The following is a 558,311-nucleotide window of genomic DNA, read 5'->3' on the forward strand; positions in this document are numbered from 1 at the left end:
GCCCTGAGGACAAGCCTGGACTTGCTCCGGTCGTTGTATCTCATCCTTCCCTGACGCAGAGCGCTACGCGGCGCCCAGGGCCGGCTCTGTGCCCGGTGCCTAGCCAGGAGAGGCGGAAGCCCATCTCCCTGGAGGCCTGGCATCACGTGGCCGCAGTAGGGAGGAGGAGGGGGATGGGGAGCCAGTGGGCCGATTCCAGCTCCTCCCCCTGTGCCTGCCCAGCCCCCAGCCTTGCCACCTTCTATCCAAAGGAGAAGAGGTTGGGAAGGAACGCTGAAGGGGGACAAAGACCCCCACGGCTTGCTTCAGGTGTTCCAAGTGGCCAGTGATCCCAAACTACTATCCGCACCGTTGTCTGCAGGTCAGCGTTTTTCTTTCTCCGTCACTGATGGGTTCTTCAGGTAGATAACACCCCAGAGGGACAGGGTCACAGCCCAGGTCACCTAGGTCACGGCCTCTCTCCCTGTCCCCTTCTCTCAGTCCGGCAAGCCTTTCACCCATTTCACATATGGTGTCAGCAGGAAGCGCAGTACTCCAAGTATCAACCTCTCAGTTCAGAAATGTTGAAGGGCAGCTCATACCGGGTCATCAATGCTTTGGCATTCGTTTTCTTTCTTTTTTTCTTTTTCCTGGCATTCTGTCTTTTTCTGAGTAGTTTATTGGACTTTCCTGCCCAGGCTGGCTTCGAATGGTGATCCTTAGATCTCAGCCTCCTGAGTAGCTAGGATGACAGGCAGGAGCCACTGGTACCTGGCTCATTCTTGTCTTTTTTTTTTTTCTAGTCATGGGGCCTGAACTCTGGGCCTGGGCGCTGTCCCTCAGCTCTTCAGCTCAAGGCAAGCTCGCTACCGCTTGAGCCACAGCACCATTTCTGGCTTTTTCTGCTTATGTGGTACTGAGGAATCAAACCGAGGGCCTCATGCATTCAAGGCAAGCACTCTACCATTGAGCCACCTTCCCTGTCTTTTTGAAGTGTAATTTGTTGATCTTTTTTTTTTTTTTTTTTGGTCGTAGGGCTTGAACTCTGGGCCTGGGCGCTGTCCCTGCACTCTTCAGCTCAAGGCAAGCTCGCTACCGCTTGAGCCACAGCGCCACTTCCGATTTTCTAGTGGTTCATTGGAGATAAGAGTCTCATGAACTTTCCTGCCTAGACTGGCCTTGAACCACGATCCTCAGATCTCAGCCTCCTGAGTAGCTAGGATGACAGGCATGCGCCACCGACACCCAGCAATCCTTTTTACTTTATTTTTTTAATAGAGTCTCACTATGTAACCTAGGCTGACCTCAAAGTCGTGATCTTTCTGCTTTGGCCTCCGGAGTGCTGGGATTCCAGGCATGTGTCATCATATCTAGCTCTGACCATAACTTCCAATGAATGCTGTCCTTTGCTTACTTTACTGAAATCACTGTGTGGTTCTTGGGTGTCTGCAGGGGATACTTTACCTGGGTCTCCGTGGCCATCCTGGCCTCCACCAGCTCACAGGTTGTAGGAAAGACAAAGTCTAGGGGCTAGGAAGTTGGCTCAGTGGTAGGGTGCTTGCCTTGCATGCATGAGGTCCTGGGTTCGATTCCTCAGCACCACATAAGCAGAAAAAAAAAGCTGGAAGTGGCGCTGTGGCTCAAGTGGTAGAGTGCTAGCTTTGAGCTGAAGAGCTGAGGGACAGCGCCCAGGCTCAGAGTTTAGGCCTCACAACCAGACCCCCCCCAAAAAAAGAAAGAAAAAGGAGTCAGAGTTCAGAACTCCAGAACCAAAAGGTGTGTTTAAGGCCAGGTTTCCTTCTGCAGATGCTGCACATGACAAACAGGTCCTCTTCCCCGAGGCTGGAGGCAGCACCCGGGGCTGGAATTCCTGAGCCTTGGTTGGAACTCATTCAGTGTCTGGAACATGTAGCCTGTCACATGGGCGGGGGCTGATAAAGGCCTCAAGAAATGGACAGCCTGCCTCCTTCCTTCTCCTGAGAGTCTGCAGCCACAGCACAGCCCCCAAAGCAGCTAGGGCCTGAGTTGGTCCTGTCCCCCTGCAGCTTGAATGTATGTGTGTGTGTGTATATGTATGTATGTGCGTGTCTATGTGTGTATGTGTGTACATGTGTATGTATGTATGTGTCTGTGTGTCTGTGTGTGTACATGTGTGTGTGTGTATGTGTGTATTTAGACAGTCTCACATATAGTACAGATTTGATTTGTGCCGCCACACCTGGATCGATGGTTATTTCCCCCAGTAGAGAACGCGTGTGGTAGTCCAGGCGTGAGGTGCTGGAGGGTGAGCCTGGTTGGGTTGATGTTTCCACGCCTCCCCTCTGCCTCAGAGACCCAGACTCTCAGTCCTTCAGAGCTGACGCTCTGGGAACTGATTGATAATAGCTTGACTCAGAAGAGGCTGAAAGATAAACCCAAGTCATAGGGGATGTCTTCTCCATGGAAGGGAGGCTCAAAGATTCACAGCTAAGGGCTGGGAAGGTGGCTTAGTGGTAGAGCCCTTGCCTGGCATGCATGAAGCCCTGGGTTCCATTCCTCAGCACCACACACAGAAAAAGCTGGAAGCGGTGCTGTGGCTCAACTGGTAGAGCACTAGCCTTGAGCAAAAGAAGCTCAGGGACAGTGCCCAGGCCTTGAGTTCAAGCCCCAGGACTGGCAAAAAAAACAACAATAACAACATATTGACAGCTAAGCAGAGCCGGGCGCCGGGGCTGCAGTCCAGGCTGCGGTCCACTCCACAGCCCTTTCCTAATCTGATGGTCTCGCAGCAGATCTCTGCAGCGGCTGCTGGCGCTCACTGGCGGGGCAGGGGGCGTGGGGGGGGGCGCCACAGCATGGAAGTTGAGCTCAGATCCTGGGTTCTTTCCCAGCCTCTTTTCCTCGCCACCTGGCCCAGTTCCCCCCTCCCACCCCCACCCCTCCAGCCTCCTCTTGGCTCCAAATTTAGTTGTACGACAAGAGAGGGCATTGAACTCAGTGTCTCCCCTGGAGAGCAAATTATAGCCCGGAGCTGAGCTTCTGTGTGCGTAGCAAACACTGCGAGTCCTGGATACACAAGAAGACAAATAGAGCAGATGGATTCTTCCTGAATTCAGCAGCCGGAGCCGTGTGGGGCTCAGACTCGGAGACTGGACAGAGACTCAGAGCCAGAGGAAGAGGACGGTTTGGGGGGCAGAGAGGAGCCCACAGCGCGGCACAGCTGTGTGTGGGTTATGGGCAGAGGCCCACGGGGGCCAGACATGGGGGGATTGAGGAGAGCCGGCCAGGGAGCGGCGGAGAGTGAGGAGGGAGGCTGGGAGATGAGGTCTCTGTCACAGGTCGAGCGGCTCCAACAGCCGTGGTCATCGTTGCGTTGTGGCCAGGGTTCAGCGTCTGAATGGGCCGTGGGACACAGTGTCTCTGGGTCCCTGCTGAGACCTGGGTTGCCTGCTGTGCTGTCCCAGGTCCCAGCGCCGGCCTGGGGCGTCCCTGGGCAGCCTCAGCACAGAAGTGACCGATGGCGGCACGTGAGCCTGGCTGCTGGGCAGGATCACTCCAGGGAAGAGCACATGGCAGGACTGGAGACCACTCTACTGTTGCCGTGACAGGTTCTAGCCTCACACAGTATGCCGTGTCACTGTACCCTTCATGGACGCTGGAACGTATTTCTCTTTATAGAGAAGGTCATGGTGGCTCAGAGAGGCTGAGTAACCTGCTCAAGGTCACACAGCGGCAGATCTGGAACCGGAGCCCAGATCTGCTGACTGCAGAGCACAAGACTGCTTGGCAGGGTCCAGTTCCTCGAGGCTGCTGGCCTGTGGCCTCCCCGGGTTGTGTGCCCAGTATGGCCACCCCAGGACATCATCTTGTGTCTGAGGCCAGGCCAACTACAATGCAGAGGCTTGTGCCCCCCCCCCCAGGCTTGCAGGGACCTGAGAGCCCGGCAGCCCACCCGACCCCTGACCTTTCCCACTGTCTTTGCTCCTTTGTTCCCAGTCAGAGGAGCCCCACCTGCCCAGGTCCTGACTGCTGCCGGGGTGGAGCTAGGGACGGCGTCCCCGCGGCTCTGCCTCCCTGGGCCTCGCTGCCCACCCGCCCTGTGCCTGGCGGCCTGCGCCTCGCTGCCCACCCGCCCTGTGCCCGGCGGCCTCGGCCTCGCTGCCCACCCGCCCTGTGCCCGGCAGCGGCCTGCGCCTCGCTGCCCACCCGCCCTGTGCCCGGCGGCCTCGGCCTCGCTGCCCACCCGCCCTGTGCCCGGCGGCCTGCGCCTCGCTGCCCACCCGCCCTGTGCCCGGCGGCCTGCGCCTCGCTGCCCACCCGCCCTGTGCCCGGCGGCGGCCTGGGCCTCGCTGCCCACCCGCCCTGTGCCCGGCGGCGGCCTGGGCCTCGCTGCCCACCCGCCCTGTGCCCGGCGGCGGCCTGGGCCTCGCTGCCCACCCGCCCTGTGCCCGGCGGCCTGCGCCTCGCTGCCCACCCGCCCTGTGCCCGGCGGCCTCGGCCTCGCTGCCCACCCGCCCTGTGCCCGGCGGCCTCGGCCTCGCTGCCCACCCGCCCTGTGCCCGGCGGCCTCGGCCTCGCTGCCCACCCGCCCTGTGCCTGGCGGCCTGCGCCTCGCTGCCCACCCGCCCTGTGCCCGGCGGCGGCCTGGGCCTCGCTGCCCACCCGCCCTGTGCCCGGCGGCCTCGGCCTCGCTGCCCACCCGCCCTGTGCCCGGCGGCGGCCTGGGCCTCGCTGCCCACCCGCCCTGTGCCCGGCGGCGGCCTCGGCCTCGCTGCCCACCCGCCCTGTGCCCGGCGGCCTCGGCCTCGCTGCCCACCCGCCCTGTGCCCGGCGGCCTCGGCCTCGCTGCCCACCCGCCCTGTGCCCGGCGGCCTCGGCCTCGCTGCCCACCCGCCCTGTGCCCGGCGGCGGCCTGGGCCTCGCTGCCCACCCGCCCTGTGCCCGGCGGCCTCGGCCTCGCTGCCCACCCGCCCTGTGCCCGGCGGTGGCCTCGGCCTCGCTGCCCACCCGCCCTGTGCCCGGCGGTGGCCTCGGCCTCGCTGCCCACCCGCCCTGTGCCCGGCGGCCTGGGCCTCGCTGCCCACCCGCCCTGTGCCCGGCGGCGGCCTGGGCCTCGCTGCCCACCCGCCCTGTGCCCGGCGGCGGCCTGGGCCTCGCTGCCCACCCGCCCTGTGCCCGGCGGCCTGCGCCTCGCTGCCCACCCGCCCTGTGCCCGGCGGCCTGGGGCTCGCTGCCCACCCGCCCTGTGCCCGGCGGTGGCCTCGGCCTCGCTGCCCACCCGCCCTGTGCCCGGCGGCCTCGGCCTCGCTGCCCACCCGCCCTGTGCCCGGCAGCGGCCTGCGCCTCGCTGCCCACCCGCCCTGTGCCCGGCAGCGGCCTGCGCCTCGCTGCCCACCCGCCCTGTGCCCGGCGGCCTCGGCCTCGCTGCCCACCCGCCCTGTGCCCGGCGGCCTGCGCCTCGCTGCCCACCCGCCCTGTGCCCGGCGGCGGCCTGCGCCTCGCTGCCCACCCGCCCTGTGCCCGGCGGCGGCGGCCTCGGCCTCGCTGCCCACCCGCCCTGTGCCCGGCGGCCTGCACCTCGCTGCCCACCCGCCCTGTGCCCGGCGGCGGCGGCCTCGGCCTCGCTGCCCACCCGCCCTGTGCCCGGCGGCCTCGGCCTCGCTGCCCACCCGCCCTGTGCCCGGCGGTGGCCTCGGCCTCGCTGCCCACCCGCCCTGTGCCCGGCGGCCGGGGCCATCCAGATGCTCCAGGTGGAGCGGGGAGCTGCGGGGTGGGGAGTCCTCTCTCAGGTCCAGCTGAGTCCCAGACCACGAGCCGGCCGCCGCCGCGAGGGAGCTGGGGCAGGTGACACCGGGCGCCATGTGTGTTCCCACGGCCCTCAGCCGCTTCTCCACGCACGCACGCCGCTTCGCCACGCACCACGCCGCTTCTCCACGCACGCCCGCCGCTTCTCCACGCACGCCGCTTCTCCACGCACGCCCGCCGCTTCTCCACGCACGCACGCCGCTTCGCCACGCACCACGCCGCTTCTCCACGCACGCCCGCCACTTGCCACGCACGCCCGCGCCCTCAGGCTCCGGCTGGGTGCTGTAAACCTTCACCCCAGACCCCAGCTTCCCAAACCCAAGCTCTGCCCGCGCTCCGCTCGCTTCCCGGGACTTGGACAAGGCAGCGCGCACCTCTGCGTGGCTGCCCCTCCGCAGCGGGTCCGGGCCGGCCGGCCAGCCTTCCGCGGGGCGCAGCGTCCACTCCGCCTGGCCACTCACCCGTGGACGCACGCTGGGGAAGCGGCCATTGGGAACGCAGGAGTCAGTGTGCATCCCCAGGCAGCCAGCAAGGAAGGAGGGAAGGAAGGAGGGAAGGAGGGAGGGAAGGAAGGAGGGAAGGAGGGAGGGAAGGAGGGAGGGAAGAAAGGAGGGAGGGAGGGAAAGAGGGAGGGAAGGAGGGAAGGAGGGAGGGAAGGAGGGAGGGAAGGAGGGAAGGAGGGAGGGAAGGAGGGAAGGAGGGAGGGAAGGAGGGAAGGAGGGAGGGAGGGAAGGAGGGAGGGAAGGAGGGAGGGAAGGAAGGAGGGAAGGAGGGAAGGAGGGAGGGAAGGAGGGAGGGAAGGAAGGAGGGAGGGAGGGAAAGAGGGAGGGAAGGAGGGAAGGAGGGAGGGAAGGAGGGAGGGAAGGAGGGAAGGAGGGAGGGAAGGAGGGAAGGAGGGAGGGAAGGAGGGAAGGAGGGAGGGAAGGAGGGAGGGAAGGAGGGAAGGAGGGAGGGAAGGAGGGAAGGAGGGAGGGAGGGAAGGAGGGAGGGAAGGAAGGAGGGAAGGAGGGAAGGAGGGAAGGAAGGAGGGAAGGAGGGAAGGAAGGAGGGAAGGAAGGAGGGAAGGAAGGAGAGAGGGAGGGAAGGAAGGAGGGAAGGAAGGAAAGAGGGAAGGAAGCAGGGAAGGAAGGAGGGAGGGAAGGAAGGAGGGAAGGAAGGAGAGAGGGAGGGAAGGAAGGAGGGAAGGAAGGAAAGAGGGAAGGAAGCAGGGAAGGAAGGAGGGAAGGTGGGAAGAAAGGAGAGAGGGAAGGAAGGAGGGAAGGAGAGAGGGAAGGAAGGAGGGAAGGAAGCAGGGAAGGAAGGAGGGAAGGAAGGAGAGAGGGAGGGAAGGAAGGAGGGAAGGAAGGAGGGAGGGAAGGAAGGAGGGAAGGAAGCAGGGAAGGAAGGAAGCAAGGAAGAAAGGAGGGAGGGAAGGAGGAAAGGGAGGAGAGGGAGGGAAGGAAGCAGGGAAGGAAGGAGGGAAGGAAGGAAGCAGGGAAGGAAGGAAGGAAGCAGGGAAGGAAGGAGGGAAGGAAGCAAGGAGGGAGGGAAGGAAGAAGGAAGGAAGGAGAGAGGGAGGGAAGGAGGGAGGAGGGAGGGAGGGAGCAGCCGCAGTGTGGTCAGGAGGGCAGGCTGAGCTCTGGGCAGGATGACAGGTGTCTCTGTCTGTACAGCTTCTCCGTGGTCATGTCCCTATCTTCTGCTCAACTCTTCCCCTCAGGGCCAGGACCACGTCTTCCACTTAACGGGGGCCTCTTTGGCATCCTGAAGAGGGAGATTTGGGGAGATGGAAGGAGCCCACAGGCTGCTGCATCGGGAGCTGCTTCTGTGCTGTTTCAGAAGTCAGACCCGTTGGGAAGACCAGAAAGATGAGCAGGAGTGCTGCCGGTGCTTTGTGCCTGTAATCCCTGCCCTTGGGAGGCCGAGTCAGGGAGACTGGGAGTTTGAGGCCAGCTTTGGCTACACCGCGAGACCCTGACTCAAAAATGCCAGAAAGAAAAGAGACAAAACAAGAAGGGGAAAGGTCTGCCCGCAAGCAATCAGCTGGTTCCGAGAGACAAGGACACAAGGAAAGGCTCCGAACTGCTCGGCTACCGCCAGCCGCGTTGGTGGGTGGCCGGCAGTCCTGTCCCTACGTCCTTGCTCTGGTGGGACAGGGCACCCCTGTTCTCCTGGACGCAGGTGGCTGGCGGCTGGCAGGGCTTTGTGCCATCCGTTGTCCCCTACGTCCTTGCTCTGGTGGGACAGGGCACCCCTGTTCTCCTGGACGCAGGTGGCTGGCGGCTGGCAGGGCTTTGTGCCATCCGTTGTGTCTCCGCCCACTTTGGGTCCCCGGCTGTGGCAGAGGCCCGGGGAGCAGGTCCGGCCGGTCCCCCACACGCTCAAGCTCCCATTCACCGCTCTGTTTTTCTATTTTGGCCAAAGCAAGTCTCAATGCCAGGCTCGCAGGAGAGCGCTCTGCACCTCGGTGGGAAAACCCACAGTTCATGTGACAGTGGGGACACAGGGGTGAAGAATTGGGGTAACCAGAACATTCCCTGGACCTGGAACACCTGCTGGCGGACCCATGCACCCACTGCCCCGTAGGGAGAGTTATTTTTTTTTATTTATTTTTTTTCTCTGTAAGTTTATGATTCCGATTCCACAATCTCAGCGGATGCCTGATGCACCATGCATGAGCAAGTGCAAGTCGTGTTAGGCAGCCCCGTGCCCAAACCCCTGCAAATCCCTCTTCTTTGTTCCCCTAGGCTGGTGAGGAAATAAAAGGTTCTGTCTGAAGGCTGATGGGTATTAGCTGAGCTCCACCGGGCTTGAGTCAAAACCGGGAATGTCTGTGGATCAAAACCAAGCCTTATTGGCAGCGCCCAGGAAGAGGAAGCGAGCTGCTGAAATCCTGCCCAAGTTGTGGCTGTCAACTGCCTGGACTGCCAGACGCGCACTTCTGGGTATGCGTGTGTGCGTGTGTGTGTGTGCGTGTGCATGTGTGTTGTGCATTGTGCTGAAAGAGTTCCTTGGTTTTTTCCACGAAGGGCCTGGATTACTAAAGAAAATCCAGCTTACGTGTCCAAGGCCAGAGCCAGCTTGTTTATCTCTGACTTCTCCATGCTCTGTGAGTCTCTCGAGGCTCAGTTCTAAGTAGGATTTATGTCTCCCCAGCTGTAAGGTAAAACCAAGAGGCTGGCATTCCATTTGCAGGAGGCAGCGTGATGCTCTCATATACTTAACGTGCGTGCAGCAGAGAGAAGGCCTTATCTCATTAGAAATTCTGTGTGTGTGTGGCGGGGGGGGGGTGAGGGGGGTGCTGGCCCTGGAGCTTGAATTCAAGGTCTGGGTGCTGTCTCTGAGCTTCTTTTTTGTTTTGGGGGGGGTCCGGTTGTGGGGCCTGAACTCTGGGCCTGGGCGCTGTCCCTCAGCTCTTCAGCTCAAGGCTAGCGCTCTACCACTTGAGCCACAGTGCCACTTCCGGCTTTTTTTTTTTCTGCTTATGTGGTGCTGAGGAATCGAACCCAGGGCCTCAGGCATGCAAGGCAAGCGCTCTACCACTGAGCCACCTTCCCAGTCCTGTCTCTGAGCTTCTTTGCTCAAGACTAGTGTGCTACCACTTGAGCCACAGCTCCATCTTTTTGGTGGTCAATTGGAGATAAGCGTCTCCAGGAGGGGCTGGGAAACGTGGCTTAGTGGTAGAGTGCTTGCCTTGCATGCCTGAGGCCCTTGGTTCGAGGGCACAGCACTTCCACTTGGAGGTGGAGCTCAGACCTCACAGAACACCGAACCACCCAGAACCTTGGGTTTCCAGCCTCCAAAACGGTAAGAAATGGATTTCTGTTCTACAAATGGCTCCATCCATATGTTAGACCAGGGGTGAACCCTGGGAAGGAGGTGGAGTAAGCCAGGCTCAAAGGCCAGATGCAGGGGTTCCCTCCACCGCAGCCCAGCACCTCACAGAGCTAGCTGGTCAGTGAGGGCGCAGGGGAGTTAGGGTGGGTCCTGTTTGAGGGGGGATGGAAGATGAGGAAGCCCTGCAGACAGATGGCGCTGGCGGCTGCACGGCTCCGTGAGTGTGCTAAGAGGCGCTGTGCCCGAGACGCGGGCAGAACGGTAACTTTGATGTTACCTAGCGTGAGCTCTAGTTTAAAAACAAACTAAGAAATGTAATGTACTCAACGTGTTAATAGCGTTCCTCCCATTTTCTCCCCCTCAGCACTCAGTCCACTCTGCAGTCCTGGACGTCAGGGGGACTCCAGCTCACTGGGCCGGTTCTGTCCACCCAGAAGCCAAGTCAGATCCACCCTGGGTGATTTCATCAGTTGAGGTCCCCAAACCTGCTCCTTGAGTTCAGGGCTCAGTCTGCTCAGAACACAGGGAAACCCTTGACTAGTTGAGCACAAAGGCCGTAGATTATATAGGTGAGTTGGGGGGGGGCATGGTACAGGCCTTCCTTGCCCTCTCTCCACCACCTCTCTCCCTCCCTTCCTTCCTTCCTTCCCTCCCACTGAGGAGAAAGGAATGGAAGGAGCAGGATCTTCATCCTGTTTTCAGACCGGGCAGGTCAGAGAAGGTTTTAATGGCCGGCTCTGAAGGCAGCAGAAGGTTGGTATCTATGACCTGCCTGGCGGGAAGAACTCCTAGTCCTCTGGCTGGAGTGACGAGCCAGGTGTTGGGGTGGAGACCACAGCGAGAGAAGCTTGCAGCCTCCCGATGCTTCCCTTTGGGCCAGGCGCCCCTTCCTGGGCTCCCTGTGGTCGGTGGCTCATCCTGACCCTCCCTTCTGCAGAGAGGCTACATCCCGCGGATAGACTTCCGAGTTCCCAAGTATGAAATGTGAATCTCTCAAACACACCTGGGTGCAACTTGTTCTAGAAGTGCCTGGATCCCTGTGTGTTTCAGCCACCATCTTTTCCTGTGTTCATTCACCCAGCAGATGCGGATGCAGGGCTGACTCTGTGATGGGCACCAAGACACCAGTCCTTGCTCTCACCAGAACCTTCCAGAACAAGTGGCCAAGGTGAGATGTGCCAAGTGGTAAGGGAGCGAGGAGAGCAGGCAGGATGCAGGATGATCCCAGGGGCCTTTTAGTGTTTGGAGGTGCAGCTTTTCGGATACAGGGAAGACCAGAGGAGGCTATGTGGATGTCCCCCTTGCGCTGTGGTGACAATGGCAGATTTATAAGAAGACAAAGAGAAGCCAGACACCAGTAGCTCACGCCTGTAATCCTACCTATTTAGGAGACTGAGATTGAAGGATCACCATTCAAAACTAGCCTGGGCAGGAAAATCCATGAGACTTTTTTTTTTGGGGGGGGGGTTCTTGGGGGTTGAACTCAGGGCCTAGGCGCTGCCCCTAAGCTCTTTTTGCTCAAGGCTAGTGCTCTAGCATTTTCAGCCACAGTGGCACTTCTGGTTTCCTGGTGGTTAATTGGATATGAGAGTCTCCTGAGGACTTTTTAGCCTGGGTTGGCTTCAAACCGCAATCTTCAGATCCCAGCCTCCTGAGTAGCTAGGACCACAAGACTGAGCCACCAGTGCCTGGCTTGTCCGTGAGACTCATCTCCAATGAAGTACCAAAAAGATGGAGCTGTGGCTCAGGTTGGCAGAGGCTAGCCTTGAGTGGAAAAACCGCAGTGACAGCCCTGAGTTCAGGCCCTAGGATCAGCACGCGCACGCGCGCACACACACACACACACACACACACACACACACACACACACGGAAGAGGGACTGGGGTCAGCCGCTGTTGTGCCCCGGGGGCTGGACAGAGTCTGCCCACCCTGGCTGTAGGAAGGCCCTCCCCAGATGCAGCTGCCCAAACTTGACCTTGCCAGCGGTCGGAACCATGAGCTAGAGGGCCTTTTATTCTCCATGAGTCAGGCTGTGGCAGCTGATGGCAGCAGGAGATGCAGGAGGACGGAGAAGCTATAAAGGTGTCCATCGATGGGCACGGGGGGGGGGGGGGCTCCTCCATGCTGCTCTTCCCCTCCTCTGGGAGCCAAGGATGGAGGAGGTATAAAAATCCAAACTGTTCTCTAAAGAAATGAAAAGAAAAATGTATATTTAAGAAAGAGATAACGATAGCGATCACTTTGGCTCAAAGGTAATAAAAATAAGTGTCATAAACATAAACTGGAGGATCAGAAGCTGCACTCCTTGCTCGTTCCCTCCTCTCTCTCTCTCTCTCTTTCTCTCTCTCCCTCTCTCTCCCTCTCTTTCTCTCTCTGGCAGGCAGGACACCAAACATTCTCTTGACAGTCTCTCTGATGAAGCACTGGAGAAGAGGAAATATGGGTGGAAGATGGAGAGTTATGGGAGAAAAATAACGACCTCAACTATGGCAGAAATTGAGAATACAAATTATCTTTACAGATCTCTCCCCGGCTGACGGATACAGGGACTGGAACCAACCTTGTTCTGAGGAGGTGGCTGGCAAAAGTCATGAATAATTCATGGGGCGGGGGCCTGGTCTATGCACTGTTTTGACGGAGAAGGTTCCAGTACCATTGGTACAGCTTCCCGATGGATGGCTTTCTCTACATCTGCTCCCTTCCGCCATCAGACTGAACCCGCCGCGGGGACAGGCAGTCCAGACAAGAGTCGGCCTCCACAGCTGGCTGTCTGCAGACAGCCGCCGGGCCTCCTTGCTGAACTTCATTCCAGATGGAGCAACAGAAACTTGTTATCTGCTTTGCTTCCGTTTTCTGTTTGCTCTATGATTTGCCTTCTGCAAGTGTGGAGGAGAGAAGAGCAGGCATTCCTGGAGTCAAAGCCTGGCTTCTTTCGCAGGAGTCTAAAGCCCTGCGTGGCTACATCTTCCAAAGGCCGCTCATTGTCCGGCAAACCCCTTTCAGTTCCTGGAAGGCTCAGGATGCAGTGGCCTAGTGCTCTGTGCCCTCCTCTCCCCCGGGCACCTTCCTCCAGTGGTTGAAAGCTGAGTCTTTCCTGAAAGGTGCACCTCAAAATAAAAATAACAGGGCTTGCTTATCAAATATGCAAAATGAAGGAAGTACAACCAAATTTCAGGGACTTGGGCTTAGGGGAAGTATAAAGACGTTGCTTGATGCTGCTGGTTGTAGGCAAGCTAGAAGGACCTGGTGGAAATGTCTAGCTTCAAAAAGTTCAGAACTACTGGGCACTGGTGGTAAATGCCTGTAATTCCAGCTACTCAGGAGGCTGAGATCTGAGGATTGCAGTTTAAAGCCAGCCTGGGCAGGAAAGTGAATGAGACTCTTATTTCCAATTATCCACCAAAACACCAAAAAAAAAAAATGGAACTGTGGTTCAAAGTGGTAGAGTGCTAGCCTTGAGGAAAAAAGTTCAGGGACAGTCTCCAGGTCATGAGTTCAATCCCCATGATTGACCAAAAAGAAAAAAAAGGGGGGGCTAGGAAGTTGTCTCAGTGGTAGAGCGCTTGCCTTGCATGCCTGAGGGGTTCAATTCCTCAGCACCACATAAGCAGAAAAAGCTGGAAGTGGTAGAGCACTATCCTCGAGCTGAAGAGCTGAGGGACAGCGCCTAGGCCCAGAGATCAGGCCCCACGACCTACAAAAAAAGAAAAAAAAAAAAGTTCAGAACCTGCTGGGCGCTGGTGGCTCATGCCTGTAATCCTAGCTACTCAGGGGGCTGAGATCTGGGGATCGTGGTTCAAAGCCAGCCCAGGCAGGAGAGACCGTGAGAATCCTATCTCCAATAAACCACCAGAAAACCGGAAGTGGTGCTGTAGCTCAAGTGGTAGAGTGCTAGCCTTGAGCTGAAGAGCTGAGGGACAGCGCCCAGGCCCAGAGTTCAAGCCCCACAGCCGACCAAAAAAAAAAAAAGTTCAGAACCTGCTGGCTTGGTGATGTAGCTCAGTGGCAGACCAGTTGCCTTGAACACTGCCAAAAAAGTAGCTAGGCACAGCACAGTGGCTGAAGTCTATAATCCTAGCTACAGGGAAGTGGAGATTGGGAGCATTCTGTTCTTTTTGTTGTTGTTGTTGTTTGTTTGTTTGTTTCTAAACTGTCATTTTTTTTGTGTGTGTGTGGTACTGGGGATCAAACCCAGGACGTTGCACTTGCTGGGCAAGTGCTTTGCCTCTGAGCTACATCCCAGTCCAGGACTGACTTAGAGCTAGCCCAGACAAAGAATTCCACAGACTCTATCGCAACCAATAAAAGTTTCGATAGGACTGGGACTCAAGGACTCTAACAATGCCATAAGCAGAAATAGATAAGATCTCTGTTCAGGCTGGTTAGAAATCTAATCGATAAACAGACAAACAACAGGGGCTGGAGCGAACAGTTCAACCTTGGGCCATTACTTAATCTTGCATCAGCTTCCCGTAAAATGGGCTGAGTAGGTGGGTAGTGAGTTCTTTTGGTACTGAGACTTGCACCCAGGATCTTGTACTCGACCGAAAGCAAGCTGGCACTGAGCTAGCTTGGGTTGTGACTTTTCACATTTTTTTATAACAAACTTTCACTAATTTTATAATACAACATTATAAAAATGTTATAATGCTTATCCAGGTAACGGTGGCTCATGCCTGTAATGCTAGCTACTCAGGAAGTGAGATCTGAGGATCCTGGTTCAACTCCAGCCCAGGAAAGAAAGTCCATGAGACTTTTTTTTTTTTTTGTCAGTCATGGGGCTTGAACTCTGGGCCTGAGCGCTGTCCCTCAGCTCTTAGCTCAAGGTGAGCGCTCTACCACTTGAGCTACAGCGCCACTTCCGGTTTTCTGGTGGTTTATTGGAGATAGGAGTCTCACGGTCTTTCCTGCCGGGGCTGGCTTTGAACCGAGATCCTCAGATATCAGCCTCCTGAGTAGCTAGGATTACAGGCGTGAGCCACCAGCGCCCGGCCAGTCCATGAGACTTTTATCTCCAATAAACCAACCAGAAAACTAGAAGTGGCACTGTGGATCAAGTGGTAGAGCACTCACCTTGAGCTGAAGAGCTGAGGGACAGCACCCAGGCCCAGAGTTCAAGCCCCACGACTGACCAAAAACAAAACAAAACAAAACATTATGCTTTATAATTTTTATAATCTTTCTTTCTTTCTTTCTTCCTTCCTTCCTTCCTTCCTTCCTTCCTTCCTTCCTTCCTTCCTTCTTCTATTTTTCTTTTTCTTTTTTTGTCAGTTATGGGTTTGAACTCAGGGTCCTGAGTGCTGTCCCCAAGCTCTTTTGCTCAAGGCTATAGCGCTTTACCACTTTGAGCCATGGCTCCACTTCTGGTGGTTCAATGGAGATAAGAATCTCATGGACTTTCTTGCCCAGGCTGGCTTTGAACCATGATCCTCAGATCTCAGCCTCCAGAGTAGCCAGGATTATAGGCATGAACCACCGCCGCCTGCTCTATAATGTTTTCTAATGTTGCAATTTTTTTTTTTTTGGTCGGTTATGGGGCTTGAACTCTGGGCTTGGGCGCTGTCCCTCAGCTCTTCAACTCAAGGCTAGCCCTCTACCACTTGAGCCCCAGTGCCTCTTCCAGTTTTCTGGTGGTTTATTGGAGATAAGAATTTCATGAACTTTCCTTGCCCGGGCTGGCTTTGAACTGCAATCCTCAGATCTCAGCCTCCTGAGTAGCTAGGATGACAGGCGTGAGCCACCAGTGCCTGGCTTATGCCAGAGAATTTGCACCCAAGCCATCGTGAGTTCCCTGCAGACAGTTGCAGACAGTTGCTTGTGGTCTCTGTGTGACCCTCTGTGAGTGCCCAAGCCAAGCATGAGGCTTCTCTGATCGGGGTGGGGTCATCTCCATTGGGGTCATCTCCTAGCCTTGACCGGTAAAGAGATCTTGAGAAAGTTGTTTAATCCTTCTTGTGTCTTTTACTTCCTAATAAAATGGAGCTAGAACTGGTGCTTTATCATTGTTACTTACTTATTGTCTTACAATAATAGGACCTTGCCTGGCTAGGTAAGCACTTTACCACTAGGCCACAGCCCCACCCCTTACAGATGGGAGATTTCACAAGTGGGTTACTGAGAGGATTGAATGAGTTCATTCTCATCAGAAGGTCTTGGTTTTCCCTCCACAGTATTAGGTGTTTAATATTTTACTTACAGGCATATTTCTCTCATCTTCCTGTCAAGACAGAGGCAGTAGTTGGGAGAGTCTCTTTCCCCCAGGATCTAACTCAGTACAGAAATCAAGAATCACTGACATTATGTAAATATTATATAAAAATAACAAATGAGGGGCTTGAGGAGACAGTTATATTATTTTACTTTCATAAAGGTATAATTTTATTGCAAACAAATATTATTAAAATATTATAGAAATTGTATATTTTTTATTGGATAATGTTTCCTCAATAGTGTCAATCATGAAAAAGCTTTCTTTTAAAAAAAAAAAAAAAAACTTTTTTCCAGACACTGCCAGGGGTGTAGGCCCCGTCAGCCTCTGGACCTGCACCCCGGGGTCTGGGGTGGGGGTGGGGCGCTGGAGGTGGCCTTGCTCCTTCACAAATGGGGATTTTGACCCTGAAAGGAAAGGATGCCTGTCTTTGTTCCTTCTCCACAGGAAGGAATTCTCAAGGGCCCCAGACAGCAAGGCCTGACAGAGCCTGTAAAGTCTTCGTGATGGGGTCCCTCCATCTAGACTGACCTATCTATCCATCAGGGTGCAGTAGCTGGAAGTCAGACCCAGGGCATGTGGAGGCTGGGACACCTGTCCAAGCAACTCTCTCTAGCTCTGCTCCACAGTCTGAGCAACCCAGAGTGGCTTTGCTGCCCTTGGGGAACAGCTCTCCCAGGGGAAGACAGGGGCTGGGGGCAGGTCAGGTCCCCAGTCACTTCACTTCCTTGCCTGGGTGCATTTCCCCTGCTGCTCTGGCTTGTTGCTGGCTGGCTCTTTGAGGCAGGCAGAAACCTTCAGTTCTGAAAGAAGCAATTTGTGGGCAGTGGGTGAAGTTGATCCAATAAGAGCCATTTTTCACTGTGGTGCCCGCGCTACCTAGGGTGGGGGTGAGTCCCTTTTCAAACATGGAATAATGTTATTTCTGCTTGTCAAGATGCGTGTGTGCATTGTTAGAAACATAAAGGAAATCAAAGGTGAAAACCATGTGCAGAAATACCCGCGCAGAAGTGGCGCTGTAGCTCAAGTGGTAGAGCGCTTGCCTTGAGCTGAAGAGCTGAGGGACAGCGCCCAGGCCCAGAGTTCAAGCCCCACGACCGACAAAAAAAAAAGAAGTTACATAAGGGCTGGGAAGGTGGCTCAGTGGTAGAGCTCTTGCCTTGCATGCTCGAGGCCCTGGGTTCGATTCCTCAGCACCACATAAGCAAAAAGAAAAAAAAAAGCCGGAAGTGGCGCTGTGGCTCAAGTGGTAGAGCGCTAGCCTTGAGCTGAAGAGCTGAGGGACAGCGCCCAGACCCAGAGTTCAGGCCCCATGACCGGACCAAAAAAAAAAAAAAAGAAATACCTGCACAAGTTTGGAGGAATGAAAGGAGAGCCAGGAAACAGCCTTGCTGGGCCCAGCTGCCTGCGATGCCCGCAGACGGTGTAGCTGGTGAAGGTGTAGCTGGTGACGGTGTAGCTGGTGAAGGTGTAGCTGGTGACTGTAGCTGGTGACGGTGTAGCTGGTGACTGTGTAGCTGGTGACGGTGTAGCTGGTGGGATGTCTCCCTTGCCTGTCTTCATTTTCTCACTTCGCTGTCAACAAAACATCTGACCTGCAGAGGGGGGTGGGGGCAGGGGGTGGGGGGGGAGGGCGAGGTGTAGCTTAAGAGTTTGCTAAAGACAGAGTAATGGCACTCAGACAAAACTGAAGTACTTGATATAATCTATTTTGGTTTCTTTTAAGCTAAGCATAGATTTCTCTGGAAAGGACAGGAGCTGGCTGGTCTCCCTGCCTGGAAAACAATAGCTGAGCCAGGTACCCGGGGTTTTCTTCCCTTCCCTGACCTCCAGGCGTGTTCCAGATTCTTGATGACAAAACATATTCTGTGTCCTTGATTGATTTAGTGGAGACGCTGCAATATTGGAGAATGGCTGCAGCGGCCCTCCCTGAGGATGAGTGCCCTGGCTGGAAGAAGGCCTTGCTCCACTGCAGCCCACTGGCTGCCGAGCTGGAGGCCGGGCCTCCCGCCCCTCGCTTCTCCCTGGAAAAGCTGTTTATCTGTAACAGTGATCTAGACCCTCTTCCTGCCCCCCCCCCCACGCCCCAATTTCCTTCAACTTCTCCTGTATGTGATTTACACTGTCTGGTTCTCTTGCTCACTTGGCTGGAGCTTTGGCTTCTGGTTTCCTGCAGGGTTTTCTTCCTATTGAAGGATGGGGTACCTCCCCCCATCTGTCAGGCAGAACCCTGGGGTCTGTTTGCCTGTTTGCTGCTTTGGAACAAAGCTGGGTCTCGAAGCCCCTTCTCCCCCCACCCCAACGTTGCCCCTCAGCGGGTGCCAGGGTCACTTGGGTTAAGAATTCCTCTGCTCTGAGATCTTGGGGACGGAGGGGAAGAGACTGAGGAGGCAGTTTGTGGCCAACCTCTTCCTCCAGTTTTATAGCTAGCATCAGACCAGTGTTCATTCATTTCTGGAGACTGGCAATGCTTTCTGGATTAAGCAATCTTATTTAGAGGCTTTACAGAAGCTGATGTTCTTGCTTGTGAAGGGCAAGAGACACTGGAAACTGGTACTGCAGGCCCCAGTGGCCAGCAGATCACCCAGTGCAGAGACAGGGAGGGAGATGGATGGACAGGGAGACGGATGGACAGGGAGATGGATGGTGGGACAAGACGTTCTTGAATTTCCAGCAGCAAGTTGGTTACAGAGGCTCACCACCACACACCGGCCTGAACTGCTCTGCCAAGTGCTTTTCTGGAACCAGAATAGAAGCATCCAGAACACATTGGAAAGGGGCTTTTTTCCTCCCTCCCTTGCTCCCTCTCTCCCCTTCCTTCCTTCCTTCTTCTTTCTTTCTGATTAACTTAAATCAGTTATACATAGAGGTGGGCGGGTTTCATTTTATTACATTTCCACAGGCTTACAATCTATCTCACCCTCCCTATCACTCTCTCTCCCCATTCCCAAAACAACTTTAATAGGTTTCATTGTTCATTGTTGCAAATAAGCTATTTCTACCATACTCAACCTACCTCCTCCATCCTCCTTGCTAGCTCCATCCCCCCCTCCTGCTGGTACTTACCCCTGACAGGTTACATTTCTCTTTCTGTACCCTGCAAGGATGACCTAAAATGAATCAGGCACATTTTTGTTGCTTCAGGATCAGAACCGAGCAGTTATCACCCTGTTTTTGTTTACTTTCAATTTTTTAAAAATATGGTTCTGGGGGCTGGGAAGGTGGCTCAGTGGTAGAGCACTTGCCTTGCATGCATAAGGCCCTGGGTTTAATTCCTCAGCACCACATAAGCAAAAAGAAAAAAGCCAGAAGTGGTGCTGTGGCCCAAGTGGTAGAGCGCTAGCCTTGAGCCGAAGAGCTGAGGGACAGCGCCCAGGCCCAGAGTTCAGGCCTCACTACCAGACCCCCCCCCCCAAGCAACAACAATAACAACAAATATGGTTCTGGGTTTTGAACTCAGAGTCTTACTTGCTAGGCAGCTAGGTGAGTCTCTAGTCTTTCTTTCTTTATTCATTTATTTACTTAAAGCCCATTGGTTATTTTGAGATGGGGTCTTGCTTCCTGCTTGGGTGCACGCCTGGCTTGAGATCCCATTTTCATCAGCTGCGATAGCATGAATCACTGAGTTTGGAATGTGAACTAGCCTTAGGAATTGGCCCTGGCGAGAGCCTCCTGTCGCAGGTGTGGAGAGAGGCTTTGTGGCTGTCTGCCAGCTGTGGCCTCTAGGTTCTGAGTCACACCTGTGAAGCAGTGAAGGGTGGTTTTTTGTGCAGGTCTGAGGGAGAGTGAAACTTGTTGTACTGTTTTAGGCAGAAGGACAGACAATTGCTTAAGGAATCATTCATTGGGTGGAAGCAGTTATGGGGGCCCCATCATGGAAGCAGAGCTGAATCACTGGAGTAGACTTTGGGGGACTATTGTCCCTTGTCTGACTGGCCTTATGCTACCATCTGTGAAATATACATACGCTATCCCTGTCTTCTTCTCCCCCTGATTCAGGGAGTTTGGGGTAGAGGCTGGACATCTTTATTTTGCAACAATTTTCCAAGTGGTTCTGACTAGGGTTTGGACTTCAGTGGGCTCACTATTGACACTTACAAAGTTAGAAGAGGTAAGTGGATTTCCCAGGGTCACACCCTTGATAGGTGAGGAAACACAGGAAATGGGTTTTTCAGGGCACAGAGCCAGTCCAACAGAAAGGTTCAACATCACCGCTTCTCCGTTGCTGTGACTCCTTGCAAAAGCAGCTGGAGAGCAGTTCCTTGAAGCCTGCAGGCAGGGAGGGCCCTTGCCAGTGCTGGCGGCACCTGCGGCTGGGCGATGGGCACTACAGGGCGACAAAGCTGCCTCTCTGAGCATCTGCCGCCCTGAAGACACTGCTGGTGAATGTGGGGACATTCTCTTTGCCATCAGAAAGCAGAAAGTGGGGGAAGGCAACTGACTCTCCTGTGTTTTGGTGCATTGCCCCAAGTTTCAGTGGTGTAATAACCAAACGAATGCTGTAGAGCTGGGTAAATGAATGCCGCAGAGCTGGGTGGGAAGGCTCTGGGATTCAGCACTTGCTCTGAGGCTGAAACAAACACAAACACTGCCAGGATTTTGATACGGACTGCCACATTTGTCCAATCCTAGAAGCCACTCTAAGAAATAGATTTGGATAACTAGGGCACATGGTTGCTAGACTGCACTCTAGCCATAGACCCTGGCAGTGATCACAGGTATATATGGAACCATGTGGCCAATGGTACTCACTACACACTGGGCATCTTCCAGAGTTAATCCCATCTCTCCAGGTGGGTAGTAGTATCTAAGTTTTTTTTTTTTTTGGTCCGGTCATGGGGCCTGAACTCTGGGCCTGGGCGCTGTCCTTCAGCTCTTCAGCTCAAGGCTAGCGCTCTACCACTTGAGCCATAGTGCCACTTCCGGCTTTTTTCTTTTTGCTTATGTGGTGCTGAGGAATCGAACCCAGGGCTTCATGCATGCAAGGCAAGCTCTCTACCACTGAGCCACCTTCCCAGCCCTGTAGTATTTAAGTTTTATGATTTAGGAAACTAAGACTGAGCTAATCAGGGGGTTGACAAATCATGGAAATAGAAGAGGAACAGCCAAGATGCCAATCCAGGCATGGTTGATAGCAAAATGGAAAGGCAGAGAGGAGATGGGCCTCTTGGCAGGCGTGGATTCTACCTAACAGGTATGGTGTCTCCAGATAACCTGTTTATCCAAGACCCAGGCTGCATGGAGCCTACTGTGGATGTTCCCAAGTGCACCAATCGAGTTCTGCCAGTACAATCAGCAAACAAAATCTACTGAATTGAGAAAGAAAGTAATGTAGGAGGCTTGCCTTCATGCCTGGGAATCTACAGCTTCAATTCTTTGCACATGTACCTTTATCAAAACGAGAATAAGTGGTTCAGGAAATAACATGTGTGGAACAACAATAAAAAAATCGTATTCGGTGAAATTATTTTTCACTTGATTTTCTATGGGAAAATTAAAGATACAATTTTGATTGACCCTGTGAAGGATACAATGTGTCAGCCCCCCCCCCCCCCAGTTTTTTGTATTTCATCAATGGTTCTTTCAGGAGCTTTTATTGCCTTTTTAAAGTCTAGAAGAAACAAAGTGTTCTTTTTCTCTAATTTAGAAGCATGTAGTTCTGTTGGTAATAACACAAAGCTTTCTTGAAATAATGAATGGACACAGTTGAGACGGTGGGACTGACTTCCCTCGCAGGCATCTCCAATAGAAACAAACGAATGCAGAGCCGGACCGCGGTTACCCGGGTAACGGGGGCGGGCCTCTTCCTTTGCGGCATCCTCGCAAGCGCGGCAAGCACGCTCGAGGAAGTTTGGCTCGTTGACCGCTCCGTAGACGCGGTGCATGCTGGGTCTCGGCAATATGGCGTCCTCCTTGACGTGCTGATGAGAGGAGTTTCACCGTCGCTCCCAACCAGAGGGCAAAACTCCCCGCCGCGCCCGAGCGCACGTTACCGGTGTTCTCCGCGGGCCGGTGCCGCCCGCCGCTCCGAGGTCCTCCCCGGGCGGGAAGAGCCACGCGGCTGAGGGCCCGCAGCGGGCCGGCCGCACGGGCCCGGGGCTGAGGCGCCGGCCGCGGGCGGGCGCCATGGGCCGGCCGTGGCGCTGGATGCCGCCGCTCCGGCGGGCGTGGGACCCGCGGGGCTGACGCCGCGAGCCCGACCCCGAGGCCGCAGCGCCGTGGGCGCCGCCGGCGCGCCGGCTCCGGAGCGGGCGGCCTGCCGGTGCTCGGGCGACAGCGGGCGGCCCGCGGTCAGAGCGGGCGGCCTGCCCGGCCTCGGTCCCGCCCGGCGCGCAGAGGCCTCGGCCGCCTTTGACCCTCGCGGGGTCCGGATCGCCTCGAGAGCAGCCCGTGACTTGGGGTCTGTGCGGGGCTCCGCGCCCGCCCGCCCGCCCGCCCTCCCCGCCGGCCCTCCCGGCCTCGCCTCCGACTTCCCGCGCGGAGTTGAGGATCTCAGCTTCGTTGATTTTTTTTGGACCGAATAAGGACCGTTCTCCACCCCCCGCTCCCCGATTTCCTTTCCGAGCCCGCCGTCCCCCGCCTGTCTTTCTGCGTCTCACTTCACCAGGCCCGTTCTGGTGCACACTAATTTTCAAGGCTGGAGGTTCTCGAGCGCTTGCTGCCAAGGACTCCCCCTCCCCCTCCCCCCCAGATGGAGTCCGAACTGCTGCAGTCGCCCCCGCTGGGACTCGGGGAGGACGACGAGGCCGACCTCACCGACTGGAATCTGCCTTTGGCTTTTATGAAAAAGAGGCACTGTGAGAAAATTGAAGGCTCCAAGTCCTTAGCTCAGAGCTGGAGGATGAAGGACCGGGTAAGTGGATTTTCACAGCACCCCAAAGACTTGGTGGGTGTTCCACCTAAGAAAGTTCGGAGTTAGAAGAATCTTTGGGAAAGTGCTGGTGTTATTTCCCGTCCACGTGTTACATGTCAGCTACGAGGAGCTACTTCTGATTCCCGTTTCGGTCCGGAAACTAAAAAAGGCCCTTTGGTTTAGTCATTACTGTCCAGGTAGTGTTAACTCAAATGAAGTTTTGATTCGGACTGTGAAAAGTAAGCAAATTTGAAAATATGGCATTGCTAATACGTACATGGTGTTTGATATGCTTAGTGCTAATTAGCACTCGAGGAAAGACAACTTGGGGAATAATACATCCATGTGGCTAGTCAACTTTTGTGATTATTCTAGCTCACCCACCCCCCTCCAAAATACCCAGACTGGCAAAGTGCCTAAGTTGGATATAGTGTAGTAGGAAGTAGGATCACTGGAAAGTGTTCACCTAGTGCCAGACTAATGCAAAGTTTTTTTTTTTTTTTTTTTTTTTTTTTTTTGGGTCCTGTCGTGGGGCCTGAACTCTGGGCCTGGGTGCTGTCCCTCAGCTCTTCAGCTCAAGGCTAGCGCTCTACCACATGAGCCACAGCGTCACTTCTGGCTGAGTGCTGAGGAATCGAACCCAGGGCCTCATGCATGCAAGGCAAGCGCTCTACCACTGAGCCACCTTCCCAGCCCCACTAATGCAAAGTTTTTTTTTTTTTTTTGGTCGGTCATGGGGCTTGAACTCTGGGCCTGGGCGCTGTCCCTCAGCTCTTCAGCTCAAGGCTGGTGCACTACCATTTGAGCTACAGCGCCACTTCCGGTTTTCTGGTGGTTTATTGGAGATAGGAGTCTCACGGTCTCTTCTGCCCGGGCTGGCTTTGAACCGCGATCCTCAGATCTCAGCCTCCTGAGTAGCTAGGATTACAGGCGTGAGCCACCAGCGCCATAAAAATTGAATTTCATCTTAGTTTTTAAAACAATCTTTGTAGAAGTCCTTTTTCTTTCTTTCTTTCTTTCTTTCTTTCTTTCTTTCTTTCTTTCTTTCTTTCTTTCTTTTTTTTTTTTGGGTTGGTCGTGGGGCTTGAACTCTGGGTCTGGGTGCTTTTCCTGCGCTCTTCAGCTCAAGGCAAGCATGCTACTACTTGAGCCACAGCACCACTTCCGTTTTATTAGTGGTTTATTGGAGATGAGAGTCTCAAGGAGTTGCCTGCCTGGGCTGGCTTTGAACCGTGATCCTCAGATCTCAGCTTCCTGAGTAGCTAGGCATGCGCCATGGACACCCAACTGTCTAGAAGTCTTATATGTGGTTTCTTGTTGCTATGTCCTTCATTAATCATCATCTGTTCTGGGTCTTCAAATCAAAAGGATAGTACTATACCTTACTTATACACACTTTTGTCTTTTTTTCTTCTGGTTGTGTGGCTTGAACTCAGGGCCAGGGTGCTGTCCTGGAGGTCTTTTTTGCTCAAAGCTAGTGCTCTATGACCTTGAGCCACAGTGCCATTTCTGGTTTTTGAGTGGTTAATGGACATGGGAACTTTTCTGTCAGGCTGGCTTCAAACTGTGATCCTCAGATCTCAACTTTCTAAGTAGCTAGGATTTTAGGCATGAGCCACCACCAGCACGCAGCTAGTTTGTCTTTTTGTGATTATTTTCTTCTTCTAGGCTTCCTTCATTTGTGTGAACATTTCAGTAGTGTAAAAAGGAGAAGTTATGCCGGGCGCTGGTGGCTCACTCCTGTAATCCTAGCTACTCAGGAGGCTGAGATCTGAGGATCGAGGTTCAAAGCCAGCCCGGGCAGGAAAGTACGTGAGACTCTTATCTCCAGTAAAAACCACTAGAAAACGGGAAGTGGTGCTGTGGCTCAAGTGGTAGAGCGCTAGCCTTGAGCTGAAGAGTTGAGGGACAGCGTCCAGGCCCAGAGTTCAAGCCCCATGACTGACCAAAAAAAAAAAAAAAAAAAAGGAGTTGGGCCTGTGCTGGTGGCCCAACTGTAATCTTAGCTACTCAGGAGGCAGATCTGAGGATCAAGGTTCAAAGACAGCTTGGGCAACAAAGTTTGTGAGCCTTATCTCCAATTAACCACCAGAAAATTGGAAGTGGTGTTGTGGCTTACACTGATAAAGCCACTAGCCTTTAGCAAAAGAGTACAGGGACAGTGCCAGGTCCTGAGTTCAAGCCTCATGATGGACCAGAAAAAAAGAAAGAAAAGAAGTTGGTATTACAATATGTGATTTGCTTATAAAAGGCTATTGCTTTTCATATATAACATTAAACACTTAAGGTAATTCTAGCCTGTTACTAGTAATAATCAGTGTTACTTTTAAAAGATCCAAGGAAATTTGTTTCTTCCAAAAGGAAGTTTAAGGAATAAAATTGGTTGTTGAAATAGGGCATATAAAGCTTGTCTTAAGGACTTCTGTAGTACCATTACATAGTTAAGACCTTTTGTGGTTGCTGTGTATATATTTTTTAAAAAGGCAACTTTTTTTTTTTTGGTTGTTCGTGGGGCCTGAACTCTGGGTCTGGGCACTGTCCTTCACCTCTTCAGCTCAAGGCTAGGGCTCTACCACTTGAGCCACAGCACCACTTCCGCTTTTTCTGCTTATGTGGTGCTGAGGTATTGAACCCAGGGCCTTGTGCATGCAAGGTGAGCACCCTGAAAATGCAACTTTGTCTAATCTTTAAAAAAAATTTTTGGAGGACTTAAAAATATGTATTCTTCTACTCTAAACCTGTGCTTTAACTATATATATATATATATTTTTTTTTTTTTTTTTGGGTCGGTTGTGGGGCTTGAACTCTGGGCCTGAGTGCTGTCCCTCAGCTCTTCAGCTCAAGGCTGGTACTCTACCACTTGAGCCACAGTGCCACTTCCAGTTTTCTGGTGGTTTGTTGGAGATATAAGTGTCACGGAATTTCCTGCCTGGGCTGGCTTTGAACTGTGATCCTCAGATCTCAGCCTACTGAGTAGCTAGTATTACAGGCGTGAGCCACTGGCACTCAGCTAATGGATATATTTTTGATCTTTTAAGCATTAGTTTACAAGTGACCAACACTCATTAATAAGCTCTGCTCAGGTTTTTAAGAAAAAGAATCTTAGTAGTTAGCTACTGTGATCGCTGCTTAGAAAACGTTAGGGGAGAAAGTTTGCTCTCTGACCATATCAAGTTGTTCAGTGAAGAAAGAACTCAGCTGCTAACATTTCAGCAGCTAACATTTTTAGCTGACTTTATGAGACTGGTATCTTAGAGTCCTGTAGACGTTTTCCTCTGGTAGACCACAAGGGGACCTTTTCAATACACTGTACTAGGACAAAGGTCACAAGTTCAAATGGTGCTGAATGTTGGAAGGTACATGAATGAACAGGCCAGATTTAGCACAACTAATGGCACATGTTCAGAGGCAGGAGACACATGACTCAGTGTTGAGTAAATTTTCTGGAGGATGGAAGTGGGGCTCTGGATTATATGCACCCCAACTAAAGGAGGCAACTGGGTGTTGGTCAACTCTTCCTTTTTTCTTGAGCAGCCAGGGTTATTTATTTTTTTGCCAGTCCTGGGGCTTGAACTCAGGGTCCAGGCACTGTCCCTGAGCTTCTTTTGCTCAAGACTAGCACTCTACCACTTGAGCAACAGTGCCACTTCCAGCTTTTTCTGTGTCTGTGGTACTGAGGAATGGAACCCAGGGCTTCATGCATGCGAGGCAAACACTCTACCACTGAGCAACCTTCTCGGCCCAGGGTTATTCTTTTTTTTTTTTGGTCGGTTGTGAGGCTTGAACTCTGGACCTGGGTGCTGTCCCTCAGCTCTTCAGCTCAAGGTGAGCACTCTACCACTTGAGCTACAGCACCACTTCCGGTTTTCTGGTGGTTTATTGGAGATAGGAGTCTCACGGTCTTTTCTGCCCGGGCTGGCTTTGAACCGCGATCCTCAGATCTGAGCCTCCTGAGTAGCTAGGATTACAGGTGTGAGCCACCAGCGCCCGGCCCAGGGTTATTCTTAAGTGTGAATCTTAGTAGTTTTGAAATCTTGGATCTAATTCAGATATTGTAAAACACAAAGTGACCAACAAGGCAGGGGAGACAAACCCACCAGCGGGGCAGTTTTTGGCCCGAGTTGCCCATGTGTACCTTTTGCTCTGTCACAGCGCTGGCAGGCAGCCGTCTAACCCTGGCCATGGCAAGGCATCGAGGTGTCCCGGCCAACCTGCTCCGTCGAGCCGCAAGTGCCAAGTGCAGATTCCTGACAGCCTCTGTGCAGAGCAGCACCTGTGGTCCTGGTTGTACTGTAAGAAGAGCCAGGGCTCCCTCCCGGGGGTTGCTCATTCCTCGAGCGCAGGCTCAATTCTGACTTCCTAGGAGTGATGCGAATTCAGTACCCTTTGATGTTGTGTGTGTATTAATGGTTACCTTCTGGTGTCTTATCTAGTGGCCTTGGTGCAGATTCCTAAGATTGAGATGTTAGCCAAGGTTGATTGACAGGAGCTCCAAGAAGCTCCTGTGTCTTTCATTGTTTCATTGGGCTTCCTACAGTGTTTGTTTGAAGTCAGTCCTGGTTTTCAGATGCCACTTTTATCACATTTTATTTAAAAGTTACCGGAAGTTTAATATTGTTGTTGTTAAGTTAGTTTGTTGTTTGGTTAATTCTAATATGTATGCTGAATGATATATGTATATAAATATTTCTCTATTTTGACTAAAATTACAGGCAAGTAGCAAGCATCAGGCCTGAATTTTTTTGTCGTTCATGGAGCTTGAACTCTGGGCCTGGGTGCTGTCCTTCAGCTCTTCAGCTCAAGGCAAGTACTCTACCACTTGAGTCGCAGTACACTTCTGGTTTTCTAGTGTCTTATGGATTTACCTGCCTGGGCTGGCTTTGAACTGCAATCCTCAGATCTCAGCCTCCTGAGTAGCTAGGATGACAGGCATGAGCTACTGGCGCCCGGCCGCCTTGTCATTTTCAAATAACTAGATATGCACATTAATTACAGTTGAAAATTTATAGTCAGTGGCTAAGCAGATATGTATATATCTCCTCCATTTGTGTTTTACTGTGATACTTTGTTGTTGTTTCAGAGTTCACTGTGGGGAAGTGGACAGATGGGAGGAACCCCTCTTAGGTGGACCTTTTGCCTGGAATTTATGGAATGAAACCAGGGGAGTCTGGGAGTTAATGCTCTGAAAGTAACTATTGACCATATGTGTGTCTGTTTATGTGTAGGACTATTGAGAGTCACGTCGTCTGCCATTGACAGAGATGTTACATGGACATGTGTGCAGGACCCTTAGCAGATGTGCTGTCTTTACATATGCAGGAGACATCACTGTACAGGAGGAGGCCTAGCTCCTAAACCAGAATCTGGGTGGGCTATGCTGCATTCCTTTGCAGCCATACTTTGAATAAGCCACGGAGGAAGCCGAGTAGATATGTTAAATTATAAAAAATTAATTTAGGTCTGGGAAGGTGGCTCAGTGGTAGAGCGCTTGCCTTGCATGTATGAGGCCCTGGGTTCAATTCCTCATCACCACATAAGCAAAAAGAAAAAAGCCAGAAGTGGCGCTGTGGCTCAAGTGGTAGAGCACTAGCCTTGAGCTGAAGAGCTGAGGGACAGTGCCCAGGCCCAGAGTTCAGGCCCCATGACTGGACTGCCCCCCCCAAAAAAAATTAATTTAGGAGTCATTGCCCTGATGTTATTGATGAAGAAACTGAGTTTGTTTTTTGTTTTTTGTTTTTGGTTGGTTGTGGGGTCTGAATTCTGGGCCTGTCCTTCAGCTCTTCAGCTCAAGGCTAGCACTCTACCACTTGAGCCACAGCACCACTTCCGGTTTTTTTCTTTTGTGCTTATATGGTGCTGAAGAATCAAACCCAGGACCTCATGCATGCAAGGCAAGCGCTCTACCACTGAGCCACCTTCCCAGCCCAACCTGTGAAATTCTTACCTCCAATTAACCACCAGATGTGAAGCCAGATATAGAGCTATGGCTGAAGTGGTAGAGCACTAGCTTTGAACACAAAAGCTCAGGCTCTGAGTTCAAGCCCCATGCTCAGCACAAAAACCAAATCAAACCCAACCCAGAAGGAAATGGTACTGTAATGTCTCTAGTAAAACGTATTGACAAGTTACAGGTCTAGAACAAATGGACAGCTTGGGTGGTGGTGTGATACTGATGCAGATGAAGCTGAAGAGGGAAAAGAGCCAGGGTGCTGCTCCACCTCGTGTGCTCCTCGTGCTCCCCAGGTCCTCGTGTGCAGTGGTGCTCCCCAGGTCCTCGTGTGCTCATGTGCTGTGGTGCTCCCCAGGTCCTCGTGTGCTCACAGTGCTGTGGTGCTCCCCAGGTCCTCGTGTGCTCATGTGCTGTGGTGCTCCCCAGGTCCTCGTGTGCTCACAGTGCTGTGGTGCTCCCCAGGTCCTCGTGTGCTCATGTGCTGTGGTGCTCCCCAGGTCCTCGTGTGCTCATGTGCTGTGGTGCTCCCCAGGTCCTCGTGTGCTCACAGTGCTGTGGTGCTCCCCAGGTCCTCATGTGCTCACAGTGCTGTGGTGCTCCCCAGGTCCTCGTGTGCTCACAGTGCTGTGGTGCTCCCCAGGTCCTCGTGTGCTCACAGTGCTGTGGTGCTCCCCAGATCCTCGTGTGCTCATGTGCTGTGGTGCTCCCCAGGTCCTCGTGTGCTCACAGTGCTGTGGTGCTCCCCAGGTCCTCGTGTGCTCATGTGCTGTGGTGCTCCCCAGGTCCTCGTGTGCTCACAGTGCTGTGGTGCTCCCCAGGTCCTCGTGTGCTCACAGTGCTGTGGTGCTCCCCAGGTCCTCATGTGCTCATGTGCTGTGGTGCTCCCCAGGTCCTCGTGTGCTCATGTGCTGTGGTGCTCCCCAGGTCCTCGTGTGCTCATGTGCTGTGGTGCTCCCCAGGTCCTCGTGTGCTCACAGTGCTGTGGTGCTCCCCAGGTCCTCGTGTGCTCATGTGCTGTGGTGCTCCCCAGGTCCTCGTGTGCTCACAGTGCTGTGGTGCTCCCCAGGTCCTCGTGTGCTCACAGTGCTGTGGTGCTCCCCAGGTCCTCGTGTGCTCATGTGCTGTGGTGCTCCCCAGGTCCTCGTGTGCTCATGGTGCACCCTGTGTTCCTAGCACTCCCAGGTTTTCTCAGGTTTCAAGGTCATGTGAGTCATGTGAACGAATCACATTACATGGTACAGCTGTGCGGTGGTGGAGTGGTGGTGGTGGTGGTGGGGTGTAGCCTGAGTTCCGACTGTGGTGATGAACTGCCATAGTAGCTCTGGTCCATCTTTGTCCTCCACGACCATTAAGAAAACCCAGTTTTCCTTGAGATTGGCTTATCCGGCAATGGAAACAGGTTATTTTACTAAATCTCAGCCCCTGCCTTTCCAGTAGTTTTTGTAGTGACCGTCTATTGCATGTGAGTCCTGAGGCCATCAGGAGGGAAAACCTGGGCTGCTAGCTGGGCCGCCTGCTGCTTCCATGCCCACCCTCGGGTATGCGGCTCGGTAGTTCACACACACACACACACACACACACACACTCACATGCACATGCATGCACACACACACCATGTTTACTTCATTACATACATTTGTGGTGCTGGTACTAGGGCTTGAACTCAGGGTGTCACACTCTGATTTGGCATTTGTTCACAGCTAACACTCTACTACCTAAGCCATGCCTTCACTTTCAGCCTTTTTTTGAGTCTGGTCATGGGGCCTGAACTCTGGGCCTGGGTGCTGTCCCTCAGCTCTTCAGCTCAAGGATAGCACTCTACCACTTGAGCCACAGCACCACTTCTGGCTTTTTCTGCTTATATGGTGCTGAGGAATTGAACCGAGGGCCTCATGCATGCAAGGCAAGCACTCTACCATGGAACCACCTTTCCAGCCCCTACTTCCAGCTTTTTGTTGGTTATTGGAGATAAGAGTATCACTGATGTGTCTGCCAGGCTGGCTTTGAACCTTGATCCTCAGATCTTAGCTTCCTGAATAGTTAGGATTACAGCTATGAACTACCCAATATGGAAGCAGACATCAAGTGAGCTGTTACTTTAAGGAAAACAACTGACAGTATTTATTGCCAATGAGAAATTTGAGTTTTCATCTGAAAATTAGAGTTTTGGAAAACCCCTGTGAGCTAGGCAGGAACCCCAATTTTCCTCCTCCTCCTCTTCTTCCTCCTCCTCCTTCTCCTCCTCCTTCTTTTTTGGTCAGTTTTGGGGCTTGAACTCAGGGCCTGGGTACTGTTTCTGAGCTTTTTCAAAAACTCAAGGCTAACCCTCTGCCACTTTGAGCACTTCGTTTTCTGGTGGTTATTTGGAGTTTAGTCTCATGGACTTTCTGCCCAGGCTGGTTTTGAACTCCGGTTCTCTGATCTTAGTTTCCTGAGTAGCTAGGATTACAAGTGTGAGCTCCCAGCTCCCAGTACCTCCCCCATTCTTAAAGACTGTTCTGATAAGGACAGGACATGTTAAGGAACATGAACTTTTAAAATTTATTTTATTTATTTTTTTGCTAGTCATGGGGCCAGAACTCTGGGCCTGGGCACTGTCCCTCAGCTCTTCAGCTCAAGGCTAGTGCTCCGCCACTTGAGCCACAGTGCCACTTCTGGCTTTTTGTGCCTATGTAGTGCTCAGGAATTGGACCCAGGGCCTCATGCATGCAAGGCAAGCACTCTACCACTGAGCCACCTTCCCAGCCCCAGGAACATGAGCATTTGACCACTGTCAATGCAATGCATCTCCAGATGATCAGTACAAAAAAATGTGACATTCATCCTGGGCAAAGGATCCATTCAAAGTTAGACTAGTGGATTTTCATGTTCATCGGTAATACTTTCACATTGATAGATGTTCTATTTTCTGTTCAAATAGATTGCAACAAAACTTTCAGAAACTACCTCTTAGGTATAATATCAATTATATTTTGACACTCTTGTTCTTTTCAACTATGTATCTTTCTGAGGCCAGACTTGTTGCCTAACTTCAACCAAAGCAACTTAATGCCAACAGCTTGAATGGAGAAGTCCTTTTTAGAGTCTGTCTTCTCTTGTCAGATAGTGAAAAGATTTGCAAGAACATGAGGCAGCATAGCTCACTAGCAACTTTTGAAAATGCTTATTTTTCATAGAAATATTTGAGTATATGATGTTTATGATTACTTAGTAATTTACAAATATATTTTTTGTTTTTACTCCATAATAGAGAAAATGTTGACAAATGAAACTCATTAAAAAAGCTTTTTTGGGGTTTTAAAGAATCTTTAAGAAGACTGTGGGGCTGGGCATGGTGATGTGTGGCTGTATTCCCCACTGTGTGTGTGTGTGTGGGGGGGGCTGGGCATGGTGATGTGTGGCTGTGTTCCCCGCTGTGTGTGTGGGGGAGGTGGGATTCCTGGGTCAGATGCCAGCTCCAGCAAAAGTGGGCTGTGCTGTCCACAAAATAATAAGCAATTACTAAAAGCACTGGGGACATGGCTCAGGAGGAAGAGCACCTGCACAGCAAGGGCAGGCCCAGACTTCAAATCCCAGTACTACCAAAAAGGAAAAACAGTGAGAGTATAATGGGGTCTGCTGCCACAAGTCTGAGAATTGTGAGTGTGGGTAAGGTGGGTGTGCAAGTTGAATCAGAAAATAGGACTTGGTGAAATCAGGTGGTGGCTAAAATGTCAGATAGGGACTTAAACTTCAGATGGGAGGCCTGTTGCCCAGGAGACCTAAAACCCTCCTGTGCATCACTCCTTCCGGATCTGGAGCTGAGTGCATTCTGCTGGGTAGTGTGGTAGAAGTCGCTTTAGCCACCCAGGCCGGTAGATCCCAGACTTCTGGAGAGTCCCGAGGGAGGCTTTCATCCAGTATGATTTTTTTCCTGCACAGGTGTGTGTGTGTGTGTGTGGTGTGTGTGTGTGTGTGTGTGTGTGTGTGTGTGTGTGTGTGTGTGTGTGCGTGCGTGTGTGTGTTTGCTTGCTGTGCTGGCACTGGGACTTCAACGCAGAGCCTGGGCCCCTTAGCTCTTTTACTCAAGGCTGGTGTTCTACCACTTGAGCCACAGTTCTACTTTTGACTTTTTGGTAGTTAATTGGAGGGTGATAAAAAGAGTCTTACAAACTTCCTTGCCTGGGCTGGCTTTGAATTGTGATCCTCATATCTCAGCCTCTTGAGTAGCTAGGATTATAGGTGTGAGTCCCCCTTGCCCAGCTGTGATCTTGCTTGGAGTTGAGGAGATCAACCCAGTCTGGTGAGGAAGAGGCAGCGGGAGGACTTCACTTCAAAGCGTGAGTGAGTGCTCCCTTGAAGTGTGCAGTATCCTTCAGGCTGGGGGCCCAGGTACATCAGACCTGGCACAGGAATTAATCTGGTGTTTATGGGGGAAGTGGTGCTACCAGGAACATCTTGGTTCCATATAAATAAGTCATCTCTGCAGAGCCACATTTATAGACTAAATCATTCACATCAATCAGTGCTAAGCTAAGCAACTTGGGGCTTCTGGATTAAAGCTGCCACCAGAGATGGGTGGGCACCGGATGGAGAATGGCCTTTGGAGGAGAAATCTGAGCCTTTATCTGAAACAGAATAGAGTTAGCTAGGGCAGGAGAGGGGAGCATGGGGGGTGGGGTGGAGGAGGCAGGCTGTGCAGAAGCTGAGGGGGAAAATGGGGGGGAGACTGCACTGTCTTTTCCTGGGGTTTCCTAGGAGATACCTTCTCTCCTGGGTAGTGTGCTGTTCCTGCCCACCTGCCCTTATCGCTCGCTCTGTCACTGCACCCTGCCCTGGCTCTGATGTCTGTCATCACACCACACCTTAATACGAGTCATGTACTTGTTCTGTGTAAGAAGTTGAGTGTTCCACAGAGAACAAGACTTCCTGTTCACTGCTGGTCCCTGGCAGCTCAGGGAGCGGCTGGTAGGTTGGAGGTGATCAATAATCATTTGTTGAGTGATAGTTGAGGCAGGAGGAGAAGTGCTGTGAGCTTGTAGTGGTCTTTGTAAAGCTCTAGGAATCAGGAAGGCTCAGGAAGGATTGCCTCTTACAGAGGCTCTGGGTGCAGTATGGGTGCGGTGGGCATGTGGACGTGTGAGTGTGTGTATTTATGGGCAGTAGTTTGTACGTGTGTGAGATGGGTGTGTGAATATGTGTTGTATTTGTTTTTTTGTTTTTTGTTTTGGTCTAGTCGTGGGGCCTGAACTCTGGGCCTGGGCACTGTCCCTCAGCTCTTCAGCTCAAGGCAAGCGCCCTACAACTTGAGCCACAGCGCCACTTCCGGCTTTTTTTCTTTTTGCTTATGTGGTGCTGAGGAATCGAACCCAGGGCCTCGAGCATGCAAGGCAAGCGCTCTACCACTGAGCCACCTTCCCAGCCCTATGTGTTGTATTTGTGAGCCTATAGGTGTGTGCACGCTGTGGCTGCCTGTGTGTGCATGCCCTTGGGAGGGGTGAGGATGAGGGAGGAAAAGAGCCTCGGAGAAGTCAGCAGCTGCTTGGCACTGGCACATGCCAGTTGGGCTCCCGTGGCTTAGAGCTCCTGCAGTGAGGGTGGACAGCATCTAGTGATTGGGTGCAGGAGGTAGTGTAATGTGCAGGTTTGTAGCTAGATGTGGGGAAAACAGGCTGTGGGCCTTGGGGAAAGAGGAGGGGAAATTGGGGGAAGTTTTCCTTAAGGAGTCTTCCCGTGGGCCTGTTGAAAGCACTGTATGAAACGGTGATCCGGCTCCCTTCCCCCTCATCCCTTCCTGCCACTGGCCTTTGTCTCTGCTGTCTGTGCTCCCACTGTGTGTGCTGTGAGGAGTCCACACAGTTTTGTGAACACATGTGTTGGGTGTTTCCTTGAGTAATTTATCCTTAAGAGTTGATCAGACCAATAGTTTAAAGATACCTCAAAATTAAAGCACAGAAAAAAATGTTAAATTGGACTTTTCCTTTTTACTGCATTTCTTCTAAGTCCTTGCCCAGGTCCCGGTCAGCCTCCACCTAGTGGTGGCCCTTGATGAACTGCATGGCCTGTCTGTTGTTGGTTGCTTCTCACATCCTAAATGTGTTGGGTGTTGGCGCATGCGGTTTCCGTGGGGACTCAGCTTGTGTGGTCTCAGTGTTGATTCAGCAGGGTTTCTGGTTCACATGCCCTCACAGGAGGCACAGACACTGAAAACACATCTGTGGTATAGTCAGGAGGAAACTGAGGTATGGCAATAGGCATAGAAAAATTTCAATGATATTGTAGCAGAAAACTCCTCAGATTTAGAGGATAAAATGGACACTCATGTACAGAAGCTATTTAAAACCCCAAATAGACATGACCAGAAAAGAACCTCTCCAAGTCAAGAGATAAAATTATAGTTGAAATGCCGCCACCCGTACAGAACAAAGAAAGGATACCAAAAGCTTCAAGAAGCAAGTGCCAAATTCCTACAAAGGCAAACCTACAGGCCAGTACCAACTGGTGTACTTCAAGCCCTGAGGCAAAAATAACTGCCAACCAAGACTACCCAGTAATGTTATTCTTTAAAATCAAAAGAAATATAAAACTTTCTGTTAAGCATAATCTGTAGCAATTCATGACCACTAAGTCAACATTGTAGAAGATACATTAAAGAATACTACAAACAGGAGAAAAAGATGCACAAAGCATGACAGCTCAGGAAGGAATAAATGTCACAGGAGAATAAATAAAAAGCAGGAAAGAATCATAACATTAACTCAGTAAACTAGCAGGCTTCTAAGATGAAGAAAGAAGTTAATACATTCAGTAATCACCCTAAATATAAATGGTCTTACCTCTGCAATTAAAATATGCAGACTGGTTGAATGGATTAAAATACAATATCCAACTGTTTTTCAGTCTTTTAAGAAATTCACTTCACAAAGACACATGCAGACTATAAGTTAAAGGCCAGAAATGATATGCCAAGCAGGTAGAATCACAAAGCAAGTAGTAGTAGTTGTACTCAAATGTAACAAAGCACACTTCAAGCCAAAATTGGTCATAAGAGGTAAAAACATCACTACATATTAATAAAGGGAACAGTATATAAAATATTTAACAATTGCAATAAGTATTCACTTATATAACTGTATAAAACAAACACCATTGGACAAAGGACAGGTAGGTCCAGATAGAATAATAGTAGGTGACTTCAGTACTCCACTCTTGTTAGTAGATAGTTCATCCTATCATCAGACAAAAGCAGTCCTGAGCCAAAAGAGCAATGCTGGAAGTATGACAGTATCTGATTTCAATTATTCCACAGAGCTGTAGTAACAAGACTAGTGTGGTATTGACAAAACTCAGACAGGTAGGGCAGTGAATAGAATAGAGGACCCAGAAATAAGTTACAGCTATAGCCACCTGATTCTTGACAAACATGCCAAAAATGTTGGAGACAGCTTCTTCAGCAGATGGTACTGGAATATTGGATGTCCACATATAGAAGAGTGAAAGTGGATCCCTGTCTCAAACTGTATAAAACTTCATTCAAAATGTACTAAAGACCTTGAGATAAGACCCAAACATTGAAATTAATACAGGAAAACACTTCAAGACATAGGAATGGGCAATGATTTTCTGAGTAGGACTCCAAAGCTCTGGAAATAGTAGCAAGAGTAGACAAATGAAATTGTATGAAGTAAGGAATCTGCATAAGGAAGGAAAAAATGACCAGAATGAAGGACAGTCTCCAGAATGGTACGAAATCTTGGCCAGCAGTTCATCTGACAGGATTAATATCCAGAATATATAAAGGATTCACAAAAAATTCAATGAGTAAATGGCAGATGGTGATTGGGAGGATCGGGGTTTGAGGCTAGCTTGGGCCAAAAGTTGACAAGACTTCCATCCCAACCAATAAGCTGGATGAGGTAGTATGTGCCTGCCATTCCAGTTATGTAGAAACATAGATAGAAGGATAATGGTCCAGGCCAGTTTGGGCCAGAACTATTTGAAAGTCAACTAAAGCAAAAAAGTGCAAGAGTACTTACCTAGCAAACATGAGGCCCCGAGTTCAAAACTCAGTACTGCCAAAAATGGTGTGTATGAATTGAATAGACAATTCTTAAAAGAAATACAGATGGCATGAAAGCATATTCAACATCTTTAGCCATCAGGGAAATGCAAATGAAAAACCACATTGAGAGTCCATTGGACACAGTCTTGATGACTTTCATCAAGAAAACAAGTTGGGCTGGGTGCTGGTGGCTCATGCTGGAATCCTAGCTACTCAGGAGGCTGAGATCTGAGGATAGCAGTTTGAAGCCAGCCCTGGAATGTAAAGTCCATGAGCCTCTTATTTCCAATTAGCCACCAAAAAGCTGGAAGTGGCGCTGTGGCTCAAAGTAGTAAAGCACTAGCCTTGAGTGAAAAAGATCAGGGACAGTGCCCAGACCCTGAGTTCAAGTCCTATGACTGACCCAAAAAACAAAAACAAGTTGGGTGCCAGTAGCTCATGCCTATAATGTTAGCTACACCAGGAGGCTGAGATCTTTGAATTAAGATTTGGAGCCAGCTCAGGCAGACAATCTATGAGAATCTTACCACAAATTAACCAGTAGAGGCTGTGAGTGAAGTCTGGCCAATGGGTGAAAAAGCTGAGCAAGAGCTTGAGGCTAGAGTTGGAGCCTCAAACTCCGGTAGTGGTACCACGTTGCATAGCAGCGCCTGCTAAGTGTTCATTGTATTTCCGAGCTGGGGCCCTTGGAGACCCTGCTACAGATGTTTTTGGTTGCATAGGGAGTATAGTGGAAGTAGAATTTAATATTATTAACTAGTTGTACATAGGGGTTACCATTCCTTAAGTCAGGTTTTAAGTACTGTGATTCTTAGTGTCACCCCTTGCTTCTTTCTCCCCAGTTTTCCTCCTTCCATCCCTACCCTCCAGCTGCATAGTTAATTTTTTACATAGTGTACATTGAATATAATGATTACATTTGCTCACCTTTCATCTCTCCATTTAGGTGGCCCCCCTTGCTTATCCTCCAAAATACGTTTCCACTTTTTGGTATTCACTTTGATAAAGAGTACATTAGTTGTTTGGAGGAGTTATGCCTTTGGATTCCTCCTCTTTAGTTAGTGTGTAAATACATTAAGCTCTGTACACGTTACCATGCCTAGTTGTTTTGTTTTTGTTTTTTGCCAGTCCTGGGGCTTGAATTCTGGGTCAGGGCATTGTCCCTGAGCTTCTTTTGCACAAGACTGGTGCTCTACTACTTGAGCCACAGTGCCACTTCCAGCTCTTTCTGGGTAGTTTATTGGAGTCTCACAGACTTTCCTGTCTGGGCTGGCTTCAAACTGTGATCCTCAGATCTCAACCTCCTGAGTATCTAAGATTACAGGCCTGAGCCATGGGTGCCTGTTGCCTAGTTGTATTTTAGATCTACAGAAGCTGAACTTCTGGGGAGTAGTTGTTTAGGAGGCAAAGAGAGGTATGGCGGTCGGCTCTGGGATTTGGAAGGAGGGAAGAGGCTGGTGTTGGAGGCAGCAGTACACAAGTGTTTTCCTTCAGAAGAGCCAGCAGAAGGGGGAGATGAAGGGAGAGCTACAGTTCTCCAAGGTGAGAGCTGGAGGCCCTCTCTGCACTGTGTGCCCCTTTATTACATGGGCATGCTTTCTTTATGCACGTTGATCTGTCTCATCCTGACAGCGCCCTTGAGAGCAGTAAACTCAGCTACAAAAGGGCAGCCAGGCTAGCCATCCTCCCTGCTAATAGCAGGGTGGTGAGCCCAGGCCTTGTGCTGCAGATGAAGTGGCTTTGCGATGCCCTTCTCTGTCCTTGGGATGTACCCATTGTGAGATTTCTCCTGGGTCCAAGTCTTTCTGCATGAAGGTCAAGAAGAAATAAGGACACGAACTAGAAAGGACCTCAGCCAGGCCGAGTTGACTTCTGTGCACACATCAAAATGGTGTCTGACCATACACACTACTGCACTGCTGCCTTTTTTCCTGGTGCAGTGAGCCCCCTACCTGGATTGGTCAGACCCAGGTCAGAGTGTTCTTGTGATTGGCTAATACCCGATATTTAAACCAAAGCGTCTGGTGAGAAGAGTCTGGATAAGTCAGGGCTTTACATTTTGGTGGGCAAGTTTGACAGACTAAGGGAAGAGGAGTTTAGCAAAGCAGGAATCCAGAAAAAGAACCCTGAACAGGACAAGTAAAAATGGAGTCTTACAAAGGAGTGTAACACACTTTGATAAAAAAAGACTATCTTCTACAACATTGTTCTGAGTTTTTGTTTGAGGTTCTTTCTTGGTGTGAAAAAAAAAAAAACCTGTCTTTTCTATCAAAGTGTGTTGCTTAAAAGTTCCTGCTTTGGCCTGGTGGCTTGGCTCTTGTTAAGGACAAGAGGAAATGCTTGGGGATAAGAAAGGATTTTTGAAACATAAGGTTTTGTCTTAAGCTGGTTTATTTTCAAGATGGAATTAAGATCCCCCACCCCCCACCCCAGACTTCAAGGAATAGCAGAGGGTGTGGGTATATTTTGAGATTACTGAGTACTGTTAATCTTATGTCAAAATCACCTGTGTAAATTCAAATCTGACCCTATTCAAACTCCATTCTAGAGCAGATTGTGGACCTGACTTGGGACCCTCTGAGCAGAGGGGCGGGGCCTGCTGGGCTAGCCTGCTTTGTGCCCTTGCTTGCCAGACTTTTGATGGCATACCCTTTTGCCCTGCTGAGACAGTTCTTTATTTCCTTGTCTGTTGTGGCGACTCCAGTAGTTCTTGGAGAGCGTATTTATGACATTGGTGTGGCCTTGTCCTGTGATGTTTTTTCAAATGGTGGCCACAAGCGGCCTTGGGCTCTGTTCACTACACGTGCTGCTCTCTCTAGCCCAGGTGCCTCAGGGGTGACTCAGGCCGTGGTGGACTTGGAGCTTGCTTAGCTTCTGCCCTCGGCTTATTCATGCCGGTCCTGCTGGGTATGCTGAGCGTTGGCCTTGGCTCTGCCCTGGCTCATTGTAAGCTCCATCTGGACACTCTTGCTTATGACAGTGTAGCAGTGCAACATGTAGCAATGTCTTATATTGCTGTTTGTTTATTACCATATTAGAGTTACTTATTGCTTTCACTCAACAGTGTATTTGGGAAATTTTGATCAGATTGTCCCTGATGGCGAAGAATTTTCTTGGAGAAGAATTTTATGCTAAGTAGTGTATAGCTGATTCTATAAATTGCTTTTTCCTTCATTTGGTGAGTTATGCATAAAGCTGTGTTTTGAAAGTGGCATAAACATTTTCACAAATGGAATGACTATCCAATTATCTTTATACAGTTGTGAGTCTGTTTTAAAATCTAGGAATAGTAAACCCGAGCAAATATGAAAAACTGTCTTTTATTCTAATTTTCTTTGAGGATATTTATTGTAGCATTCCTTCACTTGCTCACTTGGTACTTTCTGAATGCAAATAGTTTGTTACCCATCAGTAGAGAAGGGACTGTTTTAAGTTGTGGTACATGTCATACAGTAGACTTCAATGTAATGGGTGAAGACAATGAAAGGAATATTGTACATCAGTTGGTATGGGAGGGTTGTTTTGTTGGTTAATTGTAGGTAAGAGTCTCATGGCCTTTTCTGCCCAGGATGACTTTGAACTGCAATCCTTAGATCTTAGCCTCCTGAGTAGCTAGGATTACAGGATACAGGAGCCGCTGGCTCCTGGCTTCTATTTGTATTTTTAAAAAGGTAAACATACACAATGATTCCTTAGCCCTATGATGTATAAAAAGATGCACATTTGTGGATTGAAGATCATATTTATATAAATTTATATATCCTGGCAATGTGGCCTAGCGGTAGAGTGCTTGCCTAGCAGCATGAAGCCCTGGGTTTGATTCCTCAGTACCACATAAACAAAAGCTGGAAGTGGGGCTTTGGTTCAAGTGGTAGAATGCTAGTCTTGAGCAAAAACAAGTTCAGGGACAGTGCCTAGACCCTGAGTTCAAGCCCCTGGCAAAAAACAAACATAAAAACAAAAAAATTATATATCCTGTAGGTTTTGAGACTTGCATGGTCATTTTAATGAGCTACTTTCCCAGCCCCTACAAAATAGTTTTTAAAGAGACTGAAAAAATCAGAAATTGTCTTTTTTTTTGGGTGGTACTGGGATTTGAACTCAGGACTTTGTGCAGACATTCTGCCACTTCTGCCATACCTCTAGTCCTATTTGCTTTGTATATGGCTTTGTGTGCGTATGTGTGTGTGTGCATGCACACATGCACAAACTATACTAGGGCTTGAACTCAGGGTCTGAGTACAGTCGTGGCTTTTAGTATAAGGGGTTGGTGCTCTGCCACTTGAGCCATGCCTCTGCTTCTAGTTCTTTGATGGTTAATTGGAGATAGCGTTTCCCCTAGTCCTGGTATGCTGGCGCTAGGTCTCATGTGCCTGAGGTTGGAAGGGCACTTTGACTGGCTGAGGTGTTGGAGGCTGGCAGCTCTCCTTCAGCATTTTGAAGAGGGTCTGGTCGTCCCACGAGTTTTCTTTTAGTGTTGGAGTATTCGCTGATTGTGGCACACCTCCACGTAGTCTTCTTCCTGAGTAACCTTGTAGTTTGTTGAGATTCTTTCTTAGGTTTGTGGGGTTATGGTTTTCATGAAAATTTTAGAAGGTGTGCTGCCACTTCTTTTCCAGTTTTTTTCTGCCCATTCCCTTCCTCAACCCCCCAGCAGAAGGTCGGTTAGGTGCTTGCTTTTGTCCCCTGGGGCCTGCTGGCGCACCTTTACGCTTGCTCAGATTCTTCCACAGAGCTGGAAGTGCTCAGGCAGAGTCCTTTTATTGTAGATATAATTCTTCCCTGTAGAAATTTCATTTAAGTCTTTGTAGCTTGTATTTCTCTCCTTTTCTTGTTGTTTTCCTTTAAGTTCTTGAACAGATTCCTAATACTGTTTTTTCTTTTTTTTTTTTTTAATTTCTATTGTGAAGGTGATGTGCAGAGGGATTACAGTTACATAAGTCAAGCAGTATTCCCAATACCTTTTAAAGGTCTGTTTTTTTTTTTTTTTTTTTTTTTTTGTCGGTCGTGGGGTTTGAACTCTGGGTCTGGCGCTGTCCCTCAGCTCTTCAGCTCAAGGCTAGTCCTCTACCACTTGAGCCACAGTGCCATTTCTGGTTTTCTGAATGGTTTATTGGAGATAAGGGTCTCAGGGACTTTCCTGCCAGACTATCTTTGGCTTTGCGATCCTCAGATCTCAGCCTCCTGGGTAGCTAGGATTACAGATGTGAGCCACCGGCACCTGGCAAGGTCTGTGTTTTTTTTGTTTTTGTTTTTGTTTTTTTATCTGCACTGAGCATCGTCATTCCAGTTTGGAGACACGAGACTCTAGGTTTCTTGAGGAAGTCCACCCGACCTGGACTCTCACCAGCAACATCTTTGTCCAGCATGGGGATCTCGCAGGGTTTCTGGAGCTCCCTCTGTGAGCTCTCTCCTCTTGGGTACTCTACTCCAGCTTCCTTGGTGAACTCTCAGAACCCCGTCATGCAGTTTAGGCCCTGTCTTTCCACGGATTGCCCTGGCGACCAAGGGCTTGCATCATTTGTTTTCTTTCTCACATCTCGTTCCAGTAGGACGTGCTGTTCAGTGTCGGCAAGTGTCTTACTGATGGGCTCAGTTCCCTAGGCGTGCCCAGTGGGAGAACCAGCTGGCACTCGTGTTCATCTTCCGTGGACACACAGGGACCTAGAAGTGTAATGTAGAAGCACAGATTGACAGACCGGACATGTTGGGGGGTTAATGGAGCACAGTTAGATCATTTATGTTGAGTAGATTAGAGTGGCTGTCAGCTGATTCTTTATAGTTAACAAGTTGCTTTGAATTGGACTCACTCTTTTTTTATTGGGCCTAACTTCCCCAGTGGAGTTTTACTTTCCCACTTATGGCAATAAAGGTTAAGATGGTTTGGTGAATCAAATTAATAGTGCGGATTAAAGTCTGGAGGAGCTCATCTTGAATGGTCCCTAGACAGATAATTTGCAAGTCTGGAGTTAGAGCTCCTCCCTTCTCCAGAGAAGCATTTGCATTGCATTTGGGCTTTGTAAAGCCACTTGGGTCAGAGGTAAAACTGAAATAATTTTTGAACATGCAGGAGGATTTCAGCATTAAGAATCCAATCCTCTCCTGGTCTGAATCACAGATGTAAACTGGGCACTTGGTCACGCAGCCTCAGAGTTCTGGATTTGACTTGTTACCTTGAGGGCTTAGTTACATAAAATCCTCCTTTGCTGCTAACAGCCACTAGAGCCCTACAAGGAATTGTCCAGCAGTGCTTTCATTTACCTGCATTATTTAAGGAGATCCTTTTGAGTCTTATTTCCTTTCTTTTTTTAAATTACTAAACATCTATTTACAGATCGATCAGTACTTACTAACAGAGTGTGTGTGTGTGTGTGTGTGTGTGTGTGTGTGTGTGTGTGTGTGTGTGTGTGTGTGTGTGTGTGTGTTTGTGTGCGCGTGCGTGCACGCGCGTGCGCCGGGGCAGGTCAGCTCATGGCAGCAACTTTGCCTCTTGATTTCATTTTCCTTAGTGGCTTTCCCGCTACTGCTCATGTGTCTCTAAACATGGAAGTTTGAAGTTGTATAGTATGCATCTGCTTTCTGTGTGTTGCTCATTTCCTCCAGTAGTATGTTTGCAGGATTCACCAGCATGTGTGTAATGGATTGATTTCTGTTCTGTGAACATCTCATCATGTGTATATGTAATTTTACATGTTGTTTTGTAAGGAGCATTCTTGGGTATAGAGGTCTGTACTGGGGCCTGCACAGGGTGCAGAGTCATTATATTGATCTATCTTTCTTTCTCTCTTTCTCTCTCCTTCCTTTCTTTCTTCCTTCTTTCCTTCCTTCCTTCCTTCCTTCCTTCCTTCTTTCTTTCTTTCTTTCTTTCTTTCTTTTTTTCTTTCTAGGCCTTTGGCCCCCCCCCCCCCCTTCTGTTGAGCTTGCTTTTCTTACTGATTTTAGGAGCTTTTGTATATTTTGGATATGTATTATGAATACCTTCCCAGTTTGAGACTTTTGACATTAGGAATGATTATGTCAGTGCTGGGGCTTGAACTCAGGGCCTCACTTTCCCTTAGCTTTTCCCTCAAGGCAGGGGTTCTACCACTTGAGCCTCATCTCTGCTTCCAGTGTTTGACTGGTTAATTGGAGATGAGAGCCTCTCAGTTTTGCCTGTCTGGGCTGGTTTTGAACTACGATCCTGAGATCTCAGCCTTCTGAGTAGCTAGGACTCCATGTGTGAGCCTCATTTTCAGTTTTTTGGCTGTCAGGTTTGTCGGTGCTTTTCACATTCTGATTAAGAACTGTTTTCCAGGGCTGGGAAGGTGGCTCAGTGGTAGAGTGCTTGCCTTGCATGCCTGAGGCCCTGGGTTCGATTCCTCAGCACCACATAAGAAAAAAGCCAGAAGTGGTGCTGTGGCTCAAGTGGTAGAGCGCTAGCCTTGAGCTGAAGAGCTGAGGGACAGCGCCCAGGCCCAGAGTTCAGGCCCCACTACCGGACCCCCCCCACCCCCCAAAAAACAACAACAACAACAAAAAGAACTGTTTTCCACCTGGAGTGTGTGAAGGCAGTTTCCTGTGTTAGCTGTAATGCTTGTATGCTTCGTCTTCGCTGTTGATGTCTTTTACATCCTTTCTGCTTGATGTAAGGCTGTGCTCTAGTCTCTTTGCCTCCCGCAGATATCCAGTTGTCTTAGTAAATTTCGCTTTAAAGTTGGACCTTTCCCCTCCCTGCCATGCCTTGTCACTAAGAAGCGGGGCACTGCATCTGTTTGGGGTTTCTGTGCTGTTTCCAAGTCATCTGTCTTAATTACTTAGGCTTTACCAGAATGGCGTGAGGCAGAGCTCACTTGAGAAAGTCTTGGATATTCTTGTTCTTTTGTACATACAAGTTTATTGACATAGCCTGTCAAGTTCAAAGAAACAAAATCCGATGGATATTTGGTTGAGATTGTATTGAGTCTGTGCATCAGTTTGAGAAAAAATTGGCCTCTTTCTACCAGCATAGCGTGCTTTGTGTCTTTAGGGTGGTAGGATGTTAAAATTGTAAGCCAGGTACTGGTGGCTCATGCCTGTAATCCTAGCTACTCAGGAGGCTGAGATCTGAAGATCGAGTTTAAAGCCAGCAGGGGCAGGAAAGTCCATGAGACTCTTATCTCCAAAGAACCACTTAGAAAACCAGAAGTGACGCAGTAGCTCAAGTGCTACCACTTGAGCTGACAAGCTGAGGGACAGTACCCAGGCCCAGAGTTCAAACCACACAACTGACAAAAAAAAAAAAAATTGTAAGTCATAGGCTTTTTCCCATAGGGAGGTTGCTTGTCTTTTGTGGAAGTTTTTTAAGGCATGTGATACTGTCTTGATGCTTTTCTAAATGGCACCTTTAAATAACAATATTTTCATGTTTGTTTTTCCTGGCATATGAGAGTACAGTTTATTTTTGTATATTCATTAATGCAGCATTCATTTGTGGTATCTCCACTTCCCAGGCAAAGCTTGCTCCTCCCCAGCACGGAAGGGCAGCTCTGGGGGTGGGGTGGGAAGGGAGGATGCCAAGAGCTAACCCTAGTGTGCAGAGCTACACTGGGTTTCCCTTGTCCACAGTTCCAGCACCAGCTTTCTCCTTTGTCTAGGCCACTTGCAGGGAATGGCTGTGAGAAGTGGGGTGGGGTGGGGGCTAGTAGGCTGGTCTTCCCACCTCCTGGCCAGGGCGGGCTCCGCTTCCGGTCAGTTCTACCTTGCTGGTTCTGGGACTGCAGTGAATTAATATGCAGGATCAATTAGTTTCAACAACAGTTACTATAACTTGCCAGCAAGCCTTGGAATCCTAAAATGTTCTTTGTAAAAACAGCTTTGGAAGTTTTGATTTAGGCTTTCAACGTGGTTTTCTGGGTTTTTCAAGTCAGTTTTGATTAGTTTTATTTTTAGAGGACTTTGATCCATTTCACCTGGGTTTCAAATTTATGGACATAAAGTTAGTTGTTCATGTCTCCAGCATCCTGGTAGTGTTCCTTTCCATTCCTGATTTTGAGGATTTATACAGTTTTTTTCCCCTCCCAATGCCTGTTTTATTAGTGTCTCAAGTGGCAAGGTTTGGGCTTTCTAGCTGCTCTCTAGCATGGTTATGCATAATTCTTTAGTTTTTAGTCTTAACTACTTCCTTTTGCTTTTCTAGGATTTGCTTTATGCCCCACTCTCGTTCTTAGGAGTTTTTTTAGATGGATGCAGTACCTTGTGTATTATTTACGTTTCCAAGTATATGTAATAGCATTGTTCAACACATTCTCCTGTGGTATTTTTGTTGCTTCTTACTTCAAATTATTTTCTTTCACGTTGAATTCATTAGTTTGTTATTTAGAAGTATATTATAACTTTAAGCATAGAAGAATTTTTCTAAGATTTGTTTTTGATTTCTTGATTACATCTGATTTCAGCTGGGCTGTGACTTAGGCACTGTATGTCTTTGGGGAGGGAGCCATTGACGTTATTGTCACATGTGGAGGGCGCCCCCTAGTGTTGTGGGTCATATAGCTTGCATAGTCTCGTGTGTGTGTGTGTGTGTGTGTGCGCGCGCGCGTGCGTGCGCGTGTATACACCTGTGTTTGTACTCTGAATTACAGTCCTTTGAAATTTGTTGTGATTTGCTGTGTAGGCCTACATATGGTCAATTTACTTTGCATGCTGGTATTTACTATTTGGTACCCATTATGTTTATATCCATTAAATCATATGTTCTGTTTTTTTTTTATTTCTTCTGTTTTACTTTTCTAAGTTTAGGCTTTTTTTGTTAGTGCTGGGACTTGAACTTAGGGCCCAGGCATTGCCCCTTGAGCTTCTTTTGCTCAAGGCTAGCGCTCTACCACTTGAGCCACAGCATCACTTGTGGTTTTTTCTGTTTATGTGGTACTAAGGAATGAAACCCAGGGCTTCCTGCAGGCTAGGCAAATACTCTACCCACTAAGCCACATTCCCAACCTTAGCTAATTTTTTTTGATCAGTAATTGATAGAAATGTAGTAAAACTCCTTATCATGATTGTGCATATGTTTAAGTCTTCCTTCAGTTCTGTTTGTTTGTACTGTGTTTATATTTTGAAGTATACTAATGTCATACAAATTTAGAACTATTGGATCTTGTTGGTGAATTGGAGTCTGTTCTCTTTCACCCTTAATGCTTTTTGTTTTAAAGTGTCTGGTTTCATTTGACATGCTTCTACTTATTTTCTCCTTGCTGGTGTTTGTACTACCTGTTTTTCGGTTCCTTTTTTGGGTTATATTTTCTTTTGTAATATAATTTTTAATGGTTGTTTTTCCTTTTATTTTATGCTTATGTAGTACCAAGGAATAGAACCTAGGCAGACACTCTGCCATTAAGCCACATTCCCTGCCCGCTCGGTGTATGTATCCTTGTGTTTCACATATCTTTTGTAAACAGCTTGTACTTGGATTAAAAAAATCCACACTAATCATTTGTCTTAATTGGAACAGTTAGACTTTATATTCATTTGTTCCTAAATCTGTCCTCTTTCCTACCTGTACTTTTAAAAAAAAGTGTTGAAATACTTATTCTCCTTTACTATTTTTTTTGTTTTTGGGGGTCCAGTCGTGGGGCCTGAACTTTGGGCCTGGGCGCTGTCCCTCATCAAGGCTAACGCTCTACCACTTGAGCCACAGCGGCACTTCTGGCTTTTTTCTTTTTGCTTATGTGGTGCTGAGGAATCGAACCCAGGGCCTCATGCATGCAAGACAAGCGCTCTACCACTGAGCCACCTTCCCAGCCCCTCTCCTTTACTATTTTTGAAACAATATAGTTCTGTTGTAATAGTTTCCTAAAAATTATAGTGGGGATATTGAAAAAAATATAAAGTTAAGGGTTGGAGGCATGGCTCAGGTGGCAGCCCGTGTCCCAAAGTGTCAGATACTGAGTTTGAGTCCTGATCTTTGACCAAAAAAAAAAAAAAGTTAAGATGAACTTGTCCTTTTCCTGGGCAAGTCATTTACTTCCTTTGTTTCTTCTATGCTGGTCTGGTGTGGTATTCTGTTTCTCTGTCTAGCACCCTGACTCAGGCTTACCCCTGCTGTGCACATGTTGTTTAGGCCAACTGTGGGTAGTTGTGACTGTTTTTCACTCTCTGACCTCAGGACTTTGACCTGGGGTTACTCATTTTCTTTCTTTCTTTTCTTTTTTTAGTTGTGGGTCTTGAACTCTAGGCCTGGACACTGTCCCTCGGCTCTTTAGCTCAAGGCGAGTGCTCTACTGCTTGAGCCATAGAGCCACTTGTGGTTTTCTGGTGGTTTATTGGAGATAAAAGTCTCATGGACTTTCCTGCTCGGGGTGGCTATGAACGGCGATCCTCAGATCTTAGCCTCCTGAGCAGCTAGGATTACAGATGTGAGCTCAGTGCTTGGCTTCCTTTCCTCTTACTTGAAGACTTCTAGGTCTGATGCTGACTTACTCTGCTCTTCTTTGGACACTTATGTAATGGCTTATAGAAATTTAGTGAAAACACAATTGATGACGTGTTTATTATAACAGAGTACCCATCCAGCTGGAAAGGGTAAAGATGCAAGCTTGCTGCTGCTACATAAGCCCTTGAAGTTTTCAGGATAACAGAGTGTCTAGGTGCACTTTTCCAGCTGTGAGTTCTCCTATGGAGTTCAGACTGGCCTTGAACTCATTATACTTCTGACTTTGCCTCCTAAGTAGATGTGGCTACAGGTGAATTTCATAACAAATCCAGCTCCATGCTAAGTTCTCCTTAAAACTTCTTCTTAAAACTCGCTGTTCATCATCCCTTCATCCCTTTATTTAAAAGATTCCTTCACTCTGGACCCAAGTGAGCAATGCAGATAAAAACGTGCAACCAGTACTTGGTCCAGACACCTCAGATGCCGCCATTTTAACTTCTACCTTTCTGTGAACTGCCTGTGTGCAATGGCTAGACTGGATTTCTCTTTAGTACCTGTAAAGAAGCGGCTTTACAGAAAAAGCACATTTTCCAGTTTTGTAGGATTTTGACAGCACATTGCTTTAAAAAGAAAATGTTGCAGTCAAAAGACAGCAAAGCCTTAGTCTACCTCCTGCCCTCCCTCCCCTCCCCTAGCCACCACCCATTCCCTGTGTAGGAGGGTGGGGGAGGAGGACAGAGCTGCAGAATATGGCTCCATTCCTAGATCTTGAAGTCTTGCTTGGCTCTCATGCTTCCTGTACTGTCATCCCACATTTCCTATGGGCTTGGACTGCTTTCTCCATCACTTGTTAATGAAACAATGAAATCAAGCAAGTGTACGTAAGTAATGCAAGTGAGATCTGGGACGGGCGACAGGTGGCTTGTCTGACTCTGAACTTGAGGAAGTCTGTACGTTAACTTCACCAGAATGGTTGTAGAAATTGGATTGATTTTTATGGGTAGAGTGTAGGGATGCTTGAAATATGTTGGTCACATTCTAGTCTACTTATTTTTGTGGATAACACAGTTTCCCATTCCTTTTGTTTCTTGGAGCTTCTGCCTAAGTATGTAAGCTTTGGTTTTTTGGTGAATTGCCCTTCTTGGTAAGGAGAGGAAAGAAATGGAAAGTTTATTAAAGAGATTGGTATATGAGAAGAAAGATTTCAGTGTAGGTGTCAGAAATAAAATGCATTTAATTAGACTTTTGCTAAATTAAAAAGATGAAAAGATCATGTTTATTGAGTTTATAGTGAAGCAAAGTGAGATTAATAATGTATTTTTGTATTATTTTATTAAATTTTATTTATTATTATTAGTTTTGTCAGTTGTGCGGCCTGAATTCTGGGCTGGGCGCTGTCCCTCAGCTCTTTAGCTCAAAGCTAATGCTCTATTTATTTATCTATCTATTTATTTATTTATTTTGTCAGTCATGGGTCTTGAACTCGGCCTGGGCGCTGTCCCTGAATTCTTCAGCTCAAGGAGAGTGCTCTACCTCTTGAACCACAGTGCCACTTCTGGTTTTCTAGTGGTCTATTGGAGATCAGAGTCTCATGGACTTTTCTGCCTGGGCTGGCTTTGAACCATGATCCTCAGATCTCAAGCCTCCTGAGTAGCTAGGATTACAGCATGAGCCACAGTGCCACTTCCAGCCTTTTCTGCTTATGTGGAGCTGAGGAATCGAACCCAGGGCCTCATGCAGGCAAGGCAAGCACTCTACCACTGAGCCACCTTCCCAGCCCTGTATTTTATTTTTTGCTAGAGCTGGGGTTGAACTCAGGGCCTTGCACTCTTCGTTGGCTTTTTCCACTCAAGGATGTTGTTCTACCACTTGGCTATACTTCCACTTCCAGCTTTTTTACTGGTTAGTTGGAGATAAGAATTTCATGGATTTGCCTGTTGGAGAAAGTATGGCTTCTAACAGATACCCTCAGGTCTTAGCCTTCTGAGTAGGTAGGATTATAAGCATGAACCACCAGCACTGTTTCAAAAAATTTTTTGTCATGATTCTCTATGTGGTCAGGGTGTGTGTGTGTGTGTGTGTGTGTGTGTGTGTGTGTGTGTGTGTGTGTGTGTGTGTGTGTGTGTGTGTGTGTGTGTGTGTGTGTGTGTGTGTGTGTGTGTGTGTGTGTGTGTGTGTGTGTGTGTGTGTGTATTTTACTGAGAACTACAGAAAACTACTCACCCGGGGTTTCACAGGGGGGGCTGTGATTGTGACATGTGGAATTTTCTTTGAGCTTTTAAGGTCAGAGCTCAGGGAAGCTTAAAAAAGCCTTAAGAAAAAGTCTAAACTTTAGGGGGTGACTCATAAATCACTCAGGAGGAGTGGAATTCATCTGGGAAGAAGTTTGGTGGAGGTTTTGCTTCCTACGGAGAAGAAAGAAGGTGGCTGGCTTTCCTTCAGGCGCAGCTCGGTTGCTGTCCCTCCACGGGCTGTGTCCTGTGTCCCCTCCACAGCCCCCGGCTTCCAGGGACTGGCAGCACACTGCGCTGTGCGCTCTGACTTCTCTGTTTGCAGAGTGGATGCCATCACGGGCTACTACTTTGATCTATTATTTATTTAGATTTTTTTTTGGGGGGGGGCTCTGGTTGTGGGGCCTGAACTCCAGGCCTGGGCGCTGTCCCTTAGCTCTTCAGCTCAAGGCTAGCGCTCTACCATTTGAGCCACAGTGCCACTTCTGGCTTTTTTTTTTTTTTTCCTGCTTATGGGGTGCTGAGGAATCGAACCCAGGGCCTCATGCATGCAAGGCAAGCGCTCTACCACGGAGCCACCTTCCCAGCCCTAGAAAAAAATTTATTTTGAGAAAATGGGAAGTATCTTTTGAACTTCGGTGTTGGTAGCCAGTGAGTCATGAAAAGGTATTGAAATGGATGATCTCTGATGTGTTGGATAGTCACTGAGGAGATGGTACCAGAGTTCAGACAATTCAAATGAATCACACATTATTTATATGGACTCATGAAACAGAACACACCTGAGCTGGTCGCAGCTAGGTTCTGCACCCTTCCCCAGCTCCTCCCACTGTGTTGAAAACTGTGTGTGTGTGAGCTGGTGCAGGAAGCTGGGGAGAAGGGTATCCGCTGAACAGGAGCAGGCCCAGTGATGGAAAAAGGCGCTTAACTTTGGAATGTCCTTGTGCAACCGTGGCATCTCAGTTTACTTTTCTTCTTAGAGTTGTGGAGTACACAAGGCTTCTATGTCTGTAAGAGCCTGCACTGGGCCTCACAGCTCAGGGGACCACTTCCATCATCTGTGTCCAGAGGGAGTGACTATTGGCACCCAGGGTTATATGCCTTAAGATGGGGTAGTTTATCTGTAGTCCTTCTACTCCGGGCTATTTGCATGGAGCTTAGAAATGAGACACTTTATAGTGTGTAATTATGAAGAGCAACCTGCAGGTTTACTTAAGCTAGAAATTATCTTTTTGTTTGGGGGAGAGAGAGAGAGAGAGAGAGAGAGAGAGAGAGACAGAGAGAGAGAGACAGAGACAGAGACAGAGACAGAGACAGAGACAGAGAGACAGAGACAGAGACAGAGACAGAGACAGAGAGACAAAGAGAGAGAGACAGAGAGAGAGAGAGAATGGGTGCATGTGTGCATGCCAGCTAGTCCTAGGGCTTGAAGTCAGGGCCTGGGATCTTCTTTACATAAGACTAGTGCTCTACTACTTGAGCCACAGCTCCACTTTGGCTTATTTGATGGTTAATTGGACGTATGGACTTTCCTGTCTGGGCTGGCTTCCAACCAGGATCCTCAGATCTCAGCCTCCTGAGTACCTAGGATTGCAGGCATCATGGGCTACTGGTGCCTGGCTTAAGTATGGATTTTAAAGAGTTTGAATCCCTGTGAACAAATTCTGTGATGACTACAGGTTCAGAATTTGTAGTATTTCCAAAAATGCTTATTTGGAGTTGGCTCCTAGAATGCCTACTTGGAATCGGCTTGCTTTGTCATCTAGGAATATATGCAGTCTACTCAGCATTTTTCATGTGGCACATTAAAGATTGTTCTGAGGGCTGGAGTCCTCATTCTCTGTCGTGGCTGGGCATGACGTCCCAGCATAGATCATAATGCTGTTTGCAGTTTGTCAGAGGCGCTGTGCCTGCCAGCCGATGGAGGCCGAGGCAGGACGTGGAGGTGCTACAGTATCAATCCTCTGCTTCTGGCACAGATTTAATTGTGTAGTTCAACTGGGAAGCCATACGTTAACTTCTGCTTCAACTTGGCCCCATCTCTCTGCCGATGCTAGCTGTAGACGGGCCTATTTTTCTCTACAATTGAGCCTGAGAGACAAAAATCCACACTTGAGTTGTCATAGAGTTTGCTAAATTGAGACTCATTTTGGATGCCTCTACCTGCCCAGATGCTCCCTCACGTGCCGGCCGTGCGCGTCACGATCACAGGCAGAGTTTCACCTTCACCATGTGGTTGTCTGTTTCACACAGGCGGTGACAGGGACCGGAACTTGTCCAGCTGTGCTGCCCTGGGTTGGTGCATGCTGGGAGGAGTGGGGCTACGTCTCACACCCACTCACCCCTCTCCTGCTGGCCGACTCAGGAATACCATGACCCTGAGCCTTCCACCGTGTGGTCTGCTGCACGCCCTGGCCTGGCTTGCGGGGTCCGGCTCCAGGGCCTTGTGTCTCTTCTGTTAGTTTTATGTTTCATAAGGCCTACATCACACTTTGCCATGTTCTCAGACCAGATTTTAGCAGCCTGGGTGTGAAGTCTGGAGCAGCCTGCCTCGTGGGGAGCTGTCTGCGGAAATGTCATCTGCACCGGGCTACCACAGACCACTTCAGCTGTGTGTGCGTGGCCTTTGTGAGTTAAAAAAGTGTGCCACGTACACAGAAGTAGATACAAAACAAACACATGAGAAGGGAGCCTCTCGCATTGTGATGCCATCAGGTCCTGCCCACAGCAGTCCCCACGTGCACACCTCCAGCTTGGCCAGCAGACTTCAGCACAGCCTGTGTGTCCTGCCGTGCCCAGAGCACGGTTCTACACTCTACTTCCTATAAGCTTTACCTTCTTACACTACACATAGAAGTGAAATCATAAGTAACACTCCAGCCTGGGCCGAAAAGTCTGTGAGACTCGTATCTACCATAAACCACCAGAAAACTGGAAGTGGCGCTGTGGCTCAAGTGGTAGAGTGCTTGCCTTGAGCTGAAGAGCTGAGCGACAGCGCCCAGGCCCATAGTTCAAGACCGACAAAAAAAAAAAAAGTGAGATCATGTGATATTTTTATTGCTGTGCATATCTTATTCCCCAAGCTCATCCATGTTCTTGGAGATGGTAGGACTTCCTTTTTTATGGGTGGATAGTACTCTACTGTGTATGTATACTAATGCCCTGTTTGATGATACGTCAAACTTATTGATCTATCACACCTATTCCATGTCTTAGTATTGCGAGAAATACGGAGTGATCATGGACGTGTAGGTATGTCTTTGACTTGTCAATTTCTTTCCTTTGGATATATACCAAGTAGTGGGGTTTCTAACATATGGACGTTTGTGTGTGTGTGTGTGTGTGTGTGTGTGTGTGTGTGTGTGTGTGTGTGTGTGTGTGTGTGTGTGTGTGTGTGTGTGTGTGTGTGTGTGTGTGTGTGTGTGTGTGTGTGTGTGTGTGAAGGTTTTTAAAATTAGCATACATTAGTTGCACAAGTTCAAAGGGGTTCATTGTGATATTATTACTCACATACACATACAGTGCACACCGTAATGTCAGGCCCCCTCCCCCCACCTTACGCCAAGACTGGAACTTGAACTGAGGGCCTTATGCCCTCATTGGCCTTGTCTGCTCATGTGGCATCCTGCACTTGAGCCACACCTCCACCTCTGACTTTCTGCTGGTTAACTGGATTTGACAGGCTTTGAACTAAGATCTAAGACCCTCCTGAGTGGGATGGAGGGTGTGAACCACCAGTGCCTGGCCCCCACTTGAAACAGTTTCAGCTGGCTTCATTGTTCCTTTTTTCACACATGCGTGTTAAGTATGGAAGTTCTGTTCTGTTGATTTCATGCTGGTGATTTAAGCCCCTTTTCATATGCTCACTGGCTGTTTGGTTGGCCTGCTCAGAATTTGCCCTTTCCTGTTAGGTGTTTGATTTGTGTGGATTGTACGGTTCTTCATGTGCTCTGATAGTCCTTTTCTGATGTTTTAAGTGCGACACATTTCTTTTTTTTTCCTACTCTGCACTATGATTTTTCAATCTTCTTATGATCTCTTTTGACAAATTCCACTGCTGCTGTTGGAGATACATATACACACATATGCATATACACTCACACCCATAAATTTACACCCCCCCCCCGTCCGTCGTTCCCCCCAGATGTAATGCTTGGGTTTTCGTGTTATATGCCTTAAAGCTTTGCTGTTCTGCTGCTTACATTTGGTCCATACCTAGGGGGCGAGAAGACCCAGTGGGTGCTGCAGTCCTTGCTGCATGCCTTCTGTTCTGGGATAATTGTTTACAAAATCCCTTTTCCCTCTGAAAACTGTCTAGTTTAAATGATAAATTATGCAGTCAGACTGTTGGCTGCCTGGCACCATATTTGCACATGGTGTGAAGTGGGGGTCCAGTTTCAACTGGTCCAATGTGAATATTCATTTGTCCTGTCACTTTTTACTGTCTTTGTCACTGGGGTCTGGCTCTCTCTGTGCTAGCATCACACGTCATCGCCATGGCCTCTTGTAAGTGCCTTGACTCCCCTCACCCCTTTGTCTTTCCGTACAGATGTAGAGACTAGGGCAGCGCCTGCCTGGGAGACAGAAGGCGCTTGGAGGCTCTGCCGGCTTGAGTGTGGTGTGTGTCCTGACGTGACTCACCACGGCCCTCTTCCAGGACGCAGGCTTCTCATTGTCCAAGTGGACTTCTTTCATGTGTATCAGATTTATTCCTGGATATTTGAATTTTTAAAAGCAATTTTTGTGGTGTGTTAGAAATTTTCTCTATTTTATCTTGGTAGTTCTGGTGCATAAGAATAAAGATAGTTTCTAATAAACTTGTTTGCATCTAGCAGCTTTGAATTTGAATATTTATCCACACATTTGTTTGGATTTCTATAAACATAGTCATAGTCTTTTGCAAACAGTGGCAGTTTTTTCCCCCATCCTTATATATTCTCTTTTTTCTTTATTTTTAACTGTGCCACACTGTCTAGGACTGGTGTCAATTTGAAAGAGACATCTCTAACTTAACATCTTCTCTCAAGGGAAAGCTTCTGCCTTCAGTTATTAGATGTGATTTATTTATTTATTTTTGCCAAGTGTTTGTAGACAGTCTTCATCAGATGAAAGAAGTTTCCTTTTCTTGCTGTAAGAGTTTTTCCCTATTTGTTTTTTTTTGCTGGTTCTGGGGCTTGAACTCGGACCTTCTTCACTTGCTCAGCTCACTGGCTGGCAGGCTGCCATTGGAGGCATGCCTCCAGCCCAGCTTTTTAAAAAAACCAGTTAGTTGGAGATGGAGGCTCATGGACTTTTTTTACCTCCCCCACAAGAGTGGCTTTGAATTGCAATTTTCCATCTCGGCAACTAGAGTGGCTAGGGTTACAGGCATGAACCACTAATGCCCAGCAAAAGCTGTTTTTATAGGTATTGAAATTCATAGGCGTTGGCTTTTATTAAGTACATTTTATGCATCCATGGAGTGGTCATATGCCTTCCCTCCTTCATGTGTTAGTGTGCTGAAGTGTGTACATAACTGCACACGTGTTCTTGATGGCTGAGCCTGGCTTGCATCTCCAGATTAATCCAAGCTGGGCGTGTATCATAAGCTTTTATGCCTTGCTAGGTTTCGGTTTGGTTTAGTTAAGATTTTTCGTGTTAACACGAGTGACAGGCTCCCCCTTCTTAGTGACTTTTTCTCTTTTTGGTGCACTGTTCTTTTTCTTCCTGTGAGGCAGGGCCTCACTGTGTAGTCTAGGCTGCCTCAGGCTCTCAAGTGCTGGAATTGCGGTAATTGGGTTTTAAGTCTACGGTAATGCTAGAGTAGAAGTAAGAGTTCCAAGAGTCTTCTTGTTGTTTCTCCGTTGCGTGTTTGGTGTGGTGTCATTCCCATGTCCCTTGTGCATTGCCCACTCCCCTCCATTCAGCAGGCTTTGTACAACTTGTCATCTGGGTCTTGAGTTTTTTCTGTAGAATGATTTATTTTCTCTTTATTTCTCTCTTTCTCTCCTTTTTTTTTTTTTTTTTGTTGGTCGTGGGTCTTGTACTCCGAGCCCAGGCACTGTCCCTCAGCTCTTCAGCTCAAGGCTAGTGCTCTACCACTTGAGCCACAGCGCCACTTCCACTTTTCTGGTGTTTTATTGTAGATGAGTCTCATGGACTTTTCTGCCTGGGCTGGCTTTGAACCTCAGTCCTCAGATCTCAGCCTCAGGATTACAGGCATGAGCTACCAGCACCCTTATTAAATTATAATTTTTTAAAGTGGTTATAGGAATTTTCATGTGTTCTGTGACTTCATGGGTCAGTTCTGGTCAGTTATGTTTTTCTAGAAATTTGTCCTGATTTAGTTAAAATACTTAGTGGCCTAAGTTGTTCAAAGTGTCCTTTTGTTGTTGTGGTTGATTCTGGGGTTTGAACTCAGGGCCTTGACTGTGTCCCTGGGCTCTTTTACTCAAGGCTAGTGCTCTACCACTATGAGAGGGTTTCCTGCAGGGGCTGGCTTTGAACCACAATCCTCAGATCTCAGCCTCCTGAGCAGCTCAGATGACAGGCTGAGCCATCCATGCCCGCCTCTTTTCTTAGTATCTACAGTGCTCCCTTTAAAGTTCTTCATGGAGGTTAATTGTGCCTTTGCTTGCTTGTGTTGTCTCATTAGAGCCTGGGTTCTGCAGAGATGACAGCGGTGGGAGTGTATGTGTCTGTGTATGTGTGAGACTTGTTCTTGTTGGGGGAGCTCCCTCTGTGAATAAGGTACAGGTGTGCATACACTACCAAGCACATGTACTGTGTTTCCACCGGGGGAGGTCCACGTGTCCCTTAACTCCCCAGGTCCTCGGGCTCCTCTGTGACTGGAGACTTCTTGAGCACATGGAGCCCTAGCAATGTCAGTGCTAAGTGTTTCTGTGATGTTCCTGTATGTCAGTGTTCGGTGTGGTCACAAAGACACTCTGGAGGGTGTCTTCAGGACCTGCTGAGCTGTGGGTGCCTCTTAGTGTCCTCGCATTGTCCTTAGCGTGCACATACAATGAGATGCCAGGCCACTTCCTTAAGCCTTGGCCCCGGGATACTTGTTCGCCTACCTAAGGGCACTTGGTGAGTCTAAGGTTGTCTCCGCACGGACTGGTTTTCCTTCAAAGAATGAAGGCTAGCATAAATTGCTGCCAATGATAAAACTTGAGCTTTCAGCTGAAAGAAACGTGCAAACCTCGTGTCACCTTTGTGAGCTTGCATCCCCCCCCCCCCCCCCCCCGTGCCTGCAGCCCTTTCCTGCGTCCGACACCATGGATTGAGGAACATCAGTGCTCACGGGTCTATGTGCCACAGGGAGCCGATCTTCTCCACGTGGCCAGCGCATGGTGCTGTAAAGTACGAGTGTGAGGTAGAAAGTAGATTTCCTGAAATAGTTTCAGATCCTGTATTACTGAGCCTGTTGAGTTTTTGGGGTAAGTTCACAAAACCTGACATCATTTGGAAGGCCTGTGTATAGTCACGCAGGGACTTACACAAGGCTGGGTTTCCTTCGTGTGCCTCCTCTGTGGCGAGTGCAACAGAAGGTACAGAAGCAGAGTGAGAATCCAGTGACTCCCATGAAGCCCGGCAGCATGCGGAACAGAGCCACTTGCTCACTAAAAATTCCCCAAATGGTAAATACTGCTAGTCGTAATTGATGAGGGGTTTTGTGGACCTTCTGTAGTGTTTAAAAGTTTAAAGGGATCTTGAGGTAGAAATGTCTGAGAACTGCTGGCTCATAGAAAAATAATGAGAATTAAAGATCTGGTTGAATGTAGGATTTGAGCGCTGGCTTTTCAGTGTGAAGCTGCAGCTGTCCCTCCCCCTTCGGGGGAAGTTGTATGGAAGCAACACGGGCGCAGTTTTCCTTCTTGCAGCGTCAGAGTCGCCCACTCCGGCGTGGACAAGGCTCTGAGCCTTTACACATCAGCAGAGAGCCGCAGGAACTAGAAATTGGACATTTTAATTAAAAATATCCATCACCCCGTGGCTCTTCTTCCTTTCTTTATTTCTCAAGTGTGGCAAGTGCTAATAAACGGTGGTTACGCTCTGGTTTCTTGGTAAATTGCCAGTTGGCGAGTGGGGTTTCTCACAGGAAGCACACAGACATACACCCTGCAACATTGGTCCTTACGATAACTCACTCACACTTTCTCTCCCACCCCACCCTACTGAGGGTTGAACTTGGTCTTGATCTTGCTAGACAGGCACTCCACTTGAGCAGTGCGCCCAGCCCTGTTTGCTGGAGGTATTATTGTTTGAGGTAGGACCTTGCTTCTTGCCAGGGCTTGTCCCGGATTGTGACCTTCCTATTTATGTTCTCTGCCTTTTTAGCTGAGATGACAGGCATGTGTCACCCCTCTCAGCTTTTTCTTTTGAGCCCTTGGGAACTTTTTGCCCAGCTGGCTTCGGTCTGCAGTCCTCCTAATCTTGGCCTCTGGAGTTGCTACGCTTATACGAATGAGTCATCACACTGATCCAATTATCCTTTAAAAAATACATTAAAACTTTTTACTTTGTATTTCAGAAGTTAAATAGGTTATCAGAACCTTCAGGAAGGGCTGGGATTGCCATATGTGCCTGGGAGAGAGAGAAAAGGAGATAGTAGGGACACAGAAGAAGCAGGGGAGAGGAATGGAGCTGAGGGGAAGTCAAGGAGCGGAGGAGGTGGAGAAAATGCATCGAGCACATTCCTTCCATGCGCCTTGTTTTCTGCTTAGATTAACTGATGGGTTATCTGTCCTGGTGTGGAGGCATTCTGGGGTAGATCAGAGACAGTGCTTTGACATGATCCTTGGTAATCTAAATAGGGTGTATTAGCCCCACCCCCACCCCACCCCCATTTCAGTGTGTGTGTGTGTGTGTGAAATTTCAAATATGCTAGAAATTGGACTTGGCTTTTCTGCTGCTCCCCCCTCCCCCGCCCCAGTTCTGCTAGACAAGCACTCTCTCATTTGAGCCATATCCCAGCTCCTTTCTGCCTTTAATGTTATTCTAGTCTGAATGTTACTCAGATTGGGGAGGGAGGGTGCCGGAATTCAAGAATTGATTTTTGGGAAGCAGATGGATCTTCTGATTGTGTAAAGGAAATCTACCTTTATTCCCGTCCCAACGTTTTCTTCTAAACATCTAGTTCTATTATATAGAGATAGAGCCAAAGCCAACAAATTGAAGGCTAAATTGCATTAAAACCTGGTGGCTCCCTGGGGGAAGACAAGGGGAGGGGAGGGAGGAGAGGGAGTGCCTGTTTCTTTGCTGCAGAGTGTCTGGGGAAGGCAGCAGCCCCACCTGGGGCAGGCTCCATTGTGCATTCCCCTTTGTTTCTAAGGCTTATCAGGGCTAGGCTTGGCTTTGACAAGCTATTTTGACTGTTACAGGATTAATGGCCCTTCCAGGCACGGTGTTGCCTCCCTGTAATCCCAGCCTTTGTAGGATAAGACCGGAAGATACTGAGTTTGTGGGTAAGTTTAGGGTTACATAGTGAGATTACCCCTTGGAAGACCTAAGATTGGGAGGGTCTCGGTTTGAGGTCAGCCTGAGCCTAAAGGTTAGTAAGATCTCTTCTCACTGCAGAGCTGGACAGAGCGGCGAGTACCTACCTGTTAACCTAGCTACAATGGTAGAGTCATCAGTGGATTGTGCTCAGGAAGGGAGACCCTATCTCAGAAATAACCAGCACATACGCACACAAAGGCTGGAAGTGTGGTTCAGTGGCTAGAAAAGGCAGGTACGAGGCCCTCAGTTCAAATGTAATGTTTTTTTTTTTTTTTTTTTTTGTCGGTCGTGGGGCTTGAACTCTGGGCCTGGGCGCTGTCCCTCAGCTCTTCAGCTCAAGGCGAACGCTCTACCACTTGAGCTACAGCGCCACTTCCGGTTTTCTGGTGGTTTTATTGGAGATAGGAGTCTCACGGTCTCTCCTGCCCAGGCTGGCTTTGAACCGCGATCCTCAGATCTCAGCCTCCTGAGTAGCTAGGATTACAGGCGTGAGCCACCAGCGCCCGGCTTCAAATGTAATGGTTTATTCTGATCTTCTCACCCGCCTCCCCCCATAGTCCTTATACTGCCCTTTTGCTGGATCCAGGAATCTAGTTAATACAAAGGATGATTAATGAGAAAAATATTAACGTTTTATTAAATTTAGATGTACAGTGGGACCTTCACGAGAGTGAAGTGTGAAGACAAAGCATGGTGCTTGTGTAATTTTCACACAGAACACCTAGGTTCATGGTCTGGGGCAGAGAGAGGTGTGGAATGAGCAGCAGCATGTGGGAGGGATGTCAGAAGGGGTGGGAGAGAAGAGGAGGAGAGGCTAGTGGAAGATAGAGCCCCTACGGAGTTGGTTAGCGGAAGTTCCCTGCAGCCCTGCCTGCAGTCAGTGGTGAGCGTTGGCAGGTGGAGGGCAGGTCTTTGGAAAGACCCCGTGGCTGCTGCACGTGGGAAACTTGGCGGAGGCCTTCCTGGAGCCTTGGTTCCACCTATTTTTTTGGGGGGGTCCGGTCGTGGGGCCTGAACTCTGGGCCTGGGTGCTGATCTTCAGCTCAAGGCTAGCGTTCTACCACTTGAGCCACAGTGCTACTTCTGGCTTTTTTCTTTTTCTTTTTTTGCTTATGTGGTGCTGAGGAATCGAACCCAGGGCCTCAGGCATGCAAGGCAAGCTCTCTACCACTGAGCCACCTTCCCAGCCCCCTGTGGCTCCGCCTTTGACCGGGAAGTGGAGTACTCGGCCCTGTGATGCTGTTCACCGCATTGTGTCGGGTGGATGCTGCTGGGGACCAGGACAGAACTATTTGCTTAGTTTTGGACTGGTGGCATTCTTGTTACTTTAGCTTTCATTTAGTCACCACTGGAAGGAGAGGCTGGACGACGAACTTGAGGGTCAGGCCCTGCCACCGAGGTGGGAGGTGTAGGGAAGAAGCATTGAAAACATCACGTCACCCTCTAGGCACAGTTGATGAAGGCGGTGTTCGTGTTTTCTCTTGGTACTGTTTGCATTTTGTTTTGAGGATCAGTTGGTTGCTGCTGCTGTTATTCTTTTTTTTTTTTTTTTTTTTTTGGGTTGGTCATGGGTCTTGAACTCTGGGCCTGGGCGCTGCCCCTCAGCTCTTCAGCTGAAGGCAAACACTCTACCACTTGAGCCACAGCACCACTTTTGGTTTTCTGGTGGTTCATTGGAGATAAGAGTCTCATGGACTTTTCTGCCCAGGCTGGCGTTGAGCAGTGACCCTCAGATCTCAGCCTCCTGAGTGAGCCATCGGCGTGAGCCACCGGCGCCCCGCTCCATGCTCTTATTCTCACGTTTCCTGAGTTGGCATTGGAGCCACAAGGGGAAGATTGACCTGTCAGTCTCTTGCCAATGTGAAGTCACAGAGAAAGGTGTTTGTCTTTTTGGTTAAATCTGACAATCTGTTCTTGATTTTTCCCTTCCCACTCTCTGTCCCCCGTTCTGCAGGGGCTGGACAGCCCCACCAGGCTCCAGCTTGCTCTTGGTTTCACAAGTCTGCCCTTGAAGCCGGCTTCTCAAGGGTGTGTCTGGCCAGGGCAGGGCTGCAGCGTGGAGATGGTGATGGCCAGTCTTGGGAGTGGTTCCTTGCCCAGGCTGCCTTTGCCTTCCTTCTAGGTCATCAGGTTTTGTTCTCCATGATGGCATTCATATTCAGGGACTTTGACTTAGAAAGCATTTTGGAGAAAAGCCCCATGCAATTTTAATCCTGATGGTATTGATACTTTTGTCTCATACTGAAATGGACTCAAACTGAGGTTGGAGTGCCGCAGGGACCGGCCTCCTCACAGCCCATCAGAGCAAATGCAATTTGCTCCTGAAAGATGAAGCTCCTGGCATTTCAGTAGCTATTGTCTTTGAGCAGAGAGAATTTTCGTTTTCCTGGTCTGCGGGGAGGCAGTGGAGGCTTGCTTCATTCAGCAGGTCCCGTGCTGACTTTTGTTTGGCTCTGTGTTTGGTTTGACCTGGGAGGGGGTTTACCAGAAGGTCGAAACATTGACGTCTGCTCTTGGGGCCAAGTGTGGCACGCAAACAAGTGAGCGCCAGGCATTTTGTGACCAGACATGGAAACTGGTTGGACAGCCACTGTTAAAGTGCAGGCATTTGGTAGAATGGTTGGAAGAGGCCTGGTGGGAGGGTGGAACTTGAGCTGGGACTGGAAAGAGGCTAAGAGGGGAAGGGAAGAGACTTCTAGGTGCCGGGAGGACAGCCATGCAGAAAGGGAGGAAACAAGGTGAAACACAAGGCCCCAGTGAGCCAGAGTGAGGGCCAGCAGCCGGGAGGACCAGGCCCGGGACCAGACCCGGCAGTGGCCTTGGAAGCCTGCAGCGGATGAAGTTGGCCTCTCACACTTGCTAGGCAGGTGGTCTAGCACCTGAGGTGCTACCCCAGCACTTGCTTTCATTTTTCCTGCTATCTAAGCCTTCTGTGCAGTGGAGATGCTAGGCATGTACTACTGTGCCTTACTTTTTAATTTCAATTTTTTGGTTGGTTGTGGGGCCTGAACTCCGGGCCTGGGCGCTGTCCCTCAGCTCTTCAGTTCAAGGCTAGCGCTCTACCACTTGAGCCACAGCGCCTCTTCCTGCTTTTTTTTTTTTTTTTTTTTGCTTATGTGGTGCTGAGGAATGGACCCAGGGCCGCATGCATGCGAGGCAAGCACGCTACCACTTCCCAGCCCTAATTTTAATTTTTTCTTTTGGGGGTCTGGTCGTGGGGCCTGAGCTCTGGGCCTGGGCGCTGTCCCTCAGCTCTTCAGCTCAAGGCTAGCGCTCTACCACTTGAGCCATAGCGCCACTTCCGGCTTTTTTCTTATGTGGTGCTGAGGAATCGAACCCAGGGCCTCGAGCATGCAAGGCAAGTGCTCTACCACTGAGCCACCTTCCCAGCCCCTAATTTTAATTTTTTTGAGATAGAATCTCACAGACTTTTTGCCCAGGATGATTTTGAACCTTTGTCACTCTGATTTCTGCCTCCTGAGGAGCTGGGATTATAGGTGTGTATACTATAGCTGGCGGTTAAAGCTGTTTTCAAGGGGTTACCTGTGGTGTGTGTAAAAGGAAGCAGACACAGTGGATTCTGTTGGAGATCAGACAGTGCTGTGTGGAGTAGAGGTTGGAGAGGAGAGCAGAGCAGAGCTATAACACTGCAGGAGAGAAGCATTACAGGAGGAACAGAGGGGGAAGGGAGGCTCTGACATGCACTGGGTAGCAGAGGTAACAGGCGCAGCGAGGGATTCCAAGATTACGAACATTATATTTTCAAGAGCATTGAGTGGAGGGGGAAAACAAACTGATTTCTGGATTGAAGTGATTGTTTAGTTATTTTTAAATTTTCATTTTTTTTTAAAAATCTTCAGTCTCAGCCTCCTGAGTAGCTGGGATTACAGGTAAAAGACATGGGTACCTGGCTTGTTTTCATTTTTTTGAGGTGGAGTCTGGCTATGTACTCTAGGCTGACTGGTAACTTGCTGTGTAGCCTAGGCTGGCCTTGAATTCTGGACCTTCCTGCCTTAGCTCTTGAGTGCTGGGATTATTATAGGTATAGGCCCATCCCTGGTTTACTTATTGCAGTAGGGGCTCATTGGGTTTATTCCTGGCTGGCCTTGAACCTCTGTCTTTCTAGTAGTGGGGATTACAGGCACGAACACTCCATTTAGCAATAATATTCTTGTTTGAAGACGCCTCCAAGTATTGAACCAGCAGATGTCGTCCATCTTTTGCACCGGGTAGCCTGCCCTGTCCTTCTAGTCTGTGTCTGGAGGTCCTTGTGAAAGTTTCGGCTTCATGGCCAGGCTTACTGAGAATTGGTTTCTTCTTGTTTTGGGGGCTGGCAGTGAGCTGCTGAGTCCCAGATGAGACCCAGGACTGCTGCCAGCCGTCCAGTGCAGGTGCTGGAAGCAGCCTGTGTTCTGACGGACCTTGAACGTTGTTAGAAACTGTTTCCATTCGGAACCAAAAAGCCAGGGTCAAGCCGTCATGCATATGTACTTGAAATATGCTTTCTTTTTTTCTTTTTTTTTGGGTCCAGTCGTGGGGCCTGAACTCTGGGCCTGGGCGCTGTCCCTCAGCTCTTCAGCTCAAGGCTAGCACTCTACCACTTGAGCCACCGTGCCACTTCCGGCTTTTTTCTTTTTGCTTATGTGGTGCTGAGGAATCGAACCCAGGGCCTCAGGCATGCAAGGCAAGCGCTCTACCACTGAGCCACCTTCCCAGCCCATTGAAATATGATTTCTTACTACAAGTAAGGGCCTAGAGGTTAGTGGCCAGATAGTAGAAGCCGATACAGAGGCTGCCTCCAGCAGGTCCCAGGCCCAGCAAAGCTCTCCCAAGTCCCAGGGCAGCATCACTGGCCCATCCCTTCCATCTGGATCCATGTGGTCTTGGGCTGGGTGTGAAAAGCTCTTCCCTAGACCTGTTGCGCACATGGTGGGGCCTTGAGAACCATTCCCGGAGGGTTCCAGCCCAAGTAGATGTTCAGCCCCAGGCTCCTGTCTCCAAGGAAAGGGTGCTTGCTCAAGGAAACTGGAGCTCGTGCGGGAAGCTGGAGCCATGATGCCTGCGATGTGGGCTTCAGGGAGAGCCCGCCTGCACTCTCCACAGGCCTCCCAGAGCCACGAGCGGGAGCATGCCGGCTCGGGGCGGCATGGAGGGCCTGCCCCTCTGCAGCCACGCATGTAGGCAGTCGCCTTGGCAGACCTGGGTTGATCCCCAGAGGGGAGGCGTCCCCTGCCAGCTGGCCGTGGAAGGTCGGCCTCATCCTTGCTGTGCTAAATGGAGGATGCGTGTGTTATTTTAACCTGCTAATTCAGTATGGATTTGTAGGAAAAGATTCAAACTACCACGTGACCTCTTCTCAGTGTAAAGACAGAGGGCTTGCTGGCTTCAAAGTTAAAACTGTCTCTTCTCCAAGCACAGCGTTCTCCGGTGAGGAGATGGCTTCAGGCAGAGAGCATGTCGGGGCTGAGTCTTGGGGTTCTCTGCCAGGACCTTCCAGCTCAGACCCTGGCGCAGCGGATGGCTGTCAGAGAATAAGGCCTGCAGATGAGGCCTGGCGGGCCTCTGCAGGAAACAGAAGAGCGATCCACACCTTGTCTTATGTCTTCCTCCTCCACCTCCTCTACCACTACCACCACCTCCTCCCCCTCCTCCCCCTCCTCCTCTACCTCCTCTACCACTACCACCTCCTCCTCCCCCTCCTCCTTCCCCTCCTCCTCCTCTTCCTCCTCTACCTCCTCTACCACTACCACCTCCTCCTCCCCCTCCTTCCCCTCCTCTTCCTCTTCCTCCACCTCCTCTACCACTACCACCTCCTCCTACCCCTCCTCCTCCTCCTCCTCCTCATCTTCCTCCTCATCTTCCTCCTCCTTGTTGGTTATAGGGCTTGAACACAGAGCCTGGGTGCTGTCTCTGAGCCTTTGTGCTCAAGGTTAGTGCTCTACCACTTGAGCCACAGCACCACTTCTGGCTTTTTTGAGTACTTTATTGGCAATAAGGGTCACATGGGGCCTTTTCTACCTGGCTTGCTTCAAACGGCTATCCTCAGATCTTAGCCTCCTGAGTAGCTAAGATTAAAGGTGTGAGCCACCAATGTCTGGCTTGTCTTGTTTCTTTTTATTTTTTCTTTTTATTTTTTTACTTTTTTTTGGTCTGGTCGTGGGGCCTGAACTTTGGGCGCTGTCCCTCAGTTCTTCAGCTCAAGGCTAGCGCTCTACCACTTGAGCCACAGCGTCACTTCTGGCTTTTTTCTTTTTGCTTATGTGGTGCTGAGGAATCGAACCCAGGGCCTCAGACATGCAAGGCAAGCGTTCTACCACTGAGCCACTTTCCCAGCCCATTGTCTTGTTTCTTTTAAGAGAAAGAAACTATGGATCTGCTTGGACTGAAGGTAATGGAGGCAATGCGAAACGAATGTCTGTTGTTGGACGGGACGCGGTCAGACAAACCGCCCGGCTGCAAACTGGCCCTTCTTCTCACAGCCAGTGAGGCAGATGTCTACGGGGAGCCGGGAGCCCCGAGGCCCTCCGGTCGTCCCGAGACCTCACTGGCTGCTCACCCCTAGTTTTTTGCTGTCTGCCATGACAGTCACAGTGGATGCTTTGCACCTGCTCCCTTCTGGTCCATGTATTGGGGTTTCCGTGGTGTTAGTGGAAAGTAGGAATAGTGAAAAGTGTGGAGATTGGATGTGCTATCTGCCGCCCTTGCTTGTTTGTTTTTAATCATGAAAACAAGAATAATCTCACTTTTATGCAGATGATCTGACCTGCTGACTTTGTTGAGTAAAATTGAAAATAATTTAGAATCTAATTTATCTTCCTGTCAGGCCAAGAGAAACCTATCAAAGAAGTGTTAAAATGGCGAGTGCCCCGGGTGAGGCGCGCGCGCCACCGAGGGCTCTCTACCTGAGAGCTTCGATCTAGTGGAGGGTTCGCTTTGTAATCAAGTGTCAACACGCAGAAGCCATCAGGTGGAGAGAGGTTGTCTCCAGCCCGGTGCGCGGGTGGGTGGCCAGGAAAGCCTGTGATGGTGGTAGGGACAGGGGTGACGGGAGAAAGTGGATTATCGTTTGGCTGTCAACCCTGCTTCGATGATGCACTCAGACATGCAGCACTCAGCATATGGTGCTCATGCTGGTTTGTTTATTTGGAAGTTCTGGAGTTTGCTCTCTGGGCCTCAGGCTTGAGCCATGACTCCAGCCCTGGCTGTGGTTTATTATGGTGAAAGGGTACAGAAGAAGAGCTAGCTAAGAGAGCAGGTGCATGGGGTGAGGGCTGTAGCAAGCCAGAAATAAGTGTCCACGGGCCTGGAGTCCCATGGGGAGGGATCAGCGTCCCCAGGGACAACCCAAGAGGCTCTCTATACTTAGTCACAAGCGTTTTGTTGGGGTTCTGGGCATGCGGCCCCCCTGCTTGGCAAATAACAAGAGAAGGCCGGTGTTCAGCAGAACATTGGTTGGTACGAACAGCTGAGGTGTGGGAGTCACTGTGAACTCCAGGGTGGTTGGGGTGCTAGACCCCTGCCCGGGACGGCCCTGGAAGTGGCCCTTTTGGGCCTTTTACAGTCTAGGCTGTGTGTGGCGCAGGTTCCAGTTTACCTTTTCCCGTTGATTGCTGTCCCCTCTCAGACACAGTTGGGGGGATCAGTTTTTTAAAGTGATCATCAGCATGTACATCACTTTTAGACAGCATTCTTAACACAGTGCCAGTGTGGAGGGGCTGCGGCGGGGAGCAGCGGGGATGCTGAGAAAGGAAGAGACGTCTCTTTAGAATTTTATGTTAACTAACGGGCAGAAACTGGACTGTCCTGAGTGTATGCAGATATTAAATACTGGCAGAGTTGCTTTTGTGAGGCCATCACTGAATTGTGATTAAATATTAAGTACCTATAAAATATATTTGCATTACCAAAGTGGTTAGAGTAATTTTCTCAGCCACCATAAATTTAGATAATAGTCATTAAACAATATAGTTTGGACGGAAGAGGCACAAAGGCAGAAAATTGTCCCAAGACTAGGCTTGCCCGCAAGACCTCTTCCTGTGAGTATAGAAGGTTGAGTCCCAGGTCGGCTCAAACTCGATGCCGCTTAGTGCGCCACCCGGCACAGAAGCAAGCATTGCCTTGCTAGGCCGCTCCGGTGCCGGTGGCCGGTCCTCGAGCCCTGTCTCCTCTGCCCATCACTGGCAGGGTGGGTTTATCTCATCTTCCCAGCATAGATGGCCAGTTGTTGCAGGAGCCTCTCCTAGAGCCCAGGGAGGATAGTGGCCCTTACAAGTGAGATGTTTTGGCTCCCAGGCTAGCAGGGGTTGTGGAGATGGTGGGCTCACAGTGTGGCAGGCTGGGAAGGAGGGTGGCAGCCACTGCTGGTGCCAATATCAGGGCCTCATGCCCTTGCTCAGCTTGCTTATAGCTGGCATTCTATCACTTGAGCTACACCTGACTGGAGATGGAATCTTCGTCTTTCTGCCTGGGTTGGCTTTGAACCCCGGTCCTCCTCTTCTCAGCCTCTTGAGTAGCTGGGATTATAGGTATGAGCCACTAGTACCCAGCTGTATTTCCCAGGAATCTTTATTGTGGGCAGAGCAGAGCACGAGTGGCATTTGGAAATGTCATGCTGTGTCCAGGAGCTCGTTAGTGACCATCGTGCTGGAAGAATCACCCTTCAGGGCTGCTGACTCCCAGAGGCTGGGCGCTTCCAGGGGGAGCGCCCCTTGCTTTCTGTACCTTTGGAATCAGGGCAATGAGTGTGTGTTTAAGCAGTTGGTTGATTTTATTTCTTTGCTTGTCTGCTTATTTACTCATTGCTTTACCTTGGTTGTGGGGGACAGTTTCATTGTTCCATTTCCACACGTCTGCAGTGTATTCCACCACTCCCCCACTTCCATCACTCTGTTTCCCTCTTTCTCCCTTCCCAAAACAGTTTCAGAACGTTTCATTGGAGAGCCATTATAGGCTACAAGTAGTGATAGCCTAGTGCGCGGCGCCCCTCCCCCCCCCCCCCCGTCCCTGCCCCTCCCTTTCCCCCTCCCCTTTCCCCCTCCCCTTACCCCTTCCCCTCCCCCTGTCCCTGCCCCTCCCCTGTCCCCTCCCCTGTCGTCCCCTCCCCTCCCCCTCCCCCCTTCCCCCCAACCCCCTTCATCCCTCTTCCTGGGCTGGGTTCAGGGCCTTGCATGTGCTAGGCAAGCACTCTTCTGAGCTGAATCCCTAACCCCAGCAATATACTTCAGCAGACAACATTGAAACTGGTACCTATGCAGCCAGCTAATGGTTTCAAGCACATTCTACTGCTCCCCCTGCCATGTCCTGGGAGGGGGCCCTCCACCAAGGTGCTTAGCCTTTTGAGGCCAGCTGTCCTGTCCTGGGCTCTGGCAGTCTGGGACCTTTGACTTCTGCACTATCGCTCATAAAGTTGCTTTTCTCTTTCTCTGTTTGCTCCCCCATTTCCTCCTCCCACCTGGTCATACTACGTGTCTGTTGTACAGTCCAGTGAGCAAATGTGAAACATGACACTTCTTTCTTGACATGTATAGCAAAAGCTTAATCGTACAGACATGCTGGCCTGTAAAGAAAACATTTCGGAGCGTTCGTGTAACACGCAGCCTGGCTGTTCCTGCAGCTCGCTAATGTGGGCGAATGTGTATGGTGGGCTTCGTGTCCTTGGCTGGTGGTTATTAAGAGGTGATGGGCATGCCAAGGCAGGCGCGGGGGACGTTGGGAAGGCCGTGCTTACGGCTAGGTGTGGACATGCCACACACGGACTGCTCCCAGTGGGCAGAGGTGGAGTCCCACCTCTCTGGTCCCACGAGGGCCTGTGCTGGCTTGCTCCCCTGGGAGGGAGTGACCTGCTTCCACCAGTGGCTCACTGAACCAGTGGGCCCTGACTTATTTGAGGTCTTCTCTTCAGGAAAGAACACTTAGAACTTCTTGACCAGGGTACCATCACACAACAGTGGCAGAAAGCACGGCTGGTATTTGACATTGTTTGCTCTGGTTCTCCTACCCTGGTCCAGGGCAAGAGGGAGGTATATTATGTGCAGACTTTAGAACTTGTCCTTTCGTGGAAACCAAAATGCTTTTTGTTACCTGGAACTTAAGTACAATAATAGAATGCAGTTTTACTTGGATTCTTGTTGTGATTTAGTTTTGTCATGTGGATTTTTCCTACAGCTGGGAGAGTTGAAAGGACAGTGCTGAGAACATCTCTATCCTCCACTGGACCCTGTGCACATTTCTTCTTTCATTTTGAGTGATTTGAAAGTTGCTCAGCACAATCCTGACTTATCTCTTGAATATGTCAGCTGATCACCTGAGAACCAGGTTGCCTTCTCTTGCAATCCTAGGATACTACTGCACTTCCTCAATACCATCTCATCTCTTTTCTCCATTTACATTTCTCAGCTGCCATGGCATCTTCTGTAGGTTTGTTTGTTCGTTTGTTTATTTTGGCCAGTCCTGGGGCTTGAACTCAGTGCCTGGGCACTGTCCCTGAGCTTCTTTTGCTCAAAGCTAGCGCTCTACTATTTGAGTCACAGGGCCACTTTTGGCTTTTTCTTTTTTCTTTTCCTTTTTTTTTTTTTTTTTTTTTGGGTCCGGTCGTGGGGCCTGAACTCTGGGCCTGGGCGCTGTCCCTCAGCTCTTCAGCTCAAGGCTAGTGCTCTACCACTTGAGCCACAGCGCCACTTCCGGCTTTTTTCTTATGTGGTGCTGAGGAGTCGAACCCAGGGCCTCTGGCATGCAAGGCAAGCTCTCTACCACTGAGCCACCTTTCCAGCCTACTTTTGGCTTTTTCTATTCATGTAGTACTGAGAATGGAACCTAGGACTTCATGCATGTTAGGCAAGCACTTTTATCACTGAGCCACCTTCCCAGCCCTTAAAAAATTTTTTTTTAAAGTGATATAAGCTGATGGCTCATACCTGTAATCCTAGCTACTCAGGAGGCTGAGACCTGAAGATGGCCGTTCAAAGTCGGCACAGGCAGAGAGCCTGTGAAACTCTTTTTATCTCCTATTAACCATCAAAAAAGCCAGAAGTAGAGCTGTGGCTCAATTGATAGAGCACTAGCTTTGAGCAAAACACTCAGAGTGCCTAGGCCTTGAGTTCAGGTCACAGGACTGGCACAAAAAGTGTTCAGATTTAATGTGTACTAACATTCACATATGGACATACTCAAGAACCAGTGTGGGCTGGGAAGGTGACTCAGTGGTAGAGTGCTCGCCTTGCATGCATGAAGCCCTAAGTTCAATTCCTCAGTACCACAAACAGAAAAAGCCAGAAGAGGCACTGTGGCTCAAGTGGTAGAGCGCTAGCCTTGAACAAAAGAAGCTCAGGGACAATGTCTAGATCCTGAGAGTTCAAACCCCAGGGCTGGCAAAAAAAAAAAAAAAAGAACCAGTGTGATTGAAGGATGGATGGGGAGAGGCTGATCAATGGCTAATAAATCATAGTTAAATAATGAAGTTCTTGGCTGGGTGCTTGTGGCTTACGCCTGTTATTGTAGCTGGCTCTGGCAGGAAAATCCGTGAAACTCTTATCTCCAATTAACCACCAGAAAACTAGGAGTGGCGCTGTGGCTCAAAGTGGTAGAGTGCTACCCTTGAATGAAAGAGCTACATGAGTTCAAGACCCAGGACCGACTAAGAAAATGAAGTTCTTATGGGTCATTGCCCAGTAAAGTGACTGTGGTCAGTGGTTACGTGCTGTGTATTTGCTAGAAAAAGGGATTTGAAGGTTCTTACCATAATGAAGTGATAACTGAGGAGATCAGATACATATTCACACACATACAATGTGTTGAAACATCACAAGTTACTCCATTACATTAAGGTGGACCATTTTTTTCTCTCTTTTGAAGTGTTGCTGGGATCTCACCGGCCTGTGTTTTGGCTAAACGATGGGGCAGAGGGTAAACTCCACTTCTCTGCACCCAAGTGGGCCACATGGAGTGGACTTCCTGCCCCAGGACGCTGGAGGCACAGGCAGCTCCTTCTGTGTTTGTGGAAGGCTTCTGAGGGGGACTTTCACCTTGCTTCTGAAAAAGCCTGATACTCTGCCTTCAAGTCAGCCAGGGGGCCAGGGCCTCGAGGTTCAGACACAAGCAAGCCCTGGAGGGCCTGCCGTGGCTGAGGAAGCCCGGTGCCGCCTTTGTTCCGAATGTAATTTTTGAAGTGGTTTTCTTGTTTAAAGAAAAAAAAGTAATCAGAGCATCTTTAGATGTTTTTGAGACTGTGCTTGGATTTTTCTGTTAATCCACTCTATCAGGAAAAGCATTCTTTTTATGTATTATGTGTTATGTATTATGTATCCTTAAGCAACATTTGGTTTTATGCCTAGTTGTCTTCGTGAAACACCCTTGGGTTCGCAGCCCTTCCTTATTTTCTGTGTTACATATTTTTCAACACCTTCTGAGGTCAAACTGAGTAGAATGTTAAAGCAAAATATCTTGGGCCATTACAATTGCAAGAATGTCAGGAAGAAATGGGCGCAGCGCAGAGCTGGCTGTTGAGAATGTCTCACTATTCAAAATCTTAGGTGTTAGTGAGGGGAGCTTTGCAGCAGTTGATGAAGTCACGCCACCTTGTTTGTTAAATTCTGGGCCACGGACTTGATTATGCACCGTGGTTTGCTGTCAGCTTGGTTTAGTGGTCCATAATCCCCGAAGGATATTCCTATGCACAGTTCTTCTATCACCAGGACTTAGGAAGAAATTGGAATGTTGCCATTTGTAATTTCCTGTTTATAATCCCTTCCACCTTTGGCCCTGTCTGGTGGTAATTTCTCATTTGGAATTCCTTTGAGTAATCCAGCTGTGGTGTGTGTGTGTGTGTGTGTGTGTGTGTGTGTGTGTGTGTGTGTGTGTGTGTGTGTGTGTGTGTGTGTGTGTGTGTGTGTGTGTGTGTGTGTGTGTGTGTGTGTGTGTGTGTGTGTGTGTGTGTGTGTGTGTGTCCGTCCAGAGGAGAGGGATGTCTGGAGGACTGGGGCTGGACCCCAAGGGACAGTGCGTGGCTTGTGTGGCCGTGGAAGGGCTTCTCCAGCTGCACAGCCTCCCGGCATAGCAGTGAGGGAACACTCCCGGCAGGGCGGCGGCCGGCCTTGGCTTTGGGACTCAGATTCGGATGCTTACCCATGGTGTGGAGTTCCAGGGCCTGGTCAGGTGTGGAACCGTGGCCTGGTACTGTGAACTCAGGATGGGACCCATAGAGTGTGGGGCACAGTGTGGGGACCCAGTCCCACATGCCCTTGCCGAAGAGCAAGGTACGAGGGTACGAGGGTACGAGGCCAATGTTTGGTTTGTGCCTAGGGAGAGGGTGGGTTTAAGAGAGACGGAGGACGCACCTGCCGAGGCGGCCTGGGCAGCCCAGTGGGGCTGGCTAGGCTCAGCCACGCAGAGCTCGCTCACTTTCTGCGCCTGTGGCCACCTCTTCCCTCTGACGCATGTTCCTCTTATCCCTCCTACTCTTCCCACACCCGGCTCAGCTCTCCACCACCCCAGTTTCCTGGCTAGTTCCCTTGCTCTCCTCCCCTCCCAGCCTCCCCTTCCTCCTGAGAGCATCCATTTCTGCATGGTTCTACCATGGTGGCCACGGTGGCCTAGGGAGCCTCCTGAGAGAGGTCTGGCCATGAAGTCCGCCTCCCTCTTCAAGTCAGTGCTGGGACCATGAGGAGGCTGCCAGGGCACCGGAACAAAACTCAGCTTTCTGAGCCTCATGTCTCGGAACCATGGGTTGTCTTCCACCTGCTTTAGGAGAGCTCTGTGTCTCTGTCTTGGGATTGCTTTTCTGCTCCATAGTGAAAAGGGGAAGGAAAATTTGTCCTGGATGAATGACCCAGTCTCCTGACAGTGCTGATAATTTGAGCTTACGTCAGGAAGAGTAAAGTTGTGCTGGAGCATTTTTTTTTGGTCAGTACTGAGGAGGTGAACTCAGGGTCTTACACCATTTGGAGACACTTTCTCAGTCCTTCCCCTCCCCTCCTCTGCCCTCCCATCTCCCTTCCCCCTTTCCCTTCCCTCTTCCTTGCCCTTTTCCCTTCCCTCTGCCCTCTGCCCTCTGCCTCCTTTCCCCCTTCTCTTCCTTCTGTGCCCATCCTGGGACTTTAACTTAGGGCCTAGGCACTATCCCCGAGCTTTTTGCTCAAGGCTAGTGCTCTACCACTTGAGCCACAGCTACATTTTTCAGCTTTTTTGGTAGTTTAGTGGAGATTAAGAGTCTCACAGATTTTCCTGCCCAGGCTGACTTTGAGCTGCAGTCCCCAGATCTCAGCCTCCTGAGTAGCTAGGATTACAGGTATGAGCCACTGGTGCCCAGCTCTTTATTTTATTTTTAAATTATTAATGTCAATTTTTTTTCTGGTTATTTTCAGGACAAAATCTTGTTTTATGCCTCAGTGAGCCTAGACTGTGATCCTCCAGTTTGTGTTTTTCTTCAGTTGTGGGGATGACAGGCAGGTGTCACTGTACGCGGCCATTGTGCTTGCTTTCCCCTTAGCTTGGGTGACAGGTACCCATCAATGCAGTTAGCCATTGGTTGAGATGGAGCCTCACAAACTTTTTTCTGCCCAGGCTGGCCTCAAACCATGACCAGCACCTGATCCCCTCCTTCCAAGAAGTGAGGATTAACCAGCTTGCACCACCATGCCCAGTATGGTGGAATGTTTTTTATATTTAAAGATATTCTCAGAATTAAATAATTGAATTGGAAAGTCTTGTTCCCATATAAGACCTTTTTAACATTTTTCTAGGTTATGAAGTTGATATACAGAGGACTTATAGTACATTTCTTTTTGGACAGTGTCACCCCTTCCCTCACTCTCTCCCAGTTTTTTCTCTCCCAACCCCCCCCCCCACAAGTTGTATAGTTCGTTTTCAACATAGTGTCCAGTGAGTACCACTGATGCATTTGTTCACCCTTTATCCTTCCATTTCTTCGCCTTGCCTTACTCATGTAAGACCTTTGAGCAGTGGGCTTTCAGTGAGTAGTCTGGCACCCAGAACCAGGAAGGACTAGGAAAAAACTGTGTCAAAGCCCTTTGCTATACAGACCTGCATCTTTGTAGACCACAGGATCAGAGTTCTCAGGCAAGAAGAGTTTCTGGGCTCCTCTCTATGACTACTTGAAGTTCAAGACCAAGCTAGGCAGAAAAATGTGCCAGACTCCATCTCCAAAATAACCAGCATAAAGCAGGGCTGGAGATATGGTTCAAATGATAGAGTGTCAGCCTAGCAAGTATGAGTTGTCAACTAACAAGTACTGAGTTTACCCCCCCCCCCCCCCCCAGATACAGAGTGCTTGGTGTGCCCTGTACTGTCTCAGCTCCCTCCTTCTCTGTCTCTCTGTCTCTCTTGCATACACACACCAGTACTTGGTATGCCCTATACTGTGTATTATGTCTCAGCTCTGCTGATATTCAGCTAAGATCAGGCCAAGCAACCAAGTTACTTCTGTGTCTTCTAGATGCAGTGTAAGTTCAATGTACCCACATTCACATTTGTGAACAAAACCCTGGTGAAATCATGGCTGTGCCTTCCTCTTACCCCCATTAGAGAAGGAACCTGTTCGTGGTTGAAAATTTGAAAGCACATGTACTGAAGCGCTGGGTACACTGACCAATTGTCAATGAAATGTCACTCCTTGTGACACCCAGGGTCCTGGTGGCCTGTGCCACCTCTGTGTGCCCAGGTGGGGTAGTGTTTATAGGTAGTTCTGTGCTTCTTTACACTCTGTTGTGTTTGAGCTTGTTCTGTGCTATGTAATGTTCATTGAAAACAGCTTATTGAGATACAGTTCACCTCCCATGGAGTTCAACCCAACTGACCCGCAGAACCACTGAAAATTGAGAAACCTGAGATTGATTCCAAAGGCTGCTCTGTAATATTCTGCTAGATAGCATGACCAACACACGCCATCTAATTATGTCCTATAAGGTGCTACAAGAACAGGCAGAGGAAGTATTCCTGTGCCCCGCTTAGGTACGGACTGGCGGCTGATGGCCCTCAAGGCACAGCGGCCGGGGCAGGCGGCGGGCTGTTCATCAGGAAAGAAGCACAGAATGCATTTGGTACAGAAGTCTGTTCAAAGAACCTCTGGAGCTGGTTAAAGTAATTCTGATCTCTATAATACCCCCACCCCCGGAGCGAGCTGTGATGCTCCGCCTGTTGATGCTGGTTGTGTATGCGGTGTCTCAAGGCGATGCTGGCGCCAGGCTCACCAAGTCCCAGCGTTTCATGCGTGTCCCATGAGAATCGCAAGGCCAGGGGCACATGGTTGAGAGGTGGTGTGTGTGTGTGTGTGTGTGTGTGTGTGTGTGTGTGTTTCATGCGTGTCCCATGAGAATCGCAAGGCCAGGGGCACATGGTTGAGAGGTGGTGTGTGTGTGTGTGTGTGTGTGTGTGTGTGTGTGTGTGTGTGTGTGTGTGTGTGTGTGTGTGTGTGGCTGGCTGGCTGAGAGGGCGGGGGTGAGGGGGTGGCAGGTTGTGTGGGGGGGGTGGCAGGCAGGGCGGCCAGGCTTCCCCTGTTACAGAACATTCATCTGGTCTTTTCCTCTCTCTTAGGTTGTTTTTACAGGGATGGAAGTAAATTCTAAAAGCAGTGAAATATAGGTAGAATTTGGTCCTAAAAAATACAATTAAACCTAAATTAGGTTCTGGCTCAAGTAACAAATTGAGCTCATAAATTCCACAATCTCTCCCTTCATTCCTGATTCCCATTGAACGGGAGAAAGGGCTATGAAAAGGCTGGCGTCTCTAGCCGGCACCCAGCCCCAGCCCCCGTGGTGACCTTGCTTTGTGTTCCTGGTGGGTGTAGATGTTCAGCTTCCTGCAGGCTCACTGTTTCCCTGGGGTGGGGTGGCTTTTCTTCCCACCTCCCCTCCCTTCCCCTATCCTCTTCTCTTCAAGGCATGTTCTTGTTTCTGACTCCATAAATTATGCATTCTCGGAGCCTTAGCTCTGCTGAGTTGTTCTTGATGCTCCAACCCCTAACGAGCACTCGTGGGAGCGGGAAGCAGGGGAGTGGGGACTCTGTCCTCCACAGTGGGGGAGTGGCGGGCCCTAGCTCCCCGCCTCTGTGTCTGCACAAAGCACCCTTGGCACACTTGGTCCAGGTGCAGACGGCAGCCACCGGGCCTGACCACAGGCCCAGACCGCCGTGGCCCCCAGACCACCGCAGCCCCTAGACTGCGGGCTGTGTCTTCAGCTCTGCCCAGTAGCAAGGAAGGTGTCATGGCAGGCAGCCTGTGAGGCTTTATTCAAGCTTGGCTGGGCCACTGGATCCATCAGTGCCTTTTAAAAAATAGATGTTTCTGTCATCAGCTAAGTAAGAAGAACCAAGAAAGAGAGGTGGTTTTTGGTAATTGGTTGGATGGCGGCAGCGCTGCTGCTTCTATCAGTGAGGTGGCCCGCAGGCCTGCATGCAGGGCTCTGCGTAAGCTAGGCCAGTGTCCAGGCCCTCAGCGCAGTTCTGCTACCCTGGAGCCCCAAGACCTGCGCAGTTCCCATAGTTCATGTGGGGCCAAACGTTGGCATGAGCCAAGGCATGAGACTGTTGGTAATCTTTATTGATGTGCTAGAGACTGAATCTTGGTGTGTTTGATCACGGAAGTATTAGTACTTTGGAACACATATGCTTTTTCAGACCTTCCTTTTTCCAGACTTTCCCAAGGGATGTGCTGTGTGGACCAGAGGGGTCTCTTCTGACATTCACAACACATCTGGCACTGGGGAACCCTAAATGAAACTGCTGCTCCACAACCCCAGCCCCTTCCACCTAGAATACAAGGTGCCCTCTAGGCTTCGGATTGGGGGCCAGAGTTCTAAGGAGCTTGCCCAACCCACAGGGCACTTCAAGGTAGAGGCGCCAGTCATGAGGTCACACATGAAGACAAGGAAATCCTTGGTACCTAACAGCTCAACTCACCCTCTCCTCACTTGCTTCTGGAGAAGTCTGAATTGACAGACGAGTCCAAACCAGTATCACCACTCAAAGCTTCAGAGTTTCGCAGAATAATACTTTTTTCAAGTTAGTCTCTGTAGATACAACTATGTCAGCTTATATTATGTTGCATTGGAGAAATAGTTAACATCCAGAATAGTTTTTTTATGCATTGCAGTTTTGGCAAATTAAATTTGATTGCCTGTACATTAAGAAATTCTGTAACTATCATTAAAAATTATTAATTTAGAGTTTTTGGAAAGAGGTTGCCATAGATATGAAAACAAAATAATAAGAAGACATTTTAGCTAAGAGCTTAGACTTACTTAGCACATTTGAAATTGTGCCAACCTGTATAAGATTGGGTCAAGGATATTTGGTATACAGTTAGTAATTTATAGCTTGGCATTATATGAAGTCACTTTTTACCTTATGCAGTGTTAGTTTTTTTCCTTCTTGTTTTTGAACATGATGTGTGATTTGTGTGCAGAGTAGTTTCTTTTGTGTCTTCATCCATGGAGTCTCTGCTTTCCTGCTTTCCCTTGAGGGCTGGGCCCACTGCATACCTAGGAGAAGCTGCTGCTTTGAGTAGCGCTTGCTGAACTCCGAGGGAAGCACTCTCCAGGCCACTCACAGGCCTGAAGATCCACTGTTGGGTTCTGTTAGTATATTTCCTTCCTTCCTTCCTTCCTTCCTTCCTTCCTTCCTTCCTTCCTTCCTTCCTTCCTTCCTTCCTTCCTTCCTTCCTTCCTTCCTTCCTTCCCTCCTCCCTCCCTCTTTCTTTCTTTCTTTCTTTCTTTCTTTCTTTCTTTCTTTCTTTCTTTCTTTCTTTCTTTCTTTCTTTCTTTCTTTCTTTCTTTCTTTCTTTCTTTCTTTCTTTCTTTCTTTCTTTCTTTCTTTCTTCTTTTTTGGTTGGTCGTGAGGCCTGAACTCTGGGCCTGGGTGCTGTTCCTCACAGCTCTTCAGCTCAAGGCAAGTGCTCTACCACTTGAGCCACAGTGCCACTTCCAGCTTTTTCTGCTTATGTGGTGCTGAGGAAGTGAACCCAGGGCCTCATGCATGCGAGGCAAGCGCTCTACCATGGAGCCACGTTCCCGACCCCTGTTAGTGTATTTTCATTTAAGGGATTCAGAGATCTTTCACATTATCCTCCCCGCCCCCCTCCTCCCACCATAGTTAGCTCTGAACTTATTTTTCTGAATTATTTTATTTTATTTTTTTGTGGTAATTGGTTGGATGGCGGCAGCGCTGCTGCTTCTATCAGTGAGGTGGCCCGCAGGCTGCACACAGGGCTCTGGGTAAGCTAGGCCAGTATCCTGCTACCCTGGAGCCCCAAGACCTGCACAGTTCTCATAGTTCATGGCATGAGCCAAGGTTTGTTACTTCCTCCTTTATTTCCCCTTCCCATCCGAGAGTTTTTTTTTTTTTTTTTTTTTTTTAAATAGAGTTGCGGAGAATGCTGCATCTGTGCCTGTGGATTCCTGACAGTGACAGGAGGAGCAAGTGCAGCTACAGTGGTACCACAGTAGTACCAGTCACCCTCAGGGCGGGTCAGGCACCAGCCCTGCTTATACACAGCCCTGCTGTGTGCAGACCGAACACCGCCTTGCAGCGAGGTCCTGGGGCCCAGCTCACTGCCCTTAGGGCAGACCCTGGCTGTGAGCTTTCTGGGACAGGGATAGGACAGTCATACAGGAAGTTGCAGAGCAGGCATGAGCCTGGACGCATGCCCTGGCCCTTCCTCCCGGGGAGGGGGGTGGGAGGTGGGAGAACACGTCGCAGGCTGCTCTCAGGGCATCAGCCAGAGTACTGGGCTGGGGAGCAGTGGATGGGTGTTGTTCAAATATCCCTTGGACTTGGTTCCCTCCCCTGGACCATGTGAGGGAACGTGGTGTTAGGTTAGGGAGGTTCTCTTGTAGCTTGAGGATAAAGTGAGAATCCAATGAGGGAAGTGCAGCGGTGCTGAAATGGGTGGTCTGTCCTGGGGTTGTGCTCCAAGATGCCCAGTGGATGCCCAAGACTGCAGACGCCGTGCATATAACCATATAAACATCCACATGGGCATGCAAACTACACACATGCATGCTGATGCACACACACACACACGTACACACGTGAGTGCGTACAAACACCCATACACGCATACATGCATGTGCATACACGCATACAGATGCACACACATGCATCAAACATACACACATGCATCAAAAGTACATACATACACACACCCATATGTGCATGCAAATGTACACACATGTATACAGATGTACACACATGCATGCAAATATACAGACAAACGCACATGCATGCACATAAATATCCCTATGTGCATACAAATGTACACATATGCACACAAGCATGCATGCATGCAAACATCCATACACATGTAAATATATGCATACAAACATCCATACATGAATACAAACATCCATACATGCATGCAAACGTACATACATACTTGGGATAAGACATAATTTATAATTTTGATCAATAAGATTAGCAACACTATCCAATAGTAAACTAGAACAGTTGCAACAAAGCACTGTACAAAGGTTATGTGAAAGGGGTCTCTCTCACAATACCTTCCTGCATTTTCAGTTTTACTCAAAGGAAGCACTTGATGGCTTTTCTTTGGTATAGCCACATGGCCAGTCACTATTCTGGAGCTTTCGGGCACTGTTAAATAAAATAAGGGTCCCTTGCACGCAAGCAGATAGTGGATTTGATAACCCAGATGGCCATTAAGTAACTAATGAGCAGGCAGCACATTCAGTGAAGAAACACATCCAATTCATAGAGTGGAGAGCTCATCATTCTGCTCAGAACACATGTAGTTAGAACTCATTAAGCTGCTGTTCCTGGAGTTTTCCTTGTAATACAGTGTCCTGTGACTGCAGTTGTACTAGAGTAACTGAGGCTGAGGAAAAGGCCACAGAAGATGAGGGGAACTGCTGTGCCTTGGCCATTAGAAAACCTGTGCTGTAGTGATGTGTTCTCCGTGGAGACTGGCCTAGCTATCCTTCCTCCAGGGTTTGATTCACGGAGGAGAAGGAAGGCCTTGGCTGGAAGCTGCCATTGGCAGATGTCAGCAGTGTTCTCGGTGGCTTCAGGAAGATAGCAGAAATGGGTTAATGAAACTTGTTTTAGCCCTCAGAGGCTAAGTCTGCAATGAAATAACCAGCCCTCTCTAGGGATTATTGGCTCTGATCACTTAACTATTGGAAGATGACTAGGAAATACCTCCATTTTTCTTTGATTTCCAGCCCTATTCTCCTGACAGTGAGTGAAGAGACTGTTTTTAGGTTTATAGGGAGGAGATTCTGGACTGTGGTTCCTGACCCCCCTTAAATTGACTATAATAACTCATTTGTTCACCCTTCCTCCCTCCATTCCTGTGTCCTCTCTTTGCACCCCCATGTTCCACTTCTTGGTATTCATTTTGATAAACCATACACTAGTTCTTCAGAGGAGTTACATCTTTGGACTCTGTATCATCCTTTAGTCAGTTTGTGTGTAAATGCATTGAGTTCTGTATATGTTATCATGCCTAGTTGTATTTTAGATCTAGCTTCCACATATGAGAGAAAACATGTGCTGTTTGTCTCTGCGCCTGACTTACTTCACTTAACACAATTTGTTTTAGGTCCATCCATTTCCCTCTAAATATATATCATTCTTTCTAATGGATGAGTAAAATTCATATATATCATATTTTCTTGATCCACTCATCCATTGTATGGCATCTGGGCTGTTTGCATAACTTGGCTGTTGTGATTAGTGCAGCAATTAACGGGGATATATTGTATTTATTGTATTCTGACTTGGATTGCTTTTGGATTGCCCAAGACTGGCAATACTGGGGTTTGAACTTAGGCTTGGTGCTTGCTAAGCAGATATTCTATTGAGCCTTGCCTCCATCCCCTCCCCCCTTTTTTTGGTTGGTCATGGGGTTTGAACTCTGGGCTTGGGCACTGTCCCTCAGCTTTTCAGCTCAAGGCAAGCCACTTCTGGTTTTCTGGTGGTTTATTGGAGATAAGAGTTTCAAGGACTTTCCTCCCCAGTCTGGCTTTGAATCACAATCCTCAGATCTCAGCCTCCTGAGTAGCTAGGATTATAGGCATGAGCCACCAGCACCTGGCCTCCATCCCTTTTGCTCTGCTCTGTTTCCTGTCTAGACCAGCCTAGATCCTGCTAATGTGTTCTGCTGTAGCTGGGATGGCAGGTGCATGCCACCATGCCTAGCCTTTTTCTGTTGCCTGGACTGGCCTGAAATTTTGATCCTTCCTCAGTCTCTCTTGTAGCTGTGATTATAGATGTGAGCAACCAGTACCTGGGCCCTATGGGACTTTTTCTTTTTGAGCTTTTTCTGCTTATGTGGTGTTGAGGAATCGAACCCAGGGCCTCATGCATGCAAGGCAAGCACTCTACTACTGAGCCACCTTCCCAGCCCCACTATGGGACTTTTTTTTTTTTTTTTTTTTGGTTCGGTCGTGGGGCTTGAACTCTGGGCCTGGGCGCTGTCCCTCAGCTCTTCAGCTCTTCAGCTCAAGGCTAGTGCTCTACCACTCAAGTGCCACAGTGCCACTTCCGGCTTTTTTCTTTTTTCTTATGTGTGCTGAGGAATCGAACCCAGGGCCTGAGGCATGCAAGGCAAGTGCTCTACCACTGAGCCACCTTCCCAGCCCCCGACTATGGGACTTTTATCTCTGTTGCATCCCCAACAGATCTCTACTGCTTTTGCATTGTGATAGGCATCTAGTAGGTGCTCCATAAAGGTTTGTTGACTGAGTGAGGGAGTGAAGGATGCCTTCCAGATTCCCTGGGTTTAGCAGCTGGTTGGTGAGGCTGAGCCTAATGTTAGAGCTCTGGAAAAGGAGCAGGCTGGACGAAGGCGAATCAGATGATGAGCCCAGTGTATAAAGAATGAGTAATAATGCCATCATTAGTGCCAGCATATAAATGAATGGATAATTTACAAAAGATACAAATAATGGATGCATACTGGAGAGAATTATTCAGCTTTCCTAATAAGAAGCAGTGGGAATCAGATCATCACGACCATTTTCCTCAGGTAGTATACACCTGTAAATAATGGTGAGGTGCTGGCTTTCCAAAGGCATTTGCAGAATGCATCAAATACCTGGGTGTGTGTGTGCAGAGTCTCACCCTGCAGCCCAGGCTGTCCTGAACTTGCAGTCCCCTGCCTCTGTGGGTGAGCCACTGGAGGGCTGGCTGGGGGGCTGGGGGGCTGGGGGGTGGGAGCACTATGGGTCCGTGGTGACCTTCATCTCTCTGTTGTGCTTCCAGATGAAGACAGTGAGTGTGGCCCTAGTTCTGTGCCTGAACGTTGGTGTGGACCCTCCAGATGTGGTGAAGACCACGCCCTGTGCGCGCTTGGAGTGCTGGATTGGTAAGTGCCAGCCCCCCAGCCCTCCCCACTGCCTACCCCCTCCCCACAAGCCCCCTCCCCCCACCCCGCCAGCCTCCTGCTGGCAGAAATCAGAGATTTTATATCTTAGAAGTATTAAATTTTATATTATAGTGGAAAAAGGCCTTCTAGGAAAATTGACAATATAATGGCTATTGGGTTCTATAGTTTTTCCTTTTAAATTTGCCCAAAATATGGCACATACACTTAGAAGGTTGAATGGCTGGTTGTTGTTTTGTTTTCTGGAAAGCTCTGCATACTGTACAGTGGCATCTTGTGAGTGCTCTCTGATGAGTGCTCCCAGCTGCACGTGCCCTCCCCAGAAACCCCGGGGGTAAGCTCTGTTACTAATTTCCATTTAGAGCTGAGGAACCTGGGGTAGAGAGGAGGATTCTGCCCTAGGCTGTTCTGTAAGGTGCAGAGTTCAGATTTAAACTTCTCTTCTCTGCTCAATTCCCCTCCCCTCCCCTCCTGACACTTCCTCTTTCCCCCCCTCTCCTGTCCTTTCCTCTCCTTCCTTGTCTTCTCCTCCCCTCTCCACCTTCTGAGATAGTCTCACTCACTGACTAGGCTGGCGCCTGAACTTCAGTCTTTCTGTTGCAGCTGGGATGACAGGTGCGTGCCATCATGCCCATCTTCTTTCTGTTGAGATACAGTCTCATATATTCTCTTCCTTATTCTCTCCTTCTTAAAACGATCGCTCCATTTTAATCTACTACATGCATATCAAGTGCTTTACCCCCGTTTGCCCTCATTCATGGTTTCTCTTTTCCCATGTTGGCATCAGTTAGTTGTGCCAAGGAATTTTCATTTTGCCGCATCCATGCATGTACATGATGTGCCTTGATCATGCATCTCTGCTTCAGTCTTGGAGAGGCTGCGCTCCTGATCTCCACAGCGGGCACACCATTCTCCTCCTTCCTGGCAGTGCACAGGAGTCTTTGACGGCATTTACTGTTTTGGATCTTTTTGAAAATACAATTTTATTGTTATTATTAAGGTGTTATATAGAGGGGTCACCATGACATAAGTCAGGAATTGAGTACATTATTTCCCCAGTTTTCCCCTCTCCCTTCTTTTGGATTTTTTTTTTTTTTTTTTTTTTTTTTTTTTTTTTTTTTTTTTTTTTTTGGGTCATAGGATTTAAACTCAGGAGTGCTCTACCACTTTGAGCCACAATACCACTTCTGGTTTTCTGTTGGTTAAATGGAGATAAGAGTTTTCCTGACTTCCCTGCCTGGGCTGGCATTGAACCACAATCCTTAGATCTCAGCCTTCTGAGTAGCTAGGATTACAGGCATGAGCTACCAGTGCCCCTGTTTTTGGTTTTTGACAGTAGCCATCCTAAGGGGTATGAGGTGGTACCTTATTGTGGTTTGATTTACATTCTCCAAATGACTGATGATGTCAGTCAACTTTTTCTGGGCTTACTGCCCACCAGTATATCTATGGCTGAGAAATACCTCTTTAGGCCTCTAGCCTTTTTTGAATTGGGTTAGTTGCTTAAAGAACTCTGTTGTGGACGTCTTTATATATTTCTGATAGTAGTCTATTATCAGATGCTCTGACAATATTTTTTTCTATCTTCAGTCTTAACCATTTCACCATTACCTACTTTTTCCTGTAGCTTCAGATTTATTACAATTTATGTCCAGTAAAATTCACCTTTTTGGGCATTGTATTGGACAGCTTTCCACCACAGCGACAGAATCTCTGATGTAAGCAAGTTGAAGGAGGAAAGACTGTATTTTGTCTCACAGCTTCAGAGATCTCAATCCATGTTGCCTAGCTCCACTGCTTCAGGCCTGACGCGAGACAGGAACATAATAGAGGTGGGAGCGTGTGGCACAGACGGCTCACCTCGTGGTTGGCCAGGAAACAGAAAGACAGGAAGGTGCCTCACAAGATAAGCCCTTCCTTAGCGACTTCCTCCCGCCAGCCTCACCTCCTGCAAGCCCATTCAGCATGAACCCATCTGTGGGTCAATTCATTGATGAAGTTACTGTCCCATGACCCAGTCTCCAGCCAAGGACTAAACCATCAACACAGAGCTTTTCAGACCACTTCACACACAAAAAATGGTGCAGGGAGTACGTTGGAAAAGCATGACAGTGTGACTGCAGTGCAGTCAAGGTACAGAGCACGCCCTCACAGTAAGAGTGATCTGTGCCCTCTTCCTCTGTCCTTAGTGCCTGGAAACCAGACCTGATTTTTGAGCTTGCATTTTCCCTTTTATAGAACATCCTGTGAAGGGAATCAGTATGGTTGTGAGAACGTTGTTTTCACATCTTGCTTCTTTGACTTAGAATGCACTGGACCGTCAGCTGTGCTGTTGTATGTATTAATAACTTGTTCTACTTCTCCATAATTTTATTGTACTATCGTTGGTTGAATTATAGTTTTTCCCATTGACCAGTTGATAGAGGTTTGAGGTAATTTCAGTTTTGGCTAATTATTTGACAAACTTCCTATTGACCGTTGGTCTTTGTGTGGACGTGGTTTTTGGTGAGGCAGTATCTAGAACAGGAATTATTATTTGACAAATTATTATTTGATAAACTTCCTGTTGACGGTTGGTCTTTGTGTGGAACATGGTTTTTGGTGAGGCAATAGAACTGGAATTACTAGGTCACATTAAGTACATGTTCAGTGATTCCCCTCATACCTCCTCTTCTCTCTGTGGTGCTAGAGTGTGAATTCAGGGTCTTGCACTTACTTGGCAGGTAAACCACTGGTGATCTATTCCCCAGGGTCCCCTCCTTCCCTTTTTTTTTTTTTTTGGTCGTGGGGCTTGAACTCAGGGCCTAGACACTGTCCCTGATCTGTTTTGCTCAAGGCTGGTGCTCTACCTTGAGCTCCATTTCTGGTTTTCAGCTGGTTAATTAATTGAAGAGTCTCATGGCTTTGAACCATAATCCTCAGATCTCAGCTTCTTGAGTAGCTCAGATTTACAGGCGTGAGCCACCTGGCAGCCCTGTTTTTGCTGGTTATTTTTGAGGTAGGTCTTGCTTCCTACCCAGTGTGTGCCTGAACTGCCATACCCCTTCAGCGTTCCACTTTTGCTGGGATCCCAGGCTCATGGGCACCACATCTGCCTTCTCTCCGTGGAGATGGAGTCTGGAGAATTTCTTTGCCCAGGCTGGCATCAGAACTATAATCCTCCCTTTTCAGTCTTTCAGGTAGCTGGGGTTACAGGTGTGAGACACTGGCACCTTTTTAAAAAAAATTGGCTTCAAGCCGGGCGCTGGTGGCTCACGCCTGTAATCCTAGCTACTCAGGAGGCTGAGATCTGAGGATCGCGGTTCAAAGCCAGCCCGGGCAGGAGAGACCGTGAGACTCTTATCTCCAATAAAACCACCAGAAAACCGGAAGTGGCGCTGTAGCTCAAGTGGTTGAGCGCTCGCCTTGAGCTGAAGAGCTGAGGGACAGCGCTCAGGCCCAGAGTTCAAGGCCCATGACCGACCAAAAAAAAAAAAAAAAAAAATTGGCTTCACTCTTCCCAGATAGCAGCAGTTTCTGTGTTTGGTTTCCTTCTCACAGGGCTCTGGTCTCAAGGAAGTTAGTTTGTTTAGCGTCCTGTCATTTCAGATTTCTGGTGAGCACAAGAATCATGTTGTTGTCTCTCCACCATAGGATTGGGGTAGATTAAAAAAAAAAAATTTCCAGCTGAAGCAGAAGTTCCCTTTGTAACTTTAACAGAAATTACAGTTTATCCTTCTTGGAACTGGAGGGAAAAAGCGTTTTTTTCCTGGTTTCTTTGGCTGATGTGTCATCTGGATGTCTTGAGATGACAGCCTGCCTTATAGCCACCCCCTTTACTCTTTTGTGGGTGTTTCAGGGTGAAGCATCCTGAACTGGATTGCTCAGTGAGTGCCCACAAAGACACAGCCTTTCTGGGATGGGTATCGATGCTCAGATTTCAGCCTCCTAAGTAGTTAGGATTACAGGTGTGAGCCACTGGTGCCCAGCTATGAAACATACTTCTATTAATTTTTCCAGATAGGAAGGAGAGTTAAACTGGATAATCAAACACAAGAGCAAGCACAGAACCTAACAAACAAATCTGCACAGCAGTCTCGGGGCTGACTCACAGTAGACATTCCATATCTAATAATTTCTCTTACAGCTCTTTTTGAATTTCAGCTCAAACTTCCTTTGATCAGCCTGAGCTGTTACTTTTTTCATCTGTTCACTGAGAAGGTAGACTTCAGGAACTTTTTAGTGTATCTCACAACACTAAGAGTTTATGAAAGATGCTTGGGAGAAGGTGGACAGGCCGGCAAATGGATGGGACGGATAGAATCTCTGTGTTCCATTAAGGGTGCCAGCCACAAGTGGCTGTTGAGCACCTGAAATGCAGCCGTCAGCTTAAAACACAAAATGGAAGAACATAAAGTATCCTCACAAAGTATTGATCACATGTTGAAATGATTTTGTAGATACTAGATTAAATAATGTGTGCAAATTAAACCTTGAATTTTTAGCTGAGATTAATTGTGTCAGTTTCTTCCATTCTTACTTTGCAAATGTGGCTACTAGAAAATTTAAAACTCTCTGGTGCCTCCCGCAATGTTTCTGCTGGTCAGTGTGAGACCCCCGTGGGTCAGGATACTTCATGTTCAGCTGGCGTAAATTTGACTCCTCTTCTTCAAAGAAGGGATAATTGAGCCAGTACAGCAGCTGGTACTCATATGTACTGAGCGATGGAGAGACCTGACAGTGGACCCTGCCTTTGTGGTGTCTTTCTCTGTGACAGGTCCTCAGCCTTCTCTTGGCTTCCTCGAGGGATTGCCGTGTTCTCCACTGTCTCTGGTTTGGGCAGGAGAGTGCTGTCTGGACTCACTGCAGAGCTCTTGGTGCCAGGTTAGCTGGTGCCTGGGCTCTTTTTTTTTTTTTTTTTTTTTTTTAAATCAAGGCGTGAGGTTCACAGAGCTTAGTTCCCGACAGAGCCCGCACCTGCTGGACTGCTTTGGAGCCAGCTCCAGGGGAGCCCGCTTCCATGCACTCTGGCAGCCACTGCTGACTGAGCTCCCCTCTGCCCACAGCTTCATCCCTCTGAAGGCACACGTCCATTTTTGCCCCATGGATTATGAGGCAATAGTGTCTTTAATTGGGGGCCGTGCTGGGCTCCCAGCTAGCCAGTGAACCACCACCCCTGGCCTGTGTTTTTGAACCTCTTATCATCTACTCAGCACCTTTGCTTTCTCTGCCAGTTCTTTTCCTGCCCTATCTGTAGTCAGTTTAGGGGCTCAAAGAACCCAGTTTCTTTGGCTGGAATACAGTATTTAGAAGCTAAGGAATTCTCGTCAAAATGGTGTATTGTTCCACAGCAGTGCCCGCTGAATACTCCTGTGTGCGCGTGCGCGCGTGCGTGCATGTGTGCTTGTCTGTGTGCTTGCCTTTGTTTTTGTGTCTGCCCCTACCTGGATAAAAACCGTGTTTGTACTCAATGTTGTGTGTACTGTGTCTCCCATTGGAACCCCAAGGAACTTCCTTACCTGTGATTCCCTGATCCAAACGTTAGATTTGCTCCTGTGTGAACTGCTTCTCTGTCCGTCCAGTTTCCCTAGTCCACTGTTGTAACTGCCTGGAGTCAGCATGACATATAGGTCACCCCTCTGTACCTTCCCTGTTGGCCCTGAGCGTGGCTGGACGTGACCACCTACTCCAGGCCAGCCCTGTTCCCTCACCTGAGGCAGGCACCTCCTTGCCAGCCCCACCTACTGGCTTTCGGGTGCAAGGAGGGATGTCTGCAGGATTTCCAGCAAGGCTTCGCTGGCCCAGCTGAAAATGATAGACTAGAACTTAAGATGGAGAGTTGAGGCCAGCTGGGGAGGCTCACATTTTATATATAATAAGGTACCTTGTTAGTCTTCAGAGTGGAACCATTCATTTGATTCCTCCCCGTCAAGTATCAGTTTCCTGGTATTCATTTTTTGGAGCATGAGTTAGTTTTTCTAAGGAAATACACCATTTGAATTCTCCTCTGCAAAGACCATATTTTAGGTAACAATTTGTATGCAGTTTGTGTACAACCCCATATGTGTCTACTTGTACATTTATAAATTAGTTCTACCTTTCACGTATGAGAAAAAACATGTGTCCTTTGTTTTTCTGGGCCTGACTTCATTTAACAGAGTTTTTTTTTCTCAGTCCATTCATTTGCAAACGATTTAGTATTATCCTTCTTAATGGACGCATAAAATTCCATTGTGTGACTATGCCACATTTTTTTTTTGATCCATTCATCCCCTGAGGACATTGGGGCTGTTTCAATACTTTGGTCATGGTGGATAGTGAAGTAGTGATCATGGTTGTGTAGATGGCTTTACTGTATCCTGATTTGTGATCTTTTGGTTAAATGCCCACGAGTGGGATTGCTTGATCATAGGGTAATTCTGTTTAGTTTTAAGCAGAAGCATCTTTTTCTTTTGGTGCTAGTCCTGGGCTTGAATTCAGGGTCTAGACACTATTCCTGACACACACACACACACACACACACACACACACGCACGCACGCACGCACGCACGCACGCACGCACGCACGCACATACACACACACACACACACACACACACTTTCTAGTGCTCTACCACTTGAGTTAAATACAGCTCTACTTACAGCTTTTTTTGTTTGTTTGTTTGAGTAGTTGATTGGAGATAAGACTATAGCAGACTTTTCTATACAGGTTGAATTCAAACTGTGAGCCTCAAAAGTTAGCTTCCTGAGTAGCTATGATTATAGGCATGAGCCACCAGAGCCTGGCAAAATGACTTATGTGCTAGCAAGTGATAGCTGTATATCAGACGAGACAAGAATGCTAAGGGTGTTTGAGATGCATGGTGATTCTCTTACCCCAGGAACTGTTTGGAGGCTACAAAGTAGCTTCTCTATTCAATCCACTTGTGATCATTAAGACACCCTGTGCAAAGTTCTACATCAGTGACTCATGCTTGTAATCCTTCTCAGGAGGTTGAAATCTGAGGATTGCAGTTCTAAGTCAGCCCACGAGACTTACCTCTAGTTAAGCACCAGAAAGCCTGAAGTGGAGCTATGGCTCAAGTGTTAGAGTGCTGGCCTTAAGCAAAAAGCTCAGGGAGGGTGTCCAGGCCACAGGATTGGCACAGGCTCACAAAACGACCTTCTGTGCAGATGATCTAAGATACTGATGTTGCCCTTGGTACAGCCCTGGAACCTGGGGAACACTTACACACATTCTGCCATTGGTTCTTGCAGCAAACCTGGGTATCAGCAGATAGGCTGATGTGCAAATGCTCATGTGGAAAAGTGCGTGTTAAGCACAGTGCTGTAACAGAAGAGCTATGAATGCTGCTCTTTTCTCTGGGTGCTTAGGTTGCAGCTGGGAGATGATATCTGAGCCTGTGAGTGACAGCCAGGAGGGGCTCAGCCCTGGGGTGTCCTGGGCTCAGACAGTGTTGGCACACAGGCGGCGGCAGCGCGGCAGGAGCAGGAAAGTGGAGGGACCGAGGGCGGAGCACTTCTGGGGTCTGTGGCCCCTTGGCTGCCTGTGCTCTGGCACAGCTCTGGCCTGTATTTGGGATCTTGGGGATCTCATTCAAAACCTTGTGTTCTCTGTCCCACTGTGCTGGAGTCTGAGGGTAAGTAGCCCCGTTCCCCCTCTGAGGGAGGATGGGGCATCGCTCGGCTCCTCTTCCCCTTGCTCTCTTCTAGTAGGTGAACCATGAGCCCTCCTCAGTTTTGAAGCAGGGCACCTTAGATGTTCCCTGAAGTCTGTTGGAAATCTGTCTACTTCCTGGCTTTTCTATAACAGTAGAGCCCAGCATGGGAACTTAATTGGTTCTGTAGACATGTGGAGTGAGAAGCGTGGTGGGTCGGACAGGACCAGCTGGTAGAAGATGGCTCCTGTAGATTTTTTGCTTCTACCAGCTTGCTGGCTCTTCTCTGTCAGCAGAAGACAGCACAGGAACTTAATTTGTTCTGTGGAGAGAGAGGCTTAGTGGGCCGGACAGGACCAGCTGGTAGAAGCTGGCTCCAGTACAACTTGTGCTCCTTCCCTAGGTGCTCAGGATCTTTTACTGTAATCGTAGGCCTGCAGGTCCTCTGGCTGGCCTGGGGGCGCCTGCCCAGCGCTGAGCAGCAGCGTGTCTCCGGGCTTTGTCCTTGTAAGGAGATAGGCCCTTCGCTTCATATACTACTAATTATAAAACACAGTGATGTGATATTATGATGAATAATACCAGTCATTAAGAGTCATTTCTAATTTCAAAGTAGCCCTTCTGCCATTATATATTTTCTCAATCAAAAATTAGTCATTCAAGGTTATACAGCTAATTAGTGGCAGAATCCTTGAAAGGCATACAGAGAATTTACACTCAATCTAGTAGGCAGTACTCAGTTAATAAGTCAATTAACAAATGTTTGTTAAGTGTCTACTAAATTCAAGGCACAAGGAAGTACAAAGATTCTTTGAACAATGAGTTCTATGTTTTCTTTTGATTTTAAATCTTTATTGAAGCATACCCATACAGAAAATTGCACCTAACCCAAGTGTGTAGTTAGGTAAAATTTCCCAGCTGATCACACTTTGGAGAAACAGGCCCAGAACAAGTTCCCTGTAGCCCCGAAGCGTTGCTCACCTGCTCCTGATACCCACATCCCCAGGCCCTTGGCGGCTTGTGTTGCAGTTGTTATTTGTGTCTGATCTGAGTGGGAACATAGGCAGGACACATTTCTTGGTGGCCCGTGCCTGCCCCAGGGTGTGCTTTTCAGGAACCTGTCAGGTGGGAGACGCTCGGGCGAGCGCTGCCTGGAGATGAGAGGTGAGTGGCTGACGGGGGAGGGTAGGTCTAGGGGAGAAAAGTAGGCGGGGCTTGGGCCTTGGGCCTTGGGCTTGTGTGTATGTGTGATGATGACAGGACTGCCTTTTGTAGCTGGCCGAGTGCCAGCGCCAGCAGTTTGCTCTGAGAGCTTTAGACTTCAGCTCCTTTAGATGTAATGTTCAGTGTTAGGAATGCAGAAGGGTCATGGCAGGAAAAAGAAAAAACAAACACAAGTTTTCCACAAATGCCATTACCATTTGCTTTTCCCATCCACCCACTTCATGATCACATCTGCTTCCCAGAAGTGTACGGGCTCTTTCCCAGGTTGTCTTCAGACAGCAGGAGCCCAAGCAGCCCTGGCGCAGTCACTCAGTAAGACGGACTCACTCCACCTGCAGCCCGGACGCCCACACTTCTTCATGCACGTGTTTTAGCTACAGTTTGACTACAGCATCACATACACCATTATTGTCTTCATTTCTTCTCCTCTCCCACTCACAGTCTTACTCTTTGAGGGGAACAGTTAATTGTGTGTCTTGCTTGCAGATTGGAGTTGACAGTCTCACTCAGTTGGTCCCCTCCTGTGGATCACGGGCGCTGTGACTGAGGCCTGGGAAGGGGGTGTTGGCAGCCTCTGCTAAGGCGGTCCCTGTGGTTCTCTGGTTACCTTGTACCTGTCCTGCGGCGCGACTCAGAACCGCATGCACGAGGTGCAGTGCACGGCGGACCACATGGGGAAGATGGTTCCCTTGTCTGCAGATGCTGTGTGTCCGCAGGCCCCTGGCTGCCGCCTTCCACCCCTGCCTCCCCCTCCTCCATGAGGCCCTCCGGGTGGCCCGCAGCAGTTTGAATGGTTTCTGTGTGTGAAAACTGGCTTTGACTTCCCACCTTGTAATGTTTGGGAACCTTATCTGTCCCTGTCCCTTGCTAGTCTTGGTTCAGGTTGCAGCTCACTTGACTGAGGTTGTTTTAAGGCCCTAGAACTGTGTTCCTACTGAACAAAGAGAAGATTGACATTAAACTTAGCACCAGTGTTCCAGAGATGTTATTTAGAGCCTGGTTTTCACCACTTTGCCCTTAGCTCCCAGAGCTGGTGAGCAGCTCTGGCTATGTATTAGTTTCCAAAAGTGGAGGGCCTGACACTTCTGTATTAAAACGTCCTTGATAACTTTGATATACCTATGGGTGAAGGTCCCTTCTACCTATAGAACCTCATTACTTAATTTGGTGAGTAATTTTTAAAAAAGTAACAAACATAGTTAGAAAATTAAATAGCGCTGATGCCATAATAAGAAAAGCCCAAGCCAGGCGCCGGTGGCTCATGCCTGTCATTCCAGCTACTCAGGAGGCTGAGATCTGAGGATTGCCATTCAAAGCCAGGCTGGGCAGGAAAGTCCGTGAGACTCTTATCTCCAATAAACCATTAGAAAACCTGAAATGGCACTGTGGCTCAAGCGGTAGAGCACTTGCCTTGAGCTGAAGAGTGCAGAGACAGCGCCCAAGCCCAGAGTTCAACCCCCACGACTGACCCCCCCCCCAAAAAAAAAAAACACACACCCAAACCCACCACTCCCAACAGCTGTGGTCTTCAGTTGGTTCCTCTGATTGTACATGCTTACAGATTTCCTAGTTATTTCTAAATTTTCTGTGAACCTATGATGAACTACAGTACATCTTCCAGACCCTATCAGAAAACTTCACAGTTCTCAATCCATTTCCCTCCTTTTGTTGTTCTTTGAGACACTCTGGGCTCCTGTGGGACTCCTGCCTCTAGACCTGGTACTTGGGACTCTGAGCCAGTCCTCCTTGCCTCCCTCTCCTGTTTCCTGCTCTTTTGTTATTTTCTTCTGTGGTTTACAAGAAAAGGACAGGAGACACAGATTTACATATGCATACATGCCTCTATTTTATTCCCTTAAAGTTGAATATTAGATTTAAATTGTTTTCCTGGAGAATTCTGAAGGCCTTGATGTATCTTGTCTGTTTTCATGTTGTTAGGAAGCCCAGAGCTCCCCATCACTGATCTGATCCCCTGTGTGTGAGCTGATTCTTGTTTTTAGCAAGGTGATTATGAAGCGTCTGGATTTGGATTTCCTTGGCTTTATCCTGTTTGTGGCTCATTGAGTTTCTTGAATGACAAACTGGGGGAGTTTTTAATGATGCTCTCATTCCGGGACTCCAGTGACAGGCTGACAGAACCTCCATCCTTCCTCATTGCCCACAGCTCCCTGCAGGCTCTTTTCCTAGGCGCCATTTACTGTCTACAAAGAGAAATCTTACAGTCTTCTACCAAGGTGAGATTTTACAGTGGGTGGCTGAGACAGGGGGAAGAGTAGCTGATGAGTAAGTATGTGGATTTGTAATTGTGGATTGCATTTTTGGGAAGTAGGTGGTAATTAAACAAGGAGATAGACAATCCACACAATCCAGGAATGCTCCAGAGAGAACACTACCAACGATGTTGGCTTGATACACTCAGTGTTTCCATGGCTAGACGGTAAAGCACAGAATATTAGTTTAAGGCAAAGATGGCATAGCTATGGAAGGCTAGCGCAAGGGGAGAAGAGCTGAGCAGGCAAGGGGAGAAAGAGCCTCACATGGACTCAGGAAATAGCGGCCAGGTTCAAGAGGTTGCTTCTGAGGGGTGGGGCGTGGGATGAGCGCTTCTGTTTTAAAGTCTTGTGATGTTCTGTGACTTCTTTTTGTGGTGCTAGTGATTGCACTCAGAGCTTCACACGTGCTAAGCGAGTGATCTGTTACTTCAGCTACACCCCAGTCCTCTCTGATTGCTTTGCTTTGCTTTTTTTTCTTGTTTTCTTTTGGTCCGGTCGTGGGGCCTGAACTCTGGGCCTGGGTGCTGTCCCTCAGCTCTTCAGCTCAAGGCTAGCGCTCTACCATTTGGGTCACAGCACCATTTCTGGCTTTTTTGTTTTTGCTTATGTGGTGCTGAGGAATTGAACCCAGGGCCTCAGGCGTTCAAGGCAAGTGCTCTACCACTGAGCCACCTTCCCAGCCCCCTTGTCATTAGACTCTTATCTCCACTAAACCACCAGAAAACCAGAAGTGGCACTGTGGCTCAAGTGGTTAGCCTTGAGCTGAAGAGTTGAGGGACAGTGCCCAGGCCCAGAGTTCAACCCCCATGGCCGACAAAAAAAAAGTCTTAACGATTAAGCTGGGTGCCGGTGGTTCAAGCCTGTAATCCTAGCTACCCAGGAGGCTGAGATCTGAAGATCGCGGTTCAAAGCCAGCCGGGGCAGGAAAGTCCATGAGACTCTTATCTCCAATAAACCACTAGAAAACAGGAAGTGGTGCTGTGGCTTAAGCGGTAGAGTGCTTGCCTTGAGCTGAAGAGTGCAGGGACAGCAGCCAAGCCCAGAGTTCAAGCCCCACGACCTACCAGAAAAAAAAAACAAACGAAAGTCTCACGACTTTCCTGCCCAGGCTGGCTTGGAACCGTGATCCTCAGATCTCAACCTCCTGAGTAGCTAGGATTACAGAAGTGAGCCACTGGCACTTGGCCTCTCTGATTTCTTTCTTTTCTTTTTTTTTTTTTTTTTTTTTTTGTCAGTCGTGGGGCTTGAACTCCGGGCCTGGGCGCTGTCCCTCAGCTCTTCAGCTCAAGGCGAGCACTCTACCATTTGTGCTACAGTGCCACTTCCGGTTTTCTGGTGGTTTATTGGAGATAGGAGTCTCACGGTCTTTCCTGCCCTGGCTGGCTTTGAACCTCGATCCTCAGATCTCAGCCTCCTGAGTAGCTAGGATTACAGGCGTGAGCCACCAGCGCCCGGCGGCCTCTCTGATTTCTTAAGCCAACATTACTGAGTTTCTAAAGCCCCAGACCCTGACTGAGGGGAGTTGGGAGCTTTCCACATAGCTGGGATGATAGATGTGCACTCTGTGTCTGGCTGTTGGTTGAGGTGGGATCTTGCAAGCCTTTTGCCCGGCTTGGCCTCTTGATCCCTGCCTCCCTAGTAGCTAGGATTACATTTGTGAGCCGATGGCTCTGAGAATGAGATGCAGAAAGCCATCATGGCTCGCTCGGTGAACCAGTATTTTGCAGTTGGGCAATGCCTGATGAGACAGGTGCTGTGTGGAAGACCATGCAAGATCAGTCCAGGTCTATGGACGTGCTCTTGGACACCACACTGCCAGTTGCTGCTGTTTCTGGAGGCTTGGTGTGGCATCAGTAGTTAAATCACTACTTAGGGTGCTCTGTTAACTTCATATGCACGGACTGAAGGCACAGGTTGCAGCCCGTGCATGTAGACCAGATAGGAGCCCAGCTGTGATCTGTTAACTAGTATTTAAAACATTTCCAAAAATGTTCATCAATGCTACTCTCCTTACTAATTTTTTGATACCAATTATTTTTCATAGTAGATATGCATGTTGTAATGTAGTGGACTTATTATCTTTAAGTGAAAGAATAAAGAAATATTAACTACTTCTCATTTTAGTTTCTCACTCAGTAAATGCCAATAGATATACGCACATAAGCACAACTCTCTGGGGTCCTCAGCCATTTTAAAGAGTTGGAAGGGGTCCTGGGACCAAGCCTGGGAATGGCAGGCTCAGAATCACTGGAATCTACTCCTGAATAAGCAGAACACTATGACACATGGTCTGTTTATAAACCTGATTCTTGCTTCCTGGGAAAGCATAGACAGTAGGTGGATTTTTAAAAAAAAATTTTAATTTGCCAGTCCTGGGGCTTGGACTCAGGGACTGGGCACTGTCCCTGAGCTTTTTTTTTGCTCAAGGCTAACTCTACCACTTGAGCCACAGCACCACTTCTGGCCTTTTCTGGGTCTGTGGTGCTGAGGAATGAAACCCAGGGCTTCATGTGTGCCAGGCAGGCGCTCTACCACTGAGCCACCCTCCCAGCCCTGGATGGAACTTTTTACAATGTGCTGGCCCTCCATCCTTCTCTTTCTTTGCCTGCAGAGCTGTATTTGTAGGGGAGAGTTCAGTGTTCTTCCCTAAGGGTTCCTTGTGTGTGCACCGTCCGTCCTTGTGGATCACAGCTCAAGCTTTTCCAGTGGATCTTTAACAGGAGGGCAGGGAAAAGGCAGGGAGGGTGTAAGAAAATGTCCAGGCCCAGTATCCCTGGGCCAATGATTTTAATAAGTAGTTCTGTGGGTTCAGTAGCCTTTTGGGGTGTCGCGGCAGTCCTGTGCACCTGGTTAAATGTGGATAAACGTAAGGAGTGTGTCGTCTGCATTCGCAGGTTACTGAAGTGGGTTGTAGAAAAGCTTCATGAGGAGAAGAACATGCATAAAGACTCTCCTTTTCATTGCCTCCACAGATCCTCTGTCCATGGGTCCTCAGAAAGCTCTGGAAACCATCGGTGCAAATTTACAGAAGCAGTATGAAAACTGGCAGCCACGGGTAAGCCTGCTTTACTCGCTCTCTCCTCTCTTTGAAACAGGGAAACATCAATTCCGTAGTTTCAAGCCATCTCTGAATCCAAGGGGGAACTCTCTGGAGAGTGTCACCTCGTATAATCCGTGATTATACCCCCCCCCCCCCCCCCCCCCGTGTGCGTGGCTGCACGCTCTGTGTGAGAGATGTATCTTTTTTAATGACAACCCGTGCAGTATTGTGAGTCATGTAGCCAGTAGTCTGTCTGTTTTGTGTAATTTTCTTTATGTAAAGGAAAAATATGATTGGGGTTACTCTTAAATCATGGCTTTTATTCTGCACAGGAAATATATGTTTAGTAACTTCCATAACTGCACCGAGGTAGTTATCTTTCTTGCGTTCAGTTTTCAAGTAGGGGAGAAAAAAAGCATGGCGCCTTCAAAGGATGACACCTATTATGTGCTTAGCCTTTGATTCAGGAGGGAGGATTCTTTTCAGGGAGCCAGTTACCAATTAGTGTGTTTTTGTTGCTTATATCTGACAGCTTTTCTTTCTTTTCTCAAAAGCCACATAGCATATAACTGTGTCAAATTGCCTTTAAGATCGTACTTACTTGTGAATAACCCAAAGACCTAGATCCTTTACTTTTTCTCATTAACTGGTTTGAAGATTTAATGGAAAATGGGAAATTTGGAATGTTTCTGGGAGAGCCTTGAAGTTAGCTTTGTGTGAGGCCTGGTTCTGGAATCGCCTCCCTAACTTATCTGTTAGGAAGCAGGGACGTGAAGCTTTGGCCTCAGCTGTGTGTTCCTTTTCATTTGAGTCTTTCCTCTTGGCTAATGAATTACAGAACTTGCCCAACACTTGCCCCTGCTTGGGATTTTGATTAGTGGTGGGTCATTTATCCGCATACTGTGGAATTTGGGATTTCTTGTACATAACTTACGTTCTTTGAGTAAGAGGATGGCTTTCACAGTGCCCTTTGATAATTTCTGCTGTAGCTCATGGTAGTAAGGTGACTAATTGATAGGAAACATCTCTGTCTTTTTGTTAGAGCTTCTAACTTGTGGAGAAGACAATAAGGGGCCTTTGTGTTTTGGAAGCAGGTTCTCTGGTGTTTTGATAGACCTCAAGGCTTTGCTTTGTCCTTTCTCAAATCTGTTGCCCCTTCAGTGTCTATATAAAAATTCAGTCTTTTCCTGGAGATTGCTGTACACTGAGTCCTAGATGAGGACTGCACAGGAAGTTGAGGCACTTGGCATCTTTGAGGACTTTGAAGGTATCCAGCGGCTCAGCAAGGCAAGCAAGACAGCACTTACAGGACAGCGGGGACATCGGCGGTGCTGGGAGGCTGGTGTTGGTGTGGAGTCGGGAGTCGGGCCTGTGCCCAAGACTTGGCTTTCATTTCTACCAGCACTGCACACACCTAAGGGAACCCTTTCTAAATTAGCTGCTCTGACCTTTCCTGGGTTGATTTTGCTGTTTTTCTTGTTTAAGATGGGCTGTATCCAGATATATTCAGATCTCCTTTTAATTACTTTCTTCCTTTAAAAGAATTGTTCCATAAGAAGATAGAGTTTCAGGTTCCATATATTTAAATGTTTACCCTGTTTGCTAGGATTTACTTTTGTTGTTGTCACACACACCAGCTGACAGTAAATGGAATTTTCTTAGGTGGATCTGTTACTTGTGGTCTGTTTTGCTGAAGGTGGATCCCTTCATGGCATCTGAAGATGCATTGTGATGTAAGGCGGGTAGACAGGCCCTAGACGCACACAGGGCAGCATGATCACTTGTGGCTGGCCTGACAGCAGAGCCGGCCTAGAACAACAGGCCCGTCCTGCTGTGGACTTCTGCAGTCTGGAACATTGAATACTGAGTTTACAAAATAATTTTCTGAATGAGAATTTGAGGACAGATAAAATGGAATGATTTCAAGACTAGGAAGTGGAGATGTGGTTCAAATGGTAGAGCACCAACCCTGAGCAGAAAAAGCTATAAGCAAGAGCAAAAGGCCTTGAGTTTAAGCCCTATTACCTGGCTGTCTTTCGGGAAGTCAAGTCTCAATAATGAGGGGCTGGAAAGGTGGCTCAGTGGTAGAGTGCTTGCCTCGCATGCATGAGGACCTGGGTTTGATTCCTCAGCACCACATAAGCAGAAAAAGCCAGCAGTGGCGCTGTGGCTCAAGTGGTAGAGTGCTAGCCTTGAGGTAAAGAGCTGAGGGACAGCGCCTAGACCCAGAGTTCAGGCTGCATGACTGACAAAAAAAAAAAAAATCTCAATAATGAGTTTTTTTCTTTTTTGCATGCAAAGACTATTGCTTCCTTTTGCTTCCTTTTTTTTTTTTTTTTTTTTTTTTTGCTGGTCCTGCGGCTTGAACTCAGCCTGGGTGCTGGCCCTAAGCTCCTCTTTGCTCAAGGCTAGCTCTCTAGCACTTAAGCCATAGTGCCATTTCCAGTTTTTTTCTGTGATTAATTGGAGATAAGAGTCTCCCAGACTTTACTACCTCAGCTGGTTTCAAATGAAGATCTCAGGTCTCAGCCTTCTGAGTAGCTAGGATTACAGGCATGCCTAGCTTATTGCTTCCATTTTTAAATATGCTAAAATGCTTCCAAAGCTTCCTGGTACAAACCATTTAGGGGCACATTGTTCAGAAACAAGCATGAGGTAATGATGCCGCCGATACCTCTGCCTGGCTTGTGTTGTCAAACACAGGGCTGTGCCACAAGTATTTGGCGATAATGTTTGCTATGGTACACGCAGCATACTGCTCTCCTCGCATACGCTCATGTGGGTTGTAGGAGAGAGTCAGTCGTGCCTGGCACAGAGGACAGTGTTTCTGAGTGAGTGCCTGCCTCGCATGGCCTACAGAGCCAGCAAGACATGGAGGCAATTCCTGAGCTCAGATGTGTGGTGCCAGGGCCTGTCCCCAGCTGTAAATCAGAGTCCGGGAAGCGTGCAAAGCTCACTGGGCACCATACGATCGCACTTACGCAGTAAGAATCTGGAGAGGTGGATGTGCCATCTGTAACAAAGCAGTGGCTACACCATTAAACTTCCTAGACCTTTGATGGAAGGACCTCGAGATCCAGTTTTCACTTTCTCTGTGGGTTTTATTGAAAGACCCACAAAGGTCAGGCAATTTGCAATGAGGTCCTTTTCATTAATGCTTGCTGAAATCCGTGCCTGGCTCCCTGTGGCCGTGCAGGCAACAGTCGGGTGTCTGCTGGCGTTCCTGTCCAGGGTGCAGGAGGCTGCCGCTGTCACCGCTGTCCCAGGGTGCTCGGCAGACCACTCATTTCCTTGCCCGTGCCAGAATGCTCAGACTTTCCCTCCTCACTTTTCTAGCTGTGAGTACTCAAAATTAGATATTTTGATAAAGGTGATTTGGGTTCAGGAAGGAATTTGGAGAAATCACGGTGATTGCATTCATTTCCAAAGCCTGCCAGACTCTTTATCTGCCCTGTGTTTCCTTGCCTGGCTGATTGAGCCCTTTTCTAAATAATTTATCAGTTTGCCACTGGAGAAATCTTTCTTCTGGTTAAATTTAAGACTTTTCCTTATTACCTTTAGGTGCATAAATTTGTGTTCTGCAAGAGATTGGAAGAAAAATGCCAACTGTTGTTTCAACTGAAAATGTGCAGTTTTGTCCTGAGCCTCAAGCGGAAGTTTTATTGGGAGCCGGGGATAGGAGCTTATAAAGCGGGCTGCAGACAATGAGGACTTAATTACTTTAGGAACTTGACCAGCAAATTGGGAAGTGTTTGGTAATTTATCCTAAGATGCAAGTCACGAACTGCAGCATAGAACAAACAGGAGGCAGCCGCGTGAGCTCTGCCCTGGGGTCTTCCTCCCAGCCAGGATCAGTGGCCACATCCTCACCTGAGCGAACCCCGGGGTTCTTCTTATGGCTTCACAGAAGCTCATTTACTGTGGAAGGTGAAGAGACTTCACGAACTTGTGTTGGTGTCAGGTACTGGGATGACCACTGGCCTTGTCCATTTGTCCCATGCTTCTGTCTGTCTCAGGCATTCTCTTCATTTGGACTGGTCATGCGTGGTGAAGGCTGTGCATCCTGGCCGTAGCCACAGGGTTTTCAGAGAGCCAAATGGTCAAGAGTCAGTTTTTTTTTTTTTTTTTTTTTTTGTCTTTGTTTTGGTTGTTCATGAGGCTTGAACTCTGGGCCTGGGTGCTGTCCCTCAACTCTTCAGCTGAAGGCGAGCGCCCTACCACTTGAGCCATGGCGCCACTTCCGGTTGTTTTCTGAGTGGTTTTATTGGAGATAAGAGTCTTGGACTTTTCCTGTCTGGGACTGGCTTTGAACCGTGATCCTCAGATCTCAGCCTCCTGAGTAGCTAGGATGACAGGCATGAGCCACAGGCACCTGGCTCAAGAGTCAGTTTTAAGATGCCTGGAAGTTCTTAGGTATCACTCAAGTGATGTTTTATGGATTACATTGAACAGATTTTAAATCACAGCTTCCCTCAGTCCATTCTGCTCAGGCAGTCACAGCTGATTTGTGGTCAAGGAATAAAAGGTGGTGCTTCCTATTAGATAAACGTATTTTTATAGAGCTTACCGCTACGCAGTAGTCATAAAGGCCGCTCTCTCCAGCAGAACAAGGCTCACCTACTACAAGCCATGGTCCTGCTTAGTTTCAATGGCCGTCACCTTCCTTGAGGACAACCTCTAGAGCCGCTTGGAATGGTGGAAGCTGGTGAGATTTCTCTCTCTCTCTCTCTCTCTCTCTCTCTCTCTCTCTCTCTCTCTCTCTCTCTCTCTCTCGGTGGGTTGTGGGGCCTGAACTCTGGGTCTTGTCCCTCAGCTCTTCAGCTCAAGGCTAGCGCTCTACCACTTGAGCCACAGCGCCACTTCAGGCTTTTTCTGCTTATGTGGTGCTGAGGAATCAAACCCAGGTCCTCATGCATGCGAGGCAAGCACTCTACCACTGAACCACCTTCCCAGCCCTTAATTTTTTTCTCTTTTGTCAGTCCTGGACCTTGAAATCTAGGCCCAGCTGTTCCTGAGCTTCTTTTGCTCAAGGCTAGCACTCTACCACTTGACCCACAACTCCACTTCCAGCTTTTTCTGAGATTAATTAGAAATAAGAGTCTCCAGCCCATGCTATCTTCCAACCATAATCTTCAGGTTTCAGCCTCCTTGAGTAACTGGATTACAGGTATGAACCCCTGGCACCTGGTATGTAATTCTGTATTCTCTGTGTGCTTCTGTGTCTTATGGAGAGTAGTCGTTAGGACTGCTGGAACCTAGGCTTCCTCACCTCTGTCCTGGAGTGGGCTGTTTGTTCTTAGGAGATCTGAGTGAGCATCCATGACTACCCAGTGAGCCGTGAGGACCGTGGTGAAGCCGTGATTAATGACAGTCCCCTTGGTCCAGGGCTGGCTGCACTCTGGGGAGCCCTGGTGATGGTTCTTGGAGCCTGCCTGCCTCTTCTTGCGCTGACCATTATTTTCATGACCCACGGGTCCTAGCTGTGTGCCTCTGTTTAGAGGCAGGAGTTAGGAGTACAGCAACGGATACCAGGGCTCTTAGCTCTCCTTCGTGACCTCACCCTTGTGTTCTGGCTTGAGTTTATACAGGATGCAATAAAGACGCATAATTAAGTGGGTGCTACCTTTGCTTAGGCTCTTCATGGTTAAATGTGGCAATGTGGAAAGAAGCTAAGCTGCCTTTGGACCTGGGCTACGCTCCAAAGATTTTTTTGTGGAATAAACCCATATGGGCCGTTGCTTGGTGGGGACTCCAGCTTGGTTCAGTGACATTTTGTCATTCGTCCCAAGCTGTGGGCAGTTCAGGTGGTGAGCATGGTCCTCTGGTTGTGCTGGTGTCACCCCTGACTTGCTGCCCGGATGCCATTACTTTGTCACCCTCCCGGCGTTGCTGGCTTTGCCTGCCAGCCAGCCTGGTTTGCCTTCCCTGTGGGTCCTAAGGTTGGGCTTCCCCCACCTGTTTGTGTTCTTGTGACAGACTGCAAATGAGGACTCATAGCCAAAGGCAGAATTGTAGATGGATGGCTCACAGTTGACAGGACTCAGGACTGGGTGTGAAGCACTTTGCATCCTGTCCTCATTAAATTCCTGTGCCTGTATAGACGGTGTGTTCTGGCTGTCTTGGGGTAACTGTTGTGTTTTGATGGTTTCCTGTAGCAGCTTCCTGCCTAGACATTAAGAAGTACACCCATGACAAACATTTTGTTTATCGTTTTGCTCTGGCCTTAATCATGTTCCATCCTTTTATCTTTCCCCTCTCTTCTATCTCTTCTTGCCTGACAGCTTTCCCAGGTACCGTGTGCAGGGAGAATTCTGATTTATGTTCTTCAGCCTTGTCAGCCCTGCCCACGCACTTCCTGTCTTGTCCTGTCCCCAAAGGCTGTGGTGTTGGAAACAGCTTCTTGGAAAAGGAGCTTAAATCACGAAAACCAGTTTACGCCACACTCTTTACACAAACCCCACCTGCCATTGCCGTCCATCGGGAGCAGACGGAGTCCCTCCCCTGTCTGCAGTCCCTAGAGAATGTGGTGACATGACCAATACGTTCTTTTAAAAACATAAAAGATGGTTTGGCATCCCATCTGAAGAAGGGCTCACTGGCGTGCTCCGGGCGTTGGTTCTCCTGTGCTGGCCTGGGAAGGGCTCCCATTTGCCCTTGGGGCGGCTGGCAGGGCTTGCAGCCCCTGCACTTTTGAGACCAGTTGCATAGGAAGCCCTTACACCTTTTGAAGGCTGAAGCTTAGTCCAGCTCTCTGCATCCACGCGGTTTACATACTAGCGGGCTTCCGGAATGAGCCAGAGGCTGTGTCCGCAGCAGTGGACTCTGCCTCAGAAGAGGTGCCAGGGTAAGGGCTGGGGTGCTGACACAGCCAGAAAGCAAAAGACAGACATGGGGGTGCAGAGCCGGCCTTGAGGAGGCCTCGGGGAGCGCCGCACACCCCAGCGTGCCTCTGGGGGCCGCCAAGCAATGCAGCCAAGCGAGGAGCCCTGACAGGGCCAGCCAGCAGCTAATAGTGGATCCGAGGGACAGCTGTGTAGAAGTTTCTGCGATGCCTGATTTCATCTTACGCCGTGTGCCATGATGGGGATCGCACGTCTAGGCATTCACCATGGCTGCTGGGCAGGTCCTCAGATACATAAAATGTTTGTTGGTCAAACATAATGGAGAATTTTAAAATTGAGATAAAACTTATGTAACTAAAGCCTACCATCTTAAAACGCACCTACCATCCAGAGGCTTTGTAATCACATTGCTGCACAGTTGTAACTGTCGCCTCATTTTAGAGCCTCTTGATTGTCCCCAAACCATGGCTGTTCCTATTGGAAGTCACTCTCCCTCCCTCCCACCGGAACCGGAAGACACTTGTCACTTTCTGGGACTGGCTATGTCATAGGAAAACCAGGTGGCCTTCTGCACCTGGCTTCTTGCATTTAGCAAAGTGTTTGCAGGATTCATCCATGTTACTGCATGTGTCAGTAATTACTAATTCTTTTTTTTGGGGGTGTGGGGGGAGAGGAGGTTCTGGGGCTTGAACTCAGGGCCTATGCACTGTGTCTGAGCTTATTTGCTTAAAGCTAGTGCTCTAAACTTGAGCCATGGATCCATTTCTGGCTTTTTGGTGGTTGGTTGGCGATAAGAGTCACGACTTTTCTGCCCAAGTTGGCTTTGAACTTTGACCCTCAGATCTCAGCCTCCCGAGTAGCTAGGATTGATTACAGGCATCAGCCACTGGCTCCTGGCTAATTCACTTCTTTCTTTAACTGAGCGCTCTCCCTCCCTCCCTCCCTCCCTCCCTCCCTCCCTCCCTCCCTCCCTCCCTCCCCCCCCCTCTCTTCCTCCCTCTCTCCTTCCCTGTACTGGGGCTTGAACTCAGATCCTCTCTGTGCTCACCCACTTGAGCGGCAATACTACTACCAGCTTTTTCTGAGTAGTTTATTAGAGATAAGAGTCTCACACAAACTTTCCTGCCCTGGCTGGCTTTGAACTGGGATCCTTAGATCTCAGGCTCCTGAGTAGCTAGGATCACAGGTGTGAACTACCAGTGCTTACTGGTGTATGGGTATTGCACATTTTATTCTTATGCATTCATCTATCCACTGGTGAATATTTGGGTTGTTTTCTACTTTTTGGCTATTCTAAATAATACTGCTGTGAACACTGGGGCTCATGTTCTTTGTAGACACGTGTTCTTAATTCCCTTGGACATAGACCTGGGAGTGGAGCCACTGGGTTATCGGATGACTCTTGGTTGACCTGGCCAAGTCACCTCCACTATCTTCCCCAGTGGCTGTACCAGTTTCCTGTTCCTACTAGGAATGTGTGAGAGTTCCAGTTTCTCCACATCCTTGCCAACACTTACTCTATTTTTCTTTAAAAAAAAAAAAAAAAGCAAAAGTATCATGGCCATTTATAGATCTTCTTTGGTGAATTGGCTATTTAGTTCCATTGCTTTCTTTTTAATGGACTTATTAGCTGAATTACTGCTCCATATATTCAGGATGTCAGGATATCATTCTGGGCAAATTCCTTTTCTCTCTCTCTCTCTCTCTCTCTCTCTCTCTCTCTCTCTCTCTCTCTCTTTTTGCTTTTAAATAATTTTTTTATTGTGAAAATACTGTACAGAGGGGTTACAGTTACATGAGCAAGGTAATGAGTACATTTCTTATCCAGCATTGTTGCCTCCTTTGTTTTTCCCCTAACCATCCCATCCCTCCCACCTCCTCAACTACACCCTTCCCCCCTCACCCCCAAATTCCTTCTTACATGCTCACTAGTTCTTCTGAAAAAGAGCACACTTTGCCACATCAAGCTTTGAGAGTGTGTAGGGTGACGGCGGGGATGTCTGCCTGGTGAAGGGAAAGAGAATCAAAATCAAGGCTTTGAGATCTTACGGCCGGATCTTTTAGTTCCTTTAGCTCCTCCTCTTGGTCTGGTAAGCCTTAGTTCTGGTAGCCAAAGTTACCAGTTGACTTGCTTTATGTCCCTGGAGCCCTCTGAATGCAAGAGAATGGCATACTTGCGGTCTTAGTGTTCTGGGGTGACTTGAAGTTGGTTTTATTGTGCAGCCACCCCAGCTTCCATCAGCTCTGACTAGAGACACAGCCTCGAAGGAACATTTCCAAGAAGGCTAACTCAGGAGCCTTTACTTACTGGTGGGAAAGATAATTTTAATTGGGAATATTTAGTCCATTTACACTTAGTGTAATTTTTTATTTCACTTTTACTTTTCCCATTTGCTTTGCTATTAATTAGGTTTTAAAAAACTATCCCATGTTCCCTTTCTCTTAGTGACATGCTTTAGACCCTATAGCCATGTTTGCATTAGTGTTCGCCCTCACAAATTACTGTATACACTTAGTATGCTTTAGAACGTCTGTGCCTTCTAGCAGGTATGAGAACATGAGCTCACTCTACCCACCCTCCTCTGCATGCCTTTTCCAGTCTGAGGTCACTGCCATGGGTTGAGCACTCTAGGTATTTAAAACCTTGAAAGACGGTATTATTGTTGTTTTAGATGGTTAGTATTTCTGGAGTCCACTTATTTCACCGTTCTCTATTCCTTCTTGCATATCTGTCCTTTATTTGGGGCCACGTTGCTTTAACCTCAAAAACTTGCTTGAATATTCTTTTCATGTGAGACTGCAGGCAACAAATATATGTAAGGTCTCTCTGAAAATGTTCGTGTTTTAATTCTATTTCATTTTTGAAGTATTTTTGTCAGTAATGGGGCTTGAACTCTGGGCCTGGGTGCTTTCCCTCAGCTCTTCAGCTCAAGGCTAGCACTTTACCACTTGAGCCACAGCGCCACTTCTTTGAGGTATTTTTGTATGCATAGATCCATACCTTCTCTCCCCCCCCCCCCCCCCCCCCCCCCCGTTTAAAGGTATCTATCTCTTCCTGGTAAAGCCTTAGCAGTGAGTCTAAGTGTTGTTTCCCCCAGCCCCCGCTGTGAGGCTTACTTGGGCCTTTGACAGTACCCTGTCTCCCATCAACTCTTTGGGTTGATTTAAAAGCTTTTTCTTCAGTTTTTACCAAGATGTTCTTAGCTATGGCTAATGCCCTACTCCCCTTTGGTGCCTCTTGAGCCTGTGGCTTGGTGTTTTGCTTTTTCTTTGGTTGGTTGTGGGACTTGAACTCAGGGCTTGAGCACTGTCCCTGAGCTTTTCTCCTGAAAGCTAGCATTCTACCCCTTTGAGCTACAGCTCTGCTTCTGGTTTTCTGATGGTTAACTGGAGATGAGTCTCATGGACTTTCCTACCAAGGCTGGTTTTGAACCTGGACCCTCAGATCTCAGCCTTCTGAGTAGCTAGGGTGACAGTGTGAGCCACTAGCCCCTGGCCCTCATGCTGTCTTTTGTGTGACAGCCTAGCTCCGCTGCTCTGGGGAGTGGGCATGGTGGGTGGGCAGGCTTGGCTGTGATACTGAGGTCTGAGATACTGTGATGGTTGGTATGGTGCTGAGATCTGGGGTGTTAGAGGGCTTGTCCTCAGAGTCCCTATCAGTCTTGGGTGGATTCAGAGGGGAAGAGAAAACTGTGGTCATACTCGAGCAACTAGGAGGGGCACACATGATCCTCACTGAGGCTGAGCGGGGTCACCTCCCTCAGGCATGCAGTGTGTCCAGCTAGGGGCCCCCAGGTCACCCTCTTCTCCCGGCAAACACTGCCTCAAAGCCAATTTTTTATTGGGATGTGCCATCTCCCTCCCTCCCTCCCTCCCTCCCTCCCTCCCTCCCTCCCTCCCTCCCTCCCTCCCTCCCTCCCTCCCCTCCTCTTTTTCCACTGAGATTTCATTTCAGGGCCTGCAGAGGCAGATCTTGAGTCAGGCCCCCAGCCACATTTGCTTTGGTTATTTTTCAGGTAAGGTCTGCTGTAATTTTTTTTTTTTTTTTTTTTTTTTGGGTCCGGTCATGGGGCCTGAACTCTGGACCTGGGCGCTGTCCCTCAGCTCTTCAGCTCAAGGCTAGCGCTCTACCACTTGAGCCACAGCGTCACTTCCAGCTTTTTTCTTTTTGCTTATGTGGTGCTGAGGAATCGAACCCAGGGTCTCATGCATGTAAGGCAAGCGCTCTACCACTGAGCCACCTTCCCAGCCCTATAGTCTCCTGTAATTTTTGTCTAGGCCAGCCTGGACCGCGATCTTCCCATTTCTGCTCTCTGCGTAACTGGGATGATGGGGTATTCACCACCACATACTGCTTTTTGACTGAGATGGGAGGCTTGCTCAGTTTTGTCTGTGCTAGCCATGAGCTGTGACTCTTCTGATTTCTTTCTCTGAGCTACAGGGGTTACGGGGTGAGCCGCCACACTCTGCTGTGATTGGTGTTACCATCAAGGCTCTGCTTGGGAAGGGATCTTTTTGACCCTTTGCCCTCCCAGTTCTGCTGGGTCCATAACAGCGCATGCACATGCAGCTTGCTGAAGTGCATGGTTGTCATGGAGCTTTTCAGGGCTCATGATCTGTGGTTCTAAGATGATGGCTGTGATTAGTGGTACTCCTGAACATCCTTTGGCATTTTAACTTGTGCTCTGACCATTCATAGTCCATAGCCACACACACTGCAGGTAAGGGGACAGGTTTAGGGACACACAGAAAGAGGCATGTTCTAGGTTCACTTTTCCAAGTTTTATCTCTGTTTTAATCTCTCAAGTTTAGAGTATTCTTTGTTGTTGTTGTTGATGGTAGTCTTGGGGCTTAAATTCTGGGGTCCAGGCACTGTTCCTGAGCTCTCCAGCTCAAGGCTAGTGCGCTATCACTTGAGCCACAGCACCACTTCTAGTTTTCTGGTTGTTTATTGGAGATAAGAGTCTCATGGATTTTCCTGCCTGGGCTGGCTTTGAACCGAGATCCTCACATCTCAGCCTCTTGAGTAGCTAGGATGACTGGTGTGAGCCGCCAGCACCTGGCTTGTGGTGAGTTTTGACAGTGTGTATTCCTGTTTGTCAGCTTTCAAAGCAAGGGCACTTGGCCCCCAGAAAGTCCTGCTCCTTCCCACGCAGTTTCGCCTGGCCCTCTCCTGCTGTCTGTCATGGAGGCCGGTTTGCTCATCCCTGACCTTTATGCTGTCTTGCCGTGGTGTTGTGGATCCCCCCTTTTCCTTTTTCTCTGCGTGGCATTCTGTGTGGATGAGTCAGAAATGTATCTCGCAGTCTCACAGGTCTGCCTTACGTTAGTTCTACGTTTTGGCTGTTAGGCCTGAAGCATCTGTAGGGATTTGTGTACATGATTTCACATGGCATATATTTTCATCTCTTTTGTGTAAATACCTGGGCATGTGATCACCGGTCATGGGTGGTTGTATGTTTTCATTCATCCCTTAAAAAAGCGGCGCTGCAGTAACAAAAGCAGGGAGAGCGTGGGTCCCCTTCGCACCGCAGCAGAAAGCAGGGCCGTGTGCGCACGTGTCTCCTTGCACCTGGGGGCGCCGTGAAGCTGGGGCGTCTGCCGGGATTCCTTCCTCGTGGGCGTGATCGTGGGTGTGCTCACACCTGGCTGACTGTGGCAGCAAGCCTATGGATGGTTCAGTTATTTTTGTGTGTAGTTCAGGGAAGAACCAAATCTGTTACTGCTAGGGTAGGAAGTAAAAGTGATTTGTGCCGTTTTAATTTTTATTTATTTGTTTGCTAATAGTGGGGCTTGCACATAGGCCTCCCTCTCAATGGCTGTTTTTTTCCATTCATGGCTGACTCTACCACTTGAGCCACATGTCCAGTACAGTTGTTTTTTTCTTCTGGTTAAATTGGACATAGAGTCTTGGTATTTTTCAAACCTCAAACCCTCGTCTCAGCCTCTTGATTAGCTACGGCGAGAGACGTGATCTGCCCATGCATGTGAGCTCTCTGCTGACAGCCGCTCTGCCTTCCTGAGGGACTGGTGCCAGCTCTGGGCCTTCCCCTGCTTTTCTTCCCAGTAAAGGTGTGAGCGTGGCTGCCTAGCCGGGCCTCGGCGCCCTTTGCCCTTTGCTCGCCTGTCTTGGGGGTCAGTTGGGCGCCTTTGGGTGTGGCGGCTTGTATGGCTCCTTGCAGCATTCCCTGCAGCCAGGAGAGCTGACCCGGGTGGTGGCCCGGGGTGGGGAGGGCAGCTCAGAGTCGGCCTCTGGAGAGGAGGAGGAGGGGAGGAGAGGGGGGAGGAACAGGGAGAGAGAGGAGGAGGAAGGGGGGAGAGGTAGGGGGGAGGAGGGGGAGGAGGAAGAAAGGGGAGGAGGAGGAGGAGATGGAGGAGGTGGTGGTGGTGGAGGTGGTGGAGGTGGTGGAGGTGGTGGTCCTTGGGTCTCCAGCTGCTTTCCTGCTTAGCATTAGTGCATTGGCTGTGACTGTGTTCTGTTTGAGTAACAAGAGAACCTGAGCAAACCATTTTCACACCCAGTGTTTGGTTTTCTGCCACAAGTGCTGGGTGCTTCTACGTGGAGCCAGGCTGGCTGCTCCTCCAGCTCCCCCAAGAAGCACTTAGCAGCACCCAGAAGCCCAGCCCCAGCCGTTAGGGCCGACTGCCTGCTAATGAGAGCCTGAAGGAACCAGGCCTGCTGGAAGCCAGCTCTAGTAGAGCATGGGCGTTTATAATAAAGTGTGTTGTTATCTGCAGAGCACCTGAGATAAATTCATAGTATTTGCTCCTTTAGGAAGACCTGGAATTTTTCTTAGAAGATGAAATACATTTTGTCACTTTAAGTCCAGAATACTAATACAGTCATCAGTATCTTTCTTCGAAAAGAGAGTTTGACTTTTCCTGGAGCACTTCTCCTCCCCTGGAGCACTTCTCCTCCCCTGGAGCACTTCTCCTCCCCTGGAGCACTTCTCCTCCCCTGGAGCACTTCTCCCCTGGAGCACTTCTCCCCTGGAGCACTTCTCCCCTGGAGCACTTCTCCCCTGGAGCACTTCTCCTCCCCTGGAGCACTTCTCCCCTGGAGCACTTCTCCCCTGGAGCACTTCTCCCCTGGAGCACTTCTCCCCTGGAGCACTTCTCCTCCCCTGGAGCACTTCTTCTCCCCTGGAGCACTTCTCCCCTGGAGCACTTCTCCCCTGGAGCACTTCTCCTCCCCTGGAGCACTTCTCCCCTGGAGCACTTCTCCCCTGGAGCACTTCTCCTCCCCTGGAGCACTTCTTCTCCCCTGGAGCACTTCTCCTCCCCTGGAGCACTTCTCCTCCCCTGGAGCACTTCTCCCCTGGAGCACTTCTCCCCTGGAGCACTTCTCCCCTGGAGCACTTCTCCCCTGGAGCACTTCTCCCCTGGAGCACTTCTCCCCTGGAGCACTTCTCCTCCCCTGGAGCACTTCTCCTCCCCTGGAGCACTTCTCCCCTGGAGCACTTCTCCCCTGGAGCACTTCTCCCCTGGAGCACTTCTCCCCTGGAGCACTTCTCCCCTGGAGCACTTCTCCCCTGGAGCACTTCTCCTCCCCTGGAGCACTTCTTCTCCCCTGGAGCACTTCTCCCCTCTCTCCTGTGTGCTCTCCTTGCCTCTGTCAGCCCTGTTTGCCAGGAAGACCCTGGAGGAGGAAGGCCTGGCCTGGCCGGCTCCCCTCTGACTTGGATTTGGCTCTGTTCTTTTTTTTTTTTATATTTATTTATTTTATTTAATTATTTTTTTTTGGGGGGGGTCCGGTTGTGGGGCCTGAACTCTGGGCCTGCGCGCTGTCCCTCAGCTCTTCAGCTCGAGGCAAGCACTCTACCACTTGAGCCACAGCGCCACTTCCGGCTTTTTTCTTTTTGCTTATGTGGTGCTGAGGAATCAAACCCAGGGCCTCATGCATGCAAGGCAAGCGCGCTGCCACTGAGCCACCTTCCCAGCCCTGTTTCCTGGTTCTTCCTCCTCCAGCACCTCAGTAAGTAGGAACTAACCAGTATGTCAAAGACTGCAGAGTAGCCTGCGCTGGTGGCTCACACCTGTCACCCTAGCTACTCAGGAGGCTGAGATCTGAAGATCATGGTTCAGAGTCAGCCCAGGCAGCAAAGACTGTGAGACTCTTATCTCCAATAAACCACCAGCACTCTATCAAGTGATAGAGTGCTTGCCTGGAGCTGAAGAGCTGAGGGACAGCGCCCAGGCCCAGAGTTCAGGCCCCACAATTAAAAACAACAAAAAAGACTGAGGGGTTTGCCAGGAGCCACCTGGGCTGCGTGGCACCATTGAACCATGGAGGCTCATCCCAGCCACACTTAATATAAAATATTAACAGCTCTAGAAAATAACTTCCTGGAAACGCAGAAGTGCAGCGTATCCCTTCTCCTCATACCGTTCCTTATCTTTTCCATCTTTGTCTCTGTCGATCTGTCCCGTGGTGGGACCTGCACTGCTCTCAGCAGAGCTGTCTTTTTGTCTTTCCATGTGAAATACTAAAAACTTTGCCATTCAGAATTTCCTAAAGAAATCACCCTGTCCAGTGTTGCTTGTGAAAATAAATGAGATGTATTTCTTTTCTCCCTCCCTGCTGGGAGTTTGAACAGACTATTTCCTACCTCAATAAGCCTGCTGGAGACATAAAAGATGGAGGTGAACACGGATGCCCAGACAGTTACAGGAGTCCTGCAGACACCTGAGGGGACCCGGGGAGCTGTGGCGCGGCCATCCCCGTCAGTGAGCCAGTGTGGTGTGATCTGGTTCAGTGCAACGGAACATTGGGATTCTTTGTCAAGACGTGTCACTTTGCTCATTGTTGGAGATAGAAAATAGGAGGTGCTCTGATGTTCATCGACCCTTGGGCATGCTCCAGGACTCACTCCCTTTGTGTCCCTGGCTGAGGGGAGTTGACAGTGAACAGGAATGTAGGTGTTCTGTTGGGTTCCGTGACCTCAGGTAGGGAACCTCTTTCCTCGGTTGTTTGGCCACAAGACCATAGAGGTGACTTGGGAGAAGTCGTGGACGTCTGGGCAGCGTGTGAACGCTTTCTGCGAGTCACTTCAGTGGGGACACCCCACGGACCTGCCGTTGCCCACAACAAAAACGCTGGGGCACAGTAGCCTTCAGAGGGAGGCGATGGCAGTGTCACATCCTGGCTGGAGAGAGACCAGAGCTCCTTGCTAAAGGCCTGCGGCCTGTCCTCCGCTCAGCAGGGCCAGGCCTCTGCAGGGGGTCAGCACCGCAGGCCCCTCCTGGCTTCCTGCCAGATGGGAGGTCTGCTCCAGGCGCTCCACCCCTCACTCATCCCCAGAATTGAGCTGTCCTCCTTTCGCTGCCACATGCATGGCAGGCTGCTGATGCCATGGAGGCCTGGCCTCTTAGCGGGACCCAAGTTGTAAGTTTGTGTGTTTGTCACAGCCCAGAGTCCCTTAGCTATCTATCCTTCCTTTATTTCCTTTCACCTTCCTTCCCTGCCTCCCTCCCTTCTTTCCTCCTGTGCTTTCTTCTTGGTTTGAACTCAGGGCCTTGTCCTTGCCAGGCAGGTGCTTGACCATTTGAACCACACCTCCAGCCATTCACGTAAGCTCTTTAGAGTCATCATATCTGAGTCCTATTCTTCCTTCAACTAGAAGCTTCGTGTCTAGAAGCCAGCACTCTCACCTGACAGATGGGCAGGAGATGGGACTTGGTCTGAATGTCCTCTGGGGACCAGAGCCAGGCCTCTGGATTCCTGTTCACCATGAGGACCGTTTCCCCTGAGACTGGTTTCTCTTCACAGCTGCTTCACCGTGTACAGAACATCACCTTTAAAGTGTCTCTGTTCTTTCATGTGCACAGCCACCCAGTCCTTCAAGCTCCTTCCTGTGTCTCTGGGATTTGCCTTCCTCTCTGGCCCTCCCTTGGCCTGCTGGGTCTTTCTGCTTGAGACCTGTGCTGCCCTCGCACAGTCAACTCCAGATCTCTGGCCCTCGAGAGCGCAGCTGTGGGAGCTTCCTTGGAATGTGAGACGAGGTCTCGCTCCTGTTCTAGTCACTCCCTTTATCTCATTGATGGATTGACAATTGATTTTGAATCACACCTAACACATTGTGTGGTCCTGTGTTTCGTGTCTCTCCCTGTGGCAGGCAGGGGTGGCAGTGGTGAGCAGTGGGCGTGCTGACGCACATCTGAGGGACGCAGCTGTGATCGACAGGATGCATCTGGCTTAGCCTCCCTTTTCCCTGGTCACTTGTGGTTAAGCATAGTCCTTCCCAGTGCTGTGGACGCACAGGGTGGGGGTAGACAGCAGCACTGTCCTTTCTCTGTCCAGGTGGGAGAGCAGGTGGCATCTGGGACTTGCTGTCCACACACAGTGGGCTCTGCTGCCTTCTGTCTCTCATGGCCGTGCTTCCTGGCTTCTCTGACCTGGGATCCTGTCTCCACCTCTGTCCTTGCAGTCTGCTGCCTGCCCAGAGCAGAAGTGACTGTGTTTCCTGGAAATCAGATTTACTGGGGGGAGAGGCAAAGAGTGGGGGGGGGGGAGTGTGTGTTTCTGCCAGGCATCTTGGTAAGTCAGAAGACTAATTATTGGTTCTTTTTTCTTCCCTTGACATTTGATGTCAATAGTGCTGGGTAAAGGCGACAAGTGATGTTTGTAGCAATTTAAAACAGGCTAGGCTTCATTTGAAACAGAAATAGAGGAAACGAGTGGCAAAGCCCAGGGGAGAAGCAGCTGTGTCTCCCCTCCGGCACTGGACACTGTGCTAGCAGCCGCTGCCCTCCTGTCGCTGTCTGGGTTTCCTTTCAGGCTATCACCTTCTTGGTTCTTGACCATCTGCCTGTAGACTTGCGCCTCACGTTTGAAACAGGTGTAGACAGTAAAGAAAAAGTGTCTGTGCAGAGCACAGAGGACCCTGGTGCCTGGGAGGGAGGCGGCTCTCACGCCTTGCTTAGTGCTTAGCTGTAGGCTTGATTTCAAAGTAGCTGCCGTAGCATTACACACTCCTGGCTAAGTCCCAGCAATTACATCTGTTTGGAATCCAGTGCTTCCTTTGAAAATACTTCCCTCCCTCCCTCCCTCTTTCCCTCTCCCTCTTTTCCTCTCTTTCTTCCTCCTTCCTGTCCTTTCTGCCTCTCTCCCTCCCTCCTTTCCTTTCTCCTCTCCCTCCTTTCCTTCCTCCTTTCCTTTCTGTGTTTTTTATAAATTTATTTTTTAGAAGGCTGATAGCACTATGAAGTTTCTGTGTGTAGTGTGCCAGTTTTCAAGCTTGAACTCAGGACCTTGCAATTAGAGTCTCTTGGATTTGTGTACCTGGATTGGCTTTGAAGCTTGATCTTCAGTCCTCAACCTTGTGACTAGTTCATGCATGTCTACTGGTGCCCGAGTACTTAATAATTGAGTTGTCTTTGTTGAGACTCAGAAATGGCAAGGGCAGAGTGGCCGTCTGTGGTGTCTACTTTGGCTCTCCTGCTCACTGCTGGGAGGAAGTAACAGATTGAAGCTTGATTGTTTACACTAACCTCATCCAGAAGCAGTCATTTCAGGGCAGCCTGTTAGGTGCTCTAGAGCAGCTCGGCTGCTGGGTCTTTCTTGGTTTACTTTGCTGCTCATGAATTCCGTTACAGTCACCTTTCCTCCAGGCTGGCTCTCGGAGCTCCAGTCATTGCAAGTACATTTCATCCTGCAGGAAAGAAGAAGTAGGGAAGAAGATCCCATTCTTTCCCTTTAAGAATGTTTTCTAAAAGTTACACTTAGCACTTTTCCTGGGTGGTATTTGGATGGCCTGATACGCAAATTAAAAAGCAAAACAAAGATTCCATTACTGAGGCCACAGTGGAAGGGTACTGGGGAACACTAGCAAACTGGCACAGCCATCCTGGTCAGTGCCAAACATTTCTGCCCAGGCCTGGCCAGATTTCTGCCCCGATGCCAAAGGAAACGCCAAAGCTTTACACTTTGTGAATTGGGTCTATGTATGCAGTATCCTGGGTTTATGAGCAAAGGAGCACTGAGTGTATGAATGAATTATTCTGGCAATAAGTACCACAGGATCTTGAAGATAGAGTGATCAAATGACCCTTGAGTGAGGCTTTGGAATGGGGCCATACCCTGAGGTTTGGGGGAGACTTGGAACCGAGGCTGGGTAGAAAGTATGGTCTATGCAAGAATTACAATAGAAGGAGATTGCGGGGAGGCTCACAGTCTGCTCCTAGGTCAGAGGCATAAATAGTCGGCTTTCTCAGATGAACGGTCCTATCAGCTACTTGATTGAGCACTGTGGCCCTGTCAGGGCTTGGAGAATTTGCTTGGAATAACAGAGAATCCTTTGTTGCTGTGTACTGCTGGGATGTGGTGCAGCCTGTGCACTGTGCAGCCCTGGTCCATCCTCACCTGACAGGCGAGTGGCAGGGCTGCAGAGGAGCAGAGGAGCGGTTTCCCTGCCGAGAGATGAGGCTGGGGCCCCGGCTGGCCCGCCTCCTGCTTGAGGACCAGGAGCTCAGGCACTGTACCCCACACCCCCCATCCCTTGGGGTTCATTGTGCTGAGCAGCTGAGTGTGCTAATAAGACAAGCATTTTCTTATCCTCAGTACAACCCACAAGGTGCTCCGAACTGCCGTGTCAATATTTGCCTTTACATTGTGCTTTTGGAGGTACTTAGAAATTCTGTGTTTTTCAAAGTGTCACGACTTTTCTCTACATTTTTGAAATGCGATAAAGTGTAACCCCAAAACTGTATAATAATTCCTAAACTTGGCACTTACTCTCCACTCCAGGGACATGACAGATTTCATTTCAGAGAGCTCTTGGCCTGCTTAAAGCATTTTAATGGCTTTTCATTGGCCCGGGTACAAAGTCTCAACTCTTCAAGTGGGCGGCAAAGTTGCTTTTGATCTGGTCCTGCTCCCAGCTCCTGCCTCAGCCCCCACAGTCCCCTCAGACTCAGCCTGACTTTGAACTTGGGGTGCTCTAGACTTTTTCTCCAGCATTGCTGGGCTGGCCGTTCTGCCCCTGGACCTCTGTTCAGGTCTTTTATGTCATTTCTTTTGGAAGCTGTCCCTGAGTCCTTAATGCTGACCACCTGAAGGAAAAAAGCCCCCAATCACCCCAAACCCTGGAGAAAATACCTACTTCATTATTCTCCCACAGAATGTTATTCTTAATTCTGAAGTTATATTGCATGAAACAGTCATATTATGTATTTGTGTCTGTATGGTTCCTGGTTTCTAGGCTTTAAGCAAAGACTGAAAGGTTCAATGTGATGACACATACCTACAATCCCAGTTAGGCAGCAGGTAAGGTAGGAGGATGGTGGTGTGAGACCAGACTGAACAAAAGCACAAGACCCTATCTGAAAAACAATCTAAAGCAAAAGGATTGGGGAATGGTTACAGGGGAGGAACTCTTGCCTAGCGGCACAAGACCGCAGTACCACAAAAACAAAACAAACCAAGGATCTTATGTTCCTATCTCCTGTGAACAACATTGAAAGGCAGGAGGGGAGGGAATCCACGTCACAAAGCCCTTGTCCTTAGCATGAAAGGCTGACGTGGCTGAACTAGAAAAGCAGTAAGGCCAAGAAACTTCAGGGGGACCCGCCCCTCAAGTCTCTGCAGAAGCAGGCCCGTTTTTTCCTGTCGCTAGCTCTTGATAGCCCTTAAAATGGCATTTTAAGGGGAAGCAAGAGCTAGCGATAGGAAAACCCTAGGTTGAAAATGTAGCTGAGTCGGGGTGGGCAGCCGAGGTGGGTGTCGGGGAAGAAGATGCCTTGTGTGATGTGAGGGCAGCGGAGGAGGAGGACGAAGGGCCAGCAGTGCACGAGACCACACAGACATGCAGAGCAAGACGCAGCAGAGCAGGACCGGCCAGGAGCCGGCCAGGGCTCTGCCTTTCTTGTGAGCAAAGTTGATTAGGACGTCGCCATACCCATCTGTATATTTGTCATCTGAGATTGCTTTCAAACTGTAACAGAATTGTCAAAATAAACTTCACAAGGAATGTGCAAAAGCATATGAGATAAACTCAAACTCAGAAGTTGGCTTGAAAAGAGGAAAGCTATTTCTGGATCTCAGTGAGTGTGACTTGACTTCAGAAAGATTACTCTTCTCCCTGTCATTAATGGAATTCATGCAGTCCCCCAGTAAAAAGTACCAAGTCTTAAAAAAAGGGGGGGGGTGGATATAGATCCTAGAGCCTCTAGGGGAAGACAACCTAACACACAGCCTGGAACATACACTGAGAGTGAAACCACGCTGGGGGCAGACACGCCAGGCCTGAACACCCACCCATGCTGCTGGTAGAGCCGCGTGGTGACGGCGCATCCCAGACAAGGTGGGTGAGCGCTCCAGATGCCTGGGACAGAGACCCACACCAGGACGCCCAGACAGCCATGGCGGGCATCCCCAAGGCCGGTGACTGGGATGAGTGCAGCAGGTGGGCAGACAGGAGGGGAAGCGATCAGTGGAGAGCCAGCACGCTGACTGTCTGGCTTCAGTTCAGTTGTCCTGCTCTTATGTAAGATCTCGTGTTAGGAGACTCTGGGAGAAGAGAAGGCTGCATGGAAATTCTAAGCTGTGCCACCTTTCGGAGTGTCTAAAATTACTTCAAAATGGGAAATAAGAAAAGAAGCCAGCAGGAAGGGTCAGTTTATAGTTGGGGCGGGCACAGTGCTAGGTGGGCGATAGATGGTCACTTGCTGGGATTTCTAATCCCATGTCAGTTTTAATAATGCGCAGGAGTGTGGAATGAGCGTTGGGCTGGGACTCCAGAGTCGTGGGTGTATTAGCTCCTCCTTCTGCAGAGAGCGGAACCTTCCAGAGTTGTTTTCTGTCACTGTGCCCCTGCTCTCTTGCTCTCAGGTCAGTGGTTTTCACAGCCATGCTTAGCTATGTTTTCCTACTTTAAGACTCGTCTCCCGATCTAGAGCCTTTTGAGAGGCGCAGGCTGGTCTCTGAGGCAGGAGTGTCTGTGCTGGCTCATGGGCCCACTCTTGCTCTCTCTCTCTCTGTCTCGTAAGTGTCCGTTCTCTCCCAAGGCCTGGCCTTTGGTTTCCTGCCCTGTGCTTGTGCTGAGGCGCAGGCTCCTGACGAGCAGCTGTGGCGGCTGAGCCCTGGGCGCCTCTGCACACTGCAGAAGCGTGTGCCCATGGGGACTCTGCCCAGCTGCCCGCTCGCCTCTGTTTGCCCCGGGTGGGTGATGTCCTCCATGCAGGTGCGGCCGGGGCACCCCGTTACCTTCCTGTGCCCTTGTATGGGGTTTAAGGCAGTGTTCCAGTGAGTAAGCAGAAGGGGGAGGGGGGGGGCCTGGCCCCACGGGGCTTCGTTCTGCCTGAGACCCACGGAAGAGTGTAACTGCCACTCCCAGCACAGATTTTGGTTTAAATACTCAGTGTGTACAGTAATGGAGCCCTGCTAATATTTGTTGGATAAACTGCTGAATTCACCAGCAGTCTGTCCAACCAGGCGGTGCCGTGGCTCCCGTGGGAGGCCTTGCTTGCCGACGCCACGTGTGTGGGAAGCTGGACAGCCCGTACTCGGCGAGGCGTGTCTTCTCGAGCTCAGCACACCGACGGAGGTTTCTCCGCCAGAATTCCCTTTAGATACAGCAAGCAGAAGCGGCTCCTCAAGAAGGGGATACGTGCCTACCGGGCCTCGCCTGCTCCCCGGGTAATTACCTGTGTCGATGTCCTCAGCTGACCTGCGGAGAGCCGGGCTGGGCTGGCCCCGTCCGCTGGGGCGGTCACGTGTTCTGCAAGGGACCAGTTACCATCAGTCATTGAAGCGAAGTCTCTAGAGGCCAGCATCAAATAGCACGCCTCATTTTTTTGATCCAGATCGATAGCTCCTTAGGAAAAGAACATCTTTAAGAGTTGTCTCAAACTAAATAAAAAGTCGCGTGATGGTGCTGTGGAAACGTCAGCGCTGTGCGGCTTTGAGGCTTTAAGTGGCTCAGTGCTGGCGCTCGTCCGTGTGTCCGCTGCTCTGCCAGGGCGACTGTCCATTCCTGGCAGCTTTATACCATGCGTCCCTCCGCCCCAGCCGCGTGACTGCGGGTGGGCTCGGCCTCTTCTGTTGAGACGGGGTCTTGCTGTCTTTTTGCCCAGGCTGGCCTGGAACTGCAGTTCTCTGAGTCCTGGCCTCCCACCCAGTTGGGACAGTTCATGGGTAGCAGCATGTCCTGCTATTGGCTGAGGTGGGGCTGGCCTCAGACCTCAGGCCTCTGATGTTTGCCTCTTCAGTAGCTAGGATTGCAGGCTGGAGCTACCCAGGATCTGTTGTCATCATTTATTTTGATGCTCCAGTCGCCCCAGGCCTGGCTTGCAGTGACTCCTCAAGGCTGGCTGGTTTTACATGTTCACTCCCTTGCCTTATTGCCGGGCCTGGGTGCTGATTCCAGAGCCCTGCCCAGCACTGCCCTTGGCAGCAGGCCCTGTGCCCTGGGCGCGCCTTGCTGGGACTCCCGTTGTCCTCAGCACGGGGTCCACTGCCGGAGTTGTTCTCCAGTACACAGAGGAGCTTCAAGTCCCTGTCCAGCACCACCTGCAGACAAATGCCGATCTGAGTCCAGCCTTTGCGGTCATCTTCAGTCTACACGGAGGGCGAAGGATCAGAGTTCTGGGTTCACAGGTGTCCTGGCCTCACGTCACATCTTCAGGTTTGGGCAGGCGTACATGGCCATTGTTTGGTGTCTATCCCAGTTTAGGGGCCTTGCATCCTCCTCCTCCTCCTCCTCCTCCTGTTATTATAACAGGGATGTACAGAGGGGTAAAGGGTATATTTCTTTCTGGAAGTGTCACCCCTCTCCCCCTTCCCAGTTTTTCCCACTCACAAGTGGTATAATTCAGCAGTGAGTACCACTGCTGCATTTGTTCACGCGTCCTCCCTCCATTTCTGTGTCCCCTTTACCCTCCCCAAGACAGATAAATGAACAAGACAAAGAGAAAAAGCAACAACAACAAAGAAAAACCCTCTTGTTTCCATTTCCTGGAGTTCATTTTGATAAACATGACTTTATCGATCAGATGCACACAGGCACTGTGCCTGTGTGTCCCTCCCCAGGAGTGCTCTCCTTTGGCAGGTCGATGCCCAGGAACCTGTATACTCGATCATTTCCCGGTGTATTTTAGATCTAGCTTCCACCTATGAGAGAAAACATCCATTCAGTGGCGCTAGGGTCCCTCCCGAGCCACTGCAGGCTGGGCACGCCCTTTCCCCGGAGCCACTTCCCTGGCTCTGATTTTATTTTTTGAGAATGTAGGGCGCAGGATGTTGACATGGGTCTACAGATTGAAACCGTGTGAAATATTATGCTCAGAGTGAAACATCCCCACCTCTTCTATCTGCTGTGTGTTCGATTCCTTCAGGCTTCTTTCTTTTTTCAAAAATAAGATCCATACTTATGTTCTCACTTCTTATCATTAAAAATTTTTTTATTGTGAAAATACCGTACAGAGGGGTTACAATTAACATGAACAAGATAATGAGTACATTTCTTATCAAGCATTGTTGCCTTCTCCTTTGTTTCCCCTTCCCATTCTCTCCCCCCCACCCCCCACACACTTCTTACTATTTTTTATACAAAAGAGAGCATGTTATACAGTTCCTTTGCACTCTGCTTTTCTTTCTTGGAAACTCTTTGTATCTCTTCTGGGGACCTATCATGTTCTTTTTTGGGGGAGGGTCCTAGTCGTGGGGCCTGAACTCTGGGCCTGAGCACTGTCCCTCAGCTCTTCAGCTCAAGGCTAGCGCTCTACCACTTGAGCCACAGCTCCACTTCCGGCTTTTTCGTTTTTGCTTATGTGGTACTGAGGAATTGAACCCAGGGCCTCAGGCATGCAAGGCAAGCGCTCTACCACGGAGCCACCTTCCCATCCCTCGTCTTCTTTTTTAGAGCTGCACGATTCTCTACTCAATCCATCTCCTGCAAATGCCTGGGGGAGGCTTGCAATAGTTTACAGTTACAAATAATATTGCCTTGGTCAACTCTTCAGGCGTGGTTTGTATTGTTCAGATTGTGTCTTCAAGTAAATCTGTAATATCATTGGATCACAAAGGGGAATATGTAGCCTTTCCCCATTATTGTCACATTCTATTTCTAAGATAAGGATTGTGTCCTGTTTTACATTCTCCATAGCAACACAAAGGACCACTTATCCCCAGAGTCCAATGCTGTACGTGGTGATCTGTGCTTTCTCAGTGTGGTACTCCTTCCTTCCTTCCTTCCTTCCTTCCTTCCTTCCTTTCTTCCTTCCTTCCTTGCTTGCTTGCTTGCTTGCTTGCTTGCTTGCTTGCTTGCTTGCTTCCTTCCTTCCTTCCTTCCTTCCTTCCTTCCTTCCTTCCTTCCTTCCTTCCTTCCTTCTTTCGTTCTTCCCTCCCTCCTTCACTCCCTCCATCTTTCCTTCCTTCCTCCCTCCCATACCGAGGCTTGAACTGAGGGCATCAAACTCTCACTTGACTATTTCACTTATAGGTGCCCTACCACTTGAGCCGCAGCTCCACTTCTCCTTTTTGCTGGTTAATTGGAGATAAGCATTTCACAGATTTTTCTGTCCAGGCTGGCTTTGAATATCAGTTCTCAGATCCCAGACTCCTGAGTGAAGCGAGTGATTTTATACGTCTAAGGGTGACGTCAGTATCTTTTGCTATGAGTTGTCTTTTTTTTTTTTTTTTGGGTCTGGTCGTGGGGCCTGAACTCTGGGCCTGGGCGCTGTCCCTCAGCTCTTCAGCTCAAGGCAAGCGCTCTACCACTTGAGCCACAGCGCCACTTCCGGCTTTTTTCTTTTTGCTTATGTGGTGCTAAGGAATTGAACCCAGGGCCTTGAGCATGCAAGGCAAGTGCTCTACCACTGAGCCACCTTCCCAGCCCCCATGAGTTGTCTTTTTATGTCCTTTTCCCATTTGTCTCATTGAATAATCTTTATTTCTGTACCTTCTGAACTTATAGATGCTAGCTCTTGTTCCCCTGTATTCTCAGTGGCCGCTGGCTGCGGACCCCCGTGAGTGGTGAGTGTTAGACAGACCGATGGTCATCTCCGAACACGGAGCCACATCTCCCAGGATGGGGCTGTTCCTGCTCTACACAACCAGGATCCCATCTTTGGGATAGCGGTGGGTCAGGGGCTTCCTCAAAGGGACGAACACTTCTGTACCCCCATCACGCCTCTGGGCTGATGGCTGTGTGTATCTGAGACCATGTCTCAGACATAAAGAGTAAGTATGAACATGCTGTGTGCACTGCAGGGGTGTCTCGGGAGAGCCACCTGTGCCAAGCTGTGGACTCAGGGCGTGGCACGCAAGTCTCAGTTAATCCTCCAAGCAGCCCCTTAGGTAGATTTGTGTCCTGAAAGGAACAGAATAATGGCTCAACTCATAGGCAGGACATATGGTCCATGCCTGTAATCCTAGCTACTTGGGAGGTGGAGGTAGGAGTTTGAGGCCTGCCTGGGCAGAGGTGAGAAACCTTACATACAAAACAGTCCTCAGAAAGTGAAAGGACTGGGTTGTGGCTCAGGTGCTTGTCCAGCCAAGGGTGAGGGCAGTTTAGTCCCCAGCACCCACGGCCTGGGCATCCTTTCCTGAGTCCCTCTTACTGCGGAGTTCTGCCGCCCCGCCGCCACCTCCTGGAACAGGCTCGGGCGGGGCGCCCATCCGACAGCTGGAGACGGCTCTGTCTCCAGCATGCCACCCCATGGAAGCCGGCACCTCTTGGCTTGTTCACAGTCACATATACCAGAGAACACGCGGCTCGTGCCCTGACCTGGCCGCGTACAGCCTGAGCACCCGCAGTCCACACTTCAGCTCTTCTACTTTGGATCCTTAAATGTAATTACTTTAAATTTTGAGTGAAATTTGTTTTAAAGGGAAGCTTGGAAATCAGAGGCTTTGAGGCTAAAATCACTCGGCTTATTGCACCTGTCAGTTGCAGTTAGTGATGACGGCCGCTCCTCTGGTCTTCCTGCTCAGAAGTGGGAGTGGGCCCCTCTGCTCCGTGCCTCTGCCACCAGAGGCCTCTGCGTGGGCAATGGGCAGTGACGAAGCCTGCTTCCCCGGAGGGGGGCAGGGGCAGGGGCAGGGGCAGGGGCTGGGGCAGGGCCAGGGGCAGGGGCTGGGGCAGGGGCAGGGGCCAGTAGATCCTCACTGCAGCCCTACTCCTGGCCCTTGTTTCCCTCGTCCCCTTACCATGTCCTGATTCCTTCTTCCCCTTACCATGTCCTGATTCCTGTGGGCATGGGGTGCTCTCAGGCTCCGGTGAAGATCCCTTCACCCCAGGCTGTCCTGAGGAAGAAAGCAGCTACTTTTTCTGCTTTTCCTTCATTGTTCCCTTCTTCCTTCCTCACACCCACCCCTTACAGTACTCTGTTACTTGGAGCACATCTCCAGCCACATATTCCCCGCCCCCCCGCCTCCTGCCCCCCACCTTTTATTTGTCAGTTGTGGGGCTTGAACTTTGGGCCTGGGCGCTGCCCCTCAGCTCTTTGTTCAAGGCAAGCGCTCTACCACTTGAGCCACAGTTCCTGGTTTTCTGATGGCTCATTGGAGATGAGTCTCATGGACTTCCCTGCCCCCAGCGGCTTTGAACCACCGTCCTCAGATCTCAGTTTCCTGAGTACCTAGGATTACAGGCATGAGCCTCTGGTGCTTAGCTCTCATTCTTTATTATGGGTTTTGGCTCCAAACACTACAGTTGAAAGTTTAAATTTTACAGGGTCACTGACAGAGAAGCCAGTGGCATCTGTTTGATTTCTCACTTCTTTCTGTGTACGTGTCAGCTGCATGCTCCCTGCAGTAAGAAACGCAGCGGGGAGGCAGGAGTGCTGTTGGGCTTGGTGCTGGTGGCTGGCTCATGGGGGATGATTTAGGTGGGAGCCCTTGAGGTCAGGGCTGTTGGCAAAGCACCGAAGCTCGAGGCTGCACTGGGCTGGGGGCGGGTGGGGGTGGGGCCTCTACTTGGGAGTAAACACAGTGAGAGCAGATAGACAGCCTTGTTAGCAAATGCTCACAGAGCAGGGAAGGGCTTTCTGTGTTTTATGCTTCACATATGTGATCCCATTTGATCTTCACTAAGACTCTGCTGCGTGTTTTCCTCCCCGCTCCAGTTTCACAGACGTGGAGGTCTGGAGAAATTAAGCTCGCCAAGGTCAGGGAGCTGATAAGCTGGGGTTTTGTCTGGCTCCAGAGTTCATGCTCTCAACCATTATCCTTTGTTTTCTCTCTGATCATGGATGAGAAGGTCTGTCCTCAAGTCTGAAGGGAAAAGGTAGTATGGCTGGTTATTTAAATGGTTGGGTCAGAGTTCTAGGAAAGTGTTCTTCTTGACTTCCCTCTCCTGATGATGGGTAGCTACTGTGACTCCAGGTCTTCTACCCTGACAGCTGGGCATGGAGGGGGACAAATGCGGAGCAGCCACCCTAGTTTTGTCCAGGAGAAGCCTGTTCCAAAAGCCCAATGCCTGGGGACTTCTCTCCAGCTGTGCTAGCAGCTTGCAGCGGGCAGGTAGCAAGGGTCACTGGCGTCTCTGTTCGTTCACTGCGCTTGCTTTTGAGAGTAGTTGTGTCTCTCGGTTTTTGTTCGGTCGTAGAGCTAGCTGATCGGCCCTGCAGTCTTGGGCCCTGAGTGCAGCCACTTGTGAGAGTGGCCCTCTGCTCTCCCAGTCTAGCTCTAGTGGTGCTGGTTCTGCCCTGGGTGGGGATAGAAATGGCCCTGCAGCGAGCTCTTCTGCAGAACAGCCACAAGGCCAGTTGTGGTTCTGATGGCCTTGCAAGGTGATCTGCTGTTGGAAAGTAGCTTTTCAGATTTCAGGCCTAAAAATGACAAGTGCACAGTGCTTGTGAGCATTATCAAAGGACCCCGAGTGCTTGGAGTGTGTGTGGGCAGTGTGTTAAGGTGACAGCATGGCCTTAGGGGGCACTTGGCCAGAGGCCGGTCCCAGTGCACAAGAACGCACTTGCCTTTATGACCCTTCAGCAGCTTTATTCTTAGGGACATCGTGTCCACATCTTGGAATCTGTGACAGAGGACTTGCCTCCTCCTGGGGCTGTGGCAGAGCTGCTTCGTGGGGTTCAGAGGAGGGACGCACACCGGCGCACACTGCCCTCTCCTGGGCCAGGCCGGTGTGCGGGGTTGGGCACAGAGGAGGCCCGCTGTCCCTCTCAGAAGGGACGGGTTAGGAGCGATGGGGGACAGTGTTATCAGACACTTTGTATTCATAGACTTTTGTAGAATGGAAACTTCTTTGTACAACTACTTAAAAGATAATAAAGAAGCCGGGCGCTGGTGGCTCACGCCTGTAATCCTAGCTACTCAGGAGGCTGAGATCTGAGGATCGCGGTTCAAAGCCAGCCCGGGCAGGAGAGACTGTGAGACTCCTATCTCCAATAAACCACCAGAAAACCGGAAGTGGCGCTGTAGCTCAAGTGGTAGAGCGCTCGCCTTGAGCTGAAGAGCGGAGGGACAGCGCCCAAACCCAGAGTTCAAGCCCACGACCGACCAAAAAAAAAAAAAAAAAAGATAATAAAGAAAATGGAAAAAATGAAAAAAAAAAGACACTGTCAAGAAAACGAAAGGACAAGGTACATGCTTATAAAAGATACTTCTAAGTCATGTGATGAAGGACTGTTATCTAAATTGTAAAAAGAAGTTAAAATTCAGCAACAAGGAAATGAGCAACTTGATTTTAAGACAGACCAAAGACCTGAACCCCACCAATAGTGATATGTAAATGGCATAAAGACATGAAAAGGAAAAAGAAAACACATTTTTTCAGATGTGGTAATCTTCCAGTTTGTTGGTAGATAGACTTTTGCTAAAACAACTTAATAATTTACCTGTCTAAATGCCTTCTTACAGTGTCTGGCCATGCCTTAGATAATGCTTCCTGTAAGCAAATTGTGACGAGAATGGCACATTTTGCTTTGATCATTGAGTTATATGGGAAAGTATTCTGTGAAAGTTTCTTAGCTATGTTAAAGACTTACATTTAAGTCATTTAACTTATAACTCAAAGGCACTGTATAGACACTTGGTAGTATAGACACTATGCTGAATAGCTTTAACTTAATGTTTGAAGTCACCATATGTTCCCATGCATAAATCTGGACATTCCAATTTAAACAATTCTCGAAACACGTTAATGGTGCCTTAATATACTAGTTACAAAGCAAAAAATACTGTTCTTCATACACTGGTTTTCAGATAAAGCCTGGGTTTCTTCCAGAGATAGCCAGTAAGATGTCGATGGTTGTGCCTGTGTGTTATGGATATGAGTGTATATATGGGTGTATATGCATGTTTGAGTGAGTGTGTGTGTGTGTGTGTGTGTGTGTGTGTGTGTGTTGTGTGTATGAGTATGTATATGGACACGTGTATGGGGGTGTTTAGTGTATGGGGGTGTGTGTATGTGATGTGTATGGATGTGTATGTGTCTGACTACTCTCTTTTATTTTTTGCTGGTCTTGGGGATTGAACTTAGGACCTTGGCGCTGTCCCCACTTGAACCGTAGCGCCACTTCTGGCTTTTTTCTGAGTGTTTATTGGAAATAAGAGTCTCATGGACTTTCCTGCCCGGGCTGGCTTCAAACCTCAATCCTCAGATCTCAGCCTCCTGAGAAGCTAGGATGACAGGCGTGAGCCACCAGCTCCTGGCTTGACTACCTCTTTAATGTGAAGAAACCCTCTGTATTTGTTCATCAAGGATGCCACGTGATATTTTGCCATTGGCAGATGGGAGCCTGTTTGACTGGGTTCTTAGTCTTTTTGAAAGAGGCCTAACAATATTTGCTTCTTTGCTATCTGGCGTGACAGGTTAGGGTGTTGTGTATTGGTTTTGCACATCCCTGCCCCAGGCTTGCAATCAGCTGGCTCTCCCAGGAGTCCTTGTTTCTTCTGGGGAGAAGGCTATACAGGGAGCTTCATCTTGGCCCCAGGGGGGGCTTGTTGCTGGCGCATCACCATCCTCTCTTTGTGTGTTTTTGTCAACACAGGTTCAGGACCCCAAAGGTTCCCCTTGATTTTGTGGGTTTTGCAGTGGTACCCGCCCCCTCTCCCGCCCTGAATGCTCAGATTGCTTGCAGGGCCCTGCGTCATGGCTGGCTTCCCAAGTGACACTGGCCTCAGCTGGTGGTCACTGCGGGCCACTCCGGATCCGGATGGAGTCCTCAGACCTGAGGGGCCTGCCCACCGGCTCGGATGGAGGAATGCTGTTCTTTGTTAAGGTCGCTCAGGAGAGTTATGTCTGGAGCTCAGTTCAGTCCGTGTGTTTGGATCTTTTTCTCTTCTTACTGAGGTTTGAACGAAGGGCCTCATGGATAGGCTACCACTTGACCCACAGCCTCAGCCCATTTTGCTTTGTTAGTTTTTGAGTAGGGTCTCACACCCCCCCCCATTTATGTTTCCTGTAAATAGCTGAGAAGATAGTCCATGCCACTGCTCTGAGCTTTCTATTGGTTGAATTAGGGTCTCAAGGTCAGCTGGTCTGCTCCCTGATCCTGAACCGTAGCCTTCCTCATCTTAACTTCCTGAGCATGGGGCCACCAACCTGGCTTGCTCATGATTTCGTTTTAATTTTGCTGTTAGAAAATAGAACTGCATGTTCAAAGCAAGTAAAACATTTCCTGACTTTTTATTCACAGAATTCTAGCTGCTTGCTATACCTGTCCTCTCTAGCTTGTTCCTTCTTTCTGTAGGTGGCCATTTAAATAGTAAACTAAGATGTGTGGATATAAATAAAAATGCATTTATTTACACCCATCTCTGTGTTTGTCTCCCTCCTCCTTCTAGATAAATTGTACGTGTTTTTCTCCACTTTTTTCTCCACTGTGTCAGATTAGAATCTCAGTGTCCTCATTAAAATCCAAGCTCTGGTCTTTCCTCCAGAGCAGAGTTCTTACAGTTGGCAATGCTGCCATTTTAGGAATTGGTTGTGATGGCGAGCGTGTCCCAACATGTTGTGGGGACAACTTTGGTGCTTCACTGAGCTCCTAACCGTACCCATCAGGCACTAGATGCCTCCTCCCTCAGCTGTGTAACTAGCCTGTCTGTAGACATTGCTGAGTTTGGGGAACAGCATTTCCTGTGTCAGTTCATGGCATTCTGAGAAGGTCTGAGAAAGCAATGGAGCCCTTCAGGCGCAGATCAGCCCCGTCTAGAATCCCTAGCTACTATTTTTGGACTTTGAATAATAACCCAGCTATTTTAGTTCTCTTTTGCCTTTCAAATTAAGAAAGGAGGAATTGTTATTGAATAATACATACAGGATAGTGAGACGGAGGTGTGACAGATTTCATAGAGGATAGTGAGACGGGAGGTGTTTTGGACTTCGTGTAAACCTGCTCTTCCTGGGAAGATGTGTGTTGGAACAGGAGGAATAGTCTTGATACTCCCTTCAGTGCCAACCACAAGCACACGCCGGCAGGGCTCTGACGGCGTGAGGTCCTCTGTGGGTGCCCTGCACACTGTAGGGCAGGTGGTTCTTTTATGTGGTAGGAGTACAGGGTGGATTTCCAGGTTGGACTAGTAGGTGTCTCTGGAAAGAAACCCAGGCTAGTGAGATGATCCAAACTAGCGACCCAGAGACGGTGGGACCAATGGGATCGGTGCAGGCCCAGGGTGTGGCTCCCCTTGGGGGTGGCTTCCCTTGAGAGGTGAGGCTGGACCCTGGACCCCTGTGCTGTTCAGCCCAGATCCCCTCCCAGTGCTACCTGGGGTCCTCAGGTCACTCTGGTGAAGGGCTGGGCTGTCTCCGCGGGGGAGCACTTGTGCTTGCCTGCATCCAGGAGGCCCAAGGCTCCATCCCATTGCTAACCAAGGTCCTGGACCCTGTGCCTCCTTCCCTTCCACATGGCTTAGTGAGACGCAAATGAGTGACATCATGGGAGGGGGCCAGCAGTAGGCCGGGAGGGAGCAGGCTGTCCAGGGGACATGTGGCAGGAATCACAGCGGTGAATGACCCCAGCTGCCACCTGGGAGCACCGTTGGCGTCCCGCTGTCCTCCCTGAGTTAGGATCGGCTCCTCGGGTCTGGGAATGGGGCCCTTTGTAGGGAAGCAGCTCCTGTTGGTGGTGTGGCAGACATGGGTGAGTGGATGGAGGCTGAGGAGGGATGGCCAAGGGCATGTCTCTTCTGGTCCGCCTGCTTCTGTGGTCATGGGCACCGCAGGAGACACGCTGCAGGGCTCTCCTTAGTGCTATGGGAGTGCTAATCAGCAACCAGGGAGGCTTTGCGTGTGTCAGCCCAGTGCCTTGTGGGCTCTCCTGAGCTCCTGTGCCTCAGCTTCTTGTGGGTAGGATGGCATGATGATCCCTACCCCTCATGGTGACAGTGAGGAGAGGAGGCATGTAGGAGAGCTCAGACAGCTCTTGCTGCTGTCCAAATGGCAGTTGGCAGGCTCCCCCCCCCCCCCCCCCACACACACACAGGCAGAGACCCTCAGTGCTAGTTCACTTGTTTTAAGAAAGAATGAACTAAGGATTGATGTGGTTTGGTTCCTGACTTTCCAGGTGCAATGTCAGGTGAGTCACTGATCTGGAGCAGAGCTGAAGCCCCCTGTCTCTGGGCTACTGGGGAAGCAAGGCAGACACTGAGGGCACCCTGCCTCTGTTCCTGCTTGCTCCTGGATCCAGGAGAGACCTAGAGCAGGGTCTGTGTGCATGCTGAGCCCTCACGAGGGGACATTTTTGGCTGTTTTTGGAACCAGTCTCTTCCTAAATGGCTGTTTGAAGTGAAATACAGGATCCTGACATGGGCTTCATGCCCTCTGCCTGCTATCTGAAATTCCAGAATAAATGTGGGCAGCACTGAGCATATCAGAAAGTGACTTGGGACTCCTGTATTTACAAACTTCTACCTTGGCCCTGGCCGTTCAGAGTGTCAGAAACCCAGACTGCAGGGAGTCCTGGCCCGGCCGAGGGGAAGCGGCCCAGTGGGCTGCCCACACGCTGCGCCCACTGCCTGGGGCTGGGGCTGGTTGCTTTGTTTGATGAGCTGCTTTTGATTCACCTGTGGTAGACACTGGCTTCCTTTCTGGTGGCACTGCCCCGTCTCCTTGGTACTCAGAGCCAGCCCCATGGCCAGTGTGGCCTCATTACCACGGTCCCTTTAGGGCAGCCTGTGTTCTGAAGACAGACCCACAGGCTGGAACTCGGCTGCCTTTCACATTTCAGAGGCTCAGGGGTTCCATTTAGATGCACAATAGAAGTGGTAGTTTTGTTCTGTTATTTTGTTGGTTTTTTAATAAGGGATTGGGGAGGAGGACCAGTCCCTTAAGGTAACATCAGGACAAGAATCACAGAGCAGCATACAGTTAAAAGTGAAGTAACACGTGCAAGTGGAATGAGGCATGGGCTTTGTGTTGCATAACATCTGTCCTGTGTTCTTCCTGATAAAAAGTTACGTGGGAATCATCTAGTGTTCTTAGCTGAAGGTGGACAGTAGTTAATAAAGGAAATAGAGAGCCCAGCACTGGTGGCTCACGCTTGTAATCCTAGCTACTCAGGAAGCTGAGATCTGAGGATAGAGGTTTAAAGCCAGCCTTGGTAGGAAAGTCTGTGAGACTTATCTCCAATGAACCACCAGAAAACCAGAAGTGGCACTGTGGCTCAATGTGGTAGAGTTAGAGTTCTGGCCTTGAGCTGAAAAAAATCAGGACAGTGCCTAGGCCCTGAGTTCAAGCACCACAACCCACCAAAAAAAATTAAAAGATTAAAAAATAAAGGAAATATAGTCCAGACACATGCTCATCTACCCTTCAGGGTCTTGGACTGTACCCAGAAGCTGGATCGGAGGTCCTGGAGGGGGTCTTTCTTCATTGGCCGTGATTGCTGGGGACCAGGCCACTGTGTGGGAGAACCGCACGGCTGACAGAGGTGGGGCGGGAAGGAAGGATGCCAGGGGAAGACAGGCACCCAGAGGGTGGCCAGGAGCAACTCAGGAGTTCAGCCATAGCTTGCGATAGGAGGCAGAGTACCAAAGTGTGAGGCACCCTGCCTGTGAGCCATGCCCACCGGAGACCCTCATCTGAAGAGCCGCAGACCGCCTCTGCGCTTGGTCCCAGCAGGGCAGGCTGAGTGCAGCGCAAGGTGGGGTGCAGGCGGTTGTGCCCGCTCACCCTGTGAACCTGTACGTGCCTGCTCCCCATGGGATGCCGTGCTGGCCCTGTCCCACACCGCGGGCTCCTGGCCGAAAGAGAGAAAGAAGGTGTGGGCAGGAAGCATGGTGTTGCTTTATGGGAGACACTTTACACACTGATTGAGCCTCCTGACCAACTTCCTTTCGCTTATTGCTGTTTAATTTTCACCTTGTCTCCTTAATCTTTACTCTTGGGAAGATTTCTGTAGCCAGTGACGACCTGTGGAATACGCTGCTACCCCTATCTTTGTCTGGAGGAACATGTTTATTCGGGTCCTTTTGTGAGAGATAGTGCATCCTGCCAGTCACCCAGCAAATCTCTTCCTTCTGCTTGTTCGCAGAAGGTTCTTCTGGTTCTCACACCAGACCTGAGATTGTCTGTCCAGTACAAGGAGACCGAGTGCCTTGGCGCATGCTTGGCGCCTGTGTTTCCTGCAGTGCCATCTTGAACCTCTTGTTTGGGACAAGGGTAGTTTGTTGGCCCCGCAAGGGGCTTGGTGATTGCAGAAGGCTTGCTTCACTGATGCAGTCCAGCCAACAAAAGTGTTTGGTTTCAAATCTCAACAACAGCAAGAACTCAAACCCCAAGTTCCCGATGTCACCTCTGCCTGTAGACACTCACGTGGCTATGCGGACGGTGATAACCAGGGTCTGTTCACCTGTGCTCATGCACACGTATTGAGAGCCAGCTGTGTGCCTGGGGCTGTGTTTACATAAGGCACCAAGGCAAGCGCAGGAGGCCCCCGCCATGAGTGCACCAGGAGGTAGCGCCCAGAGCCTGGCAGTATGCCGGATAGAGGGGCAGCAGTGCCTGCCACTGCTCTGTGTACAAGACAAGGCCACTGAGCCTGACACTGGAAGAGTGCACAGAAGATGACCAGGCGCTTCTTGGACTGGAAACAGAGAAAGGTAGGAGGAGGTCGGGGGCCGAGGGCCAGCAGCTGAGTAGGAACCAATCGGACCTTTGACTTGAAGGTGTTTTCTTGTGACCGGGTTGCACTAAGAAGTCACGTCCAGAGACAAGGAGTGTGCAGAGTCAGTGGGAAGCTGTTGGAGTGTTAAGCCATGAGACATGCAGTTTTGGAGAGAGAGGGAAAATGGCTGGCTGATCAGTTAGGGAGCTGTTGTAGTAATCTAAGAACTAGTAGTGGTGGTATTGATGCTGATGGCATCAGTGTTGTTGTTGATGGTCATGGTGATGGGGATATGATGATGGGAAGGGTGGAATGGTGGCGGTGGCTTGACCTGGTAGTAGTGGGAATGAAAATGCAGAAGAGGTGGGTAGATTCAGTCAACAGGATGGCCTGATGGATTAAATTGAACAGATGAAGTAGAGGAAGATGGTAGGTTTTGATATCTAGCTGGGTGGCTAGCAGGAACACTCCTGTGGATGGAGGAGAGTGGAATGGTCCAGCAGGGAACACACCGAAGCCATTTCTGCTAACATCTCTAATAAAAATGCCTCCACACACCACTAGATTTATTCACTTGTGGGAACAAGCCTTGTCAGGGTGCTCTGGAAATGAGAGTACATAGACCGTGTGTGTAGCCCATTCCATAGAAACTGTACAATGACGCTTCACTGTTTAAAAAGTATGACTTGCTTGGGCTTGAACTCAGGGCCTTGAGCTCTTAGCTTTTTCATCAAAGGCTAGCATTCTGCCACTTCACCCACATCTCCGCTTCCAGCTTTTTGGTGGTTATTGGAGATAAAGGTCTCACAGATTTGTTTGCCTGGGCTGGCTTTGAACTGTAGTCCTCAGCTCTCAGCCTCCCAAGCATCTGGGATTACAGATGTGAGCCACTGGTGCACAGCCTTTTTTTTTTTTTTTTTTTTTTTCCTTCCCTTAAAAAAAATTACATCTAGGGATGGGAATATGGCTTAGTGAGAGAGTGCTTGCCTAGCATGCATGAAGCCCTGGGTTCGATTCCTCAGTACCACATACACAGAAAAGGCCGGAAGTGGCACTGTGGCTCAAGTGGTAGAGCGCTAGCCCTGAGCAAAAAGAGGCTAAAGGACAGTGGCCAGGCCCTTATTAATTCAAGCCCAGGACTGGCAAAAATAAAATAAAAGTAGACCCATCCATCCATCGATCTCACCTATTCTTTTTTCTTTCCAACTCCCTGAAGTTGGAGGTCTGCACAGGGCTAAGGGTGCAAGATCTCCCTGGGAAGTGCTGCGCAGAGAGCGTGGGGCCTTCTCCCCCAGCATTTCATTGGAAGTTCATATTTCTTTTTGGTGGGAGGGGAGGAGCTTGGAGCAGAACTAGCCTGTTCCCTGTATATGCATTCCGGACAGTCCTGAGATGGCATCTCGGCATTGCGGCTCCTGGATCTGAACTTGAAGCCATGCTGCTGTCCCTAGTTGGTGGGGTGGGACAGCAGTGCACAGCCCCTGGTGCTCAGGGCTCCCTTGCCTGTTCTGCGGAGGTGAGCTGCCCCGCCCCGCCCCTCCCCTCCCCTCCTGTGCACACACCCTCTCTGTGGAGGCGGGGCGCCACCCCTGCTTCACAGGGCTTCCTTGCCTGATTTGCAGTTTTGTGCAGTGCTTACCCAGTGGCAGAGCTCCCTTTCTTCCCAGGGTACACGGGCTGTGTTTGTGCAGCGCTCTTCTGCACGGTGACGTTCCCGCCCTAGGTGAGGGAGAGCATGGGAAGCTGCGTTGCACGTGGACCGTGGCGTGGGTCTCAGAGTAGAAAGCTGCCCGGCCTGTCGGGGGCAGCAGGCCCCTGGGGGTCATCACCCAGAAGACAGAACCAAGAGTGCGCCCTTCATCAAGCCCTCATCGACGCATAGCGCTGTGCGTCTTCTTCAGTCATTCTTCTACTCTCTTCCTTTGCTGCCGGCTTCAGAATTCCCTCGTGGACATTTTATTATGTCTTGAAATTTGGCTTTTCAGGAGCAGTGCCCAGCCCGGCAGGCAGTATTTTAGAGACTTGCTTTGTCATTTTGTATGCCCAGTGCAAATGGTCGTAAATCCCCCAAATGCCTAGCTGCCTCTCCACCGCTGCGTTTCTCACGCATGCGGCCATTATCCAGGCGTCCTCGCTTTGAAACAAAACCTCACCATGGTGTGGTGACATTTAATTTAGTGTTTCTCATTTCAAAGCCCTTAAAAATATTAATTAATTCCTGTCAACCCCAGGAGGCACATTATTAATACCCGAAGTGCCTTTCACGCTGCTCCGTTAATGTATCCTCTTGGTGTGTCGGGTAAGAAAATGAGGCTGAATTGTTTTTTTGTAGCCCCACAAGACAAGACCTTGCTGGAGCCAAGGTCAGAAATAATGAATCCCTAATTTTATTGCTGTCTCAGAGTCGCCTTGTGTATGGTTTGGGAGTCACGTCAGGAGACAAAGAGCGATTTTCCCCCCAGTGGAACTGTGACTTCACAGATCTGAGCTCCGTAGCCGTGCGGAGGAGCACAGAATCAAGACAAAGTGCTGCCACAGGAATGTAATGGGTGAGACGTGGACCGGAGGCAGGAGCACTTGACATTTTCCTAGGAAGCCGCCCAGTGACTTGAGGACCTCCGCAGCCAGGTTGCGGGTGCAGGCACCAGAAGATCCATAGGCAGGTTTGATCAGTATGAAGATTAGCAGTTGGGCCTCCTCTCACTGGGACACCTCACCTTTGAATGACTCTCCTCCTCACTCAGTAGCCTGACAGCCGGGCAGCAGCCTTAGGCAGATGGGAGGCCTGGGGTACAGGCCTTGCTGAGGACTGTCAGGTCTTGCCCAAGCCCTTTCCGGTCTGTCCAAAGCTCAAGCCTTCAGCGGATGTGGGGACATTGTGGGGGGTTGGGGAGGACGGCGGAGGTGTCTTTTGTTCATCTTTGGTTCTGAGCATAGTGTCTCAAAGCCTGTAATCCTAGCTGTTTGCGAGGCAGAGGTCTCAGGATTTCAGTTTGAGGTTCGTCCAAGCCAAAAGAGATTCACAAGACTCCCATCTCGAGCACTGGTGGGCACGGTGGTGCCCAGCTGCCATCCCTAGCAACGTGGGGAGCTCAGGCAGGAGGGTTACAACTTAGCTCAGACCGGATAGGAAGTAAGACCTTACCTCAGAAACAAGCAATGCAGAAAGCAGATAGAAGTGTAGCTCAAGTGAAGAGTGCCTGCCCAGCAAGCGTGAGGTCCTGAGTTCAGTCCCCACCACTATCAAAAGAAAAAAGAGAGCCGAGTGGCTAGGCTGGTATGATGGCTCACGCCTGCCCTCCCTGTCACTCTGGGAGTGAAGGCAGAAAGATCCTGGCGTGAGACTAACCCAGACAAAAAGGGAGACTCTGTGTAACAAGCTGGGTATGGTAGCTCACACCTGTGATCACAGCTGGGCCGGAAATTTCCGTCAGCAGAAAGATCATGGTTTGAGACTGCTCAGGCAAAAACACACAAGACTCTACCCCCGAAATCAATAAAATCGCAGAAGAGCTGGTGCTGTGGCTCCAGTGGTAGAGTTCCTGCCTCACAAACACAAGGCCCTGAGTTCAAACCTCAGGGCCACAAAGAACAGATCCAAAACAGAGCCCAAACTGCTTCATAGAAGCAGAGCCCTGGTGACCCGCTTCCCTCGGAGCCACGAGCGCGCGGTGTGGCCTTGCTCCGTGCCTCCCTGAGGCCGAGGCGCTCCCTACACTGCTGTTGGTGCCGCGCCTGTGCCAGCTGCACCTGCGCCAGCTGCGGTCGTCCGGCAGTAACCGAGGTGACCAGGCGGCAGCCAACGTGAGCGCTTCCGGGCATTTGGAGTCACAGGTCCAGGAGATGCGGCTGACAGGTCCTCATGGGTAGGAGAATCAGCATGCACTAAGACTTCCTTGCGTACTTTGTTCACGTCGGTGAGGACGGTGGAGGCCCCTGATGCTCCATAGGAAGCTTTGCCCACGCCTGCTCTGGTCAGCCCTGTGGCGGGAAGAAACGGCCCATCTTTCAGGCACTGCCATTGCTCAGCTTCCTGCCACCAAGTTCCCTGGGGTGCAGGGGAGGGGACCCCTTTTCCTTGTTTCTTCCTGGTCCACTCACCTGCTTCTAGCTCTCCCCAGCCCCTTGCCCATGCCTCGGGTAAGGGTTTTGTTGGGAGGGGCAATGTTGATGGTGCCTCAGTGGGTCACACGTCCCACCAAGCCGCTGGAGCGGGTCCTGCCGTTGTAGAAACACCAGGGCCCGTCCTGCTGGGAGACCACAGGACTGCCTTCCGCTGTGTACCCGTAGGACTTCCCGCCAGGGAGGCCACTAAGACTACAGGATTGCCTTCAGCTGTGTACTCCGTGTGACTTCCCTGTTATTTCTCTTGTTATTGGGTAAATACGCTTTCAGGTTTTGTGCGTATGTATACATACAGATAAAACAAACAGCACTGATTGAGAAGATGGTTTTGGGTCCCACTTCTCCATCTAGCTGTTTCCTGCCGGAGCCACCCGGAAAGCCCCTGCAGGTGGGAAGCGCATGCCCTGGTTTTAGTGCCCGCCCATCTGCTCCAGCCCCTAGAGCCAGTCTTGAGGACTGGTCCTGGCCTCTGTCCTGGGGCTGGGGGTGGTAGTTTCTTGTACATACTCAGCTTTGTTGTATCTTAATACACACATTATTTTGATTTACCCAAGAATCAGAGCAACATGTCTGCCAAAATGGGATGCGATTTGCTGCTTTGTTTGGCCACAATAGTAGTTGAGATGCAGCGTGTCTGTTCTGTGTAGGCGTCTGACAGTGGGCTGAGATGATTTGGCCAAGCGCGTGGCTCACCCGGGTCCTGTGCGTGGTCCCTGGCCTTGGGGGCGAGGGCTCTTGCCGTTGTGCTGGTGGCAAGCAATGTTCATAGACTGAACTGTGTGCCACTGCTGTCATCTGAAGATAGCGCCTCACCTTCGCTACTTCCAGCCTCTTTCTTGTTTCAGAACGCACTTACTTGGGTGGATACGTTAGCCAGTCATGACATCTGAAGAAGTGCTCCCTTCCTTGGGTGGGGATAGCGTGCTCTGTCTATCTGTAGAGTGTCTGCCAGCCGCGTGGCTGCACCCAGGTGCCACCGCTTCCCACATCACTCTCCAGTACTTGTGCCGCTTTGATGTCAGATAGGATGCCATCATTTTGATTTGCTCCTTTACTAATTATTATAATTGGGGCTGGGAAGTTGGCTCAGTGGTAGAGCGCTTGCCTTGCATGCATGCGGCGCTGGGTTCGATTCCTCAGCACCACATAAGCAAAAAGAAAAAAGCTGGAAGTGGCGCTGTGGCTCAAGTGGTAGAGCGCTTGCCTTGAGCTGAAGAGCTGAGGGACAGCGCCCAGGCCCAGAGTTCAGGCCCGACAACCGGACCAAAAAAAAAACCCAACAACTAATTATTATAATTAATGTCACTGACGATCTGATTGTCACTCACCAGCTAGTTGCCAGTGAGTATGTTGTAAAGCTGTTCAAAAACACACGGGTGCACCATGGGCTGTGTGAGCCAGTCTGGAGAAAGAAAACACTATTTCCCACCAGAGGTGCTCAGGAAGGGGTTTTGTTTTTCTGGCGAGCTGGGCCTGGAGCAGACTCTGAGAACACACGGGTGAGGTGTGGACCGCGATGGCCGCCTCCCCAGGCCCACCTCAGCACCCGGTCCTCGCCTTCTCTGTGTCCCTGAGCGCTTCCCGACTCTGGGACCTGGAGGGCCAGCCTTCCCAGGGGGTCACATGCTGCGCTGCCTGAGAGATCGATTTTGAATTTGAAAACTTACATTATGCACAAGGGGTTTTCTCTCCGTCTCCCCAAGACAGCTTTTACCAATAGCATTCTGCTCCTGAGGGAGGAAGGAAGCTTCCAGACTTTGCCAGCCTGGTCCTGCCACCTCAGGCGGGCCCCCAAATTGCTTTGCTGTTCAGTAGTGCTGTTGTTGGGAAACTAGTTTCTGGTTCCAGTAGACTTTGTTTATACAGATAAAAGATACAGGAAACTGGAAAAAGGAATTTTCAGTTTCACCAGCTGTAGTTTGGACTCATGGAGTTAGATGAAGCTAAACAGGAATATCAGTACAGAAGAGCAGAGGTCGGCTACTTCCTGTTGTTTTCCTTGCGCTCTTTTTCTCTCTCTCACATGTACACAGACAGCCATGTTTGGACATGGCCTGGTTCTTCACTTGTAACTGTCTTCCCTGTTCACATTCCTCATGTTCACTGCATCCTGTTTAAGCCGTATTGCCATGGGCTGCATTTTATTATTTACTTACCTAGAGACAAGAACTTGCCCTGCCTTGCTGTGTAGTCCAGGCTGGCCTCATGGCTGCTCTCCTCTTTTTTTTTTTTTTTTTTAACTTAAAAACAAATGTTATCATTGAGGTGATGCACAGAGGAGTCACAGTTACATAGCAGGTGACGCGTGTACTTCTTGCTGGACAGGGTCCTCTTGCCTCAGCCTTTGAGGAGTTGGGAACCAGAGCTAACACTTTTTGCTGTTGTTTTCTGTAGGTTCCGCGATTTTTTGAGGCTCTCCCGCTGTGGCACAGTGTTGGTTAGGCTGGGGCTCTCCCGCTGTGGTACGGTGTTGGTTAGGCTGTGGCACGGTGTTGGTTAGGCTGGGGCTCTCCTGCTGTGGCACGGTGTTGGTTAGGCTGTGGCACGGTGTTGGTTAGGCTGGGGCTCTCCCGCTGTGGTACGGTGTTGGTTAGGCTGGGGCACGGTGTTGGTTAGGCTGGGGCTCTCCTGCTGTGGCAGGGTGTTGGTTAGGCTGGGATGCTTGCTCGCCTCCTGGTGTGGCCCACTGGTTTCACACTTGCCACCTCTAACTTGCCCCAGGGAGTGTATAGATTTGCTCTTTCAGTTCCTTCCTGGGCATTTACCATTCAAAATAACTCACCAATGAGAAATGAATGTGAAGTAGAGAGACCCTTGTACCTCCAAGGCTGGACTCGGAGACAAAAAGTGCTATAAAAGTGAGAGTTCAGTGGCGGTCTCACAAGACGGGGCGTCTGTGTGATGGCTGTCCTGCTATCTGGATTACAACGGCAATGTCTACCTGAGGGTGAGGCTCCTCTCCCGACGCTTCATTGTCCTGAGTCCTGTGGAACTCATCTTCTCTCCAGATGCCATCCAAGTTACATTACTTTCTCCTGGATAACTTGAATACATGCCCCTCTTGAGATTAATTGAATTTTAGAGGTGGGCTGGCGGTCTTTACTCTCTGTTTTTCTGTGGTGGGAAGGCTTTCTGGCCATGTACACACTTTCTACTCATTTTCTGTCTTCCCTCTGCTAATCAGCCTACATCCCTGCTAATTGATCTTGTTGAAGAGTGTTCCAATGCATGAACTTTTGTCATGTCCACAGGTGGTGGTGGAAACAACCTGCTGGTTTTCTACTCGGAGTCAAATACCTCGTTTTGAAAATGGGCCAATAAATAAATTATATGTAACACCTATTATTTTCTAGTTAATATGAGCTTGACTAAAGTCAGCTTTCAAGCCATAGTGACTGTATTCGTGCCACTTGTGGCTTGATTGGCTCCCTCTCTGAGCTTTGAGGACCACGCCTTGCTTTGTGGTCACCTGCCCCCCTCACCATTTTTGTTGGCTTTTGGGATGCCCGGGAGATCCTTCACACCAGGCATTTTCTGGTTTGTGTTTTCTTGGCTTTTCTTATAGCTTTCCCCTCTCTCCACATGCATTTCAGTAGCAGTTTGTCTGTAAGCTAGATTGTTGTTGAACATATGCATGGCCCAGGGAGAGCTGAAGCATGACCTCGCGCGGCAGGGGCTGTGTTCGCTCTCTCCCATCAGCCATTTTCCCTGGGTGCATGGACAACTCAAACAGTTCTTAAGCTCATTCTTAGGTTATTTAATCTTTTTTTTTTTTTTTTTTTTTTTTTTTTTTTTGTCAGTCGTGGGGCCTGAAATCTGGGCTAGGCGCTGTCCCTCAGCTCTTCAGCTCAAGGCTAGCGCGCTACTGCTTGAGCCACAGCGCCACTTCCAGCTTTTTCTGCTTATGTGGTGCTCAGGAATTGAACCCAGGGCCTTGTGCATGCAAGGCAAACACTCTACCACTGAACCATCTTTCCAGGCCCAGTTATTTAATCTTCTTTGTTGTTTTATTAGGGAGGTTTTCTTTGACAGAGAGACCTTTGTTTATTGTTTGCGTATATCATTATTCCTGGTCTTTTCATGTTAATTTCAGGGCCTGTGCATTCCAAGGTGGGCCTAGAGGGTCCAGGCAGGGGCAAGCGGGCAGGGCTTTGAGCTGGTGACGAGGGCTATGCAAGGAGCACTTTGCTTCCCTTTCAGCCTTGTTACTCTGCTAGTACTGCTGTGTCCACTGCAGACCTCATCTGAGTAACTCACCTCTGCTTTGTATTCCCTGCTTCTGACACAACTCTTTTCTTCCCTGCTTCTGAGAAGCACTGGACATCAGAGCAGCTGCTGCGTCTGGCTGGGCCGGTGCTCCACATGGCAGCTCTGTTTATTTATGTCCTTGGTTATTCTCAGTGTCAGAGTGCTGAGTGAGCGAATGAGCGAGTGGCCTCTCGCTGCTGCCCTGTGGTGCAGAGCTGGGGCCTTTGTGCTCCCTGGGGACCTAAGAGTGTAGGAAGAGGCTTGTGACAAGTGTCTTCCTCTGCTGCAGGCCCGGTACAAGCAGAGCCTCGACCCCACTGTGGATGAAGTCAAGAAGCTGTGCACATCGCTGCGCCGGAATGCCAAGGAGGAGCGGGTCCTCTTCCATTACAATGGCCACGGCGTGCCCAGGCCCACGGTGAACGGCGAGGTTTGGGTCTTCAACAAGGTGGGTCTGCCCTCCATATCCCTCTGAAGCTGGGTCAGTTAGGGTACTGGCCACGGCCCGGTGTGCTCACAGCCGCTGCCATGCTTTATCCTCCCGTGTCCAAGGGCAGTCAGCTGCACTGCACTGACAGACAGTAACTTGGAAGGACAGGGCAGGGGACCAGTTTGTGTTGGAGTCTAATACACGTGTGCAGTGACGTGTCCTGTGTATGACATGCGCGGTGACACGCGCTGTGTATGATATACCTGCGGATGTGACCTCGGTACAAGGTTTTCTAGTTTGAACATTGACCAGAGGTCTTGGCTTTATTAGCATCTTCTTGTGCAAATCAGTCATTTGTTTAACCATCCTGGGCCAGGTGTCAGCCTGGTCTTGATAGGCAGCTCGGAATGTGGCACGCGATTTACAAGCTGGAGCTTTGCTGCCCCACTTTGTATTTAGCACCAAGACAGTTGAACCTGATTCCTCATGGAAGAGGACTCAAAGAGAAGTGAGGCTCAGTGTCCTACTGGGTGCCTTTGCCTTGTGTTATCCTGTTTACCTGCTGGTACTTGCACAGGATATACTACAGGATTGGCTGGTAAGATAACTAAGAGGCCTAGAGGAGAGTTCCCGGACCTGTTCTGGAGGGTGCAGCCAGCAGGGAGCCTGAGGGCTCCGACTCAGCCCCTCCTGCAGGGCTAATCCGCGTCTCCCTTTCTCAATGTCTTGGTACCAGCCTTGTTTTATTATACATTGAGTACGTCCAGAACCATAATTGAGATAGATCGAATTTAAAGAAATATGGCATTAAAAAAAATAAACCATCAGGCAGCCGGGCATTGATGGCTCACATCTGTAATCCTAGCTACTCAGGAGGCTGACATCTGAGGATCATGGTTCAAAGCCAACCCGGGCAGGAAAATCTGTGAGACTTATCTCCAATAAACTACTCAGAAAGGGGCTGGGAAGGTGGCTCAGTGGTAGAGCGCTTGCCTTGCATACATGAGGCCCTGGGTTCAATTCCTCAGTACCACATAAGCAAAAAGAAAAAAGCCGGAAGTGGCGCTGTGGCTCAAGTGGTAGAGCGCTAGCCTTGAGCTGAAGAGCTGAGGGACAGTGCCCAGGCCCAGAGTTCAGGCCCCACACCGGACTCAAAAAAAAAAAAAAAAAAAAAAAAAAAAACTACTCAGAAAAAGCTGGAAGTGTTGCTGTGGCTCAAGTGGTAGAGCTCTAGTCTTGAAGACAGAGAGGCTCAGGGACAGCGCCTAGGCCTTGTGTTCAAGCCCCAGGACCAGCAAAAACAAATAAACCACCAGGAGCCTGCCAGTATACTTCTCAGAGACTTCTGAGTTCTTGTATATTCATCCTCCCTTCCTCCCTTCCTCCCTCCATCTCTCTTGGAAGACTGGTGCAGGAATCATTGAACTTCCTGTTACTAGACCCCATGCCTGTCTGGATCAGTGGACATGGATTAATGCTCATGGATTAAAACCGTCAGATAGTTCTAGAAATGGAAGTTAGGATATTTCCTGTTGGTATAACCACCACTACCACCCTCCCCCCCCCCCCCCCCCCCCGGGAAGTAGACAGTGGTCTGGGTGTTTCCTGTTGGTATAATGGGAACCCTCTTGAGAGTGCAGATACTGGGGTCAGGATATTTCCTGTTGGCGGGTTGGGTTGAGATTGTTCTGTAGATATGGACACTGGTCAGGGTGTTTGCTGTTAGTGGGGGTGGGTTCCATCCTGTGCATATAGACAGCGAGGTTTGGGGTATGGACCACTGTGTGGGTATAGACATAGGAGTCAGGTTGTTTCCTGTTGGTGTAATGGCATCCTTTAGGTCAAGGTGTTTGCTGTTGGTGCTGTGGGACTGTCCTGCAGGTAAAGACATGAGGGTCATCCTGTGGGTATACATGCTGGTCCAGTGCCTCCTGTTGGCAGATGAGAACCATCTCGTGGGTGCAGACACCGACTGGTCTGGGTGTTCCTGATGGTGGATCAGGACTGTCCTGGGTACACAGACAGCAGAGTCACGTTGTTTCCTATTAGTGAGTGGAAACATCCTGTGGAAGCCGGCATAGAAGCTGAGGTGCTCTTGTATGGACAGAGACTGTTGCTCTGTTTTGCTTTTGCGCATTTGCTTCTCTGGCTCAGCCTTCTGTTCTGAAGATGGATGCTTTTCGTGTGTAGCCAGGATGTCTTCCTGCCATTCTAGGTCTTCTGTGTTCAGATGTAAAGTGGGCCTCAACTGTGTCCTGTTTAACAGTGCCAGTGCTCGGCTCCCACCTTCCTGACCAACACTGGTTGTACCAGTGGGATGGGTGTAGAACTAGAAGATTGGGATGCAGCTTGGATTTCTCCAAAACCTGTTCATTGGTGAGCACTTGACTTAAGTGCTGCCGTGTAGCCCTCCTCTTCTGAAATGTGTGCTGGCTCCTATCCTTACTCCTCCCCTCCCAACCCTATCTTTTTCTTGCTTACTTGAGAGAATTCTGTGTATTCCAGACATTGACTCTTCATCATTCTTATGAATTGGGACGGACTTCTCATGGTGCTCTTGATGGACAGGAGTTCATTTTGACGTAGTCACTTCTACTTCATGGAGTGGACTGTATCTTAGTAAGTCTGTATGCTGTGTGTTCCCCTAAAAGGCTTTCATCTACTTGGAAGTGATTTATTGTATCTAATGTGAAATGGGGGTCCAAGTTTACTTTTGCAAGTGGGCATTTACTGTTCCACTGCCAGTATGTCAGTTTTGAGCTCAGTCTGTCTATGCTGCTCTGTGGGTGCATTTGGGACCTGTCTGTCCATGCCAGCATCAGCTCGATGGTCCACGTTTTCAGAAGCCAGCTTTCTCTTTGTTCTATATGATGGTAACTAGGCTCTCTGGTCTCCGTGACAGCACTGAAGCATATGCCTTATTGATCGTAATAATTTGTCAGTATATTTCTTGTTTTTCTCCTAATAGACTGTGATGTCATCTGCAAACAGTGACAGTTTTATTTCTTCCTTTCCAGTTAGCTCTTTTTATTTATTGCTCTGGTTTTTTCCACGCTGGCTGGCTTGCTCACACCTCCAGGAAACGGAAGCACTGATGGGAGGCTTTTTGTATGTGTTGAGTGGTGTTATGTGACTAATAGTGCATCCACCTTCCATTCTAAGGATAGCCAGCTTGTCATTATGAATTATGTTCATACATGATTTAACTCAGCTTGTGGAATTTACATCTGTGTTTAGTGTTTCCCATCTGAGTTCACAAGTGAGATTTGCCTGGGAAGGTCCCCCCCGCCTCCCCAACCCCCTTCTCGCTGTCTTTGCCTGACTTGAACGATCAATATTCAGTGGCCTTAGAAAATAAATGGGCAATGTGTCTTCTTGTCACATACACTGGAGTAGTTTTTGTAAAATTTGAAGTATTCATTGTGTGACTGCTGGTGGAACTTACAAATGAGGCTGTCTGGGCTGCCTGTTTCTTTGTCAAGAGGTCTTTGACTACTGATCTAGATTCTTTCATGGTTAAAGAAAGAGCCATTCCAACTGAGCTTTCACACGTGGGAATTTGTTGGCGTTTGTTGCTGTTCGTAACCCCTTATTACCCTGTCAGTGCCTGGGGTGTCTGTTAGAGAGGTTCCATTTGTCATTCTTGGTATGAATATACATGCCTTCTCTTGGTTCTCACTGAGGATCCAGAAGATAGAAGCCAGCAGAATAAAAATCTTCACACTTCCACCTGGGGCTGGCAGGCGCCTTGCCACATTTGCTGGTTATCTCTCTGGGGGAGCCATGGCTGGGCTGCTTGAAAGACCTCAGGACACTAACAGAAGGGTGTTTCTGCACCTCCAGGCAATACCATTAAGTGGCTCAGGACTCTTAGCTTTTTTAGTGCTGTGATATCATTCCTTATGGAGTCCACATCTCTCCTCCCCCAGCTGTCTCACAGATACATAGTAACACATGTTATTCTGCTCTGTGTTCACTCCTGGAACCCATGGCCCAGACCCTAGTCTCCTTGTCTTCACTCTGTTTTTTTGTTTTACAAGGCCTGGGGCTTGAACTCAGGGCCTAGACACTGTCCCTGAGCTTCTTTGGCTCAAGGTTAGTGCTCTACCACTTGAGCCATAGTGCCTCTTCCGGCCTTTTCTGTGTATGTGGTGCCGAGGAATCAAACCCAGGGCCTCATGCATGCAAGGCTAGCGCTCTACCACTGAGCCACCTTCCCAGCCCCTCTTCACTCTTTTTTGTTGTTGTTGTAGGTCGTGAGGCTTGAACTCTGGGCCTGAGTGCTGTCCCTCAGCTCTTAAGCTCAAGGCGAGCACTCTACGCTTGAGCCACAGCGCCACTTCCGGTTTTCTAGTGGTTTATTGGAGATAAGAGTCTCATGGACTTTCCTGCCCGGGCTGTCTTTGAACCTCAGTCCTCAGCTTTCAGCCTCCTGAGTAGTTAGGATGACAGGCGTGAGCCACAGGCACCCGGCTTCACTGTGTTATATAGTTATTTATTTTGCTCTCTTCCTATGATGAGTTAGTTCATTTATATGTTGGTTTTTTTTTGAAACTTTAAAGGCTCTTGTTTTTAGAACAGCTTATTCCTCATGCTGGAACACTGGATAGTCCAACAGGCTCCCACATACTTTCCTTCCTTCTGCCTTCCCCTACTGTTGATATTTGCTTTGCTGTTTTTCATTTGTTGCTGTCAGTGAGTCAGTATTGATACATTGTTAATTAGCCTGTGATTTACCCTAAGGTTCTTTCTGGGGGCAGAGAGGTGTTAGCAGTGGGCTTGAACTCAGGGCCTGGGTGCTATCCCTAAGCTCTTTTGCTCAAGGCAACTTGAACACACCACTTGAGCCACAGCACCACTTCCCGTTTTCTGGTGGTTATTGGAGATGAGTCTCAAGGACTCACTGCCTGGGCTGACTTTTAACTATGATCCTCAGATCTCAGCCTGCTGAGTAGCTAAGATTACAGGCGTGAGCCACCAGGCCTGGCCTAAGGGTCATTCTTAGCATGTCCCTTCTGTGGATTTGCCAAATGCATAATCCACTTTGCAGTGTCATACAGAATACTTCCACTACTCTTTGAAGACCTCTGCAGAGGCTCCACCTCCGTCCCCGCTCTGTCCTTCCTCGCCTCTTCCCTTTAGCTTTCTCTTTCTCAGCGTTCTATAAGTGGAGTCATACAGTCATACACAGCCCTCCAGACTGGCTTCTTTTGCTAAGGGTTCCTCTATGCTTTCACGCTTGCCACGTTAGTTCTTACGTTTACTTTTAAGACCACTTAGTGCAGCTGTCTGGGTAGACTACAGTCTGCCCCTTCACTGAAGGACATTTCAGTGCCTCCCAGTTCTTGGCAAGGCTGAGTTCTACCCACCAGTTTTAAGTTTCAGTTTTTATTTATTGGTTAGTCAAAGAAGACTATCCAGATCTCCAGCTAGGCTTCTGCATTTGTTTCATGCTTTTTAAGTTGTCCATATTGCTGTATTTTCGCACTTGTAGCTATGAAGGGCATGCATACCCAGGATGGTTGGGTCTTCCTCACAGACCGGCTGGCTATAAGAAATGTCCTTCTGCTCACCAGTAGGACTTGAAGTCTTGAAGCACACTTAGTGACTACTAACGCATCCCCGCTGGCTTTCTCCTGGATGGTTTGGGCATGGCTAGTCATTTCCTTTTCTTTCAAAAAGACCTCTCCCCATAAATACAAAGGGAAAGAAAAAAAAAAAAGATAAAGCAGGATGCTCATGATAGGCCAGGCCATTAAAAAGTCTTAAAATTAGGAGGATTTTAAAACAATGGGGTAGCTGGAAAAGCCCCAAATATTTGGGAATCAAAGAGCAAATGAAAATAATTAAAACCCAGTGATAATGATGAGACCACATAAAAATTTGTAGGATCCAGTTAAAACTGGAAATATATATCATTTCAAATTCTTACCTTAGAAAGAAGCTTTAAGGGCAGAAAAGAATACAGTGGAGAACAAGTTGTAGAGACAGCCAACAGTGGTCAGATCTCCGGTCAGGTAGGCCAAGGCAGGGAAAGCAAAAGCATGCTTGGTTAACATCAGGAATGAGAGAGCTGTATCACCACGGACCTTCTAGACATGAAAAGGTAGGGGAATATTGGTTTCTAACTACTGGATCCTGGTGTGTAGGGCCAGGCATTTCTGAGCCTGTCAGGCCTGTGGAGTCCAAAGTAAGATGATAAAAGCGGTAGAATTTGTCTGTAGCACTAGGTCTGTCTTTATCAAGCTATCTTCTTCACTCTGTTCTCCTGTTAACTCATAGATTTGTCTCTTTATACATGGTATGCCATCAGAGGGACTGATGTTTGCCTAGGCCTATATGACCGCAAATGCAGTCTACCTCAAAATCCACTGTACCTGTCAAAATAAAGCACACATTATTCTGAACAACATACTGGAGACGTGAAAGGATAAGACTTAAAGGCCCTTAAGCATACCAGTCTCAGCTGAATACTTTCTCTTTGTAAATCACCATTTCTCTTCCTGGGTTCATTCTTCTGCCTCAGGGGAAAGCCAGGTTCAGGATTTGAGCACATTCTTGGTTGAGATTTCTCCTTGTCCCCTTTTTTCTTCCTCCCTCCTCTCTTCCCCTGTCTGTGTTACAGGCAATTAGGACTGGCACCATAGCCATTAAGAATTCACACATCAGAACGTTCATGGGAGGGGCATTAATCCACTCCTTGAATGCTTCCAATTAGCTTTCGGGCCCTTCTCTGAAGAGAAGGGCTTTCGAGTGCTCTACAAAGTCCATCACGAGGAGCCTTCTCCAGTCTTTGCACCCAGTCACGAGGCCACACGCCTTTCCTGTTTGTGTGTAGAGCTCCTTCTGCCTCCTTTTCCTTGATACATTGAACACAAAGCCGGAGTGTTACATGCCTTTGCATTTTGGTGTAAGATGATTTTTCATCCTCAGTAAGTCTTCCTGTTATTTACACTCTGCCCCCATCCTCTTCTTCTAGAAATGCCTTCAGAGGCCAAACTTGTTTCACACAGGGTCGTTAGGTGGGGATAAAAGGCCTGTCAGTATGGGGAAAGCAGAGGAAAAGCAGAACTCTGCTTCATCATACCGGATGTAAGCCTTGGTGCAAAGACAGACAATTGCATCTTGGTGTGTGAGGATGCAGCGAAGGGGTATGAAGGTGTTCACCTGGCCGGAGAAGAGCCACACTCAGAAGGCAGTGGTGGGAGCAGGCTCCCCGAAGGCCTCTTGGTGGAGAGATGCCAGGCCCAGTCTTTAGAAGAGAACCCAGTGGAGTCCCTGTTGTGAGAGGGAGATCTGAGAATGGACCTGTGATCAAATAACAGCATGCACTGTTGGAAATGATGAGGACTCTGAGCTGCGGGAGCCAGGAGCCTAAGCTAGGAATTAGAAAAGCTACGCGACAGGGTGCCAGAACTGGAGACACAACGCCCGCCCGCCCGCCCGACTCAGGCAGAACGCACCTCACCGACTGCCGGGGCAGGAGGCTTCTCGGATCATCTGCTCTACCTCCTCCCTGTGAGGGAGGGATGTGGGCAGAGAGGAGCAGCAAGAGCAAGCCCAGCAGGAGGTTCTTGGATCCACGGACGAATCCCGCCAGCATGGCGAACTTAAATATTTGGGGCGCCCGTGGGGGTAGGCGTTGTGGCCGGCAGGCTGAGCTGGAGGCGGAGGCAGAGAGTGGGGCAGCTGAGATCCGGACTAGAGAGCGCGGCAGAAAGACAGGACTTGCAGGCGTTCATGCCTGGGAGGGGGTGGTGTCTGGGGCTGTGAGTCTGGAGTTACAAAGACCAGGGACAGAGGTGCTGCTGGGGCTCCAGCACTTGGGGAGTGGAGCCGAAGGAAAACTGGGACTACAGGGACCAGAAAGGATCTAGAGAGGGGCGATATGAATATGTTGCCCCAAGTTTGGTGTTGGAAACTTAGTCCCTGAGTTCATATGCGGATGTAATTTTTAATTTTTTTATCTTTTTTTTTTTTAAGTGTGTGTGTGTGTGTGTGTGTGTGTGTGTGTGTGGCGGGGGGTTCTGTACTGGGTGCTGTCCTTAGCTTTTTCCATCAAGGCTGGCACTCTACCACTTGAGCCACAGCTCCACTTCCAGCTTTTTGATGATTAATTGGAAATAAGAGTCTCACAGACTTTCCTGCCTGGGCTGACTTCCAACGTTGATCCTCAGATCTCAGCCTCGTGAGTAGATTGTCTTACAAGTGTAAGATACCAGTTTTAGATTTTCTGTGGGTTCACAGCAGAATCCTCTCTCTGGGTCTTGCTGATGGTATTTTGAGGTGAGGCCTTGGGAAGGTCACTGTGGCGACGCTAGTGGTTTCACAGGAAGAGAACCTAGAGCCAGGCTGCTTCCTGGGACCCTGTCTCACCACCTTGCACCGCAGCAAGGCCTCACCAGGCGTCAGCTCCCTAATCTCGGACTCCAGCCTCCAGAACTGCGAGGAGTAAACTCCCTTCCCTTTGTGAGTTACTCATTCTGTGGCATTCTGTCATTCCAGCCGCAGAAAACAGAGACAGGGAGGAGGAGTAGGAAGGAACAGCTTCAAGGGGTGGCTCTTAGGCAGGAAGGAGTAGTTAGGCCACTGGAGATTTGGCTGAGAAGTAAATACCATTATTCAAAAGAGCACAGCCCTTTGGTGAAAGGAGCGTGGTCCTTTGTTGAGAAGAGCACTTGAGGTTTCAGGGAACACAGTCTAGTTCTAGAGAAACAACTCCTCATTTCAGAGAAGTTCCAAGAACACCTTCCGTCAAAGAGCTGGGACTGTGACTCAGATGCTCAGCCATATTCAAATGGCATCCTCTCAAAGGCTGGTTCCTGTCAAGCACCTTAAGGATGCAAGCTCCTTTTTAACTCAGACAGGAACCGAGGGCTCGTCTGGATCTTCACCAGCCTTCCCTAGTCCGTGGGCATAAATGCACGCACGGTTCTCCAAGAGCCGAGGAGCTGTCTCCCTCCTGCACCGTGTTCTCTGGGTGTGCAGCATCCAGAAGCAGAGGGGGGAGGCGGCCCAGAGATGTTAGCTTGGGTGAAGTGGCACTTGCAAGCCAAACCCAGCATCAACAGCTTCTGGAGTGCAGTCGCGAGTGAACCCCAGCACCCTACAAGCTGCACTGCTTTTATACTGGCTTTTCTTAGGGCCTCTGCCATTTCTTTATGATAGTCAAATAATGGTCTACTCCACAAGTCATTCCAAATGAATACTGTTTAATTAGTAGGATTTTTTGGTATTTTTAATCTGGCACTGTCGTGTGTGTGTGTGTGTGTGTGTGTGTGTGTGTGTGTGTGTGTATATATATATATATATATATATATATATATATATATATATATAAAATAGATGACTGTTCCTTCTAACATACTACACAATTACTTTTGTTGAAAGATGGATTGTAAAGGTTTTTAAATGTGTAATTGTCAGCCAAGTACCAGTGGTCCACGCTTGTAATCCTAGCCCTAGCTACTCAGGAGGCTGATATATGAGGATCATGGTTCAAAGCCAGCTTGGGCAGAAAGGTCTGTGAGACTCTTACTTCAGTAAAGTACTCAGAAAAAGCCAGGAGGGGTGCTGAGGCTCAAGCGCTAGTCTTGAGCACAAAGAGGCTCAGGGACAGTGCCAGTTCAAGCCCTAAGATGGCAAAAAAAAAAAAAAAAAAAGGAAAAGATAAGAAAAAAGTAATTATTAGAAAGATACCTTTGTGATTTTAAAAACATTTCTGCCTGACCCCACCCCCTTTTTTTTTTGCTGTTAAAATGGTTCCTTTTATCCATATTAAAAATGTAATAGGGTCCAAGAAGAAAAAAAGCCATAAATTTTGTTGTGAACTTCACTCTTCTTTTCTGTGAATTTGTAGCATGTTGTGTTTGCTTATAAGAGTAAAAATCCCTGTTAAAATACTGTTTCTTTGAGAGAAGTGCTAGAAATGTTAGACTCTTGAAGAGCTTAGAAGATCTTTTTAAGTACATTATTTCTTTCACACTGAAAGGTATAAAACCTTAGGTCCCACGGATGGCCTACATTTTTCAGCCCTAGTTAGAGCGCTGTGGCCCCGTGCCCGCCTGTGCCCAGCCCTCTGTGGTGCTCTGCCTCTGAGGCCTTGGCAGAGCGGGCCAGGGCCTTTTTCCTAGGCCTAGAAAAGGAAGTGGCTGGCTGGGCACCAGGTCACCTGGCACCTAAGAGAAGCACTGTATCTGTGCTCTCTGCAGCGGGCTGTGTTCGGTTCCTTCTGCATTAAGAAGCACGCTCCACTCTCCATTCCGAGTCCAGTTTCACATGCTGGGGAGGAGGCAGTGCCGGGCGGGGGAGGGTTGTGAGGAGGAGGTGGGCTGCAAGGTTGGGGAGGACCCCGACCGGGTTCCGAGCCTGTCTTCTTAGGGCTCCTGCCATAAAACCTGTGCAGTTGCGCAGAGGAGCACGCGTGCGCACCTTGTGGATCTCAACTGGACGGGCAGGAAGGGGGGACAGAATGGCAGACCTAGGAAGGTCAAGGATGAAAAGGGAGGCCTCTACTGGACACCAGTAGCTCACCCCTGCAAGAGTAGCCAGCTGCTCAAGAGGCTGAGATCTGAGAGTCACAGTTTGAGGCCAGCCTGGGCAGAAAAGTCCTGGATAGACTCTTACCTCTAATTAACCACTCAAAAACTGGAAGCAGCACCCTGGCTAGAGTGCTAGCCTTGAGCAAAAGACCTCTGGGACAGTGCCTAGGCCCTGAGTTCAAGCCCCACAATCAAAAGAGGAGGAGGAGGGAGGGGTGGAGGGGGAGGAGGAGAAGGGGGAGGAGGGGAAGGGGAAGGAAGAGAGGAGGAGGAGGGGGGGAGAAGGAGGGGGAGGAGGAGGAGCCACCTCTCAGATGACTGTTCCGCCCATTGAATTCCTAGCATCACCTAAATGCAATGGGCAAACAGCCTTCCGGTTCCTTTTTCTAGGTAGATTCTTTTCAGCTTGAGAGCCGCTGCAGAACACAGACTATTGATCCTTTGCCCCTATTTTAAGATTGACATGAAGTTGTGGGAAGGATAGAGCAGGGTAGAGAAATGATACAGGGAAATTAAGATGAATAAATATTAAAAGGGCTAGAGTCGGGCAGTAGGACCAAGAAGTAAAAAACTGAACAAAACAAAGCAACTAGCTCTCCATACCTACTTTGAGATGTTGAGCTTAAATCAGACCACCAGTAGCTCTTCCAGGTTGATTTTGGTGTCTTTTGATAATGGCTTCTTTTTTTTTTTTTTTTTTAAGTTTCAGGATATTTTGATTCTTAGATGATCCCACGCATGGCTAGTGGGAGCTCCTTTAGGCTGACATCTATGTTCTTTTGATGTGTCCCTGTCACTTTGTATGCAACTAAAATAGGCTAATCTTCTAAGTATTTGGGTGATGTTCTTGGGTAACAGACTTTTTTCTAGTTTTCTCTGCAGTGTGGTTTTTGCCATAAAAAAAATAGAGACTGATTTGAGAAGGCCGCTAGGCGATGACTCAAGAACAGGGCTGAGGCGTGTTTTATTTCAAAAGCAACTAACTTGTATTTGTACATAGAAGGGGGCAGAGGGAGACTGGAACAAAAAAGAGTGTAAACCAGTGGCGTGGGCATAAGAAGTGGGGAGCAATCAGCACAGCAAGAGCCTCTGAAGGTCAGAGCAGGAGGAGGGGATGGATGGTGGGAAAGACAGCAGAAAGAGGAGGAGGGCGGAAAGAAAGGAAACAAGGGATGATGGGAAGGAGTAGAAAGAAAGGATAGTAAGTTGGGCTACTTTGAGTTTCCTCTTAAGTGTGTGATTCAAATAAGGCAGTGCTGGTCTGCAGACGGCCTTTCTGTGAGGGCATGTGATGCGATGGCTGGGTCAAGCAGGGGAGGCCGCGCGGAGCCCGGGGCACTGGCTGTGGCACTCCTCCTGGCATATTGTGGGTCTCCCCTCCACCAACGGCCCGGCCTGTTCCCCACTCGAGTACGGCTGAGCGCTCCCCAGCTGTGCTGCCCTTGTGGTTGGCACAGCAAGTGAATTTTTTTCCCCCTGATGTTAACTATAACCTGGCAGATGAAGTGGATTTTAATGAATTAATTATCTACAACCCATTTTTGTTTCTTTGTTTGAAATGAAAATATGGCCTTCGGTGTGTTTTCTCAAGAGAAAGGAGAGTTGCTTTGATTTGGATTCTGCGCTGGTCTTGCGTGGGTGTGGAGCTCGCGCTGGGAGCAGCAGGGATGGAGGACAGTTGCTCTGTGGGTGTGGGTCCCGTGCTCCGCGCCTGCCCCCGGGGGCTCGTCCCACACTGCCAGCCTCCGCTCACAGCTGCCCTTTGCCAGTTTGCAGGACCATAACTCCAGCATGGAGCTTGACAAACTACCCAGGACCTTTCCGAGAGGAGCTATGAATCTGCATGTTCTTGTTCTCGTAAGGACTCATTCTCAAAGGTCATTCTCCTCACTGTGATTTGATAGAGCTGATCTTAATACTCCCTAAGGGATAGAGACATCTGAATTGTTGCTGTCTTAACAAAACTTGACAGATACAGCTAATGTATCTAATTGTCTCTCTTTCAAGGCGCTGGTTCTCACACAGGGAGGTTCCTCCTCGACAGGGACATGTGGTGGCGCCTGGAGATCTTGGTCGTTTCCCCGTATACACACCTGTGTCTGCGTGGGGATGGGGGAAGGGAGGGGTTCTGGCATGGAGGGGCAAAGCCCAGGGATGCCTCTGGACATGGTGTAGTGTACAGGACAACCCCCGGCGGGTGGAGAGATGCCTCCCGAGAATGCCACAGACGCAGCAGGGTGTGCGGATGGCCCTTGATGGAGGGGGAGAGACACTGCTGGCTGGCCGCCCGCCCACCACACTGCCTGTCTGGGGGAGTTGGTGGTGGAGCGCCTGTCGGTGGGAGCACCTGTTGGTAGCGTGATTGCTCTGCCCGGGTGAGGACAGTGCACCTCAGGACGCGCGTAGTGTGTGGGTGCCAGTCCCCAGGCCCAGCGGGACCCTGTCCTCAGCCGCCACGGGCCGCAGGGGAGGGAGAGTCCACAGTGCTATTCCCGATGTGCCCGTACTTCATTAGTATAACGAACCACAATTAAGTAACTCTCTGCCTCAGGAATTTAAACATAACTTGATTTTGGCAAATGTAAAGTATCAACTTTTTCTCCTGCTCCCCGTGCCCGTGGTTCCTGTCCGCTTGCACCAGGAAGGGGAGAGGCGATAGCGTTGGTCATGTCACAGGCAGCTGCTTGAATGACCAGGCTCAGGACTGGGCGAGCTACGTTCAGATTTTTCCCCAGGCCTAGAACACCATAGAAGGCACACACGCGGCACAGGGCATTAGCAGTGCCTAAAAGTATACTGAGTGATGGCTGCTTCTCAGTCCTTTCTTCTGCCCGAGTACAGGATTGCTTTGGCCTCCGCCAGGGAGGCCGTTCAGGGTGTCCCTCCCTCACAGTGTGCCCTGCTGGGGAGAGCTGCCGCCTCGGGCGCAGAGCTGCAGGTTCACGCACTCCGCAGACTCCGGAGCCAAGAGGGCGCCTGGAGCCCAGGACCCACCCTTTCCTTCCTTCCCACGGTCCCTGCAGTCCCCCTTCTTCACAAAGACTCCTGCAGGACAGAGATGAACGAACAGCCGCTCTTCACACCTTGACCCCCTAGGAAACATCCAGGAGCTGCTGGACGCGTACTCTTCCAGCGTGGTGAACACACCGTCTGTCCGTGGAGAGCAGTCTTTGCGTGCTAATGAGGTGAACAGTGGTGTCACACTCACAACTCCTGCTTTTCCTCACCCAAAATGGAGCCATGTAATCTATGATGTTCTGGGATTTACACTGTAAGACTTACAAGCCTCTGACCTCATTCTGTGTGAGTGTTTATACGCAGCGCTGTCGGGGGAACGGGGATGCTAACATAGGGATGCATAGACCCCACTTTGCCTATTGTTTATTGGTTTTGTTTTGTGTTGAGGCAAAGTTTCTCCACATTGCCCAGGGTGGTGTTCAGCTCCTGGTCTCAAGGGAGGCTCGTACCTCACCGTAGTAGCCGAGACCTGCACCCTGGGACCGGGCCGCGTGCCTTTGATTCTTTGGTGTGGGCTCTGTTAGGATCAGGACAGGCTACAGGTTCAGCCATTTGGGCCTCAGCCTGCTCCCATCCTGTAGCTCTGCCATCTCCTGGCTGCTATTCTCTGCGTGGCCAGACTCCTCCCCGTGCCGTTGGGGTGTTGAGGGCAGCACTTAGCATTTGGGCGTTTCAGTCACTGTATTAGTCACACCTTGGCTGCAAGAGCAGACGGGGCTGCCGAGGAGACAGCTTACCAGCACTGGTCTGGTAATTAGGAGTGAGAGGCCCGATGGCAGAACGGCAGTGTCTGCCACGTGACCTGCCCATCGCACCTGGCAGGACACCACTCTCTGGGTGCAGATACCCACGTTTCTAGGGATGGACACTGGGGAAGTCAAAATGAATGCGCATGTTGGATATTTGTCAGTTCTGCCAGACTTTTCTAAAATAGGTTTCATTAATGTCTACTCCCACCAACACTGAGTGAGTGCCTTGTTCAATACAGCTCTGTCATATTCTTTTTCTTTCTTTTTAGTTTGTTGGATGAAAACAGACCTGTTGGTCTGCTTCTTTAGGATTCCTAGGTTTGTGACCTAAGAAGGCTTTCCTTACAATAAAATAAAACTATTCTGCTTTTCAGTTTGCCTTTTAATCTACTCTGTTTTTGTGTGTGTGCAGAACCTGAGTTGACAATATCAGATGGTTAGCTACGTTTTGTGGCATCGAGTTCTGAGCTGTTAACCCTCCTCTACTCATTACAGTTATGTATGTGGGTCTATTTCTGGGCTTTCTCTTCTGTTGATTTGTTTGTCTTGCCCTCACCAATACCAATCTGTAATTACCATAAATTTATAGCATAGTTAATGTCTGGTAGTGCGAATCGCTACCCATTATTCTTTATTAGAAATCTTTCTCTAATCTTGTACATTTCTCTTTTGCATTCACTTTAGAATCTGCTTGTCAAATCCATTAAAGGAAAAATCCTGTGGGAATTTTGATTGGGCTTGTGTTGCCTGTATAGATTCATCTAGGCAGAATTGGCATCTCCAGAACCCTTCGAGGAGAGTTTATTTACAGGGTGTATTTCCAGGTGTTCTCTCACAGAATACGACTGTGAACAGCTCACTAGGGGAGGCCTCACAGCTTCCAGTGGCAGCGTGTGCGCAGAGCGTGGTCCTGGGCCATGCCGGCGGCGACGGCTGCCTTCCTCTCTGCTGGTGGCTCAGTGCTTCATTCTGTCTGGGCAGTGACTTGTGCCGGACACTTTGTGGTCCACCTTATGGAGGCTTCCGCTGGCCACCTTGACACCATGGTTCTCCAGGCCTCACTTGGTCACATTGTAAACAACCCAGACACAACCCCGGAGGTGGTACTTGTGGCTCAGCCACTTGGAAGCCAACTCCCTTTGCCTCCACTTACACTGCTGACTTCTGAGGACAGGGCAGGAAGTGAAGGTATTCTGTGAAGAGTGGTTTTAGACGTTGGCAGGGAGGGGGGTCCGAAGGGCCTCTCGCGAGATGATGGTGTTCTCTGCACTGCCCACAGTCACAGGACCTGCGGGAAAACAAAGTGCGTGCGTCCAGGAAGGAGTCCCACTTGGTCAGTGAAAATACATTATTTTTATAAACTTAAAAAGTGTATATGGCCAAATCCTCTGTGTCCCTTCAGGGTGAATTTTAAAAACTACCTAGAGAATGGGCAGCTGTGGAAAGCACGGGAATCCTGGAGCCTGCCCACCACTCAGAGCTCGTGTCCTATGGCGGTGAAGCAGGGAAGGGGGCAGCAGAGGGGCGAGAGGTGTGAATAGCCCCCACTTACAGTTGACACCTGGGGCCAGTGGGGTGTGAGGAGGGACAGCTGCAGAGGGCATGGACTTAGTTGCTGTGAGGGCAGCTCTGGGGCTTCAGACATCCACCGGGACAGCCGTTTGGCCCTCAGCACTGCCTGATAAGATGCTGCACAAGTCGATGTGTAAAAGCCTAGTGTGATGAACGTCTGTCCTGGCGCCATAGGCCCCATCTGCTAGGTGCAGGTGCTGGTGCTGGTCCGAGTTTGAAGCCTTGAGATGCGCGTGTGTGACCTGTCCCTTGTTTGTTTTTCAGAACTACACTCAGTACATCCCTCTGTCCATATATGACCTGCAGACGTGGATGGGCAGTCCTTCCATCTTCGTCTACGACTGCTCCAATGCCGGCCTGATTGTCAAGTCCTTCAAGCAGTTCGCACTGCAGAGGGAGCAGGAGCTAGAGGTGAGGCGCGGGGCAGCCCAGGGGGCGGTGTTGTTCTATGTTTTCCTTGGGGTGAGGGTCTACAGGAAGACCTTGGAAGACCTTCTTTGAAGGTTCTCCAAGTGTTGGGGCTGAGATGATGATGTGAGAATGGGAGGATCTCCGTTCTGCCAGTGGCCCTGTTCTACCTCCCTTTTTGCCTCTGACGTTTTCAGTCTGAACACTAAGCAATAACAACGCTAACAGAGTAGATCTGTGCTTCCGCCGTCTCTTCCTCTAAGGTAGTGTTAAAATAATGCAGACCTATTTACGTGAGGGGAAATGGAGTCGTTTCTTCAATTCCATACACTGCATCTCCACTAGCGTCTTTGTTACTGCTCTAATTTCTTTTTTTTTTTTTTTTTTTTTTTCCTGTAGTGTTTCATAACCCAAACCACCAAACAAATGGTAGAAACCAAGGCAGCGGCCACTGGTTAGACCCTGGAAAGGATCTGGAAGGCCCATGTGGTGCTTGGATAATGAAGTAGCATTTTGCTTGGTTGTTTTAATTAATATTCGACACGAATTAAATGGCAATTCTAAGGAGAAATCGAAGAGGCGGTTTCAATTAAGGGGCCTCCATCCTGTGGCCTGCAAAGGATTGTCAGTATAAAATACTCTGTAGCCTCCGGGGGGTCGTGAATTCCAATTGGTTGCAATGCAGGAAAGTCTCAATCCAAGAACCAAGAATGGTCCTCAGTATGTTTCCTGAGGCCTTTTTGGGCCTGTTCAATTTTAATGTGTTTGTTGTGTTTTTCACCTTTCATCAGAGGATAATGCTGAAAGAGTCAGCAACAAAATTTGAAATTCTATTTGGTAGAAGTTAAAGTTAACATGTCTACAGTTTAATGTTTTATGTGTGTAAGTTAAGCCCTTCCTTGGAACACTGCATTAGAGTGACTGATAAATTTAAACCCTTATCCTTGAAAATGGAAGCACATGCTGCAGTTTGTTTGCTTGCTTCTGTCTGTCTTGCCTGCTCAGTTCGAGAAGGGAGAGATCAAGTTTCATATTAGCAGATGTTCACTTTCCCCTCAGGCATCTCTGGGCTGTCTACAAACCCAAAGCACTACGGTCTTTCTGTGTTTCTTCGCAAAAAAGCGGAGAAGATTGCAAAAAGAATTTTGTTTGTAATAGGTCAAAGAATTGGCCTGATTTGGGTGCGGGGAAAGACGCGGCATCAGCTCAGAGGAACTGAGCTGGTTTGGAGACACACCCTCATCCCTTCTCGTAGAAGGCAGGCTTTTCCAGCTCATGAGTCACAGTCCCCATTTTCTTCCAGTGCTTGGGCATCTGCTCTGTCAGGAACGCATGTGTTTGCTATATGTTGCTAAGGATTAATCAGCCTAAGACACCATTCATTTCATTAAGTGCAAGAACAATAACAACAACAAAAACATTTACATGCATCTTTTTTATTTTGAGGGGAAAAATATTTAATTGACTCCTTCCTCATGAGGTAGATAAATGTGGAGCAGTGTTAACCCGGCTGGCCAATAGAAGGCCGTGTGCGTGCCACCATATGTTTCATAATTAGGGCTGATTTTTATCTTCTTCTTTTTCTAATTACAATGTAGATCAGCCGTGTGTTTCTCCACTCACTCACTATTATTGGCCATTGTTCACTTAGGCTCTTGCATAAACAGCGGAAATTAAAATGATAAAATTGGCTCTTAGCTAATATTGTAGTGTTCATTTTAGTCATTTTATTCTCCGCTGTAGAAACATAACTTCTGTGTGATGTTAGGTTTGTTCTTTAAACAACAACAAAAAAAGTTCATTTCCTCCTTTTAGTTTGCCTTTTTCTTTCTTCTTGCTTGGTGGTCCTGGGGCTTGAATTCAGAGCCCGGACACATTCCCTAAGCCTTTTTGTACTCAAGGCTAGCACTCTACCACTTGAGCCACTGTGCCACTGCCGGCCTTTTCTGAGTTATTTTATTGGAGGTAAGAGTCTCATGGATTTTCCTGCCCTGGCTGTCTTTGAACTGAGATCCTCAGATTTTAGCCTCCTGAGTAGCTAGGCTTATAGGTATGAGCCACCAGTGGCCAGCATTAACTAATTAATTAATCAATTATTTTTTTGTGTGATAGTCTGGGAACTTGAACTCAAGGCCTGGGCATCGTCCCTGAGCATTTTTGCTCAAGGGCTAGCACTGTACCACTTGAGCCAAAATGGTATTTCTGGCTTTTCTGAGTAGTTTATTGGAGATGAGAGTCTTATGGACTTTATTGCCTAGGCTGGCTTTGTACTGCCATCTCAGCCTCCTGAGTAGCTAGGTTTACAGATGTCACCCACCAGCATTCATCATTCTTTTTTGTGTGTATATATGTGTGTATATTGTATTTTAATATCCTTTATTGTGTATCATGTGAACTGATCCAAATAGGCAGGCAAGTGGTTTGTGTCTGATCACCTTGCTGCTGTTCTTTGGGTTTGCACTAGGGTGGGGAAGCAAACATCCCTGTGCTCCCCGTCTGACCCGTGGCCTGAGAATTGGGGAATACAGCTGTAGCGAAAAAGGGGCTGATTCAGAATAATACAAGAAAGCAGCTTATGGGACCACACGGCCTCCAGAGAGTAAGCATGAGCGTAAACACAGGTGATGTACATTTTAAAGCTGGTGTTCAGCTTTCATATTGTTCGTGGCCCAGTGCTGTCCTGGGACCATCAGGTCCACTTGCTCTGCGTGTCTTCTCATGGAAATACTGCAGGTGCAAGTGGAAGACAGCTTCATAAAAGCACAGCATAAACACTGCACATCACAGCCAGAGAAAACACACACTGTTACTCCAAAATCTTCCTATATTCATTTTGTTATAATTTGAAAATTAAAGAAAAACTGCAAGTTTCTTTTCTTCCAATGTCTGTGTGTTTGTCCATCCTCCTGTCGGCTCTCCTTCCCTAGGTATGAGAGGATTGAATCCAGAGCTTCATGCTTGCTAGGAAAGCACTCTGTCACTTGAGCCATGCCCTCCAACCCCCAGTGTTCTTTTCTAAAATAGGTTTTTGGATTTTTAGGGTTTTTTTTTTGGTTAGTTCATTTGTCCTGGTCATGGGGCTTGAACTCAGGGTCTGGGCACTGTTCCTGAGCTTTTGTGCTTAAGGCTAGTGTTGTACCGCTTGAGCCACAACTCCACTCCTGGCTTTTTTTGGTGGTTAACTGGAGATAAGAGTCTCATAGTTCCTGCTTTGAACTGGAATCCTCAGATCTCAGCCACCTGAATACTTAGGATTACAGGCATGAGCCACCAGCTCCTGGCTTTAAAATAAGTATTTTTGTTTTTATCAAAGTATTTTATGCCAGGGTTTACAAAATCCTTTGTGGAAGGCTGGCTTTTAGTTAATGAAATAGTTCCTGGCATGGAGTTGGCACCAAAGGTGATCTTCAAATGCATTCCTCAGGATCTGGAGGTAAAATGTAGCTGCTCTTCTTTCTTGATACATTTATTTAGGTTATCTGTGGGCTTTCTGCTAAGACACAAGCAAAAAGCAGAACTGCCATTAGTGACTTTTCCTTAAATGAGAAATCAGGCCTGTTTTGACTGGCACTGTAATCTTGCACTTGGGAAGCTGAAGTAGGGTGATCATGAGTTCTGTCTGAGCTACAGAGACTGTGGGGGAGAGGAGGCAGGAGGAGTCAGGTAGATTTTGACAGTGGAGAGGCATGCTTACTTGGTAGCTTTAATTGATGTTATTTGTACCTGATAGTAACTTCTAAAGGCCTCTTCTGAGGGGCCAGCTTCCCCTCCAGTTCACCACTGCTGTTGTCATGAGGTGTTTGCTCTGTGCTTTGTAACGTCTTGCGTACTTCGTGTTGTCCTTGCCGTTTATTTCCGGTCTCAGCAGCAGTGAAGTGTCGTGCTCTGCGCTCCCGTGCATTTCTGTTGCCACTCGTCTTTCCAGCTTCTGTCACCTGCACTTAGACGTTTGTAATTATTTCCTGCCTCTGACCATCATAGAGTCTTCTGCGCATGTGTGGAGATTGTCTAAAGAGACAAACATGAGCCTTGTTATCTCATTGTGTGCTCATTGAGTGTTTTTACTTCTGTTTTTCTTGTCTATTCTGGAGTTTGCCTCTTTTCTTACTAAATTACGTGTTTGTAAGGCTTCCTCCATCTCCAGTTTACAAGGATAGCGCCAGATCTCAGCATTGTCCTTCCCTCCCCGAGGTCCCTTGGCGCCCGCCTCTGCCACTGCTCCTGCTGAGAGTTGTCCCGAGACAGCTGTCCCCATAGGGGTCCCCCACTTCTCCAGACGCACAGCTGTGCTTTCCTCTTCCTGGTGCTCTGTCAGAGCACCTGGGGCAGTAGCCTCAGGAAGGGCGTGCAGTAGCGGCCCCTCTCGGGTCCTGAGCCTTCACATTTGGAAAGTCCAGCTGGAAGCCATCGCAAGCTCACGATTGGTTTTTAAACAAATAACAGCCTGCCCTTTTCACTATAGGGTCTCGAAGGCAAATGATTTACTTCAGCAGTACTTTGGGGCTGGCCCGCTTTCTCTTGCCTTCAGCATCCTATGCTGCCTGATCTTTGTCTTCATGGCTGTCTCCTACCTGCCACAGCTCCAGGCAGTTCATCTTTCTCTAAAGCAGGAAGGCACAGGGAAGGGCCAGTGCTGTCTGTACCTGTCCCCATGATTAGAAAGTATAGATGGCCCCCATCGATGACATCTGTAGTGCAGAGGCAGCCTAGGAGCAGTTGGGGTGGGGCAGGAGAGGAAGGAAAGGAGCCAGGACCACCACTGGTTTATGTGGTGGCGACGCAGCCATACCGTGTGTGCCGTTGCTCTACCACAACTTGGCTTTTTTTTTTTTTTTTTTTTGTGGCCGGTCGTGAGGCCTGATCTCTGGGCCTGGGCGCTGTCCCTCAGCTCTTCTCCTCAACGCTAGCACTCTACCACTTGAGCCACAGCGCCACTTCTGGCTTTTTCTGTTTATGTGGCAGCTTGGCTCTTGACTTCACCCTACTTGCTCTTACAACTTCAGGGCCTATGCCATTGTGTCTGAAAAGTCTGCCGTTGGCCTCATTGTCACTGTGCTGACGAATCTAGAAGTATGAGTGCCATCCTCCAGATATGTCACTGAAGGAATATGTACAGGTATGAGGCACAGTGTAGTCCTGAATGAGTTAGAAAACCCAGATACTTCCCCAACAACTTTTGGATAATAAATCTTGGGTCTGTGAGCTCAAATGGAAGGGCACATTGTAGATTGGCAGATTGTCTTTGCAGCGGTCTTCGTTGAGTGTGGCCTGTCGGCCCTGGTCCAGCTTCCTAGACCTTCCCTTCCCCACACCCTCTGCTGTGTAGCCATTGTTCTTTGTTGTTGTGGCAGGTGAGCAAGGCAGCGTAGTGACAGAGGACAGCAGTGCCCTCCTTTACAGCGACAGCCTGGGCTCAGCTCTGTCCCTGCAAGACCCCCGAATGAGCATCGCCATCTTCATTAGTTCAGGACTGACACGTGGACAGCTCCTGCTGGTTGTCCTGCTGTCGGAAGAGCCTCTGGAAGCTTGGCCCCCGAGACCTGGTTCTCTGCTGCTATCGGTACTCTCCTAGGCTCCTCTGATGTTGCTTCTGAAGGCGTTATGTTGTTGACTGACATTGTCTTGGAGTCTGGCCCTGTGAGGTCCAACGGACAGACACGAGCCGGGCCCCACCGCGCCACTGAACGTGTGCTGCTCCAGCCTCGTTCTCCACCTGCGCGTTGTGGAGGTGAGCAGGCAGGCGGTGCCTGTGCCTGATGTCCAGATCACCAGATTTCCTCCAAATACTGTGCATCTTGCAGGCTAAGGTTTTGTATTTGCAGCTCCTTTGCAATTATTGTGGGTAAGCCCACTGCTTAGCTGTTGTGGAATTTGCCCACGAAGGCAGTTCTCTGTGATGCAGGTTAATCTGGTAGCATCACAACGTCACCTGTGTGTTCTGAATGCCACACAGCCCGCCTGCCCAAGCGTGTTCCTTCGTCACTGTTCCTCCAAGAACTGCCGTGGTTGTGACCCGCATAACTCCACCAGGATGCGCAGGCCCGTCCTGCAGGAACCCAGGCCTTGGCCATCGCTCGTCTTGCAAGTTAGGACTTTCACAGCTCCATTTCTCCTCCAAGTATATTTACCATTTGTAGGGAGCAGAGAGGTGGGCCAGTATCCATTGTAATATGTTTATTTTCTCCTTTAGTGTTCAGGGGGTATTGTTTTGTGGGTTTTAACAAGATGACTTCATTTCTTGAAGTTACCTCTTTGCTCTGCTATACTTTTTTTGTTTTGTCTTATTTTGATTATTCTCTTTCATACTGAGGCCTTATGATGGGATGGCTTCTCGTCAATTTTTTTTTTTTTTTTTGGTCAGCCGTGGGGCTTGAACTCTGGGCCTGGGCGCTGTCCCTCAGCTCTTCAGCTCAAGGCGAGCGCTCTACCACTTGAGCTACAGCGCCACTTCCGGTTTTCTGGTGGTTTTATTGGAGATAGGAGTCTCACGGTCTCTCCTGCCCAGGCTGGCTTTGAACCGAGATCCTCAGATCTCAGCCTCCTGAGTAGCCAGGATTACAGGCATGAGCCACCAGCGCCCGGCTGCCTCTCATCATTTTTATGTTTACAACGAAGAGGAGGAGCCGCGCTGCTCTGCATGTCCGCGTGGAGCCGCGGCCGTGTGCACATAGCCGGGCGCTGGCAGCAGGCTGAGGCCCGTGGCCTTCGCGGTGCTGGGCCTGGGTGGTAGCAGTGCTAGAGGCTGAGGGCACCTCTGTGGTTTGTGTAGAAGGAAGAGGGATTTGCTCATGGATTTGGCGTAGGATGTGAGAAGAGAAAGGAAGTAAAGGTAGCCCCAGGGCTTTGGCTCTGGCGGCATGAGTGCCTGTTTCCTGAGCTGCAAGAAGACCTGGGAGGCATGGGCTGAGAGCCCACTGAACCCTTCAGAGTCACACGGGCCTTCAGGCGCTGAAGGCCTCGGAGGCCTCCCCAAACACAGCATGCCTGAAGGGGCAGAATGTGCACGGTTGGGGGGGGGGCGGGAGAAGGGGGGAGGAGAGGAGTAGAGAGGCTGAATAAGGCTTATGCCATGCCCTGCAAGCTGGGAAATAGGAGTGGCCACTAGAGGAAGTGAGGAGGGGACCAAGAGCAGAGGTAGGAAATGTTCCCCGGAGGTAGGGAGGTCAGCTGATCTGTGAGATGAGGCTGAGGTGGGATCTGAGGGCTTCAGCCTGGGGCCCCCAGCCGTGAGAGCGCAGGAGGCACAGGTGTGGAGCAGCCCAGGCCTAACAGTCTCCAGGAGAGGCTGAGGAGGGGCTGTCTGGTTTGCTCTTGGTTTTATCATCTGTGTTTTGTTTTCCACGGGCGTTGTTTGTACTAATGGGAGTAGCCAGCAAGGGAGAGTGAGGCAGTGTTCAGAAGGGTGCTAGCTCAGGCAGGGACAAGACTGTTGGAACCAGGCAGAGGCCCTGCTAGAGGAGTGTGAAGAACACACGTGCACGTACACACAGGCATGCACAGCTGTGCTTAGCCATATGCGTAGGTACACACGCACAAATGCTACACACAAAAATGGACACAATGAGCCAGGCACACGTGGCTCAGGCCTGTAATCCTAGCTACTCAGGAAGCTGAGATCTGAGGAAGCTGAGGATCACGGATCAAAGTCAGCCCGGCAGGAAAGACCATGAGACGCTCATCTCCAATTAACTGCCAGAAAACTGGAAGTGGAGCTGTGGCTCAAGTGGTAGAACGCTCACTTTGAGCACAAAGAGACTCAAGACAGCGCCCAGGAGTTCAAGTCCCACAATTTACCAAAACATTTAAGTATGTGCACACAATTGCTAGGTGCTTATGTGCACATACATTTGTATACATATGCAAACATTCACATGTGTGCTCATTCGGCACACATAGGAACATAGATGAGCACACCACAAGTGCACATGCTTCTGTGCTGTGTGCGGCACTGCCCCCTGCAGTGCTACAGTAGACTGTTCTTTGAGGACAAAACTGCCACTTTCACGCTACTGTCCTCGCATCCTTGGCTTTCTGTCTCCCACTTGCTCATGGACACTGAGTTTTCCCATGCTCCTGGCACCATCTGCAAGAAGCTGGCATCCTACGGTGACTCCGTTAATGCAGCAGAGATGTGGGGGGTGATGCTGGACAGCAAGGGTCCTGTGGTTTAAACGGACACTCAACTCAAAAGCATGGGGGGGGGGGGCTGGGAAGGTGGCTCAGTGGTAGAGCGCTTGCTTCGCATGCCCGAGGCCCTGGGTTCAATTCCTCAGCACCACATAAGCAAAAAGAAAAAAAAGCCGGAAGTGGCGCTGTGGCTCAAGTGGTAGAGCGCTAGCCTTGAGCTGAAGAGCTGAGGGACAGCGCCCAGGCCCAGAGTTCAGGCCCCACGACCGGACCCAAAAAAAAGCATTGGAGAGACGCTTGTAAATGCAATACTGAGAGATGGCCTCTGTCCCGGCTACAGTGCTGTCACAGAGGTGACTGGGTTCTTCAGATCTGGTCTACACACGAGGAAGCTGGGAGGACTAACGAGGACGCTGGTAGATGGTGGGTCTGCCCTGAGCAGCGTGTAAAGCGCTGTGTGGGGAGAGGCAGGGTTGCACGAGGAGGGGTGCAAGGAGAGGCCAGGATGTGTGGACAGCTGGAGGCCGCAGGCCAAGCCATCTCCTCGAAGCACGTGGCATCGTAGGCCCCAAGTCGGCTGAAGTGTTCATCAGTACTTGTAAACATGTCTCCACCTCCCCGTCTTGGAACAGACATCAGAGATGCTTCCGACAGAAAGTCATTGGTAGAGAAAAAGAGCCTGTCCATCTTCTGCTGAGTACTTCCTGTTGGCAATGCAGATTCTGTTAGCTTTTGTACTCTTTGGAGAAGAGTCCTTCTGGTTGTGGGTTTTAGCCTGTGCACGCATAGTAGAGAACGTACCTGTATCTTCCAGACCCTCCTGCTGCCACAGGGCTCTGCAGCCACGCTCACCCCACACGGCACTACCACACACCCTGCTCTATCCTTCAGCAGTGGCAGGCTCATCACCTCACCCCGTCTCCTGGTGCAGGACTCTTAGCATCGCCTTTTCTGTAGTTGTTGACACCATCCAAGAGCAATTGGGGAGTGGAATTTGCTTATAATTTCTAATTAACCATGTTCACTGAGTTGCTGGATGAGTGAGAGCATTTAGAAGCCATTGAATGGCCAGCAGCTAAATGCCTATAAAATAATGGATGGTTCACGTGGGTAAACTTGGGGTACTTGTGACAGACCATTGCTTGAGAGGGCAACATTCAGGTGTCATGCACCAAAAGCAGCCCCTCTGTCCTCCTGCCCAAAATCTCCCAGCAGTGCACACTACTGGGTTTTAATGTTATTGTTTAGTATTTGATGCATATGATTACATGAATTGTATATTAGAAATGCCACCTCTACTTAGGCTCTACTGGCTGCATCAGTACAAGTGTCACAGCCTGGACGTTTGAATGTGAAGGGAGCTGAGCAAGCAGCACTAGCCTTGCTCCCACTAGCCTTGGCTGTCCCTTTGAACTTTGCACACGGTCCCCTGTAATGACATGTTGTTGAAATGAGAATGGAAACAACGCTGGTTTAAGGCAGAGCTCAAAGTATCATCCAAGAGATGATAGTCTTGAGTCCCTTCACTTGTTAAAGACTCCTGAATTATGGGTGCCCCTAAGTCTCCACAAACACATCTCTTGTATGCATGAGAAAGGGGGCAGAAGTGGCTTGAGGCCAGTGGCCAGTTCGGAAAAGAAAAGTGTGGGTGCTGCCCTGAGCTGGGCATGCATCTGTAGCATGCGGCCACAGGCCTGGAAGCCGCCTGCTTGCTTCCTCGCGAGCCTGAGCCCAGGGCTCCATGGGGCCCAGGGGTGTGGGCAAGGCAGCAGGGGTCACGGCTGCTGCAGAGAATCACATCTAGAGCTTCTCCTGGGTGCTTCCCAAGTCCTCCAGAAGTCTCGGGGAGTTTTCAGGATGAAGATCATTCCGGTGCTCAAGCCTCTCGATTTTTCTGGGAGAAGGCTCTTTGGCAGCGGTGCTGCACGCGTGGACTGTGCTTGGTCAGCTCTGTGGAGCATTGCTGCAGCCCGAATATTCACGGCTCTGCTCTGCCCAGCGGCCTTTCCAAGCAAGTTAGAGCAGTTAGCCTTAGCCTGCAAGCTGTTTTTGGAGAATTGGTTCAATTAAAGGGTCAGTGCCTTCGACACATCGAAGCTGAAACCATGTGTGGGAAGTGACTTGGGTTGGAATGGGATTTTTTTGTATTTTAGCAAGACTGAGAAGTAATGTTCATCGGCAGAACCCTTTCCTGGAATGCCAGCCTGTGTTTCTGTGGTGGCTGTCGAAGGCTTCGCGTCTGCCTGCCCCAGAGGCAGAGCTCTGCTGTGTGTTTGGAGCAGCTGGCCATAGTGTGGGTGGTGAATGCACCCCATTGAGTCCAGCAGACAGATACCATCAGGTCTAGGGCACTGGTGCTTTGTGCTGCTGAACTTAGGATCACCTGTGGCCCGAGAGCATGCCTTCCTTCCCTCATACCCAGCCCCTGCCCAGGCTGTGTGCGTGGTTAGGCCTTCCGTCTGTGGTTTTTCATACATTCTGTTCCTAATGCACACACTGGGATGAAAATGTTTCTGTGCCTTCCTGTCTTGTGTTCTCAGGCAGCAGGCAGCAGTGCAGGGTGTCTCTCTACCCCTGGTTCTGCACCGGGTGAGGTGCAGACAGCCGTGCCATACACCTCACTCACCAGCACCACAGCCTCGGCCCGCTTCCAGCCAGCTAGGCGCATGTGTCTGGCAGCGCCCCCAGGCCTGCAGCCTGGCAGAGGCCCCGTGTCAGAAGCTGTTCTGGTTCTTCAGAGGCTGAGCTTCCCGAAGGTTTGTGCAGACAGACAGCAGAGGCAAAAGAACTGCCATCTTCGGAGTTTGTGGCAAGAGGAACTGTGGGGCCGTTCTCAGCTCTGTTTAGTGAGTAAACTTCATGTGGAAGAACTTCATAGAGACACTAGTGAGCACACCGCTATTCCTTTCACGCTATGCTATGAGAATACCTGGCCCTTTAAAAAGGAAAATAAGAATATTGAGCTTAGCTGTTGCATAAGTGGCCATTGCTGCTCACTTACAGTTAAGTCCCTTTTAATCATGTCAGCCATCTTTATACTTCTAGGCCCAGTGGTAGTTAGTGGTGCTTATTAAGATAATGTCAGTCTGCCAGCAGTTCCAGACATCTCTCAGGCTACCTGTCACATTTCACGACTACCTGGGTCTGCTCCAGTGTGCCCAGCCCTCCCAGAGCCCACGCAGGGCAGATGTCCCCTCGTTCCCTCCTTCCCAGCCTTCTTCCACCAAGCCCAGGCATGGAGCGACCCCACCAGCCCTAGAGGGCCAGGCCTTGAGGACCATACTCTGATGCTGCCGTAGACGCCAGAGCTTCTGCGTGGCCCCCGCATGACTCAGGACTGATGAGCTGTGGATGAGATCGTGCGCAGACCCATCAGCCTGCATAGCAGGGTTGATGCGACAGACCAGAAACTAATTTCCTGTGCAGAGCCAGTGGCTTTGTTGATCTATTTTAGCTTATAAAGCCAGAGCCCAGAAAATGGTTTTACACGCAATCTTGCCTTCTCTCTTCTTTAAAAAAAGAAAAAAAAAAATCCACTGAGTGCTGGTGGTACTTAATGCCACCAAACTTGGAACTGTACATTTAAAATTGTTAGCACAGGGCTAGAATATATTTGTCTAGCCCAGCACCCCCCCCCTCTCTCTCTCACACACACACATTAACATGGCACATTTTATATTACACATAGAAAAAAATATATTACACATAGAAATGGCAGTTTTTATTAAAATATTTATTTATATTGGTTTTGCTATTGCATATACAAGTATTTGATTTGTACTTCGGATTTTCTGTTTCTGTAGTAGAAATAATTATTAATAAACATGCAGCCGTTAGTACATTCCATTTGAGCAGATTGAGATGCTACACACTACAGCAAACATACACAAATGTGCAGGGGCTAGGAATATGGCTTAGTGGTAGGATGCTTGTCTAGTACTCATGAAGCCCTGGGTTTGATTCCTCAGTGCCACATACACAGAAAAAGCCTGAAGTGGCACTGTGGCTCAAGTGGTAGAGTGCTAGCCTTGAACACAGAGAGGTTCAGGGACAGAGTCCAGGCCCTGAGTTCAAGCCCCACGACTGGCACAAAAAAAAATGATGACAATGCGTTACACACCATTGTCACCAGGTTGGCTGGTCAGGAACCAGCACACGTTGCGGAACACTGCACTTGAAGGTATTGAATGTGCTGTTTGGAACCTTGGTATCCTAGGTGCCTGGAATAGACTCATGGAGGTCCAGATAAGATGGAGGAATGAAGAGTGCCCCACAGTCAGGAGCCACTGCTGGCCTCCCTGGCCTGTGTTAACCTGACAGACAGACAGACAGATGGACAGTGGTTTTCTTTCCTGAAGCCCATTTCCTCATTGCCGAACATCTTTGAGAATGGACTTACCTCGTGAGGGTGTTTTAAAGCAAATGAGCATACCAATATGCAAAAGAGTGCTGAGAAATATTACCAACTACGCAACTAGAAGAAGGCACTGCCAGTAAGGAGGGGAAAAAAGGATGATGCGTACGCAGTCTCTGCAAGTCACGAGGCAGATGTGTACCATCCCTGCTTAGAAATGCAGGCTCCCCACTTGCCTTGGAAGCCCGGCCCTGCGCCGTTCCCACTGCTCCAGTCGGTGTGCAGTGGGGTCTGCCCCATGGAATTTACAGCACAAGCCTGGGCTGGACTTAAGTAACCAGTAACAAAAGCCCTGGAGGCCGATGATGAGCAGCCCGCAGTGCCGTTCTCCAGATCCTTGCTGGAGAACAGCACTGTGAATAAGTAAAGCCACATAGAAGCGGGTTCTTGCTGGCATTCAGCTTCATCTGATCAGGTTTGAGATGGAGCTGTGTTCCGTCAAATCCCTAACCAAGATGGGTTGAATTACACTGGGGCTCCATAATGCATAACTTTTCATTATGGCCAATGATGTGTATGGAACACATCGGCGAGTGAAGGGGAGATGGGGGCGGGGGGTGGCTCCCGAGGGCTGTGTGGGCAAGTGTGTAGTCAGGATTTTCTGGGTTAATGTTTCATTATCTTCATTACCTATGTGTTATTCTTCAGCATTGTCATTTAGGCCAACGGATGAAAATGCAAATGTCTCTCCAGCAGCCCACCACCCACCTCGTCTTCAGGATTTTTCCTTCCTTTGCTCCTGCCCTGCAGGCCGCTTTTCTCTGGTGGGCTGATGAGTGGTTTCGGGCTCCTGGGGCTTCCCTTCCTCTGCCACCGTCCCAGGTCCCGAGGCCGCCGCCCGCACTTTCCTCTCCAAGCTAAGGCACCTCATGGATGAGAGGTGCTGACCTGTGCTCCCTGGAGGGGCAGAGCCGGTGCCCACACACTGCCCCCCACCCCACCCCGGCATCACACCTAGGATACTCCCTGTGAAACCTCGTGGGCTCTCGTGAGGCTTCTTTTTCTGAAAATGACGCGCAGGCCTGTGACAGGTTCCGGTGTGGTCACAGGTGGCATGGTGCGAAGCAGAGGAAGGTAGCCCTGCTGCCTTGCTCACGATGTCCGGCCTGGTGTTGGTTTGGGTGCCGCTGCTTTGGGGGGCACGTGGCAGTTCTCTGACAGTTTGGGTGAGCAAAGCGTCAGCCAGGCCTCTCGTCTTCTTAAACACTTGACTGCTGCATTAGTGAAGAGATGGAGCCCTTCAGCAGCTTGGGTGTGCTGGCACACACCTGCAATCCCAGCTCTTAGAAGGCTCAGACAGGAGGATTGCAATTTCAAGGCCAGCTTTGAAGGCCCTGACTCTGTCTCAAAAAGCAAGCAAGAAAACAAGATTGACACTTTTAACTAGACTATTAAGTCAGGAAATAGAAGTGTGCATTCTCTTAGTGTGCACTAATTAGCTTGGAGCCTTGCTTCCCAGACCTCGGTGACACCACAGCCCTGCCCCAGGCCTTTGCCTCAACAAAACGGTATCCAGGTGACTGTCAAGCAGCTGATTATCTCCCCATCTGTTATCAATGAACATCCGTGTATAGAACACGCAGAGAAGTCAGGTGGCCCTAGGAGCAAATGCTCCACCTGCCCCGCTGTGCCGGCACACTTGCGTCCCTCGGTCTCGGGGTGTGAGGAGTGGCGGGCACACTCCAGCTGTCATTTGACGTCTTCTGTTTTGCCTTTGTTGTTGACTTCAAATACCTTGAGCGTCTTTCTTGTCATAAACAACCTAAATAAGGCTGTGCTAGCTTAAAGATGGAGTGCTAAGCGTAAACATTCTGCATGGCCGGCAGGGGCTGGGGGTGGGGGACGTGAGGGTCACCCGGGCAGGACCACAAAGGAAGCAGGCTTGCTGTGCAGAGCCATGTTCTGCTGCGAGAAGGATCTTGGGGGTGATTCTTGGGAGGTTCCCAGGCTCGTACTCACTCTCCAGGAGAGGATTCTACCGTTAGGTCTCCCCCGAAGACTGTGGTAAAACCCCACTGCCGTAGGCCCTCCAGCTCCTTACCCCCAGCTAAGCCTGTCTTCCTGCATTCTCCCCGTAGGTAGCCGCGATTAACCCAAACCACCCCCTCGCCCAGATGCCCCTGCCCCCATCGATGAAGAACTGCATCCAGCTGGCGGCCTGCGAGGCCCACGAGCTCCTGCCCATGATCCCCGACCTCCCAGCCGACCTGTTCACGTCCTGCCTCACCACCCCCATCAAGATTGCCCTGCGCTGGTAAGTGCCCTGCCGCGGTGCGAGCGCGCTTCCCAGCCTGGCCCAGGCCGTCTGCTGCCGGGTGGCTTCCCAGAATCCCCCGCGCACACCCCTGCTCATGTGCAAGTGGTATTAGGTGGCACTAAGATTGGCCTTACTGGCAGCGCACTTTCATTTGGGAGGAAAAGGCTATTATGGGAAAAAAGCCATTTCATTCTTTGCTTGAAGTATAATCTTTCAATTTATTCTTAGTAAAAAAAAAAAAAAGAAACAATCAGAAAGCAAGCTATGATCTGCTTCCCGTCACGGTTCTTTGGAAGAGTCCAGCACACTGCTGGACTGTGGTGTCCCCAGGCAGCCGCCTGAGGCCCCCGGGGCCGGCACGCCCGACTTCCAGGCTGCCCCACCACTCGTAGAACTTGCTTTTCCATTTTGCGTGCACTGATAAGCCTTCGTGGGGCAGTGTTGTCCAGCTGGGGGAGAACCATTCTCCAGGGGCTGCCGCTCTCACCGGGCAGTTGTGTTGGCGCACTGCACCCTCCATGGGCTCTCCATCCAGGTTTACCAGCAACCCAGATTCAGTTTCCTGGTCCTTTCTCCAGATGGAGAGAAGCTGCTGGGAGTGTGGGCGCTGGGGGCTGGGACGGCCCTGGGGGTCCCGGGAAATCCCTCTGGGGGCCACCAGCCTGGAGTGGGGAGCCTCAGGTTGCAGAACGGCTGAGTTAGAGGAACATGGTTTCGTTGTTTATTTACAGCAAAGGCCTAGAGCGCCTCATCCCCGTGGGAGAAGAGAGGAAAGAAGCAGCTGGGCCGTCACCCTTGGCCATGGGCTTCCATTTCCCACCCTCCCAACCCCAGGGCTTGAGACTACTGCCAGGCCTTCCTGTAGCATTAGAGTGTCAGAGACGGAGAGGAGAAGGGGCTGCCTGGAGGGGGGCCAGCTGCATCTCTGCTGCCTGAGCTCTCCCTACCACAGCTGCCCTCACAGCCCTGCTGAGCCTGCCAGGGACTGCACAGACACTGAGTGTCCTGAAGGTTCATACTTTTAACTGGGAACTTTATGCAAACAAAGGAAGTCTGAACGTTTGCTGGCAATTTGTGACCCAGGGCTAAGTGAATTTATGGTGCCTGGGGCTACTGTGTTCCCAGAGGACAGGAAAGTCCCTGCAGACCACAGAGGTCTGAGAGAGAGCTCCCCACAGGAGCCAGAAGTGAAGGCTGTGTGTGCTGTCGGTGGGGAGCAGGGTGCACACAGACAGGTCCTCATGGAACACGCCACGTCCTGAGGGTGGGTGTCAGCCCCACCAGACCAGGAGGCCCGACCAGACTGTCAGGGGCTCTAATGACCTGACCGCCTGGAACTGTGGTGAGCCCTACGACACGGATGCAGGAGGGTGAGGCCAGTGACCCAGATACAGGTGTGCAGCCCTGCGTGCCAGTCAGACCATCAGATCAGGGCAGTTCTGATCTGGGACAAGAACGAAGCAGGAATGCACAGTGTAGCTGGGGCTGGGGCTTCTGCGGGTGCAGCAGGTCCCCACAGAGCTGGCTGCATGTCTGCACCTGTGCCTGCCTCTTGCCTTACGTTTTCCCGCGTCACTGTCTCTGGGCCTGTCAGCCCCACAGTGGCACTGTGCACCAGCTGCCATCAGATTCTGCTCACCCTGTGGGGAGTGGGCACTCGGTCCTCGTGCGGGTCTGGGGTGGATGTGAGCCAAGGGAACAGAACATTGGTGTAACGTCACCGGATGTCTATAGCTGCCGCATCTTCCATGCTGCTGTGCTTCCCATCTCCCCTCCCCACACCTGCAGATCTGTTCTCCAAGCCCAAGTTGGCACAGATGAGCCTCTGCTCCCGGGCAGCTGCTGCTCCTGAGGAGGTGGTTTCCACGTGGATGCCTGGTGGCCCTGTGTGTTGTAAAAGCAGCCCTACCTCCGATCGGAGGTGGATGTGTCTCCCCTCCCCCCCAACACACAGCGCATTATAGTCTCAGCTCCCTAAGGTCCTTTCTGGAGTGACAGCAGAGTGAAGTTTTAGTAGGAAGGACAGTGTAGAACAGATGGAATTAATTCAGTTATCATAAAATGGACTTAGAACTCAGTACATCACAGTGAGGATAATGATCCTCAGACAGCCAGGCGTGGGATGATAGAGTCCAGTCTCAGGTGGGCAGATCTATTACAAGGAAGCACTTTGTGTCTTACTGAGGTCTTGAAATTGGACCGAATGGGCCTTTGTCGAGTGGCCACTGCCTCTGGATGCAGTGGGGAAATGCGCACTTCCTTGTAACAGCTGAATTTAAAAACAGGCTTTAAAGTGAGGTTTAAGAGGATATAGTGAGACAGTATTTATTCATGTTTTCAGAGTATCAATTTTTGGATGTACCGATTACCAATTCCCCCCCCCCCCCGCCCCCCATGAAGACTGTATTTACCATTTCATGTACTTAAATCATAGCATTATATTGAAATATCTCTATAAGACCATTAGAAACTCTCAGTAAATGTCAGATTACCGTTTCACTGTGGTGTTGATCTATGTTTTATTTAACCAGTGTCTAGGGGAGCTTGTAGCTCTAACGGGGTTATCAGACTTCTGTGAAGGGTCAGCTACAAAGTTGTTTAGGCTTTGGATCGAGAGTTCCAACTGTTGTTGTAGTGTGAAAGAGCTGGGGATGGAAGGTAAACAGATGAGCATGGCTGTGCTCCAATAAAATATTATTCATAAAAATAGGCAGTGGGCCAAAGTTTGGGCTGTAAGCCAGTTTGCCAATTCCTGCCCAGAAAATGGAATCAGAATCTAGCTGTAAATGACTGCCATGTTATCTCCCGAACAGAAAGTGACCCAGGAATTGAGTGCCCTCAGATGGGGAAGGAATAATAAAGCCACAGATGCAGTACCATAGCCACGGACTTGTTGCCAAATACCCATACTTCCCGCCTCCCAAACAACCCGGAGCCATGCAGAAAGAGCCATATAGAAACAGCCCCGTGGCGCCGTGACCACTGGCCCCCAGCAAGGACGGTTCCCAGAGCCGGCAGTCCTCTGGAGGTTACTCCCACCCTTGGCCCTGGGTCACCCGTAGTGGGTCACAGCCCTCCCTGTCCCCGGATGCTGGAAAAGCCCGGCTGTACCTGGAAAACTCTATACTGATGTACAAAGTGCCCAAGGCAGCACACTGCAGCCTGGGTCTGCTGTGAGGACACCTTCTCTTTTGCGCCAATGAATCTCTTAAAACTCATGTGCCTGCCTGTGAGTTCTTGAGTGAGACCCAGGCCTTGCCGTCCATCTCGCCATCCTGCCCTTCCCCTCCCCTCCTCCCCTTCCCTTCCCCTTCCCTTCTCCTTCCCCTTCCCTCCTCCCCTCCCTTTCCCCTTCCCTTCTCCCCTGCTTCATTTCTCCCTTTGTTCCTGGATGGCTTTGAGAAATCCAGCAGATGTTGTAGAAGACATGCTAAAGAATTGTTAGATGTTTTGTAGGCTTGATCGAGTCTTGCTTTATAAAAATACAAAATATGTTCATGTCGGCCAGTGTATTTATGAATCCTAAGAGATGATGAAGTCATCACTGGAAGACATTGCTCTCTGGTTGTTTTTTTTTTTTTTTCCGTTTTTGCCTTAGTCTTTCTTAGTTTCAGAAATTGATTTCAATAATTCTGAATGAGCAATTACATGACTCTGTATAAGTAATTGCCTTGCTCACCATTATGTATCAATATAGTATAAGAGTCCAGGATCCATTTTTCCCCCTCCGGCTGTTTTCTATTTCTTTGATTGAATGGCATGATACTGTTTTAAATTTATTATGGGTATTATTTGTGTACTACTGAAAATTATAACCCAGTGGTGCTTTATTTGCTGTGGGACCTGCTGTAAAGTAGATGGATGCCTATTACATGGTGCAGCACACAGTCGTATCGTCCAGTAATGAAAATGACAGACACTGTTTTGGATTGAAGAGAGGTCGAGGAACCTATTTCCTCCCTTCCAATTAAGTGGAGGAACGTCAAGGAGTTGAAATGTTAATGGTGCAGTGTTAATGCGTGTTTGTCAGCATGGGAAGCTTTGCTCTCTGTTACCAGCAAGAAGTGGTAACTGAGCTTGTATCCTGATGTGTGGGAGATAAGGAGCTCTCCATCCTTATCCGGCCAGGCCGAGCAGTGTACGTGCCTGCTTCCTTTCAGGCACTGCTGTGACATTTGCTTGATGTTTTTCTCGATGACTCAGTAAGTTAGTTGCCTTTGGAAACATGAATTTTTGGAGTTTCAAGTGTTAGTTAACTGTTTGTTCTCTGAGGAGTCTTCTAAAACCAAACCTGTTTGCTAGGAATTACTTCCTACCCATCAACCCCTCCCGCCACCCCAATGTACTGTCACCTTATGTACCTCCTTTTTGAAAAAGCTGATCCCCATCCTCGCACAGCACTGTCTTCCTGCTGCCTGGGAATCAGGGCTGCCTGCCCTCCTTTCCACAGCCCTCTGCACTTTGTGTCTCAGACCTTGGTTGTGGAATCACTTGTGAATAAGGACTCCAGCACCAGAGATGTTCACATTAAGGCCTTGGCCATCTTCTGGTCCTTTGCACACCACCACAGCTTTCCATTCACTCTTGGAGTCATCTGAGCTGTGCAGTCTGCTGTGGCCACTCTAAGCAGTTCCTCTCCCCAGCTAGACTGCTCTCACTGTCCCAGTGTCCTTACGGGCACTCAGTTCATAAGGATATTGTAAACTGCTGTGATCGAGCTCCTTTTTAAAAAGTTAGCACGTAAATGATCAGATTTAAGCTGGGCACTAGTAGTGTATGCCTATAATCATAGCCCCTCAGCAGGCTACAGTCTGCAGATTGAAGCTCAAAGCCAGCCTAGGCGGACATATTCGTAAGCCTTTTCTGCATTTAACCAGCAAAACATAGAACTGGAGGCATGGTTTAAGTAGTAGGATGACAGCCTGATCAAATAAGCTGAGTGAAAGTACAAGGCTCTGAGTTCAGACCCAGTACTGGTACTGGTATGTGTATGTGCGCGCGCGCGCTCGCACGCACGCGTGCACACACACACACACACATGTTTATAACTATAAGAAAGTATCTGGAATGGTTCAGCGTGCTGACTCCAATCTCTGGGCTTCGTCGTCCTCCAGGACCCATAGGGCAGAGTGAGATGGAGTTTGCTCAGGGAAAAAGTCAGATTGTTGGGTTCCCGCTGCGGCGGGGCAGGGACAGAGGCAGGAACAGCGTCTGTGCTGTCGGTGAGGACTTTCAGCACAGACAAGAGCAGTGTGAGGCGGCTTTCTGGCTGTGCACCTGGCTGTCCTCCTCGTGTCCTAGATGGTTTAGTTTCTTGGCTGTGTGAGGGGCTCAGAAGGGTGGGAAGAAGTGGGAAGAAGCTGTGTTACCTCTTCTTTGCAAAAAGAATTGACTCTATAATAAAAGACATCTCCACACTAGCCAAGAGTAGAATTAGAAGAATGAATAATAGACCATTCTGTTGGAGACACCGAGTGTGAAGATATGATTGAAGAGGTGGATTGAGAAGCAGCATTATGGGCATAAATTAATCAAAACAAATCAGAGCCAGGAGAATGGGTGGAGGAATTCCCACAGAACGAGTACATCTGGAAAGAGTGAAAGAAGAATGAGGGGTGAAGAAGCAAGAACTAGAATGTGAACATACAAGATCCAAGGACACTGACCTAGTATATGTCTGGAATGTGTAACTGTTACCCAAGGAAAGAAGTTTCTTCTTGACAAAGGGAGGTAGAAAGGAGGAAAGAGTGGTGGGTAGGAGGGTGACCTCGAGGACAGTGAACTGAGCTTGTTCCTCCATGGATACTGTTCTGACAAGCATGTGCCACCCGCACGCACACATGCACACACACGCACATGGGCACGCGAGTAGGCAGAGAGGAGCAATCCGCTGTTAACACTGAACTGAACAGTGTAGGGCAGAGCCTTTCCCTGGGAACGGAAAGCTTCTCCCCATTCCTATTCAGTGGTGTTCTGGAAGCCAGTCATTGCCATAAAACTAGGGGCCGGGGAGGGACTCATTGAATGCCAAGACAGAAGTAAAACCTTGTGTATTTACAGACGGTATGATTGCATATAAAAACATGAGAACTCAGCAGTAACTGGAACTAATAACTCATCTTAGCAAACTTCCAGGACATAAGATAAGTACCCAGACATCACTGGAGTGGGAAATAAATTTATTTATTTATTTATTTTGTTAATTTGTTTTTATTGGGGTTTAGGACAAGAGATGAGAAAGGTCATCTTGAGGAAATAAATTTATTTTAAAAATAAATTTAATTTGGGAATAAGTATATGCAAGATCTGTGCTCACAAAACTAAAACATTGCTGAGAGGTAAAAGACATAAAGAGCGGAGGATATACTGTAGCTAACAACTGAAAGGCTCATAGTTTCCAGCGTTAATTCTCCTCAACTTGGCTACAGATTGGGTGCAGGCCCAGGGTTTTGTAAAAGTCACATAGAGGTGCCAAGGATGTGGCCAGGGCAGTTTAGTAGAGGCAGATTACTTCCTGTCTAAAATTCCATAGATGTGGCCGTGCAATGGTGACCGTATCAGATCTGCACACAATGTCAGTTTGTCTTGAACAAAGATCTGAGTGCCTGTGGTGGTGTAGTATGTGTATACTCATTGTTTCAGTTTTGGTTGGTTTGGTTTGTGTTAGATTATCTGGACTTTGCCAGAAAACCACGCAGACATCCAGGTACAGAGGAAAGGGGCCGACAAGATCCCTTCTCATAAGGGAGAAGTGAGAAGAAGCGCCGGTTATTGCCTGAGGTGACCCATATAACCTAAGAGGTTTAGAAGGGCCTGTAAGGGGCCCTGGTCTGGACATGAGGGCCAGGGGCTTCATCATGGTGGATTAGGATTGATGGCTGCTGTCCAAATAGTAGATAAGGGTCCTGCAGCTTACTCTTAAGGGGTTCCTGTTGTCTTAGATGGTGGTAGCTGCCCCAGAGGAGTGCCATCCCAGGATAGAGAGGGTTGGAGGCTGATTCTTTACTGCTTTACTACATGGGCCTTGTGTTGCCTAGGAAGGGAGCGTGCCAAGCTGTGGTGGAGAGGGGAAGATGTGTGCTGAGCTATGGGAAGGGAAGGGAGCTTTAAACTCTTACACTATACTGCAAAATTAACATGTTCATTATTACATATACTAGGTAACGCTATAAAGCTAGACCAAAACAAGAGAGTATGTTTATGACTTCTTAAACATAATAGTACAAGTCCACTTAACTCTGGTAAACAATTCATTGAAACTAAAAATGTCTGTTCCTTGATAGACATAAAAATAAGCCAGCTCAGGGGCTGGAAGGTGGCTCAGTGGTAGAGCGCTTGCCTTGTATGCATGAAGCCCTGGGTTCGATTCCTCAGCACCACATAAACAAAAAGAAGCTAGAAGTGGCGCTGTGGCTCAAGTGGTAGAGTGCTCGCCTTGAGCTGAAGAGCTGAGGGACAGCGCCCAGGCCCAGAGTTCAGGCCCCCCCCCCCAAAAAAAAAAATAAGCCAGCTCACAGTGATCTGGGGGTTGGCTCACAGCAGGAAGGCAGACCCGTGGTGGCTCAGCACAGAGCTGCACTGCTGGCTGGGTGCCCAGGGGAAGGGGTCCTTGGCATGGTGGAAATGTCCTCCGTGAAGCTTTGGCGATGGCGGTAACCCAGACACATTTGTCAAAGTATGTTCTTAAGACAGTGTGTTTTGTGGTATGCAAATTGTTCCTCATTAAAGCTGATTTAAGTGTTTTTAAATGCAAAACATTGGGTGAAAAAGTAAAAGTCAGGATTAGATTTATAGCACAATACTTTTTGTAATTTAAGCGCAAAAATTACAAGCGTTTTCGGTGTATGCACACACTGCTTGAGAGCACCCGAAGGCACAGGTTAGGTAGTCTGGGTGTGGCAGAGGGGCGGGAGGCGCCCCCCCCATCACCACCCATCCTCATCAGAGCCGCCATTGGAGACAGGAGGTGCCATCATCGGAGTCTTCACCTCCGACCTCCAGCCTCCAGAACTGTGGGCAGTTAGGGGCATCGGAAGGTGTGGGAGCACAGAGGTGGCAGGCGCAGCCCAGAGGAGATCCGCCACTCTACAAATGAAAGACTGTGCCCTGCTCTGGGCATTGCCATCTTCAAAAGCTGTACAGATGAAACAGGACACCGACGAGCCTTTGTGAAATGCCACGAAGCATATTAAAAGTTGATCTCCTTATTTTTTTACCTAGTGTCAAATGATTATATTAAAATATGGCCACAGGGCTCAGTGTCATCAAATTATGATCAAAGGGAAGAAATAATGTCTGCTAGTTTACTGCCTAAATATAGACTGAACAGACCAAATGTTAGGTACCTAGAACTGTTGAAAATCAGTTTATTTCCCTAAGTAACTAAATAAATTAACGGAATGTATGTTTTTATTAACTTTTATTAGCATATCTTCCTTGTAAAGAGGGTTTCATTGTGATATTTCCATGCATTTAATTGTATTCACCCCCTCTATAACCTTCCCCCCACTTTCAAAGCTATTTGTTTTTTGCTTTATTTATTTATCTATTATTTTGCCAGTCCTGGGGCTTGAACTCTGGGCTTGGGCCCTGTCTCGGAACTTCTTTTGCTCAAGGTGAGTGCTCTACCACTTGAGCCACAGCGCCACTTCTGGTTTTTTTGAGTAATTTATTGGAGATAAGAGTCTCACGGACTTTCCTACCCAGGCTGGCTTCAAACTGCCATCCTCAGATCTCAGCCTCCTGAGTAGCTAGGATGATAGGCGTGAGCCGCTGGTGCCCAGCTCAGAGCAGTTTTGAATGGCTTCAGGACAGCTTGCCTTTTCATTTTTGGCTCATCTTGATGCTTACAGGTCTTCTGGTAATTTTCCACTGGCTCGCATTTTCTCTTCTCTAGTGTTGATCTAACAGCACGAGGAACCACATTGCCTCAATGTTCTGTCTCTCGGTGGGCAGCGTCGTGCGTCCAGAAGTCCATCCTCTGCGAGAGGTGCCTGTGCGTCAGTGCGTGCGCGTACGGCCTGCCCAGCAGGAGCACGCGGACACAGAACATAGAGGAGCCGAGAGCAGAGAAGGCAGATCCTGTGCATTCAGCCACTGCGTCATGAATGTGGTGTGGGTAGTGTCGTCCCCGGCCTCCTTACTGTCCAGGGCTGAGGGGAGACATCTACGGTCTCCTGCCGTCTAAGTGCCGATACGGTCAGCAGTGATGGAAATTAGACTCGGGGCTTGTTTGAAATCTGGACTGCAGAGGGGCGGAACCGTGTCACAGGCGTAGAACAGCCACGTGAGCTGCTTGCTTGCCTCTTTGCATCTTCTTTCTAAACTTCTAGGCATTTTAATGGGAGCCTGACCTCTTGCCTGATTTCCCTACTAAGTAAACGCATTCCTAAAACTCTGCCAGTGATATTCTCGTGTTACATTAAAAATTGTGATGCATGTGTATGCATCTTTAACAATAGACACTTGTGACCTTTGTGTAAATAATAATGTCACCGGATCTCAGCACCTCTGGGCATGTGTGCTGAAATCATTTTTCCTTCTCCTTTCATGTATGCTGAGGTTGAATTGGTGTGCTTCTTGGATTGCATCTTCCGATCGCCAGAGTGTAGGTGTTGTCACGTCTGACCACGCAGATGGTGTCACCAAGCTGCCAGCATTGTTTCTAAGGGGCGCAGAGTAATGCAGGGGATGCAGCTGCTGTGCTCCTGATATCCATATACTTGTTGCAGAATTGTTTAAACAGAGTTTACAGCCCACTATACTGTACTGGACATTAATCCTGGCTTTCAGGTTAGGAAGCTTCTCCATTGCTGGGCGCTGGTGGCTCAGGCCTATCATCCTAGCCACTCAGAAGGCTGAGATCTGAGGACTGCAGTTTGAAGCCAGCCCAGGCAGGAAGGTCCATGAGACTCTTATCTCTGATTAATCACTGAAGAAAGCCAGAAATGATGCTGTGGCTCAAGTAGTAGAGCACTCGCCTTGAGCTCTTGTCGCTCAAGGACAGCGCCCAGACCCAGATTTCAAGTCCCAGGACCAGCCCTCCCTCCCTCTCCCCCCATATCAGGTAGCAGCCTGGTACTTGCTTATTCTGTGGTAGAATTGATTCCTTTTATTTTACTTTTTGGTGCTGCTACCAGATCTTGGTTGAGGGCCTGTTCTCGTTTTGGCTTTTCATTCAAGGCTGGCTCTCTACCACTTGAGCCAACCCTCTACTTCTAGCTTTTTGGTGGTTAGTTGAAGACTCTTTCAGATTCATCTGTCCAGGCTGCCTTTGAACCACAGTCCTCAGGTCTCATCCTCTTGAGTAGCTAGGATTACAGGTGTGAGCCGCTGGTGCCCGGCTGACCATTTCTCTTGAATACCTATTCTGTCCCTCCCGGGTGGCCAGCGAGCATGTAAACAGTAAAGCTCCATGAGATCGGTTTCTGTCTTGAGGTTAAAGGGAGAGGTGCACACTGTCACTAGTATTCCACGGACAGAGGAGAGGCTCCTGCCTTAGACAGAATACCTTCACTGCAAGTACCTTTATACTGCGGGCACGCGGCACGAGACACTCGTGCCCGGGTTGTGTGTAGGGGCTTGGTGTCTCAGTGGCAGGGCTCAGCGAGGATGAGGGCAATGATGACCCGGATGTAGGCGCTCAGAGGTGGACCACTGCTGTCGGCAACACCTGCTTTGTGGCAGGTGCTGTGCAGAGCCACTGAATTACATCGCATGCATGCCTTCGTCGGCTCGTGCTGTTCGCCCCCCTAGACGGAGCCGTTGATGAACAGCAGTTCTGGAGGCTGAGAAGCCCAGGAAGGAGCCCGGCAGCAGCAGGTGCCCTGTATGAAGAGACTGGTCTCAGGCCTTCAGAGGGGAGGACTGCCGCGTCCTCACGGGCAGAAGGCCAGGGCCTCAGCCGGAGCCCTCCCCCTCCCGTCTGAGACTGTCAAAAGTTGCATCCCTTTGGGCATGATGGAGTTGCCAAGGGACTTGGTCTGCTCGCAGAGGCCCGTCTCTCCACACGGCCCTGTGAGGGCTTCCGTCTGCACTCGGGAACTTCACGGGGACGCGCTCCTCCGAACCATAGCAGCCCGCTGCTGAGTGCTTACGCCATGCGGGGAAGCCGAGGGCTCGGGGAATTTTCCCCACCTCTTATTTGAGGATAACATGATCCATTGTGAGTAATTAGTCAAGAAGCCACGCTGGGCAGAGTTGGCTCAAAGCAACCGGGGGTCTGGCAAGGTTGACTCACCAAACTCCAGGGAGCACCGACTGCCGTGAGAGCAGGAGGCTCCTTTGCAGGAGTGAGCACTTGAGAGGGCTTTGCCTTCATTTCTATCCCCCCAATTAATTGAATAGAAATACAAGGAGAAACAAAAGTAAGTAAATAAAATGAAAATAGAAAACAAAGCCCTGGAGTAGGAGAGGGGTGGCCGTCGGCAGTGGCAGATGCGTGCCCGTAGACCGTGTATGCAGGCTGCCCCGGCTCACCTGACAGCGTGGCAGAGCAGAGAAGCAGGCACCGCCCAGGGCCGCAGGCGCTGCCTTGAGTGGATCCCTGCCTCAAGCGCACCGAGTGCCCTTAGTGCTGGCCTGGTGCTGGATTTTACATCAGCATGAGGCTTTACCACGGGTTTCTTCCTACACGTCACCTGGTCCTGACGATGAGCCCCGGCCTTCCCGAAGGCCTGGTGGGGGCGGGCAGCCATGGCAGCTGCAATCCTCAGCTCTCAGCCTTCTGACGGGGCTGAGCTGTGCCCACCGCACGTGTGGTTGAGTTGATGAGGAGGAGGATGCCCAGTTGGGCCGCTCCCTGGCACAGCGTGTTCTTAATGGCTCCCAACGGTAGAGCTTCCCCTGGGGGGCCTGGGCGTGAGGCGGGCTGGACCACAGCTGAGCGGAGAGTGCTGACGTCACAGCCCAATCAAGCTGCGGTGAGCAATGTCTCTGCAGCGGGTTGAATGTCCGCGTTGGTGGTGAGCAGTATATTCTGCTAGCGTGTGCGGAAGCAGTGGTTTAAATCGTCTCTTCCTTTTATGGGGCAGTTTCTCTTCTTTCTCACTCCCATGCCAATCGTCAGACTTGAAGCTTGTGGCAAGCGCCCCCCTTTATTTTGATTTGCACCTCTGGTTTGCAGCAGTGCAAGCCACAGGGCCTTGCACACGCCGGGGACATGGCTGGGCAGGACCACTGCCCGCCAGTCTGGCTTGTGCACAGGCAAGCCACTCAGCTTTCGCTAGGCCGGTGCCCACGTCTCTTTGTCCTGCCTCCTCTAGAATCCAGCCTCCCTGTGAGTGGAGGCCAGACAGGCTGCAGGGCTGGGATGCGGCCTTGTCAGGACCCACTGCTGACCTGGTGATGCAGGTAAACTGCCTTTTTTTCCCCCTTTCCCCGGTGCCAGTTTTGTGCCTTGAACTCAGGGCCTGGGCACTGTCTCTGAGCTTTTTTGCCCAAGGCTAGTGTTCTACCACTTGAGCCATAGCTCCACTTCTGGCCTTTGAGTAATTAATTGGACATAAGTCTCATGGGCTTTCCTGCCTAAGCTGGCTTCAAACTGCGACTCTCAGATCTCAGCCTCCTGAGTAGCTATGATTACAGGCGTGAGCCACCGGCACTCGGTTAAACTGCCTTTTCTGAAAGACAGATGTGGTACTGTGCTGTGCCTTCTGTGCTGTCCTGCAGGTAGACTGCCCCTGGCCCAGAGGGCAGCTCCTGATGGGAGGGTCCTGCTGTGTGCAGCGTGGTGCTCGGGCCGGGAAGGCTGTGCCCAGGCCCCAGATGCCACCCCAGCGTCATTGCTGCTCCCACCTCTCCCTCACAGGGAGCGCCGATTGGTGCCTCTGCTAGCAACAGGACCCAGGCACTGCGGTCTGAGAGCAGGGCCTCGGGGGTCTGAATGCCATCTGGTCTTCATAGCAAGACAGGTCTCTTGCCAATCGCTGGCTTCTCAATAATTGTGTGAGGCTGAGGCTCTGCTTCCCAGCAATAGATAATGAGTGCGGCCACACAGGAAAAGCTTTGAGAGCGCGAGCCTCCGTGCGCCACGGCGCAGTACTCTGTAATTTACAAGGTACTTCCCATATGGCTTCACATTTGCTTTTGCTAATAACCCAGAACAGACATAATTCAGGAGGCAGCAGTGTGCGAGTGGCAAAGGACCAGATGCTCCGTGTTGGGCTGCCCGGAGCTGCAGCCTGACGTACACCGGGCCCTGTGGGAGCCCGGCCTCCGAGCGCAGCCTGCCTGCCTTCCCCGCCTGCCGCTGCGGCACCGGAAAGCACGGACAGGACCAGGAGGTGCTAGCAGGAATCCAGGACCAGACCGCTCATCTGTCCTCCAGGCACCGCACCTTCCCCTTCCCTATCCCCCTGGCATGGAAGGCTGTTCTCTTTGAAATGTGGCTTCCTTGCTGGGCGCCCAAGGCTCAGACCTGTAATCCTGGCTACTGGGGATGCTGAGGCTGAGATGAGATCCCGTGACCTGTCAGGCGGCCCGTGTAAAGTCACGTGACTCCTTCTGAAACTGTAGCTGCGTGCACTGGTGCATGCCTGTCTTTCTAAACTATGTGGGAGGCTGAGCTTGGGAGGATTGAAGTTGTAGGCCCTCTCAGGCAGAGAAGTCCAAATTACTCCATCTCAGTGGAAGAAGGAAAGCAATGATGGGAAGCCAGGCACATACCTGGGCAGGAAGGAAGACCCTACCTTAAAGAATAGCCGGAAAAAGCAGGACTTGGCATGGCTCGGTGGCGTAGAGCGCCTGCCTAGTAAGCCATTGCCTCTGTATGCCGTTGCCCTGCCTGGGGTCTGCGTCTGCCCTCTCAGTGCTTTCAGCTTATGGCTATCATTTTATACTGTTACCCTGTACTTCATCTTCAGGTTTCATGTTACATAATATTCAATATTACATAAGCACTTCCATAGTACTATAGAGTCAATGTTTGAGTTGGATGCGAGGTTCCTGTTGGTCTTCTTGTTTTGGGTTACATCTTCATTCCTGGGATGGGATGAGCAGCTCACAACCTCTGTTACCAAACTTCTTTAGTGAAAGTTTAAACTAATTCCATGGCCCCAAATCATACACATGTCAGTTTCAGCACATTCTTACCTTATTTTCAGAGATAAAATGTCCCTAATCCCGTCTATTACAGTGGACAAACCATTCAGAGAGCCATCGTGTGTATGCATATAGATAGATGACTCCGTGTGATTTCTTTGGAAGACACAGTGCTGGCTCCATCAGGACAAGGCATACAATAATAGCCAGAGAGTCACTGATCACATTAGTAAGTTGGCCTGAACAGGTACATCTAAGTTTAATGTCTAAGGCTATTCAATAGTAGAATGAGATGGTATGGTGATTAGCTAGGATTGTAGGTATAAGGCACTAGTACTGACTAACTCCTTATGTCCTAGCTTCCGACCTGTGATTCCCCATCTCCACCTCCCTTGTACCTAGAATTATAGGCATGAGCCACCTTGCCAGCTAGAGAGCATATGAGTTTTCACATGCTTCAAACCATGCAAAGAATGTTCTTTCACGATTAGGATGGCAGTCATCTGCACAAAGCTGGGGAGCTCCTGGGCTAGCTTCCTCCACCTCCTCCGGCCTCCGCCCCCTCCATCCCTCCTGGGCGCTGCCTTCTTCTCCCTTGATGTTATAGCAGGTTTTACCTGCTGGAGAAAATGTCTTCTCTGGTAGATGTTTTTCATGCCGCTGACAGAGCTGCCTACAGAACCCTCTAACCAGCAATGTTATTATCCCCATGTCCATCTGCGTCTGGAAAGTCAGGTCCAGGGCCATAAAGTAGCTGAAATACCTAGTACTTATCAGACCGTATAATGGATAAATGTTCCATTCACAAGCAGTGAAAATCACGTGGGAGCTATTGAGGATCAGAAGTGTTGGGAGCACTCTCCCTCCCTCGGCGTTGGGGAGGGATCAGCAGAGAGAGGCTGAGTAGAGCCCCGCTCTTCTCTCTTCTCGGCTGGTGGCCTCCTCTAGGTTGTTGTGGGTGGTTTGAACTGCCCTTCCCCTTCTTTAGGACTGGAATAGGAATGGCGGCACCCGCCCTGGCCCGAAGTGCCCCAGGCCTTCGGGAGGCATGCAGGCTTCAGATTTTTGTTTCATTGAGTTCTAAAATGGAGAGATGGACATCTTCATTAATTCTTAGTTGGCAAATGAAAGTACTGTGTTTTGTGTCTGATCGCTAGGGCCTCAGGTCCACGGCGGCCCCACACCCGCCCTCCCCTGGCCTCTGTGCAGCTGAGGAACAGCCGAGGAAGGCTCCTGCCTTACCCAGGCTGAGGGCGGAGCCCGGAGCGGACACGTGCTGGCGTTCGGGAGACCAGGAAAGAAAAAGGAAGGAAGGAAGGAAGAGCCAGGCTTAAAACAAATGAAATGTTCACAAAAAGAACCTCTGCCGGAGGATTGTGAAAGTAGAGTTTGTGCTGTCTCCCTCCTAGTGACTCTGAGCAGCTGGAATGTTTGGCGTTTTCTGTGAGACCCATGGGAGCCTGTTCCAGGAGGGATACCTGGAGGTTGGTGTTAAGTGGTCCACACTTGGATAAACCAGCTAGGTTTCTGTCCTGACCCTCAGCATTCACGAGTCTCCTTACAGAGAGAGGCTGACTGGCCGAGGGAGGAGGATCGGCATCTGCGCATCTGCGTTCCTCTCTCGGCCTGCGGAGGGCTTGGTGTCTGAGCAGCCGAGGGACCGCGGTTCTGCATGGCTCATTCGGTCCCCAGGACTGTTGAAATTCTCTTAGATGAAAGTCAGGCTTAGCTTTAGGCCACAAGTCGCGCAGCAGTTCGAGAACTCCGCGGTGACACCGTCTCTCTGCCTCTAATGGGGACTGGTGGGTTCCAGAATGACGGTGAGAGGCAGCTGGCCCAAAGCCTGCGTGCTGTGTGACGCTCCTCGGCCACTGGCTGTGTCACATGCAGGGCTGGCTCTGTGGAGACGGTGGAGAGTGGGGCGTGGGGACACAGCGCCGCTGCAGCCGCCTCGGGCCCGCATCACGCAGACAGCAGCTTTGGAGTAAGAAGGTTAGGGTGCGGCATGCAAGAGGAAGTCATCAGCCGGGAAAGGAGAGTAGTAAGGATGAGCAGAAGTAAGGATTGTGGTTGATTGAAGTATTGGGATCTTCAGGATTTAAGTAGTAAGGATTGTTATTGAAGTATTGGGTTCTTTAGGATTTAAGTCGTAAGGATTGTGATTGAAATATTAAGATCTTTGGGATTTAATAAAATTGTGTATCTCTTTAACAAAAGTAAGTTTTGCTGGGTGCGGGTGGCTCACACCTTGATCCTAGCCACTCAGGAGACTGAGTTCTGAGAACCATAGTTTGAACCCAACCCAGGCAGGAAAGTCTGTGAGACTCTAATCTCCAATTCGCTTCCCAAAGTGCCAGAAGTGGAGCTGTGGCTCTAGTGGTAGAGCACTAGCCTTGAGCACAACACCTCAGGGATCGCACCCAGGCCATGAGTTAAAGCCTCAGGACCAGCACAAAAACTAACCAAAAATCAAAAACCACAAAACAAACAAACCCCTGAGTTTTAGGGGTCTGCTGTAAAGCATAACGACATCCTAGACAGCGGCCAGTGAGTGCCTGGCTCTGTGTGTGAAAACACAGGTGTGTTTAGTGCGACAGCTCCCTTCAGCGAGTTGCACCACTTCCTCTTTATAGTACATTGCTTTGGTTGCCACTGCCTGGTAGCCATTATTAAGGTAGCACCCTCCATTAGAAAGAGCAGTCCAGCCTCCTGTGGTCCTGTGGAGTACTGGGGGACAGGGTCAGAGCTCTGTGGTGGGCAGTCCTCTGGGGCTGTCCGTCTTCTTCACTATTTGGCTTCCCCCAAGCATTTTGCTACTTATCCACTTGCAGTCTTTGTTGATGTGTAGTATAAACACAATCTTTGTTCTCTTAGCGTATTAGATGGGAACACTGAGATCTCAGTCAGTCTGAGGAGCGTGGGGAATTTGAAGCGGCCCCACACCAGCTGGATTCTGCATGGAAAAAGTGGCGCTTCATGTAAGCAGGCCCTTCCACTGCACCCTGTGCTCAGCCTGGAGGCCGAATTACCTCCACTGAAGGCACTGTCGTAGGAAGAAGGGTTGGTTTTCTTCTCGCCAGTCACAAGTTAGAACCAGCTACTAATAATCTCAGGGACAGTGGGAGTAAGGGGAAGAGATCAGGGACCTCCCTTGAAAGCCTGGCATTCTTCACAGGTGGATGTTCTGAAGAATTAAACAGCACCAATATCTTCCCAACACTGATTCACGGCGCTGAGTTTCCCTTTGCCGGCCCTCTGTTCCCTGTTTCTCTCCCTGTAGGTCACCATCTCTTTCTTTTCTCTTTATTAAGGTAGATTCCCAACTGTTCTAAACAGTGCTTGAGAGAATGATCAAACGAACCCCATATATAGACCATCTATGTTTATTATTGTTAATCCATTTGTCATTCTGTTTCTGTGGTCCTCTAGTAAATGACAGACATGACTCCCCCCCCCCAATATTCTTACATGCAGTTAAAAAAAGAAAGCAGACAACATTTTCCATGTGAGCGAAGTGTCTTTCCAAACCACAATGACATACTCTTGCAATTGGCACCTTCCCACCCAGCCAGGCGATTCCATTTTCAACTAGCTGGTCCCGAACCAGCAAGTCCACAGAGCCCTCTCTCCTTTCTGGCCAGGATCTGGCTCAGGGTTTGTCATCAACAAGCCATGTTAGAAACATAGGTGTGCCTTTCCACTATGTCAGAATTTATATAGTAACAATAAATTCACAGGTTGCATCAATTTTATTGACTCAGTTCACCAAGTACTGCTGTTTCACTTGGTTTTCCTGGCCATTGTTAATCATAAGCTCTTTCATTCCTATTGTACTTATTAACTCTGAGATCATGTAGCACATTGCATACAGTATAATTTATGGGTTACCAAAAGGCTAAGAAAGAATTAAAGTAACTGAGGTTTAAAATTTTCTTTCTAAAGCTGGGTGCCAGTAGTCCTAGCTACTCAGGAGGCTGAGATCAAAGTTTTCTTGGGTAGGATAGTCTGTGACTCTTATCTCCAGTTAACCTTTAGAAAGCTGGAAGTGGTACTGTGGCTCAAAGTCGTAAAGCGAAGCACTAGCCTTGGGCAAAGGAGCTCAGGGACAGCACCCAGGCCGGTGTTCAAGCCCCCAAAACCAAGGACAAAAACAATAAAGTTCCTTTCTATAGGCCCGAAACAAAGAAAGTCACAGCAGGTGCTATTAACGTAAAGGATGCCAAAGCATTTGACTAGTTTTAGGTACAAACCAGCCCAGACTTTCAGGGTCTGGAGGAACTGCACTGGCAATTTAAGTGAGCCAAGTCAAGTAGGGGTTTTGTGCTCAGAGAAAGCCGTGGGGACAGAGTTGGAAGTTCATCACCTGCCCATCCTGTGGTGGGTCAGTAGGTGCCACTGTACCTCAATGTGTGTCCAGCCTTTTATGTGATCAGGTGAGGGGTCTGCATCATCCCTTGGTCTGCTATGTTCAGTATGCTCAGTCATTGTTTCTCTGATACAGTTTTGCTACTTTCCTATGTCCCTGGTTTAATATGGTAAGTTCATAGGTAGTAGTATTTTATCTGTTATACATAAGTTATTATCAGTCTATGCCTTATGGTTTGGACTACTACCACTGGACAAGTGGTAGTTATTTATTTGCACAAACAAGATGTAGAGACATTTTGCTTCAGCATTTGGACTGCAAATGGGGTGAACTGCTGTTTAGTAAAATGGAGTCATTCAGGACAGAGTATAGCCTGCAGGCGACCGTTCTGTACACCGTGGAGTAGCTCGGAGCAGAGCCCAGTTCCATCAACACAGCGCTGCAGCACGAGGCAGAGCGGTCAGTCAGCGCATTCATTCCATCATTTGGCAGAAGCTCGGCTTTTGGCTCAGCTGTGTCTCTCTTACTAATGAAATGATTCATTTCTTGCAGCTTTCTTGCTTCTGCAGACAAGGGTACAGTGAAAGAGAAATTGGGTGCCTCACGTGCATCTTGTCCTGATTTGTGGCCTAGAAGCTGCAAAATAGAAGAAGTTACTCTGTGCATTAAAAAATGGTGACAGAAATTCACAAATTAGTGTCAGAGGGCAAAATGACAACAACTTAGAGATCTTTGTTGACTTTATTTTTTGTTTTCAAATTGGATAGCACTTCATTCCATAAACTGGAAGCTGTGTTCCAGTGAGCTGAGCAGAAGAGGTTGGTTTTATAGATTGAAACGAGCTGCAAAAAGCAAAAACAAAGAACAAATTGGTCATTTCAGTGTTCCTTGTAAGACAGGGATAGAAGTCAGAAAAATAGAGAAATGATTGGTTGCCCTCAGGTTACCTTTCTTGTATCAGGATCAAAGCAAGCAGAGAACTTTGTTGTCCTGCAGATCATAAGCAGCCTGCTGGGGGAACTTGTGGCTCTCATTTCTCCAGGTTTCCTGGAAGGTCAAGTAAACAACTCAGTTTCAGGTTGCTGGAGTGGAGTTTTAGCCTCAGTGCCTCCGTTTTGATGCTTAGTCTGCGCCGTTGGGGTCTTTGTGAGCACTTGGTCCAAAACAGTGGCTTTCGGTTTTACTGCACTTTAAGAAAATCTTCTGTCCTTGTTCTTCTAAGGAATACCAAAAGGCATGCTTGCTTTTCACTGTGGTTACAAATACCCCATGACTGGCATACTGGTGTTCTGTGGGTCCTTTTCTCTATTTCATACTTGTTTGATAGGAGAGTTGAAAGAATTTGCTTGTTATGGTTTTAATGGGGTATTTATTGCTAAGATGTGTTTATTTTTACTTTTTTAGGGAAGAGTAAAGCCCAACTTTTCCTTGCTTTAAATTCAGAATGACTAGGTTAAAATAAACCAACTTGTTGAAGTGTCAGTGACACATTCATCAGCTGAGCTCCAGAAACCTCATGTGCCAGCCGGTGGGAGGCGGCTGTCTGCAGCATCTTTCACTGAAGGTGCATCTTAAGGCTCTTCCCGGACACAGGTACCACTGCCTGAAGATGTGCATGAGCAGGCCTTTGGAGACCTGGAGTCAGGGCTTGAATGAGTTTCCAGGGCCTTGTCCTCTCCTTTGCCTCCACCTTTGCCTGAGCCCACCACACCCTAGACTGACAAGGAGAGCTGAGGAGGGGGCTTCTGCCCACCCAGAAGCTCTAGAACATCCCAGCTTGAGAGTTGTTGTTTGTTGAAGTCTTAGCAAGGTCTGATTTTAGTATAATAAGATAAAGTAGAGAAAGCGAGAAAAAGATTTCTTTCTCTATGTGTAAGACATGGAAGTAAAGATTTGAGGCGGTGGCTCTTACCCCTGTGCCTTTTGTACTTTCAGAGCTGGAAGAATATACCCTAATCATAGACAGTAGTTTGGGATAGGCAAGACGTGTGCTGTTTATTCTTCAAGAGTTTCTATGATCTCGATCTCTACCTATCCACCTCTCAATGTGCTCAGGAGATAACCCTCACTCACAGATTTGGGCTTTCTGCCTACCAGCCCCATCCTAAAGTCATCTGAGTACCCCATCTCAGCCTGTTCATTAACATAAACTTAGGTGAGGTCTTAGAGGCTTAATATCAATAAAAAGGACACTGTGTTCTTATCACTCATATTTAAGGGTCTGTGCCAGGAACTGTGGGTAAAGAACAAAGGTGCATTTGTCATACCACAGTGAAGAAACTGGAAAATGTGTACCAAGTAAAGTCTATCCCTGGAATGCAAGGTTGGCTCACCACTCAGAAATAAGCCAGTGGTATTCACTATATTAACACATTTAAGAAAACTAAATAATACACACACACACACACACACACACACACACACACACACACACACACACACACGATGACAATTTCAGTATCCATCCTTGTCTAAAACTCAACAACCTTGGGATAGTGTCTGTATGTAGAACCTTTCAGCCCATATCATCAGTGAAGAAGGAACTGAGTCCTCTCTCTTCCCACTAAGAGCTCGACAAGGCAGGGATGTCTTTACTGCTGCTCAGCATTCCATTTCCAAAAAGCAAAGGAAGAAATGCAAAATGTAAATACTGAAAGGCCATCTTTATTTGCAGAAAATTGTCTCTAAAAAATTCATTGTTATCTACAAAGCATTTTTACAACTAGCAAGATTGTAGAAAGAAAGACCAACATAAAAATCAATTATATTTCCGTATGTCCTTCCAGTTCCCCATACCTGTGACATTTGGACCCCAAAGATGATGTTGAGTAGCTGGTGCTTTATGCTCTCCTCAAATGGCAAGTCAAGTGAGGCACAGATAGACTTTGAATGAGTTGGTTTGCTGCAGTACACACAAAGGCAGAATAAGCTAAAGAAGTATGTATATGGACATAGTATCCAAAAGAAAATAACTCCAGCAGTGTGCTAAAAATGAACCAAGGCCATGGAAGAAATTGTCCAAATGACCCCTCGCAAGTGGCACTCATGTGGGTCCAAGATGGCGTTGAGCTGCTTCTGAAGTCTTAAGAGCTGTTCCCTCTGCAAGGCCACGCCACCAGTCCTCTTTCAGGGTGGGTGTCTGCAGCGTGGAGTCACAGCGAGATGTGTCTCAAGTGTCGGTCTGAAAGCTCAGTATTTATAGTCCCAGAAGGTGGATTATCTCAGCTTCCAGATGCCAGTTTTAGAGGAAAAGGTCTGGGACAACATACCTTATTTGCATGTGAGTGCACAGTTGTCAGTCAGCTGGTTGTCAAGGAGACTGTCACCCAGCCTCTGGGCTCAGCTGCAGCTTGGTTGCAAGATAAATCTCAGAAGGAGTTCATTCTGCCACAGCACAGTTCTCTTGATCATAATTAAAATAGCAACTTGCTTAGATCCTCAAGAGTCATAGCATGGTAACACACACAACAACAACACTTAGAACATGAAAATGCTCAAGTGTATATCTCTATCAAAGAATGGGGGAGGCCTGTGTGCCAACGACTACAGAAACACCCAGCAAAGAAGTAGATCTAAGTGTTCAAATTAATGGAGAAATCGTCTATGAGTCGGAGGCTTGTTAGCATTAAGATGGCAGTTTTCACCACATTGATCTATGGATTCCGTGCAATCCAATTAAAATCCCTGCAGGCTTTTAAGCAGATTGACATGTTGATTTTAGTATCTTACAGGAAGGTAAATAAATTCGATTCCCTAAGTAATTTTGGAAGAATAGAATCTGAAGACATCATTAATACAGTTAAAGACTTGCAGTGCACATGCAGGACCGAGGCAGAAGACCAGTGCAGAGGTTGGTGGAACAGAAGAGAGCCACACCCTACACAGAATCTGATGCAAGCAGGATTGTAGACCCAAGGGTAAAAAACAACCCAGTGTTGTCTTTCAGTGGAGAGATAAAAGAACCCATTATTAAGCATCCATAGAGATCATTCCCACAGCACATTCCATGGGAGAAAATGATAATAAAATGGATTTTGTCAAAACCTTGACTTTGCTAGACTGGGAGAAAATACTGGCAAATCACAGGACAGGACTTGTCCTAGAATATGTGACAAACCTTCCAAGCTCAGCAACAAGAAAACAGAACCATTTGACAGTGTGTAAGAAGATTCGAGCAGACACTTCAGCATGGTCAGTCCACAGATGTAAAAAGCGTTCATCAGCGTTCACGAGGGAAGTGCAGCGCAAAGGCACAATGAGGAGAGGCTCTGTGACTCAGAACACTTCCCGAAGTTTTCAGTGCTGGGGGTGGAACGTAGGTCCTCTCAGGTGTGTACAAGCCCTCTACCAGGGAGATGCCCTCCCAGCCCTGAACAAAGTGTTCAACAGTCTGTCACTAGCAGGTGCCAACAGGGAGCAGAGCACTTTTTGTCCCATGTCATCTTGTCTTTGTCTACGTATGCCTCTACTCTTTCACCTGTGTTTAGAAAAGTTCATCTTGTAAAAACCACCTGGAAAGCCTCGGCAGATCCGGAAGGAGTGCCGGTGGCCGGGCGGCGGGAACAGGCCCCCATGGAGAAGCTGGGCTGTGAGGAAGGAGCCCCAACACCCGGGGGACTGTGACATCATAGGTCTGGCAATGGCTGACATGCTGGGAACAGCAGGGAGAGAATGGCAATCCTCTCCACAAGCCCAGGAAGCTCCTAGACTTTCCTGCTGGAAGAGCAGAGTCCCACCCCGGGGCTGTCCATCCTCATTTGCTGGGGCGGAGAGCAGAGCTGCAGAAGCAGAAAGCAGAGCGGGTTGTTCCGCTGGAGGAGCCTTTGGAATAGCCACTTGCTCCATAACCCACAGGGAGTGTGATCTAATCAGTATCCCGGAGGGGTAACAATGCTCCACAAGAAAGGTACTCATTACCTTCCCCAGGTCACCGTAACCCTCTGTACAGCATCTTTACAATAAAATAAGATTAAAAAAAATCCATAGGCAGAAAAAAAGAAGAAGAAAAGAAGTTTCCACCATGGCCCCAGGCTTGTTGCACAGCGGAGTCTCCAGGGATGAGACTCCCTCAGCTTCGGGGCGCATGCCACCAGAAAGTCCAAGGAAAAATGAGAACTCTAGATCCCCCAGCCCACGGCTGAGCGCCATAGCCACGGCCAGTGCCTGAGGCTGATGTGGTGAGGGCTCCGCTAGCCCTCCAGGAGTTGAGACCTCCGGGTTGGTACCGGACCTGCACTGACCTCCAGCAGCCCCTCCGGCAGTGGCCGGGAAGCACGGGTACATGGGACGGCGACCGGCTCCTGAGGGAGAGCAGTCTTAGCCCTGAGCCCATGCCCCGGGGCCTTGCGCACTCCCAGCAGGGCCAGAACTGAACCACTGGAGGATACTGGGATGTCAGATGGCCCCACAAAACTGGCCAAATTGAGCGAAAGACATTTAGTGGTGGCTAGAAGTGGGCAGTAGTGTCCGTAAGGCACTACCAAATTCTGAAGCGTTTCTGCCACATCTGCGACCCAATGGGCCAAAGCACAGAAAGGCCCAAGGTGGGACACGCACCCTCCTTCCCTCCAGGAAGGGAGCAAGTGGACAGTGACTTCACATCCTTCCCGCTGGCCATAGAGCTGAGCGAGGCACGGCCCCCTCCCTCACTGTCTTTGGTGCTCTCCAGAGCAGTGGTGGTGGGCTGGCTCTGCATGAGCCGGAGACACACAGTGCTGAGCCCGCCAGTCCTTCATCCCGGGGGAGCCAGAGGACAGCACGCATCGAGGGGCGAGGGTTCTTTCGTAACAGCACAGAGCCTGGGAGAAGGCGCCTGTTAGATCGGAAGCAGAAGCGAGGTTTAGCCTTTGCTTTGTCTTTCCTCTCTGAAGTGAGAAAACGGGAGTCTGTGCGGAAGCAGAAAAGTAAGCCTTGACAAGGCAAAAGAATAGCAGAGAACTAATGAAGACTAGGGAAACTTTAGGAAATCAGATAATTCAGTTGCAAAATTTAAGTGACTTTAAAATCACTCGTTGGTAGAATAGGTATTCTGGGAAATGGAAAGTAATGAAAAATAATGAGATGTACAAGCAATAAAGCAAATGAGGGATCTTACCGACAATTATTTTTGAAAGAACAAGTGGCAACGAAACAATATTTAAGAACATGCCATATTTCAACAAGTATAAGCTCCCTGTATTTTTAGAGTTACTATAACTGGAATATACCAGACCTGACAGATTCAGCACATACACATGCATCACACTCGAGACAGATGGGTCCGCATCAAGGATTAGTCAACTACAACGTGTTAAATGACTCGTAAATGTTGACCGGGGAGGCCGTGCAGGGCAGGGCTGTCGTTCCTACCAGGCCATCCAGTAATAACTTATCTTTGTTTTTTCATTGCTTCTCTATTGCTCTTTGCGACAGTCCTCAAACCCAGAGTCCTCTCTCTACCTCAGCCTCCAGAGGGGGTCACTGCCAGCACAAGTCATTGCAATAGGTCAAGTTCTATGAAAACTGGTGAGAAGTCGGCAGAGCTCTTCCTTGGCTTCGGAGGAGTTTCCTCCTTGCCTGGCAGTCACCCAGTACCCGCAGTACCCGCAGCGCGGGCTCTCCTCCGTTGTAATTAGGACCAGCTCAATTATTGCAGGATGTGTTCCGGAAATGCTGGTCGATATAATGATTAGATGGGAAAAACGAAATGAAAGGTGTGTGTGTGAGTGTGTGTGTGTATCCTGAAGGAAAGCAAATTTGCATTATTTATGTCTGATCTGAATATCAGCGTTGCAGAAAGAACCCAATAAAATCCAGTGACTAACTATTAACGAGAACATGAGTGTTGAGCCAAAGGGCTGACTCCCAAATGATACACACACTCAAATCAATACCGAAAATGTCACGGCGCCCATGTCTGCAGGGGAGGGGCCGCAGTGTCCCTTCCGACTTGGCAGGGCTCCGCTCTCCGTGTGGACGTTGGTCGGAAGGCCTCGCGTTATTCTGCCGGTGCACCAGCTCACCTGCTCTACGGTGGTGTGCAGCACAGGTGAGCACTTGGCTGCCAGGAGCCTGATGGCTGTGCCAGGGTCCATGTGCAGACACGGACAATGGCTCATGCTAATGGCTCAGAGTGCAGAAAGGGACAAGCATAGCAGCGCGGGACTCGGCGAGCCTCCCGGAGTGCCCAGCCTCTCCAGGGGACGGACCACAGAGCTGGGCTCACCTTGCTCTTGCTTCACGCCACACTAGCCATAGTTGGCTTGATTTTAAGTACTTGGGGTAAAACTTACTTTGTAGTGTAACAAGTATCACTAAACCCACTATCCACCTTATTCCTGGACTTCCTCTGGGCTCCTCAAAGGCAGAGGGGTGTGCAGAGGCTCGGTCGTAGACTGGCTGGTCTCTGGTCCATGGTGTGGCTCTATATCCTAGAATCTGGCTTGTGAGCATCCGTGAAAGCCCAGGGCTTCCTCAGGCTCTCCTTTGACAGGACTTAACCTCCCTTCCACCTTCTCACTGTCAGAAGCTGTAGTCTCCTGGACATTTTCATTCTTTGGGGTGTCCTCCACGAAAGGGGACAGTCTTGGAGTTATGCCCTGATTTGCAGCTCATCTGGGGGCTTAAGAAAGGTTTGCATGCAGATCTTAGTGCTCCCTCCTTTCTGAGGCCATCCGCCATTTATCTTGATCTCTGACTGCGCAGGAAGACTGCGCGCTGCCTCTGCGTGGTGCGCGGTCCCCAGCCCCCTGTGCCGTGTGAGTTCTGGGTGCATCCGCGGTGACTCGTCCAGAGATTCTTTCTCCTTTACTCAGGGTCACAGTCCTGCCAGTCCTGCCTCCGTCTGTTTGGTCTTTGTTATTTTCAAGTGGCAGGTTTTGGTTTTTTTTTTTTTTTTTATTCCTTTCAGTTTATTATTGCTATTGGCAAAAGGATTAGTCTGATACAAATAATTCTGTCATTACCGAACTCCAGAAATCCCAGTCGATAAGTACATTATGGATGAAGAAACAAACAAGTTGCAGGGCTTGTGGAAGGCTCAGACCTGGAGAGCCACTGCTGGCGGGGGTGTTTTCCTCCACATAGCCATCGCGACCACCATGGCCCTGGCCCAGCTCCCGTCCCCCGCGCTCCCGTCCCCCCGCTCCCATCCCCCCGCTCCCGTCCCCGCGCTCCCGTCCCCCGCGCTCCCGTCCCCCGCGCTCCCGTCCCCGTGCTGGCCCTGCCGGGGCTGGAGCAGCGAGCCCGCCGTGTGCCCGGCCCGCAGAACAGGCGTGGGCCTTGGTACAGTGAAGCACTAGGTGCTGCCACCAACACCAAAAACCATTTTTTCTCTCTGCTGGCCAAGCTGTGCCTTGCTTCTGGAGGCATGAGGGCATGGTGGTTGTGCCGGGTTCTGGGCAGCCGGCTCTCCCCTGCATCTCCCCGGAGGCTGCCCGGGGGGAGGGGCCGCTCCTCTGCCACATACTGTGTGTGTGACCAAGTGTTGTCTTTCTGGTCTGGAACTTTTCCCTCCTTTGTGTCTCTCCTGCTCCTAACCCACTGCTGTCTATACCCTCCCAGCCCTGGTGCTCCACAAAGCAGTCCCTGCCGTTTGTCCCCTGGCTGTCCCCAGGTGCTTGTACTGGTCCCCTGTCCAGAGCTCAGGGCCCAGCAGCGATAAGTTTTGTAAATGCTCCATCACCCCATCTTTAAGTAAGGCATCCTAAGTGGGAGATGCATACAAGCCTCCCGCCCAGGCTGACAAGCTTGCTTTGCCACGCCCCCGTGCACCTTCTAGAACGGGGGTGCCAGCTGCTGTGGCCAGCTGCTCCCACCTCAGGGGATGCCCATGCTGCACAGGAAGGAAGGAAGGCATTAGCTGCCCATCGCCAAGCCAGGGCAAGATGGCGGAGCTGGACTTTCCATGCCAGGCCTGACTCCTGGTTTCACTCATCGGGAGGAGCCCTCACCTGTCTGCCTGGAAAAGAAGAGCGCTCAGCGAAGCGCAGAAAAGGAGCCAGGGGACAGGGCCTGGGCAGCCAGGCATGCGTTCTAGGCTTAGGTAGACAACGGAAGGCAGAGGGGCTATTCCTGAGCAGTCCTGGTATGTTCGGGCAGATCGCTGGCTCGGCCCTTCTTTGGGGCAGGTTCTGGACGAGAGTTTATTATCACTGTCATCCGTGAGCGGACAAGCACGTGTCCTGGCCCCGCAGGTGGTCTGTCCCGCAGGTCTCTGCTGTGTCTTTTCTTGGGGGCAGTTTTTTCCATCCTTCCCTGTAAACCTGTTATTGATCAGTCCTGTCCTTGCTGGATTCCAAGGTGATTGCAAAGTGACTGCAGAGAGAATGGCTTAGAGCAGACACACAAAATGGAGGCAGCGATGCCAGGCTCTTCTGCTTTTGGTTAATTCCTGGGCCCAACTAAGAAGTCAGTGCTTTGCAGCGAAGCAGTTTTAAGTACCTGTTACGATCCGAATTCAAAATTCTAAGTACAGTTTGTACTGCATGCTTATTGCAAATAAGGTGACAATTTGCTACTCAAACCCTCTTACATCAGGGAGCATCTGTATTTGCTGTTTGCCTGCTGCTGTGCTTGAAGGGGACAACTTGATCTTAATTTTAAGCAAGGAGAAATCAAGCATTTACATTTCTCCTGCTAGAAACATCCACTTGCCTTTTTTCCTCAACATTGCCATTGATTCTGCCCTGCTGTGTCGATAGCCCTGACAGGAGAAAGGAAAGATGGTTTCCTGCCCTCTGTCAGGGTGCACAGATGAGGCTGAGCTTGTCCATTCTGCTCTTGCCCTAGAGAGTGGACCTGCCTGCAGATGTTAAGTCTCTCAGCTCTGACTCCCGTGACTTTGTGATGGCTAAAACAGTGTCATTGAGTTCGTGGTCCTTCATCTTTTCCCGGCTCCTTGTGTGTGCCTCCAGGTTTTTCACCTGCACCTCCAACACCCCCAGCTCACCTTCTGAAGTAGGAAAAAGAAAAGTCCAGGCTGCCTCCCATGATTGAGTTTGGAAGCCTTGTTGTATGTCACATCTCAGAGCTTGTCTCCAGGGATGAGCTTCACTGAGTCTGCATACAGACTCCTTTCCTTTGCAGGCAGCTCATGGATGCAGTGCTGGAGTCTCGCACCTTTCACCAGCTGGCAATTAGATTTTCTTCTTAAATCCAGCTGTAATTAGAGTCTATTTGTTTACCGTGGCTGTTCCTAACCTCACCTTTAAATGCTACCTTTGCCGATGGCCCTTTGCTTTTTCATTACATATTCCATTCACGCTACTCACGTTCTTTCCTTTCTCTACAGGTTTTGCATGCAGAAGTGTGTCAGCCTGGTGCCTGGAGTCACCCTGGATTTGATAGAAAAGTAAGTAAGATTTTGAAGCCCTGGTGGCTGTCTGGATCTGAGGGGTTCTCTTCCTTTCTCTCGCTAACTCTTGGTTCTCAGAAGTACTTTCTCTCAATGTGAGGCCGTTTCCCTTTCATGTGGATATGTCCTTCTGTTCCCTGATTAAAGCTGTTTGTGGTGGTAGCACTGGTACTTAGTGTAGGTGGTGGCCAGTGTGGGACCAGATTAAAAGGCAAATGATGAAAAAGCTTGATTCTTAAGAATGTTTAAAATACTGCAGACTCTAAGCAGAGTAGAGCAGAGCTCTGCACAGACCATCTCTGCCTTCTGGGCTGCAACAGCCAGCTGGATTGTGGTTGCACTCTGACCTCATTTCCTTAAACCTGAACTTGACACTTTCTTCACCTCACTCTCCCTCTACCTGTCCCTACAGCTCTACCCACAACTCTGTTTCTACCCTTACCCCCCTCCTGCCTCTAGCCATTTTTCTGTCTATTTTTTAGCAGACCAATTCTAAAACCTGGACCAAACACCTGTGTCGCTTTCCCACGCCAGGGCTTCCAGGTTTCTTGAGCAATGTGTTCGTCTCTTTGGGTCAGAAACGGCATATTGTAACTCTAAACTTGACCTGCATTTGGAGGGCTTGTTTGTATGTACATTTAAAAAAAAAATAGGTATCGATCTTACTGGTTATATACATTTCAATGATTTGGCTACTCTCAGGTCATCCTGACTCATCTCAGCAATACAGAAAAATTGAGGAGTTACAGGAAACTGTTCTCTGAACCCCCAGTCTCCCAGGATTGTCCTGCCAGGTCACTTATTGTTTGCCAAGTTCTAATACACAGAAGTTACTTGTTAAGATAACCAAGGCCTGAAGTTATTAGGTAAGAAACGCAAAGCTTCTTCCAAGGCCCTCCTGGTAAAGCCCCTCCCTGTGTGTGTGAGGACACCTGAACGCATTCTGTTCCATTGGGCAGTCAGCTGTGTCCCCTCCTTCAGTGGACGCTTGGTGGACTGCCTGTCCTCAGAGGTCGGGAGCGGCCTGCCACGCCATTGTTCAGTGGGACAGATTTTCCAAATGTGTGTGCACAAATCCATCATTCTAAGAAAAACAAAAGGACCCGTGTATGGGCTGGATATGGGCCTCAGCAGCACACGCGCACACACATACACACACACACACACACACACACACACACACACACACACACACACACACACACACAGCACACACAGCCAAAGTGGATCCTGGGCAGAAGAGTCCATGATAGTCTTACTCCAGAAAACCACACACACACACACACACACGCCAAAAGTGGAGGTATGATTCAAGTGGTAGATCACCAGCCTGGAGTGAAAAAGTTAAGGGACAATGCCTAGGTCTTGAGTTCAGGCCCCAGTACTAACACATAAGCAGGGTGTGGGGAGAAAAATAACGATGGTATATGCTCTAAGTATCTAAAATAAACATCACCCAGTGATGAACACAGTGATATGTGTGAATTGCTGGGAATGGAATTTGGATCCTTGCACAAGTTAAGCACTTGCTTTAACATTGAGCCCCACCCCTGAATGATTTTTTTTTTAAGTTGTTCAATGAAACCCTCTTATATTAACAAGAAGGAACCTGGCTCTTTGTTTGTCTCAGCTTCTTGAGTGGCATCTGTACCAGGCTAGCAGGGCTGACCTCGAGGACAGAGCTCCAGATGACCCATCTGTGTCCTCTCTTGATGCACTCTTGGCCTTAGGACAAGAAAGTCCCATTCCTCTCCTGTTCTTTCCCAGCAACTTGACAGCCAGAGCTGGGAAGCTATACAGGAAAATATAACTATATAGGAAAATGTAACTATACAGGAAAAACTGATCAGTGGGACTCCCAAACACAGTTTAAAAATTGTCAGCAGACATGAAGAGATGTTGCTGGAGGAAGATGGTGGATTGGTGGGAAATTAGCACACGGAAGGATGTTCAGAATCATTAGCCCTTGTGCAAATACAAACAAAAGCCCTGCACACCTGTGGAATGGCTGAATCTGAAAGACTGACAGAGCCACAAGCTGGGTAGACTGGGAACACGGGAGCTCGCACGGGAGCGGAATGCCACCTGTAAGGCCGGCTCCAAGAGGCTGGCAGTTGCTTTTCAGTTGATGTCCACCAAGCCATGTGACCCAGCCACTCCCTCACCTTTGCCTAGAGAACTAAGAGCGCGCGTTCACATGGAAACCTGCGTGTGAATGTTTATAATACTTGCGCTCATTATCACCCACACTGGAAGCAGCCAGCCTGTCTCTGAGAGGCAGAGAAGGACACAGACAGCAGACTGGTGTGTCTGATGAAGACAGGTTTAGCTTTTGGATAAAGGCCGAAGGGCATGGTCTCGTACAGGCGCTGCTACTTTCACCATCGTGTGTCAGGTTTGTTTGTGAAATATTAAAGCAATAGTTCTGATTTTAGAAGGGTTTACTTTCTAAAAGCCTGTCGAAAAAGAATTTTTTCTAACTTTCTTATTCCCATACATTAGTTATGGGGTCCGGGGGTGGGGGGAGGGCACATTGATTGTGATGCCATTGTGATATTTATGGTCATGTCTGCAACGTATCCCAATCCGTGTCATCCCCTGTGGAATTCATTGGGTGTGCGAGTCATCGTAGACACCTCAGGCTGCACAGTGAGTCATTTAGGAAGGCATGTTGACTGGTGTCTGAGTCACTGCTGCCTGGTACAATCAGCAGATGCACCTGCTACCTCAGGAGACCGAGGCACACACCAGACGTGCCATGTGAAATGCCACACTGCGGTTCTCCCTCGTGACCTGGCAGAGGTTACAGTGAATGAGAGTGATTGAGTTAGCTTCATTGTTTATGCCAGGACAAATTCTGGACTTGAGAACCCTAGTGATCTGCCCCCCATAAGCCAGCCACTGCCTCTGGGTGGGCATCTTGAGTAGATACTGATTTTCACCTTTGCAGATAGTTGGAGAAATGTTTCCATTTGAAGAAAAATGCTTTTACCCTAACTTTTTTTTTTTTTTAATTGAGAAGGTGATGAGCAGGGGTTACAGTCACAGAAGTAAGGCAATAAGTGCATTTGTTTTTAATCATTGCTACCCCATCCCTCTCTATCTCCCACCTACCCCTGCCCCTCAGGTCGTAATGTTCATATCCCACATAGTGTCAAGTGACCATCAATGTTGCTGTGGTTCATCTGTTGTTCTGCTGCTCTGTGCCTCCCTCTCCCTTTCACATACGGCATTGCCTATTATACAAAACACGAGGTACAAAGAACTAAGAACTGAAGAAAGAAATACAAACAATAGAGAAAAAAGAATGAACTATGGACTGGGTCTAATGAGAGCCTCTTGTCTCCATAAATTGGGGTTCACATTAATCTGCTTCATTTTATATAGACTTTTGCACTGAGCACTGTTAAGAGAGCCCTGTTAAAATATCATATACATTGGAAGTGGTGCTATGGCTCAAGTGGTAGAGGGCTAGCCTTGAGCTGAAGAGCTGAGCTACAGTGCCCAGGCCCAGAGTTCAGGCCCACGACCAGACCAAAAAAAAAAATACATAACCTAGTTCTTACAAATGAGGGAGATGGTGCCACCTGCTTTTCTTTGGGGCTGGCTTACTTCACTTAATATAATTTTTTCCAAGTCTTACCATTTCATTTTTATAAGCTTTTAGATTTTCTCCAGTTATGGCTACAGTCCCATAAGAAGACAAGCTTTCAGAATGTAGATTTGTTGTCACCATCACAGAGCTGGGCAGCGAACAGGGTAGATCTCTGAGTCTGTGTTGGGTCTTCCTGGCACTGTGGTCTTTATAGCAGAAAGTCATCTGAGAAAAACACATTCGCCTACTCTGCTCTCATTTTCTGGAGCTATCTTCTCAAATGATGTTGGTTCCAGTGAACTCTGGCTAGCTGCTGATAGAGCCACGTTTGTCCACAGCCCCTGAACTCCCTGAATGGAGGCCACCTCCTCTTTCCAGGTTGGGTTACCACCTGGGCACACTGCCTGCACCTCAATTCAGGCAGACCCACTCACTCCTCAGTGGTGTGGGCTGGTGTGCATGAGCCCTGCGCCCGGGAGAGACCGCGGTGGCATGATTTCCTTCCCTGTGTGAGCCGCGCCACCATTGCCACCCGTTCCACTCTGCCCGGTGTTCTACCCAGGGCTGGGACCGCTGACTCCAGTGGTTTTCCTGCACCGCTGGCCTGGCCCTCCCCAGTCCCAGTGCCACAGGTGAGTTACAAAGAAAAGGGGTTTCTGTTGGGTGGTGGTTCTAGATGTTTGCTGGCGAGGGGCCACATCTGATGGCGGCCTTCTTGCTGGACGAGTACAGGCTGGACAGGACATCGTTGCCGAGATGGTGGAGAGAGGATTCGGTCATGGGCCTCGCCCGCACCACCTTGTCTAACCCCAGTCTCTTTCAAAGCCCCTGCCTCTGTGTACCCACTTACATTAATTTTCGACCTGAGTCTCAACTAAATCTTCAAATGTGGATCAGGCTTCAACTCATGACATTTTGGGAGGATGTACTTCACCGTACCCCCAAACCATAGCAAATCCCCACATCAAGATGACAAAGGTAGGGGTTAGAGGCATGGCTCAGGTGGTAGAGTGCCAGCATCAAACACCAAGTTCAAGTCCTGACCCTGCCAGCGCACAGCTCACCACCAGCTGTGAGTGCCGCAGCCCCCACACATGCTCCGCAAGAGTCTCCCGGAAATCCGAAGGTGCGTTTGTCAGTGGTGAGCCGTTGACAACGCTCCTGAGCTCCGAAACCCGAATCGCAGGGCTGCAAGTGTGTGGAGGCTCCTGTGTGAGAGGGCGGTGCTCCCTGAACGGCCCGGTCCTGAAGCCCACATGTGTGGAAAGGCACGCTGCGTCAGGCCCCCACGTGTCCCCGCCCAGGCCACCTCTGTCACATCAAAAGCCTTTTCAGAGTTGTTTGGGCTTTTAGAAGGCTTTCCCAAAGTGAAGTGATCAAAAAATAGTTGCTTGCAGCAAAAATAAAAATTTCATAATAAAAAATAGTTGCTTGCTCCTCCTCGGGTAGATCAGTCACTTGGGCTGGTTTCAGATCATTCTTTGCAGAATCTGGGGTTTGCATCTGCAGGGCCTGGACTCGCCCTGCTTCCATCAACAAGAAACCAGTGCTCTAAGGCCGTCTGCTGCTTTCCACTGTGCGGGGCAGCCGGGTCCTGGTGTGGTCTCTAGCAGCAGTCAGGTCTACATTCACCCAGGTTGCTGCCCTGGCTGCGTGTCAGAGCCAAGGAAAGCAGCAGCATTGTGCTACCTTCCGTCCAAGCAGCACAGTGTTTCTTCCTCTTAAAATTTTCTAAGTAGCCCGGGTGCCGGTGGCTCATACCTGTAATCCCAGCCAATCAGCAGGCTGAGATCTGAGAATTGTGGTTCAAAGCCAGCCTATACAGGAAAGTCTGTGAGACTCTTTTTTTTCTGGTTACCCACCCCTAAACCAGAAGTGGAGCTGTGGCTCAAAGTGGTAGAAGGCTAGCCTTGAGCAAAACAGCTCAGTGACAGGCCCTAAGGCCCCGGCACCGAGGGCAGCCTGGCGCCCAACGCTGTGGTTGGATGGGAGTTTGGAGCCTCGCGCAGCATGTAGGCGCGCCTTCGCTGGGCTTTTCCTTGATCTGTGATTGATGTGTTGCTGGCTTTTCAAGGATTCTCCACACTTGGTTTTACATACAGTTGTATTCCTTCGTCCAGCTCCCCACCGGGAGGTTTTCATTGCACCCCTCTTCCCCCAAAGCGCCTGTGTGACACTGCAGGAGTGACCGGTTCCGCCGTCCCCTGGCGGGGTGGCGGGGGATGCGGCAGGTGACAAGAACAGCAGGCCTGCCCGGCTGCCCGTGCGGAGGGTTGTTTCGTTGTGTGTGAAGGGCAGAGCTGTCTGCACGTGTTCAGGCTGCAGGAGCCCCAGCATGGGTACGTATGTGGCCAGGCAGAGGCCCATGTCCTGTGTCCACTTGCCTGTGCCCTCTGCTCCCACAGCTGTCCTGTGCACCGTCTGCCCACCGCATGTGAGGTCTCCAAGGCCAGAGTGCTCAGTAGCCCTGGCTGTCACCCTGTAGAACACGGAGTGGTGCCGGCCTGGGGTGGGTGCCAGGGCCCTGTGCACGCTAACCAGGCACTCCATCACTCACGCCCTCAGCCCCGGGGGGGTGGGGGGGGCGCTTCCTCTCCACCTTCGTGATACCGAGTGCCAGCCTGGTCAGGAATCCAGCCTGAGTCCTGCCTTTGCTGTGACTGGAGAAGCGGGGAGCTCCATGCTTCAGACTTGACCAGTGAGGCCCCCGCAGTACCCTGAGGCCCGGGGCCCCCCTCCCTCCGTGCATGTGTGCTGGGTTAGCAAGCTATGAAGCCAAGGGAGCTGCTGCCTCTGGAAGGAAGTTAGGGCGACCTTCCACAGCCCGCCCCCGTTTCTAATTATCTGCGCTCACCTAGCCGCCTGATGAATAAGCCTGTTGCTGCTGCAGTGCGTATTTGTATTCCAAATCCTCCGAGACAGCGGCAGTAAGATCCATGCCTGGAAATTAAGGGACATTTTTCAGCCCTGAAACAAAGTAATGAAACGCTTAAACAGTGCTAGAAATATTAGGGTACTCGCAGAGCTCCAGGGAATCGAGCTGAACCTACTCCGCAAGGCTGTTCGTTAGCATTCTCATCACCGGAGGCTCAAAGCGTACAGAAATTATTCATGATTAACGTGGATTGTGTAAACACACAGATTCTAAAGAGCTAACGGCCCAGTTAGCAGCCCGCGGAGCAGCCCGTGGCCCTGCCAGCCGGGGTGGGGCGTGATCCTAGCTTTGGTACCCTAAGAGCTTTTATGGAGACCTGCCCTGTGTCCGGTACAGTGTTGCGGTCTGTACGCCTCATTGGCCCTTCAAGAGTGGTTTGAGTGTCACCTTTTGTAGCTCCGTCCAGGCGTGTAGCCGGTGCTGTCACAGGTGAGACACACTGAGGCGCGCCCCACCGTGAGTCCAAGCCAGCAACGGAGCTGCGCCGTGCCCGTCCTCGGGTGCTCACTGGAGGGCACGTGGGCTCTCGGGGCCTGGCAGAGGTTCGGTGTGGAGAGGAGGCAGGCACCTGTAGGGGCCCGGGCCATGCCTAGAGTCCCCCTGCTGTCCAGTTGAAGTCATAATATGGGTTTGAATGGAAAAGCGTGGAAGGATACAGCCATGATTCAAAAAGTACCTTTTTTCCTTGGTAAATAACTTATCCCCGACTGCTTCGAGGTAAAAATCAGTATTTGTTAGAGTGTAGCAGTCATCGAACAGATGAGTAACGATGCAGCGCAAGCTGAGTCACAGATGCAGCGGGGAAACAAAGCCCCAGAAGGCTGCGCGGCAGAGCGGAGCTGGCGGAGCAGCCGCTCCATCTGGGGCCCAGGATGTCACAGACAGCACCGTCCGTGACACAAGGTGCTTGGCACGGGGGCCAGCCGCTCCCGCTGCAGTGCCGCACTCAAATCCATCTCGGGTCAGAAGGGAAGAAGGGTGCTGGGTCCCCTCGCATTCTACACACTCCCCAGGAGGCCACGGGGTGTGCGGATGGCCCACGTGGAAAAGGGAGAACTTGGGAGACTCAGAGGCCCCACAGGCTCCTGCCACAGAGCTTCCAGTGCCCCCTCAGTGTACCAAAATGCCAGCCTTTGCCAGCAAAACAGAGGCCTTGCAGCCCAGCACCTTGGGGCTTGGTGGGGGCGGGGGGCCGTGGGGGGAGGCAATGTCTGCGGTGCTAACTGCATCCTCACCGGGCTGGGCCCTCCATCTTCTGGTGACCGTGGGAATTTGCATATTCCCCCCTCCCCCCCGTGTGTGCCAGGGAGCGGCGGGCTCGGAAGTGGCTCTTCCAGGTGGTGAGAGCAAGAGGCCACGACCACAGCTCCTTCGGCGACGATTTGCTGAGCGTGGCGAGGGCAGAGGCAGGGGCGATGGATGTGCACTGTGGGCACAGGACTGGGAAGGCCAGGCCTTCTACACCTAATGGATGCCTCATTGCCAGACATTGCCAGATTCGCAGGCACGTCTGTCCTTGGTATACCTTTGTTTTGTTCTGCTTTTGAACATTTCTCAGGAAGCTATTATTTCATTCCCACCCCCTGGCAGCCCCTCTTTTCATGCACAACCTACTTGGGTGCTGTTTCCTTTGGTTCTGCGACACCGCGTTCCCTGAGCAGCGTGGTCTGCCTGCACTGGTGTCCCTCGGCTCAGCTGTTGGCCGTCGCTCCCGTCTGCACGGCCAGAGCCTTGCGCGCACTGGACCCCACCACCACCACCGGCTACTGAGGCCAACCAAGGCCGAGGGAAGGACACGGCAGGCCTTGCGGGTCAGACACACAGCAAGTGGAAGTCAGTGGGGGCTGAAGATATGTCAGAAAAGGTCTTACAGGGAACATGCCTGAGCCTCACACATCCAAATGTCTGGTCTCGTAGAGCAGGTTCCTTATGACAGGAGAGGCTTCTGCGTGTGGGAGGAGTTATTGGCAGGAGAAGGAGGTATGTTCCCACCCACCCCCACCCCCCATAAACACAGCCACCAGGGAAACCCCAGAAGAAAATTATCCTGGAAGATCGCGACCTGACTGCATTGAGAAGCTTCTCTCTGGGGCTGAGCCTGGGAGAGAGGCTTTCCCAGGCTAGGGGTGATGCAAGCAGGCAGGGCGTCTGCTGCTCTTGAGCTGAAGCCCTGGAATGGGGCTGTAGGCAAGCGTGGCTGGAGATGTTTGGGGGCCAGGCAGGCGGTGGCAAAAGAGAGACAGGCGCTCCCTAGAGGTCTGCCTGGAGCCAGTCTCCCCGTAGTTTACCAGCTGCTGTCCCATGGCATAGCAGTTTGTGCAGGGAAAGTGGGGGACAGCCCTTCCCTAGCCCCTGTGCCTTAGCCAGCAGACCCCAGGAGCCCAGAAAAGAGCCACTTGTGCAGCCGTGCTTTAGCAGTAAACTCAGGCTCAGGGCTGGGAATCCGTGTGCCTGATTTTCACTGTGTAGACATCGAGTGAGCACATGAGAAGCTGCCCCTGCCTGTCAGACCCATTGCTTCTTTTGGTTCTGAATCGTAGTTTCCATAGAACCAGGCCTGACTGCAGGGATGGGTGGTGAGATGTGTTCTAGAACATGCTTGGCTAAAGGCAAGTGAGCTCCAGAATAGCTCCTTCCTGCTCCACGCTGAGCCCAGCCACCGCCTCTTTCCTACACTTACTTCCCAGCAAAGATTAGCAAGTGTGTGGATATAAACCACTGAATTTAGAGACACCAAAAATGGGTTTTCAGATCATCTGGAAACTATTCTACCTGTGCAATTTATTTTTTTATTTTTATTTTTGTCAGTCATAGGGCTTGAATGGGGCCTGGGCGCTGTCTCTCAGCTCTTTAACTCACTTGAGCCATAGCACTACTTTGGTTTTCTGGTGGTTTATTGGAGATAAGAGTTTCACGGCCTTTACTTCCCAGGCTGGCTTTGAACCACAATCCCTCTGATCTCGGCCTCCTGAGCAGCTAGGACTAGGATTACAGGCGTGAGCCACCAGTGCATGGCAGTAATTTATTTATGGTCGGTCCTGGAGCTTGGACTCTGGGCTTGGGCGCTCTTCAGTTCAAGGCGAACGCTCTACCACTTGAGCCACAGCACCACTTCCGATTTTGTAGTGGTTTATTGTCTATAAGAGTCTCACGGATTTTTCCTGCCTGGGCTGGCTTTGAACAGCGATCCTTAGATCTCAACCTCCCTGAGTAGCTAGGATTACAGGTGTGAGCCACTGGCGCCTGGCTTGCAGTTTGTTTTTTTGTTGTTTTTTTTTTTTTAAAGGAAAACAGTCAACATGCATAAAGGGCCACTTTTTAAATTTTTTTCTTATGTCCAGTACCTCAGGTGCTGTGCCCACCATTAAATCATTTTGATAACTGACAGACTGATCCTCTGGAGGGAGCTAGTGAGTTTTAAATGTTCACATTTAATTAGTTTCATTTTTTTGTTTAGTGTGGTGCTAGGGGTTGGACCCAGCCTTGGGCACACAGTCTGTGCTCTGCCCCAAACCCGAGTGTTCTCAACTTCAAGTTATGGGTTGGTGGTGACTGGGAAGCCATCTTTGGTGGGTTACAGCCAGCGTTTTTAAAAAGAAGAAAAATATCATTGTTTTCTAGTAAGATGCGTTTTCATTGGTTCTGTACCCCCATGTGATTATCTATCTGTATATATCAAGTGACCAGGTAAAAGGAATTTCTTATGAAAGCTCATGATCAAAACTCGGAAGGCCTCCTGGTTGTTTTCCTCTTAGACACCGGCGAGTGCCGACTCCCAGCTTTCCCAATGTGGTCAGTGGTCATCAAAGCTGGTGGTACTCACATAGCCCTGGCCTATTTGTCATCATTCTGCTGGTACTTAACTGGTCCTGTGGGGGCCCTCACTGCTGGTGCGCACGCCTCAGCTGCCTCCTCTTTTCTCGTGGAAGAAATCAACTTGATGAGTTCTGGCCACACTGCAAACATGGTCTGACCTTCAGACTCTCTGCGGGACCATCCGTCATGGCGGCCCCTCCCTCATCAGTGTGCGTGTCTCGGCGGTGCCTTTTGCTGTGGAGCCCACCGTCTCTGGTGTCCATGCAGCCGCTCTGCCTTTCAGTTACTATTTGCAGAGTGCATCTTTTCCCTCTTCTAAGGCATACTTCTTTTTAGCAAGATGTAGTTGGCTTTTGTTTTAAAATTCACACTGAATATTGTTGGTTTTAACTGAAGTAGTGTCTTTATATTTAGGTTAGTTGTAGACATCTTTAGATTTTCCACATTTGCTTTTTCTTTCTTGTTGCTGTTTTCCCCTACTTCCTCTCGCTTTTCTTTTTCCCTTTTAAATCATTTTTAAAGTAACTTAGCATTTTTATTACTCCTTTTCCCCCTCTGTTACTTTGTTAATTTACTTTAGCCCAAAGGTTTTTGTGTTTGTCTGTCTGTGGGGTGCTGAGGTCCCTCTTTCTTTCATTATAACTATTCTGAAATAGAAACCCACTCCTGGGCTTACAGAGCGTGTGTGGCTGGCAGCGTTGGCCCCTGCTGGCTTCTGTCTTAGAGATCGCAGCAAGGACTTTGCCACTCTGGTGCCATTCACTCACTTCCTGACTTCTATGTGAATTGTTTTCACACAAATTCTTAGCTGTCTTTCTACTCTCATCTCAGTGAATGCTGCTGCTGCTGCTGTATAGAAATAACATTGATTAGTGTTTGCCCATATATTTCCTGTCCGGCCCAAATGTCCAAGAGTCCTCATCTCAGGATCCCAGACCAGTGCTTCCATGCATGGACACCACCGCGCCCCCCCCCCCCCAGCCCCCTCACCCTGTCTCCTCAGCTTCCATGCATGGACACCACCGCGCCCCCCCCCCCCCAGCCCCCTCACCCTGTCTCCTCAGCCCACCAACCTAATTGACCGGCTACAGACCAGGGCTTTGAACTCACAGCCCATCTTATTCCTCCCCACTCTCCCCAGCCGCCATGCCTGGTGTATGCTCTTAGTGCCCCAACATGGTTACTTTTGTGCCAGCCCTCACCAGGCAACTAGCATTCCTTCAGACTCACCATAACTACTCAGACTGTGAGCGAGGAGCGAGTCTGTCGCTGTGGCTGAGGCTTTCCTGTGAGTTCTCACCCCAGTACAAACCTGTGCTGGGGTTGAACCCTCTATCATTTACATCTTGTATTGTCCTCCATTCCCTCTTACATCTCCGGGTTCACACTATATATATCATGTCACTTTACCATGAGTGCAGATCTACTGCTAAAAAGAAGTTACTTTTTTTTTTTTTTGGTTGGTCATGGGGCTTACACTCAGGGTTTGGGCACTGTCCTGAGCTTTTTTGCTCAAGGCTAGTGGTCTACCACTTTGAGCCACAGCATCTCTTCCCATTTTCTGGTAGTTGATTGGAGGTAAGAGTCTCAGGGACTTTCCTACCTGGGCTGGCATTGAACCATGATCTCCACATCTCAGCCTCCTGAGTAGTTATGATTACAGGCGTGAGCCTGGCAAAACTTATGTTTCTATTTGAAAGTGCCATAATTTCCCCTTTATATTTTAAACCAACATTACTGAGAAAAATTCAATAAAATGGCCCACTTCAGCTGTATTGCCTGAGCTTTGACAGATTTATGTCCCCTGTCCTGTGAGTCCGGGCCTTACTGCAGGCCCAGGCTTGGATCTGAGTGTGTCGGTGTACATTGAGCTTGAGCATGGCAAGATGAAGAGCATAGGTCTGTGCTTAGAGAGCTCCAAGCCAGGTGAGGCACCGCCTGGACCGAGATGTAGACATCCTATAGCTTCCTGTGAGATAGCAGAGAAGGAGCTGGCAGTCTGGCCGTCGGAGAGGAGGTGAGCCTCCTGCCCTGAGCCCGGAGCACGGGAGGCCTGTCTGAGCACCTCCGAGAGCCGTGCTGCCAGCCGTGCCTGAGGGTCATGCGTGAGAGGCTGCTGGGAAATGTGTTTGGTGAGGCATGCATAGGAGCAGGTGTGAGTTCCCGAGCTTCGTCCAACCTGCTGTGCCTGTTGCTTGTCCTGGAGGGCAGGGATGCAGAAGGGCTTGGACAGAAGTACTTGGGCCAGGAAGGAGAGCGGATCTTATATAGATGACCCCATTTCTGCAGACAGGCCAGGCTACCCTCCTCCTGGGAGTGGCCAGGCCCACGCCCCCTGCCTTGCTCAGCCGTGGCTGGGGTCACTGGGAGGAGAGCAAGGCTCACCTGGAGGGCTAAGTTGGCTCCCGAGAACACATAGCTGAAGGGTAGATTTCTCTGAGAATCTAGATGATGTCCTTGTGGCAGAGCAAAGATTCCATCCACGCGATGGGGGCCCGGGGCATGGGTGGGAGCAGCCGTTTTTAAGTGGAGGTAACATGACTCAGATCTGTGGGCTGTTGAGATTATGCAGTGTGCTTAGCACTCCGCCAGAAACTGTAAGGAGATTGATACATATTGAAGAAAGTCACTGCCCATAGGAATTCATTATCTAGTTACATAGAAAATTAACACAGAGGAGCAATGGCGAATAATAAAAAGAACACAAGCAAGGGCTTTGTGGAGATGCTCAGAGGAGGGGCTGTTGCCCATCAGATCTGATAAATAGATGCTGGGCTGAGCCTCCTTGGGCCAGAACAGATGGATCCGGATCCGCTTCTGCAGTAAATGGAAACTGGGGGCTGGGGAGAGGGCTACGTAGGCAAAGGTGTGTGGGGGGGGGGGACGACAAATGGAACAACGGAAACAGTCTGATGCCTTTGTTGTACCAAGAGGTATTGGGCCCAACTAGAAAAGGAGCGTGAGAATGAGGAGCAGATTTCACAAGTCTGACATGTCAGATTGGCAGTTAGTGATCGTCTTGAGGCCTCCTGGGAAATGTGCTTTGAGGGTATTGGACACAGGCCTTCATCCTCCGCCCTTCAGATGCCAGGCCAGGGACCAGCAGCCGGAGGACTGGGACTCACGGCCCATGTGTTCCCCTTGGCGGACCCTGCCTGCCGCCCTCCCCCAGAGAACCCTGCCAGGCTGTGAGGGAAGAGACTCAAAAGCCCCGAGCCCGGGTGCAATGAACCACAGCGGAAGGCCTGGGGCGGGGGGGGGGGGCAAGGGGGACACTCCACAGGCTGACAGGAGTGGAGGAGCAATGTGAGAACATAGTCAAAGGCAAAGTCTGATTTTCAACAGCAGGGAAACTGAGGCACCAGTGTCTTTGCCTGCGAAGCCCGCCTCCAACAGCTCCCATCCCCTGCATGTCTCATGTCCCCAGATAGGATTCCCTGGACTGGACTATCTGAGTGTCCACTTGTCTCCAGGGCCAAAGGGACCTCGTGGAGCTTCGGTTTGTAAGTGTGGGTGTTAAGGAGGAACTGACCTCCAAGAGGTCAGACAGCCCAAGGTCACTGCCGGCCACTGCCAGATTCATCTCTGTAGGGTTAGTTCAGGCTGCCCCATGCATGCTCCCCCCACACCTTGAGAATCAGGATGTAGAGACCTGTCATGATCAACGTTCAATCTCTAAAATGGACTTACCCCACCTCCTTCTTTTTTTTTTTTTGGTTGGTCATGGGGCTTGAACTCGGCCTGGGCGCTGTCCCTGCACTCTTCAGCTCAAGGAGAGCACTCTACCACTTGGGCCACAGCACCACTTCCAGTTTTCTAGTGGTTTATTAGAGATAAGAATCTCATAGCCTTTGCTGCCCGAGCTGGCTTTGAACCACGATCCTCAGGTCTCAGCCTCCTGAGTAGCTAGGATCACAGGTGTGAGCCACCGGCACCCAGCTTTCCCACCTCCTCCTTAACCATGTTCTAAGTCACTGGTGCTCAGAGAGAAGGCAGCATTGACCAGAGGTCGAAGTGATACTGAAGGAAAGGTGTCATGGAGGATACTGTGAACCAAAGGGTTTATCCACAAAAGACGTGAGGACAGACCGAGGCCTAGGCTGAGGGTGTGATCGGGCCTCCAGCTCGCCCCACAGCCCCTCTGTGTGCTCCACATGAATAGAGACCAGAGGCGTAGTGAGGCGGCCACCTGATGGGCCAGGACTGTGGGCCGTAGCACCTGGTGACGCAAGGTCCACTGAGAACTCAAGCAGTGCTCCAAGTAGGACCAGAAAATGGGCAGTGTCACCTGGGGGCCAGCAAGCCAGTCAGTCAGGTCCAGCTGGACCTTCTGGCTCACAAGAGGTGAGCTGTGCGCCTGTGCAGTCTGTGGAGAGCAGGCCGTGAGGGCAGGCGCTGGCAGGACGTAGGTGGGTGAGGAGACCAAAGTGAATGGAGATCCAGACATTCAGGCATGGTGGAAGTGCTCATACAGCTCTCCTTGATCGGGGTTCCTGAGGAGAGAGGAGATGACCGAGGGCTTAACCGAACCTGGTGGGCCGCTGTGTGGAGCAAGGCCGGGCGGGGCAGGAGCAGACAGCAGCCCTGCGGAGTGACTGCAGAAGTCAGCTGCTGTGACCAGCAGGGGGCATCGGGGAGGAAGATGGTGGCCCAAGAGGCCATGTGTTCACACCGGGACATGGGTGTCGAGCGGGCTCGGCAGCAGCACAGGCCATTGAAGGGCTGAGTGTCGGAGTCAAGGAAGAAATCAAGTCAGTCAGCCATAGACGGAAAGCCACAGGAGAGTAAACCCTCACGAGACAGCACGGAGTGTGAGGAGGAGGTGGGACCCTGCCAAGGAGCCATCGCTGGCTGGCTGCTGCATCTATGTGAAAGTGTGACCCATTTTATTTTAATCTCCCAGAGCGCATAAGGTTAGCCTGCATGACTCAGAGCCGAGACAGCGTGCAGAAGTTGCCCAGCCACAGCACAGCTGGGACCAGTTTAGCTTCTTCCATCTTTCAACTCCATGATCTGTTCCTCAGCCTCAGCTCCTCACACTGTAGATTTAAGTTTTGAAAGACCCTCCTTGGTTGTTAATGAAATTCCTTGGGGGCCCGAGAAGCTTTCTGAGGAACATGTGGGTGTAGGTCTCGTAAGGTCCCCACCCCTCGGGTCGTGCAGCACCCTGGGAGGTCTGGGCGGTCCCCTAGCCGGCCTGGCCTGACTGCCCCTGGATTTAACACAGAAAGGGAAACCAAGATTATGTGCAGATGAAGTGAGTTAATTCTCGATGGTGAGAAAGGCGGACTGTCACCTTTGACCTCCCAAGAAAGACCTATCTGCCAGCAGGTGGAGAAACGGCACGGCGCGTGCGCGTGGGCTGGTTGTCTGTTCATCCGTGAATGTGAGGAGGTTCAGCATGTTGTGTGGGAGTCTAGTTTTGCACTTACCTGCTGGTGACTATCACACAATAGGCTTTTTATAACCCTACCAGGATACATGGACCCTAACCCAGCCTCTGTTCTCCTGTCTGGACTGTCCAGGGCACTGTGACAGCGCCCGCGTCGGGAGCCTTGTGGCAGCTCCTCCGTGCTTCATGTCACTCGTCCCTTAACAGACGCATGTTGGTGACTCGTCCAGGCAGGTTTAGAAGCTGCTGTCATGTAGTGGTCGGTCTCTGGTTCAGATGGTCTCTGCAGCTCCCCAAGAAGCTAGCTGCCACCGGTGCCGGGCCCAGCCCCGGGTTTGGCTCTGGTGGCTGACCTCATTAGCGCCCCAGGGCTGAGAACACTCTGTAGGGAATGGAGTCTTATTTGTCCCCCGTGGCTGGAGTGGACCTTTCCTGTTCCACCTGGGCTCCACACAGTCGTAAAGGCGGAAGGAGCCACTCCGCGGCTCGCTCCGGCTGTCTCCTCACGGCCCTTGCGCACGCTTTACATAAACCTGGCCATGCCACCGTGGACTTGCTGCTCGGCCTCTCCTTGGGAGCATGCGTTACTCCCTGCTGAACTAGTCATTAAGAAAAAAGTTGAACTGCTTGTAGCCATTTTGTGGTGGATGTTCCCACCGTTCACTCCGTACCTCTCTTCTACTCATCATAGGCCCATTGTTCTGGGGTGTCTGCCTGGTGAACCGAGGGGGCAGGTTGATTTCCATTCAAGTCTCCATTGGAAGAGCTGTGCGTGCTGCGGGTGGGATCTCCCGCCCACTGAGAAGGGCTCCTACCGCACCGGTCTGCGCCAGGGGCCTGTGTGTAGGTTAAAGATCTGAGAGATCCGCGCTGGAAGAGCTTGCTGTGATGCTCAGCAGGCTGGCGTGTGAAGGACTTGGCCTTTGCCTCCAGCTCTGCTAGGGCCCCTGTGTCAGACCCAGCAGTCCCAGGGTGACATTCCCCACGACAGGAACCGGCCCAGCCTTCGGGGGCCTAAGCTGAGGGGAGAGTTTTAGCCTGGTGGCCAGCCTCATCTATGCTTCACCCATATATGCTGCTTTGATGCCGTGGGTGCTCTGGCTGTTTGTGAAAAACAATGTCTTCTGTCTGGGGGAGGCGGTGCCCTCGTGTGGCCCCGGGGTGAAGCTGTGTTGAGTGGACACCTCTGCTTTCCCATGCTGCCCCTGCCCCAAGCAGTCCTGGACACAAGGCCCAGGGCAGAGCCCATCCGGTGCCTGGTGCCCCCACACTAAAGGGGAGTGGGGGGGAGTGGAACGTCTCCTTCCTCCTCCCTTTCTCTTTATCTCTTTTAACACCCCCCTACTCGCAGCCAATCAAGATGGCCTCGCCAAGACCCTGCGAGCACTGGGGCTGCGGGGTCAGCGCCTCTGTGGAGGCAGACGTGTTGTCTTGAGTTTGGAAAGCGGCTTTGGAGACTGCCACACTGCCCGAGCAGTGCTTGAGAGAACCAGGCTGGTTCTCCTCATTTTTCTTGTCCTATCACTAAGCCTTCTTGAGGACATAGACGCTTCCGTTCCTAAGCCAGGAGACTCGGTGGGGAGGGGAGGGGAGGGGAGGGGGAGCACATGTGGCAGATTTGTGCTGAAGCCAACTCTCCCACACCCCCGTTTCTGCCACACAGCTTCCTTGAGTGTTATTCGTCCAGACAGTGTCATCACGTGGCTAACTATAATGGGAATTATTAATCTGTTCAATCTTATAAATAGCAGGGATCACACTCCAGTCTCCAAACCAAATTACTGTGAACATTTTCCTTCTGGGAGAAAAAAAAAGTTTCCAGTCAGATATAATTAAACTCGCTACCTAGCAGATAAAATTCAGCTTGCTGTCGAGCAGAGAGGAAATGCCTGCGCCTCGGGCTTTGCCCTTGCTGTCCTCCACTGGACGCAGTCTTTGAGTGGCCGTCCCCCGTGCTGCGCTGTCTCCTGAGATGCGGGTCTCCTCTCCACCTGGCCCTCCCTCCGCACGCCTTCTACAGACGTTCCTCAGCCGCGCGTACGTGCGGCGGGCCACTGCTGTGCTGTGTGTGGCTCCTCATCTGTCCGTCCCAGGAGACTGTCAGCTGTCTGGGGGGAGGGCCCTGTGCGCAGCCCTGTTGTGGGCCCTGAGAATGTTACCGATGACTTTGAGACCTGTGGTCCTTATCCGGCAGGACTTCCTTCTTCCACCTTCCTGGCCTGCGGTGGAGGCCGTGGGGTGCGGTGCAGCCCCACAGCACCACATACACTGACCTTGAGGTCAGTCTGTGGCCCGTGCTGCACACAGAGAACCGGGAAGCTGTTCTACCCAGCCAGCTTTGGCCCCCACACACCCAGGATCAGCTGCAAACACCGCTCATGGGGAGATCAGGCCATGGGGGGAGGGTGTAGAAGATGGAGGCGTGTTCACGGTGTGAGCCTGTGTGGATGCATTGTCTCCATGTGAAGGAGATGTTAGGAGTTCCGCCTGCCACCGAGGGAAGAAGGCCTTCCCGGCCACGCCCCAGCCACCCCTTCAGTTCTGAGTTCCTGCTGTTCCTGCCTCAGCTGCCTGATTTCACAGCTTCAACAGCACTAACGCAATGCACCTGTGTTCTAGGATTCCCGGCCGGCTGAACGACAGGAGGACTCCTCTGGGCGAGCTGAACTGGATCTTCACTGCAATCACAGACACCATCGCGTGGAATGTGCTCCCCCGGGGTGAGGCTGCGGGCCTGCTGGGAGGGAGGGAGGGGGCCCCCCCGAGCAGGAGAAGGGAGGAACTGAGGAGGTGTCCAGGAGGATCCGATGAGGGCCCCAGCGCGGCCCGTTTGCCCTGGCGTGTAATGAGGTCATGCCAGTTCTTCCTCGCGGCCAGCCAGTGCTTCTCTAGCTCTGCATAAATGCTGGCAATGGCCTTCCTTGTCAAAACCAGAATTCCTCTTATGAAACTTGTTTACACACGGCTGTGTATTGGTTGGTTGAGTTTCTGGTGTTTGTTCATATATATGCGCATGTGACTGTGCATGTGTGTATGTGTTTGTATATGTGTGTATATGTTGCCAGTAGAAACTTCATGTTAGTCTTAACTTGTTTGTAGTTTTTGATGGAGCTTCTGTACATTTAGTTCAAATACTGAACCCCAGTCACTGAAGATGTCTCTTAATCTTTGATCTGCCCTCAGATCTCTTCCAAAAGCTCTTCAGACAGGACCTGCTGGTGGCAAGTCTATTTCGAAATTTTTTATTGGCAGAAAGAATCATGAGATCATATAACTGCACCCCTGTCAGCAGCCCCCGCCTCCCGCCGACTTACATGCATGCCATGTGGTAAGTGTCTGTCGCTGCTGGGTGGGCTTTGTGCATGCTCCCTGGGGCTGCCCGGTGAGGGGCAGAGAACTACCCAAGCACAGTACTGAGGCTTGGCCCAGACCCAAGTAAGAAAAGCACAGGAGTGAGTGCCCACCTAGAGCCTTCCTGTGGGCCAGGCCAGTGGCCTCAGGGCCCATGGGTCCCCTGTGCCGAGGGCAGCACCCTGCACTGGCCTCAGCCTGCATTTGTGAGCAGCATCTAGGACTGCTCCACAAGCTAAAACCATTGAATTCATAACCTGCTAATTTGTATGTTACACACACACACACACACACACACACACACACACACACACACACACACACACACACACACACACACACACACACACACACACTGTTAAGTATAAATCCCTCCCGTTGCTGCTGCTACTTATACTAGTCATACTTGTAACAATGAACAGTATGGTTGGTTTTAGACAAGGCATCTCTGAAGATGTATGGTTTCTTCTGTTCCATTGCCTACTGTTACTCAGCTTTCCCTTGATGTAATAAAACACCTGAGATAATGAATTTATAGAAAGAAAAGTTTCCTGGGGCTGTGGTTTTAGGGGGCTGGGGGCCTGCCCTGCGCCGGTGGCAAGGCCACATCACACCCCGTGGATCAAGAGCATGATAAACCAAACTGCTTACCTCATAGCTGGAAACGCAAAAGAAAAGACGCATGGAGCCAAGCAAGCGCAAGGCTGAGTTCAGACCCCAGTGTTACCCAAGAAAAAAGAAAAACGGAAGCTCGATGTTTTTATTTGTAAGAGAAATCCAAAATGCTTTGTGCTTAGCACACACATGGACGGTAAACACGAAAAGTGAAGACACAGTCTGCGCCTTTTCAGGTGATGAGAGGGTAGAGTGGAGAGAGAGGAAGCGGAAGGGGCCGTCAGGCTCAGCGCTGGCTCCTACCCAGCTGTTGGTTCCCTTTCCTCATCCAGAGGGAGTCCCGGCCTTTTGATCTGTGGAGCAGATCCCCAGGCCCCGCTGAGCTCTGCGGCCATGACTGCAGGGCTGGGCTTGATGAGGTAAAATCCCCAAACCCTGACCACCGAGGAGAGGAGGCCCCAGGACCACCACAGTGGCGGAAACCTGTTTCTGTGGGGTCATGCAGGGACAGCCTGACCCTCGGCTGAGGAGAAGATGTCTGCTCTGCCTGGGACGTCACCCAGCAGGAAGACGGAGGGGGCGGGGCCTCCTCCGTTCTCACCGCCTCCCCAGACACTAGTTAGTGTTTTCAAGACTGGATTTGATGGACATTTCACTTAGTAAGCTGAGGGGGGGCGGGAGAGGGGAGGGAGCAAAGCCCACCGGTGGCTGTGGGCCTCCCCTGGGCTCTGCCAGCCGGAGGCCAGGGACTGGCTTCCTGGAACTAGAGGACTCTGGGCTTTGCTTTCACATTTCAAAAGCTGCGTTATGTGCCCAGATTCTTTCATCTTCATCTCTGCTTTAAGCTGCACACACAGAGAATCCTCAATCGCTGGACCTTGGAGGAAGGAACAGTTAAGTGTGGAGAACGCACAGCAAACCTGGACTTGGTAAAAAAAAAAAAAAAAAAAAAAAAAAAAAAAAACAGAGTTCAAAGGCCCTGAGGAGCAAATGTGCTGAATCAAAAAGATTAGCACTGGAAGAAAGCATTTGAACTCACAAATGCTGTGCCAACTGCAGTCTGTTTTCTGAGGGACGGGCCGCTCTGTTTAAGACTGGGAAATCCCTTCAAGCACCACAGCGAGGCAAACAGAAACCCTGGCATCTGGAAAGAATTAAAGACAGTTTAGTTATCTTTATCATTATCTATTGTTGCCAAACAGTCGCCACAGCTTGGTGGCTTAGAATAACATGCACCATAATGTCACATTCCTAGGAAATAGGTCCTCCACATAGAATCCCTCCAGGTTCAGCGGCACTGGGAGCTGGTAGAGCCCCACCATTCTGCGTCGCTCAGAGACTCTGACCAGACACATGGGCAGCCGATACCATACTACCTGCAGTCACAGCTGCCGAACCATGGGTGCTGACCACCGCCATACTCCCCCAGGCACAAGTCCCGGGCTCTCCGCACTGGGGGCACGGATGTGTGCCCACGGCCGTCCCAAATCAAGTCCTTTGCCCTCCCAGGAATGCTGTGATGACAGCTTACTGGTGACAGGCCTGATGGGAGACAAGTGAGCGGCCTTGGGGAGGGAGGAGTCACTGCTGGGCACGTGTATAATCATCAGCACTTGACTCAGCTTTTAGACACATCCTGGGGACAAGAGCATGCAGAGGCTTCAGAAAAGGCATTGACCCCGGAGAAAGCCAGGGGTCTGCAGCCTCACTCTCACGTGAGCCGGGTTTCTCTGTGTCCTGGTCTAGATGAGCCTGGCGAGGCTGCAGGGAGCAGGCCTGTGTTCACCCTAGAACCCAGAATCAGCCCCTCCTGCAGGTGTGCAGCTCCACATCCTTCTGTCCAGCCGGACATTGGAAGTAACCAGAGAGACAGGAAGCCTGCTGATTCCCACCTGTTTATGCCAGGCCTCGGCCAAGCTGACTGAGGACCTTGTCCTTGGCTGTGACCTTGCTGGCCTCTGGCTCCCTGACCCTGACAACTGCCCTAGCCAGCTCCCTACCACCGCTCCCGCCCTTCCACTGTGCCCAGCCCCCGGGTATGCCCAGCTCACCATCCAGTTTAAGCAACTTGAGCAGTTGGGCATTCCAAAAGGCTAGCAGACAGTGAGGAGTCAGAGTGTTCATTATAAAAGGGGAAATTGGGAATGACCCCAGGGCCTGACAGAATGGAGATGCAAATTGAAGCCTGTGTGCTCTCAAAGAAAGAAGCAGTCTTAAAACTTAACTCCTTGCTATACAAAATACATGTAAACGAAAGAGCGGAGCACCACATTCTATCAGCAGCAGCTGTCTGTCGGAAAGTCTCGTGTAGTCTTAGCATTTATAGTGCTGCAACCGGCATCACAGGACAGGACATCTTAAAAGCTGGTGTAGGTTTGTTTCTTTATGATTTCAAAGGTACCTGTAGATTTCCCAAGCCTGCAAAAGACTAAACATTAAAGTTAAAATTGAATCATGGCTTAGATACTATTGGTCATAAATACAAACATAGAATCAGAAGACATGGATTTTTTTTTTACATAACTAGCAGAAATCCCTAAAATTTAGTACCTAGACTTCCATCTCATTTTTTTGAATGATGTGGAGAGAACTCATTAAAATCCTGAGTTGATTGGGCTTGTCCTGTCTGTGGCAACCCGATGGCCATGGGTTGTTGATGAAGCGCCCATCACAGATGGCTGGCGTAGCGAGCGACCGCACGCCGGCCTGGGCTGAGGGGCCTGGTTAAAAGCACACGAAGCCAACGAATTAATTTTCTACTCTGAAGCGGTGCCCAGATGTTTCTCAGCTGTCAGGCACCGGGGACACACCTCTGCCTTTGTGTGTGTCGACTCTGCTGAGAAATACTGAACCACCCTGTTAGCAGAAAGGCCTGTCAGCCTGTGCGGGCCTCTGTGCTGTCCTGAGCTCTGGTCAGAGCCTGCAGAGCTGCCCAACCGGCTCACTGCCCTGCCCAGGAGCCCAGGAAGCCCCTGGCTCTGCCTCACGGCCCCCCCTCTTCTCTTCTAAATTCTGCCCTCTGCAAGAAAGCATGTGGAGAGACGGGACGTCACAAGGCATTGGAACTTCCAGCAGAGATCTGGGCCAGAGTAGGGCATGGGCCCAGCCTGGCAGCGCCGTGTGCTGCCCTGGCCTGGTGTTGTGGGGTCAGCCTGGGCTCCTTTCACACTCGGCCTCAGCCTCAGCCTCGCTTTCCTGTTCTTTGGTGGAAGAACTCAGGACAGCGGCCCTTGCACCTTCCTCCCTCAGCTTCAGGGCTGAGGTGCCCGTGTGCGCACGGTGGTAAGGTAGAAACATGTCATGACTGGTCACCTCCCTCACGGCCATGGGGTGGAGGGGGAGCCACCGCTGCCCAGTGCAGGGAAGCCAGGGAAGTGAGCTCTTGGGAAGAGCAGCTGTGGCTTAGGGGTTTGTGTGCCCCTCTGCTTGGAGGAAGGAGTTGCGGCGGGACTGGCCGAGGGCTCAGTAGAAGCCGTTGCTAGACAGAACCCAGCTGTGGGGTCTGTGTTACCCAGGCCCGAGTCACATCCGGACAGAAAGGGCCACGAATGCTCATTCCGCACCAGGTAGAGCGGACGAGGGAGGACGTGCTGGGCCCTGATTGCCTAGCGCTGCTTTGGGAGAAAGTTCTCATCTGAAGGCTTTTGGGGAGGCATGCAGTAGTGTGGTATGAATGAGCTCACCTGGCACCCGCATGCTTGTGTGAGAGCAGGTGTGCAAGCCACGAGACCCATCCGGGTGTGAGCAGGGACACCGGCCGCGCTGTCCAGTGGCTTAGGAGGAGGCGAGGGTGGTATGGGCTGCGCAAGGCAGCACAGGTGGGCCTCACGGGGCGGTGAGGCCAGGGGGGCTGCGAATGCGCCTGGGCCTGGGCCTGGGCCTGGGCAGCCCTGGCCAGCCGACACCAGTGCAGTTCTCCCGCCCAGAAGCCAGTCACCTGATGCTCAAAAAGTTGCCAGCTATTCACAGTCTCATCCATCTTTAATATGCTTTTTTTTTAAGCAACATTCTGATGAGCAAACACACCCATGATCTAGATGCCGTGTGCCTCCTGCCTGCGTTAGCGGGGGGGGGGGGGGGGGGGGGGGGACGCCAGAGAAGGGGCTGTACAGCTCCCGCACCTAGCACAGCAGCGGAAGCCTGGGCACGCTCGTTGGCTGAGACCTGGGGGAGGAGGAGACCCAGGGGCCCTGGCCAGCCACGTCTGGGGACCTTGCCCGCGCCCCTTCCTCCCGAGCCGGTGCCGTCTTGCCTGTGTCTGAAGGCCTCCACTGGGTGTTTCCAGCAGGGCTGACACCACAGCTTCCTGCTGTGAGCTAGGGGGCGCCCAGGATGCGGAGTGAAGGTTCTCCATAGAGAAGTCAGTGGCGATGTGGTTTCAAGGAGGAGACTTTCGTGCCTCTGACACGGTCTCTCCAGGGAGTTTCTGGCAGGGTGGTGCCGCTTGCTTCAGAGCTGGGAAGTCAGCACCCGTCAGTCCGTTTTCTCTGAGGCCACTGTGGCCAGGCATCTCATGGAGAATCAAGGAGAGGGCCTCCAGTGGTGAGGGGAGCTGGGCCCAGCATGTGTGTCACGGGGAGCTCCCCCCACTTTCAGTGGCTTTCTCGTGGGGTCCTAGGGTTGGACACCCGTGACTTCAGGCTCCTCTCTTTCTTCTGCCTCCAGACCACATGGATAAACGGGCCTCTCTGACCTTGTGACCAGCAAGTTCCCAATCCAAGGAAACTGACTCCTGCCCCAGACTGGGGTTTCCGGTTTTAAGTGCTGCTTTGGAGTCTCCTGCCCGGCCGGCCTCTGTGTCCAGGGCTGGCCCCCTGCTGGGCTGCCTTGTAGGTCCCTGGCTGTCGGCGGCCATCCCAGCCACGCTGATGAGACCTGCCATGTCCTGGCTTCCTTGGCCCGGGGGTTGTGAGGATGGTGAGGTGTAGACACCCAGGGTTGGTCCACTGTACACTCACCCACTCATGAAAAGCAAGGTGACAGCAGGGCAGGGGAGCAGGCACGGGAAGGCTCCCGGCCTTTGCCCTCCCGCGCAGCATCAGGGTTGTGTTTGAACTTGTGCTTGCTGCGATGGTTCCACTGCCGCAGGCAGTTAGAAAACCCCAGGATGCGAGGTCCCGCTGCCATGGTGGGCCAGCCCGCAGTCCCCCTGCGCTCTGTGCCAGCACATCAACCGCCGTCCTGAAGCCCTGACCACCACTGAGCCTGCGAGTCTAGCCACGAGAGAGAGCATTCTGCAGGCCTAGAAACCACAGCCTTCTCACACAGGAGCAGTCTCGGGACTTCATCATGGCCCGGTGTGGCAGAGTGGAGGCTGCCGCTAAGGCCTTGGACACCTCCACACAGAGACAGAGACAGAGAGAGACGCGTCCCCTGGGCACTGAGTACGCAGACTAAGGGAGGGGCCGGCTGCCTGAGCATCCGTGCCCAGACCTCCGGAGGAAAGCCACTCACCTTAGCAATCTCCCCTCCCCCCCCCCCCGCCCTTTTTTTTTAAAGCAGTACTTGGGTTTGAACTCATGGTTTTGGTTTTGTGCTTGCTATGCAAGTGTTCTTACCACTTGGGCCATGCCACCAGACTTTTGGCTGTGGTTAGTTTTAAGATACGATCTCTTTTTTTTTTTTTTGGTTGGTCAGGGCTTGAACTCTGGGCCTGGGCGCTGTCCCTCAGCTCTTCAGCTCAAGGCTAGCGCTCTACCACTTGAGCCACAGCGCCACTTCTGGTTTTCTGGTGGTTCATTGGAGATAAGGGTGTCATGGACTTTCCTGCCTAGGCCGGCTTTGAAATGCAATCCTCAGATCTCAGACTCCTGAGTAGCTAGGATGACAGGTTTGAGCCACAGCGCCACTTCTGGTTTTCTGGTGGTTCATTGGAGATAAGGGTCTCACGGACTTTCCTGCCTAGGCTGGCTTTGAACTGCGATCCTCAGATCTCAGCCTCCTGAGTAGCTAGGATGACAGGTGTGAGCCACTGGTGCCTGGCACGATCTCTCTTTGACCCAAGCAGATGGGTCCATGGTCCTCTTACTGGTGCTTCCTGCCATTATGGGGATGGGAGGCCCACACCACCATGCCGGCTTTCTCTGTGGAGATGGGAGGCTTGTGAACTTGGTGCTGGGGCTTGTGGAACTATGATCCTCCCAATTTCAAGTTCCTGCACTGCTGAGATGACAGGCATGAGCCAGGGCACCCTGGCCATGGCATTTTTGTGATAACCAGAGAAGAGGAGGACCTTGGTCCCTGGAGTGAGTGCCGGCGCCCTCCACGCTAGTGCACAGGCTCCGCCTGCACACACACTGGTCATAGAAGACTTGTTGCCAAATGCATGCATTCCTGCGAAAGGAGTTGGGTTCTTAAACTATAGCTAGTTGTTAGGCTCTGTAAATGGCCCTTTCTCTTCCATCTTGTCTGCCCTAGGCTGGATGGGGCCACAGTCTCAGCATCCCAGGCTGCCTGTGTTAGGCTGAGCATCCCCTGCGGCCGCCCGGCTCAGGCACCAGAGCCACATTTCAGGTTGTGGGAAGGCCCCCTAGTGCAGGCTCATCGCCACCCATAGCCCTTGGTGACATCTCCTAGGGACCTGGGAATGTGACCCATCTTGAGTGGCATGTCCCAGCCCACAATCTCACCCCTGAAAGGAGGGAGAAGGGGGCCTGGATGCACACAGGGGGACAGAGGCCCTCCGCTCTCTGGCTTGAGGCTCAGAGCCTGGCCTGGAGCAGGCGCTGGCCCTGGAAGATGAGCAGCGGGCTCCCAGCAGGCCGTCTGCCACTCTGGGTCTCGGAACTCGGCACACAGTGGCCAGGACTTCCGCACACCCAGACTGCAGCCCGCGCCTCCCCAGGGAGCTCACGGAACGGTAGGCAGGAAAGAGCGTTTGGAATAAATAATTGAAAATCTAGTTATTATATCCTTGGGTGGTGATGGAGAGGCTGAATTTTTAGCAGGAGGGGGAAAGGGAAGAAAGCCTAACAAAAATTGAGGTTAAAGCCTAAGTAATGTACATTTACACTTGGCTCCAGGCGGGGGAGCTGGTGATGAAATGCTCTGCGCCCGTTTCCTGTTTAATTTTTGATGCAAAGCCATCAGGGAGTCGTTCCCCTTCACTCTCAATTTCAGGGGTCCTGGAACCTGGCATTTCTCTGCGGTAATAACCTGCACTTTCCACTCTGATTGATGGGTGCAGATGGAGTTGCAAGCGGGAGGCTTTCCTGCAGCCCACCGCCTGGCGCCTGCCACCCTAGGCCCGCTTCCTAAAAACCCGCTCTTCCAGGCAGTGACTCATCCAAGCAGCCAGAAGCTGAGAAAGTCCCCTGCGCCAGACCCGCGCGGCCAGACCCTCCCCCACGCCGCGCTGCCGCCGCCGCCACCTCCCACCCCGGCTCCTGCTCCCTCCTGGGTGCCAAATGGAAGAACTGGTGGCGGCAGTGGCCCACCGCCACTGCCGCGGCTCCAGCTTTTATAGGGCCTGCCTTCCCACTCATCTGTAGCTGAGAATCCCAAATTAAAACTGCACGCTTGATAGGATTTTGTCTGATTCTGTGCTCATCAGAGAGCTAAGTTCTGCGAGAACAGGATTGGCACCATTTGGGAGTTTGATGGGAACAGAGAAGGGGTCCGACCCTCCCCAGGGTGCCCAGCTCTCCATCCCCGGGCTCTCCACCCGAGGAACGGGCACTGGCGGACTTTGTCTCAGATGTTGGCAGCCAGCCTGATCCCCTCAGCCTCTGGCTCTGCAGCCCTCTGCTCACCTCTGCGCCAGCCCCGGTGCCGGCTCTCCGCGTCCCCACCCATCCCTCCGCCTCCAGAGCGCAGGGCCTCTGAGCTGCTCTTCTGATGCAGGAAACGTGGGGGCGGGGGTTCAAGTCCTCCCAGGGTGGGAATCAGGCTCGCGTGAGCTCTAGGACCTCAGAGAACTGCGGGAGCCTTACAAAAGGGCTCTTTCTGCTTCCTGACTTGGAGAACATGCTAGACATTTCAGTTCTGAGCTGTAAGAAGAAATATACATATGCTTTACCTTCACGAACAGACCCAAAGGGGCCTGGCCTGGGCAGTGCCGTCTGGAGAGCACGCTGGGTTCCAGCTGCCCAGACTTGTGCTGCGCTCTTCTCTAAGTTGTACACGCTATTCTAACTCCTGAAATAGATTAAGTTCCAGGCATCCTCAGCCAAATTGCAATGATCGTCTTGTGCTTCTGTCTCCACGTAGTAGAGCAGAGCACCCTCCTCCTGCAGGCAGGTCAGAGGGCACAGCACATGCGAGCTGTTTACCGCCTGTGTTTGGAGCCCCTTCTAGATAGTTCCTCCTCTGGCCTCCTCTGGGGCCGGTCAGATCTTTGAAACTGAAAAGGAGTTCTGTGTCCAGCTTTAGGCTTTATCTCACTTTTAAAGATTATATTTCTACTTAAGTAGTTGTACAAAGGAGTTGGCATTCAACAAATGAGTTTGTAAGGGCGGTGCATCTTGATCTGTTTACCCAGAGCTTTGCTTTCCTTCTGGATTTAAATTTTTTCCATTCTTGTTTTGGTCCTTTATTAAGACATAGAGAAAATGTGCCCTTTTACCTGCCAGCGTGCAGTCTCATTAGTCTAAATAAAAATCACAGGGAACTCTGAGTCTCAGGAAATTACTAGACTGCCATTCCAGAAACGGACTCTATTGTACGGATCATCGTGCTGTGTCCCCAGGAGCGTATTCCTCAAAGGAGGGAGGGCCAGGCCAGGAGCCTCGCCGCGGCGTGGGGATGGGTGCCTCCGGATCGGCGCCCGTGCAGACAGGGAGCTCCTCCTTGAGAATTCATGTTGAATGCTGGGGTGGCCCGGGCCGGCCAGCGCTGCTCTCTGTACCTGAGGCCCCGCCAAACCTTTGCCTCCCCCAGGGTCTCACAAGGACCCCGTGACGGGCACCGCCGCTTCCGCTGTGGTGAAGCTGGCCCTGAGCAGGCTGCAGCCCGCAGTCCTGCGGGTAGTCCCCGGGGAGCGGCCCCCACATGGACACCTAGCGCTCAGAGAAGAGCCCGGAGCGCAGGGCCTGGAGTGGGGTGTGGGGTGCTTTCCTTCCCTCCAACCCTGCGAGCAGTTGCTCTGAGCGCCGGGGGAGGGAGCGACTTCCCTTCTTTCTTCATTCTCCTTCCACAAGCGTTTGCTGGTGCCTGGGTCTGTCCCTGTGCTTGGGCCGCTGGGACTGCCGGACGCGGACCTGGGCGCCCAGTGGGGGCGCAGTGCTGCGGGCGTCGCAGGAAGACAGCGGGTGAGCGCGGTCGGAGCTCAGCCAGTACAGGGGGCCTCCCACCAGCCCCCGCTGCAGCCTGAGAGTGCTGGTAGCTCAGATACACGGGCGGGTCCCGGGGTGGGGTTGGGAGCATGCGTCCGTGAGCAGTGGGAGGGCTGCCCAGGCCACGGCCGCATCTGCCAGTGGAGAGCATATTCCCTGCGGGGGGCTCTGCAGGGTGGGAGAGGGGTGTTCCCCTTCCTCCCCGCCCCCTCCTACCCCCTGGCTGCGGCGAGGGAGGCTGGCAGCGTGGCGGAGAAGGCATGGCCCTGGTGCTCTGCCAGCTGCCCGCCCTGCTGCCGGGACCTTGCGGAGCCACGGGGCCAGGGGTCGCGGCAGGAAGTGGGGTTGTCCGCCTGTGTGCTGGCGCGCTCTGACAGGTGACCAGCCGTTGCCTGTCATTTCTGGGGTCCCTTGTCGAGGCCTACCTGTGTGGCTTTAGCCCTGGGAGCCAACCTCCCTGCCCTGCCCTGCTCTGCCCCTCCTTCAGACCTCCGGCCGAAGCAGGCTGGCACAGAGCCTTATGTAAGAGCAGCCAGCCCGCGGCCAGCCTTCGAGTCTGCTCCCCAGTTACGCAAGGACGCATGTATGACGCAGGACGCGTGTATGACGCTGCACGAACCATCTTGCAATGTCTGAGTGTCTGGAAAAGGCAGCCTGGGGGCTGGCTTGAGGTTGGAGCTGGCTGTGGTGTCTGCCCGCTCGGGACCGTGGCCTGACTTCACACTGCCCCGTGCTGCCCACGCGGCCTGTGCCCATGGTGTCCTCGTGCCAGGAGGCTGGTGAAGATGGCCACGTCTGCCCACACAGGGTCTGCCTCCCTCTGCCTCAAACATCCCAACGGCTTCCCCGGCCTGGGCGCTGCACGCAGGGATCTGGGACCCGCCGTGGAGGGCGGCCAGGCTCCTTGGCCTTTCTTGCTTCGTAGAGAGAATGGATGCGACGCGCCGGGTGTCGGGGCCACAGCACCAGCAGTGCCCATGCAGGGACCCGGCTGGGTTCTCCAGACCTTTCTCCAGCTGACTCAACTCTGGTGGCTCTGGCAGAGCTGGACCTCGCTCCAGGGCCTCCACAGATCCTGCCGCGGGCCGTTCGGGCTCCTCTCCCCGCAAAACCCCTGCTCCAAAGCTGCTCACTCATGCTGGGGTGCCCTGTGTTCTCTCCCCAGGCAGGCCTGGGACCTCGCGGTGGACATTTGCCTCTCCCAGCTGCCCACCATCATCGAGGAAGGCACTGCGTTCAGGGTGAGTCCCCTCCTCCCTTCCTGGGGCTCTGGGGTGGTGCAGGCATGGTTCACTCACCTGGAAGAGACTGGAGCTAACCAGAGTGGAGGCTGGGCCAGCCGGTGTTCAGGCTGGACTGAAACGGGCAGTGTGTGTTTGAGTTGTTCTCAGAAGTCTGCTTGCTTGGTGCAGACCGCCCTGGTGGGTGGAGGCGGGCGATTCTTGCAGCGCCTCTGGGTGGGGAAGCCGAGGCCTGGGCAGCTGGGACAGCCTCCCTGAGCCTCTGCCTCACTTGAATGGTGAAACTTTTTTCTGTTTTATTTCTCCCTTTTTGATGGGGAGTGGGGGTAGGGGTGTGTGTGTGTGTGTGTGTGTGTGTGTGTGTGTGTACGTACGTATGCACGTGTGCATGCATGTCAGCAAGGCTTGAACTCAGGGCCTCGTGTGTGCTGGGTAGGCATCCTACCACCTGAGCAACACTCAGACCTTTTCGCTTCCCCCCTCCCGCATACCACCACCACCAATGGAGCCTCGCTTCCTGCCCTGGCAGAGCTGGAGTGGCAGGCGTCCACCACCACACCCATCTAGCTGTGGGCTCGGATAGGGTTTCATTTGCCGGCGCTAGCTTCAAAATGTGGTCCTCCCAGTATCAGCCGCCCAGGTAGCTGGGGCGACGAGCGTGAGCCACCATGCCCTCTAAAGGGAGATGTTCTCGTGGATTTGTGCGCACATTGCAGGCTGCCCGACTCGGTGCCTTGAAGGGGCACTAGGTGCTCTTCCCTCGGTTCCCTTTGTCTCCCCTACATTTTGGGGCAGAGAGCCGTCCATCCCAGAGCCGTAGAGCACCGGGGAGGGTGGCAGTGACGCAGTCCAGACGCCATGCCTGCTGCCCACTCACCTTCCCACCCCACACACCGGGGCGTTGGGCTCTCTCAAGGAAGGGTGGGGCCTGCTGCCGCAGGCACATCTGGAAAGCCTCCCAAGCCCGGGGTCTGCGCTTCCCAGAGCCCCGTGCTCTCCGTGAGATAGCACTCTGCCCTGCACACACACCAAGTGCTCAGACCAAGTGCTCAAAGACCATCTGCATCCTGTCTGGGCAGCGGTCAGTATTCTGCGTGCAGGAGCATTCTCATCAAATTGGGGTGGGGTGTTGGCGAAGGAAAGAGCCCCGTGTGGACCCTACAGCTTTTTTTCTTTGCTCTTTTTGGAAGTATAACATAATAAGAACAATGACACGCATTATAAATGAGCTTGGTGAGATTTTGCCCGTCCACACGCGCAGGCGCTCAGCACCCGGGCTGAGCAGCAGCCAGCCCAGGCCCCTCGCTGCCTCTCCGCACCGGGACTCGTGGACCTTCGGAGTGCGGGCTCCATGCCCCTTGCTCTCACTCGACATCCCACTGGCTCCAGGCTCCCAAACCCAGCCGTCAGATCCACAGGCAGTAGAGGTTACCGTGGAGCCTGAACTCAGGCCCTTCTACTTGTGAGGTCCCTGAGGCGTGCCTCTGTAACTGGTCTTTTATTTTTTGGCTAGTCGTGAGCCTGAACTGAGGACCTGAGCACTGTCCCTGAGCTTCTTTGGCTCAAAGCTAGCACTCTACCACTTGAGCCACAGCACCACTCCCAGCTTTCTTTGTTTACATGGTACTAAGGAATGGAACCCAGGGCTTCATGCATGCAAGGCAAGCACTCTACCACTGAGCCACCTTCCAGTCCTGTACTGATCATTTCTGAGATGGGGCCTAAGCTCCATTTCAGGTAGTAACAAGGATGATCGGTACAAGCCACTATGCTAGGCTCTCAGGTATGAAAGGGTCTTGTAAACTTTTCTGCCTTGGCTGGTCTCAAAGCACAGGCCTCCCAATCTCAGCCTCCCAAGGAGCTGGGATCACAGGTGTAAGCCACTGGTACCTGGCTCAGTGGGTGTTTTGAGTTTTCTGTTTGAGGTGTTCACAGTCAGAGCTGGCTGCCTTTGGCCCAAGCATAGTAGAGCCTGAGACTAAAAGAAGAATCATTCACTCGGCCTACCTCAATTTGAAATAATAATTACTCACTGCGGGATACATTTGAATATTTTTGTCACTCCCTACTCCCCAAAGTTTGCGCCTGCTGAAAAATGCCTCATTGCCCCGACCCCTGACCCCGACCCCTGGTTCTACTGGGGCTACCCACATTTCTAGACAGTGCTCCACGGGGGACATCCACTCTCACTCCTCCCACCACGGGTGATCTCCTGTGGGTCGGGTGCTTGAGCCCCGTGTCTGCCCTAGTCTTGTGTGCTGTGGCGCTTCTGCGTACCGACCTTTGTCCCTTGTCCCTTGTCCCTTTGCCCCATGCGCTGAGTGTCTTGGCCTACTCTGGGCTTGCTTCTCCCCTTCTTACTGTTGTGAAGGTGGTGTCCGGGGGGTTACAGTAAGTCAGGAAAACACATTTCTTTTCAGACGGTGTCCCCACCCCCTCACTCTCTCCTAGCCTTTCCCTCCACTCCTGCCACGAGTTGTGCAGTTCATTTCCAACAGTGTCTGGTACCACTGCTGCATCTGTTCACCCTTTTCACTTCCTCACACTTTTGTCTTAGTGAACAGAAATCAGCTTTTTTGCTTTTACGGTGAGGGCCCTTGATGCCGTCTTTGCAGCCATACTGCAAACGCCCAGGTAAACGCCCTGAGGAGCTGCTCGCTGCCAGCGTCCGGCGTAACGTCCGGTTCTGTGGCGCCGCTGCCTTGGACCTGGCGGTGCCGGTGTGAGGGCCTGCCACTGCTCTTCTCTGTCCGTAGGCCATTGTCCTCCCTTGTCCCTGCTCCAGCCCCATGCTGTCACAGACCCTCCGCTGCAGCCGGGGGCCTCTGGCTTCGTTCCTGTCTAAGATTGCCTTGGCTGCCTTGGGGCCTCCGGATTTTCATATGGATTTTATGATCAGCTTGTTGGATTCCTACGGAGAGCCTGCTGGGACTTGGGTTGAGATTACCATGAATCCACATGAGCGGAGACGTCAGCAGCGTCTTTGTAATATTGAGTCTTTGCTTGCAAACTTCGCTGTATGAATGTGAATGTCCCTGGGAGACATGGAAGAAGCACCTTCCTCTGAAACCAGACACGCCTGCAGCCCAAAGAACCATGCAGACTAATCCATCTAAGTGGAGGAGTTGTATCCAGGGTTACTCACAGATCATGCGTGTTTGCTTGTTTGGTTTTGGTTTTAATCTAAGGGCTGGCAGGGAAGGAGTAGTGATTGATGTCCTAGGAAGGCTGCGCTGTACAGCAACCTTGCCTCTGTTCCCTGGAGGAAATGTTGACAGTCTCAGGGTCTCTGGCCCGTCAGCTGGATGTTTGCTTCCTTTGTGTTCCTGCCTCGGGCTCGGGCCTCGGGGCCGCGGTCTCCGGTAGGTCACTGCAGCAGCTCCTGCCCCAAAATGGCAACAATCACGTCAAACCTAGTGGACCAGTTTTCCCACAAATTTCATTTTCTGGATTTTTTCCTTTATTTATATTATTTGCAAGTAATTTTATAGCAACTTTCCAAACTTCTTTTTTTTTTTTTTTTTTTTTTTTTTTTGGGTCCGGTCGTGGAGCCTGAACTCTAGGCCTGGGCGCTGTCCCTCAGCTCTTCAGCTCAAGGCTAGCGCTCTACCACTTGAGCCACAGCGCCACTTCCGGCTTTTTTTTCTTTTTGCTTATGTGGTGCTGAGGAATCGAACCCAGGGCCTCGAGCATGCAAGGCAAGCGCTCTACCACTGAGCCACCTTCCCAGCCCCTTTCCAAACTTCTTTATTCTGATATTTTACTCATAATTTACTGGCCTCATCTTAAAACATACTTTTTTTTTTTTTTAATGTCGGTCGTGGGGCTTGAACTCTGGGCCTGGGTGCTGTCCCTCAGCTCTTCAGCTCAAGGCTAGTGCTCTACCACTTGAGCCACAGCACCACTTCCGGTTTTCTGGTGGTTTATTGGAGATGGGAGTCTCACGGTCTTTCCTGCCCGGGCTGGCTTTGAACCTCGATCCTCAGATCTCAGCCTCCTGAGTAGCTAGGATGACAGGCGTGAGCCACCAGCGCCAAAACTTACTTTTACAGGCATACAAAAAGCCTAGTATATATCTCGCTTTTCCAAAGTCAGTAGTTAGAAGGGACAGATTTCTAACCAGGAACCAAAGATCTAGTTGGTGTTTATGGAGTTAAGGAGAAACATGTAGAGGGTCTGTAAGAGCCAATTCAATTAAGTCATCTGCATGCTGTGGACACACCGGGAGCACGAGGCCCACACAGCTGTGGGCACCGGGCAGGTCACTGCTGACTCATTGTCAGGCAGCAGCAGCACGCCACACAGTGCCGGGACCATCCACCCAGCCATCCTAGCGCGTGACACCACGGCCAGCGCAGAAGTCCTGCCGGATTCACTCCCGCTGTTGAGCAGGGCTCTGAGGCTCCCAGCAGCCTTCCTCTTTCACTGCCTTGCCCGTGAGCACCCATTGTTGGCACCAGGTCATCTGACGCCTGAGGTGACCGCAGAGCAGAAAGGCTGGCGTCAGAATCATCCTGGGAGAGCAGGCGGGCGCATGCGAGCTGCCCGCCGAGCATCCCTTCCTGCCGTGCCCAGGGCCAGCGCGAGCCCTCATGCGTGCCACGTGGGGCGGCTCTCAGAACAGCGTGGGTGTGCCTGGTCCGTGCAGCTGCTCCTGTGCTGGGCAGTGACCCCCATTTGTCTACTCCCCAGCTTTCGGACACCTGACAAACCTCATAGCTCATCAGGCCGGCAAAGGGATGCTTTGCTTTTCTTGTCCACTTTAGGCGAAGAGATCAGGCAGGCTTGTCTTCTGAGCAGTGACCAGCACGTGAAAATCTATATGCAAAAACTAATTGGACAGGAAGAGAAGAGGCCTAATTATCACTTACCGACTGGAGGTTTTTCTAAGTTGGTGTAACTGTTCTTACGGGAAGTGGAGGAGGGGCACTTGATGAGATTTTTTTTTTTTAACCAATTTTGAGTAATTCTCGCTTGAAGACGGCAGCGTTGCATTTGGGGGCTGAAGCTTGACAGCGCCTCTGGGCGTCTTTCTTTTCTGACAGCTGACGTCACCAGGGCAGGCCCTCCCAAGCGAGAGCTCCGCTGCATTCCCCGGCCCTGGCTGGGCGCCGTGGGGCTCTGAGCACCCGGGGCTCTGTGGAAGGCGAGTTGGGAGTTGGATGCACAGCTGTGCCCTGGCGGGTGGCCTCCACCTGTGCCCGTCATGGGCACGTTTAAGCTCAGCCCGGAATTGCCCTGCTCTGCACATGGAAGGCCTGCGCATCTTTTCCTGCTCAAATGCACACCCTTCATCCATCAGCCTTGTGCTCCTCCTCCTGAACCCGCGCCTTTGAAGGGTGCCAGGCCCTGGCGTGCGGCTGAGGGCACACTGCTGGCCTCCAGTGCTCCCCCAACACTTCCATGCTCTTGTGTGCTGTCGGCACAGCCCTGACCTGCCTCCCCAGTCATTCACCCCCCAAGCCACTCCTTCCACCCGAGCCTGTCCCCACGCACGCACGCACTCCCTGACTCCCTGGTCTCCTCCTGCTGCCTGCCCCGCCCTCCTGCTCTCCCCCTCCCTGCAGGACGCCCTGGGCTTTGCCCCATCCAGCAGCGCCAGCCCCTCCAGGTCTGTGCACCTCCCTCTTATCCAGTCACACACATGCTGCTGTCCTCCCGATCTGCAATGCATTTCCTAACCCACTTTCTCCATCCACCCCCTACGTGTCTCTCCTCCGGCAGCCACCTCCCAAAGAGGTGGCTCCACGTTCCCTCTTCTGTTCTGGCCCCATCCCAGCCATGCGTCTGCTCTTGATGTTTACGATCGGTGGCCAGAGTAACCTAGTCTTCCCTCACCCTCGGGGCATTCGGTGCTGCTCTCCCTGCAGCCCTCCCTGCTCCGGGCACCACACCTCCTGCCTGCCTTCCACTCGCCCTCAGCCTCTCTGTGGCGGGGCCTGGCTCAGGCCCAGGTTCCCTCTATTTCTCATGCGATGTAAAAAATGAAACCTTGGGTGGGTGTGAATGGGATCGGGAGGGTGGATGGAGAGGATGAATGCAAGTGAATGTGGCCTAATTATGTTATTGTACATGTGAAAATAGAACAGTAAGACCTGTTGGAATTACTTTAAGAAGAAAGGGAAGTCCTGCCCATGTAATTGTAGCCCCTCTGTACAGTATGTTCTCAAATAAAATAAAATAAAATTTAAAAAAAAAAAAAAAGAAGAAAGGGAAGGATAAGGGAGAGTAAGGGGATGAGTTTGATCGTCGCATGTATGGAAATGTGACGAGCTCCTCCCCCTGTACAAGCAGTGTGTGCTAACAACAAATACAAACTTAGACAATTTACAAGATGATCTGGCTGGGCATGGTGGCACACACCTGTAATTCGAGCACTCAGGAGGCTGAGACAGGCGGATTGAGAGTCCCAGACTAGCCTGGCTGCATGGTGAGGGCCTGTCTCAGAAAGAAAAAAAAAATCTGTGTGCCATGATTGACATCCCTGCTCGGATGGCGGGTGCAGTCAGCTCGGTGCATTTCCGCTCAGATGCGCCGTGCACCACGGATGCAGTGCCTGAGCTGGCATCTTCCCCGCAGGCTGCTTCTGCCCCTCGCCCACCAACCACGGCCCATTGTCCCAGGGCTCAGGCCACAGGCCTCAGGGCCACCCTCTTCCTTTCTCGCACCATAGCTGTTGACAAAGCCTCGGGCTCTGCCCCGTCACAGAGCGTGGGACCCCTCTGCCCTCGTGTGGCCCTAATCGGTTCCTGCTTATCCCACAGCACAGCCCGTTCTTTGCGGAGCAGCTGACTGCCTTCCAGGTGTGGCTCACCATGGGCGTGGAGAACAGAAGCCCCCCGGAGCAACTTCCCATCGTTTTACAGGTGAGTTGCTGCAGCCAAGGCCCGGCTGGCTGAGGCATCCATAGAAAGAGGCCAAAACGAGGATCCCAGCGAGGCTGGTTCACCTGAGGCTGCCTGCATGCGCCCTGAGGTCTGTGGACCCCCAGCCGCTCCTCTGCTCCCTGTGGGGCCCAATGGTAAACACAACCCACCAGTCCAATCAGAAATCACTGGGGCCGGGTGCCAGTGGCTCACACCTGTAATAATAGCTACTCAGGAGGCCGAGATCTGAGGATCACAGTTCAAAGCCAGTCTGGGCAGGAAAGTCCATAAGACTCTTATCTCCAGTGAACCACCAGAAAACCAGAAATGGTGCTGTGGCTCAAGTGGTAGAGTGCTAGCCTTGAGCTGAAGAGTTCAGGGACAGCACCTGTTCAAGCCTATGAGAGACCAAAAAAGAAAAAATGTCACTGGGCTTTCGTGGTAAAGTATCGAATTCCCTTCCTCCGCCCTTCCCCACCGCTCCTGCTTATACATCAGGAACCGGTGAAGCCCTGCCGCCAGCCAGCTTCATGCCAACACCATGGTCCCCTCTGCGCAGGGACACAGATGCAAACTACCCCCAGAGAGCAGAACAAGCGGTGCTGAGCAGATTATGAATGGGTCACAGAGGGTTTCCTAACCAGCACCTGTGGGCTACTGCCAGAGCCGCGTGTGCATCAGCCCTCTCTGGGTGTGGCGGGCTTGTCATCCTGTCACTTTAAAACATAGGCACACCGGCGCCGGTGGCCCACGCCTGTCACCCTAGCTACTCAGGAGGCTAGATCTGAGGTTTGCAGTTCAAAGCCAGCCGGGGCAGGAAAGGCCATGAGACTCTTATCTCCATTTAACCACCAGAAAACCAGAAGTGGTGCTGTGGCATAAAGTGGAGTGCCAGCCTTAAGTGAAAGAGTTCAGAGATAGCACCGAGGCCCTGAGTTCAAGCCCCACATCTGGAAGAAAAAAAAAAAAAGACACAGGCCCCTGTGGGTGTGCCCCCGTCACGTGCAAACCGTGGCGCAGTTGTGGTTTGGAGACCAGTTGTGTGTGTCCCGTCCGCTGATCCTTTAGTGGCTGAAGGGGAGGGTTATAGGGGTGGCAGGGCTTATCACAGATAATCAGTCACCAGTGTTTGTTTCAGTGAATGTGTGTTTGTGGAGAGTTGTGTGAACTTAATGAAGTTTGGAGTCATGACCAAGAAAAGCCAGTTTATGCTGGGACAGTGGCCTGGTTTGGAGCCACTGCCACACGTAGGCCCCAGAGTCTGACAACTCACTTCAGAAACCAGAAAAGCTTTGGTGGTGTTTGTCTTGCTTTGTTTTTTGCAGTTCTGAGATAGTACTTGGCAGGCAAGCACTCTACCATTTGAGCCTTTTCTCTTTGTCCTTGATTATTTTTCATTTGAGCCTTCTCTCTTTTTCCTTGATAATGAAAAATAATCAAGGACAACTAGAAAAGGCTCTTTTCAGATAGACTCTATCTGAAAAGAATCACTTGGGGCAAAACTTAGACTGTGATCCTCCTATGCCTCCCAAGTAGCCGGAATCATAGCCACACGTCACCACAGACACACGTCACCCATAGATGCACGTCAACCCATATACACACATCACCAAATAGACACACGTCACCACGTAGACACACATCACCATATAGACACATCACCACATAGACGCACGTCACCACAAAGACACACGTCACCCAGAGATGCACGACAACACATATACACACGTCACCAAATAGACACACGTCACCACATACACACATGTCACCACATAGACGCACGTCAACACATACACACACATCACCAAATAGACACACATCACCACATAGCCACACGTCACCACGTAGACACAAGTCAGCACTTTGCCCTAAGACTTACTGACTTAGATGGGGGCCTGTGAACTTTAGGCCTGGACTGACATTAAACTATGTTCTTCCCAGTCTCTGCCTCCTGAGTAGCTGAGATTGCAGGCTTGAGACACCTCACCAGCCAGAAGCTCTTTTGTTCGCAGATTGGGGATGGCTGGCATGGGCACGTGGGAAGGCTCCTCCCCTGTGTGAGCGTAATGCAGCCTCCGGGGGCTTCCAGGTGGGGTGCTGCCTGCTGGCAGCCGCCCCCGGCACTGATTAGGTTACTTGGCCTCGGTAGAGTGGGGACTTGAGTCTCCTTACCTACCACCTCAAGGACATCCGCCTCACTTCCTATCAAGAAGGCTCGTGCATTGGTATTGAGACCACTAACCCCATTGTGAGGGACAGCGCCCTCCATCTCCCCTGGACCAACTGCTCACGGAGTGGCTCCCGCTCCTGAGATCATTTAGAAACTGGGCCCTGCGGCCCCGCCCAGAGCTGAGGTCCCGCTCCCCACACCATCACGGGTGGAAGCACACGTGTACACGCTGTGAGGTGCAGCAGCAGCTGGTTCCCTTGGCTTCTGATCAGGTCTGTAACAGAATAAATAAATCCTCTAGTAGTTGTACCCAGGGTTTCAGTTCTACACGTCAGTGGATGAGGACTGTGCATCCTGATCCACACCCCTTCCCTAAGTCTTCTCCCCTGTCCCCATCCTCTGTTTTCTACTTCCATTTTTCTTAAAAAGAAAAAAGTTGGTGCCTTTTTGTTGTTGGTGGTGGTGGTTGTGGGGCCTGAACTCTGGGTCTGGGCACTGTCCCTCAGCTCTTCAGCTCAAGGCTAGCGCTCTACCACATCTCCGGCTTTTTCTCCTTATGTGGTGCTAAGGAATCGAACCCAGGGCCTCATGCATGCGAGGCAAACGCTCTACCACTGAGCCACCTTCCCAGCCCAGTTGGTGCCTTTTATATCCACTGCTTTTCTGGCATCATGAGAAGAGCATAAAAATGATTGCTGTTCCTCTTACATACGTCTAGATTAAAGACCAACTTGGGACTGCAAGGGGAGCTGTCAGCAAACAAGCAGAGTTTCAAGACAAAAGACTGCAACACTAACAGCAATGAGGCAAAGAAAGCTGGCCGTTCAGAGAGGCCGGGCAGGCTGTGGGTGGGGTCTGTGCGCCACTCCCCTCGCCCCTCTCGGTCCCTGGGTCACCTGAGCGTCTGTCTGCAGAGACTGCTCTCCCACGGCCTTCCCCTAGGTCTGCAGTGCTGAGGAGTGAGGTTTGCCCTCTCCAAACAGGCCCGGTGCCAAGCATGCCAGTCCAGCTCTTTTGACTCCATCAGACTGTCCTGTACAGTGGCCTTTTATTGACCTTACTGTGAATACTGTTCCACTCACAGTCCTTACCCCCGCGGGGCGGGCTTCCAGAGGCTGCCCTCCCAGCGTTGTGTGTCTGATCTCTCAGATAATCAGCTGCGGGGGTTTTCACCACCACCAGGGCTTGCTTGCTTGCTTGCTTGCTTGCTTGCTTGCTTGCTTGCTTGCTTGCTTGCTTTCTTTTTTTTTTTTGGCTGGTCCTAGGATTTGAACTCTAGGCCTGGGTGCTGTCCCTGAGCCTCTTTGTATACTAGAGTTAGCACTCTACCACTTGAGCTACTCTACCACTTGCTACTTCTGGCTTTTTCTGAGTGGTTTATTGGAGATAAGAGTCTCACGGATTTTTCTGCCTGGGCTGGCTTGGAGTCACGGTCCTCAGGTCTCAGCTTCCTGAGTAGCTGGGGTTATAGGTGCGTGCCACCGGCGCCTTGCAGCCATTGTGGGCTCTTTCCCAGACCAGGCCTGGGAGTTTTGAGGGAAGACAAAACACAGGAGTGCCGGCTTCACTGGGCATGGCCCGTGCGGCCCGGCCTCCCCCTCATCCGGCTGGTTCCCCTGACAAATCCTGGGCTCTGTTACCTATAAGTTATCCTCCGGTGCCTTGGCGGATCAAGATGTGGTACTTACATGAAAAGCATTTTAATACGGACCTCAGTGCCTAGCTCCCTGCTATTTTTCCCCAGGAGCCAAAGCGAATTTTCTGTCTCCCTGGCACCACCCACTCACCGCCACAGAGGCACTAGCTGGTGTCGTCTGGGGCCAGTGAGAGGTTCTGTCAGGCCACTGGATTGCAGCCTCTCAGGCAAGAAGTATCAGCATGGAAATGCACCTTTTCCAGTGAGCCACTGTGTCCTCTGCTACCACTAAGGGGGTGAGAAGGAAGGTGTATTGATTGTTCCGTGTGTGCTGCCAGCGTCTGCGCAGGGCCTTGTATTGGAAAGGCCGAGCCACACCTCCAGCCCCTTTTTACGCTGATTATTTCAAGATTAGACCAACATGAGCTGTGGTCCTCCTGTTTGTGTTTTCCCGTGTCGCTAGAGATGGCAGGCCTGTGTCACTGCGCCCAGCCCTTGTCCCCACGGTGAGGCAGCCGGCGCCTGCCATCACCTCACACCAGCCACTGATGAGACGGAGTTTCCCGAGCCTCTTTTCCCCATGATCCCATCTCTGCCTCCCAAGCAGCCAGGATTACAGGCTTGAACCACTATGCCTGGCTTTCATGATTTTGTAACTGCCATCTTCTCCCCGCTGGGGTCGCTGGGGTCTCCGGTCTCTGTCGGCTTACCTTGTAGGCTCTTGAACACAGACCTGTGAACACACATGAGCTCCATCTCATTGCCTGGCCACATCCTGGCGCACTGGGCTTGCTGGTTTTGTGGGCCCCGCCAGGACTCGCTGTGACTATCTGCATTCCCCTCAGGTACCACGTGGGCAAAGACACAAAGCAGAAGAATGAAGGTGACCGATAGTGACAAAAGAGAGGGAAGAATGATTATATACTGCTTTCATACAGATGTTGCAGATCAATGCAAGTGCTTCATTAGGAGGACCTTGTTTGCTCTCAGTGTGCTGTTGTATTTCCAATAAATGTGTGGTCTAACGGCAAAGGACTAAGCTCTTGGCTGGCAGGATGAAATGCTGTAGGTCTGGGCTGAGTACAGATCCTCTCGTGTAGACGCTGTGAAGGAAGAGTCAACATGATGACCCCATTAAAAATACATAGCTTCAGGGGCTGGGTGTTTAGCCCAGAGGAAGGGCACCCACCCGGCGCACACAAGGCCCTGGGTTCGGTCCTCAGCCCTGGAAAATAAAAATAAAAATACATAGCTTCAGTGTCATAGGAAAAGGGAAGGACATATGAGATACAGGGTCCAGAGTGCTCTTTATTAATGATTGCTATTCATTTAAAAACAAGAAGCATTTGTGTAGGAAAAAAAATAAGGATTTTACTAGAAAAATAGTTTACTGGGCGCCAGTGGCTCACGTCTGTAATCCTAGCTACTCAGGAGGCTAAGATGTAAGGATCGTGGTTCAAAGCCAGCCTGGGCAGGAAACTCCCTGAGACTCTTATCTCCAATAAACCACTCAAAAAACTAGAAGTAGGGCTGTAGCTCAAGTGGTAGAGCACTAGCCTTGAGCTGAAGAGCTGAGGGACAGCGCCCAGGCCCAGAGTTCAAGCTCTATGACGGACCAAAAAAAAGAGAGAGAAAAAAAAATAGTTGGTTGATTATGAAAGAAAATACTGAACTTCACTAGTAATGAGAAACTTTAGACCAAAAAGGTGTATTTTCACTATGTTGACTATAAATAGTGTAATATGGCTAGTGTTTTCTCAGGAGCTTTTGTTACTTAAGTTCATTAAACCCCTTGGGTCAGTGTTGCATTATGCTTACTTTATGAATTAATAAATTAGGTCTCGGGGCTGGGAAGGTGGCTCAGTAGTAGAGCGCTTGCCTTTGCATGCCTGAGGCCCTGGGTTCGATTCCTCAGCACCACATAAGCAAAACCAAAAAAGCCGGAAGTGGCGCTGTGGCTCAAGTGATAGAGCACTAGCCTTGAGCTGAAGAGCTGAGGGACAGCGCCCAGGCCCAGAGTTCAGGCCCCACAACCAGACCCCAAAAATAAACAAATAAATAAACAAACAAATAACTGAGGTCTCACCGATACTGAGGAAGTTATCCAAAGTCATCTTTCAGCCAGCGCTGCTCACTATGCTCTTGTTAAAGGGGTGAATCCGCTCAGCCGAGGGCAATTGGTAAAGTAGGTTTAGATGCTCTGACCTTGAAATTTTAATTCTCAGCTTTATGTGCATTGTTTATATGAACAACATTGTTTACAGTAACAAATGTTTATGATAGTACAGATATCCAGCAGGGGGAAAGGACTTACATAAACTCCATTTATGCAAATGAAGCAGTGCTGGCGTGGGACTTGATGTGGCCAGATGCAGTGTGACCTTGAAGGCCATCCTCAGTGAGGGCGGCGGCAATGCGTCATCAGTCAGGGATGCGCCTAGAAGTTCATCCAGCAAGGCAGCCCGGGTGCATTGCCTCCCTCACTAGGAAGAGATGGCTTGTTCTAGTGCTGTCTGCAGTGAGCATCTGTGTCTCCCTGCGTGCTGGGGGTACCGCATGTCTCCTGCCCTGTCTGGAAGCACTAGCTAGGGACGACGGAGGGAGCTGGGAGCGCGGGTCCGCGGCGGCGGCGGCGGCGGCGGCGGCCGTGGGGGGTGTCTCAGCATGTGCCCGTGTGGTCTCTGACGCCGGTTGGTTGGTTCTTGTCTTTCCCAGGTGCTGCTAAGCCAGGTGCACCGCCTGAGAGCCTTGGACTTGCTGGGAAGGTTTCTGGACTTGGGTCCCTGGGCGGTGAGCCTGGTGCGTGTTTCCCTCTCACCTGGGGGTTGGGGGGACGTGAGCCACGGTGTGACAGTGTGGGGTGACCGCCCCGGCCCTTCAGCCCCGGCCGTGGCTGGGCCTGAGCCTGGCGTCTTGGGCTTTTTTTTTTTTTAACCCATTTTTCTACCTAGTTTTTTGTCTAGTTTAGTTTTTAGAAGTATTTCTGGCATGTCAGAATAGCCCCTCCCTCCACTGCCAAGAAGCCAGAGCCACCGGCTGGCCGCGCTGTGGGGCACGGCAGCGCTGAGGCACCCGGCCACTCACTCAAGGGTAGACACAAAAAGATGGCAGAAAACAACAGACGCGTAAGGAAGGAGGTGCAGGAGGCAGAGAGGAGTGTAACACGAGAGGAGGCCGGCTGCACTTGACCTGTGGTCCTGTTTGGGGGGGGGGGGAGTTTAAAAGTTAAAGTTTGGAGCCGGGCGCCGGTGGCTCACGCCCGCCATCCTAGCTACTCAGGAGGCTGAGATCTGAGGATCGCGGTTCAAAGCCAGCCCGGGCAGCAAAGTCCATGAAACTTAGCTCCATTAAACTATTCAGAAAAGGCCAGAAATAGCACTGTGGCTCAAGTGATAGAGCACTAGCCTTGAGCATAAAGAAATTTGAAAATCATAGTTATGAGATGAGACGATTCAAGATTTTGCATGAACTAGCTATTTTACTTCACTTTAAGTGATGAAGAATAAACACCTGATAGCAGGTCTGCCGCCGAGTGCCGCAGGGGCCGGGAGGTGGGAGGGGGTGCCACGGCGCTGGGGGGGGCGGCTACAGGGCAGGAAGCTGGCAGGCGAGGCTCTCTGCCTCTCTGTGTTTGGTTTGGAACCTTGATTAATACCAACAAAGTAATTCATTGATAAGCCAACAAGGAAGGAGGAGAGAGGACGTCTAAAGCTGGGAAGAATGGCTCAGTCTATGAGGAAAGCTGCACCTCTGACCCTCTCCTTTTCCGCCAGGCCCTGTCGGTGGGCATCTTCCCCTACGTGCTGAAGCTGCTCCAGAGCTCAGCCCGAGAGCTGCGCCCACTCCTCGTCTTCATCTGGGCCAAGATCCTCGCTGTGGACAGCGTGAGTACCTCGGCCTGTCCTGTGAGCGGGAAGCGGGACGGCCTGTGTGCCCCAGGTGGTGTGGAGGGGGCTGGCTCCCCCCCCCTCCACCACCACCCCCCCCCCCCGCCATCCCGGCGGCCAGGTTGAGACACTCAACTGTATCTTGAAGGCCACAGGAATTAACTGTTTGGGGAGAGAGAAGCTATAAAAGCCAAGTCCTGTTTTAAAAACATGTCCTTGGTGCAAAGGAGATTGCTTGTAGGGGTACATCAAGTGCGGGGCGGGGTCCTCGTGCATGGGGCGGGAGGGGAGCAGCTGGGTGCTAAGTTGGCCCCTGTGGCTGGGGAGGAGCAGAGTGATCTTGGAGAGAAGCCAGAAACGCAGGCCGAGGGCCGAGGGCCGAGCAGAGGGCAGAGGAGGCAGCTCTGGCACCGCAAGGCGTGGGGAGCGCCAGTGTGCAGACTCAGAGCAGGTTCCAGAACAAAGGTGTGTTGGTGCTGGAAGGTCTTCGAGCTGGCCATGCGTTGAGGAGAGGTCTCGCGTCGGGGTGCCTCAGAACACAGAGCCGCTTCCTCGGCCTGTTAGATGAGCCATCGGCTGAGGACAGAGATGGAGAAGAGGCAGTGGCGGCTTGTGATGGGCTGGCTTTCTGCTTTGCTTGTTCCTTAAGCAAACAGGGCTGGAGAGTCTGTAGCTGGGAGAAGCAGGTCTGTGTTTCTGGTGGGTTTCCACCAGCCTTGAGTGTGAGCCTGTGTGGCAGGGCACATACGAGTACACGTGTGCGTGCCCAGCAGGGCCTGTGTGTGAAGCAGCGCAGTTCCCCGGCTGCTCAGCCCCCTCCCCCTCCCCCTCCCCCTCTCCATCCCCCGCCCCCTCCCCTGCTGTCACTGCTGAAGCCGCACTCCATCCACCCATGGCCTTGGACTCTGTGCTTGGGATGCACCTGCCCTGCTCTTCGCGCCCGCCCGCAGGATGAACCCGCAGGTGTTCTGAGCCCAGCCCTGTGCGCCGAGCCGCGCGCCCTGTCTCCAGGCACCGCGCTCCCCACCAAGGCTGTCCACATGTCCCCTTGCTCACTCCCACCCCGGCCCACACCCCTGGGTCCCCGACCACACTCCCTGCAGACCCTGGGCCCCACCCAGTCGTTCCCACCCCTGGCTGGCCAGGTCTTCACTGCTCTGGCCACTGTGCCGGCCTGATGACCCACTGAGCTCACCTCTAGTGCGGTGTGCGCTTCACCGTCCGGAGCAGACGCCAGGGCAGACAGCGGAGGGTCTGGGTGGGCAGCTCCTCGCACAGCGCCACCGCAGCGCCACAGGCTCTCCTCTGCTGCAACCTCTTCACCCGGGACCCAGCAGCCAGGTGCAGCCCTCCAAGCGATGTCTGCAGGTCCTCTGGGCTGGGCTGGCCAGGATACGGGTGGGCTGTGAGCAGTTGCTGAGCTGCGGATGACCCGGCAGTTTCAGGTGGCGATCGCGAGGCTAGGGACTGCCTCCCGTCTCCCCTCGTCCCGAGTGAGGCTGGCCTTGACCTCTGTTCCACTTTGACTCCTGCTGGCCCTTGCTGGGCATCTGGCTGGACCTGGTGAATAATAACTTGCTCTGTGGTAACCAGAATATTACATATGCCAGCAAAGTCTTACCCTGCTAGCTAACAAAGTAGCTTCTGATGAGCAGTGACTGTTTAGAGGCAGCAGCAGTGTGAGTTCAGGAGCTGCAGGACAGAGCGGGAGCCCCGGCACCCCGTGTGCTCCCCGCAAGCCATTCCCGCTCCTCGGGCATCGCTGGCTTTGCCGCCACAGTGGACCACGCGCCTCTGTCCCTGGAGTTTCAGACAGCAGAGCACGACGCGGGAGGCTATCGACGGATACACCTCGCGTCCACCCTGCCGTCCCTCCCTCCTGTCTAAAACTCAGTCTTGCTAAACTGAAAGCTTGGTTTTATGACTCAGAGGCACTCAAATTCTGAGGGTGCAAGTCCTGTGAACAAAGGGCTTCTCTCCGGGAGCCTTCGGGAGCTGCTTCTCCCTCCGCACACGCACGTGTCTGTTCACACCATTGCTTAGAACCTGGCCATGGAACGGCCCAGAAAGGCACCTGAAGCAAAGCCGGCCAGGGGAAGTGATGAGGGGTGTTCAGGAGCGAGGAGGATTCCGGACACAGCGTGGCCTGTGGTCAGACGTGACGCCAGTGCCACAGGACCGCACACATCTAAGCGCACGTGCACTGGTGAGGATGAGCTTTTCCAGTGCTCCGGTGCCTGACCTTCTGCGCCGTTGTCATCTGTGGTCTGGGGAGTGGTCGTATCTAAGGCAGGTGACTGGTCCCGACGGCGCCTCCCCAGGTGCTGTCAGTGAGTGCGCCACGGGTCCTGGCACCTCCGCCGCCGGCTGCGCGCAGGGGCAGAGCCCGCCGTGAGCCGCTCCACGGGGCTCCGGGAAGACAGCAGGGCCTCCCCATTCACATCCGCATAATCCTCAGACAGCAAGGTGCTGCTCCACAGCCCGGCTGGAGATGCCTGAGGCTGCAGTGTTCTAGGAAACATCTCCGGCGCCGGGCCAGCTCGTTGCTCCTGTTTATTTTAAACAGCCAGTCCCGGGGATGGGATAGTTTTGAAATGCTTCCGGTTCACCCTGAGCCTCATTTCCCTCGTGCTTCCTTCTCATAATTGTCTTGGCCCTAATTTCCAGCAAGTTCCATGTGGTGTTAAGCTGTGAGTCTTCCCCTCTTCACATCCTGCGAGGCTTGGGAGCCGGGCTCCCCTGCTCATGACTGCTGCCCACAGCCCAGCTCCATCTGCCCAGTCACTCCTTGGGTCTGCCGCTGCTGGGTCAGCAGCACAGGCCGTGAGCCCTCGGTGCTCCGGAGCCTGGCAGCCCCTCCCCTCCTTTCCCCTCATGCTCTGAGGCCTCTGTGGGCGGAGCCCTTCGGGGTGTGTGGGCCCCCTTGTCTGTGGAGCACCCTGTGTGCTGCTCTGCCAGAGGCTGTGGCAGTGATTACCTTGGCTGCAAAGCACACTGAGGAGAAGGAGACGCCAGGAGAGGAAGAAGAGAGGGAAGAATCGTGCACTGAGGCCGAGGGGCAGCAGGCGCTGGGAGACCTGGTCTGGCAGGCTGGGCAATGGACGGCCTTCCAGAGCCCCGATGCTCTCCGAGGACTCGGTCCCAGGCGGCCCCTCCCAGAGCCGCGCCTGCCCGCACCCCTCCACCGTCAGCTCCACCTAGGTGGTGGATGGGAAGTGAGGAACTGTGTATGATGGCACAATATCCCGAAACAGACGCTGGCGACCCACAGGGAAAATGGCAAGAAGTACCTGGAGCCAAGTCAGCTGGGACATAGTGTCTGCTGACCTCCATCTCATCTGACTTGAGTGCTTCTCTAGATCGCTAGAAAATGTGTCTAAAGTCACTATAAATTGCCAAAAAATGTATCATAAAATGTCCAAGATTAGAAGTTAACAAGTTCTTTTTCCAAAGGGAAATATTGAGACAATTTTGAATTACTTTTATCAAATGAAAACCAAAACACAACACAGTGAGTCTCACAGACACGGGTCAGCACTGCCCTGCGTGTGCTTGTTTGCCAAGAGAGAGCCTCCGGTTCCTGGCCTTTGGTGTTAGTGAAAGAAAAGCAGCAGGGGCCCCAGAGTAGTAGGAGAAAAGGGAAGATGAAGAGTACAATGGATATTGGTGCAGAAGGAAAATCTGTGGGTGAATAAAACCGATTGAGACACAGAACGAAGGCACAGATTTCCATTCTCCAATTCCAGAGCCTCTGGGACAAGAGCAGAGACCTCACTGGCAGTTTTAACTGTGCAGTAAGTAGGCACTACAAACAGCTCTGTGAGAACTTGACAACCTTGACCCAGTCAGATGCCCTGGGTGACACAGATGACTCATACAAGAAGAGAGAGCACTCTGTCGACTGAAGAAATCGGATTTGGAGCTAAAAACTTATCTACAAAGAAAATTACAAATCCAGATGGTTTCCTTGGCAAATTCTCCAAGACACAGATGGGTGGCACTAAGCCCTTTTCCATTTCATCTGTGAAGCCAGCATTACCTTGAGACAAGAAAAGCCTCGAGAGAACCAGGCACCTACAGCTGGACCCTGTAATCCTAGCTACGTGGGAGGTTGAGTCCTGAGGATTGAGGTTCAAAGCCAGACCAGGCAAGAAAGTCTTTGAGACACTTAACTCCAGTTAACCACCAAAAAGCCGAAGGTGGAGCCGTGAATCAAGTGGTAGGGCACTAGCCTTGAGCAAAAAAAGCTCAGAGACTGTGCTGGGGCTCTGAGTTCAAGCCCCAGGACTGGTACATGCGTGCACATAGATGTGCACGCATGCACAACACACACATATTTTTGAGACTATTTTGGCAGCTCCCAAAACTAAATATGAATATAAAATAAACACCTATAAACAAGACAAAATGGGCAAAATGTTTGATCAGATACTTCACTAAAGAAAAATGTGAACAGCAAATAAGCCTATGAAAATGAATGACTTGAGTGACTTAAGAAGTCACTAAGAAGAAATGAATCTGAACTGCCAGATAGCACTATATACCCAGTAGACTATCCGGAAGCTAGGCATGGAGGAGCTGGGTTCTCGCCGAGGAGTGCCCATGAGGCCTGTTTCCCGTGAAGATTGCACACAGACCCACTGTCCAGTCACTCCACTCCAGCTGTCATTGCCCAGCATGAGGACTTGCGTCAGGAGTGTTCACAGCAGCCAAATCTGGAAATAACACAGTTGTACTGTCACAAGCGAATAAGTGAACTGTATTTTACCCATACAATAATCTGCCCCACAGCAGTGAAAAAGCATCAACTGAGCAGGGTATGGTGGCTCACAGCTGTAATGATGGCTACCTGGGAGGGGAAGGGAGGAGGGCTGTGGTTTGGAACCAGCCCTTGCAAAAAAGTGTGTGAGACTGGCATCTCCACCCACAAAGACTTGAGTGCTAGCTACTGGAAAAGAGCAAGAGGAATGCCCATCGTCCAAATACAGGGCGTGGGGCACAAGCAGAAACGAAAGCAGAGAGGGCTGAAGGCATGGCTGACGTGATAGGACACCGGCACAGCTAGCACAAGGCCCAGTATTACACGCACACACACGCGTGCACGCACACGCACGCATGCGCGCACACATACGCACGCACGCACACAAACATAATTATGTGAAAGACACCAGTCCAGTTTCCGTTTATTGAAAATTTTAGGAAGCACAGAGTCATTTATAATGCCAGAAGGCGGATCTGTGGCTGCCTGGGGCAGGATGGGAAAATCAAAGCATGAGGGGTATGGCTGTGACGGTGGCTCACAGGTGTGTAATATGCCCCAACTCATCCCTCTCCACACTCCAAACACATGCAGCCTCTTGTGTCTCACTTATTCCTCAGTGAAACCTTAAAAAGGCAAATAACACAGCCTTGAGTTCAAAACCTCAGTACCACCAAAGGAAAAGAACAAAAATTGCAGAGCAGTCTACGGTAAACTGTACAAACCGTGAGGGTGTGCTCTCCATGAGGAGCACGCCTGCCCGGTGCCTGAGGACAGCCCTGCACCGGCCCGCGGGGCCCAGATTTCCCAAGGGATGATGGCTTTGAGGTGAGAGAAGCAAATGTTGTTTTTCTCAGGAGTATTCCCTAACAAAGCAGCACGCTGCCAGCTGCTTCAAACGTGCAGACAAGCACGGGGGAAGAGGAATGTGTTCACTTCCGCCTGTGACAACATAGCAGATGCAGAACTTTGGGCCTGCGGTCGGCTGCTTCCACTGTCCCAGAGCCTTAGAGAGAGCTCACATCACGTGAGGCGTGTGGAAGCAGGGGGGGGGGGTCAAGGTAAGCCCTTCAGAGGTGCACCTCCGTGACCCTCTTCCCACAACCGGACCCCACTTGCCAGTGGTCCCCTCAGCTGTGAATTCATGGTTTAATCCCCTGAGGAAGCCGGAGCCCCTATGGCCAGATATCTGAGAAGCCCGGGGGCAACCAGCCCGGCCCGAGCACGTGAGTCCACTTTTTTTTTTTTTAACCAGTCCTGGACTTGAACTCAGGGCCTGGGCGCTGTCCCTGAGCGCTTTTTGCTCGTGGCTAGCACTCTACCACTGGAGCCACAGCACCACTTCTGGTATTTTATGTTTGTGTGGTACTGAGGAATGGAACCCAAGGCTTCATGCATGCTACCACCAAGCCACCTTCCCAGCCCTGGTGTCCACTTTTAAATTAAATCATAATGGGGGAGAGCACAGATGTGGCGGAATCGTTTTTTGAATTGTCATAGAGGCCATGTGATAGGATCAGAGGCTAAGAGCGCACATGGGTGTAGATGTGAACCACAGAGCAGAGCGGGCCCACACTGGCCACGCCACTCACATTCCAGAAGCATGACGCTAGTTGCTTTTTAATAAGTTCCCCAAGTCTGTTGTTATCATTTGTGTCTCTGCTAATTAACAAGATTCAGGGAGAGAGGAAGTTAATTAAGGACTGCTGAAAGATGGGTTCCAGTTAATTGAGGGTTTCTTTTTATAGGGAAAATTAATATGCAATTGAGGCAGACCTTCCAAGTTATAGTTAATAAAGTTTTATTCATAATGCCACCAGGGGACACCAAGGGCACTGTGTCAGGAGTGTGGAAAAACACTCAGTTGGTATTTAAGACGTAAATGCAGATTTGGAGATGCGAAGAAGCCCATCCTGTGTGCCCACACCTCGTCCCAAGAGAGAGCCGTCCAGAGTGGGGGGGGGGGGACAGGTTCCCTGGTCTCGTACCTCCCCTTCACGGACATGACCAGCCCCCTCCTCCCATTTCTCTGCTCTCCTCCTCCCTGCCCTGGGGACAGGAGACCAGAATTGTTCCTTGAAGGGGTGATAGCTCGCAGGTGTGTGCGTGTACATCCGTGCACACCTCCAGTGCCCTCACGTGTATATCCGTGCATACCTCCAGTGCCCTCACGTGTGTAACGCGTGCACACCTCCAGTGCCCTCACGTGTACATCCGTGCACACCTCCAGTGCCCTCACGTGTGTAATGCGTGCACACCTCCAGTGCCCTCACGTGTACATCCGTGCACACCTCCAGTGCCCTCACGTGTACATCCGTGCACACCTCCAGTGCCCTCACGTGTGTATATCCGTGCATACCTCCAGTGCCCTCACGTGTGTAACGCGTGCACACCTCCAGTGCCCTCACGTGTATATCCGTGCACACCTCCAATGCCCTCACGTGTATATCCGTGCACACCTCCAGTGCCCTCACGTGTGTAATGCGTGCACACCTCCAATGCCCTCACGTGTGTAATGCGTGCACACCTCCGGTGCCCTCACGTGTATATCCGTGCACACCTCCAGTGCCCTCACGTGTATATCCGTGCACACCTCCAGTGCCCTCACGTGTGTAATGCGTGCACACCTCCAGTGCTCACGTGTGTAATGCGTGCACACCTCCAGTGCCCTCACGTGTGTAACGCGTGCACACCTCCAGTGCCCTCACGTGTGTAATGCGTGCACACCTCCAGTGCCCTCACGTGTACATCCGTGCACACCTCCAGTGCCCTCACGTGTGTAATGCGTGCACACCTCCAGTGCCCTCACGTGTCTAACGCGTGCACACCTCCAGTGCCCTCACGTGTATATCCGTGCACACCTCCAGTGCCCTCACGTGTATATCCGTGCACACCTCCAGTGCCCTCACGTGTGTAACGCGTGCACACCTCCAGTGCCCTCACGTGTGTAACGCGTGCACACCTCCAGTGCCCTCACGTGTGTAACGCGTGCACACCTCCAGTGCCCTCACGTGTGTAACGCGTGCACACCTCCAGTGCCCTCACGTGTGTAACGCGTGCACACCTCCAGTGCCCTCACGTGTGTAACGCGTGCACACCTCCAGTGCCCTCACGTGTGTAACGCGTGCACACCTCCAGTGCTCACGTGTATATCCGTGCACACCTCCAGTGCCCTCACGTGTGTAATGCGTGCACACCTCCAGTGCCCTCACGTGTGTAACGCGTGCACACCTCCAGTGCCCTCACGTGTGTAACGCGTGCACACCTCCAGTGCCCTCACGTGTATATCCGTGCACACCTCCAGTGCCCTCACGTGTATATCCGTGCACACCTCCAGTGCCCTCACGTGTGTAACGCGTGCACACCTCCAGTGCCCTCACGTGTAACGCGTGCACACCTCCAGTGCCCTCACGTGTATATCCGTGCACACCTCCAGTGCCCTCACGTGTGTAATCCGTGCACACCTCCAGTGCCCTCACGTGTGTAATGCGTGCACACCTCCAGTGCCCTCACGTGTGTAACGCGTGCACACCTCCAATGCCCTCACGTGTGTAACGCGTGCACACCTCCAGTGCTCACGTGTATATCCGTGCACACCTCCAGTGCCCTCACATGTGTAACGCGTGCACACCTCCAATGCCCTCACGTGTGTAATGCGTGCACACCTCCAGTGCCCTCACGTGTAACGCGTACACACCTCCAATGCCCTCACGTGTGTAATGCGTGCACACCTCCAATGCCCTCACGTGTGTAATGCGTGCACGCCTCCAATGCCCTCACGTGTGCAATGCGTGCACACCTCCAGTGCCCTCACGTGTGTAACGCGTGCACGCCTCCAGTGCCCTCACGTGTGTAATGCGTGCACGCCTCCAGTGCCCTCACGTGTGCAATGCGTGCACACCTCCAGTGCCCTCACGTGTGTAATGCGTGCACACCTCCAGTGCCCTCACATGTACAACACTCGGTTGGAGCGCTGTTCGGGGTCAGCTTTGTGGGTCACACTCACGTCCTCTGCACGGGAGTTTGGCACACGTGCTGGCTGAGCCTGGCACGCCCGACCTCCGGGCGGGCCCCGGCTGTGTGAAACTCCGCGCCTTGAGCCTTCTGCCTTAACGCACTTTGCTTTTCAGAGCAGGAAAGTGAACAGCTCGCCCCCCAGCCTGCATTCGTGTGACATTAGTGCGGTGTCTGTGTCACTGGCTGTGGGTGTATGGTCACTAGCTGAAGCGCACGCTTGCTCCAGGTCTGTTACCCAAGCTCTGGTCTGCTCAGGGTTCCCAGGGCTGGGGCTGTTTCTTGGGCTTCCACATACCCGACGACCCTGGCATTGGAGGAGCACGGCCGGGTGTTTGGTGCCCTGTCCCTGCCAGGGTTTCCTCGTGACTGTTCATGACGGGCCTGGGGAGGAGACCGCGGCAAAAGGCCATCTCATGCCTCCATCTCCAGGGCCACGATGTTCCCGAGGCCGCCACATTGCTGTTACGGTCACCGCTCTGGGAGGTGGTGTTGTCGGGCCTGTCCCTGTGCACTTACTGGCGCCGTGATGTGCTCTGGAGGGAGCCGGCCTTTGTTGATGCCTTCCTGCGCTTCCGCTGTCTCGTGAAGACCTACCTTTTTCTCGGATCCCTTCCTTCTCCCGCCTTGTTTGTTGGACCTCCCTTCCTGCCCCTCCATCTTCCAGCGAACTGAGCAGCCAGTGTGGAAGCGCCTTCCACTCCAACCCCAGAGCCTTTGCGGTCCACACATCTCCCCCGCTACACGCTGGCGCATCCTCCATTCCGGGAAGTTTCCCTTCCTCCCCTCCCCTCATTGAACACAAATCATTTGATGGCACTGATGGTCTGCTTAATTGTGTAACTGTAGGCGGTGCTACACAGACTCTGAGCGACTGTTGGTGTCTGGAACACGTGTTTACAAAGACCCCCGTCCAACGCCAGCACACTTGGGAGTGTGCAGTCCATAAGTGGGACAAGGGTCGTTCTCCTGGGTGTTAGGGAACTGGAACCATCCTCGCCAGAAGCCTCTGGGCCCGTGTCCCAGGTGGTGAGAGCTGGGTCCTCGGAGCCCTCAGGAGCGCTGGAGTCTGTGGAGGTTCGGTGTGTTCTCGTGCGCCTGCGGCTGGGATGGGGCAGGCAGGTCCCACCCGCCCCGTGTGTCTGGCATCAACTGAGGGCTGGGGAAGAGGACGCTAGGCCTGGTTTTGCACTTTTCACCCACAGATGCACGTTTTTCATATCAGATGCATTGCAGTGGAGGGCGTGCGTGGCAGGAGTCAGTGCGGACAATTCCCCATATTCATCCCATGGGTGTTTCTGGGCAGCGCTGCCTCCTGGGACAGTAGCAAGTAGTAAAGTGTGTTCTCCTAGAAGGTGAGGTGTGCACAGGGCCGACCCCAGTCTGGGTTGTGAGAGGGTCGCTGAGCCTGAGCACAGCAAAAGGCCACCTCCGTTGAAGCTGTTTCAAAGAGAACGGAGAGGGTGGAAATGCCAGTGGCTAGCCTAGAGCTGGTGGCTCATTCCAGCAATCCTACTACTCTGGAGACTGAGATCTGAGGATTGTGGTTTGAAGCCAGCCCAGGCAGAAAAGTCCCCTTGAGACTCTTACCTCCAATGAACCACTCAAAAACCGGAAGTGAAGCTGTGTCCCTAAGTGATAGAGTGCTAGCCTAGAGCAAAAGAGCTCAAGGACAGCACCCAGGCCCCAAGTTCAAGCCGAAAAGGAAGGAAGGAAGGAAAGCAGGCCAGTGGCTTTTACTTCCAAGGTTGGACAGGTAGAAATCTAGAAGTGACAGGAGAAGAATAATAGTGGAAAAAAATCCAAATCCAGGGCACCATTGCATATTTTTATGTAAATATATTAAGTGCTTGAACAGAACATTTAAATTCTAGAGAAATATGATTTATCAGACTGAATCTAAAAGAGAATACTTAGATTCCTTTGCACAGAAGGAACGATGAAAAGTATCAAAAAAAGAAAACCTGTCCCTTTTCTCAGAAGCTACCAGGTTTGATTATTTTACTGGGAATTCTCCCAGATCTCTTAATTCGGGCGTTACGTCTGCACTCTTCAAGAGCAGTGTTAAAAGAAAGGGAGCTATCTCGATCCTCCCAGTGAAGCAAGTGTAGCATGGATGTAGCCTCCTGTGGGGCACAGCAATGCAAACAACCTTAATGCCACCCCACTGAGTGCAGAAAAGGGTTAAGAGGGTAGATTTTATGTTGTAAGTGTCTTACCACAGTTGGAAAAATAATACTTGGAAGGTTTATACCAAGAAGTAAGCAGCCTGCACACCGGTAAATATTTGGAAGGAATGCTGGCAAATGTTGACGGCTACGCAGTGACCTGAGGCCTGGCAGGCTGGAGGAAGGTCAGTGTTGGGAATGCACGTGGCCCCGGATTGAACAGAGACCCCCATGTGGGCCTGCTCGTGTACACACAGCAAAGCCCAGAAGAAAACATCCTACTAATGGTTGAAATGTCACTCCACCAAGACCAGAAAAGCCCAGACATCCACTTAAAGATTAGCAACTACACAGTTAAACAGGAGAAAGAAAGGAAAGGTATGAAAGTCTTATTACTATCTGTAAATGGTGTGTGAATATGCTCTAGGAAGCTCAGTAGGATCAACTAAATACTAACAAGAACTTACTAAGGTGGAAGACTTAAAATTAATATACAGAAATCAAAAATAACAACCAGTTAGAAGCTGAAACAGGAAAGAGCACCCTGTTCGCAGTAGAATCATAAATCTGGAAATAATCTTAACCAGAGACATGAAAAGCTGCCAAGAGGAAAACCTTAAAACATTCCTGAGAGACGCAAAAATCAACTTGAGCAAATAAAAAGCATAGCCTGTTCTTCCACGGAAGAGTTCACTGTCATAAATATGTCAGCGTTCCCTCCGTTAATTTATAACCTTAATATAATCCCAATAAAATTACCAGCAGGCCTTTTTTCCCCCTGGTACTAGATAATCATACTCTCCAGCCTCCTATGGAGAATTAAAGAAGAGGCAGGAGCATCCCCAGTAGCCAGCCAGCCCTGGCGGCCGGTCTCAGATGTCAGCTGACTGCAGCCGCAGGCAGACACACAGCCCGCGTGTCACAGAAACCCACTAGGCTTCGTGACGGCACCTTGTCACTGGGTGGTAATGACACACCCTTGGATTTGTGGCGGTAGAACAAATAGGGTGCTACTACCATGATAATCTTGAGTATCCCGAATGGCCACACGTTAAAGACTTGGTCCCCAGTTTAACACTAGCCTTTGGAGGAGGGCTCTGTGGGCGGTCCAAAGTCGTCGTGAGGAGCCCTTAGAAGGCACGGTGGGACCTTCATCCTCTTCCTCTTTCTGCTTCCCTTCTGTAACGCGGGAAATGGTCTGCTTTCCACCTGCTTCTCCTCACAGGCCCCAAGGCGTGGGGCCACCTGCCCAGGGAGTAACACCTCCAAACATGACTCCACACCACCCGCTCTTCTTTTCGGGTGACAACCTCAGGCATGTGTCACACGGAAAAGCTGACTGACGGCCTATGTGTATATCCCAAAGAAGAACTGACGCTAAAGAGATGCATTCAACAAGTGCTGTTTAAACGTTGATTGTTGTCATTAAGTAGTTACATGGAAGGGTTGCAGTTGCGTGAGTCAGGCATGAGTACAGTGCTTCTTGACTGCCACCCTTCCTTGGTTCAAGAGCTGGGTTCTTGAAGCTTGAAATCATGGGGCTAGAGCATAGCTCAAGTGGCAGAGTGCTTACCCAGCATGCAACTTACCTAGCCCCCATCAACTCTCCCCCTTTCTCCCCCCTCAAAAAAAAATACCGGAAGAAACCCCAGGCAAATTCTATTTAGCCTTTGAGTAAAGAAAGCTTTATATGAGTAAAGAAAGCCTTATAAACTGTAACTCAAACCTAGATGTCCTTGAAAAATAACCTTGGCTATATGCAAATCTTGTATGGGGAGAATATTTAAAACTGTGTCACAGGGCTGGGAAGGTGGCTCAGTGGTAGAGCGCTTGCCTTGCATGCATGAGGCCCTGGGTTCAATTCCTCAGCACCACATAAGCAAAAAGAAAAAAGCCGGAAGTGGCGCTGTGGCTCAAGTGGTAGAGCACTAGCCTTGAGCTGAAGAGCTGAGGGACAGCGCCCAGGCCCAGAGTTCAGGGCCCACGACCAGACCAAAAAAAAATAAAAAATAAAACTGTGTCACAGAGAGAAGTGACCGAAGTTCCATAGTATGTAAAGAGTTCGTGGAACCAAGGAAATCAAATATCCTTTGGAAAAACGGCCAGAAGACTTTCATAGGAAAGTTATTATGAATAGTAAATGTACAGTAAGGCTACACTGGAAAACTCATTTTTCACTCTTTCAGAGTGGCAGAAGTTCAAGCTCTTGACAAAATATTGTGCTCTAAAAGCACCACATGGTATATGTTTCAAAACTACTAATTTCTCTTTGCTTTGGCATCTGCCTTCTGGAAATTCGCATGCCAGCCATGCCTGTCTGCATAGAAGATAACTTAGAAGTTTGCAGTATTATTTGTGATTACAAAAGATGGCTGGACTGAAAGGACCTGATGCCCCGGGAGAGGGAGAGGGAGGAGCCGAGCCCACAGCGAGGAAGGCCCCCGGAGCCGCGTGGCCTCCTGGAGGGATGGATATTGAATCCTAACGCTGCACCCCGTAAAAACACAGAGCTGCTGCGTGTCAGTTGCAACTCTTACTAGAGAAGGAAACACCAGGTCCTTTTGTTTAAGAACAGGCTAGCTGAGTGTATTCACTCACACTCATGCCCATGAAGAAGGAAGATTAGAGAAATAGGTGGGAAACTGGCCTGGCCACAGAAAAGTGGCCGAGGAGGGAGTTGGGAAGTAGAGGGAGCCTTCGTTCATGGTTTTCTATTGCATTTCGAATTTGAGTCCTGAGGATACCACAGCTGTTATGGCACATGCAAAAAGGCACATGGAGTGCCCAAAGATGTGTGTTTCTGTGCATGCGTGTGCACACACATACAGTACCTTGCCATTGAGGCCAGGTGCAGCTCCTGGCCCTCTTTGTTCTGAGGATTTCCACAGACAGGGGCTCACCCAGCCAGCACGGGGCTAGCCACAGGGCTTGGAGGCAGCGGACGGACGCGGTGAACCCCTTTTGGCCGTGGGGCTGTGCGTGCGCGGTGCTCTGGTTGATTCCTCGCCTCTCTGGCCCTGCAGGAAGCGAGTTGTGCTCAGGCCAGAGGAGGGGTGAAGCCAGGCTCCCGCCTCCCGGCCCGGCACAAGCTCCACCTGAGTGCAGGACAGGGTGCCCTCGTGAGCAGCAAACAAACCCAGCCCGCTCGGGTCATTTCCCAGCACACCGCTGCTGTCTGGGTACCTGAGCACCCCCACATTCCCCCACACACACTACTTTGTCTGATGATAACCAGTCGTCATCAAGGCCTTGTGGTAGAGCCATCTTCTCTTGCTGGAACATCCTTACCATCCTGCTCTGGCTTGCTTTTCCTACGACAAGCAATGAACCGCTCTTCCCAGGCCCGGGCCTGACTCCGCTAACGCCGGCGCCTGCCTGCAGTCCACTGGCGTGCATAGCCGCCCATGCTGACCCTCCTGCCCCTCTCAGTCTTGGCCTCCTGCAGCCCCGCTGCGGAACCCCTGTCCTCCGTGACTCACACACGCTGTCCACAGTGCTCGTGGGAGGGAAGCTTGCCTCGGGCTCTCAGAGCTGCCACACAAGCCAGGAACCGCCGGCCTGCCCCAGCCGCGTCCCCGTGTTGGTTCCACACTTGCTGCCTCCCTGGGGTGCCTTCACTCACCTTTGCGTTGCTTCTCCTCCTCGCCTTCCTTTTCTTGCTTGGAATTCCCTGAAATCCTGACACACTGGCTCGGAGGCAGGTCGGGGTGACCTTCAGCGTGGGAAGGGAGAGGCCACCAAGACACTGCATTTCCCTGCTTTTCTCTCCTCCCATCTTCCCCTCCTCCCCCCCGCCCCCCCCCACCCCGCTTTCATGTGCCATCGCTGCATGAAGCAAGCCGCAGACAGCAGCAAGGAGAGCCCGGGAGGCCGCCCGGCCTGGCCTCGGAGCCCCAGGCCTCTGCCTCCCGGGCCCATGCTTCAGCGAAGCACTCGCCTTAAGTCACTTTCGGAGGAACACCGGGGCCTTGGCGCGTTCCGGCAGTGGGAGGGGCACCCAGCCTCCTTCGTCTGCAGAGATGGACTAGGGGAGGGCAGGAAAGGAGAAAGGGCTGTTCTTGCTGGCTCTGCCAGGCGTGACAGCCTTATCAAAACAGATCTCTTAATATACACCTCATAATCACCAGACGGCTCTGACGGCATATTAAAGTCATCCTTCCAGAGCCTCTGACTTGGGAGCTCGGATCCACATTAGTAGGATATGAATTAATGTCACTTTATTACTCTTTGATGAGACGTGTTGACGGCGCCTCCTCAGAAGCGTGGGCTTTGATTTGACTTGTGGAACTTCTGGTTTGAAAACAGAGGTGCCTTTCTCAGAACGCTGCTGCCGCCACTGCAGAAGGAGCCTGAGCTCTCTCCCCGACCTGGGGGCCAACCAGGCCGTGCCTTTTGCCTCATCTGAAGCAAGGAACTTCCTAAGTGGGTGTGGCTTCGTTGCTTCAGCACGGGCCAGGAGCTTGTGCTGGCTGACGAGAGCCAGACGACCTCCATCTTCCTGAATTCCCACTTCCCCAGACCAGGCCAGAGACGCACGCGCCTCATCCATTCGTACATGTGAGGAGAAACCTGCTCTCCACCAGAGCTCCCCTGAGCAGGGCAGGGTGGGCTCCCTGGGCCCAGTGGCCAGTGGAGGCTTCTCCCGCCGCCCTGAAGGGCTGGCTTTCCTCTCTGGAGAGCCAAGAGGATGTGATAGCAGAATGCAACTTTCGTCATTCTGAGTTTAATTCCGTTGGTCAAGTCTCAATCTTTGTCTTTTCTTTTTTTCTTGGTGCTCACTCATACTGGGACTTGAACTCAGGGCCTCAGCCTCTCACTCAGCGTTCTTGATGACAGGTGACACTTTACCACCGGAACCACACCTCCAGTTCCGGCTTTTTGCTGACTAGGGATAAGGTTTTAGACTGTGATTTTTAGATCTCAGCCTCCTGATTGGCCAGGAGTATAGGCGTGAGCATTGCCACCCAGCTACCGGTCCTCATTTTACTAGCTTGTCCCCTAGAGCAGAGCTTTCTGGGAGCTGGTGAAAAGCACGTGTCACTCCTGCTGTGTTATGCAGAATGTCATGTGGATGGTGATGGGGGTGTGTTCTCGGGCAGCTGTTCCTGCGACCACTCTTCCCCCGTTCTCTAATCTCCGTACCTTTCTAAACCTCCGCTGGGGCCTGTGCTGGCGTGGGGAAGATCCAGGGCTTGAACCTGCGTTTTGTTTTTAGCCATGCTGCCGTTCCTCTCAGCTCTGTAGACCTCAGGCCCCGACCCCTTGCCCTCAGCCTGTGAGTGTGCAAGGCGTGGCCATATTGCTCCCAGGAGGCTCTTGCGGACATGGTCCCTAGCCAGCCAGCCTGGTGCGGGTGCAGCTCCCGCATGGCACCAGCCTCAGAGCCAGGCCAGGCCTCTGGAAAAGCCTGGAAAGCTCCTTTGCCCTCCACCCCGAGGCCTCAGTCTTGCCCTCGGTGCTGCTCCTGGGAGTGTTTGGCACCACCAGTGCCTACAGGACTTCAGCCCCGTTCCACCCTGCTTCAGGACTCTACCCACCTTCTTCCTCCTAGAGCAGGTATGGTCAGGGAGCAGCCTTCCGGAAGCACAGTTACACTATGCCCGCAGGACATAGAGGACTCATAAACATGTATCTGCACTGGTGTTGTATTTCTTCAAGCAGTGGCAGCAATCAGAGCAGCACAGACCATGGGTCTGTCCTGGTGGGGGAGGCGGGCAGAAGGCAAGGACAGCGTGGCCCTGGCCCTAAGTTGTGAGGGGAGATGCTGGGGCCTCCCAGCCCCCCTACCCCCCGCGGTCCCCCCCCTTCCCCCCCCCGCCCCACTCACAGCCTCTCTCCTGTCTCCCTACAGTCATGCCAAGCTGACCTCGTGAAGGACAACGGTCACAAGTACTTCCTCTCCGTCCTGGCAGACCCCTACATGCCAGTAAGAATCAGCCTCACTTCTGCGGCGGGCCCCGGGTCTCTGGCTCCGCTTCCGCATGCTCTGTGTGGAGGCCGGCCAGCCGGGCTCTGTTGTCCACACCCGTGGCACTGTCCTTCCTGCTCCTGAGTGAGGTCTGCTTCCCCTGCGGCGGTACCTTGGGCCTCTGAAGGTTCCGGAACGTGACCACCCGTCAGTGCGGCTTATTGCTAGAAGGATAGAAGGAAAGGAGGAGGAAGAAATTCAGTGAAAGTCTAAAGTATTTGTTGCCTGAAGTTCTTCAGTGGTGGAGGAGAACTTTTTATGTTGTATTTATGATTTCACCAGAACAGTATACGCCTGATTGGTATATCAAAAGTAACTTGTAACGGTGTGCTTAAATGTAGCTCTGGTGACGATACAGTTAAACATTACTGTAGTAAGATCGTACATACTTTATATACTCATTCCTTCCTGTCCCATTCCTTTTTGGTGCTGATCCTGAGACTTGAGCTAAGGCCCTGGACACTGTCCCTCAGCTCTACCAATTGAGCCACAGCTCCATTCCTAGTGTTGTTGGTAGTTTTAGGGGAGATGGGAGTCTGAGAGTAAGAACATAAACTAAGAGTTCTAAGCTGGAGTCTGGAGCGGGATGGTCAGCTGATTGGACACGCATAGGCCCCACCTCAGCTGTAGACGAGGCTACTTGGCACAAGACTGAGGGAAGGGCAAGGTGCCCAGGCTCTTCACACTGACTTGACGCCCCCGGCACTTCCTGACAGAGATAGACCAGGCCCAGGCTGTCCTGAGAATTTGCATTCTGAGAGAGCAGCGTCCCCTTAGAGCCAAAGCTGCCAGAGCCTGCATGCATTAATTAATTAATTCAGTCAGTCCTGGGCCTTGATCTCAGGGCCCGGGCACTGTCCCTGAGCTTTTTTACTGAAGGCTAGCTCTCTATCACTTGGAGCCACAGCTCTACTGCTGCTTTTTCAGTTGGTTTATTGGAGATAAGAATCTTAGATTTTTCTAGCTGGGCGCTGGTAGCTCACGCCTGTAATCCTAGCTACTCGGGAGACTGAGATCTGAGGATCGTGGTTCAAAGCTAGCCCAGGCAGGAGAGACCGTGAGACTCCTATCTCCAATAAACCACCAGAAAACCGGAAGTGGCGCTGTAGCTCAAGTGGTAGAGCGCTTGCCTTGAGCTGAAGAGCTGAGGGACAACGCCCAAGCCCAGAGTTCAGGCCCCACAACCGACAAAAAAAAAAAAAAAAGAATCTTAGATTTTTCTTACCTGGCCTGGTTTGGAACCACAATCATTAGATCTCAGCCTCCTGAGCCTATAAAAATGCTGCTGTGTGTGGAATCAAAGACAGCTGGAAGGCTGGCAGACATTACTTAAGTCTGTATCCCTCTTACCATGAGCATTTTGAGGGTAGTGTCATGTTTGGGGGGGGTGGGGAAGGTGCATAACCACGGTGACTTGTGTTCCAGGCTGAACATCGGACCATGACGGCTTTCATTCTTGCTGTGATTGTCAACAGCTACACCACCGGGCAAGTGAGTGTTGCCTCCAGCCCCTGCCCTGGCAAGGAGGGGCGTAGACCCATGGCACACGCATGGAGAAGGGGGACGTAGGCCAGCCGCCGTGTCCGCAGGGGCTGCTTGGCGGTCTGCAGCCGGTCTGCCTGCCTCGGGAAGCGGGGCAATCAGGGAGCCCAGCCCCCAGCCCAGGTGAAGAGGGGTACACCAGAGAGCCCCAGCCCCCAGCCCAGGAGAAGAGGGGTACACCAGAGAGCCCCAGCCCCCAGCCCAGGAGAAGAGGGGTACACCAGAGAGCCCCAGCCCCCAGCCCAGGAGAAGAGGGGTACGCCAGAGAGCCCCAGCCCCCAGCCCAGGAGAAGAGGGGTACACCAGAGAGCCCCAGCCCCCAGCACAGGAGAGGAGGGGTACACCAGAGAGCCCCAGCCCAGGAGAAGAGGGGTACACCAGAGAGCCCCAGCCCCCAGCACAGGAGAGGAGGGGTACACCAGAGAGCCCCAGCCCCCAGCCCAGGAGAAGAGGGGTACACCAGAGAGCCCCAGCCCCCAGCCCAGGAGAAGAGGGGTACACCAGAGAGCCCCAGCCCCCAGCCCAGGAGAGGAGGGGTACATCCAGCAGGTGTGGGCCCCACTTTTAGCTCATCCTTGTAAATTTTAGTCAGCAAGATGTTAAGTATAGGAAAATAGGATCTTGTAACACGGCTGGGCCGGGCCACTCACTGGACCTGGACCGCGGTCCCACTGCCTGCGTCCCCCCCACAGGAGGCCTGCCTGCAGGGGAACCTGATTGCCATCTGCCTGGAGCAGCTCAGCGACCCGCACCCCCTGCTCCGCCAGTGGGTGGCCATCTGCCTGGGGAGGATCTGGCAGAACTTCGACTCCGCGAGGTGGTGTGGGGTGCGGGACAGCGCCCACGAGAAGCTCTGTAGCCTCCTGTCGGACCCCATCCCCGAGGTGAGCTGCCCGGCAAGGTCCCTCCCCGGCGGGTACTGTCAGTGGAAGGGTCGCGCGTGCGTGAAGCGAGTGGTACGGCCACGTCCCGTGGGCCGGGGCCGGGCCTCTCCGTACTACAGAAAAGGAGAGGGCCCAGGGCCCAGGCCTCATGCTGGGGTGGCTGGAGAAGGTGCTGGGGGCTGCCCCTGTCTGCAACACCTGCCAGCTGGCAGAGGGGTGAGGGACCCCTGGCACCTGCCGTCACCCCGCTGCCTTAAGTGCCAGCCACTGGCACCTGCATCGCCCCTGTCTTAAGAGTCGGCTCTGGGGCCTGCCATTGCCCCACCACCCAGGGCCCGCGGTGCTTCTGGCCAGTCGCTGCTGCTCCTTGGGGACTGGACTGTTGTCATGGGTCCCATCTGAAAGGAAAGAGCCGGGAGATGTCATTACTCATGAGCTGTTCTCAGCACAGTGTAACGCACGGAGCAGAAACTCAGAGCAGTTGGAAGAGGAGCTAGACACGCTGTGGGGGGGACACTGGCCGTGTCCTCCCGGGCCTGTGCCCGCCCACAGAGATAACCACATTGTTCTCAGTGGCCTTGAAGCCAGCAGAAGCGGGGGGGGGGGGGGGTCCTCTGGTCCCTTACCACATGGAACATGAAGAAGGAAAGGCGGCTGCGACACAGGCGCTGTGTAGAAAGCTCTGGAAACGCGGCGGGCTCAGCCCAGCCGGACAGTGTCATCAGAGGTTTTGCCTGGAGCAGCACGGGCAGGAGCTGGGCTGGGCTCCTCTTCCGTGGGGGTGCGCCCGGGGAAGTGGTGGAGTGGAGCTGCTCCTTGAGCACGTGGCGCCTGTGTCCCAGGACGCCAGGGCTGGCTCTGGGAACGGCTCTGGACCCCGCGGTCCTGGCTGGGACACCCATATGGCCTTGGACAGCACCACAAGAGTCATGCTCACCTCCCCGGGTTCCCTCCTTAGAAACCTGAGGACGTGAGGAGCCAGCCTGTGCGTTGGCATGTGGCTCACAACGGGACGTCTGCCCCGTCAGGCTAGGCCAGTCCTCCTCCGTGACGGGGACCAGTGCCCCGCCAGGCCCAGATCCCGCCTCCCCCGTCGACCTGGGCAGGGCTGCAGAGGGCCTCGCTGGAGACCACAGGACACCAGAGCCCCTGACCCGGCCGCGGCCCATGCTGTCGCGGCCCACTCCAAGGCCTCCAGGAGACGCTCTCGGCTTGGTTACTTTCCCCTTGACTCCCACGGTGTTTGGTCCAAATCTGTTAGGAAGATGATTGGCTTGCATACCCCGCTTGTTCTTGGTGCTGCTGGACCTTTTCCTCAGTGACAACCGACTCCTGGTCTCTCGGTCACTAGTGCCCGCACCCCCTGCGCAATGCAGATGCGGACCAAGCAGAACCGCGGGGCACAGGCTCAGAGCAGCTGCTTCCCGCCTGCCCCTCCCCCGCGTGCATGTTTGGAGAAGTCAGGGCCGTGGGCCTTTTGCGAGCGTCTGTCTGCTGAGCAGTGGCTCCCGGCTTGGGGCTGAGAGGCACTAGACCTCCTTCCCATCTCAACCCCACCCCGTGACCGTGTGCATGTGCATGCCAGCACTGGGAGCATCCATTGTGAAGTCCTTAGAGACAAGGAAGCAGGTTCCATGGTCTTGGAGATGACACGGCAGTGCGTGCCACGCTCCCCACTGTCCCTCAGCCCCCCGAGGCTCTGCCAGCGCCCGGGCCGTCCTCTCCTCCAGGGCCTGGCCCAGGCTGCTTCTACAGGGCATCCCTGGCCACAGCCCCCTCCCCAACATTCCTGCTTCCCTCAGCCATGAATGTCCAAGTCCGTGGTGCCTGGCTGGCCTATTGATTCCAGAAGACACACACTTGCTGCCTCTGCTGCCTGGTCCTCCGCTCCGGGCTCGGTCACGGTGCTCGGCTTGGCTCGCTGGGCCTCCCACCCCTGTTCCATCGACAGCAGTGTGCCAACAGAGCTCTGTTCAATAAGTACTTGTGAAATTGAATTGAGCTGAGCTTTCCTAAATTGGATTAACGTGCTGGCCGGCGGCGGCAAGCCCATGCGCGAGTGTGGCTGTGACCCCTCGTCCCTCCCTTACAGGTCCGCTGTGCAGCTGTCTTTGCCCTTGGCACCTTCGTGGGCAACTCTGCCGAGAGGACAGACCACTCCACCACCATCGACCACAACGTGGCCATGATGCTGGCGCAGCTGATCAACGATGGGAGCCCCATGGTCCGGAAGGTATGTGGGCCCACACCGCGCCCGGCCCTGCGGCCTGGGGCCGGGCCAGCACTCTCCCCCCCCCCCCCCCCCCATCAGTCCAGCTTGTCTCTTCAAATGCCTGATTCTCTCTGTGTGTATGGCAAGTTCCTTCCTGCCTTGAACGCATGCACAGCTCATGCTGGAAGAGCGGGGGACCACCTGCAGATGGCAGGGTTCTGCAGCGTGTGCCCCTCTCCCGGCCCGCAAATGCCTGTGTCTGTATGAAAGCTCTTCATTGTCTGTCTAATGCAGAAATGCAGTGGATTGTCTCCCACAGTTCACACCCTGTATTAGGCTGGTTCCACGCAACCTGCTTGTCCTGGGCTCCAGAATACAGGGCTGACAGTGGCCGCCTTCCAAGAACATAGTTTGGTTGAGGGTCAAACCAATAATTACAGTGGCGGCACTTGTAAACACAAGCCGCCTCCAGGAGGCCCAGAGTGCTCCGGCATCCCGTGCTGACTCTCTCCCCTTGGTCGTGGGGTGGCCAGCAAGGTTGGGGATGTACAGGGCCGGCGCTGTGCACCAAGGGCCAGGGACAGGCGGGGACCTGAGGGCTCCAGGACCGCCCGTCGGCTGTACAGCCAGACTGCCAGCAGTCAGGCCAAGCAGCCTGGGCTGGCAGCGCAGTGCCTAGTGCCCAGGTCCCTGTGTCGAGACCGGGCCTTCCGTGAAGTACTTTGGTTCTCACAGACCTGTCTAAGCAGCGGTTGTTGTCAGGAGTGGGACTTGTGTCAGGTCCGTGTCAGCCACTTGCAGTGCATCTTCCCTGGCCGGGCTGGTGTCCTCACGGGAAATGGACAGCCACTTACAGGTCCGGGAAATGCACTGACAAGGTGTGCTTGGAGGAGGGACAGTGAGTTAGAGGAGGAAGAGTCCTGGTGAGTCAGGGAGCACTGACTCCAGGATGCAGGCCTCCCTTCCCTGCACTGACTCTGCCGTCGCAGCTTGCTCTCCCTTTAAGAGCCGCCCAGCACAGGGAGCCTCCAGCGAGGACAGGAGACCCGGCTCCACAGAGTGGCCCGGATGTGGCCCGGAGCACGGAGCTGGCTGCATCTCCCACACCGCTCTTGCTTGCCGGGCCCACAGTGCGCCCGCTCCGGGGCTGGGAGCGTGGCAGCCGTGCAGCTCAGCGGCCCACGCGTGAGAGACAAGCAGGGACACTGCGGCACCTGTTCCCGGGCACTGGGCCTCCCAGGGAAGCGCCCGTCCGTCTCAGAGCCGCCTCCGCCTTGCTTTGAACTTGAGCCTGTCCATGTGGCACAGTCTACGTGCACAGACAGCCGCCTTCCGGCACCGACGGGGCCGGGCTGGCGGCCAGTGTGGACTCCTCTCTCCCTCGGGACCTTGGTTTGGAGCTCACACGTTGTTGGCCTTTGATGCGCTGCAGACACTTTGTCCAGGTTTCTCATGCTTGGCCATCGCCAACAAACTAGATCTGTTGGATTTTAGCAGTACTGGGGTTTGAACTTGCTTTGCTGGGCAGTCATTCTGCCATTTGAGTCGCACCCCCAGCCCTTTTTGGCTTTAGTTATTTTTCTGATAGAGCAGCACATTTCTGCCCAGGTCACACTCATACCTTGGACCACAGGACAAGCTTCCCACACGGCTGGGATTGCAGCCGTAAACCACCACATCTCCTTGTTTGTTGGACGGGAGTCTCTCTTACTCACCACCTGTGCTGCCCTTGAACAGAGATCCTTACCGCTCTGTACTGTCCAAGTGGCAGGGGTATCGCTCTGGGCCACCACACTCAGCGCACAGAAAGAACCTGAGGCAGGGCTGGGAAGGTGGCTCAGTGGTAGAGCGCTTGCCTTGCATGCATGAGGCCTTGGGTTCGATTCCTCAGCACCACATAAGCAGAAAAAGCCGGAAGTGGCACTGTGGCTCGAGTGGTAGAGCATTAACCTTGAGCTGAAGAGCTGAGGGGCAGTGCCCAGGCCCAGAGTTCAGGCCCCACGACCGGCCAAAAAAAAAGAACCTGAGGCAGCACATGCAGGACCACAGAGTGGCCTGGCCCTGGGGGCAGCCGTATGAGGAGAGGACTTGGTGTGGGAGCTGGTCCCTGTGGTGTGGGAGCTGGTCCCTGCGTTGGGCTCTGCCTTATCACAAGGCAGTGGTCCGCCTGCCGCAGTAGTCTGGGAGGAACCCGGACTCGGGTCTCCCCGGATCACCACAGGTCTGAAGGACAAAGCTCAGCGCATTTGGCACTATTAAGGAAAATACTGTGGGCCCGGCCTCATTTGAGGCTCGGTGGTCCGTGACCCAAACCTGCTCTTCTCGGGAAGTTCTCCTGAAGGCTGGGGTGGATGTTGCTCAGTGACAGAACATCTGCCCAGCGGGTCTGAGGCTCTGCATCTCAGAGAGCAAGCGGTTCCCTGGAGATGCATTGCAGAAGAGAGAGCAGGAGGGGTGGGTGTGTGGAGGGGACTGAGTAGAGTTGGATGGAGGACTGAGTGACAGAGCCTGGGGGGGCACAGCTGGGGACAGGGGCCTCTCCTGGCTGAGGGTCCAGCAAACTCAAAGCCAGAGCAGGGGCCGTGACAGAGGAGAGAGCCTGGGCATGGGCATCCGGGAAGTGTCGGCCTGTGTGTGCAGGGCGTGCCTTGTGAGCGCGGTCTCCCGCTGTGTGAGGGGCCGGCCGGCTCACCGGAGGCTCTCCCTGGGGAGCATTTGATTTCCTGGCACAGGCAGAGCAGAGCAGGACGGTAGGGGGAACTTACATTCTGCCAGAGGCTGTGTAGATATTTATAATATCATTTGCAGGTCATATGAAATTACCAGTGCAGGCAGACGGGCCGTGGACAGTGTATAGCATGTGTGTGTGTCCCGGCCCTCCCATGGCCCACGGGCTGGACACCCCCAGTGGAGAAGGGCGCTGGCTATGAAGAGATGCCGCCACCCCGCTCTGGGCACCCTCAGCAGGGTGGGAAGAGAGGGAGGCCAGGCCAGAGCTCTGGCTGCAGCCCTCAGACCTGCCGGGGAGAGCCAGCACTGGGAAAGGCAGCTGTGAGTTGGCAGGATGAGAAGGGAGAGCCTGGTGGCCCGGCCAAAGCCCTGCCGGCCCTGCTCCTGGGCACCACAGCACCTCAGTCGAGGCCTCTGGCTTGGAGGGCCGGGGCTTCTCGCAGCAAGCACAGGACTCTCTCTCGGCTAAATATCTTAAGTGAATAAGCAAAACGCAGATAAAGTTGCCTATGGTTTTAATAACATGGTGGAAAGCATTTGTTTTTTATAAACCTCCGTGTTCTTCTCTGCTTCCCTGGGACTGGTCGGATCTCTGAGCACGCACATCATTGCACAGAGCGTGCTGAAGGAGATGTAAGTCGTGCTAGCTCCTTGGCCTGCAGCCTTTGGGGCTGGAGATCTTTCTTCTTCTTCCTCCCCTGTCAGAGGCTGGGGGCTGGTAGAGCTGCAGCAGCTTTGTAGTTGCTGAAGAGCAGTGCCGGCTTGTCAGGTGTGTCCTGCCCCGTCTGGCCTCCAGGCTGCCAGTTCAATGGAGATAGGCAATTTTGGCCAAGGCCACAGGACAGATCATAAAGGAAAAGCCAAGATGTGTGATTCTTACCGTGGCTTCATTGGGTCATCGCAGGGCAGGTGCACAGGGCAGGTGCACAGGTCATGCTAGGCAGGCCCTCCAGGAGCCTCCGCCTGCCACCCAGGCACACCCTGCTTCCCCGGAGGCCTCTGCTCTGGGTCCAGATGCCTGCGGGAGGCTTGCTCTGACCTGCCTCTGCCTGCCCACAGCTTAGGCATCAGCAGGTCTGCTGTCCAGGTGGTTTCCAGCCAGGGACAGCGAGACTAAGCGCCCCTTCTCCCCCTCCACAGGAGCTGGTGGTGGCTCTGAGCCACCTCGTTGTTCAGTACGAGAGCAACTTCTGCACTGTGGCCCTGCAGTTCATGGAAGAAGAAAAGAACTACCCCCTGCCTTCCCCGGCGGCCACAGGTACAGCAGCTCCTGGGCACCCGGCCACCGCCCCTCCTTCACCAGCACCCTCAGCCGCCAGTCAGCTGGGCCACGTCTTGAGCTTTTGGGGTGTCCCTCCTGCCCCCTTTTTCCCCCCAGGACTTTAGCAGAATGCAAGGGGCAGGAAGAGGGCCATGCCCACCCCCCTGCTCTTTCCCTTCACCTTTTTTAGAAATCAGATTTGTGGAAATGTTGAAGCATGGCTAACTGCTCTGAGAGGGGCTTGAGAAAAGAACATAGCCATCTTCCCGAGATGAGTAATGGGATCATGTTGTGATCAGGTCCCTGTGAGTCACGTTTGGAAGCGCCTCTCCTCACACTTGTCCTTTTCGCTGGGGAAGAGTCATCTTTTCCACGCACATCTCCTCACTGTGGGCCCCTCCCCCCTTCACAGGAAAGAAGGCTCGTGATCCATCGCAAAGGCAGTGGGCAGGGAGCGAAAGGAGGGGGTGTCCAGCCCAGTCCTTCTGTGATGGGCATTTCCCTGTTCCCCCCAGGCAGCCCAGGGCCCAGGCCCTCCCTGGGACATGGCAGCGGCAGTGAGCCCCTGGTCATACGTGCTGTGTATGGGTCACACACAGAGCAGCTGTTCATTGCTCCTCTGTCGGGCCAGGGCCCACACTGAATGTCCAGTGCCCACTGTGTGCTCTACCCATCTGGTCCCGTCACAGCCTCTCCCCTGCTGTGAACTCAGCCCTCCCAGCCACCTCCCAGCCTAACTCTCTGCCTTCCCTGCTTTCCTAGAGGGTGGGAGCTTGACCCCCGTGCGAGACAGCCCGTGCACCCCCAGACTTCGCTCTGTGAGCTCCTATGGGAACATCCGAGCCGTCACCACAGCCAGGAGCCTGAACAAATCCTTGCAGAATCTCAGCTTGACGGAAGAATGTGAGACCTGGGTTTGGGAGGACTTGGGGTGACCGCCTGGGGGACTTCCATCTCAATCCCCGCCCTCTGCCTGTCCCTTTGTCTGCCGCGACTGTGGCCCAAGCTTCCTTCTGCCCTAGAGTGAGGCAAGGGACAGGTCAGTGCCGGGACAGCGGGAGGTGGCCACGACCCGCCAAGAGACACTCGGGGACCCCGAGGGCTGCCATCCCCCACTTCCCGGAGATGGGGGACGGGGAGTGCACCAGTGAGTGCACACGTGCACGTGGATATCTGTATAGGTGTCTGGCGTGTGCACATATTTGTTGGTGTATGCATTTCACACTGCACATGCACGTGTCTGAGCGTGTATGTAGGGTCAGCATATATATGCAATTGTGTGGTAAGCTTTGCTTTCAGAGGAAGCTCATGTTTCATTAACTGAGACCAAAGGAGGGTGGTGCCGGTGCCACCCGTCCTGACCTGCTTTCTCCCCGGCTCTGGCCAGCGGGCAGCTCCGTGGCGTTCTCCCCAGGGAACCTGAGCACCAGCAGCAGCACCAGCAGCACTCTGGGCAGCCCTGAGAACGAGGAGTACATCCTGTCCTTCGAGATCATCGACAAGATGCGCCGCGTCAGCTCCTACTCGGCCCTCAACTCCCTCATCGGTGAGTCCCGGCCCCTCCCGGGCCCGCACGGCCTTCTGTGTCAGGCAGACGGCCCCAAACTACCCCAGCTGGACAAGGAAAGGTAAAAATGAGGCGGATGTGAAGGAGCGGGAGAAGTGCTGCCCGGGTCTCGGGGGGCTGAGGCACATCGGACTGTGGAGTGTCACGCGCCGGTCGGGGTGCGGGAGCTGGTCACCCGCCGCCGGCCGCCACCGCCTGCCCTCTGTGGGGAGAGAAGCTCCCTGGGCTGGGCCCTGGCCAGGCTGAGCCCCAGGGGTCCTGCCGGTGTGGGCTGAGGAGGGCGGTGGGCGGGGTCCCGTCCCACGCCAGCAGTGCCGTGCTCACCAGCGCGCAGCGTCAGCGGCTTGAGCGCCTCCTCATAGGGCAGAGGCTTGCTCCCGAAAGCCCCCTGGGTGAGATCGGGAGGATCCCAGCTCGAGGCCAACCCAGGCAGCCAAGTCCATGGGGCCTGGCTGTGACAGAAAGCCTAATAAAATTAGAGGGCCCTGTCCCAGGTGTGCACAGCTGGGCGGGAAGTAAGACCCTATGTGTACAATAACCAGTATGAGACGGGTGGCGGCGGCATGGCTTTGCAGTACAGCACCCTCATGACAGGCAATAAAACCCTGAATTCAAACCCCAGGACTGTCAAAAAACAAAACAAAAATCTCACGTCAAGCGTTGTCTCTGTGGCAAGGCGGGGCTCACTCTGCTCTTCCCGCCGCTGCCCCCGGGGTCCTGGCTGCTTTCCGTCTTCTGGCCCTCCTCCTGGGCTGGCAGTGCCTCGGCCGCTGCGGCCTCCCCCAGGCCTGTGTGGGCCCGTCCCACGCATGGCTCCCCACCCACGGGGACAGTTCCGCAGCTTCGTCCCCAGCTGGTTTTTTCCTCACAATTATCCGGGTTGTTCTTAACCCTCCCGCGTGCCTTTTGTCAGTGAGGTCCAGTGTGCTCATAGGCTCGCTGATGGTAGTTTAGCTTGAGCTAAGACTTCCCGAAGCCACCTGTCAGCCCAGGACCCGTGAGGCCGTGCCCCGCGGGACCTGAGCTGATGGGTGAGCCTGCGGAGCTGCCGGGCTGCCGAAGGCCCAGGCCGCTTCCCCTGCGCAGTAAGCATGGTGCTCGCTTGCGCAGTGGACGCTTCCGGTCGGGGGTTTAGAAGTCCGACCCGGCCCGCTGACTCGTCTCCTGACGGAGGCCTCGCTGGCCTTGGTGGTGTGAGAATGGAGGAGTCATGTTTTGTCTGCACACAGGAGAGGACACGAGTTTGCCTGTGTGTCCAGGGAGCGGGACCCACATCCTGACCCTGCCCCCTGCTCTCACACTGATGCTCAGCTCCCTCTGGGTCCTTCAGATCCTACAAAACTAGAAGGGAAATGTTTTTAGATTAAGTTTTTGGAAAGAAAAGTAAGACCACAATGTGGCGTTGCTCCAGCATCCGCCCCGTGCCTAGTTAGCAGGGCGGCACGCTCACCCAGCTGCGGCTGCCGTGTTCACACGGCCACTGTGCTCACAAGAGCGTGTGTTCACACGGTGCACAGGGCCCTTCCCCATTGACAGCTAATTTCTTTTTCATTTCAACCAAAGGGCAGCAGTCTCTTCAGCCTCTTGCATATTGCAGAAGTTTGCACAGACATGGCAACCTAGAATATGGCATTTTGGTATCTGTTCCCCAGACCAGCTCCTTCCAGAAACCCTGGCCCTGCCTCCGCCCTGCCTCCCCACCAGCGTCACGCATGTGCCCTGCTGCCATGGCTGCAGTCACCTTGCACACAGCAGGGCCAGGCCACAGCAGGGCGGTGTATCTGAATTGGATCCCAAGCCTCCATACCTCCCACATCTTGAGATCTGACAGCCAAGTGTAACCCGAAATGAGTCCTTCCCCATTTTAGGGCAGTATCTCAGCTCACACTCGGCCACTTGCTGGAGAGCGTCTGGCTCTCTTGAACAGTCCAGCCTAGTGCTGACTCCCGCCTCTCAGCAGGACTCAGCAGGCATCAACACAGCACCCCAGGGTGGCTTCCAGCCCTGTGTGTGAGACCCAAGCCCCTGCCATCCACACAGCCCATAGCAAGGGGTTCTTCTCGGGCAGTGTCTCCGCCACATCTCCACGTTGCGTCAGTGCCATTTTATTCTCACATTTCTGTGAAGTGGTTCTTGCTGGGGTGTGCGGTGAGCAGCCCTGCCTGCCCTTCCGCCTCGCCCCATCCCTCCTCCTCACATTCCCCGGGCTCAGGGTGGACAGTGCGCAGGGAGGGTCTGCCGGCCTGTGTCCAGAGCCCACCGCGCTGCCCCTCCTGCTGCCCTGGCGCTGTGCCCAGCGTGCATGCAGTGCCACACTCCATTGAGCTCCATCCGCCAAGGCTCTGCTCCAGGCCTGTCACTCTGTTTCTGCAGAGACAGGCATGCGAGACTGCTTCTGTGTGGGGACCTCACAGAGAGGTGTGGCAGCCTCCAGCCTGTGGCTCAGCATGGAAATCTTGTTCTGAAGGTCCTGAGCCTCAGAGCCAGGACCTGCGTTTTCACAGCTCTACCAGTGACAGCATTTTGAAAACCCGTCTCCATGGCAACCAGTCCCAGGTAGAGCTGCTGCCGGGGCAGGAGGGCGCCAAAGGCCAGCAGCAGCGGGGAGCTAGCCTCTGTCACCCTCAGTGCCGAACCCCACCCTGCAGCACCCAGGACTCCCTGCCAGTCCAGGGGAACCTCTGACCCTTTCCAAGAGTCAAACTTTGCACCCTGTCGCAGGGCGCAGCTCTGAGGCCCTGCAGCTGTGGCTCCTGGGAGGTCCGGGTTTGCGTGATGCGATCACAGGGCCTTGGCTGAAAGGAGCGCAGGCCCACTGTTAACGCTGGCCAGGAGGCGGCCGGGGGACCCCCCTCTCCCCGCTTCCGCAAGACTTGGATGCTTCTGCCAGAAAACGGCATTGAGAGGTTGAGCAGATGGGTGTGCAATGTCACGTGACGGCCAGCCCCTGGGAAGCCCCGCGAGAAGGACTGGCGTGCCACGGGTGCCCGGGGCCCCGCCAGAAAGCCGCTGGCCTGGAACGGCCCAGGCTCCCACCCCGGCCTGCCACCTTCACCCCCACAGGAGTGGCCCTGGGACTGAGGGCGCCGCGCTTGCCGGGAGCCGCGCGCGGGAGGCCATAGCGCTGCAGGGCCCAGGAAGCGGGCGGGTGGAGCAGGTTGTGGTGGTTTCCCTAAAGCCCCTCTGAGCCCTGGTTCAGCCCTGGAGAGGGGAATGTCACCCAGTCACCAGGGCAGGAAGGGGTCTCAACATAGGGACAGACTTAGAAATCCTGAGCCTTAGGAATTGTTTCCAAGGGGAGCTCAAAGGTTCTCGGCCACCCACACCCAATGGGAAGGCGTGACCCCACGCTGCCGACCCCTGGAGACTGAGGACCACGGCTCTCACCTCCAGTGAGGTTCCGGGGCCCGCTGGGGCTCCGGAGTTTAGACTTGGCCACAGCCCCAAGCAATTTCCCTCCATCATATGCTGTTCAGAAAGCGGTGGCCGCTGCTCGGAAGAAATCAATCCCAGAACGTTTGTTATGGTCTTTTATTACTTCCAGTCTAGACACGAAAATCAGCCTTCCGTAGTCAGAGCTCTGCGTGTAGCAGGCAGCTCTTCAGCCCGCAGTTCCAGCCCTCCCAGCTCCCGCCGCCCCCCGACACGACCTGTGTCCTCACTCAGCCCTGTGGCCACTGACTTTGGGAGGAGGTGGAAGTTCCGTTTTAGAGAGGGCAGACTTAAAAGCAAGACAGCGGGACTGGGAATGTGGCTCAGTAGTAGAGTGCTTGCGTCGCAGGCATGAAGCTTCAGTACCACATACACAGAAAAGGCTGAAAATGGCGCTGTGGCTCAAGTGGTAGAGCACTATCCATGAGCAAAAGAAGCTCAGAGACAGCTCCCAGGCCTTGAGTTCAAGCCCCAGGACTGGCAAAAAAAAAAAAAAAAAGAGACAACCATGTGATAGAAACTCTACAGTGGCCAAACCCCAAAAAGAGGTGAAATAAAGGTGTAACTCATTATCAGTTTTGGTTTTGCCAGTGAGTAATGCTGTCTGTTGAAGTCAGAGACGGTGAATAGTGACATAAAAGTCAATTACAAGAAAGGCAGCACCATGCTGTAAATTCCCCAGAGCTGGCGATGATAGCTATCCACATCACCCTCTGCGCCCCACACTGCGCCAGGCCTTCTGGAGGGTTCTCCGGAGACCCTGACCCGGCCACCTGCCCCTCAGCCTCGGCATCTGTCACCCCCACCTAATGCAAGACGCCTCCGTTTGCACAGCTTCAATAGGGCAGAGCTGGGACCCCCACCCCGCCCGGCCCCCGCCCCTGTCGGGTTTAGGGGCGCTCGGCATCTGTGTGTGAGAGTCTAGACCTCACTCCTCACGCTGCTCCTGCCCTCCTCCCCTCGCGTGCATGACTCCTTCCTGTCCCTAGCCCCCCTGTGCTGTGTGACCAGGGTCCGCCGGCTGAGTCAAGCCGCTTTAGCGGCGGCATCACACCTTCACAGCGCCGTGTCACCCGGCAGGCGCGCGTCGCAGGAAGCCGCTCCCATGCGGAAGTAGGAGAGGCGGAAGGGGTCTAAGGCGCTCATCGTTGGAGCGCTGGCTGTTGGTGGAGGGCGTTCCCAGCTCCGTCCCAGGGGCTGCCTCATTTCTTTTTAAGTGAGGCAGAACGCACCCCGCTTCCTTCTCTGGCCGCTCCCCCTGCCTGCCCCCATCCTCTTGAAGATACGGCTGCTCCTCCCCCCTTCCCCCCCCCCCCGTTGCACAGAGCCCGGCCCCCATACGTAGGCATCCACTGGAGCAGGAAAGGAGCCTGGAGGGGAGTTTGCCCCTGAGACCTGGGTTGCTTCCACCACAGTTTCCTCAGACTTTGTTCATCAGTCTGGGGTTGCGTTCGAGGCTTCTGTTCTGTGGCTGAGTTGCGGCAGCACAGGAGAACAATGGGTGGACAGACAGGGATTTTATTGGGCAGCTGTGCTGCCAATCAGGCTGGAGGGCTTGGCCGGGCATCTCACGTCACTGAAGTGGAGGTCGGCCCCGAGCCTGGTCTCCTGACCCACATGCCCCCTGGCTCCTGAGAGCAGGGCTGTGTGCATGGGGCAGCGCAGGGCCCCCGCACCGGAGGAGCGCACCATACGAGCACCATTTATAGGCCTTGGAGTCACCGCCGCTGGAGCCATCACCCCCAGAGGTGCTTTTCTTAGGACTCCCCCTGTGACACTGGCTCTCCTGGCCCGGCTTGGATGGAACACAGGTGGCACTGAGCATTCACTCACCACACCGGCCTTGCCCTCTGAGCAGCCTCCTCAGAGGCTCCTCGTTCCTTCTTTGCCTCCCCCATCTAGCATGGCATGCCCAGCACCACAGCCCCTGGCTCCAGCAGCTCCCAGGCAGGACCCCTGACGCTGAGTTTGCAGGCTGCGTGTGATTGGATATCTGGGTCCAGTTGTGCCGCTCCAAAGGCTCTGTGTGTTTAGGCTTCATGTGTTCTCCAAGCCTTCTCAGCACTCCTTCTTTGCTTCCCCTTCAAAGCCAGGCCCTGTCCTGGAAACAGCGGGCAGCAGGGCTCTCTGGCCTCCAGCCTGCTCTGCTCTGCCAGAGGCAACTCCCGCCTTTGAGCCGTCAGGATCCTCACTAGGATTTCTGCAGTCAGCTGAGCCCCTGGCAGACCTGCCCCACCTGTTTGCGTGCCCTGTGCAGCCCTGAGCCTTGCACTGAGGGCTGTGGACAAGTGGGGAGACTCGGGGGCAGAGGGCCTGTCGTGTGCCACTTGCATGCTTTCCTAGGAGCTCAGAACAGTGCCAGTGTGTGGGGACCAGAGGAGCCCAGGAAGGCTCAGGCTCAGGGCACACGCTGAGTGCACAAGGGCTGTGACAGAGCCCTGTACCCCACATACCTGGTATGCAGTGGGGGTGAGGGTGGCCCCTGGGAACCTTGTTATTGTTTGGGATAGAGTATGGATATAACTAGAGACAGATAGATAGATAGATAGATAGATAGATAGATAGATAGATAGATAGATAGATAGATACTACTCTGGCCCATCAGTCTGGCATCTTCTGCCTCAGCCTCCTGATTGCTGAGGTGCTAGGTGTGCTCCACCATGCCCAGCTGTTCCAAGAATTCTGGAACATCGGATCAAATGCTGCACCCAGGACCAAGTGCAAATCCTAACCTTTTCTAGCCTCAGACAATGAGACCTGTAAAAGCAAGTCTGTCTGCTCCTGGCCTATTACAGGGTAATGAGCTGGGCAGCTTCCTGTGCAGCCCCAGCTTATTAACACACCCCTCCTCGTCCCCAGCTTATTAGCACACCCTGCCTGATGCTGAGATCATAGTGCACCCCTCCTGATGCTGAGATCAGATCAGTAGTGCACCCCTGCTGATGCTGATGTTAGATGTCACAAAATAAAGCTACTCCGAAGCTGCCAACCCATGCTACTAAAATGTTTCTCTTTCTTAGGTGTTTCTTTCAATAGTGTCTACACTCAGATTTGGAGAGTCTTATTGCATCTGGCGGCTGATCCCTATCCAGATGTTTCTGATTTGGCCATGAAGGTGCTCAACAGCATCGCCTACAAGGTATGTGTTCCCAGAGGTGTCCCCTGGGGCCGTAGCGTCTCTGGTTTTAAGTAGTGGATACTCAACAAGCTCTCGGCACATTAAAGGCTGCACACGATGGCTTTAAAATTCATGAATAAAATGGAGTTCCAACAGACATCGCTCATCTGGAGGTTCATAGTAGTGTCTGAGCTGCATCTAGGTGTAGCATCTTCAGGGGCATTATTCTGTGTGGCCTTCCCCATCCGCGGGGTCTGTAGTGATGTCCTTGGCCGTGTTCTTGGCTCTTGTTCATGACAGCCTCACTGAAGGAGACTTTTTCAGAGAACCCATTTGGGGGTCACTAGCTTTGGGTTTGGTTTTGGTTTGGCTTTTTTCCTGCTTATTTTCCATATTAATTTTTTTTTTCAAATTGTGAACTATTTTGTTTCTTCTTCCACAATCATCTGTAAATTAAGGTGAAGGCTTAAAACCAACGATGGGGCAAGTAAATAAGGCTTTCTGATTTGTATAAGCATCACTCTGAAGATCTGCCTTTACAAGAACTTTCCAGAGGCTTTTTAAAATTTGAGTTCCATATGTTTCAGTTGCTTACATCAATACTTTCGGGCAGAATCAGCAGATGAGAGCATTGCTTTCAGGCTTTTCCTATTTTAGAAGACAGTAGGGGCTGGGAAGGTGGCTCAGTAGTAGAGCGCTTGCCTTGCATGCATGAGGCCCTGGGTTTGATTCCTCAGCACCACATAAGCAGAAAAAGCCAGAAGTGGCGCTGTGGCTCAAATGGTAGAATGCTAGCCTTGAGCTGAATTGCTGAAGGACAGCGCCCAGGCCCAGAGCTCAGGCCCCATGACTGACAAAAAAAAAAGTGCCGGGCGCTGGTGGCTCACGCCTGTAATCCTAGCTACTCAGGAGGCTGAGATCTGAGGATCGCGGTTCAAAGCCAGCCCGGGCAGGAAAGACCGTGAGACTCCTATCTCCAATAAACCACCAGAAAAAACCGGAAGTGGCGCTGTAGCTCAAGTGGTAGAGCGCTCGCCTTGAGCTGAAGAGCTGAGGGACAGCGCCCAGGCCCAGAGTTCAAGCCCCACGACCGACAAAAAAAAAAAAAAAAAAAAAAAAAGTACATCCGATCCTGAATTCATATGTTTGTATGTACACGCACGTGTGTGTGCATGTGCACTTGTGCACACATACTGGCCATGGGTTTTGAACTTGGGACCGAAGCATTGTCCTTGAGTTTCTTTTGCTCAGGACTAATGCTCTACCACATTGAGTTACAACTCCACTTCTAGATTTTTTTTTTCTGGTAGTTTATTGAAGATCAGAGTCTCATGGACTTTCCTGCCCAGGCTGACTTCAAACCACAATCCTCAGGTCTCAGCCTTGTGAGTAGCGTTACAAGCATAAGCCACCAGCTGCCAGCCAAATCTGAGTTCTTAATCTTGTCTCTAAATCTGTTCCTGCTGTTCGTGTCCAGTCACTCCTGTCATTGGTGGTGTGTACCTGGGGAGCTCTGTGGTATCTTCTCCGTTACCAACGTCCCACTATACCCCATTACACCTTCCCAAGTCCTATGGGCTGTGCCTTCAGAATAAAATTCAGGTGTATCTGGTTCTCTTGCATGACTACCATCCCCAGGGAGCCACCTTCTCTCTCCACCTCTTGTTTGGTCTTACCATTTCCTCTCTCCTCCCAATGACCTAAAGCGATCCTGCCACACCATCCGTCACCCGGTTGATCGGCAGTGTTGATTTGGCTGATGTGGCTGGCTAGGCCCTTCCTCCCTCCAGCTCCATGTGAGTCCCTCCCGAAGCTGTGTGCTGGGTCAGAGAGGTTGCCACCCCTGATAGAGGAGGACCGGTCTTCGGTCAAAGGTGTACGGGTGGCTGCGCTCCTCTGCTAGAACCTGCAAGCAGGCGTCACAGTGTTTTTACTGGTGGTCACTCTTACTTTCTGGCTTCCTTCTGTTCCGTGTGGGGCTTCTGAACGCAGGGCCGCCCACTTCCTTAGTTTGCTGGCTGTGCTGGCTCTCTACTTGAACTTCAGTCCTTCTTGAGCCATATCTTCAGTCTATCGCCCTTTTTCATTTTATTACATATATGTATATTTTTGCATATTATATGTTTTATTTTTTATATATACATGTATATATATTTTTTTCATTTCACTTTATTTTTTTCTGATCCTGGGGCTTGCGCTCAGCCTGGGCACTGTCTCTGAGCCTCTTTGTGTTCAAGGCTAGTGCTCTACCACTTGAGCCACAGCACTATTTCTAGCTTTTTTAATTTGTTGAGTAATTTTTTGGAGATAAGAGTCTTACAGACTTGCCTGCCAAGGCTGGCTTCAAACTGCAGTCCTCAGATCTCAGTTTCCTAGGTAGCTAGGATTACAGGCATGAGCCACTGACAACCAGCTATTTATTTTTTGAACTAGCTTTAAGTACTTGTTCAAAGGAGGTGCCATATAACAAAGCAGTTTATGAATACATCTTTGTTATTGTTGGTGGTGGTAGTGGTGGTGGTTGTGGGGCTTGAACTCTGGGCCTGGGCGCTGTCCCTCAGCTCTTCAGCTCAAGGCTAACCCCCCACCACTTGAGCCATAGCACCACTTCGTTTTCTGGTGGCTTATTGGAGATAAGAGTCTCACGGACTTTTCTGCCCAGGCTGGCTTTGAACCTCAATCCTCAGGTCTCAGTCTCCTGAGTAGCTAAGATTAGAGGCATGAGCCATCAGCGCCCGGCTGTACAATACATCTTAATCAGTGTCACCCCTTCAGTATTTTTACCCCCTTCAACCTACCCCTTCCCTTATTTTTCTTAATTTTATGGTAGCTACAATGAATTCTTCCTCCCTGTATTCGTCTTTCCCTTTCCCCTTGGCCCGAGTCCTGTTTCCTGGTGTTGATTTTACTGGGCTTTGACTTAGTCTATCTAAAAGATGATAGCATTTGAGCTCTCCATAGAGGGTACTGTGCTTCATTTAATTCAGTTCACTTGACATACCACTTGCGTATTCACTCAAAGATTAATAGATACATTCTAGCTACCACAAATGAGGGAAACCACGCGACCTTTGTTTCTCTAGGTCTAGCTTGCTTCACTTAGTTTAATTTTTTCCCACCCTTTCCATTTCCTTACGAATGGTATAATCTTTTTAAAAGATGAATAAAATTCCAATGTGTATATATACCACATTTTCCATTCCTCCATTATGGGCATCTGGGCTGATTCTAATTGCTTAAGGTACAAATGCAGGCCATTAATTTTAGTCCTGTATTCTTCGAAGATTATAAACCAGCTTCCCCCATCCTCCTTTTTTGTGCCGGTCCTGCAGCTTGAACTCGGGCTGGGGCTCTGTCCATGAACTTTTATACTCAAGTCCAGACTCTACCACTTCCAAGTTTGGGGTGGTTCATTAGAGATAAGAGTCTCATGGACCTTCCTACCTGGCTGGCTTTGAACTGCAATCCTCAGATCTCAGCCTCCTGTCTAGCTAGGATTATAGGTGTGAGCCACTGGTAACCAGCTCCCAGTCTTCTTGTTAAGTTCTAGAATTTTCCCCTCAGTTTTCTTTTCCTACCTGTGGATTGTCACTCTGGTGAACAGACTGTCATTCAGATTTCAGGGCCCCTTCCTGGTGGAGTAGTCCTCCCCCGGTCCACACCCCTCACACACCAACTGCCCGGCCTCCCTGGGGCCCGGCGCTGTGCACTCTCTCCCTGAGTGCTGCCTCCCACCCCCCCACCCCCCCCACCCCCCGCCCTGGGTTTCCCCGGCACTGGCTGAAATCCGCTGGCAGGCCACAAGCTGGGTGGGATCATTGTTCCCTTACACAGGCCCATCCAGCCTCTGAAACAGGCGTCTCCTGTTTGTCTTTCTGGTTTTCTTACATGTGGAACTAGACATCATTCCTTATCAGAATCGTAACGGCTTGATAGAAGTTCAAGCGTGCAGGAGGTGCGCAGGGGAGGCCGCTCCTGGCGCTCCCTCACGCTCCTCTGAACCTTCACACCGGCCACGTCCCCAGGGCCACTCCGTCCAGGAGGCAGGAGCCGTGGCTTTCAGCTCCCGCCCTCCGGTGTCTGTTCTATCCCTACCCCGTAACAGTAACAGTTTTAAAATGCTACGGCATTCCATCTCCCCTTTCTCTTTAAAGCAGCAATAATACTAGTAATGCCCAAGTAAATTCTGTGTTTTAAACTCAAGAGATGTGGCCACATAGCCGGGCGCTGGTGGCTCACGCCTGTAATCCTAGCTACTCAGGAGGCTGAGATCTGAGGATCGCGGTTCAAAGCCAGCCCAGGCAGGAGAGACCGTGAGACTCCTATCTCCAATAAACCACCAGAAAACCGGAAGTGGCGCTGTAGCTCAAGTGGTAGAGTGCTCGCCTTGAGCTGAAGAGCTGAGGGACAGCGCTCAGGCCCAGAGTTCAAGCCCCACGACCGACAAAAAAAAAAAAAAAAAAAAGAGATGTGGCCACATAAAAGGCCTTCCATCGCAGGTAGACATGGTGTCCGCCAGTGCTGACCTGGCCAGTAGAACTTAGGCTGGCCCTTTTGGGACAAGCCAGACTGTTGGGGCTGCCCATCCCCCACTTCCGTGGCCATCCTCTGTGACGAGCTACAGTGGCACTTGGGAGACACAGCCTCGGGTGGGCGTCCACGCGGTCTGCTGTCATGTGACCCAGCCTATGGAAAAAGGCTGCTCAACCAGGTTAACATTTGCATGTTTAATGAAAATGAACAAGTGACCCAGATTATCTGCGATTTCAACTAAGAACAGTTGGAAAGAATAGGATTGACTTAAACAGAAAATGATTTTTTTTATTTTTTTATTGTAAAGATACTATACAGAGGGTTACAGTTACATGAGTGAGGTAATGAGTACACTTCCTATTGAGCATTGTTACCCCCTCCATTGTTTTCCCCCTACCATCCCTTCCCTCCCTACCTTCCCCGACATTCTTTTTTTTTTTATTGTGATTAAGTGATTACATAATTTCCCAAATTTCACAGTATTGTGGAATAATGATGCTCATTTAAAGTCACAAGTTCATTCTAACTTTCATGGAGCAAATTGTTTATCACAGTCTATAACATATAACGGTGGGGGTTGGGAAGGTGGCTCAGTGGTAGAGCACTTGCCTTGCATGCCTGAGGCCCTGGGTTCGATTCCTCAGCACCACATAAGAAAAAAGCCGGAAGTGGCGCTATGGCTGAAGTGGTAGAGCGCTAGCCTTGAGCTGAAGAGCTGAGGGACAGCAGCACCCAGGCCCAGAGTTCAGGCCCCACAACTGGACCAAAAAAAAAAAAAAAAACATATAACGGTGTACACATATACACCATACATGTGATCAGCAGCATGGGGATATTTAGTAGTGGTTCGACCAGATGAGTAGGAGTTCTTTGTTTCTTAAGGCCTGTTAATTTTGTCGTATCACCTAACATTTTGGATTTAGCATCCACTTATCAGGGAGACCATGTACTGTTTGTCTCTTTGCTCTTGGCTTACCTCGCTCAACATGATTCCTTCTAGCTCCATCCATATCCCTGCAAATGCCATTATTTTTTCATTTCTAATGGCTGCATAATATTCCATTGTGTATAGATACCACAATTTTTGGATCCATTCATCTGTGGTGGGGCATCTGGGTTGTTTCCATATCCTAGCTATTGTGAACAGTGCTGCAATAAACATGGAGGTGCACGTGTCCTTGTATATTGGTTCCTGTTGTTCAGGGTAGATGCCTAGAAGTGGTATGATTGGGTCGTAAGGGAGGTCAATCTTTAGTTTTCTAAGGACCCTCCAGACTGCTTTCCAAAGTGGTTGTATAAGTGTACATTCCCACCAGCAGTGTAATAGGGTTCCTCTTTCTCCACATCCCCTCCAGCATTTGTCGTTGGCTGATTTGTGGATGTGGGACATTCTGAATGGGGTAAGGTGGTATCTTAGGGTTGTCTTTATTTGCATTTCCTTCACCACCAGGGATGGTGAACATTTCCTCATGTGTTTCATTGCCATTTTTATTTCTTCATCTGAGAAGTCTCTCTTTAGTTCCCTTGCCCATTTAGTAATTGGTTTGTTAGGTTTGGGAGGGATTAGTTTCTTGAGTTCCCTGTATATACAGGATGTTAACCCCTTGTCTGATATATTGCTGGTAAATATTTTCTCCCAATTAGTTGGTTGTCAGAAAATGATTTTTAACTATATTTTAGTTTCCTATTTGGAGCAAACCTGTCATTAGCACGCCCGTCATTCCAGTGCTCAGAAGGCTGAGGCTGGAGAGTTGTGAGTTCAAGGACAACCCAGGCAGCAAAGCAAGATCTCGAAGCAAGAGCCACAACAAAGGAAGCCTTGTCACTGATACCCAGCCTGCTTGCCTTGCCTTTCGCCCCCCCCCCCCCCCCGCTGGTCCCCGGTGCCGGCATGAACGCAGGAGGAGGCGGAAGCCTTGCCTTTCGCCCCCCCTCCCCCCACCCCCACCCCCCCCCCCCCCGCTGGTCCCAGGTGCCGGCATGAACGCAGGAGGAGGCGGAAGCCTTGCCTTTTGTCCCCCCTCCCCCCACCCACCCCCCCCCCCCCCCCCGGCTGGCCCCTGGTGCTGGCATGAACGCAGGAGGAGGCGGATTTGCTCTGGCTTGTGGTTTCAGAGGTTTTCATCATGGCAGCCAGGAAACGGATTCTGTGCTAGTGGCTTCTTCCTTCTTCCTCTCCTACTCCATCTGAGCCCAGCCTGTCCGATGGTGCTGCCCATGCTCAGGTCCCCTCGGGTGTGCTTGCCTAATGGCTGAGGTATCAGTCATAGACCGAAGCCCTGAGTTCAGGCTCCAGTGTCACCAAAAATCAGATTAATCATCATACCCACATGTTTCTTCTAAAACCATATTAAGCAGGCACTAGTGGCTCATGCCTCTAATCCTAGCTACTCTGGAGGCTGAGATCTGAGAATTGTGGTTCAGAGCCAGCCCAGACAGGAAAGTCTGTGAACTCTTATCTCTGGAAATGGTGCTGTGGCTCAAGTGGGACAGCGCCCAGGCCCAGAGTTCAGGCCCCACAATGACTAAAAAAAAAAAAAAGTCACATATGAATCCATACCATTGTAAGAAATGAACAGCACCATGTCTAAAGCGCCCGGTGTTCAGGGCTCGGGGTGTTTTCCACCCAGCCTCTGTGATTCCTTCCTGGTGCTTTTCTCTGCATTGGGTCAGGCTTGCTCTGTGCTCATGTGGTTCTGGTTGGAGCCTGGAGGCGGAAGTGGACCCTGCCACGCCGCTCCTCACCCTCCTCACCCAGCTTTAGCATCACATTGAGCCTGCGGTCTGGCTCGAAGGTTGGCTTTTGACCGAGTTCACTTTGCCAAACTGAAGAGCTGGCATGGTGCCGTGGCCTCGCCCTCACTGCTGCCCGGCTCTGTGTGCAGCCGCGGGTGTACCTCAGGGTTGGGTGTTCCGGGCAGGCTGCTGCCGGTGGGGGGGGCTCATCCACAAACCAGCCCCGATCTGGTGGCCGGGGGGGGGGGCCTGTCAGATTTGCCTGTCTGGGTGCTCCCACATGACAGGGCATGTGCCAGGAGAGACTGTCCCCAAGCTCTGACCCCTGCCTACATGTCATCTGTCCTCCCGGTCCCCTCCCTGACGGGGGTTCTGTTCACATCTGCGGATGACCCAAACCTGGGTGAGCCGGGCCCGAGGGCATCGGTGCCCCTGAAAACGCCCCCCGCCCCAGGCAGGTCACACCTGCGGTGTCTGAACGGGACAAGAGGAGCAGCACAGCCCGGTGCCTGCGGCACAGCCCTGTGTGTGGGCACGCGGCCCCCAGGCTGTCAGCCGCAGGCCCAGGCAGGCGCCCGGGCCCACGCTGCTTTCCCCAGAGGCGCCCGCCGGGAGCCCGGGAGGCCGCGCTGGCGCAGGAGAGGGGGTGGGATTCGTGGAAGTTCCCGTTCCAGCCCGGAAAGCCCTCTGTCTTCCCCATCACCACCCACTGCCTCCAGAAATTTTGAGAAAGCATGTGTTAAACTTCGCCTAAGTTTAAATCCTTCTCTCTTTTAGACTGAAGGAATCACTGGGCTGTCAGATTATGCCAGTAGAATTGGCTGCATGATTTAAATATCAAAGCAAAATCTAGTTCACCAAGAATGTGTATTACTCTTGTAATCAGAATATGAGAATCTGCCGGGCATGGGCGCGTATCTGGGAGAGGTGGGAGGGGCGAGGTGGAGGATTCCAGTCGGAGGTCAGCTCGGGCCAAGTCACAAGGCCGGAGGGGACAGGAGAGGGATGCACAGCCCTGGGAGGCGGGCGTTTTAAAGGCCAGGGTCTGGTGGGAAGCATTACCTCTGGTCGTTGGGTCTCTTTGGCTTCTGTCTGCCGCGCTTGTGGGGACAGCGTTCCTCATGGTGAAGCGAAGTTTAGAAACACGAGACCAGAGGGGCCTCCATGCAGAGCCTTCCAGGCCAGACACCGCTTGTCTTCTACATCTGCTCTTCTAGAAGGCTCGTCTCAGAGACCATCCATGGCAGAGGGGTCATTTCCACTAAAAAGCCTCTGGCCCCCTCCTGACCCAGGGCTCCGGTCAGCCCCAGCAGGCGCTCCCCGAGCCCGCGGTCTCAGTGCAAAGGCTCACAGATCCCCCCCAGCCACATCCTCCAGCCTCACCTCCTTGGCTCACAAGGGCTACCAAGGGCCAGACCTCAAACTCCCGGGTTCCCGCCTCTCCATCCCCCAGCAGACAGCTCCATTCCAGATCTGCACAGAATCCTGTTAAAACCCCAGATAAAGCCCGGGCCCTCTGGAACACCCTGTGTCCAGCCAGCGTGAGCTGGCCACGCACAGCCCCGGCCTCCCCGTCCATAGCAGGTGCTCTGTACCTGGACTGCACCCACCAGGCTGAGCAAGCATTCCCCCCCAAGTCGCAGCCCCAGGCCTTTGGATGTAAGGCCAGGCCCACCTTCCCCACCCCGAGCCCCCACAATTTTCACGAGCCCCTTGGGGGGCTCACAGCATGGGAGCAGCACAGTGGTGGCAGCCCCAAGGCCGCCCCAGGGGCCACCTGGCCAGCCACTGTCTGTCCTGACCCTTGGTCCCACCCCCGGCCTCTGGCTGCCTCCCTTGGGGCACCACCCAGCCCCGCTCTGAAAGGCTGAGCTCCTCTCGGCCCCGTGCAGCCGCACACGAAGCTGAAGTGTTGGGCATCAGAACGGGACAGAGTGGGCAGGGACGCGGGCCTGGCCCTCGGGGTGGCCCGTCAAAGGAAGGGGTCAGATTGGCCTCCTGCTGTTGTACACGCAGCGCCAGTCTTGTGCCCTGTCAAGGCTTTGCTGGTTCTGGAGAGCAGTTTCTAGAAGGGTGGATGAATGCCTCATTGCCGGCGCTGTCTCGCCTGCGGCCTCCTTGGCTGGACGACCTCCCACCATTGGGAAGCAACGGAGAAGCAGCCCCCGGCCTCCCCTGGGCCTCGCCGGGGCATCGCCCCGGCTTCCCGCCTCACTTGCTCTTTGCTTCCAGGCCACAATGAACGCCCGGCCGCAGCGCATCCTGGACACCTCCTCGCTCACGCAGTCGGCCCCCGCCAGCCCGACCAACAAGGGCATGAACATCCACCAGGCCGGGTGAGTGGGGGCTGGGCCCTGCCCGCAGCCCCTCCCCTTCCGGGCTCCCGCCCCTGGCTGCCTTGCTTTCCCTCCCAGCCCTCCATCAGGGCAGTCGGAGCACCAGGATTCCGCCCTATCGCAGGAGCCCCTCCACGTGCCCAGGGTGACGCAAAGCTGAGCTCAGCCGGGTTTCCCAGGGCTTCGGGGGGTTTGTCCAGAGAACCTGGGTTCCGCACATGGTGCCCGCAGGGTGGGCTGCACCTGCTCACATCAGCAAGCAGCATGGGTGGGCCTGAACACCGGGCACAGGGGCCTCTGCCAGCCGGGGTGACGGGCCTCCCTCGGTCAGCCGCTGGCATCGGGAAGTCAGGCAGCGCAGGACACCTCACACCTAGCGGGGAGGGCCTTGGGTCTCGCCTTCATGTGGCGGCGCTCAGTAGCGTTCTCTCCTCCTGACGACAGCGGCTCCCCGCCCGCATCCAGCACCAGCAGCTGCAGCCTGACCAACGACGTGGCCAAGCAGCCCGTCAGCCGAGACCTGCCCTCCGGCCGCGCCGGCCCCGCGGGCGCGCAGTACACGCCCCACTCCCACCAGTTCCCCCGCACACGGAAGATGTTCGACAAGGGCCCGGATCAGGTACGGAGAGAAGGCAGCTGTTTCTTTTGCGTGGCTGCTTATGCTCACTGGTGTGCCGACCGGGTGCTGAGGCCTGGGGCTGGGGGGTGTCCCCGCGCCCCCCCCGCCCTGGGACGCGCAGGCAGCAGCCCCCCCCGCCCTGGGACGCGCAGGCAGCAGCCCCCCCTGCCCTGGGACGCGCAGGCAGCAGCCCCCCCTGCCCTGGGACGCGCAGGCAGCAGCCTGGCTCAGCACCGTCCGCAGAGCCCGGCAGTGCTGGCACGCAGGGCGTCTCACCCGCAGACTTCCTGCTCTGCTCGTCTCGGCAACACTGCCAGGCAAAATACGCACGCGGAGTTAATTTGCGTCTTCCCTTCTTGGGTAAATAGCATTTTGCCTCCGCTTGATGTGGCAGCTGCTCTACAATGTTTATTCTGAATGGGTTGTTTGGTGTTTCCGTAAACATTCAATTAGTCGACACAGATCGGCACACACAGCTTATACAACGTTGCTTTTAAGTTGAGAAGGGAATCTCAGGGAGAAAAAGTGTCTCGCTCCAAGTTTCTTCGAGTCACGTTAAGAGCTGTCTGGCCTGGGCCAGCTGCTTTGTCACTCCCAGACACGAGGTCTGAACAAGGTTATCAGGACCTGCAGGGGTGCCCAGTGATTCTCCCGCCAGTGGAGAGGCATGGCTCACCACTGAACAAAGGAGTGATGCTACATTGCAGATGGAGTCAAGAAGCAGGCTCACCAAGTTGGTGACAGCATCACGTGACAGCAGGCAGGTCTCCACGTGCGCTGGCCAGCCTCAGCCCAGAGCCCCGCATGCATCAGTGCCCTACCTGAGCCCTGACTCGGGGGCAGGGGCAGGGGTGAGGCAGGAGCCACGGTTTGGGAGCACACGGCTGGCAACAGATAGCTGCCCCCTGTCCCTTCACCCCCGCCAGAGTCCCACAGGGAACCTGAGCTGCTGCCCCAAGGCACGAGATGAGCCCACCACCCGCCAGGTCCCCCTGCCAAGATGCAGAGAGGGACTGCTCCCAGACACCTACTGCCCACGGTAGGGAAGAGCCAGGGGAACGCCTGAGTAAAGTGCTCTCACGCTGCAGCTGCCCTGCGCGGCCGCCCGAGGAGCAGCTGTGCTGGGCGGCAGGGCCCTGGTCTCGAGCAGAGCATGCAACGGCGTCCCTCACATGCGCCCAGCATAACCTGCCACTGGTGCCACACCCTGTGCTGCGGGCACGGGGGGCAGACAGGAGACGGCTCGCTTGCTCCCTAGGATCAAAACCTCGCGGTGTCCATGAGCGACGTGAAAATAGTGTTTCTAGCGCAGTAAAGAATAGAACAGGGCTGGGCGCAGTGTGTCACACCTGTAATCTCAACACTTAGGAAGCTAAGATAGGAGCTCACAAGTTCAAGGCCAGCCCGGGTTACATAGTAGACCCTGTGTCAAAAACACAGGAAACAGAAAAAAAGGAGCTAATGTGTTTCCTTCTAACCTCCTTTCCGAATGCCCAAAGACGGCAGACGACGCGGACGAGGCTGCCGGACACAAAAGCTTCATCTGCGCCACCATGCAGACTGGCTTCTGCGACTGGAGCTCCCGGTACTTCGCCCAGCCCGTTATGAAGGTGCGTCCTGCGTCCGGGGCTGCGGGGGAGCCGTGGGGGGGGCACTCCCTTGGTGCCAGCACCCGAGGCCTGGAGCTCGCGCCCGCCGCCCCCTCGTGTGCCCTGACCGCTCGGCCTCGCGCTTGCCTCCTCCTCCCTCCCGGCGAGCCTCTGTCGTCTTCCTCACGGAGCCCCACTCGACCAGCTGGGAGCGGGGAGGCCAGCAGCGTGCCCTCCGCTGCGCCGCACGTGCTCAGCCTCTGCCCTCCCGTCACACACTGGCGACGTGGATGGTGACCCAGATGCTGTTTTGGGGACAGACAGCCACAGGGGCAGGCTTCCTCTCCCTTCCCCTTTTTTTTTTTTTTTTGGTCGGTTGTGGGGCTTGAACTCTGGGCCTGGGCGCTGTCCCTCAGCTCTTCAGCTCAAAGCTAGCGCTCTACCCCTTGAGCCACAGCGCCACTTCTGGTTTTCTGGTGCTTTTTATTGGAGGTAAGAGTCTCATGGACTTTCCTGCCCAGGCTGGCTTTGAACCTTGATCCTTGGATCTGAGCCTCCTGAATACTTAGGATTACAGGCGTGAGCCACTAGCACCTGGCTTTCCCTTACCTTCTTGTGGCACTATATCTAATTCCCTGGCAGGAGAGTGCCAGGCTGGCCCTTACCCTGCTTGCTGATGTGGAAGACACGTTGGATTAGCTCTGCAAGACGGTCTTCCCCGCCCGAGACAGGAACTGGGTGGAGGCTTGCGGCCCAGGGACTGCCTCTGAGACTCTCCATTACTCTCAGCAGTGGGGATTGGGGCCTACGAGTGTCTGTCCAATTCGGAATGGTTAGAACACTATGAAGTGTTTGGGGAGATCATATTGGAGCTGTTCAACAGTTCTTTAATACAGCGGCAGCCAGGCATGGTCGTGCATGCCTGAAATCCCAGTTCTCAGGAGGTTGAGGCTGGAGTATTACAAGCTCAAGGCCTTCTTGGGCTAGATAGTGTAACCTTGTCTCAAAATAAGATAAAAACTCATGGCAAACTAGAAACACTCGTGACAAAATACTGTAAAACAGGGCCAAAACTCACACTTACAAAACAATTGCAGTTATGTGTACGATGCACAGAATGCCAGACACTTATGAAAAAGGCCCCAAGGGGACACCTGAGTCACAGAGCACAAACCATGTGATCAGGACGGCACATCCCTGTCTTCTACCGTTTCTGTCCTGTACTACTTATACGATTATGCAAGTCACCATGGAGGGCTGTATCATCCTGTACTGATTGGAAGGCTTGGTGCGCAGTGGCAGGTGCCCGTCAGCACAGCACTCAGGAAGTGGAAGCCGCAGGATAGCCAGCCAAGGCAGGTCCTGGCACGCACGCTGGAGTCTGGTTCACGTGGTACAGCACGTGAACTAACAAAAACTAACAGCTGCAGAGATGGCCTGACCCAGGTGTGGAGCTCAGGCTGGGTCCGCAAGCACCAGATCCAGGAGCCGTGGGCCTCCCCTGAGCCGCCGCCTCCTGGTAGCCTCCAGCATGCCCTGCCCACGCAGAGCGAAGAAGGCCCTTTCCACTCACCGAGCCCTTGTGGTTTAGATAGGAAAGAACACACGCTCACACAGCAAACAAGCTTCTCAGACAATCAGCAAGCTCTGGGAAGCTTTCCCAGGTGGACCTGGGAAAGGGGCAGAGTTGTCCTTTAGGACCCACTGTGGTCTCTGGAAATCAAATGGAGTTTCGAAGGTCATGCGGGTGGGAGCCTGGCAGCCCACGCTCTTCTCCCACTGTCGGGCCAGGGGCTGACCAGGAAGCTGCTTCCTGAGACACTAGTGAGCAGCTTCTCCTCAAGTCCGTGAAAATGGCCTGCTGCCCGCCATCCGGCTAGATGAAAGGGAGGAGGGGCAGGGATGGGGCAGAGCACAGCACTGGGTTCTTTTAGACCAGGGTTGAGCCTGATGCTTTCCTTCCCAGGGGTTCGAGTGAGCGATTCTCCCTCAGGCATACAGAAGTGGGTGACGGGAGGAAGTTTCCAGAGAGCTGTGGCACCCAGCAGGGCCTGAACTTACTGGGAATGCTCCACACGGTGGGCATGGGTGCTTGCCCTGCACAGAGCCAAAGCAGGGTGTGCTGCTGGCCGGTGCCACACCTGCCTCTCCTTGGGTCTGTGCCTGTTCACCTGCCTCTCCTGGGTCTGTGCCCGTTCACCTGCCTCTCCTGGGTCTGTGCCTGTTCACCTGCCTCTCCCTGTGTTCCTGCAAGTGTATCTGAGGGTGCGTTCCCACAGACCTGCCAGCAGTGTCCTATAGCGCTGCCTGGTACAGGCAGGGCTGGTGAGCAGAGCATGGGAAACACCCTTACTGGCAGCAGTCTGAAGCAGTCGTGCTGACAGTAGGTGCCTGTGAGCACAGCCTTATGACCTAGAGATCCAAGTGATTTTGCTTTTGCATAAATAGAAAAGTTTTCTAAACTTTATTTTGTTTGTTTTTTTGGCAGTCATGGGGCTTGAACTCAGAGCCCAGGCACTGTCCCTGAGTTCTTAAGCTAGTCCTCTACCACTTTGAGTCACAGTACCACTTCCAGCTTTGTTTGTTTGTTTTTGATCGGTTGTAGGGCCTGAACTCTGGGCCTGGACCCTGTCCCTCAGCTCTTCAGCTCAAGGCAAGCGCTCTACCACTTCAGCCACAGTACCACTTCCAGTTTTCTGGTGGTTTATTGGAGATAAGAGTCTCACAGGGACTTTTCTGCCTAGGCTGGCTTCAAACCATGATCCTTAGATCTCAGCCTCCTGAGTAGCTAGGATTATAGGCGTGAGCCACTGGCCCCTGGCTTTTCTAAACTTTAAAAGAGGGAGCAGGGTGTTTTATCTTACTTTTTCCCTACCTTTTCAGGGTGTCTACATATGGGTATTCTTTTTATTCTTTTTGTTCTTTTTTTTAAATCATCTAATTGTGTGTAATGAAAATGCATGAGGACTTTTTTTACTTTCCTGTTTCACAGGTAAACTAAAAATACTACTAAGGCTAAGACAGGGCCTCAAAGAGTGAACAACACCAGTTCTAAACTGTTTCAAGTGCGCATAAGGAAATCAAATACAACTTAGAAGTAACATGAGACCTAGGGTGACCTTAATATGTACCCACGGCCAGGATTGGTAGGTGGGAATTAGTCCCCAGATCCATGATTGGTTGGGGAATTGGGCCCCACAGCTGTGATTGGTAAGTGGGATTGAGTCCCTAGAGCGGTGATTTGTAGCTTTTATTTTCTTCAACTCATATTTCAGTGTCATGTGTCTGTAAGATCCAAGAGGGCCATGTTCTGTATATGTTACCTTCAGATAATAACCCAACATTCTTCTCCATGTTGGTTTACATAGCTCACGTCTGCTATTTTAAAATAGTACGTGCTTAGAGACTTAGTGGATAGCCTTTCTTATTAAAGGAACTAGAGGGCTGGGAAGGTGGCTCAGTGGTAGAGTGCTTGCCTTGCATGCATGAGGCCCTGGGTTCGATTCCTCAGCACCACATAAGCAAAAAGCCGGAAGTGGCGCTGTGGCTCAAGTGTTAGAGCGCTAGCCTTGAGCTGAAGAGCTGAGGGACAGCGCCCAGGCCTAGAGTTCAAGCCCACGACTGGACCCAAAAAAAAAAATAAATAAACAAAATAAAGGAACTAGAACTGTCCATACAAAGGTTCTATAGTTGAAAACCTTTCCACAAAGAACCCTCCTGCCTGATTCATTTGGCTGTGTTACAGTTTTTTTTTTTTTGTTTTTTTGTTTTTGTTTTTGGGGGGGTCCGGTCGTGGTCCTGAACTGTGGGCCTGGGCGCTGTGCCTCAGCTCTTCAGCTCAAGGCTAGCGTTCTACCACTCGAGCCACAGCACCATTTCCGGCTTTTTTTTGTGTGTGTGCTTATGTGGTACTGAGGAATCGAACCCAGGGCTTCATGCATGCAAGGCAAGCGCTCTACCACTGAGCCACCTTCCCAGCCCTGTGTTACAGTTTAATAGGGCGTATCCCTCAGGCCCCAGCTAGTGAGGCTAACTTGGGAGGTAATGGAACTGTAGGGGCTGGGGCCTGGTTGGAGGAAGTAAGGCCTAGGTTTGTGCCCTGGAAAGATACACCTTGTCCCTGACCCTTTCTGTCACTCTGTGCCTACCGTCCACATCAGCCCTGCCCAAGAGCAGGAGAGCCAAGTGACTACGGATGGAAAGCTCCAAAAGCATGGGCCAGAGTCAAGCTTTCTTCTTTTATGTTGTTACGTCAAATGCTTTGTCAGTGCTAAGTCTGACCAGCACAACTGGTGATTCCATTGAACCTTAGAAGTGCTATCAGCTCTACACAGAAAATAGAAGCAGACACTTCTCAGTGTGTGTAAAGGCCAGCATTAGTCTAATACCAAAACCAGAATGAGAGACATTACAGCAATTAAAACCTACAGGCTGACCTTAGTGGTTCACACCTGTAATCTCAATTACATGCCAGGCACAGAGAAGAGGGATCAAAGTTTGAGGCCATCCTGGGCAAAACATTGGCACGATCCTATCTCAATCAATGAGGGGTATGGTGGCCTACGCCTGTAAGCCCAGCTGTGTGGGAGGGGCAGGTCCAAGGCCCGCTCGAGGCAGAATCCTCAGGTGTGTGCTCTGACCTGTCCCCATGGCCCCCAGCACTGGCCAGCTTCCTTCCCTCAGCTCTAAGTGTTCTCGTGTGAGTGTAAATCGCCTGAGCTGCTCCCGCTGACCGCCCCTCTGTGGTCCTCGGCTCCCAGCAGCCGGGTGGCTCCAGTGCTTCCTCCGAGATGCTGGAGAGGCGCCTCGGCCGGGTGGACCGAGGGTGGCGCGGCGCGGCGCGGTACGGCGCATGCGTCCTCACGGTCTGCCTCGGTGCCGGGCGCTGAGCGCGCCTGCTGGCAGCCTTCCATGGGCTTCCGTGGGCTCCTCGCCCGTGCCTTTGCCCAAACCTCTTTCCTCTTTGATAGTCCTCTTCCTGTTAGGCTCGTGTCCCAGACACCTGGATCCGCGAGATTCTCAAGAAGACCCAACCCCTTCCAAGCCCCATTTGTGTGCGTCGCCCCGCCGCTGCTCCCACAGCCCCCTGGGGTTCCTCACCCCCTTGTTCCGCAGCCCCTCGCGTCTCTGTAACCGGAAGGGAGCAGAGCTTCATTGCTGTTCAGCGCCTTGCCTCTGGGAGGCCTGGGGACTGTAATTGGTTTCTGTCTGAGAGAAGCCCAGAGGTGTGGAAACCCGGCGTGTCATGATCCTGAGCACGGGACACCACGATGCCGCCGCAGCTCCCCAGGGCTCCGCACAGAGCGCGCCGCGCGGGCCTGGACACTTGTTTACCAAAAAAGCATGTATTCAACCGAGAGAGGCGGCAGGGAGGACGAGAAGATGGGTGGCTAGAGGAAACGGTTGCTGGCCATTTCACGTGGCCGTGCCTCGAGCCCCCTCCTCCTGCTCCATCCACCCCGCGCCCTCCACCTCCCCCTGCCCCGCCTCCCCCTGCCCCGTCCCCTCTCCTTCCCGGCCAGCCTGGCGGTCGCAGCCGGCTGGCTGTCCCCAGGACGGGTGCACTCGGGATGGGGTGCTGCTTTGGGGTTCCAGGGCCAGGCTGTCTAGAGCGCAGCAGGTTCTGAAGGAGAGCCTTGCTTCAGAGCTGGGCACGGGACCGCGTGGCTCCCCGGGGCAGCATCCTGGGCCCGTGGGCTCTAGCCGAGGAGCAGGTGCCAGACTGTCTGACGCCTGCCAGCCTCCCGCGCCTTCCCGCTGGGGCTGGCTGTCACGGTCGTCCTTGGAGCCCATGCTTCCCCGGGTCCACCCCCACCTCGGGAGCAGCGGCTCCGCCCCAGGCCGCGCCCCATGCTGCTGGTAGAGGACCCTGAGTTCCAGCCTCGCACCCCTCCCGCTTCCTTCCTGCTCTGGTCCACTCCCTGAGAGACCAGGATTTGTGAAAGCACAGGATCCCTTCTTGCACAGGCCTTGGGCTCTACATCAGTGGCCATTTGTCATTTCCTTTCTAATGAGCTTTGGACTGTCAGAAAGCGCAGCCGTTGTCATGAATCCGAGCCCGTTCCGTTTGCCATCGTGGGGCTGTTTCTAAGCCAGCGCATACCCGAGGGAGGCGTCCCACACCTCTTCCCATTGTGTCGGGCTCGGGTGCTCTCTCTGAGCTGTTGTTGATGTTTTTGTTGCGCGTGCCTGCAATTTATAAGAAGGAAAAGAAAGACGCGCAGCAATAAGATGGCAGGGAACGAGGGCGACCATCTGCAGGAGCTGTGCGGCTGCTGCCAGGAGCGAAGGCGCAGGGCGCCCGGGCGCAGGGACCTGTGTGCGTGCCAGCCTCTCCTTTCCCGGCCACACTCACACAGAGCCCGGGGCTGGCCACCGTCCGGCACTCTCCATCCCGAGTGCCTGCTCTGCCAGAGGATGACAAGCACAGGCAGCCTCCGGCCTTTGCATTTGTGATCCATGCTCGCCCCAAGGCCGGTCACGGAAGCGGCTCTGTCTGCACTAACAACGATGAGGAAGTAGCGTTTTATCTTCTATATTTCAGGAGTCAGCCAAATTTACCCACTAGAAATGTCCTGGGGTTCGAGGCATGGCTCAGTTGGTAGAGCACTAACCAAAGTGCAAAAAGCACCAGGGTACTGTGTGCAAGTTCCAGTCTTAGACCTAAAAAGAAAAGGAAGTGTTCTGTTTTACAAACCCAAGCCAGGGCTGTGGCCTCTGCGGGCGGGGCCGGCACATTGTCAGCCCACGGCTCCCGGGAGCCCAGCGTCCGCCGTGAGCCCTGCCGTGCTGACAGTGGACGCCCCGCGCGGGCTGCGCCCCACGCCCGCCCCGCCCCCGCCCCTGCAGTGGAGCCGGTGCGCTGAGCGTCACGAGCTGTTTTCTGTCATTGAAGATCCCTGAAGAGCACGACCTGGAGAGCCAGATCCGCAAGGAGCGGGAGTGGCGGTTCCTGAGGAACACGCGCGTGCGCAAGCAGGCCCAGCAGGTCATCCAGAAGGGTGAGGGGCCGTCCCGGGGCCCTCCGTGGAGGGAGGGCACCTGTGACCCTGCTGCTTGCCCAGAGCACGCTCAACCTTGCCCGGCCCTTGCTGCTCCTCCCAGAGGAGACTCTAGGCCAGCGGAGGAGAAGTTGGTCTGTAAGGTCCTGTGTGGAGCAGGGGAGGGGGCAGCCTGGGGATGGGGAGGACCAGCTGAACCCCACTTCTCCACGAGGCCCAGACTGGTCCTCAGGCTTGCCGGCACAGGGGAGCCCGTGCCCCGGCACCTGCCTCCCTCCCATCCGTAGCCCCGAAAGGCACGGCTTGCTGCTGTGAGGTTCGCAGGCGGGGAGCGGGAGCCCGAGCTTAACCCGGCGGGCGCCCCTCCCCTGGACGCAGAATGTGAGCCCCACGGCTCCACTTACTTGGTGGCTCTGTCCTTGTCATGTGATTTCCTGGCCAGCCAGTGGAGCGGGGCGTGGGCGTGGGCCTGGGCGGCCGCGCAGGGCGGCCGGCTCCACGCGGAAAGCCTCCCCCGCTGCTTGGCTCACGCTTAGCTCCTCACTGCTTGGCATGTCACATGAACGCTGAGCCAATGCGTCCTGTGCCTCCAGACTCGTAAGCAGAAGGTCTGTGGGCAAGCAGAGGCAGACACCCTGCAGGTGGAGGTGCGCCCCACGGACACAGTGGGCTGACACCCCTCTTCCTTGGTGTTGATTTCAGCCCCTTCTTGTCCCCTGCCTTCCACTTGCTTTGCGCCTCTCCTGGCCCCCAGCAGGCGCTGACTGGCTCTTCCTAATGTACGCTGTGATCCGACCGACGCCAGGCGGCCGCAGCGCGCTGTTTCTGTTGCAGGCATCACCAGACTGGACGACCAGATCTTCCTGAACAGGAACCCCGGCGTCCCCTCCGTGGTCAAGTTTCACCCCTTCACGCCGTGCATAGCCGTGGCTGACAAGGACAGCATCTGGTAGGCGTGGCTGCGGGACCTTCCTTCCCTGGGTGGGGTCCCCCCCCCCCGCCCCCCGTCCTGGCCGCCACCCTCACCCTCCTGGGGGCCGGCCGTGTGCTACGCAGCTTCACTGACACCAAGCCTCGCCCAGCCTCCTTCCCAGCTCAGAGCTCCTCACTTCTGTCTTTCTCTTTTAAAATTGATGTGTGTGTGTGTGCGTGTGCGTGTGCGTGTGTGTGTGTGTGTGTGTGTGTGTGTGAACTTGGCATCACAACCATTTTACCTGCACAGCAGGTGGCATTAAATAGGTTCTCAGGGCTGCACATCCAGCCTGGTCTCCATCTCCAAACTTTCTCATCTCCCTGAAGCCCACGAGACACTGATGCCCGTCCCGCCGCGCCAGTCCCTGGCCGGCGAGAGACACGGCCGCCGGCCCGGCCCCCAGCCTGTTGTAGACTCGCATGTCTTACGGCTCCTCCGTGCTCTAGCACATGTCAGAAGGTGGTGCAGGTGCACGTGTTGACCCTTTCATGTGTCCACGCATCTGCTCACCTCATAGACGTCCGCACAGGGCCACTTTCTGTGCAGCCGGGCAGTGTGTGCCCTGGTGGACGGCCGATGTGCTCAGCATCGTGTCCTCCAGGCTCCCCTGGGGCAGCAGGTGTCAACATTGTCGTGTACTACTCCACCATGCGCATGGCCTGCTTCCGCATTGGGTGCTTGTGTTGCTTCTGCCCCTTGGCTGTTGTGGACAGTGTTGCATGATCATGGGCACATGAACACTCAAACCACACATTCCCAGTGGTGTAGTTGCTGAGTCACATGAAACTCCTGTGTTTACGTGTGTGTGTGTGTGTGTGTGTGTGTGTGTGTGTGTGTGTGTGTGTGTGTGTGTGTGTGCAGGTCCTGGGGCTTAAACTCTGAGCTTTTGTGCTCAAGGCCAGCCCTCTACCACTTGAGCCACAGTTCCACTTGTAGCTTTTTGGTGCATAACTGAAGATAAGAGTCTCATCAACTCCTATCTGGGCTGGCTTCTAACCTCAGTCCTCAGATCTCAGCCTCCTGAGTAATGAGGTTTTGCATTTCCCTAATGACCCGTCTTCTTGGCTCCAGCTTTTGGGACTGGGAGAAAGGGGAGAAGCTGGACTACTTCCACAATGGGAACCCTCGCTACACGAGGGTCACCGCCATGGAGTACCTGAACGGCCAGGACTGCTCGCTCCTGCTGACAGCCACAGGTGAGCAGGCCTGCTGGCCAGATTGGGGGTGCGGGGGCGCAGATGCGCAGTTCTGAGGATGCGGTGCCGCAGTGGAGAGCAGCAGCGCGGTTCCGAGGTCCTGAGGCTCTGCGGCCTTATTGGGCAGGCGCACCTCCCAAGACAGCTGTCATTTAGAAGTGGGCAGTTTGTGCTACCGAAAGGGGGTGCATACACATGGCCGTTACAGGGCTTGCTCCCCTCCCCAGCCCTTCCATGCCCGGTCAGTGCCCTTCAGCCTCTGTCCTCCCTTCGTGGGGGACCCAGGGCCATGGGCATTGCACGGGAAGGATGGAGGATGCCCCAGGCTGACCCTGTGACCCTGGGGGCCTGCTCCCTGCGCTGGGCCTCAGACGCATGTCCCGCCCTCTCCTCAAGTCCAGTCCCCGCTTCCTGAGGACAGCTGGAAGGGTTACTTCACAAACAGTCATGAGTCTCTGCTGTTGTTTTCTGTTTCCTGGTTTTCTGGTTTGGGTCTGACATATCCTCGTTTGGCATTCCCTGTGGCACGAGAGTTTCCAAGGCAGTCACCCTAGGTTGGCAGTTGTTTGCCCTTAGTTCTTTTAGAACGGGTTTCTGGGGCTGGGAAGGCGGCTCAGTGGTAGAGCGCTTGCCTTGCATGCATGAGGCCCTGGGTTCGATTCCTCGGCACCACATAAGCAGAAAAAGCCGGAAGTGGCACTGTGGCTCAAGTGGTAGAGCACTAGCCTTGAGCTGAAGAGCTGAGGGAGAGCACCCAGACCCAGAGTTCAGGCCCCACGACTGACCAAAGAAAAAAACATGTTTCTGCCACCGGCTTCCAGCCATGTGGGGTAAAAAGACAGTGCAGTGCAAGTGAGACCGGGGGGTCCCAGGACCCTCACCCCAGATCCCCCCCAGACATATTCATTCTCAGACTTGCCCCCTCCTCTCTCCTTAGATGACGGCGCCATCAGGGTCTGGAAGAATTTCGCTGATCTGGAAAAAAACCCGGAAATGGTGACTGCCTGGCAGGGCCTCTCAGACATGCTGCCAACAACGCGAGGTGCGTCGGGGCGTCGGGCCCCTCTGAAAGGAGGGCTGTGACCACGGGAGGTGGGGTCCAGTGCTTCTGGGCCAGCTCCCACTGGCCATCCGTTCCCCAAATCCACAAGAGCACGTCAGCCTCGGGAGTCTGTGCTTGACCGAGCCTCTGCGTGCTCCTGAGCCGTGGTCAGTGACGGCGGTAGACCTGTCCCCAGCCTCTGTGTCTGCTATGGAGCTGTGTGGGGCTTGGGAAAGCGTGGCCCTGGCCAGGCCTGAGGCGCTGACATCACGTCGTGATGACAAGTAGAGTGCGTGGCCGGGGACCCATGTGTGGTGAGGGGCGTGGCTGGGTGCCCACCTGAGCGTCACTGGTGTCTCCGTGGGCCTGCCTGTTCTGGCCACGCTCACCCACTGGCCTGGTCAGGCCTGTAGGTAGTTCTTGAAGAACAGAGCTTTCCAGGCAAGAGCAGCTAAGAACTGGCGAGAAGGGACGCCCCAGCCCCAGAAGCTCAGAGCCGTGGGCCCGTCTGCTGGCAGCCCTCGGAGCCCCAGAAGCTCTGGGGGGGCAGAGGGGCCGTCTGCTGGGTTCAGGGGTTGGAGGTGCCCCTTGTACCTATGCGATTGGCCAGAACAAAGCAGCCTAGAGCCCCAGGCTGACCCCGCGTGGCTTCCTCCACAGGAGCGGGGATGGTAGTGGACTGGGAGCAGGAGACCGGCCTCCTCATGAGCTCTGGCGACGTGCGGATCGTCCGCATCTGGGACACGGACCGCGAGACCAAGGTGCAGGTAGGCACGCTGCACAACGGGCCCCACACTGCCCTCCAGAGACAGAGCTGCTCACCACAGACCGCCAGACCAGCTGTCTCCAGTTCCTGATGGCCTCCCCGCCGGCACGGGGCCGGAGGAGGCGAGGGGTGGTGCTGCCCACCCAGCACCAGAACCTGCAGCCTCTGGACGCTAACTGCCTCCTGGCACACTCATTGGGGCGCCTCTGACCCTGCACCGTAGCGTATTAAGCCTGTGCTAATCCTAATTATTTTCAAATATTGTTCTATCTGTGCAAATTAGGGAATATCAGAAATCAGTAGGGTGAAATATTTTAAATTGAATGCTTAATTACTTGACTATGCATCATTCTGGGGGGAGAGGGTGCTAGGAATTGAACCAGAGCCTCATGCATGCTAAGCACATGCTCTACCACTGAGCATTTCTACCCTTAATGCAACTGTTATTTTCAGTTTTAGGAAACAGAGAACACTGGTTTGTTTTTTGTTTCTTTGCCAGTCCTGGGGCTTGAACCCCAGGGCCTGGGCGCTATCCCTGAGCTGCTTTTGCTTAAGGCTAGCGCTCTGCCACTTGAGCCACAGCGCCACCTCCGGCTTTTTCTATGTATGTGGTGCTGAGGAATGGAACCCAGGGCTTCATGCATGCTAGGCAAGCGCTCTGCCACTGAGCCACCTTCCCCATACGAGAAAGAGCGGAGGAGGCTGCAGGCCGCCCTGCCAGGCCCGCGTTGTGCCCGCCTCCTTTTGGGCAAGGCCTGACCACAGGCGCCTGGGCCCTGGCTCAGGACACTGTCTTCCTGGATGCCTCAGACACTGCCCTGTGGTGACACCCAGGCAGGAAGGAAGCAGTGTGCTTTGAGCTGGTGCGGTGCCAGCCTGGTCACCCTCCGCTGGTGGAGGCAGAGCAGCACTTCTACCGCCAGGCAGGGGTTCCAGCCCAAAGTGATTCCCCCCCCCCACCGCCCCAGCCCATGACGGTGCCACACAGCTTCCTCCACTCTTTGGGGGAGCCCTGAACCCACAGGAAGTCAGCCTCTCATTTTCTGCTCCCTTCCCTGTACGAGGCCGGGGCCTGGCCAGCGCCCCTGTCCGCAGGCTTGTCCCAGGCCCCTGGCTGTGGCTGGTACAGAGGTGCGGGGTGCATCTGGTGCTGGGGGAAGAGCCAGCTGCTCCTCCCAGGTCTCTGGCGCTCACACAGACCACGGCCCTGTGCGATCGGAGAAGCACTATTCCCCCCAGGCCCGCTTTTCACTTCCTGCGCTCTCCTGCCCGGCGTGCGGCACTGCTTGCCCTTCCGCAGTGGTTCTGGCCGCCGAGGGGCTGGGGCTGTCCCTCGGCGCCTGCCGAGCCTAATGAAGGTTTTTAAGGGAGAGTTAATGAAGGCTCCACGTTGACAAAATATGCTTTGTCTTTTCAGGAAAGAGGGAGATGTTGTTGGAAAGTTTAATTGGCACTGGGAGCTGGGCGTCCCTGGAGGTGCCCGCAGGCTGCCTGGGCTCCGCTCTGCCTGGTTTGGCTGGTGGCGCAGGTGCTGGGCAGATGCCTCGGCTGATCGAGGCTGGGAGGCCCGCCCTGCCCTCGCCCCGGCCTGGGCCCCAGCCCCGGGCTCCTGGGTCGGTGACAGCTTCCAGTGGAGACTAAGCCAGCGGGCAGCCCGGGCCAGCAAGGTGTCCGTGAAGTGCTGTGGGCAGCAGTGCGCTGGTCCCTCACCTCTCTCTGTTTGGGCCTAGGACATCCCCACGGGCGCCGACAGCTGCGTGACCAGTCTGTCCTGCGACTCCCACCGCTCGCTCATCGTGGCCGGCCTGGGCGACGGCTCCATCCGTGTCTACGACAGGAGGATGGCGCTCAGCGAATGGTAACTCCCCGCCGTCCCCACCCCAGCCCCGTGAGACGGGTGGCTTCCCCTCGAAGCCCAGAGAGCCCCCCAGCCAGGCCCCGCCCAGCTTCCACGGCTAACGGAGTTGGGTAGTTCTGGGGCGGGCTGGCAGGGCCAGGTCCTGCGAGGCACCTGCCCTCCCGACCCCACACCCCCTTGCACGCGAGTGTGCTGCTGCTGCTCCTGGCTTAGCACACATGGCACAGCACGGGAGTGGGCCCAGCAAGCCTGGCACGGGCGGAGGAGGGCAGACCAGCCCCATAGAGCCGTGGAGTGGCAGGGTCAGAATGTGGCCGCCACCCGCGGCTCCTGAGGACAGGAGAGGAGCCGGAACCTGAAGCCCGCAGGCCCCACGCCCTCTACCCCAGAGCAGGCCTGGCCGCATGGCCCCTGGCAGGAGCATGAAGGAGCAGGACTTTCTGGCGGGGCCCATGCTCCAAAACAGTCATCACAGCGGGATGAACTGTTCTAACAGAACAGGTGACCAGCGCGGCTCTGTGATCTGTGCCTTTCGGGGAAGGCTTCCACGAACCACCCTTGTCGCACTCAGACTTTCATTAGTACCCTGCCTCCCCACACTGGCAGGCAGGGGCCTTGAGGCCCGGCCCCAGGAGGTCCTGCGGGGCGGGTGACGCTTGCCGGGGCCACTGTGGCCCTGTCCTCTCCTGGTGGAAGTCCCTTGCCGCATCCTACTCAAAACCTGGTGGCGGTGCCTGCCTGGCCCTTTCTCCGTCCCAATGGCTTCTCCTTGATTCTCACTTGCTGTCCGATCTTTTCAAAGTCCCACATCCTGCCTTCTCAGGCCAGGCCCTCAAAGCAGACCCCAGAGAGCCAGAGCTTCTGAGCCCGAGCCACTGAGCTGCTCTGGGGTGACGGACTAGGGGCCCACCTCACCCCAGGATCTGGTCCCTAGGGTCCAAGGCCGGGGTGTGGAAGCCACAGGTAGAGCTGAGAACCCCCCCCAACCCTAGCCAGAGTTTGTCACAGTACAGCTTGGCACAGCTCAGCCCTGCACAGCTCAGCCCCGCGCAGCTCAGCCCCACAGAGCTCAGCCCCGCGCAGCTCAGCCCCACAGAGCTCAGCCCCACAGAGCTCAGCCCCGCACAGCTCAGCCCCGCGCAGCTCAGCCCCACAGAGCTCAGCCCCGCGCAGCTCAGCCCCACAGAGCTCAGCCCCACAGAGCTCAGCCCCGCACAGCTCAGCCCCGCGCAGCTCAGCCCCACAGAGCTCAGCCCCGCGCAGCTCAGCCCCACAGAGCTCAGCCCCACAGAGCTCAGCCCCGCGCAGCTCAGCCCCGCGCAGCTCAGCCCCACAGAGCTCAGCCCCGCGCAGCTCAGCCCCACAGAGCTCAGCCCCGCGCAGCTCAGCCCCACAGAGCTCAGCCCCGCGCAGCTCAGCCCCGCGCAGCTCAGCCCCGCGCAGCTCATCGCTGTGGTCCAAGGCTTTGCTCCACTCCTGGGCCACCCCTCCCTCCTCCTGCCTCTGTGAACCTGCCCACAGCTGTCCCAGGACCTGTGAGGCCGAGCCCACCCTGACCCCAGCCCCCTTCCCCGCAGTCGAGTCATGACGTACCGGGAGCACACGGCCTGGGTGGTGAAGGCGTACCTGCAGAAGCACCCGGAAGGCCACATTGTGAGCGTGAGGTAAGGGGCGGGGCATCCTCCTCCCTCACTTATTTTAGCCTTGGTGTTGGGCCGCTGGAGAGCGCTGACGGATCCCACTCACCGGCGCCGTGCCTCATGGGGCAGAATGGTTGGGGTGCCGGGCACAGGGCTGGCCCAGACACCTGCCCACTGGAGCGCCCTGGCTGGGCCCGGCAGCTCCCTGCCTCACACGGCAGCAGGGCCACGGTGCCCGGGCAGTGGTGGCACCCAGCCAGACATGAGAGCCTCACCCTGGAGCCTCGGTCAGAGTGTAAATTCAGCTCTGCCGGGCGGTAAATACTGCGCTGCGAGCAGCCAATAGTTGCTTGCTGCTCAAGGGATGGCGGAATGTAATTTACGGTCACGAAGCCACCATCTCTCCAAGAGATGCTCCTCCCCCCAGGTTTGTGATATAAAAACAAAACATAGTTCCGGAAGTGCGCGGGGGAGAGGCAGCCGCTTCACGTGGGCTCTGCATGGGGTGGGGCCAGACACGGGCCGGAGGCCTTGCTCCGGGAGCACCACACGGGCAGCACCACACGGGCAGCACCACACGGGAGCACCACACGGGCAGCACCACACGGGCAGCACCACACGGGCAGCACCACACGGGCAGCACCACACACCACACGGACCAGCACCACATGGGCAGCACCACACGGGCAGCACCACACGGGCAGCACCACACGGGCAGCACCACACGGGCAGCACCACATGGGCAGCACCACACGGCCAGCACCACACGGCAGCACCACACGGCCAGCACCACATGGGCCAGCACCACACGGCAGCACCACACGGCAGCACCACACGGCCAGCACCACACGGGCAGCACCACACGGGCAGCACCACACGGGCAGCATCACACGGGGCCCTTTCTGGCTTGAGGGCAAGAAGTTGGAGGGGGGGCCTGTGTGTCTGTGGGCACACGTGGGGTGTCAACAGGAATCAGACTTGCCAGGGCCAGTGCCCCCACACCAGCGTCTCCGTGGCCTCTTCTAGTGTCAATGGCGACGTGCGCTTCTTTGACCCTCGGATGCCGGAGTCTGTGAACGTGCTGCAGATCGTGAAGGGGCTGACAGCCCTCGACATTCACCCCCAGGCAAACCTGATCGCATGGTAGGTGCCTGGCGCCCGGCCCCGCCCCGGCCCCGCGCCAGACCCTCCCCCAGCACCTGAGGCTGCTGTGGCTCGGCCTTCTCTCCCCACTCCCTCGTGCCCCTTGATGGAGAACAAGCTGGAGGGTTTAATTATGTTAGCAGAAAAGAAGGAAAGGCCTCTTCCCGCTGCCTGCCCCTCCCTCCCTGAGCCACCATCCCGACGAGGGGGGGCCCCCTCCCTGAGCCACCGTCCCGACCAGGGGGGGCCCCTCCATGAGCCACCGTCCCGACGCGGGGGACCCCTCCCGCCCACAGCCCCCGACGCCGGGCACCTCCCGCCCACAGCCCCCGAAGCTTAGCCACCCAAAAGGAGGCGAGATTAACTTTCTGACCTTCCCCCTACCCCGCAGCGGCTCCGTGAACCAGTTCACCGCCATCTACAATGGCAACGGCGAGCTGATCAACAACATCAAGTACTACGACGGGTTCATGGGCCAGCGGGTCGGCGCCATCAGCTGCCTGGCCTTCCACCCCCACTGGGTCTGTCTCCCGCGGGCCGTGGGGCGGGGGGGGTCTCGGAGGGCCGGGCCACCCAGGCGCGTGGGGAACCGCCCTGCAGTCCCTGGGGCAGTTAGGAAAGGACAGCTCCTGGTGAAGGAGCAGCCATGCCAGCGTCAGTTGCCGCTGGGTTGGGGCTGGCCAGTCGGGCCTCGGGTGTGGGATGGGCTGGGCGCGCTTGCAGTCCTGCCCAGACGCACAGCACGGGATTCCCAGACTGCCGCGCGTCTGAGATGGGGCTGGGCGACGCCCCGCGTCCGCGCCTGGGGGTGGCGGGCCGCTCCCCACTCACGCTCCTCCTCCTCCCCTTGCAGCCTCACCTGGCCGTGGGAAGCAACGACTACTACATCTCGGTGTACTCGGTGGAGAAGCGCGTCAGGTAGCCGCGTGGGGCCCGCAGGCCGCAGCCGCCCTCGCTGTACATAGCGACCCGGCCGGGCGCCGCCAACGCGGGGGTCCAGGAAGGAGCGCGGCTGACGGCACCAGGACCTGGCAGGCGTAGTGCGCCGCGGGGCGCGTCTGCTGTGCTTTTCATAGAATCAGAGCCTTGGGCCTGGCAGAGAAGCCGCGCGGGCCCTGAGCTGACAGCCCACCGTCCTCTCCAGACCGGGAGCAGGAGCCCCCAGAGCAGCTGGACAGTGCTGGAGGGGCCGGGGACGAGGGGCGGGGGAAGGGAGAGTCACCCCACGCACCCCTGCACCCTGAGGGCTGCGGTGGCGCAGCCCTCCCTCCCACCACACCCTTCGCGGGGAGGCTCTGGGCCGGCGCCCGGCCCAGGCCCACCTCACGCGCACGCCGCCCTGCCCCCGCTGCACCGTGCACACGTGTGCGTGCATGCTGCCACGGTCCCCGCCGTGCCCACGCGTGGGTGTGCACACGCAAGGCGCCCTGCCCTCCCCGCCCGTGCCGCACCCCGCAGCCCATGCAGGGGGCCCGGGGCCGTGGGCTGCAGTCTCCGCCTCCGGCCGGGGCCTCTGGGCGCACGTGCGGGCTGGGGCGCCGTGGGCGCGCCTGCGTGGGCCCTGCGGAGGGCCCGGCACCACCATGACGATGGTGTTCCAGAAGCGTTGTCCATTCTCTTTGTGAATCAGGATCTCAGAGGAGGAACGAGGCGGCTTGATTGACGCTGCCGGGGTGTCTGGAGGGAGGCAGGAGACGGGGATGAAGGCGGCCTGGGCGGCACCGCAGACCTGCCTCAGAGAAGCCAGGGACCAGGCCCCTCGTGCTGCCGTTCTGTGGTGCGGAGTCCACCCCCGGCACTGGGCAGACCCAGGCCCGGTGGAGCGGGACAGAGGGGGGAACCATGCGGCCCCTCCCTCCAGTGGGTGAGCCAGCAGTGTGGGCTGTCGTCCCCACCCCCCGCCCCCACCCCGTCCACCTGCTCCGCTCTGCAGGGTGTCCAGTGGGAACCTTCCGGAAGCAGAACTGTGCCCACAGGCACGGAGCACTGGGCCCATAGCTGACCATCCTCACCGGGTCTGTCTCCAGGCGGAGCCTCTGCCCGCCACGCGCAGTTGGCCTCAAGGCCGGGCCCTCTCCCACCCCTCCCCCACCGCCAGCGCACATGGGGGCCCCCCCCCCGCCTGCTCCGTCTCCACTGGTCTGATGCGAAAACTCAATCATGAAGTTAACCAAGGCTCGAAAGAGCACTGACCTAGAGTTTGTTATCTCTATTTATTTTACCAAAATGAGAATTGAAAAGGACTGGCAAGACATGGACTTGAGACTAAGCAGCGGCCAACAGCGCGTTGTTAATAAAGAGTAAACAAGTGCAGACGCCGCCGCGCCACCTGTGGGTGAAGCCGGGAGGGGGAGGCTCAGGCCTGCCTTCCAGAGCCGCCAGGAGGGGCGGGCCGGGCCGGGGCAGGGCTGGGACCAGCCCAGGGCCTTGCGGAACGGTAGTGAGCTCCTCAGGGTGGAGCCTCAGCTCGCAGCCCTCCAAGCCCAGGCCATAAGGGGGGCGGCAGGGAGTGAGGCCATTGCATGGACACTTGGAATCCCAGGCTAAACAGTGGCTTGCCTTGCCGGCGCCAGGTGAACTGAGCGCTGTTTCTCCCGTTAGCACACTTTCTCTGCCAATGCCAATCGATGCTCCTGCCGGTGGGAACAGGAAGTGGGGTCCCACGGGTCCCCCGCTGCCCAGAGCCCCCGCTCCACCTCGGGGCCAGATGCCCGGCCCTCGGGTGAGGAGCCAGAGACAGCCATCCCTGAAGAGCGCCGCAGAGCTTTCTCTGGGCAAGGCCGACTCCTGCTTTGCCAGCCAGAGCCTCAGTGCCCGCAGCGAGGGCAAGGGACCCCCCACCCCCCTACCTTACCTCCCCTCCCCCCACACACACACCGCTGGCCGCAGACCGCCCTGGGACCACCAGAGGCTCAGCCTTGGTCGCTGGGCGGCTCGCGCCGCTGGGAACGTGGAAGCTGAGGGGGAAGGGGCGCCAGAGCCAGGGGCCGGCCAGGTCCCCGTCCTCAGGCTGGAGCCCTGATGCCGACCCTTCCAGACGAACTCTGGAGAAGCGCTTCAGAGGCTGGAGGCCTGGACCGGCTGTGCCTGTGGCAGAGACCCGTGAGCCGCGCGAGGCCCCGGCAGCGCTGACGGTCCAGGGCGCGGGGGGACAGCCCATGGAGTTAGGGTCAGTGGTGACCGGCGGTGGTGACCCAGGGGCACTTGCCCCGCTGGCGGCCGGAGGCTGCCCCAGCCCCAGGGCTCCCCGGGCTGAGCCGGGCGCCTCCCATGGTTGCGCTCACACTGGACATGGGTGCGTGGCGGCCATGGTGTCCCCAGTGTGGCACCGGTGGCCTGTGACCCCGCACTCCTCCCCCTTTGCCCCTGCCCCCCCTCCCCTGGTCCCACTTAGCCGCCCACTGGCTGGAGACGCCTGAGAGTGGCAGGAAAGGTAGTGCCCACTCCAGTCTGTCCCTAGTCTGTCTGCGTCAGTCTGTCTGCTCAGTCTGCCTGCGTCAATCTGTCTACGCCTTCCTCTCCGAGATTGGGGCCCCAGCGTCCACCCAACAGCCAGAGGCCCTGCAGACGGGCACCAGACACCGCTCCTCCAGGGAGGAGGCCAGGGTCAATGGGGCCAGTGTACTGGGGAGCAGGTGCCCCCCCATGCAGACAGGAAGCTGCCCACCCAGGAAGGCCCCCCCCAAGGCCAGCAGGGCAGGGGCGCCTCGCTTCCGGGCCTCCCTCCCTTGTGCCCTGGGGCCTGGCGGGGGGTAACAGCCATGCAGCCCCCCGCCACTGGCTGGCAAGACCAGAGCACAGGGACTGCGGACTCCTGGGGAGCCCCGGGCAGAGCCGCCCCCCGATTCCCAGGCTGCCCAGCCCTCAGCAGCCGCTGGGAGCCACGGCGCCCAGGCCCTGGGGAGGGCGCGACTGCCCCGCCACCGAGGGGGCGCGGACCAGCCCCCGAGCACAGGTGAGGCCACGTGCGGACACGCGTGAGTCATTCCCGGCCACGGAAGCCGACTGTAGAGCAGCGCATGGGCAGCAGTGGGGGGGGGGGGACAAGCCTGGAGCCCTGGCTGGCCAACAGCGCCAGCAGCAGCCTGGAGAAAGAGCTAGACCGGCTGACTCCAGCTGGAAGGGGCAGGGGCGGAGCTGGAGGGAGGGAGGGGCCTGGAGCGGGTTCCCTGGGGGCCGGGGGCCTGCGGTGGGGACAGCGCCCGGGTTGGTGCTCTTTGAGCCCAGCTTCCCCTCAGAGGCCATGAGGAGAAGCCGTGCGGACCAGCTCTGTGAAGAAAAGCCCAGGTGGGTCAGACCATGCCTGGGGCCTGTCAAGCAGAACACAGGTGCCACTCCCCCCGCCCAGGGGCCCCCAGACAGCTCCCGCCAGGGCAGAGTAGAGCGAGCTCACAGAAACTTGCATTTTGTGTTTCATTGTTTAACAAAACTTTGGGAACAAAAATGACAGCAAAGAAACTAAAAAAGCAACAAAAAAGTAAGTTCCAGAACACAATCATCATCAACGCTCTCCTCACAAAACCCACGTGGCATCACGGGCAGAAAAAGCAAAGCGTTCTCAAGTTCATATGAAATTCCAAGGGTGCCAAACAGGACCGGTGGGAAAAGGAGTTGGGGGATTCAGACTTGTGGGTCACAGTACTGACTACAAAGCTACAATAGTCAAAACCACTGCACACACCCGGCAAAACGGCAGTAGAGAGCAGAGACAAACCAAAGACCATCATGAATTCCTTTTTATTTTTATTTTTTGGTGCTGGTTCTGGTGCTTGAACCCAGAGCCTAGGCTCTGTCCCTGAGCTTTATTGCTTAAGACAAGGGCTCTACACCACACAGCTCCACTTGCAGCTGTTTTGGTAGTTTGCTGGAAAGAAGTCTCAGCAGCCTTCCTGCCAGGGCGGGCTTTGAACTGCAGTCTTCAGAGCTCATCCTTGTGAGCCACCAGCGCCCGGCCGTGCGGTGATTTTTGACAAAAGGGTGACCCTACCAGTCAGTGGGTGGAGAAGAATCTTCAGATGGTACCAGCACAATCAGCTGCCCCCATGCAAAGACCCACACTCTTACCTAATACCACATACAACAATGATCTGAAGTTACAAAGCAAGTCAGAAGAATGGGGGTAAATGTTTAGGACCAAGGCAGTCCTAGAACTGAGGCCAAGAAATAAAAAGATGGATAAACATCAAGTAGGAACCTTACATGTCAAGGACATTTTCAGAAATGGGGGAGGAGGGGACCGCGGGGGAAACAAGGGAGCTGAGCCAGGTAGCACACACCTGTAATCCCAGCCTTGGGGAGATTAAGACAGCAGGATTATGAGTTTGAGGACAGCTGGGGCTATGTAAGATTGCTATTGGGGAAGGAAGAGAGGAAGGGAAGGAAACGGAAATACTCACCTAATGGAATATGATTTGAACCTAAAACGGAATCAAGCATTGATACCTACTACCACGCAGAAGGCCTTTCAGCTGCTGAGCCAGACACAGTCACACATTGAGCAGTCCCTTCGCACGGAAAACCCCAGGACAGTCCACAGAGAGGGGGGCATGGTTGCCAGAACCGGGGCGGGGAGGGGGCGGCACTGGCGACAGGTACAGGGCAGGGTATTTTTTTGCGGGGGATGATGATAAAGCTTGACTGCAGTCAGAGCTGGGACGGCGCATCATGAATGCACTCAATACCGCGCATTCGGAGGTTTTACGTTAACTGCGTGTCTGGCCCGGCTCCAATTGTTTTCAGTGTACAAAACGGCCATCCTGACGGCAGAGCCCACGGCTCCGGGGCCGGAGGGAGGCTCGACCTTCAGCATGAGTGAGGGAGGAGATGTCGGAGGTCATGGGAAGTGGCCCCTAGAAATCTCCAGGGGGCCGGGGGTAGAGCTGCCTTGGGGCGACTGTGTCCCGCGGGCTCTCCCCTGGTGGTGGGGCCGAGGCCCTTGCAGGACAGAACTCGGCCCAGTACTCTGCCCCTCGCCCTTCTACCCGCAGCCATGTAGACAGAGCCAGGGCCTGGACCGCCAAGAACTCACTGGAATTCTCCAGAATTTGCTTATCTATTACCCAGTCTTGGATGCTTTTTTAAAGCAGCATGGACAGATTCAGGAATTAGCCAGGAATAAGGGGCCAGGACTCTGGGATCCACATCCGGACCCCAGATGAGCTGTGCCCTGGGGACCCCAGCACCCTGCACACCGGCTCTGAAGAAGTCTCCGGATGAGCAGGCCTGGGGAGAGGAGCCTGGTCAGTGCCTGGCCACGAAGGTCAGCAAGCTGACCACCTGCTCCCCAGTTCTGAGCTGGGGTGACAGTTGGACTCCACATCCCCAGGACCTCACCACACCCGAGGCCAGGAGCCCAGAAGAAGCTGGCATCCAGCTGTCCCGGGGGAGGGAGGACGCCGCTGCGTCCCGAGGGACCAGCCTGGGGCACGGCTCGCAGTGGTCGCTGCCTGGCGCATTGCTGCAGCAAATGAGGGGAGACGGGGCCCGCGTGGGGTGTCTCAGCGCGGGCTGCACCCCATGTGTCCGGTGGCGGCCGCTCCCCAGTCTCAGGCAAGCCCAGCCTCCTCTTCCCCTTCCTCACGCATCAGACCACAGCCATGGTCTCTGCACCACCCCAGACACCGCGCTGTCCCTCAAGGGGCCTGCACCAGGCCCCTGCCAGCCCCCACCCCACCCACAGCCCCCCGTCCCTGCCGTGGAGATGTCAGCCCGCTTCTGGCATTACGCCGTTGCTCTGTGCGGTGCCTCCGTTTCCCCTGTGAGATGCGGGTGGCCTTGGTGTCCTCATAGGCTGGTGTGGGCCTGGCGTCTCCGCCAAGAATTGCTTTCACCACACCCCACCCACCCTGGCGCATGACTGAGGGGCTGCGTGCCCCGATGCCCCCCCCACCCCTCAGCCCAACCTCTGCCGCTGCCCAGGAAGACCACAGAGCCCCACGCCCATTTCCCCCTCCTGACCCCGTGGGGCACAGAAGAGCCACAAAAACCCACGCCAGGCTCTCCCAGCCGCGTGGCCCCCACCCCTGCTGGTGGGCAGATGCCTCTTCCTCAGAGCCCCCCCACCGCCGGCTGGGCATCGTCCGAGGGCCGAGCACTCGCCGCAGGACACCCATGATGGAAGCAGACTGCATCCGCGAGGGAAGAGGTCACTGCAGGAATGAATCCATGCATGGTGAGCAAGTGGAGGTGAAGGAGGGAGACTCCACCAAACCCGGGCAGGCCACCCGGTCCCACGGCTGGATTGTGGGACCCACTGCCCCGTGTGGCACATTAGAGATGGCGCAGGAGGAGCTGAGGGAGACCCCCTGGGTTGCTGCCAGGGCCAGGTCCCGCCAGGCGGCACGACCACTCGCTGCCTGTCCTACAGCGCCACCATGTGGTCACCAAGGGGGTTGCCGCTGCCCGCCACAGTCAGGGACATCCCACTGGGACAGGCTAGGGGACAGACCCCTGCAAGGGCAGATTCCAAGGAGCATCGCCACCTTGCACCCTCGCGGGTCGCTGTCCCCACTGCACAGCCTTCCGACCCTCCTGAGCCTCTCAGAGCATGGGGTGGCGAGTGGGCGGAAGTCATCTCCCCAGGAGGGCCCGCCAGCCGCGTCCAGGCTGAAGTTCCAGGACGGTGTATCCCGCTGGCTTCTCTGTGCGTCCCTGTTGTGGGCCCTGCACGACCCTGCCTGGCCCGGCTCCCAGTGGGTCTCAGGCAGAGCTGCACAACACCTGCCTCGCTGAGAGTCATCTAAAGATCATCCCAAAGGCCGGCGCCAGTGGCTCACTCCTGTCATCTTGGCTACTCAGGAGGCTGAGATCTGAGGAGCACAGTTTGAAGCCAGCATGGGCAGAAAACACTGAGGTTTTGTTTGTTTGGTCGTGGGGCTTGAACTCTGGGCCTGGCGCTGTCCCTCAGCTCTTCAGCTCAAGGCAAGCGCTCTACCACTTGAGCCACAGCACCACTAACAGTTTTCTGGTTTATTGGAGGTAAGGTCTCGGGGACTTTCCTGCCCGGGCTGGCTTTGAACCACAATCCTCAGATCTCAGCCTCCTGAGGAGCTAGGATTGGAGGCATGAGCTGCCAGCGCCAGGCTTACTGTGAGATTCTTACTACCAGAAAGCCAGAAGTGGATGGAACTGTGGCTCAAATGTCAGAGTGCTAGCCTTGCGTGAAAAAGCTAAGGGACAGTGCCCAGGTCCTGAGTTCAAGCCCCAGTACTGGCCCTAGAAAGAAGGGAGAAGGAAAGGAAAGCCTCAGACTGCAGCCAGTGATGGTACGAGAACGCAGTGCCCGAGGCGTGCCCGCCTGTGTTGGTCCTGAGCTCACGCTGAAGTCAGAACCCACTGGCTCACAATGACTGTCTCCGGGCGGAGGAGCGTGTAGGTGTATTTAGTCGGGGTGAGTGGTCTTGGAGTCGGGTGGATCTGAATCCTACCTGTTGTGTCCTAATGAAAGTTGGGAGTTGGATACCGACAGGGAGTGGCAGGTGGAAATCGAGGCAGGGGCAGGGTGATGCTTCTGCAAGCCAGGCAGCAAGGAGGGCAGCAGCGCTACCCGGAAACGAGCCGGGTGTGTGTGGCACCTCCCTGCCAGCAGCTGGGCCCCAGGAGCCGCCCCCTGCCCCCTGCCCCCCCCCCCAGCCTGGCAACGGTGGCTCCCGTCTGTAATCCCAGCTACTCAGGAGGCTGAGATCAGAGGATCACGGTTCAGAGCCAGCGCGCGCAGGAAATTTCAAGAGACTCATCTCTTATCCTCAGATCTCAGCCTCCTGAGTAGTTGGGATTACAGGCGTGAGCCCCCGGCGCCCGGCTTTTGTTACTGATTCTTTGTGACCTGTTCCTGCCCACTTGGACGATGCAGTTTGTCTCAGATGTGGACAGTACAGAAAGGTCATCCAGGAGTGGTCCCAGGAGATGGAGCTCCCAGGATGGAACTTGGGGGTTGTCGTGGAGAAAGCCAGTCTGCAGCTGGATGTGATAATGTGCCCCTCGATGCTGCGCACCACTAGAGGGCAGCAGGGGGAGGAGCAGGGCTGTGGGGCTCTCAGAACTCAGGGGTGGTGACTGGGGGCCCAGGGCGCCCCAGCTCTGTAGCCGTGGGCACTGGGGACCGGCGATGGGCAGCCCCGGGGGTAGGAGACGCCTTACTTCTCGGCTCTGCAGGGCTGGTGTCACCAGCTGGAACGCGGGAGGGAGCGTGGCGAGAGCATTTGGCAGGCCTCACCTGGTTGATTTCTTCAGGAAGATGGAACCCCAAACTCAGGACACCACACTCGCACTCACATCAGTGGGCTTGGACCTCCCTCCCGGTCACTGGCTGCCTCCCGCCAGCCGGAGGGCTTCTGGTCCCCCCAGAAGAACTCTGCAAGCCGATGTTGGTAGCGTCATGTCCTGGAGCCCCGGTGCACAGGGTAACAGCAGGGAACAGCTCCCAGCAGGCACAGAGGACTTCTGCAAAGGACTAAGTAGTGCTGGGTGTAGTAGCACAGGCCTGGAATTCAACCCCAGGGAGCCTGAAGCAGGAGCATCATGAATTCCAAGCCCGGACTGCGTAGCAAAACCTGTCTCAAAAGGGAGGGCGGAAAGCGGGCGCCGTGGCTCACGCCTACTACGCTAGCTGTTCAGGAAGTGGGGATCCAGGAAGGCATCCTTCAGAGCCAGCTGGGGCAGAAGAGTCTGAAAGACGACCATCTCCAAGCAGCCAGCAAAAACATAGGGTAGAGGCCTGGCTCAAATGGTAGAGCACCAGCCATGAGCTAAGAGAACAAGCTCCTGAGTTGAAGCCCTGGTTCCAGCCCAGAAAAAAGAGATGGGGGGCGGGGGGCAGGTAGGCAAAGCAACAAACAAAACCTCTTATGAATTTTGACATACTGGTCTCTGCCCCCTCCTCCTCACCCTCCTGCCTCTCATCTTTTGCTGTGTGTGTGTGTGTGTGTGTGCGCGCGTGCGCGCGTGTGCACATTTCCTTTTAAAAGAAACCATTCTTAGTTCATGGGCTGTACAAAAAATAGGTTCCAGGCTGTGGTTTGCCAAACCTAAGCTTACAGACAAGACTTTCGAGATGTGTCACCTCTATACTGGCAGAGCCCTGGGGAACGTGTGGAAGTGGATTCTGGAGTGTTAGGCAGAGGAGGCTGAAATAGAACCCCAGCTGGGCCTCCCCGGGTGTAGCCCTGACCTCCGGCTCATTCACCTGAGGGGCCGAAGCCGGGGTTCCAGGCTCCTGTGAGTCATGAGTGTGAGACCGGAGGCGTCCTCAGTGCTCCATCAAGAGTGCCCTGCACACACTGCAAAGACACACCCTTCACTAGGGCCTGAGAACCACACCGACAAGGCAAGTCCCTGCTGAGCTTCGTAGGCCAAAGTATGTGGGCTGGCATGCGTATGGAGCCATGGCTTCCAGTGGACAGGGGGTCCGGGCAGGAGAAGCCCTGCAGCGGGCCGCTGGGCAGCCTGCAGGACCCCTGGGAACACAGCCCATTGCTGTGCTGTGTACCCCAAGGGACAGAGATCAATCTTGAGGTCTGGTGGACTGATAGGGGCCTCTCAAGTTGTACCGTGATGGTCACGCGACGGGCCCAAAGCCCTGGGCCTCCAGGAAGCCCTGGACTGGAGGTGGGGCCGGAGAGCCACCACAGGCCACCCCCACAGGGCCCATGGGGGGGGGCTGGGCCGGGGAGGGAGGAGATGCACGAGCAGCTCGGGAAACCCAGATCTGGCTGGAAGTGGACTTTCACAGGTCCTGGAGACCAGAGCCAGATTTATGGGGCTCGGAGGACATGTGGAGCCTGGGCCCGTTGGACCCCCTTGGGGTGGGGCCCGCACCCCGTCCTGGAGCCAGCAACTTGATGTGTGACAGAGCAACCGCAGTCATCCTGAGGTGCGGAGCAGGGACCCCTTCCCGGGCAGGCATCCCCCGCCCCCCGCAGTCTCCTGGACCCCAGCAGCTGTCCTTCCCTGGTACCCCTGGCCAGGCCCCTGAGGGAGAAAGGCTTCTTCCAGGGAGAAGCTGGGGGCTGCGCCAGCCCTCCCAACCCTGGGCTGGTGGGGGGCTGGGGGACTTGAGGGGCTGGGAGACTGGGGGAGCTGGGGGGCTAGGGAATTTGGGGTGCTGGGGGATTTGGGGGGCTGGGGATTTGGGCTGCTGGGAGGGCTGGGGGGACTGGGGACTTGGGGAGCTGGGGCACTTGGGGTTCTGGGGGAGCTGGGGGATTTGGGGTTCTAGGGGAATGGGGGATTTGGGGAGCTGGGGGATTTGGGCGCTGAGGGGCTGGGGAACTGGGGGCTGCGGGATTTGGGGGGCTGGGGGGCCTGGAGGGCTGGGTAGCTGGGGGGCTGGGATGCCGGCCCTCCAGACCCTGAGCCGGAGGGAGGCTGAGGGTGCTGGGGGGATTGAGGTCTGGGGAACTTGGGGTGCTGGGGAGTGAACTGGGGACTGGGAGATTTGGGGCGCTGAGGGACTGGGGAACTGGGGGCTGGGGGATTTGGGGCGCTGAGGGGCTGGGGGATTTGGGGCGCTGAGGGGCTGGGGAATTGGGGGACTGGGGGACTTGGGGGACTGGGGCTCCGGCCCTCCCGACCCCGCGCCGGCGGCGGCAGGTGGCCAGCGAACACCTGCAGTTGTCAAACGCGAGTCCTGAACCGCAACGCCACCCATGTCAGCGCCCGCGGGAAACAGTGGTCAGCGCTCGGGGCGGAGGGGCGGGGCGGGGCGGGGCGGGAACCCGGGAAGGAGCGGAGGGGCGGGACCCGGAGCGGGGACGCTGGGCGGGGACGCTGGGCGGGGACCCGGGGCGGGGCGGGGACCCGGGACGGGGGGGGGGGGGGGGGACGCTGGGCGGAGACGCTGGGCGGGGCGGAGACGCTGGGCGGGGACGCTGGGCGGGGCGGAGACGCTGGGCGGAGACGCTGGGCGGGGACGCTGGGCGGGGACGCTGGGCGGGGACGCTGGGCGGGGACGCTGGGCGGAGACGCTGGGCGGGGCGGGGACGCTGGGCGGGGCGGAGACGCTGGGCGGGGACGCTGGGTGGGGCGGAGACGCTGGGCGGAGACGCTGGGCGGGGACGCTGGGCGGGGACGCTGGGCGGAGACGCTGGGCGGGACGGGGACGCTGGGCGGAGACGCTGGGCGGGGACGCTGGGCGGGGCGGGGACGCTGGGCGGGGCGGGGACGCTGGGCGGAGACGCTGGGCGGGGCGGGGACCCGGGGCGAGGCGGGGACGCTGGGCGGGGCGGGGACCCGGGGCGAGGCGGGGACGCTGGGCGGGGCGGGGACCCGGGACGGGGCGGAGACGCTGGGCGGAGACGCTGGGCGGGGCGGGGACCCGGGACGGGCCGGGGACGCTGGGCGGAGACGCTGGGCGGGGCGGAGACGCTGGGCGGGGCGGAGACGCTGGGCGGGGACCCGGGGCGGGGACGCTGGGCGGGGCGGGGACCCGGAGCGGGGACGCTGGGCGGGGACGCTGGGCGGGGACCCGGGGCGGGGCGCGCGGGTTCTGCCGGGTGCGCTTCGCGTTCTGCGGCGCGGGGCCCCGCGCGGCCGCCGTAGGGCGGGCCGGGTACGGTGGCCGCGGAGCGGCGGTGGCGGCGGCGGGGGCTCGGCCGGCCGCGCGGGGCCGCCATGGGCAACCTGTTCGGCCGCAAGAAGCAGAGCCGGGTCACCGAGCAGGACAAGGCCATCCTGGTGAGGAGGCGGGGGAAACAGGCGCAGGGAGCGCGCCCGGGGTCCCGCCGCCGCGTCCTGCGGGCCCGGCCCGTCCTGTGCGGGCGCCGGGGCCGGGGCCGGGCCGCGTCGGGGCTCGGGTCGTGGGGTCGCGGTCGCGAGCGCGAAGTGTGGCGGGGCGCGGCCTGGGGTAAAGAGCGGCTTCCGGGAAGGGCCGGGCGGGCCGCGGGCGCGCCCTCCGCGAGCCGCCGGGGTCCCCCCTTCCTCCCCCGCTGGCCGGGGCCCAGGGCCGCCGGGGTCCCCCCTTCCCCCCCGCTGGCCGGGCACCCGGGGCCGCCGGGGTCCCCCTCCTCCCCCCCGCTGGCCGGGGACCCAGGGCCGCCGGGGCTCCCGGCGAGGAGGGCCGTGGGCACGTTGGTGCCCGAAGCCCCGGGCGCGCCGCCCCCGGGCCCGAGCCTCTGCCCGCCGTGCGCCCGCGGCCCTCCGCCGCACTTCCGGGAACCCCCACTTCCGGGGGGCCCCCAGGGGCTGCCGGTGTCACGCCGCTCCGCTCCGGCCCATCCCGCCTGAGGCCCCTCCCCGAGGCACCGGAGCCGGGGCCTTGGCGACCTGGGGGCCCGAGCGGTGGCGGGAAGCCCGGCTTCCCTTGCGAGCAGGCGGCGCCGGGCACCGGGGACAGACTCGCAGCTGGCCCGGCCCAGGAGCCCGGCCGGGGAGGCAGTGCCTTCCAGCAGCCAGCCTCCGCTCCGCGCCGGCGGGGCCTTGACCGCGGCTGTCCTGGGGGGCGTTTCCCTGAGCGGTGAGCCCCGCCCGCCCCGCGCGCCCCCCGCGCCCCCCGCGCCCCGTGAACACCCTGTGCCCCGCGCGCCCCGTGAGCCCCCCGCGCCCCGTGAACACCCTGTGCCCCGCGCGCCCCGTGAACACCCTGTGCCCCGCGCGCCCCGTGAGCCCCCCGCGCCCCGTGAACACCCTGTGCCCCGCGCGCCCCGTGAACACCCTGTGCCCCGCGCGCCCCGTGAGCCCCCCGCGCCCCGTGAACACCCTGTGCCCCGCGCGCCCCGTGAGCCCCCCGCGCCCCGTGAACACCCTGTGCCCCGCGCACCCCGTGAGCCCCCCGCGCCCCGTGAACACCCTGTGCCCCGCGCGCCCCGTGAGCCCCCTGTGCCCCGCGCGCCCCGTGAGCCCCCCGCGCCCCGTGAGCCCCCTGTGCCCCGCGCGCCCCGTGAACACCCTGTGCCCCGCGCGCCCCGTGAGCCCCCCGCGCCCCGTGAACACCCTGTGCCCCGTGAGCCCCCCGCGCGCCCCGTGAACACCCTGTGCCCTGCGCGCCCCCTGTGTCCTCTGTGCCCCCTGTGCCCCGCGCGCCCTGCGCGCCCCCTGTGTCCTCTGTGCCCCCTGTGCCCCGCGCGCCCCGGCTCTTCGCAGCAGCATCAGGAGTGATCACCTTTCGGCCGAAGCGAAGCGGCCTGAGCCGGGAAGCGTGGCCACGGTTGGCAGTGTGGCCTGCACCTCGTTTCTGGGCAGCACGGGGTTGGGAGGTTGATGGAGGGTCCTGCCACCCCAGGCCGTCTGCTCCGTCCTGGCAGAGGGCTGGAGGCGGGGAAGCGAAGCCCACGTTGAAACCCTGAGGCAGTGGCTGTGGCGGCCCTCTCCCCGGCCCTCTCCCCGGTCCTAGTGCGGGGAAGGCAGAGGCAAGAGGATCACAAGTTTGAGGCTGGCTCAACCAGTGAGGCCCCAACCTAAACGAAAAGGGGGTTCAGGAGGGGAGGTAGCGCGGGCTGGCGAGCCGCGTGCTCTCGGTGTGCGACCTTCCCAGCGACCGGGAGCTGGCCACTCACCTGCCCTCAGCATCACCGTCTACAGCCAGGGTCCCCCCACCCCCACCCCTGGGCCCCGATGGGGAGCGGAACCATTTCCAGTGAGGGAACATTTCCCGAGGTTGCGCGAGCCTCCTGGGGAGCAGCTCCGGCCTCCGCGCTCCTACCCGAGCCCTGGCAGCCTGACACGGCCCCCGCCTGGCCAGGGCCGGCGCGGGCGCCGACGGCCGCTCTCGCTCTCGGCAGCAACTGAAGCAGCAGCGTGACAAGCTGCGGCAGTACCAGAAGCGGGTCACGCAGCAGCTGGAGAGGGAGCGGGCCCTGGCGCGGCAGCTGCTGCGGGATGGCCGGAAGGAGTGAGTGGGGCGGGCACGCGGGCCTCCCCGGGGCGGGCCGTCCCGGGAGGGCACCCCGTCACCTCCGGCCTCCCCTGCAGACGGGCCAAGCTGCTGCTCAAGAAGAAGCGGTACCGGGAGCAGCTCCTAGACCGAGCGGAGAACCAGATCAGCAGCCTGGAGGCCATGGTAGGCAGGCCAGGCCTCAGCCAGGAGCCCCGAGCCTCCAGGGGTCGGGCAGGTTGGCTCTGGCAGGAGGGAGGGCCAAGGACTGGCGGCCCCTGGGTCATGGAGGCAGGTCAGAGGCCAGCACCCCTGGGGCTGGGCTCCCTGCCTGCTGGTTCACGCTGCTGTGTCTGCCGGCAGCCCCTCAGCCCTCCAGCCCCCAAGGGTGGCGGGCAGGGGTGCCAGCAGCCCTCAGCAAGATGCCCGGCCCTCTGCCCTGTGGCAGGCAGGGACCGCAGCCCCACCCCTCCCCTCAGGTGCAGAGCATCGAGTTCACGCAGATCGAGATGAAGGTGATGGAGGGCCTGCAGGTGGGGAACGAGTGTCTCAACAAGATGCACCAGGTGGGTCCCGCCAGCACTGGGCACCCCTTCCGCAGCGGGCCGGGGGCACGGCGTCATGCGCGTGCAGGGCTCAAGGTGCCCGCCAGGAGCTCGCACCAGGCATGGCGTGCATTTGGCCCAGTCCAGGAGGCGGCTCAGGGACGAAAGGCACGGCTGGGGCAGCGAGAGGTGTGGGTGGAGGAGGGTGAAGCCCGCGCCCCTGAGCTGGCCAGGGTGCTGGGGGGGGGGGCTGCGTGGGCACTCGAGAATGGAGGCGCCGTGTGAAACCCGGAGCCGAGGAAGCTCTCCACTGCTGCTGTGTCTGCGCGTGGCTGTCAGGGTTGTCTTGGGCACGGGAGGTCTGGCAGCCAGCGCCTGTGCGGGGCAGGCCCCGCCGAGCGGAAGAGACACGCGCTGTGTCTTGTGCCTGGCGCCACTGAGGCCAGAAGGGCTGGGCCGTGCAGTCCTGGCGTGGAGCCTGCCCTTGGACTCACGGCTTCCACGCCTCGTCCTCACAGGTGATGTCCATAGAGGAAGTGGAGCGGATCCTGGACGAGACCCAGGAGGCTGTGGAGTACCAGCGGGTAGGTGTCGCTGCGGCTGGCCCCCACCTGCAGCCCGCGCCGCCGGTATGGCTGCCCCCTCCCCTGGGCCCGACGTGACAGGCCTTCCCCCGGCTCCTCTCTGCAGCAAATCGATGAGCTGCTGGCGGGGAGCTTCACGCAGGAGGACGAGGACGCCATCCTGGAGGAGCTGGACGCCATCACTCAGGTACTGCGCCCCGGACCGGACACAGCACAGTCACGGTGCCAGACCTCCCGGCCGGCCTCCGCCTGCACTGTGTCCAAACGTTTTACTCCAGCCCAGAGTCTTGCTTTTGCACCTGAGGACCTCCCTAGAGTGACTTGGCCTGGGCTGGCAGCTAGAGAAGCCAGGGGAGGCGCAGGTGTGAGCGCCCCCCCTCCCCCGTCCCGGAGCCTGGCAGCGGTGGGGCCTGTGTCTGCCCGCCGCCCACTACCCAGCTTTCCTGCCTTGCCCATCAGTCCTGGGCTGCCTTGCCTCCCTCCCTGGTGTCTGCTGTCTCTGGCGCGCGTCAGGCCTCTGCGCTGCCCCTACGGCCCGCCGCCAGCTCAGCATGTGCCCCGGAGCCACCTGAGGACCCAGGCGTTTGGGCCTGGCGGGCGGGGAACGGTGCTTTGAGGTGTGTAACCTCCCGTCTGTGCGGCCCAGGAGCCCGCAGGCAGGCAGGCAGGCGGGCTGGCCCGGAGACAAGGGGCGCAGGGTGACAGAGGCCCCCCCCTTCCCCCCCTCCCGGTGCTGCCGTGGCATGTGGGCTCGAGTCTCTGCTGGCCGGGCTGGAGCAGGAAGACCGCCCCCTGCAGCCAGGCCCCCGAGCCAGGCTGGGGAGGAGGCGGGGCTGGCCTTACTGCCTTCCTTTGGCTTCTTGCAGGAACAAATAGAGCTGCCGGATGTTCCCTCGGAGCCCCTTCCAGAAATAAACCCAGGTACCTCAGGGCCATGTCTTTTTGAGTGTTGGGGCCACACAAGCTTCCTGGATGGGGGAGGATCAGTCCCGAAGGCTCCCGGGTGGCTTGGGCCACGGCCTTACATGGCCTTAGGTGCAGCGTTCACCTCGCCGGGCACAGCCTGGGGTCACATGGTGAGAGCCGAGCTGCTCACAACACACGGCTCACCAGGGCTGAGCCAGGGCCTGCCAGGCCAGGACTGGACCCCGCCGCCGGCCTCTGCCTCGGGCCTCCACCGGGCCTCCATTCACTCACCATAATTTCCATGCTTGCTCCCGGAGCTCTGCCCCCAGCATGGGCGCGTGGGGGGAGCGGCGGGGGCCTTGTGTATCACACTGTTCTCCTTCCTCCACAGAGAAAGTGTCTGTCCGAGCCAAGTCCAAGCAGCCAGAACTGGTGGCCGCCTCATAACGGGACTCTTAGCCGCACTGGCAGGGTTTGAGGCCTGCCCACGGGGGCTTGGCCGTGCAGTGGCGCCGAGGGCTCGGGAGGCCGCCCGGGCGGGCTGCTGGGGGCAGCGACAGGTCCAGACAGCTCCATGGCGGTCCGTCCCTCGGCCTCACGGCCCAGCGGCCCCGCCCCGCGCTCCGGGCCCAGCCCGCATGGCTCACACTCTCTTCCGTAGGGAAGGATGCCGTGGGGCCTGGGCCTTCGCTTCCTCTGTGGTCTTTGCTGCTCACAGAGCTGGCGGGCGAAGGCGCCCACCTTCCTCGGTGTCCTGATGTCCTCCGCGTCCCCGCAGGCTGGACACGGAGGCGCGGAGAGCGGTTCCCGGGCTTCCCGGGCTCTCGGCCCCCACCTCCCAAGGCTGACCCTGCCACATGCAGGACTCGAGGAGCCCTTTCCTCGCGCCGCACTCGCGCCACCCAGAGGAAGGACGGCCCACGCGCGGTGTGGGACTGTGCTCCCGTTCCCGGAGCCCCCGAGCCCCGCGGCGGCCGCTGGGCCCCGGCCAGGACAGTGGCCCAGCGCCTGGACGGGACTCCTCCGGCCAGCCCTCACAGGCCTGTGAGCAGCAGAGGCTCCCAGGCCTCACGCACTTTTGGGGGCCTGCCAGAAGCAGGGCACCCCTTCCCCCACCCCACGCAGGCCGGCCCCTGTATTAAAGTTGGCCCTGCACGGTCTGCTGCCTCACCGATGGCGCCTCAGCATGGGGGGGAGGGGGGGAGGGGAGGGGAGGGGGGGCCGCCCTGCTCAGGCGCCACACCTGGGAGGGGTGGGAGGGGTGGAGCTGCGGCCCCCCGCGGCCCTGGCCCCGCAGCTCACCTGGGCCCACACCTGTGCCATCCTAATTCATGCAGAACGGGTGGCTGGCAGGCAGGGCTGCAAAGTGCCAGGCCTGAGTGTGGCTCATGCCAGGGGGCACGGGGCACTGCCGGCCTCCAGGAGCCGGGACATCACCGTACACACCCAGCAGCCACTGAGACCTTAGCATCAGCCCCCCCCCCGCCAGGCATGGACCCGCCCTCACGGTCCCCGGGGGAGGTGGGCAGTTAGGAGCTGTTCCCCAGAGAGGGGGGCTCAGCCCCAAGCAAGGCACCCGCATCGCGTCCGACCCTAGCCAGATGGGGCTACGGGAGGCACCCTCACCCGGGCCGAGGGACGGCCATGTCCCCAACCGAGCCGCTCTGCCCTGGCGCCCCAGAGCCGGGCATGGGGCCCGGCCTTTCCTGCCTGTCAGCAGTGCCCGGTGCTGTCCCCAGCTCGGCCTGGTGCCTTGCGCCCTGGTGGACAAGGGCCTGGCGTGGTGCCCGCAGCTCACATCCAGCGCAGCCCAGTCCTGCCGGGGTGGGGTGGGGCTGCAGGGAGGTGCCCATGGGGGGCACTGCTCAGGGGGACAGCCACTCAGACGGCCAGGGGAGCCTCGCAGGGCCTGGGCAGGCCGGTGAGTGGGAGCGCGGCCGCGGCGGTGCGGTGCGGTGGGGGTGCCTGGCCCCGTGCGTGTGCCCCGGCACGGAGCGGGTGCTGGGGCACGCTGCAGTGTTTGGGGCTGGGCAAGGGTGGCCGAACCCCAGGGGCACTCTGCCTGGCCGTCTGCCGGCCACACAGCCAGGCTGTTCAGGGGCCTTGGCCGGCGCAGGCCCACGCTGACCGAGCCACTCGAGGGCCGCTCAGGCCCCGGGGTGGTCACCACTGGCTCCGCCCCTGGCAGGGCTGCCCCGGTGCTCACCTGGACACAAGCCCGGCCCGCAGCGCAGGCCCAGTTTGCCTCAGCCCCGGAGGGGCTTCTAGGAGGGGTGGGGGCCCAGCCAGCCGGCCCCTAGGGAAGGGCGCTGTCATGACTACCTGGGGCTTCCAGGACACAGCCCTGGTGTGGGTATGGGTAGCACTGGGGGACCCCAAACCCTGCCACACCCCTTGTGCCCTTCAAGTCTCCCCTGACTGGAGGACAAGGACTGCGTTCCCTGCCGCCCCTCAGCCCTCCATCCTGAGGACCTGAGACACCCGTGGACAGGGCCGCGTGCTGGGTGCCGGCGTGTCGTCCAGTGCCCTGTCACGCCTGGGTGTCCCAGGACGCCCCCGAGCCGGGCTCCCCGAACGTCTGGCCGGCGCAGGGCGGGCAGCGGCCAGGGAAGCTCAGGTGGTTGGTGGCGGCGGCCGCGGGGCAGGCCCGGGCAGTGCCAGCGCCGGCCTCGGGCCTCTGCGTGGTTCTTGCTGAGCGAGGGGCTTGTGCGTGCAGGACTGTCCTGCTGAAGCCACGTCTCCAGCCCTTTTTGCTCTCTTCTCCCACTGGTGTCGGCCCAGGCCTGGCTGTCCAGGCGCCTCCAGTGGGGAGTGGGCGTGAGCCGCCCTGGCCCGCTTATCTTTGAGAGGAGAACTCTAGCTTTTTTCTTTTCTTTTTCAGTCATAGGCCTGAACTCGGCCTGGCGCTGTCCCTCAGCTCTCCAGCTCAAGGCTAACCCCCTGCCACTTAAGCCACAGTGCCACTTCTGGCTTTTTCTGCTTATGTGGTGCTGAAGAATCGAATCCAGGGCCTCATGCATACAAGGCAAGCACTACCACAGAGCCACCTTCCCAGCCCAAGAACTCTGGCTTTGTTCCAGGGCTGGCCTTGAGCTGCAATCCTGGTCTCTGCTCCTGAGTAGCTAGGACCACAGGTGTGTGTCCGTGTGCCAGCGAGTTCAGAACCCTCGCCGTCTCAGGAAGCCCTACGCCTCTCCAGCACGTTCCCCGTCCCACGCCCTTCCAGCCCTCAGCAGTGCTCAGGGCTCACGGACTCGTTCTGTCCCCAGATTCGATGTGTGGTCCAATCTACCAGTGCTGCTAATGGCCCAGGAACACTCCTGTGCACACCATGTGTGTGTACATTCACAAGCCTGGTGGGCATGGGTGTTTCCCATCTGGTTACTATGGAAGATGCTGACATAGATGTATGCACGCTGTCCCTCAGCTCTTCAGCTCAAGGCTAGCGCTCTACCACTTGAGCCACAGCGTCACTTCCCGTTTTCTGGTGGTTTACTGGAGATAAGAGTTTCATGGACTTTCCTGCCCAGGCTGGCTTTGAACTGTGATCCTCAGATCTCAGCCTCCTGAGTAGCTAGGATGATAGGCGTGAGCCACTGGTGCCAGGTTTACTTAATTTTTTTGTGTATCTATACCCTGCTGTCTCATTTATTAAAAATATAATTCTCAGGCTGGGAAGGTGGCTCAGTGGTAGAGCGCTTGCCTTGCCTGCATGAGGCCCTGGGTTTGATTCCTCAGCATCACATAAGCAGAAAAAGCCGGGAGTGGCACTGTGGCTCAAGTGGTAGGGAAGTGCCCAGGCCCAGAGTTCAGGCCCCATGACCAACCAAAAAAGAAAAAAAAGAAAAATAGCTCAGTCTGCCGGAGCACTGGTGGCTCATACCTGTCATCCTAGCTACTTAGGAGGCTGAGATCTGAGGATCACGGTTCAAAGCCAGCCCAGACAAGAAAGTCCATGAGACTATCTCCAGTTAACTACCAGAAAACCAGAAGTGGCACTCTAACCCAAGTGGGAGAATGCTATTCTTGAGCACAAAGAGACTCAGGGACAGCACCCAGGCCCTGAGTTCAAGACCCACAACGGACAAAAGGCTTAGTCAAAAGCTGGATGGCGGTGAACACCAGTGATTCCAGCTACAGGGAGAAGTAACAGGTGACAGGATCAAGATTACACTCTGGCCCTTGAGAAAGATGAGATCCTACATGCAAAATAGAGCATTAAAGGGCTGCGAGCAGGCCCACGTGGTATGACACCTGCCTAGTGAATGTGAAGCCATGAGTGCCAAGACACACATACACACACACACACACACACACACACACAGAGCCCCAGACCTGTCACTACCACTAAGTTGTATGTCATCACACAATTAAATGCTACTCTGCAATAAAAAAGAATGCACAGCCACGTGGATGAATCTGGAAGGCTTTGCAGCCAGACCCACCACAAAAAAGTGTCCTGTGATGCCATTGATAGGAGCCCCGAGAAGAGAGAAAATGCATCCTGGGTGAGAGGAGGCTGGAATCTGTGGCGCAGGGGCGCTGTGTGGTCCTGGGTGGTTTTCCATGTCTTGTTTTGGATGGAGGCAACATGGATGCGTCCTAGTGCCAAAACTTTTTGAGCTAATGCTTTTTAGAAAAAAAAAAACAAACCTGCAGTTCTTTCCCCCACTGACATTTTCAATTCAGTCTGTGTCTAGGCTGCACTCTTTCCTGTGCACAGCCTCATCCTCATGCAGCTCTGTAGGAAGTTCATCAGGGAGTCTCCAGCTTTGCCTTCTCCCTTGAATCTCCATGGGAAGTTTAGGAAGAACCTATCAGCCGAGACAGGGATTAAGCAGGATGGAGCCTGCAGACCCAGGAGCACAGCATTGTTTGTATAGGTCGTCTGTAATTTCTCTCAACAGAGCTGATCCTTTTTCAGACTATATGTCTGGTGGCTCTGGGACAGAACCTAGGCCCTCATGCGTGTGGGCAAACTATCGCTGGCTACATTGGAGCCTAGCTGTGCGCTTTTTTTTGTTGGTGGCACTGAAGTGAAGGGTGAGGTCTCAGAGGAAACTCGAGGACCGTGCGGCCACGGGGCTGGGCATGCCACCCTGGCACATCCAGGTGGCACCGCCAGGCTGTGAGCCATGTGTTGTGGGTGGCTGTGCCGTGCTCAGCTGCGGGTCCTGGCTCTGTGCCCTCTGGGAAGCTGGTGTCCAAGGAAGGTCCTGGCTCACACAACGTCAGCAAGGAGCAACTGAACCACTAGCGCAGAATCCTTAAAAGCAAAACAAATGCTTAAAATCAGTTGTTGTAGGTTAGTGCATCATCTGCAGTTGTTTGTCTTCTGAGAGTAGCTAGTGTGCGGGGGCTTTATGGTAGTGTATGCGTGCTGTACCCCCCACCCCCACACACATAAAGCTCAAGCTCAGGGAAGCAGAATCCCCAAGGGCCTGGCAGGCACCAGAGTGGTGGGGTAGCTGGCAGGGCAGAGACCCTGGCTTTATTGTCTCTTTCTTCAAGCAGCTTTGCCTCACGTGGAGCTCAATGTCAGGACTACCAGCCATCGCAGACAGCTAACCCAGTAGACTAAGACCCTGTCCATCCAGCAAAGAGAGCCATGGAAAGGTACCTGGGTCTAGAAAGCACATGCTTGCCTACGCATGTGAAGCCTAGGAAAGAGAAAAGGATTCCCGGCCCAGCACCAGCACCAGCACCCAGCTCGGGTCCCGGGCGTCCATTCCTCCCCCCCCCCCCCCCCGCCCCTGCTCAGCACCCAGCTCGGGTCCCTGCGCCCATCCCCCCCACCCCTGCTCAGCACCCAGCTCGGGTCCCCGGCGCCCATCCCCCCCGCCCCTGCTCAGCACCCAGCTCGGGTCCCCGGCGCCCATCCCCCCCTGCTCAGCACCCAGCTCGGGTCCCTGCGCCCATCCCCCCCCGCCCCTGCTCAGCACCCAGCTCGGGTCCCCGGCGCCCATCCCCCCCTGCTCAGCACCCAGCTCGGGTCCCTGCGCCCATCCCCCCCCCGCCCCTGCTCAGCACCCAGCTCGGGTCCCTGCGCCCATCCCCCCCCTGCTCAGCACCCAGCTCGGGTCCCGGCGCCCATCCCCCCCTGCTCAGCACCCAGCTCGGGTCCCGGCGCCCATCCCCCCCACCCCTGCTCAGCACCCAGCTCGGGTCCCTGCGCCCATCCCCCCCACCCCTGCTCAGCACCCAGCTCGGGTCCCCCGCGCCCATCCCCCCCACCCCTGCTCAGCACCCAGCTCGGGTCCCTGCGCCCATCCCCCCCACCCCTGCTCAGCACCCAGCTTGGGTCCCTGCGCCCATCCCCCCCCCGCCCCTGCTCAGCACCCAGCTCGGGTCCCTGCGCCCATCCCCCCCCTGCTCAGCACCCAGCTCGGGTCCCCGGCGCCCATCCCCCCCTGCTCAGCACCCAGCTCGGGTCCCTGCGCCCATCCCCCCCCGCCCCTGCTCAGCACCCAGCTCGGGTCCCCGGCGCCCATCCCCCCCTGCTCAGCACCCAGCTCGGGTCCCCGGCGCCCATCCCCCCCTGCTCAGCACCCAGCTCGGGTCCCTGCGCCCATCCCCCCCTGCTCAGCACCCAGCTCGGGTCCCCGGCGCCCATCCCCCCCTGCTCAGCACCCAGCTTGGGTCCCTGCGCCCATCCCCCCCCCGCCCCTGCTCAGCACCCAGCTCGGGTCCCTGCGCCCATCCCCCCCCCGCCCCTGCTCAGCACCCAGCTCGGGTCCCCGGCGCCCATCCCCCCCTGCTCAGCACCCAGCTCGGGTCCCTGCGCCCATCCCCCCCTGCTCAGCACCCAGCTCGGGTCCCTGGCGCCCCCTGAACGCCCCAGTCAAATGTCTTGAACTGCGATGGCGCTCGGGAAGGGGCCGCCCAGGGGACGATGGCGGGACTCCCGGGCCGCACGGACCCCGTCAGGCCCGCGGCGGGGTGCGGACCCGCGGCCCTGCGGCTGGGCGGGCGCGGCCGGTGCTGGACAGGGCTGGCCGGCAGCCAACCGGAAGCAGTAAAACGTTAAACCCAGGACAGACGTCCACTTCCAGGAAGGACGGAGTGGCTCGCCGCAGACCCATGCTCCGGGGTCAGAAAGCCTTTACCACCCCCGGCCCCCCAGCCCCATCTCTAAACGGTGCGGGAAAGCTGGGGCGCGCGCGGCCGGCAGGCGGTTCCTGAGTGGACAGCGTGAGGGAGGAGCAGCCCGCCTCCGAGCGGCTGGGACCGGGGCGGACTGGGGCCTGCCCTCGCCTTCACCACCCTGACAAGCTCCTACGAGGTGGGAGGTGAGAACCGGTGACAGACTGCAAGGGCGGAGCCGAGCCCCAATCTCCGCGCGGGAGGAGCCCTCGGCCGGCCCCGCCCCTCCGAGGCCCCGCCCCTTCACACCACCCCTGCCAACCCACTCCACCATCACAGGCCCCGCCCCTTCACACCACCCCTGCCAACCCACTCCACCATCATAGGCCCCGCCCCTTCATACCACCCCTGCCAACCGACTCCACCATCACAGGCCCCGCCCCTTCTTCCGGCCCCACCCCTTCATGTGGCCCTGCCCCTTCACTAGATTCCACCCCTTTACACAGTACCTTCCCTCCACCAGCCCTTGCCAACCAACTCTGCCCTTTCACAGGCCCCGCCCCACACTAGGCCCCACCCTTTCAAGGCCCGCTCCACCAGATCCCGCCCTTACACGTGGCCACGCCCCTTCACCATACCCCAACCCTTTACATAGTACTTCCCCTCTACCTGCCCTAACCCCTGCCAACCAACTTTGCCTTGTCACAGGCCCCGCCCCTCCACTGACCTTGTCCATCCCAGTCCCGGTCCTTCAACAGACTCCGCCCCTTTATACCACCCCTCTACCCGCCCTGGCCAACCAACTCTGCCCGGCACAGGCCCTGCCTCTCCACCGGCCCCGCCCCTTTGTCAGCCCCACCCTCCATCCAGCGCGTGGACCACTGCGGTCAGCCCCGCAGCCCAACCCCGCGCAGCCAGGAGGGACACATCACCCTTTCCTCGAGAGCCAGACAGTGTTGTAGAAGTGGCAGGCCTTCTGCCCAGCTCCGCTGATGCCAGGCAAACAGGTCGGTGCTGGAGCCAGCCTCCCGGCCTGGCTGTGATATGCTTACCGTGGCCAGCGGCGGCTGACCGCTCCTCCGCTGCCACCGGTCTGTGGCTCATGACCCCAGTCAGAGTCTCAGGAGCCGCAAAGAAGAAAAACAGCCATGGGAAACTGAGGCATGGAGACACAGACACCCGAGGCAGCGGCGGAGGACTTGGAAACCTCCTGACCATGTCTATGGTTAAGCAGGAGGAAGTAGACAAGTTCAGGGTTTCCATGGTGAATTGGAATCCGCAGAGCACAGTGTTTAGGAATCTCGCACGCCTCGGGTTTCCGCCTGGAGCGGCTCGAGGCTTGGGGTCGGGAGGTGTGGTCCTGGGAGAGTCAGGCCACGACCCCTTACCACCAGCCTCTGCCCTCCCCTCTGCAGGCCCCGCCCCTCCACCAGACTCCACCCCTTTACACCACCCTTGCCAACCGACTCCACCGTCACAGGCCCCGCCCCTCCACCAGACTCCACCCCTTTACACCACCCTTGCCAACCGACTCCACGGTTACAGGCCCTGCCCCTCCAGAGTGAAGCCACTGCTCTGACCAAGAGTGGAGAGGCCGAGACCGCAGGGCACCTGAGGTCCTGGGCCTGCGCGGAGGGCAGGGAAGGGAGGTGGAGGCCCCCCTGGCCTCTGCCGATCATTGGTCTCCTTTCTCACCGGCTCCCGAGAGGCTGCCTGGAGGTCGGTGCTAGCAGCTGCCTGTGGAGATGGAGTTGCTTGTGTCCATCCTGACAAAGAAGTTGACTAGGGTATGGCTCAAACGGCAGTGCTCTCCGAGCAAGCACCAGGCCTTGAGTTCAAACCCCACCACCAAAAAGAAAAGAAAAAAGTTGGGAGCTGGTGGCTCACGCCTGTCATCCTAGCTACTCAGGGGTGGAGATCTTAGGATCATGGTGCAAAACCAACCCAGGCAGAAAAATCTGTGACTCTTATCTCTAACTAACCACCAGAGAACTGGTGACGTTGTGGCTCAAGTGGTAGAGCACTTGCCTTGAGCTGAAGAGCACAGAGACAGACAACGCCCAGGCCCTGAGTTCAAGCCCCACAACTGACAAAAAAAAAAAAAAAAGGAAAGAAAGTGCAGCTGGGAAGGGCTGACAGAAGGGCTTCCTCTGATGACCCCCTGAACACAACCGTCACAAACCTGGCCGAGCCCCAGCCCCGCAGAGGCCCCGGCCCCAGCCATTCAGCCCACAGCGTGGCTGGCATCGCCCTTGTCATGGATCCTGGTGGTCAAGCCTAACTGCGTCAGAATCATTTCCATAATCCTCTTGTTTTGCCTTTAGAAACTTCCTTTGTCTCCACCTCTTCAAAAGTGGTTCACTGCAGCATCTGCGACCCCAGTGTGATGTCAGGCTGTTCCCAGGGCTTCTCTGCAGGTCCCCCGGGGGTTTAGGTTGGCCCCAGGCTCCGGCACAGCTCCGGGGAAGGAAGATGGACGTCTGAGCCAGGGATTGGATTCGCCTCACCCATCCCTTCCCTGCCCAGCCATGCTGGTGGCAGCTCTCCATGGAGGCAGCCTGCCACGCAGAGGCCTTGAGTGCCACTGGATGTCACCGCAGGCTGTGGCAGGGCCCAGGCTCAGCGCCTCACCTGGGGATGGAGGCTAGCTTGGATCAGGGGAGGACCTGGGGGGACAGGAAATGACCACTTCCAGTGCCTAGGCTATGTATCAGCCAGTGGGCAGTTGGGGAGACTGGCAAGGCTGGGGTGGGGGGCTGAGCTGGGTGGGAGGATGGGCAGGAAACAAGCAATGGTGTGGCTCCAGGTTCCTGGGGGGTACCTGAGTCCACAGGGGTCAGGGAGAACCCCAGCCCTGCGGCCCCCCTCCCCGACACTGGGCCTCCCGTCCTAGCAACCCAGGGTACCTCCTGCCCACCTGGCAGCTGGCCGTCCGTGGCCTGTCTTGAGCCAGTTCCCAAGATGTTTCTGCCCGCTGGGGAGCTGGGGGGTTGGAGGGCTGGAGGACTGGGGGGCTGGGGAGCTGGGGAGGGGCTCGGATAAACAAGCAAGGCCGAATCCCAGGGGCCTGGAGGCCCTTCCTGTGCCGATCATGAGAGGTGGACAGGTGCTCGGCCTCTTCAGGTCAGCTACCTTTCTGGCCCCCTTTGGTGAACAGTCCCGGCTGCTGGACAGTGAGAGGAGGCCTGACAGGAGCTATGTGCACAGCTGGACAACACGGCCACACACACGCCCTGACGAGGTCGGCAGCCATGGTGAGGAGTGGAGGGAGGTCCGCAGGGCAGGGCAGGGGGGGGGAGTTGGCAGAAAGCCGTTGGAGGAGGAGGAGGGAGGAGGAGGAGGAGGAGGAGGAGGAAGGAAGAGGAGGAGGGCTGCACAACACCCTTGCTGGCTTCCTTCCTGCTGGGCAAGGGAAAGCACCCAGTCGGTGGCAGCCACACCCCGCGGCCACACCCCCCATACCCTGGCCCCTGCCCCCCTACCCCCCCGGCACTGGCCACGCTCCCACCCCGGGGCCACACCCCACGCCGGTGCTGGCCACACCCCCACACCCCGGGGCCACACCCCTACACCAGCGCTGGCCACGCCCCACACCCCTACACCAGCGCTGGCCACGCCCCACACCCCGGGGCCACACCCCATGCCGGTGCTGGCCACACCCCCACACCCCGGGGCCACACCCCTACACCAGCGCTGGCCACGCCCCACACCCCTACACCAGCGCTGGCCACGCCCCACACCCCGGGGCCACACCCCACGCCGGTGCTGGCCACACCCCCACACCCCGGGGCCACACCCCTACACCAGCGCTGGCCACGCCCCACACCCCTACACCAGCGCTGGCCACGCCCCACACCCTGGGGCCACACCCCATGCCGGTGCTGACCACACCCCTACACGAGAGCTAGTCACACCCCCACACCCGGGGCCACACCCCTACAAGGCCACGCCCACACCGGCGCTGGCCACGCCCCTTTCTCCAAATTTCATTTTGCCAAGGCCCCGGCTGCCAGCCGCGGGCGGTGCGGCGCTGCTTCCAAGAGGCCAGCATGTCCACCGAGCTCTGCGCCCCACGGGGGCCGCTCCCCACTGGCGGGAGGGAGCCCGAACCCGACTTTTGGCCGCGGCCCTCGGCACCCTCCACCCACCAGCCCCACGGGCCGAGCTTCCGCCCCGGCTCCCTGCGGGCAGCAGCGCCCCTCCCCACCCGCCCCTGGAGAAGGAAGGTTCTAGCGAGGAGGCAGCCGGCGGGTGAGGCCCGCCTCGCTGGCCGAGCACTGAAGCGAGGCTGTGCACCCACAGAAGGTTCTGGAGCCAAAGGCCGGGGCACCCGAAAAGCGGCTCACCGTCTCCCACCCCAAGGGGCGTGAGGGGCAGGGCCGCCCGCTGCCCGCGACACGCGGCGCCACTTCCCGCGTTGCCAGCTCCTAGAAAGTTCCGTGCAGTCACCACGTGAGCCAGGTCCAGCCCGGGGAGATGGGCGGCCCGCAGGCGGCCTGTGCGGGACGGGCAGCCCGGGCCCTGCCGGGGCCTGGGCGGCAGGCCGGGCACCGACGCCTGACAGCTCCTTCTGGGGTGAGAAGATGATTTACGCCAGTGTGGCGCACCTGTCATCTCAGCGCGACAGGCGGGAGGACAGGTAAGACGCCAGCCTGGCCTGAGCCCTGAGACCCCCAAAGTAGACAAGAGCTGAGGGCGCGGAGTTCAGGGCAGAGTGCGTGTCTCAAGCTCATACAGTCCTGATTCCATTCCCAGCACGGCAAAAAGGGAGGGAAGAAGGGGGGAGGGAGGGAGGGAGGGAGAGAGGTCCTGAGATGGTGGTGGCACTTACACAACATTTTGAGTACACTGCCTCCAAACTGGACTGAATTAAGCACTTTTTTTTTTGTTAGTCATGGGACTTGAACTCTGGGCCTGGGCGCTGTCCCTCAGCTCTTCAGCTCAAGGCGAGCACTCTACCACTTGAACCACAGCACCACTTCCAGTTTTCTGATGATTAATTGGGACTGAGAGTCTCATGGACTTTCCTGCCGGGGCTGGCTTTGAACTATGATCCTCAGATCTCAGCTTCTTGAGTGGCTAGGATGACAGGCATGAGCCATTGGCACCTGGCTCTGAATTAAGCACTTTAAAACGATTTTTATTTTTGTGCCAATACTGGGACTTGAACTCTCTTGCTTAGCTGTTTTGCTCAAGGCTGGGGCTCTACCACTTGAATCACAACTCGCCTTTTTTCTTCAAGTCTTGGCTGGTTAATTAAGAGTCTCATGGACTTTTCTGCCTGGGATGGCTTCACACTGTTTCTCAGATCTCAGCCTACTGAGCAGATAAGATTTCAGGCATGAACCACTGGCGTGCAGCTGAAGTGATTAACTCTGACTTTCACTGAGAAAAATTAGAAGGGTATCATGGTGCGGTGAGAGCTGGTGACGTGAGCGAGTTTCCTTGGAATGCCACGGACAGCGCACGCAGTCCCTCCACTCTCCAGGGAGGGCCACACCGGGCCCTTCGCAGGCCAGGGGAAGGCCTTCCCTCCTGCACACAGGGTGGGCTGAGGCAGGGTGGGGTTTTGGACTTTCCTGGGAGCATTTCGAGATTCCAGCCTGGTCCCACAAATGCCAGCCCTGGGCTTCACCTGCTGTTCCCAGCGGGGGCTGGGTGGTGTCTCCTCTCCCCCCATGGCTGGGTTGTGGCTCCTTCCCCTCTCCCCCGTGGCTGGGTGGTGTCTCTTCTTTCCCCTGTGGCTAGGTCATGGCTCCCAACATCTCCCTGCCCTGGGCTGGGCCCTGCAGCTGCCTTCTTTGAACGTCCACCAGGTGGCAGTAAAGGGTGCTGGGTGTCCGGCTCCCAGCCTCCACCCCGTCCCGAACCGGAACCAATGAGACCTGGGGCCTGGTAGGCCAGGCTGAGACACCTCAGCAGCCTCCGAAGAAGAAAGCCTGCACTAAACCCAGGTGCTCGGGACACTGAGCTCTGAGGACCACTGTTCAAGGCCAGGCAGGGCAAGAAAAGCTAAGAGGCTCTTCTCTCCAATTAACCAGGAGAAAGCCAGAGTGGAGCTTCGGCTAAGCAGTGGAGCACCAGCCTTGAGTGAAAAAGCTAAGGGACAGCTCCCAGGCTGAGCTTGAGCCCTGGTACTGGTGCGTGTGCGTGTGTGTGTGTGCGCGCACACACACACACACACACAGAGACAGAGTGCATCTGGTCCTTAAGTCCCAGTGCCAGGATGCAAGGGCCGGTCCCTTCTGCCAGTGCCACCCCAGGTGGTCCTTGGAGAGCGGTGGCTCTGTCCAGGAGCCCCAACTCCCTGCTCCCCAGCTCCGTGTCCTGCCAAAGTAGCCTGAGTCCAGAGCCTTGAGTGTGGGGATTGGACAAGGACTCCTGCAGGGGCAGGGCTCCCTGGGGAACGAGGAGCGGGAACTGCCACCTCAGCTACCAGCACCGGGGCTCCCACAGCCAGGTCTGAGGCTGCAGCACAAAACACTTGGTTGGCTCCAAGTCTTGGTGAGAACTGGCTGCAGATTCTTTCCAGGGACAAAGGGCCAACTCTCCCCAGATCCTTGTGTCTGCTGGCGGCTGTGACATTTACAAAGGTCACAGGGAGTCAACCTCTGGGTGGGATGGGGGTAAAATGTTGCTGAGACCCATTTGGAGGCAGGCCGTTTTCCCCCAGGGCTGGAACGCGCTCGTCATCCCGACAGCAAGGGGACAGCTCACATTTCCCAGAAACCTCTACAAAGGTCTCTGTGTCTTCCAGCATTGGGAAAAGGGAAGCAGCCCCCTGGGAGAAATGGCGTTCTCCAGCCCAACAGAGACATCGTATTACCCTGGGACCAGAAGTGCCAGAGCCGCCAGCCCAAACTTCGCACGTCTCAGAGGCCCTGGCAGGAGTCTGCACGGTGCTCCGGAGAGCAGCATGGGCCTGCTGAGGCCCCAGGCCCAGGCAGCCGCCCAGAAGGCCGTGGGGCCCCAGGGCGGGTCTGTGGCCTGAGCCCTGACTGTGCAGTGCCCTGGGCCTTGGAGATCTGCTGTGTGCAGGGCGCGGGGCCTCGGCTTCCGTAGAGTGTGCGGTGGTCAGGTAAATGCTCTTCTCTCCCACAGCCCCCCCCACTGGTCAGCTGTCCCTGGCTTGATCCAGGGTGAGCCCTTGAGGGGCAGCAGGCAGGGGCCCGCAGAGGGAGGCTGCGCCCAGCCTCACCACCTCGGCGCAGAGTTCCCGTGCATGGCCCTCACGTTGAGCAGACAAGGCCGTGGTCACGCTGTGGGACGCCTGGACCTGTCCTGTACTGGGCTCTAACTGAAGGATATTTTTTTGTGTGCCAGTCCTGGGGCTTGAACTCAGGGCCTGGGCGCTGTCCTTGAGCTTCTTTTGCTCAAGGCTAGCACTCTGCCGCTTGAGCCACAGCACCTCTCCTGACTTTTTCTGTGTCTGTGGTACTGAGGAATGGAAGCCAGGGCTTCATGCATGCTGGGCGAGCACTCTACCGCCGAGCCACCTTCCCAGGCCAATGGCCTTGACTTCCCAGGTGGCTCTCAGGCCAGCCAAGAGAAGCACTGAATGCTGGGGAGCCAGATGAGACCCGGACACCCAGAGGGCGGTGCTGCTTCCCCGTGGGAGCAGCCAGCACCGCCTGTGAGGGACAGGCACCCCGGGGGGCGTCCTCCTTCCTCCCACCTCTCCACGTTGATCTGGAAGCGTCCCCTGTGCTCCGCCGTCTGCTGAGGTGACTGGACAGCTCAGCGAGAACAGTGGCCGTTCACTGACACATTGGTCGGCGCGGCGGCTACGGCTTTCCTTCACTCCCCGCTCCCCGGGGTCCTCAGTGGACCCTTGGATCTGCCACAAGAAGAAAAATCCCCACTGTAGAGTTGAAGACATCATTTCAAAATCTGGTTTTAAATAAACACGGAATTAAAAGAGAGAGAGAACGAGGAGCCTCCAGCAGCTGAAATTAGAAGCAGCCAGCCCTGGGCAGGGAAGCCATCTGCCAGCGTGAGCAGCCGGATGGAAGTGTCTGGGCTTCTCACTCCCGGCAGGCCCCGCTGCCTCCGGGGGACGGCGTGCCCCGGGTGTCCCTCCCCCATCCAGAAGCCCCCGTGAGACCCCTTCCGAGGTATCAGAAGTACTTTGACAGGCCGAGCAGTAAGAAGACAAATCAGAGAATGCTTTCTTCTGGGGATAAATGAAGAGGAACTACAGTAGGTACGAAGTTCATCTTTGTCCAGTGACCTCCAGGACCCTGTGTACATGGCCAGCCCCACCCACGGCTCAGTGGCCCACAGCCCAGTGCCAGCACCCCAATGCAGTCCTGCTCTGACAGGAGGCTCTGACCCGGCCGTCTCCCCTCTCATCCTGTAACTGTCACGCCTCTGCTCAACGCCCACCCATGGCTGAGCCTCCCCCCCACAACCCTATCCTCAGACACCACTGCGCCCTCCCTCAGGACCCCAACTTCCCTGCCTTGCCCAGGCGGGCGCGGGGCGGGGGGCCCAGGGCGCGCTGCGGGCCTGTCACCTGCCCGAGTTATTTAAGTCTGCATTGTCAGTTAATGTATTCTAATAGGCAAGTGGGTGCCCGGGCTGGCAGACAAGGGATGACGCTGAACTGTAACAAGGGGGAAACAGCACCCAAGGAAACTTCGAGGCTCTTTCGCGCCCCTGCACCAACCCCGCACTGCCTCCCACGGGCACCTGGAGTCACGGCGAGGAGCGGATTACCGATTATGTAAGGGGCTGGTTGCCGGGGAACGTCCCACCCAACCCCAGGGACAGGGCAGGCTCTGGAGGGGGAGCCCCCGCCCTCCCCCCGCCCCCACCGCCCTGAGCAGAACACCCCCAGACCCTCCCAGCCATCTGTGGAGGCTCTGCCGGAGACCTCAGCCAGCTGAGGGCACAGCCTCCTGGGCTGAGGATGGAGGCCAGGGCACAGCACCAAGGCTGGGAAGGCTGAGGGCCTCCCCACACCTCGCCTTCTAGGTGTGGGCCTCCTCCTGCCTCCTCCGCCCGACCAGAGAGTGCTGAGCCATTTGGTGCCCAGGAAGGCTCCCTGTGGGATGGGGACAGGGGCCCCCATCTGGGTCTTGGTCAGCTGAGCCTCGCGCTGGACGCAGGCGGTGCCGTCCACAGCAGCACGGCGGCGGCAGTGCGGCCTGCGCTCACGGACGGCACTGAGCCCCTGAACCCAGTGTCTTTGTTTCTGTCCAGGGCTCCACGCGGGATCCCGTGAGGCCTTTGGTCCTCGTGTGTCCCCGGGTGGCCATGTCCCAGGCTTCTCTTGTGACACCCTGGCCGTCTGGAGGAGCACTGTCTGGCCAGGCGTTGGCACCGGCGCGCACGGGGCAGGTGATGGTGAGGTGTCCAGAGCGCCGAGGCTCACAGTGCCTGGGCCTTGCTCATTCGCCATATCCTTCCCACCACCACCCCGCTCCCCAGCCCTGGCTTGCAGGGCTCCGAGGGGCACGATGGCTGGCTCCCGGACCCGCTCCCCAGCCCTGGCTTGCAGGGCTCCGAGGGGCACAGTGGCTGGCGCCCGGACCCGCTCCTGCCCGCGGCAGGGCTCCCTGCCTTTGTTGCTCCTGGCAGGTGGAAGGAACTTGGCTCTGCCCTGCCCTGCCCTTCCCGTGAGTCCTTGCGGACCGGCGGCTGCCTGTCCGCCCCTCCCCGCTCCTGTGCTGTTCTGCCCCATGGTCTGTTGGGGGGGGCGGGGGGAGGAAGCAGGTGATGGGCAGAAAAGGGGGAATTGGCTTTCCCTCAGAAGCTCAGACACCCTGGCTCCAGTACTTTCTGGAACTTTCTGGTTACTGGTTACAAGTGCTTCAATCCAAGAATTTGAAAGAAGGGAAGAGGAGTTTCTGACTGGGTGGATCTTCCTGGGAGAGGAGGCAGCGCGGGGTGGAGGAGGGTGCCCCCCCAGGTCCAAGTCTGGGGTGATCTCAGATAAGCCAGGCCACGGCCAGCCCAAGCCGCCCTGGGCAGGTGGGAAGGAGAGGTGTGGACAGGCGCTGCGGTGGTCACCCCTTGGAGGGCCTCTGCTAGGCACACACTGGCAGTCCCCAGCGCCTGCCTGCCAGGGGAACAGCTTGCTTGAGATGCATAGGCTGTCATCCTGTAATTAAATCTGAGACCCCCCTTCCTACACGACGCCGAGATGAAGCCACTTACATAACACAGCTAAAAATAAGCCGCTAGGGACGGCACACGGGCGCGCCCTGCACGGCCCTCAGCGCTGCCCACCCCGCCCAGCCCGCGCCCTGCCTGAGAGCAGGTGGCTGGCTTCAGGGTCTGACGCTCCGCAGGTGGGGCCGTGGGGCCGAGGTGGTTTCTGCCTCAGGCCCCTGCAGGTGCTCGGGGGCTGGGGTGGACTCTGGACGAGGCTGTGGGTACACGGCAGGTGACACCCACAGTGTCACGGGGCCATGTTCTGCCCAGGTGAGGGGTGACAGTCACAAGGAGAAGCAAAGCCAGCAACGGGCGGATTCCTGTCTCTGTTCTCAGGGACTCTCCATGAGCTCCTCCCTGGCCCTGGACCCCCGAGCCTCGCCCCCACCCCAGCACCCAAAGACTACCACCCTGACTGGGAAGAAGCTTTGGGCCCGTGAGGGTGGGCAGCTGGCTGTCTTGGCCAGCAACAACCTCTTGCTATTCCTTGGGGAAGGATTTGCAAAAAAGGGTGCTCTGCTTTGACAATGGCTTCCTCGCTCATCGTGGAGAGGGCCGGTGAGGTCCCACAATGTTCCAGCCATACCAACTTCCCAGACCCCTCAGCCACCAGACCTCAGGAAAAAAGAAGTGAGGTTTAAACAGGGCTTTGGATGTCTTCCAAGTTAAGAAGGGTCAGGGACACCTAACTGCTAACTCAAGTTAGTGTCAGGGTGACCCATGGGCGCCCAGCCTAGAGCTTTCCTGTCGGCTCTCAGGACCCAGGCTTGTCTCTAGGACTCAGCCCTCCACATTATTAGAGGCTGCTGCCTCAGTCCAAGAGCTTCGAGGCACCGGCAGTCAGGCTGGGGCTGGGACTTCCTGTGGGGAGCTGGAGGGGCGGGTGCTATGTCGGGGGTGGGGGTGGGGGTGGAGATCTAGGACAAGCCTGCAGGCTCTGCCTGTCTCACCCCATCCCAGCCATCGGTCACCATTTATTTTCTCAACGCTAAGTTGCTAAGTCGCAGGCGGGATGCGAGTTCATTTTCTCTCCCGGCAGGTGCTCTGATAGCCCGCTTCTCGCTGCTGGCTTCTGTCCCAGCTGTCCAGCCTCCCGCCCGGTCGCCAGGTGCAGGAGCTGGCCCAAGCCTGATACTGCCAAAAGGCAAGGCTGGGCTGAGGTGGTCACCAAGAGGAGCAGGAAGGTCAGGCCATGGGCAGGCTGGCTCAGGGAAGCACTGGGGGCTTCCAGGCAGTGGACCAGGCCAGGTCACTCCTTCCCCCTGCCCATCAGCTCCATGTGGGCCTGCACCCAGGCCAGCTCTGTGTTCCGCTCACTCCTAGGGCCAGGATGTTGGGTCTTAGGCTTGACCGTGCACTGTGCCACACAGGATCACAAGAACGCAAATAAGAGAGGAAGCTGCTTGAGACCAAGACGTCTCAGGAGCCAAGAAATGCTGTCCTGGGTGAGAGCCCGTGAGCTGGCTGTCACTTGCAACCAAAGGACTACGGAAAACACACACTAAAAGGAAGGAAGAAAGCCAGGACCAGTAGCTGGGAAGAATCTGGCCTTCTTTCTGCCTCCATGAGACCAAGGGCCCTCCTATCTGGGGAGGGGTGTCCTCTGGGTGTCCATCCTGAAGGGATGGCCAGCTGTCCAGGAACGGGATGTTGGCACGGTGTCAGGCTTAATTAAGGGAAAACATTCAGATCTTGTGTTTTACACCGTAAAACAAATAATGCCTCTCTGTTCGTGGCATTGATGTCAATATTTCTGCAAAGGAACTGTGCGGGAACCCCGCGTGCCAACCTGGTCAGCTTCCTCGGTGTACCCCGACCTTCTTCCTAGGAGAGAAATCTGCTCTGCCTCCTGGGCTGCTTCCCGCTTCCCGCCCTGGGAGGCCGCCCCATCCAGCGCGCTCCCTACCTGTGGGGTCCCCCGGGTCCCTCCCCCCCCATTCCCCAGCCCCGCCCCACCCCAGTCCCTAGTGTCCGCCCCACCTCGGGGTCCCGCCCCAGGCCCACCCCTCCACGGGAACCCCCCACCCCTCCACGGGGACCCCGGCCCACCCCTCCGCGGGGACCCCGGCCCACCCCTCCGCGGGGACCCCGGCCCACCCCTCCGCGGGGACCCCTCCGCGAGGTCCCCGGCCCACCCCTCCGCGGGGACCCCGGCCCACCCCTCCGCGGGGACACCCCCACCCCTCCGCGGGGACCCCGGGCCCATCCCTCCGCGGGGACACCCCCACCCCTCCGCGAGGACCCCGGCCCACCCCTCCGCGGGGACACCCCCCACCCCTCGGCGGGGACCCCGGCCCACCCCTCCGCGGGGACACCCCCACCCCTCCGCGGGGACCCCCCACCCCTCCGCGGGGACACCCTCACCCCTCCGCGGGGACACCCCCACCCCTCGGCGGGGACCCCGGCCCACCCCTCCGCGAGGACCCCGGCCCACCCCTCCGCGGGGACACCCCCCACCCCTCCGCGGGGACCCCGGCCCACCCCTCCGCGGGGACACCCCCCACCCCTCCGCGGGGACCCGGCCCAGGATCCTCCCTCCGGGGTCCAGGCGCCCCTCCCTCCCGAGGCTGTCGGGGCGCCGCCCGCCTCGCGTACTCACCGGCGCAAGTACTGGGGTCGCCGGCGCGAGTACGGGGGCGCCGACCCCTTCCGTGCCGCCGCCCGCCCGCTCCGCCCCGGAGCCCGTCCGCGCCTGGGCGGCCGACGGCCGGACCTTCCGCCGCGCCGGGCCGCGACCCTCGAGGGCCGGCCGCCTCGCCGACCGCCGCCTCCACGCGCGCTCGCGCCGGCTCCCCCGCGCCTCCCCCCGCCTTCTGCTCCCTCTTCCTGCGCCACCCCGCCCCCGCTCCCCGCCCCCAGCCCGGCTGTCGCCCCGGCCCCCTCAGGCTTCTCCCCGCGCCAGCCCGCATCGCGCCTCCGCCTCCTCCCCCCCGATCGACCCCGCCGCCGGCCAATCGGCGACGGGATCTGGCCTTCGGGCTCCGCCCCCGGTCCCGCCCAGCGCCCCCGCCTCCGGAACCCACCAATGAGAAGGGCGGCGCAGGAACGGGCCTGGCGGTTGCCTAGCAGCGGCGGAGCTGGGCGGGGGCGGACGGCCGGGGGCGGCGATCCGGACCGGCGGAGGCGGGGCTGTGGGGCGTGTCCAGATGTAGGGGGCGTGGCCCGAGGCGCCTATAAACGCTGCGGCCGCCGGGAGCCGCGCTCCGTGGTCCTTCGCGCGCTTCTGTATTCTGTTATCTCGCAGCCTCCGCCGCCGCCTGCGCCCCCGCTCCGGTCTGTGGTGTAGCCGGGACCCAGGACCATGTCGCTGTCACGCTCCGAGGAGATGCACCGGCTCACAGAAAATGTCTACAAGGTGAGCCTACGGCGCCGAGCCGCGCCGCCCCGGTGCGCTCGCGTCCGACTAGGGCGGCTCCGGGCCGGTGTCGGGGCCCTCCGGGGTCTCGCGCGCGGGCGTGGGGCGCTCCGCGCGCGCCGGTCACAGGTGGCCGCGCCCGCCCCTGGGCCCTTCCGCTGGCCGCGGGGTGCGCCGCCCCCCCCCCCGACGGCGCCGCTCGGCCCCGCGCGCCCGCCCGGTGGAGCTCGCCGGGCCGCGTAACTCTCGGATCCTGTCCGAGCCGCTGCGGACCGGAGTGAGGCGGAGCGGACGTCCGGGGGCGGCGTGGGGGCGCCCGCGGCCCCCGCCCGCGGTCCCCGCCCGCCGCCCCGCGCCGCTTGGCGCGCTGGCACCGCGGGGCTGTTCCGGGCGCGGACACGCCGGCCGCCCGCACTTTCTCCTCAACAGGCGGGCCGAGGTGGGAGGTCGCGCGCGGGCAGGCTGGACAGATAATCCGTCATCTTATGTAACCGCGGAGGGAGAGGACTAATTGAGTGGGAGGCTGACGCGCCGCCCGTGCTGCCGCCGAGTGTGAAGAGCGGCGTTCGCACGCTCGTCTGTGCCATGACAGTCTCCCAGCCCGAAGCCGCAGAGCCCCCCCCCGCCTCCCCGCACCCCTGCAGCCGTGCCTGCGTGTGCGCGCGGGTGGGCGCCGAGGCGCCCGTCCCCGTCCGGGCCTTCCGCCCCAGCCCCCCAGCCCCCTGCGGCTCCCGGGGCGCGATTCTCCCCCGGAGAGCAACCTCTGCCCCGGCCGGCCGGCTCCTCACAAAGATGCCCTTTATCTCAAGGCTGAGTCTGGGGGTGAGGAGGAGTTTCCATGCCGCCGGGGCTCGTGGCTCCGAAGGGGTCAGGACCCGCTCCCGGAGCAACAGCGTCCGATGGGGTTACCCAGCCGATGGAGGCTTCCGAGACGGCCCCTGGGGTTCCAGCCGGAGTCAGGGGCAGATTATACTTTAATGCGTCTTTTAAGAAAGGCCTTAAAGTTACAGCTCCGTGGTCTGGAGGCATCCCGGTGTGTGGGGCGGCCCCGAAGCCATGTTCGAGCCGCTGGAAAACACGATCCCCAGCAGCCCTTAGGGGTTCCGAGGCGCTGCGGGAGCACATGCTGCTGTCCAGGGCGGGAGGCTTATTAAATTATTAGTCATAAGTTCTGGGAGGGAAGGAAGGTGCTGGGCACCGTCTTCGCGCTGGGAGCCCCGGTGGCCGCCCGCGAGGGGCCTGCGGAGTAGCCGTGCTCCGGGAAATCCCACGGCCGTCACCGCCGGGCAGCGGCGGCGTTGCAGCTTTGGGCTTCCCGCACACGCCGCTGTAATTCATCTGGATGTGTGAAGGGAGGTCGGTGGCGGTGACAGGAAACACGATCGGCACCAGCGTGCATTTGGAACTCTTAGCTCCTCTGACTGCAGCCCAGCAGGTCTGGGGCTCCCTAAACCCAGGGATCTGACCTGTCTTGTGTTGGACACACCAGGGGTGGTTTGGTGCATTTCCCAGGGGAAGGCGTGGCAGTGCGATCTTGATAGGGTTTTTCAGGTTGGACACATTCGGGCTGTAGTGTGGGAAGGGCTGTTCCGCCCCGGGGCCACTGCTGCCCGCGTGACAGCTCTCCTGCTGCACGGCAGGTTTGGTTTTGTAGATAGGTGGCTCTTGCCACCCTCTGGGGGCCTGTCTGCTGAGTCTTCAAATCCTGGGCTCTGTTCCCTTTCTGTGTTTTCTCACTGGGAAGCTGCGGTGTCTTGGCAGTGCCAGTACAGGTTGGGCAGCTTTGGTTCGTTGGCCACCGGGGTGCAGATCAGGGCTGGTCGAGCCAGTCTAGGCACTACCATGCTGTCTCCTCCTGGGCCTCGGCTCCCTCTCGCTCCCTGCTGGGGGAGCTCCCATGCCCGCCTGGCAGTGCCTCTTGGAAAGGCAGGCGTGTGGCCTGCTCAGTGTCACCCGCCATGCGGCTTGGCCCTTGCACCACCTCAACTGCAGTTCTGAGTGCTGTTTGCCTTGGCAAACAGACATTTGTCCTTGGCCCTGCTGATTAAAAATTGAGAATAAAGTATACAGTTTTGATTTTCCTCCTGGAAGAATCTAATGCAGACTCTGACCTCTTTCCTGTTCCCTTGGGAGCTGTGTCCTCGGGGAATTTCATGAAAGATGAAGCAGAGGTAAACTGGACAGCCATGTGATGTCAACCGGGAACTCATCCTTGGACCCTCAGGCCAGCAGGGGAGTGGACAGTGAGGTGAGGAAAGGTCCTCCCTCCGCGCTTGGGAGGCAGAACCTGGGGCCTACCTGACGTCCACCCAGGTAGCTGCCTGGCTCCAAGGGGTAGAGTGCCGGGGGTGTCTGTCTGCTGCCCAGATTGAGTGCTGCTGAGAATGAAGCAGACAAGTAGGGTCTGATGATGCAGGCTTGTCATCCCAGCTACTCAGGAGGTGAGGGTGGGGAGGCCTCCAGTTCAAAGTCAGCCTAGAAGAAGTGAGTGAGATTCTATTCCAAAATGGCTGTAGGGAGTGATTCAAATGGTAGACCCCCCCCCCCCCCCCGACCCTGAGTTCAATCCCTGGTATTGGGTTGGGGGCAATGAGGGCAACCAGAAAATTAAAGGTCTTCTTTAGGTCTTTATTTTTTATTTTTTAGGTCCAGTCGTGGGCCTGGGCGCTGTCCCTCAGCTCTTCAGCTCAAGGCTAGCGCTCTACCACTTGAGCCACAGCTCCACTTCTGGCTTTTTCTTTTTGCTTATGTGGTGCTGAGGAATCGAACCCAGGGCCTCAGGCATGCAAGACAAGTGCTCTACCACTGAGCCACATTCCCAGCCCCTTCTTTAGGTCTTTAAAGGTCCAAAAGTATTCAAAAGGAGGTGTGTGTGTGTGTGAGTATGTATGTACGTACGTACATGTACGTATGTATATGCACTAGAGCTTGAACTCAAGGCCTCTTGCTTGTTTTTTTTTTTTTTTTTTTCTTCTCATAACTCCACTTCTGGGTTTTTCCTGGTTAATTGAAGGTAGAGTTTCAGTTTTTTCTGCCTGGGCTGGCTTTGATTTTCAGATCTCAGCCTGATGAGAGTCATGGGTACCTGGCTTAGAAGAAGCCTTTTGTTTTGGTTTGTTTTTTGTTGGCATTGGTCCTAGGGCTTGAACTGTTTTTTTGCTCAAGGTTAGCACACTACCACTTGAGACACACCTCCACTTGCCCCTCCACTTCTGCCTTTTTTTTTTTCTTGGTTAATTGGTAATAAGAGTCTCTGATTGCTGGGCACATTGGTGGCTCATGCCTGTAATCCTAGTTATTCAGGAGGCTAAGATCTGAGGATTGCAGTTCGAAGCCAGCCCCTACAAGAAAACTCCCTGTGAGATTCTGATCTCCAGTTAACCACTCAAAAACCTCAAGTGGTGCTATGGCTGAGCACAAAGAGGTTCAGGGACAGCATGTAGGCCCTGAGTTCAAGCCCCACAATCGACCCAGAAAAAAGTCTTATAGACTTCCCTACCTGAGGTTGGCCTTAAACTGCCATCCTCAACTCTCTACCTCCTGAGCCACCAGCACCCAGCTGAGAAGGAACCTTTTAAATGATGAGTTTGGAGCTGGGCGCTGGTGGCTCATTCCTGTAATCCTAGCTACTCTGGAGGCTGAGCTTTGAGGATTGCAGTTCAAAGCCAGCCTAGCCCAGGCAGGAAAGTCCATAAGACTTACCTCCAACAAACCATCAAAAAACAGAGTGGTAGCCGGGCGCTGGTGGCTCACGCCTGTAATCCTAGCTACTCAGGAGGCTGAGATCTGAGGATCGCGGTTCAAAGCCAGCCCGGGCAAGAAAGACCATGAGACTCCTATCTCCAATAAACCACCAGAAAACCGGAAGTGGCTCTGTGGCTCAAGTGGTAGAGCACTCGCCTTGAGCTGAAGAGCTGAGGGACAGCGCCCAGGCCCAGAGTTCAAGCCCCACGACCGACAAAAAAAAAAAAAAAAAAAAAAAACAGAGTGGTGATTGTGGCTCAAGTGGTAGAGCGCTAGCCTTGAGCTGAAGAGCTAAACAACAGAATCCAAGCCCAGAGTTCAAGCCCCATGACCAACAACAACAAAAAAAAGCCAGTTTGCTGAGGCTCCTGATGGTGGCGTTGGACTGAAACTTCCAAGGTCCAGGTCCTGAGGGCCGTGTAGTGTTCCTTGGCCACTGGCTGTGGGAGGAGGGCCTGCCGGGGGAGGTCAGGTTGTCTTTTTGCATATCCCCAAAGAAGCCCTGACTACCTGATGACCTCATAAGGGTTGAGGGTGGTGGGCGGCTCCAACTCTTCTTGGAATAGCACTTTAGGCTTCCCTGAAGACAGCAAGGTAGAAGAGCAGGCGAGTCCCTATATGGCTGTTGGTGGATGTGGCCCCAGGGACTCCTGTGGCCACTGTAGTCAGACTGTTACCAGGGGTCATCTGATCACCCTGCAGCTGCGGTTGGTAAGTCAGCTTGACCCTGCTCGAGCTGTTCTTGTGAAAGTGGCACATTCTAGACGTCTCTAAAGCCTTTTTGGGTTTGCTGTATCTCATGATTGGTGAGGGGCAGTGTGCATGGGGTTCTGGGAAGCAGAGGCCTACCACCAATGGCCTGCTGAGTTCCACGCCCTTCCCCAGGAAGGTGTTGTGGGACCTCCAAGTACTCTGCTGCTGGCATTCCCTCTTTATTTCCAGAAGCGGGGGGGAGGGCGCTTGTACAGACAGTGAGGTAGGACAGATTGGGTAATGCAGCTGTCTGCCTGGTGGCAGTACCAGGCACATTCCTGAAGTATGTGCATACGCACATGTGTGTACACACGTATGCACATACATGCATGCATGTGGGTCCATGTATGTGTGGTCCTTTATTTTAGGATGGCTGGGTTCGCTCACTGAATGGTCCCCTCTGTGCTTCCTTCCCTCCAGTACCTTCCGGGCTGCCCAGCAGCAGCATTTTAGCTGTTCAGATCTTGTCCCCTTTTGAGGAAGCACTAGGGCAGTAGCAGGCACGCTCTCTGCCACGCTGACCTCTCTAAGATGACCAGATTCTGCAGTGCTCATGCCCAGGCCATGCCCTGTAGGTCATCAGCTCTTCTGTTGGCTCACACGGTGCCTAGTGCCAGTGCCTGGCGTGTTGTTGCAGGCTGTCACTTCTTGGTACATGTGACACTTGGGGGTCGTGGGTGTGGGGAAATCACTTGCAGCACTGCAGCCAGGTTGGTAGCGTGCTTGCTGTGCCCTGGCCATGTGTCTTTGTTGGGGAGCTCAGCCTGACCTCTGGGGCCCAGTGGCTGAACTTGAGGCTCTAGAGAAGGTTGGTGCTGCTGCTTCAGGTTCTCAAAGGCCACTGTTGGAGGGGTGAGGGGGGGTGATGTTGGGAGTCTGCTCTTGTTGCTGTCATGGCTTTGGGCTGAAACTTCCAAGGTCCAGCTCCAGAGAGCTGTGTATTTATTGTCTCTTGGGCATTGGCTATAGGGGGAGGTCCTGTGAGCATGGTGTGGCCGCTAAACTGGAGAGTAGTGTCCGCTCTCCTGCACATGAGGAGATGGACTGGGAGGGAGGTGAGGTCCTGGTCTTCTCTAATCCCTCATTAGTGGATTCGGACCCTGTTAGGGCATAGCCAAACGTCACTGCTGGAGCAGAAGGTGGGTAGGACTGGCCCACACTGTCTGGGTCCCTCTGGCCTCTCCTGGCCCCTCTCTGCGAGCTGCCCTGGACTAGCCCTGTCCGTGACTGTCATTGCTGGATGCGGATGCCTGCACAGGGTGAGGATGCCTCTGGGCTGCTGCGGCTCTTTCTCAGCCTTTGGTACACAGGTGAAGAGTCTGTCTCGGTGCTTTCCCAGCTCCTGCCCGAGCAGTTTCCCTTGAGATTTTGTGTGGAGGAGCCAGTGCGCCCTGAACCCAGCCCTCAGGGCGCTGAGACCTGTCAGCCTCCCACACACAGCACGGCACCACCATCCCGTGCGCGGTCTGGGCGCAAAGTAATTGCAGACAGATGGGGACCAAGTTGGCACCTTTCTCTAGCCTCCTGCTCCCCCTGCTCTGAGTCACTCTTGGCCCCTGATTGTGCCTGGGTAGCTGCAAGATGGGTGAGGGGCCTCAGCCCCCGGAGGGGGGAGAGGGGAGGAATACCCCTGAACAGCTCCAGCCTGCAGGGACATTATCACCAAACTGCCTGCCCCTGGCTGCTCCAGGCTGCTCACCACAGAAACTCCTTCTTTTCCACCTGGGACTCAGGTTTGGGCCCATTTGGCTTTGTGATTGGGGTGACTCCCTCTCTGGGGTATCCTCTGGAACCTGGACAGGTGGCCAGGCTTTGGTGAGGACCTGCCAGTGCTTTGGGGATGAATGAGTTCTGCTTTTGCATGGCGAGAGATCACATGGAGTCCTGATCTGCCTTTGCAGTGGGTTTGCTGTCTTTGGCTCTCAGCTTCAAGAGCAGCAGTCGAGCAGCTTCAGTCCAGCTATCTGTGGGTCCCTGGAGCACTGGCTCTGGAGCGGGGCCCATGTTCCTCAGAAGCACTTTGTCCTGCTGTGTCCTGAGGACTCTTGAGGTTGGGCTTGAGCCAGGGAGACAAGAGTGGCTGGAGTGTCATGAGAGCGACACGAAGGCTGTGAGCTTTTGCTTCTAGGACATCACCTCAGGAACCTGGGGTAGGCTCGGGCTCTGCCCTGTGTGGGCCACGTGCTGCTGCTGCTGAGCAGGAGCCCTGGGCTGCCTGCTGTGGTGCAGTAGGGCTTCGCGCCGGGCCAGCTTCCTGTGCTGCCCCCCTTCTCTCAGCTCCGCCTTCCAATCCACCTAATCAGAGCCACCTCTGCCTGCTCCAGTTTGGCTGGCTAGCTATGCCTTGGAAAATTTAATCTGCTCCTGACTTTCCATAGGGACTGCCAGAAGAAACTATGCCTGGCTTTTCGTTCCTCCATCCTGGCCACGTAACCTTGGTCCAATCTTGCCCCTGGACAATGAGCATGACTGACTGATGAAGGCTCAGGAGCCTGGTGAAGCCAAACTGGATGGTTTCTCAGCGTGAGACCCCGACCCCATGCCCCCTTCATGGGGCCTGGGTACCGGAATTCTGTACATCATCCCTCCATGTAAGATGCCAGAGCCTAGAGATGTCACAAGTGAGAGTCTGTTCTTCTGGCTTAGAATTTTTCTGCTTGCTGAAATGGTTCTTTTATCTAGAGGTTTGTTGTGTGGTCTAGTGGCAGAATGCTTGCTTAGCATATGCACAATGGTGAGTTCCATCCTTAGCACCACCAGAAAAGAAAAAAAGGCTAGGATTTTCCTCAAATGTCTTTGTGTTTGAGGTCAGACTTTCCCCAGACGTTCGGCTAGCTCAGGAGTGTCTCCTAGGCCCCAGATGTGTGCTCTGCCACTTTTGTTACTGGTACTTCCTTGACCAATAGAGTGTTCTCAGAAGCTAGTCCTTTAATGGTTTGTGGGTCAAAATAGTCATGCCAGGAGATAGTCACTGAATGGCCTGTGATGAGTGACCTATCCATGTCCCAGATGCTGCTGTGACAGCACCAGAGAGAGGGGCAGGGGATCACACAGGTGTCCACGCAGGGCAAGAAGTCCGCACCCTCATGTCAGGGCTGGCTCTGGTCAGGCCAGGGCAGGGGCCCAGCCCACGCTGGGAAGGCTGAGGAGCCAGGTGCCCGGGCCTGGACGTCGTCACCACTCACTGGCTCTGTGGGAGAAGGTGGAGTGGTAGCTGTGGAAGGTGTGGGCTTGGCTATCTAGGGATTATCTTGGATGCCTGCCTCCTGCTTACAGCAGGCACAGCTGGGAGTTCTGTGTGGTTGGCCTTGTTTATCCTTGCATTGACTTCATAGGGGGTGTTTCTGGGGATCCATGGGGACACCTCTGAGGGGTGAAGTAGCAGGGCCACACCCGTGGGCTGATAAGGTGACTGAGCCAAGATTCAAACGGGCACCCAGGCCAGGGTAGCTGGGGAGTTATCTGTAAGCTTTGGCCAGAGGCTGTGTCCTCATGGAGGTGGGATGGGCAGGATGTATCTCTCCGACAGGAAGGACATAGGCAGATTGTTTTGGTCCCATGTCCGGCCCTTTCGGCTGCTGGATTGACCAGTGATGTCCATTTCCTGTGGGGGTGGGACCAGTCGTGCAGGCCTGGCCTCCACGCCCTCCTGGAGCCCACAGCCTAGCCTCCAGCGTAAGCCATGGGGGCTTCCTTGTGTATGGTCCGGGCTGGGCGTCTGCCTGCACACCCACGTGTAGCTTTCGCCCTTGGGGACGTCTGCCAGATCATTAGTTCTTTCATCACCCACATTCCAGCGGCCCTTGGGAAGCTGGGGGTCTAGCACAGAGGTCTGACAGGATAATGGTTGTCAGGGGTCCTGGGGGCCCTGTGAGCCTGAGTTCTACAGGGGAAAGCCTGGCTGAGGAGTTGACCAGACATCCTTTGTGGCAATTGTTTACAGCTAGGGCTTTGCTGTGGCTGCAAGAGGTCCCTCTCCTGGGGCCTCTTTGTCTCTGGCTGATGGGCACAGGCAGGGGTGCTGGGAAGGAGGCCCTGCCCTCTGGCCCCTCCTGACAGAGGCCACCTTGCTCCCTCCTGTCACATCCAGGCGCCCTGCCAAAGACTCAGGGAGTTTCTTCATTACTCTTGGCAGCTTTCTGGGGGCAGCCGCTGGAGCTGAGAACTAGAGCGGCTGCCTGGCCACAGGGTGGCCTCTGCCCAGGTCTTGCTGGATCCCTGAGCCAAAGTGTGGGGCTGGTTCCTGTCCCACTGCTTGTCCTGGAAGTGCTGGGCTTTGCCTTCCCTCTGTCAGTCTCCTCTGCTGCCTGTTTCCTACCCCTTTGAACCCAGTGGCTTCCTTGACCACCCTTCCTTTTCTGGCAAGGACCTTAATTCTCTCTCTCCTAGTTCTGTTCCTGCCCTACAGAAGGGGGCCTGTTCTTGAATGCTCTGTCCCTGTGGGCTGGGTGTCTACGGGGGTGTTCAGGGTGCGTGTGGTTGGTGCTCCCATACAGTATTGCAGAGAACTATTTGCCCACAGTGGGCTTCCTTCTGCCCTGGGCCAGGTCACCTGATCCCGTTCCTCTCAGGGGCCTGTTCTTCCTGCTCTATCCTCACTCCAGGGGCTGTTTCCTACCGGAAGCCTGTGGCCGGAAATTACAGGGACACATTCCTTGCTCCTGTGCCTCTAGCCAAGCACATTCATGGTCTGCCTCCTCCAGGCAGCCTTCCGTACCCACTGAGCTAACACTGGTTCCTTCAGGAGAGACCCTTAGTTTTAGAGTACAGCAACCCTCAGTTCTCTTGTACCATGAGCAGGATTTTTGCCTAGGGCAGGTCACACGTTACAAAGGACTTGCACTCCAAGGGGTGTGTGTGTGTGTGTGTGTGTGTGTGTGTGTGTGTGTGTGTGTGTGTGTGTGTGTGTGTGTGTGTGTGTGTACGCACACACAGAGCCTGTATGCTCAGATCAGTGAGCTGTGGGAAATCCTCCAAGGAGGACCCTGTCCACACCTTGTACTCCACACCCGGGGCCCAGGCTGGGCTCCGTGGGTCCCCACATGTTTGGCACTGTCCCCACCTCACCCTCCCTTCCCTGGGAGTCTGGCTTCCTGGGCTGGTCTCTCTGGGGACACCTGGATTCTGGCAGGGAGCTGGGCCTCTCCTCACCTAGGTAGTGACATGACTGTGGACGTGGGAAAGCTGCGTCAAGCCTGCAAAACTGGCACCCAGTTCTCTGCTGAGTCTCACAGCAGTGGGAGGGCACTGTGGGCAGACGAACAGGTAGCACCAGACGCCTGGGAAGACAGCGTCAGCGGTGCTGAAAACAAGCGGGGTAATTCCTCCAGGAGTTAACTGCTCTGAGCACTGGCCTGAGGAACAGGCTGGGAGTGGGAGCAGGTGGCCTTGTCCCTCACCTTTCTTTCTGCTGTTGCTGGAATGGGATGACAGCTGGATGACCTAGAGCTGAAGCCAGGACCTGGTTTCACCAGGAACTGCCAGAAAGACTCCCTAAGATTGAGATCCACATTGTCCATAGATGGGTTTGGTGAAGCTCAGGGTGCAAGAGGGCCCCCGGCAGCTAGGGAGACTCGCTATTCTCTTCCTCCGAGTGGTATGTGTGGAGAGAGGAAGGATGCCTATGTATGTGGGCCTAGGATGCCTGTGTATGTGGGCCGTGCCTGCCTCTGCCCCGGCACACTGAAGCACACAGGCACAGGGACACAGCCCGGAACTGGGGCCCATCCTTTGCTTGGAATGTCTGGCCACGGCAGGCAGTGCTTGAGAGGGGTTGTGACTGGAGCCAAGACAGAAGAGTGGACAGAACCCTGTGCTGGCAGCCAGGGAAGCTGGGCGCAGAAGCAGAGGGGCAAAGTCTCCTCTTCTGCAAAGAGCCATCCTAGCCCTCTCCCTTGCGCAGGGGATGTCACGGGTGACTGGTCTGCCGCACTTTGTCCTCAGTGGTCTGGCAGGCGGTCACTCCAGGCTGGCCCCGAGGGGGAACGCCATTGGGCTTAGGTTCTTTGGAAGCGCTACAGGACACCCTACTTTGTCACCTCAGCTGAAGGGTGAGCATCCCTGGGCCTGGCCCTGCCTCCCCAGGTGCACAGAAGGTCTTCCTCAATAAATACATTGAACGTGCAAGGGCATAAATAAAAGAAGGTTGCTGCTAAATATATTTCTTGGACTAGGGAAGTTACCCCAGGAACCATCAAAGTGATGTAGAAGAGACGGGAAGTGGGTGTAAACGATGTATCGTCCTTACTGTCAGGTGGGGTTCCGTCCTGGCAGAAGACCAGGTCATGGCATGCAGGGTCCTGAGGAGCCATCTTGTATCCCGTCAGGAGGCCCCAAGTTCCACTCCAGGCTCCAGGACTGCACATCTGGCCCAGGCAGCCTTCCGCACGGCCGCTGCCTTCAGTACACCGGGAGGCTCCCACACAGAGACCAAGCTCACTTCCTCAAGGTCGAGGCACTGCTTTCCTCAAGGTCCAGCTTCTGCTCTGGTTTTGTGTCCTTTGAAGTTGATAAGGAAGCTGTAACTTCCCTCCCCTTTGTCAGCAGGCCCCTTCCTCAAGTGCTTGTGCTCAGCACCTCTCCGGAGAAGTCCTGTGGAGTCATACACTCTTCTTTCACTTGAGGAAAGATGGCTGGTGGCCAGTCCAGAGCAGGCCAGCCTGAGTGTGCTCACTTGGTGGGGGGTGGACACATGACTATAGGACACAGGAAGCAGCAGCAGCCACACCTGACACCTGGCCTCGGTGGATGGTTTGGGCCTCACTTGGTGTTCTCATGGGAAAGCTTCTGGAAATCTGAATGGTGGAAGGACCATAGGGAGAGATCAGAGAGACTCCCCCCCCCCCCACACACACACCTGGCCACTACCAGAAAGGCCTGTTCCTCCCACAGTTTCTGGGAGAGGGAATGACTGGGGTTGTGGCCTTGAGCAGGAGCAGGAGACCCCACTGTTGGCACAGGGCCAAGCGCCGGTGTTCAGAGCTAGAAGGAGGCCCTGGGCTGCTCCACCCGCAGAGGCTTCATCCGTATGTCAGCCCCACGGCCTTCATGCTTCTGACACCGCCTCCAGGCCAGCCCAGCGCAGCCCAGCCCTGGTGTGTTTTGGCTGGCCAGCCTCTCTTGGGACAGATGGCTGTGCCCAGGTGGCCTGGCTGGTGCCGCAGCACGCACGCTCGCTGCCCTGCCCGTTGGCTCTCACATTCCTCTGGTGTGAGCTCAGCTGTGCACCGAGGAAGTGAAACCTCACAGCTCTTGCGTTGTCACACAGCAGATGCCCGGGTAGCTCCCACATTTTACCTGTCGTTCAGGATGTTCATGGCAATGGTTCCCATTACTCCGGGGCCGGAGTCCTGTTAACTTGTTAACGAGGGGTGGTGTTTGCCTACCCACCTTCTGGTCTGTTCTGGATTAGAAACGTCTCGCGGTGACTCTGTCACACACACACATGCACACACACACACAGGCACCCCTCCTCCCCCATGTGTGCACACATGAACCCGCACACATGGGCACACTGGCCTCCCCAGAGTTGGCCAGACCAGGTTCTGCCCTGCTTTCACTAACACATCACATTCTTTCTCTCTCTGTCAGTCATGGGGCTTGAACTCCGGGCCTGGGCGCCGTCCCTCAGCCCTTTAGCTCAAGGCGAGCGCTCTGCCACTTGAGCCACAGCACTACTTCCAGTTTTCTTGTGGTTCATTAGAGATCAGAGTCTATCCTAGATTTTCCTGCCCTGGCTGGCTTTGAACCACAATCCTCAGATCTCAGTTTCCTGAGTAGCTAGGATTATAGGTGTGAGCCACCGGTGCCTGGCTCGCCATCCATTTCTGTACCTGGTTTCCTCACCATTGTTGGGTTCTAAGGGCAATTTGAATATGGCTGCTCAGAGCTCACCATACCTCCCCACAACTGGTGTGTAAAACAGGGAATCCAGCCCTGGCCAGAGCCTTCTTTCTCCACCTAGCTCCTCTTTCTTCTGTCTTTCAGAGACAGCTCAGGCTGGCCTTGATACTCCTGCTTGCCTCCGAGTGCTGGGATTACAGGTATGACTACCACGCCCAGCCTCCCTCCCATTCTGGGGGACATCCCCATACTTGCTCCCTCTATCGTTACCTTGCTGTGAGGCCTTTGCACTGCTTTGCAGCTGAGCTCTCCCACTTCCCTCAAGATGTTTCTAGGGATGAGACCTTGTGCATCTGGGGGGCTGCTGTGTCCCCTCCTGTGCTTGAGCTCTGCGTAAATGCCAGTATCTGTGCTCTGTTCAGGAAGGGAGGCCCAGTGGACAGTATTTCTGTGTGGGAGGTTCTCAGCCTTGGAGCCTCATGAGACAGTGGGGACAGCGAGCCCAGGCCTGAATGTGGGTGGGTGCCGTTCAGAACTCAAGGATTCATCTTGGTGCTGTTTCCTGAGAGGCCTTGCCACAGGGAAGAGCAGGTGAGGGGAGCTGATGTTGCTGGGCTTTCTGGAGTCAGACCCCATGTGGGCCCTGGGATTGGTGTCCTTAAGCCCCCTCTCACCTGCCATGCTGGTCCTGCAGCCTAGGGAGGAGCTGGGACAGGCCTCAGCCCACAGGTTGGGGTGATAGGTGACGGCTGCCTGGCGGCCTTCCTTCCAGTTATCTTCATCCTCCGGAAGAACTGGGCTCTTAATAGGACAAACAGCTGACCAGAAGACTTAGGATGTGCTGCAGAAGGGTTTTGTTTTAAGTTCCACCCAGGTCCTCCTTGGCTGGGGTTGGTTGTTGACAGTGGTGCTGCGTATTGTGCTGGTAGAATTCTCACTTGGCTGCTGTTTGTGTGTGTGTGTGTGTGCGCGTGCGCGTGCGCGCGCCTGTTTTTACGCTTTGTAATTAAAACATTTATTTGGCTTTCCCAGTGAAAATCTAATTTCTTGAGTCTAAGAACTGCTGATATTGGCACAGCGACTGTAGTCCGTCGGGCAAACAGCTCTGGAGCCTGGTGGATTATTCATAGCGTGGTGTTTGCAAATCAGGCTGTGGATGTCTCTAATCAGAGTTGATGTTGGTAATTGATGTGTTGAGTTAGGGTTTTGGCGTGGGGGGCATCGTGGAGCATTTGTGTGTGGCCAGCAGGCGGCCTCCTACGGCTGACTCAGCCTTGCCAGCCGGGTACGGCAGGCTCCTCAGCCAGCCGGGTACAGCAGGCACTCAGCTGCACGTGTCTGATTGCTGGCCATTGCTGCATGAGCCCTGTGGACCCCGATGCTGATCGCAGGTGCTCTGGCCCCGCCAGGGTGCACATGTGATGGACGCCGAGGCTCAGGACAGCCGCGGGGGCAGAACAGGGCTTTGAGGTCGGGAAGCTGGGAGGCGGCGGGTGCCTGAATGCCCTCCACAGAGGCAACACAAGCCCTGGTGACCCCCCTCTCTCTGCTCTCTTCCAGACCATCATGGAGCAGTTCAACCCCAGCCTCCGCAACTTCATCGCCATGGGGAAGAACTATGAGAAAGCCCTTGCAGGTAAAGCAGGCTGCCTATAGCCAGCACCCAGCCCCATCCCTGGCTTGCACTGCCCCGGCTCACAGATGGACTCCACTCAGCCCAGGGGGGTCCTTCGTTCCAGAAACAACCCCACAGGCTACGGGAGGGCATGAGTGCCGGCCAATTCCGACTGTGTCCCTGTTATGCAGGCCAGTCTTGTCCTGCAGCTAGCGGGACAACTAGGTGACGTAAGGACAGGAGTGTGGATTTCTGTCCCCAGAGCCATCTGGACTCCGTAAGACTGGGGTGGAGACCACAGAGGTCTAAGCCAGGAACCTGTAGCTTCTCCTTGTAATTGGATGCCCTGCACCCTTGTGAGTCTAGACCGGAGATTCTAGGGATGGCGGTGGCAGTGTTGGACCCTTTGGGTTCACTAACCCTGAGATAGCCCTGCCCGGCTCAGGAGGCCTGGAGTTGCCAGGCCAGCACCGTGGCCCTTGGTGCGTCTGGTGTTTCCACCCAGTAGTGCCAGGTCATGCTATTTACTCGGACACCCACAGTTCCTGAGCCCTGACCCCTAGTCTCTTGCACCCTTGGCTATGTTTCTCTATGTAGGCTTGAAGCCACTGCTGGCTGTAGCACATTTATGGGGGGTGGGAAGGTCTAAAATTTATTTTTTGTGCAATACCCTCCAGGTTACTGGGGATTGAACCCAAACCTTGGATCATACTAGGCAGATGCTCAACCATTCCTTTTTGGGCTCTTTTTGGAGAGAAGTTCTTGCTATGTAACCCAACCTAGCCTGGAACTCATGACTCGTATTTCGGCCTCCTGAGTGCTGGGATTGCAGGTGGTGCCACCACACCTGACTCACTGCAACACCCTCCCCTCAGTAGGGAGCACTGTGTGTCTCCAAGTGAGCACCATTTTCCTAGCACTTCCTTGGCCTGCTTGTGTCATGGCCCTGACCTGTGCGGGGAGGTTCTGTCCAGTTGGGAGCTCAAGTTAGAGACAACAAAGAGGCCTCACATTTTTTCTTTCTGCTACCTTTACTCCATAGTCTCTTGGGAACAGAGAGCCCAGCATCTGGGCATATTTTTTATTTTTTATTTTGCCAGTCCTGGGGCTTGAACTCAGGGCCTGGGCACTGTCCCTGAGCTTCTTTTGCTCAAGGCTAGCGCTCTACCACTTGAGCCACAGCACCACTTCCAGCTCTTTTTATGTGGTGCTGAGGAATGGAACCTAGGGCTTCATGCAGGCTAGGCGAGCACTCTACTGATGAGCTCCCTTCCCAGCGCCCTGGCCTGTTTCTAACCATATCCTCCTGTCTGCTCTGAAGAAGGGATTGTCCAACCCTGTCAGGCCCATCTGCCTGCTTGCTACATCCAATACAGAGACCAGAGGGCCTTCCTGCCCTGCATGTAGTCCTCCTGTCTTCCTGCATCTGAGACCTCCCTAGAACTTGGTCCTGTGTTTTCATAGACCCAGGTGGATGGTGCTGGCCCTTAGATGGGGTCTTCACCGCCTGGGATGGTTCTTCTCCCCACTCTGCAGCCCTGCCTGAAGCTCCATGACCCAGGAGTTCCGAGCACAGCCCTGCCCTGAGCTCCATGACCCTCGGGGGGTCCCGGGGCTCAGAAAGGCCATCTGTGCACTCATAGATTTGGTTCCAGTTGAATCCATCATAAACAGCTGCTGCCCTCAAGTAGAGATTCCACTCACAGAGCTTGAGGGCACTGCAGAGCTCAGGATGTGGTGATGGCCACTGCCCCAGGAGGAGCCCCCGAGGCTCGGTGTGGAAGTGAACACGGTGTCCTTGGTTCCTGTTCCCTCCACTGCTGGGAGGCCTGGCCTAGAAAAAACTAGCTTTGCTTTGAGGCTGACAGCTGGGAGAGGCCTCAGGGAGGAGGCTGGAAGGGGAGATGCAGCCTGGAGATACCGAAGATCGTCTCCTCCCCCCCACCCCCCCACGAATCCCTGGGGTGGCCCGCTGTCTCTGGGTGCAATGCGCCTGTGTCAGATTCTCCAAGCAAAACTAATTTTTCCAGGCCCGTTGAATCCAGAGGTCCAGGCTGGCTCCACCCTCAAGAGAGGAGGGGCAGGACTGGTGTATTTCAAAGCTGCCAAGGGGGTGGGGGTGGGGGCTTCTTCCCTGTGTGGCTCCCCCTTGGGCTAATGGAATGCTTTTCCCAGTTGTCTTGTGTCTGGGGAGTTCCTGGGTCTGGTGGAGGCTGGGCCTGTGGTATCTACCCTCCAGCTCTTTGATGCTTAGGCCTGGGCTTCCTCAGGCCTTTCGGCCTCCCCCTGGGCTTCCTCCTGCGGTTGTCAGGCTGCGTTACAGGACAGGCTGGAGGGTTACTTCCTCTTCCTGTTTTCCTTGATTGTCTCAGGACTGAGCACAGTGGTCCAGGCTCCTGGCCACAGCACCACCTCAGTTTCCTCGCCAGCCTCCACACACACAACTTCTCTTTCGTCTTCTTCCACTTAATCTCGCCCCCAAAACCCCCAACCTGGCAGCAGCAGCTCTTCAGCCCCCTGGGGACAGTCTTGTGGCACAGAACAATTGTGTGCACTTAATTGAAAACCATATAAATAAAATTTGATAAAGTGTCCAATTATGAGCCCCTAACTGGGTTTTGTAGAAAACAGATGAGAGATTGTAATTGTGCTGCTGGTAGCTGCCGTGGCCCTGCGCTCCAGGCCGGGCGGCTTGTCCTGCAGTCTGAAGGGCAGGAGGGAGGGGCAGTGTGCAAAGGCCCCTCCTCAGATGTGGAGGTTTACTAACCCTCTCACCCCAAATAAGATATGAGGAAGCCCTGACTCCCCATTTAGACCCCGGGAGGCAGGCTCTGGGCTTCCCCAGTCTTGTTACTGTGGTGCCTCTAACTTGCTGTTGGGGCCCTCTGGCCACCTCAGGGCTGTGATGTTTCCAGCCCGCTCTGGGCGATGAGCACCCTTCCGGGACAATGGCTCTTCCTGTTGCAGCTTGGCTGGGGACTCTGTGGGTAGATCAGCGGCCCCTGCTTTCCATGTTTGCAGAGCTCTAACCCTGAGTCAGCACCCAGTCTCCTGAAGTACACTTGAGCAGCTGGCCCTCCCCCTCAGCAAACAGCACGTGATGTGACAGGGCTCCACGCTCTACAGTTTGACTTGAATAGCTCTGGACCTGCACAGTACACTGTGTTCTTACAAATAAAAGGAGCCCTCGTGATGGGAACGGAATAAGAAGACCAACAAGAAGCAGGAATAAAGCTGGAGTAGTCCTCGCTTGTCCGGGCTCATGAGGGGGTGACTCAGCTGTGACTGCAGTGCTGGCTATGGGCCTCGGCCAGGCCTTGGGATGGACCTAACTGCTCTCTCTCCTCTCAGGTGTGACCTTCGCTGCCAAAGGCTACTTTGATGCCCTGGTGAAGATGGGAGAGCTGGCCAGTGAGAGCCAGGGCTCCAAGGAACTTGGTAAGACTCTTACACTAGACCACCTAATATGCTGTGTAGACCCAGTGCTGTTCTGTTATCTGGGCCTTCTTCAATTTGGGATCAAGTTTGGCCTGTCAAAATATGCTTAAAAATAATAATCACACTGGGCTGGGAAGGTAGCTTAGTGGTAGAGCGCTTGCCTTGCATGCCTGAGGCCCTGGGTTCATTTCCTTAGCACCACATAAGCAAAAAGAAAAAAGCCGGAAGTGGCGCTGTAGCTCAAGTGGTAGAACGCTAGCCTTGAGCTTAAGAGCTGAGGGACAGCACCCAGGCCCAGAGTTCAGGCCGCATGACCGGACCCAAAAAATTAAAAAAAAAAAAATCAGCTGGGCATCAGTGGCTCACACCTGTAATCCTAGCTGCTCAGGAGACTGAGATCTGAGGATCACAGTTGGAAGCCAGCCAGGGCAGAAAAGTCCTTGTGAGACTTTTGCCTTCAATATTCAAAAACAAAACAAAACCCAAAGCGCTGTGGCTCAAGTGGTAGAGCACTAGCCTTGAGCAAAAAGAGCTCAAGGACAATGCCCAGGTCCTGAGTTCAAGCCCCAGCACCACAAAAGAAAAATCATGAGGGCTGTTGAAGGTTACCCCTCACTGAAAGTGGGGTGCATCAGACAACCTTGGAGACAGGCTTTGGAGCTTCCGTGGGTGGACTGTCACCCCTGAGGAGCATGGCTGAGGATGTGGAGGGTGTTTAAGGGTGTTGAGGAGAGTTGTGTTGCTGGCAGAAGGGACTGGTGACCAGTAATAATGGAGAGGCTGCAGGCCTGTGAATGATGGTTCCCACACTACTTAGATATGTCACAGGAGCGCACCCCTCTTGTTGACAGGTAGAATTCCAGGGTAACTTGTTATTTTATGCTCTCTCTCTCTCTCTCTCTCTCTCTCTCTCTCTCTCTCTCTCTCTCTCTCTCTCTCTCTGTGTTTTGCCAGTCCTGGGGTTTGAACTCAGGACTTGGGCACTGTCCCTGAGCTTCTTTTGCTCAAGGTTAGCACTCTACCACTTGAGCCACAGCACCACTTCCAGCTTTTTCTGTGTATGTGGTTCTGAGGAATGGAACCCAGGGCTTCATGCTTGCTAGGCAAGCGCTCTACCACTAAGCCGCCTTCCCAGCCACTTTCTGTGTTTTGTGGATGTCTTACAAAGAGTTGCTGTTGACAACATAATCAAGAATACTGAAATGTTAGAAGTCACGGGCTCCCATGTGGCGTGGTTGCAGATCTGACATTGGGTAGAGCCCCGAGTTTCTGTGGCTCTCAGCACAGGGAGGAGGTGTCATGTGGCTGAGGTCACCCTCCCTCACAGGACCACTGGGCAGGCCTGGGACTATAGTACTTCGGTGGGCTGTGCCCTGTGTGCTGGTCGTGACCCTCTGAGAAAAGGCAAATCAGCCAAGAACCACTTATATTCTTCTAGGCTCTGGGCATGGAGGACAGATCTTCCTGTCTGCAAAGCCTCCTTGTGAGTACCATTCTGGAAGGCCATCCCCTTCAGGTGTGGCCAGCAAGGACACCAGGTAGAGATGCTCACTCGGAAGCCAGTAGATGTGACATGCCAGGGTCAGGTGCTGGCCGCCTCCTTGGCTACTGGGTCATGTTAGTGGTGCTGGGTTTCTCTCCCCAAAGCAGCCTCTGTCTTCCCCTGCCTGGTGCAGCTTTGCATCTCACACCCTCTTGCATGGAAGTCGGGCTTCACTTCCTTTTTTGGTATCCTCTTGTTTGAGGATACCAAGGTTCTGTGGCCTGGACATCCCAAGTGGTGGCTGTGTGACGGAAGGGGCCAGGCTGTTAGAGCGGGGCAGCGGGGTGAGAAGCCCTCCAGCGTGGGCTGAGCCTATGTGGTAGACGGTGCTCTCAGGCCATATGCCCGCAGCTCTCATGGCTCTGGGGGGAAGCTTTCTCCTCTTGTGCTTGAGGAGCCAAGGGTGCGGCCAGAGGGCTACCCAGTGCTCTCTGAGATCATGCCTGCAGCCTGAGGTGGTAGGCAAGGTGGATAGGGCAGTGGGTGGTCAGATCTGGCCACGCGGAGATCCTACCCCTGAGCTCCTGGGCCAGTCTGTGGGAGTTTGGAGTTGGTGTCCTGCCTCTCAGCTCAGCCTGGCCAGCCCCCTGACACCGGGTTGGGTGTGAGCCCCAGTGTCCTGGGCTGAACCACCAAGTGCCTTGTTCCCGTGTCCCCACGCAGAGGCTGAGGTGCCGGCTCTAGCAGAGACCCCACAGTAAGGGTTGGTATGTCTGAGACAGAAGAGATCCTAGAGCGTTTTGCTGGCTAGTCCTTTAGGGTCTGTGAAGGTGAGGAGTCAGAAGGCTCTGGCTCAGCCTGGAATTGGGGAGCTGCTTCCTGTGTGGGATTTTTGAAATCTGTCCTGGGGCTGAACTGGAGAGTGAACTGGCCAAGCTTGTTCAGGGCTTTTCCTTGTTGACAACTCTTAGTTCACCCATTTCCACGCACAATTCAGTAGAAGTTGCAACCATTACCTTTATCTAGCTCACACTTACTCACCTGAAAAAGAAAACCGTACTATTTGTGGTCCCTCCCTCATCCTCCTGGTCCCCAGAGTTCCACCAGCCCTGGGAAGCCCTCACCTGAGCTTTCTCCATGAACACCTCATGTAAGAGAGTTGTGCAGCATGTGACCTTGGTTGGCTTTCACTGACATACAGTGGTCACCTTCTGGTAGCATGTGTCAAAACTTGGTTCCTGGTTATGGCCAATAATATTCCATGCTGCATAGGCCACATCCTGTCTGCCCATTCCTGTTAGTGGATGTTTGGGCTTCTGCTTTTTGGCTTTTACATATAGTGCTGCTGTGGACACGGATGTGCAAGTATTTGCATGGATGGATGTTTTGTTTTCTCTGATAATGTATCTGGGAGTGGAATTGCTGGATCAAATGCTGGAAGTTCAATTTTGATGAAAACTAGTTTGCCTACACCCTTGCTATCTATGACCATATTTCCCTCTTCCTTCTCTTCCTCCCCTTCCTTCCCTTTTCCTCCTCCTTCTCCTCTTTTTTGCCAATACCTGGGCTTGAACTCCATCTCTAGTACTATGTTTGCTTGTTCTGCTGAGTCTTAACTCCTGGAGCCTTTTGTCTTGCTTTTTGTTGGTTATTTTGGAGGTAAGAGTCTCAAGGATTTTTCTACCCAAGCTGCCTTTGAACTACAGTCCTCCAGATCTAGCTCAGCCTCCTGAGTAGCTAGGATTATAGGCGTGAGCCAGGATTCTTGGCCTGTTCTTTTTTTTTTTTTTTTTTTTTCTGGTCGTGGGGCTTGAACTCTGGACCTGAGTGCTGTCCCTTAGCTCTTCAGCTTAAGGCAAGTGCTCTAGCCACTGTGCCACTTCTGGTTTTCTGTTGGTTTATTGGAGATAAGAATCTCACGGACTTTCCTGCCTGGGCTGGCTTTGAACCAAGATCCTCAGATCTCAGCCTCCTCAGTAGCTAGGATTAACAGGCATGAGCCACGGACGCTTGGCTTGTTGTTGTTTTTCCCCAGGTCTTGGAGCTTGAACCTTTATGGCCTGGGCACTGTCCCTTAGCTTCTCTGTGCTCAAGGCTGTCACTCTACCACTTGAGCCATGGTGCCACTTCTGGCCTTTTCTGTTTATGTGGTACTGAGGAATGGAACACAGGACTTCATGCATGCTAAGTAAGCACTCTACCACTAAGCCACATTCCCAGCCCTGGCCTGGTTGTTTTTTAACTATGGACATTGTTGACTCCTTGGGGTCTGTGCTATCCCTTTTTAACATCCAGTATCACAGTCATAACTTTTGCTGAACTCAGTGTACAGTGTTTATGTGATGGTATGTTGTCTTGAGAGCAGAGACCCACTGTATGTTAGGACTCCTTGTTTTTGCTGCATCACTGAGGAATAATGGAAGCATGGGGAACTGCGTGGCATGGGCCTGTCCCAGTGCCAGGGACAAGGTGGGAAATGTGTCCATTCCTCCCACAGTCATGGGCTTTTCCTTCCATCCTTCTAGGCACCCACTCACCTGCGGGCATTGGAACAGTACTTCCTAGGTGGACGTTGTACCTCTTGAGCCATGCCCCCAGCCACTGGCCTTTCTGTTGCTGGTACTTAGTGTTTGCCAGGGTTGGTGGGGTCATGTCATGCAGTCATTCAGTCAGTTTTCACGTGATTGCTGTCCAGCCTTGCCAGGTCTACACACACAGTACAGTGTTGGAGGCCCTAGTGACTGAGCATGGTTCTGATGCGGTGCTGCTGGATGATGTCCCCCTGGTGTCCCCCCGGCGTCCCCCCGGCTGTCCTCCCCGGAGATGCCACATCCTGTTCTTCTAGTCTGTTCGTGGCTGTTTGGGGTATTTCCAAATTTGCATTTCCCTAATTAGAGATGTTGAATATCTTTTCATATGCTTATTTGCCATTTGTTTCTCATTAGTGAAATGTCAGTTCACATCTTTCCCCTTAGTTTTATTTGGGTTTTCATCATCTTGCTGATTGATGAAAGTGCTCTGTGTTGAACATAGATGTCCTTTGTCAGGTGTGTAGTTTGCAAATATTTTCTAATTGGCTTTTCATTTTTGTAACAGGTTTTCTCTCAGCGCTGTAAATGGAACCCAGGGCCTTGTGCATACTGGGAAAGTGCTCCATCATGATGCTTGGATTTGTTTTTCCCAGTCCTGAGGCTTGACCTTGGGGCCTGGGTGCTGTCCCCTAGTCTGTAGTGCTTTACCACCTGAGCTACAGCTCCACTTCTGTCTTTTTCTGAGTGGTTTATTGGCGAATAAGAGTCTTACAGCGTTTCCTACCTGGGCTGGCTTCAAAGTGTGATCCTCAGATCTCAGCCTTCTGAGTAGTTAGGATTATAGGTATATGTGAACCACTGGCACCTGGCTTTTATTTTTTTGTAGGTTTTTGGTAGATTTTTTGTTTTTTGCTACTACCAAGGCTTGAACTCTGGTCCTGCAATGCTCAGCTTGCAGGTACACATCTGGTCCTCGTACACTTGAGCCATACCTCTCTTTGCTGGTTAATTGGAGATGAAGTATCTTGGAGGTTTCTGCCCAGGCTGGCTCAGAATCACTACTCTCTAGGTCTCAGCCTTTTCTGTAGTTAAATTGCAGTCATGAGCCTTTGTCCCCAGCTACACAGTGTTTTGTAAACAAGAGTTCAGTTTTAATGTTGCTTACTTTAATTGTTTCTTTTGTGTGTCTTTTTAATATGCATTGGGGCTCAAAGCTAGGATGTTGCACTTGCTAGGCAAACACTCTTCCACTGAGCCACATCCCAGCTCCCACTGACACTTTTACTTTAATTGTCAGTCATGGGGCTTCATTCAACTCGGGGTCTGGGCTCAGGACCCTGAGCTTTTTCACTCAAGGATAGTGCTCTGCCACTTTGAGCCACGGTGCCACTTACAGTTTTCTGTGAGATGAGTCTCACAGATTTTCCTGCTTGGCTGGCTTCAAACGTGACCCTCAGATCTCAGCCTCGGGAGTATTTGGATTACAGGTGTGAGCCACTGGTACCCAGCCCCTGGATTTTTATGGTTAGGACTTATTATAACTTGGTTTTCTCTGAAATTCTTTTTTGTGTGTATGTGTGTGCTGGTCTGAACTCAGGGCCTGGGCACTGTCTAACCTCCTTATTTTTTTGCTCAAGGCTAGCCCTTTTCCAGTTGAGCCAAAGCTCCACTTCTGGTTTTTTGGTGGTTCATTGGAGATAAGAATCTCACAGACTTTTGTGCCTAAGCTGGCTTTGAACCTCGATCCTCAGGTCTCAGCCTCTTGAGTAGCTAGGATAATAGGTATGAGCCACTGGTGCTTGGCTTCTCTGGAATTTTTAATGTTCTTCATTTGCTTCTGTTTGGATTTCTGGTTTGTTCCCAAACTTGCATACTTGCTCTTGTACTCATTTTTGCTGTTCACTGGGTTCATCTGTTGTTTGTTCCTTTTCCCCTTCACAGTCCCGTCTTCCACACCTCTGGGCTGCCTGGCTGTGTGTGGGGATACCTTCCAGGTCATCTGGCCCCCCTGCCCCAGGGAGGTTCCCTGTTCTCTGGCTCACATGTCTTCTCTGTTCCTGACTCCCTCAATTATGGGAATGTCTTGTTTTCCTTTTAAGTTTTTTGAGTGGGGAACTGAGAAATGTAGATCCATGGATGTTTCCTTACCTGACGTGTGGAATTCCAGGTGGAAAATGATTGAGCTCAGATAGGAAGGCCTTGCCTTCAGTGCCATCACTGTGTTTAGTGCCAATTTCTACAATGTATGTGAGCTTGGTTTTCTTCCCTGGAAGATTTTTTTGTTATTGTTTGTTTTTGTTTTTGTTTGTGCTGGTCTTAGGGCTTGAACTCAAGGCCTGCACACTGTCTCTGATCTTTTTTTGCTCAAGGCTGGTACTCTACCACTTGAGCCACAACTCCACTTGTGGTTTTTTGATAGTTAATTGGAGATAAGACTTTGAACCTCCTTCTATGATCTCAGCCTCCTGAGTAGCTAGGATTTGTAGATATGAACTGCTGGGCATCCAGTCTCCTAGAAGCGCTCAAGACCTTTGTCTTAGGCATTCTGAAAAATTCTTTGTTCAGCGGTAGGACTGGAGGTGAGGGGGCTGAACACTGTCACCTGATAGTGGGGACAACGTGTAGTCTAATGGACCACCAGAGTGGTGGTCTTGGGGTGAGGCGGACAGGCACCGCTGGAAGGGCGCAGGGGAGCAGCAGAGGCGTGCCCACAGTTGGTGAAGTAAACATAAAGTGGGAAAAGCCTAGAGGCAAGTGGGCTGGTCTGGAAGGCTGAGTTTCTCCAGGGCCTGTAGGAATTCTTAGGCCTTAGGCTATTGAATGTCAGTTATGGAAAAATGGATTCATAGAAACGACTTTTATTGTCTTAGATCCAGCTATGCAGCAGGTGCCATGTATTTTCACTGCTGTAGAATATTCCATAAACACATAATTAACCATCTGCTTCTCTGTTCGCCCTTTGAGGAGCAGTTATTCTCAGTGGGTTTTGCAGTTCTTACGAGCTAGTCCGTGGGACTGTGAGGCTCAGTTCCTCTTGCAGGACAAATGCCCCCAGTCTTTGTGGCATTTTGCACCAGCCACTTGTGAAATACCTCGAGGAGGCATATTCAGGGTGAGGCTTACTAGTTTCTCTGAGAGTTTTGCTTTATGTAGCTGTAGTTTGTGTTGCACATATTTTGTGCACTTTTATCTTCACTCTAATGAGCTGGACGCGATTGTGAATGGCCCTCTCTAGACCGGTTAGTCTCACTTCAGCTTTTGTTGGTGGTGGTGTTCTGGCTCCTTTCCAGACTGTATCTTTGTCCATCTCTGCTCTCTTTCTCATCACGCCACTGCCCCAGGACGGGAGGGTATGCTGTGACACCTCACTCTCTGGGGGTGGATCAGAGCCCTTGAGCAGGGGATCTCAGGTCCTCCCGGATCGGGGGTAGAGGTGCTCTGTCCAGACCAGCCCTCTGCTGGACCCTAGGTTGTTTTAGTAGTTTAATATCTTGCTCACTTCCTCTGTCTCCTTTTCTTCCTCCTCGTTTTTCTTTTTGTGAGACAAGGTCTTGCTGTGATGCTCAGACTTGTATTGAACACCTGGGCTCAAGCAGCTGTCCTCCCCCACACCCTCCCAAGGAGGGTGGGACTGCAGATGTGTACCACCTGTAATTTTTGCCCCTGGTTCTGGGGCTTGAACTCTGGGCCTGGGCGCCATCCCTGAGCTCCTTTCGTTCAAGGCTAGCCCTTTACCACTTGAGCCACAGCCCCTCTTCCAGTTTATTAGAGTAGTTTATTAGAGAGATAAGTCTGATGGCCTTTCCTACCTGGCTGGCTTTGAACTGAGATCCTGACAGATCTCAGCCTTCTGAGTCGCTAGGATTACAGGTGTGGGTCACCGGCACCCAGCTCTGCTCCACCTGTATCTTGGTCTAGTGACAGGATCTTGACTGCCAGCATAGTGGGGGTCCTGACCACACCCTTTGCTGCTAGCGTCTTTCCCAGGCTCCTCCCTGGGTCCTGTGGCTGTGCAGGACAAGTGTTACCGCGCAGTGGTGGAGCTGAGACGGGCGCTTCTTCCTCTCAGTCGCTGCCCCTCCCCTCTCCCTTTCCATCGTCTGGTGTTCCCTGCCTTTTCTTTCCCTCCCCAGCATCCAGTGGTTCCTGCTCTACTCCCAAGGCTGACAGTTCTGTTAGCTGGTGAGGATTCCACCACACCCATCCTCAGCTAACGGCTATAGACAATGCCCTGGCTCACTCACCCCGGCGTCTGTTTCCCTTTTATCCCATCTTCGTCTTTCCCATGAGTGCTGAGGGTAACAAGCCACACCCCAGTGTTAGCAGCTACATGCTTGGAGAGGGACCCCGAGTCTCAGCAGACAGTGCTTCCTGTGGGCTCAGCCATAGCAGTGAAGGCTTGGGGAGTCACTCTTGCTTCAGACAAGCCTCCAGGTTGCCCTTTGTTCTTTTTCCCTCCTTTGGACTGAGCGAATAGCCCAGGCAGTGTCTGACTTTGGTCCCGTTGGTCCTGTTGGTCTCTCTATACTCGAGCTCTGACCTCTCAGCCAGAGAGGCAGCCTTGAGCGTTGGGCCTGCAGACACATGGAGGGAAGTCCTCTCATCTTCACTTGCAGTGGTTTTTCCCTGCAGTGAGGAAGTCTTTACAGTCGACTCTCAGAGCTTTGCTTTGATATGGTGGGGAATGGAGGGTGGCTCTGAGTTCCAGCGACTTTCCACAGCCCTTCTTTTCTTTTTCTTTTTCTTTCTTTTTTGTTGGTTATGGGGCTTGAACTTTGGGCCTGGACACTGTTCCTCAGCCCTTCAGCTCAAGGCTAGTGCTCTACCACTTGAGCCACAGCACTACTTCTGGTTTTCTGGTGCTTTTTATTGGAGATAAGAGTCTCACGGAGGTTCTTGCCTGGGCTGGCTATGAACTGCGATCCTCAGACCTCAGCCTCCTGAGTAGCTAAGATTATAGGCGTAAGTCACTGGTGCCAGGCTTCCACAGCCCTTCCGATGCCCTAGCCAACAGCTGCCCACTCTCCTGTCTGTGTGTTGGCTCTGCCTCCCCAGATCCTCAGCCTCTGTCTGTCTAGGCATGCCCTGGTGCCATCCCCAGCTTCCAGCAAGTTAATTGCATGGGTGAGCCCTGGCGTTTTCACATGGCTTTGATCTGTGTGTCCTCGGGGGCGGTTTCTGCTGCTGCTTCAGTCTGACCAGCAGCCCTGGGTAATGTGGCTAGGTGGCCAGGTCTGAGACTCCAAGCCAGTCACCGTCCTGTGGCCTAGGAACCTGAAGGGTAGCATGAGAGAGGGCAGTGGACCCTGGGGAAAGAAGCAGTGCTGGGCACTGGTCCCAGTTCCCACTGGGCCTGTGTTCCTGTGCTCATCCACTCAGGGAGCTGGGACTCGGGGAGACTTGACTGCAGTGTCTGCCTCCTGTTTCTCTCTCCTGCTTCTCTCTGTTCCATGCCGTTGGCAGTGGCTGGCATGGAGGGACTGGCACAGAGCTGTAGGACAGAGGGCAGGCAGGCGGCTTGCCTTGCCAGGGTGTGGAAGCTCCATGGATGGCCTGGCGCTTTGTGTATGTGGTGGAGGGTGCCTGTCCAGTGGGCTTCACCACTGGACGTGCTGTCTCTCTGTCTCCCCTCACCCCCACTGCAGGCTGCAGAGCTAAAGGCAGCCCACTTGCTGGGTAGCTGTCTGCAGCTAGATGCCTCTGGCTCTCCAGCCCAAGAAAACCAGGTATGCAGAAATCAGGGTACACCTGAGTTGGCCAGTGAGGAGAGACTCCTGATGCTTGCACACCTTGGTCCCCGCACTCTGCTAGAATCATCCAGGTGGAAGAGAGCCAGGTAGCCTGTCTCAGGCCTGTCCCTGGCATGGTGGGCTCCCCGGAAGGCATGCTGCCAGAAGGGGTGCCATCACTGGCCCGCCTGCCCGCGCCAGGCACCCGTTTGCTTTGTGTGGCTGAGATGCCCGTGGAGACAGCGTCTGTCTGGAGGCATTGGCCGTGGAGGTGTTGGTCGCCCACCTGGTGAGGATGTGCCCAGGCTGGCAGCAGAGCTAGGCCATTGTGCTCAGCCCTCGCCTGTCTCTTGAGGCTTCTGCTGTCTTTGTGCCCTTTGATGGGCTTCTTTGTACCTGCCGGTGCCTCTAGCACACTTGTTTGTGATCACAGGGCATGTGTGTGCATGCCAGCTGCCCCAGGCCTGGGCCCTGCTGTCTGTCTGGCTTCCCTGGGCACCTGCAGGGAGGAAGAGCTCTTTGCTGGGCATTCAGACAGGTGATTTCAAGCTGGTCTGAAATTGTGAGCCACGGGATTAGGGGTGGCCTGGCTACCCTTTGCTGTCCACCCTGTTACTGAGTCTCCCTCTCTCCCACCTGTGGGTCTGTGGGAGGCAGGCGTCAGCAGCTCTCCCACATCAGCCTCATCAGTGGCCCTGGGTGATCCCGTTCTGTGTGGTGTCTCGGAATGTGGAAGGGGCAGGGAGGAGAGAACACTCTAGGCCCTTCCAGTCTGTGGCTCCTGTTGTCTGAGGCCATGTTCCTGTCTGCTGGTCCTGCTCCTCCAGGCTGGGCAGATCCATCCATGCCTAGCCAAGCATGAGTGCGGCCCAGCCACAGTGGGAGGCCATGTTGCCACCTCCCTTTGGGCACATGACAGAGACTGTGGCAGTGGCACCTGCTGTCAGACCCTACCAGCGGGGACCCACCTTGCAGACTGCTAATCCTCCTGACAGGCACCGTTTGGAGGCCTTAATTAGATCTGCACAGCAGGGGCTGTGTTGATTTCCCATCCACAAGGAGCTTGGCTTCGAGGTCCTGCCTGGCACTGGGCCTCTATGGCAGCTGGCTGCCTGCCCTCCACCTGGTCAGCTGCAGGGGAATGTGCCTGACTGTGCCCGGCCTGCGTGGAGACTCTCTCTGTAGAGCAGAACTCTTGCTGCAGCCTGCTTTACTGCCCCTTCCCAGCTCATGGCCCCACGCTCCCCAGTATATCGCTCCTACACAGGAAGTCGGGGCTCTGCAGACACCACGGAAGCAGCAGTGAGCCCAAATGGACTTCACACAGCCACTTTTCTGGGGTCTTTCCACTTCACATGCTTTATGCGATTGTGGAAGCAGCCACTGGGCAATTGGGCAGCCTTCTCTCTCTCAGGTCCTCAGCCCAGCACATAGGCGCGGTCTGGGGCTGCTGCAGGTGAGCTCCGCTTGGTTGACCGGTACTCTGGTGGGGGGGGAGGCCTGGCCTTCGCTGCCGGCTCTGGTCCTGCTAAAGGCTGATTGAGCCTTTTTCAGCAGAGATTAATAATGGACTTAATTGGATTTGCTGGGCCCTGGGCAGCAGCTCTGTGATTGCAGGGGAGCTGTGGCGTGTGGCCGTGTTCCCCAGCACCGGGTCTGTTCCGTGGGGGGAATATCAATAAGGACGCAGTGCTGCGCTGGTGTCCGCAGGGCCACTGTTCGGGTGACTGGTGGTTTCTAAGCAAATAAAGACTGTCAGCTTGCGGTTCCAGCCAAGCCACTTCCTGACAGTGAGGGTGTGCTGACTGTGGGGCAGGCGGCATCAGGGCCTGGGCTTTGTGTGAATGGCCAGTGGTCTCTTCCAGTTCTGCTGCTGCTTTGAGGAGCAGCCCAGTCCTGACCTAGGCCTTCGGGCTGTAGCAGCGGTGGGAGGCACTGAGACCCGTTGAACCTCATTCCCCTGGTAGCAATCCAGGGCCACCAGGGAGACTCAGGCTGGAACGCGAGTGTAAGGCCTCCGCCGTGCTGTGCAGGGGACAGCCAGTATGCCCCTGAGATGCCAGGGCTGCTGGAGGGCTCAGGAGGCCCTGCGCAACTCCCCAGCCCTGTGGCTGGCCTTGTGCCCCAGCTAAAGGTCTACTGACTACCTGCTGTGAGTCCTGCTTCAGTCCTGCTCCCAGCCAGCACAGCGGGGAAGAGAGTGACCAGCTCACTCTTCATGGTGCCCAAGGCTGTGAGGCGCTGGCCACCTTCACAGTAGCCTAGGGTGTGAGCTCCTGCTAGTAGGCAAGACTCTGCCTTCCCCGGGGTACAGGTCCCTGTGGGGGTGCCAGATGTTGGAGGGAGCCCATAAGACAGAAAGTCACCACAGCAGCCTGAGAAGCAAGGGCGTGGGCTCCCCAGTGGCCTCTGTTCTCACTGTCTCACCAGCAAGCCAGCGTGGGGGGCCGTCCCAGAGGAGGTGACCCGCGGCACGTGACCTGGGGCACCACAGGTGGGCACTCAGAGCCAGCCCTCACCTTGACGGTGTCTTCAAACGGCCCCAGTGGCAGGCTCAGCATACAGCCTCTCCTGGGCCAGGGCAAGACTGCTTGCAGGACTGGCTTGCGGAGGTCTGTTTGGCTCCGTCCCCTGTACAGCCGCTGTTGCAAGGGTGATGGCTCGTGTGCAGGGGTGGCTCTAGCCAGGAGGCTCTGCAGTTCCCTTTCCAGGCTCGGTTTACGGTGAAATCTGAAGACTGGAGAAAGTGGTTCATCACATAGTTGATCTGGGGTCACAGGAAGGGAGCCCCAGCTCTCAGGGGTTCAGCCCATGGGCCTCCTGTCCTTGCCTCCTGAGCCTAGACTGCAGCTTCTTAGTTGTGGTGCTGAGTCCTGGTGGGGGGGCTTAGAGTTCCCCTCCCACGAGGTGCTGAGGCCCCCACCTGAGAAGGCCCCGTGAGAGTCTCTCCTCTTGTCCTTGGGACACGTACACTGGAAGCAGCTCTTTAATTGTCGCCAGTGGTCACACACAGGTGGTTCCATCACTGGAGAGCAGACAGGGCCACACGTCCTAGGCCAGCACTGAGCCTTGGCTCACCCAGAATGGGCCTTTAAGTTGCGCCAGTCTGAACTGCCTACGTGTCTCTGAGCTGTGGTCTCTGACTTCTGCCAAATGGTGCAGCTAGCAGGGGTCCCGGGACAGGTTTCAGGGGTGTTGAGGGGGAGTTTCCAGGTCTGCAGCACCTTCTCTGTGGGATTTATGAGCCAGGAGGGCCTACGTGGCGGGCTCTGCCCCAGTGAGGGACTGGGGCTGACTGAGCCTGGCTGCTGGCCAGTGCATTCCTGGATGGTGTTGAGTCCATCTCCGTTCCACAGCCCAGGAAAGTGTGCTCAGGGCTCACACAGAGTCTCTCTGTGGCCGGCCGTGGAAGGCAAGTTCACCCAGAAAGACCACAGCGGGCTCCTCTCAAGCCTTGGGCTGGCTTGGCACTACAGTCCTCAAATTTCAGCATCCTGAGTAACTAGGATTGTGGGCATGGGCTGGCATCCACTCCCTCGGAAGACATTCAGGGGGCCTGGTTGTCTGGTTTGCTCCACCAGGCGAGCTTGGTCACTGTGTGTTTTGAATTGGCCAAAGTGGGGACATAGCCCACTCTTCCCTGTTCATACCTTAAATATTGCAGCTATCAGGCTGAAGGATGGACAGACAGGACTGAGGTCCAGCAGGTCCTCCTAAGATGAGCTCCCAGTGGATGACGGGCAGGGAGAGGCCTACACAGGTCTCCCACTGCCCAGCGAGGGTGGGGAGGACTCAGATCCAGAGTTCCCCACACCTCGCTTGGTGGCCCCTTTGCAGCAGCCCACCTTCGTCACCCCATCCGGAGGCACCGCTGAGCCAGAGCCTTGAACCTTCTACAACCCAACAGGCAAGGAAGCCAGCAGCCTGCAGATTCTGAGATGGGGTAGCCTCCCAGATGATGCTGCCCAGCCAGGTGACTCTCTCTAGGTACGGGAGTGAGCCAAGGAGGCTGTATCTGGTGGTCCCGAGGCCTGTTGTGGGTAGACCCCCAGGGGACTCTCCAGACCTGGTTTGATTCAGCACACCGCCACCGTAAGCATCATAAGCACCCCCTCTGCTGTCATCACCATGGTAACAGGCATTGATTCTTTCTGTGGGTTACCCCCGGCCACATTCCACTCTGGCCTCTTAAGTAGGTGAGAGAAAGAAGCAAGTCATCCCAAGGAAGACACTTGAGGCAGGGCAGCAGAGAGGAAGGCGTGGAGGGGGGTCCCTTCAGCACCTCAGCCCGGCTCTGACCGCGCCGTGCCTGGCAGCCCGCCACTGACTGTCTTCCCCTAATGTAGAGCTCTACATTTGTGCCCTGTTCGGCGCATGCTAATTAGCTCTCCGAGGTGCCTTTCTGCTCCGGAAGCCACCAGAATAATTGAGCATTATGGATATTTGCTTCAGAAGGTTCTGGAAGGTGATGTGTGTTCATAGCCAAGTTTCAGCAGCTGACCCTTTGGCTCAGACTCTTCTTACCCTGGTAGGGAGGGTGGCAGCTCTGGCACCTCTGAAGATTCCCAGGGACAGAGTGCCCACCAGGGACATGCCATAGCGCCAGTGCTCCGCTGCCCCACCCTCCCCCCCACCCCCTCGGCCACGGTTTGGGGACTCAAGTCCAGCTCCAACTGGGGCCAGGCGCCTCCTCTCCACACCCCACAGCTCCATCTGGGCTTGTTTCCAGCTTGTTTTCGGGAATGCCAGCACCTTGAAGCGGGGCATGGTGGGGGGGCCTTCCTTTCCACCACGGGCCAGCCCAGTCCCAGGGGGCTCCCCCATGGTCCTCAGATGCTAGCTAGGCAGGCTGGGATCCCGCACTTGGAGATCCAGTTCCTAGAACCTTTGGGGGGAGGGGGAACAGGGCTCTGGCACGCATTCCACCTGCTCTGACCAATGCCGCCACCTCCCAGGCTCCAGGCCTGGCAGGATCCAGGGCAGGTCCAGGAAAGAGGCTCAGACTACAGGCCTTAGCTTATACATGTCCTGGTTCTTCAGCTCCTGCCACTCTGACAATAGAGCAGGTGGCATCGGAGCTGAGCCTGGGATTTACAAGGCTGGCTAGTGGCCCCCGCCAACTCTCCCTCTGCTCTGAGGAACAGCCCAGCCCTGACCCAGGTCATCCTCTGCCTCATGCAGTCAGGCTGTTGATTCCCACTCCCTCTCCACCGTCTCTCCCCGCTCCCCCTCCCCCCTGCCCCATGCTGCCCAAGCAGGGGCTCAGAGGCCTCCTCTACCCAGGGGTCTGCATTTCCACAGTTTCTCAGGTTAGATGCTGCCTGAGTTGCCTCCTGGGCACCAATTTGGGAGCCTGCCTAGCCTTGGGGGGCCCAAGTGTTGGGGGGCCTGAGCCTGTAGCCCAGCAAGTTCTGGGTCACCCCATTGCACGTGGGTGAGTCCTTGCCTTACGTGGAGTGTGCCCTGCCCTGAGATTCAGGCGCACCGGTGTTTTATCTGCCGGTTGGCCTCTGTGCCCCATGTGGGGCCCAGCTTCACCATGCGGTCAGGTCAGGACTGGACTTTTTTTTTTTTTTTTTTTTTGTCGGTCGTGGGGCTTGAACTCGGGGCCTGGATGCTGTCCCTCAGTTCTTCAGCTCTACCATTTGAGCTACAGTACCACTTCCGGTTTTCTGGTGGTTTATTGGAGATAAAAGTTTCACAGACTTTCCTGCCCGGGCTGGCTTTGAACCGAGATCCTCAGATCTCAACCTCTTGAGTAGCTAGGGTTACAGACGTGAGCCACTGGTGCCTGGTCTTCACAGACTTCTTCTGCACCAGTAGAACTGCCATCCATGCTCAACTTGGGGTCCTCTGAGCACACACACACAGATGGGGCACACACACATGCACCCGTATGCACAGGCACACACATGCACACGCGCCTTATTCTGAGGTCTGCAGTGGTACCTACACGGGTGAGGGTATAATGCTGCACATAATGTGCAGGTCCTGGGCTCCCGTCTCCACTCTCTCTCCGCTGCCTTCACAGTCTTCCAGCTTCACGCTCCCCCTCAGCTTCTTGTCATCTGTATATTATAAGAACATGGTGTAATTTCGGGGTGGGGGAAGCAGAAAAAGGCCTGACTATTCTAATATGCCACCGTTGTGGAAGGTGCCACGTGAGTGGTGGGGGTGGGGTCCTAGACTAGAGATCAGAGACTCCCAGCACGGGAGGATTTTGATCCAGTTTGATTTGCAGTTCTTTCGGATGTTGACCGAGCGGTCCCACGCTAGGATGTGCTGTGCCCATGGCGTTGAGGCTCCCGTGAGGTGCCATGGAGGGCATCAGGATCGTGGACTAGAGGAGGGTGCTGTAGCTTGCCTGAGTACTGGGTGGTGGTGTGAGCATGTGGCTCAAGTGCCTGAGACTGAATCTTGGCTCAGAATAAGGTGTGTGTGTGTGTGAGTGTGTGTGTGTTTGTGCGCACGTGTCTGTGCACACGTGTGGTCCCTATGCTCCCATCCGTGCGTGTGTGCTCAGGTGCACACAGCTTGCCGGTATGCATGGTAGCTTGGCCTTGGGGAGCTGTGTTGTTCTTGCAGCGTCCCCGTGGGTTGCAGAGGTCGGGCTGCGGAGAACGCGTTCAGTCTTCTGAGTCACAAGGCACAGAGAAGGCAGGCTGCAAAGCCATGCTGTCTGCTCTTTTGATCTCCTGGTGGGTTCTCACGGTGTTCCCTGGCCCTGTTCCTGGTAGCTCCTGGGTGAGGCCATAGCGCCTGCCTCAGACTCAGACTCACCCCCAGCTGTCTCTAGTGTGGTCAAGCCCTGCTGTGCTGCATTCCGCATCCTGGTGACTTCCTGGTGCTTGCTAAGTTCAGGCAGAAGGTGGGGTTCACACCTATACTACATCTCCAGAGGTGCTGCTCTGTGCTGCCCATGGCCCTGTGCTCAGCTGCAGATATCCTTGGAACCCTTATGCCTGGCCATACCTCCCGCTGCCTACCCCGAGCTTCTAGATCAGAGGAGCCTGAACAGGGAAGACTTGCTCACACACACCCAAAATCTGAACTAGGAGAACCCAAAAACGCTCAAGACCTGCTGCTCTGGGTGGGCTGCTGCCTCCACTGGTCTTCCCAGAAGCCCTGAAAGCAGCCAAGGACCAGGAACTCCTGTGATTCCACCATGTCACAGTGCCGTCTGCCATCCTGGTCCTTACCTTGGGCTGTGCCCTGTGTCCTTTGAGCAGGTTTTGCTCATGCCCTTGTGCCCAGCGGAGGCCCAAGCACTTCCTCAGGCTTCTCCCCTGCCGTCTGTGTGGGGCTCGCTAGGACAGGGTGAGTCACGGTGAGAGCTGCTGGGAGCCCCCCTTCCCATGGCCTGCACCCCCGGCCCAGCAGCTCCTGGCCCTTGCCCTGGGGAGCAGGTCCTGCCCCTCCACCTCTGCTGCCGCCGCCATCTGTACTCTCTCCTTTCTTCCTGCTTGTAGACGTAGGATCTCAACTTCCCAGCCTCCAGATAGCTGGCAGTGTGGGATGCACACTGCCTAGTTCAGACAGTTTGGAAGAGCAGTTGGGATTTTTTTTTGGGGGGGGGGTGGGGGGTAGACCTGGGCGCTGTTCCTCAGCTCTTCAGCTCAAGGCTAACCCCCTACCACTTGAGCCACAGCAGCACTTCCGGCTTTTTCTGCTTATGTGGTGCTGAGGAATGGAACCCAGGGCCTCATGCATGTGAGGCAAGCGCTCTACCACAGAGCCACCTTTCCAGCCCCTGGGTTTTGTTTGGTTGGGTTTTTTTTGGTTGTTTCTTGTTTTTTCTTTTTGTGGTGAAAATGAATAAGGAAGAGAAGTGGTATGGCAGAGCCTGGGTGCCCCTCTTGCTCTGGATCCCAGCACCTGCCAACAGGTAGGTTAGGGACAGTCAACAGGAGGCCTCCCAGTGTGGCTGAGTGCCCAGCCTTGGGGGAGCGCAAGCCCTTCACGTCCCCAACCCACCACATCCTTGCTCCATCTCACCCAGGGACTAGGACTTGCCTTGGGAAGGACAGGCAGGAGGCTGGCTGGGTGTCTGGTGGGGGCTGCTGACTTAGGCTCCTCCTCTCTCCAAGGAGGGTACTGACTCCAGTCTGGAAGAGCGCCACCAGGCCCAGGATGAGTCTCCGGGCTTCTCACATGGGTTTCTGGGGCTGCCTGAGGTGATATGCCCCACAAGGGCCCTGTTTGCTGGTTGGCTTATATGTGGGAGACCCTCAAGAGCATTTAATCAGGCCAAGTGCAGTGGTGTAATCTCAGCTACTCAGGAGGTGGAGATCAGGAGGACCCTGACTGGAGCCCAGCTCAGGTAAAAAGTGAGATCCTACCTAAACAAAAACATCAGGCCTAGCCAGGCACTGGTGGTTCACACCTATAATCCTAGCTACTCAGAAGGCTGAGATCTGAAGGTCCAGTCAAAAGCCAGCCCAGGCAGGAAAGTCCATGAGACTCTTTCTTTCTTTTCTTTTCTTTTTTGATCGGTTGTGGGACTTGAACTCTGGGCTTGGGCGCTGTCCCTGATCTCTTCAGGTAGACGAGCATTCTACCACTTGAGCCACAGCGCCACTTCTGGTTTTCTACTGGTTAATTGGAGGTAAGAGTCTCACGGACTTTCCTGCCCTGACTGGCGATCCTCAGATCTCAGCCTCCTGAGTAGCTAGGATTATAGGCGTGAGCCACCAGCACCAGGCCCATGAGACTCTTATCTCTAATGAACCACCAGAAAATCAGAAGTGGTGCTGTGGCTCAAGTGGTAGAGCTCTTCAGCCTTAAGCTGAAGAGCTGAGTGACAGCGCCCAGGCCCGGAGTTCAAACCCCACGACCTACAAAAAAAAATCAGGCCTGATGCTACTTGCCTGTAATCTTAGCCAGGACAGAGAAATACGTTTTTTAAAAAAAAATCCCAGGCCCCAAGGCAAAAAGGGCTGTGGCTGTGGCTCAAGTGACAGCACCTCAACACCAGCCTGGTGAGCAGGTGACAGGAAGCGCTCAGGTCGTCATAGGACTTCTGCAGCTGCGCTGGTTGTCATAGCCCCAACGTAGAGGCTGCTTGAAGCATCTGTGAATGGCCCTGAGAAAGGATGTTCTTGGACATTGCTCAGTGAGAGAAGCTTGTTGTGGAAGGTCCCATCAGGGTGAGGTGCCCAGGCAGGGCAGAACTGCAGATTAAAATGCAGTTTGGGGGCTGGGAAGGTGGCTCAGTGGTAGAGAGCTTGCCTTGCATGCTCGAGGCCCTGGGTTCGATTCCTCAGCACCACTTAAGCAAAAAGAAAAAAGCCGGAAGTGGCGCTGTGGCTCAAGTGGTAGAGCGCTAGCCTTGAGCTGAAGAGCTGAGGGACAGCACCAGGCCCTGAGTTCAGGCCCCACGACCGGACCCCCAAAAAAATGCAGTTTGGGGGCAGGGAATGTGGCTTAGTGGTAGAGTGCTTGCCTAGCATGCATGAAGCCCTGGGTTCAACTCCTCAGTACCACATACACAGAAAAATCCAGAAGTGGAGCTGTGGCTCAAGTGGTAGCCTTGAGCAAAAGAAGCTCAGGAACAGTGCCTACAGTGCCCAGGCCCTGAGTTCAAGCCCCAGAACTGGCAAAACATAAAAATAAAATGCAGTTTGGTGTGAAGTTCCTGAGGGGAACAGGTGTGGCTGCTAAGGACTGTGGGTTTCTTTATTTGGGTGATGAAATGTTCTGGAATTCAGAAGGGGAGGTTGCTCAGCTTTGTGACTCTACTAAATGTCACCCGGTTGCTCTTTAAGATGGTAAAAGTGATAAATTTTACATGTTTTATTCACAAGCTTAGAAAGTAAAGTTGGCTGCCGGGAAGGACAGACTTCTGGGTGTCAGACATGTCCCCCCAGCTCTGCGGTGCTGGCCACCTGGGGGCAGAGGCAGACAGCCGCCCCAGGAGGACCTAGGATGTGCGTGATTGCTGAGCTGCAAGTGCCTGCAGGGCCCTGTGCAGCCTTGTGGCCACAGTGCCCTCCTGTGCACGCGCTGTGTGGCCGCTGCCCACTTGGCCTTGCCACTTACGTCATCCTAGGCAGAGGAGGCGTTGCTAGATCTGAGCTCCAGCTTGGTCCACTGCAAGCAGGAAGACAGGAGCTGGGCATCTGAGCTCTGCTACTCTGGCCACAGGTGGCCTAGTGCGGGAGAATTCTTTTGCTCTGTTTATTTTGATTTGCTTTTTATTTTATGTTTTTGCTAGTACTGTAGTTTGACCTCAGAGCCTACACTTGCTCAGCTTGTTTGCTCAGTTGAGGCTGAACAATGATTCCACCTCAACTTTTTGCTGGAGTTAAGAGTCTCTCAGATTTTCTGTCCAGACTGGCTTTGAGCTGTGATCCTCTGAATCTCAATCTTCTGAGTGGCTAGAATAGGCATGAGCCACCCATGCCCAGCTGCAAGGAAGCTTCTTAAATCTAGGTGCCATGCGGGGTGACCAGGAACTTGTGGGTTCCAGCCCTGTGCCCCAGCCTGGGCACTAAGGCGCCTCTCTCCTCTCCATAGCTTGGGGGGGGGAGGGCTGGTCCTCAGGACACAGGGCTGTCAGTGAGCCAGCTGTGAGGAATGCAGGCCATGGGGAGCATTCTTGTCCGGTGAGGGTCAGCCACTCCTGCCCTGCATGCTGTCTACTCCAGTGGGCCCAGCACCGTGCTGCTGTCTGTAATGAAACACTGGCGGGGGGGGGGGGGGGGCGAGCATGTGTGATGTCGTGTGTGATGGCTTCACTGCCCTGCTCTGTCCACCTGCCCCTGGGAGAGGGACTTTGCCTCCAGGACCAAATCATACTCACCTCAGACTGAGGCTGGGTTCAGGGCTACAGTAGTAACCAGAAACCTTTTTTTATTTTTTAGTTTTTATTGTTTTGTGCCAGTCCTGGGGCTTGAACTTAGGGTCTGGGTGCTGTCCCCGAGCTGAATTTTCACTCAAAGCTGTCCCTCTACTGCTTGAGCCACACAGCTCCACTTCCAGCTTTTTGGTGGTTCACTGGAGATAAGAATCTCATGGGCTTTCCCACCCAGGCTGGCTCCAAACCTCGATCCTCAGATCTCAGCCTCCTGAGAAGCTAGGATGACAGGCGTGAGCCACTGGCGCCCAGCAGTAAGCAGAAATCTTTAAGGCGTAAGTGGGCGAGGGGGAAGGGAGGTGGCTCACCAGCAGCAACCTCGTGCCTCACTCGGTGGAGGGCTGAGAGGAGGGCGTGGTCTTGTTCTCTGGTGCTATGTGTGCTTATTACACTTTTATCCCAAATGACACATGTTGCCTGTGACGAACACGTGCCCACTGGGGTCTCTCCTGCTTCCCACACTTGCAGACAATCCCAGGGGTGGGGGGGATTGAAGCCCTCCTCCAGCACTCCGCCCAGCCCCCCTCCCCCCTTCACAGCCCTGGCGGGCAGGACTGAGGCTGACTCATCATCCTGGGTGTGCCAGGGGCTCCTGCCCACCCCCCTTCCTGGGCCAGCCCCCTGGCTGAACCGCCTGTTGCCGCTTCTCTGTTGGCTGTGTGCCCTGGCGGTCCCTCAGAGGCTGCTCTCCACCGTGGTTTACCCTGGCTTGCTCACTGTTTGCTTTGGCATGCCTGGGCCACACCTCCCACTTTGAACCCAGTTTTTCAAGTTTAGGGCCCACCTGTGCAGTGGCACCAGGTCCCCAACGGATTGGCAGTCTGCCTCAAGAAGAGGATGGGGAGAGAGTTCAGAGCCCCCTGCAGTGGCCTGGGAAGGACTGCCCACATGGAGAGGGGGTCTTGGAGCCTACCAGGGGGCTCTGCCTCGCGTCTCCCCGGGACGAGGCCTGCTCTGCCCTGGAGCCCCTCGCCCTCCCACCTCCCAGGACCGTGAAGGGCACAGGAGGCAGCGGGTCAGACTTGCAGCTGCTTGTCTGGAAGAAGTCACCACCCCTGGCCAGTGCCTCTTGCAGATGCTGGGGCATGGGGTGCCGTTCACGCCTCTAGCTGTGTGGCACACCTGCAGCACCTCAGGGGTTAAGTGCTGGTGAGGCTGTGCACACACACTCCATGTGCACGTGGCCTCCTGCAGCTGCTTGTAACAGGCAGTTTAAAAATTCACTGTGTGGGTTGGCTTTGCACAGCCCCGGCGTGCAGCCAGCTCAGGGCCGTGTGCATACCCGGTGCTTTGCAGCTCTGCCTGGGCGTCCCCATGTACACCCACCGTTTGCTTAGGGCTCTGAGACGGAGGGTTTCAGCCGGTGGGGATGCAGGGTTCTGGGACAGTGCAGCACAGCTTGGCGGAGTGGTGCTGGCCTTTGCCTGGTCAGAACCCCATAGAAGCCTCACACCCACTGGGCACGGCCAGTTCCTGTTCCGTATTTGCTGCTGGGTGATTGTTTCTTCATGTTGTTCACTGTGTGTACCTGTGCCAGGCAATGTGTGTTTCCCACTTGACCTGGCTGCTAACTTAATTCTGAGGCCTAAAGAATGTTTAACGCATTCTGGGCTGGGCAGGCAGCTCCGCGGGAGAGTGCACACCTGGTAGCACGAGGCCCTGGGTTCCATTCCTCAGCACCACACACACAGAAAAAGCCACAAATGGAGCTGTGACTCAAGTGGTAGAGTGACAGCTTTGAGTGGCTACGGGACATTGCCCAGAGCCCCAGTGTCCGCAGAGCGTATGTGTGCTCACGTACACGCTGTGTGAAGAGCCGAGGGAGCTCCAGCATGGAGACTTCCAGGGCGGGTGGTTGGTCAAGGTTGCTGCAGCCTGCACTGTCCCCCTTGTTCATGGACTTCACCCCTCTCAAGGGCGAGCAGCCTTGGGGGCCGGGCCCTGTGTTCCAAGAGTGACGGCAGCACCAATGAGGCCAAATAGTTGGGTGGACTCCCCTAGCCAGGTACCCCAGACTAAGGCCAGCCCCAAGTATCCAACACACACACACACACACACACACACACACACACACACACACACACACACACACACACACACACACACACACACACACCATAGAAACACAATAACCAAAACCCGAGCAAGGCTCTGGTGTGTTTGGAGGGCTTTCTGGTCTCCACTGCAGTGGCTGATCAACTGAGTGCTCACTCATGCCGAAAAGCAAAGGGCACAGGGCTCTCAGCAGCTCACCTGTGACATGAGTGTGGGCTAGGCTCTGGGTTTCCTGTGTGCCACAGGCCCTCCCATGGTCATGGTCAGAAGGCGGTGTATGTCTGTGGGTCTGTGGGTCTGTGTCCTGGTTGCAGCCCAGGCCTCTTTCCATGAGGTCTGTGCTTGTGGACTTGTGCCACCCCACCCACCTCAGCTCAGAATGCTTGTCTCGCTGGGTGTGGGTGGCTAGCTACTCAGGAGGCTGAGATCTGAGGGTCATGGTTTGAAGGCAGCCTGGAAGGAGGGTCTCCCATGAGACCCTTCTCTCCAATTAACCAGAAAACCAGAAGTGGCACTGTGGCAGGAAGTGGTAAAGCGCTAGAATAAAGAGCTCAGGAACAGAGCCCAGGCCCTGAGTTCAAGCCCCATGACCAATAAGAATGCTTGTCTCGGTGTTGCCCTCCTCCTTCTGCCCGGTTGTCCCCCCTCCCCGCCTCCTTCCCTAAAGGAGAGGTAGGAGTGGGACTTATGTCCTTGGCAGTGACTCTCCCTTCCTCTGCACATGAATTCCGATCGATTGTGGTCACAGCTTCGTATCAGCCATTGGCGGCCACCACAGGGGGTGACTGCTGTCTGGTTCCTACGGGGGGGGGGGCAGTTGCTGCTGGTCGCGTGGCAGTGGTCAGTGGTCAGGCCTGCAAGCACTCCAGTCCCTGTTGCTGGGCGGCCGTAACATCCAGCAGCAGGCAGGAGCCTGTGCTCACTTTTCCATGGAGGTGCCGCGTGCCGTGGCACTTGGTAGGTGTTACCCGGTTGACAGGTGATTTGTGCACAGTGTAAGGTGTCTGTCATAGTGAGTGACCCTGTGGGGAGGGTGTGGGTGGACTGGTGAGTCCTGGCTCTGGTCACTCGTGTTCAGCTGTTCTGCCTTGCTTACTGGGAAGCCAGGAGGCTGGTGGGGCTTCTCTAGTAAACCTGATAAAGGAGACTTGTCTATAAATGTACGTCCTCGGCTTCCGTGGTCCTTAGGTTAAAACAGCCTGGCAGCTCACAGAACTATGAGAGGGCTCTGTGGAAGCTGGCCTGTCCAGAGCCCAGCTGGCTTCCTGGGAGAGAAGTGACATCAGGGTCCAGCTGTCATCTTGGGGGACACGTCATCTGGTTAGGCTTCCTGTGGAGTTTGTCAGAGGGCTTGTTGTGATTGTTGGCTGGGCCTTGGTGGGCCCCACGGGTCTCCTCAGTGGCTGTTCTGCCACTTGGGGCTTCAGAGAACTCTGGAGAGAAGAGTACTGCCTCAAGCAAGACTTAGGGACAGGGCTTGACAGGCCGAGCTAAGCCTCCAGGTCTGTCCACAGCACAGAGGCGACACAGTGCCTGCCAATCAGGCACGCAAGGCAGGACCACCCGGTTCTCTCCCCTTGAGCTGCAGTCCTCCCCCCCCACACACACACGTGCCTCACGGGGGCAGACAGCCTTGAGGGTCTCAGGACAGGTGCCATGCCTGCCCCCGGTGTCGATTTGGAGGCAGGAGTTGGGCTCTGCTGACCTAGACACTGTCCAGCGGAGGAGGAAGTGTGTCCCCTGCCTCATACTTCCCTCTGGCTCCCTTCATTTGTGAGCTGCCTTCCTTCTGCAGGTGGGCCAGGGCATGCCCTCCATCCTGTCGTGTTGCGTGCTGGGGAAGCTTCACCCAGGGAGCCCCGCAGCCAGGGCTGCGGCCTCCTGCCTTCCTGCAGGGTGGTCTCAGCATCCCTCAGCTCTGCCGTGGTTTTCAGAGAGGCAGAACTGGGTAAAAGAGCGGTCCCTCTGGGCAGGTGGGCCTTGGCTACTGACAGCTTGGAGTGGAGGAGTGAGCCAGGCTCAGAGGTGCCATGCAGCCTCACCCTGTTCCCACAGGCTGGGCCTCAGATGGTCACAGTCTGCAGCGCACATGCCCTGCCGCACCCCGGTGAGCCTTGTCTGCTGTGCACGGGCTGTGCACCGGGGCTGGGCCCTGTGTGAGGCAGGTGGGCATGGGTGTGTATGTGACTGACCGTGAGCTCTGTGTGTAGACACGTGCCCATGCTCTCTCCTGTGTCTGGGCTGGAGCGTGTGCATACAGGAACTGCTGGTCTCTAGGTAGCAGGTAGGGGTCTGGGCAGACGGACCACAGCCCCTAGGCTAGCCTATGGTGTCTAGGGCCCAGCCCCAGGGTGGGGACCTGGGCTGTGATGTGTAGGGTTTCTAACTTCATTTCCTCCTGCTGTGTCCAGGAGACGTCCTCTTCCAGATGGCTGAAGTGCATCGGCAGATCCAGAACCAGCTGGAAGAAATGGTAAGTCTGACGCCCCTTCCTTGGGTGCAAGGGACCAACAAGGTGAGCACAGTAGCTGGGGATAGTCAGGCTGGCTACGTGCTTTGGCCACAGGTCCTCTGATGCCCCTTCAGGGTCTTGTCACCACACTCAGGCAGAGGTGTGTTGCCTAGGCTTGGGACACAGGTCACATAAGTCATTCTGAGCAGCCCAGGAGGTAACTCTCAAGTCCAAGGGTACAGGAGAAGCCTTGGGGTGGGGGGTGTAGGCTGGGCCCAGGTGAGGCCAGGGAGCCCTCTCCTGAGGAAGAGCCATATGTACCCTATGATAGGCCTAGTCAGGTCCCAGATTTCCTCTGTATACCCTGTCAGGGAAGCACTGTTGGCCCTAGGGGCCCCTGTGGCCACCCAGGGTCCTCTGCTCACAGGTCAGGCGGTGCTGGCATTCAGGCTGCCCCAGCCCGTGCACTGCCTTAGAGCTGATTGCCGGTCTGTTCTCTCTCTGTGTCCAGCTGAAGTCTTTTCACAACGAGCTCCTCACACAGCTGGAGCAGAAGGTGGAGCTGGACTCCAGGTACCTGAGCGTAAGTACCCTGCCCCGTACCTGTGGGCCACCTCTGCAGGCCTGTGCTTCCACACGCCTCCCCAGGCTGAAGATGTTTAGCTTCTGCTGGGTTCTTATCCACGGGGGCTCTGCCAGAGCGCTTCCTGTGTGTGCCCCCAACCCTGGCCAACCGTTAGCAAGAGGATGGCATGGTACTCCTACACTCCTTTGACCTGAGTCCACTTGTGCCTCAGCTGGTGGGAAGAGCAGGGCCGAGGCCCCTGGCCATATGTCCTGTACCTCGGTGTCAGGAACAGGTTCGATTTCCGTCTTTAAGGCGTATGACCTGCTTCTGATGGGTATTGCTGAGGCCCACTTTGGGGACCCCTCCTCCTCCTGTCCCTGCCAGCTGCAGTCTGAGCAGCTTGGGAGCAGCACCGAGGCTCACTGGCCTCTGGGTTTTGTTGTGGCCTCTTAGGCAGCGCTGAAGAAATACCAGACGGAACAGCGGAGCAAGGGCGACGCTCTGGACAAGTGTCAGGCCGAGCTGAAGAAGCTCCGCAAGAAGAGCCAGGGCAGCAAGAATCCACAGAAGTACTCAGACAAGGAGCTGCAGGTAAGGCCCCCACGCTCAGCACGGGCCCTCCCGCCCTGCTCTCAGAGGTTTCTGGATGGTTCTTGGCTGCAGAAGCAGAAACTCAAATTAAGCTCTCCCCTGTGCCTCTCGACTCCCACCCAGGAGCCAGACCCCAGACCATTAAACTAATCAACTGTGATCGCCTGCCCCAGGCTGGCCAGTCAACGGCATCTGTGGCGGCTCCTGGGGCAGCTCGTTAGTGCTGCTCCTGCTCCCCCCGTCCTGCCAGCACTGCAGGTGCCAGGTGCAGAGCAGGCTCTGGTCGAGGATGTTGTGGCCTAGTGATGCCACAACCCTGGGCTCGCTTCCTGAAACAGAGCAGGCCCAGAAAGAAAGCCTTGGCCTGTTCCTGAGGGCCTAAGAAGGCTGGTAAAAGAATGGGAAAGAGAGCAGGGCAGCCAGCTTGGAGAGGAGGTACCTGAAAGCCCCAGCCGATTGAGCAGGAGCTCCCGAAGCACCGTAGGGTGCATGGGTGTGGTTCTGGGGTTAGTCCCTTGCCCAGGAGCCCCATCCACCTGTGCATGAGTGTGTATGTGCACGTATATATGTGCGTGCATGTATATATGTGCGTGCATGTGTGTGTGTGTCCTGTGGTGTCTGTAGTGCTGGTGGTGGGATCGGTTTTCCTTCCTTGACCACGCTGAAGCTGGTGGTCTGGATGAGCCAGCCCTGAGAAGCCTGCAGGCCTGTGGGGTCACCTGGTGAGCCGGGCTGCCTGGGTAGATGAAAACAATAGAACAGGAGTGGAGGGGAGCCCAGAGGTCCTGTGACTGACCCTGTTGCTACCCTGTAGCTCTTGTGCTTTTTGCAAGATGGACAGAATGGCTCTTGCCTTGCCTTTATTACATCAGATATATTTTCTGGGTCTAGATCTGTTTTCAGTTGTGTGTGTATGTGTGTGAGAGAGAGACAGAGACAGAGGGAGAGACAGACAGACTGACCGACTGACCTGGGGCTTGAACTCAGGGTCAGGCATTGTCCCTGATCTCTTTCACTCAAGTCTATCACTCTACCACTTGGGCCACAGCTCCACTTCCAGCCTTTTGATGGTTCATTAGAAATGAGAATCTCATGGACTGTCCTTCCCTGGACTCAGTTTGAACTGCCATCCTCAGATCTCAGCCTCCAGAGTAGATGGGATTACAGGCATGAGCCACCAGCCCCTGGCTGTGTTTTGCTCAGTTTTAGTGGCTGCCGTGAGCTATGTCCACCTCTGCAGCCGTGTGCAACCCGAGGACGGCTGGGCTTCCTTGAGCCATCTTGAGTTGTTCTTCAACAGCTTCCCCAGCGAGGGTTGAAGAGTACACACACACACACACACACACATACACTCACACAGAGTGGTGTGTCCATTTTTCTTTTCTCCCTGACCTCTGGTGGCTTGGCCAACAGACAGCATTGCCCTTGACTGTCCAGGAGGGTAGCAGTCTCCACAGTACAGGCCCTGATCGGTCAGCACAGACAGGACTCCGGTCAGCCTCCCTGAGCAACTAAGCCAGGCAGGACAGCACTTCTCTGAGGGGACCTTCGGGCCTGGTGTGGCAGGCTGGTGACAGTGCACCAGCCCCCAGCAGCAGCCAGGCCTGCCGTCCTTCTCCTCCAAAGGTGCTGTCAGCGTATACAGCATACAGTCTGGGAGTTTCCAGTGTATTCCTGGACATGTGCATCCATCATTCCAGTCACTCTTGGACCACTTTTAGTAACCTCTCTGCCTGCTCCCCTCCCGCTCACTATCCCAGCCACCACCTGCCTGCCTTCTGTCTGTCCATGTCTCTGTTGTGGATGTTGACTGTGGATTTTCATATCTGGCTTTTAGCACTGAGTACTGTTCCCAAGGTTCACTCTGGTTCTTAAGTGCCAACGCCTTCCTCCCATGTGTCAGGGCATTGTTAGGCTTTGGGGCATCAGGGTCTTCCTTCTCACAATGAACATCTCTCCCTCAAGAGGATGTTTGAGGTCTCTCCTTCTCAGAGTCAGGCCTTTCCTCTGCCACCTGAGGCTGAGATCCATTGCTGGCACCCACACGGGCTTGCTGAGGCCCAGCCAGGTGGAGGCGGAGGCTGGGCACTTGGCATCTCCATTCTGCTTCCTTTTCATTCTGCCCTTGCACATCATTCTAAAGCCCACCATTTTAGGGGAGCCCTTACCACACACCCAGCTGCCTATCCTCCTCTCTTTCCTGGATCCCAGGTGGGCAACAGCCCAAGGAATGGGATTTGCATGCTGGGTGGTGCAGTGCCGTGACTCCTCTAGTCTTTCCGTGGCATGTGGGGCTTTGTGGTCCTGACATACAGAACCTGCCCCGGGGCCACCTGTGTGCTCTCCTCCTGGGCCTCTCCGGCTACCTCTAGTGTCTCAGCAGACCTGGTTCCTGGCGAGACTGAGTGTGGAAGGGACTTGAGGACTGTGGGGTGTAGCTTCAGCCTCTCTGTGCTCTGTGGTCTTGGGCCTGATAGAGCCCTTTACTTCCCTCACCTGCACATGCAGGCAGCAGCTCAGCTTGCCGGTAAGGCTGCTGCAGGTGCCAGGTGCAGAGCACTGGGCCGCAGAGCTGACAGTGCAGCGGCAGGGCTCACCTAGTGGCTCGTGGGTATTCCTCCATGGTAAATGTGGGTGATCCCAAACCAGAGACGCCTGTCTCCCCGGCAGCCTGACCAGCTGTGCCAGCTGGGGTTGCAAAGCCACAGCTGCAGAGCTCTGGGATGTTCGGTGTCTGAGCAGGTGTGGAAGACCGGTGTGTGTTTACGCCCTTCCATCTGTCTCCATTCTGCTGGATCACAGCCTGAAGCTGGGGTGCTCAGAAATGATGCTGAACTAGGGCTGGGAAGGTGGTTCAGTGGAAGAGTGCTTGCCTTGCATGCATGAGGCCCTGGGTTCGATTCCTCAGCACCACATAAGCCGAAAAAGCCAGAAATGGTGCTATGGCTCAAGTGGTAGAGCACTAGCCTTGAGCTGAAGAGCTGAGGGACAGCGCCCAGGCCCAGAGTTCAGGCCCCACAACTGACAAAAGGAAAAGAAATGATGCTGAACTTGTAGCCAGTTGTACCTGAGGCCCACGGCCCTCCTAGGCCCAGGGGTAGGGCCTGGAGGAAGCTCAGTGTGGGGATGTGGGTGACCAGGGGCTGGCCGTGCTTGGTGTGAGGGCTCACAGGAGTGTGGTAGACAGTCGCCAGTGCTGTGGTAGTGCCGGGGTTGGGTGTGTCTGGCCACCTGGGGCTGGGTGCTGAGAACACACACAGAGCCTGGCTGCTGAGATGCCTCGGAGGGCCTCAGCCTCGGGCCCTGGCCTCTGGTGCTTCTCCTTGGCTATGGCTCATGCTGGCCTTTCCTTCCCAGGCCCTAGGTAAGCCTTCGGACCAAGGCTTTCCTTTGTCCTGTTTCCATAGCAGAGCTGGGGAGCACTCTCCCTGCCACCTGGCTCTCAAGGACGTTCAGTCCCTCTCTATGCCCCCTGGCAGACTGTGACAGCCCTGGATGGCTGCTTCCTGCCTCAGCTTCCCTGTTTGTGAAGTGGGGTGCTCTTGCCTGCCTTCCTCATCTCATCATGGACAGGAAAAGCCCTGTCCCCCTTTCTGTCACTTGGGTCCTGTCTCCTCTCCTGAACCCCCACCTTCTTCCTCTCCAGCCCTTCCTTGTTTCTTTATGGAGAGTAGTGCTTTGGCCCTTAACCAGGTAGTGTTTATGTTCTGTGATTGTTCCCCAGACAGTCACGCCTTCCTGGGAAGGGCTGGGTCCTGTACTGCTGCCCCCGTCAGCAGGCTGGCTCGCCGTGGACAGTCTGCGCGTGCTCAGCGCTGCCGGCTTCTTAACAGGAGGAAGCCAATGAAGGATAGGCATTTTGTCTACAAACCCCTCATGGAGGCCAGAGGACAGGGCAGGGTGCCCTTTGAGTCCTTTACCCCACGTCTGAGCTTGAGGGTAGTGTGTGCTTGGTGTATAGCTGGACTGGGTCCTTCTTTAAAGGAAAAAAAAAAGACTGGAGCTCAGGGCCTCCTGCTCTCGCTTGGCTGTTTTATTCACTGCTGGCCACTTGAGCCGTGCCTCCTTGCCAGCTTTTTAGCTGATTAGTTGGAGATAGCGTCTCAGACTTCTCTGCCTGGGCTTGCTTCAAACCTTGATTCTGAGATCTTAGCTCAGATTGCAGGTGTGAGCCTCCATGCCTGGCTCTGAGTACCTCGAGCCGGGCGGGAGGAGTGCTGGACTGCGGCCATCTGCCGGCAGCCTTGCTGGGACGCCCTGTCCGCCAGGCTGCTCTGGGACCCTGGCCACTGGGACAGTTCCTTCTGGCCCCACGCCTTTGCCAACCTGGCCAGGGGCCAGGGTATGACTTCCGCTCCGGGTGTAGCTGCTGGGGGCTAGGCAGAGCACTGAGGCTTTTCAGTGTGGCAGCACCTTCTCCCTTGAAGGGGAGGAAATCCCTGGGCCCGTGAGCGGAGTTGCCTGGGCCAGTTCTGCTGTAGCTCTGCCCTGCTCCACCCCACCCCTCTGCAGAGCTGCACTCCCCCACACCGGCTGGCCTCCAGGATCTTTTGGGTCTTGGGCCGGCCTTCACTTCTGGAGGGTTCTTTTTTCTGCTTGCCTCTGTACCTTTGCCCTCAAGAGCATCTGGGGCCTCAACCCTGTGACTTTCTCCCCATGGCCCAGAGCCAGGGGGCCCTGGACACAGGGTGTCCTCACCTGTCAGGCAGCGTGGGTCCGTCCTAGGACCCTGAGTCAAGCTGGGCCCATGCTCCAGCGCCTGCCGCTTCTGTGGCTGTTGGAGGGAAAGTCTGTGCACTAGACCTGCTGCATCCCTGCGCCCCTGCTTTTCTCAGGTGTGGTGCCACAAGTGCAAGGGGAAAGGCTCCACGATGCAGTTGTCAGATGTGCGTTTTGCTCAGTACCCCTGAGAGAGGAGCGGTTTGCTGGGGCGATTAGTCTCTGGGATTGCTGGTGGGGCTGGAGCCTGCGCCCAGGAACAGGGAGGTGATCACCAGAGAGATCCCAAGGCCCCCGCCCATCGGAGCCGGAGCCCACAGACTTAGAGGCCCCCGAGTATGTGCCGCTCTCCCCAGCAGCCTTTCCGCCGTTGGGCTCCAGCAGAGGCCAGGCCGTGGCCCCGGCTGGGTGAGGACAGGCCATCCACAGGGCCGAGGTCACTGCCTCTGGTGCTAAAAGGAACAGAGGTGAAGCTGCTTGGGGTGGGGAGGCTGAGAGCCTCATCCTCCCCGGGGAGGAAGGCCAACCACACACCCAGGTCTGCAGGCCCTGGCCGCCTCCATGCTGGGCTGGATGCAGCGGCCACGCTGTCAGGAATGGCTTGTAACTAAGACCGCATGTTGGGATTTCGATAGAAGGAACTAATTTTAATTGTAGGTCAGGGAATAGGAGCTCAGAAGCATTTGGGGCACTAATTAGGACACGGAGTGTTTATATAAAGGAGAGGATGTTGGAGGAGCCGCCCCTTGGCCTGAGGGCACTGTCCCCCCCAGGCACCTTGCTCCCTGGTACACATGAAGTGTGAAGGGAACGCTCTCCCCAAGGGACAGTGGGCATCGTCCGGTAGAGGACGTGCGTGTGTTCCTCAGGGTGCTGGGCCAGCCACACCCACCTCAGGAACCAGAGAGGCACGGCCAAGTCCATGGTCACCGGGCAGCAGAAGCCAGGGGAGGCCTCCGTGTCAGCCAGCCTCTGCCATTTGCTCAGGCACGACCCACAGTCCACCCCATTCCCCAGCGGACCATGGGCCTCAGGGTACCAGCATGGTGGAGGGGAGCCCGGCTCCCTGGGCGCTAGCTGTGGCCTAGCCCCAGGAGGTGGGCAATGCCTGAACCTCTTTCTGGCCAACCTGTTCCCTTCCCCAGGGACACAGGTCACACCGGCACCCTACGGGTAAGTCCAGAAGGCAGCCTGTACCCCCGCGGGCCTGTATCCTTAGAGCTTCTGACCAAAGCTGGGCACACTGGGCCCTCTCTGTAGAGCCTGCAAGCTGGATCTCTCCAGGTTTTGGTTTGTCCCATTAGACATCTCCCCCAGCCTAGCTCTTGTAGCAGACCGTTGTGAATATGACAGTCCTCTGCTCTCCCCCCTTGTGACCGCAGTCAAGGTGGGATGTGCGGGGCGGGCCTCAGAGGCGCCTGGTCTGCGAGGGGAATCTGCCAGCACCGAAGACATGTCTTGCAGGGTGGGTCGGAGTGTGAGGAAGCGTTGTGCAGGCTCTGGCTCAGGGGAGGGGTAGCCAAGAGCTCCATACAGACCATGAAAAAGCCCAGCATGGATCAGCTAGAAGTGGACAGATAAGCCAGCATTGAGCATGGGCAGGCCCATAGCCCCACTGAATCACCCTGGTGTGGGTGACCATGCCATCTGGGGCAAGAGGGTGACAGCCCCGAACGGCCCTGCCTGAGCAACCAGGGTTCTTAGAGGCAGCTCCATAGCCGCCTGTGCGGGGACCCCACAGGTGCAGGGACAGAGGGCCTGCCCCGCCCCCACCACCTTCCCTGGGTCTGGCTAGCGGGATGCCTGTGCCTCTGCCCAGGTCAGCCTTCACCTGTCCTGGCTGAGCTGATTGGGAAGGAGGAGGTGGGCGCAGCCCTGGCTGGCCTCTAGAGCGTGGTCGTGGGGGCTGGGCCACACGTGGGCATCCCTGCATCCTATGAACCTCTGTTTTCCATGACACAGCTGGTCCGGTGGCTGTCGCACCTCTGGAGCTTGAGTCGGTTGTGTTGCCCTCAGTGGGTTTGCCTGTTTGAGGCCCAAACTCCCAGATTGCGGTCTGAGAGGGGAGAGAACTGTTCTATTTAAAGGGCTGTGTAATTAACAAAGCAAAGACAAAATAACCATGGTTTAGATCTTCAAAAAGGATAATAGCAGAGGCTGGGCCACGGCTCAGCGTGTCGGGGGGTGCGGGCACGGAGCCCACTCTCATCCTTTCCCAGCTGAAGGCAGTCCGGACTGCAGAGCAGACACTACCTCTCCTCAGGATGAGGACCAGCCAGGGGTGGAAAAGGGAGTGTGGGAACCCCGAGGCTGCAGGTCCTCTGTATCGGGACCTGGCCGTCCCCAGGGGAGAGGTGGCAGCTTGATCTGTGGCCACCATCCTTGGTCAGCGTGTTCAGCCCTGGTGTGGACAGAGCAGCCAAGCCCCCCCTGCGCCAAGCGCCCCAGTGCTCCACAGAGTACTGGGCGGGACCCTTGGCCTGTGCATGCCGGGCGAGATGGGACCTGCTGCTCACAGACACCCCTTGTTGATCTGATACAGAGCTCTGAGCTCCTCCCCCAGGAAAATTGAGGTCCTGGGATTTGTGGGTCCCAGAAGCCTGCCAAAGATGTACCCAGAACACAGTTTACCTTAGTCCATTTTCTCTTGCTTTAACTGGACACCTGAGGTTAGTTACTGGACAGATTCAGGAGTGGGGGGGATTCAGCTCATGGTCCTGGGGGCTGGTGAGTCCAAGAGGGAGAGGCCTGGCATCTGGTGAGGCACGTGGCGAGGAGACAGAGCGAGGCTGCCAGCCCTCATTCCTCTCAAAGCTGCCAGAGCCGTCCTGGGGCTGCTGTCCAGAGCTCATTGGGCTCTGTGGCCTCCAGAAGGCCGGCTTGGCTGGAACCAAGAGTAACAGATTATTCTGGAGAGTAAGGTTGACTCTGGGGGCAGACATGGCACATCGAAGCCATGGCAACAGTCCTCACAGGGCACTGTGTCTAGCCCTTCCATCTCCAGCTGTCAGTGGCTCTCGGCCTCACAGTGTTTGGGTCCAGGCCTTCCAGATCAGGGGAACCATTGTCTGGCACTGCCAGACGCCAGCCCGAGTGTCATTGAGGGCCTTGCTGGCTCCCCTGACACAAGCCAGCATGGCATCGCGTTCTGAGCTGGCTCCTTGCAAGAATCGCTGCTCCCCGTGGTGACAGGAAGACCCAGCCTCATGTTCTCACTCATGAGCTGGGCCACTGGGGACTGCCGAGGTGGTTGAGAGACATGGGAAAGCCACACCAGCCATCCGAAGAGGAGCCACAGCAGCTTCAGATTGTTCTGGAACACCCTCCCCCACTCTGAGTCACCAGCTTGCTTTGGAGAAGAGACACGGTTTCCAATCACTTCTGTTTTCTCGGATTACAGGGCTGTTCAGCCCCGGGTGACTAAGTGGGAGCGTTCTGTGGGTCTCGAATGCTTTCAGCTGGGCGTTTCTATAGTGCTGTTGCCATAGCACCCAGCTAAGCAGAGAGCCTCCCGGCAGTGTGGGGAGGGTGGGGACAGCGGGCCCTGGGCCTGAGGTGGGGGGGACGGGGACAGGCTCAGGCACAGTACCATTTTGAATGGCCTATTGCAGGGCCATCCACAGCACGGGCCAAGCGGCGTTCTGTCCTCGGTGCGTTTCCAGAAAGCTCCAACACTCCCACCTTGGGGTGCCCCATCCGCCCGCTGTCTGGAGCAGCCTGGAGCCCTGCTGAGGTGGCTGCTGTCTCCTCCCTGTCCTCCTTCTGTCCCTCTCACAAGGTGATGCGCCTTGCTTGGCCTAGATTTCCAGGGTCTGCCCGGCGAAGTTGTGGTCTCCCTCCCTGAGGAGGTGGTGGCCTGGAAAGGAGGTCAGTTACATTGGCTGTCATTCCTAGACAGAAGTGGCAGCCACATGTCACTAGCTGTGGCCTGAGGGCCTGTCCAAGCTCAGTACCTAGACAGAAACTGCCACTCCCAGGGTCTGTGCAGCCCCCACGCGGGCTGACATCCAGGTGGGCATGTGGCTTAAGCCTGACCACAGGGTTCAGGCACCTTGTCCCATCCCGTGTCTTGTCTCTCCCCAGTCCTCCTGTGGGCTCCTGTGGTGACCTCTGGGGCTGCCAGTTGATTTGGGGGTACATGAATAAGTAGAAATAATACAAATAAAAAACTACCCCAGCCAACACCGGTTGCTGCCAGACCCCGCTAATGAGGCCAGAGCCCTGTGCCACACTGCACTCCAGGGAGCAGAGGCCTCCATGTGACGGTGGCCACAGCCTACAAACCCAGAAACGCTGTGGGTGGGCGGCTGGCAGGCTCTGGGCCTGTGTAGAAGGTGCCATTCTCAGGGAGGGAGGACCCAGGGGGCCCTGCGGCCTGGTTTACGCTGCTGTCCTGGGTGACGTCCTTCTCTGAAGTCCTTCAGATAATAACCTACACAGAAGCTATTGAGGTGATGCCCCTGCTCCTCTTGGCACTCAGTGCCCCTTGCAAGTGGTCAGGTCTGCTGCTGAGCCCCTCAGGCCTTGGGCTGGACATAGAATGACCACCAAGCCCCCTGAGCCTGGCAATAGCTGGAGAAATCTACATCTCTGGTGAGCCTTGTCTCCTTCCCAGCTGCCCTGCTCTAAGCCCAGCCTCTCCTTGTGCCCCTGTGCGTAAGGGCAGGACCAGGGAAGAGCCCTGGTCTTCAGAGTCCTCAGATGGAGCGAGAGGGACTCCAGGCTGCCGTGGGCCCCATACTGGGTATGGGCAGGTGCATGGGTTTCTCTCCAGGCCCCCTTGGGCATCTCCTCTTTCTTCCTGAGCACACCTGGCCTCACCCAGGCCCTTTCTACCTTGAGGCTCGGGAAAAGGAGTCCCTAGAGTCCCCTGGCTGAGCTCTCGTGGGTGCTGCACCCCCACTTCTCAGAGAAGCTTCAGTGTGCAGGGGAGGCTCTGGAGCGGGAGGCGGCCCTGACAGGAGCATATTGTGTAACCAGAGGAAAAGTACTCAGTGTGTGGAGGAGAGGGAGGAGGCGGAGGCGGCAGCCTCCACCACCATGACCCACGAAGCTGGATGGCTGGATGGTGCCCAGGCTGCCCTGAGGCCTTTCACTGGTCTCCCGCACCGCCGTCTCTTGCTTCCTAGGTTCGTCCTGGCCCCTCACACAGGCCCCGCGTCTGGGCTGTGATTTGGGGTGGGGGCAGCAAGCCAGCTATTTTGAGGCCCATTTCAGTTGCTCCCGGGGGTGTGGGGGGGTGGGGTTTCGTGTGAAGGGGTGGGAGTCTGCAGGGCAGAAATGTTCTGTGCCAGCCCTGACCTTGGGGCACACTTAACACTGGCTGGCAGCAGAGCTGTTGCACTGGTAGCTCTGGTAGAGACAGGCCTACACCCACCTGGTCCCCCCCCCCAATCCTTCTAGCTGAGCTCTGCGTGGGGAGGGACCCAGGGAACAGCCTGCTCTGGCCCCCTCTGCCGCCCACGGCTCCGCCACCCACCCACGCTGAGTCAGCTCTGAGGCAGCTGTGAGTCAGCCCTGGCAGCGGCGCCTGCCCCCTGCCGGAGGACGGCCTTCTTAGGAAGCAGTGCTGCAGAAGCTGCTCCTGGACGGAGACACAGCCCTGGGCGCTCTGTTCTGCCCTGGGCGGTGGGGCCCCACCAGACCACCCTGCACCTCCTCGGCCGAGTGCATGCCGGGGCTCTGCAGACGTCACTGCCACCCACAGGCTTGCTGGCACTTTGTTCTCGGATCCTCATTTGCGTCCCAGCCCAGGTGATCCAGTCACCCTGACAGAGGACAGATTGGACTTCCCGTTAACTGACAAGGTGGTTGGCAAGTGTTGGCATGGGAACTACGGGAAGCCCGAGGTCTGTTAGCCACTCAGTACAGGTGCCACATGAGGCCCCCAGACCTCAGGTGCATCATCTCCCAGCCAGGTCACCGAGCAGAGAAGTCTTGAGGAGGGACAGGCAAAGCCCACCCTACAGGCCATACTGACCTCATGGCTCTTCCTTACAACTCCTCCTCTCCTGGGGTTTTCTGTGTCTCACGTGTCACAAAGGTGTGGCCAGTTGTCCAGTGGCCTCTTAGTGTGAATTGTTTGAACTGACTTTTTTGTTTTGTTTTGTTTTTGTTAGTCACAGGGCTTGAACTCTTGGGCCTGGGCACTGTCCCTGAGCTCTTCAGCTCAAAGCAAGCACTCTACCACTTGAGACACAACACCACTTTTGGTTTTCTGGTGGTTCATTAAAGTATTTCATGGACTTTCCTGCCTGGGCTGGCTTTGAACCTCAATCCTCAGATCTCACCCTCCCGAGTAACTAAGATTACAGGCATGAGCCACCGGCGCGCAGCTGCACTGACTTTTAAGACTAGTGTTTGGTGAAGTTTTGACACCATCCCTCCACTTGCTAGGCAGGCATTCTACTGGTTGAGCCACTCTTAGCCCTTGGTCTGATTTCTTCTTTGCCTGGGCCTAGACTGTGGTCCGCTTGTTTGATGACAGACACACGTCATCTCTAGCTTTCTCCTTTCTCTTTCCCCATAGTACATTGACGCCATCAGCAACAAGCAGGGTGAGCTGGAGAGCTACGTATCTGATGGCTACAAGACAGCCCTCACCGAAGAGCGCCGAAGGTTCTGCTTCCTGGTGGAGAAGCAATGCGCTGTGGCCAAGAACTCTGCTGCCTACCACACCAAGGTGAGCCGCGACGGTGCAGCTTCACGCACTGCCCACACTAGTGTTCTCTGGAGTAGGCCAGGTAGCGTGTGGCCTCTATCTGCAGTGCAGTGATACCAAGATGCACTCACAGTTCTTGAGAGAATCCCAGGAGGAAGTGTGCAGACACTCCTTTATGCCAGTTGCTGGGGCTTGAACTCACAGCCTCTGGCTCTCACTCAGCCTTGTTACCCAAGGCTGGAGCTCTATCACTTGAGCTCTGCTTCTAGTTCTATGCTTTTTGCTGTTTAGTTGGAGGCAAAAGTCTCAAGGATTTGTTTCAACTGGCTTTGTACCTCCAACTTGAGTGCTGAGCCTCCTGAGTAGCTAGAATTAGTCATGAGCCACTGGTTCCCAGCTTTGTAATGTCTTTTTTTTTTTTTTAACTCTCTTTATTACTTGGCCTTTCCTCCTATTTTCCCTTCCCTAAGTTTTTGTTTTTGATACTAGTACTGGGGCTTGAACTCAGGCTTGCATTCTTGTTTGCCTTTTTCACTTAAGGTTGGTGCTGTACCACTTGAGCCACATCTCTACTTCTGCCTTTTTGTTAATTGGAGATGTAAGAGTCTCAGATTTGTCTGCCCAGGCTGGCTTCAAACATGGGTCCTTAGATCTCAATCTCCTGAGTAGCTAGGATCATAGGTGTGAGCCACTAGCACCCGGCCCCTCTTTCTTTTTTTTTTTTTTTTTTGGTCGTGGGGCTTGAACTCTGGGCCTGGGCACTGTCCCTGAGCCCTTCAGCTCAAGGCTAGTGCTCTACCACTTGAGCACACTTCTAGGTTTCTGGTGGCTTATTGGAGATAAGAGTCTAATGAATTTTTCTTCCTGGGCTGGCTTTGAACCGCAATCCTCAGATCTCAGCCTCCGGAGAAGCTAGGATTACAGGTGTGAGTCACAGGTGCCTGGCCTCCCCTACTTTTAAAGTGAAGATGTGCCTTAGGGACCAGCATGGGACACTGAGGCATATATTCCCACAAATGTAATCTGGTCCCTCTGGTCTGGGGCATCACGGAGACAAACATCCCTTTTCCCCCAGAGGCTTCTCCACTTGCCTAGGCCTGCTCTGGCTGTGGGCAGGTGCAGATTAAGGGCAGGACGGCATCTGTGTTCTCTCGGTGTGGGAGGGCCCTCCAGCCATGCCTCTCCTCCCGCTGAGCCCCTGCAGTCCCCACAGGGAGAGTTCCTGGTATCCAGGCATCCGCCCCAGCGTGAAGAGCATGACAGGACTCCCACCTGTGTCCTCCATGCCTGGACTCTACCGCACAGGCTGTGTGGGGAGGCCAGATGCGGTCGTCTGCGCCCTCTAGTGGGGACCAGGCCCGTGTCAGGTCCTGATTGGCTGCTGTAAAGCAGCCCTTACAGTCCTCTCCGCATAATGCCATCAGAGCAAGGGCTGCCTAGCCCATGGCTGGGGCCGTGCACAGCTGCTGCCAGTCCCTGAGTTCCTGCAGCAGACACAGGACCCCTAACGCCAACCTCAGCTCCATGTCCGCTCTATGTTCATGCACTTGGCGCTGTGTTGGGCATGCCCCCACCGTGTGCCCCAGACGCCCCAGGGAAGGCTGGGAAGAAGCAGCGAGCCCTTCTTGTTTCCCGCTGGGGCCACCTTTCTGCAGCTCCAGCAGCTGGGCTGTTTCTCCTTCCTCCAAGCCACTGAGGTGCCCTTCACCCTGGTGTTGTCCTGACTACACAGCTTCGCTGGTGCACAGGGCCCTTTTCCACAGCCACGCTCGCATGGCTGGGCTCCCAGGTGCCCCGCCTCACTGTGGGGTGGCAGAGTGGAGCACCTCGGCACCTGTGCACTCAGAGGGGCCTGTGGGCTACGCCGCTGCCGGAGCCGGCCGCCCTGACCCCCTTCCCACCCGCTGCCGGAGCTGGCCGCCCTGACCCCCTTCCCACCCGCTGCCGGAGCCGGCCGCCCTGACCCCCTTCCCACCCGCTGCCGGAGCCGGCCGCCCTGACCCCCTTCCCGCCCCCTTTCCGCCACACAGGGCAAGGAGCTGCTGGCCCAGAAGCTGCCGCTGTGGCAGCAAGCCTGTGCCGACCCCAACAAGATCCCAGACCGGGCCGTGCAGCTGATGCAGCAGATAGCCAGTAGCAACGGCGCCATCCTCCCCAGCGCCCTGTCGGCCTCCAAATCCAACCTGATCATCTCAGACCCCATTCCTGGAGCCAAGCCCCTGCCGGTGCCCCCAGAGCTGGCACCATTCGTGGGGGTGAGTCCTGGGTCTTGGGGAGTGTATGGAGGGAAGGTGGTCCCCATTTACAGTAGCTTGTCCACCAAAGGGCAGGGCCCCTATGGGGTAGAGGGTTCCTTCCCGAGCTGGCCCCCAGCGACGCCCCGCCCCTGCCTCCTCTCCCTCCAGCGGATGTCTGCTCAGGAGAATGTGCCCGTCCTGAATGGCGTCGCAGGCCCGGACAGCGAGGACTACAACCCCTGGGCCGACCGCAAGGCTGCCCAGCCCAAATCCCTGTCTCCCCCGCAGTCTCAGGGCAAGCTGAGCGACTCGTACTCCAACACACTTCCCGTGCGCAAGAGCGTGACCCCGAAGAACAGCTACGCCACCAGTAAGGGGCCGCGGGAGGGTGGGGGCGGGGCTGGAACCCCCTGTGACTTCCCAGGCCTCAGTGGTACTACAGCCTGGAAAACTGAGGCCTGTGTGAGTGTGCGCGCGTGTGTGTGCATGTACAAGCATGTGCCTCCTATCCGCTGTACGTGTGTACCTGTGTGCACATTTACCTGTGGACAAGCATTTGTGCAGATGCATGTGTGTGGTGTGCATGTGTTCAGATATGTGGGTGGCATGTGCATGATGTGTGTCTTCATGGCATGTGTGTGCGTACCCCTGGGCAGTGTGCATGTGTGTATATACGTGTGTAGGTGCGAGTTTGTACGCATGGGTGTGCTGTGTGTGAGTGCGTGCAACGTGAGCCAGCCTGAGGCTGGGACGCAGCGCAGCTGGGCCGGGGCCCTGTCCGTGGCATAGAAGTAGGAGCAGGTGGACGGGCTGGGGGAGGTCCGGTTAACCAGGGCCCTGACAGTGCCCAGTGCCCGCCTCACCCGGGCTCCCTGGCCTATGTCCTGGGCTCCCTCTGCCATACGCAGCCTGTCATTCCTACCCCATTGTTGCCCTGGCAGCTGAGAACAAGACTCTGCCGCGCTCGAGCTCCATGGCAGCCGGGTTGGAACGCAACGGCCGCATGCGGGTCAAGGCTATCTTCTCCCACGCGGCGGGTGACAACAGCACCCTGCTGAGCTTCAAAGAAGGCGACTTCATCACCCTGCTGGTGCCCGAGGCCCGTGATGGCTGGCACTATGGCGAGAGCGAGAAGACCAAGATGTGAGCAAGATGGGCATCGAGGGGCAGTGTGAGGCAGTGTCCAGGGGCATCAGTGTCTGACGCGCTGGCACCACCGGCTCTCCATGAGGCCGCGAAGCCTGGGCCGCAGGGACACGTGTGGTCCCTCCGCTCATGTGGCCGGAAGGAGTTTGGCTGCAGCCTAATGAAAGCCACAGGCAAGGGGAGGGAGCCGGGAGGGCCCGAGAGCCAGGGCCCTGCCTACCCCCTCCCATGTCTCCTCTGACCTTCAGCTGGGGCCTGGGTGGCAGGTGAACAGCAGCTCTGCCTGGGTCACTCCACCCCCATATCCCAACCTTAGGGTGCAGGTGGTGGGGTCCACAGGGCTGCCAAGTAGAGGCTGCTTAGATCCCTTGCTCTGTGGCTTAGTGGGTCTGGTGTCTGCGGCAGAACAGCACAGGGTGCGGGCACCCTGGGACGCCAGTGCCTGCCCTCCACCACCGAGTGTGTCCAGGCCGGGAGCCAGTGCAACGTGGGGTCCAGTGATGGTCCGTAGGGTGCTGTGCGGGGCAGGTGCTGGCTGCTCACTGGGGCCTCTCTTCCAGGAGAGGTTGGTTTCCCTTCTCATACACCCGGGTCCTGGACAGCGACGGCGGGGACAGGTTGCATATGAGGTGAGCGGGGCTGTGCCTGGGTTCTCTGCCAGCCGGCTCGGCGCCGTGTGAGGCCTGGACTCTGGCTGCGGCTCCTCTGCCTGGCAGGGCTGCTGCGGCATGTGTGAGGGCTGTGGGCGAGGGGAACGCAGCACAGGGGTTCTGGAAGTCAGGGTGCTGAGAGGAGCAGCGGGTGCTCTGTGAGTGGCTCTTGGGTGGTGCAGTGGGATGGGGACGCCCCGGCTGCCTCTGTGGGGTTTGCAAGCCCTCCCAGCCCTCGAGAGGCCCGGCTGGGCTGGTAGAGGGAGTGACAGCTGCCCGTTACCGTGGCCTGCATAACGGGCACGCTGCGCTTTGTCCTGGACATCCTGCCAGGCCCAGGGCGACCTGCCTGTGAGGAGACGCGGAAACTGGAAGAGGGGAGGCCTGTGGGGTCAGCCCGCTGGCGGCGGCCTTGCGTGGGCTGTGTATCTGGCCGCCCAAGAGAGGGCAGGCTGGCAGGGTGCAGCTCTGCCTGGGCCCCCAAAGCCCAGACATCTGTATTCCACTGGAGAGGAAGACCGGGATGGGCTGCCCAGCCCGCACTAAGCCCTGTGTGCTCCCGCAGCCTGCAGCAGGGCAAGAGCAGCAGCACTGGCAACCTCCTGGACAAGGATGACCTGGCCATCCCCCCTCCCGACTACGGCACGTCCTCCCGGCCCTTCCCCACGCAGACTGCCGGCGCCTTCAAGCAGAGGCCCTACAGCGTGGCTGTGCCCGCCTTCTCCCAGGTGAGTGGTCAGGCCAGGGCGGGAAGGACTGCATGGAAGGACTGTGGGCACAGGCCGGGCCTGACGGGGCCCGGGGCCCCGGGTTCTCTGGTTGAGGATTTGTGACTTGGTACAGTCCTCAACATGGGCCCTGCTGGCCACCGTCCCCCTGACCCCCCTTCGGCCCCCCTTCCTGGAGGTGTGTCCAGATGGGACATGGCTGACACACCAGCCCTCAGTGCCCGGGGCAGGGCCGGCCTCGTGCACACAGGGAGCTGTCTATACTGGGGACGCTGTTTCCTGAGCACCCTTGTCTTCCCCGGGGAGTTGCGGGTAGCCAGGGCCAGCCCAGCCTGTGTGAAGCAGGTCAGCGGGTGGTCGTCTCCTGTAGCTGCCCCCCTGCCAGCCTGTGCCAGCAGGCCCGCCACAGCCCTCGCCTGCATTCACGCCCACCTCCAGACCCATGGTGGTGTGTCCAGGCCCAGGGCCCTGGCTCTCAGGGAGGCCCCTCCGCTGCCCAGACCACCGGCTGGGCCTGTCCTCAACTCACGCGAGTGGCCGCGTTCTTTCCAGGCCTTAGCTCTTCGGTGTCCTCCTGTGGGGAGGGTGTGCAAAGGGGGGTCCGGAGATGACTGCTTTTTGTACTAAGAGCCAATTGCCCACGGACCACGCAGGGGTCTTGGTTAATTTGGGGGTCCATCATGGCACTACTCGGAACCATGGGCTACCGAGGAGTCTTGAGTCATTGCAGCCAGAGTGGGGAGGAAGGGATAGGGGCCCACCTTCCCTTCCTGGGGTCCCAGTCTGAACCCCAGCGTGGTCCGGATGGTCCCAGGTCCCGGGTTGGCGGCGAGGCGTCGGCCCAGCCTGACCGCTTCTTTACTCCGCAGGGGCTGGATGACTACGGAGCCCGGTCTGGGAGCAGGTAAGGGCTTTAGACTTGTCCTTGGGGCTGCGGGCGGGCAGCCAGGGGCTCCGGCGGGGTAGCCCCCTCTCCTGGGACCTAGAGGCCCGCTCCTCTTCCTTTGGAAGCCCGGCTTGGCCTCGAGCCAGCACCTGAGCGGGCAGCCACCCGCCCTCCCGGCTCCGAGTCTTTCTGAGCAGCCAAGGCCCTTCCTCTGCCCTGGTTTTCTTTCCTGCCCGGGCCGCCACGGGGTCACAGGCCCACCCGGCCTCATCCGCGCCTCCCTAGAGCGGGGTGGGACAGTGCTGCCACCTGTTCCCCGGGGCCACACCTCCGTCCTGGCTCCTCCGTCCACCTCCATCCCTGAGGCCAGGCAGCGGCCGCGCTGGCCGGCGGCGTGCGTGTGGCAGCTGTCCTGTGCTTTGTTCCGCAGCGGCAGCGGCACGCTGGTGTCCACAGTGTGAGGATGTGAGCCGGCAGCCGCTCCGAAGAGCCCCTCCCCTGCCTCCGTCGGTTTCCCTCAGCTCGCGTTGGTTTGTTCTTGGGTTTTCTCCCCACCTGCTCCCGCCTTTTGGTTGGTGACCCCAGACTCTGATCCCCCAGGGTCCATGGTGCTGCTCCCTGCGCCCCGCCCCCCTGCTCGAGCCACCATCCGGGGGCCCGGCCTTGAGCAGACATTGCCAGGCGGGGCCTGCGGGCCCGGTGGCCAGCAGCGACCTCGCCCTGCCCAGCCCTGCCCTGCCCTGCGGTGTGCACAGCGCACAGTCCTTTTCTCAGGCTCGCTGCGAGCCAGCCTAGAGCTCGAAGAAAAATTCTAAAAAAAAAAAAAAAGCAAAAACAAAAAAGGGGGGCACAGGGAAAGGACTTCTTTCCCTGGAACACACACAGATATGCATGGACTCTGGTGTACGTACTGTTATCCCGCATCCCACCCCGGCGCACCGGCTCTTCTAGAACAGGGAGGGGGCTCAGGCTCAGAACCCCACCTGCCCCAGGCCCCTTCCAAGGGCTGCACCAAGAAAGGGGGCTCGTGCCACGCTTGGGGGGGGCGCCTCCTGAGGAAGCTGGCCACTCCTGTGAGGGAGACCCCAGCCCCGGCCCACCTGGCCCTGCCCACCAGGCCAGGCACAGGGCCTCTCGGTGGACCTCGCTGGCCAGGTGTCCCAAGCGCAGCGCGGCGGCGCCCGGGGCGGGGTGGCGTTACCTCACGCGGTGTGCTGGCGGGGGCGGGGGCGGGAGCAGGCGCTGCCCGGCCACACGCAGACATTCCAAAGACCTCCAGAGACGACCCCACCCCACTTGTTTTTGGAACTTGTTTCTTTAACCAGCCTTTTGAGGGAGTCACAGCCACCTGTGGCCACTGGGCTGCAGGGGGCAGGGTGTGTGTGGCCGGCCTGGGAGGCTGGCCCCAGGAGGGCTCTGGGCAGGCTGCCCCACGCCTCCGGCCCTCGGGGAGCAGCCGGCCCCGGCCCCGCTGCCTCCTAAGCACTCTCGTCTTTTTGTGTGTCTCGGTGACTTTAGAAGCAAGCACACTGGACTCAGTGGCTACTGGTTCTGTCTCTTCACACACTGAATTCTGGGCAGCCGAGCCAAGGCACGGCCGGGGTCCGCACGCGGCCGGTGGGAGCCCCTTGTGAAGCGGTGGACGCGCCTCTTTCCAGTGTGGTTTAGCTAAACCCTCCCGCACCCCTGCCGAGGACTAGAGTGTGGCCCGTGGTGTCCGCGAGCGGCCGCTCCGGCAGACACGCCCTGTTTTATATTTAAGGGAAACACAGCCAGAACCTGGACCTGTGTAAGGAACCTTCTGTGTCGTTCTGACTTTGCTAAAAGATTTTAAATCCAGGGGACTCCATGTGCAATGGACGAATGTAGACACAAGTCAGCAACACTCGTGTGAAGATGTAAAGTGCTGAAAATATTTTTTTTCCTTTTTCCTTTCCTTAATTTTTTTTTTAAATCTGAATTGTGCCCTGTACTGCAGTTAACCGTTTGAATAAAAGTTTTATTTATTGCATCGAGTTGGGTTTGAAGCCTCCTTCCAGTTTCCGGCACGTGTCGGGGCTGCGTGGGCCAGGCCGTGCCTCTGTGCACCCCAGCTCGGGGCCGTCCTCAGTCTCCTGGCTCTGCAGGGCACCGTGGCAGTCTGTTGAACAAACTTAGCCTGGCAGGGCCATGCCAGCCCAGTTGGCTTGGGTGCCCCCTGCTGCTGCCCGCGCACGTGCTGACAGTGCCCGGGCTCAGAGCTCAGGGCCTCGGCAGGCCCGCTGCAGGCCGCAGAGGGAGCAGGTGGCCTGTCTGGGCCGCACGCCCCTCAGAGCCACCTCAGGCTCCCTGTGGACTAAGGATAAGGCGGGCACTGGAAGCTGCTCCGGGGCAGAGTGTGCTGAGGGCTGCGTCCCTCGTCCTGGCTGGACTCTGCTCCCCGAGCCCTCTACTCCCTCCCCCATCCAGCTCCACCAACAAGGCTTGTGTTTCCTTGCAGCGCCGATGTGGAAGTGGCCAGATTTTGAGCTGCCTCTGACTAGAGTTAGTAAGTTGCCCTGGTCTTGTGCCCTTCTGTCTAATCTGCAGTGACTCCGGACAGACCTCCAGCCCCTGCTGGGCAGTGGGCCTGGGGGTTCTGCCAGGCTGCCTGGCTGTGGGCTTTGAATCTTCCTCCTTCTGGCACCCTCCTTGGGTTTGGGGGTCTCCTTCCTTCCACCCAGAGGCTTATGGGTCTGGCTCTGTCTGTCCCGTCGCTGCCTTCCCTGCTGAATGTGGGGTTGGCTTGACCCTTCATCTTCTCCTCCCTGCTGGGTGCTTGGAACCTCTGGTGGGGTCAGGCCTGTCCATGCTGACCACATGGCCCCGACTTGGGTGGTGTTTCTGTGGGAGCATGGGGGAGGGGAGGCAGGCTGGGCCTCTCGTCAGAGTCCTGGGGACGGTCTCTGTGGCCCTGATGTTCTCTGCCAGGACCTTACCTCTTTGGGATTCCCTCCTCACATGGTCCCCAGACAGTGGCCAGGCTGCCCGGAAGCAGCCCCCTGCTACAGTGCCTCCTGATCACCATCTGGTGACAGCCCCTGTCCTTGGCCCTGGGAAAATGCACAGGTGCACAGCTGGGCCAGACACCGGTGGCTCATGCCTGTAATCCTTATTTCTCAGGATGCCATGATCCAGAGAACCAGAGTTTAACGCCAGTCTAGCCCAAATGGGTTGAGACTTCCATCTCTAAAGTAACTGGCCGTGCCAGGACAGAAGCATGGCTTATTTGGTAGAGCACCAGCCATGAGCAAAAAAGCTGAGCAGTAAAGCCCAGGGTGGAACTGTGGGGGGGGGGGAGGGTGCTGCGGGCACAGGCCCCACCCCGCGGCGAGGGCTCCCACTGCCCTCTGGCCACGGCACAGGAGGGACCGCAGGGGCTGGACACACACCAGCCTGTGGATGGCCAGGCCTTTCAGGCCAGCCCTGAACCCATGCTCCTTCTATTGAGGGTCTGCAGCATTCTAGAAAGTTATATGGCAAAATGGCGAAGTGTGGGGACAGGACAGGATGGCAGCGCCTCTGGTGATCACAGGCAGGCCGCTTCTCCATCCTGCCAAAATGCCAGGAAGCCTGTATGTCCAGCCTTGCAGCCCCCCACCCCCACCCCGTCCCTCTGAGTGGGCTGAGGCCAGGCTGGCCTTGGCTCTAGGGGCATCGGGAAGACTGAGGAAGAGACCTGGGGGCGCATGGGCATTGGATGGTGCTGGACTGCCACCCCCGCCCGTCTGCCCGGCCACTCACCTGGTGGCATCAAAAGCCATCTGTTGACAGGTGCCCACATTGCCCAGCTGCACCTCAGGGTCGTGACCGGTGAGCTTCAAGCCACCAGCCACATTCTGGCCAGCTGAGGCCAAGGCCCACCCTTGACTTGATTCTGGGAGTGTGGTTGCTCCAGAACACGGAAGTCCAGTTAAGGTCAGCTGCGGCAGCTCCCACCTGTAATCCCAGCTACTTGGGAGGCAGAGGTTGGAAGGTTGTCATGCTGGGTGCGGTGGCGGTATATGCCTGCCATCCTAGCTTCACAGGAGTCACTAGGAAGGAACCACAGTCTGAGGCCAGTTTGGGGCTAAAATGTAAGTTCCTACCCAAAAAATAGAGCAGAGAGGCTGGGGTATGGCTCAAGTGATTATAGCACTCACCTGGCAAGAACGAGGCCTGAGTTCAAACCCCAGTACTTCCAGAAGAGAGCTAGGTGGAAGCAGGCGTCTGCCGCACTGCTCCAGCTTGGTCCTCCTGAGGCTGCAGACTGACGTGGTCATGTGCTGGGCTCCCAGCATCCCGCTGCTGCTCCTGCCACAGGCAGCCTTGGCAGAGCACCGTGAATTGTTCCGTAAATTGCAGTGCCGTGCCGTTCTGTCAGGGGCTGGGTTCTTCGGGGCTGTGTAGGGTTCCAGTCAGTGAGGGAGACCCTGCCCTCCCCCACCCCACCCCCAGGCAGCTTGTCTCCCCTGGCTACCCTCTGCCCTGGCCGCCTCCTCGCCGCCTCTCGCCGCCGGGAGCGGGTGCTGGTCTGGGCAGGAAAGCTGCAGTTATTCCGGGAGTCCAGGGCCAGCGCGCCAGGCCCTCCCGGCAGCCCCCGCGGCCTTGGCCGCATCTGTGCGTCTCTTTGCACACAGTGCCACGCCGTGGTGACCGTGAGCTCTGAGTCTGGGCGTTGTGCTGGTTCGTCCAGTCCCAGCCCCGTGGGTTACCCGGGTGGGCTCCCGGCGCTGCTTTCCCTGTATCTCAGGACTCGGTAGCCGTCCAGCCTTCCTCTCATAGCCCTGCAGTGGGGGGGGGGGGGGTGCTCTCACCTCGTGGTGCTCTGGCCGTGTCAGGAGATACAGAAGCGCTGATCTGACATTTGGGGGTCACAAGCCTCATTTTCTCAGGACCTCATAGTGTTGATGGTCCTGTGTGCTGGGTCCAGAGGGTGGCACAGTTTGTATAGAGCCTCTCGGGTGGAGAGCCTTCTAGGCCGCAGCTTCGCCACTGTGAGCTCTGGTGTGAGCCAGATCGGGGCAGGAGAAGCATTGTGCTGCAGGCTCATTCTACAGGGGGAGCCGCGGCAGGCGCGGGGGGAGGGGTGCTGCACCATTCAAGGCTCCTAGGGCCGCTGCACCTGGGCCCAGGAACTTCTCTGAGCCACCGTGCATGGCGGGCAGCCTAGCGCTGCAGTGACCTGGTCCTCACCCCCCCCCACGTCCTACACACTGCCTGGCCGTGGGTGAGGGGGAAGGCCAGGCAGGCCAGCTGACGGCGGCCTTTGCCCCCGGGTGTCCCGAAGCAGCCCCTGTCCCCCATCTCGTCCTTTGAAAGCCTCCCAGAGTGTTTCAGGTGTGTAGGAAAGAGTCCTCAGCAAAGGGTAGGGAGAGGTGCTGGACGGAGCATCTGCCCACCCCCAGGGGCACACCTCCCCCGCTCCGGACGACTCCACTGGGCCAGAGGCGCCCGCTCCAGGTAACGGTGTCCCCGGGAGCGCAGTCCCGTGCCTGCCCGTCCTGTCCACCGACATCTGTGCTGTCACTGCAGAGCCCCGATGTCCGCCTGCCGCCCTGTGCCGTCCCCGCCAGGGAGCCCTCCTCGGCCCGTGGGGACGGCGAGGAGGGAAGGCTCCCACGAGGACGGCCCATCTGTGCTCCTCTGTTCCATTCTCTGTTGCTTGTGCATCGGCTGTGGCCGCGGGGGCGCGGAGCTCCTCTGGGGAGGGGGCCGAGCCCTGGGCGCGGGACAGCTCCGTCCAGCCACGGGGGCAGTGAGCCTTCTGCCGAGGGTGCCCGTGTGTGTGCCCCTTGTGTCTGTCCTGTCTGCGTGTCTGTGGCGTGCCTGCTGGGCACCCTGCATGCCTGGACCAGCCTGCGTGGGCTGTGGAGCTGGGTCCCTGGTAAACAGGCTGTCTGTGCTCAGACCAGCCACTTCTTGGGCTTGTGGGGGTGGGGGAGGTGCCTTTAGGGCTGGCCTACCACCACCTCCTCCCTCTAGCCTGGGAGGGCTGCCGGGACCAAGTGGAGGTGCCCTGCCCCATGCAGAGCCTGTGGGGTGAGCAGGGACAGCGCTGGGGTCCGCAGCCAGCCGCAGCTGGCATCGCGTCACCGGGGCAGGCAGCACTCATGCCTGGCTGCCACCCCGAGCTGAAGCCCCTCCTCTCTCCTCAGGAATCCCTTCGCCAACATCCAGCTGAAGCCGACAGTGACCAATGACCGGTCTGCCCCCTTCCTCAGCTGAGGGCCACCCTGTGACGCTGCTGTTCCCCACCGCCTACCGGAGCGTCGCACCCGTGTTCCAGTTCAGAGAACCGCCTGCCAGCCCTCCACCTCACGGCTCTGGCCCCAGCCTGCCCGCTGCTGGATCCATCCTGGCTGCTCCGGGGACAGCCCCTGGCAGGCCCCAGGTGGAAGCCACGGGAGATGCCCAGGCCTGCTGGCCATGGGTCCTCCCCAGCAGAGGGGCTGGCTCTTGGGCGGGTACCGTCCATCCACGGCTAGGGAGCACTGTGTGTTGGAGCACGGAAGACTCAGCTTGCCGTGGGAGCTTCCGCTCCCGCACGGCTGTTTCATTTTGAGACAGGGTCTCTCCATGCAGTCCCGACTGGCACTGAACTCTGGATCGTCCTGACTCAACCTCCCAAGGGTTGGGATTGTAGGCCTGAGTGTGCCTGGCTCACACTGCCTTGAGCTCCCCCCTCTGGTTAATAAATGGGCACTTGAGCACACAGTGTGATCTGTCGGCTGGGGGCTGCGGGAGTGCTGGAGGTTCCCCTAACCCCTTAACCTCCCTTCAGACGCTGTCCGCTGTGCCTGACCAGCTCGGGCTCCCCGGCTCCCACCAGCCCCAGCCTCAGCAGGCACTGAGTGCTCAGCGGGCAGCTGCCACGGCCTGGACAGCCAGTGCAGGTCCTCCCCCCGGGGCCTGCCTGAGGACGGCCCGTCCAGCTGCCCCCGGCAGGGCCTGGGCCTGAGCTGAAATGCCAGACTGCACCTCTCCTCGGGTCTCGTGTGCAGCACGGCGAGGTGAGCTGAGCTGGCCCTGAGCAGCCCCGCCCCGTGGAGAATGCCAGGCAGTGGCGCCTTTGTCACAGACTCAACCACCTGCTCCTGCTCCGCACCCACGCCCACCAGGGCCCAGGCAGCACAGCCCCGGACACAGCAGGAAGGCACAGGAGCCCAGACTGGGCCTTTCCTACGCCTACTACTCCACTGCTAGGCAGGGGCAGAAGAGCAGCTGCTGGAGGGAGGTCCGGGCCCACCTCTTCCTCTGGCCCACACAGGACCATTCTGGGGGGGAGGGGTTGAGGGACCACCCCCACCCCCACCGTGGGATGGGAGGAGAGGCCAGCTTCCCTCCTGATCGCGGGCAGAGCTGGCAGCTGCACCCGGGGTATCAGCTACAGACCCACAAAGAAAACACTGCGATGAAGGCTGTTTTTTTCTTAGCTTGATTTCTCTTAAAAAACAAACAAAAAAAAGAACAAGAAAACCATTGCACCAGCGTCCTAAGCCTCAAACTAATAAGAAAACAAAAAACAAACCAAAAACAAGTCCCTCCCACCCCCAAAGCAACAATAAACTTGACAGGTCTTTGGCAACAATAACTTAGAATCAATCAGCCCATGTCCATTTGCTCCAGCAAGTTACAAAAATATTCACTGTGCTTCCCCCAGCCCTCCCCTTCTCCCAGCCCTCCCAGCAGGCAGGAGCCCCACACTGTGGGGGGTGACCCTCACTCTCCTTCGGCCACCAGGGCATGGGGCCAGACGCTGCTCCATACAAGGCTGCTGCCTGCACCGCCCCAACAAGGGCACATCTAGAATGGGCCCTGCTGGGCTGGGCTACAGCCAGGACCCTCCCCGCTGCTCAGGAAGGCCCAGGCCAGAGCAGCTGGGGGGCGGGGGGCTTCCGGGGAGGAGTGGAGACAGGACCAGAGACTCGGAGATAAGGAGATGGAGCCCAGGAGCCTGTCCTTGGCACTGAGTAAACCCAGACCCAAGTGGGAGGGGTGGGAGGGCTAGGAAGGGACTTGCAGGCCTGGCACTGCCTCACCCAGCCAAGGGTCCTGTGAACACAGGGAGGAAACCCGCCGGGCATCATGGCCAAGGGCACCGCAGCCAGCCTGTCCCAACAGCAGCTGCTGCTGCAGGACAGCTGCAAATGGAGGGAGGGCAGTCACCCACGGGGCAGGGCCCTCTCCAGCGTGAGCATGTGTGTACAGACACCCACGGCCCCCAGGCCTACGGGCCTCGTCAGGGGCTGTTAGACAACTCCAGTGTCCTGGTCACATTCTGTCCCCGGGCAGCTGGGAGTGGCTGCACGGCCAGTCTGCCGTCCAGTGCCAGAGTCGGGCCTTTCGTCCACCTGCTGCTCCAGGACGCTGTGGGTACACCGTGGCCCTGGGACCTGCTACCACTGGTTACTGTGGTTCCCACTCATTCCCGGTCACCGTCCTCGTTGCTGCCTGGGACAGGAGAGCAGGGGTTCCAGTGACGCCAGCCACCACAGGGTGGAGCCCCCTGGGTCTCAGGCCTCCATGCATCCCCCCCTGGGGCTGGTCACCGGGGCCTGGCAAAGGGGGAGGCTGGGTGGGCGAGGAGGAGGACGCAGGCCCTGCTGGGCCGGCGATGGGTCCCTGTCTCCCGCCGTCATCACCCTGGCCAGGCCTACCACACTCGGCCCTTGGGGAAACTGAGGCCTGACCAGAGAGTTTGTCTAGCCGCTTCCCGGTGGTCTGCTTGTCTAGGAAGGGGGGGGGTAGACCTTTCCCTCGGGGCGTCTGGGGAAGAAAGTTTGCGGGCACGGAGAGGGGTGAGGCAGGCCGGAGGGGCTGGGGGCTGGGCTGCGGGCTGCGGGAGCACCGTCCGGGGAGGAGCCCGGCCTGTGCCAAGGCACTGCAGCGGGGCCCAGCGGCGGCCACGCGGGGCTTGGCGGGGGCGCTCTGCGGTGGGCAGTGGGGGGGGGACAAGGCGGGCGGGGGTAGTCTGGGAACATTCTGGAAGGAGCAGCTGCAGCTAATGGGGGCAGCTTCCTGCAGCCTGCCCTGGGGTGGAGATCTTTCTAGAAAGATCTCCCGCTCCGCGGGGAGGCCAGGCTGCGGGGACCCATCACACGGGCCCCAGGCCAGGAGCTGACAGGGCGGGGCCCGTTCCCAAATGCCCCGGAAACCGCGCCCACCCCGCCGCGTGGCCTTCCCGCCTCACCTCCCACGGACTGGGCCTCCGAGTCGGACACGTGCGTGATGGAGAAGCGGGACGCGGGTGCGGGCGACACGGTGAAGCGCGAGAGGGGCGTGGCCGGCGCGGGGGGCGTGGCCGGCGCGGGGGGCGTGGCCGTGTCCAGCGACTTCGCCAGCCGGAAGTCGTCGTCCCACTCGAGCCCGCCTGCAACCCGGGTGGGCGGTCACTGGAGGGCCAAGCCCCGCCCCGCGCGCCACGGCCCCGCCCTCACGCCCGCCCCTCGCCCCGCCCCCCTGCTCACGCTCTTCCACCGAGGCGTCGGGGCGCGTGCGGCCCGGAGCACCCGCGGGGAGCGCGGGGGGCGACTCCTTGGCGCCCGGGAAGGGCTCCCCCAGCTCACGGGTGGGGCTCTCCTGCAGAGGCCGGAGCAGCAGGTGGCTGGGGCCGCCCGGCCAGGGCGTCCGGCCGCACCCACGGCGGGCCCCGGGTCCCCCCCTCCCACGGCCCCGGGTCCCCCCCCCACGGCCCCGGGTCCCCCCCTCCCACGGCCCCGGGTCCCCCCCTCCCACGGCCCTGGGTCCCAATCCCCGCCCCCCTCCCACGGACCTGGGTTCCCCCCTCTCCCACGGCTCCGGGTCCCACCCCCCTCCCACGGGCCCCGGGTCCCACCCTCGCCCCCCCTCCCACGGACCTGGGTTTCCCCCCTCCCACGGGCCCCGGGTCCCACCCTCGCCCCCCCTCCCACGGACCTGGGTTCCCCCCTCCCACGGACCCGGCGTCCCACCCCCCACCCCAGGTTCCCCCACCAACACCCCACCCCACCCCGTTCCCACCTGCCCTGGGTCCCATTTTCCCCCGAGCCCCGCACACATGGCCCCACCGCCCGGGCCTGCCTACCTGGTCGAAGAGGTAGACCGTGACATCGTCGAAGAAGGACACGGCCTTCTTCCTGCGCTCCAGGTCCTCGCAGAAGCTCTCGGGCAGCAGGCCGGGCGTCTTGAGCAGGCTGCGCAGGTTGCGCACGCTCTCGCTCTCGGCCACCACCACCGGGACGGCCGGCGCCTCCTCCTCGCTGTCCTCGCTGGGCTCCTGGATGCTGTAGCAGCGGAGCTCCTCGTCCGACGCGTCGCTGTCCTCGCTGTCCTCCTCCTCCTCCTCCGGCGGGCCCTCCGAGGCCCGCGGGCGTCCGGGGAGAGCCAGGCAGAGCGGGGGTCTGAGGGAGCCCAGTGGGGCGTGCCCCTGGGGCGCAGTGCCCTCGCCACCCGCGTTCAGCAGAACGGGGGTCAGCAGGAAAAACTCGGAGCGGCCTGGGCTGGGCACAGGCCGCACCTCGACTGGCGTTTGGTCCCCAGGAGGCTCTGACCTGGGGCTGCCGGGGGACAGCGCCTCCTCCAGGCCAGAGCCTGGCGCCGCCCCCGGCCCTCCGGGCCCAGTGGGAGCCGGGGCGGCCTGCGCCGGGCTCTTCAGGCCCAGCTCCAGTGGGGACAGCTGGGCGTCGCTGCATTTCTCAGAGTCCAGAGGGGCCTCCGGCTCAGCGTCCAGATCGGAGAAGTAGGCCGAGTCTCGATAGGGGTTCTTCTCACCCAGGCCGCCCGGGGCGGCGGGGAGCCGGGTCTCAGGCCCCGGGCTCTCGCCTCCGGAGGCTGGCTCCTCATTTGTGTCGTGGGCATCCTTGAACACAAACTCAGGGGACTCGTAGTTCTCCGTGTCGTAGCCGCTGTCCAGCGCGCGGGGCTGCCCGGCGGCGGGGGCGGCGGCCGACGGGCTCAGGACCTCACAGCCACCGTCGCTAGCTGTCAACGGGGTGTCCAGCGAGTCCAAGGAGTCAGGGGTCCCCGCGGGCTTCTGCCGTGCGCACAGCGGGGCCGGCGCGGCGTCTGGCTTCCCGGCCGGGGGGCCCTCCCCGGACAGGTCGATAAAGACGCCCGAGGCGGCCCCCATGCTGCCCTCCTCCTCCCTGCCGGGCACCGCCGGCTCGGGAGCGCGGCTGCCGACACCGGGGGCGGTGGCCACTCCGCCCGTGGGCGTGGGTGAGGTGGGAAGGACGTGGGGAGCACTGGCCTCTTCCGCGGGCAGCGGGGCTCCCTCGCGGGAGGGGGAGGGGACAGAAGGAAGGGGCAGCTGGGGCCCTGCGACGCCCACAGGCTCCCCCTGGGGGTTGTGCCCCCCACCCACGGCCTCCTCTGTCCAGGGGAGCGAGGCGGGGGCCACGGCCGGGGCGGGGCGCAGGGAGGGAAGGCCGAGGCAGCGGCCCGGCTCCCGGCCAGGCCAGGCTGCGTGTGGCCTAGGCAGAGACCCTCCGGGGTCCTCCTGTTCCGGGGGGCGGCCGGCCTCTGGGGAGGCGGGTGGGCTCTGGGTGGGGCTGAGGCGGTCATCCGCGAAGCTGTCTGTGAAACTACCCGCATAGCCCGGGTCCCAGGACTCCGGGTCGCGGCTCCCACTGTTGTTGTTGGACGACGTGTTGGAGCTCCAGTGTCCACGCTGGGTGGCCCTCCGAGCCTCAGCCTCCCCTGGCTGCTCCTCGTCCTGGGACGGCGGGAGCCCCGGGCTCCCCAAGGGAGAGGTGCCCAGTGGGTCCTCAAAGGGCGGACAGAAGGCCACACCCCAGTCTGCATCATCCTCTCCGGTGTCTGCCAGCATCGGGGCTGTGGGCGAGGGTGAGCGAGCGTGGCAGGGCGGGCCCTGGGGGCAGCCCCCACGCAGGTGGTGGTGGTCACGGCCGCCCCACGGGCCGTCCGTGGGCAGCACGCGGCCCAGCAGGGGCTCCATGGCCAGCGAGGCCGCCGTGCTGCCGTCGGAATCGTCATCGGGGTCAGCAGCGTCGGGGGGGCGGGGGGCGCAGCCGGCGCAGTCCGGGTCGTGGCCTGCGGCCGCGGCGGCCTCCTCCAGGCGGATGAAGTACTCGCTGCCCAGGGACGGGCTGTGTGCGCTGAGCACCGGCACCACGCCGGGCGGCGCCCCGTCCTCCAGGGCGCGCAGCTGCTTCGGGCGCCCGGCCCGGCCCGGGCTGCGCGGGGCGGCGGGCGGCGAGAGCGCCTCCCCGCGGCCCGCCTCCCATTTGTACTCGAAGTTGAGACCTCGGCTCGTCTCGGTCACCGTGAGCACGTCGTCTCCGTCCACGTGGAAGCCGTCGCCGGCGAACTGCTCCAGCAGCGGGAAGGATGAGGCGTTGGGGAGCTCGGCCGCACCCAGTGCAGGGCCTGCGGTGCCCGGGCCCGGGTCCGCGCCGCCGCCGCCGCCGCCGCCCGGCCACAGCGAGCGCCAGCGCTGCTCGAACTCCTCCTCCGCCTCCGTGGAGCCCTTGGCGCACAGGTAGGACAGCAGCAGGTGCACCTCCTCCGCCGTGGGCCGCTGCTCAGGCTGCAGCCAGCAGAACTGCATCACCTCGTACCTGCAGGGAGGCCCCATGGTGGACGCAGGCCCTGCGGTGGCCAGCTACGCCCAGAGGCAAGATGGCCGCCTTGCCCAGGGAGTAGAGTGAGCTGCCTGAACTCTGAGTGCTTTCCCCAGGCCTTGGGTGTAGGAGGGGGCTGGGGTGGGGGGGGAGCTGGGGTAGGGTGGGGGGACTGGGGGGGAGAGAAGAGTTTTTCCCTTGGAGTCCTCCACTCGCTTACAGGTGGGACCCAGACCCGGGGCGGGGCGGGGTGGGGGCACAGGCTGCCGCTGAGAGGAGGCTGGGGAAAGCAGGGACCCAGCCCTGGAGCCATGTGGCCGTGCCCTGGGGTCTCAGAGAGCACAGTCCGGCCCTCACCAGCGGTCAGACAGGGCCAGGGGCAGCTGGGGCTTCGGCAGCTTGAGCTGCTGCTCGCGGACAGCATAGGCCAGCACCTGCCGGTCCGAGTGCTGGGGATAGGGCTGCACACCCAACTCGAACAGCTCCCAGATGGTCACGCCCAGGGACCTGCGGGACAGCCGCGGTGAGCCCCGGCAGGGCACACTCACAGTATGCCAGCCCCCTCTGGGACCCGAGCTCAGATCTGCACCAGCTTCCCCGCCAGCCGGGCCCAAGCCCGGCACCCGAGAGCCTGGCCCACAGACGTCAGCCGGGCCCCACACGGGTCAAGTCCACTGTCGTCCACTTGTTCACTCCACGCTGGTCATGCGTGGGCTGTGTGGTCCAGGAGCTGCCGGGGGAAGCGGGAGGGGGCTGAGCCGGGGAGGCCCAGGCTGTGAGGGTTTGGGGCTGAGGGAGAGCTGAGCCCGGAACGAGCTGTGGGCCTGGGGAGGGCCGGGAGGAGCAGGTTCGGCAAGCAGAGCTGGGGGGGAGATCCAACTCGAGCACCAGCCATGAGAGCGCTGCCCGGCGCTCCGCACCCTCGCTGACCGGGGGGGAGGGGGGGGTGGGGCTGCTCCGCACCCTCGCCGACCCGGGGGGCTGGGCGAGGGGGGTCGATCTGGGAGTGGGGAAGCGACCAAGACCCACCCCAGAGCTGTGACCAGGGAGCCAGCCACGGGAGGGGGGCAGGATGGGCACACCGGAGAGGAAAGGCTAGGGAGGTGGGCAGCATGGGCACTCAGGAAAGGAGTAGCGGTCGGTGTGCAGGCTCTGAGGGTCACCAGAGGGGAGGCCGAGGCCGGTCCCGGCTAGGAACCGGCGTCCTCAGACTCTAAGGCCAGTCTGGCCCCCATCCTCGTAGAGCAGAGAGCCAGTGCAGCTCTGGGGGCTCAAGGTGGGGGCTTCCCGGCCGAGGAGACAACCCCCCTCACCCCAACACGACCTGACCTCTTTCCCCCAGGGGCAGCCACACCTTTCCAGGGACAGGGAGGAATCAAGGCTGCACGCCTGCACATACCTGGGGTTTGGACCCGAATGTGTGCTCTGGCACAGATGTTGGCTGCTCTGTTGGGGCGATCCCTCCACCGGCCTGGGGCCCCAGAACCCCAGCTGCTGGGCTGCCGGTTCCTACCCATGTGAGCCAGGGAAGCCACAGGGTGGCTTCAGAAGTCAGCAGCTTTCCCCAGGCCGGCCACCAGAGATGGGGGGGCGGTCCCGGTCACAGGACCTGACTGCGTGCACAGGCCCCGGAGCCCAGGACGACGCTCACCACACGTTGCTGGCCTTCGTCTGGTCCACCACCAGCAGGTTGCCGTGCACCTCGTCCACTAGCTCGGGCGCGATCCAGCGCAGCGGCACCCAGAGCTGGTCCGCGGTCACGAAGTAGTCCTCCTGTGGGCGCAGGGGCAGGCTGAGCATCGCGCGCATGCCCGCGTGCACGCACGCGCGCACGCACGCACCACCGGGGGTGCTGCCCAGGCCCAGCTTACCCTGTACTTGCAGTGAGACAGGCCGTAGTCGCCGATCTTCACCGACATGGCAGCTGTGAGCAGGCAGCTCCGCAGGGCCAGGTCGCTGCAGGGGGAGGCAGGGACGGCTGAGCCGGGCGCACTGGCCCCGGGACACCTTTGCCCACCCTGGATGGCTTGTCCCTCGGGGTGTCCTGGGCTTTGGTGGGAGGTGGCGGGGTCTGAGAAGCCGCCCAGTGTACCCAGCCCTGACCTCAGGCCCTGCCCTGCACAATCCGGAAGGCCAGAGTGGACATGCCTTGAACGTGAGGATGCAAATGAGGCCCAGATGGGGCTAGAAGGGGCTGGAACACACAAAGTTCCGGCAAAGGCCCTGCCCGGCCAGCTCTAGAACTCCTGCCCCTCCCAGCTTCCCGCTGGGACAGTCACTGTCTCTAACCTGCTTGTCAGGAGCCCCAAGCCAATGTCCCTCGTCCTGGGTGTCTCCAGTGACTTCCCCTCCGCCCTGCCCACCCCCACTGCCCAGAGCCCTGGGAGGTAGGAATGGGGCGGGGTGGGGGAGGGAGGGTCCCAGGGCCTGGCCAGCCCTGCCACTCGGGGCTGGAGCTGAGGCCCCAGGAGCGGGGTGGACACCAGGTCACCCCCGGACTACCGCCCATGCAGCAGCTGGCCCCTGCTGCCAGCTTTTGTGCCCCACCTGACTTGCGGCCCCATGGGTGTCCGGGGCAGGGGGACAGTAAGGTCTCTTTAGCTGCGCTAGTGCTGCGCTGAGCACTCGGCCTGTCTGGGCCCGGGGCAGGGCGGCTGGCGCGTGCGGCGGCTCGGGAGGCTGGCAGCCACCCTCTTCAACAAAATCACTGATGCTGGAGTTGCCGGAGTCACCACTCAGCACCAGGATATTGTTGGGGAGGATGGCCGAGCGGCATCCGGCGGCGCACTCATCCTCGCCTGTCTTCTAGCCCGGCCCCAGGAGGCTGAGGTCCTGGCCCATCCTTAGACCCCGGGGGGCAGGACAGGGCTGTCCCTCCCACTGCAGGCCAGCAGGGTTCCCCCACACAGCCCGAGGATGAAAGTGGGGGCCAGTGGGGCCCTCTGGATGGGGCCCATCCGGGGACAGCAGACGTTTCTTCATTTAATTCTATAAACCAGGTTTCAAACTCCCATCTTCCTTCTTCCCCCGACTCCCCAAATATAACCAAGCTAGCAAATTCCTTGCAGGATGAGTGGTTATCCTGCGCTGGGGGGTGGGGCAGAGGCTGCTGGCGGCCCGGCTTCCCGGCCGCGTCCTCACCTGTGCACGTAGCTGTTGCGATGCAGGTGGAGGACACCACAGGCCACCTCACACGCCATGCGCTGCAGGGTCAGGGGGTCAGGCGCCATGACCTCTGTCGCCCGGCAGCTCCGCAGGTAGCCCTTGAGGTCCCCCTGCCGAGAGGAAATACAGGCGGTCACCTGCTGGCTGCCCCGGGCCGCCGTGGAGGTCCATGCTGACCGCCCCGGTCCCTGGTGCCATTGGGCCGGCCTCTCCCGGCAGGCCCGCCCCGGGCAGGCGGCGGGGTGGGGCCTTCTAGGGCTCTACTTTAAGAAGGACCAGAGCCCTAGGGCCTGCCTGCGGGGAAGGCTAGGCAGAAGGGCGCCGCTCTTCCCCGCCACGGGCGGCTGCCACTCACCAGCGGGCAGAACTCCAGCACCAAGAGGTAGGGCGTCACCTCCACGCACTGTGCCAGGCACTGGAGCAGGTTGCTGTGCTGCAGAGCCCTGCAAGAGCCGCATGCTGGCTGCACAGGGCAGGACACAGACCCATCCCTCCCGCGACGGCCCCCCTCCGCACCCCCCCGCGGCGCCCCCAGACGCAGGACACAGACCTGCCCCAGCGACACCCCCCCCGCGGCACCCCCAGACGCAGGACACAGACCCGCCCCCACGACGCCCCCCCCGCGGCGCCCCCAGACGCAGGACACAGACCCGCCCCAGCGACACCCCCCCCCGCGGCGCCCCCAGACACAGGACACAGACCCGCCCCCGTGACGCCCCCCCCGCGGCGCCCCCAGACGCAGGACACAGACCCGCCCCCACGACGCCCCCCCCCCGCGGCGCCCCCAGACGCAGGACACAGACCCGCCCCCACGACGCCCCCCCCCCGCGCCCCCAGACGCAGGACACAGACCCGACCCCGTGACGCCCCCCCCCCGCGGCACCCCAGACGCAGGACACAGACCCGCCCCAGCGACACCCCCCCCACGGCACCCCAGACGCCACCCACCTGTAGGGCTGGGCCTCCTCCAGAAACTGCATCTGCTCCTGCACGCTGGCGCTGGCCTTCAGCTCCTTCACCACCACCTGCGTGCCGCTCACGCCCGAGTGCACCTCCCCCAGGAACACCTGCGGGGACGGGTGTCACCTCCGCCCAGCCCCTCGGGCTCCCTCCACAGGAGTCTCAGGAGCCCTCCTGGCGCTCACAGAGCCTGCCGAGCCCTCAGGGAAGCTCCGCCCTGCGCCAAGCTCCAAGCCCTCCCTGCCCTGGCGTTCTCTGGTTGTCCCCAGTGAGGACGGGGGACCCAGAGGCCCCGTCCAGGCTGGAGGTAGGTCGGGGGAGAGCCAGGCCTGTGGCGTTTCCCCCGCTGCTCACCTTCCCGAACCAGCCGTGGCCGATCTCCTTCAGGTACAGAAGGCTGTGCCGACCCAGGTCTGCGGACTTGAGGAGCTGGACTGTAACAGGGTGGCCGGCTCAGCGTCCCTCATGGCTTCTTCCACCCCTGTCCCTCCCTGGGGAGCTACCCCAGGTCTCCCAGCATTAGCCGAGGGAGATGGGGGGCAGAGCTCAGAGGCTGAGGTGGTGACTGGGAACTGCGATGAGGGACCAGCATCCCTTGGGGACAACCACAGCTCCACCGGCTCCATCCGGGCATCTCTGCCCTGGCGAGGGAGTGCCCCTCGCTGCGGGGACAAGCCAGGCTGGAGGCGACCGAGCACGGAGCTGGCCCCACTGCAGGGCAGCGCTGGGCAGACTGGCCGGGGCGGAGGCCGGGGCGGGGCCCAGGCAGGTCAGCAGCCACCCGCCCTCGCCTCAGGCTGGCAGGCCCACACCAGGCACACTAAAGGGCCCTTTGTTGGGGGCTGCTTGGCACAGCCCCGTACGGGCCACACTGGGCCCATTCTCCTGCTCGCCAGGCCGGTGAGGTCAGCGGGAAGGAAGGGTCAGTGTGGGCCGGGAAGGGGCCGTGGCTGCCGCACCCCCGCGTGCCCCATCAGATTCCCTGAATTCCGCTCCCACGCCAGCTGCTCCGATGCGGAGGTGAACAGGGGCCCGGCCTGGCTCCAGAGACACCCCAGGGTCGGCGAGTGGCCCCTGGAGACCAGGGAATGACAGAGTCCAGGGTGGCGGTGGCCTTGGCGCTGCGCCCCAGCTCCTCCCTGGAGTCTGCCTGGAGCCCCTCCCCGCCGTAACCTGTCCTGGGCGACTGCAGGCCCTGGCTGCGGGCACGTGGCAGCCACCGAGTCCGGACCAAGCTGCCGTCCGCCCCCTAAGTGTGGACCCCAGATTCGCCCCAAGTCTCTCCTCCCTGAAAGCAGGACGCTCCCAAGAAAGCCGAGACAATGGGGAGATGCAGCCTCTGTTGTCCCTGGCCCCCCTCGTCCCAGGAGCTGGGTCTCAAGAACCAGTGGGATCTCAAGTACAACCTCGCCCTGCCCAGGAAACGGGGGGCAGCACCCCAGGACGGACCCCAGTGCACCCGGAAAGGCCGCACGCCATTTGGTAGAGCCTGCCTACCACCCCCCCTCCTGCCTCCCCTCCACTCCCTGCTGGGGCGGCGGTGGGCCAGCATGCGCCTGCGTCCCTGCCCTGTCCTGGGGGCCGGGCTGGCGCAGGGACCCCCCAGCCTCCGCAGGCCTCCAGCACGCCAGGAGGGCGAGGCAGTGTTAGGAAGCTGTGGGGTCAGGCGGGGTGGCCCTGGGGCCGACAACCCAGAGCCGGCAGGGCTCCCTGGGGGTGGGGGGGAGCCAATGGCCGGAATGTCTAGGTGGCACCTGGGAGCAGGTCATCGCAGAGGTGGCCTGAGTTTGGGGACCCCCTGACATGCCCAGAAAGAACTGGAACCCTCCAGAGTCTCCGCCATCTGCATGTCAACTCTGGAGGCTGAGAACCACCACTTCCTCATGCAGAGAGCGGCCCCAGCCCCGGAGCTGCGGGGAGAGGCCAGGGCGCCCTGGGGGGATCCGGCCCCACTCCCCGAGGCCCAGGCCAGAGTCAACACAGCGCCCTGGCTGTGTGGGCAGGCCGCGCCCAGCAGGCACAATGGCACCCACGTCCCTGGGCAGGCGGGGGAGGGGGGTGCACGGGAGCGGGAATCTGGGGTGAGCGTCCCAGAGACAGCAGGCAATGCCAGGGCCCGAGAGCCCCGCCCTGCCCCATGGCTGCCCTCTGTACCCTAACCCCTGGGGGGGGGGAGGTGACAGGCAGAGGCCGTCCTCAAATCTGACCAGGCCCAGAGGGGGAGCGCCCCTCCGATTGAGCCAGCCCCGGACACAGCCACCCCCCAGGGCCGAGGCCCTGCTGACCCAGCCCGGAGCCCGGTCTCGCGGGGAGGTGGGCGCCCCTCACCTGAGCGGCCAGGCTGCTTGGCCATGGGCAGGGAGACCTCTGTGAGCGGCAGGACGTACACGTCGGGCCCGTTCTGGGCGGCGGCGGCTGGGGAGCCCTGGGCCGCGAAGTCGGCCGCATACTCATCCCCCTCGGCATTCTCAAACTCCTGCGGGCCAGGGCGGCACCACCGTGAGCAGGGCCGCTCCCTGCCTTCCAAGGGAGCGCAGAGCCCGGCCACAACACCGCTCCCCGCTCGCGGCCTCTAGTCCCTTCCAGAGGGGACCGTGAGCCCCACGGCCACGCACACGGACTGGCCGCGGTGTCCAGGCCGCCGGCAGCCCAAGGCCCTTGATTGGGCGGCGCCTCCCACGGGGAGCTGCTGAGCTATTAAGACCCTCGGTCCCTGCACTGTCTGTGCTGCGGGGATCTGTGGGGACTCCCCCAGCCCCCCCCAGCTCCCCTCCACCAGCTCCCACAGCACTTCAAGCAAAATCTGCTCAAGTCCCACTGAGACCGAAATCAAGGTGGGGGGCAGTGACAGCCCGCAGCCGGGCCTCTGCCCCTCCCAGACCTCTCTGCCCCACCCCACACCCTCAGTGCCCAGTGGGGAAACTGAGGCACTGAGAGGCTGGGACCCGGCCACCCACGCCAGCCCAGGCCCTTCCCTGTTGTCCGCCCTCTGAGGGTCTCCGAATCCTCTCTGCAAGTGGGATTGGGGGCTCTGGCCGGATTCCCGGGCTGCGCGCGGGACAGCGCTGTTGGTGCTTTGGGCTACCCCCTCCCCCGATCCACACTCTGGCTCTGCGCCCCCCCCCACCCCGGGGAGGCCAGCCCGCCGCCCGGCCGGCGTTACCTGCCCCCTGTGCCCGGGGCCCCGCTGGGCAGTGCTGGCGCAGCGGGCCAGCAGGTAGCACAGAGTGAGCATGGGAGCCCTGCCGGCGGCCCCGCACGGCTCCAGGACGGACCAGGACCCCGAGCTGCCCCCCGTGCTGCAGGGAGCTCTGCCCAGGCGGGCAGCCGGCTGGGAGCCCTCCCGCCAGGCACGCTGGTGCTGGAATGTTCCGGGCACCAGGCTCCCAAGGAGGCGAGGAGGACTCGGGTAGGAGGGGGCCGAGAGCCCTTGTGTGGGGCCTTGTTCTCAGGGCCCGAGGATGGCCGCTATACAATGGCCCAGGGCCCGGGGTGAGGGGGCGGTGTCCCGGGGTGGGCGCCAGGGCAGGGCCACAGCACCGCCATGCAGCCCTCAGCCCCCCTGGCGGGGCGGGGGGTGGTTCTAGAAGAATCACTGAGCCAGCAAATTCAGGCTTTGGGAAAGGCAAGGACCACATTCCTGCTGCCTGCCTGCTATGGGGCTCCTCGGGCAGGGAAGAGGTGCTGGGCTCCCTAAAATGGGGGCACAGCTGGGCACAGGTCATTTAGTAGGGGGCTGCCATGGAAACACAGCTGGGGGGCTGCACCCAGCCCCGGGAGGCTCTGCCCAGCCTGATGCCCGGGGCCGGCCCATGCCTGGGGCCAGCTGGTGCCCAGGGCCGGCCGATGGCGGGAGGGCCTGCCCGGCCACAATGCGTTGACCAGCAGGCCGAGGCCCAGGCAGGCGCTTGGGCTTGGGGCTCGACTCAGTGCCGCTGCTGGGCGGGGGGCACAGGGGCTGCCAGGGCGGGGGTGCCCCTCGAGGGGTGTTCTCGGCCATCACCCCAGAAGAGGGGCCCTCCCCAGCCCAGCCTCGCAGGGACTCTGGAGGCTGCAGGGCCTCCGCGAACGGTCCATGAAGAGCAGTGGCTATGGTGGCCATGGATGGCGGCCTGGCTTCTAGAAACCCACATCAGGGGCAGAAGAGGCCCCACAGGAACGCCCGATGGCAGGCTCTAGCGTGTGGGGTCCGGGGCCCCGCGGGGAGTTCCTCCACTGGGAGTCACAGCCCCTCCCGTGCCAGTCTAGAGTCCATGACGCCTCCCGGCCATCCCCAGCTCCCACCACCGGGACAGGACAGTGTGAGGGCCCTGCCCAGGGCACCCAAAAGTGGGTGGGGGTCCCTGAGGGGCCCCAGGCCAGGGGATGGACCCTTGTTGCCCCAGAGGACGTCCGCATGGGACCCAGGCCCCTCCCCCAGGCCTCACCTTGAAGCCGATGCCGCGCTTCTTACAGCACAGGCAGGCCAGCATGAGGACGATGACTGTGAAGAGGCCGGAGAAGGACACGGCCACCACGGCCAGGGAGGACGACCAGGAGAGCTCACCGAGGGGGGCGCCGTCTGCCGAGAGAGGGGTGCGTGAGGCGCCGGGCGCACGGTCCCCTCCCGCTGCCGTCGGGGCTGGGCCTGACCGGCACCTGACCCCTCGCTCGGACAGGTGGGCACTTGACGAGGCCCCGAGTGGGCGGACAGCGGGCTGGCCTTGGTGGTCAGAGCCTGTGCCCCTGTGGGGGTCACCGGAACTCCTGCAGGCGGCAGAATGGCCAGACCGGGCCCAGCCCCCGACTCTGGGCTTCCTGGAGAGCTGACGAGAAGCCAAGAGACCAGCTGCTACCCCGCATCTCCTCCGGACTCTGGTCCCCCACCTTGCCCCTCTGAGGCTGGGCAGCCAGCTGTGCCACTGGCCACACTGGAGGTCTGAGCCCTGAGGTCTGGCCTCCAAGGGAAGAGACTGCCCCGGTCCTGGGAAGCTAGCCCTGCGTTCACCGGGCAGCAAGCTCCGCTGGCTTCACACCGAGGCCCCTTGGTGCCACTTCTGCCCTGAGAACAAACAGGGGCACCTCCTGCAGCACCTGGTCACATGGTTCTCTTCTCCCGGATGGGGAAACTGAGACGCCCCACCCCTTCCAGTGAGCCACCCAAACTGGAGTCCACAGAGCCGGGGCTTGGGGACCCGCACACACCGGTGCGGCCGGCCCGGAGCCCGGAGCTGCGGCTCTGCCCAGGCCGGGCTCCCCCGGGCTCTGGCTTCCACCACGTCCCAGAGGCCTTCTCTGCCCCACGTCCCCACATGGCCCCTGAAAGTGTCCTGACCACCTCAGTCCTCAGGCACCATGTCCGTAGCTTATCGGCCCCCGTGGCTCTCTGTGACTCAGCAGCCCGCCGAGGCCACCATGCCCCCCCCCCGGGCGCCGCTGACAAGGCCCCGCTATGCTTTGGATGGCCAGAGGCAGCGTGAGCCGAGGGCCAGCACGGACCCTGCAGGCCAGTGCTGACCACACAGGCCAGTGCGGACCCCGCTGGCCCAGGCCGTGGGAGCAGGAGGCCGTGGGCAGCTGAGGTGGGGGAGAAGGACAAGGCCAACCAGCAAAGCAGGACCGGGTCATGGTGACAGGCAGTTGCTGGGATGCTGGGACCACAGGGGACAGCCACGCCCACAGCGCCCCTCCCCCCCACCCCGCACCGAGGGCCCGAAGCAGAAAGCCCTCAGAGGGGACTCCATCCCCAGGGAGGCTCTGGGTCTGGCTGCCTCTGTGCAGATGAGTACCGGTGCGTGTGCCTTGCACGTGTGTCCCTGTGTGCCTCTGTGCATGCGTGTCTCCATGTGAGCCTGCACGTGTGTGTGCTTATGTGCACGGGTGTGCTTGTATGCATGAGCGTGTACATGCATCCTTGTGTGCCTGGGTGATGTTGTACATGCATGACCACGTGCCTGCATGTGCTGCAACTTCACATGTGCGTGTTGGTGTGCCTGTGCGACGTGTACATGAATGTTGACGTGCACAGATGTGCTGTGACTTCATGCGTGCATGTGTGTGACTTGCACAGGCATGACCTACGCCTGTGTGCACATGCATGAGTAAGCTCCAGTGGTCCTCCCATGACCCAGGGACCCGATGCCTCAGCCCCCCTACCCCCCCCCCGCACCATGTCCCCCACAGCCCCCACGCACCCCCCATGCACACAGGAAGCAGCCGTCCCCTGAGACCCGGGGTCCCGGGCGCGACCGTCTCACCCTCGGGGTCAGGTGTCATGGCGCATTCCTCTCCACCCACCTCTGCCTGGCAGCCCTGACGGCAGGGCTGAGCCCCTCCCACGCCCCGGGCCGGGCCGCCACCAGCCTCCACCCCAGCCTCGCAGCCCTCCCCTCCTCAGAGGCTGAGGCCTTCCTCTTGGAGGGAGGGCGGCGGGGGACTGCCCGGAGCGTGACTCAGCCGCCGTGGGGGCTGCCCATCCCCCCCCCCAAGTCCCCGAGGTGAGGGACAGTTAGCGCAGTGTGGCGTGAGTCGCAGAGAGAACCGCAGCCTGGAACTTTTGAACCGACAAGTGCCTGTGGGTCTCTGGAGCCCCGTGGGGAGAGACAGCGTGCGGCAGAGCCAGGCCCGTGCTACCGGCCTGCAGACGGGCAGGGACCTGTTCCTCCTGCCGGGACACACAGCGCGTGCGCTGCCACGGGAGCACAGCACAGACACACGCACGTGCACAAAGTGGGAACACGCGTGCACGCACATCCACTTCTGTCCCCACAACAACCCTGCTCCACGGCTATGCCAGCCCACAATACAGCCAAGAGAACGGGGCTCTGGAGGGCCTCAGAGGCCCTGCGGGAGCCAGGACGGGGGGGCCAGGACGTGGCTGTGGGGCTGGGGCCCTGCTCCTGACCAGCATCCCCTGGGAGCAGCACCCTCCTTTCATTCCTGGGCCCTATGATTAGAGCTGACTCCTAATAGATCATTTCCTGCTTCGAGGGACAGAAGCCTAGAACTCATGCCCAGTGTCACCACGGCTTGGGAACCACCAACCCATTGTTAGAGGGAAGGCGCTGGCCGAGCACCACTCGCCCCCAGCTGAGGGGGGCACCCAGGACGGGGGCAGGGCAGCATGCTGGGGGACCCCTGCTCTATTCAAAGCGCATTTCAGGGGCAACCCTGGGAGACCTGTGGGACCCTCTCCTGCCACAAGGTGGCGCTCTCCAGACCCTTTAAACGGTGGGGGGGGGGCTCTGTGGCTCAGCCCGGGGAGGAGGGGAGAGGCCAGGGTGACCAGAGGCCTGGGGCCTGCCGTGTCCCGCACAGCAGCAGGTGACGGCCAAGCCTGAGACACCTAGCCCGAGCCACCTGCACGTCCTCACAGTCCCAGCCGGGGGGTGAACCCATCCTGGCCAGGGCAGGGGTGGGGGACCCGCAGACACCCCCAGCACAAGACAGAGGAGGTGCCAGAGCAGAGCGCCTCGGTGCACGGCCAAGGGCACAGCGGCGGCCACGGACACGGCACAGACACGGCACAGCGGCAGCCATGGACACGGCACAGACACGGCACAGCGGCAGCCACGGACACGGCACAGACCGCCGCCCACCCACGGACACGGCACAGCACCAGCCACGGACACGGCACAGACACAGCACAGACACGGCACAGCACCAGCCACGGACACGGCACAGACACAGCACAGACATGGCACAGCGCCAGCCATGGACACGGCATAGACACCCCTCCACCCACCCACAGACACTGCACACACCTCTGCCTACCCACAGACACAGGCACACACACACCTGGACCTGCCAGCTTTGTGTGTCTGTGTGTGTGTGTGCCAGTCCTAGGACTTGAACTCAGGACCTAGGTGCTGTCCCTGAGCTCCTTTTGCTCAAGGCAAGCACTCTACCACTTGAGCCACAGTACCACTTCCAGCTTTTTCTGTTTATGTGGTGCTGAGGAATCAAACCCAGGGCCTCATGCATGCGAGGCAAGCGCTCTACTCCTGAGCCACCTTCCCAGCCCTGGACCTGTCAGCTTCGAGCTACCCCAAGCTCCTGACACCCGGCAAAAGACCACAGGCACTGCGCAGGGCACCTGCCTGCACCCAGCTGCTTTAAAGCAGAGGGGAAGAGCATGGGTTCGAGGCTGGATCAGACACAGCTAAAAAGACCCTAACTCGGGCTATAAAAGGGCATGTGGCAAAAATAAAAATAAATAAATGTTTAAAGGGCGTGGGGTGCGGTGAAGCACTGCAGCGCAGCCAGGCCTCCCGTTCCACATCTAGTGAAGGAAAAGGGGCAAAAACAAGACTTCCAGAGCAAGCCCTGGCACCTGAGCGGCAGGTCGGGGGTCAGGGGTCGGGGGTTGGGGGTCGGGGGCAGGTCTAGGCAGCTCGCTCCAGCCCAGCTGCGCTGGGGCCAGCTCAGGCCTGGGGGGGTGGGTGCCAGGCCTTCCCCACCCCTCAGCAGACATGCCCACAAGGAATGCCAGCCAGGCCCCGGCCCCCTCCGGCCCCCGCGGCCCTCCACAGCCCCCCACGGCCCCCCGCTGCCCCGTTGCCTCTCCGCTACCCCGGGCAGAGCGGCAGCACGTGGGTGAGGGGCGCGGGCGCTCCCGGACCCCCGCCCCAGTGCTAACGGTTGCGGCTTGTGTGGTGCCCCTCCAGACACTCGGGGCTCACTCCCCCTTCGGCCCAGGTCCCCTTACACACAGCTGTCAGGTGCTCCACACCCCAAAACATGCTAATGCCCCAAGTCCCCTGAAGAGGGTGGGGTGGGTGAAGCTGTGGAGGAGTCTGGCTGGAGGCGAGGTGTCACGCGGGACCCCTTCCCGCCCACCGCCTACCTGGACAGAAGAGGCAGACACGTGGTCAGCATGGACAGGGCTGAGTGGACCCCATCTCCCACAGGTGGGCGCTGCCGGAGACGGGGGCGGGGGGATCCCCAGGTGCAGGGGTCAGAGCTCCTTGTCAGGACTAAGGCTCCCAACTAGCTGGGTGGAATGGCTCACACCTGTCATCTCAGCCACTCCAGAGGTGGGTCAGGTGGATCCGATCCAGGCCTGCCCAGATTTAAAAAGAAAACAGTGAGACCCCCTCTCAATCAATAAAGCTGGGCGTGGTGGTTCCTACCTGCCCTAAATGCTTATGAGACAGGCTCACTCGGTGGCTGGGTGGGGAGGCAAGTGAGGGGCGGGGCCGTGGCTGGGCGCCGTGGCTCGGGCCTGTCGCTCCCTGTGACACAGGGAGGCAGACGCCGGGGGTCACAGCCCAGGCAGCCCTGGGCATAAGGGAAAGCCTTGCCACAAAAAGAACCAGCGCAAAGTGGAGACAGGCCTGGCCAAGCTGTGGAGAGCCTGCCCACCACCCACAGGGCCCTCCCCCAACGCAATCTCAGGAAGGACCAAGACGCTGCTCAACCAGAGGCCGCGCCTGGGAAGGGCGGCAGGGCGTCTGAGGGGAGCGAGGATGGCTGGGCCGCGTAGCTGGTGCTGAGATGGAAGCAGAGCCAGCCAGTGCCAGCTGGCCCCCTGTGCCAGCCTGGCCCCCACAGCAGAGGAAAGCTTTGTAAGGAAGGAATCGCCAAAAACAAGGCGGAAGCTGAAGCCAGATGCTGGTGCTCACACCTGTAATCCCAGCTGCTCGGGAGGCTGGGATCCGAAGCCAGCCCTGCAGGAGAGTCCTCAGAAACTCTTATCTCCAGTGAACCACTCAAAAACCAGAAACAGAGCTGTGACAAAGTGGTAGAGCGCTAGCCTTGAGCAAAAAGAGCTCAGGGACAGCGCCTGGAGTTCAAGCCCCAGGACTGACAAAAGGAAAAGGAATAGAAAAGATCCTATCTGGTTACAAAAATGTCCTTTCAGGAACTGGGAAGGTGGCTCAGTGGTAGAGCGCTTGCCTTGCATGCCTGAGGCCCTGGGTTCAATTCCTCAGCACCACATAAGCAAAAAGAAAAAAGCCAGAAGTGGCGCTGTGGCTCAAGTGGTAGAGCGCTAGCCTTGAGCTGAAGAGCTGAGGGACAGCGCCCAGGCCCAGAGTTCAGGCCCCACGTCCGGACCCCCCCAAAAAAAAGAAAAAAAATGTCCTTTCAATGAAGAGCACCCAGATTAAAAGCATGATGCCAGCCGGGTACTACAGCTCCTGGAAGCTGGTCAGGGTGGAAGCTGTTCCTGTGTAGAACACACGGCCAGCAAAAAACTCTCGTAGAATAATCTAGAAGACCCAGGGGCTGGGAAGGTGGCTCAGTGGTAGAGCGCTTGCCTTGTAAGCATGAGGCCCTGGGTTCGATTCCTCAGCACCACATAAGCAGAAAAAGCTGGAAGTGCTGTGGTTCCAGTGGTAGAGCGCTAGCCTTGAGCTGAAGAGCTCAGGGACAGCGCCCAGGCCCAGAGTTCAGGCCTCATGACCGGCAAAAAAAAAAAAAAAAGAATAATCTAGAAGACCCAGAGCACAAACAGCAAACTACGTGAGGTCCACTCACAACCCAGGAAACTCAAACTGCCTATGCCCAAAGAAGTGCTCATCAAAACAGGGTCCAGGGTCCACTCAGGGGCATTTTAGAGTTTCACGCAGAGCTGGGGTCTGGGCTCTGGGGTGGAAAGTGGGAAGAGCCCTGGGGACTTCCCGGCCCTTTGGCTAGTTAATTCCCCATCTTAAAATCCAAACTAAGAAGTTAATAGGGAGGGGGTGTCTGCAGGAACCCAGAGCACACCAATGGAAGAACAAGCAAAGAATGAGCACAGAGCAGGGAAGAATGGGCGAAGGGGCGCCACACAGAGAGGCAGTGCACACAAACGAGTCCCGTGCAGGGGTGTGTACGGGAGTAAGCAGCACCTCAAATAGCCCATGACGGAAGAGCACTCAAAAGCAACGGCACGTCAACGACTGAAGACATCTAAAGTGAACGTAAAGCCGGAAGTGGTGGTGCCCACCTGAAACCCCTGCTCTGGGAGGGCCGTGGCGATGCACTAAGAATCCAAGGCCAGCCTGGGCCCCACAGAGGGACCCTGTCTGGAGGACCAAAGGCCGGCTGGGTGTGGCAGTTCCCAAGTGTCATCCCAGGTACTCAGGAGGTGGAGACAGAGCGCAAGGCTCAAAGACAGAGTCACTTCTGCAGTCCCGGCTATGGGATGCACACGCCAGAAGATCACAGTCAAGGCCTACCAAAGGCAAAAGCCCAAGACCCTACCCAAAAACAGACCTGACAGGGCTGGGAAGGTGGCTCAGCGGTAGAGCGCTTGCCTCGCATGCATGAGGCCCTGGGTTCCATTCCTCAGCATCACATAAGCAGGAAAAGCCAGAAGTGGTGCTGTGGCTCAAGTGGTAGAGCGCTAGCCTTGAGCTGAAGAGCTCAGGGACAGCGCCCAGACCCAGAGTTCAAGCCCCATGATCAACAACAACAACAACAAAAAAACCCCACAGACCTAATGTAAAAAGGGCTGGAGGTGTAGCATGGGTGGTGGCATGCCTGCCTATAAATCATGAGGCTCTGAGTTCAAACCCCAGTACTGCCAAAAAACAAGGCAGGGAAAAAAAAGGAAAGAAACGAAAATAAAACCAAGGCGACATGCATTTGACACGTATGTCAAAACTCGGGAAAGATACCCTGGAAATGTGCATCTTCGCCTATGCCTACCATACCTCCTTTCAGTTAAAAGCAAGGGCAGGCCGGGCACCGGTGGCTCACACCTGTCATCCCAGCTACTCAGGAGGTTGAGAGCTGAGGATTGAGGTCAGAAGCCAGCAGGGGCAGGCAAGTCTGTGAGACTCTTATCTACAATTAACCAACAAAAAGCCAGAAGTGGAGCTATGGCTCCAGTGTTAGAGTGCTAGCCTTGAGTGAAAAAGCTTAGGGAAGCTGGCATGGTAACTCACACCTGTCATCCTAGCTACTCAGGAGGCTGAGATCTGAGGATTGGTTCAAAGCCAGCCTGGGCAGTGAAGTCCATGAGACTCTTATCTCCAATTAATCACCAGAAAACCAGAAATGGCGCTGTGGCTAAATTGGTAGAGCACTTGCCTTGAGCTGAAGAGCTCAGGGACAGCGCCCAGGCCCAGGTTCAAGCCCCACAACTGACAAAAAAGAAAAGGAAAAGAGAAAGCTTAGGGACAGCTCCCAGACCCTGAGTTCAAGCCCCAGGGCCAGCAACAAAAATAATAAAAGCAAGAACAGGACACAGAATTATGTACGTACCAACCACAGCTAAGTCCAGAAAAGGGGAAAAGCAACAAGTACCTCAGAACCTGAGTGGCGGTTTTCCTGAGTTCCAGAGAGCTGAGAGCTTGTTCTGCATTTTTCTTTTTCTTTTTTTTTTGGGTCCGGTCGTGGGGCCTGAACTCTGGGCCTGGGCGCTGTCCCTCAGCTCTTCAGCTCAAGGCTAGCACTCTACCACTTGAGTCACAGCGCCACTTCCGGCTTTTACTTATGTGGTGCTGAGGAATGGAACCCAGGGCCTCAAGCATGCAAGGCAAGTGCTCTACTACTGAGCCACCTTCCCAGCCCGTTCTGCATTTTTCTGCAGTAAGCATACACTTCGCTAGGATCAGATGGTGGAGCTGCTGGGCTAGGATCAGATGGTGAAGCTGTGCTAGAATCAGATGGTGGAGCTGTGCTTAGGATCAGATGGTGGAGCTGCTGTGCTAGGATCAGATGGTAGAGCTGGGCTAGGATCAGATGGTGGAGCTGGGCTAGGATCAGATGGTAGAGCTGCACTAGGATCAGATGGTGGAGCTGTGCTAGGATCAGATGGTGGAGCTGTGCTTAGGATCAGATGGTGGAGCTGCTGGGCTAGGATCAGATGGTAGAGCTGCTGGGCTAGGATCAGATGGTAGAGCTGCACTAGGATCAGATGGTGGAGCTGGGCTAGGATCAGATGGTGGAGCTGCTGGGCTAGGATCGGATGGTGGAGCTGTGCTAGGATCAGATGGTGGAGCTGTGCTTAGGATCAGATGGTGGAGCTGCTGGGCTAGGATCAGATGGTGGAGCTGGGCTAGGATCAGATGGTGGAGCTGCTGGGCTAGGATCAGATGGTGGAGCTGGGCGCAGTGGCTTATGGCTGTCATCCTAGCTACTCAGGACTCAGCAGTTGGGAGGACTAAGGTTCAAAGCCATCTTGGGCAGAAAGTTATGGAGCCCCTACTCACCACAACCAATGAGGCGTCACCTCACCCCTCAGAGAGAGGTCTCACTGAACTTGAAATCCACACCCCAGGGTTTCAGGTTCCTGGGGTGTCCGTCAGCACTCTCCCCAGCCCCGCCCCATACCCTACTCCATCCAGGAGCCATGCCTGGGATTCAGGGACCACCTGCCCAGGTCCCCTCAACCAGGCCAGGGCCTGCCAGCGGGCTGGCCTGCAGCACAGCACCTTCCCCGTCCACAGGACAGCACGGCCTAGGCCCCCTGCCCCAGACCCCTATCCAAGACCCCTGCCAGGCCAGCCCAAGGCAGGTCCAGCTTCCCAGAGCCTCTGCTGTATTGATGCTCCCTCCAGGACCACTGACCGGGTGTGGAGCACCACAGGGTACGGGGGACACTGGCAGCCCACGCAGCGGCGCGGTACAGCAGGGAGAAAGCCACGCTCTGGGGCCTATGGCGGTGGCCGGGCGGAGTCACAGACATGAAGCCCAGGCAGGCCCAGACACAGAGGTGAGCCTACAGTCACCAGGGCTGGGGAGCCGGGTTCCTTCTGGGGTGATGGGAATGTTCTAGAAGCAGGTGGGGGCAGGGCTTTGCGCTGGGCCCCGGCTGTCCCTGTGCTCCGGGAGGGGGTTCTGCGCGGGGGTCCCGGGGCCCCTCTGCCCGACCCCTCTGTTGTTCACTCCTCACCGCCGTCTCTGCAGGCCCTGTGGACAGCGTCCTGGACAGTCGGCGCCGGTCACCTCCGCTCAGCCCGCGGGGCTGCCTGCCCGCCCCTCCCGCCCGCCCGAGTGGGGGCGCAGGAAGGAACTGTCGCAACCTGGGGTGAGCACACCCAGCTGGGGAAGCCCTGGTGGGTGGGCGGGAGCACGGGAGCCCGCGGCCCAGCCCATCACAGACGCCCCTCCCGGCTCCTGGCTGGGCGAGCAGCTGGGCTGGGGGCTCCTGGGGTAGGAGAGGCGGAGAGGCTGTCCTGCCCCAGACAGCGGTGGGCCGCTGGCCTGAGGCCAATGTCTTCCGAGAGGAGCCGAATCCTGCAGATTCCATCCTCGGGTAGAGACAAAACCAGGCGTAGCCCTGGGATGACATGGCCACAGAGACGGCGGGCCACGGAGACCGCAGGCCATGCTGGGAGCCCTGACACCACCACGGCCTCCTGACTACTGTCACGAGGCCAGTCACCTGTACCCAAAGGTCAGGGGTCAGGGCGGGGGTCAGCCTGGGGTTCACAGGCTTCTGGAGGGCCCAGGTGATGCCGTGAGGGTACATTCCTCACACTAGCTCACACTAGCTCTCTCACACACACATACACACACCCACTTTTTTTTTTTTTTTTTGGTGGGCTTTGGGGCTTGAACTCAGGGCCTGGGAGCTGTCCCTGCTCTTCTGCTCAAGGCTAGGGCTCCACCACTTGGAGCCTCAGCTCCACTTCTGGTTTGTGTGTGGCTGGTTAGAGATGAGTCTCGGGAGCCGGGCGCCGGTGGCTCACGCCTGTCATCCCAGCTACTCAGGAGGCTGAGATCTGAGGACCACAGTTCAAAGCCAGCCTGGGCAGGAAAGTCCATGAAACTCTCATCTCCAATTACACACCGGAAAATCAGAAGTGGAGCTGTGGCTCAAAGTGGTGGAGCACTGGCCTTCAGCAAAAGAGCTCAGGGACGGCGCCTAGGCCTGGAGTTCAGGTCCCATAACTGATAACACACAAAAAAAGAGTCTACTCAGGCTGGCTTTGAACTGTGATTCTCAGATCTCAGCCTCCTGAGCTAGGAGTATAGACGTGAGCTACTATAGACGTGAGGAGTATACACATGTGTATTAGCACATGCTCACACACGGTGCCCACAGACTCACCCCTGCACACAAATGCACGCGTGTGCCCGGCAGCCATCACTCACCCCTACTTCTGAATCACAGTCCTCACACACATCTGTGCCTACCTGGCCCAGCACACACAGGAGTGTAACATCCTCACATGTGCAGGCTTCTCTTCCACAGGGGTCACACACACACGGCACTGCCCCTCACGTCCACCTCCCCCAGCGCACACACGAGGCCTCTCAGCATTCTCCCAGGACAGTAAGATCTGCCTTCCTGGCCTTTTGACTCACTACCCCAGAACTCAAGACCCAGACGCCAGAGAGCGCGCGGGGGGGGGGGCAGGCCCTCCCAGCGGGTCTGGGAGGAGTGGCCCTCGGGACACCTGGGCCCGGGCTGAGAAGCCCTGAGTGGCGCCGGCCCATGCAGTGTCTCCCAGGCCCGGCCCACGGTGCTCACTCCTCAGCCTGGCTCCCGGTCACACGGCTGCTCCCGCCCAGCACCACCACATGCCAGCGGCCTCCCGGGGCTTCGAGGCCAGGCCATCGAGCGCCGGGACTCATGCCGGCTGCGGCTGGCTTTAGGTAGACCCTGAAGGCCTGTGGCCGCAGGAAAGGTGAGCCAGGGACGCCATCGTTCTAGCCCCAGTGCTGCTACGTGTGGTGCTACCATCGCCAGGAGCACAGGATGGAGAGCAGGGCTGCAAGCCTCTGCAGAGGCCCGGGGAGCCATAGCCCCGTTGGGGACAACGCTGCACCCGCGAGGCCTGGGTCGGAGCAGGACAGGGGCCGGCCCTGCCTCTCAGGAAGACCAAGATGGCCGTGCCCGGTGGGCAGCCCTGAGTCCCTGCGGGGAGCACAGGGGAGACTGTGGGTCCCTGGGGAAGAGGCCCCCCTGGGGCCGCTCTCCGGGGCCGCTGCCCTGGGGCCGTGCCGGGTGGGGTGCGCATGTCTGCCCTGCATCCCTCACAAGTGAGCCCGTGCAGCGGGGTCTCGATGCGTGCGTCTGTCCTTGGCCATGTCCAGCACACACGGCCGCTGCAGAGCACCAAGGAGGGGCGCAGTGGCGTCTCATGCAGGGACTCTGACGCTCAGAGCCGGGGTCACCACGAGCCACTGCACGCTGGCCTGCTGGACGACACCAGACCCCGCACCCAGCCACCTCCCAGGGGAGGGGTCGGGGTGAAGGGTCCCTCCACCCACGCCCACTGTGCAGTGTGCCCCTCAGAACCGGAGTGACAGCTCACGGCTGTGCGTGCATACAGGGGAGAGCGCTCCCGGACTGGGGTGGTGTGGTGCGGCCCGGCCTTTCCTGAATGAAAGCCTTGACTTCACCCTGTGTGCTTGGAATGAAATCTCAGCAAAGAAGAGGCGGCTGGCCAGACGCGCAGAGCAGCACCCAAGAGCCACGCCAGAGCCGGACGGAGCTATTGCACACACGTACACACACATGCGCACACATGCGGAGCAGGTGCCCGGCTGCCTTGTCCACGCAGCAAACCATCATTCAGAGTGTGACAGCCCCGCCTGCAGAGCCTGGGGAAAGTGCACCGGATCTGCACAGGGACAGGGTCAGGGTCATGAGGACGGGGTCAGGGCCGAGGGGACGGGGTCAGGGCCATGGGGATGGGGTCAGGGCCGAGGGGACGGGGTCAGGGCAGTGGTGACAGGGTCAGGGCCTTGGGGACGGGATCAGGGCCAAGGGAACAGAGTCAGGGCCGAGGGAACGGGGTCAGGGCCGTGGGGATGGGGGTCAGGGCCGTGGGGACGGGGTCAGGGCCATGGGGACGGGGTCAGGGCCAAGGGAACAGAGTCAGGGCCGAGGGGACGGGGTCAGGGCGGTGGTGACACGGTCAGGGCGGTGGGGACGGGGTCAAGGCCAAGGGAACGGAGTCAGGGCCGTGGGGATGGGGGTCAGGGCCGAGGGGACGGAGTCAGGGCCGTGGGGATGGGGTCAGGGCCGTGGGGACGGGGTCAGGGCTAAGGGGTAATGGGTCAGGGCTGAGGGGACGGGGTCAGGGCTGTGGGGATGGGGTCAGGGCCGTGGGGATGGGGTCAGGGCCAAGGGGACAGGGTCAGGGCCATGGAGACGGGGTCAGGGCTAAGGGGTACGGGGTCAGGGCCGTGGGGACGGGGTCAGGGATGAGGGGACGGGGTCAGGGCCATGGGGACAGGGTCAGGGCCGAGGGGACGGGATCAGGGCCGTGGGGACGGGGTCAGAGCTGAGGAGATGGAGTCAGGGCCGAGGGGACGTGGTTAGGGCTGAGAGGACGGGGTCAGGGCTGAGGGGACGGGGTCAGAGCCGTGGGGACGGGGTCAGGGCTGAGGGGGAGGAGGTCAAGGCTGTGGGAACGGGGTCAGGGCTGTGGGAACGGGGTCTGGGCCATGGGGATGGGGTCAGGGCTGAGGGAGACAGGGTCAGGGCTGAGGGGACGGGGTCAGGGCCGTGGGGACAGGGTCAGGGCTGTGGGGACAGGGTCAGGGCCATCAGGACAGGGTCAGGGCAGTGGGGATGGGGTCAGGGCTGTGGGGACGGGGTCAGGGCTGAGATGGCGTCATGTGAGGTGAGTTCAGCTGGACAAACTGCGGGCCACAGCTGGGGGCAGGGCGTGTGGCCTGCGGCTCCAGGGGATCTGAGGAAATTCTATGTGGCCCGTGGACATCTCCACAGCCCGGCCAGGAGACAGGAGAGAACCGGTGGGGAGAGGAGCATTGCACCCTCTCTCCAGTGACCGCCCCTCTGGTGCCCCGGGCCTGGCCCTCAGCCCAGCCCCGCCGCGCTGAGAAGGGCGGCCAGCTGCAAATCCTGCAGGGCAAAACGCACACACAGGCCCCTTGCTGGCATCAAGGGTCTCGGGGGCTGGCATGTGCATGGTGCGGCGGTGGACCCTGACGCGCACCGGCCGGGTTCCCGCTCCCGTACCAAAGGGAAAAAACAAACAAACAGGTGAATCAGAACCCAACATGAAGCCGGAGGGTCTGAGTGAGGGCTGGACCCCCGGGCCTCACCCCGGTCAGCGGCCGCCCCACGCCGGCCCAGGCCTAGGGCACAGAGTCACCTCATCAGCGCCCGGGTTCTGAGCCCCTGCCCCCATCCCCTGCCCGGCCCACACGTCCAGCCGGTCATTTCCCAGCAGGCATCGGGCCACATGGCTAAGGCTGCCTGATGTCATTGCCTGAGCCGGTGACAGGGAGGAGCCTCTCCCTGCCGGGTGGTTGGGCAGGAAGGTGGCGGCCCTGTGCCCTGCCAGCGGAGGCCAGGGCGGGCGGGGGGGCCTCACCCACCCAGGACGCCTGCGGGGCCCCTGCACAGAGCCTGCATGTGTCTTGGGTGTCGCCATGTCCCCGGGGACCCTGCCGGAACAGAGCCCTCCGGGACAGCCGTCCCCCTGGCAGGCTGTCAGGGGCAGGGTGGCTGGTGTCCTCCCAGAAACCCCCACCTACCGGGTTCGGGGTGTGGCTCCCGCGTGGCTCTGCCCTCACCGAGACCCCCAGGAGGGCCCGGCCCAGGCCCAGACAGGCAGGGGACGCCACTGTCCACCCAGACAGGCCGTCTGGGAACTGGCTTCGGCCCCACGTCCGCTGCCCTCATTTCCTCTGCTGGCTTCCTCCGCGGGGGGCGGGGAGGAGGCGCTGTCCTGCTGCTGATTCCTCCGTGACAGCCGGAGGGGCGGGAGCCGGCGGGGCGGGCCGCAGGGGCCACGCCAAAGCCCTCCAACACCGCACGTGCCACACACTGGGGAGCCGCCGAGGCCTGCCCTGCCCACCACCTCAGGCTCTGGGGCCGAGGCTGCCCTGCCCACCACCTCAGGCTCTGGGGCCAACCCCGTCTGTGCCGCGCGGGAAAGGCATAGGGCTGCGGTCGGTCCGCTGCCGGTGGTCTTCATTCTCTCCCCTCTGGCCCAGCCTTGGTCTCTGCCCTCAGGCAGGCGGCCACAGCCTGAGCGCAGCCCGGGGCAGGGGCCTGGGCGCCCCAGAGGGGCAGGGATAGTGAGGGCCTCACCCCAGGCTCCTCCTCGCCCACCACGCACAGGCAGACACCAGGGCGGCGCAGGCCCCCAGCCCCGCCTTCACCTCCAACTGGAGGACATGCCACATCGCGCCCTGGGTGGGCAGCCAGGTGGCCGGCACTGGCCGGCGGCAGCGACCCCTCTCAGGCGGGAGCCGGCTCCCCTCCAGGCCTGGGCAGGGGCCTTGCACCTCTTCCAATGCTGGGGCCGCAGGTGCTCTTGGTCACATTGCCACTCTTCCTGCGGCTCCTCCTGGACCTCTCTCTGTATCCTCTTTTCAGGATTAGGGCCTCGCATGACCTCATCTTAACTAACCAAGCGCCTTTGCAGACCAGCCCTATTCTGCGGTCCTGCGCAGCACGGCATGTGGGTGACTGCCCAGGACACAGGACACCCCGCAGAGCCCCTCGGGGCACGGTGGGGTGTGGGCCTCCGGGTGTCAGTGTGAGCAGCGTCTGGTGCCAGCCACGCCCCGGCCAGGCCCCCCGGGAGGAGCTGAGATGCCCCCCCACTCCCCAGCAGGTGAAAGGCTCAGCAACCCAAGCTGGGGCCACGCAGCCGCAGCCCTCCCTCCACCTCAGGCCCCAGCGTGTCCCAAATGACACCACGACCTCACGTCCAGCCCAGCCAGCTCAGGGGCTCAGATCCACAAAAACGCTGGGGCCCCAACATGCCTGGTTCAATGTCACCCCAAACCAGAGAGAAGCCACCCGCCTGGGAGGCCTCAGGGCCCAGGACACTGCACGGGTGGGCTCGAGGAAGTGTGAGCTCACCGAAGGTCCCGGGAGGCAGTGGGGGACAGACATGGAGGCCGGGGTCCTCACCTCCACCCAGAGGGCAGAGCCGCAGGGAACACACAGGACCAGCAGTGCTGCGTGTGCACACGCATGCGTCTGTGCAGAAATGCATGCGCGGCGGTACCGCATGACCCTGTGCACCGGTGTGGGAGCACGCAGCGCAGGGGTAGTGATGAGTGCCGGTCTGTGTGCGCTCGTACACAGCTGTGCACAAGCTGTGTGTGCAACAGCACCGGGGCCACATCGTCCCCTCCCCGTCTGAGGGCCGGCGACCCGCACTTCACCTCTGCCCCTGCCCCCTCGCACCCCTGCACTTCAGCTCTGGAGGGCAGCCAGCACTGGCCTGGCCAGGTCTGGCCACACAGGCGTGAGCAGCCCCCAGCTCGCCCGAGGTCTCTGTGCGGCCCCAGCCCGGAAGGCCTGGATGGGTTGGCTGGCCGGCCTCCCACCAGTGCCTGACCCACAGGTCCCCACACCTGTTTCCAGGGTGCCTGTGAGCCGGTGGGCGGGGCGGGCGCTCCCTGGGCCCCTCCCAACCCCCTCTCCACCACGCCTGGGACGGGACACGTGGCCCCCACTGCCGCCCGGTCACGGGGACCCATCAAGCTTGCCCTACACCAGCCACGCCCAGACCCAGCGGTCAGCTGTCCCCAGGAAAGCCCCCTGTGGGGCAGAATCGGGGCTGGGGACAGACCGTGAGCGGAGGGTCTGCAGACAGGGTGGGCTCTGTGGGCCTCTCGACTGTGAGGATGGCCGCGGGGGCCCCAGGTCACCCCGCCAGGCTGGCCTGACCCTGCACTCCACACCAGCACCCCTCCAGTGCTGGCACTGCATCCATTCCCGCCTTACAGAGGGGGAAACTGAGGCAGAGAGCAAGAGGGTCAGAAAGGGGCTCCTGGGCGAATGGGGGTGTGAGCACCGGGGGAGGAGGAGGGACCGGGGGAGGGTACGCGAGCACCAGGCAGCCCGGGCCCTACGTGTGCCCGAGAGCTCAGCGCGTCCCTGAAGCTGAGGCTCCTCGCTGGAGGCCCCAGAACTCCAGCGCCTGGCCGGGGGCTCCACCGGCAGATCCTGGGCAGCCGCAAGGCCCCTCCGGAGGGGCGGCTCTGCCCTCTGCTCCCCAGCCTGGCTCAGCCGCTGCTGGTGTCCCTGAAGGCCGCCCTGCCACCCTCCATCTCCTGCGGTACCTGAGCATCCCCGGGCCGAGCAGAGCTGAGCGGCGGGGATGCTGCCCACCGCCACCGGGTGCAGCGGCCAGGGCATGCACCCCAGCACGCAGCCGTTCCCTACGCCGGGGGTCCCCCAGGAATGCATATCTAGGCCTGGTCACCTCGCACTGGCCCTGCCCAGTGTCTGTGACGGTGGAGGGCCTCAGCGGACCCTGCAGAACCCCAGGAGCCGGACACCCCACCGCAAACCACCAGCCCATCACCCATGCTTGCTGCTGCCTCCGTGGGGACCAGCACCAAGCCCTGAGGCGGCACAGCGCTGCCCAGGGGGCAAAGGGGCACCGCGTGGGTCTGCCGGGACGTCCCCGGGGCAGGGGCTGCATCTGCCGGCACACCGCCCGGTCCTGGCCTCTGGGTGCGGGTGGGTGGGCCAGCGCCCTTCACCTCGGGACTGTTGAAAAGCCAGCGAGCCACGGTGGCCGAGGGAGCCCCAGCCCCAGCTGCACCCCCCACCCCCAAACATCAGTCTCTGATGACAGGAAGAGGTCGCCAAACACGGCCAACATGCTGCCCCTGCCACAGATAGGCAAACAGAGGCCCGGGGAAGGCAAGAGTGACGGGAAGCCTCGGGGACCCTGAGTGTAGCAGAGCAGTGGGTCCGGCTGTCCTCCCCGGCGGCCCTGTCCCCCGCGGCCCCGTCCCCCGCGGCCCCGTCCCCCGCGGCCCCGTCCCCCGCGGCCCCGTCCCCCGCGGCCCTGTCCCCCGCGGCCCTGTCCCCCACGGCCCTGTCCCCCGTGGCCCCGTCCCCCGCAGCCCTGTCCCCGCTGGCCCCGGCCCCGCAGGCCCCGCAGACCCTCGGGGCAGCGCTCGGCCAGGCGGAGGCTCGGCTCTCCACACCGGCTGGGACAACTTTCCCCGCGGGTCATGGCGCGGACGCGGTCACTGTGGGATGCTCCTGAGCTGCGGCGGCTCGTGCTCCCGGGATGGCGCGGCCTGGGCCCTGCCTGGGGGGGGGGGGACACCGGGGCACGGCGGCAGGGCAGTCCTCCTCAGCTCCTCACCCGGTCAGCGACCCGGGCCCCTGGAGTGGGGAGGACGCGGCGCGGCCATGCCCGGCGCGGGGCCTTCTTGGGCAAAGGTGCCCGAGGGGGCCTGGGCCCGGGCTGCGGGGCCCGGGCGCCGCCTCGGCTCGCCGTGACCTCGGGCCCCTTAGGTCACCGAGAAGTTGTCTCCAGACAAGCGACGCCCCGACTCCGGCGCGCGCCTCCAGCCGGGCCGGGGGGCGCGGGGCGGGCGCGGGGCGCCGCGCGTGGGCCCCGCTTTGTTCGGCCGTGGGCCCCGGGCCGCTCGCGGGCCGCGCGGGCCGGACGCGGGTCCGTCCGGGGCGGGGGCGCAGGGCCGCGCAGGTGTAAACACCGCGGCGCCTCGGGCCTCGCCCCGGGCCGGGCGCTGCGGGGGCTGCGGGGCCGCGGACCCGCCCGCCGCCCGCCCGCCGCCCGCCCCGCCGCCCGGCCCCGCTGCGCGGCCTGCGGCGCGGCCCCGCGGCCCGGCGGCCCGGGCGAGCGCGTCCCGGCGCGGGGCGGCGCGGCGGAGGGCGCGGGCTCACCGGGGTCCGAGTGCGAGCTGAAGGCGAAGCTGGGGTTGAAGAAGGACGACGACATGGCCAGGGCCAGCGGCGCGGCGGGCGGCCCCGGGCGGGCGGCGCGCATCCCCGGGCGCGGCGCGCAGGACCCGCGGCCCCGGCCCGCGCCGCCTCCGCATCGCCGGCGCCGCCGCCGCAGGTGCGAGCGCGCCCGGCTCAGCCCCGCGCCGCCCCGCGCCGCCGCAGCGCGGGCACCGAGGGGGCGGCGACTGGCCCGGCCTCGCCCGCCGCCGCCGCCGCCGCGGGCTCCCGGGCTCCGCTGGTGCAGTCGGAAAACACGCGGGAGCGCGCGCGGGGAGGGGCGGGGAGGAGGGCAGCGGGAGGGAGGGAGGAGGAAGGGGAGGGGGAGGGAGGGGTGGGGGGAATGGAGGACAGGGGCGGGGAGGGAGGGGGAGGGGAGGGAGGGGGAGGGGAGGGAGGTAGGGGAAGGATGGAGGGAGAGGGGGAGGGATGGAGGGGTGAAGGGGGAGGGGATGGAAGGGGAAGGATGGATGGGGAGGAGGGGGATGGAGGGAGTGAAGGGGGAGGGGATAGAGGTAGGGGAAGGATGGAGGGGGAGGAGGGGGGATGGAGGGAGTGAAGGGGGAGGGGATAGAGGTAGGGGAAGGATGGAGGGGGAGGAGGGGGGATGGAGGGAGTGAAGGGGGAGGGAGGGGATGGAGGTAGGGGAAGGATGGAGGGGGAGGAGGAGGGATGGAGGGGTGAAGGGGGAGGGGATGGAGGTAAGGGAAGGATGGAGGGGGAGGAGGGGGGATGGAGGGGTGAAGGGGAGGGGATGGAGGTAGGGGAAGGATGGAGGGGGAGGAGGAGGGATGGAGGGGTGAAGGGGGAGGGGATGGAGGTAAGGGGAAGGATGGATGGGGAGGAGGAGGGATGGAGGGGTGAAGGGGGAGGGGATGGAGGTAAGGGGAAGGATGGATGGGGAGGAGGAGGGATGGAGGGGTGAAGGGGGAGGGGATGGAGGTAAGGGAAGGATGGAGGGGGAGGAGGAGGGATGGAAGTGAGGGGGGTGGGAATGGGGAGAGGAGATGGAGGCTGAGGGGGGTGGAGGCAGGGGCTGTTGGCCCATCTTGCACACCATTACAGGGAGGTGCTGGCTGGGTAGGGTGGACAAATGGGTGGGGAGGTGTGGGGGGGTAGATGGGTGGGGAGGTGGGGTGGGTGGGGAGGTGTGGGGGGTGGATGGGTGGGGAGGGGTGGGAGGTGGGGGTGGGGAGGTGTGGGGGGGATGAGTGGGGAGGTGGGGTGGGTGGGGAGGTGTGGGGGGTGGATGGGTGGGGAGGTGCTGGGGGGATGGGTGGGGAGGTGGGGTGGGTGGGGAGGTGTGGGGGGTGGATGGGTGGGGAGGTGGGGGGTGGGGAGGTGCTGGGGGAGGAGGGCCGAGGGTCTCTGTGCAGTTCCCACGCTCCTGGGCAGTATTCATGTGTGGTAAGATTTTTGCAGCTGGCACTGGACCACCCCGTTCATTCTTGGGGATCCAGGTAGAGAAGGGGCACCCAGGCCGGGGAGGACCACAGGGATTTGGCTGAGGGGTAAGCAGGCCCGGTGCTAGGACCTGCTGGCTTTTCCCATGTGAATGCACCCACCCCAGCACTGGCCTCAGGGTGAAGACCCTGGGTTCTGTCCCAGCTCCCCAAGGCAAGGGGCTCGCCTCAGCCCTTAAGGGTTGCTGTGTGGGCAGCCAGACCCCGGGAGCCCGAGGCACTAGAACATTCTTCCTGCCCCTGATCTCTCCACTACGGACAAGGGCCCCCAGCAAGGTTTCCACCCTCCTGGGTCCCAAGGGCGCGTGGACCCAGGCTGGCTGCCGGCTGGAGCAACTCAGGAGCAGAACTGAAGGGGCTGCCTGCCTGACCTACAGAAGGAACTCCTCCTGCGTTACCTTTATATGACAACTGAAAACATAAGAAACAGTTAAAGGGGCACCAAAAGCTCAATGATCGGCCTCCTCTGCAGATGAACAGGGAAGGCACACAGCAAAGGGGACCAAAACCGCCGCCCTGGACAGCCATAAGCCAGGCCCGGACTGCTTACACGAAATGTCCGGAACAGGCGCGAGCAGAGGTGAGGGCGGCCCTAGGGCTGCAGGAGTCCCAGGGGGGCGGAAGGGGGGGTGACTGAAGGGGGCAGGGGGCGGGGGAATGATGAGTGTTCTGGGATTGGAGGTGGCCACTACAAGGCCCCTGAATACACAGAAGGCGTTGATTGGGCTGGTGGTGGGGCGGACCTGTGGTCGGAGGAAGAGGCAAGGCGGCAGGAGCCCTTAAACCCGGAGTTCAGCACTAGCTAGCCATGGGACACCAGGACACAGTTGCAAAAACCCAAACAAAAAACCCTGAAGTGCAGACTTCAAAGTGATGGGTTTCGTGATGTGAATTTTTACCTCAAAACAAGCTGGCAGACAAATGGAGGGACAAGGGGTGAACAAACGCAGCGGTGGTTCTTACTAGACACTGTTGAAAATGAACTATACAACCTGTGGGTAGAAAAGGGATAGGAACATGGAGACAGCGAGGGAAGAGGTGACATTTGCCAAAAAGAAATGTACTCATGCCGAGTGCGGGTGGCTCACACTTATCACCTGTCATCCTAGTACTCAGGAGGCTGAGATCTGAGGATTGTGATTCAAAGCCAGACTGGGCCTGAAAATCTGTGAGACTCTTACCTCCAATTAACCACCAGAAAACCAGAAGTGGTGCTGCAGCTCAAAGTGGTAGAGTGCTTGCCTTGAGTGAAAAAGCTCAGGGACAGCACCCAGGCCTGAGTTAAAGCCCCATGACGGAGGAAGGAAGGAAGGGAAGGAGGGAGGAGGAGGGAGGGCACTCTCACCTGACTTATGCAATGGTAACCCTGCTGTACATCCTCTTTATAATAACAATTGAAAATATTTAACGAGAAAAGGAAATTTAAAAAGAAATAAAATGGCTGAAGAGGAAAAACAAAATTTAAAAAAAATGTAAGCTGGCAGAAACACACTCCAAAGTGAATTTGTCTCTTTTGGTTGGCACTAGGGTTTGAACTCAGGATCTCATGTTTGTTCGGCAGGTGCTCTACCACCTGCCCCATGCTCCCGGCCCTTCCTGCTTTCATTTTGAGCTAAGGTCTCATGCTTTTGGCCAGTGCTGGCCTGGACCATGGTCTTTCTACATTTGCTTCTTAAATAGTTGGGAAAACAGGCATGAGTCACCACACCCAGCTCTTTAATGTAATTTTTTTTTTTCAGTTGTGGAGCTTGAACTCTGGGCCTGGGTGCTGTCCCTGAGTTCCTCAGCTCAAGGCTAGCTCTCTACCACTTGAGCCACAGCATCACTTCCTTAATGTAATATTTTAAATTCAAAATTTATGCACACAATGCACAGTGAGCAAAATACTATATATGTATATATGTATATATAGATATAGATATAGATATAGATATAGTTTTGTTTTTGCCAGTCCTGGGACTTGAACTCAGGGCCTGAGTACTGTCCCTGAGCTTCTTTTATATATATATATATATATATATATATATATATATATATATATATAAAACCGATATATAGATAGATAGATAAACAATTAGATATAGGTACACCCATACACATATATGCATACATATGTTTACATGTGTATGTGTGTGTATATATATATATATATATATATATGTATATGTGTATATAGTTTTGTTTTTGCCAGTCCTGGGACTTGAACTCAGGGCCTGGGTACTGTCCCTGAGCTTCTTTTATATATATATTATCAATATATATAGATAGATAAATAATTCGATATAGATACACACATACACACATATATACATACATATATATGTTTACATGTGTATGTGTGTGTGTGTGTATATGTATATAGTTTTGTTTTTGCTTGTCCTGGGACTTGAACTCAGGGCCTGGGCACTGTCCCTGAGCTTCTTTTGCTCAAAGCTAGCACTCTGCCGCTTGAGCTACAGCGCCACTTCCGGCTTTTTCTGTGTGTGTGGTGCTGAGGAATGGAACCCAGGGCTTCATGCATGCTAGGCAAGCACTCTACCACTAAGCCAGGACCTTCCCAGCCAGATACTATGATGTTAAATAAAGGTAGGCGCGACAGGACTGGCAAGCCTCCTGGAGTAGAAGGTTGGGGGCTTGGGGTCCTGTCCCAGATCTTGCTTTAGCCAAGGTGGGAGGATGTAGCCTGAGGTTATGCCCCCCATGCCGGCCCCAGCGATGTCACTGCCCAGCAGGGTGCCTGTAACTCCGGGGTGTCCACGCTGGCCACCTGGGAGGTGGAGAATCGAAGGGTCACAATTTGACAATAGCCAGGGCAGAAAAGTATGTGAGACCCTTGTAATCCCATGGCTGGCTGCAGTGGCACATGCCTGCCATCCCGCACCGTGTGGGAGGCTGAGATCAGAGGACTGTGGTTCTGGGCCAGCCTTCTGGGCCCCAGCCCCCCTCAGAAATAACCGGGGAAAAACGGGGCTGGAGGCGCCGCAGAGCGCTGGTGAGCAAGCCAGCAATGAGAAGAGCAAAGGCCACTGGCGGCTGGGTTCAGGTCCCACCCGCTCCCGGCCAGCCTGACCTCATGGATTATCTGGTGGGAACCGGACCGGCTGTGAGCCGCCCAGTTGAAACACGAGACATCTTCATTCTAATCAACCACATTAGCTGGAGCCAGGACCCCGCGGCACACACGTAGAAATCTCCTGGGAGCACAGAGGGAAACAGAGGCACGAAACCAGTGCCCCGGGCAGCCCCTCCCTGGCTGGCCGGGGATCATCCCCCACCTCTGACTGACCAGGCGGCCGGGGCCCCGGGCAGCCCCAGCCCCATGGCCATGAGCCAGGGTCCCAGAAGACCCAGCACAGGGACAGCCCCCCAAAGGGCGCCAAAGGGCGCGGCCTGTGCAGGAGGGAAGAGCCCGGATCCCGGGTGAGGGGTGGCTTGCCCACTCTGCCCTACGCAGACGCTCCCGGAAAGAGGCCAGGTTCCTCTGCCAGCTCACTGCTTGGCTGGGCAGCTGCTGGGGCATCTGGGTGGTGCAGGGCGGGGTGGGGGGCAGGGGGGAGGCTGCCGCCCCCGTGGGCCTCAGGCCGCAGGGAGGGCAGTGCCAGCCTGCCCAGGGGGACGGGGAGGTGTCCACGGGGCCTGCAGGCCGGCTCTACCCGCAGATGGCGCAGGAGGGCCGGGCAGGCCATCCCTCCCTGCCCGGGGCTCCCTGCGCCTGGCCGTGCCCGGCCCCGGGCGCCCCCGCTGGCCTCCATCTCCGCCGAGGACACTTGTTTTGTTCGTAGCATTCGTGCCCACCCCGTGGGCTTCCTTCTTGATCGTGGCAAAAGTCCCACAACGCAAGATTCTCCACGTTCCCATGTTCCCGCGTGCCTTGACCAGAGACTGCCATGGCCAGGGCACCCCAAAGGAGGCAGTCCCGCGGGCCCCGCCCCTGCCGTAGCCACGCCCCAAAGGAGGCGGTCCCACAGCCCCGTCCCTGCCATAGCCACGCCCAAAAGAGGTGGCCCCCGCGGGCCCCGCCCCTGCCGTAGCCACGCCCCAAAGGAGGCGGTCCCACGGCCCCGTCCCTGCCATAGCCACGCCCAAAAGAGGTGGTCCCAGTGGGCTCCGCCCCTGCCTTAGCCACACCCAAAGGAGGCGGTCCCACGGGCTCTGCCCCGCCATAGCCACGCCCCAAAGGAGGCAGTCCCGCGGGCCCCGCCCCTGCCGTAGCCACGCCCCAAAGGAGGTGGTCCCCGTGGGCCCCGCCCCTGCCGTAGCCACGCCCCAAAGAGGTGGTCCCAGTGGGCTCCGCCCCTGCCATAGCCACACCCAAAGGAGGCGGTCCCATGGGCTCTGCCCCTGTCATAGCCATGTCCCAAAGGAGGTGGTCCCTGGTGGGCTCCGCCCTGCCATAACCACGCCCCAAAGGGATGCTGTCTTTCGGGATCCGCCCCGTCCCGTGAGCTCCGCCCCTAGCAGCCACGCCCCCTAGCCCTCTCCGCGCCCCGCCCCCCCATCTCTACTGATCGGCCTGTTCTGGACATTTCATAAAAGTAGAAGCTGCATTGTTTAGTTTTCTGTTGGGCTTCTCTCGCTCCCTGCAGTGTTTCAAGGGTCTTCCATGTGGGAGTGCTGCAGCCTCGCCCCTTTTTAGGGCTGATCATAAATTCCACTGTTGGTCACGTGGGAGCAGCTGCTGGGGTAAGACTGAGTGGTGGGGTATGGAGGACAGGTGGGGGAGAAGGGAGGGGAGGGCAGAAGGGAGGGGAGGGGAAAAGGGAGGGGAGAGGGGAGAGGGGAGGGGAGAGGGGAGGGGAGAGGGGAGGGGAGAGGGGAGGGGAGGGGAGGGCCCTGGGTCACTGCCGCCAGGCCTGTCCCCAGGAGATGAGAGACAGTACCTGGAGCTCAGGGCTGGGACCTTCCCAAGGCCCCAGGAGACAGCCAGCCAAGGAAACAGCTAGAACTTCAGTCTGCAGGCACAGCTAGGGGGCTAGGGGTGGATCTAGGGGCTCTCCAGGGAGTGCCCAGGCTGAACACTGCCTGCACAGCTGACGTTGTCCAGGGTCCCCTGCCGGCTTCTCAGACACCCTGCCCGCCCGTGGCCACTGAAAGACCATGTGTGCAGCCCGCTGCCCGTGCGCCCCTGCACAGCCCCTCCAGCCGCTGTGGACAGGCAGTGTGTATACTGGGGGAGGCCAGGCCATGGGGGGGCGGGGGAGCACGTGGGGGGGCACACGAGGGGCAGCCAGCTTTCTAGGCTCTGCCACTGGAAAGCCTAAGAGTACAAACCAGCTCCTTCTCTGGGCGAATTTCACTTATAGGAAAGCACAGCAACTGGACAAGTTCTCAGAAATACAAAACCTACCAAACCTAAATCACAAACAACTAGAGAACGTGAACACGTGAACACCTGCATTGTTAGTCAGGAGGCAGACTGATCAGTAACCAAGAATCTGACAAACAAAAGCTTTGGACCTGGTATTTCACAGCTGGACTCTATAAGATATTCAAGGACCCAACACCAATCATTCCCACCCCACCTGAGGCCAACAGCCCCCCATTCCAGACTTCGCAAAGATACTACGAGAAAATACAGAGTAGCCCCTCCTGAACTCAGGTGCCCACTCCCCAGCTCACAGCACCTGTCATGATTCTTCTCCATGATCAACTGGGGTTTATTAGGAGAATGCAAGGTGTGGCTGAACCTACAAAACCCAAATCTGTGGGCTGGAGGGAGCAGCTCAAAAGGTGGAATGTCTGAGCTGGGCGCCCATGGCTCACGCCTGTCATCCAAGCTACTCAGGAGACTGAGATTTGAGGATCACGGTTCAAAGCCAGCCCGGGCAGGAAAGACCGTGAGACTCTTATCTCCAATAAGCCACCAGAAAAGCAGAAGTGGCACTGTGGCCCAAGTGGTAGAGCGCTTGCCTTGAGCTGAAGAGCTGAGGGACAGCGCCCAGGCCCAGAGTTCAAGCCCCATGACTGACCAAAAAAAAAAAAGAGGTGGAGTGTCTGACTAGCAAGAGTGAGGTCTTGAGTTCAACCCTAGTAACACACACACACACACACACACACACACACACACACACACACACACATGTGCACAGACACAATCTGTCAATGTAATATACCACTGTAACAGAATAGAGGATAAAAAGCACACAATCATCTCTTTAATTGAAAAAAGAAGTGTGAAAATTCCATGCTTTTCAATACTTTCATGATAAACACACTCAACAAACTGTGAAAGAGGCCGTTTCAAGAGCTCACGGCAAATGTCCCACTCAGAGAATAATGAAAAACTCAAACTGTTTTCCTCTAAGACCAAGAGCAGGTCGAGAGTGCCTGCCTCACCCCTCCCGTTCAACACAGTTCTGGAAGCTCTAACCAGAGGAGTTAGGCAAGAAAAAGGAAATGAAGTAAAACCTGCTGGGAGCCTCCAGGGTATGGCGGTGGAGCTCCCGTCCAGGTCTGCCCAGGGCCAGAGCCCCCACTTATCACCTCCCCGCCCTCAGTGAAGGAGGCTCCTCCCCCGCCCCCCCCCCCAGGGCTCCAGGGCTGGCAGCAGGCCTTGGCCTTTGGGGATGCCTGGCACTCCTGGCTCTCCAGTCCCCCCCCCCTTGTGAAGTAACCTTTGACCTCAGGGGGAGGGATGGGGGTGAGGCTGCTCTCACACCAGCCCTGACCCGGCACCCCCTGGGGCTGCAGGCAGTGGGTGAAGGAGGGGCAGGCAGCTCTATCTGCAGCCCACCGCCCATGGCCTGCCGCCGCCCATGGCCCAGGCATGCATAGGCCCTGTGGAGGTGGGCCTGCTCCACTGGCAGGGGCCACACTGGCTCGGGCTGTTCCAGCCGGTGCCACAGGGATTTCCCTCCCTTTCTTGGTGGGGAACCTGAGGCACAGAGTGGCTGGAAGGCTGAGTTCTGAGAAAACTCCTTGGTCAGTGGCCCCTCATTTTCACCCCTGGGTGGTGGAGCTGGGGCAGCACTCCAGGCCGGCTCCCTGTCCACCCCGGGGAGAGGATGGACGAGGACTTCCCTCAGATGAGGTAGATGGCGCTGGCTATGGGCACATTGCCGTCGGACAAGGACCTGGGGCTGCTGCCCGCAGACATGCAGCCCCATGAGACGGCGCACTGGGCCAGGGTGTCCCTGCTGAGGTGGGGTCCTGGAGCCCAGCTGCCCCTCCCCAGCTGCCCAGCCCCTGGTGACCCGAGCCCAGCGGGTCCCAGGCTTCTTCAATGACCTCAAGCTCTCGGGGCAGCTGGGGAACGCGGGCACCGCCGGCCTTCCAGACCCTGGACAAGGAGGACAAGAGCAGCTTCCACAGTGGAACGGGCGGGCCGGGGCAGGGCCGGGCCCTAGCCAGCGCTCTCCCATCATCCTCCTTGATACAGTGGGAGGCGGCCAGGCAGCCCAGGGCAGCCCCAGGGGCAGTGCCAGGCACCAGCCCCCTCCTAGGGCTCAGTCTCCTACCTGCAAAGTGGGGAATGTGCACCCTGTCACTGTCTTCTTGACCCAGGTATGACCTGTCCACCGTCCCAGCCCACGCCAGGCTCATCATTGACAGACGAGAGGCTGAAGCCATGGTAAGGACTGACTTTGAAGGTAGGGGCAGCACGGATGGGAAAAAGGGGACCACCCTAGACCCAGACCCAGACCCTGCCCTGGGCACAGGGAAACTGAGTCTGGGGGAGACTGGGGCCAGGGAAGAGTGTCTGGGCAGAACCCGGATAGGAAGGGGCCTGGGGCGGCACTGGAATAATGGGAGGAGCCGTGAGCCTGCCAAGAACTGGCCATCGGAGCCCTTCCCACCGCAGCTGTGGTGCACGGGCAGGCCAGGGGCCACCAGAGCAAAGTGCCCACAGGCGCAGAGCCCCAGATGCCACTGCCCAGCTGAGCAGACTCGTTCCCACCGCCAGAGCCTCGTCACACGTGGTGGTCACGAAGTTTGAAGGAGAAGCGGCTAGCCGGGTGCCGGTGGCCACAGCTGTACTCCTCTGGAGGCTGAGATCTGAGGATCCCAGTTCCATGCCAGCACAGGGAGGAAGATCTTTTTTTTTTTTTTTTGTCAGTTGTAGGGCTTGAACTCTGGGCCTGGGCGCTGTCCCTCAGCTCTTCAACTCAAGGGGAGAGCTCTACCACTTGAGCCACAGCACCACTTCTGATTTTTTGGTGATTTATTGGAGATCAGAGACTCACAGACGTTCCTGCCTGGTCTGGCTTTGAACCGAGATCCTCAGATCTCAGCCTCCTGAGTAGCTAGGGTTACAGGTGTGAGCTACTGGCACCCGGCTAGTCTGTGAGACTCTTGATCTCTGATTAACCACCAAAAAGCTGGAAGTGACTCTGTGGCTCAAGTGGTGAACTCTAAGCCTTGAGAGAAAAAGCTCAGGGACGTGCCCCGGCCCTGAGTTCAAGCCTCAGTTCCAGCACACACACACACACATATACAGATACAAACATGCATATGAACACGTCCATACACACGTACATGCAAACATAGACACATCCACAAAGGAGGAGCGGCTGACCCAGAGTGGCGTGCTGACAAAGGCGGGGTGGCCAGGAGGCCTGTGGAGGGCAGGACCTGCCGGGTCAATTCCCAAGGCCGAATGCAGACCTGAGCAGACGCACCTGTGCCAGTTCCAGGAGGTCGTGGGGTAGATGCAGCCCGTGCCAGGAAGCGGAAGAGAAACGGCTCAGGGGAGCGCCGGCGCCCTGTGTGTTTGCGGGTGAGCTGGGGTGAGCGTGGGAGGGTCCCGGGAGACACACAGCAGCAGGCAGGGGTGTGCATCGGCCCCTTCTCCCACCCCTGGCCCCCACCTCTGCGGGCCTGCCCAGACACCTGCTCCCCCCACCCCTGCTCTACACACTGGCGCAGAGCTGCTACCGGGACGAGGCCGCAGGGTCGCCAGGCGGGTGTCCTGAGCTGCATCCTCGCGGGCAGCTTCCAGAAGCTCCTGTGCCCTTGGCTTCTGGGCTCTGCTCTTGGCTTGCCTCCTTCATGCTCATCTCCCCCAGACACTCTCGGCTCCCAAGCTTTCCCCCCGGGCCCTGGGCACACTCCTTGGGTCTCTGTACTGCCCATGCTCCCTGCTTACTGGTGCTTACCCAGCCAGTGGCTGCTCTGTGCCCGGGCAGCTCCCAGCCCTCCCCACTCTCCCCTCCCTCCCCTCCCTCCCCTCCCCTTCCCCCCCACCCCTGCCCCAGGCCCTCTCCAGCCTGCTTGTCCTAGGGGTAGTGTTTGAGTGACAGGTGAGGGCACCTTGGTCCCGCCCATGGGAAGTGAGGGGCTTGTTCTGATGCTCCACCAGGGCGTCTGCACCACTGTGCCCCCAGCCTGGCCCGACCCTTAGCTCTGTGGAGCCCCCTCCTCTCCAACGCCACTGCCCACTCAACGCACGCACTCACTCCCGGGCTATCCCCGGGGTCTGAACCCTCCTGGCCCTGCTCTTTCCCCTACCAACGGGAATACTCGCCTGTATAGGTGGTTGTTTTTGTTTTTTGCAGTACTGGGACTTGAACTCTGAGCTTTGCCCTTGCTAGGCTGATGCAATACCACAGAGCCAAAACTCCAGCTCTGGTTTTCACTGGCTATTTTTTTTAGCATGGGATTTTGAGCCCGCCCAAGTTTGCACCTGGACCTCAAACTGCCTACTCAAGACTTCCCGCAGTGCTGGGCTTGCAGACATGGCCACCGCGCCAGCCTCTCTCTGAGGAAATGGAGTCTGGTGGACTTTTCTGCCCAGGCTGGCCTGGAACTGCCATCTTCCCAATGAGTAGCTCAGATTATGGGTGGGAACCAGTGGTCTCCAGCTGCTTCTCTTTTTTATGAGCCAGCCAAGCACCAAGGACTTGGGGTTATCAGAAAAGGGAGCGCACAGATGGCCTGAGGCTCCCTGCCACACACATTCGTCACGATGCCCAGGATCTGAAGAACCATGGAGGGTCCGGGCACCCCCTGGCCTCAGTTCCTGCCGGGAGGGGGCTTCGGCTGGCTCCAGCTCCTCTGGGAGGAGGAGCTAGGTCTGAGGAGCTGAGGAGGAGCCAGCGGGCCTCCGACCACAGGCCATTTTCACAGCCAGCTCGCCCCCGCCTAACTACCTGCCAGACCCAAGAGCAACATGCGATGCCCACACTGTGCAATGGTCTGAGCTACTCTCGCCTGACTCAAATAAAAAGGAAAAGGGAACCGCATGCCAACATTAAGGAGAGCAAGCTAGGGTGGCTTGGGTACTTTCAGACCAAGGAGAGGCTGCAGGAAGCACTCCAGGTGTGTAATGATGAAGACTCACAGCGGATCTATGCACGCATGTACAATGGCCTCAAGTGCAGATGCCAGCGCTTGGGACAGGAAGTTTTGTGGTGTTCCACCCCTGTTGTTCCAGCTACTCAGAAGGGGGATGGGGCAAAGCTATCAAGACCCTGACTCAAAAACAAAATACAAGCTGGGCACCAGGGACTCTTGCCTGTGATCCTGGACTCTCAGGAGGCTGAGAGCTGAGAATTGTACTTCAAAGCCAGCCTGGGCAGGAAAGCTTGTCAGATTCCTTCCTCCAAAAAGCAAGAGGGGCTGGGAAGGTGGCTCAGTGGTAGAGCGCTTGCCTTGCATGCTTGAGGCCCTGGGTTCGATTCCTCAGCACCACATAAGCAGAAAAAAAAAGCCGGAAGTGGTGCTGTGGCTCAAGTGGTAGAGCGCTAGCCTTGAGCTGAATTGCTGAGGGACAGCACCCAGGCCCAGAGTTCAGGCCCCACGACTGGACTCCTCCCCCCCTCCCCCCAAAAAAAGCAAGAAGTAGAGCTGTGGCTCAAGTGGGAGAGTACCAGACTTGAGTAAAAAAGCTCAGGGAATGCCCTGAGTTCAAGCCCTAGGACTGGCACACATAGACACAAAAAATTACCTCCTAAGCCAGGCGCCAGTGGGCTCACACCTGTCATCCTAGCTACTCAGGAGGCTGAGATCTGAGGATCGAGGTTCAAAGCCAGCCCGGGCAGAAAGTCCGTGAAACTCTTACCTCCAATAAACCACCAGAAATGGAAGTGGCGCTGTAGCTCAAGTGGTAGAATGCTCACCTTGAGCTGAAGAGCTGAGGGACAGCGCTCAGGCCCAGAGTTCAAGTCCTACCACCAGCAACAACAACAAAAAAATTTACCTCCTAGGTCTGGTGAGACACACCGGTAATTCTAGTGACTTGGGAGGTAGAGCAGGAGAATCAAGAGTTCAGAGCCAGAGCCGGGCGCTGGTGGCTCATGCCTGTAATCCTAGCTACTCAGGAGGCTGAGATCTGAGGATCGTGGTTCAAAGCCAGCCCGGGCAGGAAAGACCGTGAGACTCCTATCTCCAATAAACCACCAGAAAATTGGAAGTGGCGCTGTAGCTCAAGTGGTAAAGCGCTCGCCTTGAGCTGAAGAGCTGAGGGATAACATCCAGGCCCAGAGTTCAAGCCCCACGACCGACCAAAAAAAAAAAAAAAAAAAAAAAAAAGAGTTCAGAGCCAGCCTGGGCAGTTAACAAGACTCTATCTCAAAAACAAAATAAAAATAGACTAAGGACGTGGCTCAAGCAGTAGAATGCTCGCCTAGCAAGTGTAAGGTCCTGGGTTGGAGTTCCTGTACTGCAAACAAACCCACCGCAAGGAGACGCAGTGCCAGCAGGCACGTGTGTGAGTGGGTCACCTGGTACATGCTGAGCAAGGAAGAGCGAGCTGAGGAACGGATGTGAGCCATGGAGGAAGCAACGGATGAGCTGATGAAAGAATCAGGAAAGCACGAAGGCCTGAGCTCAGGCAGGAGGAAGGAATGACCCAACAGGAGCTTCCACAGCACGCACTCAGGGAGTTCCTGCTGGAGGCCACCGCTGGTCTCCCCTGGGGCCCACTGTCTCTGCAGAGGTCCTCCTACGTATCCATCCGCTCAATACCTCACTTGCAAAAATGCCTTAGTTTAGCAACTGGTCATACCCCCCCACCATTCGACATCTAACAAGGGCTGAGACCCCCTTCCTTAGCCACCCCCCCCCGCCCGCCTGCTCAACCCCTCCCCACACACCAGGCTGGCTGTAGGCGCCGTGGGACTGGCTCAGAGGGGAGCAGTTGCAGGAAGGGTGGGCGGGGAGGGAAGGCTGTGGGTGACACCCCTGCTGCCCTGCCCTGCCCTGCCCTGCCCTGCCCGTGGACCTGGGCCCAGCTGCATCTAGTCACGGCTCTGTGATGCCGGCCTGCCTCTGTGGCTCTTACACAGCCCTTGCACTCGGCCTGGGCCTCACGGAGTGGAGGCTGGTCTGTCTTCCTTACCTGAGATCCTGGGCTCCTGCTCCCGGTTTGGGTAGTGAGCGGAGGCCCTGCCGTGCGGTGTGCTGCGGAGGGGAAGATGCTGCCTCTGTGGTCACAGATGCTGTCTTTCTCTTGGGGGGATGGGGGAGGGTTGGTCGGTTGTGGGGCCTGAACTCTGGGCCTGGGCACTGTCCCTCAGCCCTTCAGCTCAAGGAGAGTGCTCTACCGCTTGAGCCACAGCGCCACTTCCAATTTTCTGGTGGTTTCCTGCCTGGGCTGGCTCTGAACCTCGATCCTCAGATCTCAGCCTCCTGAGCAGCTGTCTTGAGGGCAGGAGCCACGCCAGCTTTCCTCTGGGCAGGGCCCTGCACGGAGCCTTGTGGCCAGAGCAGGGGCGGAGGAGCTGGGCGCCTGCTTGGTGCAGGGTCCGGGAGAGACGAGCAGCAGCTGTGTGCCCGGTGGTAGATGGGAGATGGGCTCGGGGCGGCCTTCAGGCCGGGCTGCATTGGGCGGCATCTCAACCAACCCCCACGCGGGAGGAGGCGCAACTGCTCCCCATCAGCCGCCGGCCCCGCAGGTGCCCCCATTTCTGCAGAGCCTGCTGGCCCACTTGGGTAGGGTTCTCCGGATGGGCGCCCACTGCCCCTGGAGTCCCACAGTGGAGGGTGCACAGCGTGGCAATGCGCCCTGCATCCACCTGCATCCACTTGGTCTAAGGGGCCTCAGGGGTGAGGCAGGGAAAGCCATGGGGCAGAGGCAGGGGCTGCCGGCCCCCACTGCTTTCTGGCCCTGGGCAGGTAGGAGCCAGGTCCAGTCCAGTACTGCAGGCCAGAGCCTCGGCCTGGTCATCCTGTGGGGCCCTCAGCCCTGCAGTCCCACCCACCACCCCGTCCCAGCCCAGGGGAAAAAGAGAAGGCAGGTGACACAATACTAAGAAACAATGACATTTTACTTATTAAAAACAAAACCGAACTGAAGCGCAGCTGCGGGCATGCAGACAGCGGCGTCCTGAGCAGGAGGGAAGCCCCGGCCCCGCCGTGGTGGGAGATGGCCCCGACACCCATCCCCGGGCAGGCGTCCACTTCCGCCCGGTGTCTGTGCCGCAGCGTCACCTGGCATTCAGCGGCCGCCGGTGCCGCTCCAGCAGCTCCTCCAGGTGGTCAGCCCTCTTCACTGCGGCCTGTGGCACACGCCAGGGTCAGGCCTGGGCGGCCCCCGCCGTGGCGGGCTGGGAGCCGGGCACGGGCACACACCCACCTCGTGCTGTCTCCGGAGACTGTTCACCGCCTCCTCCTTCTTGGCCAGGGCGGCCTTCACCCTGTGGCAGCACAGCGGGGATTCGGCTCGGCCCAGCCAGCCCGCGGCCGGCACCACCAACACCATCCCCAGGGGGCCAGAGCCCAGGGCAGTGGCGGAGGCCCATGCGGGGCCATGCTGCAGGGTGGGGCCCTGCCTGCCCGTCTGGGGCACACGCAGGACACAACACAAGGACTCCACCCAGATCTCTTTCCCGAGGGCCACAGAGGCCCACATGGCGGCCTCCTCAGACCCAACTGACTTGGTGCTCCCCGGGCAAGTGCAGAGCCAGCCCTCGGGGACCGGGGAGCCGGCTCAGCCTTGCCAGGAACAAGCCTGGAACCCACACCAGACACCACCCACGGGCCCGCTGTGTCATGGGAAGGAGGGACCCGGCCCCCCTCTCTGCACCCTCCACCCCTCCCCGGTCTCCAGCCACCCACCTCCGGTGCACCTCGTCCAGCTCCAGCTGCTGACGGGCTCGCAGCTCAGCCAGCTCTGCCCTGACCTGCCGCTTCTCCTCCTCCGAGGCCGCCAGCCGGTCAGCAAACTCCTGGCGGACCACCTGGGTGAGGTTGTTGCGCTCACCTGAGAGCTGAGCGTTCACCTGGGCGGCAGAAGGGGCGGTGAGCAGGCCAGCGGGCAGGGCCGCGAGTGGGCCACGGGTGGGCCAGCACCGTGGTGGGCTCTGGGCAGGGGCGGGGCCGGGGGCGGGGCCAGCACCGTGGTGGGCTCTGGGCAGGGGCGGGGCCGGGGGCGGGGCCAGCACCGTGGTGGGCTCTGGGCAGGGGCGGGGCCGGGGCCAGCACCGTGGTGGGCTCTGGGCAGGGGCGGGGCCGGGGGCGGGGCCAGCACCGTGGTGGGCTCTGGGCAGGGGCGGGGCCGGGGGCGGGGCCAGCACCGTGGTGGGCTCTGGGCAGGGGCGGGGCCGGGGGCGGGGCCAGCACCGTGGTGGGCTCTGGGCAGGGGCGGGGCCGGGGGCTGGGCCAGCACCGTGGTGGGCTCTGGGCAGGGGCGGGGCCGGGGGCGGGGCCAGCACCGTGGTGGGCTCTGGGCAGGGGCGGGGCCGGGGGCGGGGCCAGCACCGTGGTGGGCTCTGGGCAGGGGCGGGGCCGGGGGCGGGGCCAGCACCGTGGTGGGCTCTGGGCAGGGGCGGGGCCGGGGGCGGGGCCAGCACCGTGGTGGGCTCTGGGCAGGGGAGGGGCCGGGGGCGGGGCCGTACGGCCTGTGCTTCCGCCAGCTCTTTCTCCTTCTTCCGCACCAGGGCCTGCAGCCGCTCCTTCTCCCCCTCGGCCTCCACCAGCCGCCCTTTCAGCTCCGAGCACCGCTCCTGAAGCTTCCGCTCCGACTTCTCCAGCTCTGAGAGCTCTGTCTCATACTTGTCCCGCACGCGCTTGACTCTGGTGGGCGAGGGCCAGAACGGCCCCTGCGTGGTGAGCTGCGCCCTTGGTGCTGCGGCCCGGCCCCCCCTCCCCTGGGGCTGCGGCCCGGCCCCCCTCCCCTGGGGCTGCGGCCCGGCCCCCCCTCCCCTGGGGCTGCGGCCCGGCCTCCCCTGGCCCCCCCTCCTCTGGGGCTGAACCGCTCCCCCCGCGCGTGCCCGCGATGGCTGGGGGGCGGGGGACTCACCGGCTCTCCGCTGCTCTCTCGCTCTCCTCCTTGGCCAGTGTCATGTCAGCCTCTAGCCGATGGATGACCAGCTCGATCTCCTGGTCTCGGCCCTTCCGTAGCTCCTCCTTCAGCTCTCGTTCCCGGTTCAGCTGCCAAGCTTCCTGTGGGGACACACAGCGTGGGGTGCAAATGGGGAAACAGGACACGGGCAGCCACATGGGCTCCTGGGAGGGAGGGGTCTCTGCCATGAGCCCCAGAGAGACGCACAGATCTGAAGGGACAAAGGGGGTGTGCCCAGCCCCAGCCTTCAGAACCTGGTCTGGGCACAGGGGCATGAGGTGACCTGTGGGCAGGGAGGGCCCCAGCCAGGTCATTAGCATGGCCCTAGATAAGCAGACGGCACTGTCTGGGTCTGGAACTAGCCCGACTGCTTCATCAGCCGAGGACAGGCATCATCAGCCTCTTGCACGTCATTTGAAAATTCCCAAGGGAGACAGCAGCAGCCCAGACGGCGGTCCCTCACAACATCTGCCCCGATCTCCGGCACAGCCCTGTCCCCTCCTCCCCCCAACTCTACCCTTCTCAGAGCCTTGCGGCTCGTGCCTTGAGCCAAAGCAGTCCCCAGGAGGCCCCAGACTTGGAGCCCACCCTCGCACAGCCCTACCTCCTTCTTGGCGCAGCTGGCCACCCACGCTTGTCTCTCTACCTCCAGTTGGTCCTTCAGGGCCTTCAGCTCCATCTGTAGGGGGACAGGGCGTGAGCTGCCCCACCCCACCCCAGGCCCTACCCAAGTGTGGCCAAGGGAGCTGGGGCCGGGCAGAGCAGCGGCCCATTCTGGAGGAAATGTGGATGGGGGGGACCTGGTGCTGCTGCTCCTGCTCCTGCTGGCCCTTCTCAAACTCAGCCTGCAGAGCTCTGGTCAGTGCCGCGCTTCTCTCCTCCAGCTGCTGCCGCAGCTCCTCCACCTCCGTCCGCTGCCTGCGGGCCAGCCGAGGGTCAGTGGGCCCGGGGTGGGCTTGCGGGGCACTGCGTGTGTGTGTGTGGGGGACGGTAACCCCAGGCGGCACCTGGCTGCCTGCTGGCCCAGCCGCTCCCGCTCCTCGGCCACCTCGCTGTACAGCCGGCGCCGCTGCTGCTCCAGGGCTCGCTGCTCCTGCTCCAGGTGCTGCTCAAATCTGGGGACGACGGGGAGAGTCCCAGACGCTCGGCTGTGGCACAGGGCCAGCCATCGCCGCTGCCACCCAGCATTCAGTGCCCCACAGCACTCAGCCCCCAGTGTCGAGGCCGGCCGGCCTCACGCCAGCCGCTGCCTCCCCAGCCTGGGTGCAGGTGCCCAGTGTGCCCAGTGTCTGCACTTGGCCCCACCTTCCAGCATCGCCCCAACACCTGCCGCAGAGACCGCTCCACTCCACTGGGCTAGCCCTGCCCCAACACCTGCCGCAGAGACCGCTCCACTCCACCGGGGCTAGCCCTGTCCCAACACCTGCCGCAGAGACCGCTCCACTCCACCGGGGCTAGCCCTGCACCAACACCTGCCGCAGAGACTGCTCCACTCCACTGGGCTAGCCCTGCCCGAACACCCGCCACAGCGCCCGCTCCACTCCGCACCCACCCTGGGCTAGCCTGGCCCCAACACCTGCCGCAGAAACCGCTCCACTCCACCTGGCTAGCCCTGCACCAACACCTGCTGCAGAGACTGCTCCACTCCACCTGGCTAGCCCGGCCCACCCCTGCGGACAAGGCACTGCCCCAGGGACACTGCCATACAAGGGGGTGTCCAGTGGTCACTGGCCCCTGGCCCCCAGTCCGAGGGATTGAAGGCACAGCCCAGTATCCCCAGAATGGTGCTGGGCTGAGCTCCCCTCCGAGACTGAGGGAAAGAAGGAATGGGCTGTCCCCAGCAGTGTGCGGTTCTCAGTGCTGCTGCTACTTCAAGTCTAGACATCTAAGGATAGCCACAAGCCACAAGGAGGAAGTCCTGGCATGGGCCCAGTGGTGGGACACGCCACAGCCTCATGTGCCCCCCCTGACAGGCCGGGAGGAGGCATCAAAGCAGCCGAGAGCCCCGCCCATCGGCCCGGCCCTCCCCGCCCGGCCGACACCCACCGCTGCTGGGCGCGGGCCCTCTCCTGCTGACCCAGCGCCTCCTTCTCCTGCTCCAAGTGCTCCCGCAGCTCCTCCGCCTGGCGCAGGTGGCGCTGGGCCGCCTGCTCCTCACGCCGCAGCAGCTCGGCCTCGTGCAGGTCCCTCAGCTTCCTCACCTCCTGCTTGTGCTTGGCGATCAGCTTCTGGATCTCGGGTTCCAGGCCTGGGGGGACCGGTGGCGGGGCAGCAGGGGGGTCCGGCCCGAAGCCCAGCCGCGCCTGTGTTCGTGTGGCGATTCCCCCAGTCCCACCCAGACACCCTGCCCCGGTGCCACCCGGTGGGGGCGTCAAGGACCCCGGGGTCAGTGGACCGGAACCACCACCAGCCAAGGCGCTGAGAGGCCCCAGTCCCCCCTCCCAACCCCTGCGCCCAGGAGCAGGCGAGACCGACAGCCCTACCCCCACCTCTGCGGCCCAGAAGCCCCCAGCTGGGGTGGGGTCGGCCGCTGAGGCCCAGAAGCCCCCAGCTGGGGTGGGGTCGGCCGCTGAGGCCGGAGCCTTGCTCAGGAAGGTTTGGGCACAGTGGCCCAGTGCAATGCTCCCGCCCTCTCTCCAAAGCACCCAGGCAGGCAGGAGGCCCCACCTCGCACGGTGATCTCCTTGATCTTTTTGGTTTTTTCATTGATCCACTTCTCCCTGCGCACCTTCTCCGTGGCGCTCATGAGTTCTTTGAGCTTCTTAATCTCCTAGGAGCAAGAGCGCAGGCGTGAGCGAGGAGGCCCCTGCTCCTTGTGTATGCAGCTTTGGCTCCAGAGAGCTTTCAGCCTCCTAGAGGCCAAGGCCACACGGAAGGGTGAGAGTCTAGCTCACTGCCTGAGACCCCCGGGGACCCAGCCTGCAGGGGTCCAGCCCCAAGAGGGGCGCCCAGCCTGACACCAGCAACAGCCCTTGGTTCCCAAGTGGCTGGCAGCCCTCAGCCCCGGGTACTGGGCAGGGGAGGGGAGGGCCTTAAACAGTGCTGGACACCCCCCACCCAGGGTCTGGCCTCCATCTCTGGTCAGAGGCAGGCTCGAGACTGACAGGTCCATGCTGGTGGGATGCATAGAAGGCAGATGAACGGCTGAGCTGCCTTTTCCCCCGCTGTGGGTCCACAGTCCTGCCCCGTTGTAAGGGGCGGGTGACCCCACATGAGGCCCACGATGGCCTGGCTCTCCTGGACACCTGGATGCACCTCGGGAGAGGAGGAGCAGGAGAGGACACCGGGGAGGCCCCGCCTGCGTCTTCGGGCCCTAAGGTGGGCTGAGGACCCCAGTCCTGCCTGGTCCTGGGGTCTCCTGCCTGGCTGCACGGGAAGCCAACGCCCAGCGGGCGCCTCACCAGCTCGTGCTGCTCCTGCATCTGCGCCACGCGCTCCCGGCACCGCTGGTCGCCCTGCCTCAGCTCCGCCACCACCGCCTCACACTTCTCGCTCAGCACCTTCTTGTCTTCGATCAGCTGTGGCAGCAGAGGGAGGGGGGGCTCTGCATGAAAGCCCCCCAAGCCAACACGAGGCCCCCCAGGGCCACCCCATTTGGGCGGGTACCCCAACCCGAGGCCCTCGGGGGTCACACCCTGCCTGGGTCTGTGGCTGGACCTGAGGCCAGCAGGAAGCCTGCGCGCTCATGGGCACAGGCTCCCGCCATGAGTGCGCGTGGGCACAGGGCTCCAGGGGCCATGTGGCCTCAGCCCCTGTGGTGATACCGTCAAGATCCTCCTCGGATGAGAATCACTTGGTCACCCACAGCCACCTGGCCTGCAGGAGTCCACCGCCTGCCAGGGGTAGGGAGAGCCGGCCGCGAGCCCCGTCTGAGGGCCGCAGGCCAGACACCAGGATTGGACTGAACTGGGCTACCAGTAGCCACCAGAAGCCAAACTCCAGGCCAAGTGTTCTCTGTGGACTGGGGTCTGACTAGGGGGCCTGTGAGGCCCAGGCAGTCTAGAAGCTTCCACCATTCTTACTGGGGGAGCCCAGGCTGCCAGCAGGCCAGGAGTGGCTTCCCTCGACACAGATGGCCACAGATAGCTCAGGGAAGGTTCGGAATGGGTTCCCAGGGAGCCACCTGCTGGGCCAGCCAGCGGCAGAACCCAAGGGACCTGCTGGCCAGGCTCTATGCACTGCCACGGTCGGCCTCGCGGGGCCAGCGGTGGCTGGCGGCCCCTGGGCACCACCCTGCAAGCAGCACTGCGTAAAGCGGGACAACACAGTGTGGAAGACCCTGGCGCTGGAAGTCGGCGTGATGCGTGCCACGTATGAAGCCGGACCCTGTTCCCCAATGCCCATGGCCCCCATGGGGCTCAGGGGTCACCTGGTCGATGAAGGACAGGTGTCGCTGGATGGTGGCCTCGTAGTGCTCCTTCTGCTGCCGCAGCTGCCGGCTCAGCTCCTTCTCGGTCTCCTTGACCCTCCGGAGGGTGAGGTCCCGCTGCTGGGCCTGCGAGGGGCACACGCGGGAGGGCGGCACTGGCACTGGGATCTCACCGGAGGCCCAGGGCCAAGACAGCCTTGGGGACAACGCGGCGGCCCAGGCCGCTGGGGCACGGTGCTGGCAGGGCACCCGCCAGGCTGATGGTGATAACGGTGCCATTTCCCTCACCAGCGCTCTCTGCAGCAGCAGCAGGGCCTGCTTCTTCTCCTCCACCTCCAGCTTCAGCCGCATGACGGAGACGCTCCCCTCTGAGGCTAGCTCCGAGCGGCCCCGCCCCGCCTCCTGTGTCCGGCCCTGAGGACACAGGACACGGCGAGCCTCAGGGAGGCAGCCCACGCCCACTGCCTGGCTGGTGGAGGTGGCTGCCCGCCCTCCGGTGACACTCAGCGCATTTGGTCAGACGTGAGGCATGGTGGGTAGTGGGCAGGTCCCCCCAACGGAGACCACTTGTATCGTTCAGTGCTGGAGGAGGACAGTGCCTCTGTTACCAGCACAGACCTCCAAAAACATCGTGTCTGCCTATCTAACAGAACCAAGGCCCGGTCACAGCCGCTCTGTCAGGTAATAGGCAGGACCCAGCTTGGAAGACACCAGGGCTGGCCCACGATGCCAGGATCATCAACCTGGGCAGCTTATGGAGACCCTGAGGCGAGCATCCAGACAGGAGTCTGGGTCGGGACAGGCTGGCCCTGCCCGAGCCCAGAGTAGAGCTGGGGCTTCAGAGACCTGGCAAGAGACCTCTCCCCACTGAGGGCCTGGCACGTGGCACCTCCCTCCGGGGACCAGCAGGGCCTGGCATGTGGCACCTCCCGCTGGGGGGCTGGCCGGTCCTGTGTGGACGCCTCCATCTCCTCCAGGAAGCTCATGATGCTCTGCAGCTTGGCCTCGGAGAGCAGGACCCCATCCTCCAGGGGGGCGGGCGGCGCGCTGAGTTTCCCGAATTTCTCCAGGTTGTCAGCAGTCAGGGAGCTGGCATCTTCCTCCTGCAGGTGTAAGAAGTTGAAGGTAAAGCAGAGGAATTAGATCCAAGACCTTAAAAAACCACTAGAAGATACCAAAGGGACGTTCAAGAACTCTTGAGTTCTGTCAGAAAAAAAAAAAGTAAAAATCAAAGCTCTAAATTATAGGGATAGATGAGGAAGAAGAAAGTAAAACTAACGGCACTGAGAACCTATTCAGTGAAATAAATGCCAATTTCCCCAACCTCAAGAAACAGATTGTCATCAGTTTGCGGTGGGGCGGGCGGGAGAGGGCGGCTAGGGACAGGGCTTCTCCAGGGGCCTCGGGCTCTACTGTCAGGGGGTATGCACCACGGTCACCTCAGGGAGGGCGAGGTCAGTGCCCTCTCTGGCCCTTGCCAGGGTCTTAATTAAAACAAGGAGTGAAGTGCCCAGTTACCTCGTCAATCCAGGAGTATTTGTCCTTGTGGTAGGGCTTGGGGCGGGGCAGCGGCTCAGGCTCCTCCTCCAGCAGCCTCAGTGTGTCCAGCAGCTCATCTAACGTGGCCCTGGGCTTGGCCCTGCTCCTGGAGGGGCCCACAGGCCCTGCGCCCTCAGGGAGCATGTCTGGGGAGTGGACATCCTGAAGCACACAGGCAGAGAAGGAGAGCCACAAAGCTGCTGCTGGCAGAGAGCGGTCTCCACGCACAAGGCCAGCTATGGCAACGCACGGCTCGGCCTTTCTCGATCGCTCACGGCAGCTGCCTGAGCCCGGCCAAGTGCGTGAAAGCATCTTGGGATGCCTGTGGAACTCCTGGTCCAGCCAGCAGTGAGACCAGGCCCTCAGGCTCCCCGTGTCCTGCCTCTGGCCTGAGTGGCCAGGGCACGGAGCCCCACCTTGGCAGGCGTGAAAACCTGGCAGGATACCAGAGCTGTGGCGAGACGCCCCTCCCTCCCCCAGCCCCCATCAGAGGCAGAGCCCTCTGGGACCCCATAGCCAAGGAAGGGACAGGACAAAGGCCTGCCAGACCCACCTCTGGGGCTAACGTGTCCTGGGTGGGATGGGACACTGGTGATGCCCAGGCCTGTGGCTTGTCCTCCGGAGACAGCCGGGGCTCTGGAGACGAGTCAGGGGGGGAGGCGGGCGGGGAGGGGTCTCTGGGGGCTGCTGGGCACACACTGGTACCTACAGGACAAAACAGGGTGTCACCCACCCAGGGCCTTGCCCCGAGTCTGGAAGAGCCCAGGAGGAAGTCGTGGGCATACAGATGGGTACAACTCCGTAGTCCTGGGTGTGAGGTGGGACTGAGGGGCAGCCCCTGGGCTCTGGGCCTCTACTCTGGGTGCCAAGGCCAGGACTGCATGTCAAGGCCTGGGCTCTCTCAAGGCCCCCCCCCCACCGGAACCGGGAAGTCTGCGGAGGGGGAACCCAGGCCCCAGCCCCATGGGTGGAAGCCGCCCCCGGCCATGCTGGACCCTCAGGACCAGGCTGGGTGGGCCGAGAGCTGCTCACCAGCGTTGTTGGCCTTGAGGACCTGGCATGCGCTGGCTGGCATGGGGGGTGGCTCCTGTGCGGGCCACGGCTGCCCCAGCGCCTGGGCCTCCCGGTGGTCCTTGGGCCCTCCACACTCAGCCTCTCCTGACTTTTGGGCTCGCTTCTGCTGCAGTTCCTGCCAGCACAGAAAAGGCTGGGTCCCGGGCCTTGGGAAAGCCAGCTACCCAGGGCCCCGATGTCCTGGGGCATCACAGTCAGACCCAGGGCGGCCCGGGGCTGCCGGGCCCTGCTCAGACACCTGAATGGCTGCGCGCCTGGCCTGGCGCGCCTTCTCCTCCCGCGCCTTCTTCCTCGCCACCTCCTTCTGCCGATGCAGGTCTAGGAAGCTCCTGTTGCCTGGCTGCTGCCGCTGCTCCTGCCAAGAAAGCTGAAGCTATGGGGTCTACAGACCTGTATGACGGACAGCGCCCCTGGACCTAGCCAGGCGTCTTCATGACCCATGGGAGTCCCAGCAGAGCCTGCTGAGCTCCAGCCCCAGGTGGTGGAGGGCGGCACTGCAGGGGAGACATCTCTGCACCAGGGCTGGGAGCCTGCTATTCCTCCTGATGCCTGGGACCTGGCAGGTCCCAAGGGACAGGCAGGGGACGGGGGTGGGGTGGGGGGATGGGGGTGGGGATTGTGGCACAGGTGGGGTGTGTACCTATAGGGAATTCAAGGTCTCATTTCTACTGTCCTAGCAACTCCACCTGGACATGGCCAGGCCCTAGGGACTCTGCCCCCAACCTTGGGGGGGGGGGCTGGGGCAGGGGAAACTGAGGCAGCTCACACCCTCATACTGACCTCTCGTTTAGAGGCCAGCAGGTGCTCAAGGCTTGTGGCTCCTGCTTGGCGACGCTGCACCTGGTGGCGGTACCAGCGCTGGATGGTGACCGCAGCCTGGTTTACCTGGAGGATAAACCTGCCCCAGAGAACAGGGCTCAGGCCCAGGCCGGCTTGGTGCCCTCTGACCCCAGGCGCCTGCAGGAACTTGCACACCAGCATCCAGACAAGCAGAGGGAAGCTGGTGGCAGCAGACAGCCACTCTCCTCAGCCCTTCTGTGTCGGCGCTGCTAACACCCCACACCTCCCATGGGAGGCGCTGCCAGGGAGCATCTGTCTGCTCATATCTGGTGGCCTTCAAAGCACAAACAGCACAGGTGCCCACAGGCTGGCAGCAGTGTGCTGCCTGGGAACCAAGGGCCGCCCCGGGGCCGGCCAGCAGCGCACCATGGCTAGAACAAGCCCAGAAAAGGGGAGACCCCGAGATAAGCAAGTAGGCCAGGGCAAGGGACGGGGTGGACAGAGGGGCCAGGGGCTCCCGGGGGTGCCGAATCTGTGGACACCACTGCACACATTCATAAACAGGTGCGTTTTACTATCAGAATTACACCCAATGAAGCTGAGCAAACAAGAAAACATCAACCCTGGCGGTGTGGCCACCACAAAGTCACCCACAGAGGACCTGCGATGCCCATGCCAACCGGGGCGCCATCGTGCTGCAGTGGGGCCTGTCCTCTCCCAGAGGCCCGTTGCCTGCGCACCACCTGGGCATGGACAGGGGAGGGTCTGGCCTCACAGCGGATGGGCTGGCTGAAACTGGCGGGAAGCGCCCCCCCCCCCCCCCCCCCGCGGCAGCCCCTGTGCCCCGTGGCTCCTCTCAAGGACACAGCCCGGGGGTGTTTTGTTCCTCTCAGCTTTGTATTCTTTCTCTCAATGTGTCTTAATCACCAGTTTCACTAGGTATAACTTCCACACTAAAATTCACCCATTTTAAGCATATAATTAAAGACTTTTTTTAGCAAATTTACAGAGCTCTGTGCACAGACTAGTTCTAGAACGTTCCCATCAGCATCAAAGAGCAGCTCTGCGGTCTGGCTCCCTTTCTGCCTTTTCTCCCTGTGCGTCTCACGTGGGGGGGCACAGTGGGGTCTCTCTGGCTTCACTGAGACACAGTACAGGGAAGCTCCCGCCAGGGGCTGTGGCCCACCCGAGTCTCGTCTCCCACGTCACGCACCTCTCGGCCTCCTCCTCTGTCACCTCCTTCCGCCTGAGCAGCCCGGTGGTGCTGCGGGCCTCCTGGACGCCACCCGAGTTATTCTTCCGGGGCTCTGAGAAGCTGCTGCCCTCACCGGCCTCACTGGCCGCCGCTTTGATGATGTTGCTGACACAGAAGGGGAGGAGCCGCACTCACCACCAGGGACGGCTCTGCCCATGCGCCACATGGGAGGCCCCGGGCCTGTGCGAGCCAGCCCTTCCACCCACTGCGCGGTCACCAGGGCCACTCGTCACGAGGCGCTGATCCTAGGTCAGCTTTCAATTTTTTCAATCTGGTGGTCCTCAGATGCCACACGAGCAGAGTGGAGGACAGGGACTCGGCGGTCTCCTGGCTCCCCGACGCCTTCCATGCCTGGGGGCTCTGGATTGGCTTCTCGGCAGGGCACCGCCCTGGGCTTCAGTCCTGGCCTTGCTGGGTCTGCTTCCTGCCTCCCGCCCAGGCAGAGCCCAGCTGGCACCCAGGGCCAGGTCCCACCCCCAGGTCCTGTGGCCCTTGGGGAGGGTGTGTGGACTCACTTGAGGGAGGGGGCTGTCTGGTTGGAGCTCTTGGGGGGGGGCGGCCTCTCCGAGGGGGCGTAGCGGTTGTGCACCATGGTGGTGACGCAGTTGCCTACGGTCCCCTTGTTGCTTCTGCCAAAAAGACAGGTGAGGACGAGGATGGAGCGCAGCACGGGCCTGGCGCAGAGCCCCTGTCTCTGCACTGTGACGCCAGCCACACGCCCTGTCCCTCACAGCCCGGGGCCAAGCCTGGCTTGAGGCAGGGGCCCTTTCCTGGGCCCGCAGCCCGAGGCTCTCCAGCACCCGGCCTGGCCGGGCCGCCCAGCCGTGCTCTGGGATCTGTCATGTCCTTGGAAGCCAGGCTCCCAGCGTCCAGTGCAGGCCCACCCTTGGGGTGGACTCGGGCATCCGAGGTGGCGCCGTCCCCTCCAGGCACCTGGAGCCTCGAAGCTCAACCTCCACGATTCTTGCTTGGAAAGCATGTGCTACTGTGGGGCCCCACAGCCTGGAGCCCTGGGAAAAGACAGCCACTCCTTCCTGCCTGCCCCGCCCCTGACCTGGCCACGACAGACAGCAACGCAGGCTCTGGTGCTCAGCCTCCCAGCCCCCGCGGGGCTGCTCTACCTGTTGTTGGCAGTGAAGTTGGGTGCCAGGATGCTTTCTTTCCTCCGTGGGCCTGCCGGGGACCTAGAACCTGGGCCGCTGGCTGGCAAGGTGAGGCTCCTGGGCTGGTCATCCTGTGAGTCCCAGACACCCGAGCCCTGATCACTTGCCACTCACCCAACAGCAGGCCCTTGTCAGGCAGCCCCCGCTCCTTCCGGTGCCCCCCTCCCCAACAGCCCCGCCCTGCAGCCCCCTTTCCCATAGCTTCTCCACCAGCAAATGAACATGTAGTGACCACCAGGACTAGGGGCCGCTGCGCACGCCCGCTTACCAGGACATTCCACGTGGCCCCCTGCTCGCCACACGCCTTGCTGCCCACCCTCCTCTCACCAGTGCTGCCCTCAAAGAGTGCCAGGAAGTCGGTGGGCTCTGCTGACCTGTCCAAGGGAGGGCGACAAAGTCAAGTGAAGGGAAAGCGAGCCATGTTTTAAAGGGGAGGTGGTGACCCCAACAAGTGATTCTCATCCCAGCCCAGTTTAAAACATTATTTCTAGCCAGGCACCAGTAGCTCACCCCTGTCATCCTAGCTACTCAGGAGGCTGAGATCTGAGGATCAAGGTTCAAAGCCAGCCCGGGCAGGTCTCCAATGAACCACCAGAAAACTGGAAGTGATGCTGTGGCTCAAGTGATAGAGCACTCGCCTTGAGCTGAAGAGGTGAGGGACAGCGCCCAGGCCCAGAGTTCAAGCCCCATGACCAAAATCAACAACAACAACAAACATTTCTTAGCTCTGACAAATGAACCGGGCAGGGCTTGGTGGAGGGTTCACCCTTGTGGACAGAGCCACAGGGCCTGCAGCTCAGAGGGACCGAGCAAGCACTGCTGGTGACGGGCCACCCTGGGTGTCCCAATGTCAACCTGCTCAGAGGCGAGACCACGTGCCAGGCGGCACGGCAGGAAGCCCAGCCATGTGGTAGCATGTTACTGGCTATGAACACGAGGAACACCACACGCCACACCACGGGAGCTCACAAGTGGGATGTACTGTCCAAGGACAGGCATGGAAGCCTCAGCACAGAGGCTACAACCCGAAGGCCACATGCACGCAATCCCAGCTTCCCAAACTTCAATCCCAGCTTCAGCAAACGCAAAACAGGCAAACCCATAGCGGCTGGGGAGGAGACGGGTGACTGCCAACAAATACAGGGAGATGAGAGGCTTCTAATTTTATTTTTCTTTACTTATTCTTGCCAGTCCAGGGGGCTTGAACTCCCTTAAGTCCTTTTGCTCAAGGCTAGCACTCTACCACTTGAGCCTCATCACCACTTCTGGCTTTTTCTATGATGAACTGGAGATAAAGGGTCTCATGGACTTTCCTGTCCAGGCTGGCTTTGAACTGTGATCCTCAGGTCTCAGTCTCCTGAGCAGCTAGGACTGCAGGTATGAGCCCCCGCACCCTGGTGAGGTTTCTGATTTTGATTGTGGTGACAGTTACACAGCTGTGGGTGTACTGAGGATCACAGCTGTGGGTGTACTGAGGATCACAGCTGTGGGTGTACCCAGTATGACTGGGCTGTGGGTGTACTGAGGATCACAGCTGTGGGTGTACTGAGGATGACTGAGCTGTGGGTGCACTGAGGATCACAGCTGTGGGTGTACTGAGGATCACAGCTGTGGGTGTACTGAGGATCACAGCTGTGGGTGTACTGAGTATGACTGGGCTGTGGGTGTACTGAGGATCACAGCTGTGGGTGTACTGAGGATCACTGAGCTGTGGGTGTACTGAGGATCACAGCTGTGGGTGTACTGAGGATCACAGCTGTGGGTATACTGAGGATGACTGAGCTGTGGGTGTACTGAGGATCACTGAGCTGTGGGTGTACTGAGGATGACTGAGCTGTGGGTGTACTGAGGATCACTGAGCTATGGGTGTACTGAGGATGACTGAGCTGTGGGTGTACTGAGGATCACTGAGCTGTGGGTGTACTGAGGATCACAGCTGTGGGTGTACTGAGGATGACTGGGCTGTGGGTGTACTGAGGATGACTGAGCTGTGGGTGTACTGAGGATCACAGCTGTGGGTATACTGAGGATGACTGGGCTGTGGGTGTACTGAGGATGACTGGGCTGTGGGTGTACTGAGGATGACTGAGCTGTGGGTGTACTGAGGATCACAGCTGTGGGTGTACTGAGGATCACAGCTGTGGGTGTACTGAGGATCACTGAGCTATGGGTGTACTGAGGATCACTGAGTTGTGGGTGTACTGAGGATCACAGCTGTGGATATACTGAGGATGACTGGGCTGTGGGTGTACTGAGGATCACAGCTGTGGGTGTACTGAGGATCACAGCTGTGGGTATACTGAGGATGACTGAGCTGTGGGTATACTGAGGATCACTGAGCTATGGGTGTACTGAGGATGACTGAGCTGTGGGTATACTGAGGATGACTGAGCTGTGGGTGTACTGAGGATCACTGAGCTATGGGTGTACTGAGGATGACTGAGCTGTGGGTGTACTGAGGATCACTGAGCTATGGGTGTACTGAGGATGACTGAGCTGTGGGTGTACTGAGGATGACTGAGCTGTGGGTGTACTGAGGATCACTGAGCTATGGGTGTACTGAGGATGACTGAGCTGTGGGTGTACTGAGGATGACTGAGCTGTGGGTGTACTGAGGATGACTGAGCTGTGGGTGTACTGAGGATCACAGCTGTGGGTGTACTGAGGATGACTGAGCTGTGGGTATACTGAGGATCACTGAGCTGTGGGTGTACTGAGGATGACTGAGCTGTGGGTGTACTGAGGATGACTGAGCTGTGGGTATACTGAGGATGACTGAGCTGTGGGTGTACTGAGGATCAGTGAGCTGTGGGTGTACTGAGGATGACTGAGCTGTGGGTGTACTGAGGATGACTGAGCTGTGGGTGTACTGAGGATGACTGAGCTGTGGGTATACTGAGGATGACTGAGCTGTGGGTGTACTGAGGATGACTGAGCTGTGGGTGTACTGAGGATGACTGAGCTGTGGGTGTACTGAGGATCACAGCTGTGGGTATACTGAGGATGACTGGGCTGTGGGTGTACTGAGGATGACTGGGCTGTGGGTGTACTGAGGATGACTGAGCTGTGGGTGTACTGAGGATCACAGCTGTGGGTGTACTGAGGATGACTGGGCTGTGGGTGTACTGAGGATCACTGAGCTATGGGTGTACTGAGGATCACTGAGTTGTGGGTGTACTGAGGATCACAGCTGTGGATATACTGAGGATGACTGGGCTGTGGGTGTACTGAGGATCACAGCTGTGGGTGTACTGAGGATCACAGCTGTGGGTATACTGAGGATGACTGAGCTGTGGGTATACTGAGGATCACTGAGCTATGGGTGTACTGAGGATGACTGAGCTGTGGGTGTACTGAGGATGACTGAGCTGTGGGTGTACTGAGGATCACTGAGCTATGGGTGTACTGAGGATGACTGAGCTGTGGGTGTACTGAGGATCACTGAGCTATGGGTGTACTGAGGATGACTGAGCTGTGGGTGTACTGAGGATGACTGAGCTGTGGGTGTACTGAGGATCACTGAGCTATGGGTGTACTGAGGATGACTGAGCTGTGGGTGTACTGAGGATGACTGAGCTGTGGGTGTACTGAGGATCACAGCTGTGGGTGTACTGAGGATCACAGCTGTGGGTGTACTGAGGATGACTGGGCTGTGGGTGTACTGAGGATCACAGCTGTGGGTGTACTGAGGATCACAGCTGTGGGTATACTGAGGATGACTGAGCTGTGGGTATACTGAGGATCACTGAGCTGTGGGTGTACTGAGGATGACTGAGCTGTGGGTGTACTGAGGATGACTGAGCTGTGGGTATACTGAGGATGACTGAGCTGTGGGTGTACTGAGGATCAGTGAGCTGTGGGTGTACTGAGGATGACTGAGCTGTGGGTGTACTGAGGATGACTGAGCTGTGGGTGTACTGAGGATGACTGAGCTGTGGGTATACTGAGGATGACTGAGCTGTGGGTGTACTGAGGATGACTGAGCTGTGGGTGTACTGATGCTCATTGGGCTTTGGTGGACTGAGGCTCACTGTGATGTGGGTGTACTGAGGATCACAGCTGTGAGTGTACTGAAGATCACTGAGCTGTGGGTGTACTGAGGTTCATTGGGCTTTGGTGTACTGAGGATCACTGAGCTGTGAGTGTACTGAGGATGACTGAGCTGTGGGTGTACTGAGGCTCATTGGGCTTTGGTGTATTGAGGCTCACTGTGCTGTGGGTGTACTGAGGATCACTGAGCTGTGGGTGGACTGAGGATCACTGAGCTATGGGTGTACTGAGGATCACTGAGCTGTGAGTGTACTGAGGATGACTGAGCTGTGGGTGTACTGAGGATCAGTGAGCTGTGGGTGGACTGAGGATCAGTGAGCTGTGGGTGGACTGAGGATCAGTGAGCTGTGGGTGGACTGAGGATCAGTCTGAGGATGACTGAGCTGTGGGTCTACTGAGGATCACTGAACTAGGCTTGAAGTGAGGATCAGAGGTGGAGTGCTTGTCCAGCATGCAGTAGGCCTTGGGTTCGATAAATTTTAAATCAATTTTATTTTTTATTTTATTTTTTATTTTTTTGTCGGTCGTGGGGCTTGAACTCTGGACCTGGGCGCTGTCCCTCAGCTCTTCAGCTCAAGGCGAGCGCTCTACCACTTGAGCTACAGCGCCACTTCCGGTTTTCTGGTGGTTTATTGGAGATAGGAGTCTCACAGTCTCTCCTGCCCGGGCTGGCTTTGAACCGGGATCCTCAGATCTCAGCCTCCTGAGTAGCTAGGATTACAGGCGTGAGCCACCAGCGCCCGGCTTAAATCAATTTTAAACTGTACTTTTTAACTATCTCTATAAAGCAATTATACCAAAATACAAACAAGAGGCTTAGAATGTGGCTTAGTGGTAGAGTGCTTACCTAGCTTGCATGAATCCTTGGGTTTGATTCCCCAGTGCCACATAAATAGAAAAAAGCTGGTAGTGGCTGTGTGGCTCAAGTGGTAGAGTACTACCTTGAGCAAAAAGACCCAAGCACAGCACCCAGGCCCTGAGTTCAAGGCCCAGGACTGGCAAAAAAAAAAAAAAAAAAAAAAAAAGCAAACAAGACACAACTGGCATCCCTTTTCAGATAAAATGCTTGGGGCTAGGCTCAGATCACAATCCTCCTATGCCTTCCACTGAGATTACAGATCCTTGCCAACATGTCTGGCTCATCTGCCAAGATGGGGGTCTCACTCGCTTTTTGCCCAGGCTTATCGCAAACCGTCATCTTCCTGACCTATGCCTCCCGAGTGGCCACAGCACACGGCAATACCTTCCATCATTTCCTGGTGCCAGGGTTCGAGCAGTTCTCAGATGCCGTACGAGCACAGAGTGGAGGACAGGGACTCGGCGGTCTCCTGGCTCCCCGGACGCCTTCCATGCCTGGGGGCTCTGGATGTGGCTTCCTCCGCAGGGCACCACCCTGGCTTGAGTCCTGCCCTTGCTGACCCTCACACTTGGAGGCAGGTGTTCTATCCCTTGAGCCACGCCACGAGTTCCTTAGTTAACTTTGTGGTGGGGTTTCACTTCAGGCCTGGGCTGTGGTCCTGTTTCCTAGTGCTACTGGGCTGACAGGCACGTTGTCACTGCACCCAGCCACAGCAGTCCCCTGTGGCTATGATAACAGATCCACGCCATCAATCACAGCAGTCCCGTGACTATGAAAACTGACCCATGTACCAGACACAGCGTGGCCCTGTAGCTATCATGGATCCACACCACCAGCCCAGTGCTTCCTGTGGCACTCACACACATAGCACTAGGGCCCCAGGAAGCTCCCTCCTCCTGTTGGTGAGGACGGACAGACCCCCAGGGAGCACTCTGAACTGCCACGATGTTGACACCTCTCCAACACTGGGTTAATACTGAAAGTAGGTGGAAAGGCTGAAGACGAGTGGGCCTCTAGCAGCCCTGCCTACTCCACCCACCCACCTGGGATCCCAGAGGAGGTGGGCAAGCTGTGGGGAGCTGTGGCCAGGGCTCAGGCTTCAGCATATGACAGGACAGACAGCTGTTCCTGGCTGTCCCACCCCTCCCTGCACAAGAGGGCAGAGTGCCACACAAGGACAGGGCAGCATGACGGTCCCCAGGCCTCACTGCTCAGCGAGGCCACTGCTCTTAGAGCTGGAAGGGCTGAAGGAGGGGGGAGAGGAGCAGAGGGTCACCTGGGAGAGCCAGTCCATGGCTGATTGACCTGCGTGGTGCTGTTGGATCTGCGAAGATTGTTGATGGCCCGAGAAGCTCCAGGCCCAGAGGCCTCCTACAGAAATCAAGGAAAACACCCATCAGTGCCAGAACTCAGACACTGGTCAGCTTGCTAGGGACTGGCCGAGTCTTAGGAAGGCAGCTGGGGTCAGGGCTCAGACCTGAGAGCCTTGTCATCGTCCTGCACAAAATGGGGAGTCCCTTGCCCCTGCACTGAGGGGAGGCTAGGGAGGCAGCATGCGACCGGCTAGGAAGCATTGGTCACTGCTACGTTGTCACGTGACAAGGGAGGACAGACAGCAACCGAATCATCCTGGCTCCTGCCTTGGACATAAGGATACTGTGTGGCCCTGGCGGGGGGGGGGGGGGGGGGATGGGGACAGGGGACTAGGGACAGACATGGCTGCCACCACCACTCTGCATCCCAGGTGTCACTGTGGCCCCGCCTCTCACAGCATCCAGAGAACAAAGGTGAGATGAGGCAGCTAGAGATGCAATGAGATGCACTGAGGCTGGGCATGGAGACGCCCATCTCTAATCCCGGCCTGGGAGACAGTAGCAGTATTGAGTTCCAGGCCCACCTGGGCTAATAGAGGCCCGGGCATGAGTGTTCCCAATACTTCCATGGGGAGACGGAGCTGCAGGGGACGGGGAGAGCCTGTCCCTGGAAGCAGGAGGGGCTGTGTGGCGAGGAAGGAAGGCAGCGCCGAGGAGCGTCAGCCAGCAGCAGGCCGGGGAGTGGTGGGCCCACATTAGACAACTCTCCAAACTTTTCCTTCGCCTCTAAACATTTCCCCACACATTTTGGGGAAAGGGCTCAGAATTCTGCAGAAAACAGCCTGGAACCTCCTGTCAGGAGCCTGTGCTGCCCATGCCCACCCAGAGAGGCCTTCAGACTCCCTGGTTTCTTTCTTTTGGGTCCGGTCGTGGGGCCTGAACTCTGGGCCTGGGCGCTGTCCCTCAGCTCTTCAGCTCAAGGCTAGCGCTCTACCACTTGAGCGCCACTTCCAGCTTTTTTCTTTTTGCTTATGTGGTGCTGAGGAATCGAACCCAGGGCCTCATGCATGCAAGGCAAGCGTTCTACCACTGAGCCACCTTCCCAATCCGGTTTCTTTTCTTTTGGTTGGTCATGGGGCTTGATCTCTTGGCCTGGGTGCTGTCTCTCAGCTCTTCAGCTCAAGGCGAGCGCTCTACCACTTGAGCCACAGCACCACTTGCAGTTTTTTTTTTAATCTTTTTTTTAAATTTAATTTAATTTGTGAACATACTGTACAGAGGGGTTACAATTACATGGGCAGGATAATGCGTACATTTCTTACCAAGCATTGCACCCTCCTCCTTTGGTTTACCCTTCACATCCCTTCCCAGCCTCCCCCCTCCCCCCCAATCCCAATCCTTCTCTTTCCACCCCCTCCCCCCCTCCCACCGACGTTGTAAAGCTTGTTTTGGACATGACAACTTGTACTTCACCACTTGCAGTTTTATGGTGGCTTATTGGAGATAAGAGTCTCACGGACTTTTCTGTCCTGGCTGGGTTTGAATTGCAATCCTCAAATCTCAGCCTCCTGAGTAGCTAGGATGACAGGCATGAGCCACTGGCACCTGGCAAGACTCCTTGGTTTCTTAAAAAACAAACAAAGGGCTGGGAAGGTGGCTCAGTGGTAGAGCGCTTGCCTTGCATGCATGAGGCCCTGGGTTTGATTCCTCAGCACCACATAACAGAAAAAGCTGGAAGTGGCACTGTGGCTCAAGTGGTAGAGTGCTCGCCTTGAGCTGAAGAGCTGAGGGACGGCACCCAGGCCCCACAACCCACAAAACCAACCAACCAACAAAATCTTAAAAAAAAAAAAAAAAAAAAAAAGAGACCCTCAAAGCAAGGGCAAAAACAAAGGCTGGACACGCATGGGATCCCATTCTAGGCAGCCGGTCCTGGAACCGCTCTCTGCAGCAGAACCAGGGCCTCAAAGTCACACGAGCAGGTGTGCAGCCCACCCACGAGGACAGGCAGGCTGGGCTGGCCAGCTGGCCGAGAGGCTGAGACCACCTAGTGCTCAATGCCAACAGTCTCCCTGGCTGGAGATGGTGGGCGGTGAGTCCTATGAACCCCAGATTGGACGGAGAGTGGGGAGCCCAAGGCCAGCATCCCGCCGTGGATTGGGCCTGGAGTGGGGGGACAGAGTGTGGACACTGTGCAGGGACTTCGAGGGAAGTCGATCAAGGGTGGGAGCTGGGGACCGTGGGCCCCACTGTCTTTATTCCTGTGTCACGGGCCCCACCCCTGAGACAGATGTGCTGAGAAGAGTGTGGGAAGGGGGACTGGGGACCCCCCAGGCAGGAGAAGCAGCAGGCACTCATGGGAAGGAATGCCTGCCAGACACAGGGCGCTTCTTCCTGGGGGTAAGCTAACAGCATGACTTACGGCAACGGCAAGCGTGTGGCCGTGCCATGCCCGGGCCACATGGACACCCACTGTGCCGTGTGCAAGCCTGGCTGAGGCTCTGGCCAGACTGGCAATGCTCTCCATGCACCATCACCCCGGGGCTGGAAAAGCAGAGCCGTCTCGTCGGCGCCACTCCCTGCCGTAGAGTGGGACCCTCCCCGCCCACCCCCCCTCAGTCCTGGAGCTCCAGGCTGCCACTGGCTGCAGATCTGAGGGTGGCCGTGGCCATGTTCTGAGAACGAACCTGTGTGCTTCAAGCCAGGAGGCACTGGGGGGGGGGGGGGTCTACAGCTGAAAGCCGCGGCCTAGCGTCAAAATGGAAAGGGAGCACGGGGCAGCAGGAGGCAGGGTCACAGACCAGCCTGGGAAGCAGGTGAGACCCCAGCACGGGGCAGGGTCACAGACCAGCCTGGGAAGCAGGTGAGACCCCAGCACGAGGCAGGATCACAGCCTGGGAAGCAGGTGAGACCCCAGCACGAGGCAGGATCACAGCCTGGGAAGCAGGTGAGACCCCAGCACGAGGCAGGATCACAGCCTGGGAAGCAGGTGAGACCCCAGCACGGGGCAGGGTCACAGCCTGGGAAGCAGGTGAGACCCCAGCACGAGGCAGGATCACAGCCTGGGAAGCCTGGCTTAAGACCAGCCTGGGAAGCAGGTGAGACCTCCCCCCCCCCTTCACCTCAAAAGAGGATGACGGGGGTGGGAAGAAAGAAGCCAAGCACAGGCGACTCCTGCCTGTAATCCTAGCTTCTCAGGAGGCTGAGAGCTGAGCATAGAAGCCAGCTCAGACAGGAAAGCCCCATGAGATGCTTATCTCCTATTAACTCCTCCCAAAAGTTAGAAGTAGAGCTGTGGCTCAACTGGTAGAGTGTTAGCCTTGAGTTTAGGGACAGTGCTCGGGCCCTGAGTTCAAGCCTCAGGACCAGCACATCTTTCCTACACACCGAGGGCGGAGGTTGGAAACCCTGCTGGCCTGTGAGGTCCGGCCTGGCCCCTCACCGCGGACAGCCCTGTGGAGCTATCCCTCAGCACGTGATATGTCACGGCTATGACCAGGCGTGTGTGCATGGGCAGACATGGCACGAGGACACAGACGGCGGCACTGCCCAACCTATGGTCCATCCGCACAGGACTGCTACCCGGCAGCTGAGAGGCCGCAGCAGCATGCCCCAAACAGGGCAGGACGTGACCCACAGGGGAAGGTCTGCACACACCCAGAACGTCAGGAGGGACGGGACACTGAGCAGCAGAGCTGCCGCCGCCGCCGGGGGCGGGAGGGGGCGCGCACCGGGGGAGGTAGGAGGGAGGCCTGCTATCCAGTGGCCATCTGCCTGACCTACTTATAGCAATGTTCACAGGGTTATTGAAATGCCACAACAAGATGGCAGCCGGCTGCCACGTGGAGTGCATGGCGGCGTGGGTGGTGGGCTGTGGAGTGTGCCAGGTGGAAAGGAAGTGGTCAGAAGGTCAACAAAGTCTGGGGCCATGAACACCCAGCTTTTCTGTGCACAGGGCAGAGTGCCATCAGTGAGGACAGCGTGGGGACGCAGCTGGCTCGCGCCGGATACACTTGTGGTGGCATCTGCTCCACTCATGAGCTGCGCTCTTGGGATTTAAAGACCTTGCTCCTTCACGGGGAAGGGAAATGGAGCGAGAAATTCAGCGACGAGGAGACCAGGAAGGCGCCGAGCCCAGGCAGGGAAGCAGGACCCTTGAGGGCTGGCACTGATGCCATATCCCATAAACCAGAAAACCAGCGGTAAGTGCAGCTCAGGGCCCAGACCGGGAGCCTCAGGACAAAGGGCTGGAGATGAGGGGCAGAGTGGAACACCAGGACGCTGGCGAGGGAGAAGACCCCACATGCACCAGGAGAGAGCGAGCCAGCAGCCCAGGGCCAGCAAATCTCCACAGATCAAGCGGTGGCAAGGACAGGAGAATGGAACTGCTCAGAGTAACTTCAGGCCAGGGAGCAGGGCTTTGTTTTATGAATTGTGGGGTTTGAACTCAAGGCCTAGGCTCTGTTCCTGAGCTTTTTGTTCAAGGCTGGCACTCTGCCACTTCGAGCCACAGCACCCACTTCCAGTTTTCCAGTAGTTAGAGAAAAAGGGTCTCACTGAGATTCCTGCCCAGCTGGCTTTGAACTGCCATGCTCAGATCTCAGTCTTCTGAGTAGCCACCAGTGTCTTGCTCACTTTTTATTTTTATGCTGGTCCTGGGGCTTGAAATCAGGGCCTAAGCTTCTATGCTCAAGGCCAGTGCTCTTCCACTTAAGCCACAGCTCTACCTCTGGCTATTCTGGTTTTGGAGCTAACAATCTCACAAGCTTTCCTGCTCAGGTTGGCTTTGAACTACAATCCTCAGATCTCAGCCTCCTGAGTAGCTAGGATTATGGGTGTGAGCCACATGCCAGGCATCTGCCAGGTGTGCCACACAGGTGAGGCCATCTTAAAGGGAACTTCTGGAACATTCTGATTAGAAGAGATCCTGTCGACTTCCCCAGGCAGTCCTGGGAGAGGGCAGCAGCACCGTCGAGGAAATGTGGTCAATGCTTCTTGGCTTTGAGCGCACATTCAGTGACAGAGCACTGGGCAGCAGGAGGGCAGGGGAGACGGCCAGCCAGTGAACCGTCTTCTCCACCCACCAGCAAGGCCAGCAACCGTCTGTGCCAGGGCATCAGCACCCGGGCCTACCCCTCCCTCCTAGAGCTTCAGGAGCAGAGAAAGGGATCCAGGGATCCAGGCCAGGGAGAGTGGTCAGTGACTCAAGAGCAAGGCTGGGTTATGGAGGGGGCGTGGTAAGGGCCGTTGGCCTAAGTTGGTCATCCCGCTGCTAGGGCAGTGGCCATGGCAGAGCTGGTGACTGGTCCCATGCTTGAGGAACCTATCTGGACCAAGGGTCCCCTACTGGATGCCATTCCTGCTGAGGAAGTCAGCTCCGATTCTGTGGCTACTCCGTGAAGACGCAGGAGTGGATTTCCAGGGAGAAGGGAGGGAGCCGTGGCCTCGACCCTCTGGGAAGGACGCAGTTGGCCTCCTCCCAGGTGGGAAGCTAGGTCAGCTGTGGCAGCCAAGCCAATCCTCCCGGTCTGGATATGCAGGCCAGACTCAAGCACCTGCTCCCCCAGTCTCGCCTGGAGACTGCCTCCGAGCACAGATGACACGGGTGTGTGTGCGTGTGTGCACATTAGTCCATGCTGGCCTCTAACCTCGGCCACTGACCTGTGAGTGACACCCCCCAGCCCGCTTCACCTGCCCTGCAAAGGTGTGCAGAGGAGAAGCAACTCGGTCCAGCTCCAAAGCTCCCACCCACACCCACCGCGCCCACCGGTCAGCCTCCACCTTTCTCTGAGGCCACACTGCTCATCTCCCTCCTGAGGCCAATTAATTTCTCGAGGATCCAAACGAGTCCAAAGGGCAGTGGAGCAGAAGCGACAGGGCTGGGTGCTGGACGGATGCGAACCTGCCCCAGGCCGCACAACTGGCCTGACCACCTTGTAAGCTCCAGGCACACGAGGCCCAGAGCCTTCCTGCCCCAGGATGACAAGTGCTCAGGTATGGAGCTGCATGCGGGCTCAGGGGCCACCCAGTGACAACTTTCTGGTGCCCCCCACTCACCAGCGCCCTCCTCCTGGGCTCGCTGCCCGTGGCCACGGAGATGGACCGGACGATGGGCTTGGCGGTGGAGGCGCTGCCGGGGCGCTGGGACATGGGGGGAGGGAGGCCGGTCAGACTAAGCTCCACACAGGCCGAGTTGCTGTCAGGGGTCCTGCTGACAGTCCTCGAGCCTTTCATGGTGAACGAAGTCCTGAAGGGGGTGAGAGGCGGGAAGACACCGTGAAACCATGGCACCCACCGTGCGGCAGAGCCGAGTCAGCCGACACCCATCCAGCACCCCCAGGAGCCCTTCTCCCAGGGGAGGAGGCCCTGGCCGTCCGAAGCCAGCAGAAGGACCGCAGAGGCAGTGGACACAGGCCAGACCCCTAGAGGTTGGCCTGAGGAAGCAGGCAACTACATGAAGCAGCCTGTCGTGACCCACCTGTCACACCACAATTCCTCCCAGGGTTTGTGCAAGGCAGGTACGACCAGGAGGCCAGAAGGATTCACTCTCAGGATGCCTGGACTTAGCTGGCCATGGCCATTGAACCCCCAGGATGTGACAACTTCTCTCTTGCTCCTAGGGGTCCCCCATTCCTCCTTGTGTGGCCACCCTCAGACTCTTCTGCTCTGTCATCTCTTCTGCCCCTGAGTCTGAGGCTCCACCTGCCTCTGTGGGGGGGAGGGGGGGCTGGGGAGAATAGCTTCCAGAATCCTGCACACCACAAGCCTGGTCCAGCCATCAAATGCTCAGCCCCGTCCCCTGCCCTGCTCCATCCATCTCTACTCTGGGGACTTCCTGGGGAGGGCCGGGCCCATGGATGGTATTCAGGGTGATTGCTGAGCAAGTGAAAACACCAGAAATGTTAAAAGTGACTATGAAGTTGGGTGGCTTGGGCCTGTACTCCTAGCTACCTGGAGGCTGAGTTCTGAGGATCCCAGTTTGAAGTCAGCCTGGGAAGGAAAGTCCATTGAGACTTATCTCCAATTAACTGCAAAAAGCCAGAAGTGGAGCTGTGGCTCAAAGTAGTAAGGCACCGGCCTTGAGAGAAAAAGCCAAAGGCCAGCACCCAGGTCCCGAGCTCAAGCCTCAGTACACGCATCAAGAAAAAAAAAAGTGACTTCGTCCAGGGACCAAAGCCACACCGGTCACTGCCCAAGGCCGGGGGCCCGCTGGCCTGGGAGGGCGGACTTGAACCCCGCCTCTCACCAGCCAGCTCTCCCCGCAGCACGTGCAGCAGCCAGGCCCTGGGCTGGTAAACACGGCCTCTCCATGGAAACCTCTGGGCCAGCTGCGGGAGGCCGGGAGGCCGACCTCACCCGGAGGGGTGGCGAGTCCGGCCCACCCCAGGCTTCGGGCAGGGTCCCGACCCGGCTGCACCCCCCCTGGCCTGCAGGGCCGGGCGCCCCGTCCACGCGACGCCCTGGGCCTGGCGGGCCCCTCGCCCCCGCGGGGCCGCTCCACGCCGGGGCCTCCCCTCGCCTCCTCCGCGCCCCCTCGGGCCCCCTCGACCCCGGGACGCCCCCCGACCCCGCGGCTCCTCACCTGCGCGGGCCAGGCCCGGGGCGCGGCGCCGGCGGACGCAGCCTCCGGCGAGCGGTGCAGAACCCGCCGGGCCCCGGGCGCTCCGAGGCACCCGCCCGCCGCCCGCGTCGCCTGGGACGGGGGTCGACAAAGAAGCGCGGGCGCGCTGGGCGGGCGTCGGCGGCTAGCAACCAGCCGAGCAGCGCCTCCCCTGTCCGTCACGCCGGCCCGCCGGCCCAGCGCGCCCTCCCGGATTGGCCCGCTGGCCGCCCGCCAGGGCCAGCGCCGGCGCTCATTGGGCCTCAGGGCTGTCCTTCAGGAAGCCCAGGCGTGGGTGGGGCAGCGGGAAGATGGGGTCGCGAGCGTGGCGGCCTGTCTGATTGGGCGTAGCACGGACGGGGCGGTGCTTCCAGGGCGCCGCGGGCGGGCGGAGTCTCGCGCGTGGGCGGGGCCTCGCGTGCGGCCCGCAGGCCGAAGCGCTGTCCGCTGTGGGGCCCTGGGGCCGCCCGCCGCTCCCCGCGGTGGACCACGTGGCGGACGCCTTCCCGTTCCCTGCTTTTAAACCGAGGTTTTCTGTCTTTTCCCCCTGGTTCTGGGAATCGAAGCCAGGACCCAGGACGTTGCACTTTATAGAAGCAGGCATGCCCCGAGAGGGTGTCCGCTTGCAGCCGGGCGTCCAGCGCCCGGCCCGATCCTCCAGCGCCCGGCCGCCGGGCCTTTCCCTCCGCTCACCGCCCCGATCCTCCAGCACCCGGCTGTGCCTCTCCCTCAATTCACCGCCCCGATCCTCCAGCGCTCACGCCTTCTCCAACGAAATCACATTCAGGTAATAACAGGGCCTGGCGCTGTGGCTCACGCCTGTCATCCCAGCTACTCAGGAGGACCAGGGTTCAAAGCCAATCCCAGGCAGGAAAGGCCATGAGACTCTGATAATGAACCACCAGAAAACTGGAAGTGGCGCTGTGACTCAAATGGTAGAGCGCTTGCCTTGAGCTGAAGAGCTGAGGGACAGCGCCCAGGCCCAGAGTTCAAGCCCATGACCCACAATTGCCATGCCCCCACCATGCAAACACACAAACCCTTGTTATCCCCCCTCTTAATTACACAAAAAGATTTGAGAGCCTGGAGTGGTGGTGCAGGAGGGGCCTGAGTTCAAAGTCAGCCTGAGCTACGAGGCGAGTTCCGGGCCGTCCTGACCTACATAGAGAGACCGTCTCACACGTACACATTGTGTGCATCAGAAGGGGCCTGAGTTCAAAGTCAGCCTGAGCTCCGAGGCGAGTTCCGGGCCGTCCTGAGCTACACAGAGGAGACCGTCCCACACGTACACACTGTGTGTGCATCTATGCATATCACAAGCTCACACTTCTGGGTGTGCAGTAATTGTGACTACCACCCCCATCCAGGCACAGAGCGCTTCCCTTCCCAGACCCTGCTTGTGGGCTGTCTCATCCTTGGCCGTGACCCCTGGCCACCCCATCGGTAGCTTTGCCTCTTTCAGTGTTACACACTGGCACAGAGAGCCCCTGCTTCCTCCCCCCGGCCCCCAGCTCAGGGGGGCAGGGGAATGAGATTCATCCTCTGCACAGTGTCCCAAGCTGTGGGCCCTGACATTTATCCTCTGAGCACAGCTGACCAATGGGGATGGCTCCAGCTTTGAAAAGTTATTGAAATGAGCAGCTATAGACATTTGCTAATGGGCTTTTGTATGAACAAGGCTTTGTATTTCTCTTGGGTAAATACCTAGGGGAGGGAATGGTGGATTATATGGTATTTGCTTAAGCTTTGTAAGAAACAGCCAAACTGTTTTCTAAAGAAGTTGCATGTTGCCAGGCACCGGTGGCCCATTCCTATATCCTAGCCATTCAGGATGCTGAGATCTGAGGATCACTGTTTGAAGCCAGCCCAAGTAAGAATCTCAACCAGCACAAGGCCAGAAGCAAAGGTATGGCTCAAGTGGCACAGTACCACTTGGGTGGATAAAGCTGACAGAGCCTAGGCTCTGAGTTCAAGCCCCAGCACTGGCACACACATAAAAAAATGTTACTTATCACACTTGCACCACACGGGATAAGTTCCGATCACTCCAGGGCCCCTGAGCACATGGTATTGTCAGGGTTTTGTTTGTGTTTTTTCCCCCCTAGTTGTACTAATAGGTGCATAGTTGTATCCCACTTGACTTTCAGTGGTTTTTCTTCAGTGACATTGAGAATCTGTGTGCTCATCTGCCAGGTGTCCACGTTTCTTCATGTCTGTTCCTGTCTTTTACCCATTTTTTTTCTCAGAAATAAATGATTGTGGGTCTGTTCCTGAATGGCCTATACCAGCACTGATTTAGCTTTCCACCAACATCAGACTGTGACTAGTTGAGCTTGTAAGAAATAAGCTCATGACTTGCACATTTGTAAGCTTGTTACTCTCTTTTAAAAATCCAGCAGGGGAAGGCGGCTCAGTGGTACAGAGCTTGTCTCACATGCATGGGGCCCTGGGCTCCATTCCTCAGCACCACATAAACTAAAAAGGCCAGAGTGGTAGAGTGCTCGCCTTGAGCTGAAGAGCTAAGGACAGTGCCCAGGCCAGAGTTCAGGCCCACGACCGGCCAAAAAAAAAGAAAAAATCTGAAGAAAGAATTCAAAGAGGACATTAGGAAACGGAAAGACCGTCCATGTTCATGGATAGGTAGAATCAATATTGTGAAGATGGCAATATTACCAAAAAAGATACAGAAATTCAATGCAATCCCCATCAAAAACCCAATGATGTTCTTTACCAAGATAGAGAAAACAACCCAAAAATGCATATAGAATAATAAAAGACCTAGAATAACCAAAGCAATTCTAGGCAAAATAATAATAATAATAATACAAGTAGTATCACAATATCACAATACCAGATATCCTAATACCAGACCTCAAGCTCTATGACAGCGCCATAATAACAAAAACAGCTTGGTATTGGCTTAAGATCAATGGAGCTGGGCGCAGGTGGCTCATGCCTCCTGTAATCCTAGCTACTCAGGAGGCTGAGATCTGAGGATCGTGGTTCACAGCCAGCATGGGAAGGAAAGTCCTTGAGACTCTTATCTCCAATAAGCCACTCAGAAAACTGGAGGTGGCGCTGTGGCACAAGTGGTAGAGTGCTCGCCTTGAGCTGAAGAGCTGAGGGACAGTGCCCAGGCCCAGAGTTCAAGCCCCACAACCAAAGGGGAAAAAAAAGATCAATGGAATAGACTAGAAGACCCACTGATAGTCATCTGATATTTGATAAGGGAACCAAAGACATACAGTGGGGAAAAAAAATAGGCTCTTCAACAATTGGGTGTTGGGAAAACTGGGCAGCCATATGCAGAAAACTAAAAGTGGATCCTTGTTTGTCACCATGCATGATATCAATTCAAAGCGGATCAAAGACCTCAATGTCAGACCTGAAATTTTTAAACTACTGTAAGAAAGATTAGGAGAAACATTAAAACTTATAGATACAGGCAGAAACTTCTTCGATGGAGTCCCAGGGGCACAACAGATAGTCACTAAACTAGAAAGACAGCCAACCAACCAGAAGAGCAGCAGTATATGACAAAGGCCTAATATCCCATATATACGAGGAGCTCAAGAAACTAACCCCTCCCAAACCTAATACACCAATCATTAAGTGGGCAAGGGAGCTAAAGACAGACTTCTCAGAAGAAGACATAAGAATGGAAAGGAAATGCTTATCATTCCCAGCCATGAAGGTAAGATTCCATCTCACCCCAGTAAGACTGGCCAACTTCGTGAATTTGAACAACAAATGCTGGCGGGGATGTGGGAAAAAGGAACTCTATTACATGGTTGGTGGGAATGTAAAGTAGTGTAACCACTCCAGAAAGCAATCTGGAGGTTCCTCAAAAAACTAGACCTTCTCTAGACCCAGCCACAGCACTCCTGGGCATCTACCCTGAGCATCATGAGCCAGGGTGTGATAAAGATACCTGTACATCCATATTCACTGCTGCATTACTCACTGAAAGGATCCATCACCTCCATGCCAGGGGACCACTCAGAGGCAGGCAGCTACAGGAGGAAGACTATAACAAGGTTTATTAGAGGAGCCATATTTCCCCCGGAGCGCGAGCGCATGGCGACCTCCACTATCTAGGTAGCAGCAGGGTCTGGGGGTAGGAAGTGAGGTAGATGGAGTTCAGGTGGGAATGGGCAGAGAGAGGAAGGGGCCAGCTGTATGGTGGGAGCTCCGGGGCAGGGAGGAGCTCAGGTGTGGGTGGAGGTGAGGACAAAGGTGGGCATATGCTTACATTCACAACAGCGCAGATATGCAAACAGCCCAGGTGCCACATAACAGAGGAGTGGATCCAAAAAATGTGGTACCTATGCACAATGGAATTTTACACAGCCATTAAAAAGAATAAAATGGTGTCACTTGCAGGGAAACAGATGGAACTAGAATTAATCATGTTAAGTGAGGTAAGCCAAGCTCAGAGAGACATGGTGCATGTTCATTCTGATACATGAAGGTTAGATCTAAAACACACTGGCAGGTGATAAATTACACAGGATTCTAGATATTCACAGTGAGACCAAAAGAGGATACTCAGCGAGAAACACGAAGGCACAATGCTCAAGTGCCTCTTCGTATTTACATAAAATAATGCTCATACTGAAACAGACTCCTAAAGCTATGGAAAGAAGACTCTTTGTTTTCTTTACCTTATGTGCAGTGTATTTATGTGTATGTCTTCGGGAGGGTGGGGGCACAGAACTCAAGGGAAAAGGGTGAAAAAATGCCACAGTGGAGCTCTCTGGACATTGATGAAAGAATGCCACAGTGGAGCTCTCTGGACATTGATGAAAGTGAACTGTACAACTCGTGAGTGGAGATGGGAGGGAGGGAAGAGGGAAGGAACAAGACACTTTACACCCAAGCCAGGCGCGGGTGGCTCACGCCTGTCATCCTAGCTACTCAGGAGGCTGAGATCTGAGGATCCCGGTTCAAAGCCAGCCTGGGCAGGAATGTCCGTGAGACTTGTGTCCAATTAACCACCAGAAAACCAGAAGTGGCGCTGTGGCTTAAGTGGTAGAGTGCTCACCTCGAGCTGAAGAGCTCAGGGACCGGGCCTAGGCTCCCATGGACCAAAAAAAAAACAAAACAAAAAACAAAAAAAACACTGTACAAAAGGAAATGTACTAATTCCCTGATTCATGCACATCACCTCTATAGTAATAAATTACTCTTTCAAAGCCCAGCAGAGGGGCTGGGGATGTAGGCAGCTCAGGGGCACTGCTGAAAATGAAATGGCAAGCCAGGCACCTATAGCTCACGCCTGTGATCTTAGCTACTCAGCAGGCAGAGACCTGAGGACCTCGGTTTGAAACCAGCACAGAAAAGAAAGTCTGTGAGACTCTGATCTCCAATTAACCACCAAAAACACTGGAAGTAGAGTTGTGGTTCCTGTGGCATAACATTAGTAGACTTGAGCAAAAGAAACTCAGGGACACCACCCAGACCCAGAGTTCAAGCCCCAAGACTGGCAAGAAAAGAAAAAAACAAACTACTACCTAGCAGAGACTTTGATGAGGTCACCTTCCACCTGTAGCCATTTTGGGACGTGTCACCTTCACCTGTGGCCCTGGCTCTACTCCCCTGTGGCGGATTCTCTCTCTTGTCCTGGGCAGCGGTCACGCAAATGCTCCCAGTCAGGGATCCGAGCACTCTCCTGCCCGCAAGGGCGGCCAGGCAGTACTAGAGGGGCCGTGTTACCAGTCGGGAAGCGGTCCTGAGTGCCTGCCAAGCTCGTCTGAAACGCAGACACACAAGAAGGAAGCGCACGGGCCAGTCTCTGTAAACGCAGTTTATTGGGCCTTTCCCCGTCTGCAGGAGGTGGCTGTGGCTGTGGCCATGGGAGGGTCACGCAGGGACCTGACCCCCCGGCTCCCCCATGCTGAGGACCATGGCTCAGCTGCCACCACCTCCCTGGAGGGGAGGGAGGGTCTGAGGTAAAAGCCAAGGCCAGCGCTTGTGGCCATGGCCTGCCTGTGGCTGCTGCACAAAGTCATGTCCAAGATGTGTCTGGCAAGACTGGGGGCGGGGGGGGGGGGGGGAGTGGACGGGGACCGAGGTAGCCCTGGAGTCCTCTCCCGGCTCAGGGCCCCGGGAGAGCCCAGCAGCCCGGGTCGAGGGGCTGTGGCCTGTAGTGTGCCAGGTAAAGCTGGGCCCTCCTCAGATGGTCTCCAGCAGCAGGTAGCCAGCCAGAGGCCCCCCCCCCCCCGCCCTCGGTGGGAAGGGGCCGCCGCCTGGGGGCCCGTCAGGAAGCCGGCCCCCGCCCCCCGCCCCCTGGGCCCGGCTGGCTCCCTCCCACTTCTAGCAGCTCGGAGGTGGCCTGGGGCTGGCCAGGTGAGGCTGCTGCACCGAGGCCTGGGAAGGGGCTGGGTGGGGCAGGAGTCAGCCAGCGGGCAGCTGAGAGCCACTCCTGGGCGGGTGGCGCTGTGGGCGAGGGGCCGGGAGGGGCCTGAGAATGAGAAGGCCGGCTTACGGCCGGCCCACGCCATCACATGTTTAAGAATGCGAAAGCTGACGGCTCTGAGCCCAGGTGCTCTGGGGCTGCTTCTCCGGGGGCCGCCGTCTGCGGGGAGCTGGGGGCTGGGTGGGGCTCCCCCATGGCCACCCCAGACCCCAGGGGACGGGGACGTGCCACCAGCTCCATGCCAGCAAATAGGGAACCATGGCTCCAGGGGCCCTTGGCGGTGCCTGCATCCCCTGGGCCCGGCCCAGTCTTGCTGGGGACACTGGGGATGGGGAGGGGGCAGTTATCTGAGGGTGGGGTGGGGGCAGGGCTCGGAGGCAAGATCGGGGTGGAGCCCAGTGGCTGGAGGAAGACATGGCCCCCGGGAGGCGGCGCGGGGTCTGTCAACAGGTCAGACAGGCCTTGGACAGCAGCCAGGGGGCCGGGCTGGGCGAGGGGCTCGGGGGCCGGGGCCCGCTGTCCGCAGGAGGCCTCCAGGTACCGCAGGATCTGTAAGGAAGGAGGAGGCCGTGTGAGGAGCCACTGGGACGCGCCCTGTGGTCAGGCCTGCTGGCACTGCCACCACACATAGAGGACCCAGGGACCCCCGACCGGGGCTGGAGACGAAGAAAGCAGTGTGGCGTGGTGCATCTGATCACCACAAATTCCAGACACATGTGTCCCTGCAGCGGGCTGCTCATGCCCCTGGGAGCCATGCCCAGGGTGAGCTGGAGGCGGAGATGCGGAAGGGGCAGGGTGGGCACCACGGCTGGGGCAGCCGGGACAGCCTCTGCCATTCCCGGGCCCCGGCGCACGCAGGCCTGGCAGCTGCACACCTTGGTGGCCTTGCTGGTCACGGGTCCTGGGCTGCCGGCACTGAGCTCCCGAAGGCGCTGCTGGGCGAGGAGGAGGATGCGCTCCTGGGGCAGGAGGTCGGCGCTAGCAAGGGAGGCGACGGCACACAGTGATCTCTATGGGGCAGGGGGAGGAGGGGGACAGGGGACAGAGAATCAATGACTGGACTGCCCCACCCTCACTGCGAGGCCCTTCTGGGAGCCCCACGCACACCTCCTCTCTCCTGGCGGGGAGAGACACAGCGGTCCTCTCCCTACTGCCCTTCCCAGGGTGGCCCCAGCCATCCAGGGGACCCGCCCTGCACTCAGTTGGCACACTGCCAACAAGGCACACTCCCGACGTACACCGTACACAGATGAGCGAACACACGAACACACACACACACACGCATACACGCACGCATGTGCGCGCGCACACGCAGAGCAGGCCCACTCTGCAGCCCTTACCATCTGCTCGCCCTCACTGGCCTGGCCTAGCTGGCAGAGGAGCAGCTCCAGCACCGCCTCACAGTTGAGCAGGCCACACCTGTGCCAGGGAGAGGACGCGTGGGTAGGGCAGCCACAGACCCGTCCTCCCTCCCTCCCGCCCGCCCGTCCCGGGGTGGCAGCCCCGGGCACCGCGGCGGGCGGCTTACTCTCTGAGGAAGTGCTGCGTCTCCTCCCGGCTCAGGAAGGCACGTGGCCCTTGTGCCACGGCCCTCACCAGGCTCAGCTCCTGCTGGCAGTCACTCGGGGCCACGGCCTCGGCCCTGGCAGAAACACGGCTGGGTAGAGGCGGCTGGTCGCTGCAGGTGCGGCTGTGCGGCACCGGCCTCCCCCTCCCCCGCGGGGGGGCCCCGGGCCAGGGAGGAAGACGTCCTGTCCTGCTCACCGTTCCGCCACGCTGCCTAGCTCCCGGCCGGCCGCTGAGTAGCTGTCGCTGCCGCACCGACTGCCGGAGTCTGAGGCCCTGCTCAGGTCACTGGTCCGGGAGGAATTCTGGGAGCTGGGGGTGCTGTCCAGTTCCTCCCAGCCCCCTCCGGCCTGCCCAGGTTGGTGTCTCACAGCTGGGAGAGAGGGGGAGCAGGTGAGCGCTCTGGAGCTCAGGGCTGGCCTCTTCCCTGCCTCCCTGGACGAGAGACATAGACCGAGTCCTGAACTGAGCATGAGTGGCCTCCTAAGCAGACTCCGAAATCTCCCGGACTTGTGTGTACCAGTCCTGGGGCTTGAACTCAGGACCTGGGTGCGGTCCCTGAGCTTTTGTGTTCAAGGCTAGTACTCCATCACTTGAACCACAGCTCATTTTTGCCTTTTTTGGTAGTTAATCGGAGATAAGAGTCTCACAGACTGGGCTGGCTTCAAACCTCAGATCTCAGCCTCCTGAGTACGCAGGATTACAGGTGGGAGCCACCGGCACCTGACTGGCTTATTGCTTCTTGATTTTCCCACGCCCACTCCCCCTGCCCTGAGCTGGGCCGGGGCACTGGCTGGGTGAGGCAGCCCTGACCATTTGCCTCTGTGCCCCGTGAGTGACACAAGGAAGACCAGACCCAAGGGAAGGGCCCTCACCTCCGTACCTCGAGCCCCTGGAAGCAGGCTCCGGGCAGGGGGGTGACTGTGGCCGGCTGGAGGCGTCACGGCAGGCTGGTAGGTGTCGCTCCGTGGCAGAGGTCTCTGTGCAGCAAGCTCAGGCCCAGGGCGCACAGCTTTGGCCACCACCTCCGCAGCTCTCTGGACAGTGGCCAGAATGGCCTCGCCCGCAGAGCCTGTGCCCAGGAGGAAGGGCTGGCATCAGCGCCTGGGCCTCCCCACTGACTGTCCCCATGTTCCTCACAATGGAGTGCGAAGGAGATCGGATCACACTGCAGGGCAGAGGGCCCCTTGCAGGTCCTCAGGCTCTTCTGGAAGCTTCCTGGAACCCTCTGTTTTAGTACTTCTGGGCACTCGACTCACAGCAGTTAAGACCCGGGGCATCCTGAGACTTGTTCTGAGAAAGAGCGTCTTTGCCTTCGCTTGAAGGCTACTAGGCTCAGGCCAGGGAAGGAATGCCCCCAACCAAAGTCAGCCAAAGCCCTCAGAGCCATGACCAGACCGCCTGTACCACAGCCTGACCTCCAGCCCTGGGGCGAGGCTGGTGTCACTTGGAAGCTACTGCAGATGGCCATGCACACCCTTAACCATCAGCCTCTGGGGGTGCTGTTCCAGCCTGCCAGCACAACTCCCACTTGCAGCCGCTCTACACTTATTCTGTTCCAGACTGCCACTTCACCCGTCTAGCAGGGCAACCGATACCCGGATGCCATGTCTCAGCCTGGCTCCTCTTACCTGTCTGTGAAGAGGCCTGTCCACACCCATCCAGCCTTCCTCTCAGCTGGACAGACAGAGTGGCAGTGGGAACTCAGGAAGGAGGGTGGGAAATGCAGCTTGTGGGGTGGGGAGAGGGGACGGCCCTTCCGATCCCTGTACCCCAGCCATGTTGAGCCCCGCAAAGGCCCTCACTCCTTACCTGCTCGGCCCGGCTCCTTACTGTAGCCAAAACCCTGCAGGGCGCTGTGAGGCCTGGCCTGGGAGCCCATGCCTGGGGGAGGACACAGCATCAGCGCAGGCCCGCCCCTTCCCAGGACACTGGCAGAGGAAGAGGCCCGTGACGGGCTGGCGGTGGTCACGGGGGTCTCGTACCTGCGGGGGGAGGGGCCCTGGGTGACTGGGAGGGCGGGAGTGGCAGCAGGACGTCAGAGAACAAGGTGCTACCCAGGTCCTAGACAAGAAAGAAGCCCTCAGCGACCCACGGTCCTGTCCCCAGCCGCTCTGCTGTCGTCCAGCCACAGGGGCAGCGCCTTGCAGCCAGAGGCAGGGCCAGCACAGGGAGCATCCCAGCACAGGCCCCTGTGCTGCAGGACCAGACTTACCTGGGCAGCTGCCCGCACCTTCTGGTACAAGCTGTTCCCATGAAGAGGGTCTGGGGGCCCTGCAAACACTTCAAGGCAGAGAAGGTAGAATGGGGCCAGGGCTGGACACAAGCACGGCTGACTGTCCCCCCGCCCCCAGGGCTGCCCCAACAGGGAAGCACTTCAGCCACCCCAGTCCCTTCCCCCATGGCTGACCCGGGCCACCTCCCTTGGGACCCTATGTAGAGCCTCGGGCCCCCTTCACCTCCCACAGTGCTGAGTCCATCAGTGGCCATTGGCAGCGGCTGTCCCCCAGAGCTGAGCCAGCTTGCCGCCCAGCTCACCCTGCCCGAGCCAGGGACTCCCGACTGCTCTCTTTGGCCCACTCCTCGAACCAACATAAACTTTTAGAGCCTTCCCTGGATGGATCGTGGAAGCCATGATCTCTACCAAAGCCCAAGCACTTGCTTCTCAGTTCGGCCTCCCTCTGTTGAGAAGCTACAGTCTGGCAGTTCAGGATTTCTGTGTCCCAGCCAACTGTCCTCAAGCTTTGTCTGCATGGATTTCCCTCTCCACCCCTGCACAAACCCATATAGACAGCTTCCTCTCTCTACAGCTCCCTCCCCAGGCGCCCCTTAGCACACCTTTATCACACACCCCCACCCCTACCTGTGGCTTCTTGGATGAAGGCAGAGTTGCGTTTGAGAATGAGTAGGAAGGAGGATGAGCCGTGGCCACACAGGTAGAGCAAGATCTTTAGCACCTGGGGAATTGGCAGGTACGCAGGTGTGGTAGGGCCCAGCCACCCGCCGCCCGCCCGGGCTGCACATCCGCCCCTGTAGCCTGGCCACTTACCAGCAGCAGCTGGAGCCCCACAGGGCCACTCCAGAACTCACCTTGAGTTTCACGTGGCCAGAGCTGCTGTCCAGGCGGTTCAGGAGGTACTCCAGCAGGCACTGGCTACTGCCCAGGGACTCATGGGAGATTTCTGGGACACGCTCCAGTTAGGGAAGGAGCAAGCTGATGCAGGCCACTCCAAGACACACTGGCAGAGAGCAGTCTGCCTGCCTGCTGCCCTTGTTCTCCTTGGGTTACCCCTTCTGCAGGTACCTACCACAGGCCCCAAGCATGGCACTGCTCTTTCTGAGCAGAGCCCAAACCCAGTTCCTACGGCAAAGGAGCCCTGGATGGCCCTGGCATAGCAGGGCTCCTGGTAACGGGCATGCTGTACCAGGACCCCTGACATCCTCTCCCCGCCATGCCAGGAACACCGAGGAAGGATACTCGCAATCTCTTCAAAGAGGTAGCCAGGACATGGGATGTCATCATCTGATGTTCCCTTCAGGAGAATAGGGAGCTGTGAGGAAGCAAGAGCCGCCAACAGTTACCATCTCCCACAGCCACCAGAGGCGCTGGCATGAGCAGAAACCCAGGACCACCAGCCTGACCAGCAGGCACCTTCCTGAGAACAGCCCAAGGTCCACGTCCAGGCAGCATCATAGATGTGCGGGCTTATGTGACTAGCACGGTGCTACAAATAACCTAATTTATGGCTCTGAAAACCGGAAACAGCCAGGTATCCATGCTGAGATATTGAGGATTGGGTTTTGAAGCCAGCCCAGCCTAGGCAGACAGAACTGCGAAACAGCCAACAGACACGCAAAAGTGGGGTGTAGCTTGCGTGGTAACACACCAGCTGTGAGCGGAAAAAGTCAAATGAGTGAGGCCCCGAGGCCAGTCCTAGTTCGGGCACAAAGAAACCCTGCGAGAGACACTTGTCCTCACAGTTTGGTATTTCACACACAGTGGGGGGGGGGGGTCCAGAAATGCTTAAACTTGAAAATGGGGGGGGGAGGCGTCGGGTGCCGAACCCGGGCTGGGCCAGTCAGGTGGCCCCGACGCAGCCACACCCGCTACCTGTCGGGCACGCCCGGGCCCTGGGGGAGGGTCCGGCCCACGGCCGGCCGCCGCCCCGGCCGCCCGACGCGGAGCCCCGCGGAGGTGGGCTTCCCCGGGCCTCGGCCGGCGTCCGCGCTCCCCAGGCGCGTCTCCAGGCCCCGAGGCTCTCCCACGGGCCGCCGGGAGCGCGGGGCCGCTCCCGTCCCTCCGCTCCCTCCCGAGCTCGGCCGTTCCCGCAGCTCCAGCGCGGTCCCCGGGCGCCGGGCTGGCCTCACTCACCCGGTGCAGGAAGCTCAGACGGTCCCGGAGCGGCGGCGCGGCCGCCATGGTCCGGGTCACCTCCCGGCCGCCCCACTTCCGCCAGGCCCAGACTCTCCAATCACCGCGCGACCCTAGCCCCGCCGACCAATCACTCGCTGGGGAGGGACCCAAGTTTGGCTTCGAGGGCAGTTTCAGTATGAACCAATCCGAACTTGAGGAACAGACACAGACAAGCAAGATAGCCAATTGTACGACTCGGAGCGGGCAACGCAGGCCAACCAGGAAGATCAGGAAAGATTATGGGCGGAAGTGCTCGCCGTTCGAGCGTTGGACGCCGGAAGAGGAGGGACCCAATATGGCGGAGCCCACGGGTGCCAGAAAGGGCCGGTCATGTCTGGGAACGGAGCTGTGTGGGGGCGTGTGCGGACTCGCATGCGCGCCTTCCCCGAGCACCTGGCGGCCTGCGGGGCCCAAGTAAGAAGCCGCGGGCGGGGCCGCGCCTGCGTGGGGCGGCGGCGTGGGAGGAGGACGGGCGGGAGCCGGCGCAGAGGCGGGGGTCGGGGCCGGGGCCGGGGCCGGGGCCGGGGCCGGGGCCGAGGTCGGGGGCCGGGGTCGGGGCCGAGGTCGGGGGCCGGGGTCGGGGCCGGGGCCGAGGTCGGGGCCGGGGCCGGGGCCGGGGCCGGGGCCGAGGTCGGGGGCCGGGGCCGGGGCCGGGGCCGGGGCCGAGGCCGAGGTCGGGGGCCGGGGCCGGGGCCGGGGCCGGGGCCGGGGCCGGGGCCGAGGTCGGGGTCGGGGTCGGGGCCGGGGTCGGGGCCGGGGCCGGGGCCGGGGCCGGGGTCGGGGTCGGGGCCGAGGTCGGGGGCCGGGGCCGGGGCCGGGGCCGGGGTCGGGGCCGGGGCCGGGGCCGGGGCCGGGGCCGGGGTCGGGGCCGAGGTCGGGGCCGAGGTCGGGGCCGGGGCCGAGGTCGGGGGCCGGGGTCGGGGCCGGGGCCGAGGTTGGGGGCCGGGGTCGGGCTCGGGGTCGGGGCCGGGGCTCGGGGCCGGGCTCGGGGCCGGGCTCGGGGCCGGGGGGGAGGGGGGCTCGGGCCGCGGCGGGCCCTGACCGCGCCGTCTCCCCGCAGGCCGCAGCCTACGGCAAGTGCGTGCAGGCCTCCACCGCCCCGGGCGGCCGCCTCAACAAGGACCTCTGCGCGCGGGAGTTCGAGGCCCTGCGCAGGTGCTTCTCGGCCGCGGTAGGTGACGCGCCGCCGCCCCTGCGGGCGCCCCGGCTCCCGCCCCGTGGTTCTGCCCTGCGGCCCTCGCCGAGGGGCAGAGGAGAGGTCTCCACGGCGCGGCCCCAGGGGCCGTGGGGCCCCCGGCCCTCGCTGCACCCCGCAGTGTGTGCTGCTGCCTGAGCGGACTGGTGGAGCTGGCTGTAGAGAATGTTCCAGAACAGGACCAGGAGAAGCCGATAGTGGGGAGCCCGTGTTCCCAAGCAGCTGCGTTGCTCTTGACCCCGTGGACTCACGGGGAATTGGAACTCGGGGTGGGAAGCGGTTCTGGGTCTGCCCCACAGTGTCCGTTCTGCACGCATGCACTCGTTTCCCAGAATCCTAATTTCAAGTAAGTTACCATGAACCAATGCCGCCTCCCTCATGGCAGCCCCGCCACCCCTGCCTGGCGCCTGGCACAATCTCCACCCAGCCCCCGGGGCCCCTGCCACACACCAGCTCCCAAGTTTTCTGTGAGATACGTGGTAGAATGTGGTGTTTGGTGTGGTAGTTTTTTTACTAAGGTCATAACTTGGGAAGCAGCCATTCAGATGAAATGCTTTATTTTTCAGGCTGAGAAGGCCCTGATGGGAGGCTCCTAGGAAGAACCTTAGCTCCGGTCCTCACATCCACCACTGCCCATGGGCTGGGCACAAATGCCTCATATTGATGGCGCACACGGAATGCTCTTGGGGCTGAAAGGAGGTGTGAGCAGTGGCGTGCTTGGGTGTTTTCCAGTGTTGTATATGTAAGCATCTAAGTCAGATTAAAATGTGAGTGAACCAGCAGTGGAGTTAGATTAAATCTTTCGTTTCGAGCTTTTTATGCGTAGTGTACACGGCAGGTCTAGGCTGTGGAACTCTGCCCCGGGGCACTGCTTCACTAGAAGTAGCTACTCTAAAGAAGCTGTGCCTCTAACTTGACAGCCAGGCACAGGGCTCACCGAAGATGAAAGCCCAGCAACCACAAAAGGGGAGCCGGTAGCCTGGGAGACCTGAGCTTGGGCAGGACTTTGCTGGACTAAAGCAGCCAAGTGCTCGGCTGCCAAGAGCACCCCACTGTGCCAGCCCCTTCCACGTGCAGCAGCTGCCCCTGCAGCCTCTGCCTGCGCCAAAGCCCAGGTATGCCACTCCTGGCTTTGCTCCCACATCCCACACTAACACAGGTCCGACGTGGAGTGTGCCGCCCTACACATGCTCTTCACTCAGCGTGGCTGCGCCCCTGCGTCATGCTGCACACTGTGTGCCACCTGCTGGGCACCACAGGGACTACTCCGTCTCTGAGCCTCCTCAGGGTGGTGGTCCTACTGTTTCTGGGAGGCAGTCCGCTTGGAAACATGGCTTTCAGGACAGTGGAAGCCAGCCACTGTAGAGGCTCTGGAATGGCTGGGCTTGGTCCCACTGGGCAGGGCAGTGGTGGGTTTTAGGGGACCATTTCTGGCTTCATCCTGGGCTGAGCTGTGGTAATCAATAGCGGGGTTGCCCAGGAACAACTATCTCAGAAGCACTAACTTACCGTCCCTAAATTTGCCTGGAATTCAACCCGGGACCAAGTCTCATGGCACAGACTTCCGTGTTCTGACCCACTACAGCTCACGGGCTGAAGACTTCCAAGTGTCAGCCACGCTGGCCACACCTGTCAGGCCCCTGGTGATTTGTCTGCTTCCTCCACTCCCAGCGCAGCCCAGGCCTCCAACCTTGCCTCAGGCCGCAGGGCCACTTCTTTCAGCCCCTCAACCAAATTTCCTCCCGATCCTCTGGTGACTTGCTCCCACCCTCTGTCTCCCCGGGCTGCCTCCCCAGCCGATGGGTCCTGTGTGGGACTGCTCCTGCCTATCTGTCCATCTGGGCTGCCCAGCAGAATACTGAAACTGGCAAGTTGCAAAGGACAGAAATGTATTTCTCAGTCTGGACTCTGGAAGTCCAGGGTCCCATGCTGGTGTCTGGTGGAAGGGCCTTCCTGCTGCATCCCGGGGCGGAAGGGCTAGAGCAGTGCTGAAGGCTGTGAGCGTCCTATGGGCCCCTTGCCACCAGTGAGGGTGAGGATGGAGGCTGAGGTCCACCTCCACACCCACAGCAGCGCTGAATGTCAGGGGCCATATCAACCCAACAGCAAACGTCCTGCCCCAGCTAAGGAAGTTCTCCAAAGCCGCCGCATGCAGTGGCACACCGCTGGCCAGGCTCCGGTGTTCCCTATGCCCCTCATCTACAGCAGAGGCAGGCACCACGAGCAGTAGCCTACGTCACCATGACCGGGGCCCTGGGGCTGCCAAGGGGGCAGCTGTTTTGTAGGTGGCTCACTGGGGGGGCCAGCCTATGAATGCTGGCCTGGCCACCAGGTGTCACAAGACCAAACATCTGGCCATACACAGCCGCACCAGGACCCCAGAGCACGTCCACACGTGGGTCTTTCCAGGCCCCTCATGGCAGGGCTGGGGTGCACTCAGGGAACAGACGAGGCTCCTCCCCTGTCTGCCTCACCATTGCCTCTTCTGAACCAACAGATGACAAAGTGCACCCTCCCTGTCTGCCAGGGATGGCAAACCCATGCTCTCCTGCTGTGGCACCTGGAGTAAGGCTGCCGAGCACACTGGCGGGGGGGGGGGGGGGGGGGGGGGGGGGGGAAGAGGGGGAGGCAACTCCGGCTGCTCCATCTCAGGCCGACACAGACAGGGCGTGAAGGAAGCCTGCTGTGCTCACAGGAGGGCACAGCCCCCACCCCACAGCGAGGCCTGCGTGTCCCAGAGCACAGGCCGGACCTGCCCAGTGGGCGGGTCTTTCCCAGCACCCCCGCCCCCGCTGCCCCACCTGACACCTTCCAGAATCCCTTCAGGTCACCTCTGTTCCAACTTGACTCACAGGTGTAAATGGTCATTTACTTTTTTTTTTAATTTTATAATCAATTTCAAAGACTGGACCCCAGGGGGAGACACACCCTGTGTCCACCCAAGGCATCCGGCCACCCCCTGGGCCTGGGGATGGGGGGGTGCTTGCGGAGGTCTCCTGCAGCAGCACGGAGGATGTGGAGATGACTCTGAGGAGCGAGAGGCGGGCTGGAACCCAGCTTCCCGCAGAGGGCGCGAGTTGGATTAACCCTTCGGCCAGTGGGTCTGAAGACACAGAAGTGCGGCTGGTCAGCGAGCGGACCTTGGGTGGGCAGTCTGCGTGTCGATGCTGGCCAGCTGGCTGCGGGGCCCGCGGGAGCCCCGGCGGCCTCGGAGGAAGTGCTGCCGAGCCACAACCAGGACATGGTGTGGTGGGGGCTTCACGAGCCCCCCGCTGATAGGACGGCGGCCAGCAGCCCAGCCACAGCGGCATGGCTGTGCTCAGGCCTCCTCCAGGGCCCCCGGCAGCTGCTTCATCTGTCTGCTGTGGACCACCTGCAGCGCGGCCCCCGCGGCCTGGCGGAGCTGGGCATCCAGGGCTCCACGGAGGTCATTCACCTGGACGTCAGGCAGGGGGTTAAAGCTGATGATGACCCCATCCCTGGGGGCCGGCTCCCCCCGGGGGCCAGAGGCAACGTCCCGCCGCCGTCTCCGGAGGTCGGCACCGGCTTGGACTTTGAGGTCTCTGTTGGGTTTGGCATTGTCTGGCTTCTGACCCCCAGGGACAGCTAGTCTAGGCCCAGGCTCGGGGTCTGGGTCTGGCCTCTGAACGGGCTCTCGGAGGGCGGCGTCCTCCCTTGCTCTCTGCTGCTGGTGAGGAGCAGGTGCGCGGTCCCCTCCAGGAGCCTCTCTTCTCGCCTCTGGGGGACTATCCTGGTCCTTACTGGAGACGGCCTGGGGTTCCTGCTGACCCAACACAGCCTGGGACTCAGGGGCCATTCCTGCTGGTCCATGAGACGGGCCCACCACAGGTCCCAGGTCTCGGCTCGACTGCCTCCGCTTCACTGGAGGATCCCCAGCCTGCCCACCAGTTCCTGCTCCTGGCCGGTCAGCTCCAGCGGCGGCCACTTCCTTTTCAGAATGCTTCCTCTCTTGGGAACCTCCACCAACGCCGTTCTGGCCCAACTTGGGGACTTCCTCAGCCAGGCGCTTCTCCAGGATCCCAGGTGCCCTAGGAGGGTCCGGCCTGGGCCCTGGCTCCAAGTCCTTCACAGTGTCCACCACCTTGGGCACGGCGTCCTTCTGGTCCCTCCACTTGGGCTGAGGCTGGGCTGCCTGGGGCTCCGAATCAGAGCCACCACCAGGCGGCTCCTTGGCCTCCACCATGGAATCCTGGCCCAATTCTTGGGGTGGCGTGGGGTGACCCCCAGGACCTCCAAGCATAGACTGCACAGGCTGCGGAGAGGCGTCCTCCACCATGTCCCCCGCAGGCCCCTCCTGGACCTCCTTCTGTCCTTTGGGCACAGCTACCCCAAGCTCCGGCTGCATGTCTGCTGCAAAGGAACATGGCCATCGGTTTAGTATGCAAATGGACGCAGATGGCTGTTCCAAGGACTCCCTGCCCACAGGTGAGAATCCTGGATCCAGACGGAAAGACAGCCTCTACACCTTCAGGCCACTGAGCTTTAGACCCGATCCCTGGAGACATGCTTCAACCCAGTACCTGCCCAGCCCACAGGCCCTGCCTACCTGGCTTGGACTTGTCCTCTTCCTCGTCCTGCCTCTGCTGGCGGATCTCCTTGTGTTGCTCCTCGATCACAGCCAGCAGCTTCTCCTGCTGGTCCAGGAGGCGCTTCTGCTGCACCTGCTGCTCTTTGATCACCTGCAGCAGGACGGCATGGTCTAGCATCTCCACTCGGCCAGCCTCTGGGGAGAACACATACAGTCAAGATAGCTGGCTGCTGGATGCCCGTGCAGAATGACAGTGGGACAATGCCAACAGTCACCCGTGAAACCCACACACACTGTCTCTGCCAGCATACAGCAAGACATTCGGCAGAGGCTGGAGGCCCCAGGGCAGGCCACTGGCCGGCAGCTGCCCTGCCTGCCTCGGCTCAGATCCACACACAGATCCCCACAACCTGCCGGCTGCTGGCTACAAAGGCACGTCCAGAGAAGACCGAGGGGAGGAACATGCCAGGTTAGTCCCAACCCCACGTTTCACACATTCAGTTGGTACTTTCTTTAAGAAGGTTTCCTCCAAGGTGAGAATAAACTCGAGTCTTCACTACTCAGGAGACTGAGATCTGAGAATCTCATTTCAAAGCCAGCCCAGGCAGCAAAGTCTGAGATGCTGATCTCCAATTCACCACCAACCAGAAGTGGCTCAAGGGATAGAGCGCTAGCCTGAAGTGAAAAAGCTAAGGGATCGTGAGATCCAGGCCCTGAGTTCAGGCCCCAGGAAGTCCATGTTAAGGAGAGGGTAACAGGCAGGACAGCCGGTTGGGCCATGGGTGCGGCCCAGGCAGCTCTCAGCATGCTCTTAGCTGGAAGGGGACCCCACATCTCAGCAAGCTGCAGAGCAGCTGTAAGGAGTGGCTTCGTGTCTCAACCAGCTGCAGTGGACAGCTGGTTTTCCCCTACAAACCCTGGGGCAGATCCTTGGATTGTGTAAGTTTTCCAGTATACTCAGCTTTTAGATTAGGAATCTTAGTGAGATGAAGATAGGAATAGGAGTAAAAGCCTGAAGGAGGAGCATTCTGTGAACGGCGAGCTTCGACACCTGAGCACGCGCCCTGGGGGCTGAGCAGACACACGGGCAGGCCCCTCTCTGACAGTGACACGGTGTCTGGCTGGAGCCCTTCTGAGCGGCGTCCTCCCAGTGGTCTGTGGGCTCCCCTGGACGTGCGCCTGGCGGGTGGGGTTGAGGAGGCCAGCGACACGGAGGCCAGGACTGAGCCCCACGCACCGACAGGATGCCCAGAGGGCAGGCCCGCCAGGCCCAAGGAGCCCCCAAGGAAGGCTCCACCTCCACAGGCCACACCTCACTCTGGCCGCCCGTGGGTTCGGGTGGCGTGGTCATGGTGCGCCACCTCCACAGAGAGGCCCCACAGGAGCCGCCCCTCAGGCGGGCTTCGTTCTGAGAAGGGCAGGAAAGGCGCCATGTCCCGCCGGAAGCCACAGGGGACAGCTTGTGGAACAGCACGGAGGTGACAGGTGTCCTGGCCAGGGCCACAGGGTGGGGGTGGGGCGGGCACCACCGCATGCCAAGGATGTGACGAACCCAGGCCACACACAGTAGCAGGGGCATGCAACCGGCGGACAGACCTCACGTGGCCGTCCTCAAGAGAGCAAAGCCACGGGAGGGCCGAGGAGGACCTTGGCACTTGTCAAGGACAGGCCTGAGCAGGCACGCGCCCATGCGGGGCCCTCGCTGGACAGTGCACCACGCTGTGACTGCACCACCAACCCTCCACAAACACGCTCTTCGCTTCCATACACTTCTTTCCAGTCCTACCTGCTACTATCTTTTTAATTTCAGCTGTTCGTCCGTTGAGAGGCGTACGGAAGAAAGGTAAGAGAGGAAAACTGTGACAAGTCTCTTTTTCAGAAAGACAAAATAAATCAGAGAATCAAGCAGGTTTAGGTAACAGATTATAGAAATTAGAACCAACAGAGTCAGGTTAAAACCAGAGACAACACGATGCGTGAGCACGCCTTCCAAGCGACTCTGGACTCCGGGAGCCTGAGCTGCGCCCTGTGCGGTGCAGGGGTCCTGGGGCCACCGTCCAGAACGTAGGCCATGGCCCTGCTCCAGCCCGGCCCACGGGGACCGGCTGCCCCAGGCCCTGCTGGGGTTGGCCTGGGCAGAAAACAAAGCTGGGCACTTTACCAACCCCGGACACCCCAAACATAGGCCAGGTCCACAGACAGCCAAGGCTGGTGCCCAGAACTTCACCCCCGGAGAGCCGAGCAGCCCGCTGGCTCCCTGGCTCCCCGCCCACCAGCACACGTTCTTTTTAAAGGGGAGTCATGGAGATGAAAAGGTTCCTCCAGGGGCTGGGAAGGTGGCTCAGTGGTAGAGTGCTCGCCTTGCATGCATGAGGCCCTGGGTTCAATTCCTTAGTACCACATAAGCAGAAAAAAAAAAAGCCAGAAGTGGTAGTGTTGTTCAAGTGGTAGAGCGCTAGCCTTGAGCTGAAGAGCTAAGGGACAGCGCCCAGGCCCAGAGTTCAGGCCCCACGACCAGACCAAAAAAAAAAAGGTTGTGCAAAGAGAACGTGCTGGCGGGACCCAGAAGGGGCTGACCACCCTGGGAAGGTGGTGGTGAGGTGAGCGCCCGGCCGCAGGCCCCGCCCTCGGCCAGCCTTACCTTCTAGCTTGCTGCCGCCGGCCTGCTCTCCACCTGGCTGCTGCATGTCCTTCTGCCCTCCCTGCTCGGGCCGCTGAGCCTTCCCACCTGTGCACACAAACGCGCAGTTTTGCAGACACGGGGGGTGGGGGGGGAGGGCTCTGGGGAGGCGGGCAACAGATGTCCCCCCCCACCCTAAAATGACTCCGGGTCTCCGCCCCTCCCTCCCCCATCAGCACAGCTTATACTCAACCTGATGATTACCAGGGAAGTAATAAAAAAAATGCTTGACAATCTCACAGGCTTGTGGCAACAAGCCAATGTTAACCACCTTGGCCAATTAAGATGCAGGCCCCATCCTAACCAGCCTTAACAATGTGCTTCCTGTCAGGTGCTCTGCACCATCCTCCTGTGCACCCCGACACAGGAGAACAGCGTGGCACCTGACATTTAGTGGTCTGGCAAACAAGTGTGTGACAGATACCACGGTGGCTGTCAAGCCAGCAGCCCCTCCCTCTCCCCGCCAGCTGCTGGAGGCGCTGCCGCATTCACATGCTAATCTCGTGGAAAGAGACCAGGGATAGAGGGATAATCGGCTCCTCCAGAGCCCCTCCCCAGCCGACACTCACCCAGCTGGGTCTCCGCGCCCTTCTCTGTGGGCTTCTCCGCGTCCCCCGGGGCGTCGTGCACAGGCTCCACTTCACCTGCCGCCGCCGCGGCCCGTGGCCCGGGCTGCGCGTCCCTGTCTCCTAGTCTGGGGATGTCCTTCCTGCGCTGACCATCTGCTTCTGGAATCTGCTGGGCATCTCTAGGAAGGTCACCTGCTTTCGCCAGGGCCTGGGCCTTCTCCGGCTGCTGCTCTTCTCTCTGGGACTCAGGCGGAGGCAGCGCCCTCTGCCCCTTGCCCCTGGGGGCCTCCCTGCCAGCGTGCCTAGAAGGTAGCTTATTCCCTTCTGGTCCTTCTCCATCTTTTCCTTCATCTACCACCACCTGGTCATGAGGAACGGGAGGCTCGTGCCGGTGGGCCTCGCCCATGGGAGCAGCAATACCTGGAAGGACACAAGGACAGATAAGAGACCGAGATCAGGGTCTCTGGGTGCATCCTTCCCCAGAAACGGGTCTGGGCTTGGCCCCGGGGTGTGACGTGTACATCTAGTGCCCATCCCAAGCTTCCATCAGCTCAGAACTGTCCGTCCCAGGGGAAGGGCGAGATGCAGCTGAGCCTACGACGGGGTACAGGGAGGGTGGGCACCCAGTGCGGGCAGCCAGCACCACACACCTTGGCCCGGGCGATCCACCTGGGCGGCCTCCTGCTTCTCCTTGGTGTCCTCCCCTGCATGCACATCTACAGGGCCTTTAATCTGGGCCTGCTCCAGGTCCTCTTTCTCCACGGGCAACTTGGGCTTCTCCCGGCCATCCCCAGCCACGTCCACGACGGGGTCCTGGACTGTAAACAGAGCACAGTGAGCTGAGCGGTGCTTTTACCCAGTTCTCAATCAGCACCGCACCTGGTGGTGCTCCCTGGGTCTGATCATGTTCCCCAACTGAATGGAAGACCCTACGTAGTTTATTTTTTCCCCTTCTCTGATCAATCACGAGCAACTAAATAGCACGGAAGACTCACTTTTCATTTGTATTTGTAACAAAAACACGTCAAAATGCAGTGTATGCTTAACTGACAGTGTGCAAATCACGCCACGTAGGACTCGGCTATGACCACCAGGTGGCAGTACAAGCCCGCCACAGGCTGCCTGTCTCTGAGGATTGGTTTCCTTTCCAGGGCTCCCAGCCACAGGCAGCCAAGCGGGGAGGGAATGTGAGTTTGCAGTACTGCCGAGCCTTGCTGCTGGCGGGTATGGACCATGGTATGGACCATGACCAGCTACCAAAATGACTTAGTGCAAGGACTGCAGGAGCCACACAACACAAGGCCGCAGACCACAGAACTGACTCCAGAGGGGCCGACTAGGAAACTACTTCCATTTAACAGGATCACCTGCAGGTGTCTGACAGACACGGCAGACACTGAGAATAAAGAAAGGGCAAGCATTCTGAAAAGAGAATCATTTCATCCCTGCAGCCAAAGCAACCTCTCGGCCCCTCGCCTGGATACACAGATGGGGGGCGGGAGGAGGCAAAGGTGCAGAGGACCCCGAAAAGCTGTGCCTGAGTCTGTCACTACAGCAGGTGGGGTCTGACCACCTCCTGTGGCAGAGGAAAGTTCAGAAAGCCACCGTCCCTTTGGTAAGCCTCATGAACACAACCAAGCCAGCGGTCTGGTTAGCAGAAGCAGAAGCATGCGGGTAGGCCATGCTCTGTGGGGCCAGGCATCACGAGCTGGAGGGCACCTGCTTCCCGGGGACGTGGGCTCTGTGGCGTAGTTGGGCCAGGTGGTTGTGGGCACCCGACTCCATCTTACAACTAACCGCACTTCCTGAGTCAGAAGCACCGGCAGAGCCGTGCTCAGAGGACTGTGGGGTACGGAGACAGGAACCCCGTTCTCCGGTCTCTCTTAGCAGAACTCTCAGCAGGTATGGGCCGCAGGCGCTGGGCGTGGCTGCAGGGCAGGACAGGAACGCCCAGCAGGCCTGGGACTGCCCTGAGCGCTCCGGGGAGTGCTGGGCCGGCCTCGGGCGGAGGCTCAGAGGCAGGCCTGGCTGCCAGTGGGCATGGACAGAGCTTCCTCCACACAGAAGCTCTCCCTTCCCCAGACATGTGACTGGCAGCTAGGCGGACCCCTGACCTCTGCCTGCTTCCCGCAGCCAGATGATCACGACACACAAGTAACGATGCTGCCTGGCGGGCGTGGGGTGCCAGCGCCCCAGGTCAGTTCACACGGGAGCTGCTCGGGGCCGATGGCTGAGGATGCCAAGGCCCTGCCCCACAGATGGCGGTGGCAGCATCACCAACACCATCCCCCCACGGCCAGGGCCACAGGGCCTGCAGCACAGACCGTCTCAGAGGTCACTGCGCCCCGGGAGGGGAAGCCCAGGGAAGGGGGGTGGGGCGCGAGGCGGGGGCCGCTCCCCCGCCTGGGAGCACTGGCTGCCCCCGAGCATCTGGCGGTGGTGAAGAGGGAGACAGTTCCCATGGGGGCCATGCCCAGAGCAGCGCTGAGCAGTCCCACAGCGCAAGGACAGCTGGCGCCGAGACGCCTGCAAACGCCAGCCCTGCTCTTGGCAACTTCCAACCATGGCCGCCACTCATGGGCTAGCCTGGAGCCCAGGGCCTCGGGCAGCCAGGCTGGGCGTGCCCTAGCCCCCTCCTTTATGTTTTATTTCTACGTCTCACTGCTGACTGTATCTGGGCTGGCCCTCGTGATCCTCCGGCCTCTACTCTCCAGGAGCTGAGACGGCGGGTATGCACCAACACACCCAGGTGCTTTTCAAGCCAGGTCTCCTGGAGTCAGCTGCCCAACGCCTAATTATCTCATCTTCCCAAAGGTGGGCAGCTTCTGTGGCTTGGCACCTTGGCGCCTGGTACGTGGGGCCTGGGGTGGTGGACCAGGACCGGCAGCGTGGTGCGGGGCACCGAGGAGCCCCCTTCTCCCTGCCGGGCAGGTGGGGTGCCACTCTTGTCAGAGGCATGCAGACCCAAGTGTCACACACACACACACACACACGCGCGCCTGGCCAGTGGGACGCAGCAAGCCTCCCTCTGGACCCGCCACGCGGACAGCACCAGTGGGATGGACGCAGCAAGCCTCCCTCTGGACCCGCCACGCGGGCAGCACCAGTGGGATGAACTCTGCAGGCTGTGGACGTGCGAGGAGAAACACGTAAACTGTGAGAGGAGCGAGCGAGCGAGCGAGCAAGCGGGGGGCGCACAGAGCTCGGGACACAGGCCCGGCGAGGCCCAGGCCAGCTGGCGGTGCACGGTGCGGCCCTGGCTGGGGGGAGGAGGGCAGGCTGGCGGGGGCTCTCCTGAGGACGGCTCGGCCCCGTGGTAAGGAGCCCAGGCCCGTTCCCCTCCTCCGGCGGGGCGGCCAGCACAGGAGGCCCTGGGCCAAGGCAGGTCCTTGGAGCGGGGGTGACACCGCGGCCGGCAGGAGGCACAGGACAGCAGGACGTGGCCGTGTCCCGCTGGCGCCTGGGTCACCTCTGCCCAGGGCCTGACACCACTCGAGGCCCATCCCAGTCACTGCTGTCCACCCCACCCCTCCCTCCACACGCGCGCATCCCCGAGCTGGGACGGGGGGGGGGGGGGCCGGGGGGAGGTATTACAGACGTGCGCATCCCCGAGCTGGGACAGTGTGGGATATGGGGGTGGGGGTGGGGCACAGATGCGTGCATCCCTGAGCTGGGACAGTGTGGGATATGGGGGGGGGGGGGCACAGACGTGCAATCCCCGAGCATCCCCGAGCTGGGACAGGGTGTGGGATGGGGGTGGGGCACAGACGTGCACATCCCCGAGCTGGGACAGGGTGTGGGATACGGGGGGGGGTTACATCCCCGAGCTGGGACAGGGTGTGGGATACGGGGGGGGGTTACATCCCCAAGCTGGGACAGGGTGTGGGATACGGGGGGTGGGGGGGTACATCCCCGAGCTGGGACAGGGTGTGGGATACGGGGGGTGGGGGGGTACATCCCCGAGCTGGGACAGGGTGTGGGATACGGGGGTTGGGGGGGTACATCCCTGAGCTGGGACAGGGTGTGGGATACGGGGTGGGGGGGGCCACAGATGTGCGCATCCCCGAGCTGGGACAGGGTGTGGGGTGGGGGTGGGGCACAGACGTGCGCATCCCCAAGCTGGGACAGGGTGTGGGATGGGGGTGGGGCACAGATGTGCACATCCCCGAGCTGGGACAGGGTGTGGGATACGGGGGGGGGGGGGGCGCAGATATGCGCATCCCCTAGCTGGGACAGGGTGTGGGATATGGGCGGGGGTACATCCCCGAGCTGGGACAGGGTGTGGGATATGGGGGGGACCCACAGATGTGCGCATCCCCAAGCTGGGACAGGGTGTGGGATACGGGGGGTGGGGGGGTACATCCCCGAGCTGGGACAGGGTGTGGGATACGGGGGGTGGGGGGGTACATCCCCGAGCTGGGACAGGGTGTGGGATACAGGGGGGGGGGGCACAGACACGCACATCCCTGAGCTGGGACAGGGTGTGGGATACGGGGGGGGGGGGGCGCAGATATGCGCATCCCCTAGCTGGGACAGGGTGTGGGATATGGGCGGGGGTACATCCCCGAGCTGGGACAGGGTGTGGGATATGGGGGGGACCCACAGATGTGCGCATCCCCAAGCTGGGACAGGGTGTGGGATACGGGGGGTGGGGGGGTACATCCCCGAGCTGGGACAGGGTGTGGGATACGGGGGGTGGGGGGGTACATCCCCGAGCTGGGACAGGGTGTGGGATACGGGGGGTGGGGGGGTACATCCCCGAGCTGGGACAGGGTGTGGGGTGGGGGTGGGGCACAGACGTGCGCATCCCCAAGCTGGGACAGGGTGTGGGATACGGGGGGGGTGTCCCACAGATGCGCGCATCCCCGAGCTGGGACAGGGTGTGGGATGGGGGTGGGGCACAGATGTGCGCATCCCCGAGCTGGGACAGGGTGTGGGATGGGGGTGGGGCACAGATGTGCGCATCCCCGAGCTGGGACAGGGTGTGGGATACGGGGGGGGTGTCCCACAGATGCGCGCATCCCCGAGCTGGGACGGGGGTGGGGGGCAGAGATGCAAGCCCAGGCAGCTTCCAAAGAAAAGAGCCAGAGCACCCCAAAGCCACTCCAGGGTCCCCTCAGGCACTGTGGGCACAGAGACAAATGACCTCATTTGCCTTTTCTGAGCCGTCACAGGGACTCCGCCACGCCCCTGGCGGCTGGGGGACGCTGGTCACGCGTGTCCAGGGGGCGGGAGGCAGACAGGCTCTCCCCAAAGCAGACAGATTCCATCTGCGGCCTCCCCAACATCAGAGACCAATAAATGGCTCCCATGCTCATGGGGCGGCCTATGGGCACCCGTCGGGGAAGGCCGCGCCAGCCCGGCCCTGCCCCCGGGAGGCGCCCCGCGGGAGGCGTCCCTCCATGAAGGGGGCGGCCGGGTGGCGAGAAAACAGAGCTGGCTCAGGTCAGACAGCATATGGTGCTGTCACACACAGCCTCACGGAGAAATGGAATCCAGATGTGGCTCGGAGCGCGCAGGTGAGCGGGTGGCTGCTCAGCTGCGCTGAGGCCGCAGCTGCTGGCCGTGGACGAGGCCGCGGGGCGCTGCGGCACGGGTCTCGCTGAGGGACTCTCGGCACGCGGGCTGTGACGTCCGGTTCCGCCAGGGCCGTCCTCCCTGACCGGGAGCAGGGCCCCAGCACCCTTCCGCAGCTCCTGACTCACCGGCCACTGCTCTCCTCCCAACCCACGGTGGCCTGGCCAGCAGCCGCCGCCAGCCTTCCCAGGAGGGACTGGGCCAGGGCCAACGGTGGAGGTGGAAGCCCAGTGCCTACCTACCTCACACGCGCCAACTCCAAACGACCAAGTCTGCATGTGCGGTGCACAGCGCCTGCAGCTTCTGAACACCCCCACTCCCCTCGGGGCCCCCGCTGTCCCTAGGGCCCCCAGCAGGCCTTTCTTACGCCTCGACGTTGTGATTGCAGGGAGTGAGGCGGGAAGCCGCTTCTCACCTGCCCGTCAGCCCAGGGAGGCAGAGGAAAGCACGCACAGCTCCCCCACACCAGGGTGGAGAAGGCCGGGGGAAGAAGACCCACCGGGCACCTGCAGGGGCAGGGGGGTAGCACGAAGGGCTTTTCAGGCGCAGAAAGGCTAAGGGTGCGTGAGCTGCGGGCAGGGCGCGGGGCGCGAGGCGGTCAGGCCAGCGCGAGAGCCCCGGGTGTGCTTCCTTCTGCAACCCCAGCTACAGCTTAGCGCTGACCTGACAAACACCGCACCAGCTTCCCCAGCTGAGGCTGCCCCCAGCTGCAGCGGGCAGAGGCCCGGCGAGTGAGTCTAACCTCTTGGCAGAAGTGAGACCAGCACAGGTGCATAAACCCCGGCTGCGGCCAGGCCGGGAGCCCGGGATGACGCCCTTGGCAGCAGAACCCATACGGGCCGTTCCTGTTCCTGGGCTGGCCAGTGTGAGCCCGAGCGGCGTGTTCACAGCGTGCGTGCAACCTGCTGCCCTTCTCGTCTGTGCCTGGATGGCTGGGGCGCAGGAGCCACCTAGTGACACAGAACTTCCTCGGAAAGTACCTGTCCTGTGCGCCCACTAGACCGCCAGGACCCTCCGAGGTGGCCTTGCGTGGAACCTCAATCCGAAGGGACTGACCAACCCGAGACGGTCCATGGCTTTGTTAGAAAGAAAACTGGCTTGACACTCCCATCCTTGAACACAAAGCCCATAGGTTTACAGATGCGGGCACCCCCCATGGCCGGGCACGGAGACCTCAGCCCCGCGCAGCGCGGCTCCGGCCCACAGGTGACCAGCCGTGGGCTGCCCGGCGCTGAGTGCCCAGTGCGCCTCCACAGCGGCCACAGGTTCTGGACCTGCAGGATGGAGTCTGCAGAACCCTGAGGGCACTTGGAAAGTGCCCCCCGCTGGTGGGGCCGGCGTCTTACCTGAGAGGCGGGCCGCCTCCCCCTTCACAGCGCCCTCGGCCTCTCCCTGCCCGCCACCGTCCAGCGCCTCCTTGGCCACGTCCACAGGCGGCTCCTCACTCACGGACAGGGTGGTGAACGTGCTGACCACCAGAACACCCAGGCCGACCCAGAGCACCACCTGGAGGAGACAAGACCCAAGCTGGGAGAAGCCACAGCAACCCCACGCCCACCCCACACCCACCCCCCACATCCCTGCAGACGCTTCTTCACACAAAGCAGAGGGTGGGGGCAGGGGGGGGTAGGAGAGGGCGGAACACAGCAGCTGGCCCCACTAGAATCCATGGCGTAGCAGAACTTTCTGGACCACCCGCCAGGCCGCGGGGCCAGGCCGCAGGGCCCCGCCACGGGGAGGGAGGACCAGGTGCGGTGGGGCAGGGTGAGGACAACACAGGACCAGGCACAAAATCCACGCAATGGAAAGCAAGAGTCTCAGAGGAACAGAAGCTGTGTGTGTGTGATAATTCAGGCCCCAAGCCTGCTTTGTTCAGGTTTAAGAGGGTAGGTGGGTCTGTCTGTCTGTGTCTTGCTTTGTTCAGGTTTGAGGGTAGGTGGGTGGGTCTGTCTGTCTGTCTGTGTCTTGCTCACTCACTTGCTCGCTCACTTGCTGGTTCTCTCTCATTCATCCATTTAGACAAGGTCTCCTTATGTAGACCAGGCTAGCCTCAGCCTCCTGCGGGCTGGGATTATAGGGGAACATGCCATGCTTGGCTTCCATGAGATCACTGACCATCACAGAAAAAGCTGCACACAAACACAGGGCGTGGAGGGCCAGCCCAGCGTGCACAAGGAAAGGCAGGGCCGCCAGCAGCAACCACAGGCTCCTAAGCTCCACGGAGGGGTGCCGTCTACCTGACGTCAGAACCTACAACCAACGCTACAGTACAGAGCTCAGAGGCCAGAGCTCCAGGCCACGCTCCGTCCCCAGCTGTGTTCCAAAACATCTACAGAGCCCTGAACATCAGCATGTCACCTCTGCCTCATTGTGAAGCAGACCCTCAAGGGACAGTGCCCGCCAGCACGAAGAACAGTCTCTAGATAATAAAACAGGGCTGCGCCCATCCTCAGAGGCCCTCAACATCCTGGGTGAGCCCTGGGAAAGGTGGGCAGGAACACCAATGGGTCATGGCAGTCAGTAACTGCCTTGGCACGTGAGCCGGTCCACAGTGACTGTCTGTGACTGTCTTGGGACGTGAGCCTGGTCCATGGTGACCGTCTGTGACTGTCTTGGGACGTGAGCCTGGTCCATGGTGACCGTCTGTGACCGTCTTGGGACGTGAGCCTGGTCCATGGTGACCGTCTGTGACTGTCTTGGGACGTGAGCCTGGTCCACGGTGACCGTCTGTGACCGTCTTGGGACGTGAGCCTGGTCCATGGTGACCGTCTGTGACTGTCTTGGGACGTGAGCCTGGTCCATGGTGACCGTCTGTGACTGTCTTGGGACGTGAGCCTGGTCCATGGTGACCGTCTGTGACTGTCTTGGGATGTGAGCCTGGTCCACGGTGACTGTCTGTGACCGCCTTGGGACGTGAGCCTGGTCCACGGTGACTGTCTGTGACTGTCTTGGGATGTGAGCCTGGTCCACGGTGACTGTCTGTGACCGTCTTGGGACATGAGCCCAGTCCACAGTGACCGTCTTGGGACGTGAGCCCGGTCCACAGTGATCATCTGTGACCGTCTTGGGACATGAGCCCAGTCCACAGTGACCGTCTTGGGACGTGAGCCCGGTCCACAGTGATCATCTGTGACTGTCTTGGGACGTGAGCCCGGTCCACAGTGATGGTCAATGCCTGCCTACATGGTAGAACTGACCCCACGGCACTGGGATGGCTGACCACGGAGCCACAGAGCCACAGAGCCAAACAGACCCAGGCTCCCCAGCACTTCAGCACAGACACGGGCTTGTGTGATGAGTGCAGGTGGAGCAGGGCCCAGGCATGGGGATCTGACCACTGATGGCGGGCAAACCACGTCCACCGTATCCGTGGATTCCGGGGTCCCGGACAAGGACCACAAGCCAGCCCTGTGCTCCAACCGTCCGTGGAGGCAGACTGGGAAGCGGAGGAAGGGCAGCTGGCCCCGTTCAGCCTGACCAGGGAAAAGCCTGACCGGGATACAGAGCACAGGCCAGGCCCCAACGCCAGCCAGGAAGAGAGGGGCAGATACACCTGGATAAGTTGGCTCAGGTCAGGCTTGGGAAGCCCAGGGGCCTGACTGTGCAAAAAATGCTTGCTCTCTAGTCTGGACAACACGAATCTACATTCTGTGCTTCACTGGGCGCGGACTCCTGGAGTTGGGGGCCACCACTCTGCAGCCCTGAACCCCAATGAAGGTCCATGGCCAGGTGAGTGGGCAGCCCAGCCTCACCATCTTGGCTGCAGACCAAGGCTGACAAGCTCTTGTGTCTAGAGGTGCACACCTACTCACCTCTCCCAAGAGCAGGCTCTCTTCCCTGGGGTCCCTGGGGCTGCCCCAGCCCCTCCCTCCCTGGACTGGCCTTCCCAGCTCCTCTCCTGCAGGCAGAGCCCATCTGGCTCTCGCGCCCCCTGCTGGCTCCATGGCACCAAACATCAAATCCACACACTGGAAGGGCTAACCTGGCTTAGGGCTAACCTCGCTGATTTCCATGACAAAGGGCCAGGCTGACTCAGTTTCCTTTGGCTCACTGGGGCCATTTCCATCTTCAAGCTTTCTAACTATTCTCCACAGACCATCTCAAAGCGACACAGGCCCAGCCTTCCCCAGGAGCCACCTCGCACTGGCTACTGGTGGGGCCCAGGGACAGGACACAAGCTCCATGCGGCAGAGGTCATGCAAGCCGCGGTTCTCATTCTGGACCTGTCCTTCTGCAGGAGCATCACAGCTGCTCCTAGGGGAGCCACCTGGGAAAGCCCAGGCTCTGAGCTCCAGCACGCCAGCCAGCGGCTCCCTGTGACTCAGCCCAGAGCAGCCTGGCATGGCAGCTGCCAGGCAACTCCTCCAGATACTAACGCGGAGCGAGAGCCATGGCATCCTCCACACAGAGTCAGAGGGCTGTCCACGCAATCTCACATACGTCCCAGGGCTTAAGACATACAGCAACGAGCGCGCAGGACTGACACAATGCAGCCATCACTTCTACGTGCTCATGAAGCTGTGATCATGCTTGTTCACATGTCAAACCAAGTATCAACACTGGGCTGAGTGGTTAACACTACCGGCAGTCCCAGCTGAGCCAAGACGATGCCAGCTGCCCACGCCTGTTACCGCAGCAACAAGACAGGACTTCACATGCAGAAGAGAGAAAACAGGGACTAGGAGGAGGAATGTGAAAGTACCAGCTGCAAGTGAAGAACTGAAAGATTCAGAGAGAGTTCAGTGAGCTAAACAGGTAAAAAATTAATATATGAAAACCCACAGCTCCTACACACAAGTAACAACCCCACAGCTAAGCCATGGAAGAATCACATCCTTCCCAATGGAAGAGGTCCGCCAGGATGCACAAAGGCACTCAGAACAGCAGGAAACTGAAGGACCTGCTGACAGGTGAGTAACGGTGTACCACACCCCACACCTCTGAACAGGAAGCTCATGAGCATGCCCGTAAAGTAGCCAGAGATATCAGAGATATCAAACTTCCTGAATTCAACCATAGTTCCGATAAATTCCAACTAGATCTAAAAATAAGGGCAAGACTTATTTTTGTTAAGGTTGGATCAACTGAAGTCAAACATTCGTATGGAATAAAAGCAAGCAAATATATCCAGAAAATTAATCCATAAGAAAAAGAGAATGAATTAGAATTAAAAGGTTTAGAGGAGCCAGGTGCCGGTGGCTCACGCCTGTAATCCTAACTACTGGTATAATAATAAATAAATAATAATAAATATTACTGGTATAAATTGAGGGTATGGCTCAAGTAGCAGAACACCTGCCCAGCAAGCCCAAGGCTCTGCCACCCCGGTACTACCAAAAATATTTTAAAGTAACAATAACAATAGTACTAGAGTCTGACTCTACTTTAAAAAAAAAGCAGCAGCAGCCGCACCAGGAAAACATCACTCAAGTGATATATCACATGGCTAGAAAGTGCAAAACTCTGAGTGCAATGCCCAGTAAAACGCACGCACACACGCACGCGCGCACTCACACGCACCTAATAGGCATAAAAACCTGGACTTGGGGCTGGGAAGGTGGCTCAGTGGTAGAATGCTTGCCTCGCATGCATGAGGCCCTGGGTTCGATTCCTCAGCACCACATAAGCAGGAAAAAAAAAGCCGGAAGTGGCGCTGTGGCTCAAGTGGTAGAGCACTAGCCTTGAGCTGAAGAGCAGAGGGACAGCGCCCAGGCCCAGAATTCAGGCCCCACGACCGGACCCAAAAAAAACTGAGACTTGACAAACCAGAAAAAGATTCATAACATCACAGGCAATAGGTTTATTTTCTCAAACTCACTAAGAAACATCTGCCTCAAGCTATGCCAAAAGAGCTGCTATCAGATTGGCTTCCCACTTACCTCTCAAAGCTGGATGAAAATCCGAACATGTTCGAGACCTCAGAGATGGGAAGCCAGACCCCAGACAACAGTCAGGCCCTTAGAGAGGCTAACTTGCTGCCCTGGGCACTAGCAGTCTGTGGTGCCAGCTGTGAGCACAAGGCAGGACAGTGATCTGGACTCCAGGATGACTGGAGGAGCTGAGCACTAAGAACAGGAGCAGGGCTTCCCAGAAGCCGCAGCCTGAGGGGGAGGAAGAAGGAGGCCCCTCTCCTCCAGGCCCTGGGCCAGCCACTAACTGTGCAGAGTTAGTGCAGTGCCACTGCCAAGACGATGGGAACTCAACAGAGAACTCAGCGACATGAGGGAGATGGGGCCTAGACCCCAGGAATGAGGGCCGACTGGCCGCAGGTCCATCCCAGCTGGACGTGGCCTTCTGTTCATCGCCTCTGACAGATGGAAGGAAACACCACCCAGGAACTCTGTAGAGTCTGACACTAGGGCTATAAAATACCAAGCACACCAAGGGATAGGACCAAATGACAGAAAACCAAGTAACCAAAAAGGAACAACAGCCATGAGAACCAACTACAGATGCTCCCAGGTTACAGCCCAGCAAACTCAACATTAACGTGAAGCTATCCTAAGTGGAAATGCATCCGTGCACCCAACTGACCAAACAGCCTAGCTGAGCAACACAGCCCCGCGTACGGAAGGGGGCCTGCTGGTCTTGGGCTGGTCAGGGGCCACGCCTCACAGAATGCGGCAGGGGCCTGCTGACCACAGGTGGCCGGGGGTCGTGGCTCACAGAGTCTGGGGGCGGGCGGGGGGGGCTGCTGAGCATGGGCTGGCAGGGGCTACAACTCAAGGGGATGCCACACTTTACTAGCTTGAAAAAACATCAAATCAAAATTCAAAGAATAGTTTCTCTAACCCCGTCAAGAGTACTCTTGAAAGTAGCAGATTTAAGGAACCCCAGGTGTCGGGAGACTGTCATAATTTGGACATGCAGTGTCCCCTGAAAGGGCCATCTGCTGGACCCAATGAGAGATGGCTGGGCCACAGGGCACAGCCTGGGGGGGAGGGGGGCTGATCATGGATTCGTACCTGATGGAATTGATGGAAATGTTCCAAGGCTGAGCCTAGAGAACAAAGGTCACTGGGGCAAGCCGTGGCACTCGCCCCTCTGGGCCTCCGTGTGTCCCCGCTTCCTGGCTACCATGAGGTAAACGGCGTCCTCTGCCCCATGCTGCCACGCCTGGACACTCAAGCTCCACCCCAGGCCTACGAGGGCCGGGGAGGGACTGAGACCTCTGAACCTGGAAGCCAAGATAAACCCTTCTTCTTTTTAAATTGCTCTCTTGAGCACTTCTCATAGGGGGAAAAGTCTAACGCAGAAATCTGAAGAAGCGAGGGATGAAAGAAGCAATCACAGAGGAAATCAGAAAAAAACTGTGAACTGAAGGAAAAGGTCAACCCTCAATCTGTTCTTGGGTGCAAGCCCAATGAACATGGAGGAAGCTGACAAGCCATTCTGAGATTCCGCTGAGCACGCAAAGTGCCACTGATAAGAAAGAACACCTCGAAGAGGCACAAGGTGGTAGGACTTCTATTCCCTGCCCTTGAGACGTGTCACGAAGGCGCAGCACCTCAAACAGGTGCAGGAGAGACCAGTGCCCCAGTGGACAGAGGACCAAGAGCCTCATGCACATATAGGGACCAAGAGTGACATGAATGGGGGGGGGCAATGAAAGTGTCGTGTGGAACAAGCCCTGCCTGCACCAGCTGAGCCAGTGCAGCGCAGCTCTCAATGTGCCCCAGGACATACGCTGTTCCTGGCGATGGGGCCGTGGGAGGGCTTTTTCCATTTGTTTTTCCTTTTTCTGCTTCTTAGGAGGACGGAAGCGGGGTGCAGAAAGAAGGGAGGGAGATGTGAACAAATGAAACCATGGCATTCATAACATACTACGTGGAAGATGGACTACGCAACTTGTGGGCAGGGATGAGAGGGGGCTGGGGAGAGGGAACGGAGGGGTGGCACTGTCCAAAAGAAATGCACTCGCGACCTGAACTGTGCAATGACAGCCCCTCTGTACCACACCTTAATAATAACAAGATTCTACTGAGAAAAACCTCGAGGGCCTATCTTCATGGAAGTGGAGTTGTGGCTCAAGCGGTGGAGTAGCAGCCTTGAACAAAAAAGCCCAGAGAGGTGCAAGGCTATGAGTTCAAGCCCAGTACTGGCAACACACACACACACACACACACACACACACACACACACACACACACACACACACACACACACACACACACACACACACACACACACACACACACACACACACACACACACACACACACACACACACACACACGATATGCCTACAGAACCTTGGGCAAGCAAAGTTTTCCTTTATCTTTTTATGGCCAGCAACAAAGGAAAAGAAAAAGATTGGTAAATTGGACCCAACTAAAACTCAGAACTTCTGTTCATTCAAGGGCAGTGAAGAATCTGAGAAAACATGTGCAGTATGTTTCGTATCTAGAATGTAGGAAAAACTACAAATCGGCACCGGGGCACAGATGAAGTGATAGAGACTACCTAGCAAGCACAGGCCCAGAGATCAAACTCCAGTTCCATCAACAGCAACAAAAACTCTGCCCTGCACCAGTGACTCATGCCTGTAATCCTAGCCCCGCAGGAAGGTGAAATCTAAAGACCACAGTTTGAAGCCAGCCTGTGCTGGGAAGTCCGTAAGACTTTTATCTCCAATTAACTACCAAATAGCAAGATGAAGTGCTAGAAGTGCTAGCATTGGGCAAAAAAGCTAAGGGGCAGTACCCAGGACCTGAGCTCAAGCCCAAACAGAAGCCATTCCCCAAAACCAGTGAGAAAAAAGGAACTCAACTGGAAGAAGCAGGCTCTCCAGGAAGAGCTGGTGACAGGGAGCCCACTGGCTCATGAGGGGAGGGGCAGGGTGGCATCAGTCTCTGCGGACTAACGGTGCCCGGGTTTCGTTTAGACCCTTCAAGTGCCTTCAAACTCACGCACATCCTTACGCTGGGATTTTGTTTGCGTTTTCCTTTTTGTAAGACAGGACCTCACGATGTAGCCTAGGTTTGGCCTTGAATTTGTGATCCTCCTGCCTCAACCTGCTAAGCGCACACAGGTGCCACATGCTCCGCTCAGTACTGGCAACACTGAGCGGTGAACTCAGACCTCCATGTTTGTGAGGCAAGTTCTCTGCCATGGGAGCCAAGCCCCAGGTTCTTTTTGCTTTAGTCTTTTGTTTTGTCAGTTGTGAGGCCTGAACTCTGGGCCTGGGCGCTGTCCCTCAGCTCTTCAGCTCAAGGCTAGTGCTCTACCACTTGAGCCACAGTGCCACTTCCTGTTTTCTGGTGGTTCATTGGAGATAAGAGTCTCACGGAGTTTCCTGCTCAGGCTGGCTTTGAACTGCAATTCTCAGATCTCAGCCTCCTGAGTAGCTAGGATGATAGGCGTGAGCCACTGGTGCCAGGCTTTCAGTTTGTTGTTTTCTTGGTGGTGGTACAGAGGCTTGTTTACTAGGCCCGTGTTCTCCATGTCTCACCTCTGCCCCTCTCTGAGACTCTCAGTTACTTTTCACATAGGGTTTCTTTTTCCTGGGCCAGTCCAAACCACAATCCTGCTTATGCTCCAGCACAGCTGGGATGACAGGCTTGCACCACTGTGCAGTTTTTTAATTGACAGAAATAGGGTTTGGCAAGCTTTCCCCTAGTCTGGCCCTAGACTGCAATTCTGTTCAGCCTTCTAAGTAGCTAGGACTACGGCTTGAGCCACACTGCCTAGGCTGCCTTCTTTTTTGAGACAGGGTCTCACACCTTGCCTGGGATTATAGACATGCACAGCACCATGCCCAGCCCTTGGCTACGACATTTTAAAGGTAACACATGCGAGGTGTGAAGCATTCTCAGTGTTGCTGGAGGCACAACTACAGAAACCTCAAAACCGGCAGACCCCATAGACACCGAACACTGATATGCCAGCAGAGACACCAAGACGTACCCCACAGGCAGACCCCAGCAACACCGACGCTCCAGTGTAGATACCAAGATGCACCCCCCAGGCACCAAATGAAACATGTGGAGCAGCTGAGCCTGGCTGGAAGCAGTCTGTCCTGCCCCAGCATGTGGGAACCACACGGCAGGAGACCAGCGAAGCCACTGCTCCCCTGCGTGGTTGCACTCAGAGGGGGGCTGAGTGGAAGGCAGGTGCCACAGCACATATCCTAAGACTCCATAAGATCTGAGGACCACAGTTCAAAGCCAGCCCAGGAAATGTCCATGACACTTTTTTTTTTTTTTTTTTGGGTGCGGTCGTGGGCCAGAACTCTGGGCCTGGGTGCTGTCCCTCAGCTCTTCAGCTCAAGGCTAGCGCTCTACCACTTGAGCCACAGCGTCACTTCCGGCTTTTTTCTTTTTGCTTATGTGGTGCTGAGGCATCGAACCCAGGGCCTCATGCATGCAAGGCAAGCGCGCTACCACTGAGCCACCTTCCCAGCCCCATGACACTCTTATCTCCAGTTAACTGCAAAGAAAAGCTGAAGTGGAGCTGTGGCTCAAGTGACACAGCAGTAGCCTTGAGCAAAAAAGCTCAGGGCCAGTGGCTCAGGCCTGTCATCCTAGCTACTTAGGAGGCTGAGATCTAAGGATCACAGTTCAAAGCCAGCCCGGGCAGGAAAGTCTGTGTAACTCATCGCCAATGAACCACTAGAAAACCACAAGTGGCGCTGTGGCTCAAGCAGTAGAGCAGTCGCCTTGAGCTGAAGAGCGCAGGGACAGCGCCCAGAGTTCAAGCCCAGAATTCAAGCTCCATGATCAACAATAAATAAATAAAGCAAGCAAGCAAGCTAGCTCAGGGATAGCACCCAGGCCTTCAGTCCAGGCCTTGAGTTCAAACCCCAGGACCAGCACATATGTACAAAAAAGATCAAGAAAATTTGGTAGCTCCTTTGTACAACACCTTAATAATAACAATAAAATTATATTTTTTAAAAAATCAGGAGACAGCAGTAAACTTCCGAGTGTAGGATGGATGGCGAGAGATACCCAGGGAAAGGTTCGGGGTGCCAGAGCCCTATCTGGCTCTTGGTCAGGGTCACTTAGCAAAAATGTGTTAAGCTGTAAACAGGAGTTATGTGCTTTATTATATGTATACTACATCTTTACATATCTACCAGAATACATCAATTTAAAAAAAAAACTCAACTGTTTACAAAGTGGACAAGACTCATGAGCAATTCAGAGCAAGAAACTCAAGTGGCCTAAAGCAATGAGAAAATACTTTGATTCCAGAGAAGCTGAGAAAAGTGAGGAGAGAAAGTGGGGTGTGGGGCCTGAGGGCCTGAGTCCGGGGTGGGGGGTGTCACCAGGATGAGAGGCTCGTTCCCTGGCCCAAGGACCACATTTCTGGGAAGCCTCCTAAGGACCCCGCCTCCCCAGTGTCACCGTGCTGCGGTGCTCACTGCGGCGGGCAAGCAGCCGCAGAGGAGCTCCAGCAGAACGTGGGGCTGTGGCATGCCTACCACCAACCCCAGGAAGCAGCTAAAGATAGGACACAGCTCCAGATGTGTGTGTGCGAGGTGAGGTGCAACCTGCAAGGGACTTTAAGCGAGGGCAGCAGGAAGCTGTTACTATTTTAAAAGCAAGAAAAAAGCTGGATCCCGTATGTGCACACGCTCTCTCCCTGGGACACACCACAAATGCAGTTGTGGTGTTCTCAGGATGCGGGGGGAGGAAGGGGCAGCCGCAGGGAACAGGCTAGACGGTATGAAAATACTTTAGGGCCAGACGCTGGTGGCTCACGCCTATAATCCTAGCTACTCAGCAGGCTGAGGTCTCAGGACTGTGGTTCAAAGCCAGTCAGAGAGGGGGGCTGGGAACGTGACTCGGTGGTAGAGTGCTTGCCTTGCATGCATGAGGCCCTGGGTTCAATTCCTCAGCACCATATAAGCAGAAAAAGCCAGAAGTGGTGCTGTGGCTCAAGTGGTCGAGTGCTAGCCTTGAGCTGAAGAGCTGAGGGACAGCACCCAGGCCCGCTGAAGAGCTGAGGGACAGCACCCAGGCCCAGAGTTCAGGCGCGCGCACACACGCACACACACAGCCCAGAGTTCAGGCGTGCGCACACGCACGCACACACACACACACGCGTGCACACACGCGTGCGCACACACACACGCGCGCGCGCACACACACACAGAGCCAGTCCAAGCAGGACATTCTAAGACAATCATCTCTAATTAACCAGCAAAAGGCCAGAGACGAATCCATCGCAGTCTCTGGGGCAATGACTGCTCGCCCTGGCCAGACACACTGCTTCCCTCAGTCCTCCACCAACCACCTGTCTGGACTAAGACACCGAAGACCAGTTAGCGAGCCTGCCTCATCCCCGAGTGCGGGGTTGTGCTCTGCTGTCCCCTCCCCCCCCCACACACACACAAGACCAGTCAGCCACCCGGTCAGCCACCCGGTCAGCGGGAGGAGGCGCTCGCGCTCACCTGGGCAGAGACGGCATTCTTATGGGACTTCCTGTAGATCAGCGCTGGGCAGATGAAGCAGATGAGGCTGCCCATCGTGGCCCCTGTGAGCCCCAGGATGGTCTCCACTAGAACACAACAGAGACCAGGGTCACGCCAGGGTGCCCTCCGCACTCACCCGGCAGAGCCTGCCCAAGGGCTGGAGAGAGGTGGGGCCCCGCCCTACCCACAGGGCTCCAAAGCCCGACCAGATCTGTCAAACAGCCGCCTGTGTCGAGGGGTTTTCTTTGACTGCTCATCTCTAGGGGCCGGACGCCAAAGATTTCCCACTGAAATCCAGTGTTGGCTCCACATGGCCTGGGCCACCTTTCCACTTCCTTCTGTTCCTTGCTCACCTGTCCTGAGCTGCGTAGAAGCTGGGGCTGGAGCGTGCAGTCATTGCCAGGAATCTGGGCCTAGGGCCTCTAGGGAGGGCCTGCAAGCTACCTGGGTCTGGTGACAAGCTGCCCTGGTCCCCACAGGGGACAGGTGTGTTTGGACAGTGGCGGTGCTGCTCGGGACCTTCCCAGTCCCCTGGGCGCTATGTTGGCACCGCCAGCAGTGATCAGCCCTGCGGCCATTCGGTTGACCATCAGGCCTGTGTCCCACCCATGCAGGTCCCTGCCCAGGCATCGGCTGCTAGGGCTTCCACAGGTGTCTGCCAGTCCATCAGGCTGCCAAGGTTATCCAGGCCTATCTCTATGGACTGGGAGTTTATGGACTTTCTTTAGGACGCCACGCAACACTGAAGTCTTCATTGAATGTCAAGCATAGGGCAGAAATACCCAGAACTCCTCTCCACAGAAACTCCAGGAATAGAGCAAAACAGGGGGAAGAAGAGGCAGCAGGACCAGTCCAGGAGCAGCTGCCGCCTTACCGTTGGGGATCATGATGCCACCAACCATGGTTCCGAACACCACCGAGAGTGTGAGCGCCTTAAACCGAAGAGGGGGCATGTAGCCACCCGCAGCGAAGGTGCCGTCCTTCTGCTACATGAGAGAAAAGAAAAGCAAGCCGGTCCTGAAGCTACCCCGCTGCCGTCTCCCACTCCCTCTGGAGCCATACCACGCCGGGCTCCAGTGGGGCTGGGGAGTGGCCCGCACAATCTGACGCGGCTGAGCCTCTTCCATGGGAACTTGCAGAAAGCCAGGCGCTTTCCCTCCCAGCGCAGGCCACAGGTCTCCCAACTGTTTTGAAATGGTAGCTTCAAGCCCTTCTGTGTCACACACAGTGTGGACAACGGTGTATGACTCCGCAGGACACGTGTGCCAAATGACACGGCCTCTCCTAGCCTGCCTGTGCTGAGTGCGGGCAGCAGCCCTCCACGTGCTCGTGGGCACAGGCATGCGCACACAGCCCGTGTCACGGGTGTCAGCACACAGGGAGGAGGGCGTGACGTAGCATAACCCAAAGCCCCCGGCCTCGCACAGCCACACACAGGGACACTCAACACGGGGTGGGGCTGTGGCCACAGACGACACCTGCCCCAGAGCCCCAGGTTATCCATTTCAGATCCTGGCTCTGCCAGGGTCAGAGTCGGAGCTGTGTGCCTCCGTTTCCCCCTAACAACAGAAGCATCCCAACAAGTTGTGGTGAGGAGCACAAACTGACACATGTGACCGTCGGACCGTCACTGACCAGAACACCCAAGCCTTCCAGAGCTAGGAATTCTAAGCAGCCACTCCTCAGAGCAGGCGTTACGGGGGTGGCCTGAGGAGCGGCAGTGCGGTTCGGCCCCAGTGCGCGCGCACTCAGCGTACAGCTGGGCCTGTGTTCAGTCCCCATCTCTAAAAACAAACTGCCCTTCCATTAAGAGTCTTCACGTCAATTGAAGCTTGCTCATTTTTAGCTAGGGAGGCGCCACCTATCATCTCCTGGGAAAACGCAGAGCAAGCGACCTGTCAGAAGAGGAAGGCCCGAGGACCGTACCTGCTGCTCAAAAAGTAGCGTGTTTAGGGCCTGTCTGCAGGGCAGGATCATCATGGGGAAGCCCACGGCCACCGACATCACGAAGCCCACTCGGATCATCTCCGTCACCAGGTTGGAGGGGAAATGGATCAGCACGTTGCCTGCCGTGGCCTCTGTAAAGCTGACGTAACCAAAAAACCCCACCTGTTGGAAAAGAAACAGCAACGTAGCCAGCTCAACCTGCATGGTGCTTGGGGAATGGGGACGAGCCTCAGAAGGGCTGGCGAGCCCCTTCTCAAGGAAGCTGGCCCTCAGTGGTGTTCAAGGATCACACAAAGTCCTAAGCCACGCTGGCGCCAGTGGCTCAGCCTGTCATCCCAGCTACTCAGGAGGCTGAGATGTGAGGAGCACGGCTCAAAGCCAGTCCGGGCAGGAAAGTCTGTGAGACTCTTATCTCCATTAAAAACCACTAGAAAACCAGAAGTGTCGCTATGGCTCAAGCAGTAGAGAGCTCACCTGAAGCTGAAGAGCTGAGGGACAGCGCCCAGGCCCAGGCCCAGGCCCAGAGTTCAAGCCCCACAACCGACAAAAAAAAAAAAAAGTCCTAAGCCAGCTCAGGTTTCAAAAAGAGGAAGAGGAAGAAAAAGGTTGCAGGACTCCATCTCTACCAACAGCTGCATCCCATGCTACACAGGAAGCCCAGCTGAGCCTGGTGGCATATCCCATCACATCACCCAGAAACTCAGGGAAGCACCAAATTAAGAGGTTTAAATCCAGACCAGACAGCTATAAAGCAAGACGGCTTGAAAATAACACCAAAGGCCGGGCGCTGGTGGCTCACGCCTGTAATCCTAGCTACTCAGGAGGCTGAGATCTGAGGATCGCGGTTCAAAGCCAGCCCGGGCAGGAGAGACCGTGAGACTCCTATCTCCAATAAACCACCAGAAAACCGGAAGTGGCGCTGTAGCTCAAGTGGTAGAGCGCTCGCCTTGAGCTGAAGAGCTGAGGGACAGCGCCCAGGCCCAGAGTTCAAGCCCCACGACCGACAAAAAAAAAAAAAAAAAAGAAAATAACACCAAAGGGGGCTGGGAAGGTGGCTCAGCGGTAGAGTACTTGCCTTGAATACATAAGGCCTTGGGTTTGATTCCTCACCATGTAAGCAGAAAAAGCCGAAGTGGCGCTGTGGCTCAAGTGGTAGAGTGCTTGCCTTGAGCTGAAGAGCTAAGGGACATTGTTCAGGCCCAGAGTTCAAACCCAATGACCGACCAAAATAAAAAGAAGAGAAGAGAAGAGAGAACAGAACACAAAAGGGCTGGTGGAGAGGCTTCAGTGGTGGACCACCTGCATGGCAAGTTTCAGGCCCCGAGTTCAATCTCCAGTTCCACAACAAATACACAATCATGACTACCTAGAAGAATGCTGCAAGCACGAAGGTAAAGGAAACAAGCCATATTCTTAACACGTCTACAGTTTCATTAAAAACAAGAAGAGGGGCTGGGATGGTGGCTCAGTGGTAGAGCGCTTGCCTAGCATGCATGAGGCCCTGGGTTCGATTCCTTAGCACCACCACATAAGCAGAAAAAGCCAGAAGTGGCGCTGTGACTCCAGTGGTAGAGGGCTAGCCTTGAGCTGAAGAGCTGAGGGACAGCGCCCAGGCCCAGAGTTCAGGCGCCACGACAGGACCCAAAAAAAAAAAAAAAAACAAGAAGAGATGGGTACTGGTGGCTAATGCTAGTAATCCTAGCTACTCAGGAGGCTTAGATCTGAGGGTCATGATTCAAATCTAGACTGGGCAGGAAATCCATCAGATTCTGATCTCCAATTAACCACCAGAAAACCAGAAGTGGCACTGTGGGCCAAAGTGGCAGAGCACTGGTCTTGAGGCTAAGAGCTCAGGGACAGCACCCAGTCCTAGAGTTCAGGCCCCACGACTGACAAAAAAAAAAAAAAAAAGATTGCGGGGGGGGGGGGGGGGACAAAAAGAAGGCTGGAGAGATGACTCAAGTGGGAAAAAGAACTTAGGAGCAAATGCAGAGACCCCGAGTTCAATCCCCAACTAGATAAATATTTTAAAAATAAAAAATAGAAGAAGCAACAGAGCCTGGAAGAAAACCGACTGAAATGTTAACTGTTTGTGGACTGAAATGGGAAGGTGCCCGGCTCCCTGAGAAGGGTGTGCGCAGGACAGGCCTACTTCTGCACGGAGCGGTGAGCAGCAGGCCTCGAGGAAAGGCAAGCAGCACTCCAGGCGGAGTAACGGGGAACAGCCCGGGTACCGAGGTGTCCTGGTGCTTCAGATCAGGACAGGCCTACACAGCTGAAGTGGCCAGCAGGCCTGGCCCGGGCCCTGGGCTGGGGCAGAGCCTCTCTGGTCTGGGTCACAGGCACATCACGTGATATGAGGCCTCGGGACACCAGGGTGAGACGTGACTTGTAACCTGACAACCAGACTGCAAGCGCCACAGGAGGGCTCACGCGTGAGTCGCTGGTACTGGAGAGGAAAGGGTGCGGAGGGCTCCTACCATGACGTAGAAGGCGGTAACCACGTTGAGGGAGGAAGCAAATATGGAACTCATGGTCTTTACTGATGGCTCGTCCAGGCTGTCATAGGTGGGCAGGACCTGGCTGTGTAGAGACAAGCAATTCACAAAGAAGGCTCTGGAGAGCCTCGCTTCCCCCACGCACGGCTCCAAGGCTCTTCCCCAGTCCCGCTGACCAGCCTCGGGCACTTCTTCCACGCATGACCCCCAGAGCCACGGCCACACTTCGGGGCACTACAAATGGCAGCAGTGCCAGAGGACCCAGCGAGCCACGTGGACATTCCACAAAGGCCACATGTGCCACAGAGGTGGGAGCATGGGAGCGTGGGGGCGTGGCTCCGAGAAGGGAAGCAGCCGTGTTTACAGGGAGCACCGCGGTCAAGCGGACAGTTAAACAAACACCAGCCTGGCTGGCTGCAGCACTGCGGTCCTCAGCACAGGCAGCGGGGGGCAGACAAGGAGACAGCCCAGGCACGGGTCCCAACTTTCAGCCTCTCGCCTGTGTGATGAGAATACTGGCTTCTGTCCCAGGCCCAGAGCCAGAGCTGCAGTGCTGCGGGCGGCCGGGAGCGGCCAGAGCCACAGCTGAGCAGCGGTGTGACAGGCTCGCATGGGCATTTGGAGGATGGTACATCTCAGGACACAGGCAACAGGCCCAACTGAGGGACGCAGGCAGGACCTGGGCAACTCTGAGGGGCGGGGAACCAAAACATAAGGGGGGGGCAGGGAAAAAAGGAAGAGAAAGCGTGTGGGGCAGCCCGGCCAAGGACACAGGTTGAAGAAGTTGGCTAGAGGGAGAGAATCCAGCAGCCTCCTAGCCTGCCCCAGATTGCTGTGGCCTTCTAAGCCAGGCTCAAGAGCAAAGGACGACAGGCCAATGGTCAGGGGGAGGGGAAGCCTCAAGACACAGGCAAGCCGGGTGCCGGTGGTTCACGCCTGCCATCCCAGCTACTCAGGAGGCTGAGATCTGAAGATCGAGGTTCAAAGCCAGCCCAGTCAGGAAAGTCTGTGAGACTCTTATCTCCAATAAACCACTAGAAAACCAGAAGTGGCGCTGCAGTAAAACACTTGCCTTGAGCTGAAGAGCACACGGACGGCACGCAAGCCGAGTTCAAACCCCACAACCGACAAAAAAAAAAAAAAAAGACACAGGCAAGCAGTCCAGGCGCCAGTGGAACCTATCTCAAGAATGCCTTTGAAATGAAAACAAAACCCAGAGAAGGCACCCTCCCTTGACCCCAGGGCAACAGAAGGAGGGGGAAGGCCGGGCCAGGGAAAGCTGAGGTCACAGTCCTCACCAAGGCTACCTGCAGCCTAACGGGCAGCCACAGAGGCAGGCTGGGGCCACTCTCCCACACAGCTCCAGCCACACAGGGAAAAACCCAAGGGACATTCACCCTGAGCCCCCGCCCAGTCTACACCAGGGAGCCCCGCCTGGAGAGGCCAGCACACAGCCCAGGGCTCCAGCACGCACCACCAGAGCCGCTGCCCAGGGGGAGGCGAGGGTGGCTAGGTCAGGGACCCCCTCCGCCTCTATGGCTGGACGATGGGGGAAGTCTCCAGGTGGACCCTGCCCCCGCTGGGCTTCCTGTGCCCAGCGCTACCGCAGCCATTGCTCTCAGCCCAGGAGACAACAGTTGTGCACCGCTCAGGACTCAGGTTAACACAGTCATCAGAAGGGCCAGGGAGCAGCAGCAACACCACACCCGTCGTGAAGTGGGGGACTGGCTGCCACCCCAACATGGCCAGGCTCCCTGGGACAGGAGGGACATGGGCGAGTCTGTGCCCCCCCCCCCAAGCCCTCCCAGGAAGAGGAGAAAGCCTGCACTTATGTGAGCTGTGTGTCCCACCCTCCTGGAACCCGTAATCTGTCCTAAGAATCAAACCCACAGCTGTTCGTCTGGATGCTACGTGGCCACCACAGCAGCCCAACTGCAGGCTGGTTTTGAAAAGCAAACACACAAGCAAAAGGACAGCCGGTGACTAGGCGCACAGTGCGAGAATGCCATTTCTGTCACCGATGATAATGGGGACATTAAACAGCAAGGCTGGAGCACGTTCTGTGGAAACGGGGCTGCCAAGAGAGACGGTAAGTGGGAAATGACGATTTGGATCTCGCATGTGGGTGTAAACATAGCAGTGTGAGCAAATTTTATCTGTCACATTAGTTTACAATTGGCACAATACATACCCACCGACACTAGGGGGAGGGGCCCCCACTGTGCCAGCCCCCAGGCCGATGGTCTTTTCCTGTCGGCGCCCGATTTACGCCTCTCTTTTCAGCTGGATACCATTCCCAAGTGGGTACGGATCGGTTGCACTTGTCAGGCTTGCTGGAGAAGGTGCTGCCGTGGGGGGAGCCTGGCCTGTGTCATGCCCTCCTTCCCTCCCCCTCCCCCCCCCCCAGCTCCTGAGTGCAGGCCGGCCGGCTGGCCTGCCCATGCGCACACAGCCCACCAAGGAGGCCCGACTGTCAAGGAGGCACACTGTCAATGGCTGCGCAATCGCCTCCTAAGTGTTCTCAGAACACCTCGGTTCTGGCAGAATGCTCGGGACTGCGCTCCATCAGATGGCGGGGCGGCTGGCGCACCCCGCAGCCAGCTCTTCTCCTGGGACCTGGCAGCCCAGCGCGCTGTCAGCGAGTCCCAGCAACAGCTCCCCTCCCAGCTAACACAACACCCACCCTCCGCGGGGAGGGGACAGGCCACACTGGGACAGGACAGCACTCAACAGCAGCCAATAACGGGATTAAAAAACCAAGGGCGCCCCGCCCCCCTCCACTCCTCCTGGCGGCGCAGTGATACTCACGACTGGCAGGCGAAGGACATGCCAAAGATGGGGATGCAGCGGAAGACGCCCTCCCAGCGGACGTAGCTCACCCGCTGCAGCCACTGCCCGCTGAAGAGCCCGTGCTTGAAGGAGGACAGCACAATCTGCACCCCGGAGAGGGCAGGGCACACATCAGGGGGCAGCCGGACCTGGCCTCACTGCCAAGCCCAGCAGGAGAGAGGCAGGAGCTGGAGCGTGGCCCCCTGCTGGCTTGGTCCCCTGGAGAGGCTATGGGACCACGCCTGTCCCCAGCTCCCTCCCCCCAGGTAAGACACCCCAGTCCATCCCACAGGCTGACTGGGCACCGCCAGGAGGGGCACCGAGCTACAGGGGGTTTCCTGGGCAGAGGCTGCTTAGCACAGACCAAAGTACTGTGTCTGGACCCAGTGTCTGTCCCAAGTCACAAGGAGTCCCCTCAACGCAGACAGGTCCTCCCTTCCATGGCCCTGGTCCAGGCCAGGTACAGACATCTTCCAGCCCAGCATCACTGGGCTGGTTCCTCAGGAGGCTGAGGACACTGAAGAACTGCAGTCCAAGATGCCCCTACAAACCCCGGGGCCTGCCATCATTCCCAAGGGCAGAGACCTGACAACTTAGAGGCAGAGCAGGGAGGACTGTGGAAGGCATCCCTGTTTCAGTGTCAATTCACACTTCATCTTCCCACCTAACCTACCTCAAGCCCTCACGTAGAAAAACAGCGTGCCACCGCGCGACACAACACTGACCCTGCTCCTGTCCATACACCACATGACAGGTCTTCACAACACAGGTAGATCTACATCCATATGTCCCAAAGCCTGGAGAAATCCAACCCAGCCTTGGAGCCCCTCCCAGCTGCAGCCTGTGTCTCCTGCTGTCTGCCTGCACCTGTCCCCTGGTACCCTGGTCGGCCAGGGACCACATGGGCTTCACAGCACATTCTAGTGAGTCTAACACACTTCCCAGGCTTGGAGCCACTTTTCCATCATCCTCAAAAAGTGAACGAGACCTGGACACAGACCTCCCGGGGCCCTGGGAAGGACTGAGCACGAGCAGCACCTTCTCTGGGGCGTGTTGTGCTCACCACGAACATGAAGACGGTGTAGAAGATGAGGGCCATGGCGCTGAAGGACTGGATGGAGGACACCATGTTCCTCTGCAGGCTGAGAGGGAGCACGATGCACAGGGACACCGCGAAGAGAAGGAACACACGGAACGTGCCCGTCACCTGCAAGGGAACCGGCGGGGTGCTCGTGGAGTGCAGTCCTCAGCCGGCCCACCGGCCAGGGCCACTGGGCAGCCAGGCATAAGGATGGCACCCCGCGCAGAAAGCTCCTCACAGCCACCATGCCTGTGGCTACTGCTAAGCAAGAAGACCAGCGCGGGGCTGGGAAGGTGGCTCATGCCTTGCACGCATGATGCCCTGGATTCGAGTCCTCAGCACCACATAAGCAGAAAAAGCTGGAAGTGGCGCTGTGACGCAAGTGGTAGGGCTCTAGCCTTGAGCTGAAGAGCTGAGGGACAGCACCCAGGCCGAGTTCAAGCCCCACAACCAACCAACTTAAAAAAAAAGATCAGTGCCCCCCTTCACATAAGGAAGGAATGCAGAGGGAGCATGCCACGGGCCCCCACCCCCCAAAGTGGGTAACAGGGGCAAGAGGAAAATCAAGGCACTTCTCCATGCCACTGAACTGACTGCCCTTCAGGAATCTTAAAATTCTCATCCAGAAAAGTCATCACACAACCCCCGGCTGGCACTTGGTGTCATGGAGCACGCAAAGGCCTGGCGACACCTAACATCTAACTTGGCTGCAGCCAGCACATCCGACTTCCTGGTTCCTTATTCAGAGCCAGACGTGGCTGGAGGGGATAAGAGCTGTGCCAAAGCCTTTGGGAAATACTCCTCTGTGCTCTCTCCCAGCTCTAACCATCTGTGCCAACCTCCTACTTCCCGGCACGGAGGCCTCACGCAGGGGAAAACCCTCCACGACACGTGACTGGCAGTGAGGAAAGCCAAGCTGTGCGCGGCTGACCTGCCGTGTGGAAACAATCGCCAGGCAGTGGTAGCCGGCACTGTGTCTCCTTCACGTCCAGGAGACCATGGGTGAGAAACTGGTGCAGGCAGGCTGGTGTCTGTGCACAGGGCTGAACAAAAGCCCTGCAGAGCCCACGGTGAAGCACAGGAGATGGAAGTGCGTGGAAGAAAACGTCTGCAACTCGGGCTAAGGCCATGCTCACAGGACAACGCACTGGAATGTTCTCTGGCAATGTGCAAGTCCGGCACATTCGGTCATGAAGAGGACTAGCCCCTTTCTTCTCAGCTAGCCTTGGTAAACTGAAATCCTTTTCTATTGTGGTAAACAAATATGCAGAACCCTTTACAGAAGATGCTTCGATTACCTGTGCCCACCCCACCCCCCACCTCCAGACAGCCCCTGGCTAAAGTTCTGCTCTCTGGAGGGGAGGGCAAGAGGGGTGTATGGGGCTCAGGTCACAGGAGGGCCCCGAAGGGCAGGGAACAGAGCCCAGCACCTCCGGGGCAGTGCACTCACACCCACATGGCAGCATGAAGATGGAGCCCGGGGTGCTGCCCTGGCCAGCAGCTGTGCACGCGGGCCACACAAGGGCCTGGCCACGCCTGCCCTCTCATGGGTAGCACTGGCCAGGTGAGAGTTCTGGGCTGCACCGTGGGGTAAGTTCTCCTCATTCCTCTTATCCCTCAGACTGGCACTCTACCAGACCCTGCAGCCTTTCCTAGCACTGTCTGAGCCAGGCCCTCAACTCCAGGAAAAGGACCAGAGTGGACAGCAAGAAACAGAGAAGCCCCTCCAGACCTCATGCACTCAGCCGCCTCCACAGGGAAGCACAACATGCTCTGAAACAAACGAGGATGTCAGATTGTGCCCTACCTGACATCCAAAGAGCCGCGCGAAGAAGCCGGACCCCAGGTCACCGATCACAACATAGAAGGTGATGCAGGTCCCCAGCATTAGCCCAATCATGCTGTAACAGAAAAGCGGGAGTTCAAAACGGGCCAAGGAACATGCTGTCTGCTCATCACTGAAGTTGTGCTCTTTTGCAGGATCCGGATCCGGCCCCCTGCCCCAGAGCTGCCCGAGGCTGGTGAAGGGAAGATGCTGCTTCAAAGGCTCACTCACAGGACTCCTGTGCTCCGGCCACCCCCTCACTGGGGTAATACTGAACCACAGTGCACTTGCTCTGTGTGGTGGTGGGTTTTCCTCTCTACAGGAGGTTTAGAAAGGTCTTTCAGGTGCATCACAAATGCATAGTGATGGGGAATGGTGCTGTAGCTCAAGCAGTAGGGCGCTGGCCTTGAGCTGAAGAGCTGAGGGATAGCACCCAGGCCCAGAGTTCAAGCCCCACAACCGACCAAAAAAAAACAAAAAAAAATACAAATGCACAGTGATGGGCTGGGAAGGTGACTCAGTGGTAGAGCGCTTGCCTTGCATGCATGAGGCCCTGGGTTCGATTCCTCAGCACCACATAAGCAGAAAAAAAAAAAGCCAGAAGTGGTGCTGTTGTTCAAGTGGTAGAGCGCTAGCCTTGAGCTGAAGAGCTGAGGGACAGAGTTCAGGCCCCACGACCAGACCCATAAAAAACAATAAAACAAAAAACAAATGCACAGTGATGTCAGACAAGTTAAAAGAATAATCAACCACTTCCAAAAAAAAAAAAAAAAGCTTTCTTTCAAGTTTACAATTCCTTAATTTAGAGCCTAAAAGTGCAGTTTCCCAGCCATTTCTTCATGCCATAAAATTTTACCCCAAAGGGAGAATATCTGATGTTTTCAGTTTAATGCCACCTTCGTGCAGCAGTGCTGAAGGGGACAGCCTAGCGCACAGCACTGAGAGAGGCATTTTGCTGTGTTCCCCAAGTTTTCCTTTTTATATAAATCTTAGTAAGACTGAAGAAGGTTTTCAGCCTTGATAAGAATCATTTTGAGTCAGCACTGGTGGCTCCACCTGTCATCCTAGTCACTCAGGAGGCTGCGATCTGAGGATCGCAGTTCAAAGCCAGCCCTGGCAGGAAAGTTCCTAAGACTCATCTCCAATAAACTACCCAGAAAAAGCCAGAAGTGGTGCTGTGGCTCAAGTGGTAGAGCGCTAGCCTTGAGCAAAGGAGCTTGAGACAGAGCCCAGGCCTGAGTTCAAGCCCCAGAACCAGCAAAAAAATGATACAACAAATTGGACTTCCAACCATTGAGTAAGTAACTCTTCAGAAATATCTTAGAAGTTATAAGCCAACCCATGTGTGTGTCCCAGCAGGCTCATTTCTCCACAGCTGCAGGACGATTAGAACCAGCAAGGCCTTGTGGCTTACCTGGTCTCCACCAGCATCTTCCCAGCTTTTCCGTAGGCATGGAAGGCTGGCACAAAGAAGAGAGAATGTGTGTTACATCAGGAAAAAAAAAAAAAAAACAACTGCTAAGTAAAATGATGAAAGACAATTTGACAAAAAAAAAAAAAAAAAAAGGTGTGTGGTATGCTCAGATGAGAGGTCCTTCTCCATTCTAGTCCAAGCTTTTTCCCTTGCAGTGCAAAGGGGGTGGGACCAGGGCCTTGCACGTGCTAGCCAAGTGCTTTACAACTGAGCTGCACCCCCAGAACCCCAAGCTTTCTTCAGACCTATCGACCACAAATAAAACCTATGGAACAAGAACAAAGCAAGGGAGACACAAAAGTCGGATTTTTCACCAAGTCCCTTCAAAGTGGCATTTTCCCACACGACCTTGGTAGTGACCTTGGTGCAGGGAAGCGGTGCCACCTGGGGGTGGGGGTGGGGCCGGGCACAGAGGCTGGCCAGCCAGGCCCTGCTCCCAGAACCCAACCTCCACAACCTGCTCCCCAGGCCGGCTGAGGAGGGCTCCACCGTCAGCCTCTGGTTGTGATCTGTGGAAGAAAGCAGAGTCCTGACACTTTGAGGTGAGAAGCAGCAGGAACTCAGGCTTGCCAGCGCCCACGGTGGCCAGCTGGAGAGCCCGGCCCCTGAGCGGCCTGCATCCTCCTAGGAAGGAAGACTGTCTTTCCTTTCCCACTCCAGAACTGTTTCTAGCAGATGAGAAGTCAAATGCTGATTTGGCAAGGTCTCTCCCAGGACCTTAACAGTGTAGTGATCAGGTCACCTCCCCGCCAGCCAGCTGGCGGAGAGCTGGGGAGGAAGGCCTAGGCCGAGCAAGCAGGCAGGGTGCACGTGACAGGATAGCTTCACAATTGTCAGTGGCCTGTGCTTCCTGCCCCACGTTTCCGCCCTTCCATGAATGAAACACACACACCCCTTACTACTCAACTCAGGAAGAGACACACTAGGGGGCGGGCACCAGCCTCCGCTCAGCCTGAAAGCAGAGAAGACTTCCCCCGCCTCCAGGGGTCACTCTGGCCCTTCTTGGACTTGGCTCACAGTCAAGAGGCCTGGCACCCCCAGCTGCATCTAACAAGGCAGACACTCAACCCACATCCCTAACAGCATCCCAAATGTAAGCTGGAAATTTCCAGAGGATGGCTGCCCAAGTCCCCCTGAGCCCCAGCCAGCTCACTCAGGCACAACACAAGAATCCCAGACCCACACGAGGCGGTCCTAGGCACCAACTCGCATTCCTCCTTACTCTCCAAGAGAAACGTGAGAGCCCATAGCATACTCCCGACGCTGCAGGACGCTGCCCCAGAAAGTTCCAGAGCATGCTTGCATTCCCAACACAGGAAAATGGAGGCTTATCAGCAAGCCTCTCCTCTAGAAGTTCACCCTAACTGGCAGCGGTGGCATGCACAGGCCCCGCCCTGCGGCTTCCCTGCCCCTCTTCTCTCCCACTGGGCCACCTACACCCCTGAGCACTCAGCGTGAGGCACCTGCTCTTCCCGCGTCCTAGGCCAGGCTTGTGCGTGCTCCATTCAGGACAGGACAAGGGGGAGAGTTGGCCCCGGTGCCAGCTGTCTGCTTACTCAACCTTGTCCTCCCTAGACCTCGAGAAACGGGCCAGCTTCTCCTCCCCAGGACCACAGACTGCCGGCGGAGCTGGTTCCCACGCCAACACCACCAAGGCTTAAAGAGGGGCTGGTGTTCAGGCTGGCGGGAGGCACCTCTGAGGCAAGGACGGCCAGCCAGAGACCTCAACCCGGCCCTGGGAAGCCTGAGGGACGATGGCACCAGGTTTGCGTGGCACAGAGCCAGCAGCACAGGACAGGCGCGTGACAACTGTCTACGGATAAAGAACTGGGTGCCTAAATGCTCAGTTTTACAGCCTTATATACAGCCATGGAGCAGAGGAACTGATCACAGGGCCCAAAGACACAAGAATGAAGTCCAGGCTGCGGGGGGGGGGGGGGGGGTGCGCAGGAAGCACACTCACTCACCAGGGGCGGGGCCCATGTGACACAGTCTAGCCATACTCAGAAAACACAGACACGTGGTCCCTGCTGTCCGGATGTCCCCCAGAGTAGGGCAAGGCAGGACCCAGGGCTCAGAGGGTTTCACAGAGCTGACTCTGACTTGTCTGCGTATCTTCTAAACTGAAATGAGGTTTAGAGAAGGCCACATGGTGTGCGACAGGCTGGGCGAGGACGCAGGACGGGAGATGTTTATAAAAACCACACAGCAATCTTGACAGGGAAAGCAAACAAAGCAGACACATTCACAAACCCACCAACAAAACCCTACACTGGCGGCGCTCCTTCCCCAGGCCCGGCGGGGAGGGGCCCCAGCCTGCCACAGTGCCAGGCCGCGTCTCAGCAGTAGCAGAAGTCAGGAGAACAATCAGTCCTCCCCAGGGCACGCAGCAACAGGTGGCTTGGAGCACACGTCCACCTCAAGAATCCTGCATCTTCTGCTGAGGTCTCGAGTCTAATGAGGCCATCTGCTCATGACCTAGCACATCTGCTGACGGAAGCCATCCGTGGGCCCGGCTGTACCTCCAAGCAGTGGGGGGCCCACTTCCAGGCCCCCCTCCTGGGCTATAGCATACATCGGGGGCAGGAAAGGCTGTCTTGGCGAGTGCCTATGTCTGCCACAGGAGAGGGCTCCACTCCACCACAAGAATAAGGCCCCAGGAGACACTCCGCTAGGCAGCTGACAGCCCACACAGCGCCAAGCAGCAGTCCATCTCTGTTTTGTGTTTGTTTTTTGTCGGTGTGGGTCTTGAACTCTGGGCCTAGGCACTGTCCCTGCACTCTTCAGCTCAAGGCTAGTGCTCTACCACTTCAGCCATGGCACCACTTCGGATTTTCTGGTTTATTGGAGATAGAGTCTCACAGACTTCCCTACTGGGGCTGGCTCTGTACCATGACGTTCAGCTCTCAGCCTCCTGAGTATCTGGGATGACCGGCGTGAGCCACGGCGCCTGGCAGCCCTCCACCTCTGACTACAACGTGAAGCAGGCGCGGGTGCAGGGGATTGGGGAGCTCCATGCAGAGGCACAGCCTGAGACCGCCCGAGTGAGGGGTCTTTTCTGCTCCAGCAGTCACCTGTTTCGTTCCGAATAGAGCCCCAGGGGTGCCCACCCAGGGGTGTCCATCAGCCATTTCCTCTCAGACTTTCACATCCAGTCAAACTGGTTTGACGAATCTCGGGGACTTTCGAAGAATCACTAGGCAGCCGATCATCAGAAGCATGGCCTCCCACATCTTCGTACGGATACAATGCGGACTGGAGCTGCAGCCCCAGCCACAAAACCCAGAGGAAGACCTCCGTGGGAAGGGGCTGCCCCAGGCCGAGCTCTGCAGCACCTCATCTCCCGGGCTCTAGTGGGTACACTTCACCCCAAGCAGAAGAGGCTGTCTCCGTGTGGGTCACGTTTTGCTGGTAAGACATTTCCTCAGGTGACAACAATGGAAGACAGAGCACCACTGTTCTCGGGGGGAAAGAAGGCCCCCTCCCACCCCCGGGTTCTGAGGCCAGAAACAAACGCAGGGTCTGGGTGCCGGTGCCTAGCAAACGGAGCGAACAGCGGCGGCGGGGGCGAGGCCTGCGCTGAGGGGGCCAGGGTGCACCTGCAGACGGGCGGAGGGAGGCTCGCGCCCGCGCCTTCCACAGCACTGCTCCTCCACAGCACGTTCTTTACTCCTCAGCGTTTCCTCTCCCACATTCTCTAGCCCCTGGCTCCTCCCCCAACACTGAGAGTTGGGAGCCAGAGCCAGGCTGGCCCCTCCTGGGAGCCCCCAGCACCGGCCACACGCGCTCCACGCTGGACAGACGGGAGATGAAGAGGAAGGGATTTTCATCATACTTCCCGCAAGACCACACCCCAAGAACAGAAAAGTGGCATTTCAATGCCACTCCAAACACCCCATAGCGAGGTTCAGAGTTGACTGTAGGAGGCAGAAAAACAAACCTCACACAGCAGCCTGAGAACAGACAAGAAAGCAAAGCAAAGATTCCAAACTGAAATGAAGACAGACAGCCTTCACACACTGTCCAGCTGAAGTCACATTCAAAGACAAAAATAACAAGGTGAAGGGGATGAGATTGCAGCCCCGAGTTTGGGAGGGAAGAACACACTCTTGGAAAGGTGAACTACCGAGTCTTAAGCTAGCCCCAGGCCAATTTCTTCCATGAACTTCCAGATGCGCAGAGCTCTGCATGATTCCAGGAAAGGGGACACCTGCGGCCGGTGGGTCGGCCTCCAGGAGGCTGTTGGACGCTATAGGGAACGACACGTACATCTGCTGAAAGGGGGCAGGAGACCATCAGAGAGAAGGAAGCGTGTGCCTTTGTTCCTTACCTCTCACTTCAATTCTGAAGTTAACGCTTTTTCTGTTCAAATTGCAACTAAAGAAATTTGTCAGCCAGGCACCAGTGGCTCACACTTACAATCCTAGCTACTCAGGAGGCTGAGATCTGAGGATTGCGGTACTAAGCCAGCCTGGGCAGGAAAGTCCGTGAGACTCTTACTGTCAATAAACCACCAGAAAACCAGAAGTGCTCTATGGCTCAAGTGGTAGAGCATTCACCTTGAGCTGAAGAGCTCAGGGACAGCACCTAAGGCCAGAGTTCAACCCCCAGGACTGACCAAAAAAAAGAAAGAAAGAAAATGTGTTGAGCCAGCGCCCATGGCTCATGCCTATAATCCTAGCTACTTAAGAGGCTGAGATCTAAGGATCATGATTCAAAGCCAGCCCGGGCAGGAAAGCCTGTGAGACTATTATCTCCAATTAACTACCAGAAAACTGGAAGTAGCGTTGTGGCTCATGTGACTAACTACCAGAAAACTGGAAGTAGCGTTGTGGCTCATGTGACAGAGCTTGCCTTGAGCTGAAGAGCTCAGGGAGAGTGCCCAAGACCAGAGTACAAGCCCTGTCACTGACAAAAAAGAAATTTCTTGAAGAATAAGGTAGAAAAAAAACAACTAGAGAAATAAGGCCATAACACGCTCCCACCCCACCCCCTCAAAGTTGTATCTCCACATTTTTTTTCTTTCTTTTTTTTGCCAGTCCTAGGGCCTGAACTCAGGGCCTGGGCACTGTCCCTCAGCTCTTCAGCTCAAAGCTAGCACTCTACCGCTTGAGCCACAGTGCCACTTCCGGCTTTTTCTGCTTATGTGGTGCTGAGGAGTCGGACGCAGGGCCTCATGCATGCAAGACAAGCGCTGTACCACTGAGCCACCTTCCCAGCCCCTATCTCCGCATTTCTTAGGAAGGCACTGACCACCAGAGCCCGTGCTCACCCAGGCCAGCGTAGGTCCTCCGCTTGCTCAGGCTGGCCGACTTCACCAGGAACATGCAGGACTGGTGCGTCATCCAGGAGCAGAAGACCAGGAGAAGGACGCCCAGGACCATGCCACACTGGAGGTGGAGAGAAGCAACACTTACAACCCCAGACACCACCACCCTACACCACCCCACACCTCCACTGCACACATGGTCTCCATCAGGCACCCGGGCTGACACAGGCCCTCTGTGCCCCAAAGGGGTGTCACATGTTCCTCGTCCATGACAGGGACCTCTGGCAGGCAACCCCGTGCTGAGAGGGAGCCCTCCCTGGGACGGGGCCGGATCTGTCCACGCCACAGCTAGTTTCTCCAGCTCTCTGCACACACCCAACACGCCCTGCCTAGATCACGCCCACGTGGGGTAAACACTGTCTCAAAGGAAAAGATTAGAAATGACAGGTGTGCCCACCTGCCTCTCTCCCTCCTCTCTCCACTCCCCTCCTGTCTCTCTGAACTCAGGACTGCCCTTTCCCATTCAGCTTGCTTCTCATGGCTAGCTGAGTCATACCTCCAGTCTGGCATTTTACTAGTTAATTGGAGATAGAATCTCATAGACGTTTCTACTTAAGCTGGCTTCAAACCTCAATCCTCCAGATCTCAGCCTCCTGAATAGCTAGGATTACAGGCTTCAGCCAGCACCAGCATGTGTACCTTCTTGTCAGTTAACTGGACATATACCATGTGTCCCTGCAATTACACTCCTAGACATTTACTCATGAGAAATGAACACTTGGCAAGCATGTTTACAGCAAGGTCTAGCCACAATCCCCAAACTGGCAAGCAACTTCAGTGGCTTCAACAGGTGACTGGAGAAATTGCAAAGGAATGTTACCAGTAGTAAAAAGAGACTGGCTGACGGGCCGGAGCTTGGGTGTGCCTCGGATGCACCTCAGAGGGCAAGACACTGCAGCAAGTGCCACCTACAGCACTCTGGGGAAAGGCAAATCCTGGGGCCTGGGGGTGAGGGAAGTGGTCAACAACAGAGGGAGGAGACAAGACTTTTTAGGAGCTACAACTTGACCATGAAGGCCACCCTACTGTACATACACATCAAAATCCAGGGAGTGTCATATAAACTATGCTTCACTAATTCTGAAGTTTAAAACATTAGCCTCATGGCACTAGTGGTGTGGGGGGGGGGGGGGCGGGGGTAATGGCCAGGGGGCCCACATGAACTCCCTATACACAATTGCAATTGGTCATAAATCCCAAGCTGCTAGTACATAAGTAAGGCCCATTAATTTAAAAGCCAAACTTTGGCCAGGCACTGGTGGCTCACGCCTGTCATCCTAGCTCTCAGGAGGCTAGGATCTGAGGATCACAGTTCAAAGCCAGCCTGGGCAGGAAAGCCCATGAGACTTTTTTCTTTTTTTTTTTTTCTTTTTGTTGGTTGTGGGGGCTGAACTCTGGGCCTAGGCGCATTTCCTCAGCTCTTTAGCTCAAGGCTAGCACTCTACCACTTGAGCCAGAGCACCACTTCTGGACTTTTTTTTTTTTTTTTGCTTATGTGGTGCTGAGGAATCAAACCCAGGGCCTCATGAACGTTAGGCAAGCACTCTACCACTGAGCCAACTTCCCAGCTCCCATGAGACTCTTATCTCCAATAAACCACCAGAAAACCGAAAGTGGCACTGTGGTTCAAGTGGAAGAGCACTGGCCTTGCGCTAAAGAGCTGAATGACAGCACCCAGGCCCAGAGTTCAAGTCCCACGACCAACCAAAAAAAGAAAACAAGCAAACAAAACTATAAAGGCTGGGGCTGGGAAGGTGGCTTAGAGCGTTTGCCTTGCAATGCATGAGGCCCTGGGTTCAATTCCTCAGCACCACATAAGCAAAAAGAAAAAAGCTGGAAGTGGCACTGTGGCTCAAGTGGTAGAGTGCTAGCCTTGAGCTGAAGAGCTGAGGGACAGAGCCCAGGCCCAGAGTTCAGGCTCCACGACCAGACCCCAAAAAAAAAAAAAAAAAAACTATGAAGGCTGAGTGCTGGTGGCTCACACCTGTAATCCTAGCTACTCAGGAGGCTGAGATCTAAGGATCAAAGTTCAAAGTCAGCCCTGGTAGGAAAGCCTGTAAGACTCATCTCCAATTATCAAATATCACCACAAAATCTGGAAGTGGCACTCTGATTCAAGTGGTAGAGTGCTAGCCTTGAGCGAAAGAGCTTAGGGACAGTGCCCAGCCCTGAGTTCAAGCCCACAACCAAAAATAAATAAATAAATAATTTTTTAAAAAATAAGATCAGCAAACTCTCATAAGAATACCTAAGAGATGGGATGAGATGCTGTAGCAAACGTGGAACACAGGGGCCTCAGACACCGGTGGGGGGATCTCAGGCGGGCACGTCGCTCACATCTTCCAGAGCTGAGCACACCTAACCCTGGACCCCAGCACAGGGAGCAGACCCAACAGAAATGCTGCCACCTGCCAACAGCTGCTCAGCTGTGCCACAGCTCTCATCCCAACCTCCAAACAGGAGACGCCACAAATGCCCCAACTGCACAACAGACACAGTGGTATATCTACAGGATGGAATGCTAGCCAGATACCGAATCGCTATTATATGTGCCCCTCCTCCAGCACCAGAGGCCGGCATCGGGCACTGTGCCAGGCAGGAGTGACTGTCCCCAGTGCAGAACAAGTTGCTCTGTGAAAAATTCATCATGAGTACCTAAATGTTCATCTTCAACTAAAAAAACAACATGAAACTTCTTTTAAAGTGAAAGAATTACTGAAACCAATAAACAATATTAAGTCACAAGGACATGGCTAGGCAAGCACTGAACATACACAGCCCCAAATAGCCTGTTGACCTCAGACTGTTTCAACTCCAGGGGAGACAGTCCTGGTACGGCGTGTTTCCTGTCCTTCCTGCAGGTGGGGCTTCCCTCTAGTCCTGAAGCTCTTCCCAGGCAGGTCTCTGCCTGACGCATCTTTACACGCTCTGCTCTAACGCCCACCACACAGCAGATGTTCCAAAGCTGGGGCAGGGGCAATTGCCTGAGCCCCAAAATGTGTGGCACTTTGCAGACATAAATCAAGGACGGCAGTACAGATTTGCAGGTGTGGGACCAGCCAACACCTCACATCCCAGGACGCAGGTCTGCTGCTAGACTAGTTGCCAAGGGCAGTCACACAGAGACATTCCATAAACACCTAGAGGTGGCTGGCATGAGGCTGGGATTCACAACACAGATGTCATCACAGAGACTCTAGTGACATCTAGCTGTCTTCCCGCCTACATTCACCAATCATTCATTTTCAAAATTTCCCAGCTCCAGGGCTGAGGGCCCGGCTCAACATGGCTCAAGTGGTGAAATGCCTGCCTAGCAATCAGCCCCAAGTGAAAACTCTACCACCACAAACAACAAAGTCCCAGATCAAAACAACTTTTTAAAAATCCTCCCAAAGGGACTGGGAAGGTGGCTCAGTGGTAGAGTGCTTGCCTAGCAAGAGTGGCGTTATGGCTCAAGTAATAGCCTTGAGCAAAAGAAGCTCCCGGACAAGCCCAGGCCCTGATCAAGCCCCAGGACAGGCCAAAAAAAAATTTTTTTCCCCAAAATGCTAAATATGAAAAATGCAAAGTAGATGTCAAGTTCGACTCTAAACTACCAGCAACCCATTTTCACTTCCAAACTGTCTTCTCGTTTCCGTGTTGGACCTCTTGGGTGTCTTTGGAGCCACTGCCCCTCCCCCGCAGGCGGCGGCCCGGTGCGAGGCTCTCAGCAGCCTCCCCGCCGGTTGAGGGGCCTGCGAGCCACGTCGACCAGGCCTTCAATGCTGACGTATACCAAACTTCCCCGACGGGAACACGCAAGGTCCAGAGCCGTCGGACTGCCGCTGCGGGGAGCTCGGCCTGGACGCTCCTCGGTCTCCGTGTGACCGGGCGGGGGGTTGGAGGGGGGAGGGCGGCGAGGGGCGCACGCGCACGCGCGGACACTCGCCTCTCTGATTCCCCGTGCGTTCGCTGCGCTGTCCGCACCGTTTCCAACCCAGGCCCGCAGGTGCCACCGCGCGGGCGCCGTGGCTCCGTGGAGCGGCGGGTGTGCGGGCGCGGGGGCCGCCTTCCCTCGACACGGGCCCCGGCCCCGGCCCCCGCCGCCCCGGCTCAGCCCCAGCCCCGGCCCCGCCCCGGCCCCCGCCGCCCCGGCTCAGCCCCAGCCCCGGCCCAGCCCCGGCCCCCGCCGCCCCGGCTCAGCCCCAGCCCCGGCCCCGGCCCAGCCCCGGCCCCCGCCGCCCCGGCTCAGCCCCAGCCCCGGCCCCGGCCCAGCCCCGGCCCCCGCCGCCCCGGCTCAGCCCCAGCCCCGGCCCCGGCCCCGGCCCAGCCCCGGCCCCCGCCGCCCCGGCTCAGCCCCAGCCCCGGCCCAGCCCCGGCCCCCGCCGCCCCGGCTCAGCCCCAGCCCCGGCCCCGGCCCAGCCCCGGCCCCCGCCGCCCCGGCTCAGCCCCAGCCCCGGCCCCGGCCCAGCCCCGGCCCCCGCCGCCCCGGCTCAGCCCCAGCCCCGGCCCCGGCCCAGCCCCGGCCCCGGCTCAGCCCCAGCCCCGGCCCCGGCCCCGGCCCAGCCCCGGCCCCCGCCGCCCCGGCTCAGCCCCAGCCCCGGCCCCGGCCCAGCCCCGGCCCCGGCTCAGCCCCGGCCCCCGCCGCTCGGACGCACCTGCTTGAAGCAGAAGGGCATGGTGAGCACGCTGACGCCCACGATGCTGTTCACCACGTTGGTGACCAGCCCCCAGTTGGAGGCGGCGGCCGCCGTCATCCTGAGCGTCCGGGCCGTGGCGGCGCGGACAGAGGCCTGGCGGGGGGTGCCGGGGGCGGGCGGCGGGCGAGGTCAGGGCTCAGGCTCCGCCGGGCCCCGACGCCGCCCCGCCGGCATCGTCCCTCTCTGCTCCCGCGGCCGCCTCCGAGCGTCCGGGACCGACCAGGAACCGCCAGAAGCAACGCTAGCAGCTGCTCGGCTCCACAGCGCCGCCTCGAGCGCGCGAACTTCCTCTTCCGCGAGCTTCCCCCGGAAGTGACGACGGAGGGGGCGGGGCGGGGCGGGGCGGAACACGAGCCAATGAGAGGCGGGACCCCAACGTCCAGGCGGAAGCCGCCTGGGCCTGACCCAGGTGAGGCGTCGCGCCTCCAACCAATGAGTGGCGAGTGTGAGAGGGAGGGGCGGGGCCTGATCGGGGGCGGGGCCGACGCGGCCGTGGGACCGGGCCGGGCGGAGGCGGGCCCTGGGCGGGGCCGGGGCGGGGCCTGGGCGGGGCCTGGGCGGGGCCTGGGCGGGGCAGGGCCGTTGCCGGGGCCGGGTTCGAGACCAGGCTGGATCCTGCCAGCTAGCCATAGGCGAGCCTGGAACCCAGCGCTGCCAGGGCTGGTTTTGTTCCTCTGCGGGGTTCTGTCTGGGAGGGCTGCCCCGCGAGGCACTCGTCCTTCGAGGGCCGGAGAGACGGGGTGCAGTCGGCTTGGAGGGTGCCTTTTCAGCCTTCAGTCTGGGGCGCGGGCTTTGGTGCCTGGGGTCCTTAGAAACCCTGGCAAGAAGGGGCCTGGGTCACTGGACGAGGCATGGAGAGCGTCCGGCCAGCGCACCGGGCCCTGCCCGCCCGCTCCCACCTCAGTCCGTCTGGGCCATGCTGCGATTGCCTGGTCCAGTCAGAGGCCACCACGCCATGCTGCGATTGCCTGGTCGAGTCAGGCCACCACGCCATGCTGCGATTGCCTGGTCGAGTCAGGCCACCACGCCATGCTGCGATTGCCTGGTCCAGTCAGAGGCCACCACGCCATGCTGCGATTGCCTGGTCCAGTCAGGCCACCACGCCATGCTGCGATTGCCTGGTCCAGTCAGGCCACCACGCCATGCTGCGATTGCCTGCAGTCAGAGGCCACCACGCCATACTGCATTGGGCTACAGCATTTTTGCATCGTAGACCTTCATGTGAAGGGAAAATACTAATGGAATTATACTCCACAGAGTCTTCCGTAGCTTTCTCACTGAAGACTGCAAGATTCACAGTCATCCTGTCTGCGTGTATGTGTCTGCTGTCGTCCATTCTTGCTGCTCTGTGCCATTCCTTTGTTCAAACAGCCTAGAATATATTCCTATTCTCCTGCCTGGGGCACCAGAGTTGTTCCCAGCTATTTGCCGTTCTAACATGAACACTGTTGTACTTGTCTCCTTGCTGTCTGTATGTTAAGTGTTTCTCCAGGGTAAATATCTAGAAGTGGAATTGCAGACTGAAGCACCTGCATACCTATGACTTTATTAGTATTGCCAAGTTGTTTTTCAAAAGTCCCTGTAAAAGTTCTTGGTTTACATCAGAGGTTGGCAAAACAAGAGTTAAATGGAGGCTGGGAATGTAGCTCAGTGACAGAGCACTTACCTGGTATGTATGTGGCCTTGGGTTCTATCCCTGGTACAAAAAACAAAAACAAAAAAACAAAACTTGTGGGGCCCTGGTGGCTCATGCCTGTCATCCTAGCTACTCAGGAGGCTGCGATCTGAGGATCGAGGTTCAAAGCCAGCCCAGGCAGGAAAAGTCTGTGAGAGACTTTTATCTCCAATAAACCACCAGAAAACTGCAAGTGGTCCTGTGGCTCAAGTGGTAGAGTGCTCACCTAAACCTGAAGAGCTAAGGGACAGCACCCAGGGCCAGAGTTCAAGCATCAAGACAAATTAAAAAAAAAAAAAAAACTTATTGAATCAATGACTTTAGGAATTTTTTTCCTTTAAATATTTTCTGCTTCTCAGTCCTTATAGTCTCTGATCACAACTATTTAGTCTGCCATTGTAACTGAGGAGCAACCATGGACAATAATATATAGACAAGTGTGCATGTCTGTGTTCCAATAAAACTTTATTTACAAAAACAGAAACTGGCCCAATTTGGCCCAAGCACTAGAGATCATGGACTTCTCATTCTATGCTGTCCCCAACACTTAGCATCACCAATCTGGAGAATAAAATGAAATCTCACTGTGCCTCTAATTTCTTCTCCCTAATTGCCAATGTGGTTAATTATCTCTTTGTATTTTCATTGTCTGTTTGTATTCCTTTTGTGAAATGCATGTTGAGTTTTGCCCATTTTTCTATTTAGCTATTTGTTTTTAGGAATTTTCTGTTTTATTTTGTTTGCAGTACTGGTGATTGAAAACCCAGGACCTCAACCTCTTGCATAATAAACAAGCCCTTCTACTTAAGAAGTGCACTCTAGGGGCTGGGAAAGTGGCTCAGTGGTAGAGCACTTTCCTTGCATGCCTGAGGCCCTGGGTTCGATTCCTCAGCACCACATAAGCAAAAAGAAAAAAGCCAGAAGTGGCGCTGTGGCTCAAGTGGTAGAGCACTAGCCTTGAGCTGAAGAGCTGAGGGACAGCGCCCAGGCCCAGAGTTCAGGCCCCATGACCGGACCCCCCCCCCCCAAAAAAAAAAGAAGGGCACTCTAGCCCTTTAGTTTGTGTATTGTCCAAGTTAGGATCTCCCGAATCTCCAAGCTGTCCTCAAGCCTGAGACCCTCCTATCTCAACCTCTGAGTAAAGCCACTGTACCTAACTTGAGGAGTTTTTCTCTGTGTGCTTGGTAACTCCTCTGTGGCCATCAACTTGCATTGTCCAGTGGCTCCTCATCACATTGGGTTTCATTACCATAATAAGAAGCTATAACAAATTCAGAAACTTCACACAAATTTACTCTCAGTTTTGGAGGTCAGAAATCCAGTTCCAAGCCAGGCTCACACCTGTAATCCTAGCTACTCAGGAATCTGAGATCTGAGGATCAAGGTTAAAAAAACCCCAGCCCAGTCAGGAAAGTCCATAAGATTCTTTTTTTTTTTTTTGGGTCCGGTCATGGGGTCTGAACTCTGGGCCTGGGCGCTGTCCCTCAGCTTCAGCTCAAGGCAAGTGCTCTACCACTTGAGCCACAGCGCCACTTCCAGCTTTTTTTTCCTGCTTATGTGGTGCTGAGGAATTGAACCCAGGGCCTCAGGCATGCAAGGCAAGCACTCTACCACTGAGCCACCTTCCCAGCCCCAGGAAAGTCCATAAGATTCTTATCTCCAACTAACCACCAGAAAACTGGAAGTGGTGCTGTGGCTCAAAGTGGTAGAGCACCAGCCTCCAATGAAAAAACACAGGGACAGCACCCATGCCCTGAGTTCAAATCCCAATATTATCACAAAAACAGAAAAGAAGAAATCAAGGTGGTAACAGTGTTTTGTTTTGTTGGGGGGTCAGGTCGCGGGCCTGAACTCTGGGCCTGGGCGCTGTCCCTCAGCTCTTCAGCTCAAGGCTAGCACTCTACCTCTTGAGCCACAGCACCACTTCCAGCTTTTTTCTTTTTGCTTATGTGGTGCTGAGGAATCGAACCCAGGGCCTCAGGCATGCAAAGAAAGCGCTCTACCACTGAGCCACCTTCCCAGCCCTTGGGCTGGCTTTGAAACATGATCCTCCTATCTCAGCCTCCTGAGGAGCTAGGATTATTTAATTTTTTTAAAAGAAGAGATCCAGCTCAAGTCTCACTTGACTCAGATCTAGGTGTCCCCACCCCACCTTCCTTTCTGCATCCTGGGGGACAGTCTACTTTGGCTCGGTTGGTTGATGGCTGAACTTGGTTCCTTACGGTTGTAGAACCAAGATCCCAATGTTCCTGCCAGATATCAACTGAGGGCAGTTCCCAGCTTGTAAAGGCCACCATGTTCCCTGGCACACGGGATTCCTTCCCAATCTTCAAAGCCCTAGCCGCAAGGCAATGGCTCACGCCTGTCATCCTAGCTACTGAGGAGGCTGAGATCTGAGGGTCGCATTTCAAAGCCAGCCTGGGCAGGAAAGTCTGTAAGACTCTCATCTCCAATAAACCACTAGAAAACCGGGAGTGGCGCTATGGCTCAAATGGTAGAGTGCTCGCCTTGAGCTGAAGAGCTGAGGGACAGCGCCCAGGCCCAGAGTTCAAGACCCACGACCTACCAAAAAAAAAAAAAAAGCCCTGTACAAGGAGGAGGATGGTAAAGGCTCTTTTGGGCTTCATCTTGGAACCAGCTGGACAAAGTTTGTGGATTTTAAGGACTCACATAATTAGACTGGGCCAATCGGCTAATTCAGATTAAACTTCCCATCTAAGGTCTACAAAGTCCCTTTTGGCACACTGAATTCCACACACTCATGATCTGTGCTTAACTCCACACACTCATGTTCTGTGCTGGATTCACACTCTCATGTTCTGTGCTTAACTCCACACACTCATGTTCTGTGCTGGATTCACACACTCATTTCTGTGCTGGGTTCACACACTCATGTTCTGTGCTGGATTCACACACTCATGTTCTGTGCTGGATTCACACACTCATGCTCTGTGCTAGATTCACACACTCATGTTCTATGCTGGGTTCACACACTCATGTTCTGTGCTGGGTTCACACACTCATGTTCTGTGCTTAACTCCACACACTCATGTTCTGTGCTGGATTCACACACTCATGTTCTGTGCTTAACTCCACACACTCATGTTCTGTGCTGGATTCACACAATCATGTTCTGTGCTGTGTTCACACTCTCATGCTCTGTGCTGAATTCACACTCTCATGTTCTGTGCTGGGTTCACACAATCATGTTCTGTGCTGGATTCACATACTCATGTTCTGTGCTGGATTCACACACTCATGTTCTGTGCTGAATTCACACACTCATGTTCTGTGCTGGGTTCACACTCTCATGCTCTGTGCTGAATTCACACTCTCATGTTCTGTGCTGGGTTCACAATCTAATGTTCTGTGCTGGGTTCACACAATCATGCTCTGTGCTGGGTTTACACTCTCATGCTCTGTGCTCGGTTCACACTCTCATGCTCTGTGCTGGATTCCACACCGTTATGTTCTCTGCTGTGTTGCGCTTTCTGGGGCTCAGAGGACTCAGGGGACTGAGGGTCAGGCACCCTGCTGGTGGCACAGTCACCTCCTGGTTTGGTGTCCTTGTCACAGGTTTTTTGTTTTTTTTTTGGTCGGTCGTGGGGCCTGAACTCTGGGCCTGGACGCTGTCCCTCAGCTCTTCAGCTCAAGGCAAGCGCTCTACTGCTTGAGCCACAGCACCACTTCCAGTTTTCTAGTGGTTTATTGGAGATGAGAGTCTCACAGACTTTCCTGCCTGGGCTGGCTTTGAACTGTGATTCTCAAATCTCAGCCTCCTGAGTAGCTAGGATGAGAGGCTGAGCCACCGGCACTCAGCTGAGGAAGTTTTTGTTCTATTTTCTCTGTGTCTTTGTTGGGTGCTTAATTGGAGATAAGAGTCTCTGGGTTGGATTGGAGCTGTGATCCTCAGACCTGTTTCCTCAGTAGCTAGGAATACAGATGTGAGCCACCGTTACCCGGCTTCGTTTTCGCTTTTTTGAGATGGTCTCCATCTCACTACATATCCCAGGCTGTTTTGTATCACCGTGAACTAGGGGGCACCCCTGTCCTGCGCCTGCTGCCTCCCAAGCGGGTGCTGTTGTGTTGCGGCCGTCTACTCGACCAGCGAGGAAGAACGACCACCACACCAGGAGTCTTCTCAGATCACACTTTATTGGAGAGCCTTCTTACTTGTAGGAGAGCTTGGGCGCAAGAGAGCGTGCACAGAAAACATGGCCGCTTATATAGGGAACAGGAACACGTGTCGTCCTATCATTGGTCGTCTGCCTTTCACCGTCACCAAGTGCCACGGGATTGGCTGGGGACTCTACGTGGCTTGCACATGCGCAAAGCCCAGGACCCACTGTCCCGCCAAGCACTGCCTAATATGGAGTTGTTTACCTCAACGCTGGAAGGGAGTGGGCGGAGTCTAATTGCGTTTGCCCCGGCTCCCCACACTGTTGGGTCGCAGAGCACGTCGGGGACACAGCCTGTGGATCCTCTGCTTTGGCCTCCAGGGTCCTGGCTCACAGGCATGCAGCGCCACACTGGCAGCGCTGATGACATTTGCTTTCAGTGCCTGAGCTTTCTCCACCACAAAACTCCCTCTTCCCACTCTGGCATTCACCCGTAACTTGGGTGAGTGAGCACTTTGAGCCTAAGTGTCCTGGTCCTTATCAAGTTCTGGATAAATTATCCACACCAGTATGAACCCAGCACTCCTATTTTATTCAGTGTATTATGCTCCACCACTGACTCTGTTGGGAGCGTGAGACTCGAACCCAAGGTTTTATACAGCTAGGTTGCTAATGCTATGTTGATGCATGATTTGTCCCAGATGTGACCCACAGATCCCTATAGCCGGCTCCTCTATCCCTCCACATGTCCCTGTCATTCTTTGGACACTTCCTAGCTCAGGGGGCTGCTCCTGGCTGCTCCCAGATTCTTCCTGCCCCAGGCTGGAAACCACCCACGTCTCTGAGAACCCTGGTTCCTTGCAGCAAAAGATGATGTTAGAAGCCAAGGTCAGAGCCAGGGTGCTGGGTGTTCAGTACCTCTGAGATGTTGTTGTTCCTGGCTTCCTCTGTGACAGATTGAGAAAGGTGTATGTGCATGTGTGTGTGCATGCACATGCACATGTACGTGTGTGTGTGTGTGTGTGTGTGTGTGTTCCAGCAGATGTCTTCCTGTCTTGAAAGATGTGAGTTCACTCTAACATCTCCAGGCCTCAGCGTCCCTCTGTGTCCTCCATCCCGCCCCTATCCTTGGCCTTTATGCACCCTGGTGGCCCTCAAACCCACTTAGACTTCCTCTCCCGCTCCCTGCCAGCTCCATCTCTGCCCTACCTAAGTGCACTGAGCGTCAGGAAGGGAAGGGGGGGAAGAGGCGGGGATGATTTTTCACCCACAGACACCCTTTCCCCTCTCCTGTACAAGGGCAGTCCCCAGAGCCACAGGAGTGGCTGGGGCTTCGCCGCCCAAGGTGGTATGACCCGGGACGAGCCCCCTCCACGGCAGCCACCAAAGGCCCCCTGGGGATGTCACGCAAGCTGTGGGCACACTAGGGAAGGAGAGCCTGTCCCTAGGTGTTAGGCCCATCTTGGGAAACCCATCTTCCTGCTGTGTGTAGTGTCGGACCCACTTCTCCCAATGGAGGTGCATCCAGCTTTCCCGGGCTTGCAGTGTCCTCCTGCCCCTGAGACAGAGCTGAGTTCTCCATCACCTCGTCCTTTCCCTCACCCCCCAGCTCCACCCACGTCAAAGGTACGGGGTCTGTGGCTAAACCCATGCAGAGCACGCTGGCGAGGGTGGAAGAGAGGACGCTGGGGGTCAGAGCTGGGGCTGTGGCGCTGACGTCTGGGGTCTGTTTGCTCCTCCATATCTGGAGGGTACTTGCGTGGAGGCCCAGGGAAGGCAGACCCACCCCTGGGACCCCAACATCCTTTTCATCTGCATCTCCAGCTCCCATGCTAGGAGCACACAGAAGGCCAGGATGTCTGTGGGCGTGGAGATGAGGGTCTCAGAGCCTCGGGCAGGCCAGGGTTCCTGTGCTGGGCAGGCAGAGATCAGACACTCAGGTAGGTACTGAACCAACCCCAGCCTCTCAGACCTCCACTCTGAACCTTCTACGTTACAGCATAATCCCATGGACACAGCAGCTCAGGGTGGTGTAGATGCGGGGGGGGGGGGGGGACGCTCCGGTGGCATCCTGCCTGCCCTGCTCTGGGAGGCCATGCAGTCCACCTACCTCTCAGGACCTCCATCTAGGGGGGAAGTGCAGTATGGGGGAGACCAGCCAGGCATTAGGACTCGCCTCTCAGTGTTCCCCTTCCAGCCTCTCTTCATCTTTCTTAGAAAGCAGGAGACTATGGAAGGGTACCATGGAGGGGGTCCGGGCCCCTAGCCAGGACCTGCCCCCCATTGCCAGGAATCATGCTGAGGAGATGAGAGAAGAGGAATGGGAAGGGTCAAAGGCATTTACCACTAGGATTTCAGAACCCGTCCCTAGCGGAGCTGAGAGGGCAGGAGCTGCCCGCCCCCCCCGGCTCCAGACCCCACCCCCCCCAGGGGCCCTGTGCCCACCTCCTTCCCTCCCATGCAAGCAATGAGCGATATTCCCCCAAACTCACAGGGAGCTCCTGGGCCTGTGGCCCTTGGCCCCCGAGCGCAGGCGTCTTCGGAGGGGTGTGTACAGCATCGCTGCTTAGGATACATGCCTTCCGGAACATTGCGGGCCTCATCCGAGGAGACTGGTGAGCTCGTGGTCAGGCGAGGCGTAGAGACTCACACCTACCTGGGAGAACCTCGAACCAGGGGCAGGGACCGCAGTGACAATTCTGCTATCAGCCAGAGCCCGCGGGGGCGGGGGGGAGCTGAGCTGCGGAGGACGCCCCTCTCCCCTTGGACATTGGGCCCAGTCTGTTCTGTCAGGCCCTCCAGTCCAGGACCTTGCCCAGCCCCCATGATGCTCAAGCATCAGTCTGGTGGCTCTCGGGGTCCAGGCGCACTCCTGCTGGCGCGGGCGCACACGTGGGTTCTGGCCAGCTCAGCACCTGCGGCGAGGGACGGACCCTGCGCCTCCCCCGGCCCCTGCAGGCTTTCCCGGCTCTGCACGCCACCATCCCTCCCTGCCGCCCTCTGACGACCCCAGGTCAGCTGCTCACTGACAAGAAGACAAGTTGGCCACACCCACATTATTTCTGTCACTCACCAGAAGCAGACAAGCCTCCAGTAGGACCAGGGGTGCAGGTGGCCACCCCGGTCCAGGGTCCGGGGGAGTCTCCAGCCGGGGCAGCTGGCTCACCACAGGAGCGTCTGGCCATCCTTAGTGTAGCCTGGGTGGTGGATAGAGTCCGGGAACTGGGGGGGGTGCAGGGGAGGGGGTGCAGGGGAGGGGGTGCAGGGGAGGGGTGCTGCGAAGCATTGCAGCTGACGGGAGCAGCCTAGTCACCTGGGAACAGGGGTGCCATAAAGGGTGCGGGGGCAGAAGGGCCTCCAGAGAGTGTATTTGCAGGGCCACAGCCACATTCCCAGAGTGGGGGGCAGGGGCAGCAGGACCCCCAGTTTCCTCAGGGATACTGAAGCCAGGAAAGGTGTGGCCTGGCCTGCAAAGCCGGAGGACGAGACCAGGCCCAGGAGGGAGCCCAGCCAGCGGGTGCCCGGTGGGCAACAGAGGCAGCCTCCAGGGATGTGCCCCCCACCTCCACGGGTGGGGTGGACAGCCCTCCCCCGCTCCTCCCCCACCCGGACAGCGGCCAGAGCTGGGCAGACAGCATGACCTTCACAGATTTCCCCGGTGCAGACAAAGGCTGCAGATCATAACCGTGGCCACCAGGAGGAAACGTGCCCAGAACCTTCCATTATCGTGGTATAATTAGTGGGGCAGCTGAGAATTGGACAAGATGGAAAAGCTGCTTTCATCCCATTTTTTCCCTTTCTTCACAATTCCAGGGTCGATGGAAGTGTGCCTGGACCGCTCTCTCAGTGAGATCTGCACACATTGAGGTGTACACCCCACCCCGGGCAGCCCCCTTCCTGTATATCCTGGCTACAGCCTCCCCGGGAAAGCCACACAGGACCACTCTTACTATTTGGGTTGGAAGAAGGTTACTTGTGTGTGTGTGTGTGTGTGTGTGTGTGTGTGTGTGTGTGTGTGTGTGTGTATGTATCTGCATGTGTCTATGTGTGTGTATGTCTGTCTGTGTGTATATGTCTGTGTGTGTGTCTGTATGTGTGTCTGTGTGTGTATGTCTCTGTGTATATGTCTGTGTATGTCTGTGTGTGGTGTGTGTCTGTGTGTGTCTGTGTCTGTGTGTCTATATGTATCTGCATGTGTCTATGTGTGTCTGTGTATGTGTCTGTGTATGTCTGTGTGTGTCTGTGTGTGTCTCTGTGTGTGGTGTGTGTGTGTGTGTCTGTGTGTATGTCTGTGTGTGTGTCTCTGTGTGTCTCTGTGTATGTCTCTGTATGTCTGTGTGTTGTGTGTCTTTGTGTATGTCTCTGTGTGTGTGTCTGTGTCTGTGTCTGTGTGTGTGTCTGTGTATGTGTCTGTGTGTGTCTCTGTGTGTCTGTCTGTGTGTCTGTGTCTGTGTGTATATGTGTATGTGTGTGTATGTGTGTATATGTATGTCTGTGTGTGTCTGTGTCTGTGTGTGTGTCTGTGTGTGTGTTTGTGTGTGTGTCTGTGTGTGTATGTCTGTGTCTGTGTCTGTGTGTGTGTGTCTGTGTGTATAAGTACTAGGTTAGACCTCAGGGCCTGGGCTGTGTCCTGAGCCTTTTTCTCTCAAGGCTGGCACTCCCGCTGGAGCCACACCTCCACTTCCTGCTTATGAATGGTTAATTGGAGATAAATGTCTTACAGATTTTTCTGTGGTGGCTGACTTTAAGCCATGGTTCTCAGATCTCAGCCTCGTGAGTGGCAAGGATTACAACGTGAGCCACCAGAGCCGGGCTGGAGCTTTCATCTCCTCATCAGGAGGCAGACTGGCTCAACTCCAGAGGTCAAGCACCCTTTGACCACAAAGCCCGGAGCCTGAATGCCGGGCTGCCTGTTGTTTGCCACCTGGACAGGCCTCCGTCTTCCCTGAGCCAAGGCACAAGGACCTAGGCCAGCCTGGGGCCTCCTTCGCCCAGCAGCAGCCTAGAGATTTGAGGCAGAGGCAGGGTTGAGATCCCCGCCTGCCCTGCTGTCCACGGGGAGGCCAGAGAGGGGGGCGCAGGGCCTGTGGCAGCACACACAACTGAGCCCTCCCGCTCCCCGGAAGACGGCATGGGTGGGCAGAGAGCAGGAGGGCAGAGTAGAAGCAGAGTGCGCTACACAGGCCCGACGGAACGAGTCAGACTGCGGTGTGGTGCCGGAGAGGAAGTGTGGCGGTGCCCCAGCGTGTCTTCCACAGCCCTGCTCTGACACCTGTGGTGCGGTGTCCTCGGGACGCGCCAGAGCTCCTCCCGACGCCTGGAGCCGGGGCGCCCTCTGCAGAGGGTGAGACTGCCCTGACTCCCGACTCCAGAGAGCTGCCCAAAGAGGACAATGCCCGTTATTGGTCCCCCCAAGAGCCCTCTAGGCCAGGGCTTTCTTTTCTAGAGACTTCAAAGCCCAGAGGCTCCAGGGAAGGGGTGAGGGGGACTGGGCCGCACAGGGCCCTGCCTTGCATAGGGGTTTCGGGGTGCCATCGCTGGCTCCTAGGTGCCAAAGCTCTGCTCTGCAGTTAGTGCCCTCCTCAGAGCACCCCCCCTCCCCCGTGGCCTCTTGGCTCCGTCTGGCTGGGGACTGGGCAAATGGAAGCATGAGGATCAAGGAGACACAGCTGGGCGTCCCGGGGCCGAGTTGGGCTGTGTCCAGGTCTCCATCCAGCAGCTGCAGCCCCGAGCCCCCATACCCTTCCTTGTTCCCCCGCAGCTGGCAGGATGGGAGCCCCAGGGTGGAATGCAGGAATGCAGCATGCCCAGGCGGGCGGGCG

The 558,311-nt window shown here is 55.7% G+C and overlaps 8 protein-coding genes, 1 long non-coding RNA gene and 1 other non-coding gene across 30 annotated transcripts; 5 read left to right on the forward strand and 5 right to left on the reverse strand.

Moving 5' to 3' along the window:
* Window positions 1–244: 244 nt before the first annotated feature.
* On the forward strand, window positions 245–14,342 carry LOC138833199 (uncharacterized). 2 transcript variants are annotated; one of them, XR_011373843.1, is made up of 5 exons: window positions 245–361; window positions 8,490–8,687; window positions 9,944–10,148; window positions 10,664–10,747; window positions 12,102–14,342. It is a non-coding gene; the product is annotated as an uncharacterized lncRNA (long non-coding RNA). The 2 variants fall into 2 exon arrangements; XR_011373842.1 differs by lacking the exon at window positions 245–361 and adding an exon at window positions 7,467–7,850.
* Window positions 14,343–21,999: 7,657 nt separating this feature from the next.
* Window positions 22,000–309,901, forward strand: Rptor (regulatory associated protein of MTOR complex 1). 3 transcript variants are annotated; one of them, XM_070031605.1, is made up of 34 exons: window positions 22,002–22,641; window positions 82,963–83,065; window positions 97,190–97,272; window positions 141,763–141,921; window positions 158,048–158,194; window positions 172,811–172,986; window positions 201,666–201,725; window positions 220,086–220,186; window positions 220,650–220,794; window positions 231,870–231,945; window positions 238,710–238,811; window positions 245,333–245,416; window positions 246,391–246,501; window positions 263,297–263,371; window positions 264,839–264,904; window positions 265,648–265,839; window positions 267,932–268,072; window positions 271,922–272,039; window positions 272,805–272,945; window positions 273,430–273,588; window positions 280,062–280,180; window positions 289,661–289,764; window positions 290,209–290,383; window positions 291,883–291,993; window positions 298,868–298,973; window positions 299,808–299,922; window positions 301,018–301,142; window positions 302,080–302,184; window positions 302,845–302,951; window positions 304,681–304,808; window positions 306,386–306,472; window positions 307,475–307,591; window positions 307,983–308,112; window positions 308,445–309,901. In XM_070031605.1, the coding sequence occupies exons 1-34, from the start codon at window positions 22,480–22,482 to the stop codon at window positions 308,511–308,513; spliced, it is 3,999 nt and encodes a 1,332-aa protein (XP_069887706.1). In that variant the 5' UTR covers window positions 22,002–22,479; the 3' UTR covers window positions 308,514–309,901. The 3 variants fall into 3 exon arrangements, with proteins under 3 accessions (XP_069887708.1, XP_069887706.1, XP_069887709.1); XM_070031607.1 differs by lacking the exon at window positions 141,763–141,921 and having other exon boundaries at window positions 22,000–22,641; XM_070031608.1 differs by lacking the exons at window positions 22,002–22,641; window positions 82,963–83,065; window positions 97,190–97,272; window positions 141,763–141,921 and adding an exon at window positions 157,524–157,544.
* Window positions 23,258–23,336, reverse strand: Trnaa-ugc (transfer RNA alanine (anticodon UGC)). Its single transcript has one exon. It is a non-coding gene; the product is annotated as a tRNA-Ala (tRNA).
* Window positions 309,902–320,129: 10,228 nt separating the features above from the next.
* On the forward strand, window positions 320,130–325,592 carry Chmp6 (charged multivesicular body protein 6). The gene is made up of 8 exons (XM_070031615.1): window positions 320,130–320,263; window positions 322,306–322,415; window positions 322,496–322,583; window positions 322,877–322,963; window positions 323,461–323,526; window positions 323,633–323,713; window positions 324,393–324,447; window positions 324,824–325,592. Exons 1-8 carry the CDS (start codon window positions 320,201–320,203, stop codon window positions 324,877–324,879), a joined length of 606 nt encoding a protein of 201 aa, XP_069887716.1. The 5' UTR covers window positions 320,130–320,200; the 3' UTR covers window positions 324,880–325,592.
* Window positions 325,593–344,865: 19,273 nt separating this feature from the next.
* On the forward strand, window positions 344,866–412,423 carry Baiap2 (BAR/IMD domain containing adaptor protein 2). 7 transcript variants are annotated; one of them, XR_011373846.1, is made up of 15 exons: window positions 344,867–345,028; window positions 358,928–359,003; window positions 362,334–362,420; window positions 387,485–387,546; window positions 388,037–388,108; window positions 388,547–388,684; window positions 399,933–400,085; window positions 402,095–402,319; window positions 402,470–402,671; window positions 403,243–403,444; window positions 404,008–404,076; window positions 404,663–404,825; window positions 405,695–405,729; window positions 406,142–406,241; window positions 408,191–408,234. XR_011373846.1 is itself a non-coding variant. In XM_070031611.1 (15 exons), exons 1-14 carry the CDS (start codon window positions 344,975–344,977, stop codon window positions 408,216–408,218), a joined length of 1,566 nt encoding a protein of 521 aa, XP_069887712.1. In that variant the 5' UTR covers window positions 344,867–344,974; the 3' UTR covers window positions 408,219–408,238; window positions 411,867–412,423. The 7 variants fall into 7 exon arrangements, 6 of the variants coding, with proteins under 6 accessions (XP_069887714.1, XP_069887715.1, XP_069887712.1 ...); XM_070031611.1 differs by lacking the exon at window positions 406,142–406,241 and adding an exon at window positions 411,867–412,423 and having other exon boundaries at window positions 408,191–408,238; XM_070031612.1 differs by lacking the exon at window positions 406,142–406,241 and adding an exon at window positions 411,867–412,423.
* A 657-nt stretch (window positions 412,424–413,080) lies between these two features.
* Window positions 413,081–444,991, reverse strand: Aatk (apoptosis associated tyrosine kinase). Of its 3 annotated transcripts, none has more exons than XM_070031602.1 (14): window positions 440,769–440,944; window positions 426,824–426,957; window positions 424,725–424,872; window positions 422,751–422,830; window positions 422,385–422,503; window positions 421,792–421,879; window positions 421,413–421,546; window positions 420,143–420,227; window positions 419,923–420,044; window positions 418,629–418,778; window positions 415,775–418,268; window positions 415,179–415,290; window positions 414,902–415,081; window positions 413,081–414,158 (listed from the first exon to the last, which is right to left on the reverse strand). In XM_070031602.1, the coding sequence occupies exons 1-14, from the start codon at window positions 440,914–440,916 to the stop codon at window positions 414,118–414,120; spliced, it is 4,035 nt and encodes a 1,344-aa protein (XP_069887703.1). In that variant the 5' UTR covers window positions 440,917–440,944; the 3' UTR covers window positions 413,081–414,117. The 3 variants fall into 3 exon arrangements, with proteins under 3 accessions (XP_069887703.1, XP_069887705.1, XP_069887704.1); XM_070031604.1 differs by lacking the exon at window positions 440,769–440,944 and adding an exon at window positions 444,907–444,991 and having other exon boundaries at window positions 413,082–414,158; XM_070031603.1 differs by having other exon boundaries at window positions 413,082–414,162; window positions 440,769–440,943.
* A 14,622-nt stretch (window positions 444,992–459,613) lies between these two features.
* Cep131 (centrosomal protein 131) lies at window positions 459,614–485,820 on the reverse strand. 6 transcript variants are annotated; one of them, XM_070031639.1, is made up of 26 exons: window positions 485,631–485,820; window positions 484,106–484,295; window positions 478,012–478,106; window positions 472,095–472,200; window positions 471,785–471,897; window positions 471,179–471,292; window positions 470,622–470,768; window positions 469,409–469,526; window positions 468,867–468,977; window positions 468,587–468,743; window positions 468,108–468,259; window positions 467,534–467,716; window positions 466,942–467,118; window positions 466,304–466,429; window positions 466,016–466,141; window positions 465,048–465,164; window positions 464,314–464,416; window positions 463,693–463,894; window positions 462,654–462,761; window positions 462,447–462,564; window positions 462,251–462,325; window positions 461,605–461,747; window positions 461,201–461,378; window positions 460,422–460,585; window positions 459,940–460,000; window positions 459,614–459,862 (listed from the first exon to the last, which is right to left on the reverse strand). In XM_070031639.1, exons 2-26 carry the CDS (start codon window positions 484,280–484,282, stop codon window positions 459,791–459,793), a joined length of 3,243 nt encoding a protein of 1,080 aa, XP_069887740.1. In that variant the 5' UTR covers window positions 484,283–484,295; window positions 485,631–485,820; the 3' UTR covers window positions 459,614–459,790. The 6 variants fall into 6 exon arrangements, with proteins under 6 accessions (XP_069887740.1, XP_069887739.1, XP_069887741.1 ...); XM_070031638.1 differs by having other exon boundaries at window positions 468,867–468,983; XM_070031640.1 differs by having other exon boundaries at window positions 461,240–461,378; window positions 468,867–468,995.
* Window positions 485,821–491,443: 5,623 nt separating this feature from the next.
* On the reverse strand, window positions 491,444–498,354 carry Tepsin (TEPSIN adaptor related protein complex 4 accessory protein). 2 transcript variants are annotated; one of them, XM_070031618.1, is made up of 13 exons: window positions 498,005–498,354; window positions 497,111–497,183; window positions 496,723–496,814; window positions 496,496–496,589; window positions 495,848–495,915; window positions 495,618–495,696; window positions 495,445–495,516; window positions 494,516–494,704; window positions 493,831–494,005; window positions 493,595–493,708; window positions 493,407–493,485; window positions 492,942–493,076; window positions 491,444–492,615 (listed from the first exon to the last, which is right to left on the reverse strand). In XM_070031618.1, exons 1-13 carry the CDS (start codon window positions 498,050–498,052, stop codon window positions 492,151–492,153), a joined length of 1,683 nt encoding a protein of 560 aa, XP_069887719.1. In that variant the 5' UTR covers window positions 498,053–498,354; the 3' UTR covers window positions 491,444–492,150. The 2 variants fall into 2 exon arrangements, with proteins under 2 accessions (XP_069887719.1, XP_069887718.1); XM_070031617.1 differs by having other exon boundaries at window positions 493,595–493,723.
* A 22-nt stretch (window positions 498,355–498,376) lies between these two features.
* Ndufaf8 (NADH:ubiquinone oxidoreductase complex assembly factor 8) lies at window positions 498,377–500,023 on the forward strand. Its single transcript, XM_070031619.1, has 3 exons — window positions 498,377–498,460; window positions 499,107–499,217; window positions 499,808–500,023. The coding sequence occupies exons 1-3, from the start codon at window positions 498,377–498,379 to the stop codon at window positions 499,835–499,837; spliced, it is 225 nt and encodes a 74-aa protein (XP_069887720.1). The 3' UTR covers window positions 499,838–500,023.
* Window positions 500,024–502,098: 2,075 nt separating this feature from the next.
* On the reverse strand, window positions 502,099–546,990 carry Slc38a10 (solute carrier family 38 member 10). Of its 4 annotated transcripts, none has more exons than XM_070031621.1 (17): window positions 546,655–546,990; window positions 541,961–542,078; window positions 536,629–536,674; window positions 535,197–535,290; window positions 533,372–533,515; window positions 532,288–532,412; window positions 529,462–529,564; window positions 526,961–527,143; window positions 525,909–526,020; window positions 525,014–525,120; window positions 513,963–514,122; window positions 507,690–507,857; window positions 507,040–507,459; window positions 506,432–506,518; window positions 505,577–505,600; window positions 503,809–503,985; window positions 502,099–503,609 (listed from the first exon to the last, which is right to left on the reverse strand). In XM_070031621.1, exons 1-17 carry the CDS (start codon window positions 546,751–546,753, stop codon window positions 502,561–502,563), a joined length of 3,216 nt encoding a protein of 1,071 aa, XP_069887722.1. In that variant the 5' UTR covers window positions 546,754–546,990; the 3' UTR covers window positions 502,099–502,560. The 4 variants fall into 4 exon arrangements, with proteins under 4 accessions (XP_069887722.1, XP_069887721.1, XP_069887724.1 ...); XM_070031620.1 differs by having other exon boundaries at window positions 502,099–503,612; XM_070031623.1 differs by lacking the exon at window positions 505,577–505,600.
* Window positions 546,991–558,311: the final 11,321 nt, after the last annotated feature.

The sequence above is a fragment of the Dipodomys merriami genome, unplaced genomic scaffold, assembly GCF_024711535.1.
Source record: "Dipodomys merriami isolate MVZ:Mamm:240054 unplaced genomic scaffold, mDipMer1.0.p SCAF_202, whole genome shotgun sequence".
In the NCBI taxonomy this organism is placed as follows: Eukaryota; Metazoa; Chordata; class Mammalia; order Rodentia; family Heteromyidae; genus Dipodomys; species Dipodomys merriami.

Bases quoted from the DNA above. Each gene is read 5' to 3' on its own strand.
- Rptor (XM_070031605.1), top strand. From the start codon at position 22,480: ATGGAGTCCGAACTGCTGCAGTCGCCCCCGCTGGGACTCGGGGAGGAC. The intron at 141,922-158,047 runs GTGGGTCTGCCC...TTTGTTTTTCAG, and splicing joins AGGTTTGGGTCTTCAACAAG to AACTACACTCAGTACATCCC. The intron at 220,795-231,869 runs GTAAGTGTCTGT...TTCTCTCCCCAG, and splicing joins ACTTACATGCATGCCATGTG to GCAGGCCTGGGACCTCGCGG.
- Tepsin (XM_070031617.1), bottom strand. From the start codon at position 498,052: ATGGCGGCCGCGCCGCCGCTCCGGGACCGTCTGAGCTTCCTGCACCGG. The intron at 496,590-496,722 runs GTGAGTTCTGGA...CCAATTCCCCAG, and splicing joins CTGGCCACGTGAAACTCAAG to GTGCTAAAGATCTTGCTCTA. The intron at 495,517-495,617 runs GTACGAGACCCC...GTCCTCCCCCAG, and splicing joins CAGGGCCCCTCCCCCCGCAG to GCATGGGCTCCCAGGCCAGG.
- Aatk (XM_070031602.1), bottom strand. From the start codon at position 440,916: ATGAGGGCAGCGGACGTGGGGCCGAAGCCAGTTCCCAGACGGCCTGTC. The intron at 422,831-424,724 runs GTGAGGGGCGCC...ACCCTGTTACAG, and splicing joins CAAGCAGCCTGGCCGCTCAG to TCCAGCTCCTCAAGTCCGCA. The intron at 418,269-418,628 runs GTGAGGGCCGGA...GCCTCCCTGCAG, and splicing joins CTGGCCCTGTCTGACCGCTG to GTACGAGGTGATGCAGTTCT.
- Baiap2 (XM_070031609.1), top strand. From the start codon at position 344,975: ATGTCGCTGTCACGCTCCGAGGAGATGCACCGGCTCACAGAAAATGTC. The intron at 359,004-362,333 runs GTAAAGCAGGCT...CTCTCCTCTCAG, and splicing joins CTATGAGAAAGCCCTTGCAG to GTGTGACCTTCGCTGCCAAA. The intron at 388,685-399,932 runs GTAAGGCCCCCA...CTTTCCCCATAG, and splicing joins ACTCAGACAAGGAGCTGCAG to TACATTGACGCCATCAGCAA.
- Cep131 (XM_070031636.1), bottom strand. From the start codon at position 484,282: ATGAAAGGCTCGAGGACTGTCAGCAGGACCCCTGACAGCAACTCGGCC. The intron at 478,107-484,105 runs GTGAGTGGGGGG...TGATTTCTGTAG, and splicing joins AGCCCAGGAGGAGGGCGCTG to GAGGCCTCTGGGCCTGGAGC. The intron at 466,142-466,303 runs GTGAGGGAAATG...TGCCCCTCGCAG, and splicing joins TGCTGCTGCAGAGAGCGCTG to GCCCAGCAGCGGGACCTCAC.
- Ndufaf8 (XM_070031619.1), top strand. From the start codon at position 498,377: ATGTCTGGGAACGGAGCTGTGTGGGGGCGTGTGCGGACTCGCATGCGC. The intron at 498,461-499,106 runs GTAAGAAGCCGC...GTCTCCCCGCAG, and splicing joins TGGCGGCCTGCGGGGCCCAA to GCCGCAGCCTACGGCAAGTG. The intron at 499,218-499,807 runs GTAGGTGACGCG...TTTATTTTTCAG, and splicing joins GCAGGTGCTTCTCGGCCGCG to GCTGAGAAGGCCCTGATGGG.
- Slc38a10 (XM_070031620.1), bottom strand. From the start codon at position 546,753: ATGACGGCGGCCGCCGCCTCCAACTGGGGGCTGGTCACCAACGTGGTG. The intron at 507,460-507,689 runs GTGTGTGGTGCT...GTGTCCTTCCAG, and splicing joins GGTGGATCGCCCGGGCCAAG to GTATTGCTGCTCCCATGGGC. The intron at 503,986-505,576 runs GTAGGACTGGAA...TGTTCTCCCCAG, and splicing joins AATTAAAAAGATAGTAGCAG to AGGCTGGCCGAGTGGAGATG.
- Chmp6 (XM_070031615.1), top strand. From the start codon at position 320,201: ATGGGCAACCTGTTCGGCCGCAAGAAGCAGAGCCGGGTCACCGAGCAG. The intron at 322,584-322,876 runs GTAGGCAGGCCA...CCCTCCCCTCAG, and splicing joins TCAGCAGCCTGGAGGCCATG to GTGCAGAGCATCGAGTTCAC. The intron at 323,714-324,392 runs GTACTGCGCCCC...GGCTTCTTGCAG, and splicing joins AGCTGGACGCCATCACTCAG to GAACAAATAGAGCTGCCGGA.